The sequence below is a fragment of the Hypanus sabinus genome, chromosome 8, assembly GCF_030144855.1.
Source record: "Hypanus sabinus isolate sHypSab1 chromosome 8, sHypSab1.hap1, whole genome shotgun sequence".
Lineage (NCBI taxonomy): Eukaryota > Metazoa > Chordata > Chondrichthyes > Myliobatiformes > Dasyatidae > Hypanus > Hypanus sabinus.
The window spans coordinates 1,680,292-2,257,007 of record NC_082713.1 but is presented as its reverse complement, the minus strand read 5'-3'; the positions used below and the strand labels follow the sequence as shown (position 1 = coordinate 2,257,007).

Here is a 576,716-nt window from a genome sequence, read left to right as displayed (position 1 = left end):
TTGAATGTCATGCAGAACAAAGCTTTGGACAGGGTCCTCACAACTGAAACAATAATAAACCTATTTACTATAAAACCCTTGAGCACAGAAACTGGCAAATACTTCAAACTTCATTAGAGACCTCAATGTGTGGTTAAAATAGACTTGATTTAAACAGGGTTTTGAACATGATCGTCCCTTATCTTTTATAAATGCATTTTATTTCATCTACATGTTAGAAATGCAACAAGTACAACTGACAAAATCCCACTTGACCATTCTCATCAAAATTCCTTTGTCAGCTTGGAGATGTGGGGAGAAGTGCGGAATGAATGAATCACCCTGTAGTACATGGCTGTGTGGTCTACAGTAATGCAGCCCTCCATAATACCATCTGGCACACTGACCAACTTTGATTACAACTCCAAATTCCAAGCAGTCACTCTCCTTAAATGCTTGAACTTTAGAGGCAATAAATTAAAAATTCTCTGCTAGGTAATTACACAATCACCTAATGTGACAACCCAGATGGCTACTCCAGGCACTCATTTAAAGGATTTACTTTGCAGTCAGTATCTTGCTGGCTTTCTGCAATCTACATCACTTTGTTTTGGATATGTCGATCACCAATTTCAGGGAAAACCATAATTAAAAGAAATGATGAGAAGGATCCTTAGTGTTGGTTTTCTGTAACAGTTCCGCTTATTGTTTTAAACAAAGGAGTTTAATTTTCTGGCCAATTGCCCTTCCTAATTCAATATATTCCTTTCACAAACATGGCTTGTCCATTGGCTCAACATTAAATTTCAGAGAACATTTGGAGTAACTATCATTAAACTCACCCTTTTCTTAAATCCAAAATAAGCGCCAACAAAAGTCAATGGTACCGAAATTCCAAACCACATCGCCAAGATTGCTACTAGTGTGCCGAAAGGAATGGCAGCAGATGACCCCTCAACCCAGAGGATGAGGTTAGTGATAAAGAAATCAATGAAAACAATTCTGTAAATGAAAATAATGCATCACAAGATCAGCAGATTGTTTAATGTCATTTCAGGTACACAAGTGTAAAGGAGAACAAAATAATTGTTACTCTGGATCTCATGCAGCACAAAAATAAAACAAGATAAAGAACACATAATAAAAACTACAATATAAATATATAAGATAGCTTGTGTACATAGATTGACCATATGTTTACAAAGTGACACTAGGTGCAGGAATGATAAAGTCATGGTAGCTGGGGATTAGTGAGTGAAGGCATTGATCAGCCTTACTGCTTGGAGAAAGTAACTCAATCTTAAATGTAGGATTACCCATTTGAACGAGTTAAAACCCAAAGGCTTCACAGTTACACGTTTTGCACTTGTATACAATGAACCAGATTGATTCAGGATTCAAAATTAATGACAAACTGAAGAGGCAAGGTAGAAAGGAAATCTTACCTTGCTCAGGTTTAATGTTTGCTTAACCAGAACAGCACAACAAAGGGAAAAGGAAGCTTCATATATATTTTTTCCAATCTAGAGATACAGCGCAATGCAGGCGCTTCTGGCCCACTGAGCCACACCACCCAGCAACTGACCAATTTAACCTTCGTCTAACCACAGGTCCATAACATGTCAGAAAAGAATTAGGCCTTTTGGCCCATCAAATCTGCTCCGCCAATCAATCATGGCTGATCCTTCTTTCCCCTCCTCAACCCCATTCCCTAGCCTTCGCCCCATAACTTTTGAAGCCGTGTTCAATCAAGAATCTATCAATCTCTGCCTTGAATACTTCCAACAACCTGGCCTCTACAGCTGCCTGAGGTAACAAATTCCACAAATTCCAATGACCAATTAACCTACTAACCCATAGGTCTTTGGTCTTCCTTCAGTGGAAGGAAACACACATGATCACATGGAGAACATACAGACTCCTTTCTTTTCTTTCTTTTTCAATCTTTTTATTATTATTAATATCAACATGATAAGATTAATACATAGATAGTGGGATTACAAACTTACAAATTTAAACTGAACATGAAAGGATACACAAGCAATAGTTACAATATAGTTAAGTCTTCCAAAATCATGACTCCTTTCAGAGGATGCCAGAATTGAACTCCAAACTCTGATGTCCCAAGCTGTAATAGCACTGCTCTAATTAGTACACTGCTCTGGCATCAGTTTTGATTTTTCATTACAAATGCACAAAATTTTTTTAACTCTCTACCGTCTCAATACCATAATGAAGTTCCTGAGGGCAAGTTATTATCCGGTTCCCAGTTTAAATGTTTGTGTGCATGTAAATGAATGATGTGAAGACTGCAGGCTGGTGGCACCCAAGTAGCTTAGATTGCCACTTCACATATCCAAGATGGTGATCCTGGTCTGACAGGAACTATGCAACGTTACGAAGTATTAAACTAAACAAGCTCCGACTGAATGCATTCAAAGTCATATTTACCCTAAAATGCCTCACTAACTCGAGACCTTGCCTATGACCTGTAACATGAATTCAAACAAATTATACAGTAACTCAGAACTCGGCACACTAATTAAGAATAAATTAGTTGTTCAGGCAACATCTATAGAGTGGAATAAGCAGTCGATGTTTCAGGCCAAAACCCTATGAGTACTTAGCCCGATACATCAGAGTGGTGTGTCTCTGTGTTATGTTTAAGAGCAATTTGGACAAGTATATGACAGGGATGCAGTGGAGGGATACACGTAGACCATGTATAAAGATGTTTTTTGAAAGATGAATATATTTGTCACCCTGAAATGCATCACCAACATGCCATGTCTCGAACTCAGTGACCCAATGACACCGATGTGCAGGCAGATGGGATGATTTGGATTGGCACCATATTCAGCATGGACACTGTGGGCTGAATGGCCTGATCCTGTATGCCATTATGTTGTCCCAGCTCCTCCTCAGGAGAGGCTCACCCCACTGAGGGATCCCACCCTTGTCATGCTCACATTTATTGCTGTTGTTCCTGGTGCAGGAGATACAGTGTTCAGCACACACAACACTAGAGAAACTCAACAGGTCAGGAAACACGTATGGAGGGTAATAACAGTCAACATTGCAGGCTGAGACTCTCCATCAAGACATGGCTTGAAACAGCAACCATTTATTCCCTTTCATAGATACTGCCTGAACTGCTGAGTTCTTCCAGCATTTTGTGTCTGTTACTCTGGATTTCCAGCATCTGCAGAATCTCCTGTGTTTACAAATTACATTATTATTTAAGTCTTACCCATTATCCTTTCAATAAAATGATTACATTGATGAAGTATGTGCACCAAAAATACACAGTTACACACAAATTCTACTGTTACAAAAATATGCTGGAAAGTACTAACCCAGGACAAAGGAAAGAAGTCAAGAGAACATTGGTTTTCCATTTCTCACCACCGAATGCTGTGAGGAAAAAAAACACAATAAAATATTAGCAGATATTTGAAACCTGGTTCTCTTTATTGCCTTGAGCAAGAATATCTGACCATAAGACATAGGAGGAGAATTAGGCCATATAGTCCATCTGGTCTCAACCTCATTCGCCCATCGTCTCTCTATAACCTTTGATGCCCTGACTAATCAAGAACCTATCAAACTCTGCTTTAAATATACTTAATGACTTGGCTTCCACAGCCGCTGTGGCAAAGAATTCCAGATTCATTACCCTCTGGCTAAAGAAATTCCTCATCTCTGTTCTAAATGAATGTCCCTCTATTCAGAGGGCACAGCCTCAGGTCCTAGACCTGTCCACTTTCAGAAACATCCTCTCCACATCACTCTACTTAGGCCTTTCAATATTTGATAGGTTTCAATGAGATCCCTTATTCTTCTAAACTCCATTGACTACAGACCTAGAGCCATTAAACACTCCTTATATGTTAACCCTTTCATTCCCAGAATCATTCTTGTGAACCTCCCCTGCACTCTCTTCAATGCCAGCACATTTTTCTTACAAAAGGGGCCCAAAACTGTTCACAATATTCCAAGTGCAGTCTGACAAATGCCTGATAAAGCATCAGCTTTTGGAGTTGAGAATATCAAGCATCTTCACAATTTTCATTTCTGACTTTTGCTGTTTGCTTTAGGGTGTGGAACTCTTCCCCTTGTCAAGGTCGACTACAATAAACAGAACATTGTTCATAATTCATAATTGGTCTGCATTAAATTTGTTGCTTTTATGGGCAGTGCTCAATCACCAAAGGAAGTTCTAACCTAGACATTACCATGTTTGTCATTACTGAGGTCTGATGTCACACTTACAAAATATATCCAGTGGTCAATTTAGTAGGTACAGCTGTACACCTGCTCATTAATGCAAATATCTAATCAGTCAATCATGTGGCAGCAACTCAGTGCATAAAAGTGTATAGACATCGTCAAGAGGTTCAGTTGTTGTTCAGACCAAACATCAGAATGGGGGAGAAATGTGATCTGAGTGACTTTGACTGTGTTGTCAGACAGATTGTTGATGCCGGACAGGATGGTATCTCAGAAACTGATCTCCTGGAATTTTCATGAAAAACAATCTCTTGAGTTTACAAATAATGGTGCGAAAAATAACAGAAGTATCCAGTAAGTGGGGCTTCTGTGGGTGAAAATACCTTGTTAATTTGAGAGGTCAGAGGAGAATGGTTAAAGCTGACAGGAAGGCAACAGGAACTCAAATAACCACATGCACAACAGTGATGTGCAGAGCAGCATCTCTAAACGTACAACACGTAGAACCCTGAAGTGAATGGGCTACAGCAGCAAAAGACCACAAACATACACTCATTGGCCACTTTATCAGATACAGGAGATACCTAATAAATTGACACTGAGAGCATATATCAAAAAGATACTCAAACTGATATCCCACCAAAAACAACAAACATGTAAAACATAGGCTGCAGAAATATTCTGAAGGCCTGAGGTGTAAACTACAGTGAGAAACTGAAATTTAACACCTAATAAAAGCAGTAGATTCCAGTGAGTGGGGATTATGCACTCAGATCTTGAGGTAACATCTCAGTTTTGTTACATATAATAGAGGGCTTCCAAATAAAACGGAGTTCTTGTAATCATACACCCATTTTGTTTTTTCTGTTTAAACAGCTCATGTAATCAGATAGGTTGATGGAACAGATAAAAGGAAGGGCTAAGTGTGATGTGCAGTTTAACCAGCCTAAAGGCTGCTTTTATCGTGAACAAGGATTTGCATGTGTACGCCCACAGCTTTATTTTATGTTTTCATCTCAGAGAATCTGTGGTGGAGAGCTTCCCTCCCACTCCCAAAGCAGAAAACAGAGGTAAAACTAACCACTAGAAATGGAAATGGTATAGAAGCAGAAAGCAAAATAACATCAAACTAGAGAGATTTTATAGGGTAAAGAAGGAAAGATTACCTCCCCTTGGAAAAACATACAGTAATGCAGATGGCACACTAAAATTGCTAAGACTGGAAATATAGAAGTGGGGTTGGGAGAAGTTGATGTCAATTACCAGTCACTTTAGTCATTGTGGAAATAGGCCAAGATGCAGACAAACAGTAAATGAAGGACATCATCTTACACAGTGGATTCAGATTATTCAACTGTAATAAGCTGTATTTTGTGGGAACTTCCCAGTGCCCCTGATTGACCCTATCTGCCTGCACTGGCGGCAAAATGGCACTATTGCCGAGCCTCTCCACCAAGTAAGGCACAGTATAAAGAATGTCACTAAAGTTCAGGCAGTAGAGAAGCCCCGTTACTAATGCAGACATATGATGAAGCTGGAATGGACTGGGGTTGGGGGCGTGTGGTGGTAGTAGGGATGCAATCAACTGGGGTGCAAACACTAAGGGATTTTTAACAGATTTTAAATACCTCTGACATCATCTCAAAGTATCAATTTCAAATAAATGAAATAAAACAACAAGAGGTCAATAAATTAGAAGCAGGGCAGAATATTACTGCAAAACAATGGAGTCTTTTCTCTCCTGTATCACCAGTGGAATCAGTGACATGTCAAACTCTGAACAGACTTGAGATAATCGATTGCATATTCTACAGAATGAAGACCAGAACCTTGCAGATGCTAGACCAAATCTGAGATATTGAATATCTAAAAATAGACATTCATTGCAGCATCAAATGTGATTGAAAGTTAAAGTGGTTTTGAAACAGAATGAGTCAGCACAATGCCTTTTTTAAAAAATTGCTGCAAACTCCATTCCATCGGCCCTCAGCTGTATATCTGCAGAGAAAGCCTCACATCCTTACTCCCACATTAATGGCTGAGCACCCTTTAAAAGCCTAGTATCTATCTGTCAACATTTAATGTAGCACAGATCAGTTTAAAAACCCTTTACATCTTTGTATTCTCCACAAAGTGAGACTGATTCACTGCAACAACGGTACAGTCAAGAACAAATAGCTGCTTAAAGCATGACTTACTCTTGTACATTCGAGCAGAAACATATCCTGCAGGTGTTCCTAACAAGACCCAGAGGACAACAGCACAGGTCATCAGTGCTCCTCGGTTTGCTGGAGAAAGGAACCCAAGACATGCGAGGACTAAAGGGAAAGAGAAAGAGGAACGCGTCAATGTGTAGAAAGAGACCACCAGTGTCTCCCTTACCCAGTCACTACAGAAGAGTTCAACACCCTAGAGGAAAACTCAGTTTCGTCCATCCACTCTGAACAGTGTTGATGTTGATTAAACTGTATAACTGTTATTTTCTGAGCAGTTTAACAATTTATGTCTCCTTGTATTTTTATATAGCTACCTATATGCATGTAATTGTTTAGTATGTTCCCCCGTATTCACAGTATGTATATGCAATTGTTCAGTGAGTCCCCTAGTGGTTACAGTTCTTTGTCTGATTCTGGAAGCTTCTTTGGCATCACATTATCTGAATAGGTACTATATAATAGTTGACTCTAATCTACAAAATTGAATGGAATGTCTCTTATCTAACTGAACTCATTGCCCCGCCATCTCCCCCCCACCCCCCCACACTTTTTGTTCTTAGACTCTGGCTACTGTCCATTCCATATTTTCTTTGTTCTATTAACACTTAATAAAATGACCGTGAAGCAACATGTTTTATGCCTTTTTCCTGACACCCAGAAGAAACTTGGATTAAAAACATCGGAATCCAACATCAAGCAATAATTTGACTTTTTTTCCCATTAATGTTTTACTTCCAGTCAAGATGGCACCAGCGAACAATTCCTCAGGCAACATCTTCCACAAAGCCATATCCCTTCAATTATTTCACTTTCTCTACATCTTCTGTTTGTTCTTTTTGTCTTGATTCTGTTTTGGAAACTGTTGAAACTTGTCATGTGTAGTTTGGAATTCGATCAACTGATCTAGTGCTCTGCTGTCCGCTGGAGAGGACAGAGAGCACGAGCCACCTCGTGAAGAAGACAAGATGGAGTCCCAGAGAGGACTAAGAGAATGAGCTGCCTCATAGAGAGAGCACAGAGTCAATAACAACTCAATTTTGAAGCTTCGAGGTGAATATGGAGGAGGTCAGCAGTTGTTCTTCACGGAGGCCCCAGGGTCGATGGTGTTCAGTAGCCAGGATGGCAGCGTTCGTACCCTGCATGGCAGTTGCTCTTCATAGAAGGACTGAGATCATTTAGCCACTCTCCTCGACACTGATGGGAGGATGTTTTCAAAATTCTGAGATTTATGTGATTATTGGACTGTAGTAATATTGGTCTCCTTCAGTTTACGGTGTTTTTTTTCCTTGCTGCCAAATGGCAGGTGGGCGATAAGTTACTTTTTGTGCAAGGGTGGAGTTGAGGATTTGGGATCTGATGCTCTTGTTGGTGTTCTTCCGTGTGGATGATCTGTTTTTTGTCTGTGAGAGAAGGGGTTGGGGGCTTGGTACCATTGTCACTGTTCTATTTTGCGAGGGAGGGGTCGGGGGTTTGATGTTCTAGCTGCTGTTTTTTGAGCAGGCGATCTGTTAGTTCTTGTGCAAGGGAGGGGGTTGGAGATCTGGGGTTTGGTGTTCCAGTTGCCATTTTCCATGTGGGCGATCTGTTATTTTTTTCGTGCGAGGAAGTGGGTGGGGGCAGCTTAGGGTTTGCAGATTTTGCTTCTTTTTCATGGGGGGGGGGGTTGATGCATTTTCTTTCAGCAAATTCCATGATTTTCTGTATTTCATGACTACCTGGAGAAGACGCATATCGGAGCTGTATCGTATATGCATACTTTAAAAATATAACAAACCTTTGAATCTTTTCAAGGGCACTAATTTCTCCAGGAACTCATTCAACATCAGCAGAATGAAGATGAGAGTATCTGTAGAGATAACTGTGGAGGTAACCCATTCTGCTTTGCAATATATCGTCGCAGGAGACACTCAGTAGCACGTTCCACCCTTTGTACTTCACAACTGAGCTAATTACTGTTGATTTCCATTATTTTTAACCAGTAACTTCAGATCTGAATGATTTACTTTGAGTTATATTTAAAAGAACTCCATTGCCATGAACTAGTCTCATCTTCTGCACCAATGCTTTCAGCTATAACAGAATTACAAAACGTTAAGACACATTCACATTCCTCCAACATTCAACCTGATTTAAATCTCTTTAAATCAAAGATCCATAAGAAGATGGCACCAGCAACCAAGGGCAACATTATCCAGAAAATGGCCCACAAATCTCTTTCTTTCTCTTCTTTTATGCCTTCTTTTTCTTTCAAATATGGTTCTGGTACTGTTGGACCCTGTGATCTATATTTGATGGAGTGATTTCGGGCCACTTGAGCCATCTGGCACTTGCCTCCAAGAAGATTCCAGGAGGCAAGTGGCCTCGAAGCCAAGAAGCATAAAGATGGGACGTGTACCAATAATCAACTCCATTTCTCACCAATCTCGTTGATTAAAACGGGGAAGAAGATTGAAAACACCAAAGTGGGTGCAGAAGATGAACAAGTGTTCAGTGCCATCTACCAGCTTCTCCCTCGCTGCTGCCAGAGGAAGGTGTCAGCATATGACAGTCTCTCTCTCCCCTCCCCCACCACCCACTGCTCCCAAGGGAAAGCATCTGCATTTGAATGGTCTCTCCCTCCCTTGATGCTGTCAGAGGCTGGTTCCAAAGTTCTCGGTCTACTGCTTGTTTCTCTGTTGCTGCTTTGCTATTTTTGGGTAACTTTGAATCAGGACAGCCTTCAGATAATGAGCATTGAGCTGAAATGAATATGAATTCTTCAATCTTGTGTTTTTGTTTATTCTTTCATGTTGCTATTTCTGCAAATTTTTTTTGCATGGAGGTTTGATGTTCTTGTTGCAATTTGCACTATTAGTTTTTTGTGTGGTGTGAGAGTTGACATTCTTGTTGCTGTTTATGTGATTTGTTTTTTTCTGCACGGGGGGGAGTAATTTGATGGGTTCCATGGTTTTCCTTGTTTCGTGACTCTGTGGAGAAGACAAATCTCAGAGATGTGTGCTGCATATGCACTTTGATAATAAATGTACTTTGAATCCTTTGATCCTTTGCCCTTCCTACCAAACTACTTGAAATACCACATTGAAGTTTATCCAATCTTGCAAACTTCCAGAAAAACAAGCTATAATTCAAAAAGATGAGCAATAATCCACTTATACAAATGTCTTAGCAACAAAGGACACTTAACACTTACAAAGAGTGATAAACATCATTATGAAGATCTGTGTTCCTTGCCCAAGGAAAACTGACAACAGCATTCCTTTCCTGGGAGGTCTGAAGATATCTCCATGCACCAGCTTCCAACCAAACTCTTCCTGTGCATCCTCCTGCAGAGATGTCATCAGTATCAAGTGCATCAGTATTATACAGAAACAGTAAACAGTCAAACTAATGTACAAATGTGGCACAAGGCTTCATTAACAATGTAACTTAGGTCACTGTGAAGTTTCATTTGTACCAATTCAAAAAAAATACACTTGTGATAATTTATCCCTTCCTCATGAAAGCCTCACATTGGAACCTGACCTCTCCATGATTCTAGCTTTTCCCTACAGCCTTAACTGTTGAAAAATCTGACATTAGCTCAGAATGACACCAATGTTATACTGCAAATGTATAGAATTATCCCAAATGAGCTTAAAGAGTACACTGCAAACATTTGGATAAGGGAAGTGCTACAGATATTGATAATCTAAGGTAAAATAAGAAATGCTACAAATATTCAGCTGATCAGACTGTATCTATGGAAACAAAGATTACATCTCAATACCCTTTCCATGGTATTGAGTTATGATACAAGATCTGTGATCAGAAATATCAGCTCAGTTCTCTTTCTTATTATGTTAGCTGACATCTTGAATATTTCTAGCACTTTCCTTTCATTAAGAAAAATTAGATCATGAAGAGCTTTAAATATTGGGGGTGCGGGAGTGAAAAATTATGAGAAGGCAGTGCTTATGGGAGCAGAGAATAACAGGTTTGTTTTCTCCAATATTTCTGAGCAATAAGAGGAAGGAAAGAGTACTGAGAGTTTCAATAGCCTGGAAAAGTATGCAAACTACAACAATAGTTACAAAGGAATAGGGGAGCATGCCAGTCATTGAGGAAAGCAATAATGAATCAAGGATGGACAGTGTGTGGGTCTTTGCTTACAATGGGAGTATGTGGAGCAGAGGTCACCATGCATCCTTGAAAAACCTTGGAGAGAACACTACTTGCATTTTTTGGCAATGTACCTTACATGTTTCAAAAATTTATTTACAAAGATAGCACAACTTAATATTCTATTCCTTAAGAGTTTCAGAAGGAACAAGGTGTTTTGATTGAAGTTCTCAACATACTGAAGGGATGTAAAAGAAACCAATTAGTAAAACCATCACCTGTTGGGCACTGTAGAACAAGGAAAAATAATCAAAGCTGGGCTATAGAAGAGAGGCAATGGGACATGTACACACCAACCCATGTGTATGTCCACAAGTACACAAGATCAACAGAGAATGTTTGGACAGTTCCGTGAACAGCAAATGAGACCAAGTCTATTACTAATTTAGATTCTGAAACCAATGGATTTTTTTCTTCTTGACAAAGTTAGGCGAACAGGGTTTCAATACTGTAAATCCCCCTTCAATATAGGTAAGAAACAAAAGATTCAAGGTAGAACTACTGAGCTTGCTAGAGATTAAGTTCTAGTGGCGCAGGGAGATGACAGAAATGGGAATGAAGGAATTGCTCGTGGGAGCTAGCGTGCACCTAATGGTCTGACTGACCATCTCCTGCATCATAAATAATTGTTGAAAGAACGCACGATAGAATGGGAGAAAGAGGTAAAATCAAAGGTTTAATAAGAAAGTGATTAATTATAACAAAGATTGCATACTATATGAGGAAGATCAAAGCCACAGCACATTGCTTCTATGACATAATTATCATCACCATTTGAACACACTCCATGAATGTACTTACTGCCGAATCAATCTGGTTGTATCTGGCAATATCTTTGTGTAAGGTCCGAAGCATAATCATTGCCACCATTCCAGATAAGAAGAGGACAATCACAAGGGAATTCATAATGCTAAAAAAAACAAATGAGAAAAACAATTTAACGTAAGTAACTGCACCATGACACTTGTTCATCAAATGAGCCAGTTCACTATCTGTATAGGTACTATACACATGGTATTTTCAAAATTTGAATGAATTTCAAATATGCTATTGAAATAGAAAACAGTAACACATTTTTAATTTGGTGATTTGTTTATGTTTCTCAGTTCATGAAAAAAACATTCGATATGAAGTAAAATTACCTTTATTTATAAACAGCCAAACTCTACGTATTTATGTAATAATTTGATAGGATGAGAACCATAGATGGTTTTGCAAGTCAAATGGAAATTGGGGAAGGTTGGGTGTGGGAAAGGTATACATGCAATTTGAATGGTTTATGATATAGACATACCTAAACCACTGAATATTTGTGTGTGGCATGGACTCCAAAATGTAATCCCATCTGGAAGCCCACTTTATCTTAGCATCTTCCTAGAAATGAAAAAAAATTACACGTTAAAATTGCCAGTATATATCGTTATCAAATAAATCCTGGCCCTTTACAACAATGAAGAACAAATTCATTGAAGCCATTAGTATACTTTTATTTTGATCCACTAATCAGTCAAATACAATTAAAATGTAAAACTGAAATATAATCATTCAGAACACGGTCATAATGTTAACCTAACCTGTAAACCTAAACTGCAAATACGCAGGCAAAGAACAGTTCCTTAGTTTCACAAAGTTGCAACCTGCCATTTGATTGTGACGTGGTTTCATTATTAGAGTCATAGCCCAATACAGCACAGAAACACACAATCATGAGACAGTCCACAGATGCTGCAAATCCAGCGCAACACACACAAAATGTTGGATAAACTCAGCAGGTCAGGCAACATCAATTGAGATAAATATATATTGATGCTCTATATATATATAGATGCTGCCTGATTTGCTGAGTTTCTCCAGCATTTTGTGTGTGTTGGATATGAATCAGAGGCAAATGTGAAGACTTAAAAAGGTAGACAGCCATTTTAAACAATCTTAGAATGCAGTTACACAATGAGAAATGACTGCGACAGTTATACTGTTAAACATTTAATCATTTTGACTAACATTACTGCAAGTAACTAAACACACAGTCTTTTTCCACAACTCAGACTAACACACTGCACTTGTCATCAAAACTAACTTGACCATATTCCTTTCACTCACCTGATCCACCCAGGTCCTCTTTCTTCCAACCACAGTCTCCAGCCCCATGTTTCTCACTACTCCTCAACCTGGCTCCACTTATCAATTATCCACATACAGACCACTCGGTCTCCTATCTTTGCCCGCACACTTCACCCCACCCCCACCCCGAAATCACCTCTCCATCCTACCTGCCCTTCATTTCTTAAATGATTCCTCTTATCACCTCTTTTTCCTATCAAAAGGCCTGGATAGAGTGGATGTGGAGAGGATGTTTCCAAAAGTGGGAGAGTCTAAGACCAGAGTGCACAACCTCAGAATAGATGGTTGTCCACTTACAACAGAGATGAGTAATGTCTTTAGCCAAAGGGTGGTGAATCTGAGGAATTCATTGCCATGGTCTGCTGTGCAGGCCAAGACACTAGGTATATTTAAAGCAGAGGTTGATAGGTTCTTGATTAGTCAGGGAGTCAAAGGTTTATGGAGAGAAGGCAGGAGAATGGGGTTGAGAGGGATAATAAATCAGCCATGATAGAATGTGGAGCAGACTCAATTGGCTGAATGAACTAATTCTGCTCCTGTCTTATGGTCCATTAGTAGTTTTTGTATCACCACCCAGCCGCTGCTACCTCCTTCACCTCTCCTCTCCCAGCTGCTCATCTCCCTCCACGAAATTTAAATCCTGCTCGACAACACGCCTTCACTTTTCTATCTGTCCTTCACGATGTTGTTCTGATGAAGAATCTCAACCCAAGATATATAAACAGATGCTGCCTGACCCCTCCCCCCACATATTCTCCCATACCCTGAGTTCCTCTAGTGGACCAACTTATGCTTCAAAATTTTGTTTCTATTCACAAGGATTACAAGTTTTTTCCTGCAGTAATCTGAAAAGAGTGCTCATACAATTCTGGATACATACAATAAAGTAACAGTAAACTTATTTATTTAGAAATACAGTGCAGAACAAGGCATTCCAGCCCTTCAAGCAGCCCACTGATTTAACCCAAATCTACTCATGGGACAATGACCACTTAAGCCACTAATTAAAATTAGTATGCCTTTGGTTTGTGGGAAGAAATCAGAGCACCCAGAGGAAACCTACACTCACACAGGAAGGAATGTACAAGCATGATTACCAGAGTGTGCCGGAATTTATCTCCAAACACAAGACCATAAGACAAAGGATCAAAATTAGGCTATTCAGCCCATTGAGTCTGATCATTCCATCACGGCTGATCCTAGATCCCACCCAACCCCATACACCTGCCTTCTTGCCATATCTTTTGATGCCCTGACTGATCAGGATAATATACCCACAGACTTGGCCTCCACTGCAGTCTGTGGCAGAGCATTCCACAGGTTCAGTACTCTCTGGCTAAAAAAAAAAATCCTCCTTACCTCTGCTCTAAAAGGTCACCCCTCAATTTTGAGGCTGGATACTCCCACCATAGAAAACATCCTCTCCACATCTGCTCTATCTGGTCCTTTCAACATTCGGTAAATTTCAATGAGATAACCCCACATTCTTCTAAATTCCAGTGAGCGCAGGCCCAAAGTTGCCAAATGCTCCTCATATGTTAACCCTTTTGTTCCCAAAATCATACTCGTGAAGCACCTTTGGATTCTCTCCAATGACAACACATCCTTTCTAAGATATGGTGCCTAAAGCTGCTGACAATACTCCAAGAGCAGCTTGACTAGTGTCTTATACAGCCTCAGCATTATCTCCTTGCTTTTATATTCTATTCTCCTTGAAATAAGTGCCAACATTGCATTTACCTTCTTTACTACAGTCTCAACCTGTATATTAACCTTCTGGAGATCTTGCACGAGGACTCCTAGTCCCCTTGTATCTCTGATGTTTGAACCTTCTCTCCATTTAGATAATAGTCTGCACTATTGTTCCTTTTACCAAAATGCATTATCATACATTTCCCAACATTGTATTTGATCAGCCACTTTTTGCCCATTCTTCCAATTTGTCTAAGTCCTGCTGCAATTGCATTGCTTCCTCAGCACTACCTACCCCTCCACCTATCTTCATACACTGACACCTCGGACTGTAATAGCATCACACTAACCACAATGCTACCGCTAGTACTGAATAATCGGGAAATTGAAATTCAAGTATTTAAATTTGGAATTAACAACCACTGCTGTACAAACCATCTGCTTCACTCACTTACTCAAGGAAGGAAATCCACGGTTTTTATGTTTCTGTGACTCTCAGTTCATAACCTTGTAAGTCAATTCACTTATACTTAAAATAACTTAGTAAGTCACATGTTGCAATGGGTAATTACTCCTGGACAGTAAGTAAATGAAGTAATTTCTAAAGTAATTTAGAAATACAGTACTGTAATAGGCTTTTCCAATCCAATGAGCTTGCAACACTCAATTACACCCATGTGACTATTTAACCTACTAACCCTGGTATGTGGGAGAAAACTTGAACACCCGAAGGAAACATATAGAGCACACATTACATTGACCTTACAATTGGCACAACACAATGGGGCCAAAGAGCCTGTACTGTGCTGTAACTTTCTATGTACAAACCCCTTACAGACAGCGGCGGAACTGAACACGGGTCACTGATGCCGTATAAGTGTTATGCTAACCACCATGCTACCGTGTTGCACAATTGTGATTTCTTCCCACATTGCAGAGAGGTACTAGTTAGCATGTTAATTAGTCATTCGCGTGGCACTTGTGTTAAGCTGAATAAAATACAACAAGAGAAGATTCTACTGGAAATCCAGAACAACCCACACAAAATGCTGGAGGAACTCAGCAGGTCAGTCAACATCAACATTTCGGACCGAGAACTCAGACTGTATATTCCCCTCATAGATGCTTACTGACTTGCTGAGTTCCTCCAGCAGTTGGTATGGGTTGCTTGTGCTTGAATTTAATGCCAAAGTTGAAGAGGTATGAACAGTACCACAGTGGGAATTTAAATCACATGTAAATTCAACAAGACCTGCTTTGCTGCAATTGACTGAACTACCCTGAGGACAAGACTACCTCAAATTTCAGAAGTTCTGCTACAGCTGCTGGATATACTATTGCAGTTTTAGAGCACCAACATCTATCCAGTGAAATCATCCATTTCACTGCAATTCACTTTACAGCACATAGTCATGAGGTCATCTCTGACCACACAAACTACATGCTCTCCAAACTGGACTACAGGAGAAACAATTAGTCATTACTTACTGTAAATGTAACCGAATAGGTGTACACAATGTTTATTTTCTTATCTTTGTCTTCAGCAGGAATTTCCATCGGGGCTCCATCACAATTCAGGTGGGTGGCGTCCATATGGTTATAACTAAAAGGTAAATAAAGTTGAAAGCATCATTTAAAACACTGCTGACAAATCAATGCCATGTGGATAATCTGGCTCAATGCATGGTGTTCATCACAGCCAACTATATTTGTTCCTTGTCTCTTCAACGCTAATTTGACTTTAATTGTCATTTAACCATGCACATGAATACAGCCCAAAAAAACAATTGCAATTTTCCTCATACTATGGATATTACCTTTTGGGCACTAATTTTGCAGCAACCAATCGTGCACCTTCCCATTCTTTGTTCGTTCCTTTGTGGTAAGTGATAAGGATATCCACATGATTGAAAACATAGTAGGTGTTCTTCTTGTTGAACTCAGACTGCAAAATACAAAAGGAGCTGTAACAACAAGATAACAAAAATCGAAGAGCACTAAGGCAAAATGTACCTCAAGTCATCACTCTATTTTCAGAAAATTCAAAACAATGCTTTAAATATGAAAATGATAGAAAATAATCAAGTTCTAATCATTTTCACAATCAAGCCAAAAGGGAGGTACTGCTCAACAAAAATCTCTGAAACTAATGAGACATTCATTGAAGATAAATTGACATTTACACTAAAGTGCAAACATACAGAATGACATCAGTGACTCCAGAGACATGCATAAAGCAGCAACAAATGCTTACAAAATATTAAGATTCAATATCACAGGATCTCAATTCAGAAGCAGAATATAACCTTGTCTGATTACACAGGTTACCGGTAACAGCTCTGGTCTGCAACTTACAAAATCCAAATGAAATAATTATCATATCAGATTGCATTAGCAAAAGTGAGCAGTCTGGCACACTAACTTTACAATTCTTACAGGTGGACTGAAAAAGGTTGAACAAGTATGTAAAATACAAAACATGTCCATAAACACTGATAAATTCAGTAAGGAACTCTGGGAAGTGCACAGAATGATTTGAATGTAGGACCTGCTATCACAAGTGACAGCTGCGATAAACAGCACTGACACACAGCTTCCCCTGAAGTTTAACAGTCAAAAGAAACAAAAAAAAATGCTGCTCAGATGAAAGTGACAGGTTTACAGTAAATGTACCCACTGTTGGATTTGACTGTTTAATTTCTATTTTCTGTGCAGTTTAACATTTACATCTGCTTGTATTTTATAGAACTACTTATATACATTTAGCAGTCGAGTATGCTTCCTGGTGGTCACAGTATGTATATGCAATTGTTCAGTGTTGGTGGTTACAATTCTGTATGATTCTGGGAAGTTCTCTGGTATTGCATTATTTGCATACAGGACAACTGATTGGTTAACTCTTTATCTACAAATTTGAATAGAATGTTTCTTATCAATGGTACAAGAGCTGACCATGCAAGCTCACATCCTTAGCCTTCACTTCTTTCCCTACAAGAATCTTGTTACTGTACACTTCTGTAATGCGCTGTAAGGTTTCACTGCTAATGTAATGGTTTCTCTGTAGCAGCAATGCTTAAGTTATGACAAGTGATAACGGGGCTTTGGAATGTGGGCTATCCAATGCTCAGATGAAGTCATCGGTGAACCAGAGGACTGAACCGTGAGCTCCAATGTTGTGCATTAGACTGTTTCATGAGAATGGGCCCTTTTTTTTGTTTCTTTACTAACCATACAGTCCAATTAAAAATTCCTGCCACACTGAGCGTCATAGGAAGTCATTCCTGCCTGTGGCCATCAAGCTTTACAACTCCTCCCTCGGAGTGTCAGACACCCTGAGCCAATAGGCTGGTCCTGGACTTATTTCCACTTGGATTAATTTACTTATTATTATTTAATTATTTATGGTTTTATATTGCTATATTTCTACACCATTCTTGGTTGGTGTGACTGTAACAAAACCCAATTTCCCTCGGGATCAATAAAGTATGTCTGTCTGTCTGTGTAAAGCTCAATTGTTCAATCACATATTGTGTTCTGTTAGTTATTTCGTGGTACTGATTTGTAACAGGGGACATATTGTGCAGCAACCACCCAAAAAGGATTTCTTAAGTTTGGCCAGGCCAAGGGCTGTCTTCCCCTAGATTAAGCCGCTAGCCAAACTGAGAGTTACACATCCAATTCTTTGTTCTATTAGCAATTAATAAAGTGATCGTGAAGCAACAAGTTTTGTGCCTGTCTTGACTTCTGAAAGAACCTTGGATCAAAAGCATCAGAATCCAACAACGCTAAAACATGTGCATCTCTTATATGTATAAGGAATAATGATGATTGGGAAAGTTTTAAGGAACAGCAGATCTTAACTAAAAAAGCAATACGGAGAGAAAAAATCAGGTATGCGCTCAGTCTAGCCAGGAATATAAAAGGGGATAGCAAAAGCTTTTTTAGCTATGTGAAGAGAAAGAAGATAGTTAAGAACAATGTTGGCCCCTTGAAGAATGAATTCGGAGAAATTGTTATGGGAAACAGGGAAATGGCAACAGAATTTAATGGGTACTTTAGATCTGTCTTCACCAGGGAGGACACAAGCAATCTCCCAGATGTATGGATGGGCCAGAGTCATAAGATATCAGAGGAATTGAAACAGATTGACATTAGGAAAGAAACTGTGATGAGTAGACTGATAGGACTGAAGGCTAATAAATCCCCGGGTCCAGATGGTCTGCATCCGAGGGTTCTAAAAGAGGTGGCTCAGGAAATTGCGGATGCATTGGTAATCATTTTCCAATGTTCATTAGATTCAGGATCAGTTCCTAAAGATTGGAGAGTGGCTAATGTTATCCCACTTTTCAAGAAGGGAGGGAAGGAGAAAACAGAGAACTATCGCCCTGTTAGCCTAACGTCAGTCGTGGGGAAGATGCTTGAGTCCATTATTAAGGACGAAATAGTGGCACACCTTGATGGCAGTAATAGAATTAGGCCGAGCCAGCATGGATTTACCAAGGGCAAATCATGCTTGACTAATCTGTTGGAGTTTTTTGAGGGTGTAACAAGGATGTTAGATGAGGGTAAGCCAGTGGATGTTGTGTACCTAGATTTTCAGAAGGCATTCGATAAGGTGCCACATAGGAGATTGGTGAGTAAAATCAGAGCTCATGGTATTGGGGGCAGGGTTTCAACATGGATAGAAAACTGGTTGGCAGATAGAAAGCAAAGGGTAGCAGTGAATGGGTGTTTCTCGGACTGGCTGGAGGTGACTAGTGGGGTACCACAGGGCTCTGTATTGGGACCACAGCTCTTTACAATTTATGTCAACGATTTAGATGAGGGCATTGAAAACTATATCAGCAAGTTTGCTGACGATACTAAACCGGGTGGCAGTGTGACATGCAAAGAGGACGTTAGGAGAATACAGGGAGACTTGGATAGGCTGGGTGAGTGGGCAGATACTTGGCAGATGTCATTCAATGTGAATAAATGTGAAGTTATCCACTTTGGAAGCAGGAACAAGAGGGCAGAGTATTGTCTGAACGGTGTAGAGTTAGGTAAGGGAGAAATGCAAAGAGACCTAGGAGTCCTAGTTCATCAGTCAATGAAGGTGAATGAGCAAGTGCAACAGGCAGTGAAGAGGGCAAATGGAATGTTGGCCTTTATTACAAGGGGAATTGAGTACAAGAGCAAGGATGTCCTTTTGCATTTGTACAGGGCCCTGGTGAGACCACACCTGGAATATTGTGTACAGTTTTGGTCTCCAGGTTTAAGGAAGGACATTCTGGCAATTGAGGAAGTGCAGCGTAGATTCACTAGGTTGATTCCTGGGATGGCAGGGCTGTCTTACGCAGAGAGATTGGAGAGATTGGGCTTGTACACGCTGGAATTGAGGAGATTGAGAGGGGATCTGATTGAAACGTTTAAGATAATTAAAGGATTTGATAGGATTGAGGCAGGAAATATGTTCCAGATGTTGGGAGAGTCCAGTACCAGAGGGCATGGATTGAGAATAAGAGGTCAGTTATTTAAAACAGAGTTGAGGAAAAACTTCTCCCAGAGAGTTGTGGAGGTGTGGAATGCACTGCCTCGGAAGACGGTGGAGGCCAATTCTCTGGATGCTTTCAAGAAGGAGCTAGATAGATATCTGATGGATAGGGGAATCAAGGGATATGGGGACAAGGCAGGGACTGGGTATTGATAGTGAATGATCAGCCATGATCTCAGAATGGCGGTGCAGACTCGAGGGGCCGAATGGTCTACTTCTGCACCTATTGTCTATTGTCTATTAATCTGATTAACACGCCATTAGGGTTAGGGTTGCCTAACCTTAACCCTAACCCTAACGAAAATGATTGTCTACTATTCGAATACGTGCACTTGTTTCAAGCAAAACTTACATTGATGACACAAGCATCCTTTGGACGGCCATCCTGAGTAACGAAGCATCCAATAGGAAATCCCGGATTACAAAACTTTTGGCCATCTTCTACATCGTAGCACCATGTGACAGGCATGTTATCAATGATCCTACAAAAGGCACAAAACCAACAATGCTATAAATTACACATTAACGTTAAAACATTAAGATTAAAAACAAGATGAAATGCAGGAGATCCTGGAAATGTTCTCGAATTCTAAAAATATTGATTGGCAGCAACACCTACAAAATGCTAAGAGAACTCAACAGGTCAGCCATAGCCAGCATTTATGGAAATGAATAAACTGCCAGCATTTTGGGCCAAGACCCTTCATCTATCCTGATGAAGTATCTCTGCCAAAATATTGAATGGTTATTCATTTCCATAGATCAGGGGTTTGTAACCTTTTTTATACCATGGCACCTTACCATTAACCGACGGGTCCATAAACCTCAGGTTGGGAACCCTGCCACGGATGATGCCTGATCTGCTGAGTACCTCCTCTAACATTTTGAGTGCTTTGTTCGGGATTTCCAGCATCCACAGAATCTCTTCTTGTGTGTGTGAGAGATAAAAATGGGGTTACTTTTTGTTTGAATTAGCTAGCAAAAGGTATTTATATAGCCCACTTAAAGATGGAAAAATGAAAGATACTACAAACACAATGCTGGAGGAACTCAGGAGGTCAAGCAGCAATGGAAGTTGCTACACAGGAATGCGACCACATAAAGTCTAATACTAAAATTCTGACACAAAGCAATAAAATGATAGAAGACAGCGTAAGCAAAGGACTATTGTAAAAGGAGGAAAAGTAGAGGATTGTGAAAGGTGGTGACTAAACTCAGGGATGCACAACTGGATGACCATTAAAATTTAACAGTTGGAGGTTATTGAGACAAGGATGGACCATGTCATAATTGATTAGTGAACAAGGATGAGAATTCTAAAACAATGGCATTGCTTAACCAGGCAGTGAGGATAGATGAATGGAACTTGATAAAAAACATGTAACTGTAGACTTCAGAAAATTTCACGGAACCTCTCTCTGCTCTACATTTCTACAAATTCTGGACAACCAACTTGTTTTACTCAAACCACCCTTCCAGCCATTGAACATTTCATAACTATCCCCTGCACTTTGTTTTAATACACATACACATTTCCCATTGCATATTTTGCCCAAAATGTTAAAAATATACTCGTTCTGTTTGCTTTCACTAATCATAATTTACTCATCTTTCAGGAGGGTGAGGTGAGGACCTCCATCGGTCAGTTGAACATGGATATTGCATCCTAGCTGTCTTGATACACAAGTCTGGGCAGTATGATATGGAGAGCAAGCTCCCCCTCTTCACACATCTGATGAACCCAAAGAAATGACAGAAACCGATACAGTTTGGTACTAGTAGCATCACAGGATTTGGCAGTCAGCATTGACCTCAATGTATGACTGCCGTAGGGTCTCCAGCTCCAGATTTTTCCCTCAAGGCTTATTACAGAATCTTCCCCCATGAGTGAGTATAGCCGTAAGGCAGCAAAGGTTTGAGATCAGAGTTTTCCTTCTCCTAGATGAGTTGCCAATCACAGCTGACAAGCCCCATCTATATGAAGCGACTAGTTTTAAGACACCAGTAACCTGCCTTTTCCCGCTTCTCCTGTCAGTAGAAACTGTTCCACCAAGCTTAGTAGTTAAGCCATGCACGAAGGCCAGGAGCTAGTTGAAGGCTATTTGAGGTGCACGCCATTGGGAGCTTGTTCCCATTACAACCCACAGAAAGCACTTAGCCCAGGCAGGCTACCTGACCAATACCAAACACCTGTGCAGGTCGACTGCCCCAAATGATCACCAATATCTTTAACAGCAGTCAGAACACCTGCTTCAAGCTGGCTTCAATTAAACTGGTGTAAAGGAGGACGTGGTAACCTGCCTCTATCATCAACTGTGATGAAATGCTTCAAGAGGATAGTATTGTGATAGTATCAACTCCTTCCTGAGAAGCTACTTGGATCCACTCCAATTTGCCTGCAGGAGCAACAGGTCCACAGCAGGTGCCATTTCATTGGCTCTTCACTCAACCCTGGAACACCTGAACAGCAAAGATGCATATATCAACTACAGTTTAGCATTCAATAGTACCATCTCCTCAAAACTAATCAAGACCTTGACCTGAATACCTCCTTGTGCAATTGGATCCTCAATTTCCTCATTTGCAGACCCCAGTCAGTTTAGATTGGCAACGACATCTCCAAGATCACTATGAGCACAGGTGCACAAGGCTGTGTGCTTAGCATCCTGATCTACTGGCTTTACAATTATGGCTGCGGGCTAAGCACATCTCCAATGCCATATTTAAGTTTGCTGCTGATACCTCTGTCATTGGCCAAATCAAAAGTAGTGAGCATATGGGAGGGAGTCTAAATATCTGGTTGAATGGTGCCACAACCACCTCTCACACATCAGCAAAAACAAACAGCTGACTATTCACTAGAGGAGGAGGAAACGGAAGTCCATGAGTCAATCCTCATCGGGGATCAGAGGTGAAGAGGGTCAGCAATTTTAAATTTCTCAGTGTCATCAATTACTAAGAACGTATGGCAGCGCCTCTACTTTGTTAGAAGTTTGTGAAGATTCAGCATGTCACTTCTATTGATGTGTGGTGGAGAATATATTGACTGGCTGCATTACAGCCTGAAATGGAAATACCAATGCCCTTGAATGGAAAATCCTACAAAAGTCAATCACAGATAAAGCCCTTCCCACCAGAGCACCTACACAGAATGCTGTTGCAGGAAAGCAGCATCTATCATCATGGACCCCCACCATCCTTTTCCTCACTGTTACTTTCAGGAATGAGGTACAGGAATCTCAGGACCCACACCACAAGGTTCAGGAAGAGTTATTACCTCTACCATCTTAAACCAGAAGGGATAACTTCACTCGCCTCCATCACTGAACTGTTTCCATAACCCATGGGCTCACTCTTCAAGTCATGTTCTGATATTTATTGCTTATTTATTCTTTTTATTCTTTCTTTTTTCCCTCTTTCTTTATTTGCAGTTTGATTTTTTCTTGCACATTGGTTATTTGTCCATCCTGTTGGGTGCAGTCTTTCATTGAAGTTATTGTTTCTTAAATTTACTATGATTGCCTGCATCAAAATGAATCTCAGGGTTGTATATGATGATATACTACATATGTACTATGATAATAAACTTACTTGAAGTTGTACCAAACCAATTTCTTTGCTTCAATAATAGCTCCTAATTTTCCTATACAACCTTACAAAAACCATTCCTGATTCTGGAATTCTCAATTTTTCTGCACACTCTAGTGGGCTTCACATCCTTCCTAATCAATCCCTTACTCTCTATTTTATATATATTCCTAGAATCGTGTGCTTTAATTAGAATACCATTTTGTGACTATCTACACATAAAACAGACACATTCTATGCAACTATTGCTGAAGAAATCCCAGTCTACTGCAGACATTCCAACCACTCTTTCCAGCAACCATCCTCCACTAACATTACCCGCTCCTCTCCCCTACTTGCCCATCACACGCCCCTCCTCTGTTCACCAATCACCTCCAAATCCTTCCTCACTAGCCACCTCCCCTCTCAGTCCCAATGCAGGGTTTCAATCAGAAATGGAAATGAACACAAAGGAACTCAGTCCTGCCGAAGAGTTTTGGCCCAAAATGTCAACATTCCTCCTTTCCATAGATTCTGCCTGGCCTGCTGAGTTCATCCAGGATCTTGTGTGTTGCTTTCAATCAGAAATGCCAAGTTAATTTCTCCAGATATCATTCGGCCTGCTGAGTTCCTCCAGCAGATTGTTTGCTGACCAATCACCCCATTCTCTCCACACCCCTTTCTGCTTTCAAAAGGGTCCACTCACATTTATTCATCTCTCCCTATCCCCAGGAACCTTCCCTTGCATCAGTAGGGTGCAACCCATCTCTTTACCTCCTCTTTCACAACCATCCAGGGCCATTAAACAACCCTTCGAAGTGGGGCAGAGATTTCACCTTGTTTTTAAATCACATTTGGTGCTCTCGATGTAGCCTCTTCAAAACTGGTGAAACCAAACACGGACTGAGCAACCACTTTGCTGAATGTATATATTCTGCCAACTGAGGCCATCCTGAAGTTCCAGTTGTTAGTCATTTTAACTCCGTCCCCATTCCCACACCACTTGCCTGTCCTCAACTACCTCCATTAACCAGGGTGAGACCAAACCCAAAACTAGAACATCACCTCATATTCCACCAGGGTAGTCTACAACCGGACAGCACGAACACTAAATTTTCCAGCTTCCAATAACCTGCTCCCTGCCCTTTTCTCTCCCTCCTGATCCACCCAAGTCCACACGCATTTCTGCTTTCCAATAATCCCATGGACCCCAATCCCCTGTTCCATCTGCCTATCACGCACACAAAGTCAACTTAATTCCTATCTCCTCCTCTATTCACCTCCCGCCGGAATGGCGGGACTGTCATATGTTGAAAGATTGGAGCGACTGGGCTTGTATACACTGGAATTGCAAAGGATGAGAGGGGATCTGATTGAAACATGTAAGATTATTAAGGGATTGGACACTCTGGAGGCAGGAAGCATGTTCCCGCTGATGGGCGAGTCCAGAACTAGAGGCCACAGTTTAAGAATAAGGGGTAGGCCATTTAGAACAGAGATGCAGAAAAACTTTTTCACCCAGAGAATGGTGGATATGTGGAATGCTCTGCCCCAGAAGGCAGTGGAGGCCGAGTCTGTGGATGCATTCAAGAGAGAGTTAGATAGAGCTCTTATCGATAGCAGGGTCAAGAGATATGGGGAGAGGGCAGGAACGGGGTACTGATTGTGTATGATCAGCCATGATCACAGTGAATGGCGGTGCTGGCTAGAAGGGCCAAATGGCCTACTCCTGCACCTACTGTCTATTGTCTATTCCCATCTGTCTAACGACCCTCACTTAAAACCTACTGAATACTGAAAGCTTCCTATAGTTGGGAAACTCTATGACTAGAGGAGACAGGAGGCAAGTCTCTTTAGATCAGAGATGAGGAGGAATTTCTTTAGCTAGAGAGTGGTGAATCTGTGGAGGAAAGGTCACTGGGTATATTTAAAGTGGAGATTGACAGGTTCTTGATTAGTCAAGGGCATCAAAGGTTACAGAGAGAAGGCAGGAAAATGGGATTGAAAGAGGTCATAAATCAGGCATGATGGAATGGTGGAACAGACTCGATGAGCTGATTGGCCTAATTCAGCTTCTATGTTTCATGGTCTTATGGACTTGTCTGGTTCCACTTTTAACCTTCCTCTATCAGGGTCCATAACATGCAGCATATGTAATCACCCGGCAGCCTCAGGCGCTAATCTTCACCCCTCCCACACCCATATGACTCTACCCAATACTTGTCAGCTCCAACCTCACTTACTGCTCACCTCCCCTTTGCACTCTCATTCACATTACGTCTTGAGCCTAAATGTCAGCTAACCCTTTGTCTCCTCAGATGCTGCCTGACCAAATGAGTTCTTCCAGTAACTTGTTTTTGCTCCATATCCCAGCATTTGCAATCTCTGTATCATAATGCACACAATTAAGATGTCATCACTCCACCTTTATACATCCTAAAGATGTCTGCCCCTTTGAATTATACCTATTAATTATGAGGCTTTGAGCTGGATACCGCCTGACATAATGGAGGATACTCACCGTCCCTCATCTGCTTCAGCTGTTCTGAGCTAAGTAACAGTGACCTTTCAGTTCAAGCATTTTGTATTCCCCAACCCAAACACCTGGGCCCTGGAACATGCAAATTGTGCTCAAGTTTCCATATTGTTAAAGGTGTCATGTATTTCATACATTACCATGGTACTCCATGCTAGTATAGGTGTTCAGATTTCAGGGATGGCTTAGCTGGTGATGCCCACATCCCGTAAATGAATGAATAAAAATAAATAAACAGATGAAAAGTTAAAAAATAGATAATCCCAGCATCTTCTGTTTGTACATTATCCCTGTGGAATGCACGTTTTCTCCAGGTGCTCTGGTTTCCTCCCAGAGCTCAAAGATGTTTAATTGGTCATTATAAATTGTACCATGATGAGGTTAGGATTAAATCAGGGGTTGTTGGTGGTTGCTGGGCACTGCAGCTCAAAGAGCCAGACGGGCCTATTCCATGCTGTTTCTCCACAATTCTCCCTTATCTAACCAATAAAATATGTACCTCCAATTATTTTAGAAATACTAATTAACTGGCAATGCAAAAAAGATGCCACTTTTTAATTTTTTGATTGATTTGAATACAATTGAAACCTGCACTCTGTACATCAAGCTTTGGGACAATAAGCAACACTATTTTACTCATTTACCTAATTCTGACTGTTGGTCCAACCACATGAACCTGTACATCATGTGGCTGCATTAAAACATTGGCTCTATGTTTCCAGTCTCAGCTTACACTAATGACCAGGTAACATCCACAGCTGACAACGTGTGCATGACCGAAACTACTACTGGTTAGCAGTTTGATCAGAGCTGACAAGGAAGGAAGTAAAGGTTAAAGAGTTGTAAAAAAAAATCAAGGTGAAAAACTCAAAACTTCAACTAAAATCATTCTTTAATTCTAATGCGCAAACAATTTCAACATCTTCATTCCTTTGCTCCAGTTGAAGCTGTACTGACACACTGCTAACACTGATTCAGATCCACTTGTCTAGTCACAAGTTTGCAATCCTGAAAATTAACACTTAGATTTATAGAGCTTAGCAGCACAGAAACAGGCACTTCAGCCCACCTAGTCCATGTCAAACATATTATTTTGCCCAGTCTCATCAATTCGCACCTGGATCATACCTACACCCTTGTCCAAACTTCTCTTTAAGTATTGAAATCAAGCCTATATGCACCACTTACGCTGGCAGCTTGCTCCACAACTTTTTTTCTTAATACTCCCAGGAAGCAGCACTTGGTCAGTCGTCCATATTGGTTATCAAAAAAATCAGTCTTATTCCTCATCCTTTCATTCCACTTTAGCTCTGCAACTTATTTTTTCTCAGATTCCCATCAACTTAGATTCTTGTGCCAGTTATCTAGATTAAGGCAAAATTTACCCAACTCAGCTTTGTATTAAATTAATTGTTTGAAGTGTCTCATTCTTTTGTCCCTTGATTAATTTGATATTTGGAATGGTTTATATTTTGTACTGTCAATAACATTCCAAATGTTTGTCTTTTTAATTTTCTTTCCCCCATTAAAACTCAACTCGGCTGCAAAGGGAACAACCTTTACTGAAACTCCTTGCTCTCTATTATGTATTTGAATATCAGATTAAGAAAAAAATTCTTGTTTATTTTCTTCCCAAAATTCTCCCACATCTTCAGACTTGGCGTTCTCTACAACCTTATAAACATTTTCTTTCAGCCTAATACTATCTTTCACTTCACCTATAAAGGGACAATCATTTTGCCAATAGAATCTTAATGTCCATCTATTGAGAATTAGCAATATTTCGAACATAGCGATACTTAGCACAGTACAGGCTCTCCAGCCCATAATGTCATGCTGACCCTTTAACCTACCCTAAGATCAATCTAATCTAGTGGTCACCAACCAGTCGATTTTTAAGACTTTCCCACTAGATCCCAAAAAAAATGAAAATATACGAATACATTATGCCTGATAAACCTTTTGATGCAAATATGTAGTAACATCTACTTTGAAAAAGGACCACTCGACAACTTCATGCCCAAAAGGAACAACTTTATCTAGGACAGTAAAATGATATTCGCATACAGAAGTTTTCACTAATGCGCACCGGGCAGGAAAGACCAGAAGGAAAACCCCACAACCCCGGAAACAACCTCTCTTTACAAACAGCTTTTTGTAGCAGGAGTATTGCTATATTACCATGATCCTAAATGGTATTAACTTATCTTTATAATGCTCACATTACAACACTTCTCCCCCTTTAAATTCCAGCATTCCCCAAATGTAAAAGAAATGGAAAACAAAAACAGTGATGTCATTAGTGTGCGTATCCCCTGAAACTTATACTACCGTCTCAGTAACAGTTTACTAATACCAGGAAAGTTGAGAAGCTGAAATTAGGGTTGAAGGCCTAGCAAACGTGCTGCTCAGAGGATGTGGATCGACAAATGTTAAAGGACTTGTCAGTCTGTGAATATTTTTCACGACAGTTCGATGAATCCCTGGATGTAATGCAAACAGCTCAGCTTGTTGTATTTGTCAGAATGGCCTTCCAGGATTTTACAACAAAGGAGGACTTCCTCACTCTTTTGCACTTAAAGGAGAGAACGAGAGGTGAGGATATTTACAATGAGTTTTAAAAACATGTCCGTGAAAATTACATCCCCATTCATAAACTGGTGGCAATTACTACTGACAGGGCCCCAGCAATGCACAGCGTGCGCGTTGGTTTTATAGCACTGTGCCGTAATGACCCCGATTTTCCTGACTTCCTGGATTATCACCGTGTGATTTATCAGCAGGCCTTGGCTGGGAAGGTAGTGGACTTTTCTCATGTAACGACACCGGTGGTCAAACTGATAAACTTGATTCGAGCAAAAGCACTTCAGCACCACTTATTCAAGGCATTATTGGAAGAGCTCAATGCCACTATGGCCTGTTTGATATGCGAGTTACAGTGTTTTCTTGGTTGAATTAATTTGAAAGTTTGACAAAGGCATTTTATGTAATTAAAATACAATTAGCCCAAATAAAGGGCCTCAAGTTGGAAGTACAATATGAGCTGTTTTTTCTCTGAATGATTTAGTAGGTCGATCTTGCCTTTCACTATGGCCGAGGTAGGGGATCGTGGCCTTAAAAAAAGTTGGTGACCACTAATCTAAACCTTCCCTCCCACATAGCCGTCTATTTCCTTTCACCGATGCACCATAATTTTTAAAAATATTTGCCATTGCTCATCGACCATGACACCTCCTAATCTAATTGGCCAGTATGTCTCCAACTTACCATCCACATAATTACCATATTTAAATGACTAGCTTCATCACCAATTCATTCAAAACAGGATCAATTTTTTTATTTTAGGAGCTACTTGCTGCAATGCTCTTGTGAACTATTACCTCTTCCTGTCACACAACATAGTCATTACATTACAGATATGCGTCACTTGACGTCCACGATACATTCTGTGAAATCGGACGTTATGTGATTTGGATGTTGTGTGAACACCATATTTTATACTTCGCTTCTTGCTGCTGCTATCACTAGGAGTGGTTTTGCTGCGTTTGGAAGCCATGATACACTTTATATTTTCGAAAGAAATTTAAACAGAGAGTTAACACTACTACACTCAAGAGATGCACGAGACTGGTTACGTTCACTACGTCACATTCTCCGATTGTGACTACAGACTTATATGTGATCGGACCGGACGTTGTCCGAATGGACAGTAAGCAGAGCACACCTGTAATATACCTTTAACTTCAGGCTCAGGTTTAATATAAGACCGAAAGATAAAGGAACAGAATTAGGCCACTGGATCCATCGAGTCTGCTCTGCCATGTCATCATCGCTGATCCATTTCCCTCTTAGCCCCAATCTCCTACCTTCTCTCCGTATCCCTTCATGCCCTGACCAATCAAGAATCTATCAATTTCTGCCTAAAGACTTGGCCACCACAGCTGCCTGTAGTGAAGAATTCCACAAATTCACCATTTTCTAAGTAAAATAAATTCTCATCATCTACATTCTAAAAGGACACCCCTCTATTCTGAGGCTGTATCCTCTGGTCTTAGCCTCTACCACCATAGGACACATTCTCTCTACATCCACTCTATCAAGGCTGTTTATCATTCAATGGGTTTCAATGAGGTAACCCCTCATTCTTCAGAATTCTACTGAATACAGGTCCATAGTCATCAAACGCTCTTCATATAACAAGCCATTCAATCCTGGAATCATTTTTGTGAACCTCCTTTGAACTGTCTCCAGTTTCAGCACAACCTTTCTAAGATCTGGGGCTCAAACCTGCTCACAATGCTCCATGTGAGGTCTCACCAATGCTTTATAAAGTCTCAATATTACATCCTCGCTTTTATATTCTAACCCTCTTCAAATTAATGCTAACATTGAATTTGCCTCCCTTACCACAGACTAACTTGCAAATTAACCTTCAGGGAATCTTGCACAAAGACTCCCAAGACTCTTTGCACCTCAATTTTTTGTATTTTCGTTCCATTTAGAAAATAGTAAACCCTTTCATTTATTCCACTGAAGTGCACGGCCACATGCTTCCCCACACTGTATTCCATCTGCCATTTCTTTGCCGATCCTCCTAATCTGTCCAAGTCCTTCTGAAGCCTCTCTACTTCCTCAAAACTACCTGCACCTCCATCTACCTTCATATCACCTGCAAACTTTGCAACAAAGCCATCAATTCCATCATCCAAATCATTGACAAGTAAAAAGAATCAGTCCCAACAATGGCCCCTGTCGAACACCACTAGTCACCAGCAGCCAACCAGAAAAGACTCCCTTCATTCCTACACTTTGCCACCTGCCAATCAGCCACTACTTTATCCATGGGCTTGTGAATTGTTAAGCAGCCTCATGTGTGGCACCTTGTCAAAAACCTTCTGAAAATTCAAGAACACAACATTGAGTGATTCTCCAACTTGTTATTTCCTCAAATAATTCCAACAGATTTGTCAGGCAAGATTTTCCCTTGTGCAAACCATGCTGACTACAGCCTAGTTTATCACGTGCCTATAAATACACAAGGCTTCATCCTTAACAATCGACTTCAACATCTTCCCAACCACTGGGGTCAGACAAACTGGCCTATAGTTTCCTTTCTTCTGCCTCTCTCCCTTCTTGAAGAATGGAGCGACATATGCAATTTTCCAGTCTTCTGGAACCATTCCAGAATCAAGTGATTCTAGAAAGATCATTACTAAGGCCTCCACAATCTCTTCAATCACCTGATCAGAACCCTGGGTGTACATCATCTGGTCCAGGTCATTTACCTCCCTTCAGACCTTTCAGTTTCACAAGAATCTTCTCTCTAGTAATGGTAACTTCATGACCCCAGACACCTGGAATTTCCACCATATTACTAGTGTCTTCCACAGGGATGGCTGATGCAAAATAATTATACAGTTTATCCACCATTTCCTTCTCCTCATTACCACCTCTCCAGCATTGTTTTCCAGTGGTCCAATATTCACTCTTGCCTCTCTTTTATGCTTTAGGAATCTGAAGAAACTTTTGGTATCCTCTTAAAAACCAAAAGAAGGCACTGAAAAATTCATTAAGGAGGTAAAGATAGAATATAGAAGTAAGCTAGCCAATAATATTCAAAAGCTTCCCAATCCTCCAACTTCCCACTAATTTTTGCTCTACTATATGCCCTCTCTGTGGATTTTATGTTGGCTTTGACTTCTTTGTCAACCATGGCTGTGTCATCTTCCCTTTGGAATACTTCTTCCTCTTTGGAATGTATATATGCTGTGCCTTCCGAATTGCTTCCAGTAATTCCAGCTATTGCTGCTCTGCCATCATCCCTGTCAGTGCTCTTTTCCAATCAATTTTGGCCAACTCCTCTCTCATACCTCTGTAATTCCCTACACTCCACTGTAATACTGATACATTTGACTATAGCTTCTCCTTCTCAAGTTTCAGGGTGAATCAAACATATCATGATCACTTGCCCCCAAGAGATTTTTTTTAAACTTAAGCTCCTAATCAGCTCTGGTTCATTGCACAAAACCCAATCTAGAATAGCTGATCCTCTAGTGGGCTCAACCATGGGCTTCTCTAAAAAGCCATCTTGTAGGCATTCTAGGATATTAGTCCCACTCCAGTTCAGGTGCAAACCATCCCTTCTGTACATGTCCCATCTTCTCTGGAAGAGATCCCAATGACCCAAAAATCTTATACCCTTCCTCCGGCACCAACTCTTTGGTCATGTATTAGACTGTATAATCTTCCTAGTTCTCGCCTCACTAGCACATTGCATGGGTAGCAATATTGAGATTACAACCCTGGAGGTTCTGTCCTTTAGCTTAGTACCTAACACCCTGAACGCCCTATGCAGAACCTCGTCACTCGTCCTACTCATGTCATTGGTACCTACATGGACCACGATTTCTGATTTTTCAACCTCCCACCTAATAAGGCCGAGGACTCCATTCGAGATATCCCAGACACTGGCACTCGGGAGGAAGCATACCATCTGGGAAACTCATTCTTGCCCACAGACCCTCCTGTGGGCGTGGAACAAACTACCAGAGGATGTATATTCTATTGCAACATTTAAGAGAAGTTTGGATAAGTACATGGTTGGGAGGGCTATGGTCCAGGTGTGGGTCAATAGGAGACTGAGCAGAATAACTATTTGACATGGACTAGATGAGCAACAAAGCCCATTACTGTGCTGTAGTGCTCCATGACTCTAAACACAACAGGCAGAATGGTCATCACCTGTACTATCATGACTCTGTGGGGAGGATAGAGTTCTTAATGTTACCAATGGGAGTCACATAAAAACCTAGGGCCTGAAAAACAATACTGTCACTAGCAAAAATGCAATAGGGAAATAAGCACTTAGCTTGTTCAGTTAAACCTCAAATGTTTCCGAATTAGACAAGTTCACAAGTGCATGAAATAGTTGCCACAAGAGGACACAGGTTTAAGGTGCTGGGGAGCAGGCACAGAGGAGATGTCAGGGGTAAGTTTTTTTTTTTACGCAGAGAGTGGTGAGTGCGTGGAATAGGCTGCTGGCAACAGTGATGGAGGCGGATACCATTGGGTCTTTTAGGAAATTTTTGGATAGGTACATGGAGCTCAGAAAAATAGAGGGCTATGGGTAAGCCTAGTAATTTCAGGGACATGTTCAGCACAACTTTATGGGCCTGTATTGTGCTGCAGGTTTTCTATGCGTCTATGTTTCTAAACCAGGCATGGGCAAACTGCGGCCCTTTAAGCTTTTTAATCCGGCCCGCAGAACTTGATGAAATTATATTAATAAACCTTGTTAACGGTTTTTCCCCGCAATTCTGGCGTTTTCCCAATAGATGACGCACTCTATATACGTTTGTGGCGACCCATTTCCTGGCACATCCGAACCGGCTCACAATTAGCCAGCGCTCCGGCGAAGGGAGATAGCCTGCGGGGATTTGCGAGCACAGAGCTTTGGAGCCTCTGCGCAGGGGGGGCAGGTTGAGGGAGGCTTAAAAGTGAGGCTGGGGATTTCGAATAAAGTTTTTTTCTTCGACTGCAGTTACCGACTCCGTGTCGTAATTTTAGCGCTGCATGTAGCACACCGCTACACATTGACCTTTGTTGAGGTGCAGCGTATTACTCCACATTTGCGCTTTAGTCTTTGTTCGGCTCGACCTATTTGTGTGAACAGGCGTTCAGCGTCATGAACATCAACAAAGCCAGCCACAGATCCAAGCTAACTGACCAACACCTGAGATCCATCCTGAGAATCGCCACAACAAAACTAAATCCAGACTTTGGCTAAAAAGGGAGACCAACAACACTGTTCCCACTGAAATTAAAAATAAGTTTCTTCGTTGTGTTATGTAAAAAATGCATTTGAAAATATTTTTTTCAATAAGCCTTACATGTTACATGTCATTTCTGTTAAGTGATGGACATGAGTAGTGCGCAGGTGCACGTATGTTCTCAAAATAAAAAATGCGCTCCAGATCAAATAACGCGCTCCGCATACTGGCGCGCTCTCACTGTTCTGTCATTGTGCGGGTCGTTGTTGAGTTTTGGCTCAGGGGACAATTGAATAAGAAGGAGCAGGACAAGTAGACCTGCATCTCCTACCGTTTTTGAAATAAAGACAGTCAGGAGGAGAGTGATGATGATAATATCTTGAAGGATAACAGAATTTTCGGTGCTTTAAAATAATAACTGTTACTATTAAAAAAAGCTGTATTTTATTCATTTAATTTTCAGTGTTTTAAAAGTCATTTCAATAAATAGCTAAATACCATGGGACTTCAAAGACAGATATTTTGTTGTAATGCATTTGTTCATTTTCAATTGAAATTAAAGCACATGTTTTCTACATATCCCATGATATTTTATTTTCTCTTATGAGGTGTATTACCAAAACACTCCGTCCATCTGCTCCTGGTCCGGCCCCCCTGTCAAATTTTAGAACCCTTTGTGGCCCTCAAGTCAAAAAGTTTGCCCACCCCTGTTCTAAACTCTATCCCATCTAGTCCTTTTAAAGTATGGGATTCCCAGTCATTATGTGGAAAGTTAAAATCACCGTTTATAACAACTATGAGTTACTCTATCAACTGCTGTGAGTTCTGATGAAGGGTCTTGGCTCAAAACATTGTCTGTTTACTCTTTTCCATAGATGCTGCCTGTCCTGCTGAGTTCCTCCAGCATTTTGTGTGTGTTGCTTGGATTTCCAGCATGCACATATTTTCTCGTTTACTTTAACAACCTTATATTTCTTGAGGGCCGAAGGGCCTGTATTGTGCTATAAGGTTTTCTATATTTCTAAAAGAGAGAAAGGCCAGGAAAAGATAGATATTAATGCCGGGCAAAAAAGGAACATCAACACTGGCACATTGGTGGGCAGAATGGGCAAACACATGGCACACTGGTGGGGTGATTGGGTCAATTTTCCAAAGGGAATCCTGGGCACAATCACCATGGCACATTGGTGGGCAGAACGGGCAATTCTCCAAAACTACTTCTTATTTCCTTAATCTTGGGCATTATCACTATGAACCCACATTTTTCAGTACAAATTTCATGTCTGAAGTTCAACGAATAGCAGGAAATAAAACATTGTTAACATCTGTAAGCATTCAGGAACTTACCAATGATGTTGATAATTCAGGAGAATTCCCTTCTTTATGAAAGACAGTTTGTCTGCACTCACTTTGTCCTTTGGTTCATAAGATTTCACACAAATTGGTTTACATATTTCAGGTTTATTAAAAGTAAACTGTAAATGGAAAAAAAAAGATTTTCTCTGATGAGTAATTCTTGATATTTCTCAGGTACTATAAAAATCAACAATTATTCTATTGCATAGGAACAGGCCTCTTGGCCCACCACGACTATGCTGCCCATCATACTAATTCCACTGATCTGTATTAATTCCATATCCTTCTATAACTGCTCATTTAAGTACCTGGTAAACCTCTCCTGCACTGACGAGCAGATCTATAAACAATACACCAAGTATCATCCAAATAATATTTTGTACAGCTGTGACATAATGTCCTAACTTCTATTCTCAATCCCTCAGCCAATGAAGACAGGCACAGAACAATGAACAATACAGCACAGTACAGGTCCTTCAGCTGATGATGTTATGCTAACCTTTAAACCTACTCCAAGATCAATCTAACCCTGGTAGTCCTCCATTTTACTGCTATTACAACAAAATTTCTTTCTCAATTGTTTTGAATGCAATATTGGTTTCTTTCTTTCAAGGCAGAACACCCCAGAATGGTTTCACTTCAAGTGCAAAATGAAATTTTGTAATTCACATGCAGCCAATTCATCATCACTCTGAACAGGAAGGACTTCTTGCAATATCACTTGCATTATCAGGGACTGTTTGTCTCACTCCCAAATGGGAGGAGGCTACATTGCATCCACACCAGGATGCCAGACTCAAAACAGTTATTTTCCCCAAGCAGTAAAACTGATTAATACCTCCAACCACTAACCCAGCCCTCCACATCCACCACCACCTTATTATTTCCTGTCGGTCCCCTAATGTATAGATTTTCCAGTGCCTGGTGTCACTTTATGAACATACAATCAATGTATACAAGGTATTTTATGTAGCTATCTTTCCTGCATTTTTTATTGTGTTCTTTATTGTGTATTTTTGTGCTGTATTAACTATTTCACTCTCCTTTACACTCATGTACTAGAAAGCACATTAAACAATCTTGAATCTTGCATGATATGTCTGCTTTCATTGTCCATATGTATTTTAACTTGCATCCTCCTCCCCATTTCCCATCATGGAATCAAAGGAAGAGCTGGTCATTGACTTCAGGAAGAGGGGTGTGTCCACATCATCGGTGTTGAGGTTGAGAGGATTAAGAGCTTCAAATAATGGTGAGAACATCACCAATAGACTGTCCTGGTCCAACCACATTAACATTATGACCAAGAAAGATCACCAATGTCTCAACTTCCTCGGATGACTAGAGAAACTTAGCATGTCTACTTCAACCCTCACCAATTTTACTGACGCAGATAGAAAACATTCTATCTGCATGCATAATAGTTTGGTATGACAACTGCTCTGCACATGACTACAAAAGCCAAGACCAAAAGATGATTGTGGACTCTAGAAGCATGTCAGCTGACCAGTCCTCACTGCACATACAATGGCTCCTCCATGGAAAGAGTTAGGAGCATCAAGGATCTTGGGGTGTACATAACATTTGGTCCCTCAACACCATCTCTTTGGTAAAAGAAAGAATAGCAGCGTCTCCACTTCCTGAAAAGACTGAGGAAAGTGAGGCTCTCGCCGCTACTATTTTAGCCAATTTTTGCAGGAGAACCATCGAGTGTCCTTACCAGCTGCATCACCCTCTGGTACGGGAATTGCAAGACATTTGACATCAAGTCCTGACAAAGGATTGCAAAGATTTTTGAAAGGATCATCAATCTCTTTGATCACCAACAATCTCTTTAACACCCCCCCCCCCACCCACCAGAGGATACTGTAGCATATGGGTTTGAGTTTGGGTATGAGATCCTCCACAATATTCCGCGTGGGAATCTAAACTGGAGGTGGCAGTGTTTTTTTTAAACGAGGTCAAGTTGTGAACTTGACATCAACCCAGCATGGATGGAGAGCACACTCAGGAGTGGCCTGTCACTGGATCAAACTTGGGAACCTCCGTTTTCAAGCCTGGCACTGATCTCACTACGCCACCAGCTGACAGTTGGAAAACAGTTTCTTCCCTCAGGCCGAAAGATTACCGCACTCTCTTTCACCAACCAGGTATCATCAGGTATGAAGCACCAGTACTGTTTACGTTTTAAACGTGCCGTAAATGCACCTGATTATTTGTTAACTTATTTGTGGTAATATTACTTTACATGTGCTGTGCATCTGGAGGAACATTGTTTCATTTGGCGGTATACATATGCATGGTTCAATGACGACAAATTGAACTCAAACTTGTGACAGCACAGCAAAACCAATAACTTTAGCAGCACAGGAGAACACAATTCAGCCTTTAAATTCCATGTTGGCTCACTACCAGACAAATGCCCATTCCCTCCCCTTAGCCAGCAGTTTTTCTCCATGAACTTTGTTTCTGCACCTCCTTTAGAACAAAGAAATTTATAGTGCATTACAGGCCCTTCAGCCCACAATTTTGTGCCGACCATGTAACCTACTCTACAAACTGCCAAGAATTTCCTTAGCGCATAGCCCTCTATTTTTCCAAGCTCCATGTATGTATCTAAGAGGGTCTTAAAAGACCCTATTGCATCCACTTCCACCACCACTGCCGGCAGTACATTCCAAGCACCCACCACTGTGTGTAAAAAATTCACCCCTGACATCCCCTTGGTACCTATTTCCAAGCACCTTAAAACTATGCCCCCTCGCTTTTGCCATTTCAGCCCTGGGGAACAGTCTCTGGCTATCCACACATCATCTTATACACCGCAATCAAGTCATCTCTCATCCTCTGTCACTCCAAAGTGAAAAGGCCAAGTTCACTCAAGCTATTTTCACAAGGAACACCCTCCAATCCAAGCAACATCCCTTTAGATCTCTTCTGCACTCTCTCTATAGTATCTGCATCTTTCCTGTAGTGAGTTGACCAAAACTGAACACAGTACTCCAAGTGAGGTCTGACCAAGGTCTTGTATAGCTGTAATGCTACCTCATGGGTGATGAAGGCCAACACACCATAAGCCTTCTAAATAACACTGTCAACCTGTGCAGCAGCTTTGAGTGTCCTATCGACACAGACCCCAATATCTCTCAGATCCTCCACACTACCAAAAGTCTTACCATTTAAATTATATTGTTTTCAAATTGGACCTACCAAAATGAACCACTTCACACTTGCCTGAGTTGAAGTCCATCTGCCACTTCTCAGCCCAGTTCCGCATTCTGTCAATGTCCCACTGTAACCTCTGACAACACTACAGACTATCCACAGCACCCCCAACGTTTGTGTCACTTGCCAACTTACTAACCTACTCTTCTACTTCCTCACCCAGGTCATTTATAAAAATCACAAAGAGGAGGGGTTGCAGAACAGATCCCTGTGAAACACCACTGGTCACTGATCTCCATGCAGAATACGAGCCATCTACAACCACCCTTTGCCTTCTGTGAGCAAGCCAATTCTGAATCCAAAAAGCAAGGTTTGCTTGAATCTCATGTCTCCTTACTTTCTGAAGAAGCCTGGCATGGGGAACCTTATCAAATGCCTTACTGAAATCGATAAACACTACATACGCTGCTCTACCTTTAACATTTACATTATGCCACTCCTCCTGAAATGCTTCAGGTTTCCTCTTTCCTGGATTAAATTCCACCTGTCACATATCTGCCCATTTGACCTCCACCTGGTGAAAGCTGAAATGTTTAAGAAGAACATGAGGAGGAACGTCTTCACTCAGAAGATAGTGAAAGTGTGGAATGAGCTACCAGCAGAAGTGAAGGATGCATGCTCGAGTTCAACAGTTAAGAGAAGTTTGGACAGGTACGTGGATGGATAGGGTATGGAGGGCAGGTTCATGTGCAGGTCGATGAGACTGGACAGATTAATATTTTGGCATGGACTAGATGGGCCGAAGGGCCTGGTTCTGTTCTGTAGTTTTCTATGATTATCACTACTGGTAACCTCAAAGACATCAGTATCTATCGGAGTAACACTGACCACAGCACTAATCCTTGGGGTACACCATATTCTGCATACCAAAGATATAACCACTCATGACTTCAATTGATAGATCAAATAGTTACGCAAATACCACTGCTATTTCCTTTCTCCCACACTTCCCTTAAATTAATAAGGTTGTCGGCATGGTTAGAGTCTATTATGTGGCATTTCAGCAAAAACATCGCAGATTGGTATTCACCACATTGCTCACCTTATCCTCAGGTCTTCTACAACCTCTTCCAAAATAAATACCAGGTTAGTTCAAGGCAGTAAAAATTATCAAATTACTACAAGTAGTAATAAAAATTTCCTTTAATTGGTGCCTTAAGGCCATCAGACATAGGAGCAGAATTAGGCCTTCAGCCCATCAAGCCTGCTCCACTATTCGATCATGGATGATACTATCCCTCTCAACCCCATTCTCCTACGTTCTCTCCATAACCTCTGACTCCCTTACTGATCACAAACCTATTAACCTCCCCTTCTGTGGCAAAGAATTCCACAGATTCATTGCCATCTAGCTAAAGAAATTATTCCTTATGTCTGTTGTAAAGGGATGCCCCTCTATTCTGAGGCTGTGTCCGCTAGTCCTAGACTCCCCAACTATTGGAAACATTCTCTCCATGTTCACTCTATCTAGGCCTTTCAATATTCAAACAACACACACAAAATGCTGGTGGAACACAGCAGGCCAGGCAGCATCTATAAGAAGAAGCACTGTTGACATTTCGGGCCAGTCTTGACGAAGGGTCTCAGCCCGAAACGTCGACAGCGCTTCTGCTTATAGCTGCTGCCTGGCCTGCTGTGTTCCACCAACATTTTGTGTGCGTTGTTTGAATATCCAACATCGTGCAGATTTCCTCGTGTTTGCTCTTTCAATATTCAATAGGTTTCAAAAGATTCTTTCCCCACAACCTCTCCCCCCACTCATTCTTTTAAGCTTCAGCAAGTACAGACCCACAGCCTTAAATGCTCCTCATACATTAACCCTTCATTGCTGGTATCATTCTTTTTATTGTGGTGTCAATCCCCATCTTCCACAATCATCTGTCGTGTACTGCCACCATCATAAAGCTGAGCTGACTCAAAGATAAAAATAAAATTCAACAATTTATGAAAATTGCTGCTATCCAAATGATCAATACAAAAACATACAAAAATAATAACATGCAGAACAATGTTTCTTCTTTTTAAAGTCGGATGTTGAAACAGACGGCTGATTGATTAAATCAATTATGAATAATATCTTGCCAGTTAACTGTGTTTTTCATCACACGAGTTAGCAATAGAACACCAATATTCTCCAACAGTCCAAAGAAAATGGTTCTGCCTTTAAACATTGTTTTAAATTCTCATTCCTCAGCGTTTGTCCCTCCATACTTTGAACCTCGCCCAGTACCACAGCCTTCTGCATTCTGACTTAGTGCAGACGTCATAATTAACATCAACATCCACAATCACTAAGCATTAAGAGTCTTTTCTGGATGAGGAGAAAGGAATCCAGGGATGGAAACACAGAGGCATGTGAGAGCAGCCAGCAGCCTAGCTAGGTAAGTCAGGACATTGATTTAATCAATCAGCCACCTGTTTCAACATCTGACTGTTTAAAACGAAGAAACACTCGGTCAAAGTTTCATCTCTTGGATCAAATTTCTGTACCTGTGTCCTACTGCTTCTGTTTTAACTAATTTTCAGAAATCCCAGGTATTTAATCTCAAACGTGGCACCCGTCAGGGATGCCCCTTAAGTCCCTTTCTCTTTGATTTGGCTATAGAACCTTTGGCGATAGCATTTCAAAATTGTCCTGCATTGACCAGGATTTGGAGAGGGGGTGTTGAGCATAAAGTTTCTCTTTATGCTGATGACTTATTACTCTTTCTCTCAAATCCACCTACATCCTTACCTCCAATGTTTTCACTTCTTGACCAGTTTAGCCAGATCTCTGGCTATAAACTTAATTTACATAACAGCGAACTTTTCCCAATTAGTAAAGAAGCACAAGAATTAACATTTCGTGATCTCCCTTTTAAAGTAGTCCATAATCAATTTACTTATCTTGGAATTACAGTCACAAGGAAGTTTAAAGATCTCTTTCGTGAAAATTTTGCCAATCTTTCACATACTATAAAACAGAGTCTGGTACAATGGTCACCTCTATCTATGTCTTTGGTAGGTCGTATTAATGTTGTTAAAATGTATGTTCTCCCCAAATTTTTATACTTATTTCAATCTATCCCAATTTTTATTCATAAATCTTTTTTTGACTCCTTAGACTCTATTATTTTGTCATATCTGTGGAAGAATAAGCGCTCTAGAATTAGTAAAATCCATCTCCAAAAACCTAAAAAAGAGGGTGGCATGGCTTTACCTAACTTTCGATGATATTATTGGGCAGCTAATATACGTTGTGCTACCTTTTGGTCTTTTTTCCATGGCCAACCTGAGTGCCCTAATTGGGTGGCAATGGAGTTGAGCTCCACCAAAGAACTACCTATCTCTGCACTTCTTGGCTCTGCACTCCCTAGTAGTCTGTCCAGATCAATAGCTAACCCTCTTGTTAGACACACTTTGCATATATGGGCTCAGTTTAGGAAATGCTATGGTTTCCATGGTTTTTCCGTTTCCAGCCCTGTCGTACATAATCACCTTTTTCTACCTACTACGTACGATTCAGCATTCCATGTTTGGTACAGGAAGGGCATTAGGCATTTTGAAGATCTTTTCATTGATAATCGCTTCGCTTCTTTTCAGCAGCTCTCTGTTAAGTTCAATCTGCCCAATGCTCATTTTTTTAGATATCTCCAAATTAGACACTTTATTGCTCCTTTAATTCCTAACTTTCCTGAAATGCCTGCGAAAAATGCTATGGACTTATTTCTTTCCATTAATCCACTAGGTAAAGGTTTAATATCAATTATTCGAGATAAATTAGCAGCCTTACGACGGGCCCCTGTGGATAAAATTAAAATGGCATGGCAGCAGGATTTAAATATCTCCTTATCTGATAAGAGTTGGGACTCAATTCTCAAATCGGTTAACTCAACCTCTCTTTGTGCTCGCCATTGCCTTTTACAGTTTAAGATTGTTCATAGAGCCCATATGTCTAAATCTAAACTATCTTGATTCTACCCTAACATTAGTCCGCTCTGTGATAAATGCAAGAGGGGCGAGGCCTCTCTCATTCATATGTACGGGTTCTGTCCTAGCTTGGAGAAATTTTGGAAAGATGTCTTCACTACGTTATCGTATATTCTGAATCAGCACCTAGAACCAAACCCCTTAATTGCTTTGTTCGGTTTCTGGGGCGAGACAGATTTACGTCTGAGTCCGACCAAATGCCGAATATTATCCTTTGCCTCTCTCCTGGCTAGACGCTTGATCCTCCTTAGATGGAGAGATGTTGCCCCACCCACTCATGCCCAATGGCTTAACAACATTATGGCCTGCTTGGACCTCGAAAAAATCCATTATTTAGTTCTTAATTTGGATTTAAAGTTCCATAAGGTCTAGGGACCTTTTATCGAGTACTTTCATAACCTTCCTCTTGACTAGGGTTCTTTTTTTCTTTTTTTCGGTCCCTTGCTTTCAGCTCCCTTTTTTTTCTGGTAGTAGGCATTATTATCCTCTGTTGCTAAGTGCATTCACAGTCTGGGAGTTTGATTGTCCTGATTTATATTCTCTATATTGTGTTGTGGTTGGTCTGGAGTTTTTTTATTGTGTTGTGGGGTTGGGGGAGGATACTAAGTTTACTTGCCTTCAATTTAGGTGCTTTTTTTTAAATTCTCTTTCTTTGTATCATATTGTCATTGTGTGCTTAATTTTGCACTGTATTAGACAATAGACAATAGGTGCAGAAGTAGACCATTCGGCCCCTCGAGTCTGCACCGCCATTCTGAGATCATAGCTGATCATTCACTATCAATACTCAGTCCCTGCCTTGTCCCCATATCCCTTGATTCCCCTATCCATCAGATATCTATCTAGCTTCTTCTTGAAAGCATCCAGAGAATTGGCCTCCATCGTCTTCCGAGGCAGTGCATTCCACACCTCCACAACTCTCTGGGAGAAGAAGCTCTTCCTCAACTCTGTTTTAAATAACTGACCTCTTATTCTCAATCCATGCCCTCTGGTACTGGACTCTCCCAACATCTGGAACATATTTCCTGCCTCAATCCTATCAAACCCTTTAATTATCTTAAACGTTTCAATCAGATTCCCTCTCAATCTCCTCAATTCCAGCGTGTACAAGCCCAATCTCTCCAATCTCTCTGCGTAAGACAGCCTTGCCATCCCAGGAATCAACCTAGTGAATCTACGCTGCACTTCCTCAATTGCCAGAATGTCCTTCCTTAAACCTGGAGACCAAAACTGTACACAATATTCCAGGTGTGGTCTCACCAGGGCCCTGTACAAATGCAAAAGCACATCCTTGCTCTTGTACTCAATTCCCCTTGTAACAAAGGCCAACATTCCATTTGCCCTCTTCACTGCCTGTTGCACTTGCTCATTCACCTTCATTGACCGGTGAACTAGGACTCCTAGGTCTCTTTGCATTTCTCCCTTACCTAACTCTACACCGTTCAGACAATACTCTGCCCTCTTGTTCCTGCTTCCAAAGTGGATAACTTCACATTTATTCACATTGAATGACATCTGCCAAGTATCTGCCCACTCACTCAGCCTATCCAAGTCTCCCTGTATTCTCCTAAAGTCCTCTTCGCATGTCACACTGCCACCCAGTTTAGTATCGTCAGCAAACTTGCTGATATAGTTTTCAATGCCCTCATCTAAATCGTTGACATAAATCGTAAAGAGCTGTGGTCCCAATACAGAGCCCTGTGGTACCCCACTAGTCACCTCCAGCCAGTCCGAGAAACACCCATTCACTGCTACCCTTTGCTTTCTATCTGCCAACCAGTTTTCTATCCATGTTGAAACCCTGCCCCCAATGCCATGAGCTCTGATTTTACTCACCAATCTCCTATGTGGCACCTTATCGAATGCCGTCTGAAAATCTAGGTACACAACATCCACTGGCTTACCCTCGTCTAACATCCTTGTTACACCCTCAAAAAACTCCAACAGATTAGTCAAGCATGATTTGCCCTTGGTAAATCCATGCTGGCTCGGCCTAATCCTATTACTGCCATCAAGATGTGCCACTATTTCGTCCTTAATAATGGACTCAAGCATCTTCCCCACGACTGATGTTAGGCTAACAGGGCGATAGTTCTCCGTTTTCTCCTTCCTTCCCTTCTTGAAAAGTGGGTTAATATTAGCCACTCTCCAATCTTCATGAACTGATCCTGAACCTAAGGAACATTGGAAAATGATTACCAATGCATCCGCAATTTCCTGAGCCACCTCTTTTAGAACCCTCGGATGCAGACCATCTGGACCCAGGGATTTATTAGCCTTCAGTCCTACCAGTCTACTCATCACAGTTTCTTTCCTAATGTCAATCTGTCTCAATTCCTCTGATATCTTATGACCCTGGCCCATCCATACATCTGGGAGATTGCTTGTGTCCTCCCTGGTGAAGACAGATCTAAAGTACGCATTAAATTCTGTTTCCATTTCCCTGTTTCCCATAACAATTTCTCCCAATTCATTCTTCAAGGGGCCAACATTGTTCTTAACTATCTTCTTTCTCTTCACATAGCTAAAAAAGCTTTTGCTCTCCCCTTTTATATTCCTGGCTAGACAGAGCTCATACCTGATTTTTTCTCTCCGTATTGCTTTTTTAGTTAAGATCTGCTGTCCCTTAAAACTTTTCCACTCATCTTAGCCCTGTCATACTTCTTTTTCTTTAATGCTATACAATCTCTGACTTCCTTTGTCAACCACTGTGGCCCCTTCCTCCTCTTTGAATCCTTCCTTCTCATTGGAATGAACTGCTTTTGCATCTTTTGTATTATCCCCAAGAATATCTGCCACTGCTGATCCACTGTCTTTTCTGCCAGGGCATCCGCCCATTTAACTTTGGCCAGCTCTTCCCTCATGGCTCCGTAGTCTCCTTTATTTAATTGCAACACTGACACCTCTGATCTGCCCTTATCCCTCTCAAATTGTTATGATCACTACTTCCTAATGGCTCCTTTACTTCAAGATCACTTATCAATTCCTGTTCATTACACATTACACATTTACACAAGTCCAAAATAGCCTCGTTCCTGGTTGGCTCAAGCACAAGCTGTTCCAAAAATACATCCCTTAGACACTCCACAAACTCCCTATCCTGGGGTCCAGCACCTACCTGATTCTCCCAGTTCACCTGCATGTTGAAATCTCCCATAACGACTGCATTACCTTTAGCACATGCCAATGTTAACTCCCTAATCAACTTGTACCCAATATCCACGCTACTGTTTGGGGGCCTGTACACAACACCCATTAGGGTCTTTTACCCCTACTGTTCCTCAGCTCAATCCACACAGACTCTACTTCCCCTGTTCCCAAGTCACCTCTTGCTAAGGACTGAATCTCATTCCTCACCAATAGGGCCACCCCACCCCCTCTTCCCATATTTCTGTCTCTACGATAGCATGTATACCCTGGTACACTCAATTCCCAGGCCTGATCCCCTTGCAGCCATGTCTCCGTTATCCCAACAATATCGTAGTTCCCCATTTTCATCTGAGCTTCAAGCTCATCTGTCTTATTTCTGACACTACGCGCATTCAAGTATAGAATTCTTAGCCCATTCCTCCTCTCTTTGCTTAAAACACTGTCTATTGTACCTAACCCAGCTCCTTGAACTTCCATTGGGCTAATTGCACCTTGAATTTTGATGACCTTCTCAAGATCACCCAAACCTTCTACACATTTAACCCCATGCTCCTTCTGACCAACCCTCTGGATCTGGATCCCTGCCCCCTGTACATCTAGTTTAAACCCCCACACCCCCCCCCCCCCCGAGCAGCACTGGCAAACATTCCTGCAAGAATGTTAGTACCCCTCCGGTTCAAATGTAGACCGTCACTTCGAAACAGATCCCAATGTCCCTGGAACAAAGACCAATTATCCAAAAACCTGAACCCTTCCTTCCTGCACCATGCTCTCAGCCTCATATTAATGTGCATAATCATTCTATTCTTCGCCTCACTCGCACGTGGCACAGGTAGCAATCCCGAGATTGTCACCCTGGAGTTCCTGCCTTTCAGCTTCACTCCTAACTCCCTGAACTCTCTAAGCAGGACCCCCTCACTCACCTTACCTACATCGTTGGTCCCTATGTGGACCACTACATCTGGGTTCATGCCCTCGTTCTCAAGAATGGCCTGCACCCGATCTGAGATGTCCCGGACCCTGGCACCAGGGAGGCAACATACCATCCGAGACTCCCGATCTGCCCCACAAAATCTCCTATCTGCCCCCCAACTATAGAATCCCCTAAAACTATCGCTCTCTTCTCTTCCCTCCTCCCCTTTCTAGTTGAGGGTTCAACCTCTGTGCCAGAGGCAGAACCGCTACAACTCATTCCTGGTAGGTCATCCCCATCAACAGTATCCAGTACGGTATACTTATTGTTAATGGGAATGGCCGCAGGGGTGCTCTGCTCTCTCTGCCTGCTCCCCCTGCCTCTCTGGACCATCACCCATCTGCCTACTTCTTGGTTTTTTGGTGTGACTACCTCCTGATAACTCCTACCTATCTCTGCCTCCCGAATGATCCTCATTAATGTTCCTCATTCTGATTTGGGGTTTTTTTAATTTGTAAAATGTATAAAAAAACTAATTAAAAAAAAGAAGAAACAGTGTTCTGCATGTTATTATTTTTGTATGTTTTTGTATTGATCATTTGGATAGCAGCAATTTTCATAAATTGTTGAATTTTATTTTTATCTTTGAGTCAGCTCAGCTTTATGATGGTGGCAGTACACGACAGATGATTGTGGAAGATGGGGATTGACACCTTTGCAAGGGGGGACATAGGATCAGGAGAAGTAGAGTCTGTGTGGATAGAACTGAGGAACAGTAAGGGCAAAAAGACCTTAATGGGTGTTAGCTACAGGCTCCCAAATAGTAGCATGGATATTGGGTACAAGTTAACATTGGCATGTGGTAAAGGTAATGTCGCAGTAGTTATGGGGGATTTCAACATGCAGGTGAACTGGGAGAATCAGGTTGGTGCTGGACCCCAGGATAGGGAGTTTGTAGAGTGCCTACGGGATGCATTCTTGGAACAGCTTGTACGAGAGCCAACCAGGGACAAGGTTATTCTGGATTTAGTGTTATGTAATGAACAGGATTTGATAAGAGATCTTGAAGTAAAGGAGTCATTAGGAGGTAGTGATCATAATATAAGTTTTTATCTGCAATTTGAGAAGGATAAGGGCAGCTCAGAGGTGTCAGTGCTGCAGTTGAACAGGGGAAACTATGGAGCCATGAGGGAGGAGCTGGCCAAAGTTAACTGGACGAATATCCTAGCAGAAAAGACAGTGGAACAGAAATGGCAGGTATTCTTGGGAATAATGTACAAGGTGCAAAATCAGTTCATCCCCCAGAGAAAGAAGGATTCAAAGGGGGGAAAGGGGCCACAGTGGTTGACAAAGGAAGTATGTCAACTCTGACAAAGGAAGTCAGAGATTGCATAGCATTAAAAAAAAGGAAGTATGACAGAGCTAAGGTGAGTGGGAGGACAGATGATTGGGAAATTTTTAAGGAACAACAGAACTTGACTAAAAAGGCAATACGAGGAGAAAAAATGAGGTACGAACGCAAGCTAGCCAGGAATATAAAGGAGGATAGCAAAAGCTTTTTTAGGTATGTGAAGAGAAAGAAGATAGTTAAGAACAATGTTGGGCCCTTGAAATTGTTATGGGAAACAGAGAAATGGCAAAAGAATTTAATAAGTACTTTAGATCTGTCTTCACTAGGGAAGACACAAGCAATCTCCCAGATGTACGGATGGGCCAAGGACATAGGGTAACAGCGGAAATGAAACAGATTGACATTAGGAAGAAAACGGTGATGAGTAGACTGATGGGACTGAAGGCTAACAAATCCCCAGGTCCAGATGGTCTGCATCCTAGGGTACTAGAGGAGGTGGCCCTGGAAATTGCGAATGCATTGGTAATCATTTTCCAATGTTCCTTAGATTCAGGATCAGTTCCTGAGGATTGGAGAATGGCTAATGTTATCCCACTTTTTAAGAAAGGAGGGAGGGAGAAAACAGAGAACTATCAACCTGTCAGCCTGACATCGGTGGTGGGGAAGATGCTAGAGTCCATTATTAAAGATGAAATAGTGGCATATCTAGATAGCAGTGATAGGATTGGGCTGAGCCAGCATGGATTTACCAAGGGTAAATCATGCTTGACTAATCTATTGGAGTTTTTCGAGGATGTAACCAGGAAGTTAGACAAGGGAGATCCAGTGGATGTAGTGTACCTCGATTTTCAGAAGGCATTTGATAAGGTCCCACATAGGAGATTGGTGGGTAAAATCAAAGCTCATGGCATTGGGGGGAAGACATTGACATGGATAGAAAACTGGTTGGCAGATAGAAAGCAAAGGGTAGCGGTGAATGGGGGTTTCTTGGAATGGCAGGTGGTGACTAGTGGGGTGCCACAGGGCTCAGTATTGGGACCACAGCTGTTTACGATTTACGTCAACGATTTAGATCAAGGCATTGAGAATAACATCAGCAAATTTGCTGATGATACTAAGCTGGGTGGCAGTGTGACATGTGATGAGGATGTTAGGAGAATTCAGGGTGACTTGGATAGGCTGGGTGAGTGGGCAGATACTTGTCAGATGATGTTTAATGTGAACAAGTGTGAGGTTATCCACTTTGGGAATAAGAACAGGAAGGCAGATTATTATCTGAACGGTGTAAAGTTAGGGAAGGGAGAAATACAAAGAGATCTAGGAGTCCTTGTTCATCAGTCACTGAATGTGAATGAGCAAGTGCAGCAGGCAGTGAAGAAGGCTAATGGAATGTTGGCCTTTACTACAAAGGGAATTGAGTACAAGAGCAAGGAAATCCTCTTGCATTTGTACACAGCCCTGGTGAGACCACACCTGGAGTATTGTGTACAGTTTTGGTCTCCAGGGTTAAGGAAGGACATCCTGGCTGTAGAGGAAGTGCAGCGTAGATTCACAAGGTTAATTCCTGGGATGTCCGGATTGTCTTACGCAGAGAGGTTAGAGAGACTGGGCTTGTACATGCTGGAATTAAGGAGACTGAGAGGGGATATAATTGCAACATATAAGATTATTAAGGGATTGGACAAGGTAGAGGCAGGAAATATGTTCCAGATGCTGGGAGAGTCCAGCACCAGAGGGCATGGTTTAAGAATAAGGGGTAGGTCATTTAGGACAGAGTTAAGGAAAAACTTCTTCTCCCAGAGAGACGTGGGGGTGTGGAATGCACTGTCTCAGAAGGCAGTGGAGGCTAATTCTCTGTATGCTTTCAAGAAGGAGCTAGATAGGTATCTTATGGATAGGGGAATCAAGGGATATGGGGACAAGGCAGGAACTGGGTATTGATAGTAGATGATCAGCCATGATCTCAAAATGGCGGTGCAGGCTCAAGGGGCTGAATGGTCTACTTCAGAAATGTCTATTGTCTATAACCATCCGTAGAGCATGCTATACAGCTTCCAATGTGTCAACATCTCTGATGCAATTACAAAGAAGGTATGAGAGCAGCTACGCTTCATTAAAAAAATTAAGGAGAATTGGTACATTTCCAAAGACTGTCGCAAATTTCTACAGATATACCATGAAGAGCATTCTTTGCATCAATGTCTGGTATGGAGGGGCCACTGCACAGGATCAGAAAAAGTTACAAGGGTTGTAAAGTCATGGGCACCGACCTCCCCAGCATTAAGGACATCTTCAAAAGATGATGCCTGAAAAAGGCAGCATCCATCATGAAGAACCCCCATCACCCAGGACATGCTCATTGCAATCATCATGGAAGAGGCACACGAGCCTGAAGACACTCACTCGACATTTCAGGAACAGCTTCTTCCCCTCCACCATCAGATTTCGGAATGGACAGTGAGCCCATGTACACTAATTCGGTATTTTTTGCTCTGTTTTTGCACTACTGAATTTAATTTTTAATACATTTTTTATTGTAATTTATAGGTTTTTATAAAATTATGTATTGCAATGTACTACAGGTGCAGAATAACAAATTTCACAATGTATGGGGATATTAAACCAGATTCTGATTCAGATTCTCCACCATCCCAGCAACCCGTTTCAGTACTTTCAAGGAACTATAGATGAACCTAAAATCCTGACAGGTTACTGCATGTGACCGACAGGTTGCTGTTGCACTGTATGTAACCGATGAGTTATTGTAAGTTTCATCCTTATTTGACTTTGTAAAATGTACAGTTTGACATGTCAGGATTAAATTCTATCTGCCAATGTTCTACTCAGCATTCCAGATGACTGACTTTCTGCTGTTGCCCAGACAATCTAGTTCCTGATTAACAACATCAATTTTCATGTCATAGCCAATAGAATCATTACTCTATGTTCATCAATCTATCACAAACAACCAAGGTCCCAATCAAAGCATTCCTCCACCACTACCTTCTGCTTCCCATTACAAAGACAATTGTGGATCCACTTAGCCTTGGATTCCATGTGCATTAACCTCTTAGCAATGAGAAACCTATTGATCTCTATCTTTAAATGCACTATATGACTATTAACTTGCTGTTTCACAAGATTGTTTCTATCAACCTCCCACCATTCTAAGGATACAGTTTACTCAGAGAGCAGTAATGAGTGCAACTCATGAACAAATGAGCAATTACACATGAACTTATTTATTTTAATACAACATTATAAACTTTTGTTAGGCATTTAAAGTCTCATGATACCATACCTTGTATGGGGATGACTCAATTCTTTCTCCAAACAACACTTGTCCCAAATTCTCTGAAGGCCGTTTCTCAGTATCATTCTGACAGAAGTCAAACCTTTGCAAAGATAAGAAAACAATTGTAAACACACATGGTAAAGCAAAAAAACACGCCAGGTTTTAACTTATCACAATGTGCACAAAGGAGTTCAACCCAGTCAAACATAAAGTGATGGTCCTTGGTAGGTCAAATGTAAAGAGACAGGAGATGTGGGGGAGCAAGTTTTTCTTCAGTATACAGCAAGTGGTGGGTGCCTGGAATGTTTAGTGGTAGAGGCAAAAACTTTAGTGTCTTTAAAGAGATATTTGGATAGGTACATGAATGTGAGGAAAATGGAAATATATGGGCATTGTGTCGGCAGAAAGGTTTAATTTAGTTGGCCATTTGATTAATAATTTATTTGGTTTAGCACAATATTGTGGACAGAAGGACCTGTTCCTGTGCTGTATTGTAATTTATGAAAGAACAATAGGCAATAGAAATCCTCTGATTTTTCCCAGTACAGAGCAGCTCTTAAAAGTACAGATTAGAAACAGAAATCATCAACAGCAAGGAAATTTTCAACCATGAAAATTGGAATAACAGCCAAAACAATCCTTTTAGAAATAAAAAGCAAACACAAGGAAATCTGCAGATGCTGGAAATTCAAGCAACACACACAAAAATGCTGGTGGAATTCAGCAGGCCAGGCAGCATCTACAGGAAGAAGCACTGTCGACGTTTTAGGCTGAGACCCTTCTTCAGGACTAACTGAAATAAAAGGTAGTAAGAGATATGAAAGTAGGAGGGGGAGGGGGAAATCCGAAATGATAGGAGAAGACCAGAGGGCGTGGGGTGAAGCCAAGAGCTGGAAGGGTGATTGGCAAAAGGGCTACAGAGCTGGAGAAGGGAAAGGATCATGGGACGGTAGGCCTAGGGAGAAAGAACGGTGGAGGGGAGCACCAGAGGGAGATAGAGAACAGGCAAAGAGTGATAGGCAGAGAGAGAGAAAAAAAAGGGGGAATAAATAAATTAGGGAGGGGGTAAGAAGCAGGGAGGGGCATTAACAGAAATTAGAGAAGTCAATGTTCATGCCATCAGGTTGGAGGCTACCCAAACGGTATATAAGGTGTTGTTCCTCCAACCTGAGTGTGGCTTCATCTTGACAGTAGAGGAGGCCATGGATAGACATACCAGAATGGGAATGGGACATGGAATTAAAATGTGTGGCCACTGGGAGATCCTGCTTTCTCTGGCGGACAGAGTGAAACGGAACGGTCTCCCAGTCTGCGTCGTTCAGCGAAATGGTCTCCCAGTTTGTGTCGCAGACTGCAGACTGGGAGACCATTCGCTGAACACCTACGCTCTGTCCGCCAGAGAAAGCAGGATCAAGGTCAGCAGGAGACGCTCATGGAGTGAGCACTGTTTCAGATTCGCTCCATAACCTTTACTTTTCTTAACCTATGATCACCCTTATTTAACTTACTTTTACCTACACCAAAAGATTCTTGCTACTTTTCTGGACTTATCTTTAAGAGTTTATTGTGAATTTTTGAAGAAATGAGTACAGAAATGGCTCTTAGATCTAAAGGGCGAGAACCTGGGAAGGATCCTAACGGGAACGGGAAGAAGAAAAAGTCTGATCCTAAGCGCACTGAGTTGACTTATGAAATATTATCGGAGGTTTTAAATGAAAAATTTGAAGAACAATGACAGATTTTAAACAAGATATAAAGGCTTTTCAAGATTATATGGATAAGACGGATTCAGTAGTTAACCAACAGGAAGTTCTAATCGCAACTTTGCAAGAGGATGCTCGGAAGCAAGACTTGATAATTGAAAAATTGGAGCAGAAATTACTTTCGACAATTAAACAGGTGGAAACACTTAAAGTCAAGAGTGTCAACTTTGAGAATCGGTCCAGAAGACAGAACTTATGCATACTTGGTCTCCCGGAAGGTATTGAACAAGGGGACCCCTCAAAGTACTTTACTCAACTTTTAAAGAATGCGTTCCCTTCTGTATTCCCAGACAGTCCTCTGTTACTTGATCGCGCTCACAGAATTATGCGTTGTTCACCAAGTGCTTCAGCTAAACGACCGGTTGTAATTGTCCAATTTCACTATGTGCATGTTAAAGAGCAACTTATTCATGTGGCTCAGCGTGTAGGGATGGTCAAATTTCAAGATCACAATTTTCGATTAGTGGAAGGTTTTAGTCCAGAAGTAATGAAGGCAAGGCTTCTCTTTATACCTCTGATGTCCAAATGTTATGAGAAAAATCTAAAACCTGCGCTCTTATACCCTGCGAAGCTCAGAATCTCGCCTCCCAATGCACCTCGGCATGTTTTCCTTTCTACATCTGAAGCAAGAAGCTTTCTGAATGAGAACTTCCCTACTGCTACAGATTCTCATCTCTAATAAATGAGTGATTTTGATCATGCAAGATGATTTTTGTTTCCAAAACCAGATTTTGTTTCTGGCTATTGGTGTAGGTTTACTCTATATTTTATACTCTAATTAAAGAGTTTTTTTGACATACTAATCTTTTTATTTTACTTACTTCAACTACTGTACTTTATCTTTGGTCATTATTATTAATCCTCCGAAGGTGAATTTTTTTTACTAAGATGGCGGTTTCTTCTCTAAAATATTTTTGGCTTTTTCTTTCGATTTCGACATTTTTTTTTTCTCTCGTCTTCTTCCTATAATGCATTTCTCATCACAGTTCAAATTTTTTTTGGTTTGTTTGGGTTTTAACCCGATTTATAAGTTACTAGTGATTATATTCTTTTTGTTTTTCTTACTATCAATTATATTAAGAAGTTTGGTTTTAGTATAGTGATTATTATTTCTTTAGAGTTTGGGTGGATCTTTTTTTTATCCTTTATATACGGAGTTGTCTTCTGCTGATATGGGGGTAGATTTAGTTTCATCTGTCCTCTTTCCCAGCCGTTTCCTGGCTGGGGTGGTCTTTTTTCCTCTTGGGTGGGGGGTGGTTTTTTTTTCTAAATCTTATGTTCCTTATATCAGTTTGTTTTAGTTTCTTCATTTGGGCTGATTTTAAACTACTAAAATGTCCGCGATGTCGTCACTTCCGGGTGCGCCCCTTATTTTTGTTCTTCTTTCGGGTGCATGAGTTCATAATTTGGTTAACCCTTTATAGATCAAAGGGTTGATTTCAGTAATATGGCTCAGACCATTAATTTTGTCTCTTGGAATACCAATGGCTTAAACCATCCAGTTAAATGGAAAAAGGTTTTCAAAGCATTCCAAAGACTTAATGCTCATATTATTTTTGTACAAGAAACTCATGTGAGGAAAGAGGACAATTATCACTTTTTTAGGTTTTGGGGGGGTCAACAGTACCATTCGAATTCGAATGCTGAAGTAAAGGGCGTTTCAATTTTTACTGACTCCTCTATTGCATTTGTCCAACATGATATCTTTTCGGATCTGAATGGTAGATTTTTGTTAATTACTGGCTTACTTTTTAACAAAAAGGTTGCTATGGTTAATGTTTATGCTCCAAATGTGGATTGTCCCGATTTTTTTAAGTCCTTATTTACTTCTCTACCTAATCTAAATGAATATAAGTTAATAATGGGTGGTGACTTTAATTGTTGTTTAAATCCTTTGTTGGACAAATCTATATCTAGTCAGACTTTACCTAATAAGTCAGCCACTTGTATGAACACTTTTTTGACTGATATTGGAATTTTTGATATTTGGAGATTTCGGCATTCTAAGGACAAAGAGTTTTCATTTTTCTCACGTTTATCATTCCTACTCAAGAATTGATTATTTTTTTATTGACTCTTGTTTTATTCCATCGGTAATTGGTTGTAATTATGATATTATAGCCATCTCTGACCATGCTCCATTAAAACTTTCTATTAAATTTACGGATACAGCTTTTAGTGCTAGACAATGGCGATTTGATTCTACCTTACTGCAAGATCCGGATTTTATTAAATTTATAAAGGAACAGATCGATTTCTTCTTTTCAACTAATTCCATGGATGATATTTCTTGCGGAACACTTTGGGGCACTTTTAAAGCATATATACGTGGACAGATTATCTCTTACTCTGTTGGTCTGAGAAAACGCATTAAGAAGGAAACTCTTTTATTGGTTGATAAGATTAAAGAGATTGACAAGAAATACTCGATTACTCCTAGTAAGGAGCTTTACAAACAAAGGGTTGAACTTCAAACGGAACGTAGTTTATTACTTACATCTTCGATTGAAAATCAATTAATGAAAACCAGATCTGATTTTTATATACATAGTGATAAATCAGGTAAACTGTTAGCTAGTCAATTGAAGAATGCTTTGGTTAAACGTCAAATTACTAAGATCCGTCAGCAGAATGGGGATCTGACAGTTAACCATGATGAGATAAACAAATAATTTCAAGATTTTTATACCTCTCTGTATCATTCCGAATTCCCTCATGATCATAATACCATGTGTGATTTTCTTGGGAAATTGAATTTTCCAAAATTATCATCAGATGATCTTTCAATATTAGAAACTCCTATTACTGATGCAGAAATTAAAGGGGTTATTTCCTCTATGAATTCTGGGAAAGCACCAGGTCCAGATGGGTATACAGTAGAATTTTTTAGATGTTTTTCCGCTACTCTTTCTCCTTGGTTATGCAGGGTTAGATTAGATTAGGCAATCTGCCTCAATCTTTTTATAGAGCTTCCATTTCTTTAATATTGAAGAAAGATAAAGACCCTACTGACTGTGCATCCTATAGACCAATATCTTTATTGAATGTAGATTCCAAGATCTTTTCCAAGTTACTGGCATCCAGGCTGGAGAAGGTATTACCCCAAATTATTTCAGAAGATCAAACTGGTTTTATTAAAAATCGCTATTCTTTTTTCAATGTTAGGAGATTATTGAATATTGTTTATACTCCTTCACATAGCACTTCAGAATGTGTCATTTCATTAGATGCGGAGAAAGCATTTGATAGAGTTGAATGGCCATACTTATTTAATGTGCTTGAGAAGTTTAATTTTAGTCCAACATTCATTTCCTGGATCAAACTGATATATCATACTCCAGTTGCCTCGGTGCTTACTAACAATCAAAGATTTCCCTTTTCTCATTTATTTTGGGGTACTAGACAAGGCTGTCCTCTTAGTCCATTATTATTTGATATTGCTTTAGAACCTTTGGCAATTGCTATCAGAGAATCACAGAACATTTTTGGCATTAATCGTGGGACAGATATACATAAGCTATCATTATATGCAGATGATTTATTATTATTTATTTCTGATCCTGAGAAATCCAATCCTGCAGTTATATCATTGTTGGCTCAATTTAGTGATTTTTCTGGGTATAAATTAAATCTTAATAAGAGTGAATTGTTTCCTTTAAATAGACAAGTTCCAATTTATGGAAATTTACCTTTTAAATTAGTTAATGACTCTTCTATTTACTTAGGGATCAAAATCACAAAAAACTATAAGGACTTATTTAAGGTTAATTTTTTACCCTTAATCGATCAGATTAAATGTTTGTTTACTAAGTGGTCGCCATTATCTTTATCTCTGATAGGTCAGATTAATGCTATTAAGATGGTTATTTTACTCAAGTTTTTATATATATTTCAAGCAGTACCAATTTTTATTCCGAAATCCTTTTTTGCTCATGTTGATTCAAAAATTTCCTCATATATATGGCAGAATAAAAATCCTAGATTAGGTAAAAAATATTTACAGAAGGCAAGGAAGGAAGGTGGATTGGAATTGCCTAATTTTATATTTTATTATTGGGCAGTTAATATCCAATAATTGATATGTTGGCTAAAGGATTGGGATATATCTTTTAGCCCTCATTGGGTGAACCTGGAAATTAAATCTCTACAAGGATTTGCACTGGGTTCTATTTTAGGGACTTCTCTTCCCTTTGCTCTTTCTAAATTGCCGAAACGAATTGACAAACCGATAGTTAAACATACTTTACGTATATGGTTTCAATTTTGGAAATTTTTTGGGTTGACTCAGTTTGTTTTAAATATTCCTATTGTATCCAATTGCTTTTTTTTTATCCTTCTATTATAGATCAAGCTTATTCTGCTTGGAAGACTAAAGGATTACTACGATTTTCCAATTTATTTTTGGATAATTGTTTTATGTCTTTTGAACAATTATCTAATAAATATAATTTGCCTAGATTTCATTTTTTTTAGATATTTACAGATTAGGAATTTCTTAAATACTGTACTTCCTACTTTTCCAAATTTTGTGTCTTCAGATATTTTGGAGAATTTGTTTAAACTAAATCCTTCTCAGAAACGGCTAATATCAAAACTTTACAATATAATTATGAAGATACGTTCAGAGCCCTTCTATAAGATTAAAAATGATTGGGAAAGAGAACTTAACCTTACTATCCCTATTGAGAATTGGGATAAAATTCTTCAATTAGTTAATACATCATCTATATGTGCTAAACATTCATTAATACAGTTTAAGGTTGTGCATAGGGCTCATATGTCCAAGGATAAATCGGCTCATTTTTATTCCTATATAAATCCTATTTGTGACAGATGTCATTCTGAGATAGCATCTTTAACTCATATGTTCTGGTCGTGTCCGCTTTTGAAAAAATATTGGAAAGACATTTTTGATATTATTTCTATGGTATTGAACATTGATTTACAACCTCATCCTATTACTGCAATTTTTGGTTTACCAATGATGGACTCACTCCATTTATCCTCTTCCGCTTGTCGAATGATTGCATTTCTTACATTAATGGCTAGAAGATCTATTCTGTTGAATTGGAAAGAAATTAATCCTCCTACCGTATTTCATTGGTTTTCTCAAACTATGTTATGTCTAAATTTAGAAAAAATTAAAAGTGTTGTATTTGATACTTCTATTAAATTTGAAAAGATATGGAGACCATTTATTCAATATTTTCATATGATTTAATATGACCCTGTTCCAAGCCTATTTGTTTTTCCAGTTTCGATTTTATATATGTTGAGAGGATCGGAGTTGACGACACTGATGATTTTGTATTTTTGTGAGATATTATAAACAGCCCTCTTTTTTCCATTTTTTCTTTTTCTCTTTTTTCTTTTTTTTCCTTATTAGTTATTAGACTATTAGATTAGTTTTTTGCATTTTTTTCTTTTTCTTTTTTCTGTTTTTTTAATATATATATTATGATATACCTAAGTTTTCCTTGTTTACTTGTAAATTGTATCGTCCATGATTTGGGAATACTCATTTATACCGTAACTATTGCTTATGTATTCTTTCATGTTCAGTTGAAATGTGTATGTTTGTAATCCCATTATCTATGTATCAATTTTATTTTGTTGATATTAATAATAATAATAATAATAATAAGATTGAAAAAGAGAACGCAGGATCTCCCAGTGGCCACACATTTTAATTCCACGTCCCATTCTAATATGTCTATCCATGGCCTTCTCTACCGTCAAAATGAAGCCACACTCAGGTTGGAGGAACTCCACCTTGTATACCATTTGGGTAGCCTCCAACCTGATGGCATAAACATTGACTTCTCTAACTTCTGTTATTGCCCCTCCTCCCCTTCTTACCCCACCCCTGATTTATTTTCTTACCCCCCCCACTTTTTTTTTCTCTCTCTGCCCATCACTCTTTGCCTGTTTTCCATCTCCCTCTGGTGCTCCCCTCCCCCATTCTTTCTCCCTAGGCCTCCCATCCCATGATCCTTTTCCTTCTCCAGCCGTGTTTCCCCTTTGCCAATCACCTTTCCAGCTCTTAGCTTCATCCCTCCCCCTCCTGTCTTCTCCTATCATTTCAGATTTCCTGCTTCCCCTCCTACTTTCAAATCTCTTACTATCTTTTATTTCAGTTAATCCTGACAAAGGGTCTCAGCCTGAAACGTCAACAGTGCTTCTTTCCATAGGTGCCTGGCCTGCTGTGTTCCACCAGCATTTTGTGTGCTGCTTTTAGGAATAAAGCTGGATTTCAAATCCAGTGTCACAGACTGTCAGGAAAGAGAAAACAGGAAAACCTAGAAATGCTCAGTAGGTCAGACAACAGAGGTGAAGAATTAAACAGTCAATGACCTTCCATCAGAATTGTATGATATACATTAGCTTGATGACATGGTCATAAATAAGATGCTCCACTGCTAAGAAATATATGTTCTCACCACTTAGATATAAATAGTACACATCAAGAAGGAAAACCTAGCTTTACTGAACACAAAGAAAATGACTTGTGTTATAAGTGAAGCGAAGGACTAGAGAAGAAAGAATCTGACAGGAAAGTATGGGAAAATGAGAAGAACGGATAGACTCCATGAGGGTGGGCCATAGGGGTGATAGGCAGGTGAGAAGAGTTAAGAGGCCGAAGTGTAGAATAGAAGAGAGGGGAGGGGCAAGGTGTATATAGATTTATATATATATATATATATATATATATATAAAAAGAGACAAAAAAAATTACCGCAAGTTGGAGAAATTGAAGCTCATGCCATCGGGTTGGAGGCTAACTGGAAGGAGTTTGCTCCTTTACCCTGAGAGTTGTCTCATCATAGAAGAGATGGCCATGCTCCCCACACAAGCAGCTTTTATTTCACTGTGTGGTCAACCTCAAAGCTCCCACAGATAAATTGCCCAGGAATACTGCACAATTCCCATGGTTCACAGTAAACCAGCAGAATATTCAGCCATAGGCACATCTGCACTGTTCAGTCTTCACCATCTACCCATCCTAAAAGACCTTGCTTGTTTCCAAGACTTGGTTTAATCTCTTACACAATGACAAGAAACTTCATGAATTGGTGTTTGATCAACTGAACTGATGCACGATGTCATTGACCTTTGAGCTCCATTCCAAATACAAACAACAAACTTCACAACAGATGTTAGTGATACGAGGCCTAATTCTGATTCAACACCCCACATTTAAACATTCTCAAAATAAGGAGTCAACCATTTAAGACAGAAAAAACATGAAAGTTTTGTAAGGTTTCTTGGGTCAAATGTGAATATGGTTTGAAGTTACCATTGGATCAGCTATGACCTTTACAAGTAAAACCAGCTCAAGACACTGAGGGCCTATTCCTGCTCATGACTGCATATTCATGTGAATAAAAAACAAAAGAGGTTGTCTCTTCACTGCCTCTGGAAATTAGGAATGACCAATATTAGTCATGCAACACAAAAAGCAGGCTCTCCATATCTGCATACAACATCTCCACTAATCCCATTCCCAGCCACAACCTTCTTTGCCACATAATTTCAAGGGCTTACCCAAACATTTCTTTTTGTCAGTGCCTTAAACACTACACTGCACTGCAATGAGAAGCCATCAATTTAATATTGCCACACAGACAATGAGTGGAGGAGTTTGGTGAAATTCTTTAACAGGGAATAGGGTCATATAAAGATTAACGTCGGGCACAATCCACATAAATACAGGCCCACTGGCTCTTTACAAATGTACTCACGCATCATATTCATATGGCAGAACAGATTCCACGGAGTCCAGTCTGTTCACAAATACTTCAATGCTTGACTGAAAAGAGAAAATAACACTATAAACACACTTTCAAAGCCACGGAAATCCTGTGATTAATGTTAGAAATTTCACTGCATCAAGCAGAAGAAACATTCTTTCCTATCATTATCTTTTAATATTTATGTTTGTGAGGTCATTCCTCATTTTCAAAAATCAGTGTAGGCCCAGTCTGCTTCTCCTTTGCTCATTGATTAGTTCTTTGCCTCTTTTTTTTCCTCTACCCAACCCAGAAATCCTCCAAAAGGATCACAACCTTGTTGTAGGGTTTGGAGGCTTGCATCACTCAATGTCCCAGAGAGCTATGCTGGCTGGAGTCAAGGCTTTATGCATTGGTAGGGCCCCCCATGCCAAACAGGTCAAAGGGTAGAGACCAAATGAAGAGTGGTCCACAAGTCCTCCAGTCTGGGGATTCAGCTCAGCGCCAACAATCCTGACTGGTAAAAAAAATGTTACAGAAACAGCAATGAAGAATCCTTCTACACCTGAGTGCAACAGTATTCCTGAGTCTCCACCTGGACTTGCATAAGCTAAAGGAATTTGAGGCTCTCAACATTAACACCTTTGGTGTAGACATGAGCATATGCACTGCCCCCACTTTCTGAAGTCAATGACACGCTCTCTTATTTTGCTGACCTTAAGTGAAAGGTTGTTGTTGTGACACCACGCCACTAGGCTCTCTATCTCCTTGTACTCCAACCATTTGTTTTTTGAGATATGGCTCACTGTAGCAGTATCATCTGCAAACCTGCAGATGAAGTTACAGCAGAATCAGGTCATGTAGTGGTGAGTGTACAAGGAGTTGAATATGGGCCTGAGGTTGTGATCAGTTTTTGAATAACTGTTAGGTCAAAAATTAGTCTTTTAAGTATAACTAAAAGCAATAGCAAAGCCTGTGAGTAAAAGCAACCGAAGTGTGTGGCAAATTAGATGGAATTGTCAGTCAAGAGGCAATAGAAAATATTTAAGGGAGTCTTATTGTACTATCTGTTATTGCAATTGGCTGAGCAGAAAATAAGAAGCTGCATAGAGTTCTGGACTCTGCCCAATATGTCACTTGCCACCATTGGTATTATCTACAGGAGGCTGTGTCTCATCAAGACAAAAACAACCAAAAATCACCACTATCAGAACCATGCTGTCTCTCCATAGCTACCATTGAAAGGTACAGAAGCCTGAATCCCCACACATCCAAGTACAAGAATAACAACACCCCTCCCACCATCTGTCAAACACCTAACAGTTTGTGTATAATTTATGTTTAGTTATGCTCCCTTGTGAATGCTCTTCATCTTACGCTACATTGCCTATGATGCTACAACTAAGTTTTGCATATCAACAAGGTCAAAGCAAAGAAAGAATTTCACAAGGAGAATCCATAATCCCTCGTCACCAAAAATGGTTCAAAGATGCATCAAAAAATTATAAAGGAAAGTAAAGTTAAAAACAAGTGGCAAACCAGAAGATTAGAAAGACTTGAAGATTTTAGGAAGGAAAATTGAAATGTGAGATAAAGCCAGATTTCAAATCATTCAATACCATGTGCACATTGAAACATATATTAACAATCAAAACAACTTAGTGATGTGCTGGGGGCAGCCCACAAGTGTCATGACACAAACTGCCACCAACATAGCATGCTCACAACATTGAGCAGAAATTCACAAGCAACAACAGTGAATGGCAGAGCAGGCTCAATAGACTAGATGGCCTACTCCTGCTTCAACTTCTTATGAAACTTTCCTCCTTCACAGACAGACAGACAGGTCTCCAAACCCAGGACAAGGCCACCTACAGGTCTTCACTTTCCAATGGACTCTCAGTCATCAGACCTCTGACTTCTGGACACACTGACCCAGGCCTTCAACCACTGGGCCACAACTTCCAGACTTGTTGACTTCAGTCATCAACCTTCAGGCTTCGATCTTCAGTATCAAATTCTGGACTCTGACCACAGAATCCCGAACTCCAGGACCTAAACTCCAAACTTGTGCGGCCTCTGACCTAGGCCCCTGCGGCATCACAGGCCCTTGCTCCTCCTGTCCACGTGAACCCCTGATCCCAAACTCTGTCGAGCTGGGTGGAGGCGAGGGTCATCTACCCTTGTCCACATGATCTGCTGACCCTGGTCATTGACTCCAGCCTGATTTCTAACTCCCCCTCATCCTTGACCCTAAACCCTAACCTGAGTTCCACATGCTGTCCCCAAAAACCATCCCTACAAACTTAAAAATCAGAACAGACATCACAGATCATGCCATCTTGACCAGAAGATTTCAACAGCTCCAATAGGAATCAGAACAGAAGATATCTGATATCAGAATCAGGTTAAATATCGTTAAATAGGTTAAATATGTTGTGAAATACATAGCAATGAAAAAACTATGAATTACAATAAGAAATACATTTTTAAAATTAAATAAGTAGTGCAAAGAGAGCAAAACATACATTTAGTGTCACACACACAAAATGCTGGTGGAATGCAGCAGGCCAGGTAGCATCTATAGGGAAAAGCACTGTTGACGTTTCGGGCCAAGGCCCTTCGTCAGGACTAACTGAAAGGAAAGATAGTAAGAGATTTGAAAGTAGGAGGGGGAGGGGAAAATGCGAAATGATAGGAGAAGACTGGAGGGGGTGGGGTGAAGCTGAGAGCTGGAAAGGTGATTGGCAAAAGGGATAGAGAGCTGTAGAAGGGAAAGAATCATGGGATGGGAGGCCCTGGGAGAAAGAAAGGGGGAGGGGAATACCAGAGGGAGATGGAGAACAGGCAGAGTGATGGGCAGAAAGAGAGCAAAAAAAAGGAGGGGGGAAAAAACTAAATATATCAGGGATGGGGTAAGAAGGGGAGGAGAGGCTTTAACAGAAGTTAATGTTCATGCCATCAGGTTGGAGGCTACCCAGCCGGTATATAAGGTGGTGTTCCTGCAACCTGAGTGTGGCTTCATCTTGACAGTAGAGGAAGCCATGGATAGACATATCAGAATGGGAATGGGACATGGAATTAAAATATGTGGCCACTGGGAGATCCTGCTTTCTCTGACGGACAGAGCGTAGGTGTTCAGCGAAACGGTCTCCCAGTCTGCGTCGGGTCTCACTAGTATACAAATGGCCACACCGGGAGCACCGGACGCAGTATACCACACCAGCCGACTCACAGGTGAAGTGTCGCCTCACCTGGAAGGACTGTCTGGGGCCCGGAATGGTGGTGAGGGAGGAAGTGTAAGGGTAGGTGCAGCACTTGTTCCGCTTACAAGGATAAGTGCCAGGAGGGAGATTGGTTGGAAGGAATGGGGGGAACGAGTGGACAAGGGAGTCGCGTAGGGAGTGATCCCTGCGGAAAACAGAAGGGGGGGGGAGGGAAAGATGTGTTCAGTAGTGGGATCCCATTGGAGGTGGATTTTATAGAGGAATACAAAATCCCACCACTGCCCGTAAGGAGTTGATACTTTCTGCGTTACCATATAGTTAGCAGTTTAATTGGTCATCGTAAGTTGTCCCGTGATTAGGCTAGGGTTAAATTGGGGGTAGTTGGACAATACGGCACGGAAAGCCAATTCCGCACCATATATCAATAAAATCCAATAAAAATTATGAGGAGTATAGATAGGATAAATTCAGTTAAGCTTTTTTGTCAGAGTTAGGGTGAGAATACAACTAGAGGTCATAGGTTAAGGGTGAAAGGTTAAATATTTAGAACATTGAAAACCTGCAGCAAAATACAGGCCCTTCAGCGCAAGATGCTGTGCCAAACATGTCCTTCCTTTATAAAGTACCCAGGGTTACATGTAGCCCTCTATTTTTCTGAGCTCCATATACCTATCCAGGAGTCTCTTAAAAGGCCCTATCATATCTGCCTCCACCACCATCGCCGGCAGCCCATTCCACACACTCACCACTGTGTAAAAAAAAACTTACCCCTGACATCTCCTCTGTACCTACTTCCAAGCACCTTTAAACTGTGCCCTCTCATGTTAGCCATTTCAGCCCTGAGAAAAAGCCTCTGACTATCTACAAAATCAATGCCCCTCATCATCTTATACACCTCTATCAGGTTACCTCTCATCCTCCATCACTCTAAGGAGAAAAGACCAAGTTCTCTCAATCTATTTTCATAAGACATGCTCCCCAATCCAGGCAACATCCTTGTAAATCTGCTCTGCACTCTCTCTATTGCATCCACATCCTTCTTGTTGTGAGGTGATCGGAACTGAGCACAGTACTCCAAGTCTCACCGCATGTTCCAACGACCATGGATTTGCCCCGGCCGTCGATCCTTGCCCCAGCAACCCAGGGCATATTGAAAACCCAGACTCCAGCACCATCACTGCATGTTCCAACGACTATGGACAGCTTCAAAGCGATTGCGCAACCACCGACTGCGACTCCAGCCCTGAACTCCAAGCCGGGTCTTCACATGTTGCGATTATGACTCCCGTCTCCCCTTCCCCCACTACCACTCTGCAATCCCCTCTCCCTCAGATCCCATTGTCAGCTCCTGGGCCCTCAGAGGCTCCATTTTCCTCTCACCCGAACCCTTCCCCCTCCACTGACACCATCAGCCTCTCTCCCCCCTCTGATCACATCTCTCATCCGTGCCGGATCTTTACCATTCCCTCCGACCTTCAACTCTCTGAGGCAGAGCGCTCTGTCCTCAGTAAGGGCCTCAGCTTTGTCCCCCTTCGCCCACACCTCAGTGAGTTCCGCGTACGCCATGACGCTGAACTCTTCTTCCGCCGGCTCTGTCTCCGAGCTTACTTCTTTGACAAGGACTCTCCTACAGCCGCCGATGACCCCTTCTCCCGTCTTCAACCTTCCTCCTCTTCATGGACACCCCGCTCTGGTCTTCTGCCTGCTCTGGATCTCTTTACTGCTAATTGCCAATGGGACATCAACCGTCTCGACTTCACCACACCCTGTTCCAATTCCAACCTCACTCCTTCCGAACACTCTGCTCTCCGCTCCCTCCGCACCAATCCCAACCTCCCTATAAAACCTGCTGATAAGGGCAGAGCTGTTGTTGTCTGGCGTACTGACCTCTACCTGGCCAAGGCACAGCGACAACTCTGATACCTCCACTTATTTACCCCTTGATCATGACCCCACTAAAGATCACCAGGCCATTGTCTCCGATACCATCACCAACCTTATCAGCTCTGGGGATCTCCCATCCACTGCCACCAACCTCATAGTTCCCACACCCCGCACTTCCCGTTTCTACCTCCTACCCAAGATCCACAAACCTGCCTGTCCAGGTAGACCTATTGTCTCAGCTTGCATCTGCCCCACCGAACTCATTTCTGCATGCCTGGACACTGTTTTATCCCTCTTCGTTCAATCTCTTCCCACCTATGTTCATGACACTTCTCACGCTTTGAATTTTTTCAATGATTTTAAGTTATCTGGCCCCCACCACCTTTATTTCACCATGGACGTCCAGTCCCTATATACCTCCATCCCCCACCAGGATGGTCTCAAAGCTCTTCGCTTCTTTTTGGATTCCAGACCAGACAAATTCCCCTCTACCACCACTCTCCTCCATCTAGCAGAATTAGTTCTTACTCTCAATAATTTCTCCTTTGGCTCCTCCCACTTCTTCCAAACCAAGGGTGTAGCCATGGGCACCCATATGGGTTCCAGTTATGCCTGTCTTTTTGTTGGCTTTGTGGAACAGTCCATGTTCCAAGTCTATACGGGTATCCGCCCCCCTCTTTTCCTTTGCTACATCGACGACTGCATTGGCGCTGCCTCCTGCACGCATGCTTTGCCTCCAACTTTCACCCTACCCTCAAATTTACCTGGTCCATTTCTGATACCTCCCCCCCCTTTCTTGATCTTTCTATCTCCATCTCTGGAGATGGCTTATCTACTGATATCTACTATAAGCCTACAGATTCTCACAGCTACCTGGACTATTCCTCTTCCCACCCTGTCTCTTGCAAAAATGTTATCCCCTTCTCACAATTCCTCCGTCTCTGCCGCATCTGCTCTCAGGATGAGGCTTTTCATTCCAGAACGAAGGAGATGTCTTCCTTTTTTAAACAAAGGGGTTTCCCTTCTTCCACCATCAACTCTGCTCTCAAACGCAACTCTCCCATTTCCCGCACATCTGCCCGCAACCCACTCGGGATAGGGTTCCCCTTTGCCTCACCTACCACCCCACCAGCCTCCAGGTCCAAAGTATAATTCTCCGTAACTTCTGCCACCTCCAACGGGATCCCACTACCCAGCACATCTTTCCCTCCCCCCCCTTTCCGCTCCCTACGCGACTCCCTTGTCCACTCGTTCCCCCCCCCCCACCCCATCCCTTCCAACCAATCTCCCTCCTGGCACTTATCCTTGTAAACGGAACAAGTGCTACACCTGCCCTTACACTTCCTCCCTCACCACCATTCAGGGCCCCAGACAGTCCTTCCAGGTGAGGCGACACTTCACCTGTGAGTCGGCTGGTGTGGTATACTGCGTCTGGTGCTCCCAGTGTGGCCTTTTATATATTGGTGAGACCCGACACAGACTGGGAGGCCGTTTCGCTGGAACACCTACGCTCGGTCCGCCAGAGAAAGCAGGATTTCCCAGTGGCCACACATTTTAATTCCACGTCCCATTCCGATATGTCTATCCATGGCCTCCTCGACTGTCAAAATGAATCCAAACTCAGGTTGGAGGAACACCACCTTATATACCAGCTGGGTAGCCTCCAACCTGATGGCATGAACATTGACTTCTCTAATTTCCGTTAATGCCCCTCCTCCCCTTTTTACCCCATCCTTGACATATTTAGTTGTTTTCCTGTTCATCTCCCTCTGGTGCTCCCCCCCCCCCCCTTTCTCCCTAGGCCTCTCGTCCCATGATCCTTTCCCTTCTCCAGCTCTGTATCACTTTTGCCAATCACCTTTCCAGCTCTTAGCTTCATCCCACCCCCTCCGGTCTTCAGCTATCATTTCACATTTCCCCCTCCCCCCACTACTTTCAAATCTCTTAGTATCTCTCCTTTCAGTTAGCCCTGACGAAGGGTCTCGGCCCAAAACGTCGACAGTGCTTTTCCTTATAGATGTTGCCTGGCCTGCTGTGTTCCATCAGCATTTTGTGTGTGTTGTTTGAATTTCCAGCATCTGCAGATTTCCTCGTGAGTACTCCAAGAGGGGTCTGACCAGGGTCCTATATATCTGTAACATAACTGGCTCTTAAACTCAATCCCATGGTTGATGAAGGCCAATGCATCATTTGCATTCTTAACCACAGTGTCAACCTGGGCAGCAGCTTTGAACGTCCTATGGACTCGGACTCCAAGATCTCTCTGATCCTCCACACTGTCAAAAGTCTTACCATTAATGCTATATTCTGCCATCATATTTGACCTACCAAAATGAACTACCTCACACTTAACTGGGTTCAACTCCAGCTGTCACTTCTCAGCCCAGTTTTACGTCCTATCAATGCCCCACTGTAACTTTCGACAGCCCTCCACAATATCCACAGAACCTCCAACCTTTGCGTCATCAGCAAACTTACTAACCCATCCTTCCACTACCTCTTCCAGGTCACTTATACAAATCACGAAGAGAAGGGCTCCCAGAACAGATCGCTGAGGCACACCACTGGTGACCGACCTCCATGCAGAATATGACACCTCTACAACCACTCTTTACCTTATGTGTGCAAGCCAATTCTGGATCCACAAAGCAAGGTCCACTTGGATACTATGCCTCCTTACTTCAAAATAATTGTAACATGAGGGAGAACTTCACTCAGAGGGCGATATGAGTGTGGAAGTGGTCGCTGCGAGTTTGATTTCAACATAGTAGACACGTTTGGGGAGGGGTATAGAAGGCTATGGTCTGGGTGTAGGTTGATGGCACTAGGCGAAATAATAGTTCGGCATGGACTGAGTGGGCCGAAGGACTTGCTCTTGTGCTGTAGAGCTCTATGACTGTCAAGGTATCATCGCTTCTGTCTTGAGATGGTGTTTCAACTGGTTGATGCACCTGCAAGGACCTCCAAGTCTCCTCGGACATCTGAGTGGATACTGGGCACGGGAAATAATGTCAGAAAACGCTGGAAACACTCAGTGGGTCGGGCAGCGGATATTGTGGGGGGGGGGGGGAGGGGAGTCTGCGTTGCTCTCCAGAGGTTTGCTGTCCTGCTGAACATCGATTCTCCTCCCCATGACACCACCAACTGTGGTCGCAGTACTCGCCGTCTGCCCCGTTTCTTCACGCCGAGTGTCGGGTGCGGGGCAGCCCAGGCCCTGGGGCCCGGGGCCGAGATCCCTGGCGCAGGCAGCAGCCACCGGCCCGCCAGCCCTTCCTTACCTTACACGTCTCTGTCTCCTCATCCTTCTGACAGAAGCTGACAGGTGCCAGGCCAGGCAGGTAGAAGGCAGTGGAGAGCGGCAGCAAGACGAACATCAACAACCGACAATTGGAGGCCTCCATGGTACGGGCCAGGGCGAGGCGGCGGGAGATGGGAGCAGTGCGCGGTGTCTTCTGGGTGGCTGTGGCGTCCGCACGACCCGCCCTCCGGCAGCTATGGCAACCAGTCGCCGTGGTAACGGCGGCCGGGACGCCTAGGCCCGCGACTTGTCCGGCGCGCCGCACGGTCTGAGGCAGATACACCAGGCGGCCCGATGAGAAGATCAACCAACAAATGGCGGCAAAAGCGGATGAGAAGGACGAACGGCGGGTGGTTGGTGACGACAAGGGCCGTGGCGCCCGGAATTTGCAACAGCCTTCACTGAGGAGAATCCTGCCGGAGTTTCAGCAAATAGACTCAAGGTTTATATCACTGACTTGGAGGACCTCGTATTTGTTGTCCTGCAGTAGCAGTGCGATTCAAAGACATAAATTACAAAATAAATCAGTGCATAAATCATGATAGTGTGAGAGAACTATGGTTGATAAGAGTCGTGCAATATCTAGTCAAGATGATGATTGTGTGGATAGTCAGAGGCTTTTTCCCGGGGCTGAAATGGTTTCCACAAGAGGACACAGGTTTAAGGTGCTGGGGAGCAGGTACAGAGGAGATGTCAGAGGTAAGTTTTTTACTCAGAGAGTGGTGAGTGCGTGGAATGGGCTGCCGGCAACGGTGGTGGAGGCGGATACGATAGGGTCTTTTAAGAGACTCCTGGACGGGTACATGGAGCTTTGAAAAATAGAGGGCTATCCGCTAGGGAAAATCTAGGCAGTTTCTCGAGTAGGTTACGTGGTCGGCATAACATTGTGGGCCGAAGGGCCTGTAATGTGCTGTAAATCTCTATGTTCTATGTAAGAAAGAAGCGTATTTAAATTTAGGAAGCAAGGTGCCGACTAGAAATTTACAAGGTAGCCAGGAAGGAGCTGGAGAATGGACTTAGGAGAGCTAGAATTGGGCATGAGAAGGCCTTGGCGAATAGGATTAAAGAAAACCCAAGGATTTCTACACCTATGTGAAGAATAGTAGGATGACTAGAGTGAGCTAAGAAGCTGCTACAAGGGTGACCTACAGGTTAGCGGAGAGAAAGAGTGCCTTACACCTCCTTTAGGTAGAAACATATCTCCACCCCTCCACACATGATGTTGTGTAATAAGGTTCTCCATGGTGGGCTCATTCAGAAAGTCAGGAGGCATGGATCAAGGGAAACTTGGCTGAGTGGATTCAGGATTGGCTTTCCATAGAAGGCAGAAGGTGGTAGTAGATGGAGCACATTCTGCCTGGTGGTTGGTGACTTGTGGTGTTCCACAAAGATCAAAGGTTACATTGATAAGATACAGAGGTGGGTGGAGTTGTTGATTGTGTAGAAGTTCATTGTAGGTTACAATTTGACATAAGGAGAAGATGATTGTGGTCTTTTTCAGGGATAGGGGAGTCTAAAACTCAAGGGCATTGGTTTAAGGTGAGATGAGAAATATTTAAAGGCACTCTGAGAGGCAAGTCGGAATTTCCACACAGAAGGTGGTGGTTCGATGGAACAAAGTGCCAGAGGAGGTTGCAGAGACAGGTTCAAGCATAGTGTTTAAAAATATTGAGACAGGCACATGGATAGGAAAGAAATAGAGGGATATGAGCAAAATGCAGGAAAATGGGATGAAACTCAATATGCTTCTAATTTCTTAGATGTTTGCGTAGATTCAGCATGTCATCTAAAACTTTAACAAACTTCCATAGATACACAGTGGAGAGGTAGAGAATATCCTGACTGATTGTATATCAGCCTGGTATGGAAACACCAATGCCCTAGAATGGAAAAGCCTTTAAAAAGTGGTGGACACAGCCCAGCCCATCACCCCCTTCCCACCCCCCTCTCCATTGAGTCCATCTACAAGGAGTGCTGCCTCGAGAAAGTGGCATCCATCGTCAAGGACCCATCATCCAGGCCATGCTCTCTTCTCACTACTGCTATTGGGAAGGAGTATAAGAGTCTGAAGTCCCACACCACCAGGTTCAGGAACAGTACTAAGGCCTCGATCAGACTCCTGAACCAGCATAGATAACTTCACTTAATTCAGCTCTGAACTGATTCCACAACAATGGCTATTGTGGATTGTCCTATCTGTAATAACAGGTCAGTCATAATATAATTTGTAGTGCTTTGACTCTAAAACTGGATGAGGCTTGTATTTATGGTAAGGTATGATGTCTTTTATGAGTTTGTGTATTAAAGCAAGATTTTGCTCTTTGCCATTTGATTGTGCCTGTGTAAATAATCAGATTATGTTAAACTGCTACAGGATCCTGTATTGTGTTGGATTGTTTTTGGTCTCTCTTGGCATTTTCTGCATTTATCATCTTGAATTTGTTGGTCTTTTATTTTGTATTTTTGATCGTATTTTGTATTAACCACCTGATCCTGTCATAATAAAAGATAAACTGTGCAAATACAATAGTAAATATTATTGTTTTTGCAGTTTGTCTTTTTTTGTACATTGGCTGTTTCTCTGTCCTATGCGCAGTTTTTCATTGATTATATTGTTTTCCTTTGTATCAACTTTGTTGTTGTTGTTGTTCGTCCTTCGGAGTCGAAGACGACCACGACTTCTGTCAGGTGGAGGGTTTGTGACCGTGGGTCCGGAGGTGACTGGTGAGGCCAATCTGGGCCCTGAATGCTCGCCCACACGTGGGACACATGAGGGTAGGTGCTGGAGTGGAAGTGGAGGTAGCTCGAGCCCTGCGCACGGCGCGTTTCCTCTGAGCCTCTGCGGTGCGTCTGATTTCTGCTGCATACGCTCCTTTAATGGTCCTGCTCCACCAGGTTGGGCGGTCCAGAGCAAGCGATTCCCAGATACTGGGATTGATGTTGAGGTCTTTGAGGGACACTTTGAGGCAGTCTTTGAAACGTTTCTTCTGCCCTCCAACTGCGTGCTTGCCCTGGCTCAGCTCTCCATACAGCAGCTGTTTTGGTAGCCGACTGTCAGACATGCTGACAACATGGCCAGCCCATCTGACTTGGGCTTTCTGTAGGAGGGTGTAGACACTGTGGTTGCTAGCCTGCTCCAGGACCTCCGTGTCTGGGACTTTGTCCTGCCATCGTACATGGAGAAGTCTGCGGAGGCAGCTCAAGTGGAAGTGGTTGAGCTGTTTAGCGTGTCTGCTGTAGATAGTCCAGGTCTCGCTGGCATAGAGGAGGGTGGTGAGAACCACTGCTTGGTAGACCTTCAGCGTGGTGGTAAGGCTGAGTCCTCTCCGCTCCCATACATTCTCATGGAGTCTCCCAAAGGCAGCACTGGCTTTGGCAATTCTGTTGCTGATCTCTGCATCTATGTTCACCGCTCGTGATAGAGTACTGCTCAGATAAGTAAAGCTGTCAACTGCCAGTAGCTTCTGCCCCTTTACTGTGATGTGTGGTTCCTGGTAGGGCTTTCCAGGTGCCAGCTGGTATATAACTTTGGTCTTTTTGGTGCTGATTGTAAGCGCAAAGTTGTCACAGGCTCGTGAGAAGCAGTCCAGTTCTCGCTGCATCTTCTGCTCTGTGCTGGCATTGAGGGCGCAATCATCAGTGAATAAGAGGTCTCTGACAACGGCCTCCTTTACCCTTGCAACAGCCTGTAGACGCCGGAGGTTGAATAGCCCACCACCAGTCCTGTATCTGACGTGTATACCATCTTGACAATCGCAGAAGGCATCATTCAGCATAGCAGAGAAGACCATGCAAAAGAGTGTAGGGGCGAGAATGCATTCTTGCTTCACACCGTTCGTCACTGGGAAGGCTTCTGACTCGTCACCATCATGCCATTGTAGAACTGCCAAACAATCGTGATGAACCTGCTAGGGCAGCCAAACTTCTCCATTATCTTCCATAAGCCATTCCTGCTGACCGTATCAAATGCCTTGGTCAGATCGACGAAGGTCATAAAGAGGTCGCTGTGCTGCTCTTGACATTTTTCCTGGAGTTGGCGTGCAGCAAATATCATGTCGACAGTTCCACGCTCTGCACGGAAGCCACTTGCTCAAGGTGTTGGAGAAGGCGATTAAGCAGGACGCGAGCCAAGATCTTTCCAGCTATGGACAGGAGGGAGATGCCTCGGTGATTGTCACAAGACTGGCTGTTGCCTTTCCTCTTGTAGATGTGGACTATGCTGGCATCTTTCAACTGTTGTGGGACCTTTCCTTCATTCCACATAGACTGGAAGAGCTCAGTCAGCTTCTACATCATGAATGGGCCTCCTGCTTTGTAGACTTCAGCAGGGATTGCATCTGATCCTGGTGCTTTGCTACCAGAAAGTTGCCTGATGGCTTTTCTGACTTCTTCTGTGGGGGAGGTTGTCAAGGTCCAGGTTGATCTCCACCTGAGGTAGGCGAGCAATGGCCTCATCATTGATTTCGGCAGGGTGGTTGAGGACCTGGTTGAAGTGTTCAACCCATCTCTCCAAAATCTGCTTTTTCTCTGTCAGCAGCCGAGTCCTATCTGCACTGAGGAGGGGAGAGGAGCCAGAGGACTGAGGTCCATACATAGCCTTCAAAGCGTCGTAGAAACGCTTGGTGTCGTGACTGTCTGCGTAGCCCTGGATCTCATCGGCCTTATTGCTGAACCAGACATCCTGCATCTCACGGAGTTTCTTCTGCATTTTCCGTCTTGCACTGGCGAAGCATCTATCTTTGCTTGTGAAGTGGGATCATTCTGGTGCGCTCTGAACAGTTGGTATTCCTCTGACAACAGTGCCTGTATCTCCTCGTCGTTCTCATCGAACCAGTCTTGATGTCTATGGATTGCTGGTCCGAGGTGTTCGAGAGTGGTAGAGTAAACTGCATCTCTGAAAGCCGTCCACTGCTCTTCAATGCTGGTGTGGTCATCCTGGGGTATGTCAAGCAGCCGGCTATCTAGGTCTTCACAAAATTCTTCTGCAACTACGCTGCCCTTCAGCTTGGAGACATTGAGCCTCTTTGCAGTTTTCTGACCTTGGGGTCTTCTCACAGGCAGGATGCGAAGAATCAACTTTGATTGCCTACAAGAAATGAATCTCAGGGCAATATATGGCGGCATTTACTCTGTGTGCTATGAAAATATATTTACTTTGTACTTTGATTCCTAGCTGGAGCAATTTCAGGATTTGTCTGGTAGAATAGATGAGAGAAAAGTATGGATGTAGTCTTTTTGGGTTCTCGGAAGACTTTTGATAGGGTCTGACACAAGAAGTTGCTGAACAGAGTTAAGAGCATATGGAATTTAGGATAATATACTAGTGCACACTGGGCTTGATTAAAAGATAGAAATCGAAAAATAGGAAAAGCATGCCTTCAGGTTGACATACTGTGACTAACAAGTACCACAGGATTAAGAGGCTTCAGTCCCAAATCCTGCAATTTGTATCATTGCTTTGGTCAAGGAGGACAGATGTAACTTTTCAAGGATTGCTGACATTTGAAACAAAGTGGGAATGTGGTTGTAGAGTCACAGAAAGTACAGCGCAGAAACAGGCCCTTCAGGCCATCTATTCATGCCAAAACCATTTAAACTGTCTACTATTGGCCAACACTGGGACAGTAGCCATCCATACCCCTACTCTACATGTACTTATCCAAACTGCTCTTAAATATTAAAATTGAGCTCGCATGCACACAGCTCATTCCACACTCTCACAACCCTCTGAGTGAAGAAGTTTCCCTTCATGTTCCCCTTAAACTTATCACCTGTCACTCTTAACCCATGACCTCTGGTTGTAGTCCCACCCAGCCCCAGTTGAAAAAGCCTTCTTGCATTTACTCTATCTATACCCCTATCAAATCTGCTCTCTCTAAAGAATACAATTCTAACCTGTTCAATCTTTCCTTATAACTCAGTGTAACTATACTGGTCCAATGAAATAACGGCCACGCATCATACAGATGTCCTTGAAGATTTATTTTTATCTCTCTTTCTCTTTCTTGAACAGACACCATGAAAACTACAAGTAAACAAAGGAAATAAAAGGTTTGAAGCATACATCTCTCAGTCTTTTAAAGTCTGTCAAGCTAGTGTCCACTGATAAACAGGCCCAAAACGCATTAGCACAACGGAAGCGTGCTGACGTATTGCTCCGGGGGTTGATTCCTAATGGTTTTTTTTCTTTTTTTTGTAGTTAGTGGGTCTTTTTTTTCTTAGGTGAGGCTCTTTTTTTTCCTTCTTTCCCTTACGTAATTTTTTTTTTCATTTTTATATATTACGATCAGTTTTTATTTTCTTCAGCTTTATTAATTGTATATATATTAACTTGTTGAAGTTTTGCATCATCATATAGCTGGAGAAGACTATTTACCAATAAAAAGATTCTAAAAATGAAAATAGAAGTGTGCTGAAGTCAAATAAAATCACTGAAAATGTATCACACTGTCCATGTAAGGCACATCAACAACATTATACACAATACAAAACAAATGAAAACAATTACTGTGTGTGCCTCTTGGACCACATGTAGAATATGGTTATTTTGGCCTTGTGTCTTTCTCTGCATCCATGTTGGTTCTGACGCATAATGCCACAGTCATACTCTTATTAAACTCTGGTCATGTGACCTGTTACACTCTACATTAAATAAAACCTTACATAAAAATCACAAAATTCTCAAACAATATTTTAAGGTGAAATGTTTTTAAATAATTTTTTATCAATGTTACCTTTTTAACATCTTATTTATTACATATTTAATCTTTTTTATTTTTTTATGGCTGTATGAACTCAAACCATAAGAACCATTAAAAACCATAAGAAAACCACAAAAATTAATACAATTATTTATGAAGGCCAATGTGCCAAAAGCTTTCTTTATGACCCTATCTACATGTAATGTAAATTTTGGCAAATTATAGACCTGTATTCCCAGAACCCTTTGTTCTACCACACTCACTGTTCACTGTGTAAGATCTACCCTGGCTGGTCCTAATAAAGTGCAACACCTCACACTTGTCTGCATTCAATTCCATCTGCTACTTTTCCAGCTGATGCAGATCCCTCTGCAATCCATGATAGCCTTCCTCTGTGTCCACTACACCCTTCATCTTGGTATCATCTGCAAATGTGCTGATCCAGTTAACTGCATTATCATCCAGGTCATTGATATAGTTTATAAAAGAACAAAGGACCCAGCACCAATCCCTATGGCACACCACTGGTCACAGGTCTCCAGACAAAGAGGAAACCCCCTACAACCACACTCTGGCTACTCCCACAAAGTCAATGTCTAATCCAATTTACTACCTCATCTTGAATGCCGAGCGACTGACCAAGGGATTGAATTCAAGAGCAGGGAGATCATGCTGCAACTATACAGGGTACTGGTGAGGCTGCACCTGGAGTACTGTGTGCAGTTCTGGTCTCCATTCTTGAAGGATATACTGGCTTTGGAAGCAGTGCAGAGGATGATTCCAGGGATGAAGGGGTTAACCTATGAGGAGAGATTGAGTCTCCTGGGACTATACACTCTGTAGTTCAGAAGAATGAGAGGGGATCTAATAGAAACATACAAAATTTTGAAAGAGATTGTTAAGATAAAAATAGGAAAGTTGTTTCCATTGGTAGATGAGACTAGAACTAGGGGACATTGCCTCAAGATTCAGGGGAAAAGATTTAGGACAGAGATGAGGAGAAACTGTTTTTCCCAGAGAGTGGTGAATGTGTGGAATTCTATGCCCAGGGCAGCAGTAAAGTCCATGTAGACAACATCCATTCCTTGCCTTCATCCACTCTCCTGGTAATTTCCTCAAAAAAACTCTATAAGATTGGTTAGACATAACCTACCACACATGAAGCCATGCTGACTATCCTTAATCAGTTAGTGGGATCCCGTTGGACTACCAAACACATTTTTCCCTCCCCCCCCCCTTTCTGCTTTTCGACTCCCTTGTCCACTTGTTCCCCCCCCCCCCAATCCCTTCCCACCGATCTCCCTCCTGGCACTTATCCTTGTAAACAAAACAAGTGCTGCACCTGCCCTTACAACTTCCTCCCTCACCACCATTCAGGGCCCCAGACAGTCCTTCCAGGTGAGGTGGCACTTCACCTGTGAGTCGGCTGGTGTGGTATACTGCGTCCGGTGCTCCCAATGTGGCCTTTTATATATTGGTGAGACCCGACGCAGACTGGGAGATCCTTTCGTGGAACACCTACGCTCAGTCCGCCAGAAAAAGCAGGATCTCCCAGTGGCCACACATTTTAATTCCACGTCCCATTCCCATTCTGATATGTCTATCCATGGCCTCCTCTATTGTCAAAATGACTCCAAACTCAGGTTGAACAACACCTTATATACCGGCTGGGTAGCCTCCAACCTGATGGCATGAACATTGACTTCTCTAACTTCCGTTAATTCCCCTCCTTCCCTTCTTACCCCATCCCTGACGTATTTAGTTGTTTGTCTGTTCTCCATCTCCCTCTGGTGCTCCCCCTCTCCTTTCTTTCTCCCGAGGCCTCCCATCCCATGATCCTTTACCTTCTCCAGCTCTGTATCACTTTCGCCAATCACCTTTCCAGCTTTTTGCTTCATCCCACCCCCGCCAGTCTTCTCCTATCATTTCGCATTTCCCCCTCCCCCCACTACTTTCAAATCTCTTACTATCTTTCCTTTTGGATAGTCCTGACGAAGGGTCTCAGCCCGAAACGTCGACAGCACTTCTCCCTATCGATGCTGCCTGGCCTGCTGAGTTCCACCAGCATTTTGTGTCTGCATATTTTCTCTTGTTTACTACAACAACCTTATATTTCTTGCAACAGACTGCAATTTCTTAAAAGAAATATTTCTCTAAATCCCTAAGACCATTGGGCAGTCTGTAATATAGCCCCATTAACATGGTCAACCTTTTTTATTTCCCAGTTCCACCCATAACACTTCACTAGTCAAGTTTTCCAGTCAGTCCTGATCGACCACTGCTGTGTCATTTTCCCTGACTAGTAACACCAACCCTCCACCTTCAATCCCTCTTGCTCTGTCACGTCTAAAACATCAGAACTCCAAAATATTGAGCTGCCAGTTCTGCCCCTCATGCAACTAATGGCTCACTAATGGCCACAATATCATAATTTCAGGTGCTGATCCATGCCCTGAGCTCATTCACCTTGCCCACGCTACTTTTTACATTGAAATATAGGCAGTCCAGCACACTAGTTACACCATGCTCAACCTTTTGTTTCCTGATTGTGTCTGAGGTCTTAACAACATCTGCTTACACAATCTCCCCACTAACTGTTCTGGCATTCTGGTTCCCATCCTTCTGCAACTCTAGTTTAAACTCCACCATACAGCATTAACAAACTTTCCTGCTGGGATATTAGTCCCCCTCCAGTTCAGGTGTAAAGCATACCTTCTGTACAGGTCCCTATATATTCCTTCCCTGGAAATTATCACAATGATTCAAAAATCTTATGCCCCTCCTCCTACACCAACTCCTTAGCAACGTGTTAAGTTCTATAATCTTCCTAGTTCTGGCCTCACAAGCACATGGCATGGATAGCAATGCTGAGATCACAACCCTGGATGTCCTACCCTATATCTTAGCACCTAACTCTCTAAACTTCCTATGCAGAACCTCATCACTCTTCCTACCCACGTCATAGTACCTATATAGACCATGACCTCTGGCTGTTCACCCTTCCCCCTTCAGAATGCTGAGGACTTGATCCGTGACGTACCGGACCTTGGCACCTGGGAGACGAAGTACCATATGGAATCTCGTTCAAAGAGGTGCAGACAAGCTGTGAGAAACATGAGCTTAGCAAATGGAGTACAATGAAGGGAAGTATAAAATTATAGATGGAAAGATGTTGGGAAATATTAATGTTCAGAGATCTCTGTGTCCTACACAAGTCATTGAAAGGTGATATGCAAATTCAACAAGCAAATGTTGGCTTTTACAGAAAGAGAATTTTGAATACATGGGTGTATGGGTTTTAAACTTCAATCGAATTTCATTTTGACTTCCTATTCCCATTCTGACATCTCTGTCCATGGCCTCCTCTACTGTCATGATGAGGGAAAAATCAGGTTTGCAGAGCAACACCTTGCATTCTGTCTGGGTAGCTTCCAATCTGATGGCTTGAACATCAATCTCTCTAACTTCCTGTAATTTCTGCACCTCTTTCTATTTTTCTATTCCCCATCCTCTTTACCCTGTCACCCCTTCTCTTCTCATATGCCCATCACCTCTCTCTGGTTCTCCTTATCCTTTCCTTTCTTCCATGGTCCATTGTCCTCTTATTAGATTCCTCCTTCTTCAGCACTTAACCTCTTCCAATTATCCCCTCTGAGCTTCTCACTTCATCGCCCTCCCCCATCAACTCACCTACCTACCCCCTCACTTAGCCTCACCTGTCACCTTCTAGCTTGTATTCCTCCCCCTACCCCCATGCTCATATTCAATAGGTACATTTAATGTCAGAGAAATGTATACAACATATATATCCTGAAATTCTTTTTCTTCGCAGATTTCCACGAAAACACAGGAGTGCCCCAAAGAATGTATGAAAGTTAACTGTTAGAACCCCAAAGCCCCCCCCAGCTCCCCCCTCCCAGGCACAAGCAGCAGTAAGGCAATGACCCCCCCACCCACCAGCAAAAAGCATTGGCGCAGCCCCCCCCCCCACCAAGCATTCAAACGTGCAGCAAAGCATCAATAAAGACACAGTCTTGCAGTACCCCGTGGACTACTTGTTCACTCAGTAATTTGACATACCATAGGCTCTGTCTCTCCCTAATGAGGGAAAAAGAGGTGTCCCCGTTTCACAGCAAGAGGGTAGGCATAGCAAACAACTGGCTGATTTATGATTTTAAAAGTCTGTTGTGTCACTCTTTCCAAGCTCTGAGCCCAGAGAGTTGGCCCCAAAAAGGCTCAGATCTCTGGACACACAGCCCATGTTCTGGGTTTTGCCCAATTCCTTTCCAGTCCCAATGAAAGGTCTCAGCCCTAAATGTCAGCAATACACACACACAAAACGCTGGAAGAACTCAGCAGGCCAGGCAGCATCAATGGAAAAGAGTAAACAGTCAATGTTTCGTCCTTCATCAGGCTGCCTGGCTTGCTGTATTCCTGCAGCATTTTGTGTGTGTTGCTTGGATTTCCAACATCTCCAGATTTTCTCTTATTTGGGCCCAAAATGTAAACTGTTTATTTATTTCCATAGATGCTGTTTGACCTGCTGAGTTCCTCCAGCACTTTTTGTGTGTTACATCTGGAGAATGTCCTGTGGTTACAATCATATAGGGCCTTGATGAGACCACATCTATGGTGTCATGATGCAATTTTTGTCTTCCTACCTATCAGATGTGCTTATTACATTGATTACTCAGATGACAAATCACTTCAGATCTGTAATATCTTTATACAGCAGGTCCTTCACATGGTGGGGGGGGGGGGTTTAGTCTGCTGAGTATCTGGAATTTAGAAGAAGAGAATTGATCTCATTGAGACTTAATAAGGGGTTAGATGAAAAGAGGATGTGGGCCTGCCTGAATAGTCTTATCACCAGAGGGGACAGTTTCTGAACAAGGAATAGGACTGAAAATGAGCAATTTCTTCCTTCACACTAAAGTGAGTCTTTGGAATTCTCTTTTCCAGAGGACAGTGGAGATTCAAGTGACTGACTAAATTTTCTGTACATTGGGGGAATCAAAGCACCTGGGAAATTGTCAGGGAAATAATGTGGTCAATCAGCTGAGCAGACTGAAGGAGACAAATCACAAACACAAGAAAATCTACAGATGATAGAAATCCAGAGCAACTCTCACAAAACCCTGGAGGAACTCAGCTGGTCAGGCAGCATACATGGAAATGAATAAACAGTTAACATTTTGGGCTGAGACCCTTCAGAACTGAGAGGGAAGTTGGGGGGGGGGGGAGGGAATGCCTGAATTAAATGATGGGGAGGGGAAAGAGGCTAGCTGGAAGGTGATAGGTGAAGCCAGCTGAGTGGGAAAGGTCAAGGGCTGGAGAACAAAGAATCCAATAGGAGAGGAGAGTGGACAATCAGAGAAAGGGAGAAGTAATAGGTAAGTGAGAGAAAGTAAAAGGTCAGAGTGGGGGAGAGACAAAAGGTGGGGGGGGGGGGTTGGGGGTGGAAATTTTGTTTACCGAAAGGAGAAATCAATATTAATACCATCAAATTGGAGGGTACCCAGGCAGAATATAAGGTGATGCTCCTAAGGGTGGCCCTTTCTTGGCACAAGAAGAGACCATGATGGATTGACACATAGGATTGGGAATTGTGGCAGATAAGACCATAGGACATGGGAACAGAATTCAGCTGTTCAGCCCATTGAGTCTTCTCTGCCATTCCATCCTGGCTGATCCCAAACTACATTCAACCCCAGACAGCTGCCTTCATGCTGACATGAAGAATCAAGAAACTAACAACTTCCACCTTAAATACACCCATGGACTTGACCTCCACCACAGTCTGTGGCAGACCATTCCACAGATTCACTACTCTCTGGCTAAAAAATCATCCTTACCTCTGCTCTAAAAGGTCGACCCTCAATTTTGAGGCTCTGCCCTCTAGTCTGGATACCCTGACCATAGGAAACATCCTCTCAACATCCACCCTGTCTAGTCCTTTCAACATTCAGTAGATTTCAATGAGATCTCCCCACATTCTTCTAAATTCCAGTGAGTACAGGTCCAAAGCTGCCAAATGCTCCTCATATGCTAACCACTTAATTCCCAGAATTATTCTTGTGAGCCTCCTCTGGACTCTCTCCAATGACAACACGTCTTTTCCGAAATATGGGGCCCAAAAATTAAGAGTAAAGAAAAGTCAAGTGCAAAAGAGTAAAAGATTACAATATTTTAAAAGCACAATGAGTGTAAGGGCACTTTATCTGAATGCCTGTAGCATTCAAAACTAGGTCAGACAACTTGTGGCACAAATTGTACAAAGGGGTATGATTTAGTGACCACAACAGATACGTAGTTGCAGGGTGGAAAGGACTGGTAATTAAATATCCAAGGACATCAGGTAATACAGAGGATACGCAGAAAGGTAAGGGAGGTGGGGTTGCACTCTTTCAGAAGGCATTTGATCAGGTGCCACACATGTGGCTGCCTATCAAAATGAAATCCTATGGCATTACAGGAAAGATACTAGCATGGATAGAGGAATGGCTGACAGGCAGGAGGCAGCAGGTAGGAATAAAAAGGGCCTTTTCTGGTTGGCTGCCACTGACTAGTGGTGTTCCTCAGTTCAGTATTGGGAATGCTGCTTTTCATATTTTTTGTCATTGATTTGGATAATGGAATTGATGGTTTTGTGGCAAAGTGTACAGATGATACACAGATAAGTGGAGGGGTAGGTAGAGCTGAGGAAGTGATGCGTTTGCAGCAGGACTTAGAAAAATTGGAAGAAAGGGCAAAAAAGTGGCAGATGGAAAATAGTGTTGGGAAATGTATGATAATGCATTTTGGTAAAGGTAACAATAGTGCGGACTATTATCTAAATGGGGAGAAGGTTCAAACACCAGAAGTGCAGAGGGACTTAGCGTGGTGAACTACATATACCTGTCTGGACGCGCCCTCCCCCCCCCCCCCCCCGCTGACTGCTCCTGTGGCTCCTCCCACGGACCCCGGTATAAAGGCGATTGGAGACACAGCCCCGGCCTCAGTCTCCAGAATGTAGTGTGGTGGTCACTTGCTGCTTGTTCTTTCTTCCAGTCAATAAAAGCTTATATCTTGCCTCACGTCTCCGTGAGTTATTAATGGTGCGTCACTTAGGAGTCCTTGTGCAAGACTCCCAGAAGGTTAACTTACGGGTTGAGTCTGTGGCAAAGAAGGAAAATGCAATTTTGGCATTTATTTCAAGGGGGATATAGAATAAAAAAAACAAGGAGGTAATGATGAGGCTTTATAAGAAACTAGTCAGGCAGCACTTGGAGTACTGTCAACAGTTTTGGGCCCCAAATCTCAGAAAGGATGTGCTGTTATTGGAGGAGAGTCATGAGGGTTATCATATGAGGAGCGTTTGGCAGCTTTGGGCCTGTACTCAATGGAATTTAGAAGTATGCATGGGTGTTTCATTGCAACCTACAGATCATTGAAAGGACTAGATAGGGTGGGTGTGGGGAGGATGTTTCCGATGGTGGGGATATCCACAACTGGAGGACGCAGTTGCAAAATTGAGGGGCGACCTTTTTAAACAGAGCTAAGGAGGATTTTTTTTAGCTAGAGAGTAGCGAATCTGTGGAATATTCTGCCACAGACTGTGATGGAGGCCAAGTACATGGGAAAGTTGCATCAAAGGATATGGCGAGAAGGCAGGTGTATGGGGTTGAGTGGGATCCGGGAACAGCCATGATGGAATAATAGAGCAGATTCAATGGGCTGAATAGACTAATTCTGCTCCTCTGTCTTATGGTCTAATGTGAGATGAAGAATTCTTGAAAGTGGGTCCATAGGTTGTGGGAGCATTTGAATGATGAAGTGAAGTTGACTGAAGTTATCCCTTTGGTTCAAGACCCTGATGGCTGAGGGGTAATAATTGTTCCTGAACCTGGTGGTGTGAGTCCTGAGGTTCCTGTACCTCCTTCCTGATGACAACATTGAGAAGCGAGCATGTCCTGGGTGGTAGGGGTCCCTGATGATGGATGTTGCTTTCCTGCTATAGTGTTTCATGTAGATGTGCTCAGTGGAGGGGAGGACTTTACCAGTGATGGTCTGGGCCAAATCCATTTCTTTTTGTAGGATTTTCCAGTTAAGGGCATCAGTTTGTCCAAACCAGGCTGTGATGTAGCCAGTCAATATATTCTCTGCCAAACATCTACAGAAGTTTGTCAAAGTTTTAGATGCTGTGCTGAATCTGCGCAAACTCCTAAGAAACTAGAGGTGCTGCTGTGCTTGCTTCATAATTGCACTTATGTGCTGGGCCCAGGACAGGTCCTCCAAAATAATAACACTGAAGAATATAAAGTTGCTGACCCTCTTCACCTCTAATTCTCCAATGACGACTAGCTCAGGGACCTCTGGTTTCCTCCTCCTTAAGTCAATAATCAACTCCTTGATCTTGCTGACATTTGAGTAAAAACAGCAAATACAAACAAACAAATAAATAAATAATACATGAATTATAGAGTCCTTCAAGGTGCGTCCATTACTCAGAATCAGGTTTAATATCACCAGCATATGTTGTGAAGTTTAACTTAGCAGTAGCAGTACAATGCAATATATGATATTTATAAAAAATAAATGCATAAATAAATTGCAGTAACTAAATAAAATGCTGATGGAATGCAGCAGGCCAGGCTGCATCTATATAGTTGCTGCCTGACCTGCTGCGTTCCATCAGCATTTTGTATGTGTTGCTTGAATTTCCAGTATCTGCAGATTTCCTCGTGTTTGCAGTAACTATGTGTATACTACAGTTCATAAGAACATAAGAAATAGGAGCAGGAGTAGGTCTTCTGGCCTGACGAGCCTACTCCACTGTTCAAAAAGATCATGGCTGATCTGGCCATGGACTTATCTCCACCTACCTGCCTTTTCACCATAACCCTTAATTCCCCTACTATGCAAAAGTCTAAACTACCTTGTCTTAAATATATTTACCAAGGTAGCCTCCACAGCTTCATTGGGCAGAGAATTCCACAGATTCACCACTCAGTGGGAAAAGCAGTTCCTCCTCATCTACTCCCCCGAATCTTGAGGCTTTGTCCCCGGTTTTGTCTCACCTACCAGTGCAAACAACTTTTCTGCCTCTATCTTATCTATCCCTTTCATAATTTTATCTATTTCTATAAGATCTCTTCTCATTCTTCTGAATTCCAACGAGTACAGTCCCAGGCAACTCAATCTTTCTCATAGTCTAACCCCCTCATCTCTGGAATCAACCTAGTGAACCTCCTCTGCGCCAGAACCACCCACAGTACTCCAGCTGCAGCCTCACAAGCACCCTGTACAGTTGCAGCATAACCTCCCTGCTCTTAAATTCAATCCCTCTAGCAATGAAATCCAACATTTCATTTGCTTCTTGATAGCCTGTTGCACCTGCAAACCAATCTTTTGTGATACATGCACAAGCACACCCAAGTTCCTCTGCTCAGCAGCATACTGCAATTTTTTTACCATTTAAATAATAATCTGCTCTTTCATTTTTTTCCTTCCAAAGTGGATGACCTCGTATTTACCAATATTGTACTCCATCTGTCAGACTCTTGCCCACTCACTTAACCTATCTATATCTCTCTGCAGACTCTCCGTATCTTCTACACAATTTGCTTTTCCACTCAATTTAGTATCATGAGCAAACCGATACATTACACTCGGTCCCCTCTTCCAGATCGTTAATGTATATCGTGTACAGTTGCGGGCCCAGCACCAACCCCTCCGGCACACCACTCACCATTGATTGCCAACCAGAGTAACAGCCATGTATCCCAACTCTTAGCTTTCCATTAGTTAACCAATCCTCTATCCATGCTAATACATCACCCCTAACTCTATGCATTCTTACCTTATGGATAAGTCTTTTAAGTGGCACCTTATCGAACACCTTCTGGAAATCCAAGTAAATACTGTCCATCTGTTCCCCTCGATCCACTGCACTCATTATACCCTCAAAGAACTCCAGTAAGTTTGTCAAACAGGACCTGCCTTTGCTGAATCCATGCTGCATCTGCCTGATGGATCCATTTCTTTCCAGATGCTTCATTATTTTTTCTTTAATGATAGCTCCAAACATTTTTCCCAACTACAGATATAACTGGTCGATAGTTACCTGACTTTTGCCTACATCCTGTCTTGAACAGTGATGTGACACTCATCATCTTCCAATCCCCTGGGACCTGCCCATAGTCCAGAGAATGTTGGTAAATTAACATTAAAGCCTCTACTATGCCATTTCTTTCAGTACTCTGGGTTGCATTCCATCAGGACCAGGGGATATATCTATCTTCAAGCCCACATACATTAATGATCTGGATGATGGGGTGATAAATTGGATTAGTAAGTATGCAGATGATACTAAGATGGGTGACGTTGTGGATAACGAAGTAGGTTCTCAAAGTTTGCAAAGAGATTTAGGCCAGTTAGAAGAGTGGGCTGAAAGATGGCAGATGGAGTTTAATGCTGATAAGTGTGCGGTGCTACATTTTGGTAGGACTAATCAAAATAGGATATACATGGTAAATGGTAGGGCATTGAGGAATGCAATAGAACAGAGTGACCTAGGAATAATGGTGCATAGTTCCCTGAAGGTGGAATTTCATGTGGACAGGGTGGTGAAGAAAGCTTTTAGAGCATTGAGTATAGGAGTTGGGATGTAATGTTAAAATTGTACAAGGCATTGGTAAGGCTGAATTTGGAGTATTGTGTACAGTTCTGGTCACCGAATTATAGGAAAGATGTCAACAAAATAGAGAGAGTACGGAGGAGATTTACTAGAATGTTACCTGGGTTTCAGCACCTAAGTTACAGAGAAAGGTTGAACAAGTTAGGTCTTTATTCTTTGGAGCATAGAAGTTTGAGGGAGGACTTGATAAAGGTATTTAAAATTATGAGGGGAATAGACAGAGTTGACGTGGACAGGCTTTTTCCATTGAGAGTAGGGGAGATTCAAACAAGAGGACATGAGTTGAGAGTTAAGGGGCAAAAGTTTAAGGGTAACATGATGGGGAATTTCTTTACTCAGAGAATGAGCTTCCAGTAGAAGTGGTAGAGGCAGGTCATTTAAAAAGAAATTGGATAGGTACATGGACAGGAAAGGAATGGAGGGTTATGGGCTGAGTGCAGGTCAGTAGGACTAGGTGAGAGTAAGGGTTCGGCACAGACTAGAAGGGCTGAGATGGCCTGTTTCCTTGCTGTAATTGTTATATGGTTATATGTTATAAGTTTGCTCAGCACTACCTCTTTAGTGATAGTTATTGAATCAAAGTCCTTACCTCCCATTGCATCCATAACGTCTTTCTTTGGCATGTTAGATGTGTCCTCCACCGTGAAGACCTGACATAAAAAAGTCATTCAAAGCCTTTGCCATTTCCTCATTACTCAATATCAATTTCCCCTTCTTATCCTCCAAGGGACCCACGTTCACTTTAGCTGCCCACTAATATATAATTATAAAAACTTTTATTATCCATTTTTATATTTTGTGTTAGTTTATTTTCATAATCTAGCTTTCCTTTCTTTATTGCTCATTGTTTGGTTCTTTCTTGCTTTTTAAAGTTTTCCCAATCTTTCAGTTTCCCACTACTCTTGGTGACTGTATGCACGAGCATTTTGATGCCTTTTTTTATTTTCTTGGTTATCCAAGACTGGCTCTCCCCACATTTACTGTCCTTGCTTTTAACTGAAATATACTTTTGTTGCGCACCATGAAAAATCTCTTTGAAAGTCTTCCACTGTTCTTCAACCTCCCACCATATAGCTTATGTTCTCTGTCTACACTAGTCAAATTCTCCTTCATCCCAATGTAGTCTCCTCGAAACTCTCCTTTTTTTAAAAAAAAACTCTTCTCCCCAAACTGTGCGAAGCTCTTTCTCTCTGCAATCACACTCTCTCTCACCCTGTCAGGAGACAGTCAGACTGAATGACAATTTTGTCACTTCAAAGCACAGTCACAGAAGTGCCACCAAACTTCTCTTCATATTGATTTGTCTGCCATTTATGCCTGTAGTTAAAATAGTTAAAAAACATAGTTAAAAATAGTAGGGCGAAAACAGAAATAATAAAAGAAAAGTGAGGTAGTGTTGAACATCTATTTAGAAATTGGATAGCAGAGGGGGAAGAAGCTGTTTCTGAATGACTAAGTGTATGCCTTCAGGCTTCTGTACCTTCTTCCTGATGATAGCAATGAGAAGAGAGCATGTCCTGGGTGATGGGGGTCCTTAATAATGGATGCCTCCTTCTGAGGCATCGCTCTTTGAAGACGTCTTGAATCTTAGGAGGCTAGAACCTATGATGGAGCTGATTAATTTTACAACTTTCTGTACCTTCTTTCGATCCTGTGCAGTCAACCTTCCCCCCCCCCACACCCCATACTAGACAGTGATGCAGCCTGTCAGAATGCTCTTTATGGTACATACGGTACATCTCTGGAAGTTTTTGAATGTTTTAAGTGACAAACCATATCTCCTCAAACTCCTAATGAAATATAGCCACTGTCTTGCCTTTTTTATAGCTGCATCAATACATTGGGATCAGGTTAAATCCTGAGAGATAGCAACACTGAGGAACTTGAAATTGCTCATTCTCTCCACTTCTGATCCCTCTAAGAGGACTGGTTCATGTCCATAAGACCATAAAATATAGGAGCAGAAGTAGGCTATTTGACCCAAATCTGCTCTGCCATTCAATCATGCGTTAATCCAATTCTTCCAGTTATCCCCACTCCCCTGCTTTCACCCCATACCCTTTGATATCCTGGCTAATTAAGAATCTATCTATCTCTGATGACTTAGCCTCCACAGCCGCTTGTGGCAACAAATTCCTCAGATTTACCACCCTCTGACTAAAGTAATTTCTCCGCATCCTAGTTCTAAAAGGATGTCCTTCAATCCTGAAGTTGTGCCCTCTTGTCTTGGAATCCCCTACCATGGGAAATAACTTTGCCATATCTAATCTGTTTATGCCTTTTAACATTCGGAATGTTTCTATGAGATCCCCCTCATTCTCCTGAACTCCAGGGAATACAGCCCAAGAGCTGCCAGACGTTCCTCATACAGTAGCCTTTTCATTCCTGGAATCATTTTTGTGAATCTTCTCTGAACCGTCTCCAATGTCAGTACATCCTTTCTAAAATAAGGAGCCCAAAACTGCACACAATACTCCAAGTGTGGTCTCACGAGTGCCTCAACATCACATCTCTGCTCTTACATTCTGTACCTCTAGAAATGAATGCCAACATTACATTCACCTTCTTCAAAACTGACTCAACCTTTAGGGTATCTTGAACAAGGACTCCCAAGTCCCTTTGCATCTCTGCATTTTGAATTCTTTCCCCATCGAAAGAATAGTCTGCCCATTAATTTCTTCCATTGAAGTGCATGATTATACACTTTCCAACATTGTATTTCATTTGCCACTTCTTTGCCATTCCCCTAAAGCAGGCATGGGCAAACTACGGCCCAGGGGCCATATGCGGCCCGTTAGGCTTTTTAATCTGGCCCGCAGAACTTGATGAAATTATATTAATAAACCTTGTTAACATTTTTTCCCCACAATTCTGGCGTTTTCCCAATAGATGACGCACTCTATATACATTGACCTTTGTTGAGGTGCAGCGTATTACTCCACATTTGCGCTTTACTCTTTGTTCGGCTCGACCTATTTGTGTGAACAGGCGTTCAGCGTCATGAACATCAACAAAGCCAGCCACAGATCCAAGTTAACTGACCAACACCTCAGATCCATCCTGAGAATCGCCACAACAAAACTAAATCCAGACTTTGATGCGCTGGCTAAAAAGGGAGACCAACAACACTGTTCCCACTGAAATTAAAAATAAGTTTCTTCGTTGTATTATGTAAAAAATGCATTTGAAAATATTTTTTTCAATAAGCCTTACATGTTACATGTCATTTCTGTTAAGTGATGGACATGAGTAGTGCGCAGGTGCACGTATGTTCTCAAAATAAAAAATATGCTCCAGATCAAATAACGCGCTCCGCATACTGGCGCGCTCTCACTGTTCTGTCATTGTGCTGGTCGTTGTTGAGTTTTGGCACAGGGGACAATTGAATAAGAAGGAGCAGGACAAGTAGACCTGCATCTCCTACCGTTTTTGAAATAAAGACAGTCAGGAGGAGAGTGATGATGATAATATCTTGAAGGATAACAGAATTTTCAGTGCTTTAAAATAATAACTGTTACTATTAAAAAAGCTGTATTTTATTCATTTAATTTTCAGTGTTTTAAAAGTCATTTCAATAAATAGCTAAATACCATGGGTCTTCAAAGACAGATATTTTGTTGTAATGCTTTTGTTCATTTTCAATTGAAATTAAAGCACATGTTTTCTATATATCCCATGATATTTTATTTTCTCTTATGAGGTGTATTACCAAAACACTCCATCCATCTGCTCCTGGTCCGGCCCCCCTGTCAAATTTTAGAACCCTTTGTGGCCCTCAAGTCAAAAAGTTTGCCCACCCCTGCCCTAAAGTATCTAAGTCACTCTGCAGGGTCTCTGTTTCCTCAACTCTACCCGCTCCTCCTACTATTTTTGTATCATTGGCAAATTTAGCTACAAATCCATGAATATCATAGTCTGAATCATTGACATACACCATAAAAAGCAGCAGTCCTAACACTGACCCTTGTGGAACTCCATTGGTAACCGGCAGCCAGCCAGAATAGGATCCCTTTCTTCCCACTCTGTTTTCTGCCGACCAACCAATGCTGCAGCCACACTAGTAACTTCCCTGCAATTCCATGGGCTCTTATCTTGCTAAGTAGCCTCATGTGCGGCACCTTGTCAAAGACCTTCTGAAAATCCAAGTACACCATGTCTACTGCATATCCTTTGTTTACCCTGCTTATAATTTCCTGGAAGAATTGCAGTAGGTTTGTCAGGCAGGATTTTCCTTTCAGGAAACAATGCTGGCTTTGGCCTTTTGCCTTACCCTTTCTGAAGTCCACAATCGGTTTGTGGAACCAGTTCAGTGTTGCAGTGAGTGAAGTTATCCATGCTGGATCAAGAGCTAGATGGTTCCAGGGTAATAGAACCTGGTTGTGTGGTATCTCTCCCTCCTTCCCAATGGTAGTAGTGAGAAGTGAGCATGGCCTGGATGGTGGGTTTCTTGATGATGGATGCTGCTTGCTTGTGATGTGCTCAGTGGTGGGGATGACTCTTCCTGTGATGAGCTGGCTGTGTCCACCACCTTTTGTAGGCTTTCCCATTGCTAGTCATTGGTTTTCCCATATCAGCCTGTGACGCAACCACACAGTGCATTTATAGAAGTTTGTCAACATTTTAGATAATTTGCCAAATCTGTGCCAACTTTTAAGAAAGTAGAAACTTTAGCGTGCCTTCTTTGAAATGACACTTGTGTGCTAGTCCCAGGACAAATCCTCTAATGCTGAGGAATTTAAAGTTACTGAACTTCTGGAATGATATTGTAAGGAAGAAGAATTTAAGATGGGATCACAGAAATCAAGACTAAGCTATGTGAAGCACACAGCTGCTTAAGGAGCAGCAGAAATACACAAAGTACCCATACCTCTGGGCCACCTGAAATCTCTTTGTTGGAAAAGGCAATGGTTCCCACCTTTGCATTAGTACCGACAAATGAAACTGCCTAAGAAGCAATAAGCATTCTTTCAAAATGCTTGTGATTCACAATGTACAATGGGAGGAGGGGGTTCTTGATTTAGAAAGTGCACTTTCTGAGAAGCATTTGGGCATCCGGATAGACTCATCACTATCAACATCTAGACAATGCCCATAAGTGATTAGGAAGGCAAATAGAATGTTAGGCTATATAATTCACTCAGTGAGGTTCAAGTCTAGAGATGTTTTCCTTAAGCTGTATAATGTAATTGTGAAGCCACACATTGAGTTCTGTGTGCAATGTTGGTCTCAATATTTTGTGAGGGATGTGAAGGCACTGGAGAGAATTGAGAGAAGAATGACGAAACTCATTCTAGGTCTGCAGGGTATGAGCTATGAAGAAAGACTGAAAGAATTAAACCTTCTTAGCCTAGGTAGGAAACATGATGGAAGTGTTCAAAATCAATAAGGGTATAAGTAAGGTGGATGCCTGCTGCTACTTCAAAATTAATCCATCAACAAGGATGTGGAGCCATAGGTGGAGATGGTTAAAGGGAGATTTCAGTCTAACATCAGGAAGCATTTCTTTTAATAGCCAGTTGTGGACAAACTACTTCGTTATGTAGTTGCGTGTAGTACCCGAGAGACTTTAAAATCTAAGCTCATGTTATTTCAACGCACTATGTCACTAGGAATTAGGCAAGCTTTGTTGCGCCAAATGTTCTGTTGTCAAAAACTTTCTAATCTAATAATATGAATGACAATGAAAGGCTCAATCTCTAAATTTGTTCAAATAAAATTATTGTCTCTTTACCATGATTCTTCTACAAAGGTTGGTCTGACCTTGGATTTGTTGTGGAGTGTTGAATAGTTTCCCACTCGTTTGCATATTAAAAATTAATTGTTGGAGAGTCAAACAGCATCAGCAATGCACGGGGATATTCAAAGTTTCGGATTCTATCTGAACAAGTTAATTATTTCCTGATTCTAACACGTGTAGTCTGCTGTATCTTGCAGATCACTACCATCCAGTCATTAACGTGCGCATGCTGCCTGTACTATGTACAGTCAAAGGACAATAGAAGGGCGGGACCACAGTCTGATTGCTGTGGAGTTGGCCAACCACTGTGCTAAACTAGTGGACGGGTAAAGTGGCCACGCCCCTGACATCCGGGGCTTTCAGCCTCACTCTGGTGGCGCAGCGCGACTATAAAAGCGGTTCTGCTCACCGGCGCCCATTTGCTTTTGTGTCGTAGGAGGAGTAGGTTTCGTGCGCTTCTCAGATTGCTTTGAAGTGACAAAATTGTCATTAAAGGTGAGTTGCTTCCGATGGGGTGAGAGGAAGCGTGATTGCAGACACGGTGGAGTATTTTGATGGTAGGCCATAATTGCGAGTGGTGTGTGTGGGGGAGGGGCTGTCCGCCATGTTGTGAGGGTAGGGCTTGAGTGTGAGGGGACTGGTAACTGAGTGTGGGGCCGCTGCTGGGTCACCTTGCATTCTTCTGCTTTGCTGTATCTGAGTGGTTTCACAACGGCCGCTCATTGCCGGTCTCTGGTGGGCACGGTCACGCCGAACGCGGCGCCAACGGCGGAGGAGAGCGCCGCCATTTTGTGGCGGGAGTGGATGGCGCTGTCCGCGCCCCTTCATTTAACTGCCGCTGTCTGTAACCGAGGGGGCGGGGGGAGGAGCGGGGCGAAAACGGTGTTGGAATGTTCGCGAACCCTGCGCTAAGTGCTTGGCGTATGGCGGACCGTTGGCGGGTTCCCTGATATGGCCCGCGACGTAAATGTAATGTGAGGAATGCTATTCGGGAGGGAATGGGGATTCCTGTTGGTGGATAGGAATACTGTCCGGCTATCTCTTTGCCGCTTTGTTTGCCGGAGGGGGAAGGGGAAGTAGAGAAAATGAATCTTCAGGAGCGGTGTGTGCCAAGCAGCAACTTCACTCTATCACGCGTGCACCTGTCATGTTGCTCAGGCAGCTTATATCAATTTGTGCCCATAATAGTGCTATCGACATCCGTTAGTGTCTAGTGGCCAGTCAGCCTTTCGATTCAATCTTGCAATGATTTATAACACAAAGTTTATTCCTTTCATATCTTTGCCATGAGTGAACAAAAGCCAGCGATTCTAGACTGCTCTAGACATAGTGTGTTGCTATAGTCGGTGCGTCTAGGACCAGAGGGCACAGACTCAAATTAGAGGGACGTTCATTTAGAACAGATGTGGAATTTCTTTAGCCAGAGGGTGATGAATCTGTTGAATTCATTGCCACATGACGGCTGTGGAGGCCGAGTTATAGATTCTTGATAAATACGGGTGTCAAAGATTACAGGGCGAAGGCAGGAGAAAGAGGTCGAGAAGGCTACTAAATCAGCCACGATTGCATAGGAATCGATCTCAATCGGCTGAATGGCCTAATTCTCTGTCTTACGGTCTTTCCACCATGTTGAAGGGTCTCTACTGGAAAAGTCATCTCTCTACTTTTACAGAATTTGTGGAGTCTTTTGTGTTGGTAATCAGTCTTTATTGGGTGTTTAGCGAATACAGCTTTTATGCATATCATTTTTATTCCTAGTGGCTAGACCACTAACAGTTGTACAATTTTTTAAAATAGTATCAAGCAGTGGTAAATCAAGGCAACTGGACTTGGTCTGTCTAGAAGACGTTTTGCCACTTGTCTAAGAGTTTTCTTCACTTATAATACAGTGAAGTCCAGTTGTCTTGATTTAATTCTGCTTGATTTACAATGACCTGGATGACTGAGAACCTTCATTGACTTAAAATAGTCAATGTTATCAAAAGTATTTTCATTATTCATTAAAGATCTCATGAATTCTTGTGGTCTAATAACTTTAGATCATATTTAAAAGTGGAACCCATTCTTGGTGGCTCATATTATTACTGAAAGTTCTGAAGGGATAAATTATTCCCTTGTTCTTTAACATAGCAGGAAATTAATATCTAAATAGCTTATTTTGATACGTGCTGGGGTCTTTTCATCGAATTTAGGTTTGTTTGGTTAGTGTTGAATTACTACATTTTGCTGCTTTCAGTTGATGTGTCATTGTATTCATACAAAAATAAAACGGTAAAATATAAACATTGATTCTACAGGGCTGTCATAGAGAGCTTCATCTCACAATTTATGAAAACCCTTCTGGCTTGTCATACTGGCTGCAGTCTGCCATCACTTGTAAGACTTGTATGTGTCCAGTACATTGAAGTGGGGAAATTTAGTGTCATGGTGTCATAGAACACTACAGCACAGTAACAGTCACTCCAGCCTTGCACTTCTAGTTCTTGCCATACCATTTTTGAACAGTATTCAGCATGCAAGATGCCTTTCCCAAAAGGTGCTAGGAAGTGCTATGAGTCTTGCCCCATTCTCTAGTTAGCCCACCCCCTCTATTATCTGAGTCATAGCAGTGTACTTTAAACCACTTCTTACAATGCTGTTTACATTGCAAATACATACTGGTGCTTGTGCTGATTTTCATATCCTTTAACCTCTAAATTGTTTTTGTGTAACTCTTTTGTTTTTTGTTGCATGTCACATCAACACATTACAACAAATTCCTAATAAATGTAGATTTATGTGGCAAATAAAGCTGATCCTTGATATTTTTAGGCAGTTACCAAGATGGTGGAAGCAGACCGTCCTGGAAAACTCTTCGTCGGTGGCCTTAACACTGAAACAAATGAGAAGGCACTTGAAGCAGTGTTTGGCAAATATGGAAGAATAGTTGAAGGTAACTTATGGTCATTTCTATTACTTGGTCAAGAGAAGCTAAGGGTTCTCTGGCAAGTTTTGCATGGTATCCAGGCTGGTGTCAAGTTAGAGCAAGTGTGTATAGCAGATATTTGCCATTCAACCATTTTGTTTCATCTGCTCTTCCTCTCCCTACTTAAGGTTTTGATCATCACTTAGCAGATTCCTGTTTATCTTCTCTCCTCCTCCCCCCCCCCCCGAATCTGTCACAGCCTTTACCCACACCCCGTTCAATCCGATTGTCAGCCTTCACCCCTCATTAGCTCACCTATCACCTCCTGCTCTGTTTCGCTCCTTTGTCTTCCTGTAAGTAAGTGGAATATACAGGTAGGAACAGTAGTCTCAGTATCAGTAATGAGCGTGTTTGGACATTGCAATAGACTTCAGTGCTGCTCATGTTGGTAATTGATTTGTCTTAATTGGTATGGTTGAAGTTTATATTGGTTATGCTCTGGTTACTAACTTGTATTTCCCTTTCAGTTCTTCTAATGAAGGATCGTGAAACAAACAAATCAAGGGGTTTTGCTTTTATTACTTTCGAAAGTCCAGGAGATGCGAGGGATGCAGCCAGGGATATGAATGGAAAGGTGAGGTGTTATACCATAGAACAATAGTTCAGTGCAGTGTATAGTTGTCTTTTTGGGGGGAAAATCTTAATTCAACTATCAGTGGTACTGGTAAAGAATTGGAAGTCTGAAATGTGTGTGTGCATGCACTCCTGAGTGTAGAATATTTTTCTAGTTAGCCCATGACCTATCTCTGGCACAGTAAATAGACTTACGTAAAACATGTTAATTGGCATTCATTTGATGTCTTTATCCACTGAGTGCTTGTGATTTAGGTCAATATTGAAGAAGCCATTGACCACTACAGCTACATGCTGTGTTAACATTCTAAATTTTCCAAAATGGGTGAAATTTGTGAACCTTATGGTGCTGAGAAACATAAAAATTTGACCCACTGAAGTTTCCATGAATTGTAACTAAGGCTGCTCTCAAAGTATGTTGTAATGAATTTCCAAATGCTGTTTGTCAGGTATAGCTATTGATTATGAAGGTCTTTTGACAAGTAAAATAAAGTTCCATTGTTTGAAGGCGTGCTGTTTACTAACACTGGTTTTGAAAGTAAAATTATTTGTTATGTAAAATTTCAAATAGTCTTGGATCCCATTTAAGACTTTCATAATTCAAAAGCAGAAAGAATGGATCTACTTTGGCTTCAATGTAATTTGTTAGTATCTCCAGTCATGCCTTTTAAGTTGAATTCACTCCTGAGTACACAACTGACATTTTTATCACTCAATTTTTTTTAAAGTCTTTGGATGGAAAACCCATTAAGGTAGAACAGGCTACTAAACCAGCATTTGAAAATAGTGGACGACGTGGACCACCCCCACCCCCAAGAAGTCGTGGTCCTCCTAGGGGAATTCGAGGTGGAAGAGGAGGTAGTGGAGGAATGAGAGGTCCACCTCAAAAAGGTAGGTGGTTGGAAAAGAAGATAAAAATACAAGAGTAAGCTGGCAAGTCTATTACAATCTGTCTGGACAGTTGCAACCCAGCAGGTTTCAGGAATGAACCTGTCTCAAATTCGGGCAACACACGCGAGGCTGGATGAACCCAACATGCCAGACAGCATCTGTGGAAAAGAGTAACCAATTGACATTTTAGAACAAGAGTCTTCATCAGGCTGACTGGTTCATCCAATGTTTTGTGTGAGTTGCTTGGATTTCCAGCATTTGCAGATTTTCTCATGACTCTGAAATTCAGTCAGCTTTAATGGAAGAGCACACAACAGAGCAGGAATTTTAGTAATTTCAAATGGGCCTAGATATCAAGTTCACATTCATTGTCTTACAATAGACAATAGGTGCAGAAGTAGACCATTTGGCCCCTCGAGTCTGCACCGCCATTCTGAGATCATAGCTGATCATTCACTATCAATACCCAGTCCCTGCCTTGTCCCCATATCCCTTGATTCTCCTATCCATCAGATATCTATCTAGCTCCTTCTTGAAAGCATCCAGAGAATTGGTCTCCACCGTCTTCCGAGGCAGTGCATTCCACACCTCCACAACTCTCTGGGAGAAGAAGCTCTTCCTCAACTCTGTTTTAAATAACTGACCTCTTATTCTCAATCCATGCCCTCTGGTACTGGACTCTCCCAACATCTGGAACATATTTCCTGCCTCAATCCTATCAAACCCTTTAATTATCTTAAATGTTTCAATCAGATCCCCTCTCAATCTCCTCAATTCCAGCATGTACAAGCCCAATCTCTCCAATCTCTCTGCGTAAGACAGCCCTACCATCTCAGGAATCAACCTAGTGAATCTACGCTGCACTTCCTCAATTGCCAGAATGTCCTTCCTTAAACCTGGAGACCAAAACTGTACACAATATTCCAGGAGTGGTCTCACCAGGGCCCTGTACAAATGCAAAAGGACATCCTTGCTCTTGTACTCAATTCCCCTTATAACAAAGGCCAACATTCCATTTGGCCTCTTCACTGCCTGTTGCACTTGCTCATTCACCTTCATTGACTGGTGAACTAGGACTCCTAGGTCTCTTTGCATTTCTCCCTTACCTAACTCTACACCGTTCAGACAATACTCTGCCCTCTTGTTCCTGCTTCCAAAGTGGATAACTTCACATTTATTCAATTATTCACATTTATTCAGAATTTGGATTCAAGTGGTTTGTTTAGACTTTTTGATTTCGCTGTTTCTTAATCCTGAACAATGTTGATCCACGCTAAATGTCAGGTTGTATTCGTGTGCATGAGCCTGATCCCTTAGAATTGCAGTAAAAGACAAGCATCTGCTACTTGTTAATAGTTTCCCCTGGAGCTTTACAAATGCTTGTTGTGGAATGTTTAATAATAGTCTCCAATAAGATAACTATGATTACAACAATCAGCCATATGATGTGTGATCTTTGTATAATATTGAGCCTGCATTGTGGATGGATGCATTTTGTTACAGCTGAGTTGTGAAAATAGGAATGAAACTACTTTAGATGCAGCTTGTTGGTGCTTTCTGCTTCACGATTAAAGTACTAACTTGAGAAGTGCTCTTAAGCAGAACTGTGGTGGTTTGCACCTTTTTAGTTCGTAGTTATGCCTGGAACCTTGCTGTCTGTGCTTTTCCTTCAGGGACCGGGTTTGTACAAAATTTTAAACCAAACTAATTTTAAGCGATGAAGTTGTGAATTACAAACTAGACATGGTGGAGATAACTGATGCTGGCCTAATCCAGTCACTCCAGCTTATGGTATTTCACATTTTCTGCATCTGTTGTATGATTTAGAAATATGGCAGCAGATTATGTTTGAAGTAAGTTATTTTTTGCCTTCAGGTGCAGTTTCACCTTACACCTTCACCTTAATAATTAGTCTTGTGTACATTATAGTTTTTAATACATTTTCTGAGGTGGTTAGAGATGCTCTACAAAGTACAGCACAGCATAACTCTGAATTTAACACACCAGCCTAGTTGGTAAAATGTATATGATCAAATGTGTTCATAATGATTCGTTTTGTTTTTAGTGACCTCCAGAGGGCCACCATTAAAACGAGGTCCCCCTGGCCGTGCCAATGGACCCCCACCAAAAAGGCTTCCTCCTTCAGGACCATTGCGAACTGGAGGGATGGGAGGACGAGGAAGTGGATCAAGAGGCAAGAACAATATTCATTAATATATAAATTATTCTGCTTTGTTCAGGTTGAATATTTGAGTTACTGTGTATTTTGTTCCTAGGACCTCCCTCACGTGAAAGAGACAGTTATGGTTCACCTCCATCCCGCAGAGAAATGATGCCATCCAGAAGAGATGATTATATTCCCAGAGAAGATTACTACTACAGAGACAAGTATAATCTTATTTGATCCGGGGAAGTATTTAGCAATAAGCTACCAGGTGGAGGATTAAGAGGCAAAAGGAAATCATGAGCCTTTAAGATCTTGGTTGGGGCACAATCTCCAGCTCTTGGTTGTGATGTAAAATATCAACATTGCACTAGTGATTTACTTACATGATTCCAAGAGATACATACTTACACAAAAGTTGTGGCAGACCTATTTAATCTCACGGGTGTAGATTAGATAGAAGCCATGTTCCTATTTAGATGATTCAAAGGGTGGCGGACATAGAATGGGGATGAAATGCACAGTCAGTATTGTTCAATTATACCTTTGAGTCTGAATGGAAAATATTTGCATGGTTACAGTAAGATAGTTAGGTTTGCTTTTAAACTGAGAATATTGAGTGATAGCTGTGCAAAGAATAACTGCATCTGAAAGGATTCTTGTGGATACAGATGCATTGTCTAGTCTCAAGCAATGATGACTTCTCTAATATTGATTCTGAGAAATGATGTGACTGCATTTCCTCTAAGAAGTTCTGAGCTTTTCATCAGTTGTTTTCATGAGATACATCTCAGGCTTTTCAAGTTTTCATATCTTAGTGGATGATCACTATGTGCAGCCACACAAATTCAGCAGTTGGGATGATTTATTTATTGAAGTTTAGATTTACTGAAATCTGCAAATAATGTGTGTAGACGTTATTTTCCTTGTCAATTTTTTTTTTACTTCACTCCAGTGTTAGGTGGTGGTTTATAATGACGCTCATAATTCTCAGCCTATCATGTGGTGATGGCTTGCTAGAACTTTTAGCCATTATTTTGTGGCTATTTGTAACTGGTGCTGTTTTCAACTGTCTTTTGACAAAGTTGTCTGTGCCTTATTCTAGATTCTGATTTGTATTGCACATGTTAGCAAACTTCTCATTTTGTACGTTGCAGTTACTCTAACAGAGATTACCCGAGCTCTAGAGATGCAAGAGATTATGGTCCACCACCAAGGGATTCATATAGTTCCCGTGAATATTCCCATTCAGGTGGCCGTGATGATTATGGATCGCGAGGCTATAGGTATGACTGCATTTTGTGCCCTGTGTTGTCAAACATCTGATTCAAGTATCCTGATTGTCTTCATGATGAATAATTTCATTTCCAGTGATCGCGATGGATATGGTGGACGTGAGGCACGTGACTATTATGATCGCCCAAGTGGTGGCTCCTACAGAGACTCTTATGATGGCTATGGTAAGATGGCAATTGATTAGTGTCAGTGTTCATGTTGATGCAGACATTCTCATTCTATTTTGGACAAGGCATACATTTTTTTTGGACTTGAGGGTTTGTTTGTCATTCATATGTCTTGAATTTCAAGCAGTTTATTTTTACAGTGATAAAATCCACAGCAAAACAAATGAACTTCAAAATAAAGCACAAACTTGCTGCTGAGCAATATCCGTCAAACAAAAGGCCTAGTCATTTAAGAAAATGCATATTCAACTTGTAGTGAAATAAAATGAGTTACATGTGCATACGTAAACCTAAAGGCTGGAAATATTTCTGCATAACCTCCCCAACTGTTGCTGGAAGGATGACAATGTGAGACCTACCAAAATGAGTTAAGTCTTACATTTAAAACTTCACTACTTTGCTCAAATGGTCCCCCAATGATGGGAACATCTCAATGCTGCATCTTATCAAATGCTGCAAGTGCAAACAAGTTTTTAAAAATGCAGATTTCAACAAAGCTGCAGTAAGTGAGTAAATCTTATAAAATGTAAGGAATATTTCAAACGTTTCCATATGACCTGACCATTGACCCTGCAGGTAACTCACGAGGCGCTCCACCTGCACGAGGGCCGCCACCATCTTACAGTGGAGGTGGCCGTTACGATGACTACAGCAACAGCTCAAGGGATGGATATGGTGGAGGCCGTGATAACTACAGCAGAAGTGATACTTACTCGAGTAGCCGCAATGATCGTGTTGGTAGGCAAGATAGAGGCCCAGGTGTTCCAATGGAAAGAGGCTATCCTCCACGCGATTCATACAGCAGCTCAAGCCGCGGAGGAAATCGTGGATCAGGGCGCGGAGGAAATCGCTCTGACAGGGGCAGTGGCCGAAGCAGATACTAAAACTGAACTTAATATAAGTTGGACCAAAAAGCCCTTGCTCTCTTAATGCTGTTTTTCCTTACTGAAACACAACAAACAATTTGAGGTGAAAGGACTGTCAAGTGCTTTCCATGCAAGCAGATTTTGAGAATTTAATTCGGTTTGCTGTTTATTGTTAGTTATTTTTTGTTTTTTTTTAAAAAAAAAAGTCAGTTTGTACTTTCTAGTGGGAACGGTGCAGAAACTGGTTAAACTTGGAAAAAAAAAGTTAATGTTATATTGGTGCTACTGTCTGTGGCTTTTCCATACTTGCATATGGATATATAGAACTAGATCTTGCTTTGTTGCACCAGTGCTATTGTGAAATAAAAATCAAAAGTTTTCAGTGAACAATGTTATGTTGTTTAACCAAACTCCTTTGGTGGGGTGGGGGTGAGGGGGAGGTAATGCAAAGAAAATATTTTAGTTGTTTTTTCAAAATGGGAAGGAAAAAGTGCCCAGACAACTGAATTCAACTAACAACAAGCAATGCCGATGAACGTTCATAACTGCCCGATGAAACCTTGCAATTTTCAAAATATGCCAGTTGTATTTCAGTCTCCTCCAGTTACAGATCAACATTCAACCTCAAAAGCTCCAGCCACAGCTGACTCTGAAGCAAGCTGGTTAAAAAAATTACAAATCATCACCAGTGAGTATCTTTAAAAGTGATTTGTTGTTAAGTTCTGGCTTAAAGTGGATACAAATCTTAAAATTTCCCAAATGTCATTTAAGCACTTTTATGACTCCATTTTCTACAAGTGTAGTATCTCACTTTAAAAGGAATTTGCTGTAATTTTAAGAATTTGGCATCAAGATTTACAAAGTCATCCTGCCAAAGCCTGTTACTGTTCAAAAGCTGGAGACTTAGGAAAGGCAGTTGAATCTAGGACATACTCAACCGAATCAAAGAGCCAATTAAATGTGAAAAGAGCAACTCTGGTAAGCAACGCAAACCTTTTTATGTTAACCTACTAAGTGAAACCCATGGTTGCATAAGGAAGTACTTCGCTCACCAATTATAACTCCATGTTCAATTAAAACAAAATGGAATTACGTAGGTAATCAACAAACCATTATAAGTTGCCTGCTAAGTGAATCCTGGTTACATAAGGAAACCACCAAATATTGTCATCCTTCTGTTCGATTTAAATGAAATGGAATTCTATACATAACGCAAAACCAAACCTGCAAAGCAATTTTTCTGAAGCACTTTGGACAACTTTTGAACCCTCAGCAGCATCAGTGGACTGACTGGAAGGCCAAAGGAAAAAGTAAATTGTGCTTTGAATGATTTAAAACTCAATTTTTTTAGTAACAATGATAAAATACAAATATTGAGTTAGGTTTAAAACAGTATAAGCTTTAGCATGTATTTTCTTACAGGATGAGGATATAGAAAATCGTTTTTGATGAGGAACTGTCCACCTGTTGGGTGATTATATCCTGAGCTGAATCAAATGGAAGATCGTTTATCCAGGTACACTAATTTCCTTATTCAGGTAAGAGATTATTTTGTGTATTTTAGCCAACTAATTTGCTGTGTGGTGAATTTGATTTGTAATCCAAAATATGGAAGGACTACATTCACCTGATGGCAATTACTTGCTGTTGGCATCGTGACATGTTCTGCCACGTGATACCATATCCCAATACTGGATGATTGTAACTATTTAATAGTGGTAGCGTGGAAGGAGCCCGTTCATCTTGAGTCCAGTGGTCCCTGTAAATTATTTGAAGTTTACCTGACCCTGATAGTACATTGTAGACCCTATCTCCGGATGCATTTGGGCCACTTGCCAAATTCTTAATTCCAGGATCTCTCATGGGAATAGTTTTTCCTTTCCTTATCTCTGATTTTCAGTATCTCTATAAAATGCAGTTAGACTTGTACTTTTTTACCCTTCTTGGCTCACCCAGTTTCCACAATATTTAGTCCTTCCATATTTTGGATTATAAATCAAATACACCACACAGCAAATTAGTTCCTCCAGCCCTTCAAGCCATGCTGCCCAAGCAACTCCACAATCCTGATTAACCCGATCCTAATCATGGGACAATTTGCAGCAGCCAATTAATGTACCTGATATATCTTTGGACTGTGGGAGGAAACCTGAGCACCCGGAGAAATCCTATGCATTCAGTGGGGAGGATGTACGGAGTGTAGGTGTTCAGTGAAACGGTCTTCCAGTCTGCGTTGGGTCTCACCAATATATAGAAGGCCAAACCAGGAGCACCAGACACAGTGTATCACACTAGCAGACTCAGGTGAAGTATTGCCTCACTTGGAGATACCGTTTCGCTGAACACCTACGCTCTGTCTGCCTGAGGACACTGGGAGTGGCCCCAAATTTTAATTCCATGTCCCATTCCCTTTCTGATATGTCTATCCATGGCCGTCTCTGCTGTCAAGATGGAGCCACACTTGGGTTGGAGGAACAGCACTTTATATTCTGGCTGGGTAGCCTCCAACCTGATAGCATGAACATTAATTTCTCATAACTTTCGTTAGTGCCCCCTTTCCCCTTCTTACCCCAACCCTATATTTTTTTTCACTCTTTCCGTCTCACAATAACTCCTTGCCTGTTCTCCATCTTCCCCTGGTGCTCCCCTCCCCCTTTCTTTCCCAACTCTTAGCTTCATCCTCCCCCTCCTGTCTTCTATCATTTCAAGTCTCCCCTTCCCCCTCCAACTTTCAAATCTTACTCTTTTTCCGTTAGTCCTGATGAAGAATCTCGACCTGAAACATCAACTGTACTTCTTCCTAGGCCTGCTGCGTTCCACCAGCATTTTGTGTGTGTGGCTTGAATTTCCAGCATCTGCACATTTCCTCGTGTTTGTGTTCACCTGTTAACCTTTGATTTCCTTAGCTTGGTACCTTGTAACTTTACCCTTTATTGAGTGCCTGGTATAGAAATTAAAGTCGTTCTGCTGTACAAATTTTTTCCCACAGTGATAATGTAATTAGTGGCTACTGCATTTTCTTTCAGATCAAGAGAAATCTGGATTTAAGTGAAATGACCATTGAAAAAGCATAGTAGCGGAGCAGCATAAAGCGTGGAATGGTGGAGAGCTTGAACTGCATTTGACCTTTTGATGAGCTCGAAGGCTGTTTCCCTATAGCACTTAACGAGAACTAAAATAAGAGACTTAGATCTGTACCCCACCGTGTTTTTGAAGTGCATTCAGGTGTTATTATGTTGTGCTGTAGATATTAAAGGCAGTTTGGGTTTCTGCATCTTTCTCATTGTTAACTTGTCTTTTCCACCAAAAGAGCTTGGGATACCAAAAACGTGGGACACAAGGAAAGTAGAGGAATAGTTTTTCATGAATGGGTTGTGGATGATGCTAGCAAGTTATTTGGACTGGTGGGTTCTTTCTGGTGAGCTGATGACACAAAATTTCACTACTTCCATTTCTGCTTTTAGGTCCTGTGATTTTAATTATTTTTGTTGTTACGTACCCCGTAACTGGGTGTCAGACCAGCAGAGATAGAAGTATCCGTTGGAGTCTGGTGGTACTATATTTAAAGGTGTTTATTAATAAAAATAAGCAAAACCATATTAATAATGCAAATTACATATAACACAAGGTAGCAGTAATTAAACCTAAAAGTGTAGGAATAATAATAAGCAGTAATAAACAAGCTCTATTGATGTCTAGGGGTAAATGAATTGCCATAGAAAAGTATAAAGTTCAGTTCATGAGTGCTGATGTAGTTATGGTGGTTGTAATCGTTGGAGAGAGACCGAGTGAGATGTAACAGCTACTGCAGCCAAACCTTCCTTTGCTTTCTTAATCCGTCATGTCGTTGTGGTCATTCAGTTATGACCTCTCTGTCCTTCTGCTAGACCGTTCTTCTGTGGTGAACTCGTCACTTTGGCATGAGTGGACACGCACACAAGCCCCCACCAGCCCTGCTTTCACACTGATTGCCTTACTGACCGACCTCCTGGTTCGGTCTTCGAAGCCCCCACCTTTCTTGTGGGTTCCAACACTCAGTGTCCACTGGCGTGTCTTTTTTTGTCCCTACTAACGGGGTCTCAGCTATCCATCAATTCTGAATGACTGTGTCCATCAAATCAGACCACTGAGGAATGTTATTGAGCAAACTGTTGTCCTTGCAACAAAACAGTAAATAATTCAAAAGGAGTCACAATACAGTTAACCAGCAATTTCCCCCTCTCTCATCTGTCAGATGTTCTTGCCTGTTTTTCATCTTTCTCATGGTCAGCATTGCAACAGTAATAGTTCATGGTTCTCGGGGGGGGGGGGGGGTGGGAATGGTTAACCCTTCACCCCATTGTCCGTCAGGTCTGTTCATCACTCATAACATTGTAACCTGCTATTAAATCAAGGTTCTGTTACTAATCCAGAAAAGTTAACATTTTTTGCTTATCCCTGGTTATCCAAAAGGGCAAGTGTTTGACAATTGGCAATTAATTTGGATCATAGGACATTGGAGCAGAGTTAGGCCTTTCAGCCCATTAAGTATGCACTGTTATTCCATTATGGCTGACCAAGGAACCCACTCAACCCTGTACAGATGCCTTCTTGAAGTATCCTTTGATGCCCTGACAGATCAGGAAACCCCCCCCACCCCCCATCTAGTCCTTTCAATATTTGGTAGGTTTCAATGAGATCCCTGTGTATTCTAAATCCTCATGTACCTCATCTGGACTCTCCAATGACAACACATTCTTTCTGAGATATGATGCCCAGAACCAACAACAGTACTCAAGTGTGGCCTGACTTCTGTCTTCTAAAGCCTCAGTGTTGTTTCTTTGCTTTTTTATTCCATCCCCCTTGAAATAAATGCCAACATTGCATTTGCCTTATTTACCCCACTCAACCTGTGAATTAGCTTTTTTGGGGGTCTTGCATGAGGACTCCTAGTTCCACTGCACCTCTGATGTTTGAACCTTCTCCCCATTTAGATAATCTACACTATTGCTCCTTTTACAAAATGCATTATCGTACATTACCCAACACTGTATTCCATCTGCCAGTTATTGCCCACTTTTCCAAGGTGATCAGGTCTTGCAAACGCATTTCCTCCTTAGCATAACCTACATCTCCACCTATCTTCATATCATTGGCAAACTTTTGCCACAAAGCCATTCCATTACCTAAATTATTGACAATGTGAAAAGTAGCAGTCCCAATACTGACCCTTGAGGAAAACCACTAGTGACAGGCAGCCAGTCAGGAAATTTGTGAAGGATAATGTTTCTGAAGTTGAGTAAAGCGCTGTAATTTTTTTTTAAAAAAATTGATTATTGGGCGGGATAGATATTTGTACTTGCCTCAGTGTTAAAGGAAAGTGGCTTATTTTCCAAAAGTCCAAATGGTATGGATGTGAAACTGACATGCAAAAAGCCTTATGTGATAGTTTCAAGATGCAAGATTGATTATTTAATGGCATTTCCCATAGACAAGTGTAACAGAACAAAATAGTTATTCTGGATCTGTTGCAGCACAGAAAACAAGATAAGATAATAAATAAGATGTCTTGTGTACCTGAATTATCTACATAAAAATTATGCTAGTCACATTGTACATAAGGTGATTGACAAAAAATGAGAAAGTGGTGCTTGGGGGTGTGGAATGGTGGGGTTAGTAGGTGGGTAGGAAGCTTCATGATGTTTCTTGCACCTTTATGTTCTTGACAGCAGTGGGCTGGTGCTGATAATACATTGGGTAGTTTTGACGACCTGTTGTAGAGCCTTCCTGTCCTCCACATGTTGAGGGTGCTCGCTACTGTGCATCATGTTAATATGGATGACCATTGTCCAGCTCAGCTCTTTCAGCGTCCACAGAAAGAAGTGATGTTGGTGAACTTGCCTGATTGTGTATAATGTTTTCTGGGACCATGAGAGGTTGTGAGATGTGCACTCCCATTGCTGTGCCACTAATGTAAAGGAGGTATGAGAGGTGCAACTTCTCCCAAAGACAATAGCCATCTCCTTTGTTTGCCTATCACTAGGCCTCGTGCTCTTCCACATCATCTCTATGGGCAATTTTATTGATGATGAGTCTCAGCATTGTTGTGCACTGGTGAATTTGAAGATTGTGATCACTTTGTGTTTGGTCATGCAGTCAATGTGTGAGCCGATTCAGACAGTGGGCTCAGCATACAGTTCTGTGGGACATGTGAAATGCTGAGATGTCAATGAGTACTTGGCCTGGGATGTTGTCTTGCCCAGCCATCTTAATGTTTTGGCTGGCATTGTTGGATGCCTCGAAGCTTACATAAAAGTTGTTTAGATCATCAGGGAGGAAGAGATGTCACTGGTTTGGTTGATGCTGTTTTTCCTTGCATAGTCAGTAGTATCCTTGATACCTAGTTATGTATGTCAGGGATTGTTATTAAACAGGTGTTCCTGAAGATTTTGTGTATAGGTGGTCTTTGCTGTATTGATGCCAAAGATTAGGTTTATTCTGGCTATTCTGAAGGATTGAAGGCAGCATTCCAGGCTTTTAGTTAGGGAGTGCACCTCTCATTCAGCCAGAGCCTCTGGTTGGGCTGTTCTTGAGGTACAATATCTGCACATTTACTGATGTAGCTGGTGTCAAATGAGGTATATCCCTCAAGATTTGTCTCCTTTTTGTGCCTCCTTGAACATCTAGTTCAAAGCAGTCCTGAAGCATAGAAATTGTTTCATTAGGTCATACAGTGATAGTCATTTACATTCTTCATTTTCAGCAGCAAAATGTTTTGTGATTAACATTATGGAACTGTCATCAGAAAGGCCAAGATGAGGGTGTAGGATAGCTTTGTAATTACCACATCTGTTTGTATAAACGTGGTTCAGTCCATTTGTTCACCTGGTGACAGGGTAGAATTTGGGTAAAATGTCTTGAAGGTTCACATGATTGAAGTCTTCTGCAATGATGAAGAGACTGCCTAGATGCTTGCTTGCTTTTGTAGAGAGCTGATGATTCGGTAAAACTCACGGGGGGGAATGATGTAAATTCCTTGGCCAGGTAATGTTGCTGGCATTTACAGTGCCTTTTTAGGCTCCAGCTCTTGATTCACGTAAGTATTAAAGCCAGGGATTTTGATCAATTCATCTGACAATTTTTATTTGTGAATCACATGCTCCTCTCCCCCCCCCCCCCCCACAGTAGATGACCAAAAGAACAGAAAATTGTAAAGCATGAAAAATCAAAATATTCTGTAAAAGTGAACATGCTTTCAAAATAATTAAACTTAATTTCTAAAAATTTTCTATAAATATTTGGTGTGACCACCTTTTGCCTTCAAAATTACATGAGTTCTCTTGGGGACAAACATGTAGTTTTATAAGAAAATCAGCTGGTAGTTTGTTCCAAGCATCTTGGAGGACTTGCCACCATTCATCTACAAACTTTGGCCATCTTGCTTCAGTCTTTCCAGGTAACCCCCATAAGACATGGGAGCAGAATTAGCCCATTCCCACCGTGGAGTCTGCTTCACCATTTCATCATGGCTGATCCTGGATCCCATTCAACCCCCCATACACCTGTCTGACCATATCGCTCGATTCCCCCGACCAATCAGGAATCTGAACTTGACCTTTAAATATAGCCACTGCAGTCTGTGGCAGAGCGTTCCACAGATGTACCACTCTTCGTTTAAAAAAGAACCTAACTTTTGTTCTAAAAGGTCACCCCTCAATTTTGAGGCTGTGCCCTCTGGTTCTGGATTCCCCCACCATTGGAAATACCCTCTCCACCTCCACCTTGTCAGGTCCTTTCAACATTTGGAGGTGTCAATGAGATTCTCTTTCTTCTCCCCACCCCCCGCATTCTTCTAAATGCCAGTGCATGCAGGCCCAAAGCTGTCATATACTCCACACATTAACCCTTCTTTCCTTAAATCTTCCTTGTGAACCTCCTCTGGACTCTCCAACGTAAACACATCCTTTCTGACATATGGGGCACAAAACTCTTGTCAAGGCACCAAGTGCAGCCTTGTGAGCATCTTGTACAGCTTCAGCTTTTATGTCTTGCTTTTATATTCATCTATTTAACCTGGGAGTCTTGCACAAAGACTCCAAAAACCCCTTGCTTCCCTGATGTTTGAATTTTCTCCCCATTTAGGTAAGTCTGTTCTATAGTTCCTTTTACCAAAGTGCTTTATCATATATTTATCAACATTATACCTTCTGCCACTTTGCCCATTCTTCCTGCTGCAATCACATTGCTTCCTCACCACTATCTTCTCCTTAGCCTATCATATCTGCAAACTTTGTTACAAAACCATTAATTCCATTATCTAAATCTTTAACAAACAATGTTAAAAGTTGCAGTCCTAATACTGACCCCTGAGGAACAGCACTAGTCACAGGCAGCCAACCAGAAAAGCCCCTTTTATTCCTCTTTGCTGCCTCCATGTCAGCCATTCCTCTATCCCCATATGTGGCACCTTATCAAATGCCTTCTGAAAAAAGTAATTGACATCCACTGCATCTCCCTTGGTCAACCCTACTTCTTGTTACTTCAAAGAATTCCAACTAAGTTGTCAAGCAAGATTTCCCTTTACAGAAACCATGGTGACAGACTTATTTTATCATTACCCTGAAACCTCCTCAATAATAGACTTCCAACATTTTCGCAACCACTGGGGTTAGGCTAACTGGCTTCCTCTGTTGTCTATAGCATTTATAAGTGCCACCTGACCTGCATTCCACCAACAATTTGTGTGTGGTGCTTGAATTTCCAGCATCAGCAGGTTTCCTTGTGTTTGCATTAAGTTCACTTGCCATCTTTTGTCCTCCATTACTACCTCACCAGCATTATTTTCCAGTGGTCAAATATCAATTCTTGCCTCCCTTTTATTCAAAAGTGTTCAAAAAAATTCAAAAAAAACTTCCCAAAACAGTATTTTGCTTTATAATATTGGCTAGTTTGCCCTCATATTTCATCTTTTCCTTTCTTACTGTCTCTGTTGAGATCAGGGCTCTGTACAGGCCATGTCATCTGTTGAAGAATTCCTTTGTTGGTTTCATTGGAGATGGTTATTTATGACTGGCCTCCTCTTTGTCCTGCTGCAGAATGAAGTTGGGACTGATGGTATTGTGTGATGGATGACAATCTGCTTGTACTAAGCACTGAAGATCCCAACTCCATTTGCAGAAATGCATCCCTGGGGACCTGTAGGAGCGTCCGTCGTGCTTGCTTCACAGTTGGCTGCAGACACTGGTTCATGTAGCACTCTGCAGCTCTTCTATGGTCAAACTGCCTCCTGTTTGAGCCAAAAACAGGAATGGGGTACTGAGTGTGGATGATCAGCCATGATCACATTGAATGGTGGTGCTGGCTCAAAGGGCCAAATGGCCTACTGCATCTATTGTAGATGGGTGTACTTGGGTTCCAGTGGTTTCTGAGAGTTAAAGCTGACAGCATGGGTAGAAGGACATCAGTTCTGCTGCACTCCATTTCTGTGGCTGACCATTTTCTGGTCCTCACCCTTGCCTGTTTCTTTGTTCATCTTCAGCAGAGCTTGGACAGCACATCTTGAAACTCCAGTTTGCCATGAAATTTCTGTTTGGGATATACCTTGCTGATGCAGGCTGAAAGATTGTCTTGTTGATATGCTCACTTTTGCCATGGTGAAAGAATTGATTTGAAGATTATACCATCATGTGCTACACCCATGGCATTTAGTTCAGTTATCCTTTACCTAGTTTGATTAATTCTGCATCAGCTTCTGTTTCAGTTAATTAGTTCACTCAGCCCATTATGTCGTTGATCCTGGTTAACTTAGTTAAATCGCGCACTGGGCTATATACCAACAAAGTAATCAAGCTGGTTATGAGCATTTGGATAGATGTGGACTGATTAAGGACAGTCATCATGGCTTTGTGCATGGTATGTCATGTCTAACCCTTATTTGAAATTTGAGTTTTTTGAGGAAATTACCAAGTGGATGTTGTCAACATGAACTTCAGCAAGGCATTTGACAAGATCCTTCATGGGAGGTTGGTCAAGAAGGTTCGATCGTTTTGCATTCAAGATGAGGTAGTAAATTGGATTAGACCATGGCTTTATGAGAGAAGCCAGAGAGTGGTAGTGGATGGTTTCCTGCAACTAGTGGAGGAGTGCCACAGGGATTGGTTCTGGGCCTGTTGTTTATCTGTATCGATGATCTGGATGATGGGATTAACTAGGTCAGCAGATTTGCAGATGATACCAGGATTGGAGTTGTAATGGACACCAAGGAAGACTATCGTGTCCTGTGGTGGGATCTGGACCAGTTGGGGAAAAAAGGCAGATGGAATTTAATGCAGACAAGTGTGAGGTGTTACACTTTGGTCAGACCAACCAGGGTGTCTTGCACAGTGAACAGTTCAAAGGAGTGCTGTAGAACATGGGGATCTGAGAATAAAGGTCTAAACTTTTAGCACATTGGCCTTTATAATTCAATGTATTAAGTATAGAAGATGGGATATTGTGTTGAAATTGTGTAAGTTGGTGAGGCCATATTTGGGGTATTGTCTGCAGTTTTGGCCACCTACATACATGAAAGATGTAAATAAGGTTGAAGGAGTGCAGAAAAACTTTACAAGGATGTTGTAGGGTCTAGACCTGCATTATAAGGAAAGGTTCAATGTTAAAACCTTATTCCTTGGAATGTCGAAGATTGAGAGGTGATATACAAAATTATGAAGTGTACAGTACAGATAATGAGTGCTTAGAAATCTAATTTTTCTAAAGATACTAATGCAGAAAAAATCTAAAACAACTTACATTAGAAATCTAGGGTGCCCAAGACTTTTCAACAATACTGTAGTTGGACCACCTCTTGCAGCTATTATACAGCTTTTTGGATAGTCTTTAACTTGCTTTGCACAACATGATGTAAAATTGAAACAAGTTCTGCTAGGTTAGTTCGGGAACAGTGGACATCTTGTTGGAGATGTTTGGGTTGAGGTCAGGATTCTGACCGGGCTGCTCAAGGATATCAATTTTCTTCATTTGAAGCCATTCCCTGGTTGCTCTGGCAGTGTGTTTTGGATCATTCTCTTGCTGAAAGACCAACTTTCTTCCCAGTGTAAGCTTTCTGGCAGAGGTTAGCAGGTTTCCATCCAGGATCTCCATATTTAGCAGCATGCGCCTTGCCATCAATCCTGACCAGATGTTCAGCTCCTGATGCTGAAGAGCATTCCCATAGCATGATGCTACTACCTCCACAATACATTACAGGCAGGACTGTGTTACTTGCTGATGTGCAATATTATGTTTAAGCCACACATAAGCCAGAAAGTTTTAGCCACCGCTTCTTTCTTCAATGAGCACCCTTGTTGTGCAAGGCTTTGGAGATTGTGGAGCCATGAACTACCTCTCCAGCAGCAGCCACTGGCTTCTGCATCACTGTAGCCTCTCTGGCAAGTGTTATTCTCCAGCAACTAAGTTTAGAGGTGGTTTGACATAAAGCAGTATGACTGGTTTCATATCTTTTCACTTTTCTATTATGCACTGCACTGAGCTCTGCAGTATGTTCAGTGCCTTTTGTGTCTTAACTTGCCCCAGGTCTGTGCAACTCTATTTTCCCAGACTTGTCTTAAATGCTCTTTTGTCTTTATTTTGGTTTGATCTGTTGAAAATTTACCATACAGTTGGGCCTTAACAGAGAGGGGGTTATTTATTCTCATGAATTCATTGAAAACAGGTCATCCTTCAATTATCTACATCAAAAAATAATTCTAACCTTTTTTGCTGGTTGGCAGTCCAACTTAATTTAAGTTGCCACCATGGAGTGTTGATTCAAATATTTCTGCAATGGCCTCATGCATTTCATTTGCATTCACAACACTATACTCTCCCACTTATGAAACTGACAAAACCACCCCTTTACCAAATTACCTATTATGCCTATTAACAATATAATCTTGCAAATAAAAACTTGTGTGGTAACAACCAGGTTTTCTGAATAAATAGAACATCGGGATGATTTAACAAATCAGCAAAAGACTTAAAATCTTGGAAATCAGGCTTCTCACATACCACTGCAATATTCTAACTCTCATTGTATACCTTCATAAGTGGACTAGGATAGAAATACCCCATCCAAGATACTTTACTGTAGATTTCAATTTTCTCAGTCTAAGCAGTACAATTCCCCACTTATGTTATAAACATCACAGTCTTCATTTTATCCCCAAGTAAGATTCTTCTAGTAAGACGAGTGATGCCAACATGTATCAACTGACTTCATTGTCTGGTTTCTGGTAAAATTTTTTAACTTTTTGCATGACATTTGCATAAGATGCACCCAACTGTACTTGTTGAACTGCAGCTGTCACCTTAAACACTTCACATCCTCTATATGCTGCACTGTTCTCCACATTTACTGTGGGTTTAACTTTGTACCTTCACTATAGTTCCCAACACTTCAACTCAGTTTTCCCCGTCATTCTGCTGCAACCTGCCCAACTCTGGCATTTAAACCATTTAAGTGGAGATGGAATATTAGCTTGTCACTTTATCATTAAGATGCTCTAAACTAGCTATCAGGGAGCTTCGTCTCAAAATAAGTCAATACAAATTAGCTATCTTTTCATTATTTCTAAATGAGATTTAACCTACCCTGTTGATATCTCCACAAGACAGCCCCATACATCTATTTTGAAAAGGCAACATAGTACCTTCTTGCGCTTTACTATCCTTACAAATGATTAACACATTCCCTCCCCTCAAAGTACAAGCACAATCTATCTTCCCCTATAGCAGATTTCAACGTTTTGGTTAATTGGGCTGTACAGGGTCAAATTTTAACAATGCTTTTTTTCCCCAAAAAAATCCCTCCCTCCATCACAGGCACTACAATATTATTTATTTCCTGTTTTACAGATCCAGATTCAACTTCATTTAAATCTCCTGCCAACTGTACTCTCCCAATCTTCATTGTTCCTTTCCAGATCCTCCTCACTACTGAACCTACACTCCTTCCCAACATCCCCACACCAGTAACAATCCAGCACCCAGCCTTTGTATTAGCAGCCTATGCATCAACAAATTGGGTAAGTTGGTAAGGTAATGTACCTGAGAAAAGTTAGCATAATTACAAATAGGATGAATACTTTTTCAGCCTCACAATTTTGATTTTTAGTAAATTGTTTGCAGGTTTTCAATTCTTGTTTTGACATGATACACAATGTTTTGTAGATAAGGTCAAAATCATATTTCAATATTTTAAATTTAGAAAATGAGGTAGTAAAACGTGTAGATACTTGAGGCTTCTGAATATTTAAAGGCAGTAACTAAAAAATGCTCAGTTCCCCAAAGCAGTGACTGCTAACTACAGATGAGTTTGTGTATCTCCTTTGGATTTCCCCGGCAGGGAGTTTTTGTCTGGAGCAGTCATCTTGTTGAGTTGAAACACTGAATCACGTCTATTGTTTAACCATGTTTTGGTGTAAACAAAGCAGTTTCTTGTCTTTGTGCGTTCATTCAAGTCTTTTTTCTGGTGAGTGTATATTGGCCTGGAAGAGAACTGGTAATGCCAGCCTGGTTGGATTTGCTGTCAGCCTCATCAGCACCCTGGCTCTTGTTGCATTTCTGTTTGATCTTACACCAGATGCAACTGACTTTTCCTGGCTGAGCTTCCTAGGCCAGGTTACTGTCGCCAGGTCTGGTGTCCATTGAGTCACTAATCTATAGACCACTGTCACTGACTGCTGCTGCTGGATTAAATGTAATTTTGTATTACTGGAACTTTGATTAATTGAAATCCTGTCTAGAAACTTTGAAGTGCTGTCAGAATTTAAAGCTAACATAATTATTGGGAGCTGGAGAAGTTGCTGCATCACCATCTTGACATGAGCAGAGATGCTGAGGGTGATTTCTGCATTTGGAGAGTGAACATTCAGGTGGAGTAAGAGATTAAAGCAGATGCCTTGTTCACTTTTACTGTAAACTAATTTGAATAGGTGAGTATATGTGCTATCCTTTGGTGAAGCCTTGGTGAGACCACACACAGTAGCCTCTTTGCAAAAGGACATGGTGGGGGGGGGGGGGGGGAGAATGCTTTCCCTAATTGGCCAGTTTCAGGAAATCGGTAGGTCATTTGGTAACATGGACAAGTGGTAGGCCAGTGGAATTCTTATGACAGAGTGAAAGTAATATATTTGCTAAATCTATTGAAAGAAATGAGCACAAGGCACTGGGTGATGTGGGGAGAGGCAGGGCTGGTGAATGGGATTTGAGTAGAATCATACTTGCTGGTCAGTGGAATGGCTTACCCCTATTTTTCCATGCTTATAAACAACCTCTGCTACAACTTGCCCTTAGAGCATCATTTACATAAATGTAGTTGACTTTTACTTCAACTAAAAATCGTCCCATCTGAAGTGGAAAAATGAACTTGTACTGTTGAAAATTAAATCTTCTATAGTACGTATAAAAAGTATTCTCCGCCACCCTGGAGTTTTCACGTTTTTTTGTTTTACAACATTGAATCACAGTTGATTTAATTTGACTTTGTTGGCACTGATTAACAGAAAAGACATTTCCATGTCAAAGTGAAAACAATTTCTACAATTTGGCCTAAGCCTATTACAATTATTAAACACAAAATAATTGATTGCATAATTACTCACCCCCTTCAAGTCAGTATTTAGTAGATGCACCTTTGGCAGAAATTACAGCCTTGACTCTGTGGATGGGTCTCTATCAGCCTTGCACATCTGGACACTGAAATTTTTTTCCCCCATTCTTTACAAAATTGCTCCAGCTCTCTCAAATTGCATGGGGTTCGTGAGTGAACAGCCCTTTCAAGTCCAGTCACAAATTCTCAGTTGGGGTGGGGACCAGGCACTGACTTGGCCACTCCAGAACATTAACTTTGTTTTTAAGCCATTCTTGTGTAGATTTGGCTTTATGCTTAGGGTCATTGTGTTGCTGGAAAACAAATCTCTGAGGTTCCAGTTCCCTTGCAGATTGCATCAGGTTTTCCTCCAGGATTTCCCTGTGTTTTGCTGCAGTGAAGCATCCCCAGAGCAAGATGCAGCCACCACCATGCTTCATGGTAGGGTTTTTGATAATGTGTGGTGTTTGGCTTATGCCAAACGTAGCATTTAATCTGATGGCCAAGAAGCTCAATTTTGGTTCATCAGACCATAGAACCTTCTTCCAGCTGACTTCATAGTCTCCCACATGCCTTCTTGAAAACTCTATCTGAGATTGTTTTTTTTCCAACAGTGGTTTTCTCTTTGCTGCTCTACTGTAAAGGTGCACCTGGACAACAGTTGTATGCACAGTCTTCCCCCATCTCAGCCATTGAAGCTTATAACTTCTCCAGAGTTGTCATGGGTTGCTTGATGGCCTCCCTCAGTAGTTCCCTTCTTGCACGGTTACTCAGTTCTTTAGGACAGCCTACTCTCTGCAGGTCTACTGTTGTGCCATATTATTTCTGTTTCTTATTGATAGGTGTAGTTGTACTCTAGGGGACATCCATGCATTACAGACATTTACACCACACGCTGCATCTGCAAAGCAAACAGCATAATGAAGGACCCCAGACACCCCTCATACAAATTCTTCTCCCTCCTGCCGTCTGGGAAAAGGCACCAAAGCATTTGGGCTCTTACAACCAGACTATGTATCAATTACTTCTGTCACCCCCCCCCCCCCCCCCCAAAGCCATCAGGCTGCTCAATACCCAGAGTCTGGACTGACACCAACTTACTGTGCCTATTGTCTTGTTTATTATTTATTGTAATGTTTGCACTGTTTTGTGCACTTTATGCAGTCCTGGGTAGGTCTGTAGTCTAGTTTTTTCCTGTGTTTTTATGTAGTTCAGTGTAGTTTTTGTACTGTTTCATGTAGCACCATGGTCCTGAAAAAGTTCTCATTTTTACTGTGTACTGTACCAGTTATGGACAAAATGACAATAAAAAGTGACTTGCCTTGAATTGAGTGTTATTTTGTTATTTTTGTGAGGATACTGACTCACCAGTAGTTGGACCTTCCAGCTGCAGGTGTATCTGTATCTACAATCAATTGAAATACCTTGACTGCACACAGCTGATTTCTGTTTAATGAATTAAGTGACTTTGAAAACCAATTGACTGCACCAGTGATGATTTGGTGTGTCATATTAAAGGGTTGAATACAATTATTTTGTTTGTATTTGTAATTAACTTGGATCACATTGTGGAGATCCGTTTTCACAATGACATGAGGTTTTTTTTCTGATCAGTGTGGAAAAACAGCCAAATTAAATCCACTGTGATTCAATGTTGTAAAACATGAAAACTTCCAGGGGTGGTGGTGGTTGAACACTTTTTATAGGCACTGTATCTTCACTAAGAAATTAAATATTTGAAATGTGCAATTTAGTGCATTTAGTATTATGCTAAAACACCTGTGTACATTTCAGAAGTTTTACTTACTGCATTTAATGTACAAAATTGCATAACTAATGTTTATAAAATTGTACATCTTTAAGATGAAGAATAAACTTTTCTGAGGGTTTATTTATATTGTTTGGTGGGGATGCTACAATATGCTTTTGAGTCTTGTTACCCTAACCTGTTATCCGTAAAGCTTCAATATGGCTTCCAAGTCTGTGAAATTGTTGGTACGGTATACTGAATTTGACTGCTCTTGCAAGGAGCATGTGAATATGGAATAGATTAAGCTATAGAGCAAGCTTCATCTGAAAGGTGTCATTTCAGGGCTAAAGTGTTTTTTTTAAAGCACCCAGGTGTGACGGGGAGGTTCCTGGGAAGGTGTATTCATTTGTGGCATAGGTCAAATGATAACCCCCCACCCCAACCCCTTGCAAAGTGTAGGAAGAGAATGTGTTTGTTAATAGAATCATCTTGAAACTATTCCAATTGCTTGTAGGTGAAGACAAAACACACAGTAAAATAGGCAAACCAATAGTGTGGGTGAAGAGCTGCTGATTGGCCCAAAGGACCAAGTGGTACATGGAAGAAAGTATCCAGTGGGATTCATAACAATGCTTCAGAGACCCTCTGGAAGAAGACTTGTTTCAGACTTCAATACTGATCTAATGTTAATTGCTTGGAATTCCCAACATACAGTGTAGAAGTTTGAGTTTTTAATTAAAGATTAAACCTCAAACTAAAGTTGCTTGTGTGTTTTCCTTGTTATTGCATCAGTGTACTGGACCAAGGACCGGTTATGCAATGGGTTTAATGCCCAGGAATTTAAAGCGCCCATTGCTACTATCACAGGCCATTGGTTCAAATGGAAAGGTGCTCAGACAGCACTATTATTAGTGTTAGTGACATCTACATCATTAGAGGTCAGCAGTTCCTGATTTAGACCGGACATCAGTGGTCTTGGGTCCCATTGTGTCTGGTGGCTTGGAGAAATCTTCATTTCCTGTCAATATACACAAACCTATACCTAATGATTCTTTATGGACATATAGTCAATCTATTTATATAAGCATTCTTGTATTTATTGTGTTTTTATCTTGGGTTTTTTTGTATTGGGTCTGGACTAATAATTATTTTATTCTCCCTTTATATTTGTGTACTGGAAATGACATTAAGTAATCTTATATCCCTGCACCAGACTGCAAATGATGTGAAACATTGATTGATAAACAGCTTTATATGCCATTGTTAATTGTATTCATATCAGAAATAAGACTAAAAGAATGCCTGCCTATCTCAATTGTGCTATGGAATCTGTACTTATTTCTAAGGCATTATGTTAGCACACCAGTAGAGGGGGTTCGTAATGATTCCTGTTTCTGTCCACTAAGTGTCAAGTTGGCAACATATTCTTGATTCCACGCGAGAACTAGGAAACTGTCTGCTACAATCCAGCAGCCAAGGAAAGATTCAATGAAACAACTGTTACATCTCTGCACTCAGCCTCTGGCAAATTAACATTTAAGAACTTAATTAGGTAGATGGAGGGGCAGCATTTATGGGTTAAATTCAGGAAATTGGAACTAGTTAGGTGGACTATGTGTTTAGCATCAGGAGTCTTGAAGAAGGGCCTTGGCCCAAAATGTCAACTCTACTCTTTATAAATGCTACCCAACCAGCAAGTTGTGTGTGTTACATCTGGCATCCTTTGCAGTAAGATGTCTTTGAATGGATACAGGCAATGTCCACATCCACCCAACTAGTCCCAATTTCCTGCATTCAGCCCATCTAAGACCTGGCCCACCATCTACCTTCCCAAGATTCAAGATCGTTTAATGTAATTTTCTGTACACAAGCGTGAGGGGAATGAAATAATTGTTACTCTGGATCCAATGTGCCATTAAAGCAAAATAACAGAAATATGAATACAGGTACATTCATATTAGCTATTAAATGACAACAGGCCAAATGGGCAAAAGGCTGATCACTGCTCTTTGTTCAAATATCTTTGCTCATCACTTTCGTATGCTGAAGTTTGCTGTGAAAGTACAATAAAAGTAGTCTTTGGTGATTGCAGTCTGAGAAATTTCAGTTTTCACATGTGTCCAGTTGTTCACAAGTATGAATTCCATTGTTGTTATAAACAGTGGTGAATATTGCCCAGACTACCCAATCCCTTCACATAGGCCAGATCTCTCATTCACCACACTTATTTAGGAAAGGATTAGAGTATGGTGCAGGTGCATTTGAAGCATTCCTGCATAAGTCCAGTGAAGGACTTCTAAAAGCCCAGCCTCCATACAAGGAGTACCATCTAGCAGAGCGGTTGTTGGAATGGTCGGAGTCAGAGTGGTAAGGCTTTGGCTCAACAGGGCTTCAGCAAGAACAGGCGGGGCAAGGTAAGTTAATTCCTTATTTTGTATTTATTTTTTTACTTATTTAACTTAAGAGAATAGTGGGTATGTCAACAGAGCCACTGTTCTATTCTGGGAGCCGTATGTGGGATTTCAAGGAGATTACCAGCCTTCCCGATGGCCACATCTGCACCAGGTGTATGGAGATGTGGCTCCTCAGTCTCTAAGGAGACTGTTAAAGAACTGGAGCTGCAGCTCAATGACCTTCAGCTTGTCAGGGAAACTGAAGAGGGGATAGGAGCTACATGGGACAGGTAAATGGGTGACTGTCAGGAGAGGGAAGGGAGAATGTCAGATAGCGGAGAGCACCTCTGTGGCTGTCCCCTCTGCCAATCAGTACCATGAGGCACAGGACCAGCATGAGAAAGCAATCACTGCAGTGCCTCTGGCTGGTTCTGTTATAGGAGTCAAACTGGTCACACTGGCAAAACAAAGGACCTTCTGGAAAATCCTTGCAATTCTGGACAATGTTTCTCACCCTCTGCATGCTGCCTTGGCTGAAGAAAGGAGCACTTTTAGTAATACATGAAGACGACTGTGTTGCTCCATAGTGCGTGAGATGAGGTCATTCATAACCTCTGCCATTAGGCTCTATAATGAGTCAACTTATAGCAGGGGAAGAGATGACCCTCCTATTTGTGATCACTCTTATTTTAAATTTTGTCTTTTAGTATTTATATCTGCATTGTAATGCTCTGGTGACACTAATTTCCTTTGGGGTCAATCTATCAAAGGGCATACTTTATTGAAAGGCAGGCAGGAAGGCATAGGTGGTGTAGCTCTGTGGTAACATGGAATTACATCTTTAGAAAGGTGATATGGAGTCAGAGAATGTTGAATTTTAGTTGTCAAGAGAATGCAAGGGTAAAAAACCATTATGGGAATCGTATATTGACCTCCAAATAGTAGCCAAGATGTGTGGCAGAGATTATAAAGGGAGCTCGAAAAGACATGTTATAAGGGTAATGTTATAATTGTAATGGGGGATGTCAACATACGAGGGAATTGGGAAAATCAGGTTGATGTTGGATCGTAAAAGAGGGAATTTGTTGAATGCCTAAGAGATGGGCTTTTAGACCAGCTTGTGCTTGAGCTTACTCAGGGAAAGGGTCTCTTCGATTGGGTGTTGTGTAATAACCCAGATCTTATTGGGAAGCTTAAACTTCAGCAGACAATTTGACAGGGAGAAGCATAAGTCATATGTATCAGTATCTCAATGGAATAAAGGAAATTACAGAGGCATGAGAGAGGAGGATACTGGGATGGGTGTGACAACAGAGCAGAGACAGCTGAAGTTTCTGGGAATAGTCAAACAGGATAGAAATGTCAAACAAGTTGTTCTCAGATGGCAAGGGTAGTCAATTATGTCTGACAAGGGAAGTTAAGGACTGCAAAAAAAGCCAAGGAAAGGGCATATAAGGTAACAAAAATGAGTGGGAAGTTGGATGATTGGGGAGCTTTTTAAATCCAACAAAAGACAACTAAAAAAAGCTTTAAGAAGGGGAAAGAAGAAATATGAAGGCAGACTAGCCAATAATATAAAGCTTCTGGAAGACATGAGTCAGGCTGCACTTAGAGTATTGTCAACAGTTTTGGACCCCATATCTCAAAAAGGATGTGTTAATTGAAGAGAGTCAAGAGGAAGTTCACAAGGATGATTCCGGAAATTAAGGGGTTAACATATTAGGCGTGTTTGGCAGCTTTGGGCCTATTCTCACTGGAATTTAGAAGAATGCAGGAAGTGGGATGGGGTGGGGAAATCTCATTGAAACCTACCAAATGTTCAAAGGACTATATCAATGGAGGATGTTTCCTCTGGTGGGGGTATTTAAAGCAGACATTGATAGGTTCCTGATTGGTCACTGCATCAAATGGTATGGCAAGAAGGCAAGTATATGGGAGTGAGTGCAATCCGGGATCAGCCATGATGGAATGGTGGAGCAAGCTCAAAGGGCTGAATGGCCTAATTCTGTTCCCATGCCTTATGAAAAGGAATATGATTCCTGGGTGACTGCAAGTGTACCCAGTTTTCTAATCTCCAATCCCCTTAGCCCCCTATTATCCAGTTTTTCCCCAGATACTGTGTTTCCAATATCCTCCACTCTGCTTTCACTTTCCTTATCTGGTCCCACATCACCTTTCTTGCGTAAAGTTCCAGAACATGTAACTCTGTCATCCCCAATCAGCAACTTGCCACCACTGTCTTTACCTCTACCATTCCCACCTCACTTTGACTGTCATCATCCCCTGACTCACCAGATCTTGCACATCTATCCCTATCTCTAACCTTCCCACCTAACATCTTCCCCCGCCTCACATCGTTTCATCCTGCTCCTGTTTCTACTCTTCCAACCTGATACTAAATGCCCATTTATCCCCTGCCAAACCTGGTTCCACCTATTGACTCCCAGCTCACTCCTCCCTTTCAACTTCCACTGGCCATCTCCCCTCCATATTCTTGGGCTTGACACATGATCCCTCTACCTCCATTACATGTTCAGTTCTTCCAGCATCTGCAGTCTTCTGTGTCCCCACTCTTCAGTCACCCAATCACTTCAACACAGACACTCCACATCCAGAAAAACAGCATACAGGCATATTTTTAGGGTTTCAGCATACTTTGAATTTTTTGATTTACCCCACAGCTCAGTGCCAGTGAGCAGAAATCAATTTCTGTGGCTCTCTCTAAGTCTGTATACTGTATTCTGCTCATGACTGCACTGGTTGCTACAATAAGTGTATGGGACACTGGAAAAATGTTGAATTTCCCCTTGGGGATGAATAAAGTATCTATCTATCTGGTTTCCTCTCACATTTGAAAATGTACAGGTTGTACAATAAGTTGTGGACATGCTCTGGTGGCATCAGAGTACAGCTACCTGCTGCTCCCAGCACATTGCAGACTGTTGAATATTGACACAAATGTTGCAGTTCAGAAACAGAATCAGGTTTATTGTCACCAGCATGTGATATGAAATTTGTTAACTTGGCAGCAGCAGTTCAATACAATACATAATCTAGCAGCAAGAGAAAAATAATAAATAAAACAACAATAAATAAACAAGTAAATCAAACAAGTACATATTGAATATATTTTTTTAAATGTGCAAAAACAGAAATACTGTATATTAAAAAAGTGAGGTAGTGTCTAAAGTTTCCAATGTCCATTTAGGAATTGGATGGCAGAGGGGAAGAAGCTGTTCCTGAATCGCTGAGTGTGTGCCTTCAGGCTTCTGTACCTCCTACCTGATGGTAACAGTGAGAAAAGGGCATGCCCTGGGTGCTGGACATCCTTAATAATGGACGCTGCCTTTCTGAGACACTGCTCCCTGAAGATGTCCTGGGTACTTTGTAGGCTAGTACCAAAGATGGAGCTAACAAGATTTACAACCTTCTGCAGCTTCTTTCGGTCCTGTGCAGTAGCCCCCTCCACACCAGACAGTGATGCAACCTGTCAGAATGCTCTCCATGGTACATCTATAGAAGCTTTTGAGTGCATTTGTTGATATGCCAAATCCCTTCAAACTCCTAATAAAGTATAGCCGCTGTCTTGCCTTCTTTATGACTACATTGATATGTTGGGACCTGGTTAGATCCTCAGATCTTGACACTGATCAATCCCTCTATGAGGATTGGTATGTGTTCCTTCATCTTACCCTTCCTGAAGTCCACAAGCAGTTCTTTTGTCTTACTGATGTTGAGTGTCAGGTTGTTGGTGTGGCACCACTCCACTAGTTAGCACATCTCATTCCTGTATGCCCTCTCATCATCATCTGAGATTCTATTAATATTGGTTGTATCATCAGCAAATTTGTAGATGATATTTAAGCTATGCCTAGCAACGCAGTCATGTGTATACAGAAAGTAGAGCAGTGGGCTAAGCACACACCCCTGAGGTGCGCCAGTGTTGATTGTCAGCGAGGAGGATATGTTATCACCAATCTGCACAGATTGTGGTCTTCCAGTTAGGAAATAGAGGATCCAATTGCAGAGGGAGGTACAGAGGCCCAGGTTCTGCAACTTCTCAATCAGGATTGTGGGAATTATGGTATTAAATGCTGAGCTATAGTCGAACAGCATTCTGATGTAGCTGTTTGTGTTGTCTAGGTGATCTAAAACTGTGTGCAGAGCCATTGAGATTGTATCTGCCATTGACCTATTGTAGTGATAGGCAAATTGCAATGGGTCCAGGTCCTTGCTGAGGCAGGAGTTCAGTCCAGTCATGACCAAACTCACAAAGCATTTCATCACCATGGATGTGAGTGCTTCTGGGCTATATACTTCAATGTTTCTATGTACAGTTGCAAGAAAAAGTTTGTGAATCCTCTGTAATGACCTGGTTTTCTTCATTAATTACTCATAAAATATGGTCTGATCTTCATCTAAGTCACTACAATAGATAAATACAATCTGCCTAAATTAATAACTCAAACAATTGCACTACTTATCATTCACACTGAGTACACTATTTAAATAATCACAATTTCAATTCAAAAAGTATGTGAACCTCTGGGGTAATGCCTTCTACAAAAGCTATTTGGAGTCAGATGTTCCAATCAATGAGATGAGATTGGTGATGTAGTTGTAGAGGTGCCCTGCCCTATTATAAAAAAAGACACACAGGGCTTGAGTCCGATTACTGACAGACCTGGTCTTCACAAGAAAGATCTCTATATGTGCACTATGCTTCGATCAAAACAACTTTCAGAGGACCTTAGAAGAAGAATTGTAGAGATGCAAGAAGCTGGAGAAGGCTAAAAAAAAAGCATTTCCAAAGACCTGCGTGTTCATCAGTCCACAGCAAGAGCCATTGTCTACAAATGGAGGAAATTCAGTACTGTTGCCACTCTCCCCAGGGGTGTGTGTCCTGCAAAGATCACATCAAGAGCACAACGTGCAATGTTGAAGGAGGTGACCTTAACCCAATTGAGATCTTCAGTGTTTTTCTTGTAGTGGACACATGAGACTTTAGTACACTCTAGAGATTTCTGCAGGTCTTTTGCTGTTATCATTGGGTCCTTCATGTAAGGACACCACAGAGAAAATAAGTGTTCTCCAAAAAAAAACATTGCTGCATGTTTCAAGTTTACAAAAGTCTACCTGGATGTTCTACAATGCTTCTGGGACTATGTTCTAGAACATAGAAATCTACAGCACCCTACAGGCCCTTCAGCCCACAATGTTGTGCTGACCATGTAACTTACTCTAGAAACTGCCAAGAATTTCCCTTGCGCATAGCCTTCTATTTTGCCAAGCTCCCTGTACCCATCTAAGATGCTCTTAAAAGACCCTATTGCATCCACATCCACCACCACCGCCAGCAGTGCATTCCACAAACCCACCACTCTCTGTGTGAATAACTTACCCCTGACATCCCTTTGGTACCTATTTCCAAGCACATTAAAACAAAGCCCCTTTGTATTAGCCATTTCAGCCCCTGGAAAAAGCCTCTGGCTATCTATATGATCAATGCCCCTCAGCATCTTAAACATCTCTATCAGGTCAGCTCTTATCCTCCGTCATTCCGAGGTGAAAAGGCCAGTTCACTCAACCTATTCTCTTAAGGTAAACCCTCCAATTCAAGCAACATCCTTGTAAAGCTCCTTCGCACTCTCTCTATAGTATCCACATCCTTTCTGTAGTGAGGTGACCAGAACTGAACACAGTACTCCAAATGGGGTCTGATCAAGGTCTTGTATAACTGTAACAATACCTTATGGTTCTTGAACTCAGTTCCATGGTTGATGAGAACCACCACACCATATGCCTTCTTAATAACACTGTCAACCTGCACTGCAGCTTTGAGTGTCCAGTCGACATGGACACCAAGATTCCTCAGACCCTCCACACTGCCAAGGGTCTTACCATTAATATTATAATTAATGTCTTCAACTTTGACCTACCGAAATGAACAACTTCACACTTCTCTGGTTGGAATTCCATCTGCCACTTCTCAGCCCAGTTCTGTATCCTACTGATGTCCCACTGTAACCTCTGACAACCCTCCAGACCATCCACAACACCCCCAACCTTTGGGTCATCAGCAAACTTACTAACCCACCCTCATCCAGGTCATTTATAAAAATCACAAAGAGGAGGGGTCCACGTGTTCTGTGAACAGATGAGACCAAAGTAGAACTTTAAGGTGGAAGTATACACTGCTATGTTTAGAGGGAACACCAACACCAAAACCTTAACTCAACTGTGAAGCATGGTGGAAAAAGCATCATGGTTTGGAGGTGTTTTGCTGCCTCAGGACTTGGACAGCTTGAAATCTTTGGGAATAAAGAATTAAAAATTGTATCAAGATAGCTTACAGGAGAATGTCAGAGTAGCAGTCCGTCACCTGAAGCTTAATAGAAATTGAATGATGCAACATCAATGATATCAAAGAGAAGAGTAAATCAATAACAGAAAGGTCTAAAAAGAACATTTGTGTTTTGGACTGGCAAAGTCAAAGACCTGACCTTAACCCAATTGAGATGCTATAGCGTGACCTGAAGCAGGCTGTTCATGCAAGGTATCCCAGAAGTATTGATGAACTGAAACAGTTTTGTATGAAAGATTGGTCTAAAATTCCTCCTCGCCATTTTGCAAGTTTGATCAGCAGCTACAGGATAGGTTTGGTGGAGGTTATTGCTGCTAAAGGAGGTTCTACCATTTACTTTATACAAGGATTCGCATACTTTTTCCAGCCTAGACTGTGGATGATTAAGCAATGTGTTCAATAAAGACATGAAAAATACAATTGGTTGTGTGTATTAGTTTAGACAGATTGTGTTTGTCTATTTTTGTGACTTAGATGAAGATCTAAGTAATTCTGTAATTAAAACAGAAGAACAGGTAATTGCAAAGGGTTCACTTTTTTCTTGCAACTGTATGTGACAAATCAAGCTAATCTTTATACTGCACTGCTCCCCAATGATGAAGGGACAGTGAATAACACATTTGCAAAGACATCATAGAACTGAGGGGTTAACCATCAGGAAATATCAACTAAACTCTGCTTTGGGAAGAGGAAGTCAATATGTGACTGAGATCATTTAAAAGATAAACTGAGATTCCTTGTTGGTGCACCCAGAGATAAACATGAAATAGTTAAAAGTAAATGTATTATCAAAGTACATGTATATCATCATATACAACCTTGAGATTCATTTTCTTGTGGGCATTCAGATAAACAAAATGATATTAATAAATAAGCAATAGGTATCGAGAACATGAGATAGTCCTTGAAAGTGAGTCTGTAAGAGGTGAGAAAAGTTCAGTGTTGGAGTGAATGTACTATCCCCTCTGGTTCAGGAACCTGATGTTTGAGGGTTAATAACTTAATGAACCTGGCAGTAGGGGCCCTGAGGCCTGGATGGTGGGTGTTGTTAATGATGGATGTTGCTTTCCGGCAATAGCGCAGTGAATACTGGCACTGAGTGTATTTATTCTTTATTTGAATTTGGGAATAATTTTTTTCCAGAGAATGGTGACAATGGGCATCCAGCTCCCATGGTAGTATACTGTTAGTGTAACACTATTATAGTGCCAGCGACCCAGATTCAATTTCCGCTGCTGGCTGTAAGGAATCTGTACATTCCTCCCGTGATTGCAAAGTTTTCCTCGTGGTGCTCTGGTTTCTTACCATAGTCCAAAGACGTACAGGTTAGTTGGTTAATTGGTTATGTTGCTCATTGGAGCAGAATAGCCTACTACTGTGCTATACCTCAAAATAAATGATGCCTGGTTAAAGCCAAAACAGTCTGCTGAGTGGGTAAGGAACGATATGTTTCCAGAAATGCCCAAATTCTGACAGTGTCCAACGGTCATTACATATGTAGGTAGGCCTTTCAACTCAATCAATCTGTGCTGGCCATCAACCACCTATTAGCCCCAATTCTATTCTATTCTTCCCACATGCCCCTTCCCCCAGCTCCCCCCAGCCCCACTCAGATTTTACAACTCACTGCACATCAGGGACAATTTACAGCAGACAAGTAACCCAGCAATCCACACTTTGGAACGTGGGAGAAGAGTCACACATACAGCACTGGGGGAGTCACGAGCGAATCTGAGCGTCTGGAAGGTGCATCAGTGTGAAGTTCAAGGATAAACTCCAGAACTCCTTCCCACCATTGAAAAGCAAAAAGGGCTGCAGATTGGAGCAACTATCTCCATCACCCAGAGCACAGAATGCCCTTTAGGACACTCAGCCCATCAATTCTTCTGATTTATTATCCCTCATCCCATTCTTCTGCCCTCTCTCCATAACACTTGATGCCCTGACTAATCAAGAAGCTATCAACTTCCACTATAAGAATAATCAATTATATGGCCAGTGGCCAACAACTATGTCTGATGTTCAGTTCACAAAACTACTTATAAATCTTTTAAATATGCTCTACTACTAAACTGTGTGCAATAGGACATTTTGGGTCAACTGAGGGACCTGGTGCTTTTGCTGTCTCTGGGGGAATTTTGTGAGCTTGAGAGTGGAGCACGCACCCTAACAGCGAAACATAAATCTATGTTTGGTTCCATTACTCCTCACTGATTAAAGTGTTGAGCAAGATTGAAACCAACAAGGACAAGAGCAGAAGGCAAACAGATATTCAGCACCATCGCCAGCGTTTGACCAATCTCTTGCTCGCTGTTGCCAGATGAAGGTGCAGGAGTCTTCCTCATGCTGTAAGGTTTGATTCGCACGGTTTTTGGTTACTTTCTGTTTGCTATTTTGCACAATTTGATCAGGGCACTCAGTGTGGATCGGTTCTGTGGTCAATGATTGACAGTGTTGAGCACTCCTAGCCCATTTCGGGGGTTCTGCAAGTTGATGCCTTTTGCCGTTTGCGTGATTTGTTCTTCTTCTCACGTGTTCTGTGTTTGAAGTTTTCTTTGAATACATTTCAACCAGTACACCATAATATCATAAGAAATGAGACCAAGGGTACCATGCTGTTTTGTTGTTTCATGGCTGCCTGCAGAAAGAAGAATCTCAGGGTTGTACACTGTATACATTGACAATAAATGTACTTTGAATCTTAGACTTGGTCTCCACAACCATTCATGGCAATGAATTGCATAGGTTCACCACCCTCTGGCTAAAGAAGTTTTCCTAATATCTGTTCTAAGGGAATGTTCCTCTATTCTGAAGCTGTGTGGCCATGTCCTGATGAAGGGTCTCGGCCTGAAAGGTTGACTGTTATTACCCTCCATAGACGCTGCCTGACCTGTTTCTCTGGTGTTGTGTGTGCTGAACACTGTATCTCCTGCACCAGGAACAACAGCAATAAATGTGAGCATGACAAGGGTGGGATCCCTCAGTGGGGTGAGCCTCTCCTGAGGAGGAGCTGGGACAACATAATGGCATACAGGATCAGGCCATTCAGCCCACAATGTCCATGCTGAATATGGCGCCAATCCAAATCATCCCATCTGCTTGCACATCGGTGTCAGTGGGCATGACATGTTGGTTCTGGCAGCATCGCGGTACATTGCTTGGGGCATTGGGGTTCAGAGTTCATTTCTGTCGCTGTCTGTAAAGAGCTCCTGACTACATTGATTTCCTCTGGGTGTGTCAAGTTTCCTGCCACAGCCCATGATGTAAAGGTTAGTAGGTTAATTAATCATTGTACATTGTGCCATGATTAGGTTAGGGTTAAATAGGTAAATTGCTGGAGAGCCAGCTCGAAAGGCCAGTTCCAAGCTGTATCTCTAAATAAAAACATCCCTCCACTTCATCCCTGTCCCAAGTTCCTCTTAAACATAACACACACACAGGGTGTGTACAGGGATGGTGCAGTGTATAGGGGTAAGGTCAGGGAGGGAGCTGGCTGAGATCACTGGGTAGGGAGGAGATGAGGAAAATTAAAAGGGGTGGGTAGAATGGGGACTGTAAGATGAACAGATGGGAGTTCCGGGTTCAAGGGTGGATGTGATGGGGAGGAGGGGGTTACAGGGCTGACAGTGTAAGACTATAAGGGGTGGTGAGGATGATTGAGAGTGTTGATGGGAATGGGGTTAGAGAGGGAGTGAGTCATTGAGAGGTGGGAATGGGGTTGGTAAGAGGAGGTGGGCAGCAGGTAGGGAGTGTAAAGGTGGTTGAGAAGAATGAGTGTGGGAGTGAAGGGGCAGAGGCAGAAAGAGTGAGTGAAGAACGTGAGGGAGGTGGGAGAAACGGTGAGGGAGCGGGGAAGTTAGAAAGGAATGAGGGTTGGAGTAGGTGGGGACCATGAGGGAGGAGAGGGGGTGAATGCGGGCGCGTGAGGAAGGAGAGTTCCGCCTCCTCCCCGACACTGAGCGGCGGAAGCGAGGGCGGATCGGCCAATTTGCGCCGCGGATGTGGATGAACCTGCTGCCCGGAGCGGAGGCGCCCCCCTGTACAGCCCTACGCCGAGGCCGAGGCCGAGACCCAGCCCCAGCCCCAGCCCCAGCCCCTGCCCCTGGCCCAACGCGAACCCGACGTCGAGCCCATGACTCCCGCCGAGCAGAATGTCACTTGGCTGATCTCACTCGGGGTGCTGGAGTCCCCGAAGAAGACGCCGTCCGACCCGGAGGAGTTCCTGAGGAACGCGCTGAAGGACGGGCTGTTGCTGTGCCGGCTGCTCGAGCGTCTGGTGCCCGGCTCCGTGGACAAGGTGAGGGGGTGGCCGGGGGTGGAGCCGGAGCCGGGGCCCGGGCCGGAGCCACGGTGTGCTGGGTATTGGGAAGGAGGTGGGGAGAGAGAGAGGGAGGGTGGGGTCGGCGGCAGCGGGGTTGAGGAGAGGATGGGGATGACAACAGTGGGTATGGGCGAGCGGAGAGGGGTCGGGTCAGGGAGAGGGTTTGGGGCAAGGAAAGGGAGAGGGTTTGGCGGTGAGGGGAGGGAGAGGGGGTGAGGGGGCGAGGAGAGGGTTTGGCAGGGAGGGGTTGGGGAGAGAGAGGGGTCGAGGTGGGGAGGGGGTTTGGCGGCAAGGAGAGGGTTTGGTGGTGAGGGGAGGGGTTGGGGAAAGAGGGGTTGGATGTGAGGAGGGGAGGGGTCGAGGTGGGGGGAGGGTTTGGGGGCAAGGAGAGGGTTTGGCGGTGAGGGGAGGGGTTAGGGAGTGAGAATGGGAGAGGGGTCAGGGGCAAGGAGAGGAGGGGTCGGGGAGCAAACACGAGGAAATCTGCAGATGCTGGGGCAAGGAGAGGGTTTGGCGGGGAGGGGTTGGGGAGAGAGAGAGGGGTCGGATGTGGGGAGGGGTCGGGGTGGGGAGAGGGTTTGGGGCAAGGAGGGGTTGGGGAGAGAGGGGTCAGATGTGAGGAGGGGGAGGGGTGGGGAGAGGGTTTGAGGGCAAGGAGGGTTTGGCGGTGAGGTGAGGGGTTGGGGAGAGAGGGGTCAGATGTGAGGAGGGGGAGGGGTCGATGTGGGGGGGAGGGTTTGGGGCAAGGAGAGGGTTTGGCGGTAAGGGGAGGGGGTGGGGAGGGATTGAGTGTGGGTTGAGGTGAAAGGATGAAGTTGGGGTGAGAGAGGGTGGGGATATGAGGCTGGTGGTCACAGGTGTGGGTGTGTCATGCGGGGTGCTGATGTGAGAGGGATGGGTGGGGGTGTTTTAGATTGAGAAAAAGGTTGATGAATGTAGGTGGGGAGTTGGGTTGGGATTCAAGTGGGAAATTCTTTTGTTATGGCAGCAACATTTAAAAACACACTTAGCAATGTGCAGACTTAAACTAATAATAAAGTACAGAATAATAACTTAATAATAATTTACCAATGTGCAATAATGTATGAAATAATAAAAGAGAGACTGGTTGTATGATGTGAATACTATAATTGTCTGTTCTGGAGTGGTAGAAGTGAGTGTGCTAGTAGGATGGAAGGGGTGAATAGTTGGTCTAGGTCAGGGGTCGGCAACGTTTACCACTGAAAGAGCCAATATGGACCCATTTCCCACAGAAAAGAAAACACTGGGAGCCACAAAACCCGTTTGACATTTAAAATGAAATAACACTGCATACAACGGGTTTTTTTTTGCCTTTATGCTATGTATAAACAAACTATAATGTGTTGCATTTATGAAATTGATGAACTCCTGCAGAGAAAACGAAATTACATTTCTGCATGCAACAAAAACATTTTGAACTCCGAAAAAAAGACGTTGGGTTGAAGGTTACTCCATAGTTAGCCTACCTTGGATCGAAGAATTAAAAGAAAGCGCGCACTGGCGGGTGTCAGGCATTGGCAGTGGTGATGTATATTAATAGCGATAAAAAACACGTAGCGGTGTGCTACACGCAGCGCTAAAATAAAGACTGCAGTCAAAGGTAACTTTATTCGAACTAAACAGCCTTGCTTTAAAGCCTCCCTCAACCCGTCCCCGTGGGCGCGGATGCTCCAAAAGACACGTACTCACAAACCCCTGTAGGCTATCTCCCTTAGCCGGAACGGTGGCTAATTGTGAGCCGGTTCGGATGTGCCAGGAAATGGGGTCTCCACAAAGTTTTTAGACTGTACAAGATCACCATAATCTTCAAATTTCGAATTACATTTCAAAAGCTAACAAACCACGGGGAGCCACATCACAGAGATGAAAGAGCCGCATGTGGCTCCGGAGCAGTAGGTTGCCGACCTCTGGTCTAGGTGTTGAATGAGCTGGTATGAAGTAAAACCCTCTGTCTCAGAGGATACATGGACTGGATGTCATATAGTCACCCACAGAGTCTGTGAGGATTGGGCTGGCATTTGGGGGTGAACCCTTTGGACAGTGCAGGGCAATGGGACTAGGCAGTTTAAATGGTTTCAGCATGGACTAGATGGGCTGAAGAGCCTGTTTCTGTGCTGTACTTCTCTATGACAGAGACCTAGAGCCATTCCAGGTACCAAGGTGGGAACAGATGTCAGTTCCTGTTTACAAAATAACCCACTGTCTGAGGCAGAGCAATCTCTACTTATTGCACAGGTGATAATGTACCTGATTTGAAATAAGACTATAAGACACAAGAACAGAATTAGGCCACTTGGCCCATTGAGTCTGTGCCACTGTTCTAACATGGCAGATTTATTATCCCTCTCATCATTCTTCTGCCTTCTGTTCGTAAGCTTTGAGCCCTGCCTGACTAATCAAGAAGCTATCAACCTCCACATTAAATATACTCAATGATCAATTTCACAGATTCATCACCCTCTGGCTAAAGAAATTCCTCCTTATCCCTATTCTAAATGGATGTCCCGCTATTTTGAGACTGCACCCTCTGGTCCTAAGAAACATCCTCTCCATGTCCACTCTGTATAGGCCTTTCAATATTTGATAGGTTTCAATGAAATCCCCCTCATTCTTCTAAACTCCGGTGAGTATCAAATACTCCTCTCACACTCCTCGCACATTAACCTTTTCATTCCTGGAATCATTCTAGTGAGCCTCTTTTGGACCCCCTCCAATGCCAGCACTTCTTACATAGGGGGCTCAAAACTGCTCACAATACTCCAAGTGTGATCTGACAAATATCTTGTAAAGCCACAGCATCCCCTGTGCTTTTATATTCTAGTCCTCTGAAAATGAATGCTAACATTGCACTTGCCTTCCTTACGCCCATGCCCACCAGCATTTATCTCAGTTTGAACTGTGATCATTGTTGGTGGGACACATCCAGTTCCAGCAGGATTTGATCCTCATTCAGCTGGACCTGCACTTTGCACCACCCTCCAGCACCCAACCAGAGTATTCACCATCTTGTTCTCAGTGCTAGAATCAAGTGTTGATGAAATTCAGAGAGGTTTACGTCTCTGACTTGCCCTGTCTCTCCAGCTGCAGCTGATTATGCACAACAAGCTCCCACAAATTGCAATGTAGTTATGGCCAGATTATCAGCTTCACTAAAGTTGAATGAGAGAGAAACATTGGTCCAGGGCACCAGGGAAACACTCTGCTCCTTTGTCAACATATCATTGAAACTGCCCTAAGACAGCACTTTAACAGTACTGCCCTCCTGTAAACATCTCTGGGGTACTGGACTAGATTTTTATTGTTGAGTGCCTGGGATACGGAGCCGCCACTTCACCCCTTCAAGGCAAGTGTGTCTGACATCTAATTCTATCCTCAAAACAAATCATGTTCCAACATACAGGTATGGTATGCAAATAATTTTGATTGCCTTTGTGATAGACATTTGAATGATCCAAGCTTGGTTATATTTATTAATCACAACAGGGATATAGATTGTTAAAGACTGACCATGATCTCATGATCTAGTTGAAAAGCAGGATTGGCATAAAGCCTCCTTCCTCCCTCCCCCCCCATCTCTGTAGTTTTCTTTTCCTGATGATCGGTACCAATACCTGCAACTTCTTGGCTGATCAACGCTGTTGGAATCACATTACCCTGGTTCCTTTTTCCATTCCCTATCACACTCTGTTGCCCTTTGTTCTACACCAGCTCACTCCTTGGCAAATTTATCTTCTCTTCCTTGCATCCAATGCTTCCATTTTTTATTTACAAAACAATTAACATTTATTTATACAAACATACACAACATAAAAACATCAAGTATTTACAAAGACTGAACAAATTCAAATTAAAGTATGATTGCTCCACCATGTCTGTTTTTGGAATCTGAAGTTTCAAAGGAAATTTATTATCAAAGTACATATAAGTCACCATAAACAATCCTGAGATTTATTTTCTTGTGGGCATTCACAATAAATACAAGGAAATACAATAGAATCAATGAAAGACAGCACCCAAGATGGACAAATAACCATGTGCAAAAGACAACAAACTGAAAATAGAAAAAAAAGTTTATAAATAATCAGTAAATATTGAGAATGTGAGATGAATGGTACTTGAAAGTGAGTCTATAGGTAGTGGGAACAGTTTAGTGTTAGGTTGAGTGAAGGTATCTCCTCTGGTTCAAGAGCCTGATGGTTGAGAGGTAATAACTGTCCCTGAACCTGGTAGTGTGGGTCCTGGGGCTCATGTACTTTCTTATACATGGTTAGCAGTGAGAAGAGAGCATGCTGCGTGAGCCCAATACCAACATCACCAGCAAGAGCTAATGTGGAATCCCCAGGGAAATCGGAAGAGAGGCAGGCTAAAGATCACTTGGCGATGTGACCTTGAAGTTGACCCCAAGAAGATGGGCTACTTCTGAGGACAACTTCAAAGATTGGTTCAGGACAGAGAAGTCTAGGGAGCTGCTGTTAGCAGCCTATGCCTTAGTAGAGGAGATGTGAAGTGTTGCACTTCAGGAGAACAAATGTTTTGTGTACCATAAATGGCAGGGCTCGAGACCATTGATGTACAGAGAGATCTTAGGGTACACATTAATAGCTCCCTGAATATGGCAAAACAAGTAGGTAAAGAAGGCATATAGCATGCATATGCTGGTTGGGGTGTTAAGTACGAAAGTTGGGAGGTCATGTTGCAGCTGTTTCAAACTGGTGGGGGAAAAAGGCAGGAGGTGAAGCTGAGTCCATGGCCAGATGAGCATGTGCTTTTTCCATTTTCATGCATGGACCAGATGGCCGACTCCTGCTCCTAGTTCTTCTGTTGTTCTTCTTAAATCCATCATCCCTACTAGGAGATAGGCTGCTGCCAGTAGCTTGCCAGAGTTTTCTTTCTGTCCTGGGCTGATAGGAGGTTAATTAGTCCTTTCAAATTCATACATCTTCTAGGTGAAGATCATCTCTCATGAGTGAGGTCTTTGGAGCTTCTGTTGGCATCTCTGTAGCTCTGGCTTTTTATGAGTTGGGTGTGGTTCAGATGACGGTGAAGGATGGGTTCAGGTGGCGGGTGGGAAGGCAAAGAAAACGAATAAGCATCTTAAGGTTTCTCCCTTGGAGATCGTGGGGGTTTACTGTTGAACCAAACCCAGAAATCCTGAGATTCAGCAAGAGCCTGATAAAGTGGTGCTGGAGACTGCAGACACCTCTGAAATGGAGGCTGACATGCCTCAACATATCTGTGGCCTGAAACAATGGAGGGATGTGTCCCCTGAGCTTAGAGATCAGGGATCACAAGAGGAGGAAAAGGCTGTGTGCATGGAGTATGTCGCCTCAGAGCTGGAGGATAGCCCTGCCGTATAGCAGTCCTCTGCTGGGGTGGCATCTCCTCAACATACATTCTCTAGGCTGGTGAGCGGTGCTATAATAGAGGGGCCTTGTGAAGAGGCAGACTTGCCTTCAATTCAGGTTGTACACTCAGAGCACGTATTCCCTGGGGAGGGGCAAAGTCTTGAAGAATAAGGATTGCCTGTGAGTGTAGGGTCACCAGTGGGATTAGTTTCCCAGGTTGTTGCCTCAATTGAAGCCAAGTACCCTGCTGAGGAGCATCTGGTGCACAAGGGAAACCGGAGTGATCCAGATCGCCATTCCATGTAGCTAATCAGGGGGAGGGTAGGGTGCAAATGATGATTGCTTGGAAGATGACAAAGGCATTGGACACAGTGAGGGGGAAGAGGAGGACTCTTTTGAAGCTGAAATGACAGACTTCCTCAACACCAGAACTGAGTCACAGCCCGTCCCTGGAGAAGATCAGGCAGTTTGCAAAGGAATACTGGTGGAAACCATTTAAGGCCCAGCTGGTCCGATAATGGTCGGGCCTGCAAGTGGTCATTCAGTCTATCTGCACTATCCTCCAAAAGAACGGGAAGGGAGCTGAAGTGACCTGCAAAGAAAGGCGCCAATTTGAGAGACTCCTGGAGTCCCTGGAGAAGAGTTGAAAGACGAAGATGGGGGAGAGCTTGAAGGAGAACTGTTCCTTCTTCCTAGGGCTCTGATGAAGTGTTTCAATAAGATGATTCATGAAGTTGTGTTGCAACCCTTAACGTCATTGGTGGTAGGGGAGCTCTCCATCATCTCTCTGTTTTTCTGGGACAGGAGAAATGTGGTGAGTTTCTTGTAGGAAACCCACAGCGTTCCAGGAGATGAATCCACCTGGCTCCTGGAATAGTTGGGGGGGGGGGGGGGTTCACATGAGCCACCTTAGCTCCACTTCCAGCAGGATGACCACCTTGTTGACATTTTTTTTCCAGCCTGAGATATTGCAGGTTCAGGAACTCATGCCAGGCCGGCTTCTTCATCTCGGTGGGCACTAAGATGGTGTGCCAATGCATTTTGGAGCCAGGTGGAATCATCTCCTAGAACGCTGTGGGTTTCCTACAAGAAACTCACCACATTTCTCCCGTCCCAGAGGATAGAGAGATGGTGAAATCTGTGTATGCCCCTGAACCCGGCCTGATGTAAGTGGGCCTGTTCCGAGAGGTGTCTGTGTTGTTGGGGTCCATAAATCATAGTGTGTCATTGTGGGAGGTGATTTCATTGCACCCTCAAGGAGAGGGATCAGACTGGTCTCTGGAGTAGTCAAGCGTCAGTTAGGAAGATAAATAGGTTGGCTGTATCCTCAGACTCGGTCAATGTCTGGTGGAGCCTTCAACCTGTGCTTTCTTAAGGAGGTATAGCAGGAGGACGCTTGCAGATTGATCAACGGTGCATCTCCAGGGCGCATGTCTCCTGAGTGGCTGCTTGCGTGCTTGGACCACCACTTGGTGTGGGCAGAGCTGAATGAGCTGCCCTGCATGGCTGGGGTCTACTGGCATGTCAACAACTGGCTTGTTCTGGGATTTGTTCTGGCATTTTGGAAGACCTGGCAGGAAGAACGGGAGTTTTCCCTCTCTGAGGCTCTGATGGGATGTGGGTAAAGCTCAGATCTGACTGTTCTGCCAGGAATACACTTTCCAAGTGGCAGATCTCTGGCTGGAGAAGAAGCTGATCGATGTGGACTCCTGGCTTGGGCTGAGTTGCCCCTCTGGGATGAATGCCAGAGGAAGAAGGGGGTGCTGAGGCACCTGCAGCTTGAGAGGTCCTGAAGTGCTTAATTGAGGTCACGGGTCCAGATGCTACAGGATCTAGACCACACCTTGCCCTTCTTCTATTCTCTTGAGAAGGAGAGGAGTGTTTGCAGGCAACTTGTGGAGTTGCTGCTTCATCACAGATCCAGTGATAATTGTTACTGAAGTCCATTCCTTTTATGAGGCTCTGTTTTCGCCGGACCTGTACAGTGAGGATGATGCAGGACTTTGGGAGGACTTACCAAGGGTTAACCCTGGGGATGCTGAGTGGTTAGATGCTTCACTATATGTGGAGGAGTTGACCAGTGCCCTCAACCAGCTGCAGAGAGACAAGTCCCAGGACTAGAAGGGTTAACTGTTGAATTTCTCTGGGCCTTCTGGGACCTCCTGGGACTTGATTATACCAGAGAATTGGGGGAAAGCCTGGCAACGGGTGAGATGCCCCTCTGTTGGGGAAGAACAGTCATGGCCCTGCTGCCAAAGAAGGGCGAACACTGTTGCCTAAAGAATAGGTGCCCAGTATCCCTCCTTGGTGTGGAGTACAAGATCTTTGCCTGGTCAATGGCCAGTTGTCTGGGTCAAGTGGTCCATCCTGACCAGTCCTACATGGTCTGAGGGTGGTCAGTCCAGGACAATATCCACCTTGGTTGGGATCTGATTCACCTGTGCCAAGAGCCTGCTCTGTCAGTTGCCTTTCTCTCCCTAGATCAGGAAGTATCATTTTTACAGGATGGACCACGAGTTCCTTTTAGGGACTGTGCAGGTGTTCGGGCTTGGGCCACGTTTTGTGGCCTGTGTCTGACTGCTGTCTGCTGCTGCCGAGTGCTTCATTAAGGTTAAAGGGTTCATGACAATGCCCTTGTACTTTGGGATGGGTGCAACACATTAGGACAGTTGTACTCTGTGTGGAGCTATTCCTGTGTCTTCTCTGTAAGAGGATAACGGGCTTGGTTCTGCGTGAGCCAGACGTGAAGGTTGTCCTTTCAGCCTACGCCGATGACATCCTCATCATTGTCACTGACCCGGTTGACTTGCAGAGGATGCAAGACTGCCAGCAGGTCTTCTTGGCTGTGTCCTCTGCAAGGGTCAACTGGGAAAAGTGTGTGGGCCTGTTGGTAGGTGGATACCTACCGGAGGGGTTGAGACCCTGTGGGTGGAGCAGCATGCACCTCTCGTACTTGGGGATCGACCTCAGCTCGACAGAGGAGGCCTGGTCAGTGAACTGGTGGGATTTGGAGACAAAAATCTTTGCCTGGCAGGAACAGTGATCATGCCTCCTTTGTGTGATCTCATAGCGGGGAAGGGCATTGGTTATCAGTCAGCTGGTCACCTCCATGATATGCTACTGGCCGATTACTTTAGTCCAGCCCACTGCTTTTGTCTCCAGGACCCAAAGGAGGCTGGTGGTTTTCTTCTGGGGCAATAGGAGGCACTGGTCCCGAGTCTTCATTCGCAGAGGGCAGTCAGTCATTGGTGTGTGTGCACACCCAGCTGGCAGCTCTCTGCCCCAGGGCCTTGCAGAGATACCTGCACAGTGACCACGCTCTGAGATGGCATGCGCTGGCGATGCTCTCCACTGAGTAAACTGCCTGCAGGAGAGCACACAGCTTTCAGTGGACAGTATCAGCCACACTGCTCTGAGGGAACTAACTGCTTTGGTTTTTACCAAGAGCCATTGAGAGTATGGGATCTGGTTTCATCCAGACAGGGGGCTCCTGCACCCATAGGGCACAGTGTTCTAACTGCAAGGGGGACTGGTCCCCATCCTATCACAGTGGGTGTTGAGGGGGCTTGAGAAAGTGAAGGAGTTCTGGCTGTACCACCACCTGATGGGCTGGAAGTGCTTGTCGGACCCTGGCCTCGGGATACCAAGTGGGAGAGGGTTGTGCATCATGTGAGCTGTCTCGTGGGGATGCCCACCATGCCCTTTGTGACACTCTGAATCGTTTCTTACATAGGCTGCTCCTGCATACCTTTTCCTTCCTTGCTGACCGGACCTGTGTTGGTGATCTATTTTACCATCTGGCAGTTGAGGAGGTTGCCAGTGGAAGTCTCTTTCTGCAGGGGTCCTTCCCCTGTACATTGGGGACCTGGGGTGGAAGGTGTTACATAGGGCAGTACTGTACAACAGTGAACCTACCTAAAAAACCTGTCCATCCTGTGACCAGGAGGAGTCAGTCCACCACACTGATACGGAGTGTGAGAGGTGGCAGCCCCTGTTTGAGTGTCTGAAAGGGCTGCTGCTCAGGTTCTGGTTCCACTTCAGCCCCACATTCCTCGTATATGGACATCCAGTATGAAAGGGGGCAGGTTGTGAGGAGGATCTGCTGGTGGGCTTGCTTCTGGGTCTGGCCAAGTTGGCTATTCACGGTTCCAGGTGGCAGAGTCAAGGGCTCTGCCAGGGCTGAATGCCTGCCCCTCTTCTGAGGATACATTAGTTACAGTGAGGGATTTCTGGAAGTGGTGGGGCTCCCAAGGAATTGAATGTTTTATAAACAGTAGAAATCATATTTTAATTTTGAATTTATTCACTTTCATGTGAATACCAAATATTTGTACTTTGTGTGTTTTCTGTGTAAATAAACTTTTGTGGTTTTGTTAAAAAAAGAGGGAAAACACAGTCCTTAGGGAGGAGTGGCACAGTCTAACTGATGCATTCTTGAAGAGACATAAGCAGTGTGGTTTTGAACACAAGATGTCCCCTCAAAATGGATTCATTTACATCCATGTCCCTAGACAAGCACTGTTTCTTATCCAGTGTGTTTAAAGCAATTTTTTTGGTCAGTGTGTTGTTTGTGGGAGATTACTCTGCACATAACTTATAATGCATGCTTAAAATTTAGGACATTAGTTTTCTAGTGAGATCTTTCATAGCACAGATTTTGTCTGGAGACTTTTAATGAAGTAAGCATGATACTGAAGGTGGGGATCATTTTCCACTTGTGGTAGTTCAGGATCAGCAGTGTAGCACTTCAGTCCAGACTGCTTTCGGACTTCAAGTTCGTGGGATATCGGCAATTTCTGCTTGCGCCCTGGCCTCTGGTCCCACAATGTGAACCCTGAGTCTGGGTCATTCACACGTACAATGTCTGCTCAAAGAGGCTGGGCTCCCTCTCAGATCCACATGACCAGCAACCCATCTTTCCACTCACACGCTACACAAGAGGTGATTCCAGGAGCCTCTGTTTTCTAGATGGACTGTGGTGCTGTAAGTGGCTTGGCAGGTAGACAGGGTGGTGTAGAAAAGCATTGAGTATAGGAGTTGGGAGTTCTGTTGCAGTTGTATAAAATGTTAGCAAGACTGCACATGGACTATTGTGAACAGATTTGGTTACCCTTTTATCGGAATTAAATTAGTAAGATTGCAAATGGGAAAATTTGCAGGTGCTGGAAATCTTTCCAATTTGTTGAAGTGCAGGAGAATGAGGGGTGATCATATAGATGTACATAATCTTGAGGGGCATGGATAGATAGTCATTCGACCAGGAAATGGGATTTGAAAACCAGAGGGCATGGGTTTACAGTGAGAGGGAGAGATTTAAATGAGACCTGAGGGGTGACTTCTTCACATAGAGATTGGTGGGTAAATAGAGGAAGTGGTCGAGGCTAGTACATAACAACATTTAAAAGGCACTTGGACTGGTACATGGATAGGAAAGGTTTAGATTCTAAATTTCAGAAGGATGAAATGAGATGGAAATCTTGGTCAGAATGGAGCAATGGGGCTGAAAGGCCTGTTTCTATACTGTATCATTCCGGAAACATGAAAGAGCGCGGATGCTGGAAATGTCAATCAACATACACAAAATTCTGGAAGAACTCAGCAGGTCAGGTAGCATCTATGGAGGGAAATTAATAGACCTGCAAAGTGTCTTGGTCCTAAACTTTCATTCCCCTCTATCGATGCTGCCAGACCTGCTGAGTTCCTCCAGTATTTTGTGTGTGTTGATGTCTGATTCTGGGCCAGGAGAGTGGATCCTAGGCCGGATATAGATGAAGCCTTGCCAGGGTGAGTGGATCCTTTGTTGATGAGAGTGGATCTACAGGGCAGTTACAGGGGGGAGTTGATTGTGAGCCGAAGTGAGTGAGTGCTGAACTATTGAGTGTATTCCCTGCCCATAGGTGCAGATCTATCAGAATGAGCCCAGTTGAGTGGATCCTGTTTGTGGGAGTAAATTTACATGGAATATCAGGGGAGTTCAAAGTAAATTTATTCTCAAGGTACCTATATGTCACCATTAGCAACAGTGAGATTTATTTTCTTGCAGCCATCCACAGTAAATACAGTGAAGCACAACAGAATCAATGAAAGACCACACAGAACAAAATTCACAACCAATGTGCAAAAGAAACTAAGCCGCAAATATAAAAAAGAGACAATAATAGTAATAATAAAAAATATGCAATAAATATTAAGAATGAGAGGAAGTGCCCTTGAAAATGACTCCATAGGTTGTGGGAACAGTTCAAAGACGGGGCAGGTGAAGTTATTCCCTAATGGCTGAGGGGAAATAACTTGCTGGAGCTGCTGGAGAGTCTTGAGGCTCCTGTGCGCTTTTCCTGATGGCAGCAGCGAGAAGGGAACATATCCTGGGTGGTGGAGGTCCCTGGCGAACGAGTGTTGGGCAGGTGAAAGGATCTACATTGGAATATCACGGGGAGTTGATCCCAGGGCCAGGTGAACGGATTACACCCCGGGGAGCGGTACAGGTTGGGTCCTGGTGCCAGGGAGAGGACCCCAGGCTGGGGAATGGATCTGGTGCCGGGTGAGTGGATCCCGGGATGTGGTGTCATTTCCGTGAGCAGCGCGGCTTCCTGGAGCGGGGCCGGGAGTGGCGGCCGGAGGTGAGCACGGGGATCGCGGCCTGTCCCCGGTTGTCTGACCGCAGCCTCTGCTTCTCCACAGGTTTGTGCTGAGCCCCGCACCGACAACGATAGCTGCAACAATATCCGCGAGTTCCTGCGCGGCCTCAGCGCGCTGCAGATCGAGGTGAGAGCGCCGAATCCAGGCCGAGGCTTGGTGGGGGGAAGAGCGGGAACGTGGAGATTTCAGGCCAGGCCCGAATGGGAATGGTGGGGGTAATCCCAAACCGAGGGCCCGGCCCGGTCGGAGCCGAGGTGCTGGGAATCGAGGCCGAGGCCCGGGCGGAGAGGACCGAGACAGGGAGAAATAAGGCCGGGTCCGGGAGCTGGGAGTGGAGGCTGACGCCTGGGTGAGGTGTTTGGGTTGGGTGGTGGGACTATAGGCCGAGGCGCCGGTGGGTGGAGGAAGGGAGTCGAGGCCTGGTTACCCTGCTCGGTTATACTTAATACTGTGGTAATGCCGATGACCGTTTGATTATTCACTGGTTTCACTAGCTGTTCAGTGATTACATTGACTTTTGGTTACATTATTTGTTTGGTTATTGTCTGATTATGCTGATTACTGTCTGATTATCCCGGTTACTGGCTCGTAATGTAGGTCACTGGTTTTATTGCCCCTGATGGTGGCGAATGTTGTTGTTCTGGGAGTGACAGGTAGGGAGAGGGTGTATATGGGCCAGGTTTTAGCTGAGGGAAGACTGAAAGGCAAGACCAGAAGGTACAGTGCAGAATTAGGCCAATTAGCACATCTAGTCTGCTCTGCACTGCTGATTTTTTCCCCCTACCTTCTCTCTATCTCCCTTATCCTCCACTCCCTCACCCCTACAAGAACCTATCGGTCTCTGTTTTAAATACACCCAGTGACTTGCCCTCTGCAGCCATCTGTGGCAACAAATTTGAAGTATGCATGGAGTATACAACCTTGAGATTCATCTTCTTGCAGGCAGCCACAAAATAAAGAAACATCATAGAACCTATACAACAAGACTATCAAATGTGCCAGGGAACACGATGTTTCTGAAGGTGTCCATAAAATCCTGAAAAGGGAGGATGAGCAGCCAGAAGTTGTGGTACATATTGGTACCAACGACAGAGGTAGAAAAAGGGTAAAGGTCCTGAAAAAAGAATATAGTGAGTTAGGAAGGGAGCTGAGAAGCAGGACCTCAAGGGTAGTAATCTCGGGAATGCTGCTTTTGCCACATGACAGTGAGGATAGGAATAGAATGAGCTGGCGGATAAATGCATGGCTGAAGAATTGGAGCAGGGGCAGGGATTCAGATTACTGGATCATTGGGACCTCTTCTGGGGCAGGTGTGACCTGTACAGAAGGGATGGGTTGCACTTGAATCTGAGGGGGACCAATATTCTTGTGGGCAGGTTTACTGGACCTGTTTGGAGTGGTTCACACTAACATGGCAGGGGGATGGAAACCAAAATGATGAACTGAGGATGAACCAAGTAGATGATGGGTGTTAAGTGAATGGAAGGAAGGATAAGCCATGGTTTGGGTGCAAGTGCAGACAGAGCCAAGAGTTAAACTGTACCACAGAGGCAAAATTCAAAGGGGCAAGGAGCACAGGACTGAAAGTTCTGTATTTAAATGCATGTAGCCTTGGAATAAGGTGGACGAACTTGTGGTGCAATCCAAAGTTGGTCAGTATGACTTTGTGGGCATCATTGAGTCACGGCTGAAGAGGGCCATAGTTGGGAACTTAACATCAAAGGATATACTTTGTATTGAAAGGACAGGCAGGAAGGCATAGGCCGTGGTGCGGCTCTGTTGGTAAGAGGTGGAATTACATCTTTAGAAAGGGGTGACTTAGGGTCAGAGAACGTTGAATTTTTGTGGGTGGAGTTAAGAAACTGCAGAAGCGGAAAAAACCATTATGGGAATCATATATAGGCCTCCAAGTAGTAGTCAAGATGTGGGGTTGAGCTTGCAGTGAGAGCTGGAAAAGACATGTAATAATGGTAATGTCACAATTGTAATGAGGGACGTTCATATGTAAGGGGCTTGGGAAAGTCAGGTTGGTGACGGATCACAAAAGAAGGAGTTTGCTGAATGCCTTTGAGATGGCTTTTTAGAGCAGCTTGTGCTTGAGCCTGCACAGAGAGGGGGTATCTTAGATTGGGTGTTGTGTAATAACCCAGATCTTATTAGGGAAATTAATGTATAGGAACCCTTAAGGAGGTAGTGATCATAATTAGATTGAATTCATACTGCAATTTGAGAGGGAGAAGCACGTTCCATGTATCAGTTTCGCAATGGAATAAAGGAAATTATAGAGGCATGAGAGAGGAGCTTGCCCAGGTAGGTTGGAGGGGGATACTAGCGGGATGACGGCAGAGACGGTAGGATGGTGGCTGAAGTTTCAGGGAATAGTTCACAAGGTGCAGGACAGATATGTCTTACAGAAGAAGTTGTTCTCAAATGGCAGGGGTAAGCAACTGTGGCTGTCAAGGGAAGTTAAGGACTGCATAAAAGTCAAGGAAAGGGAATATAAAGTAGCAAAAGTGAGTGGGAAGTTGGATGATTAGGAAGCTTTTGTAGTAGTAGTAGGCAGCCATCGATCCCAGGGATCATGGGTTTGAGCCTCTGGTGGACTGTGTCCTCTCCAGGGCACAAGCCTGGGTGGGAAGATTTGAAGAACTAGCTGTTGCCCATGCAGTGAGTTCCCCAGTTTTCCTTCTCCTAAGCGGACTGCCGTCCACAGGTGACAAGCCCCACCTGTCCAATAAAAACACAACAAAAGGCAGCTGAAAAACTATAAGAAGGAAAAAGATGAACTATGAGGGCGAACCAGCCAATAATGATAGCAAAAGTTTTTTCAGTTACATAAACAGTAAAAGGCTGATAGGTGTTGATATTGGACCACTGTAAAATGATGCCGATGAGGTAGTAATGGGGGCAAAGAAATGGTAGATAAATGGGTACTTTGCATCAGACTTCACTGTGGAAGATACTAGCAGTGTGCCAGAGGTCTGTGAATGCCAGGAAGCAGGAATGAGTGCCATTGCTATTACAAAGAAAAAAGTGCCAGGCAAACTGAAAGGTTTTAAGGTGGATAGCCACCTGGACCTGAAGAGAGGTTGCTGAAGAGATCACAGATACATTGGTCATGATCTTTCAAGAATCACTTGACTCTGGCATGTCCCTAGAGGACTGGAAGATTGCAAATGTCACTCCACTCTTGATGAAGGGAGGAAGGCAAAAGAAAAGAAATTATAGGTTAGTTAGCCTAACCTCAGTGGTTGGGAAGGTGTTGGAGTCTATTATTAAGGATGAGGTTTCTGGGTTCTTGGAGACAAATGATAAAGTCAGCATGGTTTCTGACATCTGTAGAGTTCATCGAGGAAGTAACAAGCTGGGTGGACAAAGGAGAGGCAGTGGATGTCATTTACGTGGGTTTTCAGAAGGAATTTGAAAAGGTGCTATACATGAGGCTGCTTAAGATAAAAATCTGTGGTATTATGGAAATATACTGACATGGATAGAGGAATGGCTGACAGGCAGGAGGCAGTGAGTGGGAATAGAGGGAGCCTTTTCTATTTGGCTGCCAGTGACTAGTAGTGGTCTTCGGATCAATATTGGGACCGTGACTTTTCACATTGTGTATCAATGATTTGGATAATGGAATTGATGGCTTTGTAACAAAGTTTGCAGATAATACGAAGATAGGTGGAGGAGTAGGTAGTGGTGAGGAAGCAATGCAATTGCAGCAGGATCTAGACAAATTGGAAGAGTGGGCAAAAAAGTGTCAGTGTTGGGAAATGTCTGATAATTCATTTTGGTAAAAGGAAGAATAGTGTGGACTATTATCTAAATGGGGGGAAGATTCAGACATTAAAGGTGGAAAGGGACTTAGCTGTCTGGTACAAGACTCCCAGAAGGATAATTTACAGATCGAGTCTGTAGTAAAAAAGGCAAATGCAATGTTAGCATTTATTTCAAGGAGAATAGAATATAAAAGCAAGGAGATAATGCTGAAGCTTTAAAAGCTGAATCAGAATCAGGTTTATTATCGCTGGCATGTGTCCTGAAATTTGTTAACTTAGCAGCAGCAGTTCAATGCAATACATAATATAGAAGAAAAAGAAACAAAATAATAAATCAATTACAGTTTACGTATATTGAAAAGATTAAAAATTGTGCAAAGAAATAGAAATAATATATATTCAAAAAAGTGAGGTAGTGTCCAAGGATTCAATGTCCATTTAGGAATCGGATGGCAGAGAGTCGAGGGTAGATATAGGACCAAAACAAAATGATGCTGGAGATATTGTAACGAGAGCTGTAGAGAACTGAATGCGTATTTTGCATCAGTCTTCACAGTGGAAGATGTCTGCAGTATATCGGACATTCAAGAGAGTCGGGGAAGTGAAGTTTGTGCAGTGAAAATTACGACTGAGAAGGTGCTCAGGAAGCTTAATGGTCTGAGGGTGGATAAATCTCCTGGACCTGATAGAATGCACCCTCGGGTTTTGAAGGAAGTAGCTGGAGAGATTGCGAAGGCATTAACGATGATCTTTCAAGAGTCGATAGATTCTGGTATCGTACTGGATGACTGGAAAATTACAAATGTTACTCCATTATTTAAGAAGGGTGGGAGGCAGCAGAAAGGAAACTATAGACCTGTTAGCCTGACATCTGTGGTTGGGAAGTAAATGGAATTGATTGTTAAGGGATGAGATTATGGAATACCTGAAGGCACATGACAAGATAGGCCAAAGCCAGCATGGTTTCCTGAAAGGAAAATCCTGCCTGACAAACCTACTGCAATTCTTTGAGGAAATTACAAGCAGGGTAGACAAAGGAGATCCAGTAGACGTGGTGTACTTGGATTTTCAGAAGGCGTTTGACAAGATGATGCACGTGAGGCTGCTTAGCAAGATAAGAGCCCATGGAATTACAGGGAAGTTACTAGTGTAGGTGGAACATTGGCTGGTGGGCAGAAAACAGAGAGTGGGAATAAAGGGATTCTGGCTGACTGCTGGTTACCAGTGAAGTTTCTGGTTTTACAATGTATATTACAATGTAATGTGATTTGGACTATGGTATTAATGGATTTGTGGCTAAATTTGCCAGTGATACAAAGATAGGTGGAAGAGCAGGTAGTGTTGAGGAAATAGAGACCCTGCAGAGAGACTTAGATACTTTAGGGGAATGGTCAAAGAAGTGGCAAATGAAATACAATGTTGGAAAGTGTATGGTCATGCACTTTGGTGGAAGGATTGAATGGGCAGACTATTATTTAGCTGGGGAGAGAATTCAAAATGCAGAGGTGCAAAGGGACTTGGGAGTCCTTGTGCAAGATATCCTAAAGGTTAACCTCCAGGTTGAGTCGGTTGTGAAGACGGTGAATGCAATGTTGGCATTCATTTCTGGAAGTATAGAATATAAGAACAGAGATGTGATGTTCAGGCTCTATAAGGCACTCATGAGACCACACTTGGAGTATTGTGTGCAGTTTTGGGCTTATTTTAGAAAGAATATACTGACATTGGAGAGGGTTCAGAGAAGATTCACAAAAATGATTCCAGGAATGAAAGGGTTACTGTATAAGGAATGTCTGGCAGCGGGCTGTATTCCCTGGAGTTCAGGATAATGAGGGGGAATCTCATAGAAACATTCTGAATATTAAAGGGCCTGAACAAATTAGATATGGCAAAGTTATTTCCCATGGTAGGGGATTCTAGGACAGGGCATGACTTCAGGATTGAAGGATGGCCTTTTAGAACTGAGGTGCAGAGAAATTACTTTAGTCAGAGGGCATTAAATCTGTGGAATTTGTTGCCATGAGTGGCTGTGGAGACCAAGTCTTTGGGTATATTTAAGGCAGAGTTAGATAGGTTCTTGATTAGCCAGGGCATCAAAGGGTATGGGGTGAAAGCAGGAGAGTGGGGATGACTAGAAGAATTGGGTCAGCCCATGATTGAATGGTGGTGCAGATTCAATGGGCTGAATGGCCTACTTCTGCTCTTATATATTATGGTCTTCAGAAGCTGTTCATGAATTGTTGAGTGTGTGCTTTCAGGCTTCTGTACCTCCTGCCTGATGATAAAGTGAGAAAAGGCATGCCCTGGGTGCTGGAGGTTCTTAATAATGGACGCTGCCTTTCTGAGACAACGCTCCTTGAAGATGTCCTGGGTCCCTTGTAGACTATTACCCAAGATGGAGCTGACTAAATTTACAACCCTCTGCAGATTCTTTTGGTCCTGTGCTGTAGGACACTCTGCCACTCCCATACCAGACAGTGATGCAGCCTGTCAGAATGCTGTCCGTAGTACATCTATAGAAGATTTTGAGTGTGTTTATTGACATACCAAATCTCTTCAAACTCCTAATGAAGTATAGTCGCTGTCTTGCCTTGTTTTTATAACTACATTGATACGTTGGGACCAAGTTAGATCCTCTGAGATCTTGACACCCAGGAACTTGAAACTGCTCTCATGCTCCACTTCTGATCCCTCTATGAGGATTGGTATGTGTTCCTTCATCTTACCTTTCCAGAAGTCCAAAAAAGCTCTTTTGTCTTACTGACAAGTTTGTTACTGTGACACCACTCCACTAGTTGGCATATCTCGCTCCTGTACACCCTCTCATCTCCATCTAAGATTCTACCAACAATAGTTGTATCATCAGCATATTTATAGATGGTATTTGAGAAGGCAGGTGTATGGGGGTTGAGTGGGATCTGGGATCAGCCTTGATCGAATGGCGGAGCAGACTCAATGGGCTGAATGGCCTAATACTGCTCCAGTGTCTTGTGGTCTTATGGTCTTTTGGAAAAAAGACCCAAATCACTTTAACAATTTAAAAAAAACAAACAAACCAATAACACATTGAACGTTAAACATCAATATGCAGAGTCCCCAAAATTGAGTCAGCAGCCACGAGCCACCAAGGCAAGTGAAGCCAGTCCAGGAGACGATGGCCAAGGCCACAACCACCAAGCCAGTCATTTCAGAGCCATGTCTCAGGCCAATCTGCAGATCCAGTTCCATGGCAAATTACATCGATCAGTTCAGTGCTAATGACATTAAACATCAAACCACAGCCAAAAGTGAGTCCATAGCCACAAGCTATCGAGGCAATCGAACCTTGCCGTGTGATACCTTCCACTGGCAGCAGCAAGATAGAGACCATTTGTCACTGAACACCTATTCGTTTTCTGCTCTCATCCTCATTGATTTTAATTTTTCTCAACGCTTGAATTAGCCTGGAATAATGCACTGACCACGGATTCGTGTTCTACCATTAGGAATCAGCTCAGCCACCCCTAGCGACACCATAGATGCACTCCTTGCCAAATCCCCCAGGAGATCACAGAAGTGCAAGATCATCCCAAAAGTACAGTTTTAAAAGGGAACTTGCAGGTTGCAATTGATCCCAGTTCAGAAGAAGCACACAAAATGCTGGTGGAATGCAGCAGGCCAGGCAGCATCTATAGGAAGAAGTACAGTCGACGTTTTGGTCCGAGACCCTTTGTCAGGACTAACTGAAAGAAGAGATAGAAAGAGATTTGCAAGTGGGAGGGGGAAGGGGAGATCTGAAATGATAGGAGAGGACAGGAGGGGGTGGGATGAAGCTAAGAGGTGGAAAGGTGATTGGCAAAAGGGATACACAGCTGGAGAAGGAAGAGGATCATGGGACGGGAGGCCTAGGGAGAAAGAAAGGGGGAAGAGGAGCACCAGAGGGATATGGAGAGCAGGCAAGGAGTGATTGTGAGAGGGACAGAGAGAGAAAAGAAGAAAAGGGGGAAAATAATTAATAAGTAAGTAAGTGATGGGGTAAGAAGGGGAGGGGGGCATTAACAGAAGTTAGAGAAATCAATGTTCATGCCATCAGGTTGGAGGCTACCCAGATGGAATATAAGGTTTTGTTCCTCCAACCTGAGTGTGGCTTCATCTTAGATAGATACTTTATTCATCCCCAAAGGGAAATTCAAACATTTTTCCAGTGTTCCATACACTTATTGTAGCAAAACTAATTACCTACAGTATTTAACTCAGTATAAATATGATATGCATCTAAAATCAACCTCCCAAAAAGCATTAATAAATAGCTTTTAAAAAGTTCTTAAATAGTTTACTAAAGTGCATTGAGTGGTAACTTAAGCTCAGTCCTAACCCCGGCAATTTAACATGTCTTGCCCCTGGTGGTTGAATTGTAGAGCCGAATGGCGTTGGGGAGTAATGATCTCTTCATCCTGTCTGAGGAGCATTGCATTGACAGCAACCTGCCGCTGAAGCTGCTTCTCTGTCTCTGGATGGTGCTGTGCAGAGGATGTTCAGGGTTTTCCATGACTGACCGTTGCCTACTAAGTGCCCTCCGCTCTACCACCGATGTCATACTCTCCAGTTCTGTGCCCACGACAGAGCCCGCCTTCCTTACCAGCTTATTAAGACGTGAGGTGTCCCTCTTCTTAATGCTGCCTCCCCAGCACGCCACCACAAAGAAGAGGGTGCTCTCCACAACTGACCGTAGAGGAGTCATCTTGACAGTAGAGGAGGCCATGGATAGACATATCAGAATGGAAATGGGATGTGGAATTAAAATACATGGCCACTGTGGCGGAATTAGTCCTTACTCTTAATAATTTCTGCTTTTGGCTCCTCTAAAGGAACCAAAGGTGTAGCCATGGGAACCCATATGGGTCCCAGTTATGCCTGCCTTTTTGTTGGCTTTGTGGTACAGTCCATGTTCCAAGCCTATACGGGTATCCGTCCCCCTCTTTTCCTTCGCTACATCAACGACTGCTTTGGCACTGCTTCCTGCACGCATACTGAGCTCGTTGACTTCATTAATTTTGCCTGCAACTTTCACCCTGCCCTCAAATTTACCTGGTTCATTTACCACATCTCCCTCCCCTTTCTTGATCTTTTTGTCTCTATCTCTGGAGACAGCTTATCTGCTGATATCTGCTATAAGCCTACGACTCTCACAGCTACCTGGACTATTCCTCTTCCCACCCCTCCTCGCAATTCCTCTGCCTCCACCGTATGTGTTCTCAAGATTAGGTTTTTCATTCCAGGACAAAGGAGATACCCTTCCTCCACTATCAATTCTGCTCTCAAATGCATCTCTCCCATTTCCTGCACGTCTGCCTTCACCCCATCTACCCACCACCTCACTCGGGATAGGGTTCCTCTTGTCCTCACCTACCACCCCATCAGCCTCTGGGTCCAACATATAATCCTCCGTGACTTCTGCCACCTCTAACGGGATCCCACCACCAAGCACATCTTTCCCTCCCCCCCCCCCCCCCCCACTTTCTGCTTTCCGTAGGGATTGCTCCCTACACGACTCCCTTGTCCATTCATCCGTGCCCCCCATCCCTTCCCACCGATCTCCCTCCTGGCACTTATCCTTGCAAGCGGAACAAGTGCTACACCTACCCTTATGCTTCCTCCCTCACCACCATTCAGGGCCAGTCTTCCAGGTGAGGCGACACTTCACTTGTGACTCGGCTGGTGTGATATACTATGTCCGGTGCTCCTGGTGCAGCCTTCTATATATTGGTGAGACCCAACGCAGACTGGGAGACTGTGTCGCTGAACACCTACGCTCTGTCTGCCAGAGAAAGCAGAATCTCCCAGTGGCCACACATTTTAATTCCACGTCCCATTCTCATTCTGATATGTCTTCTTAAGCTGTGTATCCCTTTTGCCAATCAACTTTCCAGCTCTTAGCTTCATCCCTCCTGCTCCTGTCTTCTCCTATCATTTTGGATTTCCCCCTCCCTCTCCCACTTTCAAATCTCTTACTATCCTTTCTTTCAGTTAGTCCTGATGAAGGGTCTTGGCCCGAAACGTCGACTGTACTTCTTGCTATTGATGCTGCCTGGCCTGCTGCGCTCCACCAGCATTTTGTGTGTTGCTTGAGTTTCCAGCATCTGCAGATTTCATTGTGTTTCCAGTTCAGAAGAAGTAGTTTTAGTTGAAGAAAAGTATCTGGTAGCTGTGGGAAGTGTATACAGAATCCATAAGATATAGGAACAGAATTAGGCATTTGGCCTATGGCATCTGCTCCACAATTTCATCATGGCTGATCCAATTTTCCTTGCAGCCCCATTGTCCTACCTTCTCCCCGTATCCCTTCATGTCCTGACCAATCAAGAATCTATCAACCTCTGCCTTAAACATACATGAAGACTTGACCTCTACAGCTGCCTGTGGCTAAGAATTCCATAGATTCACCACTCTCTGGCTAAAGAAATTTCATCTCCGTTCTAAAAGGATACCTCTTTATTCTAAGGCTGTGTCCTCTGGACTCTCCCACCATTTGAAATATCCTCTCCAGGTCCACTCTATCAAGGCCTTTCACCATTCGATAAGTTTCATAGAAACATAGAAAACCTACAGCACAATACAAGCCTTTCGGCCCACAAAACTGTGCTGAACATGTCCTGTCCTTAGAACTGCCGAGGCTTACCCGTAGCTCTCTATTTTTCTTAGCTCCATGTATCCATTCAGGAGTCTCTTAAAAGACCCTATTGTTTCTGCCTTCACCACTGCCGCCTACAGCCCATTGTACGCACTCACCACTCTTTTGTTTCAATGAATTCTACTGAATACAAGCCCAGAGCCATCAAACGATCTTTATATGACAAGCCATTCAATCCTGGAATAATTTTTGTGAACCTCCTTTGAACTCTCTCCAGGTTCAGCACATCCTTTCTAAGATAAGGGGCCCAAACTTGCTCACAGTACCCCAAGTGAGGCCTTACCAGTTATGAAGTCTCAAGAGCATATCTTTGCTTTTGTATTCTATTCCTCTTGAAATGAATGCTAACATTGCATTTGCCTTCCTTACCACAGACTCAACCTGCAAATTAATCTTTAGGGAATCCTACACAAGGACTCCCAAGGTCCTTTGCACTTAAGTTTATTTTTGTATTTTCTCTCCATTTAGAAAATAGTCAACCCTTTTGTTTCTTCTACCATGACCGTATGCTTTCTGACACTATTCCATCTGCCATTTCTTAGCTCATTCTCCTAATCAGTCTAAGTGCTTCTGTAATCTTTCTACTTCCTTAAAACTACCTGTCCTACCTATCTTCCCCTCACCCGCATCTCCTCCATTTCCCGCACTTCGGCCCTCACCGCATTCTCCTGTCACCACAACAGGGACCGTGTCCCCCTTGTCCTCACCTATCACCCCACCAGCCTCCGGATCCAGCATATTATCCTCCACAACTTCTGCCACCTTCATCAGGACCCCACCACTAAGGACATCTTTCCCTCTCTACCCCTCTTCTGCTTTTTGCAGGGATCGTTCCCTCCGTGACTGCCTGGTCCACACGTCCCTCCCCACAGATCTCCCACCTGGCACTTATCCCTGCAAACGTAAGTGCTACACCTGTCCCTACACCTCCTCTCTTACCATCATACAGGGCCCCAAACAATCCAGCCAGCCAGAAAAGGCTCCAATCCAGCCACCAGCAGCCAGCCAGAAAAGGCTCCCTTCATCCCACTCTTTGCCTCCTGCCAATCAGCCACTGCTTTATCCATACTAGGATCTTTCCTGTAATACCATGGGCTTGTTGAACACCCTCATGTGTGGCAACTTGTCAAAGGCCTTTGAAAATCCAAGTACAGGTGTCCCCCGCTTTACGATTGTTCGTTTTACACCACTTTGCTTTTACAAAAGACCTACATTAGTAACCTGTTTTCACATTACAAAGAGGATTTTCGCTTTTACAGATTTTTTCCCCAATATAAATTAATGGTTCTTCACTTTATGCCATTTTGGCTTAAGAAAGGTTTCATAGGAATGCTCTACCTTTGTAAAGGGGGGGACACCTGTACACATCAAGTGATTCTCCTTTGTCTATTCTGTTTGTTTTTTTTCCAAAGAATTCCAATGGATTTGTCAGGCAAGATTTTCCCTTGAAGAAACCATGCTGACTACAGCCTATTTTTGTGCCTCCAAGTACCCAGAGACCTCATACTGAATAATTGATTCCATCATCTTCCCAGCCACTGAGGTCAGATTAACTGGTCTGTAATTTCCTTTCTTCCTTTCTCCCTTGAAGAGTGGAGTGACATTTGAAATTTTCCAGTCCTCTGGAACCATTCCAGAATCTAATGATTCTTGAAAGATCATTACTAATGCCTCCACAATCTCTTTAGCCACCTCTCTGCTTCCTCCTGATCTTCCTGCACTTCAAGTTCCCTCAACATGTGCCTGAGCCTGTCCCAGAAATGTAGGAACACAACAATGCCATTTGGCCTTCCCAGCCTGTTCAGCTCATGACCAGTCTGCATCTCCATGACACTTATTAGTGTTATGCTCCTTTCCCCAACAGTAAGACCAATCAATGCCTCCACCCTCAAACCCACCACCCCTACTTTATCATTTCCTGTCAGAGTCATCCTTTGTGCAGACACTTCTGTGCCAACTGTTACTTTATGGACATACAATGTCTTTGTATATAAACTATCCTACGTATTTATACTTAATTTTTTTATTATTGTGTGCTTTATCTTATTGTGTTGTTTTGTGCTGCATTGGATCCAGAGTAATAATTATTTCAATCTCTTTTATACTTGTGTACTGGAAATGACATTGAACAATCTTTAATATTTCTCCCTCTGTTCTTAACAATCTGTTGATCTTAGCCTTAAAAGTTTCCATTTTCCTTTAATGTTGGAAGATTTCTGGTATTTTCCTTAGGAAAAGTGCAAGTGAATTTGGTTACCATGTGTTGAGGCACGCTGGTCTCATGGAATGACAGAGGAGGCTCAAACACATCCTACTCCTGTTGAAACGCTCAAATTGATCATTGTAAAACTTTCTTTTACTGTTTTATATTGAGAGAAGTCTTGAAGTTCAGAGATCTTGGAGTATACTGGTTGATGTAATGTAGACAGCTGTAGTGCCAGTTTGTGAATATAACACTCCCACATGGAGTAGAGGATATCACAATGTAACTCTCCCACACGAAGCAGAGGATATCACAATGTAACACTCCCACATGGAGTAGAGGATATCACAATGTAACTCTCCCACATGAAACAGAGGATATCACAATGTAACTCTCCCACAAGGAGCAGAGGATTCACAACATAACACTCCCACATGGAGTAGAGGATATCACAATGTAACTCTCCCGCATGAAGCAGAGGATATCACAATGTAACTCTCCCATAAGGAGCGGAGGATTTACAATATAACACTCCCACATGGAGCAGAGGATATCACAAACACATCAGAATAGGTGTAGGTTGTGCTCTTGAATCTCCTCCACCTTTCCATGTGGTTATGGCTTAGGTTAGCACTGTGAAAATCTCCCAGATCAGTTGTTTTAGGTGTTGGTTAAGTGATGCTGTCCAGGGGCTCATCTACTTTAACACTTCAAAGTTAATTAACTATATTGCCAAGTTATTGTAGTTACTTAACAACCTTACCTGTTCCCCCCACAATTTACCTCATTATAATCTTGCACTTTATTATTTGCCTGCACTGCACTTTATCGGTGGCTTTTACTCTTTATTCTTCATTCTGTTACTGTTTTACCTTTTCTACCTCAATATATTGTGTAATGATTTGATCTGTATGAACATTATGCAAGACAAGTTCAAGGTAAATTTATTATCAAAGTACATGTATGTCACCATATACAACCCTGAGATTCATTTTCTTAGAGGCATACTCAATATATCCGATAACCATAATAGAATCAATGAAAAAAAATGCATGAACTGGGCATACAATCACTGTGTGAAAGACATAAACTGTGCAAATACAAAAAGAAAGAAATAATAAATAACTAAACCCTAAGTACCAAGAACAGGAGATGAAGAGTCCTTGTAAGTAAGTTCATAGGTTATGGGAACATTACAATGATGGGGCAAGTGGTTCAAGAGCCTGATAGTTGAGGGGTGATAGCTGTCCTTGAACCTTGTGGTGTGAGTCCTGAGGCTCCTGTATCAGCTTCCCAATGGCAGCAGTGAGAAGAGAACGTAACTGAGGTAGTAGGAATCCCTGATGACAAATGCTGCTTTTCTGGGCTAATGCTCCATGGAGATGTGCTTAATGGTGGGGAGGGCTTTACCCATGATGGACTCAGTCGTATCCACTACTTTTTGTAGGATTTTCTGTCCAAATATATTGGTGTTTTCATACCAGGCTGTGATGCAGAATCTTCACAAACTCCTAAGGAAGCAGAGGCACTCTCGTGCTTGCTTCATAACTCCACTTGCGCACTAAACCCAGGACAGATCCTCTGAAATGATAACACCAAGGAATTTAAAGTTGCTGACCCTCTCCACCTCTGATCCCCTGATAAGGACTGGCTCATGGACCTCTTCTTTCTCCTGATGTCACTAATCAGTTCCTTGGTCTTGTTGTCATGAGTAAGAAGTTGTTGTGATGGCACCATTCCATCAGATTTACAATCTCCTTCTTATATGCTGATTCATCACCACCTTTGATTCGGCCAACAACAGTGGTGTCAACAGCAAGTTTAAATATGGCATTGGAGTTATGCTTAGCCACACTGACATAAATATATAGCAAGTAGAGCAGGGGACTACGTACACAGTTGGGGTGCAACTGTGCTGTTAGAGATTGCAGAAGGGATGTTGCTGTGAATCTGCACTGACTGGGTCTGTAAGTGAGAAAATTGAGGGTCCAATTGCACAGAGGTATTGAGGCCAAGGTTTTGAAGTTTATTGATCAGTTTTGAGGGGATGATAGTACTGAATGCCGAGCTGTAGTCAGACAGACATACTTTATTGATCCCGAGGGAAATTGGGTTTCGTTACAGCCACACCAACCAAGAATAGAGTAGAAATATAGCAATATTAAACCATAAATAATTAAATAATGAGTTAATCATGCCAAGTGGAAATAAGTCCAGGACCAGCCTATTGGCTCAAGGTGTCTGACACTCCAAGGGAGGAGTTGTAAAGCTTGATGGCCACAGGCAGGAATGACTTCCTATGACGCTCAGTGTTACATCAGTGTTACGTCGATAAAGAGCATCCTGATCTTTAGATGTTCCAGGGTTAATTGAAGAGCTGAATGAGGTGGCATTTGCTATAGACCTATTGTGCCGATAAGGTAGATTGGAGAGGATCCAAGTCTCTTCTCAGACAGAAGTTGATAGGTTTCATCACCAGCCCCTCAAAGCACTTCATGCCAGTGATTGTAAGTGCTACTGGATGATAGTCATTGAAACAGGTTACCTGTCCTCTTGGGCATTGGTATAATTGAAGCCAGCTTGATGAAGGTGGGTACCTCAGACTGCCAAAGCGAGAGGTTAAAGATCCCAGTTATCAGCACAGGTCTTTAGTATTTGCCATGTGGGCTGGATGCTTTCCATGGGTTCACCCTCCTGAAGTATGCTCGTATGTTGGCCTTAGAGACAGAAATCACAGGATCATTGAGTTTGATGATCAAAACGAGCGTAGAAGGCGTTGAGCTCAACCTGGAAGTGAAACCCTGTTGTTGCCTATGTCTCTTATAACATTCAAGCCCTGACACAGCTATCGAACATCCTTCACTGGTCAAATTTTGTCCAGAATTGCCACTTCGCCCATGAGTTGGCTTTCTGGAGATTGCACCTGGGCTGCTTGTCACTTCGTTGGTCACCAGACTTAAATGACTCTGATCTGGCCCTCAACAGATTTCATATCTCATGTTTGATCCAGGGTTTCTAGTTGGGGAAGACTTTGAATGATTTTGTGGGGGCACACTCATCTACAATTGTTGTCACATTATTTTTTTATTTTTTTTTACAACTGTGGTGTATTCATTCCCTCACATCCACAGATAAGTCCTTGCACATAGCACAGTCCACTGACTCGCAGCAACTCTGTAACTACTCCTCTTCCTCCAGTGACCAGCTCTTTTTGTTATCCCTACCTCTTGAGTTTTTGCTCTTTAGCCTCTGTCTGTCTGCATGTAGGAGAAGGACAGCCAGGTGATCAGATTTCCCAAATTGCAATCTGGTCATGGAACCATAGGCATTCCTTATCTTATTAGAACAAAGGTCTAGATGGGATTCTGGTACTGCAGGTTATGGTAATGGGACAAGGTTTTCTTCGAACAAGCCTGGTTAAAGTCCCTGACTATGAAATGAAATACATCAGGATGGTATTACGCATTCAGGAAACGATAAATATATGAGTTAAGCAAGGGTTTATATAACAAATAACACATTTATTAAACACTGAAAACAAACCCCCCAAAAGTAAACATATCACTAACATTACCGGAAATCAGCTGCTGTGCGGCAGCTTAAACAGTCCTTAAAGCGATGCGGCTCAAACTGTTCTTAAAGCGATGTTGCAAAAACAGTTCTTTAAAGTAGTATTGCCAAAAGTTCAAAATGCCCACAGTCCATTTAAAGGAGAGACTTTTTAAGACGATTTAAATTCTTTCACGTCATTTTGCTTCAGTCCCCGAAGTCGAACTCTTTCCCATGAAGAATTTACGAAACGTAACGGCTTAAAGGCACTGACCTTTCCTTTATCACACTGTCCTCAATCTTTTCTGCTATCCCGCAGAGATTAACACGAGAACAGTCAACGAATTCCTTCCGAATAAGGATTAAACAAGGTTGAGCCCGTTTCACCGTCGAAATAGATTCTCCTCGATCTTTAACTCCCGAACTCCGATCTTCACTCTCCCCTGATTCTCAACTAGTAGCATTGTAAAGAAACTGCTGGCAATGACCTTTTAAACTTTAGGGATTAGATAAAAACTTCATCCTTCAAGTAAACTGCGTCATCGCATTAAATCACGCAGTGGCATGAAGTCAACATGGCAAATCTAGCCACGAACTGCCCCCCCCCTCCTCACAGGGTGGGTTCTTCCTTTTATACCCTTTCAAAAAAAAACACCTGTCACATGATCTCTACTGGCGGGAAAATGACATCACTCCACCATCACAAGACCATTACCTCAAGTCCAGTATAGCTTCAACCCCAGTCACGTGACAAGGGTACCACTGTCATGTGTCACGAATACGTAACACCTCCCTCCAAAAAAAAACATTTTTGGTCTGACAAGAACAAAAATTTTTAACAATTGCTTACAAGAAAAACAAATGTATAAATTTTATAACATACATAATATATAGTACCATCATATAACAGCTTATAACTCACAATACAGTAGGAGTGTTACAATTGAAAAAAACCACTCCATAAAAAAAATCGCATTGTACATTCAACATCGAGATAGGTAATCAGCAACCACATTATCTTTACCTTTAATATGAGTTATTACAATATTGTTCTCTTGTAACATCAAACTCCAATTTAATAATCTTCTGTTTTTGTTTTTCATCTTACTCAGAAAAACTAACTGATTATGATCAGTGTAAACAATAAGTGGTTTTTGAGTCGTACCAACATATACCTCAAAATATTCCAAAGCTAAAACAAGAGATTACAATTCTTTCTCTATTGTCGAATAGTTTCTTTGATGCTTATTAAATTTCTTAGAAAAGTAAGCTACTGGATGATCAACCTAATCACCCTCATTCTTTTGCATTAATACTGCTCCCGCAGCCTCAACACTAGCTTCTACAGCTGATGCAAAAGGTTTTTCAAAGTCGGGTGCCTTAAGCACAGGTTGTTGACATATCATTGTTTTCAATTTTTCAAATGCTTCTTGACAAGGCACTGTCCACACAAACTTCACATTCTTTTGCAGAAGGTTAGTTAATGGATGGGCAACATTAGCAAAATTCTTACAAAATTTTTGATAATATCCTACCATTCCCAAGAATCTTCTGAGAGTTTTTTTCCCGTTGGAGTGGGAATCTCTAAAATTGCCTCAACTTTGCCTGAACAGGAACTACCTTACCTTGACCCACAACATAACCAAGGTAAGTCACTGTGGCATGTCCAAATTCACTCTTAGCTAAATTAATAGTTAAGTTAGCTTTTGAAAGCCTTTCAAATAATTTCTCCTCTGCAATAATGTGTGCTTCCCAAGTATAATTTCCTGTCACTAAATCATCAATGTAAGCATCAGTATCTTTCAATCCCTGAATCACAGAGTTAATCATCCTCTGGAAAGTATCTGGGGCATTCTTCATCCCAAATGGAAGAACATTATACTCATATAACCCAGATGGAGTTACAAATGCAGAAATCTCTCTACCTCTGTCCGATAATAGAACACACCAATACCCTTTCAATAAATCAATCTTTGTAAGGAACTTTGCTTTTCCAACTTTATCTACACAATCATCTACTCTAAGAATTGGATATGCACTTGTTTTCGTTACAGCATTCACCTTCCTATAGTCCGTACAAAACCTAATACTACCATCTGGTTTTGGCACCATAACACATGGCGAACTCCAATTCGAGTTAGAATGTCTAATAATATTATTCTCTAACATATATTTAATTTCTTTCTCAGCAAGTTCACATTTTTCTATGTTCATCCTATATGGATGTTGTTTAATAGTTTTGGCATCTCCAACATCTATATCATGTGAAGCTATAGTAGTCCTTCTCGGAACATCTGGAAAGAAATCCTTATATTTAAAAATTAATTCCTTCATCTGTTGTTTTTGCTCTAGCTGTAAATGTGCTAATTTCTCATCATCATTTTCCAGAATGGTTGAATTTGGTAACCTAACAGAAACAATGTTGGATTTAGAATGAAATTCAGATGAATCATCTATCATGTTCCTAGTTAAATCAAACTCATTCTCACTAACCACAACAGTCACAGTATCAGATTGTTTCTCAAAATATAGTTTTATCATATTTATATGGCAAAGTTTTGTTAACCTTCTACGATCTGGAGTTTTTATCACATAATCCACATCATTGATTTTAGACACAATTTCATAAGGACCATGAAATCTAGCTTGTAAAGGATTTGTCTGCACTGGGAAAAGAACCAACACCTTATCTCCCGGCTTAAACATCCTCATCCTAGCTTCTTTATCATACCAAGTCTTCATTTTCTCCTGAGCCAAATTTAAATTTTCCTTAGCTAAGCTACAAGCTTTATATAACCTGTCCTTAAATTTCAACACATAGTCCAACAAATTAGTGTGTATTTCCTTACTAATCCACTGTTCTTTCAATAAAGCTAAAGGTCCTCTAACTCTATGCCCAAACACAAGTTCAAATGGACTAAAACCTAAAGATTCCTGTACTGATTCCCTTACTGCAAATAAAAGTAAGTTTATACCCTCATCCCAGTCACTTTCATTTTCCACACAATATGTCCTAATCATATTCTTGAGGGTAGAATGAAACCTCTCCAAAGCACCTTGCGACTCTGGGTGGTATGCAGACGAAGTGATTTGCTTAGCTCCCAATTTATAATCTATCTGTTGAAACAATCCAGACATAAGATTACTGCCTTGATCAGTTTGTATTTAGGTAATCCAAAATAAGTAAAGAATTCTATAAGAGCTTTTGTCACAGTTTTAGCTTTTATATTCCTAAGTGGTACTACTGCCTCTGGAAACCTAGACGAAGTACACATGATAGTCAACAAATACTGATAACCAGTTTTTGTCTTTGGTAATGGACCAACACAATCAATAATAACTTTAGAAAACGGTTCACCAAATGCTGGAATAGGTTGTAATGGAGCTACTGGTGTAACTTGATTTGGTTTACCCACAATTTAACAAGTATGGCATGTTTTACAAAACATTGCCACATCTTTTCTTAGACCAGGCCAGTAAAAATGTTTTAAAATCTTGTCCATAGTTACCCCTTGATGTCCACTTAAAGGCACACTATGAGCTAAAGTCAAAATCTCATTTCGATAAGCTTTTGGAACAACTACCTGGTAAACAACATTCCATTCCTCACCTGCAGGAATTATAGGCGATCTCCACATCCTCATCAACACTCCTTTTTCCAAGTAATATCCTACTGGCACCTTCTCAATTTCACTACCTAGTAAAGCTTGTTCTCTTAATTTTATAATCTCAGAGTCTCTATTCTGCTCTGCTATCATCTCCTTCCGAGACAGAGATAAATCTTCATAGTCAGACTTACTCCAAGAATCATGTTCAAACAACGAAGGTAAGAAAGTCTCTGACACATCCTCAAAATTCGAATCCTGAGTTGAACAGTCATGAGTGACAACCTCATTCTGCGCATCAATCTTTTTAGCCATAGCTCTAGTCACAACACAGGAAAAATCTGTGTTAGAATTCAACTCTTGTTCCTCTGACTCCATTAACAAATGCATTTCAGGAAAAACTTGTCCACCTGCCAAGTCATTACCTAACAATAAAGAAATACCCTTCACAGGTAAGCTATGCTGTAGTCCTACTTTAACAAATCCTGTAACTAACCCTGACTTTAAATTTACTTTATGTAAATGTACAGGCATAAAATCACTCCCAACACCTCTTATGTAATTTACCTCACCAGTATCAGACTCTTCATTAAACTTCAACACACTGTCTAACATCAGTGATTGAGAAGCACCAGTATCCCTAAGGATTTTTATTGGCACCAGAGTAGATCCTTCTTTCAAGGATACAAACCCTTCAGTTATAAAATGATCATATCCTTTTCTAACTTGGTCAGACTCTAACAAAGCCTCATTTGTGTTTATCAAACCCTGTAACTTTACAGGTGCTTCAGTATGTTGCACACAAGCATCTGGAACTGCTTCCTTCTCTTTCTTTTTCAATCTGAAACAATTAGCTATTACATGGCCAGGCTTCTTACAATAGTTACAAGTAAGACTAAACTGTCTTTCCTTCACAGGTTTTCCTTCCTCCTTACCTTTCTCATTAACTTCTAATTTAATTTCTGATTTACCTTGAGTCTCCATGTTATTTTTCTTCTTAAAAATTCTACCCTGAGGAAATTTATTCTTATGGATTAAAACATACTCATCAGCTAATCTAGCACAGTCCTGCAATTTATCACTATCCCTCTCATTTAAGTAGGTCCTTACTTCTGCAGGAATGCCTCTTTTAAATTCCTCCATTAAAATCAGCTCTCTCAATGCATCATTGTCCCCATTTACATTTTTAGAAGAAACCCATCTCTCAAAACACACAGCTTTATCATAGGCAAATTCCACATAAATTTTTTCCACAGACTTTTTCAAACTTCTGAATCTTTCTCTATATGCTTCTGGGACTAATTTGTATGCTTTTAGAATATGCATTTTCACAATATCATAATCAAGTGCTTGCGTAGCAGTTAAAGCTGTGTAAACTTGCTGTGCTTTACCTTTAATTACACCCTGCAACAACACTGACCATTTATCTCTCAGCCATTCTGACATCCGAGCAATAGTTTCAAAATGTTGAAAATATCTTTCCACTTCTGTTTCACTAAATGGAGGGACCAATTTAATTTCTTGACTAGCAACAAACGGCTTTCTAGAACCAGAAGACTGATTCCCAGACCTTAATTCCTCCATTGCATATTGAAATTCTCTCTGTTTTTGTTCAGCCTCTAACTTACAACGCTCCAACATCATTTGTTCGATTTGCAACTGCATCTCCAGATTACTTATAGGAAACGACTCTAAAATTGATTCATCAAAAACACCCGAATCCACAAAGTGTGACGCGATTTTTCTCTGTATAACAGCCTTAGATGTAGTCTGCAAAATACCTTTAAGTTGCAATTTATTAGCTATCTCAGACACCTCAGTTTTTCTCGCTTTCACTAACAACTCCACGTCTGGCGAAACCAGAAACTCATCAATATTCATCATTGCCGAATACCACTCACATGCCAATCAAACAAACAAAATGAGTATTCCCCTTTTCCAAAACACCGATTCAAAAGTTAGCAAGCATTTAAACTCAAACGGTCCAATCCCAGACGAGCCCCCATATTTACGTTACGCATTCAGGTAACAATAAATATATGAGTTAGGCAAGGGTTTATATAACAAATAACACGTTTATTAAACACTGAAAACAAACCCCCCAAAAGTAAACATATCACTAACGTAACCGGAAATCAGCTGCTGTACGGCAGCTTAAACAGTTCTTAAAGCAATGCGGCTCAAACCGTTCTTAAAGCGATGTTGCAAAAACAGTTCTTTAAAGTAGTATTGCCAAAAGTTCAAAATGCCCACAGTCCATTTAAAGGAGAGACTTTTTAAGACGATTTAAATTCTTTCACGTCATTTTGCTTCAGTCACCGAAGTCGAACTCTTTCCCACGAAGAATTTACGAAACGTAACGGCTTAAAGGCACTGACCTTTCCTTTATCACACTGTCCTCAATCTTTTCTGCTATCCCGCAGAGATTAACACGAGAACAGTCAACGAATTCCTTCCGAATAAGGATTAAACAAGGTTGAGCCCGTTTCACCGTCGAAATAGATTCTCCTCGATCTTTAACTCCCGAACTCCGATCTTCACTCTCCCCTGATTCTCAACTAGCAGCATTGTAAAGAAACTGCTGGCAATGACCTTTTAAACTTTAGGCATTAGATAAAAACTTCATCCTTCAACTAAACTGCATCATCACATTAAATCACGCAGTGGCATGAAGTCAACATGGCAAATCTAGCCATGAACTGCCCCTCCTCACAGGATGGGGTCTTCCTTTTATACCCTTTTAAAAAAAACACCTGTCTCATGATCTCTACTGGCAGGAAAATGACATCACTCCACCATCTCAAGACCATTACCTCAAGTCCAGTATAGCTTCAACCCCAGTCACGTGACAAGGGTACCACTGTCATGTGTCGCGAGTACGTAATAATGGTCATTTTATTATTTGAGATGGCAGCATGCAGTATCTCAAAACACGTGATTATAGTCGGCTGCTGATGCACGTAACCTGCGTGTTGTATGCTGGTGATATGTGACCTGTGAGGTGTGTGTTGGTGGTATGTGACCCATGAGGTGTGCGTTGGTGCAGCGTGACCTGTGTGGTGTGCATTGGTGGTACGTGACCTGTGAGGTGTGTGTTGGTGGTACGTGACCTATGCGGTGTGTGTTGGTGGTACGTGACCCGTGAGGTGTTTGTTGGTGGTATGTGACCTGTGTGGTGTGCGTTGGTGGTATGTGACCTGTGTGGTGTGTGTTGGTGGTACATGACCTGTGAGGTGTGTGTTGGTGGTATGTGACCTGTGAGGTGTGTTGGTGCAATGTGACCTGTGAGGTGTGTTGGTGCAATGTGACCTGTGAGGTGTGCGTTGGTGGAACGTGACCTGTGTGGTGTGTGTTGGTGGTACTTGACCTGTGAGGTGTGTGTTCTCTGTTGGTGCAATGTGACTTGTGAGGTGTGTGTTGGTGGTATGTGATCCGTGAGGTGTGCGTTGGTGGTACGTGACCCGTGAGGTGTGTGTTGGTGCAACGTGACCTGTGTGATGTGCGTTGGTGGTACGTGACCTGTGAGGTGTGTTGGTGGTACATGACCCGTGAGGTGTGTGTTGGTGGTATGTGACCCGTGAGGTGTGTGTTGGTGGTATGTGACCTGTGAGGTGTGTGTTGCTGGTACATGACCTGTGAGGTGTGTGTTGGTGGTACGTGACCTGTGAGGTGTGTTGGTGGTACATGACCCGTGAGGTGTGTGTTGGTGGTACATGACCCGTGAGGTGTGTGTTGGTGGTACATGACCTGTGAGGTGTGTGTTGGTGCAATGTGACCTGTGTGGTGTGTGTTGGTGGTACGTGACCTGTGAGATGTGTGTTGGTGCAATGTGACCTGTGAGGTGTGTGTTGGTGGTATGTGACCTGTGTGGTGTGTGTTGGTGGTACATGACCCGTGAGGTGTGTGTTGGTGCAATGTGACCTGTGAGGTGTGTGTTGGTGGTACGTGACCTGTGAGATGTGTGTTGGTGGTATGTGACCTGTGTGGTGTGTGTTGGTGCAATGTGACCTGTGTGGTGTGTGTTGGTGCAATGTGACCTGTGTGGTGTGTGTTGGTGGTATGTGACCTGTGTGGTGTGTGTTGGTGCAATGTGACCTGTGTGGTGTGTGTTGGTGGTATGTGACCTGTGTGGTGTGTGTTGGTGGTACATGACCTGTGAGGTGTGTGTTGGTGCAATGTGACCTGTGTGGTGTGTGTTGGTGGTATGTGACCTGTGAGATGTGTGTTGGTGGTACATGACCCGTGAGGTGTGTGTTGGTGGTACGTGACCTGTGTGGTGTGCGTTGGTGGTACATGACCCGTGAGGTGTGTGTTGGTGCAATGTGACCTGTGTAGTGTGTGTTGGTGGTATGTGACCTGTGTGGTGTGTGTTGGTGGTACATGACCCGTGAGGTGTGTGTTGGTGCAATGTGACCTGTGTGGTGTGTGTTGGTGGTATGTGACCTGTGAGATGTGTGTTGGTGGTAAGCTTTTCACTGTTTTTTGTTCATGTGACAAAAATAAATTTACACCAAATCAATACTTGTTTATTGTGACAGAATCAAGCAATTAGAGAACCAAGGTAATCAAATGGCTCATATGGAGTGAATTTTTGGAATGATGGGACTTCTTATGAATATATATAGATAGATATAATATAAAAAATTAAAGCTATTGTCTTTGCAGAATTGAGATTCCCCTTTCTGAATCTTTTAGAGAAGAGGTTCAGACGCTTGTTTCTGTGGTAGGGTTCACTTCTGCTTCCTGTATGTGCTGTTGCTGCCACTCCAGGTACTCTGCAGCAAAATGGAAGCTCTTCCACAGCAGTTGTCGTAGTCAGGGCCAGTCAGAGCACATAACAGAGGACAGAGTTCCTCATTGTACGAAGTACTATCTGAAGTACTTACCATGTAGTCGGGCAGTCAAGCTGTCAGGAAGGGCTGACAGGTGATGGGACTTAGTTGCAGCCAACAGGCTGAGTATCAAAACATTAGAATCAGAAAGGACAGCAAATACGGTACTCAAGGTGTTGTGTCTAAATGCATGTAGTATAAGAAATAAAATTGATGATCTTGTTGCAATATTGCAGATTGGCAGGTATGTTGTGGCCATCACTGAATCATGGCTGAAGGATGGTTCTGGTTGGGAGCTGAATGTCCGAGGTTACACATTATATTAGAGGGATAGGAAGGTGGGTAGAGGGGTTGGTGTAGCTCTAAATACTGTTCAGGGGGATGACCTCCTGGGAGAATGCCACGGCGACCGGGTTACAGGCACTGAACATGGGTCCGAAGTGCAGAAGGGAAGGAGAGAGAAGAAGGGAGTGGTAGTGATAGGGGACTCAATAGTGAGGGGAACAGACAGGAGATTCTGTGGATGTGAACAGTACACCTGGATGGTATGTTGCCTGTCAGGTGCCAGGATCAGGGATGTGTCAGATTGTGTCCACAACATTTTGGAGAGGGAGGGATAGCAGCCAGATTTCTTGGTACATATTGAAGGAAAATTCAATGAGGTCCTGAGAAAGAGAATTTAGAGAGCGTAGTAGAAAGCTGAGAAGGTAGTAATTTCTGGAGTGCTGACTGTGCCATGCACCAGTGAGGGTAGATATGGAAAGTTTGGCAGATAACTGCATGACTGAGAAGCTGTTGCAGGGGCAGGGCTTCAGGTTATTGGATAATTGGGATCTCTTCTGGGGGAGGTACAGCCTGTTCAAAAATGATGGGTTGCTCCTGAAACCCGAGGGGACCAATATTCCAGCGGGCAGGTTTGTTAGAGCTGTTGGGGAGGGTTTAAACTAACTTGTCAGGGGGGTGGGAACTGGAATGACAGACAGATATACTTTATTGATCCTGAGGGAAATTGGGTTTTGTTACAGTTGCACCAAACAAGAATAGTGTAGAAGTATAGCAATATAAAACCATAAATAATTAAATAATATTAAGTAAATTATTCCAAGTGGAAATAAGTCCAGGACCAGCCTATTGGCTCAGGGTGTCTGACACTCCAAGGGAGGAGTTGTAAAGTTTGATGGCCACAGGCAGGAATGACTTCCTGTGACGCTCAGTGTTACATCTCGGTGGAATGAGTCTGGCTGAATGTAGTCCTGTGCCTAACCAGTACATTATGGGGTGGATGGGAGACATTGTCCAAGATGGCATGCAACTTGGACAGCATCCTTTTTTCAGACACCGCCGTCAGAGAGTCCAGTTCCACCCCCACAACATCACTGGCCTTACGAATGAGTTTGTTGATTCTGTTGGTGTCTACTACCCTCAGCCTGCTGCCCCAGCACACAACAGCAAACATGATAGCACTGGCCACCACAGACTCGTAAAACATCCTCAGCATCGTCTGGCAGATGTTAAAGGACCTCAGTCCTTTAGGGACTGAAGGGACTCAGGAAAGGATTGATGGTAAAAAAGTGAAGATAGCATGCAGTCAGATTGTCAGGAAGGGTTGGTATGGCACTACTGGTAAAAAATGACATCAAATCAGTAGAAAGATATGACTTAGGATTGGAAGTTGAATCCGTGTGGGTTAAGTTAAGAAACTGCAAAGGTGAAAGGACATTGATGGCAGTTATATACAGGCCTCCCAACAATGGCTGGGAGGTGGACCACAGGTTACAACAAGAAATAGAAAAGATGAGTCTAAAGGGCAATGTTATGATAGTCATGGGAGATTTTAATGTGCAGGTTCATTGGGAAAACCAGGTTGGTAGTGGATCTCAAGACAGTGAGTTTGTTGAATGGCTAAAAGATGGCTTTTTAGAGCAGTTTGTCATTGAGCCTACAAGGGGAGCAGCTGTTCTGGATTGTGTGTTATGTAATGATCCTGAGGTGATTAGGGAGCTTAAGGTAAAAGAACACTAGGAACTAGTGATCACAATATGACTGAGTTCAACTAGAAATTTGATAGGGGAAATAGTAAAGTCTGATGCAGCAGTTTTTCAGTGGGATAAGGAAAATTACAGTGGTATGAGAGAGGAGTTGCCCAAAGTAAATTGCAAGGAGCTGCTGGCAGGGATGTCAGCAGAGCAGCAATGGTGTGTGTTTCTGGGGAAAATGAGGTAGGTGCAGGACACATGTATTCCAAAAATGAAGAAATACTCATAGTAAAATAGGAGAACCATGGCTGACAAGGGAAGTCAAAGCTATTGTAAAAACAAAATAAAGGGAATACAACAAAGCAAAAAATAGTGGGAAGATAGAGGATTGGGAAGTTTTTAAAAACCTACAGAGAGCAACTAAAAAAAATCAATAGAAGGGAAAGATGAACTATGAAAGCAAGTGAGCAAATAATATCAAAGTGGATAGTAAAAGATTTTTCAAGTATGTTAAAAATAAAAGAGAAATGAGAGTGGATATGGGACCGCTAGAAAATGAGGCAGGAGAAATAACAACGGTGGACAAGGAGATAGCTGATGAACTAAATGATTATTTTGCATTATTCTTCACTCTGGAGGACACTAGCAGTGTGCCTGATGTTGTAGTGTGTGAAGGAAGAGAAGTGGGTGCAGTTTCTGTTACAAGAGAGAAGGTGTTCAAAAAGCTGAAATACCTAGAACAGAAGAACGGCATCCTGTGGTTCTGAAAGAGGTAGTGTTAGAGATTGTGATGGTATTAGAAATGATCTTTAAAAAATTGCGCTGGTGGCACAATGGCATCAGTGCCGGACTCCTCAGAGAAGGCTCCCGAGTTAGAATCGATGTCGGGCAACCCCCTGAGTACGCTTTCCATCTGTGCCGGGTTGAGCGTCGAGCTAGCCACTTGACCTCGTAAAAAAAAAGAGTAGAGTCAGGAATGTTCATATTGTGACCCGGTTAATCCGAAAGGAGAGCAATCCTGACATCACATGCCAGATGAGAATGGCTAACCGTCTGGTGTGAGAGGCAAAAAAAAATTATTGGACTTTGGCATGGTGCCAGAGGACTGGAAAGTAACAAATGTCACTTCACTCTTTAAGAAAGGAGGAAGGCAGCAGAAAGGAAATTATAGACCAGTTAACCTGACCTCAGTGGTTGGGAAGATGTTAGAATCAATTGTTAAGGATGAGGTGATGGAGTACTTGATGACACAGGGCAAGGTAGTACAAAATCTGCATGGTTTTCTTCAGGGAAAATCCTGCCTGATGAACCTGTTGGAATTCTTTGAAGAGATTACAAGGAGGATAGATAAAGGGGATGTAGTGGATGTTGTACGTTTGGACTTTCAGAAGGCCTTTGACAAGGTGACACACATGAGACTGCTCACCAAGTTAGCAGCCTGTGGTAATACAGGAAAGTTACTAAGATGGGTGATTGGTAGGAGGCAGTGAGTGGGAATAAAAGGATCCTTTTCTGGTTGGCTGCCAGTGACTAGTGGTGTTCAGCAGGAGTCGGTGTTGGACCCACTCTTTTTATGCTGTACATAAATGATATAGGTGATGGAATGGATGGCTTTGTTGCCAAGTTTGCAGCTGATACGAAGATTAGTGGAGGGGCAGGTAGTGTTGACGAAATGGGTAGGATGCAGAAGGACTTCGACAGATTAGGAGAATGGGCACAGAAGTGGCAAATGAAATACTATGTTGGAAAATGCATGGCGATGCACTTTGGTAGTAGAAATAAATGTGTGAACTATTTTCTAAATGGGGAGAAAATCCAGGAATCTGAGATGCAGAGGGACTTGGGAGTCCTTGAGCAGAACACCCTGAAGGTTAACTTGCAGGTTGAGTCAGTGGTGAGGAAGGCAAATGCCATGTTTGGATTCCTTTCAAGAGGTCTGGAATGCAAGAGCAAGGATGTGATGCTGAGGTTTTATAAGGCACTGATGAGGCCTCACCTTGAGTCCTGTGAACAGTTTGGGGCTCCTCATCTTAGAAAAGATGTGCTGGCATTGGAGAGGGTCAAGAGGAGGTTCACAAGGATGATTCCAGGAATGAAAGGGTTATCATATGAGGAATGTTTGGTGGCTCTGGGTCTATACTCGCTGGAATTCAGAAGGATGAGGAGGGATCTCATCAAAACCTTTTGAATGTTGAAAGGCCCAGATAGAGTAGATGTGGAAAGGATGGTGGGAGAGACACAGCCTCAGGATAGAGGAGCGCTTTCAAAACAGAACTGCGGAGAAATTTCTTTAGCCAAAGGGTGGTGAATTTGTGGAATTTGTTGCCACATGCAGCTGTGGAGGTCAGGTCATTGGGTGTACTTAAGGCAGGGATTGATAAGTTCTTGATTGGACATGGCATCAAAGGTTACCGGGAGAAGGCCAGGAACTGGGGTTGAGGACGAGAAAAACATCAGCCATAATTGAATAGCAGAGCAGACTCGATGGGTCAAATGGCCTAATTCTGCTCCTATGACCTGTGGTCTTATAACTCAGAAACATGACAATCAGCTTGCTTTTGTTGATGCTTTTAATAACCCTAGGCATTCATACTGTCTAACCTCAGCCCTTGAGATAACCCATTTGTCTGCTTTATGCTCTAAAGTGCACCACATCCCACTGAATCAATTCCCTTGTTCCCACTGATCTGCTTTCTTATTCTTAAGCCCGCTACCCCTACTGGGACATAGGCCACTGTCGCAACTCACCAGAGTCCTCTGCCCTTGGCCAATCTTTCAAGTCCTGGTGTAACCCATCTATACGTCTTTTCAGAGAAGATCCTTCCTCTCCCATGGATTCTGTTGGTGTTTATAGGGTGGTCTTGCTAGCCCCTTGCCCAACCCTCTTTCGCAGCTGGGCTTGGGACTGTCCAGAGCGGAATACTGATCTGCTTTGGTAACATGTTAAACCATCTCTTGGTTTTGACATTCTCCCCCATTTATTCAAATCCCACTGTAGTTTTACCCCATCTGTAAGGCCATCGTAGATTTTGGCTTTCCCCAAATTCTGGCTATTGATCATTCCTGATATCTGCTACTCTGCATTTGATAGTCCTTCCTACTGTTACCTGGGTCCTGAGCTCTGGATTGCCTCCCAGTGTCTCTCCTTCAGATGCTATTTAAAACATCACTCTATTACCTTGGGTACACCTGTTGTGGTTCAGTGTTAGAAGTTTCACTGTGGAAAGGTGCTGTGTAAATACAGGATGCAATGTCATATAAGGTGGCAAGAAGGGATATCTCCCACAGCACACATTCTGTGTCACCCCTTTTGGTGATATCTGCCCAGGGAGTAAAGCATTCATTGTACTTTACTTATTTTTATTTTAATTTGGAGATACAGAGTAGGCCCTTCCAGGCCACAGAGCCATGCCCCCCAGCAACCCACATATTTATCCCCAGCCTAATCACAGGACAATTTACAATTACCAATTAAACATTAATCAGTATGTCTTTGGACTGTGGCAGGAAATGGGAGGAAACGCATGCTCAGGCGGCGTCAGAATTGACGCCGTCTTTGCATGTCCCCACTGAACATCGACGGCTCCTCGTTAGAAATTGTAAAGAGCACCAAGTTTCTTGGTGTTCACCTGACGGAGAATCTCACCTGGTCCCGCAACACCAGCTCCATAGCAAAGAAAGCCCAGCAGCATCTCTACTTTCTGTGAAGGCTGAGGAAAATCTATCTCCCACGCCCCATCCTCATCACATTCTACAGGGGTTGTATTGAGAGCATCCTGAGCAGCTGCATCACTGCCTGGTTTGGAAATTGCACCATCTCGGATCGCAAGACCCTGCAGCAGATATTGAGGTCAGCTGAGAAGATCATCGGAGTCTCTCTTCCCGCCATCACGGACATTTACACTACACGCTGCATCCGCAAAGGAAACAGCATTATGAAGGACCCCATGCACCTGTCATACAATCTCTTCTCCCTCCTGCCATCTGGGAAAAGACTCTGAAGCATTCGGGCTCTCACGACCAGACTGTGTAACAGTTTCTTCCCCCAAGCTATCAGACTCCTCAGTACCTGAAGCCTGGACTGACACCTTGCCCTATTGTCCTGTTTATTATTTATTGTAATACCTGCACTGTTTTTGTGCACCTTATGCAGTCCTGTGTAGGTCTGTAGTCTAGTATAGCTTTCTCTGTGTTGTTTTTTTTTATTACGTAGTTCAGTCTAGTTTTTGTACTGTGTCATGTAACACCAGGGTCCTGAAAAACGTCTCATTTTTACTGCGTACTGTATCAGCAGTTATGGTCGAAATGACAATAAAAGAGACTTGACTTGAGCTTCAAACTCCCAACACCCAGAGCTGCAATAATATCACACTACAAAAATACAACTGCAGATGCTGTGGATCAAAGAATATGTACACAATGCTGGAAGAACTCAGCAGGTCAGGCAGCATCCGTGAGAAAAGAGTAGTCAACGTTTCAGTCCGATGAAGACCCTGATGAAGGGTCTCGGCCTGAAACGTTGGCTACTCTTTTCTCACGGATGCTGCCTGACCTGCTGAGTTCTTCCAGCGTTGTGTACGTATTCTATAGTATCACACTAACTGCTACGCTACTGACTTTGTAAGGAAGTAGTAAATGTTCTCGTTAATGTCGCCATTAAACTGCTAGTCCAAGCAGTTACTGGGCTCTGTGGAGGTGCGATGAAGCCTGTTAAGTTTCCAATGAAGGAACTGGAATAAACTATATATTTTGTTATACATGTTGAGGATGTGGATCGCAGAGTTACATGTGTTATACGTGTGTTGAGGATGTGGACTGCAGGGTCATTTGATGTTGATTCTGGCATACTCTGGCATCCAGAGTTGTCTGGTAAAACTGAAACTGTATATAACAAAGAATGGCGTAAACGAACAGAGGTGATGCAATCCACCACTTCAGGTGATGGCACTAAGTCTCACATTTAGTTTCCCCTTGCCATTGGATTCTCACAGTCTATTATTCATGAAAGTGTTTGCAGCACTTGCCAGCTAGATTCCTGCTCATTCTTCCAGCATTTTTTGGTACTTCAGGCTTCTGGAAGGGAGGCCTTGTGCATTTGCCTGAGTGTGGAGACTGTATTGATTCCCTTGTGCAGCACTTCTTAAATGTTTTAAAGATACAGCAGGGTAACCGGCCCTTCCAGCCCAATGAACACCTGCTATCTAATTTCACCCATGTGACCAGTTGACCACCTAACTCGTAAGTCTTTGGAAACCAGAGCACCCAGAGGAAAGCCACAAGGTCATGAGAATGTACAAACTTCACACAGACAGCGAAAGAATTAAGCCCAGTTTACCAGTCCTGTAATAGCATCACATCACTGCCTTGTTAGACTGCTGCTCCTCTTCCATTACCGACAATGGAGTGAAGCTTCCATTAAGCTGAGATCCATATTCTTCTGACCACCCATCACCCTCTGCACAACATGAGATCTGATCTACCTTTCTTGTTACCTGGATCCTCTTTCTGACCAAGCTCTAGTCATGAACAACTAACAGCTTCTGTACTGTTTGTGCTGTACCAAGGCCTTTGTCAGGCTCCACCATTAAACTTGTGAAACGGCGAGAGGAGGAGAATGTACAGATATGCTGTAGTAGTCTTCTGGCATGAGGCATTTGATTGAGAGTAAGCAATGGTTCACACAGTTATGTGGAAAACACTTACTTTTATCTGCTTCCGGTTATGTGGTTATTACCCCCATCCATCAGGCTCCTGAACAAGAGTGGATAACTTCACTCTTCCCAACACTGAACTGTTTGCACAAGTTACGGACTCACTTTCAAGGACTTTTCATCTCATGTTCTTGATGTATAGCACTTATTTTTTCTTTTTATATTTGCACAGCTTGTTGTCTCTTGCACATTGGTTGTTTGTCCGATTCTGTTGTGTGCAATCTTTCATTGATTTTATTAAGTTTCTTTCTATTTACTGTGAATGCCCACAAGAAATTGAATCTCAGGATTGTATATGGTGACATATAAGTACTTTGATAATAAATTTACTTTGAACTTTTTATTATGGAGCACCAAGATTCTGCACTCCTCCAATCTTGTATTTATGTTTTTAGGACGACACAGTAGCGTAGCGTTAGTGCCATGCTTTACAGTAGTGGTCGCCAACCCATCGATCTTTGAGACTTTCCCAGTAGATCCCGAAAAAAAAAAAAGAAAAATAAATACACAAACACTGTTGAGAGATTGTTTCCGGGTTGCGGGGTTTTCGTTCTGTTTTCTCTGCCCAGTGCGTATGCGCATATCTCCCCCCGTACTACACAGTGTAATTCAGTGGTCCCCAACCACCGGACCGCGAGGAAACAATGAGTCAGCTGCACCTTTCCTCATTCCCTGTCACGGCCGCTGTTGAACCTGAACCCATGCGAGGTCATCAGACGCCTAAACGCAGTGATACCCTCGCGCCAGTGTTCGCCTCATGCGGCTGGTGGGAACTGCCGATGCTACTGGCCTGGAGCGCAGCCGGCGGGAAGTGCTGATGCTACTGGCCCAGAGCGCGGCCGGTGGGAAGTGCCAATGCTACTGGCCTGGAGCGTGGACAGATGGGCACCGCCACTGAACCTGTTTAGCATACTGAATGTTTGTGGGGAACCTGGTGCTAAAATATTTGCAGACGACCTAATTCGGGCTCAAGGTTTCGTAAGTATCAGAGCAGCTACCTCACTGCGATCTAATGAAACAAACTTTTCTCGGCCGATAGATCTTACAAGAGGGGCGGGCGTGAGCCTGTCGCTCTCCTTGCTCGCTCTCCAAACTGTGAACGCCACGGCCCCGGTACGGGGACCTCCGGCCCTGACCTTGTCCTCTCATCTGACCCATGACCAGCTGCACCAGGCCAAGGCGTCTGGCGGCGGGTGGACAGAGGCTGGAGTTTGGGCCTGGAGGCTGTCTAATGAGGCAATGAAGCCCTCAAAACTGCTTTGGTACCGAGTCCAAGCACCCTGCACTTAAAGACAAACCTACTGAGTTTTTTCAGCAGAAAAAATGTGAGCAGCGCAGGGCAGCAGCTAAGTGCGCGAAAACTAAATTGCTTCGAGTATCGCTGAATTCCCGTCATGTTTAACACCACTCCCCCCTGTCAGCCGGTCTGCGGTGCAAAAAAAGAGTGGGTACACCTGGTGTTTATGCAATATTTCTACTTCCAAGTTGCGGGGTTTTACTTCTGGTCTTTTATGCCTCAGTGTGCATGCATGTAATTAATCAATCTGGAGTCGATCTTGCCTTGTACTAGGCCAGGGGTCAGCAACCTTTACCACTGAAAGAGCCACTTGGACCCGTTTCCCACAGAAAAGAAAACACTGGGAGCCGCAAAACCCGTTTGACATTTAAAATGAAATAACACTGCATACAACGTTTTTTTTTGCCTTTATGCTATGTATAAACAAACTATAATGTGTTGCATTTATGAAATTGATGAACTCCTGCAGAGAAAACGAAATTACATTTCTGCATGCAACAAAAACATTTTGAACTCCGAAAAAAAGACGTTGGGTTGAAAGTTACTTTTAAGTAAAATACTCAATGTCTATTTGAGTCCTTCTTGTATTTATGAAAAACGCCGAACTTAAATTTTCCGCCAGCAGCAAACCAAAAATAACATCAGCCAGCTGTCAGCCTGAAAAATAAAAGGACTATTTCACTGAACAATGAAAAAATATGAATATACATAAAATTATAGGCAATTAAAATATTTATCATACTTGGTTAATGGGATTTCTGCTCCTGGACCTCAGCGCACAGCGTCTGCACATCAGGGCTGTATGACGTCACCTTCATCTTTACACAGGATCGCAAGCTGTCATCTGTGAGGCGTGCGCGATGTTTGTTTTTAATAAAGTTCATGTTGGAGAACACCTGCTCACTTACATATGTGGATCCAAAGATCGACAGGACTCAAAGCGCATACTTTTTAATGTTTACATAAATGTCGGGCATAGCATTCCATGTTTCGAACACAAGTTTGTCCGGTTTTAGAAGGTTTTCAATATCACTCCATTTGTGTTTCTGAGCAAGAACGGCCTTCTGACGGGCAACATCTTCAAGGTCTGCTGTCAAGCGTCTAAACTTGGACACCCATATGTCTTTGTCGGCTATGTCGGCCAGTTCCATCTCAAGATCAGGTTGACTCACACCTGCCAATGCAGTCGTATTCAGTAGGGAAGGATCGATGCTTAAGGGAGTGACCGGGAAGGATAATGTGTTTTTTTCCTCTCTGAACTCACAGAAGCGTTTCCCAAACGATGTTTGCATTGCGATGATTGCAGAATGTAAATACTCCGAAATTATCATGTCGTGACCTTGTTTGAACTCTCTCAAATTGGGGAAGTGAGACAAAGTGCCTTTCTGTAAATCTCTGGCAAGCAACGTCAACTTGCGCTCGAATGCCAAAACATCCTCCAACATGTGCAGGGCTGTGCGTCCTTTCCCCTGAAGAGCTGTGTTCAGCGTGTTCAGGTGCGCTGTCATGTCTACCATGAAGTGTAGCTTTTCCAGCCACTCTGGCTGTTCCAGCTCAGGAAAGGTGAGCCCTTTGCTGCCCAGGAAAGTTTTCACTTCTTCCAGACACGCGACAAAGCGTTTCAGCACCTTCCGTCTGGACAGCCAGCGATAAAAACACGTTGTAGCGGTGTCAGTAAACTGCAGTCAAAGATAGCTTTATTCGAACTAAACAGCCTTGCTTTTAAGCCTCCCTCAACCCAGCCCCCATGGACGCAGATGCTGCAAAAGACGCGTACTCACAAACCCCCGTAGGCTATCTCCCTTAGCCGGAATGCTGGCTAATTGTGAGCCGTTTCGGATGTGCCAGCCACACTTAGATTGTACAAGATCACCATAATCTTCTAATTTAGAATTACATTTCAAAAGCTAACAAACTAACATAAAATACATTTTAATTAAATACTGACCAATTATTTCCCAAAGCCACAGGGAGCCGCAGCACAGAGGTGAAAGAGCCACAAATGGCTCGGGAGCCGCAGGTTGCCGACCCCCGTACTAGGCCAAGGTAGGGGATTTTGGGCTTAAAAAAGTTGGTGACCACTACTTTACAGCATTAGCTGTAAGATTGGCTTTGATTCCCACCACTGTCTGTAAGGAGTTTGTACATTCTGTGACCACGTGAATTTCTTCTGGGTGCTTCAGTTTCTTCCCACATTCCAAAGACACACATCTTGAAGTAACTTGAGTTTTGGGCATGCTTTGTGGCAATGCTTGCAGGCTGCCTAGCACAATCCTCTCTGATTTGATGGGAACAATCTATTTCACTGCATGCTTTGATATACGTATGACAAATAAAGCTGATCTTTCTGTCTGTTTCAAACTTGGAATTATGTGTTTTATTTATTTGGAAATACAATGCAGAATAGGCCCTTGTGGCCCAACAAGCTGCACTGCCCAGTAAACCAACTATTAACTCTAGCCAAATTAGAGGACAATTTTCTATGACTGACTAACTTACCTGGAGGAAACCCACATGCACAAAAGAAGAGCATACTAACTTTGCTTACAGCTGATACCGGAATTGAACTTCGAACTCCGACACCCCGAGCTGTAATAGTGTTGTGTTAACTGCTACACTACCATGGCACCTGTAATGATGCTGCTTAGGTACCTTCAGCAGATTTGGTACACCTGACCCTACTGGGGAAGGCTTCATTGAAGAAAATGGTGGATTTGCCATATCATGTGCCGCTGCTGAACCAGACACCCTCTGCTGCAGAATAGGGCAGCGTGGGATGTTTTGCAGACCCCAACCAACATAAAACACTGACAAAAGTGACACTGAGATAATTTCCATTTAGATTTCTGTCCACTCTCTCTCACTAGACTCTGCCTCTCTGCAGGATAGGATTAGCCCCTTGGATTGCTTTCAGGTTGTGAGGAGAGGCTGCTGTCTGGTTGTATGGTGTGGCTAAGTTGTACATCTGGGGAGAGACAGCTTGCTGTGGATGAAGAGACTAATTCAAGCTTTGGAACAGAGAACCCGAGGAAATGTTTTGAAAGCGCAGCCCTGTCGTTATACCATTGAAAAGAGTACAGAACTCTTTGCAACAGGAAAAGTTCAAAGCTTTTGCATTTCTCTTGTGGTTTATGTACAGTGCTGTGGGCATGAAATAATGACAAAGTGCAGTAGGAATTAATCACAGAATAGAATGGATTTCACCACTCCCGTTATTATCAGATCAGTGACTATAACAAACTCCCTCAGTTGATCACTGATGCTAAACCTCTGGACCTTGTTTCCAAGAAAGTTGATGGGTGTATACAAATGTGAAAAGGCTAAGATAGATGTGGTTCGACTCTCACAATATGGTACAGAACCCTGGTCCATCAGTGGAGAACAGTCACTGATGAATCCAGGAGTAAGTTCTTTCCCACATGGAGTGGCTGAGATGATGAAGAGGAAGGAGTATGTGATGGATTGAGTGGCAGCTGAGGTATTGACTCCATATTATCCTCAAAACCACTAAGAGTCTGTGAAGTAAATATTGAAGTGTTGACAGTACTACAGTGTAAAAAAATGAAATTACATACGATAGATTTTATCAGAGAAAACCTCCCATGTACAAAACCATGCTGATTATTCCTGATCAGACTGTCCCCTCCCTGGTGGTGTTGGATTCTGATATTTTGATCCAGGGTTCTTATAGAAGTCAGGAAAGAGGCACAAAAGTTGTTCCTTCATGATCATTTTATTCGGGGTTGATAGAACAGAGGAAAGTTGAATAGTTAGTGATAGGGGTTTACCAGAGAAGAGAAAGCTAAGATTAAAGATGGCACCTAGCATATTACAGCAATTTTTATATCTTAGAGATAAGAAAAATTCCATTCTAAACTATAGATAAGAATTAACCAATTAGAAAGTACTTATTCAGTACTGCAGTACCAAGTTAACCAATGGGAAAACACGTATTCAAGTAATGCAGAACAAAGAAACTTAGAGCTTTCCAGAGTTATACTTTGTATAGCCACAAAAGGCATATTAAAGGCATATTATTATATGCATAGAAGAGATATTTAAAATACAAGCAGATAATTAATTGTTAAACTGCAAAGAAAATAACAATTAAACAATCTAATCTCAGAATTAAACAGTTGGATCCAACATACATTACCCCAGGGCAACCTGAGATGGATCTTATCAACTCTTGTGTGTTCCCTAATAGCTTAATTGTGAACTACTCTGGATTGTTCACATACCCCTCCCTGAATTCATTATCCTGTGCATCCTCCGCAGTAAAAATGGATGAGAAACATTCATTCAGGACCTTGTCCACATCACCTGGCTCCACACACACATAACCTTTTGCTTCTGATATCCTGACACAATTCCTGCAGATTCTCCTCAATCTTACTTGCCAAGGACATCTCACTGCTACTGGTTCCCAGCTACTTCAAAAGGACATCAATCATACTGGGCTCCACCCAAGAATTGCTTGGTGAATTGCCTCAATGACTATCACCAGTAACACTCACATCTACCGTGATGAGGTGCTTTGTGACGTTGGTCATGACTAGAATTAACTCCTGCCTGAGAAAGGACCTGGACCCACTGCAATCATATTAGGTCTCCACTGGGCTTTGGATCACCTGGTCATCAGCAGTACCTACATAAGGCTGCTGTTTATCGATTACAGCTCAGTGTTTAACATCATCATACTCTCAGTTCTAATCAATAAGCTTCAAAGCCTGGGCCATTGTACCTCTCTCTGCAACTTGCTGATCGGGAGAAGGCAGTTTGTACAGATTGGTACTAATATTTCACTGATAATAAACACTGTGCAGCTCAAACACTGATGACAGAATATTGTTTGATGGTGTCAAACAATAACCTTGCACTCAATGTCAGCAAGACCAAGGAACTGATTATGGACATAAGGAAGGGAAGTCCAGGGAGCACACATAAGTCCTCATTCATCAGTCACGCATCAGCAGAGGAAAGGGTTAGCAGTTTCAACTACCTGGGCATTGATATATCAGAGAATCTATCCTGGACCCAACATCTTTGTGATTGCATCAATAAGGCACACCAGTGGCTATATTTTATTCAGAGATTGAGGAGATTTGGTATGTAACAAATTTCTACAGATGTACTGTGGAGAGCATTCTGACTGGTATGGAGACACCTTTGTAGTATCGCAAGAGTCTCTGGAGGGCTGTAAACTCAGCCAACTTCATCATGGGCACTAAGCTCCTCAGCATTGAGGATATCTTCAAGATGAGGAATTTAAAGTCAAATAATGAAATAATTTAAAATTTAAACAAAAATTTGTTGGCAATATTGTAAATATGTGCTGCGTTAATTTGGGCTTTGTTGCCCACATGTGTGTTATCACACCTATATGCCACACCTGTACATCAGCAGTCACCTTTAAGCAATAATCTTCCATTAGGAGAGGATGTCTGCCCAGACAGTGATACAGCCCATGCCTGCATACAGCATTCGTACATGGGCTGAGATGTGACCAGTAATGTTTGTGCTGGCTATTGGCTATTTCCATCAGGAGCATCTCCTCCCCACAACATTCACGCCATCATTTGTCCCACCATTAACATCTTTGTATTCATCATTGCCCAGAAACCTAACCAGACCATTTTGCCTTTAAGACCATAAGATATTGATGCAGAATTTGGCCATTTGGCACATCGTCTGCTCTGCCATTTCATTATAGCTGATCCAGTTTTCCTCTAGCCACAATCTCCTGCCTTCTCTCCATATCCCTTCATGGACAAACCAATCAAGGGTCTATCAACTTCTGCCTTAAATATGCATGAAGACTTGGACTCCACAGCTGCCTGTGGCAAAGAATTCCACATTCTCTGGCTCAAGAAATTCTTCTTCACCTCTGTTCTAAAAGGACGCCCCTCTGAGACTGTGCCTTCTGGTCTTACACTCTCCCACTATAGGAAACATCCTCTCCACATCCATTCTATCAAAAACCTTTCACCATTTGATAGGCTTCAATAAGGTCGCCGCTCATTCTTCTGAATTCTAGTGAATACAGGCCCTGAGATATCAAACGCAAGCCATTCAATCCTGGAATAATGCTTGTGAACCTCCTTTGAACCCTCTCCAGTTTCAGCACATCCTTTCTGAGCCCAGAAGTGCTCACAATACTCCAAGCAACATACATAAAATGCTGGAGGAACTCCGCAGGCTAGGCAGCATCTATGGAAAAGAGTACAGTCGACGTTTCAGGCTGAGACCCTTCAGCATCTCTATTGCCTGGATTTCCAGCATCTGCAGATTTTCTCTTGTTTGTGACTGGATCACAATACTCCAAGTGAGAGCTCTCCAGTGCTTTATATAGTATCAACATTGGATCCTTGTTTTTATATTCTAATCCTCTTGAAATGCATGCTAACATTGCAATTGCTTTCCTCACCACAGACTCAGCCTGGAATTTAACCTTTAGGAAATCTTGCACAAGGGCTCCTAAGTCCCTTGCACCTCAGCTTTTTGTATTTTCTCTCCATTTAGAAATTAATCGACCCTTCCATTTCTTCTACCCAGCTGTATGACCATATACTTCCCCACACTGTATTCCATCTGCCATTTCTTTGCCCATTCTCCTAATCTAAGTCCTTTTGTAGCCCCTCTACTTCCTTAAAACTACCTGCCCCTCCACCTATCTTCATATCGTCTGCAAATTTTGCAATTGATTTTGCCATCAATTCCATCATCCAAATCATTGCCAGATCCAACACAGGCCCTTGTGGAATGCCACTATTCACTGCAGCCAACCAGAAATGGCTCTCTTTGTTCCCAGTCTTTGCTTCCTGCCAATCAGCCACTGCTTCAGCCATGCCTGAATCTTTCCTCTAATAGCATGCTTGTCGCTTTTTAAGCAGCCTCATCTGTAGCATCTTGTCAAAGGCCTTCTGAAATTCCAAGTAACAACTTCGAGCAATTCTCTTTTGTCTATCTTCCATGTTATTTCTTCAAAGTATTCCAACAGATTAGTCAGGCAAGATTTTTTCCTGAGGAAACTGACTACAGCCTATTTCATGTGCTTCCAAGTATCCTGAGACATCCTCAGTAATTGACTTCAACATCTTCCCAACCACTGAGCTCAAACTAACTGGTCTATAGTTTCATTTCCTCTGCTTCTCTCTCTTAAAGTGTGGAGTGAGATTTGCTATTTTCCAGTCTTCCGGAACCATTCGAGAATCTACTGATTCTTGAAAGATTACTAATGCCTCCATGATCTCTTCAGCCACTTCTTTCAGAACTCAAGGGTGGTCACTATCTGGTCCAGGTGACCTTCAGACCTTTCAGTTTCTCAAGAACATTCTCTCTCGTCTTGGTAAGTTCACACACTTCATGCCCCCTAACACCTGGAACTTTCAGCTTACTGCTAGTACCTTCCACAGTGAAGACTGAGGCAAAATACTTATTCAGTATGCCTGTCATTTCATTGTTCCCATTACTACCTCTCCAGCATCATTTTCCAACAATCTGATGTCCACTCTCGCCTCTGCTTTACACTTTATGTATCTGAACCTATGGTGAGAGGAGCAGATCTGAGACCAATGATTCCCTAGTGAGTTATCTTCTTATCCTGCATATCCTTTCTATCACCTATAAGACGTGTGTTCAGAGTGTGATAGAGTACTATTCATTTATCTTATTTCAAGACACAGCGTGGAACAGTCCTTCCAGTCCAATGAGCTGCACCACACCTATTTAATCCTAGCCTAATCATGGGACAATTTACAATGACCAATTAACCTACCAGCTGGTACATCTTTGAACTGTGGGAAGAAACTGGAGCACCCGGAGGAAACCCATGCTTATATGGAAAGGACTTACAGACTTGCTTACAGAATACGCCAGATTTGATCTCCGAACTCCAATGTCTGAGTTGTAATAACATCCCACTAACCACATTTCTACCTTGGTGCCACATTTGCCTTGATGAAGGAAGCTCCAATACTCAAGAAGCTCAAACTATCCAAGGCAATGCAATCTGCTGATGGTCTCTCCGTTCTTGACCCAAAATGCTCATTCCCTTAACTATCAACAATAGCAGTGGAGGATTGATTGTATCTGTCAGCCATTCCCCAACCTGCAAATGAATTGGAAAAACAAAACAGCACCTTTTGTTTTATTTTGTCCAGTGTGGGTGACCTCATATTTGCTTAAATTGAAATCCGTTTCACACAGTTTTTCCATTTACTTGATCTAATGTTGCTTTATGATTTAATGTTTCCATCTACACTGCTGATGTTGTCTGCCTTTGTGTTACAAAGACACTTAACAAAAAGTTTACAATCCCATCATCCAGGTCATTAGGTCAGTGAGCAGTCGTATCCCCAAAACTAATCCTTGGGGGGCCCCATTGGCCTGAGCCAAGAGTTCTGCCAACACAACCCAGGACCGTCTAGGTCAGGGGTTTCAAACCCTTTTTATGCCACAGAACAAAACCATTGAGCAAGAGTTCCATGGACCCCAGGTTGGGAATCCCTGGTCTAGATAGACGGAACGTGGAGAGGATTTTTCCAATAGTGGGGGACATTTAGGATCAGAGGGCATAGCCTCAGAATAAAAGGACATCCATTTAGAACAGAGGAAGAGGAATTTCTTCAGCCAGATAGAGGTGAATCTCTGGAATTTATTGCCACAGATGGCTGTGGAGGCTAAGTTCTTGATTAGTCAAGGCAGGAGAATGGGGTTGAGAGTGATAATAAATCAGCCCTGATGGAATGGAGGTGCAGACTCGATGGGCTGAATGGCCTAATTCTCTCCGGTGTCTTATGGTCTTATAGAATCAGAAGGCCAAGAGCAGATCTGATTCAAGTTATCGTGACCTTAGACAGGATTGTGTAATCCATGTTAAAATTTAGCACAGAGCGTGAATTGAAGAATGGCAAGGCTAATTAAGCCATGGCTTTGCAGCATCAAATACCTGCATTCAGCCCTAACATTGGATGGTGTCTGGATTTTACATGTTCTCCTTGTAATTGTATGGGTTTCCAGTTCCTTTCCCTGTCCCAAAGAGAAGTGGTGTGGGAGGTGAAATTGGCCCTAGTTGTACATGAGGGGTTGAATCTGGAGTGAGTTGGTGATAACATGGGCAAAAGTACAAAGAGAAATTCATGTATTGCTGGTGTGCACAGACTCAATGGGCTGAATGGCCCATTTCCACATTGTACCACACGTGGTCAAGGAACGTTTCATTGGAACACAAATACTTTAGAAGTGGCATTTAGTATTAAATGGTCATTCCAACTAAACCTACCATTTAAGAATAGATTCCTCCAACTATCTGTTTAATTTACAGGCACAGGACAAAAGGAATGAAAGACATTTAGTTTGAAGTAAATGTGGGTTATTTTTTAACCATGTGACCAGTGCTTCCTTCCTCTTTACTGAGTATTGCCAGAAAATGAAATTCATTAACAGTACTTAGTTGCATGAGATTAACCATTTGTGGATATCTGCAGAGTATGATTTCCTGGATTTACATGGCAGTCATTTAGGGGACATAGGCTACAGCAAATCCTTCATATTACCCCCTGAGTAGCCATGAACCTGTATTGAAACACTTCTGAAGTGCAGCTGATGTTGTTACAGAACACAATGCAGAAAACTTTTTTCCAGGGCGGAAATAGCTACTACAATTTTAAGCTGATTGGAGGAAATCAATAAAGAGGAAATCAGAGGTAGTTTTTTTTTCACAGAGATGGTGGGTGCATGGAACACCCATCTAGGGTTAGTGGTAGTGACAGATACATTAGGGAGATTTAAAAAAACTCTTACATGGGCACATGAATTGAAAGAAAAATTAGGGTTGTGTGGGAGGGAAGAGTAGATTAATCTTAGAGTGGGCTAATAGGTCAGTACAACTTAGTATTAATATAGTATTAATGGTAAGACTCTTGGCAGTGTGGAGGATCAGAGGGATAAGAACATAAGAGACAGGAGCAGAAGTAGGCCAATCGGCCCCTCAAGCCTGCTCCGCCATTCAACAAGATCATGGCTGATCCAATCTTAACTCTAGTTATCACCGAATCCCACAAGGCAACAGTGCCAACCAACAGGGCACCATGCCGCCCATTTTATTTTATTATTCATCCCACCCAAACCCATGTAATCACCCGGGGGAAAAAAAAACGATTTGCCAATTGAGGAGAAAAAATCTGGAAAATTCCTCTCCGACCCATCCAGGCTATCGAAAACTGGCCCAGGAGATCACATGGCTGATCTAAACCTAGCCTCATGTCCACTTACCTGCTTGCTCACCGTATCCCCTAATGCCATTTTTATCCAGGAAAATGTCTATCTCCATTTTGAATTTATTGAGTGTAGTAGCTTCCACAGCTCTCTGGGGCAGTAAATTCCACAGCCCCACTACCCTCTGAGTGAAGAAATTTCTCCTCATCTCAGTCCTGGAACGGCATCCCCTTATTTTAAGATTATGCCCCCTAGTCCTAGTTTCACCCATCATTGGGAACATTCTCCCCGCATCCACCCGATCAAGCTCCTTCACAATCTTATATGTTTCAATGAGATCGCCTCTCATTCTTCAGAACTCCAATGAGTAGAGTCCCAATCTACTCAACCTCTCATCATACATCAACCCACCCATCCCCGGAATTAACCTAGTGAACCTTCTCTGCACTGCCTCGAGAGCCAGTATGTCCTTTCTTAAAATGGACACCAGAGCTGCACGCAGTACTCCAGGTGTGGTCTCACCAATACCCGGTACAACTGCAGTAAGACGTCCCTGTTCTTATACTCCATCCCCCTAGCAATAAAAGCCAGCATTCCATTGGCCTTCTTGACCACCTGCTGCACTTGCATACTAACTTTTTGTGTTTCCTGCACCAGGACCCCCAGATCCCTTTGCACAGAAGCACTTTCCAGTTTCTCTCCATTTAGATAATAACTTGCTCTATTATTTTTCCTGCCAAAGTGCAAGACCTCACACTTGTCAGTATTATATTTCATCTGCCAAATGTCTGCCCAATCACTCAGCCTATCTATGTCCCCCTGCAGGGCTGAGTCCATAGGAAGCTCAAAGCAGCTTCACAGGTTGACTCTGTAGTTAAGAAGGCGCACGGTGTATTGACCTTCATCAATCGTGGAATTGAATTTAGGAGCCGAGAGGTAATGTCGCAGCTATATAGGACCCTGGTCAGACCCCACTTGGAGTACTGTGCTCAGTTCTAGTTGCCTCACTGCACAAAAGAGGTGGAAACCATAGAAAGGGTGCAGAGGAGATTTACAAGGATGTTGCCTGGATTGGGGAGCATGCCTTATGAGAATAGGTTGAGTGAACTCGGCATGTTCTCCTTGGAGCGACTGAGGATGAGATAGAGATAGAGACCTGATAGAGATGTACAAGATGATGAGGGGCATTGATCATGTGGATGGATAGTCAGAGGCTTTTTTCCCAGGGCTGAAGTGGCTGCCACAAGAGGGCACAGGTTTAAGGTGCTTGGGAGTAGGTACAGAGGAGATGTCAGAGGTAAGTTTTATTTTACGCAGAGTGGTAAGTGCGTGGAATGAGCTGCCAGCAATGGTGGTGGAGGCGGATATGATAGGGTCTTTTAAGAGACTTTTGGATAGGTACATGGACCTTGGAGAAATAGAGGGCTGTGGGTAACCCTAGTAATTTCTAAAGTAGGGACATGTTCAGCACAACTTTGTGGGCTGAAGGGCCTATATTGTGCAGTGGGTTTTCTATGTTTCTAACATCGTGGGCTGAAGTCAAGTTTATTGTCATTTATCTATATGCATGTATACAATGTATATAACCATATAATATATATAGAAATGGCAGAGCGTTTCTGTGAACCAGGGCGTAAAGCACTGTAGTGCAATACATATAACACACAATAATTTATGAAGGTAAGGATAAAAATCTACAGATGAGTCACATGTAAATAACAAACTAAAGTGCATCAATATTAAGTACTGTAAGGTATGGAACAGATTAACCAGGGGCACTTTGAATAAGATGTGGCAGTGAGTTCAGAAGCCAAATAGCCTGGGGGAAGAAACGTTTTCTCATCCTGACTGTTCTTGTTTTTATGCATCATAGTCTCCTGCCTGATGGTAGAAAGTCAAGGAGGATACTGGATGGATGGGTGGGATCCTTAATAATACTACGAGCCCTGCTCCTGATAAATATCCCTGATGGATAGGAGGAAGACCCCTGTGAACCTCTCAGCTACTCTCACTGTACTTTGTAGGGACTTCCATTCTGATGCTTGACTGCTCGGGGGATGCAGTTTGTCAGGACTGTGTCAGTAATGCTCTTGTAAAACACAGTTAAGATGGCGGGAGTGGGGCTTGTATTGTTCTATGTTCTGTGTAACTGTAGTTACTTTATGCAAAGTGTCCTAATCAAAATGGGACATACAATGGTAGGGGATTGAGGGATTCAGTAGAACAGAGTGATCTAGGAGTAATGGTGCATTGTTCCCTGAAGGTGGAATCTCATGTGGATAGGGTGGTGAAGAAAGCTTTTGGTATGCTGGCCTTTATAAATCAGAGCATTGGGTATAGGAGTTGGGATATAATGTTAAAATTGTACAAGGCATTGGTGAGGCCAAATTTCGAGTATTGTGTACAGTTCTGGTCACCAAATTATAGGAAAGATGTCAACAAAATAGAGTACAGAGGAGATTTACAAGAATGTTACCTGGGTTTCAACACCTAAGTTACAGGGAAAAATTGAACAAGTTAGGTCTTTATTCTTTGGAGCGTAGAAGGTTGAGGGGGGACTTGATAGAGGTATTTAAAATTATCAGGGGGATAGATAGGGTTGACGTGGATAGGCTTTTTCCATTGAGAGTAGGGGAGATTCAAACAGGGGGACATGATTTGAGAGTAAGGGGGCAAAAGTTTAAGGGTAACTCGAGGGGGAATTTCTTTACTCAGAGAGTGGCAGCTGTGTGGAACGAGCTTCCAGTAGAAGTGGTAGAGGCAGGTTCGGTATTGTCATTTAAAATAAAATTGGATAGGTATATGGACAGGAAAGGAATGGAGGGTTATGGGCTGAGTGCGGGCCAGTGGGACTAGGTATGAGTAAGCGTTCAGCATGGACTAGAAGGGCTGAGATGGCCTGTTTCCGTGCTGTAATTGTTATATGGTTATATGGTTGAAGTGAACACTGCAAATAACAAGGAGAAAACTAACAAATCAATCCATGTTGCTGAGGGATGAACAGTGGTTGGGGTATTGGGATATATGGGGAACTCACTGCCATTGAACAGTGCTGTAGACTTTTCCATTCCCCAGCACGTAGTGCACAGTGGATCAGTTTTACACTGCTTCTGATACACCCTGTGCATTGCAACTGCTCAATTTTTCTTGTTATAAACAATGAAAATATTTTCTTTTGTGTTTCTATCAAGCTTCCTTTGATCTCATGTAGTACTGTAACTTTGCCCTATAGCTTCACAAAAATCAGCAGAGGAATGATCAGCCTGTTCACTCTGCAGGTTTCACAGTTTCACCTCTAGCAGTGCACAAACCCTAGATAGCACTAGGTACCACTGGTTGACAGTTAGTGCTGGGGCCTTTCTGCTCTTGGCAGCTGCTAACTTCCTCCTTTTGGAAAGCCAGAGATAACACAGTGAAATGTCTGATGTTTGCATAGGTTTCAGAGGGGAGTTCTTGGTATTTTGTCAAGGTTATACCTGCACAATGCTGCTGTAGTGCAGCAGAAACATTGGAAAACCATAAGAGAAATAGGTCATTCAGCCCATCGAGTTGCTCCACTAAATCGTGGCTGATTTATTATTCCTCTCAACCCCATTCTCCTGCCTTCTTCAAGAACTTGTCAACCTCCACTTTAAATATACCCAATGACGTGGCCTCGCCAGCCATTTGTGGCAATGAATTCTACAGATGCACCACTCTCTGCCTAAAGAAGTTCCTTCTCATCTCTGTTCTACATGGACGTCCCTCTATTCTGGAACATACAATACTTACAGCACAATACTGGCCCTTCGGCCTACAAAGCTGTGCTGTACATGTCCTTACCTGTGAAATTACCAAGGGTTACCCATAGCCCTCTACAGGTTTCCCCCGCATTCCAATGGCAGAGCATTCCTTTGAAACTGTTTGTAATCCGAAATGTCATAAATTGGAGAAGCAATTACCATTAATTTATATGGGAAAAATTTTTGAGCATTCCCAGACCCAAAAAATTAACCCACCAAATCAAAGCAAATAACACATAAAACCTAAAATAACACTAACATATAGTAAAAGCAGGAATGATATGATAAATATACTCCCTATATAAAGTATAGTTTCACTTATCAAACTCAGGAAGACAGCGAGCCAGAATTGATTTGCCGAAAAAAAATCGGCATGTACACGCATATATACGCACATGCGTATGCACGTATATGCATGCGCAAACAACTGCCCGCTCAAGGCTTTATGATCATTGTAGTCTTTCTCCGGGGTAAACACATGTATAAAGCAGGCGTCTTTTTTTCATAAAAGCAAAAATCCTCTTTGGTTGGTGAAAACAGATACTAATGTAGGTCTTTCGTAACAGCGAGTTGTCGTAAAGCAAAAGTTCGAAAAGCGGGGGCCACCTGTATTTTTCTGAGTTTCACATACCTGTCCAAGAGTCTCTTAAAAAAAGACCCTGTCGTATCCATCTCCACCACCGTCATCAGCAGCCCATTCCACGCACTCAGCACTCTCTGCGTAAAATAAAACTTACCCCGATATCTCCTCTGTACCTACTTCCAGGCACCTTAAAGCTGTGCCTCTTGAGCTAGCCATTTCAGTGCTGGGAAAAAGCCTCTGTCTATCCACACGATCAATGCCTCTCATCATCTTATACATCTCTATCAGGTCACCTTTCATTCTCCGTCGCTCCAAGGAAAAAAAGGCGGAGTTCACTCAACCTCTTCTCATAAGGCATGCTCCCCAATCCAGGCAACATCCTTGTAAATCTCCTCTGCACCCTTTCTATGGTTTCCACGCCATTCCTGTAGTGAGGCGACCAGAACTGAGCACAGTACTCCAAGTGGGGTCTGACCAGGGTCCTATATTACCTCTCGGCTTCTAAACTCAATCCCATGATTGATGAAGGCTAATGCATCGTATGTTTTCTTAACCACAGAGTCAACCTGCGCAGTTGCTTTGAGCGTCCTATGGACTCGGACTCCAAGATAACCTCTGATCCTCCACACTGTCTTACCATTAACAGTATATTCTGTCATCATATTTGACCTACCAAAACGAACCACTTCACTCTTATCTGGTTTGAACTCCATATGCCACTTCTCAGCCCAGTTTTGCATCCTATCAGTGTCCCGCTGTAACCTCCAACAGCCGTCCACTTATCCACAACACCTCCAACCTTTGTGCCATCAACAAATTTACTAACCCATCTCTCCACTTCTTCATCCAGGTCATTTATAAAAGTCATGAAGAGTAGGTGTCCCAGAACAGATCCCTGAGGCACACCACTGGTGACCGAGCTCGATGCAGAGTATGACCCGTCTATAACCATTCTTTGCCTTCTGTGGGCAAGGCAGTTCTGGATCCACAAATCAATGTCTCCTTGGATCCCATGCCTCCTTACTTTCTCAATAAGCCTTGCATAGGGTACCTTGTCAAATGCCTTGCTGAAATCCATTTACACTACAGCTACTGCTCTAATGTCATCAAAGTGTTTAGTCACATCCTCAAAAGATTCATTTAGGCTCGTAAGGCATGACCTGTCTTTCACAAAGCCATGCTGACTATTCCTAATCATATTATGCCTCTCCAGGTGTTCATAAGTCCTGCCTCTCAGCATCTTCTCCATCAGCTTACCAACCACTGAAGTAAGACTCACTGGTCTATAATTTCTTGGGCTATCTCTATTCCCTTTCTTGAGAAAAGGAACAACATCCGCAACCCTCCAGTCCTCCGGAACCTCTCCTGTCCCCATTGATGATGCAAAGATCATTGCCAGAGGCTCAGTAATCTCCTCCCTCGCCTCCTTGCCCCTGAGACTATACCCTCTGCTCCTAAATTTACTCACTATAAGAAACATCCTCTCCACATCTACTCTGTCTAGGTCTTTCAATATTCAATAGGTTTCAGTAAGATTGCCCTCATTCTTCTAAAGATCCAGTGAGTACAGACACAGTGACATAAAGCACTCCTCATGCATTAACCCTTTCATTGTCAGAATCATTCTTATGAACTTTCTCTGGATCCTCTCCAAAGTCAGCACATCTTAGGTAAATGGCCTATAACTGCTCATAATATTCCAAGCACAACCTGACCAATGCCTGATAAAGTCTCAGTATTACATCCTTGCTCATATTTGAGTCCTCTTGAAATGAATGCTAACATTGCATTCGTCCTCCTTATCACCTTTAGGGATTTACATGGGTCAGACTTGTATTGAATCCAGCAAGGCATCTGCTGGCAGCCTTGTGTGACCCACCTGGAAGATTAGTCCAGGCAATGTATGTGAAGAGAAATTGACTTAATAGTTTCTTCATGTAAAATGCAATAACCTGGTTTATATTGAAAATGGCAAATGTACAATCAGTGGTCATTTTATTAGGTACAGCTGTACACCTACCTCCCTGTATCAATCTGAATTTCCTCAAGATTATAATACCATGTCTGATTTTCTGGGGAAATTAAATTTTCCAAGGTTATCATCTGATGATCTTTTGATATTGGATACTCCTATTACGGATGTAGAAATTAAAGGGGCTATTTCCTCAATGAATTCTGGGAAAGCACCGGGTCCAGATGGTTATACAGTTGAATTTTTAAAATTTTTTTCCGCTACTCTTTCCCCTTGGTTAGGTAAGGTTTTTGAGGAGGCCATTAGATTAGGGAATTTGCCACAATCTTTTTATAGAGCTTCCATTTCTCTAATATTGAAGAAAGATAAAGACCCTACTAATTGTGCTTCTTATAGACCTATATCTTTATTGAATGTAGACTCCAAGATTTTTTCTAAGTTACTGGCATCTAGATTGGAGAAGGTATTACCCAAAATTATTTCAGATGATCAAACTGGCTTTATTAAAAATCGTTATTCTTTTTTTAACATTAGGAGATTGTTGAATATTGTTTATACTCCCTCACATGATACTTCAGAATGCGTGATTTCATTAGATGCGGAGAAAGCATTTGACAGAGTTGAATGGCCTTACTTATTTAATGTGTTGGAGAAGTTTAATTTTAGTCCGATATTTATATCATGGATTAAATTGATTTATCATACTCCAGTAGCCTCAGTGGTTACCAATAATCAAAGATCTCCCTTTTTTCGCCTATTTCGGGGCACTAGACAGGGATGTCCTCTTAGTCCATTACTATTTAACATTGCCTTAGAACCTTTGGCAATTGCCATCAGACAATCACAGGATATTTTGGGTATTAATCGTGGGACAGATATTCATAAGTTATCTTTGTATGCAGATGATTTATTACTATTCATTTCTAACCCGGAGAAATCCATTCCAGCAGTTTTATCATTATTGGCTCAATTTAGTGAGTTTTCTGGGTATAAGTTAAATCTTAATAAAAGTGAATTGTTTCCATTAAATAAACGGGTCCCAATTTATGGAAATTTACCCTTTAAATTAGTTAATGACTCTTTTACTTATTTAGGGATCAAAATCACAAAGAACCATAAAGATTTGTTTGGATTTAATTTTTTACCCTTAATTGATCAGATTAAAGGTTTGTTTACTAGGTGGTCACCTTTGTCTCTATCCCTAATAGGTAGGATTAATGCTATTAAGATGGTTATTTTACCTAAGTTTTTATATATTTTTCAAGCGATACCAATTTTTATCCCGAAATCTTTTTTTACTAATGTTGACTCTAAAATTTCTTCATATATATGGCAGTATAAAAATCCCAGGTTAGGTAAAACATATTTACAGAAGACAAAAAAGGAAGGCGGGTTAGCATTACCTAATTTCGGATTTTACTATTGGGCAGTTAATATTAGATATTTGTTATGCTGGTTGAAAGATGGGGGTGGATCTTTTGGCCCTTGTTGGGTGAGTTTAGAAACTAAATCGGTATCAGCTTATGCTTTGGGTTCTATTTTAGGGACTTTTGCTCTTTCTAAATTGCCGAAACGAATTGACAACCCGATAGTTAAACATACATTGCGTATATGGTTTCAATTTCGGAGATTTTTTGGGTTGACTCAATTCGTTTTAAATAGTCCTATTGTATCTTAATTGTTTTTTTCACCCTTCCATTATAGATCAAGCTTATTCAGCTTGGAAAACTAAGGGATTACTAAGATTTTCTGATTTATTTTTAGATAATTGTTTCATGTCTTTTGAACAATTATCCAACAGATATAACTTGCCGAGATTTCATTTTTTTAGATATTTACAGATTAGACATTTTTTAAGTTCTGTACTCTCTACGTTTCCAAATTTTGTGCCTTCAGATACTTTGGAGAGTTTATTTGAATTAGACCCTTTTCAAAAAGGGCTTATTTCAAAACTTTATAATATAATTATGAAGATACGTTCAGAGCCCCTTTATAAGACTAAACAGGATTGGGAAAGAGAGCTTAGTTTTAGTATTTCTAGTGAGAATTGGGATAGAATTCTTCAATTAGTTAATACATCATCGTTATGTGCCAAACATTCACTAATACAATTTAAGGTTGTACATAGGGCCCATATGTCCAAGGATAAATTAGCTCATTTTTACTCTCATATAAGTCCTATTTGTGATAGATGTCATTCTGAAATTGCGTCTTTTAACTCACATGTTTTGGTCGTGTTCATTTTTGGAGAAATATTGGAAAGATATTTTTGATATTATATCTGCGGTTTTGAATATTGATTTACAACCTCATCCTATTACCGCAATTTTTGGTTTACCAATGTTAGATTCACAGCATTTATCTTCTTCAGCCCGTCGAATGATTGCATTTCTAACTTTGATGGCTAGAAGATCTATATTGTTGAATTGGAAAGAAATTGATCCTCCCACTGTATTTAATTGGTTCTCTCAAACTATGTTATGTTTAAATTTAGAAAAAATTAGAAGTGGTACTTTTGAGACTTCTATTAAATTTGAAAAGTTATGGAGACCATTTATTCAACATTTTCATATGATGTAATATGACCCTTTGCCAAGTACATTTGATTTCCCAGCTTTTAGCTTATGTATTTTGAGAGGACCGGAAGTGACGGCATTGATGAATACTTATTTTTGTGAGATATTATAAACAGCCCACTTTTTTTTTCCTTCTCTTTTGTTTGTTTTTTTTTTCTTTTATATTACTTATTAGCTATAGTTATTAGATTAGATTAGTTAGTTCTGCATTATATAAATTTTTTTTTGTTTTTTTTCTTTCTTTTTTCTGTTTTTTTTTATATTATACATTATGAAATATTTAGATTTACTATGTCCATACATATATCTTATGGCTTATGTCTTGGTAAACTCATTTATATTGTAACTATTATGTATGTTTTTTTTTCATATGTAATGGAATGTGTATGTTGGTAATTTCTTTATCAATATATCATCTGTATTCTGTCCATATTATTAATATTAATAAAAAGATTTAGAAAGAAAGAAAGGTACAGCTGTACACCTGCTCGTTAATGCATATATCTAATCAGCCAACCATGTGACACCAATTCAGTGTATAAAAGCATGCAGATGTCAAGAGGTTCAGCTGCTGTTCAGCCCAAATATCAGAATGGGGAAGAAATGTGATCCAAGTGACTTTGATTGTTAGTGCTAGCTGGGCTAGTTTGAGTATCTCAGAACTGCTGATCTGGGATTTTGACTTACAACAGTGTCTGAACTTTACGGAGAATGGTGTAAAAAAAACACCAAAATACACCCAGTGAACAGCTGTTCTGTGAGCAAAAATACCTTGCTAATGAGAAAAGTTGGAGGAGAATAGCCAGACTGGTTCAAGCTGACAGGAAGGTGACAGTAACTCAGATAGCCACACTTTACAACAGTGGTCTGCAGAAATGCATTTCTGAACATTGAACCTTGAAGTGGGTGGACTATGGCAGCTGAGATCACAAGCATAGAGTGGCCACTTTATTAGGTACAGGTAAAGTGGCCACTGAGTGTAAACTGTGCTAAATATATCATTAGTGGTAGATCAGTCAATTTGTAGAGAGAGAGAGAGGGAGCTTCACACAAGTTGGGGAGAAGAGTTTTAAAAAGTGTTTCGTGGGGCTCAGCGTATTAGCAGTAGACCAGTTGTTTTGCAGAGAAAGAGAACTTTGCAGGGGTTGGGGAGAAGAGTTTAAAAAAGGAGCATTTTGTGGAGCTTGGTGCATTAGCACCGGACTAATTGATTGGCAAAGAGAGGGAGAACTTTGCACAGGTTGGAGAGAAGAGTTTTAAAAAGGAGTGTTTCGTGGGGTTTGGCGCATTAGTGGCAGACCAGTCCATTCACCGTTCATTAGCAGGATCAAATAAAGGTAAAGCAGGGTCACAGCAGACAGACAATTGTGTGAGTGGACCAGTGCAGGCTTTTGGCTCAAGAGGCTTTGGTAAGGAGGCACAGGTGAGTAACAGTTAAGTCCTTTGTAGTGGTTAAATAAGAAAACACTAAAATACACCTAACTTAGTAAAGCAGGATTAATGCAGGATCAGGTGATGTGATGTGCTGTAGCGGCATGATGTGGGAACTGTTGGGTCTCATTGTAGATCTTGGTGACCACATCTGCAGCAAGTGTTAGCCAGTTGAGGAACTCGGGTGCAAAGTTGATGACCTAGAATCTAAGCTTCAAACAGTGCTGAACATCAGGGAGGGGGTGAGTTACCTGGATTCTCTGTTTCGGAGGCAGTCACACCCATTAGATGAGCTGCCTCAATTTTGGTCTGTGGTCAGGGACAAGACGGTGTGACTGTGAGTGAGGTGGGTAGAGGGATCCAAGAGACAGTGCTGGAGGAGCCTCAGCCCTTGAGCTTGTCCAACAGGTCTGAGATTCTTGTGTAAATAAGAGTGGGAGCTGTAGGAAGGATGAGCAACCTAACTGTAGCACCTTAGCTCAGGACCCATTCAAGATGGGGTAGAGAACAGAAATATAGTGGGAATTAGGGTTGGTATAGTTAACGGAATAGACAGTGTTCTCTGTTGCGAGGATAGACCAATCAAAGGCTGTGTTGCATATGGTGCCTGGGTTTGGGACATCTTATCTGACCTGCAGAGGAATTTGCAATGGGAAGGGAAAGATCCAGTTGTTGTGGTCCATGTAGGTATCAACGGCATGGGTAGAACAAAGAAAGAGGTTCTGCTGAGAGAATTTGAGCAGCTAGGGACTAAATTAAAAATGAGAACCAAAAAGGTGGTAATCTCTGCATTACTACCTGAGCCATGTGCAAACTGGCATAGGGTCAAGAAGATTAGAGAGTTAAATGCGTGGCTCAAGGATTGGTGTAGGAGAAGTGGGTTTGAATTCATGGGAAATTGGCATCAGTATTGGGGAAAGAGGGAGCTGTTCCAATGGGTCAGGCTCCACCTGAACTGTAATGAGATTTGAATCCTAGCAAATCGTATAACTGGGGCTGTGGATAAGGCTTTAAACTAAATAATAGAGGGGTGGGTTCAACAGGTTAGAGAAGCATGGATAAAGTAAAAGATAAAAGTATGGATAAAGATAAAGTAAAAGCAAAAGATGAGAAGGAAAAGTAAGCAGAGAGAAGAAAAATGCAAAAGAGCAAAAAAATTAAAAGATTTTAAAAGCACAATAAGTGTAAGGGCACTTTATTTGAATGCCAATAGTATTCGAAACACGGTCAGTGAACTCGTGGCATGAATCAGTACAAAGGGGTATGTTTTAGTGGCCATTACAGAAATGTGGTTGCAGGGTGGAGAGGGTTGTGAATTAAATATCCAAGGATATCAGGTAATGCAGAAGGATAGGCAGGAAGGTAAGGGAGGTGGGTAGCACTCTCAATTAAAGATGAGATCAGAGTGATAGTGAGATAATATAAGATCTAAGCAGAATTTTGAATCCATCTGGGTAGAGGTTCAAAAATAGTAAAGGGAAAAATATCATTGGTGGGTGTTGTCTATCAGCTACCAAATAATAACGTTACAATTGCACAGGCAATAGAGAAATATCTGAGGCATGTAAGAATGGAACAGCAGTTATCATGTGGGACTTTTAACTTGCACGTAGATTGGGTGACTTGAGGAGGACTTTGTAGAATGCATCTGTGATGGCTTTCTTGAACAGCATGTTACTGAACCTGCAAGGGAATGTGCTATTTTATATCTGATCCTATGCAATGAGACAGGTAAAATTAGTGATTTTGTAGTTAGGGATCCTTTTGGAAAGAGTGATTACAGTATGATTGAGTTTCTCATACAAATGGAGGGTGCACTAGTTCAATCTAAAACCAGTGTATTATTTCTAAACAATGGAGACTACAATGGGATGAGGGAAGATTTGGCTAGTGTAGACTGGGAACACAGGCTATATGGTGGGATGATCGAAGAACAGTGAAAGACTCTCAAAGAGATTTTTCATGGTGCTCAACAAAAGTATGCTCCAGCTAAAAGCCAGGACAGTAAGGGTGGGGAGAGTGAGCCTTGGATAACTAAGGAAATAAGAAGGCATCAAACTAAAAGCCTGTGCGTGTAAAGTTGCCAAGAGTAGTGGGAAACTGGAAAATTGGGAAAACTTTAAAAAGCAACAAAGAACCACAAAGTGAGCATGAAAATAAGCTAGCACAAAATATAAAAAACAGATAGTAAACGTTTCTATAATTATATTAAGCAGAAAAGGGTGGCTAAAGTGAATGTCCTTGGAGGACAAGAAGGGGGGATTGATATTGGATAATAAGGAAATGGCTGAAGCTTTTGTAACCCTTACCCAACAGGTATATGTCTAGGGGAAAAAGGAGATCCAGCCACTCTCCAACCCACCTCCCGTACACGCAGGTGCTGTGAGAATCGAGTTAATGCCTCGCGCCCACCCACAGTATCAAACCCACAACAAATACTGTTATGAAATACATTTTAAAGAGTTTACTAAAATTAAAAAAATAGTAGGCAATACAATATATATATATATATATACACACACACAAGGAAAAAAACAAAAGGCGCCAACTTATCAAAGTTCAGTCTGTTTAGTGCACTCGTTGGAGCTCAATCAACGAACCAATCGACCCATCCGGCCGTCGCACCTGGGACCACCCCGGTGGTCTTACGAGCAGTCCAGCACACGTCTACCTTCCTCAGCGTCTTCCTCGGCCTCTCCCTTCCACCAAAAAAAACCCGCGAAAAAACCCCTCCCCCAAATTCCCAGCATCACAAGACACAGTAACATTCCCCATTGATTAACAAATGAATACAATTACCATATCAGCCATTCTAAAGTGAAACAACGGTGAGAGAAACACTTAGCCGACAAAGAAGCATTCCTACTTGTAACAAACCAAAGAGGCCATTCTGAGTAACATACACAGGACATTGTACACTTTGAATGACTATATGGTGTTGGTCTTCACGGTGGAAGATACATCTAACATGCCAAAGGAGATGCTATGGATGCGTTGGGAGGTGAGGACCTTGATTCAGTAGTTATTACTGAAGAGGTAGTGCTGAGCAAACTTGTGGGCCTGAAGATAGATAAGTCCCTGGTCCTGATGGAATGCATCCCAGAGTACTGAAAAAATGGCAGAAGTTATAGTAGAGGTTTTGGTGATAATTTACCAAAATTCTCTAGACTCTGGGTAGGTCCTGGCAGACTGGAGGATGGTGAATGTCATGCCACTGTTCAAAAGAGGATGTGGGCAAAAGGCAGGTAACTATAGGCCAGTTATAACATCTGTAGTTGGGAAAATGCTTGAAGCTATCATTAAAGAAGAAATAATGAGGGATTTGGAAAGAAATCAATCCATCAGGCAGACGCAGCATGGATTTGACAAAGGCAGGTGCTGTTTGACAAACTTACTGGGGTTCTCTGAGGATGTGGAGTAGTGAATCTGTGGAATTCTATGCCCAATGAAGCAGTGGAGGCTACCTCAGTAAATGTATTTAAGACAAAGTTGGATACATTTCTGCATAGTTAGTGAATTATGGATTATGGGGAAAAGGCAAGTTGGTGGAGATGAGTCCATGGCCAGATGAACCATGATCTTATTGAATGGCGGAGCAGGCTTGATGGGCCATGTGACCTACTCCTGCTCCTATTCTTAAGTTCCAACAAGCATATTGATTTTGAGCCTGTTGTTTCATTACTAGTTTGTAATGAATTTATTTAACTTCTGTGTCTAGCAAACTTTTGATGTCTATGACCTGTACAAGGGACAGAACTTCAACAAAGTTTTGACCACTCTCTCAGCACTTAACAAGGCAACTGAAGGTAAGATATGGCTCTTTGTCTTCTCATCTGCTTAGTGATTACAAATAATGGGTAGTGGTGACCCTGATTTGCATTTGTATGCTTGATGTGTATCTTGCATGCTCACTGCGTGCCTTGCTCAGTGTGCATTGTGCATTGTTCCTCGTGCAAAGACTCATTGTATCTTGTCTGTATGGTGCAGTATATTGCTGTTCACTGGCTTTTGGAGGTGTAGTCTCTCAATGAATATGAAATGTGTATCTGATTTGAATATAGGTTTGCAACAGGAAGTGAACTCTAATGGTAAAGTGAAGTTATTAAACAAAGTGAACAAAAATGCTAATGTTAGGAAGCAAAATTGTGACTGAAATGAAGAATAGATGGATTACCCAAGTGATTCTTTTGGCTGCTATGTACGAGCATTGTTTCACACCTCTTCTCGGTCATTTCCTCCTCCCTCCTGAATACAAGTGGTTTTGAACATCCAACTAAAGTCCAGCAGCTTGGAGAATGGCCGTGAAGCTCTTTGATAGAAAAACCCAAGCAGGAGCTTGTTGTCCTAACCAGATCTAGCATATAAGTGGCTTGTGTTCTCAAATCATCTCCCTAACTTTACCCTTGCAAGGTTGATACCTGCAGACAATAATGGCAAAAGATTATCTTCGGCATTTCATCCTTTTCCATGAGGGATAAGGTCAAAAGACAATGGAACTGGTGTAGGATTTGAAGGTTTATGTGAATATTTTGTATTTTTGTGCCTCCTTTAATTGGTGATACCAGCTCACATAACAGAATATTTGGTTGGTAAAGTGGGATTTCCCAGTGGCCAACCATTATAATTCCAATCCCTGTTTCCTTTCTGACATAATACCATAAGACAAAGGAGCAGAAGTCGGCCATTCGGCCCATTGAGTCTGCTCCGCCATTTCATCATGAGCTGATCCAATCTCCCCTTTAGTCCCATTCCCCCGCCTTTTCACCATAACCTTTGATGCCCTAACTACTCAGATACCTATCAATCTCTGCCTTAAATACACCCAATGACTTGGCCTCCACTGCCACCCGTGGCAACAAATTCCATAGATTCACCACCCTCTGGCTAATTTTTTTTTTCCGCATCTCTGTTCTGAATGGGCGCCCTGCAATCCTCAAGTCATGTCCTCTTGTACTAGACTCCCCCACCATGGGAAACTAGTTTGCTGCATCCATTCTATCCATGCCTTTTAACATTCGAAATGTTTCTATGAGGTCCCCCCTCATTCTTCTAAATTCCAAGGAGTACAGTCCAAGAGCGGTCAAACGTTCCTCATATGTTAACGCTGTCATTCCGAGAATCATTCTAGTGAATTTTCTCTGAACCCTCTCCAATGTCAGCACGTCCTTTCTTGAATAAGGAGCCCAAAACTGCACACAGTATTCCAAGTGAGGTCTTAACAGTGCCTTATATAGCCTCACATCCCTGCTCCTATACTCCATTCCTCTAGAAATGAATGCCTACATTACATTCGCCTTCTTCACCACCGACTCAACCTGGAGGTTAACCTTAAGGGTATCCTGCATGAGGACTCCCAAGTCCCATTGCATCTCAGAACTTTGAATTAATATTTAAGTATTAATTCAATATTTAATACTAATTTAATATTTAAATAATAGTCTGCCCGTTTATTTCTTCTACCAAAGTGCATGACTGTACACTTTCCGACATTGTAATTCATTTGCCACTTCTTTGCCCATTCCCCCGATCTATCCAAGTCTCTCTGCAGACTCTCTGTTTCCTCAGCACTACCTGCCCCTCCACCTATCTTTGTATCATCAGCAAATTTAGCCACAAAGCCATCTATTCCATTATCCAAATCATTGCTATACGATGTAAAAAGAAGTTGCCCCAACATGGGCCCCTGTGGAACACCACTGGTAACCAGCAGCCAACCAGAATGGGATCCCTTTATTCCCACTGTCTGTTTCCTGCCAATTAACCAACGCTCTGTCCACGTATGTAACTTTCCCATAATTCCATGTGCTCTTGTTTAGCAGCCTCATGTGCGGCACCTTGTCAAAGGCCTGAAAATCCAAATATACAACATCCACTGCCTCTCCCTTGTCTAGCCTACTTGTAATATCCTCAAAAGATGTCAGTCCATGGCCTCCTTTTCAGCCACGATGAGGCCAACCATCAGAGTGGAAGAGCAGCACCGCATGTTTTGTCTAGGTAGTCTCCAACCTGAAGGCTTGAATATTGCTTTCTCCTTCTGGTAATTTTTTCCCTTCCCTCTTCTATTCCCAGCTCTGGCCTCTTGCTCTTCTCCTCACCTGTCTGTACCCTTACCCTGGTGCCCCTTTCTCCCCTTTGTCCTGTGGTCCAGTCTCCTTCCCTATCAAGTTTATTGTTCTCTAGCCCTTTACCTTTTCCAATTCCCTGGCTGCACCTATTACCTTCTAGTTTGTCTTCCTTCCCTTCCCCCATCTTTTTATTCTGGCGTCTTCCCCCTTTCTTTCCAGTCCTGAAGAAGGATCTCTGCTTGAAATGACAACTATTTATTCATTTCAATAGATGCTGAGTTCCTTCAGTACTCTGTGTATGTTGCCTTGGATGTCCAACATTTGCAGAAGTTCTCATGTAACTGACTGAAGATATCCCCTTTGGTTCAAAAGCCTGATGGTTGAGGAGTAATAACTGTTCCTGAACCTGGTGGTATGAGTTCTGAGGCTCCTGTACCTCCTTCCTGATGGCAGCCGTGAGAAGACAGCATGTCCTGGGTAGTGGGGGACCCTGATGATGGATGCTGCTTTCCTGCAACAGTGCTCTGTGTAGATGTTCTCAATTGTGGCGAGGGCTTTACCTGTGATGAACTGAACCATATCCACTATTTTTTGTAGGATTTTCTCTTCAAGGCCATTGGTGTTTCCATACTAAGTACTGCCTGACCTGTTGAGTTCCTCCAGCATTTTGTGTGCGATGTTGCATAGGTTTGAAGAATTCTCTGTATCCTAGTATGACCTACTGTTAAATTTTGCAATTTGTATGTTTATTGCATACAAGATGTTTAATTTAAGCTAATCTAATGTTCAGTGGTGGAGAAATAATCTCATGCTGTTTACTGAAGGAATTGTTATCAGTTCAGTTTTATCTGATTAATAATATTACTGTATTTCTGATGGAATTATCAGCTGTTTCAGCTCACTGATTTTTAACACAGATTTGTTAGAAAGTGAGTAAAGGGAATGTTTCCATTTACTGGGCAAAGTTGATAATATATTTTTGAGTTGTTCTGTGGTGTCATAGATGACTTTGCAATTTAATGGTTAGAACATAAATCTGAAAAGGTATGTGTAAAGACCAAAATTACTAGATCAATGCCTGTGGTTAAAGGATAAAATCTGAGGACAGATTGAATAACTAGTTTATATTTTCACTTTTTCTAAAGGTTAGGTGAAACATCTTGTATCTTGATAAGGTGGACAAGTACATTAGGAGCTACTATTGGCTACTCAGCCCCTCACCGTGTTCTACTATCACCTAGTCTGATTGCATTCCCACCTGTTTGTAGTAACTTTCACTTTGATTCGTAATCTGACTTCATCCTTTAAATTATTGACACTGCTTCCATTGTGATTTGAGGATAAGCATTTCAAAGGCCTGGCCCTCATAGAGAGAGAGAAAAAATAATCTCTCATCTCTGTCTTAAATGGGAAAATCCTTACTTTTGAATCTAATTTTTTAATATCCCATGACGGACAACTACCTCCCACCACAAAATGTAGATGTAGTGTATATGGATTTTAGCAAGGCATTTGATAAGGTACCCCATGCAAGGCTTATTGAGAATGTAAGGAGGCATGGGATCCAAGGGGACATTGCTTTGTGGATCCAGAACTGGCTTGCCCACAGAAGGCAAAGAGTGGTTGTAGACGGATCATATTCTGCATGGAGGCCGGTGACCAGTGGTGTGCCTCAGGGATTTGTTTTGGTACCCCTACTCTTTGTAATTTTTATAAATGACCTTGTTGAGGAAGTGGAGGGATGGGTTAGTAAATTTGCTGATGACACAAAGGTTGGGGGTGTTGTGGATAGTGTGGAGGGCTTTCAGAGATTACAGCGGGACATTGATAGGATGCAAAATCTGGCTGAGAAGTGGCATATGGAGTTCAACCCAGATAAGTGAGAAGTGGTTCATTTTGCTAGTACAAATATGATGGCAGAATATAGTATTAATGGTAAGACTCTTGGCAGTGTGGAGGATCAGAGGGATCTTGGGGCCCGAGTCCATAGGACACTCAAAGCTGCTACGCAGGTTGACTCTGTGGTTAAGAAGACATATGGTGGCCTTCATCAATTGTGGGATTGAGTTTAAGGGCCGAGAGGTAATGTTGCAGCTATATAGGACCCTGGTCAGACCCCACTTGAAGTACTGTGTTCAATTGTGATTGTCTCACTACAGGAAGGATGTGGAAGCCATAGAAAGGGTGCAGAGGAGATTTACAAGATGTTGCCTGGATTGGGGAGTATGCCTTATGAGAATAGGTTGAGTGAACCCGGCCTTTTCTCCTTGGAGCAAAGGAGGATGAGAGGTGACCTGATAGAGGTGTACAAGATAATGAGAGGCATTGATCGTGTGGACAGTCAGAGGCTTTTTCCCAGGGCTGAAATGGCTAGCACGAGAGTGCATATTTTTAAGGTGCTTAGAAGTAGGTACAGAGGAGATGTCAGGGGTAAGTTTTTTACTCGGAGAGTGGTGAGTGCATGGAATGGACTGCCGGTGGAGGCAGAAACAATAGGGTCTTTTAAGAGACTCCTGGATAGATATGGAGCTTTGAAAAATAGAGGGCTATAGGTAAGCCTAGGTTGTTCTAAGACAGTGGTCCCCAACCACCGGGCCGTGGACCAGTACCAGGCCGTGAGGAAACGATATGAGTCAACTGCACCTTTCCTCATTCACTGTCACACCCACTGTTGAACTTGAACACACGCGAGGTCATCAGTCGCCTAAACGCAGTGACACCCTCACGCCAGGGATCACTGGTTGGCCTTGGGTAACCGGCGGGAAGTGCAGTTGATACTGGCCTGGAATGCGGTCAGGTGGGCGCCACCTCTGAACCTGTTTAGCACACCAAATGTTTGTGGGGAACCTGGCGCTAAAATATTCACAGACGACCTAATTAGGGCTCAGGATTTCATAAGTAGCAGAGCAGCTACGTCGCTGCGATCTACTGAAAGTCATCCCTCCAGCCAAATCTTTGTTGGCCGATAGATCCTTCCTACCTACAAGGAGGGCGGGCATGTGTCCTGTCGCTCTCTGGACTGTGACGCCGCGGCCCCGGCACGGGGACCTCCAGCACTTACCTTGTCCTCTCACTGGTGTGTTGCAATAATTTTATATGTTCATATGAGGAAAATATGCGCTGTGTGTTTAATATCCAAACGTTACTTAAAAAGTTATGATATTGACTTATAAGTGAGTTATAATTGACTTATCACTATATTCATGCAAGGGAAATACGCGCTGTGTGATTAATATTAAATTCGTTAGATAAACCCTTTTAGAAACAAAATTGAGTGCATTAGCCACTGATAAGTGACGTAGTTGACTTATCACCTATATTCCGGTCGTGATTAACACCCCCCCCCCCCCCCCCACCCCATTGACCGGTCCGCAAGAATATTGTCAATAATAAACCGGTCCGCGGTGCAAAAAAGGTTGGTAACCCCTGTTAAAGTATGGACATGTTCTGTACAGCTTTGTGGGTTGAAGGACCTATATCGTGCTGTAGGTTTTCTATGTTTCTAAAACCACCTATGTTACATTCAGGGACTTTCCCCCACCATTCTTTTAAACTCTAGCAGAAATATCTCGCCTGTGCAAGTTATCCTCATAAGACAATCTGCTTTTTCCAGGTTTTAGTTATAATAAAGTTTTCCTAAACTATTTTGAATACACAAGTATCCTTTGTTAAATAAGGTGACCGATACTGTGCACAGTATACTCTGACCCTGCATAACGCTACCCTGCATAGCGCTGACTCTTTACAACGTGGTTATTCAATTCTTTATTGAAATATTTTTAAATGACAAATATTCATTCTAAACCACACAAACTTTTCAAGAGCGTCCGCCATTACAGTAAACATTCAATCAGCCGATGAGAGCACTTTACATACACTCTGAGCCACTCACAACCAATCAGCTATTAATTCATGCTCTGCCTTCCCCACTTGTGTAAACGATCTTGCTCCCTTGCCAATTTATTCAATTTTTAAAAAACCCATAATGACTGGAAAACAGCCTACAACTTCCAGTGAGGGTAGTACATCTAACGAAAAGCATTAGCATTGATGTGAAACTGCAAGTGATATACCACTTAAAAGCTGGTGAGCATCAGGTTGATGTTGGCGCCTCTTTGAAATTGTCTACTGCAATGGTTAGAACAATTATAAAAAATGAAGACAAGATAAAAGCTTCTGCAATGATGAACAAAGTTGCCAACAAAGGTGACTCGTTCAAGGAATCATTTACTTGAAAAAAAATGGAAACTAGACTAAATATATCGGTGGATAACCAAACACAACAAAACATGCCACAAAGCTAGCTAACAAACAGGCAAGTAGGTTTACCCTGTAGTCAGTGGAGCAGCAGCAGCAGCAGAGGGAAGTGTGTGGTGGTTACATCTTAGAGGAAAGACCAGGCTGTGGATCCTCCTCTGACTTTAGCTCCTTTGTCAAGTAAGCATCCAGATTTCACTGTCTTTTCTTGTTTCCTTTCACGAAGCAGTTCATGGTAGCAGGAAATCATGTCAAGAACATCTCTGCCATATTGCTTCGCTCCCAGTCAGTCATTATCGATAACTGGTCCATGGTTTGTGTGATTGTGATGATGCTAGTACTGAGGAATTTTGTGGTGAGATTTCTTGCTGGTGTTTCCTCTTCTCCATTCATTTCCTCAGATTCATCTGGGATGCGTTGCTCTGCCAATTCTTGAATCTCTATGTTATTAAGGCTCCCATCATGAGACTGCATTAACTCTTCAATGTGGCCATCATTAACATCCTCATTAACATCACTTCATTGGCCAGTTCAACCTTCCTGAACTCACCTAACAAACTCCACCCCTTCTAAACCCTTTGCTGTAGGGGGAGGGCCTATTTTGCACTTACTCTCTAAATACATAAGCAGTTAATCCATCATCAAAATGGACAACAGTTAAAGGCCAAGAAATTAAGCTAAGCAATGTGGTGGAGTTCAGGATTAGGTCTCAAAGGTTGTAACGTGTCCAGACAGAGGAGGATGTCTTGTTCCACAAGCTTGTATTGGACTACACAGTCACAGTTCTGGAGAGCTCAGAGTGAGATGGAGAATTATAAGCAAGCTCGGACTGAGGTCAGAGTGAGATGGGGGATTAGAGTTACAGGTGAGCTCAGACTGAGGTCAGAGTGAGATGGAAAACAAGTTACAGGTGAGGTCAGAGTGAGATGGGGAATTAGAGTTACAGGTGAGCTCAGAGTGAGATGGAGAATTAGGGTTACAGGTGAGGTCAGAGTGAGATGGAGAATTATAGGGGAGCTCAGAGTGAGATGGAGAATTATAGGGGAGCTCAGAGTGAGATGGAGAATTATAGGGAGCTCAGAGTGAGATGGGGAATTATAGGGGAGCTCAGAGTGAGATGGGGAATTATAGGGGAGCTCAGAGTGAGATGGAGAATTATAAGGAAGCTCAGACTGAGATCAGAGTGAGATGGAAAACAAGTTACAGGTGAGCTCAGAGTGAGGTCAGAGTGAGATGGAGAATTAGGGTTACAGGTGAGGTCAGAGTGAGATGGAGAATTATAGGGGAGCTCAGAGTGAGATGGGGAACAGGAAGCCCTGGCTTGCTCCTGCAGACTGAATCTGAATTCTCTGCAAAGTTCTTACCCAACAAGCATTTGCTTTCTGCAGTGTAGAGGCGGTGGATGATATTATGAACACTGAATACCGTTCACAAAACTGTGGAAGCAATTTGCTGCCTCACATGGTTCAGCCACTTCATTTGCATCTCTGGATGAATCATTCTGGAAGTGGAGGACCTGTCAGCCTGACCACTGTCTACACCAACACCAACATGTTACCTCCAATACCTTCTGGAAATCTGTGCAGAACACCCACCAGTTCACCTATAACCACAACATAGAATCATTAAGTCATAGAGCATTACAGCAAAGATAACAGGTCCTTTGGCCTATTCAGTCCATGCTGGACTATTAGTCTGTCTAGTCCCATTGACCATATGATTGCGTGTGATGGCTGTGAATTTTTCTAAGTGTTCAGCTATAGAGTTTTAAATGATAATATCTGTTTTCAAAAAGGCAGATGTTAAGGTAACTGTAGTTATCTGCTGTTATCTATAGTTACCTGCTGTTTTACTAAGCTAAAAAGTATCCTTAATTCTGGGGAGTTTTTGAGAATTACAGCTAGCACACCTCCCATTTCATTAGCTTCTGCTTTTCACGAGGGGACATGGCCTTAGGAAGAGCAGCATAAGGAAGCCCTGGCTTGGCCAGGAAAGGGAATATTTGCATGGTGCTTCAGTTACTAGCCTTGCAGCCAGAGGTCTGGACCATTCCTCCATAGGGGGAATTTAGATTCAACCTCTAAAACAATTACATAATAGAAATAAAATGTTAGAGTAACAGTGAACAGGAAAGCAAATTTGTTCAGTACTTAGGATAGATATGCGTAGTTCAACTGGCTGGTGCGTTTACATACATTTTTAGTCTCTCCCTCTCCCAGTGTAGACTGGCCTCCTGCTTCAAATTATCCACCATTGTCCCTGTACCAAAAAAGACTAAGGTAACATGCCTGAGTGACTGGCGTCCTGTTGCACTCATCTCAATAATAATCAACTGCTTTGAGAGACTGGTCAAGGGTTACATCTGCAACATACTACCATCCACACTGGACTCCCTACAATTTGCCTACCGACACAACTGATTGACAGATGACACAATAGCCACTGCTCTACATACTGTCCTTACACATCTGGAGAAGAGGGATGCTTATGTAAGAATGCTTTTTGGGATCACAGTTCAGCATTCAACACCATAGTTCCATCCAGGCTCGACAAGAAGCTCAGAGAACTCGGCCTTGACCCTGCATTGTGCAGCTGAATCCTGGACTCCCTGTGAGATTGCCAGCAGGTTGTAAGAATGGGCTCCCTTACCTCCAACCCTCTGACTCTCAATACAGAAGCCCCTCAGGGCTCACAAGTAAGACCTTAAGACATAGGAACAGAATTAGGCCATTTAGCCCATTGAGTCTGTTCCATCATTCCATCATGGCTAATTTATTATTCCTCTCAATTCCATTCTCCTGCTGTGTCCACATAACCTTTGACTAATCAAGAACCCATCAACCTCTGCTTTAAATATACCCAATGACTTGGCCTTTACAACCCTCTATGACAATGAATTCCACAGATTCACCACCCTGTGGCTAAAGAAATTCCTTCTCATCTCTGTTCTAAAGGGACATCCTTCTTTTCTGAGGCTGTGCTCTCTGGTCCTAGACTTCCCAATATACAAAACATCCTCTCCAGTGAAGGAAATCTGCTGTCCTTACCAGTTCTTAAACACAAGAGATTCTGCAGATGCTGGAAATCTTGAGCAACACATAATAAATGCTGGAAGAACTCAGCAAGTCAGGCAGCATTTGTGTTGGGAAATAAACAGTTGATGTTTCTGGCTAAGACCCTCCAGGACTGATGAAGTGTCTTGGCTATAAACTTGACTGTTAAATCCTCTCTGTAGATGCTGCTGCTTGCCTGATGACCTTGCTGCTCCTTGCCCTTTGTGTAGTACCCAGCAACTGGCTGCAATCTCGATGTATGAGGTTGGCTACTCAGCACTGAGATGAGAACATTTTCCTTCATTAGGGATGGTGAATGTTCGGAATTCGCAGCTTGAGAGAGCTGCAGTGACTCAGTTAATGGGTATATTGAAGACTTATATAAATGGGTTTTAAAGAGCGAGAGATATGGGATTGCACAGCAAAGTGGTATTGAGATAATAGATCACCCAAGAACTAGGTCAGCAACAGTGCAGCACTAGGGGCTGAATTTCCTACTCTTGCTTTCTCTTATGCTTTTATATGTAATTCCAGGAATACAAAAGTGTTTAAATTTTAGTCACCTCAGTTCACAGGAAGCCAAGGATGAACAATAAATACTGTCATTGCTTCTGAAAACCACAACATGTTTTAAAAGAAACTCTTGAAGAAAGTTTCTTAGAAGGGTTTCGGCCTGAAACATCAACTGTACTTTTTTTCCATAGATGCTGCTTGGCCTGCTGAGTTCCTCCAGCATTTTGTGTGTGTTGCTGTCTTAGAAATATTGAGCACAAGGATTTCTACGGAGGTTGGAAATGCAGAACAACACACACAATATGCTGGAGGAACTCAGCAGATCAGGCAGAATCTATGGAGAAAAATAAACAGTGGAAGTTTCAGGCCAAGACCCTTCATCAGGACATTTTGAGCTGTCTCCTATAAATGGCTGTTAAGGACAGCCAATTGAAATTTCCGTGACTGAGCAGGGACACGTGTTGACTTTCGTGGAAGGAGGGGATAGTATGAAGCTAGGCAGATGGAGGAGAGGTGTGTAATAATGGGAATGTGAAACATGCTCAGGGAGTTATTTCACCACTGTTGTACTCTTTCAGTTTTCGTTACTTGTCCTCATTTAGCAAGACATTTAGAGAAGCTTTTAAACAAATGATAATTTGTTTGCCCAAAGCCAGTTTGCTGGAAATCTGTCTTTCCTTTAGTGTTCATTCTCACTGGACTGAAGTAATATTTTATGTCAGTCACCAGCTGAGTACTTGACACTGAGGGTTACTGTTCAGTCAGGGGAACACTTGTGCTGTCTACTATTTGTTTCCATTTATTCCAGATCTGGCAATTGCCTTAAGTTGCTTGGGTCCCAAAGTTCTGGAACTCACTTCCTAACTGAAGTGAAATCCAAAATTCTGGAAACATTCAGCAGGTCAGCTACCTTGTGGGAAGATAATTAGAGTTAATGTTTCTCCTCAGAGACAGTCCATCCACTTACTAATTTTTGAAAGATTAGCTTTATTTATTACATGTCAGTAAATAAAGTATACAGTGAAATGCGTCATTTGCATCAACAACCAATACAGTTTGAGGATGTGCTGGGGTAGCACATAAGTGTCACCATGCTTAAGTCGCCAACAGTCCTCTCTGACTTTCTACTTCATATTTTTTAAACGTGTCTCTTTTAACAAATGTTTGTCAGCCATCTCAAACAACATGCTGTCAGTTTTTATTGGAGCAGATGAGATATTGTGTATTAAACTGCATCACTGCCTGGTATAGGAACTATACCTCCCTTAATCGTAGGATTCTGCAGAGAGTGGTGTGGACAGCTCAGCACACCTGTAGTTCTGAACTTCCCATGATTCAGGACATTTACAAAGACAGGTATGAAAAAAGGGCCCAAAGGATCCATTGGGGCCCAGAGTCACCCCAACCACGAACTGTTCCAGCTGCTACCATCCGGGAAATGGTACAGCAGTATAAATAACAGGACCAACAGACCAACATTTAGATGGTGATGCAACGTAAAGATTTTTGCTCATGTATGTGAAGGATGTAAGAAATGAAGTCAATTCAATTCAATTTAAATAGCTGTCAGGAGATCAGAAAGCTTTCCTTCAACACGGACACTAATTGAGGACAGCTTGAGAGGCATGAATGTCAACCTCATCACTAAGATCTGTAACTAACAGAGGAATAAATGAGTGAGCATTAGGTATTGTGCAGCTGATTGTTTTAGGAGAGTACAAACACCTATTTTCAGCCAAGGCCGTCTGTTGACCGGGGTTGACCATGAACGTTGTGTCCTAGCCATCTATGTGATACGCAAGGCAGGGCAGTACGATATGGAGAGCAAGCTGATGCCCATGCACCAGGCTCTGATGAATCCAAAGGAACGGGAGTGACGATACAGTCTGGCACCAGCAATGTTGCAAGAATTGCCAGTCAGCATTAAACTTAACATAGGACTGCTTAGGGACTCCAGCTCCAGACTTTTTTTTAGGGTTTACTCCCGTAGTCTTCCCCCATGAGTAGGTATAGCCGTAAGGCAACGGAGGTTTGAGAACAGAGTTTTCCTTCTCCTAGTCGAGCTGCCAACCATAGCTGACAAGCTCTATCTGACCAAATATTTCAATATAATTGTGCAATATCTAATATTTAGAACAGAGATTAAAGCACTGGAGAACTCAGTTTCTGCGTGCTGGAGTCAACGCTTCCATTAGCAACTAATCTGAGTTCATCTGTCTTAATTCGCATGACATGCGAAGAGGACGTTAGGAGAATACAGGGAGACTTGGATAGGCTGAGTGAGTGGGCAGATACTTGGCAGATGTCATTCAATGTGAATAAATGTGAAGTTATCCACTTTGGAAGCTGGAACAAGAGGGCAGAGTATTGTCTGAACGGTGTCGAGTTCGGTAAGGGAGAAATGCAAAGAGACCTAGGAGTCCTAGTTCACCAGGTGAATGAGCAAGTGCAACAGGCAGTGAAGAGGGCAAATGGAATGTTGGCCTTTATTACAAAGGGAATGTCAGCATGGTTTAGCGTTTTAACAGCCACACAAGTGCACGCGGTTGACACCAGTTAGAAATTATTTGTCAACAGTTTCCTGTCCTGATTAAGTGGCACAATGTCCAAAAAAACAGGGAATCCTGGCTATTTTCTTGATTAGGTTTTGTCTTTAAAGCAGCTGTCCTAATTAACCGATAGTCCAGTTAACTGGAATGCAGTCTATTTTCGTGGTAATGTTGAGAGGAAAGCTCCTTGTTCATGTGATGCTTGCATAGGTAGTTCAGTAAAGGTCAGGGGACAAAACCTGACTGCTTGTCAACAGTTTCCTTCTGTTTGTTGGAATCTGATGACTGGTAAGCGAAAGCCCTCTTTGTTAGGAAGCATTGAGATGCTTCCATTTCTGGGGATGGTCCAGACTTGCAGCCATAAATGTCACAGTCACAGGTAGAAGCAGAAGTAATTTATTTTCCTAAAGGTAGAAAAACATTGAATGCACTTCTACAGGGACTGGTTGAGGTGAATGTATTTGGCTTTGGAAAATACTAGCAATGTGGAAAGAACTGATAGGCTGAGGTTGTTAATTGAGGGCAGCGTGGTAGAGCAGTGGTTAGCTTAATGCTATTACAGTGCAAGTCCTATTGCTGTCTGCAAGGAATTTGGACATTCTTCCCATGACTGCATGGGATTCCTCTGGGAGATTCAGTTTCCTCTCAAATTGCAAAGATGCACAGTTAGCTTTAGTGAGCTCTGAGTATGCTATGTTGGCATCGGAAGCATGGTGACAATTGCGGGATATCCAGTGCAATCTTCGCTAATTTGATTTGATGCACATGACACATTTCACTATGTTTCAATGTATATGTGACAAATAAAGCCAATCTTTTAAAAAACACAATGTGAGGCAGTTTTTTTTTACTAGAGGGGTCAGACCCAAGAGGCGTGGTTTTAAAATAGTTGATAGAAACATTGTGAATAGATTTTTTTCCCTAACCAGAAATGAGCAGGCTGGAGGCAGGAAGCCTCATCATAGTGGTTATGATATTTCAAGAATCACTTGATTCTAGCATGGTTCCAGAGGACTGGAAAATTGCAAATGTCACTCCACTCTTTAAGAAGGGAGGAGGACAAAAGAAAAATTATAGGCTGGTTAGCGTAACTTCAGTGGTTGGGACAGTGTTGGAGTCCATTGTTAACAATGAGATTAGAGGTACTTGGAGACTAATGATAAAATAACTCAAAGTCAGCATGGTTTCTGTAAAGGGAAACCTTGCTTGACAAATCTGTTAGAGTTCTTTGAGGAAGTAACAAGCAGGGTGGACAAAGGAGAGGCAGTGGATGTCATTTACTTTTCGGAAGGCATTTGATAAGTTGCTATACATGAGGCTGCTTAACAAGGCAAAATCCTATGGCGTTACAGGAAAGATACTGGCATGGACAGAGGAATGGCCGACAGGCAGGAGGCAGCAAGTGGGAATAAAGGGGGTCTTTCCCGGTTGGCTGCCAGTGACTGGTGGTGTTCCTCAGGGGCAGTACTGGTACTGCTGCTTTTCACATTGTTTGTCGATGATTTGGATAATGGCTTTGTGGCAAAACTTTGCGGATGGTATGAAGATAGGTGGGGCAGCACGTAGTGCTGAAAAAGCAATGAGATTGCAGAAGGACTTAGACAAATTTGAAGAATGGGCAAAAAAAAGTGACAAATTGAATACAGTGTTGGGAAATATGTGATAATGCTTTTTGGTAAAAGGAACAGAAGTGCAGACTATGACCTAAATAGGGAGAAAATTCAAATATCAGAGATGCTGAGGGACTTAGAAGTCCTTGTGCAAAACTTCCAGAAGGTTAATTTGCAGGTGGAGTCTGTGGTAAAGAAGGCAAATGCAATATGGGTATTTATTTCAAAGGGAATAGAATATAAGAATAAAGAGTTAACGTGAGGCTTTATAAGACAACAGTCAGGCTGCAATTGGAGTATTGTCAATAGTTTTGGGCCCCATATTTCAGAAAGGATGTGTTGTCATTGGAGAGAGTTCAGAGGAGGTTAACAAGGATAATTCCAGGAATAAAGGGGTTAACATATGAGGAGCATTTGCCAGCTTTGGGCCTGTACTCACTGGAATTTGGAAGAATTGGGGGGGGGGGGGCACGGAGGGATCGCATTAAAACCTACCGAATGTTGAAAGGAGGAGATAAGGTGGATGTGGAAATGATATTTCCTCAAAATTGAGGGGTGACCCTATAGAAGAATTTTTTTAGCCAGAGGTTATTGAACCTGTGGAAGGGTCTACCACAGACAGCTGTGGAGACCAAGACCATGGGTGTATTTAAAGCGAAAATTGATAGTTTCCTGATTGGTCAGGGCATCAAAGGTTATGGCGAGAAGACAGGTGTATGGGGTTAAGTGGGCTCTGGGATCAGCCATGATGGAATTGTGGAGCAGATTTGATGGGCTAAATGTCCTAATTTTGCTCCTATGTCCTATGGTCATATAGTTATAAACACAGGAAATTCTGCAGATGCTGGAAATCCAAAGCAATACACACCAGTCTGCAGGAACTTAGCAGGTCAGGCAGTATTCGTGGAAATGAATAAACTGTTGATGTTTTGGGCTGAGACCCTTCTTCAGGGCTAGCAAAGAAATGGGGTAAGACATGAGTTAAAAGGAAGGGGGGAGGGAAAGGAGGATAGTTAGAAGGTAAAGTCTTGTGGATAGGAAAGCTAAAGGGTTGGAGAGGAAGGAATCTGAGGAGAGTGAGAGGAGGAGGTGATAGGCAAGTGAGAATAGGTAAGAGGCCAAAGTGGGGAATAGAAGAAGAGGGAGGGATTTTTTTTTAACCAGAAGGAGAAATCTATATTAATGCCAACAGGCTGGAGGCTACTCAGATGGAATATGAGGTGTTGCTCCTCTACTTCTGAAGATGGCTTCATTGTGGCACGAAAGAGGCCATGGACCGACATATCAGAACAGGAATGGGAATGGGAATTAAGATGTTTGGCCACCGGGAAGTACAACTTCTGGCAGATGCAACGGAGATGCTGCTCGCTGAAGCGGTCTCCCAATTTATGACAGGTCTCACCAATGTCGAGGAGGCCACATCAGGAGTGCTGGATATAGTGGATGACCCAGCAGATTTATAGGTAAAGTGTTGCCTCACCTGGAAGGACTGTTTGGGGTCCTGAAAGGAGGTGAGGAAGGAGGTAAGTGGGCAGGTGTAGCACTTTGGCCGCTTGGAGTAAGTGTTGGGAGTGATTTCAGTGGGGAGATCAAATGGACGTAAATCATGGGGAGCAATTCCTGCGGAGAGTGGGGGATAGATAAAGATATGTTTGATAGTAGGATCCCTTTGGAGATGGTAGAAGTTATGGAGAATGATGCAGAGGCTCATATGGGTGTTGGGTATGGATGAGGAACTAGCATAGTTAAGGTGGTGGGAAGATGGGATAAACGTGGATATCCAGAAAGTGGAGGAGATGCTGGTGAGGACATCATCAATGGTGCAGGAAGTGGAGCCCCATTCATTGAAGAAGGAAGACATCTCTGATATCGTGGAAAGGAAAATCTTGTCCTGGGAACAGATTCATTAGAGACCAAGGAACTGAGAAAAGGGAAAAGCATTTTTCTAGGGGACAGGGTGGGAAGAGGTTAAGATGGCTGTAGCCATCGGTAGGTTTGTAAAAGATGTTGGTCAACAGTTTGTCTTCAGGAATGGAGAGATTGTGAAAGGGGAGAGAGGTGTCAGAAATGGACCAGGTGAATATAAGAGCCGGATGAAAGTTGGATGCAAAGTTGATGAAATTGATGAGCTCAGCATGGGTGTATGAAGCAGCACCAATGCAGATGTCAGTGCAGTGGAGGGAGCATGACCGGGGAAGGCTTGGAGCATTGCAAGTATTTCATAGTTATAAAGCTTGTTACATGCACCTTGACCTGCAAGGCATCAAAATGCTGAAAGGTGAGATTAGGCTGGCTAGCAGTTTCCAAATGATACAGGTACAGTGAGACATATGGCTTCATTTTCTATCAAATTTTCTGAAAACATCCCTCTAGGTAATCATGACAGAATGAAAGTAGATAAAGTGGATCCTATAGAACGAGTGCAGATGCGATTTACAAGGATGTTGCCTGGATTTGTAGGGCTTACCTTATGAGAATAGGTTGAGTGAACATTGCCTTTTCTCTTTGGAGTGACGGAGGATAAGAGATGACTTGATAGAGGTATATAAAATGATGAGGGGCATTGATCGTGCAGATAGCCAGAGGCTTTTTCCTATGAGGGGGCATAGTTTTAAGGTGCTTAGAAACAGGTGTCAGATGTCAGGGGTAAGTTTTTCACACAGAGAGTGATGGGTGCGTGGAATGCACTGCCGGCGGTGGTGGTGGATGTGAATACAACAGGGTTTTTTAAGAGCCTCTTGGATAGGTACACGAAGCTTAGTAAAATAGAGGGCTATGTGCTAAGGGAATTCGAGGCAGTTTCTAGAGTAGGTTATATGGTTGGCACAACATTGTGGGCTAAAGGGCCTGTAATGTGCTGTAGATTTCTGTGTTCTATGTTCTATGTAAATGTTGGAAACGCACGCTAGTAAGCATTATCAGTGGCCTGCAATGCAAAATGACTGGAGACCTTTCACTGGTATATTCTGGACACTGAGTGACCCATTGGTGTCACATTCCAATCTTACTCAGTGTGATAACTGTCTCCTCAGAAATGGCCAGGCAGGCCAGTGAATGCTTTCATCATGGAGACAGAGAGCATTGACTGCTGATCCTGGAATCTCAAGCACCACACAATGTATTGGGAGCACTCAGCATCTGTGTGGGATGAAGATTCCTGATGCAAAGTATGGACTCGAAATGTAAGCAGATGCTGTTTTACTGACTTTTCTCCTCCCTCCGGCAGACTGTTTGAACCTCACAGTGCAGTCATTTTCAATTCCATTCAAGCCACGAAGAATTGCACTATGACTTTCTCGTCCTTCTAGACCAAGAGCTTCCAGGCACTTCATGTAGTCTTTGTGTGTTTCACATTTTACAAATATTCTGATTTTTTACTGTTATGTTATGAACATTGATTTCTCCTTCTGATAATTTTTCACCTTCCCTCTTTTTGTATTGCCCACTCTGACCTCTTATCTCTTCTCACCTGCCTGTAAGCTCCCCTGGTGCCCTTGCCTTCCCTTTCTCCCATGGTTCACTCTCCTCTCCTTTCAGATTCCTTCTTCTCCAGCCCTTTGCATTTTGCACCTGTCACCTCCCAGCTTCTTACTTCATCCCCTTCCCCCACCAACCTGGCTTCACCTCGCCTGCTACCTTGTCTCCTTTCCCTCCTCCCACTTTTTTTTATTCTGCTATCTTTCCCCTTCCTTTCCAGTCCTGATGAAGGATCTCGGCCTGAAACATTGACTGTTTATTCATTTTTATAGATGCAGCCTAACCTGCTGAGTTCCTCCAGCATTTTGAGTCTGTTGCTCTGTTTTAATTTCTATTCTTCTCTTCAGTGTGAACAACCTTGCATTTCCCCACTGTTACCAGTCTGGTCCATGGCTGGAATGTAAGATCCAGAACAGGATATTGTAAAGAATTGTTCACCTGTTGCCTTAACTTCAAATTAAGATCATAGAAATATAGAAACATGTATAAGATGATAAGAAGCATTGATTGTGTGAATAGTCAGAGACTTTTTCCCAGGGCTGAATTAGCTAACATGAGAGGGCACAGGTTTAAGGTGCTTGGAAGTACAGAGGAGATGTCAAGGATAAGTATTTTCAGCAGAGAGTGGTGAGTGCGTGGAATGGACTGCCGACGGCGGCAGTAGAGGCAGATACAATAGGGTCTTTTAAGAGACTCCTGGTTAGGTACATGGAGCTTAAAAAAAATAGAGGGCTCCACCACTTTACAGCAGACAATAGGTGCAGAAGTAGACCATTCGGCCCTTCGAGCTTGCACCACCATTCTGAGATCATGGCTGATCATCTACTATCAATACCCGGTTCCTGCCTTGTCCCCATATCCCTTGATTTACCTATCCATAAGATACCTATCTAGCTCCTTCTTGAAAGCATCCAGAGAATTGGCCTCCACTACCTTCTGAGGCAGTGCATTCCACAGCCCCACAACACTCTGGGAGAAGAAGTTTTCCCTTAACTCTGTCCTAAATGACCTACCCCTTATTCTTAAACCATGCCCTCTGGTACTGGACTTTCCCAGCATCTGGAACATATTTCCTGCCTCTATCTTGTCCAATCCCTTAATAATCTTAAATGTTGCAATTAGATCCCCTCTCAGTCTCCTTAATTCCAGCGTGTACAAGCCCAGTCTCTCTAACCTCTCTGTGTAAGACAGTCCAGACATCCCAGGAATTAACCTTGCTGCACTTCCTGTACAGCCAAGATGTCCTTCTTTAACCCAGGAGACCAAAACTGTACACAGTACTCCAGGTGTGGTCTCACCAGGGACCTGTACAAATGCAAAAGGATTTCCTTGCTCTTGTACTCAATTCCCTTTGTAATAAAGGCCAACATTCCATTAGCCTTCTTCATTGCCTGCTGCACTTGCTCATTCATCTTCAGTGACTGATGAACAAGGACTTCTAGATCTCTTTGTATTTTTCCCTTACCCAACTCTACACCGTTCAGATAATAATCTGCCTTCCTGTTCTTACTCCCAAAGTGGATAACCTCACACTTATTCACATTAAACGTCATCTGCCAAGTATCTGCCCACTCACCCAGCCTATCCAAGTCACCCTGAATTCTCTTAACATCCTCATCACATGTCACACTGCCACCCAGTTTAGTATCATCAGCAAACTTGCTGATGTTATTCTCAATGCCTTCATCTAAATCGTTGAACAACTGTGGTCCCAATACTGAGCCCTGTGGCACCCCACTAGTCACCACCTACCATTCCGAAAAACACCCATTCACCTCTACCCTTTGCTTTCCACCTGCCAACCAGTTTTCTATCAATGTCAATGTCTTCCCCCCAATGCCATGAGCTCCGATTTTACCCACCAATCTCCTATGTGGGACCTTATCAAATGCCTTCTGAAAATCGAGGTACACTACATCCACTGGATTTCCCTTGACTAACTTCCTGGTTACATCCTCGAAAAACTCCAATAGATTAGTCAAGCATGATTTGCCCTTGGTAAATCCATGCTGGCTTGGCCCAATCCTGTCACTGCTATCTAGATATGCCACTATTTCATCTTTAATAATGGACTCTAGCATCTTCCCCACTACTGATGTTAGGCTGACAGGACGATAGTTCTGTGTTTTCTCCCTCCCTCCTTTCTTAAAAAGTGGGATAACATTAGCCATTCTCCAATCCTCAGGAACTGATCCTGAATCTAAGGAACATTGGAAAATGATTACCAATGCATCCGCAATTTCCAGAGCTACCTCCTTTAGTACCCGAGGATGCCGACCATCTGGACCTGGGGATTTGTCAGCCTTCAGTCCCATCAGTCTACTCATCACCATGTCCTTCCTAATGTCAATCTGTTTCATTTCCTCTGTTATCCTATGTCCTTGGCCCATCCATACATCTGGGAAAGTTGCTTGTGTCTTCCCTAGTGAAGACAGATCTAAAGTACTTATTAAATTCTTCCGCCATTTCTCTGTTTCCCATAACAATTTCACCCAATTCATTCTTCAAGGGCCCAACATTGTTCTTAACTATCTCCTTTCTCTTCACATACCTGAAAAAGCTTTTGCTATCCTCCTTTATATACCTGGCTAGCTTGCATTTTTTTTCTCCCTGTATTGCCTTTTTAGTTAAGTTCTGTTGTTCCTTAAAAATTTCCCAATCATCTGTCTTCCCACTCACCTTAGCTCTGTCATACTTTTTTTTAATGCTATGCAATTTCTGACTTCCTTTGTCAACCACTGTGGCCCCTTTCCCCCCTTTGAATCATTCCTTCTCCGGGGGATGAGTTGATTTTGCACCTTGTGCATTATTCCCAAGAATACCTGCCATTGCTGTTCCACTGTCTTTTCTGCTAGGATATCCGTCCATTTAACTTTGGCCAGCTCCTCCCTCATGGCTCCATAGTCTTCTTTGTTCAACTGCAACACTGACATCTCCGATCTGCCCTTATCCTTCTCAAATTGCAGATAAAAACTTATCATATTATGGTCACTGCTCCTAATGGCTCCTTTACTTCAAGATCGCTTATCAAATCCTGTTCATTACACAACACTAAATCCAGAATAGCCTTGTCCCTGGTCGGCTCTCGTACAAGCTGTTCCAAGAATGCATCCCGTAGGCACTCTACAAACTCCCTATCCTGGGGTCCAGCACCAACTTGATTCTCACAGTTCACCCGCATATTGAAATCCCCCATAACTACTGCGACATTACCTTTACCACATGCCAGTGCTAACTCCCTATCCAACTTGCACCCAATATCCATGCTACTGTTTGGGAGCCTGTAGACAACACCCATTAAGGTCTTTTTACCCTTACTGTTCCTCAGTTCTATCCACACAGACTCTACTTCTCCTGATCCTATGTCCCCCCTTGCAAAGGACTGAATCTCATTCCTCACCAACAGGGCCACCCCACCCCCTCTGCCCTCATTTCTGTCCCTACGATAGCACGCATACCCTTGTACATTCATTTCCCAGGTCTGATCTCCCTGCAGCCATGTCTCCGTTATCCCAACAACATCATAGTTAGCCATTCGCACCTGAGCTTCAAGCTGATCCGCCTTATTTCTGACACTTCGTGTATTCAGATATAGAATTTTTAGCCCATTTCTCCTCTCGCTGTTTGAATCGCTGCCTATTGTGCTTAACCCAGCTCCCCAAACTCCCATCAGGCTATACACCCCTTGAATTTTGTTGTCCTTCCTAAATTTACTTATTCTTTCTGCACATTTAACTCCATGTTCCGTCAGACCATCCCTCTGTACATGTGTCCTCCTTATCACTTGTTCTGCCTCACCTTTCTCTACTACACACTTAATATTCTGGAACTTTAGAGGATAATTTCTAAAGTAAGTATATGTTTGGCACAGCATTGTGGACTGAAGGGCCTGTATTGTGCTGTAGGTTTTCTATGTTTCTATGACATTAAGGAGCTGAGCTGCTGAATAACCTTCAAAGGCAGATTATCAAGTTTGTCATTGAAACAGCTGTTTCCATTCTGTCTGTCAAGGGTAATATCTCATTGCTTCTGTAGCAATGTGATGAGAAGACTGCCCACCCAATCATCTCCCAAACCTCTGATCTATTGTGAACTTCTGTTGGAAAAACATTCCGATGAAAACTACTGTGCACTCACATGGAGACCGAGGTGGCTCTCAACTGATTCCCTCCATGCTAAGGCAAAAAGGTCATTTAAGCATGATAAATGTCTGCTCCTATAAGCAATGAAGGAGAATGAGAGGATGTTGCAGTTTGTAACATCTTGTTGAAAATGCCTCATAAAAGCAGGCATTGGAACGTTACCTGCCTGTGTGAAATATGAATTATCATCCATGGGTAGCATTGAGGAAAGTAAAAATGTGGCATGGGAAAGTGATGTGCATTTCCTTATCAGAAAGAATTTCTGGAAGAAGTTCAGAACAGTTTTGGTGAAGTAATTCAGAAATTATTTGCAGTGGAGTTTGGTAACAAGACCTTAAGTAATTAATACAAGGGAAATGAAGAATTGCTTCGGGACAATAAGTTGTTTTGACATTGGATGCACTATCTGAAGAGAAACTGGAAATAAATTCATTAATAATTCTGATGAAAACGTCTGGCAGGAAAGTCCTGAGTAATGGGAAAGGGCAGGAGTTAATTGACAAACACGAGGAAATCTGCAGATGCTGGAAATTCAAACAACATGCACAAAATTCTGATGGAACACAGCAGGCCAGGCAGCATCTATAAGGAGAAGCACTGTCGACGTTTCGGTTCGAGACCCTTCGTCAGGACAAACTGAAAGGAAAGATACTAAGAGATTTGAAAGTAGTGGGGAGAGGGGGAAATGTGAAATGATAGGAGGAAACCGGAGAGGGTGGGATGAAGCTAAGAACTGGAAAGGTGATTGGCGAAAGTGATACAGAGCTGGAGAAGGAAAGGATCATGGGACGGGAGGCCTCAGGTGAAAGGTGGTGGGGCGGAGAGCACTAGAGGGAGATGGAGAACAGGCAGAGTGATGGGCAGAGAGAGAAAGAAAACAAACAACTAAATATGTCAGGGAGAGGGTAAGAAGGGGAGGAGGGGCATTAACGGAAGTTAATTGGATTGTTCATTCAAATAGGAGGCAGGACGTGGGCTGAATGGTCTCTCAAATTGTAAGGTGCTCTGTATTATTAAATTTGGGAAAGACAGAAAGATGCTGAGTTTCTGTGATCCCTGTGATGGAAGTTTTGATCTAAGGAGACAGAAACCTCCAGAACCTACAGAAGGTGCTGACATCTATAATTAGCACAAGATGCACAGGCGATGCCCAACTGTGATGAGTACTCATCAACTGAAGCAAGCAGAGCCTTGTGCTGCTCAAGGACTTTGATCAGACATCAGAAATCAAAGCTCTGTTAATCAAAAGATGTGAAAATCTAGAGCCCCTCAAGGGGGGAGCCCTTCTAATGAAAAACATGAAAATGTTGCAATTGTATGGTGCCCTTGGCACCTCTGTACAGCTTAGTCTGCCTGTGATCAACAATCACCCTTTTAACTTAGTAAATAATTAATCTAGAAAATAATGCGCAAGCATCATTTTGATATCTACTTTAGGAAGTATCATATCAGCCCACCTTTCCCAGTATTGCGAGACTGGTGGATGTGGGTTCAATTTCAATATTTAAAAGAAGTTTCGATAAGTACATGGATGAGGAGGGGTATGGACAGTATGGTCCAGGTACTGGTTGCTGAGACTAGACAAATAACAGTCCATCATGTACTAGATGGGCCAATGGGCTTGTTTCTGTGCAGTAGTGTTCTATGACAATGATAAAGGTATAGTGAAGAAAGCAGTAGAAATATTGCATTTTACATTGACTTTCCATAACTGATAAACTTTAAGATCTTTGACAAACAATTTATTTCTTAGGGTTGAATGGTAGCAATGGAAGTCACTTTGTCTCAAATGTCTGTAAAGTGTGGTGGGATATCCTGTGGTTGTGAATGTTCTGTGCAATTACGAACTTTGTGAGTATTTCAGGTATTGACATCTTGTCAGGAGGCAAAGTGCTTATATATTTACAACCAATGTTGGTCAGAAAGGGTGGGGACAACAGATCCTTATAACTGTCCTGTAGCTTCTCTGCCATTAGTAACCTTACCTGCCTCAATCATAAATTCTTCTGTTTTCCTGAAACCATTACAGTCACTCACTCTCTAGGAACATCTCCTCACTCCAACTGATCCTCCACACCAGCCTGCAGGAACATCTCCTCACTCCAACTGATCTTCCACACCAGCCTGCAGGAATATCTCCTCACTCCATCTGAGCCTCCACACCAGCCTGCAGGAACATCTCCTCACTCCAACTGATCTTCCACACCAGCCTGCAGGAATATCTCCTCACTCCATCTGAACCTCCACACCAGCCTATTTTAGAAAGGAATCAAACCTTCACTGGAGTTAACTTCCCAAGCTTTTGGGGAAAATTGTGCTCTGTGTTTCCTGGTACTAAGTCCATTCTCCTCTTCTCCTTGACCAATAAGTGAGAGGGAAGTAGTTTATGAGCAGACTCCCGATGAAAAGCATATAAGCAGTTTGGACATAGAACGATACAGCACAGGAACAGGTCTTTTGGCCAATAATAGTAGTTTAACCTGTCTGCTTACACAAGGTCTATATCTCACTACCCCTGGCAGAACAATCCTGAAGAAGGGTCTCGGCCCAATATGTCGACTGTTTATTAATTTCCATAGATGCTGCCTGACCTGCTGAGTTGCTCCAGCATTTTGTGTGTGTTGCAGAGCATTGCAGGCACCCACCCCTTGCAGCATAAGAAAATACTTCCAGTAAATCTGCTTTAAATTTGCCCTCTCCTGTTATAAATTTATCCCCTCTAATATTTGCCATTTCCACTCTGGGGGAGAAAGGCTCTTTCTCTCTATCCTGTCTTTGTCAACTAGAACTGCACACAGTACTAAATGAGACCTAACCGAAGTTGAAACATAACTTCTTAAGTTTTAAGCAGTACACCCGCCTTGACCAGCTTATCCTACCTGTGTTGACACTTTCCGGGAGCTGTGGACTTGCGCCACAGTGCCCCTAAGTGTCTATCAAGGTACAAGCATTCACCTTTGTTGCCCTCCTCATTAATCTGGCATGGGTTTATTTAAACAGCAGTGTTTGTGATCCAGAGTCCCATTTCAGTCTGCCTCACTACCTTGGGGTAATGGTATTGGTGAGGTCATCAACGGAGACTACCGACCTCACTACCTTGGAGGATTGATGTTGGCGAGGTCACCAATGGAGGCTACTGGTATCACTGCCTTGGGGGATCGGTGTTGGTGAGGACACCAACAGAGACTGTTGGCCTCACTGCCTTGGGGTATTGGTGTTGGTGTGGTCACCAACGGAGGCTACTGGGGTCACTACCTTGGGTGATCGGTGTTGGTGAGGACACCAACAGAGACTGTTGACTTCACTGCCTTGGGGTATTGGTGTTGATGTGGTCATCAACAGAGACTACCAACCTCACTACCTTGGGAGATTGGTGGCAGCTTCACAGGCACATGGCATCAGGTAGGCAGTGTCACTGGCATGTGGCACCAGGTGGGCAATGTTCACAAGAAAGCAAATCAAATTTTCCAAGAAAGAACACAATTTGAACAAAAAAAATGTCAGTTTTATTGCAGTGGCCATTATTACTGAATTGTGATGGTGATTATGGTCTTGCTGGTTGGTTCAAAAATCTCATTGTGTTTGGGCTTCAGGCTTCTGTACCTCTTGGCTGATTGGATCTGGAAGAAGATGGTATGGTGAAGGTCTTTGATGATAGATGTTGCCTCCTGGAGGCAGCCTCTCCTGTAAGTACTACTAGTGATGGTAGGAATGTGCCCATAATGTACTGGGCAGAGTCCACTACTCTCTGTAGCTTCTTACATTCCTGTACATTTGAATTGCCACACCATAGCAGTATGCAATCAGTCAGGATACTTTCAATGGTACAACTGTAGAAGTTTGTTCAGTGAGAAGCCAAACTCCCTTATCCCTAATAACAAGAAGGTGCTGGTGCACCTTTCCTGTGATTGCATTTGTGTGCTTGGTCCATATTTCATTGGCTATGTCAACACACAGGACTTATAAAATGCCGACCCTCTCCACTTCCGATGTATGCTTGCTCTCCTTCCCTTTACTGAAGTTAACGATTGGCTCTAGTTTTGCTGAGGGAGTGAGAGGTTATTGATTTGGCCACACTCAGTGAGGTGTCCTGTCTCCCTCTGGTAGGCTGACTCATCACCTGTGATTCATCCAATAACCATGGTGTTGTCTGCGAATTTATATATTGCATTGGAGGTGTGCTTAGTCACACTGTTATGTGTACAAAGAGAGGAGAGCAAGGAACTATGCAAGGACGACATAGACCATAAGCCGTAGAAGCAGGAAGGCCATTCAGCCCATTGAGTCTGCTCTGTTATTTGATCTTGGCTGATTTATTTTCTCCCAGAAACACACTATTCAGACTTGGAAATGTGATGAAAATTTTTTTAAAATTTGCTAGAAATAAGACCGTAAGATATAGGAGGAGAATTAGGCCATTTGGCCCATCGAGTCTGCTCCACCATTTCATCATGGGTGATTGAATTTTCCTCTCAAACCCAATCCTCTTCCTGTATCCCCTCGTACCCCGATCAACAAGAAAATCTGAAAATAAAAGCGCTAAATACTGAAATGCAGCATTCAGTAGAGAGCTAAGTGGTTAATGATTCTGGTGTGGTTTGTCATCATGCGATGATGTTGTCACCAATCCTCACTGACTGATGTCTGCTTAAGAATGTTTCAGTACTGATGAGAATCTGTTCCCTTGCAAAATGGGGCAACTGTTCCTGTTCATTTAACCTTGTCCCTTGCCCAGAATTTGAAGTTGATTAGACATTAACACTACTCTAAAGAGGGATGCTTGACTATGGAGGTATATCGTAAGGTGCAGTTTGAAAGACAGTGAGATTAAAACGCAAAGTGTCTGAAGACGACAAGTTTAGCAGTTGAAGGCTTGGCTGCTTGTGGTTCAGTGAAGTGGTTGTAGTTGCATGAACAGGCTTGATCAGATTGTGCAGCTGATAGTCAAATGCAGTAGGAGCAGCTTCCTTTTTGAGTTTGTGTGGCTCTGGGTGAGAGGCCCAGAGCTGAGTTCTTCCCTTTCAGTACAGCACAGACACTTGTGTGGTTGGTAATCAGCATGATTAGACCTAAACCCAGGAGGGGGTGAACAGACAAGGAAAGTGTAGAGGTTTTCTTAAAATCTATTGTCCCATGGGATTTAGAGGCTGTTGACAATGCTGGGTGAATTAAAATGCAGTTAAGATTTAAAGAAACACACTAAGTGCTGGAGGAACTCAGCAGGCCAGGCAGCATCTATGAAAAAGAGTGCAGTCAATGTTGCGGGCCAAGACCCATCAGCAGATCTGAAGAAAAAGAGATGAGGAGTCAGAGTTAGAAGGTGGGGCCAGGGGAGGGAGAAACACAAGGTGACAGGTGAAACTGGGGGGAGGGGTGAAGTAAGGAGTTGGGAAGTTGATTGGTGAAAGAGATACAGAGCTGGAGACGGAGGAATCTGATAGGAAAGGACAGAGGCCATGGAAGAAAGAAAAGAGGGAGGAGCAACAGAGGGGGGCGATGGACAGGTAAGGAGATAAGGTGACAGAGAAAAGGGGATGGTGAATGGTGAAGAGATGTGGCATTACCAGAAGTTTGAGAAATGGATTTTCATACTATCAGATTGGAAGCTACCCAAATGGAATGTAAGGTGTTGCTCCTCCAAACAGTGTGGCCTCATCGCAACACTAAAGGAGGCCATGAATGGACTTGTCAGAATAGGAAGGGGAAGTGGAAATAAAAAGGGTAGCCACTGGGAGATCCCGCTTTTTCTGGTGGATGGAGTGTAGGTGCTCAGTGGAGCAGTCTCCCAATCTTCATCAGGCCTCACCACTATACAAGAGACCACACCGGGAACCCCAGATATAGTAGGTGACCCCAACAGACTCACAGGTGAAGTGTCACCTCACCTCGAAGGACTATTTGAGGCCCTGAGTGGTAGTGAGGGAGGAGGTGTAGGGGCCGGTATAGCACTTGTTTGGCTTGCAAGGATAAGTGTGAGGTGGGAGATCAGTGTGGAGGGACGAATAGACAAGGGGGACACATAAGAAGTGATCCCTGTGGAAAACAGAAAGTTGGGGTGGGGGGGCAGGGAAAGATGTACTTGGTGGTGGGATCCCGTTAGAAATGCTAGAAGTTACGGAGAATTATGTGTTGGACACTGAGGCTGGTGGAGTGATAGGTGAGGACGAGGAACCCAATCTCTGGTGGGGTGGTGGTGGTAGGAGGATGGGGTGAGGACAGACATGCATGTAATGGAAGAGATGCAGTTGAAGGCAGTGTTGATGGTGGAAGAAGGGAAGCCCCTTTCTTTGAAGAAGGAGGACATCTCCTTCATTCCAGAATGAAAAGCCTCATCCTGAGAGAAGATACAGAGGAATTGAGAGAATGGGATGGCATTTTTGCAAGTGACAGGTTGGAAAGAGGTATAGTCGAAGTTATTGTGAGAGTCAGTGGATTTGTAATAGACATCAGTGGACAAGCTGTCTCCAGAGATAGAGACAGGGAGATCAAGAAAGGGGAGGGAGGTGTCGGAAATGAACCAGGTAAATTTGAGGCAGGGTGGAAGTTGGAGGCAAGTTTGATGAAGTTGATGAGCTGGAAGTAGGAAGCAGAATTATGGGTACAGGAAGCAGCACCAATGCAGTTGTGGATGTAGTGTGGGAAAAGTGGGAGAGTGGCACCAGTGTAGGCTTGGAACATTGATTGTTCCATGTAGCTGACAAAAGGCAGGCATAGCCGAGACCTGTGTGAGTGCCCGTGGCTACAGCTTTTGTATGAAAGAAGTTGGAAGAGCCAAAGGAGATACTATTGAAAGTGAGGACAAGTTCTGTGAGACGGAGGAGGGTGGTGGTGGTGGGGAACAGGTTGGGTCTAGTGTCCAGAAAGAAACAAGAGAGCTTTAAGGCCTTACTGGTAGGGGTGGAAGTATGTAGAACTGGACATCCATGGTGAAAATAAGATGCTCGGGGCCAGGGAACTTGAAATCATTGAAAAGATCCAGAGTATGTGAAGTGTCATGGATGTAAGTGGGAAAGGACTGAACTGGGGGTTGGAGGAATAAAACAGAATCGAGGTATGCAGATATGAGTTCAGTGGGGCAGGAACAAGCTGAAACAATGGGTCTACCTTGGCAGGCAGGTTTGTGGATCTTGGGTCTGAGGTTGGTGGCAGTGGATGAGAGATCCCCAGAGCTAATGAAGTCAATCATGGTGCAGGAATAGCGTGATGCTCCTTAGTGGGATCCTTTTCAAGGGGTAAGTAAGAAGAGGTGTCTTGTTGTCACTAGGCCTCAGCAAGATGGAGGTCACTTCTCAGCCCAGTTCAGCAGTCTTATCACAGTTGAAAAGAAGCTGTTCCCAAATCTGGCCGTACGAATCTTCAAGCTCCTGAACCTTCTCCCGGAGGGAAGAGGGACAATAAGTGAGTTGGTTGGGTGGGTCGTGTCCTTGATTATCCTGGCAGCACTGCTCCAACAGAGTGCGGTGTAAAGTGAGTCCAAGGACAGAAGATCGGTTTGTGTGATGTGCTGGGCTATGTTCACGATCTTCTGCAGCTTCTTCCGGTCTTGGACAGGACAACTTCCATACCAGGTTGTGATGCACCCTAGCTTTCTACAGTGCATCTATAAAAATTAGTGAGGGTTTTAGGGGACAGGCCAAATTTCTTCAGCTTTCTCAGGAAGTAAAGGCGTTGGTGGGCCTTCTTGGCAGTGGACTCTGTTTGGTTAGACCAAGTCAGGTCATTTGTGAAACTCACCCCGAGGAACTTAAAGCATTTGACCTGTTCCACCTGCACACCACCGATGTAGATGGAGTCGTGCGGTCCGCTACTCTTTCTGAAGTCAACAACCAATTCCTTCATCTTGCTGATGTTGAGGGATAGACTATTGTCTTCTCACCATGCCACCAGGTTCTTAATTTCCTCTCTGTACTCTGACTCATCATTACCAAGATACGGCCTACAATTGTGGTGTCATCAGCAAACTTATATATTGAGCTCGATCGAAACTTGGCTACACAATCATGGGTGTACAGTGAGTACAGCAGGGGGCTGAGTACACAGCCTTGTGGGGCACCGGCGCTCAGAGTGATTGTAGAGGAGAGCTTGCCCCCTATTTTTACAGTTGATGTCCCTTCGGCATTTGGCAATGAAAAGATCCAGAGCAGGCTGAAGACCAGAGCGGGGTGTCCAGGAAGAGGAGGAGGGTAATCTTTAAGATTTAAAGATTAGCTTTATTTGTCACGTATACATTGAAAGATCAGAACTTGCATTGAATTGTGTTGTTTGTCTCAATGACCAATAGAATATGAGGTGGTGCTGGGGGCGGTCTGCAAGTCTCACCATGCTTCTGACACTAACATGGTGTGCCCACAACTCACTAACCCTAACCTATACATCTTTGGAATGTGGGAGGAAACCAGAGATCCTGGATGTAATCCGTGCAGTCACAGAGAGAAAGAACAATCTTCTTACAGACAGTGGTGGAATTGATCCTATGTGGCTGGCACATGAATAGCATTACGCTAACTGCTATGCTCAGAGAATTGATTCATAGAGAGATGAGAACAAGCTAGTTGAGATGCCCAGACTTGTTGGATGACATCTCCTTTGTGTTTATCGTGGTTGTTCAAGAGATAAGGAAAAGAAATAGACATGTTATAGAAACATAGAAAACCTACTGCACAATACAGGCCCTTCGGCCCACAAAGTTGTGCCAAACATGTCCCTACCTTAAAAATTACTAGGCTTCCCATAGCCCTCTATTTTTCTAAGCTCCATGTACCTATCCAAAAGTCTCGTAAAAGACCCTATAATATCCACCTCCACCACCGTTGCTGGCAGCCCATTCCACGCACTCATCACTCTCTGAGTAAAAAACTTACCCCTGACATCTCCTCTGTATCTGCTCCCCAGCACCTTAAACCTGTGCCCTCTTGTTGCAACCATTTCAGCCCTGGGAAAAAGCCTCTGACTATCCACGTGATTAATGCCTCTCATCATCTTTTACACCTCTATCAAGTCATCTCTCATCCTCCATCACTCCAAGCAGAAACAGCCAAGTTCACTCAATCTATTCTCATAAGGCATGCTCCCCAATCCAGGTAACATCCTTGTAAATCTCCTCTGCACCCTTTCTATGGCTTCTACATCCTTCCTGTAGTGAGGTGACCAGAACTGAGCATAGTACTCCAAGTGGGGTCTGACCAGGGCCCTATATATCTGCAACATTACCTCTTGACTCCTAAATTCAATTCCACGATTGATGAAGGCCAATACACTGTACGCCACCTTAACCACAGAGTCGACCTGCACAGCTGCTTTGAGCGTGGACTCGGACCCCAAAATCCCTCTGATCCTCCACAGTGCCAAGTAATATCATGGTTATCATACCATTAATACTATATTCTGCCATCATATTTGACCTACCAAAATGAACCACTTCACATTTATCAGGGTTGACCTCCATCTGCCACTTCTCATCCCAGTTTTGCATCCTATCAATGTTCCACTCTAACCTCTGACAGCCCTCCACGCTATTCACAACACCTCCAACCTTTGTGTCATCAGCAAATTTACTAACCCATCCCTCCACTTCTTCATCCAGGTCATTTATAAAAATCACAAAGAGTAAGGGTCCCAGAACAGATCCCTGAGGCATTCCACCAGTGACTGATGCAGAATATGACCCATTTACAATCACTCTTTACTTTTTGGGGGCAAGCCAGTTCTAGATCCACAAAGCAATGTCGCCTTGGATCCCATGCCTCCTTACATTCTCAATAAGCCTTGCATATGGGGTACCTTATCAATGTCTTGCTGAAATGCATATACACTACGTTTACTGTTCTTCCTTCATCAATGTGTTTAGTCACATCCTCATAAAATTCAATCAGGCTCAGAAGGCACGACTTGCCCTTGACAAAGCCATGTTGACTATTCCTAATCATATTATACCTCTCCAAATATTCATAAATCCTGCCTCTCAGGATCTTCTCCATCAACTTACCAACCACTGTGGTAAGACTCACTGGTCTATAGTTTCCTGGGCTATCTCTACTTCCTTTCTTTATTCAAGGAACAACATCCGCAACCCTTCAATTCTCTGGAACCTCTCCCGTCACCATTGATGATGCAAAGATCATCACCAGAAGCTCAGTAATCTCCGACCTTGCCTCCCAGAGTAGCCTGGGTTACATCTCATCCAGTCCCGGCGACTTATCCAACTTGATGCTTTCCAAAAGCTCCAGCACATCCTCTTTCTTAATATCTACATGCTCAAGCTTTTCAGTCTACTGCACGTCATCAGTACAATCTCCAAGATCCTTTTCCATATTGAATACTGAAGTAAAGTATTCATTAAGTACCTCTGTTGTTCTGGTTCCATATACACTTTCCCACTGTCACACTTGATAGGTCCTATTCTTTCATGTCTTATCTTCTTGCTCTTCACATACTTTTAGAACGCCTTGGGGGTTTCCTTAATCCTGCCTGCCAAGGCCTTCTTATGGCCCCTTCTGGCTCCCCTAATTTCATTCTTAAACTCCTTCCTGTTAGTGTTATAATCTTCTAGGTCTCTAACATTATTTAACTCTCTGAACCTTTTGTAAGCTTTTCTTCTTGACTAGATTTATTACAGCCTTTGTATACCACGGTTCCTGCACCCTACCATAACTTCCCTGTCTCATTGGAACATACCTATGCAGAGCTCTACACAAATATTCCCTGAACGTTTGCCACATTTTTTCTGTACATTTCCCTGAGAACATCTGTTTCCAATTTAAGCTTCCAATTTCCTGCCTGATAGCCACATAATTCCCCTTACTCCAATCAAATGCTTTTCTAACTTGTCTGTTTTTATCTCTCTCCAATGCTGTTGTAAAGGAGATAGAATTATGATCACTATAGTGAGAGTAAGCGTTCCGCATGGACTAGAAAGGCCAAGATGGCCTGTTTCCGTGCTGTAATTGTTATGTGGTTATCTCCAAAATGCTCTCCCACTGAGAGATCTGACACCTGACTAGGTTCATTTCCCAATACCCAATCAAGTACAGCCTCTCCTCTTATAGGTTTATCTACATATTGTGACAAGAAACCTTTCTGAACCCACCTAACAAACTCCACCCTATCTGAACCCCACGCTCTAGGGAGATGCCAATCGATATTTGGGAAATTAAAATCTCCCATCACAATATCTCTGTTATTACACCTTTCCAGGATCTGTATCCCTATCTGCTCCTCAATATCCCTGTTGCTATTGGGCAGCCTATAAAAACACCCAGTAAAGTTATAGACCCCTTTCTGTTCCTAACCTCCACCTACAGAGACTCTGTAGACAATCCCTCCATGACATACACCTTTTCTGCAGCTGTAACACTAACTCTGATCAACAGTGCCATGCCCCCACCTCTTTTGCCTCCCTCCCTGTCCTTTCTGAAACATCTAAAACCTGACACTTGAAGTACCAATCCTGTCCCTGAACCAACCAAGTCTCTGTAATGGCCACCACATCATATCGCATTATGGAGAACGTTCATATTGCCAGGGAGGTCTACGGTAGAGCCAATCTCACTGGGTTTCCACTCAGCCTTGTATCACCTGGAAAATACGTCAGGCTGGCGTTTATTGTCTACTGCTCAGCATTTAACATAGTCATAGACTCAGTTCCAATCAATAACCTCCAAAACTTAGGTTTCTGTACCTCTCTCTCCAACTGGATCCTTGACTGACTTGCTGGGAGACCACAGTCTGTGCGGATCTGAAAAAAAACGTCTTCTCCTTACACAGTTGACACTGGAGCACCTCAAGGATGCATGCTCAGACCACTGTTCTACTCTTGTTACACCCATGATTGTGTGGCTAGGCACAGCTCAAACACCAACTGTAAATTTGCCGACATCGCAATTATTGTTGGCAGAATTTCCATGGTGATGAGGAAGCGAGATAGATCAGCTGGTTGAAAGGTAATGCAGCAAACCTTGTACTGAATGTCAGTAAGACATAGGAATTGATTGTGGACTTGAAATGTAAGCCGAGGGAACACACACCAATCCTCATTGAAGGATCAGAAGTTGAAAGGGGGAGCATGACCTGGATGGTAGGAGCTTATGTTGATGAATGCTGCTTTCCTGTGACAGTACTCTGTGTTGAAGTCAAATGATGGTGATGGTCTAAGTATCAACATCACTGAGGATCTATCCTGGGACCAACACACTGATACAGTTACAAAGAAAGCACAACGGAAGGAGTATTAGGAGTATGAGGAGAATTGGTATGTTACCAAAGATACTCGCAAATTTTTATAGATGCATCATGGTGAGTATTCTTATGGGTTCCATCACTGCCTGGTATGGAGGGGCCACTGCACAGGATTGAAAAAGCTGCAGAAAGTTTGAAGTTCCAAGTAAATTTAATATCAAAGTACATATTTGTCACCATATAACACCCTTGGATTCATTTTTCTTGCGTGCATACTCAATAAATCCATAATAGAATAATAATCATAAAAGAATCAGTGAAAGACTGCACTAAATTGGGCATTCAACCAGTGTGCAAGAGACAACCAAATATAACTACCAAAAGAAAGAAATAATAATAATAATAAATAAATGGGCAATAAATGTCAAGAACATGTGATGAAGAGTCCTTTAAGTGAGTCCATAGGCTGTGGGAGCATTTCAGTGATGGGGCAAGTGAAGTTGACTAGAGTTATCCCTTTTGGTTCAAGAGCCTGATAATTGAGGTGTAATAACTTCCAGATCCTGGTGGTATGCATCCTGAAAGTTCTGTACCTTCTTCCTGATGGCAGCAGCAAGAAGAGAGTATGACCTGGATGACAGGGGTAACTGGTGATGAATGCTGCTTTCCTGTGACAATATTCTGTGTAGATGAGCTCAGCAGTGGGGAGGGCATTACTCATGATGGACTGGGCCGTATCCACTACTTTTTATATGCTTTTTCTGTTCAATGGCATTGGTGTTTCCATACCAGGCTCCACCACACATCTGAGATATTTGTTAAAGTTTTATACGTCATTCTGTATCTTTGCAAACTCCTATGGAAGTAGAGGCGCTGCTGTGCTTTCTTTGTAATTACATTACGTGCTGGGCCCAATGAAACCCTAACCCTAAATGATAACACAGAGGAATTTAAAGTTGCTGACCGTCTCTACCTGTGATCCCACAATGAGGTCTGGCTCATGGACCTTTTCTTCCTTCTGAAGTCAATAGTCAGCTCCTTGGTCTAACTGATAATGAGTAAGAAATTGAGGTACCATTCAGCCAGATTTTTAGTCTCCCTCCTGTATGCTGACTGGTCACCACCTTTGATTTGGTCTACGACATTGGTGGCATCAGCGAACCTACATATGGCATTGGAGTTGTGCCTACTCTTAAGTGTGAAGCAAGGAGAGCAGGGGGCTAAGCAGATAGCCTTGTTGTGCACTTGTGCTGATGGAGAATGTGGAAGATTTGTTATTGCCAATCGAAACTGGGGTCTGCAAGTCAGGAAATCAAGGATCCAACTGCACAAGGAGGCATTGAGGCCAAGATCCTGAAGCTTATTGATGGGTTTTGAGGAGATGAATGAACGCTGAGATGTAGTTGATAAAGAGCATCCTGAAGTATTCATCTTTGCTGTCCAGATGTTCCAGGGTTGAGTGAAGAGCCAATGAAATGGCATCTGCTGTAGACCTGCTGTTTCTCAGGTAGGAGTTGATATGTTTCATCACCAACCTCTCAAAGCACTTCATCACTGTGGATGTAAGTGCTACTGGACAATAATGAGTAGTGAGGCTGTTCCACACCTGCGCTTACTAACCCACCTCTTGACAAGCCCATCCACCACTACTTTATCATTCCCTGTCAGAGTCATCTAAAGTACAGACACTCCTGTGCCTAGCATAACTTAATGGACCTATAATTAATCTTTAGATATAAGTTCTCTTAATTATATTCATTGTGTTTTTAAAAAAAATAGCATTGTGTTCTTTATCTTATTGTGTTCTTTTTGTGCTGCATCAGATCTGGAGTAACAATTTTTTTTTCACTTTTACACTTGTGTATTGAAATTGACATGAAACAATCGTGAATCTTGATTATAAATATCAAGTGTAAGGCATACAGATGGAATTGAAATGCTGAGCAGGCAAGCTATGGATGGGTATGAATTTGAGGCATTTCTCCCTTGTATTCACAGAGTATAGATGTTTCTAAATGCAGCCTTGCTTGGTTGCCAGAACTGGTGAGTTCTAGTTTTGGAGAAAGTGATGCCCAGGGGGTTTTCTTTGGACAAAGGTGAGTTAGAGAGGCTCATTAATCGAGTTGTAAAGAGGGTGAACATGTAGAAGCAATTTCTCTTCACAAACAGGAACTGAACACATTTCTGCTCTGCATCCTATCGGAAGGATGTGATTAGCCTAGAGAGGATGCAGAATAGATTCAAAAGGATGTTGCCAGGAATGGAAAGCTCGTGAGGAAGGACTGCATAGGTTTTGACTGTTTTGTCTGGAGTGGAGAAGGCTGATGGGTCACTTTTTAGAACATTTATGAGAAGCACAGATAAGGTGGATGGTCACAATGTTTTCACCCAGACTCGGAAATCTGCAATAAGATGGCACAGGTTTAAGCTGAGATGGGAGAGATTTAAAAAATGACTTGAGAGGCATGTCCTTCTACACAGTTGGTTGGTATAAGGAATAAGCTGCTAGAGGAGGTGGGTAGAATTGCAACGTTTAGAAGAGAATTCGGTACATGGACAGGAAAATTTTAGAGAACCAGTTGAGAGTACTGTCTTGGTCAGTATGGACGAATGGGGCTCAAGGGCCTGTTTCTCTATAACTACAGCTCTCTATGTTTAAGGTCATTGGTGAAAATACAGGTGGGGAGTTGTGGAAAACATCAGCAAGGTTCCGGAACTCACTGCCTGCAAAGCAGAAATGTCATTACATTTGAGAAGTATCTCAATGAGGATCTTGAGACAACAGACTGCCGAGGGCTGCAAAGTGAAATTATTCACGCTGTTACAGTGGGCTAAGTAGAATTTCCTTCAATATTTTGTTTAAAAGCTGATGTAAAGTTAAATATCAATCTGTGGATATTGTGGGGATTAATTTAAAATGTGTTGACTAAGAAATGGTATTGATTTGATTGTAAGTTTGAGTTACTGTTACAGTCCAGTAGGTGGCTTTTTGGCCCATCATGGCTGGTCCAGCTTTAGGAATAAATTCCTCAAGTGTTCAGTCTCGCTTGCACTTTTGGGCAGTTCACAACATTAAGTTACAGTAGTTGCAGGTTGACTTTGTTTTTGTGGCAGAGCAGTAATAACATCTTGTGTAATGGCAACTTAAGCAGAGACTTGAGTGGCTGTTCCTGTCCGTTTGTTCCTCTTGAGGCCATAACCAGGAAGTTCATGAGTCAACCTTGCCATCATTTCCTTTTTTGAGAAAGGAGCTGGGTGTGCAGCAGTAAGTTCTGTCAAACCTGTGGAAAAAGCGTGTTTACCATCTGCTGGCATTTCTAAAGAAAATACCAGAGATCCTGGGGGAACGTGCTGTCAGCAGTGTGTTTGTGAAAATGGTGCTGCTGATGGTCAGAGAACTGAACACTGATAACCCTTCTTTGTTGAGGAAAATCTGTAAGGCCTCGATTTGCCCCAACCCTCACCCAAGTAGTCACTGACCAGAAACATGAAGCTTGTCTCTTCACAGATACTTCCTGGCTTCCCATGTCTCTGTAGAGTTTCCAGCAAATACAGTTTTATCACTAAACCATTAGTCTGTCCAGTGGGTTTTGTGTCCTGCATTAGTTGTTCATTTAGGGGAATGCACTGTAATTGATCAAACCACACTCTCCAACGTAAGGCTGCACCATCATTGTACAATGTGCTGTGTTTACAGAGGTTGCTTTTACTGGATTTAGAGTCCATGTTATTGTTTTTACTGTGTTTTTCCTTGTAGTTTTAGCTTTCTTTATGCTTGCTTATGTGCTTGTATAATCAACCATTTGTCTGTAAACTTTCCGTAATTATTTGCTTCTATACCTCTGTCATTTACTTGTCTGCAGAGCTGAAGTGTGAATCAGTCATGGTTCACACAAGCACAAGAGATTCTGCAGATGCTGGAAATCTAAAACAACACACACCAAATGTTAGAGGAACTCAGCAAGTCAGGCGGCATCTGAAGAAACAATAAACAGTTGATGTTAGGGTTGAGATGAGGAGTCTTTGCCCAAAATGTAGACTGTTTATTCCTCTCCATAGATGCTGCCTGACCTTTTGAGTTCCTTCACCATTTTGTGTGCAGTAGCTGCTCACAGATTTTTTTTTTATTCAAACCTGTTCAAACTGGTTTGCAGAGTAAAAGGAGAGCATGTGGTCAAGTTCCTTTGTAACTTCTTTACTGGTGCAGGCTGAGGCTGTCTGACCTGTACAGTAATGAACAGCTAATAAAATTCCTGTAATTACTAAATTTTCAAATATAAAAGTTCAAAGTAAATTTATTTTTGAAGTTCATATGTCACCATTTACAACCCTGAGATTCATTTTCTTGTGGGCAAAAACCACACACAAGACAGCCAACCAGTGTGCAAAAAAAAAACAAACTGGAAATTCAAAAAGAAAGATATATATATATATATATATAAAACGTAAGATGAAAGTGAGTCCAGAAGGTGTTGGAACAATTGGAGTGTGTGATGTGACTTTTCGTTTCATTCTTGACTTCCAAAGAACCTTTTGGATAACATCATGACCACATCACTTTTCGGAAAGTGGAAGAAGTTAGCCAGAATAATATTATCCACCCAGTCAGTTGGGCGTTTTGTAGGTATCTTGTTTGTAAGTTTAGTGATTGTGTAGGTCATATTTTGAGATACGCAGGTTTCTGACCTTTGATCAGATGCTATGTGAGCTGCTGAGAATTTACAGCATTTCCTGTTTTTTTATTTCAGATTTCCAGCATCTGCATTTTTTTTTTGTTTTTAGATAATTGTGTGACCAGCTAGTTTTGTTTTCCACCAGTTGACACAACTGAGTCACCTTGTGTGAGCAGCAGAGCACCCACTGGGAAAGGTGCAGAGATGAGCAGCATTATAGGGTTCAAATCATAAACAAGAGAAAATCTGCAGATGCTGGAAATCCAGGCAACACACACAAAATGTTGGAGGAAATTTCTCCAGCATTTTGTGCGTGTTGCTGACATTATAGAGAATCAGGTTTAATAACCCTGGCATAAGTTGTGAAATGTGTTGTTTTGTGATAGCAGTATAGTACATAATAATTACAATTATAAGTAGTACAACAAGAGAACAGAAGGAAAATAGTCTTCACGGATTCAATGTTCATTCAGAAATCTGATGATTGAGGGGGAAAAGCTGTTCTTGAAACATTGAGTGGGTGTCTTCAGACTCCAGTATCTCTTCCCGGATGAAAACAATAAAAAGAGGGCATGTCCTGGGTGGTGCATTAAGAACAGGGTCCTTAATGATGGATGCCATTTTCTTGAGGTGCCCTCAATGCTGGGAGGCCATGATGGAGCTAGTAGAGCCCAGATGTTCTTGATGCTGAGAAAGCTAGTGCTCATGATGGAGCTGACTGAGTTTCCAACTTTCTGCAGCTTTTCAGAGCTAAGCTGAGGCTTTATAAAATGTGCTGACACATAACTATTTTGTGCTTGCGAGAAGCAAACGGCAGCCACATTCACCTCTTTCTGATGTGTGTGTTTGTTTTCATTTAGAACGAGGGAGTGGAAGAACATGCTCCTCTTTCTCATTCAATCACAGTAACTCCACGAACAGCACACAGGCACCAGCTACAAAGGCAGCTAGGACTCTGCGGAGGCAGTCCAAAAACCTGGTAATGTATATCCTTCCAAAGCTGAGTTTCAGTGAATACATCTCATTGCTTTCAGGAAATAATAGTGCATTTGCATTTGTCATGTTGTGATTATCATTCAGGTCGGTGGACCTTAACCCAATGCCATAGTTTCACTCCATATCACCTTCTTCTTGTTTGTCTGCTAAACATCTCACACTCTTCATTCCATATAACCATGTAACAATTACAGCCATCTCAGCCCTTCTAGTCCGTGCCGAATGCTTACTCACACCTAGTCCCTCTGGCCCGCACTCAGCCCATAACCCTCTGTTCCTTTCCTGTCCATATACCTATCCAATTTTACTTAAGTGACAATACCGAACCTGCCTCTACCACTTCTACTGGAAGCTCGTTCCACACAGCTGCCACTCTCTGAGTAAAGAAATTCCCCCTCATATTACCCTTAAACTTTTGCCCCCTAACTCTCAACTCGTGTCCTCTTGTTTGAATCTCCCCTACTCTCAATGGAAAAAGCCTATCCACGTCAACTCTATCTATCCCCTTCATAATTTTAAATACCTCTATCAAGTCCCCCCTCAACCTTCTACGCTCCAAAGAATAAAGACCTAACTTGTTCAACCTTTCTCTGTAACTTGGGTGCTGAAACCCAGGTAACATTCTAGTAAATCTTCTCTGTACTCTCTCTATTTTGTTGACATCTTTCCTATAATTTGGTGACCAGAACTGTACTCAATACTCCAAATACTACATCGGCCTTACCAATGCCTTGTACAATTTTAACATTACATCCCAACTCCTATACTCAACACTCTGATTTATAAAGGCCACCATACCAAAAGCTTTCCACATGAGAGTCTACCTTCAAGGAACTATGCACCAGTATTCCTAGATCACTCTATTCTACTGCATTCCTCAACGCCCTACCATTTACCATGTATGTCCTATTTGGATTATTCCTACCAAAATGTAGCACCTCACACTTAATCAGCATTAAACTCCATCTGCCATCGTTCAGCCCACTCTTCTAACTGGCCTAAATCTCTCTGCAAGCTTTGAAAACCTACTTCATTATCCACACCACCACCTACCTTAGGATCATCTGCAGAGAGAGAGTTCTATTTCTAGCTTGCTACATGTCTCTAATAGTTTTAGTACCTGGGTTGATTGTCTCGAGTCCCTCTTTTATTCCCTGACACATGGAACCAATATGTTTTAGATGTCCTTCAATAATAAATATCCTTGTTATGTTGCTGTAGGTATTGTTTTAATGATTTTGAAGTATCACAATAATGTAAAGGTTAGCACTTTGCTATTACAGTGGAAGTCAATTCCACGTTCTCTGTTAGAAAGGTTGTATGTTCTTCCTGTGAACCATATGGGTTTCCTCTGGGTGCTCTGGTTTTCTCCCAAAGAGGTATTGGTTAGTAAGCTAATTGGTCATTGCAAATTATCTTGTGATGAGGCTGTGGTTAAATGGGTGGGTTGCTGGGCTAAGTGGCTCGATGTGCCGGAAGGGCCTGGTTTTTGCTCTATCTCTAAATAAAGTAAGATATTCTCCAGCCTCACCAACGATACTTGGTTTACTTATGCTCACCAATTCTCATAAATAATTAGAAATTGCAGCCACCCTTGAATAACACTGTGTGTCAGCCCTGCTTTAGTCTAACTGATGGATTCCCTGAGTCTGTACGGTTTCAGAAACAGCCAACATCTTGAGGTTTGCAGACAGTTTGGGGATGCTGCTTGGTGTTAAACATAGCTAAGGGCAAAATTTTGTCTGAATCTGATGCTTGGATCTTGTGAGTATCATAGAACTTGATGGCACAGGACACCATTCAGCCCATTACCTGCATCTGAAGTTGGGTCGGACCACACTTGGAGGTCATGGGTTAAGGGTGAAAGGTAAAATGTTTAAGCAGAACATGAGGGGAATCTTCTTCACTCAGAAGGTGGTGAAAGTGGAACAAGCTGCCAGCACAAGAGGTGCATGTGAACTTGATTTCAATGTTTAAGAGAAGGTTGGATAGGTACGTAGATGGTAGAAGTATGGAGGGCTATGGTCCAGGTGCAGGTCAGTGGGAATAGGCAATTTAAATGGTTTGGCACTGACTAGATGGGCCGAATGGCCTGTTTCTGTGCTGTACTTCTCTATGACTGTATGAGTTATTGATCTTAAACCTTACCCTGCTTACGTAGAGATTTCCTCAAATAAGCCAAAATTGCAATAAATGTGATCCTTAACTTTCATTTTGTGGGCATTGATGCTCATGGAATGTTATCTCAGTAAGTGGCAAACATGCTCGTACTTCCATGAAGTCAACCCTAGTGCAGTGGGCTGAATGGTCTCTGTGTAGTGAGTTTGTAAGGTTGACTTTAACAGATTGTCATTAATTGCAGGGCTAAGTATATTTGAAATTTGCCTTTTAAACCTATATTGACCAATTAAACTGTAGGAATAAAGAAATTTAGTGGTTCATTTATTTATTTTCCCTCGAGATCCTGTATGGAACAGGCCCTTCCTGCCCTCTGAGCCACACCTCCTGGCAACCCTTGCCTAATCACAGGACAATTTATAATGACCAATTCACCTACTAACCAGTATGTCTTTGGAATGTGGGAGGAAACTGGAGCACCTGGAGAAAACCTATGCAGTTCACGGGAAGAACATATTAACTTTCTTACAGGGGATGCCAGAATTGAATTACAAACTATGATGCCTCAAGTTAGTGTGCTAACCTCCATGCTACAGTGGTTAAGGTGGTTAAATCAGCCATCGTTTTAAGGAGTAGCATAGCAGGGACAAAGAAGCTGAATGGTCTTCTGTGCTCTCATTTCCGACTCTGAGAGCGCTTCAGTAAAATGTGTGGCTGCTGGGTAAAGTACTGTGTGTTTGTTGCAGGACATGACTGAAAATGGGAGCCATCAGCTGGTGGTGAAAGCAAAGTTCAACTTCAAGCAGAATAACGAGGATGAGCTCTCGTTCTCAAAGGGAGACATTCTGTATGTTACTCGGGTGGAAGATGGAGGATGGTGGGAAGGCTCATTCAAGGGAAGGTCAGGGTGGTTCCCCAGCAACTACGTACGGGAGATAAAACCCAGCGGTAAGTTGAGCATTGAGCCTTGCCTGGGCAGATAAATGGGTTTTACGTTTCTAAATCATGGCTCATCCTGTTGTTTTTCAGTGAAAGCAGTGAATATTTTCACTTTCCTCTTTTTTTGGTAATTATTTTTTTATTATCGTCACATGTTCCATGATACAGCAATAAACTTGTGTTTGTGTGCTACAGAATTTACAACAGTACAGTACTGACGCACACCTTTTGGCCCACTAATGTTGTGCCAAACCAAATAAATTAGTAATCAGTTGGCCAATTAAACTAATCCTTTCTGCCTACAAATACAAACACGTGTTTATCTAAACATTCTTTAAATGTCCCTAGTGTATCTGCCTCTACCACCATCCCAGGCAGTGCATTCCAGACACCCACCACTCTCTATGTAAAAATAAACTTGCCCCTCATATCTCCTTTGAAATTACCCCCTCTTGCCTTAAATGCATATTCTCTGCCATTAGGCATTTCAACCCTTGGAAATAGATACTGTACATCTTCTCTATATCACCCTTCATAATCTTATAAACCTCTATCAGATCTCCCCTCAACTTTCATCATTTGAAAACAACAACCCAAGTTTGTCCAACCTCTTGTTATAACATGTGCCCTTTAATCCAGGCAACATCCAGGTAAGCCTCGTCTGCACCGTCTCCAAAGTCTATACATGCTTGCTATTATGGGGCGACCAGAACTGAGTGCAAGACTTCAAGTGCAGCCTAACTAGAATTTTATAAAGCTGCAACATAACTTCCTGACTGGCTCGACTAATAAAGGCAAGCATGCTGTATGTTGCCTTAATTATCCTATCAACATGTGTAGCTACTTTCAGGGAACTATGATACCAAGATCCCTTTGTTCAGCAGCACTGTTAAGATCTTTCCATACAAAGTTAAAGTCGCGTTCATTGCCATTCATACAAGCCCACATGCCCATGCATGCAGATGTGTAATGAAAACTTGAGTTGCAGCAGTTACTGAGCATCAGGTAATCAACCTACACAAGAAGAAGATAAATATAGATTATACTCATTTTTCTACGATAATATCAAAGTAATGCAAAACAAATACAAGAATGCAGAATATACTGTTGCAGTTAGAAAGAAAATGCGGTGCAGGGTCATCACAAGACAGACTGAGAGATCAGGAAGCCTGTTCAAGAGTCTTGTAATAATCCCAGCCTGATGGTACGTGTTTTTAAGCTTTTGTATATTTTGCCTGATGGTAGAGGAGAGGAGAGAGAATGTCCAGGGTTGGAGGGCTGTTTGATAATGCTGGCAGATTTTCCCATGAATTGGGAAATGTAGACAGAGTGCCTTACCTGGCAGCAAGGATAAGCTAGGTAATTGCAAGCCAGCGAGCCTTCTGTCAGAGGTGGGGAAATTACTGGAGAGGATTTGAAGGGACAGGCTTTATGTTGTTTGGAAAACCAAGGACTAATTAAGGATGGCTTCGTGCAGGAAAAATCCTGTCTCACTAGTCTAGTTAGGCATATGGATGACAGAAAAGTGGAAGGTTATGAGCTAGAGAAGTGAGGGAGGGAGGGATTGATCTGAGAGAAGGTTAAAAGATTGGCGCAGCATTCCAGGCTCAGGGGCCTGTATTGTGATGTGCTGTACTGTTCTACATTCTATGATTGAATTTTCTGAGGTGGTAACAAATGAGATTGTTGAAGCCAGGGTAGTGGATGTCTGTTTGGACTTCAGTAAGATTGAGGTCGGTATTCAGCATGAAAGTTGAGGCACCCTGGATTCAAGGTGAAGTGGGTGATTGGATCCAAAACTGGCTTTGTGGTAGGAGGTAGAGGGTGGTGAATTGAAAGCCTATGTGTAAAAGTGTACCACTGGGGTTGGGCATTAATGACTTGAATGTGCATGATTTGTAAATCATATGAAAGTTAGTGGTGCTGTAAAAAGTAAGGAAGATTGTCTGAGGTTACAGCATGACATAGATCAAATGATTGGTTGCAAAGAGCCTAATCCTGACAAATGTGAGGTGATTCCTTTTGGGAAGTTGAGTAGGACTGAGACGTAAAATAAATGGTAAGGTGTGAAGAAATGTTGGTGTACAGAGATCTGTAAGGACCTAAGGCCATTGTTCCCTGAAAGTGGCAAAACAGGTACACAGCAATCAGAACCAAGTTTAATATCCGACCTCAACGGCCCTAATGATCCAGAGCAGATTCAAAGCTAAGACCCCAACTTCAACTCCGGCCTTGACCTCCAGACCAGATCTTCACATGCTGCCACTGGAATCCCCATCTCCTTTTCCCCCACCACCACTCGCAATCCTGTCTCTCTGGTCCTGCTGCTAGCTCTTGGGTCCTCAGAGACTCCATCTTCCTCTCACCCCACTATCCCTGAACACTACACACCTCACTTTTTCTCAGATGCTACCAACCCTCTTCCCCCTCCGATCCCAACTCTCTTCTGTGCCAGGTCTTCACCATTCCCTCTGACCTTCCCCTCTCTGAGGCAGAACGTTCTGACCTCAGTAGGGGCCTTACCTTTGTCCACCCCTTGGTGAATTCTGTGACTGCCATGATGCTGAGATTTTCTTCCGCAGCCTCCGTCTCTAAGGCTACTTCTTTGGCATGGACTCTCCACCTCGCATCAATAAGCCCTTCTCCTGTCTTTAACCCTCATCATTTTCCTGGACACCCCACTCTGGTCTTCTGCCTGCTCTGGACCTTTTCATTGACAACTGCCGATGGGACATCAACTGTCTCGACTTCAACACTTCTCTCTCTAATTCCAGCCTCACCCCTTCGAATGCTCTGTTCTTCACACCCTCTGTACTAATCCTAACTTTACCATCAAACCCACAGATGAAGGGGGTGCTGTAGTAGTCTGGCATTCCGACCGCTACCTTCCTGAGGTCCAGGGTCAGCTCTGAGATACCTCCTCTTACTTACCTCTTGAACGGGATCCCACTAAGGGGCACCTGGCCATTGTCTCCCACACCATCACTCACTGTATTGGCTCTGAGGATCCCCCATCCACCGCCACCAACCTCATAGTTCCCACATCCTGCACCTCCCATTTCTACCTCCTACCCAAGATCCACGAACCTACTTGTCCAGGTAGACCCATTGTTTCAGCATGTTCCTGCCCCACTGAGCTGATATCTGCATACCTTGACAAAGTCTTATCAGACAGACAGACAGACATACTTTATTGATCCCGAGGAAAATTGGGTTTCGTTACAGTCGCACCAACCAAGAATAGTGTAGAAATATAGCAATATAAAACCATAATTAATTAAATAATAATAAGTAAATTATGCCAAGTGGAAATAAGTCCAGGACCAGCCTATTGGCTCAGGGTGTCTGACACTCTGAGGGAGGAGTTGTAAAGTTTGATGGCCACAGGCAGGAATGTCTTCCTATGACGCTCAGTGTTGCATCTCGGTGGAATGAGTCTCTGGCTGAATGTACTCCTGTGCCTGACCAGTACATTATTGAGTGGATGGGAGACATTGTCCAAGATGGCATGCAACTTGGACAGCATCCTCTTTTCAGCCACCACTGTCAGAGAGTCCAGTTCCACCCCCACAACATCACTGGCCTTACGAATGAATTTGTTGATTCTGTTGGTGTCGGCTACCCTCAGCCTGCTGTCCCAGCACACAACAGCAAATGTGATAACACTGTCCACCACAGACTCGTAGAACATCCTCAGCATCGTCTGGCAGATGTTAAAGGACCTTAGTCTCCTCAGGAAGTAGAGGTGGCTCTGACCCTTCTTGTAGACAGCCTCAGTGTTCTTTGACCAGTCCAGTTTATTGTCCATTCGTATCCCCAGGTATTTGTAATCTTCCACCATGTCCACACTGATCCCTTGGATGGAGACAGGGGTCATCGGTGCCTTAGCCCTCCTCAAGTCCACCACCAGCTCCTTAGTCTTTTTCACATTAAGCTGCAGATTATTCTGCTCACACCATGTGACAAAGTTTTCCACCGTAGCCCTGTACTCAACCTCATCTCCCTTGCTGATGCATCCAACAATGGCAGAGTCATCAGAAAACTTTCTGAAGATGGTAAGACTCTGTGCAGTAGTGAGGTCTGAGGTGTAGATGGTTGAATTGAAAGGGAGACAGGACAGTCTCCTGTGGAGCTTCAGTGCCGCTGACCACTCTGTCTGACACACAGTGTTGCAAGCGCACGTACTGTGGTCTGCCAGTCAGGTAATCAATAATCCATGACACCAGGGAAGCATCCACCTGCATCACTGTCAGCTTTTCACCCAGCAGAGCAGGGTGGATGGTGTTGAACGCACTGGAGAAGTCAAAAAACATGACCCTCACCAGCTTGTCCAGGTGGGCGTAGACACGGTTCAGCAGGTAGACGATGGCATCCTCAACTCCTGGTCGGGGTTGATAGGCGAACTGGAGGGGGTCTAAGTGTGGCCTAACCATAGGCCGGAGCTGTTCTAGAACAAGTCTCTCCAGGGTCTTCATGATGTGGAAGGTCAATGCCACCGGTCTGTAGTCACTGGAGCCACTGGGGCACGGCGTCTTCGGTACAGGGATGAGGCAGGATGTCTTCCAGAGCACAGGAACCCTCTGGAGACTCAGGCTCAGGTTGAAGACATGGTGAAGTACTCCACATAGCTCGGGGGCACAGGCTTTGAGCACCCTGGGGCTGACACCATCCGGGCCTGCAGCCTTGCTTGGGTGGAGACATTTCAGCTGTCTTCTCACCTGTTCAGCTGTGAAGCCCACCGTGGTGGTTTCAGGTGGGGTAGAGGTGTAGTCATGAGAGTAGGGTGAGGGGCTGTGAGGAAGGGTAGGAGGGGAGAGTGGAGTATGTGTTGGTTGGGGGGCCGACAACAGATGAATCATGTGGGGGATGGGCAGGGGCCACAGTATCAAATCTGTTGGAAGAACAGGTTAAGTTCGTTGGCCCTGTCCACACTGCCTTCAGCTCCTCTGTTGCTAGTTTGCCAGAATCCAGTGATGGTCCTCATCCCACTCCAGACCTCTCTCATGTTGTTCTGCTGGAGTTTCCACTCAAGCTTTCTCTTATATCTGTCTCTAGCCTCCCTGATCTTGGCTTTCAGGTCCCTTTGTATTGTCCTCAGCTCCTCCCTATTTCCATCTCTAAACACCCTCTTTTTAGCATTCAGGATGTCCTTTGATGGCTTGATATTTGAATAACAAAGGACAGTTCTTGCCTTTGTTATCCATGGGTTGTTATTTGAATAACAAAGGACAGTTCTTGCCATTTCTTATACTCCCTACTACAGTTCTTTTTTACCTACATCCATGACACTTCTGGACCTTTTCAATGATTTTAAGTTCCCTGGCCACATCATCTTATTTTCACTATGAATGCCCAGTCCCTATACACCTGCATTCCTCACCAGGAAAGCCTCAAAGTTTTCCATTTCTTTATGGACACCTTACCCAACCAGTTCCCCTCCACCACCACTCTCCTCTGCCCTGCAGAACTTGTCCTCACTCTTAATAATTTCTCCTTTGGCTGCTTCCACTTCCTCCAAACAAAAGGTGTCATTATGGGCACTCGCATGGGTCCCAGCTTTGCCTGCCTGTTTGTTGGCTACATGGAATAGTCTTATGTCCCAAGCCTACACTGGTGTCCATACCCCACTTTCCCTATGCTACATCGATGACAGCATTGTTGCTGCTTCCTGCACCATTGCAGAGCTTGTCTTTGCCACCAACTTCCACCCTGCCTTCAGATTTACCTGGTCTATTTCTGACACTTCTCTCCCCTTTCTCTATCTCACTGTCTCTGTCTCTGGAGACAGCTTATCCACCAATGTCTATTATAAACCACTGACTCTCATAGCTACCTGGATTATACCTCTTCCTACCCTGTTACTTGTAAAAACACGATCCCCTTCTCTCAATTCCTCCACCTCCGCTGCCTCTGCTTTCAGGATGAAGCTTTTCATTCTCAAAGGAGATGACCTTTTTCAAAGACAGGTGCTTCCCTTACTCCCTCAACTGCCCTCAACTGTGTCTCTTTTTACGCACGTCTGCTCTTGCCCCGTCCTTCCATCACCCTACCAGGAATGGGTTCCTCTTATTCTCACCTACCACCCTACCAGCCTCTGTATCCAGCACATAATTCTCTGGAACTTCTACTATCTCCAACACTATCCCTCCACCAAGCACATCTTATGTCTTATGGATTATGGTCTTATGATCTTTCCCTCCACCCCACTTTCTGCCTTTGCAGGGATTGCTCCTGATGTGACTCCCTTGTCCCTTTGACCCTCCCCACTGATCTCCCTCCTGGCACGTATCCTTGCAAGCGGAACATGTGCTACATCTCTTGCCTCACTTCAGGTCCTCAAACAGTCCTTCCAGGTGAGGCGACTTTTCACTTCTGAGACTGTTGGCCTCTTGTATATCAGAAAAACTTGACGTAGATTGGGAGACTGCTTCGCTGAGCTCCTGTGTTCTAGCCACCGAGCACCTAGGCTCTGTCTGCCAGAAGAAGCAGGATCTCCCAGTGGCTTTCCATTTTAATTCCACTTTACATTCCCATTTCGATTTGGCCTGCTCTACTGTCACAATGAGGCTACACTCAGTTTCGAGGAACAACACCTTATATTCCATTTGGTTAGCCTCCACCCTGAAGGCATGAGCATCGATTTCTCGAAATTCTGGTAATTGACCCTCCCCACCCCCTCTCCTTCACCCTCCACCATTCCCTAACCCCTTTTCCCTCTCTCACCTTATCTCCTTGACTACCCATTGGTGCTCCTCCCCCTTTTTTGTCTTTCATGGCCTTCTGTTCTCTCCTATCAGACTCCCCCTTCTGCAGCCCTGAATCTCTTTCACCAATCAACTTACCAACTCTTTACTTCCCCCCTTCCCAATTTCACCTATCACCTTATGTTTCTCTCTCCCCTCTCCCACCTTTTAAATCTACTCCTCATCTTTTTTTCTCCAGTCCTGCCGAAGGGTTTCAGCTGAAATGTCGACTGTACTTTTTTCCATAGATACTTCCTGGCCTGCTGAGTTCCTCCAGCATTTTGTGTGTGTTGCTTGCATTTCCAGTATCTGCAGATTTTCTCGTTCTTAATATCACTGGCATATGTCATGAAATTTGTTGTTTGTCCTTCCTGAAGTCTATAATTAATTCCTTGATCTTACTGACATTGTGTGTGATTTTGTTGTTGCAACACCACTCATTCGTTGATGGTGAGGAAGCCATACAATACTTGCCTTCGTAGGTTGGACATAGAATATAAAAGTTGGGATGGAATGTGCAACTTTACAAAACACTGGTTAGGCTGCATTTAAACTATTACATACAGTTCTGGTTACCATAAGGAGAGCGTGATTGCACTGGAGAAAGTGCTGAGGAGATTCACAACGATTTTGCTAAGAATAGAGAACTTCAGCTGTGTGAATCGACTGGGCTTCTAGGTTGTGGAGTGAAGGAGGTGAGGCATGACTTGATGGAAGTATGGAAGATTATGAGAGGTGTAGACAGGGTAGATGAAACAACTTTAAGTATAAGACCATAAGATCTAGAAATAGAATGAGGTCATTCAGTCCATTGAGTTTTCTCTGTCATTCCATCCCACTCAATCCCATACACCTGCCTTCTCGCCATTTCCCTTGATTCCTTGACTGATCAGGAAGCTATAAACTTCTACCTTAAATATACCCATAGACTTAGCCTCCGCCACAGTCTCTTGCAGAGCGTTCCACAGATTCACTACTCTCTGGCTGAAGAAATAATTCCTTCTTACCTCTGTTCTAAAAGGTCGTCCTCAATTTTGAGGTTGTGACTTCTAGTTCTGGATACCTCCACCACAGGACACATCCTCTCCACGTGTCCCCTATCTTGTCCTTTCAACATTCGGTAGATTATCAGTGAGATCACTCTTCTAAATTGCAGTGAGTACAGGCCCAAAGCTGCCAAACGCTCCTCATATGTTAACCCTTTCATTCCTGGAAGCATCCTCGCAAACCTCCACTGGACTCTCTCCAATGACAACACATCCTTTCTGAGATATGGGCCCAAACTTGTTCTCTGTTCTAAAAAGACGCCCCTCTTTTCTGAGGCTGAGTCCTCTGGTCTTAGACTCTCCCACCATAGAAAGCATCCTCTCTACATCCATTCTATCAAGGCCTTTCACCATTCGATAGTTTTCAATGAGGTCACCACTCATTCTTCTGAATTCTAGTGAAATCAGGCCCAGAGCCATCTTCATATGACAAGTCGACAAATCCTCAAATCACTTTCATGAACCTCCTTTGAACTGTCTCCAGTCTCAGCACATCCTTTCTAAGATAAGGGGCCCAAACCTGCTCACAGTCTCCCAAGGGAGGCCTCAGCAGTACTTTATAAAGTTTCAACTTCACATTCTTGCTTTTATATTCTTGTCCTCTAGAAATGATTGCTAACATTGCATTTGCCTTCCTTACCCCGACTCAACCTGCAATTGAACCTTTAGGGAATCCTGCACAAGGACTCCCAAGTCCCTTTGCGCCTCAGTTTTTTTGATTTTCTCTATATTAAGAAAATATTAACCCTTTCATTTCTTTTACCTGTATGACCATACACTTCCCACACTGTATTCCATCTGCCATTTCTTTGCCCATTCTCCTCTTCTAAGTCCTTCTACAGCCTCTCTACTTCCTCAAAACTACTTGACCCTCCACCTATCTTTGTATCATCTGCAAACTTTGTAATAAATCCATCATCCAAATCAACGCAAAAAGAATCAGTCCTAACGCAGACCTCTGTGGAACATCACTAGTCATCGGCAGTCAGTCAGAAAAGGCTCCTTTTATTCCGCCTCTTTGCCTCCTGCCAATCAGCCACTGCTTTATCCATGCTAGAATCTTTCCTGTAATACATGAGCTTGCAGCTTATTAAGCTGCTTCGTGTGTGGCACCTTGTCAAAGGCTTTCTGAAAATCCAAGTACACAACACAAAGCGATTCTTCTTTGTCTATCCTGCTTGTTACTTTTTAAGACCATAAGACAAAGGAGCAGAAGTTGGCCATTCGGCTTATCGAGTCTGCTCCGCCATTTCATCATGAGCTTGGCATGAATAACTTATTATTTAATTATTTATGGTTTTATATTGCTGTATTTCTTCACTATTCTTGGTCGGTGTGGCTGTAACGAAACCCAATTTCCCTCGGGATCAATAAAGTATGTTTGTCTGTCTGATCCAATCTCCCCTTTAGTCCCATTCCCCTGCCTTCTCATCATGCTTTGACTACTCAGATACCTATCAATCTCTGCCTTAAATACACCCAATGACTTGGCCTCCACTGCCGCCCGTGGCAACAAATTCCATAGATTCACCACCCTCTGGCTAAAAATTTTTTTTCACATCTCTGTTCTGAATGGGCGCCCTGCAATCCTCAAGTCATGTCCTCTCGTCCTAGACTTCCCTACCATGGAAAACTTCTTACCGCATCTACTCTATCCATGCCTTTTAACATTCAAAATGTTTCTATGAGGTCCCCCCTCATTCTTCTAAACTCCAAGGAGTACAGTCCAAGAGCAGTCAAACGTTCCCATATGTTAACCCTCTCATTCCCAGAATCATTCTAGTGAATCTTCTCTGAACCCTCTCCAATGTCAGCACATCCTTCCTTAAATAAGGAGCCCAAAACTGCACACAGTATTCCAAGTGAGGTCTTACCAGTGCCTTATAGAGCTTCAACATCACATCCCTGCTCCTATACTCTATTCCTCTAGAAATGAATGCCAACATTGCATTCGCCTTCTTCACCACCGACTCAACCTGGAGGTTAACCTTAAGGGTATCCTGCATGAGGACTCCCAAGTCCCGTTGCATCTCAGAACTTTGAATTCTCTCCCAATAGTCTGCCCGTTTATTTGTTCTACCAAAGTGTATGACCGTACACTTTCTGACATCGTAATTCATTTGCTACTTCTTTGCCCATTCCCCCAATCTATCCAAGTCTCTCTGTAGACTCTCTGTTTCCTCAGCACTACCGGCCCCTCCACCTATCTTTGTATCATTAGCAAACTTAGCCACAAAGCCATCTATTCCATAATCCAAATGGTTGATAGACAAACGTTTGTACAACGTAAAAAGAAGTGGCCCCAACACAGGCCCCTATAGAACACTACTGGTAACCGGCAGCCAACCAGAATGGGATCCCTTTATTCCTTCTGTTTCCTGCCAATCAACCAACGCTCTATCCATGTATGTAACTTTCCATGGGCTCTTATCTTGTTTAGCAGCCTCATGTGCGGCACCTTGTCAAAGGCCTTTTGAAAATCCAAATATGCAACAACCACTGCATCTCCCTTGTCTAGCCTACCTCTTCAAAGAATTCCAACAGATTTGTCAGGCAAGATTTTCCTTTGATGAAACCATGCTGACCAGGGCCTATTTTAACATGTGCCTCCAAGGACTCTGAGAACTCATCCTTAATAATCGACTCCAACATTTTCCCAACCACTGAGGTCAGACTAACTGATAAATAATTTCCTTTCTTTTGCTTTTCTCCCTTCTTGAAGAGTGGAGTGACAGTTGCAATTTTTTAGTCCTCTGTAACCATTCCAGGATCTGGTGATCAGTGCCTCCATAACCTCTTCAGCTACTTCTTTCAGAAATCTGAGGTGTAGACCAATGGTCCAGTTGACTTTATCTACCTTCAGACCGTTCAGTTTCCCAGGAACCTTCTGTCTAGTTATGGTAATTTCACACAATTCATGACTCGTGACACCTAAAACTTCCACCATAATAGGTTAACAAACCTTCTCCTTTCCCTGGAAGAGAGACCAATGATCCAAAAATCTTATGCCCTCCTTCCTACACCAACTCTTTAGCCTCCTATTAAACTATTATCTTCCTAGTTTTTGCCTCACTAGCACGTGGCACAGGTAGCAATCCTGAGATCACAACCCTGAAGCTCCTGCCCTTTAACTTAGCACCTAACTCCCTGAACACTCTATTCAGAACCTCATTACTCATCTTACCCATGTCATTGTTACCTACATGAACCATGACTTTTGGCTATTCAACCTCCCTCTTAAGAATGCTGAGGACTTGATCCAAGATATCCTGGAACCTGGCACCTGGGAAGCAACATTTCATCCTGAAATCTCATTATTTCCTACAGAATCCCTTGTCTGTTCCCCTAACTAATGAATCCCCTGTCACCACAGCATGCCTCTTCTTCCCCCTTCCCTTCTGAGTCACAGACCCAGACTCAGTGCCAGAGACCCAACCTTTGTGACTTTCCTCTGCTAGTTTGTCCCTCTGATAGTATCCAAATTGATATACCTGTTGTTGAGAGGGAAGGCCACAGGACTACTCTGCACTAGCTCTCTAACCCCTTTCCCCTTCCTGGCTGTCACCCAGTTTCCTGTGTCCTGCACCTTGGGTGTAACTACCTCTTTATATATCCTGTCTATCACCCCATTAGTCTCCTGAATGATTTGGAGTTCATTCAGTTCCAGCTCCCAACTCCTTAACGTGGTTTGTTAGAAGCTGCAGGTGGATGCACTTTTCATAGTTGCAGTGGTCAGGGATACTGGAGGTATCCCTGCCTTCCCACATCCCACAAGAGGAACATTGCATTATCCTGCCTGGCATCTCTACCTAACTGAACAGGTATAAAGAAGAGAAGGAATAAACTGGAGCTTTCCTTTCCCTGTGAAGTCTCCCTTTCCTGAAATCCTGAAGAATTAAAGCTTTAAGATCACCACTCTATGTACACTCAGAAGACGGCCGCTGCGCTTGACCCGCTTTCCTTTAATTTGCTCTTACTTATTAATCCCAAACACGGATTGTCCGCTGGTGAAAGCTCCATTATGCTGCCATGAACTGCTCCTGCCTTTTATCCTTGAGCAGTGGACCTGATTGAAGCTCCCCCCTCTGCAAACTTCCGATGCCCTTATTGGCCACTGGTCAAAGCACTTTAAGATAGAGTTAGAGAGATAACCCTGAGCATACACGAGGAAATCTGCAGATGCTGGAAATTCAAACAACACGCACAAAATGCTGGTGGAACACAGCAGGCCAGGCAGCATCTATAGGGAGAAGCACTGTTGACGTTTGGGGCTGAGACCCTTTGTCATGATGTCAATGTCAACAGTGTTTCTCCTTATAGATGCTGCCTGGCCTGGTGTGTGCACCAGCATTTTGTGTGTGTTGTTTAACCCTGAGCATGAAAGCTTACCACACATAAGCAGTGATGTAGATCTGAGGTTAAGGCAAAAGCAGGATATAGACTATGTGAAGATTTGATTCTCGCAAATGAGTGGTATTGCACTTGGCAAGGTCAAATATAAAGGGAAAGTTTACAGTAAGTGGTAGTACCTTTGGATCATTGATGTACAGAGGAATCTTGGAGTCCAAGTCCATAGCACCCTGAAAGTGGCAAGAATGTAAACAGCATGCTGCATTTCATCAGCCAGGCATTGAATAAGAATCAGGAAATAATTCTGCCACTGTATAAAACTTTGGTCAGGCTGCACTTGGACTATTGTGTACAGTTATGGTTGCCTCACTTCAGGAAGGACATGGACCTTTTGGAAAGGTGCAGTGGAGGTTCACCAGGACGTTGTCTGCATTAGATAGTCATAGCTGTAAAAGGTTGGGCAAACTCAGATTGTTTTCTGTGAAGCATTGGAAGCTGAGAGGAGCTTATGGAGGTTTATAAAATTATGAGAGGCATAGAAAGGGTAGGTAATGAGAGTGTTTTTCTCAGGTAGATCTGGAAGGGGATAGGTAGAAAAGGTAAAGGGCTGAAGAAGAAGGAATCTGATAGAAGAGAGTAGACCATGGGAGAAAAGGAAGGAGGAGGGGAACCAGGTGATTGACAGGTGAGGAAAAAGGAAGGGGTTAGAGAGGAGCCAGAATGGGGAATGGAAATGAGGAAGTGGTGTGTGTGTGGCGGGGGGAGGGGGGTGGGGAGAAATTACTGAAAGTTAGAGAAAACAATGTACATAACATCAGGTTGGAGACTACCCAGACGGAATATGAGGTGTCATGCCTCCAACCTGAGAGTGGCCTTACTGTTGCAGTAGAGGAGACCATGGAGAAACGGGGGAATGGGAAGTAGAATTGAAATGAATGGTCACTGGGAAATCCCACCTGTTGTGGTGGATGGAGCAAAAGTGCTCAGCAAAGTGGACCCCAGTCTATGTTAGGCCTCACCGATGTAGAGGAGGCCATACTGGGAGCACTGGGTACAATAGTGACCTCACGGGCTCGCAGGTGAAATGTTGCCTCACTTGACAGGACTGTTTTGGGTGTTGAATGGAGATGAAGGATCCTTTCTTTCACTGTACCTTTGTACATGGCAATAATAAAACAATTTATTGGTTTCTGATGAAGGGTTTCGGCTGGAAACGTCGTCACTACCTCCTCCCATAGATGCTGTCTGGCCTGCTGAGTTCTGCCAGCATTTTGTGTTTTTTATTGGTTTCTTCCCTCACTTCCCACAGTGTTTTAGGACACCCTTGTTCAAGGTCCACCATTATGTGCTTTAAAACTGCCATCACGTCCTCCTTTATGACTATTTTCTTCAATGAATTCCTTAGCATCTGTGCCTTTCCCCACAATAAACATTGTGCAGTTGAAAATTATGCATTTAAGTCCTTACCCTTCTACTGATCCTAATTTGTGTGATTTTCTATCTCATGTCACTCCTTGTTCCCTGCTTTGGGCTTCCATTTCATCTTCTGCATCCTGCCCTTGATATCACTGCATCAGTGGGAAGCCATTTGTCTCTGTCTGTCCCGCTCAGCGCTACTCTTTCAAATCTAAATGAATAAGCCTGCCGTAACCTGCTTGTCCTTCCTGTCCTGGTGACTGAGCACAGCACAGTTTCAAAGCTGTAAAGCTAAAGTGACTGAGCAGTAACCTGCCGCATTTGAAGCATACACATCAACGCTCTAGAATTTAATCGTGCTTTTTACATTGGTTTAGTACGTGGGAATTAGAACACTTGATTCTACTCAAGCTTTGCTGCCAACAGTGTGTGACTGCAGAAGACTGACACTCAACATGTCACATACAGGGAAGAGCAGTGAGTGAGGGATGGGTGGCAATGTATTTTGAAGTTCGAAGTAAATTTATTATCAAAGTACAACATGACACCATATACAACCCTGACATTATTTTCTTGTGGGCATTAGAATCAGTGATAGATTACACTCTTCAAGATGGAAAAACAACCAATGTGCAAAGGACAACAAACAGTGCAAATACAAAAAGAAAAAAAAATTAAAGTAATAAATAAATAAACAAACATTATGTCAAGAACATGAGATGAAAAGTCCTTGATAGTGAGTCCATAGGTTGTGGGAACAGTTCAGTGTTGGGGGTGAGTGAAGTTATCCCCTCTGGTTCAAGAGCCAGATGGTTGAAGGGTAATAACTGTACCTAAACCTGGTGATGTGGGTTCTGAGGCTCCTGTACCTCCTTCCTGATGGTAGCAGCAAGGAGTCCCTGCTGGTGGATGCTGCTTCCCTGCGACAATGCTCTATGTAGACATGCTCATTGATGGGGAAGGTTTTTATTCGTGATGGACTGGGCCATATTCACTTCTTTTTGTACGCTTTCCTGTTCAATAGTATTGGTGTTTCCATACCAGGCCGTGATACAACCAGTCAACAGGGATGTGTTGAGTTAAAGGGCCTTACTGAAGTACACCAACCTTGCTGTGTTTGGGTGATGCTCTGTTTTCATACATTCACAGCAAAGTACTGGACCTCAGCTGTTTCCAGTCTACATTAGTGACTTTCAGGTAACTTAGGATGTTACATTAAGTTTACTAATGATGCTAGGTGAGTGGGAGAGTAAGTTATGAAGAGAACATAAGATTTATAGAGGAGCAGAAATAGGTTCAGTCAGGGGGCAAACAGAAGGGCTGTATGAAGCTGAGTGGGATGCAAGATATAATAGAAAAATGGTGCAGGTATTCTAAAAAAATCATTATTAAATGAGTTAGGATGACCCAACTGTAGCAAAGCAAAGACATTAAGGATGGTCTTTGAAAAGAGAGAATTGTCCTAACACAAATTTTGTCCATGTCAACATTTTATAACCATATAACAATTACAGCATGGAAACAGGTCATCTCGGCCCTTCTAATCCGTGCCGACGCTTACACTCACCTAGTCCCACTGGCCCACACTCAGCCCATAACCCTCCATTCCTTTCCTATCCATATACCTCTCCAATTTTACTTTAAATGACAATACCGAACCTGCCTCTACCACTTCTACTGGAAGCTCATTCCACACAGCTACCAATGTCTGAGTAAAGAAATTACCCTTCCTGTTACCTTAAACTTCTGCCCCCTAACTCTCAAATCATGTCCTCTTTGTTTGAATTTCCCCTACTCTCAATGGAAAAAGCCTATCCACATCAACTCAATCTATCCCCCTCATTATTTTAAATACCTCTATCAAGTCCCCCCTCAACCTTCTACGCTCCAAAGAATAAAGACCTAACTTGTTCAACCTTTCTCTGTAACTTAGGTGCTGAAACCCAGGTAACATTCTAGTAAATCTTCTCTGTACTCTCTCTATTTTGTTGATATCTTTCCTATAATTCGGTGACTAGAGCTGTACATAATACTCCAAATTCGGCCTTGTACAATTTTCTTTCATCCAGCCTGACCCCGAGTTCAGACAGACAGACATATTTTATTGATTCCGAGGGAAATTGGGTTTCGTTACAGTTGCACCAACCAAGAACAGAGTAGAAATATAGCAAAATAAAACTAAAAATAATTAAATGATAATAAATAAATTATGCCAAGTGGAAATAAGTCCAAGATCAGCCTATTGGCTCAGAGTGTCTGACACTCCGAAGGAGGAGTTGTAAAGTTTGATGGCCACAGGAAGGAATGACTTCCTATGACGCTCAGTGTTGCATCTCGGTGGAATGAGAGTCTGGCTGAATGTACTCCTGTGCCTCATCAATACATTATGGAGTTCCTCTAGTGTCTTGTGTGTTGCTCCAGGTTTTGTGGTCTCTTGAGTCTCTGACAAGAATATTGGAAACTATTAAAGGAAAACTTTAAAAAAAAGTAATGAGAGGGAGGAAGTGACAGAAAAGGGAAGAAGTAGCAAAAGTAAATGTTGGTTCTTTGGTTTAAAGGAATTAATGGGATAAGAAAATTGCAGAAGATGTCAAGAAATAAAAGGCTAGGAAGAATCGAAAGTGATCATTGAGTTGCAGCTAAGTTAGTGGGGCTGAAGAGGCAGTGCATTGAATGTGATGACCTGCAACCTAGGGTCTAAAGAGAAATGGCTACAGATTATTGCTTGTGAACTCTGAAAATTCCTGCAGTTTAGGGAAGAGATTGGCAGATTGAAAACCACAAATGTTAAAGTAAATAATGAGAGAAAGAAGGAAAGGGGGAAGTTGTCAGCTGTTACCTGATCTATTGTTGGGAAAATGCTGCTATACATAATTATGAACATAGGAACAAGGCACTTAAGAAATCAGAATAGGATTTTTTGGAGTCAGTGAGGTTTTGTTAAAGGGAAGTTCTGTTTTGTAACTTTATTTGAATTCTGTGAGAATGTAACACATAAGGAAAATGATATTGAACCAGTAGATGTAGAGCATTGGATAAATAACCACATGAAAAGTTACTGTACAAGATATGCTGTCAGTAAAGATAGAGGACTGGCAAACCAACAGAACCTCGAATAAGATTAGCAAGCTGTAAGCAATGAGTTATCGCAGGAAATCAGGGTGGAGTTACAACTGCTAGCAAGCGCTGCTGGTGATTTAGATGATGCTGAGGTGAATGGGAAAGCAAAGGGATTTAGACCAGGCAAATGAGGAGGCAACACAATGGCAAATGATACTATATAAAACTCTATTTAAACCACACTTGGAATATTGTGTGCTGTTCTGGTCACCTCATTATAGGAAGGATGTGGTAACTTTAAACAGTATACAAAGGAAGTTCATCAGGATTCAAGAATGTGCTTTATAAGGAAGGTTGAGCAAGCTAGAGCTTTTTCTTTGGAGCAAAGGGAAGGATGAGAGGAGACTTGATAGAGGTGTATAAGATGATAAGAGGGATAGATAGAGTGGACAGCTAGCTCCTTTTTCCCAGGGTGGCAGGGCCAATGCCAGAGGCCTTCCATTTAAGGTGAATGGAGGAAAGTTTAGGAAGATGACAGAGAATGCAGAGAATGCTGGGTTCCTGGAATGCTCTGTCAGGAGTGATGGTAGAGGCTGATGTAAATGGGACATTTAAAAGACTCTTAGACAGGCACAGTACCTCTAGAAATCCAAGTACAGCTAGTCCCCAGGTTCCGTCCCACCAAAGGGTCTCAGCCCAAAATATGACTGTATTTTTTTCCATAGATGATGCCTAGCCTGCTGAGTTCCTCCGGCATTTTGTGTGTGTTGCTTGGATTTCCAGCGTCTGCAGATTTTTCTCTTGCTTGTGATTTGAGTGCTCAGATTCCATCAGGGTTTCAATCCTGCAACCTGGCTGTGAGGCAATTTCTCTAAGTCAGAAACGCCTGCTTTCTATAATTATCCATAGTGAATCACTCTACACACACTGCTATAATTTAGTTGAATAATCACCCATCTCCTGCAATAGAAGTAATGGAATAAATATTGTATCTGGTCATTAATGAATACCTTGAAATAATTATTCCTACCAATTTGAAAATTATGTAACTATGACCATAAGATGTAAGAGCAGATTTGGGCCATTCAGCCCATCAAGTCTGGCTGACATTGAATTGTGCATTATTCTACTTGTCATAATATCAAATAACTATTATTAGTCAAATATGATTTTATCTTTATAAATACAATCAAATTATCCTTTTAAAAGGTATTCATTTAGAGTCACAGAATCATGCAGCTCCAAAACAGGCCCTTTATCCCAACTACTCCATGCTTACCACCTAAGCTAGTTTCATTGCCCATATCACTCTAAAACTTTTCTTATCCAGGTACTTCTTCAAATGTCTTCAATGATGTTAATGTTCCTACTGGAACAACTACTTCTGGCAGCAAGTTTATTATATTGACCACCCTGTGTAAGAAAATTGCCTCTCACATTCCTTCATGATAACCCCAGTACTTGTTGGGCTAATGATCAGGTAGTTCCCTGTTTCCGCTGTCCCTCCTCTCTTATACAGCACAGTCACATTTTATATTCCCCAGTCCACAGCAACAAATCTTGAATCTCCAGAACTTTTGAAGCTTGTAGCCAAAGCGTCCACCATCTTTAAAGCCACCACTTCAGACTTCTGGAATGTTAATAGAGTCAAAGAGCACTACAGCACAGAAATAAGCCTTTTGGTCCATCGAGTCTGTGCCGTTACTCTGCTCAGTCCCATCAGCCTCCATCTGAACCATAGCCCTTCATATCCTTCTTCATACCCTTCCCATCCATGTATTTATCTAAAATTCTCTTAATTGTTGAAATCAAACCCGCATCCACCACTTACACTGGCAGCTCATTCCACACTCTCAGCACCTTCTGAGTGAAGCAGTTCCCCTTAAATATACAGACTCTCACAGCTACCTGGGCTATTCCTCCTCCCACCCTGTCTCTTGCAAAAATGCTGTCCCCTTCTCACAATTCCTCTGACTCTGCCGCATCTGCTCTCAGGATGAGGCTTTTCATTCCAGGACAAAGGAGATGTCTTCCTTTTTTAAACAAAGGGGCTTCCCTTCTTCCACCATCAATTCTGCTCTCAAACGCATCTCTCCCATTTTCCACACATCTGCCCTCACCCCATCCGCCCGCCACCCCACTCGGGATAGGGTTCCCTTTGTCCTCACCTACCAGCCTCCAGGTCCAACGTATAATTCTCCGTAACTTCCGCTACCTCCAACGGGATCCCACTACCAAGCTCATCTTTCCTTCCCCTCCTTTCTGCTTTCCGCAGGGATTGCTCCCTACGTGACTACCTTGTCCACTCGTTCCCCCGCCCCCCCCCCCCATCCCTTCCCACTGATCTTCCTCCTGGAACTTATCCTTGTAAGCAGAACAAGTGCTATACCTGCCCTTACACTTCCTCCCTCACCACCATTCCGGGCCCCAGATAGTCCTTCCAGGTGAGGCGACATTTCACCTGTGAGTCGGCTGGTGTGGTATACTACGTCCGGTGCTCCCGGTGTGGCCTTTTATATATTGGTGAGACCCGACGCAGACTGGGAGACCGTTTCGCTGAACACCTACGCTTGGACCGCCCGTGGCCACACATTTTAATTCCACATCCCATTCCCATTCTGATATGTCTATCCATGGCCTCCTCTACTGTCAAGATGAATCCAAACTCAGGATGGAGGAACAACACCTTATATACCGCCTGGGTAGCCTCCAACCTGATGGCATGAACATTGACTTCTCTAACTTCAGTTAATGCCCGTCCTCTCCTTCTTACCCCATCCCTGACATACTTAGTTGTTTGTTTTTTTTTCTCTCTCTCTGCCCATCACTCTGCCTGTTCTCCATCTCTCTCTGGTGCTCCCCCCCACTTCTTTCTCCTGAGGCCTCCCGTCCCATGATCCTTTCCCTTCTCCAGCTCTGTATCACTTTTGCCAATCACCTTTCCAGCTCTTAGTTTCATCCCACCCCCTCTGATCTTCTCCTATCATTTCGCATTTCCCCCTCCCCCCACTACTTTCAAATCTCTTACTATCTTTCCTTTTAGTTAGTCCTGACGAAGGGCCTCGGCCTGAAACGTAATCAGTGTTTCTCCCTATAGATGCTGCCTGACCTGCTGCGCTCCACCAGCATTTTGTGTGTTGTTTGAATTTCCAGCATCTGCAGATTTCCTCGTGTTTGCCCCTTAAATATTTTTCCTTTTACCTTTAGCCTATGACCCTTAGTTTTAGTCTCACTGAAGCTCAGTGTAAAAAGCCTTCTTACTTGTATTTACCCTATCTATACCCCTCATACTTTCATACACCCCTATCAAATCTCCCCTCCTCCCTATGCTCCAGGGAATAAAGTCCTAAACAAGAGAAAATCTGCAGATGCTGGAAATCCAAGCAACTCACACAAAATCCTGGAGGAATTCAGCAGGCCAAGCAGCATCTATGGGGGAAAAAGTACAGCCAATATTTTGGGCCAAGACCCTTCAGCAGGACTATTCAAATTTGCCCTCTAACTCAGGTCCTCAAGTCTCAGCAAAGCCCTTGTAAATGTTATCTGCACTCTTTTAATCATATTGATATTTTTATAGTGACCAGAACCGCGCACAGTACTCCAAATTGGGCCTCACCAGTATCTTACACAACTTCAACATAACATCCCAAATAGGACAAGAATTAAGCCCCATCTATTTGAACACTTTTATATCCTGTTCCTTAGAATATCTTCCAATAATTTACCCACTTCTGATGTCAGGCTCACTGACCTATTATTTCTCCATTTATTCTTAGAGTCCTTTTTGATCAACAGAACAACATTAACTATCTTCCAGTCCTTCAGCATCTCACCCATGGCTAAGAAGTTTCTTTAAAAAAAACCTCTGCTAGGGTCCTTGCAATCTCTGCACTACCTTTCAACAAGGTCTGAAGGAACACCTTGTCAGGGCCTGGGGACTCATCTGCCTTAATTTGCCTGAAGACAGCAAGCACATCCTCTTCTGTAATCTCATACAGATCGTCAAGTCCTTTGAGTTTATCAGTTTTGCAGCCAAATAATTTATCTAGTTAATGGTTTAGATGAATGGTTACTTCTTTGAGTTCCTCATTCTCTAAAGCCTTGCACTTTATAAATCTCTTTTGAGTTAATAGATCTTTAATTTCTCTTGTTAGCCACAGGATTGAATCACTTTTCACTTTGTACTTTATAAAGGTATCATTTTGCAACAGTGCATTATTTCTTTAAATGTTAAGTGTTACCTGTCCACTGTTGGAGCTTGCACAACCTTCTCCTAATCAACCACAGCTAACATTGGTTAATGGAGTGAGTATGGAGGGTTGTCTGAAGCTACTGATGTGTTGGTGAAATGGAAACATAGAAACATAGAAAATAGTTGCAGGAGTAGGCCATTCGGCCCTTCGAGCCTGCACCGCCATTCAGTATGATCATGCTGATCATCCAACTCAGAACCCTGTACCTGCTTTCTCTCCATACCCCCTGATCCCTTTAGCGACAAGGGCCATATCTAACTTCCTCTTAAGTATAGCCAATGAACCGGCCTCAACTATTTCCTGTGGCAGAGAATTCCACAGATTCACCACTCTCTGTGTGAAGAAGTTTTTCCTCATCTCGGTCCTAAAAGGCTTTCCCTTTATCCTAAAACTGTGACCCCTCATTCTGGACTTCCCCAACGTCAGAAGCAATTTTCCTGCATCTAGCCTGTCCAATCCCTTTAGAATTTTATACGTTTCAATAAGATCCCCTCTCAATCTTCTAAATTCCAGTGAGTATAAGCCTAGTCGATCCAGTCTTTCTTCATATTGAAGTCCTGCCATCACAGGAATCAATCTTGTGAACCTTCTCTGTACTCCCTCTATGGCAAGAATGTCTTTCCTCAGATTAGGGGACCAAAACTGCACACAATACTCTAGGTGCGGTCTCACCAAGGCCTTGTACAACTGCAGTAGAACCTCCCTGCTCCTGTACTCAAATCCTTTTGCTATGAATGCCAACATACCATTTGCCTTTTTCACCGCCTGCTGTACCTGCATGCCCACCTTCATTGGCTGGTGTACAATGACACCCAGGTCTCGTTGCATCTCCCCTTTTCCTAATCAGCCACCGTTCAGATAATAATCTGTTTTCCTGTTCTTGCAACTGTGGATAACCTCACATTTATCAACATTAAATTGCATCTGCCATGAATTTGCCCACTCACCAAACCTATCAAGTCACCCTGCATCCTCTTAGCATCCTCCTAACACCGCCGCCCAGCTTCATGTCATCCGCAAACTTGGAGATGCTGCATTTAATTCCCTCGTCTAAATCATTAATATATATTGTAAGTAACTAGGGTCCCAGCACTGAGCCTTGCGGTACCCCACTAGTCACTGCCTGCCATTCTGAAAAGGTCCCATTTACTCCCACTCTTTGCTTCCTGTCTGCCAACCAATTCTCTATCCACAGCAATACCATACCCCCAATACCGTGTGCTTTAAGTTTGCACACTAATCTCTGTGTGGGACCCTGTCAAAAGCCTTTTGAAAATCTAAATATACTACATCCACTGGCTCTCCCCTATCCACTCTACTAGTTACATCTTCAAAAACTTCTATAAGATTCGTCAGACATGATTTTCCTTTCACAAATCCATGCTGACTTTGTCCGATGATTTCACCTCTTTCCAAATGTGCTGTTATCACGTCTTTGATAACCGACTCTAGCAATTTCCCCACCACCAATTTCAGACTAACCGGTCTATAATTCCCCGGTTTCTATCTCCCTCCTTTTTTAAAATGTGGGGTTACATTAGCCACCCGCCAATCCTCAGGAACTAATCCAGAATCTAAGGAGTTTTGAAAAATTATCACTAATGCATCCACTATTTCTTGGGCTACTTCCTTAACCACTCTGAGATGCAGACCATCTGGCCCTGGGGATTTATCTGCCTTCAATTTACCTAACACCACTTCCCTACTAACATGTATTTCTCTCAGTTCCTCCATCTCACTAGACCCTCGGTCCCTTACTATTTCCGGAAGATTATTTATGTCCTCCTTGGTGAAGACAGAACCAAAGTAGTTGTTCAATTGGTCTGCCATGTCTTTGTTCCCTATGATCAATTCACCTGTTTCTGACTGTAAAGGACCTACATTTGTTTTGACCAATCTTTTTCTTTTCACGTATCTATAAAAGCTTTTACAGTCAGTTTTTATGTTCCCGGCCAACTTTCTCTCATAATCTTTTTTCCTTTCTTAATTAAGCCCTTTGTCCTCTGCTGGTCTCTGAATTTCTCTCAGTCCTCAGGTGTGCTGCTTTTTTTTGCTAATTTATATGTTTCTTCTTTGGACTTGATACTAACCCTAATTTCCCTTGTCAGCCACGGGTGCACTACCTTCCCTGGTTTATTCTTTTGCCAAACTGGGATGAACAATTGTTGTAGTTCATCCATGCGATCTTTAAATGGTTGCCATTGCATATCCACCGTCAACCCTTTAAGTATCGTTTGCCAGTCTATCTTAGCTAATTCATGTCTCTTACCTTCAAAGTTACCCTTCTTTAAGTTCAGAACCTTTGTTTCTGAATTAACTATGTCATTCTCCATCTTAATAAAGAGTTCCACCATATTATGGTCACTCTTACCCAAGGGACCTCGCACGACAAGATTGCTAACTAACCCTTCCTCATTGCTCAATACCCAATCTAGAATGGCCTACTCTCTAGTTGGTTCCTCGACAGGTTGCTTCAGAAAACGATCCCACATACATTCCAAGAAATCCTCTTCCTCAGCACCCTTACCAATTTGCTTCACCCAATCTATATGTAGATTGAAGTCACCCATTATAACTACTGTTCCTTTATTGCATGCATTTCTAATTTCCTGTTTAATGCCATCCCCAACCTCACTACTACTGTTAGGTGGCCTGTACACAACTCTCACCAGCATTTTCTGCCCCTTAGTGTTATGCAGCTCTACCCATATCGATTCCACATCCTCCAGGCTAATGTCCTTCCTTTCTATTGCGTTAATCTCCTCTCTAACCAGCAATGCTACCCCACCTCCTTTTTTTTTCCTGTCTATCCCTCCTGAATATTGAATATCCCTGGATGTTGAGCTCCCATCCTTGGTCACCCTGGAGCCATGTCTCTGTGATCCCAACTATGCACTGAAAAATGATGGATAGAGTTCAATCCTAATAAAGTGAGATGATGCATTTTGGGAGTGGAAATGAGGCTAGGACATAAGCCACGAGTGGTAAGGTCTCAGCGCAAAACACAGGTATGTAAGTGCAAAGACCTTGAAGGTGGTAGCATAGATGGTTAAGGAGACATATGGGATACTGACCATTAGTTAGAGCAGAAAAGTTTAATTGACACTTGATAAAATGTTGGTCATACCGCCACCAGCCAGGACATGCTCTCTTCTTATTGCTACCATCAGGACGGAGGTACAGGAGCCTCGGGGCTCTCACCACTGGGTTCAGAAACTGTTATTAACCCTTAACCATCAGGGTCTTGAACCAGAGTGGATAACTTCACTCACCTCAACACTGAACTGATTTCACAACTATAGACTCACCTTTAAGGTCTCTACAACTCATGTTCTCGATGTTCATTGCTTGTTTATTTATTATTATTAATATTATTATTTCTTTTCTTTTTGTATTTGCATAGTTTGTTGCCATTTGCACACTGGTTGTTTATCTGTCTGTCATGTAGTTTTTCTGTGATTCTATTGTGCTTCTTTAGACAATAGACAGTCGGTGCAGGAGTAGGCCATTCGGCCCTTCTAGCCAGCACCACCATTCACTGTGATTGTGGCTGATCATACACAATCAGTACCCCGTTTCTGCCTTCTCCCCATATCCTTTGACCCTGCTATCTATAAGAGCTCTATCTGACTCTCTCTTGAAAGCATCCAGAGACTTGGCCTCCACTGCCTTCTGGGGCAGAGCATTCCTCAGATCCACCACTCTCTGGGTGAAAAAGTTTTTCCGCATCTTTGTTCTAAATGGCCTACCCCTTATTCTTAAACAGTGGCCTCTAGTTCTGGACTCACCCATCAGCGGGAACATGCTTCCTGCCTCCAGCGTGTCCAATCCCTTAATAATCTTATATGTTTCAATCAGATCCCCTCTCATTCTTCTAAATTCCAGTGTATAAAAGCCCAGTCGCTCCATTCTTTCAACATAATCTTTCTATATACTGTGAATGCCTGCAAGAATTGAATCTTGGGGTTGTATATGGTGATATATATAGATAAAAAAATACATGTTAAAAATAAATTTACTTTGAACATTCTGCATAGTGTGGCTGAGAATTGATTGTGATGCATAAGACACAGTCTAATCAGGAATTGATTGTCCCTCCCATTGTATTCCAGCTCTGGAGAAATAGTGACCAGTGCTCTGGAAGCTGTTCATTTTCTGTACCTGAAATTGAACGTTTAATTGAACTGTGAGACTGGCCACGGTCTACCACTTTTGCTATCTATGATCACTTAGAAGGGGGTCTTTCTTCATCACTTTTCATACCTACAGTTAATTGACCTTACATTTCCTTGCATTAGCTTCCACTTACCGCAATATTTTCAGAATTATCATGCGTACATGTGTGAAATTTCCTAGTCTTTCCTCTGTTTCGTTCTGTACCTTTGTGTTGTGTTTATATGAAATAACAGGTTTTCTGAATTGTTAATAAATATGAATCATTGACAACTTAATGTGGGGTTTCCATCCTGCTAGTGAGAGACCCTGCTCTTCTCATTAGCAGTGTACTGCTGCTCAGTTGGGTTCTGAAGCAGGCCTGTCATTTCCTTTCAGATCTGTGAGTTTCTAAAACAGAACTGGTTTGCTACATGTTTCTGGAGAATATATAGTGTTCCTTCCTTAATCCCTAAATTTCCATCTACCTGATGTATTGTCCCGAGTTGCTCATTTTTGCTTCAGTGTGATCTGATCACCAAATAACTCAGCAAAATTATTATTCATTTCCAGATAAGCCACTTTCGCCCAAATCCCTCAAAGGATTTGAGACACCCTCTGTTACCAAGAATTATTACAGTTTGGTGAGTGCCTTCTTTGTCTCATGAAAGACTGCATGTGACATAATGTTGCTTGTAATTTGTTTATAAAATGTCTTGTTTGAAATCGGGACAGTTGAACTGAGTTATTATTTGCTATTTTTATAATTATAACGGGCTCTTCATCAGTCAACAAAAGCCCTCGGGCTCTCACATAGTGATTCTCATCCAAATCTGCGTCAAAGCCATTGGATTCCCACAATGTGATTCTCATCCCACACTCTCGACTCTGCATCAAAGTCCCCTCCTTCCACTCCCTTTGGCTTTATAGCTGCAGGGTCTTGACACAGCTTCCTCAGCAGGAGCTTTCTTTAACACCTGACCGCATATGTTTTATATAGAGTTCCCGTTAGCTCTGCTTTCCACAGAATTGTAATTGTAGGAAGTTGGTCCAGTATCCAAATCTCTCTCACTGGGCAAAAGAGGTAAGTGAGCCAAATCCTAAACAGAACTTGTATTTCTGCTGTGCTTTTCACATTCTTGGCTGTGCGGCTGGTAAGTTATGGCCACTGCTGAAGGGTTAGCAAGCAGCACAAAGCAAGATCTGATGCTGATGTAAGTTATCATTTTATTTTAGCAGCACACACACACAAAATGCTGGGGGAACTCAGCAAGTCAGGGAGCATCTATAGATGGGAATAAGCAGTAAACATTTCAGGCTGAGACCCTTCATCTCAACTGGAAAGGAAAGGGGAAGAAGCTCTCACCTCTTTTCACATGCCCATCACTGCCCTCTGATTACCCCCCTCCTCTTTCTTTCATGGTCTACTGACCTCCCATCAGATTTCTTCTTCTTCAGTCCTTTTACCACCCAGCTTCCCACTGAAACCCTGTCCTGCACCCACCCACCTTCCCCCTCACCTGGTCTCACCTATCTCCTGCCAGTTTGTCTTCCTTCCCCTCCCCCAACCTCTTTTTCTGGCTTCTGCCCCTTCCTTTCCAATCCTAATGAAGGGTCTCTACCCGAAATGTCAGCTGTTTATTCATTTCCATTGATGCTGCCTGACTTGCTGAGTTCCTTCAGCATTTTGTGTGTGTGACTCAAGATTACCAGCATCTGCAGAATCTCTTGGATTATCATTTGTTTTTGAGCAGTGTTTTCGGAGATAGATAATGGTACATCTCATTTATTTAACAATCATTAGTACCTAGAAACCTGGGAGACTGGATGGAATTTCAGTTTAATGCTCATCTGAGAGATGACACCTGTCATACAGCTCTCACTCAGTGCTTTACAGCTGAGAAATGGAGCTTTGACCCAGCATCATCTTTATCCCATTTCCTGTCAGAGTCACATATATACAAATACTTGTGTACAAAGTGTCACTTTATGGATATACAATCAATCTATGTATATAAGCTCTTATATACTTATATAAGCTTGGGAAATTGGCCACCAATCTAGTAAACTCACATGTGGTGGTGTATTTGTGTGACAGAGACGTTGTGGGGAAGTTGCTGGGGGAGCAAGGTAACAACCCAAAGTGCTTAACATCCACGGGCAGTTCTTAAATGTTGAAGCTGTAAGGTGCTCAATACTTCCTAGCATTCATACCAAAGCATCACCTGTTTCTCAGCTGCATGCATCCTTATGTTGGGGGCCTCACTGACTGAACTTATTGAGGCATGGAAATGAGGAGGAATTATGCACCTCTGCCTCGCTGGATGTAGACTATCAGTCATTTTAGCAAGTTCCCTATGGTCTGTCAAAGGTGCATTGATAAAGGCTGTTTGAACTTGATCAGACATGCTGCATGAAGAGTTCTTTAAAAATACAACAAGGATGGTGATTTTCCAGGAGAGATGGCATGTGGTCCATTAGTTCTGACGGCCTGGCATCACTGAGTCCTTGTAGGAGAGCAACTGTTTGGCATGCTCGGACTCTGATAGTCCAAAAGTCTGCAGAAGATGAGTTTTCAGCAATTGATATTTATAGTGTTCAGGTGGGTGTTCTAGTAGACTACCACATAGAAATATTTGGTGTTGTTAGCGAAGATTTGTCAAAGTGCAAGTTGGGTCTTGGCTTGTACAAACCAAGCGAAGTCAATTTATTCTCAAGACTTTGGCAGTTCAAAGTGACTGCATTGGCCTACATGTTCAATAACCCTGGAATCGTCCTTGTGCATCAGGGTCACCAACGTAGGTTTTCGCAAATAAAACAAAGTGAGGCGAGGCTTCTGGTGACGTCATTGTCCAGAATGGCAGTTTAAGTCAATAGCTCCTCCGGAAAAACACATATTTTGCCCTGTTAATCCATCAAACGTAAGATCTTTCAAAAACTTGAATTGATAAGGGGGGCAAGAATGGGGAAGAAGAATGGAGATTTAAAAAAAGAGACACTGCGGAGCCTGTGGACGAGAGGGGTGCAGCGAGCGGCTCTCCTACCCAAACGCGTGTCAAGGCTGACAATGGGCCTCGTTCAGACGAAGCAGCAAATATGATCAAAATTCTGGAAGAGATACGGGGATTCCAAAAAGTATAAAATAGCAACTGAATGATATCAAGTCAGAGCTCGCCAACGTCAATTGAAAAATAGTGGTGGCAGAGACACAAAATGAGAAGGTGGAAGATTGCATGCAAAATGTGGAACGGATATTAAGTAAGATGATAAAAATATTAAATCACCAAGAAGGTAAACTGCTTGACCAGGAAGGAAGATCACGGCGGAAAAATATCAGGATATACAATGTTCTCGAAGGAATGGAGGGTTTGATGATGGAGTTTGTATGAAAGCTGCTGCAGGATGCGCTAGAGATTCCTCCGACTATGGAGCTTGAAATTGAGAGGGTGCATCGTGTGCTTGCCCCGTGGCCTACTGGAGACAGAGAAGATAAGCCACGCTCATATTAATTAGATTCCTTCGATACAATACCAAGGCGGAGATTCTACAAAGGGCCTGGGGAAAGAAGAGGGTGTTTTTGAACGAGAAATTAATATATTTCGATCAAGATTACCCCCCCGGCAGTCCTGCAGAAACGTAAAGAATACTCTGAAGTAAAGCAAATATTAAAGCAAGGAAAGATTAGATTGCAAACTCCGTCCCCTGCTAAACTCCGAGTGTTTTATGAAGATGGGATGCAACTGTATCAGACCGTGGAAGAGGTGACTACAGACATGAAGGCCAGAGGGTTGCCCATCAGCGTGATCAAGCCGAAGGAAAGCCTGACTAAGCAGTTACCCCGCTGTGCTTGGGAAATAGTGAGAGAATCGAGAAAGCAGGGGACGGGAAGAGGGCGAGAGAAATACATCAGGAAGAGACTGAGTTTTCTGAAGACAGTCCTCATCCCCTTCAGAAGAGCCATAAGGTTTGGCTAACATTAAAAATGTTGACAAATTAAATGGAAGCAAAAATAGACAGTACTATACCTATCTCGAGAAATACATTATAATGTGGATTTTATATTATTCAATTATTTTTTATTCATTCATTCACTCCTTTTACCCCAACTAAATGAGAATATATATATATATTCTGTGAGGGACTATCCCCCACAGCTAGACCTTTCCTGTAGCTCAACCCAGGGTCATCTACTAGAGACCTCAGCCTTGGGATCACACTTTCGTTGCCTTTTTTTAATTATTTGCATTTCTTGGTTCTTATTTGTTCAGGGAGTAGATCGATTAAATTTTATTCTGCTAATTTCAATGATATATTGACAGATAAATACACATGGCTAAGGACAAAGTAAAATTCATTTCTTTTAATGTCAATGGGCTGTTAAATCGAATCAAACGCAGTAGAATTCTATCCAAAATGAAATATTTTATTGAACTCCAAAAATTGAGCACCACAGTGCTTTCCAGAATTACGTTATCATTTCAGACCCGCCTCTTAAAGTGAAACCCCAACTAAATGTTGTGGTGGTGAATTATGTGCATTTCCACAAATTATGGTACCTTACAATGTCATTGTGATGGGAAGGTAATTGGTAAATGGTCCATTAAAATGTTTACTATGTGCATTCCACTGGCTAATCAACTGACTTGAACTGAACTTACACAGTGTAGTGAAGTGTGGGATGTTGTTTTATTAAACGCGTTGAAAACAAGTTTTGAGAGCAGCCCATGTGTGTCGACACATCGTGTTACTAGATATGCAAATGAAGCTGCGGGCTGCTTTGCTTTGTAAAGTTAATGTAAATTATTCTACAGCACAATTCATGGACAAACAGAACTATCACTGATGACCCAGAGCCAAAGGTACAAATATTTATCACCTAGTAGGGGAGTCTAGGACATGAGGGCACGACTTCAGGATTGGAAGGATGTCCATTTAGAACAGAGATGCGGCAAAATTACTTTAGTCAGAGGGTGGTAAATCTGTGGAATTTGGTGCTATGGGCGACTGTGGAGGCCAAGTGAATGGATTTAAGGAAGAGATTGATAGGTTGTTGATTAGCCAGGGAATTGAAGGGTAGGAGGAGAAGGCAGGGGAGTTGGGATGACTGGAAGAATTAAATCAGCCATGATTAAATGGTGGAGCAGACTCAATGGGCCGAATGGCATACTTCTGCTCCTGTATCTTATGGTGTAATGGTCTTATTACTGTGTGGAATGTTGCTGTGTGTAACCTGGTTGTTACTGCTGGAAACTGTTTGATCATTTTGTGCTTTGGGGCAACCTAAGTATGATTTAGTTTTTTTTTGCTCAGTTGTTTTCCTGTTTAAAGTGGCCATGATAATGTTCCAGAAGTTTCCCCAGAGAGTATTGCTATAGAAAAGCTGTCAAACTGGACCATATTCAGTTGCAGTACATGATGTATATTCCAGAACTAGCCACACACCTGGGTTAAGTTGTTCCATTACAGTTACAGTGCCAGCATCTACCCAGCTGTGGAAAACTTTGTAGACCAGAGCAGGAGAAATTTATCCTGGCTGCAACTATCGTACAATATTAACAATAAAAATTTGAAGGTAACGACATTGTATGAAAGCATTGTATGAAATAATGCAAGTAATACAATATAGTGGGATGCCATTGTCAGCAAGGGGATGGCTGGTGTTGGTGGCGCTGGCATGGCACTTCAGAGGCCATTGCAAGGTTAACCCATTTACTGCTGGTGTAGAACCAACTGTACCCAGATAAGGGTGTTAAAGGTCACCATAGTCTGATAATTTCACCATTACTTTTATCCAAACCAGAGCGCTTGTATTGTGGATGGCAGAGGATGTAGGTTTGGCAGGGTTTCTTGGGGCTGCTTCACCATGTAACTACAGAACCTTCTGCAGATGTTGTGCACTGGTGTCGGAGGGAGTGAATGTTTGGCGTGTCATTCAAGTGGGCTGCTCTGCCCTGGATGTTGTCTACTTCTGTAAATGTTGGAGGCTGCGTTCATTCCATAGAGTGTGGAAAAGTGCTGCTGTATGTGAGGATAGTCACTTTGCCAAAGGATAACCAATCTTGGACTTGTTCATTGCATTGAAATAATTGTTTCTGTTGAAGAGTAGGATGTATATTCTGTGATTACAGGCTACGCTGGAGTCCAGCATACCTGTCTTCACAGTTGCACAGCTAGGATGTCTTTTCCTTTTGGCTGCAATTTCTGTCACATGTCCTGTGAACCTGCACAGTTATTTACAGGTAGATTGAGGCACATGTCTCATAATTGCTTCACGTGTTGTACAGAATGGTTTGTATTATATGTTATATAGGTTATCTAGAGATTTAAAATATCTTAACTTTTGAGGGGAGAGAATAGAGTGATTTGTACAAAGTACAGTTGGTTCTGGTTAATTGGTCCATCGATTAATCTGGACAGCCGCCTATTTGGGACAACTCTTCAACTAATCAAAAATATAGCCGAGATTCTCTTCATTTATTTGGGACACTGTGCCACTTAATTGAGGTATGAGACTTGATGAACTATTTCTAAGTAGCTTCAGTTGCATGTGCGTGTAGCTGTTAGACCCTACACCATGCTTAGAGCAAACAATTTTTAAATAGTGTGAGTTGCATGTGTTTGTGTTTTGTCCCTGATAGTTGGTGAGAAATAAGTAATAAGACAATTCGGAACTGTATTGCTCACTACGGGTTCAAGCATTCAGGCTTGGAATTACCAAAAAATTCTGGGAGTGAAACTGAACTGGTTTCACTACTTCACCAAATTAGGAATTATGAAAAATTTGAAAGTAAAGACATCTTACAATGAAGATCTGGAGGGTGCAATCATCAAAGGCATTGTATGAAGGCAGTCTAATATTTGCACTTGATGGCTGCTAATTTGTTACTCAGTTAAATGGTAGTTTGTCATTTTTATACATTATTAATTATTTTCGTGAAACTTTGGCTAAATTGAGGCAGCCACGTCATTGGCCTGAAAATCCCAATGTGTCCCAATTAACTGGAATCCATTGTATGTGCTAAGTGATAGGGAAAGGGCAGGATAGTGGAATTAATTGAGAAGCTCTTTCTTAGGGCTTGTATGACAACAATAGGCTGATCTGTGTGTGAGATTCTATGTTGGGAAAATTTTAAAGATAAAGAATAGCTTTATTTGTCACACGTGCATTGAAACATCCAGTGAAATGCATTATTTGTGTCAAATCAACTGAGTGAGGATTGTACTGGGTGAAGCAAAAAATGTCACCATGCTTCCGGTGCCAACATAGCATGCCTACAATTTACTAACCGTAACCTGTGCGTTTTTGGAATGCAGAAGGAAATAAGAGCACCCGGCAAAACCCATGTTGTCACAGAGAGACTGTACAAACTCCTTACAGACAGCAACAGAAATCGAACCCCAACCTTACAGTTGGCACTGTAGAGCATTATGGCAAACATTGTGCTAAAATGCCACCCTTTTATCATATGCCACAACTTTTTTATGTTAATAAAACTGCACCTTGTTTGGATATGCTGATTAATTAAGATGTAACAGAATCCTTCAATTTACAAAGTAGGTACAGACGAGTAACTTCAAGCATATTGAAATCTACACAGATCTTTATGCCATGCGTATATTATTGGATATATTGTTATTGGAGAGAGTGTAGAGGAGGTTCACAAGGATGATTCTGGGAATGAAGGGGTTAACATATGAGGGCCATATGGCAGCTTTGGGCCCGTACTCACTGGAATTTAGAAGAATGCATGGGGATCTCACTGTAACCTGCCGAATGCCGAAGGAACTAGATAATGTGGATATAGAGAGGATGTTTCCTCTGGTAGGGGTATCCAGTACTAGAGGGCACAGCCTCAAAATTCAGGTGCAACCATTTAGAATTGAAGTAAGAGGAATTTTTTTAGTTAAAGAGTGGTGAATCTGTGGAACGCTCTCTCACAGTCTGCTGGGGGTGGGGGGGTGGTGCGCGCACGCGGTGGTCATGTCCGTGGTATATTCAAAACGAAAGTTGAAAGAATCCTGTTTAGTTGGGGCATCAAGAGATTTGGTGAGAGAGCAGGTGAATGGGATCTGGGATCAGCCGTAATGAAATGGCAGAGTGGACTCAGATGGGCTGAATTGCCTATTTCTGCACATATGTCTTATGGTTTTATGTTCTTATTATTGACGTGGTAAATATTCTTTTCTTTCCCCAAAGGTTATCCAGAATATTTTGGACAACGAACGTGATTATGCGAAGGAGTTGCAGGTTCTGCTCAGCACGTATTTGCGATCACTGCAGGCTAATGACAAGTTAGTATCCGGGTTCGTGCAGAGTCCCAGTCACCCTATGCATTAATGCTTCCTAAGCTGCATGGCCTGCTTTAGTTGTACATCACCATCATTTCTCTCACTATTCAATTCTGACTTCAGGACTGCCCCACTAACTTTAATTGCTTGTTATTGCTACCATGGCATTAGTTGCCAACACCCATTGACTGTCTTTACCTAGTGTATTTTTAAAGTCAGCTTCGGCTCACAGGGATCTGCCTTAATGTCTTCAGATGTGGCCAAACATAAGGCTGTCTGTAGTCGCCTTGTTAACTTGCAGACTGAGTTGGTAGTAAAGAAGACAAGTGTAATGTTAGCATTCATTTTGAAAGGAATAGAATATAAAAGCAAGAATGTAATAATGAGACTTTACAAAGTTGCTTTGACCACATTTTGAATATTATGTGTAGTTTTGGAGTGTATAAACTAAAAAAGGATTGCATTGGAGGCAGTCCAGAGGATATTCACGAGAATGACCATGGGAATGAAAGGATTAACGTATGAGAAGCGTTTGATGGCTCTGTGCCTCAACTTGCTTAAGTTAAGACGAATGATGTGGAATCTCATTGAAAACTATTGAATATTGAAAGGCCTAGATAGACTGGATGTGGAGAGTGTATTTTCTACAGTGGGGGAGTCTGGGACCAAAGGGCAAAGCCTCAGAATAATAGGACAGCCCTTTAAAACAGAGGAGGAGGAATTTCTTTAGCCAGAGGATGGTGAATCTGTGGAATTCATTGCTACAGGTGGATGCCCTTTCTTTCTTCCCCTGCTTTACAGGTTATCTGCAGCAGACATTATAGCATTGAAAGGGAATCTGGAAGAAATCTGCTCGTTTCAGCAAAGCCTTTGCCAGACTCTGGAAGAATGTGCAAAGTAAGTGGAAAGTTTACTTTGTTGCCACTGAAGTGTGTAACTTGTCCTTGAACTTGTTGGAAATACGAGTCAGTGTGTTTGTGTTGTCCTCAGTTTACCACCATTAGTGGTTGTCAGTTGCTCCTCAGTTGGTTTACCCACCCTACTCACCCTGGGCCATGTAATGAACTGATCCATATGAACAGTTTGCGGGATAAACTTAATCCCATACACATGACAGTAATAAGTTGGTTCCCGTACTTTATCTAGCAGCTCCAAAGACCAAATACATCATTAAATGTAAGGAAAGATTGAATAGGTTGGGACTTGGAATGTAGGAGATTGAGAGGAGATTTCATAGAGGTATACAAAATTATGAGGGGTACAGATAAGGTAAGTGCACACAGGCTTTCCACTGAGGTTGGGCGGGACTACAACCAGTGGTCATGAGTTAAGAGTGAAAGGTGAAAAGTTTAAGGGGACCATGAGGGGAAACTTCACTCAGAGGGTCGTGAGAGTGAAACGAGCTGCTGGCACAAGTGCTGCATGCAAGCTCGGTTTTAACGTTTAAGAGAAGTTTGGATAGGTACATGGATGGTAGGGGTATGAAGGGCTCTGGTCCCAGTGCAGTGGCACAGACTAGATGGGCCAAAAGGCCTGTTTCTCTGCTGAACTTTTCTATGACTACTTAATAAATGTGCTTAGTGCTAATTGCTAACGTAGCGATTAGCGTGATGCTGTTACAGCTCGGGGCATCAGAGTTCGGAGTTCAATCCTGGCATCCTCTGTGAGCAAATTTGTATGTCCTTTCCATGTGCACATGGGCTTCGTCCGGGTACTCTGGTTTGCTCCCATTGATCAAAGCCATTCCATTTAGTAGGTTAATTAGTTGTTTTAAATTTTCCCGTCATTAGGCTGGGGTTAAATCAGTGGGTTGGCGAGCAACCCTGCTCGAAGAGCCATAAGGGCCTGTTCTACACTGATTCAAAAGCTCTCATAGTCAAATGGCAAGGAACTCATTTGACCGCTTTATAAATTCATAACCAGCTCTTACAAATTCTGAATATAGGAGTGCAGGAAATGGTGCAAATGAGCTAAAATTTATCAGTTACTAACCTGAAGCACTGACCCATCCCAGCAGCAGCCAGTGTTCACACTAGTTTATTATGGAGTCTATGACAGACCTGTCTGACACAGAGGAAGTAACATGCCCAAATACAAGCAAGGTGGTGGAGCTCTTTCACAACCAGGTTTATAAGATTATGAGAGGCATGGATAGAGTAGACAGATAATATCTTTTCCCAGGGTTGAAATATCTAATACCAGAGGGCATGCATTTAAGGTGGGAAGAGGTAATTTCAAAGGGGACACGAGGGGCATGCTTTTTTTTTACTCGGAGTGGTGGGCATCTGGAATGTGCTGCGTCGGGAGGTGGTAGAGGTAGAGACATTTGGGACTTTTCAGAGATGTTTAGATAGCACACTAATGTGAGGAAAATGGTGGGATATGAGCATTGTGTAGGCAGATGAGATTAGTTTATTTAGCCATAAGGTTACTGATTATTTGGTTTTGGCACAACATTCTGGGCCATAGCACCTGTTCCTGTGCTGTACTGTTTTTGTTCTCTGTCCACAGTCACAGCTCAGGAGATATTCTGGCCAGTTATGCCAATGCTGGCTCCCTGAAGTTACCCCATTTCTTTGTTGCTTCCCCATTACTACCTCTCAAGCATTGTTCTTCAGTGTTCTAATATTTACTCTCATCTCTCTTTTATACTTTATACATCTGAAGAAACTTTTTATATCCTATTTAATATTATTGGCTAACTTAACTTTGTATTGCATCTTTTCCTTCTTTTGACTTCTTTAGTTGCCTTTTGCTGGTTTTAAATAGCTTCCCTATTCGCTAACTTCTCACTAATTTTTTTCTATATAATATGCTCTCTCTCTGGCTTTTATGTTGGCTTTAACTTCACTTATCAAGCATAGCTGTAAGCCAAATACTTTTTTGGGATGTATCCTTCCTGTGCCTTTCGAATTGCTCCCAGAAATTCCAACCATTGGTGTTCTGCCATCATCCCTGCTAGCGTTCTGTTCCAATCAGTTGGCCAGCTCCTCTGTAATTCCCTTTACCCTACTCTAATACTGATACAACTGACTTTAGCTTCTCCTTCTCGAATTACAGGATGAATTCTCTCATATTATGATCACTGCCTCCTAAAGATTCCTTTACATAAGAACATACATAAGAGATAGGAGCATAAGTAGGCCAATCGGCCCCTCAAGCCTGCTCCGCCATTCAACAAGATCATGGCTGATCCAATCTTAACTCTAGTTATCACCGAATCCCACAAGGCAACAGTGCCAACCAACAGGGCACCATGCCGCTCATTTTATTTTATTATTCATCCCGCCCAAACCCATGTGATCACCCGGGGGAAAAAAAAAACGATTTGCCAATTGAGGAGAAAAAAATCTGGAAAATTCCTCTCCGACCCATCCAGGCTATCGAAAACTGGCCCAGGAGATCATATAGCTGATCTAAACCTAGCCTCATGTCCACTTACCTGCTTGCTCACCGTATCCCCTAATGCCATTTTTATCCAGGAAAATGTCTATCTCCATTTTGAATTTATTGAGTGTAGTAGCTTCCACAGCTCTCTGGGGCAGTAAATTCCACAGCCCCACTACCCTCTGAGTGAAGAAATTTCTCCTCATCTCAGTCCTGGAATGGTATCCTCTTATTTTAAGATTATGTCCCCTAGTCCTAGTTTCACCCATCATTGGGAACATTCTCCCCGCATCCACCCGATCAAGCCCCTTCACAATCGTATATGTTTCAATAAGATCGCCTCTCATTCTTCGGAACTCCAATGAGTAGAGTCCCAATCTACTCAACCTCTCATTATACATCAACCCACCCATCCCCGGAATTAACCTAGTGAACCTTCTCTACACTGCCTCGAGAGCCAGTATGTCCTTTCTTAAATATGAACACCAGAACTGCACGCAGTACTCCAGGTGTGGTCTCACTAATACCCGGTACAACTGCAGTAAGACCTCCCTGTTCTTATACTCCATCCCCCTAGCAATAAAAGCCAGCAGTCCATTGGCCTTCTTGACCACCTGCTGTATTTGCATACTAACTTTTTGTGTTTCCTGCACCAGGACCCCCAGATCCCTTTGCACAGAAGCACTTTCCAGTTTCTCTCCATTTAGATAATAACTTGCTCTATTATTTTTCCTGCCAAAGTGCAAGACCTCACACTTGTCAGTATTATATTTCATCTGCCAAATGTCTGCCCAATCACTCAGCCTATCTATGTCCCCCTGCAGGGTTTCAATGTCCTCCGCACTCATTACACTCCCTCCCATCTTTGGGTCATCAGCAAACTTCGATACGTTGCACGTAGACCCTTTCTCCAAATCATTAATATAGATTGTAAAGAGTTGGGGTCCCAACACCAACTCCTGCGGAACACCACTAGTCACCAACTGCCAGTCTGAGAATAAACCATTTATCCCAACTCTCTGTTTTCTGTTAGAAAGCCAATCCTCCATCCATGCCAGAATATTATCCCAAATCCCATGATTTTTTACTTTAAGTAATAATCTTTGGTGTGGCACCTTGTCAAAAGCCTTTTGGAAATCCAAATACACCACATCCACTGGTTCCCCTTTATCTACCCTATATGTTATGTCCTCAAAGAACTCCCAACAAATTTGTCAAACGTGACTTCCCTTTTGTAAAGCCATGCTGACTTTGTCCTATTAAGCTATGTTTATCCAAATGCCCTGTTACTGTTTCCTTAATTATTGATTCCAACATTTTGCCAACCACAGATGTTAGGCTAACTGGCCTATAATTCCCAGCCTTCTGTCTATTGCCCCTTTTAAAATAAAGGAGTTACATTAGCATTTTTCCAATCTGCCGGGACCATTACCTTAAGCTCACTAATCAAATTTGGTTCATTATACCAGGAACAATCCAGAATTTCCTTTCCCTCAGTGAGTTCAACTTCAACCTCTAAAAATGCCATCTCGTAGGCATTCTACAAATTTCCACTCTTGGGATCCAGCACTAACCTGATTTTCCCAGTCTACCTGCATAATGAAATCCCCTATGCCCATCGTAACACTGTCCTTTTGACATGCATTTTTTTTTATCTCTTGCAATTTGTAGGCCACAGTTTGGAAACTATTCGGAGGTCTGTATATAACTCCCATCAGGGTCTTTTAATCCTTGCAGTTTCTCAACTCTACCCACAAGGATTCTACATCTTCTGATCCCATGTCACCTGTTTCTAAAAATTTGATTTAATATATTACCAACAGAGCTATGCTACCCCTTCTGTCTACCTGACTATCCATTCGATACAATGTGTATCCTTGGATGTTAAGCTCCCAGCTATAATCTTCTTTCTGACATATCATACCTGTCAATCTCTAACCACGCAACAAGATCACCTACCTTATTCAAATATAACACCTTCAGTCTTGTATTCATCACCCTTTTCGATTTTAGCCCCCTGTTATACTTTAACTCATCCCACTTATTGCAATTTTGCTTTATTATCTGCCTCTTTCCTCACAGTGTCCCTACAGCCTCCCCACACTGCATGTGGTTGTATACCAACTGTCCCATGCTCTGCCCTATTGCTCTGGTTCCTGCCACCTCCCCACCAACAAATTAGATTAAACCCTCCTCAACAGCTCCAGGAAGCCTTCGGGTTCAGGTGTAACCCGTCCTTTTTTCCACAGGTCATACCTTACTCAGAAGAGATCCTAATGATCCAAAAATCTGAAACCCTGTCCCCAGCTCCACTTTTTCACCCATGCATTCATATTTCCAAATCGTCTATTCTGACCCTCACTGCCACGTGGCACAGGCGTTCAGAGGTTGCTATCCTGGAGGTCCCAGGTCCTGCTTTTCATCTTTTTACCTTACTTCCTATATTCTTCCTTCAGGATATCCTACCTTTTCCTACATCTGTCGTGGTTAGCAATACGTACCAAGACTTCTGGCCATTTAGCCTCCCCCTTTAGAATGCTGTGGAGCCAATCATAGACATCCCTGACCTCGGTACCTGGAGGCAACATGCCATCTGGATGTCTCTTTCATGTCCACAGAATCTGCATTCTGTTGCTTTAGTGATGGAATCCTCTATCACTGCTACAGTTGTTATCTACCGCCTTCCCTTCTGAATTACAGAGTTAGACTCTATGCCAGAGATCAGGTTGCTACAGCTTCCCCAGTTTCCCCCCAACAGTATCCAAAGTGGGATACTTATTATTGAGGGGAATGGCCTCAGAGGTACTTTGCAGTGGCTGCCTATTACCTTTCCCTCTACTGACAGTCACCTGCTTTCAGCAACTTAGGGGTGACTACCTCTGTAGTTCCTCTCTTTCACCTCCTTAGTTTCCCATATGAGCCAAAGATCATCGAGCTGCAGCTCCAGTTCCTTAATGTGGACACATGGACCCTAAGGAGCTGCAGTTCGGTGCAGATGTAGCTATCAGGGAGACAGCAGATCTCCCTTAGTTCCCACATCTCAAACAAGTAATTCTGGACCCATTCCTAATTTACTAACTATGTACCAACAGGAAAAAAAAACTTACTGGAAGCTTACATAGAACCTCCACCTGTGCTTGCTCAAGTCTATTCTTGCCTAAGCCTGACCACTCTAACTCTTTACCACTACAACAAAGGCCACTCCACTTATACCGTGCTTTTTCTTATCAGCCCCTGCTGGGTGTTGAAAAGATTGTTATGATTGCAGCCTGCCGTCTTGAAAGCACCCAAGGTCTTTTTAAGCCTCATGTTGCATCTTTAATGAATGACCTCTCGTGTTGATTGCAGCCCACTGACTTTCTTTAAGTGTTGACTTTTGTGGTCTGTAATGATAGTGAGGATAAAGGCACAGAGTTGCCTTTTCAGATGGATGATTCAAATAAACACGCAGCACTGAAAGCAAAACATTATCTTAAATAAGTTAATAAAATATAATTTAAAATGCAAGTAGTAAAGCGTAGCATCAGTAGACAGTTCTCTGTCCTAGTGATGAGATTGTTGTGGTGGCAAGGTATTCATTAGTCTCACAGCCTGAGGGAAGAATCTGTTACCCAGTCTGGCAGTCCTAGTCCTGCTGCTCCTATACCTCCTTCCTGATGGTAGTGGGTCAAAGAGATTGTGGGATGGGTGGTAGAGTCCACAACAATGCTTCTGGCCCTTCTTCTACAAATCTCGCAACAGGGGAATAGGGGACCCTGGTGATTCTCTTGGTGGCTTTTGCTATCCTCTGTAGGGGCTTGCAGTCTGATGCCTTGCAGTTTTTATACTATAGTATATAAGATTTGGGAGCCATCTGTTGGGAAATCCATCAGAATACTTCGGCTTTCAGTATGGCCCTTGTGCTGCTGGATAAGGCAGGATTTAATTCATTTACTATTTACATTTAAGGGTTGTAAGCTGATGGAGTTTACTGGAGTTCAGCACTGTCTGTGGAACGATGCTTGAGAGAGGGGTGTCCACAAGCAGAGGGGACACACAGTGAATGACTGACAGCTTCCTGTTACAGAACCTAGCAATCATGTATTCAGCTTTATATTGTTTGTTTCAGCATGAGCAATTAGTAACACATTTGTTGTACACATCTTTACAAGCTTCTGAAATTACAAACATGAAATTCTGCAGATGGCAAAATCCAAAGTGTCACATACAAAAAGCTGGAAGAGCTAGCAGCATCTATGGAAATTAATAAACAGTCGACGTTTTAGGCAGAGACTGTTCATCAGGTATGGAGAAGAAGGGGAAACGCTGTAATATGTCTTTCCTCTTCCTTCCTAGTCCTGATGAAAAGTCTTGACCGAGAGCCTCTGAAATCAGTTGTTTTTCTTCCTCCTGAGCCACTGGCCATAATGTGTAAAGCAAACAACTTTACCAAGGTTTAGCATCTAACTTGAGCACCTAACTCCCTGAGCTCCCTATGCAGAACCTCATCACTCCTCCTACCCGTGTATTTGCTACCTACAAGGACCAGGACCTTTAGCTCTTCACCCTCCTGCTTGAGAATGCTAAGGAATCTATCCTAGATGTCCTGGACCCTGGCACCTGGAAGGCATCTTGTTCCCGCCAACCGAACCACCTGTCTCTTCCCTTGAATAATGAATCCCTAATCACCATAGTGTGCCTCTTCTCCCCTTTCCCTTCCAGATCACCGGGCCCAACAGTGTCAGAGACCCGACCCCTGTTACTGCTAGGTCATTCCTCCCTCCCCCCCACAGTATCCACAGTGATATACCCATTGTTATTGCTGAGGGAGATGGTCATTAGGTCCTCTGTACTGTCTCCTTAATTCTCTTTCCCTTCCTGACTGTTGCCCAGTTTCCTGTAACCTGCACCTTGGGTGTAACTACCTCTCCGTATGTCCTGTTTATCATCCCTTCAACTTCCCGAATGACCTGCAGTTCATCCCGTCCCAGCTCCAACTCCTTAACGCAGATTGTTAGAAGCTGTAAACACGAGAAAATCTGCAGAGGCTAGAAATTCGAGCAACATACAAAATGATGTAGGAATTCAGCAGGCCGGGGAGCATCGATGGAAAAAAAGTGCACTCGACATTTTGAGCCGAAATCCTTCAGCAGGACTCATAGAAACATAGAAAACCTACAGCATAATACAGGCCCTTTGGCCCACAAAGCTGTGCCGAACATGTCCTTACCTGAGAAATTACCTAGGTTACCCATAGCCCTCTACTTTTCTGAGCTTCATGTATCTGTACAGGAGTCTCTTAAAAGACCCTATCATATCCACCTCCAGCACCGCTGCCGGCAGCCCATTCCACGCACTCACCACTCTCTGCATTAAAAACTTGCCCCTGACATCTCCTCTGTACTTACTTCCAAGCATCTTAAAACTATACCCTCTCATGCTAGCCATTTCAGCCCTGGGGAAAAGCCTCTGAATATCCACACGATCAATGCCTCTCATCATCTATCAGATCACCTCATTCTCTGTTGCTCCAAGGAAAAAAGGCCGAGTTCACTCAACCTATTCTCATAAGGTATGTTCCCCAATCCAGGCAACATCCTTCTGCACCCTTTCTATGGTTTCCACATCCTTCCTATAGTGAGGCGAACAGAACTGAGCACAGTACTCCAAGTGGGGTCTGACTAGGGTCCCATATAGCGGCAACATTACCTCTCGGCTCCTAAACCCATTCCCACGATTGATGAAGGCCAATGCACCATATGCGTTCTTAACCACAGAGTCAAACTGTGTAGCAGCTTTGTGTGTCCTATGGACTCGGGCCCCAAGATCCCTCTAATCCTCCACACTGCCAAGAGTCTTACCATTCTGTCATCATATTTGACCTACCAAAATCATCCACCTCACACTTATTTGGGTTGAACACAATCTGCCACTTCTCAGCCCAGTTTTGCATCCTGCCAATGTCCCGCTGTAAACTCTGAAAGCCCTCCACACTATCAACAACACCTCCAACCTTTGTGTCATCAGCAAATTTACCATCCCTCCACTTTTTCATCCAGGTTGTTTATAAAAATCACGAAGAGTGGGTGTCCCAGCACAGATCCCTGAGGCACACCACTGGTGACCGACCTCCATGCAGAAGATGACCCATCTACAACCACCCTTTGCCTTCTGTGGGCAAGCCAGATCTGGATCAACAAAACTATGTTCCCTTTGATCCCATGCCTCCTTACTTTCTCAATAAGCCTTGCATGGGGTACCTTATCAAATGCCTTGCTGAAATCCATACACACTACATCTACATTTTGTGGTGGGAGGTAGTTGTCCGTCATGGGATATTAAAAAATTAGATTCAAAAATCATCAATGTGTTTAGTCACATCCTCAAAAAATTTTATTTACTCTCGTTAGACAAGACCTAACTTTGACAAAGCCATGCTGACTGTTCCTAATCATATTATGCCTTTCCAAACGTTCATAAATCCTGCCTTTTAGGATCTTCTCTATCAACTTACCAACCACTGAAGTAAGACTCACTGGTCTATAACTTCCTGTGCAATCTCTACTCCCTTTCTTGAGTAAGGGAACTACATCCGCAACCCTCCAATCCTTCAGAGCCTCTCCTGGCCCCACTGATGATGCAAATATCATCGCCAGAGGCTCAACAATCTCTTCCCTTGCCTCCCACAGAAGCCTGGAGTACATCTCATCCAGTCCCGGTGACTTATCCAACTTGATGCTTTCTAAAAGCTCCTGCTCATCCTCTTTCTTACTAACTACATGCTCAAGCTTTTCAGTCCACTGTAAATCATCCCTACAATCGCCACGGTTCTTTTCCAAAGTGAATACTGAAGCAAAGTAGATACAAAGTTCCATACAAACTTTTCCACTGTCACATTTGATTAGTCCTATTCTCTCACATCTTATCCTCTTGCTCTTAAGCAAACCACCAGCTCTATAGCAAAGTAAGCCCAGCAGCGTCTCTACTTTCTGCGAAGGCTGAGGGAAGTCCATCTCCCACCCCCCCCCCCCCCCCCCCCCGCCCCATGCTCATCACATTCTACAGGGGTTGTATTGAGAGCATCCTGAGCAGCTGCATCACTGCCTGGTTCGGAAACTGCACCATCTTGGATCGTAAGACCCTGCAGCGGATAGTGAGGTCAGCTGAGAAGATCACTGGGGGGTCTCTTCCCGCCATTATAGACGTTTACACTACACGCTGCATCCGCAAAGCAAACAACATTATGAAGGACCCCGCGCACCCCTCATACAAATTCTTCTCCCTCCTGCCGTCTGGGAAAAGGCACCGAAGCATTCGGGCTCACAGGACCAGACTATGTAACAGTTTCTTCCCCCAAGCTATCAGACTCCTCAATACCCAGAGCCTGGACTGACACCTTGCCCTATTGTCCTGTTTATTATTTATTATAATGCCTGCACTGTTTTGTGCACTTTATGTAGTCTTGGGTATGTCTGTAGTCCAGTGTAGTTTTTTTCTGTATTTTTTACGTAGCTCAGTCTAGTTTTTGTACTGTGTCATGTAACAGCATGGTCCTGAAAAAGTGTTGTCTCATTTTTACTATGTACTGTACCAGCAGTTATGGTCAAAGTGACAATAAAAAGTGACTTGACTTGACTTAACATTCTTGTAGAATGCCTTGGGGTTTCCCTTAATCCTGTCTGCTGAGGCCTTCTCATGGCCCCTTCTGGCTCTCCTAATTTCTTTATTAATCTCCTTCCTGCTAGCCTTATAATCTTCTAGTTCTCTATCATTACCTAGCTTTTTGAACCTTTCCTAAGCTCTTCTTGACTAGATTTACAACAGCCTTTGTACACCACGGTTCCTGTGCCCTACCATCCTTTCCCTGTCTCATTGGAACATACCTTTGCAGAACTCCACACAAATCTCCCCTGAACATTTGCCACATTTCTTCCGTACAATTCCTTGAGAACATCTGTTCCCAATTTATGCTTCCAAGTTCCTGCCCGATAGCTTCATATTTCCCCTTACTCCAATTAAACGCTTTCCTAACTTGTCTGTTCCTATCCATCTCCAGCTTGTCTCACCAGACAGTCTGCCATTCTTGTCTACGCATGGTGTTAGGATTGGTCTCCTTTTGGATTAATCGGGTCACGATATGAACATTCCTGACTGGACCCTTTTTTTTAACGAGGCCGAGTGGCTAGCTTGACTCTCAACCTGGCATGGATGGAAAGCTTGCTCAGGGGTAAGCTTGACTTGGATTCGAACTTGGGAGCCTTCACTCAGGAGTCCGGCGCTGATGCCATTGCGCCACCAGCCAGCCAGTGCTATGGTAAAGGAGATAGAATTATGATCACTGTCTCCAAAATGCTCTCCCACTGAGAGACCTGACCAGGTTCATTTCTCAATACCAGATGAAGTACAGCCTAGGAAGCAAGCTACCATCCATGCTTCTTTCCTGCGTCCACAGAATTGCCTTTCTGCCCCCCTAACTATAGAGTCCCCTATCACTGCTGCCATCCTCTTCCTTTCCCTACCCATCTGAGCCACAGGTTCAGGCTCTGTGCCACAGGTGCAGCCACTGCTGCTTCCCCCAGGTAGGCCGTCCCCCCAACAGTCACTCAAACGGGAGTACTTATTGTCAAGGGGTACAGCCACAGTTGATGTTACAGCCTGAAACGTCAACTGTACTTTTTTCGTAGATGCTTCCTGGCCTGCTGAGTTCCTCCAGCATTTTGTATGTGGTGTTAGAAGCTGTAGCTGGATGCATTCTTGCAATTGTAGTCATCAAGGACACTGGAGGTCTCCCTGCCTTCACACATCCTGCAAGAGGAGCATTCCCCTGTTGTGCTAGGCATATCTACTGTCCTACCTGAACAAATGTAAAGAAGGAAGGGGGATAAAATTCTACCCGCAGCTTTTATTTTTTGCTTTCTCTGAATAAAACTTCTCTTCATCTAAGCCTCGAAGAGCTAAAGCCTCACTACTCTAACTCTGTCCACTCCATTGCTAGCTGCTGCGCTTGCCCCTACCTTCCTTTAATTTATCCCTTCTAATCACTGGTCACTGGTGTCAACTCCAAAAAAACTGCCGCAAGTTCCTGCCTTCTTCTGCTCTGTAAACGAGCCTGAGGAAAGTTCCCTCCTCTGAAGCTGCTGATCTCCCTATCAGTCGCTAGTTAAAGCTCCAAGGTTGTCTTAAGGTTATCTCTGTTGACCATCTCCCTAAATCTTTGTAATTTGGTGACCATCCTGTCGGCAGAAGCAGATTGTCATTTAATCTGTTACAACCGTTCTGCATTTGAGTTCCATTTCCTGTTCATTGTGACCTGAGTGGGAAGCGTTGTTACATGTTTCAGTCCAGGCATGTGCTGCACCTGAGAATGTGTGATTGCTCAGCTGCCCAGTGACTTGGTGGAGTCTTCATGTTCACATCAGTACAATCCTGCTGCTGGGACCCTGCTCTGTCTGCTGGCTCTGGCAGATGGAATGTTTTCACTTCAGCATGGTGCCAACTGTCTACCCAGGGAATGGTTCGCACGCAGAGCTGTGGAATATTTTAGGAGGAATTGTATTTAAAATTACAAAGGGCGTAGATAGAGTTAGTGTACTATATACAGTCTGTTTCTCAACAGTAGCGAATCAAGAGCTGGAGAAGAATCAGATTTAATATCACTAGCGTATGTTGTTTTGCGGCAGCGGTACATGGTGATGAGCTGCTTTCTTATGGGGTAGCTTAAGATGGGAATCTTATTCAGTATGAAGCAGTTGGGCCGAAGGGCCAGTTTACATGCTGTATGACTGAATTTTGTGAGTAGCTGGGTAGCAGTGTCTCCAACACTGCATCCAGAGTGCCCCCTGGTGCTCATTTAAATCATCCTTAAGTCTCTGCAGGAATATATAGACACAATGAACATATTCCTGCTAGGTGTTTTCCTGCTCATCCACTCCAGCCACCAGAAAGCTGTTTGGTGATGTCTGCAAATCACCTTTCAAAGCTAGGGGAAAAGGCAGTAATCAGCATTAAGGCAAAGGTGAGAAACAAGAAACTGCAGATGCTGGAACATAGGACAATGTGAAAACTGCTGGATAGTTACTGGGTCAGGCAGCATCCACGGAGGGAAATAATCAGTCAACGTTTTGAATAGAGACCCTTTATCTGGACTGAGTAGAAAGCTGCCTGATCTGCAATCCGGCGCAATGTGCAGACTTCTAGGTGAACAGCGAGTCAGTCAGCACCCATAAGGGGAACATTTCTGGTTTGCAGCCTTCATCTCTCTATTGCCTGATCCATTAAATTTACAGCCACTCCGAGGAGCTGTCATCTCCCTCAAAGGTCATAAACACAAGAGATTATGCAGGTGCCAGAAATCCAGAGCAACATATAAAATGATGGAGGAACTCAGCAGGTCTGACAACATTTTGGACCAAGACCCTTCATCAGGACTGGAAGTACCAAATAGAAGTAGACCTGATGAAGGGTCTTGGCCTGAAATATCTACTGTTTATTCCCCTCATAGATGCTGTGTGACCTGCTGATCTGCTCCAGCATTCTGTGTATGTTTTCCTCAAGAATCAGTAAGTACACCACAGTTCATGACAAAGGACCTTACCTTGAGCTGTATTTTGCTGTGCAGTAAGAACCTACAGCAATATTTGTATCCTTCACCCAACTACTCTGCATTCCCCACTCCTGCACCCCTCCCTGAGGAAGCAGGAGCTCCAATTTGCTGAAGGTTATCAGTGGAAGCAGAGGTTGTCAGGAGTTTGTGTTTGCTGTTGGCTGAGGGTTGATCCATATGTTTAATGTGTTGATGGTTTGAATCTCAGGCTGCCTGAATCTCAGCAGAAAGTTGGTGGCTGCTTCCTGAATCATATGCCTCAGATGAAGTCGCTGTATCTCACATACTGTGCCAACCACCCGTCAGCTGTGAGCGTACTCACAGAGCACAGGTAAGTTGCACCCTCCTGGGTGATATGTCTCCACGTTCGTGTCAATCCTCACTAATAATGCCCCAAAGTTCTCAGTTTCTGCTTTGTGACTATTTTGTAAGCTAGAGAGTTCATTAATACTTGACTTCATATTAAGTGATTTGTTTACAAACTTAGAGCATTTAAATAATTAAATAAACATGTTCATAAATAATTATAATGTTCATTGCAAAATGAGTAATAAAGGTTGGTATCCAGAAAAGTAAAGGCTCTGGGCCTTTACTTGTTTGAACATAGAAGAATAAAACGGGATGTCATCGAAACCTATCAAATGTTGGAAGGCCTACAGTGGATGTGAAGAGGGAGACTAGGACCAGAGGGCACAGCCTCTAAATAGAGGAACGTCCATTTAGAACAGAGATGTGGAGGAATTTCTTTAGCCATATGGGAGGGATGAGATCAGTTCTGGTAAGATGGCAGCATGTTCGATTGCAATAGGTTCTATGGGGTCAACAAAAGGTGCTATTGTCTTTTTTTAAACTTTGTTTATCATTGCAAGAACCTGCTAGACATTAAGAACTTAAATACTGCAGGTCTACCCCATCAGCAAGTTGTTTGTTGGCAGAGAAAATGAAAGAGCTGTGCATTATACTACTGCCTGCATAGAAGGAGGCATTGTCTAATAGCGAGTGACTACCTTGGTCACTTTCCTTGTTATGGTAGGATCCTTTTGGACATTGTTAATGTGGAATGCTGCAAATTCAATTCACTGATTTATTGGTGGTGAGCAGAGGCAGACGGCAGGGAGCTGCATGGCCTCGGTCTTAGCGAGGACTAGGCTTTAAACCTGTTTACAGCCAATAAGGAGAAAGGCATTGGAGTCATTGCATTCCATCAGGTGCTGTGTGGTGCGACTTCCAAGCTAAAGTTGATGCTGCTGCCCCCAGTGTTCACTCGGCAGAAGACAAGCTGTATTGTGGTACCGACTACAGATTTCTGCAGCCTTCATGGCTCGGGTGTGGACTTTATTTTTGTGTGGCTATATTTTATGGATATTTTGATGTGCTTGCTGTCTCGTTGTGCTGTGTGACTGCTGGTACTGTGCTTTGCACCTTGCCCCTGGAGTACACTATGCTGTCTTATTTGGCTATATGTATGGTTGAATGACAATTAAATTTCAATTAAATTGAATTGAATCTGCAGAATTATTTGCCACAGGTGGCTGTGGAGGCCAATTCATTGGGTATACTTAAGGCAGAGTTTGATAGATTTTTGATTGGTCAGGGCATGAAGGGCGACAGGGAGAAGGCAGGAGATTGGGTCTGAGAGGGAAATGGATCAGCCATGATGAAATGGCAGAAAAGACTTGATGGGCCAAATGGCCTAATTCTGCTCCTATGTCTTATGGTCTAATGGTCTAAAATGAATCACAGGATTGTATATGGTGACATATGTGTACTTTGATAATACATTTACTTTGAGCTAATTAAAGGCAAACTAACGTTTTGAAATAATATTTGCAATCTTTTTATTCCTATTACATTGCCATTTATTAAAGGTGGTAACTTCTTGGAATAGTTGTTTATAATTATAATTGGTAAAAATTGGAATTCTTTTTGGCTAAGTCAGCATCTTGTTTTTGAGTCAGATACATTCTTTCCAAACCTTTGAAGAACTTTCCACATCTAATTATAGTCTGATGCAAATAGATGACATGATGGTAAAACTTAAATAGAATGAGTGTGTATAAAACAAATAAGCTGGTGCAAAGAAATAGTAAAAATACAAATGATCTTCAGATCCAGCATGCATTTTCTGTTCGTTGGTGAGTAGTCCACTAGAGGCCGCTGTGTCATATATCTACTGACTTCCACTCTGATACAATCAGGAGAGCTTTATTGTATTAAATATAGTTCTAAAACTTGTTTATTTTGGGGTCAGTGATTTAAGGTTATGTTCATCGGTGAAGTGGGTGAAGTGGACTAAGGAGCAGAAATAGTGAATTCAGAATCAGGTTTATTATCACTGACATACTGCATAACATGACTTTTGTTGTAATGCAGCAGCAGTGACATAAAAATTACTATAAACTACAATAAGAATGACTTAGCCCTGTCTCCACTGCTGGGGCATAGTCCGCCAACAGCTGCCCACCAGAGACCACTGTCCTGGGCCAGTCCTTCCAGTTGTAGCCCATCTTCAAAGATCCTTCATCTCCCAGGGTTGATGTCTTTAGAGCTTCTGTATGTGTTTTTCTCACTCTGGGTTTTTACAGGATGTAGTTACTAGCTCCATGTCTAACCCTCCTCCTTTCACAGCCAGGTTTGGTTCTACGCATGGTACAGTTACGATAATAATAAATAGTGCAAAAGGAGAACAAAGTAGTGAAGTAGTGTTTACGACTTAATGGACTATTCAAGAATCTGATGGCAGAGGGATGAAGTCTTTCTTAAAATATTGTATGTGCATCTTTAGGCTCCTGTATCTCCTCCCCAATGGTAGCAATGAGAAGACGACGTGTCCTGGAGGGTGGGGGTCCTTTTTGATGGATGCCACTTTGTTGCCTTTTCAAGATGTCCTCGATGATGAGGAGGAGGCTAGTGCCCATGAGGGGTGACTTGACAACCCTCTGCAGCTTTTTTCCAATCCTGTGCAGTGGTGTCCCCCCCAGATAGTGATGCACCCAGTTAGAATGCTCTCCATGGTAAATCTGTAGAAATTTGTGAGTCTTTGAATATATAACCAAGTTTCCTCAAACACCTAATGAAATAGACCTGCTGGTACGCTTTTTTCATAATTGGATCAATGTTGGGCCCAGGATAGACCGTCAGAGATGTTGGCACCCAGAAACTTGAAGCTGCTCACACTTTCCACTGGTGACCCCATGGAAAAGAACTGTTGTGCATTCTCCCGATTTTCCCATCCTGAAGTCCACAAACAGTTTCTTGGTTTTACTGGCATGGAGTGCTAAGTTTTTACTGTGAATCTATTTTACTTCTCTGAAAAGGGGAAATCAGGCCTGAGATATTGGAAGAAATTGGGCAGGCTAGGTTTTTATTCAATAGACAATAGGTGCAGAAGTAGACCATTCGGCCCTTTGAGCTTGCACCACCATTTTGAGATCATGGCTGATCATCTACTATCAATACCCGGTTCCTGCCTTGTCCTCATATCCCTTGATTCCTCTATCCATAAGATACCTATCTAGCTCCTTCTTGAAAGCATCCAGAGAATTGGCCTCCACTGCCTTCCGAGGCAGTGCATTCCAGACCTCCACGTCTCTCTGGGAGAAGAAGTTTTTCCTTAACTCTGTCCTAAATGACCTACCCCTTATTCTCAAACCATGCCCTCTGGTACTGGACTCTCCCAGCATCTGGAACATATTTCTATCTTGTCCAATCTCTTAATAATCTTATATGTTGCAATCAGATCCCCTCTCAATCTCCTTAATTCCAGCGTGTACAAGCCCAGTCTCTCTAACATCTCTGCGTAAGACAGTCCTGACATCCCAGGAATTAACCTTGTGAATCTACACTGCACTTCCTCTACAGCCAGGATGTCCTTCCTTAACCCTGGAGACCAAAACTGTACACAATACTCCAGGTGTGGTCTCACCAGGGCCCTGTACAAATGCAAAAGGATTTCCTTGCTCTTGTACTCAATTCCCTTTGTAATAAAGGCCAACATTCCATTAGCCTTCTTCACTGCCTGCTACACTTGATCATTCACCTTCAGTGACTGATGAACAAGGACTCCTAGATCTCTGTGTTTCTCCCTTACCTAACTTTACACCGTTCAGATAATAATCTGCCTTCCTGTTCTTACTCCCAAAGTGGATAACCTCACACTTATTCACATTAAACGTCATCTGCCAAGTATCTGCCCACTCACCCAGCCTATCCAAGTCACCCTGAATTCTTCTAACATCCTCATCACATGTCACACTGGAATGAAGGAGCCTGAGAAGTGACTTTACAGAGGTGTACAAAATCTTGAGTGGCATTGATATGGTGAATACATAGTCTTTTTTTTTCAGGGAAGGGGGAATCAAGAATTAGAAGGTATAAACTTAAACTGAGAGGGGGAAAATTTAAAAGGAGACCTGTGGGGCAATAACTTCATGTAGAGGATGTTACATTTGTAGAATGAGCTGGAGAGTAAGTTGTTGAGACAGGTACAATAACAATATTTAAAACTGATTTGGATAAGTATGTTTGTGATAAGAAAAAGTTTAGAAGGATATGGGCCAAACGTGGGCAGATAGGATTAGCTTAGATGGGCATCTTGGTTGGCATGGACAAGTTGGGCTGAGGGGCCTGTTTCAGGTTGTACACCTTTGATTCTGTCCTGTAGATTTCCTAGGCTATTCCAAGACTTTTTCTTCTTCTGAAGTTAATCACCCCTAATAGGGCATAAGCTGTTGACAACAGTTTGCTAGAGTCCTCATCGTGGGCTGAAGGTTGATCGGCCCTATGGCTTCTACTTCCAGCACACAAATTCATTTGTCTTTGAGGCAAAGATCCTTCCTCTCCCTGGCAGGGATGAAGCCTTTGGAGTTTTTGTTGGCGTTTTTTTAGCTCTGGGTTTTTACTGAATAGGGTTGTTAGCCCTATGTCCAATTCTCCTCTTTCACAGCGGGCTTGGGTCTGTCCGTGGAGGAGTTACTCCAAGACAAAGCATTTGAAATGTTTTGTGTTTGTTCTGACAGTGAGGAGTTGGACAAGTTGATGGAGAGCCAAGGAGCCAGCAGTCCAGGCATCCTGATGCTAACAACGAGTCTGAGCAAACCCTTCATGCGACTGGACAAGTACCCGGCTCTGTTGCAGGAACTGGAGCGGCACATGGAGGTCAGACCCACACCCTCTTTATTATCACTCACATCTCCAGGAAATTTGTGAGTTTTGTGGCAGCAGTACAGTGCAATACCTAAAAATTACTTCAGAATCAGGTTTAATATCGCAGGCATATGTTGTTAAATTTGGTGTTTTTGCTAATAAAAATTAATAAAAACTATAGATCATAATAAGTATATATTAAAAGTAAATAGTGCTAAAAAAAGAAGAAAAAAATTCTGTTCATGGATTCATTGTCCATTCAGAAATCTTATGGTGGAGGGAAAGAAGCTGTTCCTGAAACTTTGATGTTGTTTTGTAACTTCAAAACACAGAAATTGATTGAAAGGAAAACAGGAGCCAGGAATGCGAGTCTAACTTTGTTTTCACTTTAAGCGTGGTGCATACATATGACATGGTGGTGTAATGATGTGTGCCGTTCACATATAACCGGCAATGCATTATGTCAACAGCAAAGAATGCTTAATCAAACAATATTACTGAAATATTAAATATAGTATACACACACCATATACTATATCATACAACTACTTTATGGACATCAGCAACGTAGTTAATTTTGAATTGTTCCATTCAGGCATAAAGATTTAACCACTGTGGAGGCTTTCTTATTCTTGTGGGACAGCATCTTTCCTGACAAGGGGGAATCAGTCTGCTTGGCAGGTGAGACTTGTAGCTGTGAAACAATCTCAGATACTGGGGCCTTCTCCATAGTGGTTGTAGGAGTTGACTCTGGGACTGCCAAAGCGGTTCTGACGGCTATGGACACCTTTCCTCTCCAACAATTAACTCTGCTCTCTTTGACTGATTGATGTGTCGTCTTCAGATGATATCCATCGCAATCTCTACTGTGCAGGAGAGTGGTCCAGTTCTGTCCTTGATCTTTCCGAGTACCTACTTTTGACCATCTCTGTAGTTGCTCACCAGGACTGCTTCTCCAAGAATGAAAATGGAGTTTGCTGCATTACAATACACAAGGGGGAAATTAGTGAGCTTCTGATTCAGTATTAGTGTAGCATATTCTGTTGACATTGTTTGCAGTGCATTCTTTAGACTCTGGACGAACATTTCCGCTAAGCCATTTGTAGCTGGGTGGTATGGTGAGACATAATATGTCTTATTCCATTTATTTGCAGGAATGACTGAAACTGTTCCACAACAAACTGTGGTCCATTCTCACTGACGAAGTGTTTTGTCACACCAGTCCCTGAGTAGAGGCTTCTCAACACATGAACAGTATGTGAGGCTATATTGGAGTCTATTAGGAATACCTCTGGCTATTTTGTAGTTGCATCCGCTATTACTAAAATAAATTGTGCGCATTAATGATCCAGCAAAATCCACTTGAATCTAATGCCAGGGCAATGCAAGCCATTCCCAGTGATGGAGAGGCACTGCTCTTGGCATCTTATGGATGTGTTGGCATTCCGAACAGTGCATGGTGAGCAGCCCAATCTTCTGATCTATCCCAGGCTATCAGAGAAGGTTCAAGCCATCACTTTAATTTTGACCACACCTAGATGATCAGTATGTGGCTCCTCCAACACTTAAGCTCTCAGCTGAGATGCTACCACAATGTTCAATACCCATATAAGGCAACACCTGTCAAGGTCAAGTTCATCTGGCGCTGGTAACATTGAGGGAATTTGAATTTCAGCTGCATATTCTGGCTATTTTGGGTGGCTGTGTAGACCTGAGGCAGTTTGGGGTCTTTTCTGATTTCTCTTTGGATCATCTCTTTTGAAGACTTTTAATTTGTGTTCGAGAGAATACATCGAGGAATGATTTTTTTTGTAAACTTTGCATTTATATCCTTTTTCAAGGGAAATGGGCAATCCATTGGCATCGTCGACGTTTCGGGCTGAGACCCTTCGTCAGGACTAACTGAAGGGAAAGATACTAAGAGATTTGAAAGTAGTGGGGGGAGGGGGAAATGCGAAATGATAGGAGAAGACCGGAGGGGGTGGGGTGAAGCTGAGAGCTGGAAAGGTGATTGGCAAAAGTGATACAGAGCTGGAGAAGGGAAAGGATCATGGGACGGGATGCCTTGGGAGAAAGAAAGGGGGAGTGGGGGAGCACCAGAGGGAGATGGAGAACAGGCAGGGTGATGGGCAGAGAGAGAGAAAAAAAGCAACTAAATATGTCAGGGATGGGGTAAGAAGGGGAGGAGGGGCATTAACAGAAGTTAGAGAAGTCACTGTTCATGCCATCAGGTTGGAGGCTACCCAGCCGGTATATAAGGTGTTGTTCCTCCAACCTGAGTGTGGCTTCATCTTGATAGTAGAGGAGCCCTACCTGTCTATCCATGGCCTCCTTGAATTTTTTTCGGATAATTGTGTGCTCCAGGAAACAGTACCCATCTCTGCATCCCTGCTGCTGCTTTTAGTGGAACACCCTGCTGTGAATTGAAAGTGTACACTGTTGGTTGATGATCAGTAATGAGGATAATTCTCTCTCATACAAGTCCCAATTGAAACGTTTTACACCAAGCCAGATTCAAAGCCTCTCCATCATTCTGTTCATAATTTTTCTCTGCGTCGTATGGGAGAGTGATGCAAAGATTATGGGACATTCACTTCCATCACTTAAAACATGTGACATGACTGCACCTTTACCATAAGGCAAGCTTCACCGGATCATAAGGTGATTACAGAGTCTGACATCACCATTTCCTTTACTTTTTTGAAAGCTACCTCACACTGCTTATTTAGATTGCTGAACCTCTGGCAAGGATCTTTATGTCCTTGTTGTCCACGAGAATGGTACCGGAGGATTGGAGGGAGGCGAATGTTCAAAAAAAGGTAGTAGGGATAGTCCAGGTAATTATAGACCAGTGAGCCTTACGTCTGTGGTGGGAAAGCTGTTGGAAAAGATTCTTAGATATAGGATCTATGGGCATTTAGAGAATCATGGTCTGATCAGGGACAGTCGGCATGGCTTTGTGAAGGGCAGATAGTGCCTAACAAGCCTGATAAGAGTTCTTTGAGGAGGTGACCAGGCATATAGATGAGGGTAGTGCAGTGGATGTGACCTACATGGATTTTAGTAAGGCATTTGACAAGGTTCCACATGGTAGGCTTATTCAGAAAGACAGAAGGCATGAGATCCAGGGAAGTTTGGCCTGGTGGATTCAGAATTGGCTTGCCTGCAGAAGGCAGAGGGTCATGGTAGAGGGAGTACATTCAGATTGGAGGGTTGTGACTAGTGGTGTCCCACAAGGATCTGTTCTGGGACCTCTACTTTTTGTGATTTTTATTAACGACCTGGATGTAGGAGTAGAAGGGTTGGTTGGCAAGTTTGCAGACGACACAAAGGTTGGTGGTGTTGTAGATAGTGTAGAGGATTGTCGAAGATTGCAGAGAGACATTGATAGGATGCAGAAGTGGGCTGAGAAGTGGCAGATGGAGTTCAACCCGAAGAAGTGTGAGGTGGTACACTTTGGAAGGACAAACTCCAAGGCAGAGTACAAAGTAAATGGCAGGATACTTGGTAGTGTGGAAGAGCAGAGGGATCTGGGGGTACATGTCCACAGATCTCTGAAAGTTGCCTCACAGGTAGATAGGGTAGTTAAGAAAGCTTATGGGGTGTTAGCTTTGAGACGCGATGTAACGATGCAGCTCTATAAAACTCTAGTTAGGCCACACTTGGAGTACTGTGTCCAGTTCTGGTTGCCTCAGTATAGGAAGGATGTGGAAGCATTGGGAAGGGTACAGAGGAAATTTACCAGGCTGTTGCCTGGTTTAGAGAGTATGGATTATGATCAGAGATTAAGCGAGCTAGGACTTTGCTCTTTGGAGAGAAGGAGGATGAGAGGAGACATGATAGAGGTGTACAAGATAATAAGAGGAATGGACAGAGTGGACAGCCAGCACCTCTTCCCCAGGGCATCACTGCTCAGTACTAGAGGACATGGCTTTAAGGTAAGGGGAGGAAAGTTCAAGGGGGATATTAGAGGAAGGTTTTCCACTCAGAGAGTGGTTGGTGCGTGGAATGCACTGCCTGAATCAGTGGTGGAGGCAGATCCACTATGAAGTTTAAGAGACTACTAGACAGGTATATGGAGGAATTTAAGGTGGGGGGTTATATGGGAGGCGGGGTTTGAGGGTCGGCACAACATTGTGGGCCGAAGAGCCTGTAATGTGCTGTACTATTCTATGTTCTATCATTTGCCATTTCTTCCCAATGTATAGAAATGAGTTTGTAGGGTGAAGCTGAGTAACCAGGTTTGGCAGGAACTTGCTATAGTAATTGACAAATCCTAAAATGGACTGCAACTATGACACATCCTTTGGCCTTGGTGCACCCACCACTGCTTGATTTTTCTCTCAGCACACTTATGTAATTCTTGTGCACCGATGATGTAATCACAGTAATTGATGCTTGGTCTAATGAATTCACATTTGTTCCATCGTGCTGTGACCCCATAATCTGATGTTTTTAACACTGTCTTGAGATTTTGGAGATGTCCCTTGTCATGCTTACCGATTACAATGAATGCCGGACCGCATTGCAGCACTGGTCCAGAGTGCAGGTGTAGATGCTACTCCAATAATAAGCCTGTTGCAGCAGCACACTGGTCTTTATCGCTGTGACAGGCTTATTATTGGAGTAGCATCTACACCTGCACTCAGCTAAGTCTGCTTTGCTGAAGTGTTTCCCTCCAGAAAGGTTTGCAAAGATATCCTCTATCCTGGACATGGTAATTGATCTATTTTCAGTACTGGGTTGATGGTGACCTTAAAATCACCACAGATCCTAACAGACACATTATTCTTATCTACTGGGACCACTGGCATTGCCCATTGGTTCTAGTCAACCTTGTAAAGAATTCCTTCAGCCTCCATGAGATCTTGCTCACTGACTACTTTATCACGGACGATATAAGGAACGACAGGCTTTATAAAACTTGAGTGTGGCATTTTCATTTGGCACTATTTTACTCTTGATATGTTTGCGTTTTCCATTGCCACCCTTGAACACTGCTGTGACATCATCCAGTACCTTTCTTGATTGGCAATCCATCCACCATTATTATACCACATCTGCAACAGAGTCAACTGGAAATGAATTAAGGAAGGTACTGGATGATGCCACAGCAATGTTCAAGGATGGCATTGGAAAACACAAAACTGTTCTAGCTGTCAGCCAATTACAGATCTACAATGCTGACTCCCCTTTTTTAAACAATGTGGCTTATGGTTTTTGTACTTCACTGTTATGAATGTCATTTCCATAGGAGTTAACTTTTCTTCAGTACAAGTTCTTAATTGGACATCTGCAGGCTTTAGTTCAGTATCTTTGAAATGCTGTTCAAACTCATTTTGTAGAATGAATGAATGAAACAGCCAAGCCACTGTGAAATTTCATTTTAGTTAATTTGCCATTCACTTTTTGTGTATGCCATATTGCTTGTCTATTGTTAATTTTCACATTGTAAGTCTCAAAGCTACACAGCCCTGCCACTCATTATTATCATTTTTTATCATTAGGAAGAAGAGTAGTGTTCTTTTTGAAACTACAACTAGACTTTTTATCTTTTTCTTTTCCTTGTGCAGTCCATTTATTTTTGTATGTATCCTACTTTGTTGCATTTTCTGCAACTTTTGTCTTTAATCCTGCATCAGTCTGGTGTATTTGAGCCCTTGCCACAATAGTAACACAATTTGTTCGGCCAGGTTGGTTTCAGTTTAGATGCTACAATTTTGTTCATGCTCACTTTCATTAATGACTGCAACTCAATTGTGTCTCTGCTCTTTCCATTAATACAGCAATTTCAACTGCTCTTTTAAATGTAACTTGTGTTTTAGGAGCCGTTATTGAATGTTTTCTTGTAAAAGTCCAAAATCTAAACAATCTCTTAGTGCATCATTTAGCCCGACTTCTTCAATTCAGCCACTAACGCTAAAATGGACTTCCGATTGTTTTGTTGGACTTTTGATTCCGATAATGAAACCTAAAGTATTTTGCAATCAGCAGTGGCTTTGGTTCTAAATGTTCCTGCATTGATTTCATGATATCAGCAAAGCTCATTTCAGCCAGTTTGGCTGGAGCAGTCAGATTTCTAAGCAACTGTATGCCCTTAAGTCCAATGCAATCAGCAAAATTGGCACTTGCTTCTCATTAGTTGTTTCATTTTCTTAAAAATGCTGTTCAGTTTGCTCAGTGTACATATTCTAGTTATTTCTTGTATATTTGAATGTACCTTTCCAATATGCTGAAGATATCATATAGAGATAGGGTAACTAATGAGACAGTACTCTCAACGTGCCCATACAAAAAGATCTTTAATGAGAACATTAAATGAGAGGAAACTTAATTTCCTGGGCCATTTCATCAGAAAGGGAGGAATAGAATGCCTTACATTACAAGGCTGTATGCCTGGGAAATGCGGAAGAGGAAGGGAAAGAAGAAAATATATGAACACTGTGAAAGAACTAACAGATCTAAGTGTGCGATATATCATTGATGCTGCAAGGGATCGTCTGATGTGGAGAGCCATGATAGCCCAAGTGTGTAACGTGCAAGCACATGAAGATCTTTCCAATGTAGCCAGCCATTTCTACTTTTTTAAAAAATGTGTTATTATCGTCACCTTGTACTCACCATTTATGAAACCGTGAATTTGTCCACTTTCTGCCCTTTTTTAAAATCTCAAATGTGTTCTCTCTCTCTCTCTCTCTCTCTCTCTCTCTCTCTCTCTCCCTCTCCCTCCCCCTCTCCCTCCCCCTCCCCCTCCCCCTCCCTCCCTCCCTCCCTCCTGAAGAGACGTGCTGCACTGTTCCTTTTAAACTCAAACGTCTCGCTGCATTTTTTAATTCAATAGTCTCACTGCTCTCAACAAACAAGAGAAAATCTGCAGATGCTGGATATCAAGCAACACACACATAATGCTGGAGGAACTCAACAGGCCAGGCAGCATCTATAGAAAAAAAGTACAGTCGATGTTCTGGGCTGAAACCCTTCGGCAGGACTGGACAGAAACAGCTGAGGAGTAGATTTGAAAGGTGGGAGGAGTGGAGAGAGAAACACCAGCTGATAGGTGAAACTTGGAAGGGGAGGGATGAAGCAAAGAGCTAGGAAGTTGCTCTTCAACAGGTAGGTAGTTGTCTCAGATTTGTTTAAAACTTACTCATCACTACTGTTAGATTTTGTAACTCCAAAACAAAATTAATTGAATGAAAAACAAGAGAGACACAAGATAAGTCATGTACTTTGTTTTCTTTACTTCAAGTGAGCCTCATACAAATGATGTGGTGACATAATGACGTATGCCATTTATGTACGTTTACATATAGTACGCAACACATTATGTAAACAACAAGGAATGCAGACTCAAACAATAGATTTACATTATTACTTAAACATTATGCAGTTGACTATGTTTCTTCAAGCTCCTGCACCTAAGTATGGTGAGGTTGTTTAGTGATGGATGCTGTCTTCTTAAGGCTCTGTCATTTGAAGACATCCTCAATGAGGACCCAGCTCTGCTTCATGTCTGGCCTGCTATAGTCTGGTTTAATGATGGACAAAGTGAAATTAAGTGTCAACTGTTATGGGCAGAAGGCAGGAGAATTAGATTGAGGGGTTAATAAATTAATGGAATGGCAGAACAGACTCGATGGGCTGAACAGTCTAAGTCTGCTTCTGTATGTTATGGTCTAAATACGTGATGAAATTTGTCAAGATCTGAAGAGAAGAAAATAAATACAAATTTCCTGAATTCTTGACTTGAGATGAAGGGTCCTCAATCTGTTAATCCATCTCATCCCTTTTTGTAAGCCAGTTCATCATGTTAATTCCTGCATTGTTTTTCAGATGCCCAACATTTGTAGTTCCTTAAATGGAAAAACATGCTCACCGAGGCTGGTGTCTGTTGCCATCCTTGTTGTCCTGGGGAGGTCTGTGTGAGCTGCTGCCTCTTACACAGCTTTGACATACTTCTCTCACATGGAAACTTTTTCAGAGTCACTCACCAAACCGTTGAACAATTTGTGTGGCTATCCTTCATCTCTGCAAGAAAGAGCCCGGGCTTTCTCAGCTGTGTGCCTTGCTGCAAGATTCAAATGATTTCGAGCAGATGAGGCTTGTAGGGTTCCTTCCCTACCTGTGATGAGTGAGCTGTTTGTGAACACACATGCACAAAGACTCAACCACCATCCCTGCTACCCATTGTACCACAGTTCATCCTGCAATCACTTTGGTTTCAGAGCTTATCAGTTGCATCGCACATCTCTATTTCTGTAACGTGAGATTGAGATGGTGCTTCTTGATGACTGATATAGTGACTCTCAGCATTTCCTTCAAGGTGATGTAGCATTCTGGTCTCATTGAGAAGCTGCTGGCATCTTCCTCGGAAGGTAGATGTTTAGTCAAAATCTGCTCTGATCACTATCTAGCCTCATCCATTCTCTTTATCCTCAACTTCAGATATCCTACAGTTCTGCCCCTGCCCCCCCCCCCCCCACTTATTTGACGGCTTTACTCAAGATGACCTAGATTTCCATTTTTCTGTCAGGATATTGTGAGCTTCGTTCTGATTGGTGTGTGTAGAATCTTGTGCTTGCAGTTTCCTGTGCCGGCATATTCTGATAGAGATGTCGTTCCCTGCCTTCCCCATCTTCCATTGTACTTCACTGTTAGCTTTTGGAAAACCCGTCCCTCATACATGCCTATTTCTATTGATGCTGCCTGACTTGCTGGGTTCCTCCAGCATTTTGTGTGTGTTACTGCAGATTTCCAGCATCCGCAGAATCTCTTGTGCTTATGATGTGCTGTCTCACCCTGATACCCAATGCAATCTCTACAGTTTGTTTATGCTGGAGTCTGCAGGGCCAGTTCTATTGGCAGTGTTGTCTTTGATTGTAGTCAGTGAATGGTTTTGTTTCTCACTAGTACTCAAGTTAAAGAGTGCTGAATTCTTTGCTAGGTGCACAGACTCTGCACCATGCACAGCCTTATCTTGAACTTCTGTGGCTACTTGCGTTTTAGAAAGTAGTGCAGTGCACCCTTCCATTCCAACACTTGGGCCCCGAATCTGAACGTCTGGTCAGGCAAGTGGTGACGTCACCTTATCTCTACCTCCATTTCTTTCCCCTTCACTGTTACAGAATAGTGAAGCCATGTCTCTATTTCAGTATCTCTCTATTTGTTTGATGACGCATAATCGTTTAATTTCAGTCCTGCTTAAGGTCCTAAATTTGGGACTGATGGCATTTGTGGTGAGAGGGAGTCATAAGAACATAAGAAATGGTAGGAGTAGGCTGCAGGCCTGTCTACTCATCAACTCAGCAAGATTGCAGCCATCTTCTACCAATGTATCATTATCCTTCTACTCCAGCCCATTACCTTTTCCACCTTTTGTCTTCCAGCTTCTTACTTCATTCCCTCCTCCTACACTCACCTACCTTGTTATCTTTCCCTTCACCCCACTTCTTATTTGGACATCTTCGGTACTGATAAAGGGTCTCAGCTCGAAGCATTGACTGTTTATTCCTTTCCATTGATGCCGCCTGACCTACTGAGTTCCTCCAACATTTTGTGTGTATTGCTCTGCATTTCCAGCATATGCAGAATCTCTTGTGTTTATAATCCTCAGATCCAGTGATTTCCACTAATGCCTTTCGATCTCAGAACCTCATCTGTCCTTTGAGGTCAAGGAAATACCAAAGATTCACCATCTTGTAAATGAAGACATTTCTCATCACCACAGTCGATAACACCATAGGATATAGGAGCACAATTAGACCATTTGGCCATGGAGTTGCTCCATGTTCCATCATGCTGATTTATTATTCACCCCTCCCAACCCCATTCTCTTGCCTTCTCTCTATAATACGTGCCCTTACTAATCAAGGATCAAGGACCTCAACCTCCACTTTAAATATACCCAGTTACTTGGCATCCAGAGCTATCTGTGGCAGTGAACTCCACAGATACGCCATCCTCTGGCTAAAGAAATTCCTCCTCAACTCTGTTCTAAATGAACATCCTTCTATTCTATGGCTGTGCCTTTGGGTTCTAGACTCCCTCACTATAGGAAACATCTTCTGCATGTTCATTCTATCTAGAACTTTCAATATTTTGTAATTTTCAATGAGATGTCCCTTCATTCTTCTGAATTCCAATGAGTACAAGCCCAGAACCATCAAACACTCCTCGTACATTAGCCCTTTCATTTTCATGGTAATTCTCCAAAATGTGCAACCCTTTATTCTCAGACTGTGCCACCAAACCTTGACTCTTTTAGGAGACTCATCCTCTCTATATCCACCATGTAGAACCTGAAAGAATTTCACAGGTTACAATGAATTTTCTGTACAGTGGAGAATATAGTCACAGCCAATTTAACAGTCTGCTGGAGGAATTCAGTAGGTTGAGCAGCATCTGTTTTTGAAGGTGGTCAAGGATTGTCAATATTTTTGGATCAAAAGCCTGATGCAGGTTCTCTGCCCAAAGCACCAACAATCCCTCTCTCCACAGATACTCCTTAAACCACTGAGTTCCTGAGTGCAGATTGTTTGTTGTTCCAAATTCTAGTACTTGTAATCTCTTGTGTTACCAGTTTTCTCAGTCTCTGCTCAGATCACTGGAAGAACTATAATGCACCTTTGCTGCATTCATCTTTCGGATGTTTCTATCCTGCATCTTTTGAATTGCTCCCAGAAACTCCGGTCATCAGCCCTTCTGCTGTTCCCTTTCAATCAACCTTGGTCAGCTCCTCTCTCATGCCTCTGTAATTCCCTTTACCCCACTGTAATAAGAATAAGTCTGACTTCAGCTTCTCCCTCTCAAACTGCAGGATGAATTCCATCATTTTATGATTCATGGCTCCGAAGGGTTCCTTTACCTTAAGTTTGCAATCAAATCTAATTCATTACATAATACCCAACCAGAATTGCCTTTTCCCTAGTAGGCTGAACCACTAGCTGCTCTAAATAGTCATCTCAAAAATATTCTACAAATTCCTTCTCTTGGAATCCAGCACCAACCTGATTTTCCCAATCTACCTGCATTTTGAAACCCCCATGACCATCATTTTAAATGTCTTTTCTATCTCCTGTTGTAATTTGCATCCCACATACTGGTTACTGTTCAGAGCTGTATATATAACAAGACTCATAAGATATAGGAGCAGAATTAGGCTGTTTGACCCATTGAGTCTGCTCCACCATTTCATCATGGCTGATGTAATTTTCCTCTCAGCTCCAATCTCCCGCCTTCTCCTCATATCCCTTCATAACCTGACCAATCAAGTATTTATCAATGTCTGCCTTAAATATACATATGCACAGATTCACCACTCTCTGGCTAAAGAAATTCCTCCTGATCTCCATTCTAAAAGGACCGCCCTCTATTCTGAGGCATTGTCCTCTGCTCTTAGACTCTCCCACCATATGAAACATCTTCTCTACTCCACTCTATTCACCATTCGATACATTTCAATGAGGTCACCCCTCATTCTTCCGAATTCTAGTGAATGCAGGCCTAGAGCCATCAAATGCTCTTCAAATGACAAACCACTCAATCCTGGAATTACTTTTGTGAATCTCATTTGAATGCTGTCCAGTTTCAACACATCCTTTCAAAGATAAGGGGCTCAAAGCTGCTCACAATACTCTAAGTGAGGTCTCACCAGTGTTTTATGACGTCTCAATAGTATGTCCTTGCTTTTATGTTCTAGTTCTCTTGGAATTAATGCTAACATTCATTACCATTCATGGTTGGGGCAGGAGGCCTGAAGGGATACAGGGAGAGGGCAGGGGATTGGGGCTGAGAGGTAAATTAGATCAGCCACGATGGAATGGCAGAGCAGATGCAGTGGGCCAAGTGACCTATTTCTATTCCTACATCTTATGATCTAACATTGCATTTGTCTTCCTCACCACAGACTAAACCTGCAAATTAACCTTTAAAGAATTTTGCATGATAACTCCCTAGTCCCTTTGCACCTTAGATATTTATATTTTATTTCCATTTAGAAAATAGTCAAAACTTTCATTTCTTCTACCAAAGTGCATGACCATATACTTCCTGACACTATATTCCATCTGCAATTTCTTTGCCAAATCTCCAAATTTGTCTAAGTCATTCTGCAGCCCCTCTACTTACTCAAAATTACCTGCCCTCCACCAATTTTCATATGGTCTGCAAAGCCATCAATTCTATCATCCAAACCATTGCATATAACGTAAAACGAGCCAGTCTCAACACAGACCCCTGTGGAACACCACTAGTCACTGGCAGCCAGACAGAAAAGGCTCCCTTTATTCCCACTCTTTGCCTCCTTCTTTATCCATGCTGGAATCTTTCCTGTAATACCATGGTTTATTGCTTGTTAAGCTGCCCTATGTATGGCACCTTGTCAAAGGCCTTGTTGAAAATCCAAGTATGCAGCATCAACTGATTCTCCTCTGTCTACCATGCTTGTTATTTCTTCAAAGAATTCCAACAGATTTGTCTGGCAAAGTTTTCCTTTGAGGAAACCATGCTGACTACAGCCTATTTTATCATGTGTCTCCACGTACTATGAGACCTCATCCTTAATAATTGACTCCAACATCTTCCCAACCATTGAAGTCAGACTAACTGGCCTATAGTTTCCTTTTTTTTGCCTCTCTCCCTTCTTGAAGAGTGAAGTGACATTTGTAGTTTTCCAGTCTTCTGAAACCACCCCAAAATCTAATGATTCTTGAAAGATCATTACTAATTCCTCAATTATATCTTCAGCTACCTCTTTCAGAACCCTGGGGTGTACGCCATCTGATCCAAGTGACTTACCTACTTTCAGACCTTTCAGTTTTCCAAGAACCTTCTCTCTAGTTATCGTAACTTCACACACTTCATAATCTCTGACACCTGAAACTTCCACTATATTGCTATTGTCTTCCATAGTAAAGACTGATAGTAGTTTGCATACCACCGACGTAAGATTCACTGGTCTATAGTTCCCAGGTTTTTCCCCATTACCTTTTTTAAACAAGGGAACTACATTTGCCATTCTCCAGTCCTCCTTGCAGCCAAAGAGGATTCAAATATCATAGCTAATGTCCTGCGATCTCTTCTCTCAATTCCCACAACAACCTTGGGTGTATCATATCCGGCCCTGGGGATTTATCAATCTTAATGTTTTTAAGAAGATCCAGCACTACTTCTTCCTTAATCTCCACATTGTCCAGCACACAGGCCCGCTCTACTTCGACCTCATCCTGATCAAGATCCTTTTCACTTGTGAATACTGAAGCAAAGTATTCATTTAGGACCTCCCCAACCTCCTCCGCTTCCAGGCACAAGTTGCCCTCTTTATCCTTTAGCAGTCCCACCTTCGTTCTCATCATCCCCCTATTCTTCACATATGCATAGTTCGCCTTGGGGTTCTCCTTAATCCTACATGCCAAGGCCTTCTCATGCCCCATCCGAGCTCTCCCAAGTCCTTTCTTTAGCTTCTTCCTGGCTACCCTAGATTTCTCATAAGCCCCTCCTATTTCCTGCTTCTTATATCTTAACATATGCTTTCTTTTTCCTCTTGACGAGTTGCCTCACCTGTTTCGTCAGCCACTGTTCCCTTTTCCTTCCATTTTTAACCTTGCCTCTGTGGGACAATTCTATCCTGAACCCAGCTCAAGTGGTCCCTAAACTTCTCCCACATTACTTCTGTGCTTTCCCCTTTGAACATCTGTTTTCAATTTACTCTTGCTAGTTCCTGCCTCATCCCTTCAAAGATAGCCCTTCCCTAGTTAAGCATTTTACCATTTCGTCTGATTTTATCCCTTTCCTTTTTTTATAATTTTTTAATTGAAGTTCATCATCAAACAAACATTTCCATATGATGTATTTCAGATATATATCACAAATCTCCACGAAGTATTTATCTGAGGTATACACTTATAGAAAAGACTGGAAAGAAAAAACAAGCAAAAGGAAAGAACTGTGTACAAGTAGGGAGTGATCTTTTTTTTACAACATATTCATTGATTTGTGAGAATAAAATCAGGCCTATGAGGCATTATGTAGTTAAACCATTTTTCCCAGCATGAATCAAATTGTTCCAGCTTATGATTAACAGGTGCTGTTATCTTCTGCATTTTGTAAATGTCCATCGTAATTTCCATCCATGTATTTAAAGTTGGGCTCTCCTGTGATAACCCTTTCCTAGTAAGAGTTTTTACCAGCCACCAACAGTATATTCATTAAATATTTATCTCTTTTCAACCATTCTTGAGGTATATATCCAAAATATATGGTCTTACTCTCTAAGGGTATTGAAAGGGGGAGGGGATTGGTGAGACCCGACGCAGACGTGGGAGACCGTATTGCTGAACACCTACGCTCGGACTGCCAGAGAAAGCAGGATCTTCCAGTGGCCACACATTTTAATTCCACGTCCCATTCCCATTCTGATATGTCTATCCATGGCCTCCTCTACTGTCAAGATGAAGCCACACTCAGGTTGGAGGAAAAACACCTTATATACTGGCTGGATAGTCTCCAACCTGATGGCATGAACATTGACTTCTCTAACTTCCGTTAATGCCCCTCCTCTCCTTCTTACCCCATCCCTGACATACTTAGTTGTTTGGTTTTTTTCTCTCTGCCCATCACCCTGCCTGTTCTCTATCTCTCTCTGGTGCTCCCCCCCACTTCTTTCTCCCGAGGCCTCCCGTCCCATGATCCTTTCTCTTCTCCAGCTCTGTATCACTTTCGCCAATCCCCTTTCCAGCTCTCAGCTTCATCCACTCTGGCTTCTCTTTTATTCTTAATGCATCTGAAGAAACTTTTGGTATCATTTTTAATGTTCAGAAGTTCAAAGGTCCAATTTAATGTCAGAGAAATGTATACAGTATACATCCTGAAGTGCTTTTTCTTTGCAAACATCCACGAAAACAAAGGAGTTGGGACAGAGTTAAAGTAAGATTGAAAAGTGCACAGAATATTCAAGTAACACCGGTTTGGAAGACTCCACATTAAGCAGGCTAATTGGTAGCAGGTGAGGTATCATGACTGGGTATAAAAGTAGCGTCCATCAAAGGCTCAATCTTTGCAAGCAAGGATGGGTTGTGGCTCACCCCTTTGTGCCAAAATTCGTGAGAGAATTGTTAGTCAGTTCAAAAGGAACATTTCCCAACGCAAGATTGCAGAGAATTTAGGTCTTTCAACATCTACAGTATATAATATTGTGAAAAGATTCAAAGAATTCAGAGACATCTCAGTGCGTAAAGGGCAAGGTTCAAAACCACTGTTGAATGCAAGTGATCTTCGAGCCCTCAGGTGGCACTGCCTAAGAAACCGTCATGCTACTGTGACAATTATAGCCACCTGGGCTTGGGAGTACTTCGGAAAACCATTGTCACTTAACACAGTCTGTCGCTGCATCCAGAATTGCAGCTTGAAACTGTATTACGCAAGGAGGAAGCCATACATCAACTCTGCAGAAATGCCGGTGAGTTCTCTGGGCCTGAGCTCATCTCAGATGGACCAAAAGACTGTGTGCTGTGGTCAGATGAGTCCACATTTTCGGAAAAAACGGGTGTCAAGTTCTCCGTGCCAAAGATGAAAACGACCATCCTGATTGTTATCAGCGAAAGGTGCAAAAGCCAGCATCTGTGATGGTATGGGGGTGCGTCAGTGCCCATGGCATGGGTGAGTTGCATGTACGTGAAGGTACCATTGACTCTGAGGCGTATATTAGGATGTTAGAGAGACATATGTTGCCATCAAGGCGACGTCTCTTCCCAGGACATCCATGCTTATTTCAGCAGGACAATGCCAGACCACATTCTGCATGGGCTACAACAGTGTGACTTTGTAGACACAGAGTGCATGTGCTTGACTGGCCTGCTGCCAGTCCAGATCTATCTCCTATTGAAAATGTATGGCGCATCATGAAGAGGAGAATCAGACAACGGAGACCACGGACTGTTGAGCAGCTGAAGTCTTATATCAAGCAAGAATGGACAAAATTTCCAATTGCAAATCTAATGCAATTAGTATTCTCAGTTCCAAAACAATTAAAAAGTGTTATTAAAAGGAAAGGTGATGTAACACAATGGTAAACATGCCTCTGTCCCAACTTTTGTTGAGTGTGTTGCAGCCATGAAATTCTAAATTTGTGTATATTTACAAAATGTGATTAAGTTGGTCAGTAAAACTATTGAAAATCTTTTCTTTGTACTTTTGTCAGTTAAATAAAGGTTCACGTGAATTGACATATCACAGATTTTTGTTTTTATTGCATTTTGGAAAATATCCCAACTTTTCTGGAAATGGGGTTTGTACATTTCGATTATAAAAATTTCTTTATCTTTTTCCATCTTGTTATGGATAAGAGGAGAATCAATTATCTCTTTTTTATTATATACTTTTAGATTAACTCTATGTATGATTGTGATAATTTGTATTTTTCCTTCTACTTGAATTGTTATTGCTATAGATTTTTGAGGCAATTCTCCTCTTGTTTATATATATATTTATGTACTTTTTAAAATTAACTAATAAAATGATTGATAAAGAAAGAAAGGCAGGCACTGGAGCAGCTGAACAACATAATATGCAGACATGAAACTACGCACCTTGATGCCTTCCCTGTCATTGCAGGAAATTCAGCTAGGCCAGCTTGAAGAAATCTTTGAACAACTAGACAGGTGATATCTGGTTCCACATATCATCTGTGGAACCAGAGGAACCAACATACTTGATCACTGTTATACCTCCATCAAAAACTCTAACAGTGCCATCTGTTGTCCACACTTTGAGAAGTCCTGTCACTTGGCTATACTTCTACTCTCAGCATATAGACTGAGACTAAAGATCACAGCACCAGTGGTGAGGTCCAAGAAGCTACGGTCAAGGGGAACAGAGGAGCACTTACGTGACTGCTTTGAGTTGGTGGACTGGACAATATCCAGGGAACTATCAAGACCTGTGTGGATGAGTGTTTGCCATTGAGAACATACCAGACATATCCACACGAAAAACCATTTATGAACCAGAAAAATTGTAATCTGGTAAGGGCTCTGAAAACCTGTGCTAACCAACTGGCAGGACAGGAGTGTTCAAGGTCATCTTCAGTCTCTTTCTACTGCATTAGAGGTTTCCATCTGCTTCCAAAGGGCGACAATTAGACCAGTGCCCAAGAATTGCTGGGTAAGCTGCCTCAACAACTAGCACCAGGTGACACTCACATCTATAGTGATGAACTGCTTTGAGAAGTTGGTCATGGCTCCTGCCTAAGGAAGGATCTTGTCCGGCTGCAATTTACCTATCATGACAATAGGTCTACAGCAGATGCAATCTCACTGGCTCTCTACATGATAATCCTTACATCAGGCTGCTGTTTATTGGCCACACCTCAGCATTTAACACAATTTTAATCTCAGTTCTAATTAACAAGCTCCAAAACCTGGGCCTCTGTACCTCCCTCTGCAAATAGATCCTTGACCACCTCGCTGGGAGACCACAGTCTGCACACAAATGATATCACTTTGCTGAAATTCCACACCGGTGCACCTCAAGGATACATGCTCTACTCTCTTTACACCCATGACTGTGTCAACACATGACTGTGCTAGGCACAACTCAAGTTACCCACCTATAAATTGGCAGAATTTCAGATGGTGACAAGGAAGTATACAGTGGCAAGATAGATCAGTTGGTTGAGTGGTGTTGCAGCAATAAACTTGCACTCAGTGTCAGTAAGACCAAGGAATTGATTGTGGACTTAAGAAAGTCAATGCTTGCATTCACATTGAAGGATCAGAAGTGGAAAGGGTAAGTAGTTTCAAGTTCCTAGGTGTCAGCATCCTGGACCCAACATTTTGATGCAAATACAAAGAAGCGGTTATATTTCATAAAGAGCTTGAGGAGACTTGGTATGTTACCAAAGACAGTCACAAATTTCTCCATATGTACCACAGAGAGCATTTTAGCTGATTCCATATCATCTGGTATGGAAGGTCCACTGCATAGGATCGAAATAAGCTGTAGAAAGCTGCTCCAGAATGGGCTGATACTTGAAATATAAAAGAAAAGCCAGAGTGGATATTGGACCACTGGAAAACAATGCTGGAGAGGTAATAATGGGGGACAAGGAAGTGGCGGATGTGTTTTGCATCAGACTTCACTGTGGAACATATTAGCAATATGCTGGAGGTTCAAGAGTGTCAGGGGCAGAAGTGTGTAAAGATGCCATTCCTAGGGAGAAGGTACTTGAGAAACTGAAAAGATGAAAGATACACAAGTCACTTGGACCAGATGATATACATCCCAGGGTTCCGAAAGAGGTTTCTGAAGAGATTGTGATCTTCCAAGAATCAATAAATTCTGGAATAGTTTCAGAGGAATGGAAAACTGCAAATTTCACTCTACTGTTCAGGAAGGGAGAGAGGCAGAAGAAAGGAAATTATAGACCTCAGTGGTTGGGAACATGTTGGAGTCGATTGTTAAGGACGTGGTTTCAGGGTACTTGGAAGCACATGATAAAATATGCTGTAGTCAAATGGATTCCTTAAGGGAAAATCTTGCCTGACAAATCTGTTGGAATTCTTTGAAGAAATAACAAGCAGGATAGACAAAGGACAGTCAGTGGATGTTATTGGTGGAAGGTTCACAATGCAAGGCTCATTCAGAAAGTAATGAGGCATGGGATCCAAGGAGATTTTGCTTTGTGGACCCAGAATTAGCTTGCCCACAGAAGGCAATGGGTGGTTGTAGATGGTTTGTATTCTGCATGGAGGTCAGTAACTGGTGGTGTTCAGCAGGGATCTGGGACCCTTCCTCTTTGTGATTTTTATGAATGACCTGGATGAGGAAGTAGAAGTATGGATTAGTAAGTTTGCTGATGTCACAAAAGTTGGGAGTGTTGTGGATAATCTCAAGGTTTGTCAGAGGTTACAGCGCAACATCGATAGGATGCTGAACTGGCCTGAGAAGTGGCAAATGGAGTTCAACCAAGATAAGTGAGAAATGGTTCATTTCAGTAGGTCAAATTTGAAGACCCTAGAATATTATATTAATAGTAAGATTCTTGGCAATGTGGAGGATCAGTGAGATCTTGGGTCCATGTCCGTAGAACACTTAAATCTGCTGCGCAGGCTGACAATGTTGATAAGAAGCCCTATGGTGTGATGGCCTTCATCAACCATGGAATTGAGTTCAAGAGTTGTGAGGCAATGTTGCAGCTATATAAGACCTTAGTTAGACCCCACTTGGAGTACTGTGTTCAGTTCTGGTCACCTCACTGCAGGAAGGATGTGGATACTATAGAGAGAGTGCAGAGGAGATTTACAAGGATGTTGCCTGGATTGGAGGGCATGGCTTATGAAAACAGGTTGAGTGTACTTGGCCTTTACTCCTTGGAGCAATGGAGGATGAGAGGTGACCTGATAGAGGTGTATAAGATGATGAGAAGCTTTGATCGTGTGGATAGCCAGAGGCTTTATCCCAGGGCTGAATTGGCTAACACGAGTGGGCATAGATTTGAAGTGCTTGGAAGTAAGTACAAGGGGGATGTCAGCGATAGGTATTTCACGCAGAGAGTAGTGGGAGCGTGGAATGCACTGCCAGCAACGGTGGTAGGGTGTATACAATAGGGTCTTTTAAGATACTCTTACATAGGTACATGGAACTAAGATAAAATAGAAAGTTATACGGTAGGAAAATTCTAGGCAGTTTCTAGTGTAGGTTACATGGTCCCAACAACATTGCAGGCCATATGTGCTGTAGATTTCTATGTTCTATGTTGTGTACTTAGATTTCAGAAGACCTTGACAAAGTAGCACACAGAAGGCTGCTTAGCAAGATAAGAGCCCATGGCTAGAAAGATTCCAGCATAGAAAAAACAGGGGGTGATTGGTAGGAGGGAAAGAGTAGATATAAGGGGAGCCTTTTCTGGTTGGCTGCTGGTTAACAGTGGTGTTCCACAGGGATCTGTGTTGAGACTGATTCTTTTCATGTTATATGTAATGGATCACAGAATTGATGGCTTTTCAGTAATGTTTGTAGACAATACAAAGCTAGGTGGAGAGGAAGGTAGTTTTGAGGAAGTAGAGAAGGATTTAGACAGATTAGGAGATGGGCAAAGAAGTAGCAGATGGAATAGTGTTGGGAAATGTATGGTCATGTACTTTGGTAGAAGAAATGGAAGGCTTGACCATTTTCTAAATGGAGAGAAAATTCAAACATCTGAGGGGCAAAGGGATTTTTGGGGGTCCTTAAAGGCTTCCTTAAAAATTAAATTGCAGGTTGAGTCAAATGTGATGTTAGTATTCACTTCAAGAGAACTGGAATACAAAAGTAAGTATGTAATATTGAGGCTTTATAAAGCACTGCTGAGGCCTCACAGAGTATTGTGAGTAGTTTTGGAGCTTTTATCTAAAAGGATTTGCTGACAATGGAGAGGATTAAAAGGAGGTTCACAAAGGTTATTCCAGTATTGAAAAGCTTGTCATATGAGGAAGGTTTGATGGCTCTGGGCCTTTACTTGCTGGATATGGAGCAGGCAGGAGGAGTTGGAAATCAGGAGCAGATGGGCAGTGACTTGGCCATCATTGCTGACCTACTAACTGGAGAGTGTAGTGGTTAAGGGTCAAAACATTCTACGAAAGCTGGGCACTGCCTGATGACATTTGCTCCTGGCCAAAGGCTACGGTTACCTCATCAGGTAACTGAAGAGAGCACCCCAGAGCATGATGCAAGCAAAACAGAGGTTGATAAATTCTTGGTTAGTCAGTGCATGAAGGGATATGGGGAGAAGGCAGGAGATTAGGACTGAGAGGGAAAATGGATGAGCCAAGATGATATGATGGAGTAGACCCAATGGGCCATATGGCCTAATTCTGCTTCTATATACTATAGTCTTGTTTAATTTTTATTATAAATTATGGTTTTTATTTTTCTGTATTGTAATGTACTTCTGCAAAAAAAACGAATTTCACAACATATGCCAATGACATTGCATCTAATTCTGATTCTGAGAGATCACAGACTGTTGCAAGAAACATAAGGTTGTGATAGTAGATGATTTTAAGTTTCCACTTATTGACAGGGCCTCCCATTACTGTAAAAGGGCTGGATGGGAAAGAGTTTGTCAAATGCGTTCAGGAAAGTTACCTCAATCAGTACACTGGAGTCCCAACCAGCAACAGTGGGATACTAGATCTCCTATTAGGGAATGTGACAGGGCAGGTGACAGAAGTTTGTGTAGGGGAACACTTTGTATCTAGTGATCATGATGCCATTAGTTTCAATGGCAATGTGGAAAGAGATGGAAGAGGTTCAAATTTCTACAGCCTCTGCATGTAGTCAGGCAAAATTGATGTGATTTTTTAAAAACAAAACCAGGTTTGAACAATTTATTGGAGCCGTGCAATGGATAATGGGGAGACTGTCAATGTGTTGTACTTGGGTTTTCAGTAGCCACATCAGAAAAGGCGCCACATCAAAGGTTATTGCAGAAAACCAAATCTCATGGTGTGGGAGGTGAGCGTTGGTGTTGATGGAAGGTCAGCTGGCTACCAGGAAGTAGTAGGCAGAAATATGACTCTCTGTTTGGCAGTATGTAACAAATGGTATACCACAGAGATCAGTGCTGGGGCCTTCGTTTCTTAGAATTTATGTAACTGAGTTGGCTGTATAAAGTACAATTACTGGACACAGTGATAAATAGGAAAGCAAATTGTGACCCCCAATAAGGAGGCTAAAAAAGGATGTAGATAAAAGTTCGAAGTACATTTATTTTCAAAGTATGAATACGTTATACAACCTTGAGATCCATCTTCTTACAGGCAGCCACAAAACAAGATACACAAAAAAACCAATAAAACAAGACTGACAAACACTCAATGAGCAGAGAGAGAAAAAAAAACAAATTGTGCAAACAATAAAAGTAAGCAAATAGCATTTACAACAGAAGTGTGTCCTCAAACCCAAACCAGGTAAACCACCTCAGCCTCAGTTCAGGACATAGCAGAGTAAATATTGCGGAGCCCGCAGACATGGAGCCTTGAGCAGGACCACAACCTCAGCTTCAGTGTAGCAAAGAGCAGAGTAAACGTTGCGGAGCACCAAGCAGAACTAGCGTGACCCTAACACCCTGCCTTTTCAATCCATCATGAGCAGAGGCGAGTGTCAGCCTGGTTCTGGTCGCTGCTCAGTGATCTTTACTCCCATCTTCACTGCTGCTCCATTTAGCAAATGGGGAAAAAAGTTGTCAGAATAAACACAAAAAAAAAGGAAAATAAGCTGCATTTTATCCAAATGATATCGGATTATATCCTGTGAGATACAAGGGAATCTGGAGGCCTAGTCCTGATTAACAAGGGTTGGTGTGCCAACATAGAAGAATGTTATTGTTTATTATTGGAGAAAGTTAAAGAGAAGTTGGAAATTTATATATCAGTGCTAAACTTAGTAGCTACTTTATTAGGTAACTACTGACCCTCTCTTCATCAGTAGGCAAACTGCTGGCCCACAGGCTTTGAAAGAGAAAACAGACTGAACTGTTCGGAGTGAGCCACATTCTGTCTTCTACGATTCTGTTGTCTGGTGACTGAAAGTTGCCCTTTAATATCTCTCATGATATGGAAGGAGGGTGTTGGGGAATTGCTGGCTGTGTGGACAGCCCCATTCCTCACATTTCCCTGTAACCTAATCTCTAACATGCCCATCAACTCAATCCTGATGCTCCTGTCACCCCATGTTTGAAATAAATTTGCCAGTTAAGCTATTTGTACAATGTACAAGGAAGCCAGAGCACTTGGGGAAACTTCCATGCCAGGGAAAACATGCAAGTCCCACACAAACAGTTCAGGAAGTTAGGGCTGAACCTTGGTTTTAGAAGCTGTGAGGTGGCTGCTACACTGTGCTTCCCTGTCGCTTTATAATTACAGTGCCAGGCCTGTTTTTTTGAAAATCACGCTCATCCGGTGAGTGGTGTAACTTTCCCATTTAAGTTTCCAAAATGAATAAAATAGGATGGTTTGAACATTTGCTGGATTTTTATCTACGTCCCTAAAAAAAAGCATGAGTTATTTTTACTCATATTATTGTTGAGCCCGTGCCACTGATTTGAATATAAACTTTACTGAGAGTTCAGGAAGCCGTTATTTCCCTCTCTGTAGACAGTGATGCAGTATTTTAAAAATGTCTGTCATTTCTTTATTTTCATGAGTAAAGCTGGGGATAACTGGATGTGCTCCATCAGTGGTGACTGAAGCAGAGTACTGAGGCTACGCAGTTGGAATTTAAAGATCAAAAGATTGCCTTTGTCACGTGTACGTCAAAACATATATTGAAATCTGTTGTTTGTATCAACGGCCAACTCAATCAGAGGATGTGTTGGGGCAGCTTGCAAGTGACACCATCCTGCCGCCACCCACATAGCATGTCCGCAACTTGCTGTAACCCACATGTCTTTGGATTGTGAAAGGAAACCAGAGCACCTGTAGGAAACCCATGGGGCCATGGGAGAATGTTGAAACTCCTTACAGACAGCTGCAGGAACTGAACCGAGGTCACTATACAGTCCTGTCCTGGACCCACAAGTTTTTTTGTAGGTGGGACATGTATATTTGGTAGTGGTGGTAGTGATGGCAACCGTGGCTGCATTTCTCCTGGCTCTCTTCTGCTGTCTTCTGGTTGTTCTTTTCATCTCCAGAATATGAACCCCTGTCCCTACACAGCTGTCGCAAAGTGTTACGGTCAGCAGCAACATCCTCCAGGTGCTCAGGTCTGATCTTGCAGTTCCTTAAAGCATTCTTCATCTGATCCTTATAGCGCTTCTTTGGCCCTCCAGCTGAGTGTTGACCATGATGTAGCTGGCCATATAACACTCTGTGGGGTAGCTAACATGGGGGCATCCTTATCAAGTGCCCCAGCCACTGCAACTGACGCTGGGTGATCATGACCTCAATACTTATGCAGTTGGTCTTTACAAGTATTTCAGTGTCAGGCACCTGCTCACGCCAAGTAATTCCCAGGATGAGCTGAAGGCAGCTTATGTGGAAGCGCTGTAAGGACTTGATGTGATGGCTGTAGGTTACCTAAACTTCACAGCCATAAAGGAGGGTGGTGACACAGACCGCATGGTATACAGTGACCTTTGTGGAGGGACGAAGGCTCCTGTTCTGAAAGACTCTACGCCAGTGCGGCTCCGGATGTCGTTGTCAATGCTGCTATCCTCAGAGAGAGACACTAGCACTCCATTGGCAAACCACTTCTCTCTTGGTGGTATTGACAGTCAGTCCCATACTGCTGTACGCTCTCACCGCCACAGCAAGGACAGTCTGAAGATCCTCTGGAGTTTGGGCCACAAGAGCACAGTCGTCTGCATACTGCAGCTCCAGGACCCGCTCTCTATGGAGTTTGGTGGTTGTGTGGAGCCTCCTGATGTTTAAGAGGTTGCCATCTAATCTGATGTCCACTGCCACACCACTGCTATCCTGCTATTGTGGAGAAGCTTGGTAACACACAAGAGGAAGATGTTAAAGAACACTGACGCGAGCACACACCCCTGCCTCACCCCTGTGCATACAAGGAAGGGCTTGGACTCTTGTCCTCCTATGGTCACCCAAGCAGTCATCCCATCTTGGAACTGGTGGAGGATGTTAATAAATTTATTGGGACAGCCAAACCTGAGGAGAACATCCCATAAGAGCTCTCTTCGTACAGTATAGAATGCTTTGGAGAGGTTGACAAAGGCCATAAACAGGTCTTGATGTTGCTCCGGGCACTTTTCCTGAAGTTGCCAGGCTGTGAAGATCATGTCGATATTGCTCCTTTTCTTCCTAAATCCACGCTGCGATTCAGGCAGTATTGGCTCGGTGATGTTGCTGATGAGCCTCTGAAGCATCACCTTAGCCAGAATCTTTCCAGCAACAGAAAGGAGTGATATGCCCCTACTATTGCCGCAGGTGGCCTTGTCACCCTTGTTCTTATGAATGCTAACCACTACACTACCATATTGCCATTATGAAACTTCAAAGTACAAAGGGTAATCACTTTGACGGAATTGTTCCAGAGCTCCCCTGGTGGTCAGTGGAAATTAGATGAATATGAAGGGAGATAACAGATAGAAGGAGGTGATGGGAGGAAACCTGTTAAATGGTTCCAGGAAAGTTTTCTCTAACAGTACGTAGATGGCTTTGCTAGAAAGGGGATAGTAATAACATAAGAAGTAAGAGTGGGAGTAGGCCATCTGGCCCATCAAGTCCGCTCTGCCATTCAGTAAGATCATGGTTGATTAGATTCAACTTTATTGTCATTGTGCCAAGTACAGAAACAAAGCCAATGAAATGCAATTAACCAGAAGTGCAAAAGAATATTGTTATATAAAAAAACTGCAAATAAAAAGTCAGTGCTACAGCATATAAATATAAAAGTACTAACACAGTATCTGATCTGACCATAGACTCATCTCCACCTGCCAGCCATTTCCGCATAACCCTTAATTCCTCTAGTATGCAAAAATCTATGCCTTAAATATATTTAAGTAAATATATTTACTGAGGTAGCCTCCACTGCTTCATTGGGTAGAGAATTTCACAGATTCACCACTCTGGGAAAAGCTGAGAAAATAGGTGGAATGATTAGTGACTTAGCAAAGTTGATGGTGTGGTCTGCAGTGCAGAAAGCTGTTTTAAGATTACAACAGGATCTAGCTGAACAGGGGAAGTGGGCCAAGAAATGACAGACAGAATTTAACTCAGACAAGTACAAGGTATTGCATTTTGGAAGACAACCTGGAGCAGGACTTGCAGAGTTAAAGGCAGGTCCTGAGGATGTACAGTAGAAGAAAGAAACTAAAGGTTCTTTGAGTTAATTTACAATGTTGATATATTGATTTCTGTTTTATAGGAATCTCATCCTGATTATCCCGATATTTTAAAAGCAATGGCATCATTCAAAAGTCTGGTGGTAAGTCAACATTTGCTCTTAGCTGTTAGTTGACGATGCACAAAAATTATTCTTTTTAGAGAATAATTGTACCTGCACTGGATTGTTACTAGTGCCACGTGCTAGTGAGGCTAGAAATAGGAAGATAATGCGGCTAAATACACGGCTAAGGAGTTGGTTCAGGAGGGAGGGCTTCATGTGTCTGGACAATTGGGCCTTGCTCCAGGGAAGGTGGGACCTGTTCCGACGGGACGGGTTGCACCTGAACTGGAGGGGGATTAATATTGTTGCGGGAAGGTTTGCTAGTGTTGTTCTGCGGGGTTTAAACTAGATTTGCTGAGGAAAGGGAACCAGAGTGTTAGAGCAGATAATAAGATGGAGGAGGATAAAGGTCATGCGAGAACTGCAAGTATAGTGCATGGAGTAAAGCCAGATCTAACATATAAAGAGGCTTTGAGGAAAGAGAAGCAGAATAAAGGGTGCAAAGGTAGAAGGCCTAAAGTCCATGTACTTCAATGCAAGAAGCATCAGGAACAAAGGTGATGAATTGAGAGCTTGGATATATACATGGGATTATGATGTAGTGGTCATTACAGAGACTTGGCTGGCACCAGGGCAGGAATGGATTCTCAATATTCCTGAATTTTAGAGTTTTAAAAGGGATGGGGGGGGGGAAGGGTGGAAAGGGGAGGAGAGGTGGCATTACTGGTCAGGGAGATTATTACAGCTACAGAAAGGGTGGGTAATGTAGCAAGATCCTCTTTTGAGTCATTATAGGTGGAACTCAGGAACAGGAAGGGAGCAGTTACTCCTTTGGGAATATTCTATAGGCCCCCTGGTAGCAGCAAAGATACCGAGGAGCAGATTGGGAGGCAGATTTTGGAAAGGTGCAAAAATAACAGGGTTTTTATCATAGGTGATTTTAACTTACCTAATATTGATTGGCACCTGATTAATTCCAATGGTTTAGATGGGGCAGAGTTTGTTAAGTGTGTCCAGGAGAGATTCCTGTCACAGTATGTTGACAGTCCAACTAGGGGGAATGCCATACTAGATCTAGTATTAGGTAACGATCTGGGGCATCTGAGCATCTGGGGGACAGTGTCCACCACTCCCTGGTATTTAGCATTATCATAGAAAAGGATAGAATCAGAGAGGACAGGAACATTTTTAATTGGGGAAGGGCAAATTATGAGGCTATAAGGCTAGAACTTACGGGTGTGAACTGGGATGATATTTTTGCAGGGAAATGTACTATGGACATGTGGTCAATGTTTAGGGATCTCTTGCAGGATGTTAGGGATAAATTTGTCCCAGAGAGGAAGATAAAGAATGGTAGGGTGAAGGAACCATGGGTGACAAGTGATGTGGAAAATCTAGTCAGGTGGAAGAAGGCAGCATATGTGAGGGTTAGGAAGCAAGGATCAGGTGGGGCTATCGAGGAATATAGGGTAGCAAGAAAGGAACTTAAGAAGGGGCTGAGGAGAGCAAGAAGGGGATATGAAAAGGCCTTAGTGAGTAGGGTAAACGAAAACCCCAAGGCATTCTTCAATTATGTGAAGAACAAAAGGATGACAGGAGTAGAGATAGGACCAATTAGAGATAAAGGTGGGAAGATGTGTCTGGAGGCTGTGGAAGTGAGTGAGGTCCTCAATGAATACTTCTCTTCGGTATTCACCAATGAGAGGGAACTTGATGGCGGTGAGGACAATATGAGTGAGGTTGATGTTCCAGAGCATGTTGATATTAAGGGAGAGGAGGTGCTGGAGTTGTTAAAATACTTTAGGATGGACAAGTCCCCGAGGCCTGATGGGATATTCACCAGGCTGCTCCACGAGGCGAGGGAAGAGATTGTTGAGCCGCTGGCTAGGTTCTTTTATGTCCTCATTGTCCATGGGAATGGTACCGGAGGATTGGAGGGAAGCAAATATTGACCCTTGTTCAAAAAAGGTAGTAGGGATAGTCCAGGTAGACCAGTGAGCCTTACGTCTGTGGTGGGAAAGCTGTTGGAAAAGATTCTTAGAGATAGGATCTATGGACATTTAGAGATTCATGGTCTGATTAGGGACAGTCAGCATGGCTTTGGGAAGGGCACTTCGTGTCCATCAAGCCTGATAGAGTTCTTTAAGGTGGTGACCAGGCATATAGATGAGGGAAGTGCAGTGGATGCGATCTACATGGATTTTAGTAAGGCATTTGAATAAGCCACACGGTAGGCTTTTTCAGAAAGTCAGAAGGCATAGGATCCAGGGAAGTTTGGCCAGGTGGATTCTGAAAGCAGAGGGTCGTGGTGGAGGGAGTACATTCGGATTGGAGGGTTGTGACTAGTGGTGTCCCAGAAGGATCATTTCTGGAACCCCTACATTTTGTGATTTTTATTAACGACCCGGATGTGGGGGTAGAAGGGTGGGTTGGCAAGTTTGCAGATGACACAAAGGTTGGTGGTGTTGTGGATAGTGTAGAGGATTGTCGAAGATTACAGAGAGACATTGATAGGATGCAGAAGTGGGCTGAGAAGTGGCAGATGGAGTTCAACCCAGAGAAGTGTGAGGTGGTACACTTTGGAAGGACAAACTCCAAGGCAGAGTATAAAGTAAATGGCAGGATACTTGGTAGTGTGGAGGAGCAGAGGGATCTGGGGGTACATGTCCACCGATCCCTGAAAGTTGCCTCACAGGTAGATAGGGTAGATAAGAAAGCTTATAGGGTGTTAGCTTTCATAAGTCGAGGGATAGAGTTTAAGAACCGCGATGTAATGATGCAGCTCTATAAAACTCTAGTTAGGCCACATTTGGAGTACTGTGTACAGTTCTGGTCGTCTCACTATAGGAAGGATGTGGAAGCATTGGAAAGGGTACAGATGAGATTTACCAGGATGCTGCCTGGTTTACAGAGTATGGATTATGATCAGAGATTAAGGGAGCTAGGACTTTACTCTTTGGAGAGAAGGAGGATGAGAGGAGACATGATAGAGGTGTACAAGATATTAAGAGGATTAGATCACAGCCAGCGCCTCTTCCCCAGGACACCACTGCTCAATACAAGAGGACATGGCTTTAAGGTAAGGGGAGGGAAGTTCAAGGGGGATATTAGAGGAAGGTTTTTTATTCAGATAGTGGTTGGTGCATGGAATGCATTGCCTGAGTCAGCGGTGGAGGCAGATACATTAGTGAAGTTTAAGAGACTACTAGACAGGAATATGGAGGAATTTAAGGTGGGGGGATATATGGGAGGCAGGGTTTAAAGGTCAGCAAAACATTGTGGGCCGAAGGGCCTGTACTGTGCTGTACTATTCTATGTTCTGTATTTAGAGAAGTAAGGAGCATAATCACTAAATAATTCCCATGGAATTTCTGCTTATTAACTGCACTGGTTTTTACACAGAATAGGACAAACTCAGAATTGGAAGCATTGGTAGCCAGTTGAAGGGAAGATGATTATATCTACCCTCCCCAGCACTGCTGGAGCTTCTCTGGACATAAATCATCTCTTTGAGGGAACACTACACTCTGGGACTGGCAATACTGTAGGAGGGTCATAATAGAAGAGGAGGTATTGTGGGAGGGCCAGTGTTGAGGTAGTCACATCATGAGAGGGACAGTGCTGAGGGACGATCAGACCATGAGAGAGCCAGTACAGAGGGAGGGTCACATTGTGAGGGGGTGATGCTGAGAAAGGGTCACACCAGTTCTGAGGGATGATCATACTCTGGGAGGTGGCAATATTGAGAGCATGTAACAGCATGGGAGATGTAATATTGAGGGAGAGCCAGGCTGTTGGGAGGGTTGGTACAGTGGGAGTGACAGTACTGAGAAAGATTCACAGTGTGAGTGGGTCAGAACTTGAGGGATGATATCACTGTGAGAGGGCCAGTACTGAGGGAGGGTCACACCATGAGAGGGCTAGTACAGAGGGAGGGTTGGTACAGTGGGGAAGGGTCACACTGTGGGAGGGGTGATGCTGAGGGAGAGCCAGACTGTTGTGTGGGTTGGTACAGTGGGAGGGGCAGTACTGAGGGAGTGTCACATTGTGAGAAGACCATTACTGAGGGAGGTACACATTGTGAGGGGGGTGGTACTGAGAGATGGTCACACTGTGGGATGACTGAGTTTTGAGGGCTATTCATACTGTGGGAGGTGGCAGTATTGAGGGAGGGTCACACCATGGGAGGGGTGATACTGGGGGAGGGCTAGACTGCTAGGAGGTTGGTACAATGGGAGTGACAGTACTGAGGGAGCATTTCACTGTGGGAGGCAGTGGTACTGAGATAGCGTTACACTGTAGGAGGGACATTTCTGAGGTTGAGTCACATGAGGCAGTACTGAGGTAGGGTCACACTGTAGGAGGGGGGCGGTACTGAGGAAACGTCACACTGTGGGAGAGAAGTGCTAAGGGAGGGACGGTAATGAGAAAGGGTCACACTGTGGGGGGGGTTGAGACGAGATGGGAGAAAAGAAATCTGGGTTGGATGTGTACTTTGCGCTGGCTGCTTTACTGGTGGAGTGAAAACTATCAGCAGCCTTGGGAATTTAGCAATATGTGTGAAGTTCTTTTCCATTATATTACTTGGCTGCTTTGTTCCTCAGAGCACTTCAGAGCAGGGAATTATCTGTATGGTTTTGTGTGATTTACTCAGGATGGGGCAGGTGTTGTATATCTCTGCCGAAGGCCTAGTGTTTAGGAACAGCTGCTCTGTCATTGTATGAAAGGTTTCCCCTTGCTTCTGGCAAATTGCAGTAAGATAGAAAGTGCAAATACCAATGCCTGATTGTAAACACAAGTGAGAAACCAGACTGATTACAGTAAGTGCAGAGGGGAAGTGAGAAATGAAATCAGAAAGCACAAGAAAAGGCCAGTTGCAAACATAAAAAGGAATTCAAAACTATTCTAGAAGCTTGTGAACAAGAAAAGGACTGTAGGAGGCAAGGTGGAGCGGATCTCAGACTCAAACGGAAATTGCTCATGGAGGCAGAGGTACTTAAATGAATACTTGTCATCACTATTCACTGAGAAGAGCTGCTACTGGCTTTTCGACAAAGGCAGGTGTAGCAGTAACTCTGTGTATGTAGTACTCTAGAGCAGGGGTTCCCAATCTTTGTTATGTCATGGACCAATTCCATTAAGCAAGGGGTCTGGGAACCATTGCTGTGTACAGAGATTCTGGCAGTATTTCCAGTATATAAATCACCTAGACCACAAGGAATAAATCCTGGGTTGCTAGAATTGGACTTGATGTAGTTTGTCACATGAACTTTCAAGGACTCGACTACTCCTATTGACACCTCTCTCCTGAGTGGCCAACACTGCTCATGAGGCTCAGCTCTCACAAGGATCGAGGCAATGCAGCTCCTCCACCATCCACTATTAAATCAATGAATCAGACTTCCAATATTCCACTTTAACAATGTCCAACAAGGTCTTACGAACACAAAAGCAACTAAGGAGAAAGGTGAGACAGAACATGTGTTAGAAAAGTTACATGTACAGAGGGTTGGTCAGAAGGAGCATGGGGTTAAATGTGTAGAAGGTTTGGGTGATCTTGAGAAGGTCATCAAAATTCAAGGTGCAATTAGCCCGATGGAAGTTCAAGGAGCTGGGTTAGGTACAATAGACAGTGTTTTAAGCAAAGAGAGGAGGAATGGGCTAAGAATTCTATACTTGAATGCGCGTAGTGTCAGAAATAAGACAGATGAGCTTGAAGCTCAGATGAAAATGGGGAACTACGACATTGTTGGGATAACGGAGACATGGCTGCAAGGGGATCAGGCCTGGGAATTGAGTGTACCAGGGTATACGTGCTATCATAGAGACAGAAATATGGGAAGAGGGGGTGGGGTGGCCCTGTTGGTGAGGAATGAGATTCAGTCCTTAGCAAGGGGTGACTTAGGAACAGGGGAAATAGAGTCTGTGTGGATTGAGCTGAGGAACAGTAAGGGTAAAAAGACCCTAATGGGTGTTGTGTACAGGCCCCCAAACAGTAGCGTGGATATTGGGTACAAGTTGATTAGGGAGTTAACATTGGCATGTGCTAAAGGTAATGCAGTCGTTATGGGAGATTTCAACATGCAGTTGAACTGGTAGAATCAGGTAGGTGCTGGACCCCAGGATAGGGAGTTTGTGGAGTGTCAAGGGATGTATTTTTGGAGCAGCTTGTGCTTGAGCCAACCAGGAACGAGGCTATTTTGGACTTGGTGATGTGTAATGAACAGGAATTGATAAGTGACCTTGAAGTAAAGGAGCCATTAGGAAGTAGTGATCATAACATGATAAGTTTTTATCTACAATTTGAGAGGGATAAGGGCAGATCAGAGGTGTCAGTGTTGCAATTAAATAAAGGAGACTACGGAGCCATGAGGGAAGAGCTGGCCAAAGTTAAATGGGCAGATGCCCTGGCAGAAAAGACAGTGGATCAGCAGTGGCAGATATTCTTGGGGATAATACAAAAGATGCAAAAGCAGTTCATTCCAATGAGAAGGAAGGATTCAGAGGGGGAAGGGGCCACAGTGGTTGACAAAGGAAGTCATTGATTGTATAGTATTAAAGAAAAAGAAGTATGACAGGGCTAAGATGAGTGGGAATACAGATGATTGGGAAAGTTTTAAGGAACAGCAGATCTTAACTAAAAAAGCAATACGGAGAGAAAAAATCAGGTATGAGCTCAGTCTAGCCAGGAATATAAAAGGGGATAGCAAAAGCTTTTTTAGCTATGTGAAGAGAAAGAAGATAGTTAAGAACAATGTTGGCCCCTTGAAGAATGAATTGGGAGAAATTGTTATGGGAAACAGGGAAATGGAAACAGAATTTAATGCATACTTTAGATCTGTCTTCACCAGGGAGGACACAAGCAATCTCCCAGATGTATGGATGGGCCAGGGTCATAAGATATCAGAGGAATTGAAACAGATTGACATTAGGAAAGAAACTGTGATGAGTAGACTGATAGGACTGAAGGCTAATAAATCCCCGGGTCCAGATGATCTGCATCCTAGGGTTCTAAAAGAGGTGGCTCAGGAAATTGCGGATGCATTGGTAATCATTTTCCAATGTTCCTTAGATTCAGGATCAGTTCCTGAAGATTGGAGAGTGGCTAATGTTATTCCACTTTTCAAGAAGGGAGGGAATAGACAATAGACTACAGGTGCAAAAGTAGACCATTTGGCCCCTCGAGTCTGCACCACCATTCTGAGATCATGGCTGATCATTCACTATCAATACTCAGTCCCTGCCTTGTCCCCATATCCCTTGATTCCCCTATCCATCAGATATCTATCTAGCTCCTTCTTGAAAGCATCCAGAGAATTGGCCTCCACCGTCTTCCGAGGCAGTGCATTCCACACCTCCACAACTCTCTGGGAGAAGAAGTTTTTCCTCAACTCTGTTTTAAATAACTGACCTCTTATTCTCAATCCATGCCCTCTGGTACTGGACTCTTCCCAACATCTGGAACATATTTCCTGCCTCAATCCTATCAAATCCTTTAATTATCTTAAACGTTTCAATCAGATCCCCTCTCAATCTCCTCAATTCTAGCGTGTACAAGCCCAATCTCTCCAATCTCTCTGCGTAAGACAGCCCTGCCATCCCAGGAATCAATCTAGTGAATCTACGCTGCACTTCCTCAATTGCCAGAATGTCCTTCCTTAAACCTGGAGACCAAAACTGTACACGATATTCCAGGTGTGGTCTCACCAGGGCCCTGTACAAATGCAAAAGAACATCCTTGCTCTTGTACTCAATTCCCCTTGTAACAAAGGCCAACATTCCATTTGCCCTCTTCACTGCCTGTTGCACTTGCTCATTCACCTTCATTGACTGGTGAACTAGGACTCCTAGGTCTCTTTGCATTTCTCCCTTACCTAACTCTACACCGTTCAGACAATACTCTGCCCTCTTGTTCCTGCTTCCAAAGTGGATAACTTCACATTTATTCACATTGAATGACATCTGCTAAGTATCTGCCCACTCACCCAGCCTATCCAAGTCTCCCTGTATTCTCCTAATGTCCTCTTCGCATGTCACACTGCCAGCCAGTTTAGTATCGTCAGCAAACTTGCTGATATAGTTTTCAATGCCCTCATCTAAATCATTGACATAAATCATAAAGAGCTGTGGTCCCAATACAGAGCCCTGTGGTACCCCACTAGTCACCTCCAGCCAGTCCGAGAAACACCCATTCACTGCTACCCTTCGCTTTCTATCTGCCAACCAGTTTTCTATCCATGTTGAAACCCTGCCCCCAATGCCATGAGCTCTGATTTTACTCACCAATCTCCTATGTGGCACCTTATCGAATGCCTTCTGAAAATCTAGGTACACAACATCCACTGGCTTACCCTCGTCTAACATCCTTGTTACACCCTCAAAAAACTCCCAACAGATTAGTCAAGCATGATTTGCCCTTGGTAAATCCATGCTGGCTCGTCCTAATCCTATTTCTGCCATCAAGATGTGCCACTATTTCGTCCTTAATAATGGACTCAAGCATCTTCCCCACGACTGACGTTAGGCTAACAGGGCGATAGTTCTCCGTTTTCTCCTCCCCTCCCTTCTTGAAAAGTGGGATAACATTAGCCACTCTCCAATCTTCCGGAACTGATCCTGAATCTAAAAAGGAGAAATGCAAAGAGACCTCGGAGTCCTAGTTCATCAGTCAATGAAGGTGAATGAGCAAGTGCAACAGGCAGTGAAGAGGGCAAATGGAATGTTGGCCTTTGTTACAAGGGGAATTGAGTACAAGAGCAAGGATGTCCTTTTGCAGGGCCCTGGTGAGACCACACGTGGAATATTGTGTACAGTTTTGGTCTCCAGGTTTAAGGAAGGACATTCTGGCAATTGAGGAAGTGCAGCATAGATTCACTAGGTTGATTCCTGGGATGGCAGGGCTGTCTTACCTAGAGAGATTGGAGAGATTGGGCTTGTACACACTGGAATTGAGGAGATTGAGAGGGGATCTGATTGAAACGTTTAAGATAATTAAAGGATTTGATAGGATTGAGGCAGGAAATATGTTCCAGATGTTGGGAGAGTCCAGTACCAGAGGGCATGGATTGAGAATAAGAGGTCAGTTATTTAAAACAGAGTTGAGGAAGAGCTTCTTCTCCCAGAGAGTTGTGGAGGTGTGGAATGCACTGCCTCGGAAGACGGTGGAGGCCAATTCTCTGGATGCTTTCAAGAAGGAGCTAGATAGATATCTGATGGATAGGGGAATCAAGGGATATGGGGACAAGGCAGGGACTGGGTATTGATAGTGAATGATCAGCCATGATCTCAGAATGGAGGTGCAGACTCGAGGGGCTGAATGGTCTACTTCTGCACCTATTGTCTCCTGTCTATAATGTTGAGCACTCGCTGTTAGACCGCATATCGCCTTGCACACTGACTCTTCTGACGCAAGCAGCAGCAGGTGACCTAAATGAGTATTCAGCATCAGTCTTCACTGTGGAAGAGACGAGCAGTGTACCAGATGTTGAAGGGTGTGAGGGAATAGAAGTGAGTGCAGTTGCTATTATAAGGGAGAAGGTGCTCAAAAAACTGAAAGACCTAAGGGCACATAAGTAACTTGGACCAGATGAACTGAACCGTAGGATTCTGAAAGAGGTAGCGGTAGAGATTCTGGAGGTATTAGTGAAGTTCTTTCAAAAATCATTGGCATGGTGCCAGAGGTCTGGAAAATTACAAATGTCACTCCACTCTTTAAGAAAGGAAGCAGAAAGAAAATTTTAGATCAGTTATCCTGACCTCAGTTATCGGAAGATGTTGGAGTCAATTGTTAAGGATGAGGACACAGGACAAGATAGGACAAAGTCAGCATAGTTTCCTTAAGGGACAATCTTGCCTGGCGAACCTATTAGAGCTATTTGAGGAGGTTACACGTAAGATAGATAAACGGGGTGCAGTGGATGTTGTATACTTGGACTTTCAGAGGGCCTTTGACAAGGTGCTACACATGAAGCTGCTTACCAAGTTAAGAGTCCATGACGTTACAGGAAAGTTACTGGCATGGTTAGAGTATTGGCTGATTGAGGAGGCAGTGACTGGGTATAAAAGGATCCTTTTCTGTTTGGCTTCCTGTGACTAGTAGTGTTCCACAAGGGTTGGTGTTGGGACTGCTTATTTTTTATACTGTGTATCAATGATTTAGATGATGGAATAGATGGCTTTGTTGCTAAGTTTGCAGATGATATGAAGATTGTTGGAGGGACAGGTAGTGTTGAGGAAGCAGGTAGGCTGCAGAAGGACTTAGACAAATTAGAAGAATGGGCAAAAGAGTTGCAAATGAAACACAGTGTAGGAAAGTGCATGGTCATACACTTTGGTAGTAGAAATAAATGTGGGATTATTTTCTAAATGGGGAGAAAATCCAAAAATCTGAAATGCAAAGGGACTTGGGTCTCCATGTGCAGAACACCCTGTAGGTTAACTTGCAGGTTGACTTGGTGGTGAGGAAGGCAAATGCAGTGTTAGTATTCATTTCAAGAGGTCTAGAATACAAGAGCAAGGATGTGATGCTGAGGCTTTACAAGGCACTGGTGAGTCCTCACCCTGAGTATTGTGAGCAGTTCTGGGCCCCTCATCTTAGAAAAGATGTGCTGACTTTGGAGAAGGTTCAGAAGAGGTTCACAAGGATGACTCCAGGATGACAAGGAACATTTGATGGCTCTGGGCCTGTAGTCGCTGAAATTTAGAATGATTAGGGGGGATCTCATTGAAACCTTTCGAATGTTGAAAGGCCGAGACAGAGTAGATGTGGAAGGGGTGTTTCCCATGGTGGGGGATTCTAGGGCAAGAGAGCACAGCCTCAGGATAGAGGGTCATCCATTTAAAACAGATGCAGAGAAATTTCTTTTGCCAAAGGGTGGTGAATTTGTGGAATTTATTACCACCGGCAGCTGTGAACGCCATGTCGTTGCGTGTATTTAAGGCAGAGATTGATAGGTTCTTGATTGGACATGGCATCAAAGACAATGGGGAGAAGCCAGGGCAGTGGAGCTGAGGAGAGGAAAACAGGATCAGCCACAGAAGAGCAATAACACCTTTGGTTATCCCAGAGAAGCCGCTGTGTCAGAGCGTGCCACCACCCTACTGGAAGTACCGAGAAGTTAAATAGGTTAGGACTTTTATCCATGAAGTATGAGAGAATATTGATGCGATTTGAAAGAGGTATGTAAAAGAATGAGGGGTATAGTTAGGGTAAATCCAAGCAGGCTTTTTCCACTAAGATTGGGTTAGGTAGAATTAAAGGTTATAGGTTAAGGGTGAAATGCTTAAGAGGAATATGAGGGGGAGTTTATTCACTCTGAGTGGTGAGTGTGTAGAACAAGCTGCTAGTGTGCTAGTGGAAGAGGTGGATTCTGGTTCAATTTCAACATTTAAGAGAAATTTAGAGAAGTACATGAATAAGAGGGGTTTGGAGGACGATAGGATTAGGCAAATTAATGGCCTGGCGTGGGCTGAGAAGCCTGTTTATGTACTGTAGTGATCCAAGATTCTATCTCTTCACATAACTCTGTTCCAATCTCTGGTTGTCGTCGTTGCTTTTATGATGCATCTTGCATTTTACTGCTTTTGCAGTGCTATATAAATAAACTGTAAATACTGCTGAGACTATTGTTTGAGAAACTCTGATGTGTCGTGATTTTAACCATTCTGGTTGTGTTTGTTACCAGAGCCAGAGTCAGGAATTGCGGAAGAAGAAGCAGCTTGAGTTGCAGATCCTTTCTGAGCAGATCCAGGGCTGGGAGGGCGAAGACATCAAGTCCCTTGGAAACGTCATCTACATGTCCCAGGTCTTGGTGCAGTGTGGCGCAAGTGAAGTGAGTTGGCCAAGTGCAAATGAAGAATTGTTTAATGAGTAACGGATCTTCTCTTACTGCCTTCCAATCACTGCTTTAGAATCTGATTTTTACAAAACAAGACACTGCACTCAATTTCATTGCAATGCTGCTTTCCAGGTTTTACACTTTTGGGGGTGACACCCTGTCCTGAGCTGTGTTTAGATTGGAGTTTACTGGGCTGTAAGGTGTTGATATAGGGATTTCTCTGCTTGCAAGGCAAGAAGATGAGGCACAAAGTCTAATAGGAGATGTTAGGTATGATCCCATTGCAGAAAGGCAGTAGTTTAATTGAGGCACATGAGGTTATTTTATGCATCAACAAAGATAAATTAGATCAGATCATCATATAAATCCAGAATAGAGTTGGTTTCATTCATGAAGACCAAACACGAAACTTGTTCACCAATATCCATAAGGGAGGAAGCATTTCATCATGCTTGATGTTTGCTATCCTTTGAGATGGTCCAGCAATCAGCTCATCATTATAAATGAGAATCTAGCTTTCGCATTACTGTTATGTACTTGAGTCAGTTCTGGTCTCCACACTGTGGCAAGGATGTGATTAGCTCAATAGAGAATACTGAAAAGATCCACAGGGATGTTTCCTGTTTTGGAGGGCTTGAGTAATTGGAAGAGATTGCACAGGCTGGACCTGTTTACCCTTAAACAGAGGAGGCTGAAAGGCAAAAAAATGTATCAAACAATGACAGGCATCAAAAGGATAGATGGCCAGTATCTGTTTCAATGGTAGCTAGGGGTTCTAAAGAGGTTTAAGATGAGATTTAAGGGGGTATCTGGGGTAAATATTTCATGCAGAATTGATAACTGGAGGTTCATGAGACTGATCCCAAAAATGAAAGGGTTAATATGTGAGCAGCATTTGATGGTTCCGGGCCTGTACTTGGAAGAGTTTAGAAGAATGAGGAGGCAGATCTCATTGCCATCTATCAAATATTGAGAGTCCTAGATAGAGTAGATCGGGAGAGGATGCTTCCTATAGTGGAAGAGTCTGGGACCAGAAGGCATGGCCTCATAATAGAGAGATGTCCATTTAGAACAGATGAGCATTTTTTTTTAGCCAAGGGTGGTGAATCTGTGGAATTCATTGCCACAGGCAGCTCCAGAGGCCAGTTTATTGGCTATATTTAAAGTGGAGGTTGATAGGTTCTCAATTAGCCAGAGCATCAAAGATTACAAGGAGAAAGCAGGAGAATGGGGTTGAGGGGGATGATATATCAACCATGATGGAACAATGGAGCAGATTCAGTGGGTCAAATGGCCTTATTTAGGAGAGGTGATCTGATAGAGGTATATAAGATGCTGAGAGGCATTGATTGTATGGATAGTCAGAGGCTTTTTCCCAGGGCTGAAATGGCATGAGAGGGCACAGTAGAGAAGATGTCAGGGATAAGTTTTTTACTCGGAAGAGTGATGAGTGTGTGGAATGGGCTGCCAGCAACGGTGGTTGAGGCAGATACGATAGGGTCTTTTAAGAGACTCCTGGATAGGTACACGGTGCTTAGAAAAATAGAGGGCCAAGGGTAACCCTAGGTAATTTCTAAGGTAAGGTAAGGTCATGTTCGGCACAGCTTTGTGGGCTGAAGGGCTTGTATTTGTTTTCTATGTTTCTATTCCTTTATAACCACATAACAATTACAGCCCTTCTTGTCCGTGCCGAACGCTTACTCTCACCTAGTCCCACCTACCTGCACTTGGCCCATAACCCTCCATTCCTTTCCTGTCCATATACCTATCCAATTTTTTTTTAAATGACAAAATCAAACCTGCCTGTACGACTTCTACTGGAAGCTCGTTCCACACAGCTACCACTCTCTGAGTAAAGAAGTTCCCCCTTGTGTTACCCCTAAACTTTTGCCCCTTAACACTCAACTCGGGTCCTCTCCCGAATCTCCCCCACCCTCAATAGAAAAAGCCTATCCACGTCAACTCTATCTATCACCCTCATAATTTTAAATACCTCTATCAAGTCCCCCCTCAACCTTCAATGCTCCAAACAATAAAGACCTAACTTGTTCAACTTTTCTCTGTAACTTAGGTGCAGAAACCCAGGTAACATTCTAGTATGTCTCCTCTGTACTCTCTTATCTTATTGTCCTTTGTCTTATGGACTTAATGAAACAAGCTACCTGATGAGGCAGTGAAGACAGGAACAGTAACAATGTTTAAGAAGCATCTTGGCAGATACTTCAATAGTCAGAGCACAGATAATATACAGCATGTGGGATTAGTGTTGATAGGCATGATAATTGTCATGAGATTTGTTGGTGAGATGTAGAGAGTGATGGTGAGGGTTGTTGGTGAGATGTAGAGAGTGATGGTGGAGAGGTTATTGCAGAGATTGAGAGAGGTGGTGGAGGGTTGATGGTGATATGCAGAGAGTGATAGTGAAGGGTTTTTGTAGAGAGTGATTGGTGGTGAGATGTAGAGGGAGATGGTGGAGGGTTGTTGGTGAGATGCAGAGGGAGATGGAGGGGTTTGGGGAGATGGAGAGGGAGATGGTGGAGGGTTTTTGGTGAGATGCAGAGGGAGATGTAGGGGTTTTTGGTGAGATGCAGAGTGATGGAGCAGGGCTTTTGGTGAGATCCGAAAGAGATGGTGGAAGGGTTTTGGTGAGATGCGGAGGGATGGAGGGGTTTTTGGTGAGATGTAGAAAGTGATAGTGGAGGGTTTTTGGTGAGATGTAGAAAGTGATAGTGGAGGGTTTTTGGTGAGGTGCAGAGGGAGATGGTGGAGGGGTTTTTGGTGAAATGTAGAGAGTGTTGGTAGAGATTTTTTGGTGAGATGCAGTGAGTTGTGGTAGAGGGATGTTTTTGAGACTGGAAGCCCCAATTAGCGGTCTACTTGGGAACTGGTAGTTTCTGCTCTCTACCACTTTGGATAAGAGCAATGAAGACATAGTAAGTTTGCAGATATCACTCAGATTGGTGGTGTCAGAGGCAGTGAAGAATGTTATCAAGAACTACAGTGGTATTTTGATCAGCCAGTGAAGTGTGCCAAAGAATGGCAAATGTAGTTTAATTTAGATTAGTACATTTTGGGAAGTCAAACTGGATTAGGACTTTCACAGTGAAATGTGGACCCTTGGGAAGTGTTATTAGGTTACTTAAGAAGGTGTTAGGATATGTTGACCATTAGTTAGGAGACTGATCTCAAGAACCACAAGGTAATGTGCAGCTCTTATAAAACTCCGGGTAGATAATACTTGCAGTATTGTGTTCAGTTGTGGTCACCTCATTATAGGAAGGATGTGGAAGCTTTAGAAAGGATGCAGAGGAGATTTACTAGGGTGCTGCCTGGATTAGAGAGCTCTTTTGAGGATGGGCTGAGTGAGGCTTTTATATTTGGAGTGAAGGAAAATAAGTGGTGACTTGATGTAGGTGTACAGGATGATAAGAGGCACAGATAGAGTTTGGCAGCCAGGGCAGGGGTAGCTAGTACATAAAGGGGCATAATTTTAAGGTGATTGGAAGAAATATAGGAGGGATGTCAGAGTAAGCTTTTTTGCTTATAGAGTGGTGGGTGCCTGGGTGGTGCATTCTATATTTATCAGATTAACTCAACAAGAAAAGAATATACTTAAGGCATGATTAATTATCCCTTTGGATACTCCAGATTGTAAGTTGTAGAACAATGCATGCAAGGAATTTGCAGCTTCTATTGCAGACTGATTACTCATGTTAAGAGTGTTGGGAAAAATCCATATTGGGTGAGAAATGTAATAGTGAGTTTAGTACAGTTGTGGAAAGAGATGTCCAAGACGTATCCTGGCATTGAATAGTTTGGCATGTTTAAGAGAATTCCCAGGGAAGTTTCTGGAAATTTTGCTTTGTTTATTTTGCCTTGTTTGGGCCACCTCCACCTACGAAAGTCTGCCTTTCACAGGTGGTTCACTTAAACTGCACTGTAAATGTTTTTTTTTGACATTTTCTTTGTATGTTTGATGTCCTCTCTGTAAGGCTGATTCATGATCATCTAACTGTATGGTTGAGTCAAATTGCCAAAATAATTGATGAAGTCTTGCTTTTTGATCATTGATTTTAATTTCCAAATTATCTGACAATGTAAGGCAACAAGCAAAATTCTCATTCACATCTACTGCTCATTTCAGATTTACCACTGGTTCATCTTTGCTCTGAGTAAATGTTATGACCTTATTTGAAATATTCCCTTTTGAGTAAAGGTTAGAGATTTGATAAAAATCTTTATCTTTAAGGTATTAATAATTCAGTGTGCAATTAATGATATTGTCTGCCTACATTTTCCATTTGAAATTTAATTGCTAACCTAAATATTGCTTATTTTTAGATGTAAACTGTTACATTTTCACATCTCCAGAAAGTGGGTGGGACCAACCTTTACCTTGCTGCCTGGTGCCTTCCCCATCCGCCTCACTGAGGTGGAAACTGTGTGTGGGTGGTATCCACAGTTAAAATCTGCATCCCACCACTACACAAGCAGGTTTTGACAACTTAAACATCCATAGTTCATCACTAAATAATATGTATATCTCTACTTCAATCAATCTTGACTCCAGTAAAACTGATCCGGTGATTATTCTGGAGAGTGGAAGTACCTGTGATAAGAAAGTAGTGTACCACAGAGTAGTAGTAATTTCACGAGTTTTAGATAACAACCAAATGCCTCAGTGTTTGACACACTCTACGGGGGTTGAGGAGAATTCCTTACGTTGATGCACAGTTTGATCATCAACCAGATGTCAGCATCAAACAAAGAGCCAGTATCTCTCAAATATCCTTCCTTCTGCCCAAAACGTCCCCCACATCCCATACCTCTGGAGGATTCAGCAAGCTGGCAATGAAATTCTAAGGTAAGTTAGGTTTGCAAAAGAAAAGGTATTAGATTTTTAGCAGGCTTAAAATTGGATAAATCCCCAAGGCCTGATGCGGTTTAGCCCAGACTGCTATAAGAGGCATCAAAATCCACCATTCGTGCTCTCTTCTAGTTGCTACCATCAGGAGCATAAAAGCCAAAGAGAAGGTGTGTAATAGATCAAAATTGGTGGGAAGTTAGAGTATTCAGAAGCTTCTAAAAACCAGCAGAAGGCAACTAATAAAAGTCATAAAGAAGGAAAAGATGGAATATGAAGGTATGCTAGCTGTTAATATTAAAGAGGATACCAAAAGACACATGAAGTATAAAAGAGAGTCAAGAGTAGATAACAGACAGCTGGAAATGATGCTGGAGAGGTGGTAATGGAGAACAAATAATGGTGGAAGAATTGAGTAGATATTTTGCACCGGTCTTCACTGTGGAAGACACTAGCAATATGGTGGAGATTCAAGAGTGTCAGGGGGCAGAAGTGAGTGAAGTTGCCATTATTAGGGAGAAGGTGCTTGGGAAACTGAAAGGTCTGAAGGTAGATAAGTCACCTAGACCAGATGATACATTCCCCAGGGTTCTAAAAGAGGTGGCTGAAGAGATTGTGGAGGCATTAGTCATGATTTTTCAAGAATCAATAGATCTTTGCATGGTTCTGGAGGACTGGAAAATTGTAAATGTCACCCCACTCCTCAAGAAGGGGGAGAGGCAGAAGAAAGGAAACTATAGGCCAGTTAGTCAGATCTTAGTGGTTGGGAAGATGTTGGAGTTGTTTCAGGGTTCTTGGAGGTAAATGTTAAAATAACCCAAAGTCAGCATGTTTTTCTTAAGGAAAAATCTTGCCAGACAAATCTGTTGGAATTTTTTGAAGAAACAACGGGCAAGGTAGACAAGGGAGAATCAGTGGATGTTGTATACTTGAAGTTTCAGAAAGCTTTGACAAGGTGCCACACGTGAGACTGTTTAACAAGCGAAGAGCCCATGGTATTTCAAGAAAGATACTAGCATGGATAGAGCATTGGCTAATTGGCAGGAGGCAAAGAGTGGGAACCTTATCCTGTTGGCTGCCAGTGACAAGTGGTGTTTCACAGGAGTCTCTGTTGGGACCGCTTCTTTTTACGTTATATGTCAATGACTTGGATGGCAGAATTGATGGCTTTGTGATCAAGTTTGAGGATGACACAAAAATAGGTGGAAGGGCAGGCAGTGTTGAGGGAGTAGAGAGGCTACAGAAGAAATTAGATTAGGAGAGTGGACAAAGAAGTGGCACATGGAATGTAGCGTCGGGAAGGGTATGGTCATGTATTTTAGCAGAAGGAATGAAAAGGTAGACCATTTTCTAAATGGAGAGAAAATTCTAAAATCTGAGGTGCCAAGAGACGTGGGAACCCTTGTGCAGGATTTCCTAAAGGTAACATATGTACTTTGATTATAAATTTGTTTTGAACTCTGAATTTTGCGTGTTGGCTTTGGGAGACAGTTTTGAGTCCCATACACCAGAATGGAGAATAGTAACAGAGGCATTCTCCAAAAGGTTGTCAGTTAATCATGAGGGATCATTTGTTTCACAATAACCCATTCTGTAAGTAACATTTCATTCCTCATTTATTTAATTATATATGAACTCCCAGATCCCAGTGCTACATTAAGACTTGATCTCATGTCTCCTTACCATAATCCCAGTAGTTATTTCCCGGAGAAATTTCCTGGTAGTGCTTATGTGTATAGTCAGTGAGTCAAATAGTTGCCACTCCTGGTTTTCTTTTGTTCTGTTTTAATCCACTCCTTTATTGGTGTTTTGTATTTTACAGTGATGTGAGCTTTTGACCAGTGCAGTGGGTAGCTTTGATCAAAAGGCAGGGATATCAGAGTCATGAGATATCTTATTAAATAGCTCAACAGTGTTCACCAAAGTTGCAATAATCAGAGATTTCTTTTACCTTTTCACTTGCTTGCATAAATAAAACTGGAACTGTTGCACAATGTTAAAACTGAGATCCTTTAAGATGGATCTGTTAACATGCTAAGCTGATTGTTATTGATATGAATTCATCCATAGGAGAAGGACGAGAGATACTTCATGCTGTTTTCCTCTGTGCTACTGATGCTGTCTGCAAGCCCCCGCATGAGTAGCTTCATCTACCAGGTGAGTAAAGGTCAGGAGGGGACAAGGTGAAGTGAGAGTAACAAAGGTTTTACCATAAGCACATTCTGTGTCAGGGATCAGAACATGCTTTCTGGTGAAGGCTGTAACTTTCTTTTCTACAGGGGAAATTGCCATTGACAGGAATGACTGTAACAAAACTTGAGGAGAATGAAAGCTTCCATCACGCCTTTGAAATTACAGGTTGGCTGTCAAAGTTGTCTGGTTATAAACTAAATCTCTAGTGCGTAACGGTAGAGTCATGAAAAATAACGTTATGGATATTTATATCACTTTATATTTTAATAATTGATTCATGATTAAATTTTAGTTTTATTTGGTTTTATTGGTTTAATATCTTCAAGATATGTTGCAATTACAGCAATGCAGGTAATTCTGCCTCTGGTTTGCAGTGTTCCTTTAAAATGTCCCTCCCACATTGTGACCTTCCCTCAATACACTCCATCCCACAGTATGACCCTCACTCAGGATTGCCCTTTTTTAAAATTAGTCACATTTGTCTCATTCTAACTTCATTTTAAACTCAGCAGCAACCAAATACGAAGTTCAATTAACTAATTTTCAATGCTTTCTTTGTGGTCATACAGAGGAGAAAGAGAGTGAATCTGTTCTAAATTGCTCCATTTCAATGATGATACTTTTGTTTAAAACCTTAGGATGCCCACGAGCTCCACTACCACGTGAAACCACTCTGTCTGTTACTTCAGTTATTAGTTCCTTGGCAACTAAGTCAGTTGCAAAGTTTTCATTTACTTCTTTTTGTCAACTTTTAATTCTGACTCTTCTGTAGTCATCCTCTTCATAAACCTGACCAGTGCGTATTACTTGCTCTGCTACCTACAAGATCGTGGCTGGAGAGCTGCTGACCAGCCTTGCACTTGCACTGCTGCTGAGCAGCCTTGTGCCTGTATGCAGGACCACTGACGACCAGACACGGCCACCCACCATGGGGCCATATTGAAATGTGAACCTCCCTCAGTACCACCCCTCCCACAGTGACCCTTTCTCATTACCCTCCCTCCCACAGTGTGACCCTCCCTCATTACTACCCCTCCCACAGTGTGACCCTCCCTCAGGACTGCCTTCACACAGCTTGACCCACTATCAGGACTGCTCCGTTTTGGTAGCAAAACTATAAAAGTTTATTTACAACACATAGACACAAGACAATCAATAGTTACAAAACAGTAGTTACACTTAAATTACAATACAGCCACTACTGTCCAAAAAATAGTCTATGCTGCGGGGCAGCCGCTGCTCACGGAAATCCCCCAGTGTGCACGCCATGACCGGGTGCTCTCTCTCCATGGACAGCTGGGCACGAACGTATCCTTAGAAAAAGGGCAGGCAGTCAGCCCAAGCAGCACCCTCCACCTTCCGCCACTTATACCCTTGGATGGCCATCTTGGCCAGGCCCAGGACCAAACCCACCAGGAGATCCTCCTCTCACCCCGCCCCCTTCAGAACTGGGTGCCCGTAGATTAGGAGTGCAGGTCTAAAGTGCAGCCAAAAACGAAGCAGCAGCTATCTGAGGAATCAAAAAGCGGCAGCAACCTCTCACATTCTGTGTATACGTGGTACACTGACTCCTCCCGCCCACAGAGCTTGACAGCTGAATGGGCTGTTAGTGAACTTGCTCAGGAATCTGTTGTACCGGACTGCCTTCCACCCCAGGTCCCCAGTGTATAAGGGACGCACCCCTGCATAATGAGATTTCCACTGCGGACCTCCTCTGCTGCCAGATGGCACCATGGACCCCCAAGGCGAGTCTGTTCAGCAGATGAAGGCGAGGAAATGAAAGGTGTGCAAGAGCAGCACATGCAAGAAATGCTATGGAGCGTCACGGAATGGCACGGTGGGCATTCCCGAGAGACAGCTCACATCATGCAGGACCCTCTCCCGGGTGGTCTCCTGAGACCTGGATCCGACAAGCACATTTGGTGGTGGTGCAGCTGGAGCCCCTCAACTTCCCCACACCCACCTTAATAGGATTGGGACCAGAGTCCCCAGCAGAGGGAGCGCAGTTCCCCAACGGTGCAGGAGCACCATGCCCAAATGAGGCCAGACCTCAAACCCTCTACAATTCCCAATAGAAGCAGGGTAGATCCCTCAGAGGGGCATGGCCTACATCGTCTGCTGAGATTCGCATGCCCTCCTGCAGGTAGTTTCCCTGGTGGAGAAAATGCATCATCGGCACGTGCCACCTCAGAGGCTGGCTGCAGTACCTATATCTCTGCAGGGTCCCGAGGCAGAGAGCTGCCAGCTGAGTGTGCACGCACCAAGGACTGGCTGCCCTCTGTGATTGGAAGACTCAGGACTGCTGCAGTGACCAAATGCCCCCTGTTTCCCCAGAAGTTCACCAGCCTCTTCTCAGTCCTGGACACAAATGCCACGGGAGGGATCAATGCAGACAGCTGGTATCAGCTGATTGATCACTAAAACCCTCCCATGGTATGAGATCGCACGAAGGAGGCCCAACCAGCGCCCCAGCTGGGCAGAGATCTTCATCTCCAACTCCTGCCAGTTCTCTGACCAGGCCTTCTCTGTCAAACTCAGGGAGATTCCCAAGTAGAGGAGGTGCATGGTGCTCCACACAAATGGCCTCAACCCCTCTGGTAGGGAGTCCACCTGTCACTGACCCACCAGGAGGCCTGTGCTCATCTCCTAGTTGACCCTGCAGAGGACACAGCCTAGAAGACCTGCTAGCATCCTCGCATCCTCTGCAAGTCAACCGGGTCGGTGACCATGAGGAGGATGTCGTCTGCATAAGCTGACGGGACAATCTCCGTGTCCGGTTCATGCAGAACCAAACCCATTAACCTCCCGCAGAGAAGGCACAGGAGTGGCTCCATGCAAACTGAATAAAGTTGTCCCGACATGGAACATCCCTAGTGCAACCCCCTCTCAAAGCATAAGGGCACTGCCAAGGACTTACTCATCTTCACCAAGCTCTCTGCAGTGGTGTATGCCAGTCGAACGTGGACAACAAAGTGTGGTCCGAGCCCAAGCGCTTGCAGGGTCCCAAAAAGGCACTCAAGGTCCACCCTATTGAAGGCCTTCTCTTGGTCTAGGGAGAGAATGGTGACTGACAGACCAGCCTTTTGGCACAGGCGAATCAAATCCCAGACAAGGTGGATATCGTCCTGGATCGATCACCCCAGGACTATGTAGGACTGATCAAGGTGGACCACCTGCGCTGGCATGGAGCCCAAGCGATTGGCCATCGCCTGGGCAAAGACCTTGAACTCTGCGCTGAGGAGAGATCTGAGTGCCATTTCCACAGGCAATGGAGATGCCCTGTCTTTGGCAGCGGGACCACGACTGCTGTGTGCCAAGAAAGGGATATCTCACCCGTCACCATGCTCTCCCCCAATACCCCTGCATAATCAGCCCCTAGGATGTCCCAGAAGGCCTGAAGAAACTGCACTGGTAACCCTGGGACTTGCCTGTCTTCAGCTGGTTGAGGGCAGTGGTCAGCTCCACTAAAGATAGCAGTGCATCAAGCCGATCAGTACCCCCAGGGCTGACCCTTGGCAAGTCCACCCACAGAGCCTTTTGCGCAACCTCTGTATGAATCTGGCAAGAAAAGACCCTTGTAAAAGGATTTTCAACACAATTCTCGCCAGATCTGTGATGGAGGAGCCATCCTCTGCCAGCAACTCCATAAGCTGCCTGCGAACACCCCTCCCCTTCTCGAGAGAGTAGGAAAAGTTCGAGACGTGGTCCAGATCCTGCAGCATTACGTAAGTGCCTCAGGACCTCTCCAGCTATAGGTGCCTCAGTGCCTCCTTCCTCTGCTGATACTCATCCCAGAGGGGTTGGTCCCCATTAGTCGACCCCCCGACTGCCATTTATGTTCAGGGTCGCAACACTGAACTTCATGGCGCATTCTTACTGAGACCCCTCAGCGGAGCCCCTAGATGAAGGACTGGAGCTTTCCTTCAAGCCCTCACCTGCCCTCGCCCTGTAACCCTTCTCCAGGGACTTCTGGCGCTGCTCCTTGCGGGTCACCTCAGCTCTTCTTCCCTCCTTTTGGAGGATCATGCGGATTGACTGGACGACTACTCCCAGACCTGACCAGCAATCATTGGCCAACTGGGCCTTGAAAGCTTTCCTCCAATAATCCTGCACGAACTACTGGTTCTCCTTAAGAGAGGTGAGCCGTGACTCTGTCCTGGGCTCGAGAAAGTCGGCCATTTCGGCCTCAAAAGAATCCCCCTCTTCCCCTCACTGGGTGCACCACTCTCATCCCCCTCCTGGCAGCCGTCACCGACACTTATGTGACTACCTCATTCCTCACCCTCACTGTAGACCCGACCACAGGCTCTACCCCATGTCCAGGACCAGCGACAGAGGGAAGCCCCTCCTCCTCTGGATCCAGAGTACCTGCCAAATCTTGGACACGAGTATGCTGGGTCGTACCCAACTCTACAACCTTACCCCTTCCCTGCAAAAAACCACTGTGAGTCCCCTCCCTCCTGACCTCTTGGGGGACACTCCCTTGGTCTGGCTGCATGGCTGCACCAGCTCCCCTTGTGGACTGCATGCTCCTCTGCTGGGCATGGCCTCAATTGAGGCAACAATCTGGGAGACCAGTCCCACTGGTGACCCATTACCCATAGGCGACCCCTGTCACACAGGGCTTTGCCCCTCCCCAGGGAGCATGCGCTCCGAGTGCACAATTCCAAATGGGGGCAGGGCCACCTCCCAATACGGCTCCCTTTCAGTGGCGCTGCTCACTGGCCCGGAGGCTGCGTGTGCTGGAGATGTCTTCGCAGCGCAGAGCTCCTGCACAACAGGGCTGTCCTCCAGGACTGGAGGGAACAAACTCTGCACACACAGTCTTAACGCGGGTGTGCACCCTCCTCCTCCCCCTGAGGTTCCTGATCTCCCTCACAAAGTGTGACTTATCCCTTACGACTGCCCTGTCACAGCGTGACCCTGCCTCAGGACTGCCCCTCCCACAGTGTGACCCTCCCTCAGTACCACCCCTCCCACCGTGTGACCCTCTAACCGTACCATCCCCCCCCCACAGTGTGACCCTCCCTCAGTACCTCCCCTCCCACAGTATGACCCACCCTCGGTACTTGCCCTCCCACAGTGTGACCCACCCTTGGTACCGCCCCCCCCACAGTATGACCCTCCCTCAGTACCACCCCCCCACAGTGTGACCCTCCCTCGGTACCACCCTCCCACAGTGTGACCCTCCCTCAGTACCACCACCCCCACAGTATGACCCTCCCACAGTGTGACCCTCCCTTGTGTACCACCCTCCCACAGTGTGACTGTCCCTCAGTACCACCCCTTTCTTTTACAAAACTACAAAGGTTTATTTACTTAAAAATTCTTAAAATACAAGCATCAAGTTACAAGACATTGAACAAATTCAAATTAAAATATTATTGCAGTCTATAAAATAGTCAATACTTTGGGGGCCCACCATTCCTGTAAATCCCCCACTGTACCCATGGTATTTGCATGCTCCCTCTCCAAGGACAGCTGGGCATGAATATATCCCTGGGAGAGAGGCAGGCAGTCCACTGCAGCAGAGCCCTTGACTTTCTGCCTCCTGGACCCTTGAATGGCCATCTTGGCCGGCCCCAGGAGCAAGCCCACCAGTAGACCCTGCAAAAGACCTTCCCCCTTCAGTACTAGGTGCCTCTTTGCGACCCGCCCCCTTTCGTACTGAGTGTCCATATATAAGGAGCACGGGCTTGAAGTGCAACCAGGACCTGACGAGCAGCTCCTTCAGATATTCAAACCGGGGCTGCAACCTCACACTGCATATAATTGTGGTACATTGACTCCTCCCGGCCACAGAATGGACAGATGGATGGAGTGTCAGTCAACCTGCTTAAAAACCTGTTGCACGGTACTGTCTGATGCAACACCTTCCACCCCAGGTCCCCAATGTACACAGACTTCCACTGGGGATCTCTCCTGCCAGCAGATGGTAAAACAAACCGCCACTGCGAGTCTGGTTGGCAGACGAAGGCAAGGAGGTGAAAGGTGTGCAGGTGCAGCCCATACATGAACTGCCATGGCGCGTCACTGAAGGGCGCAGTGGGCATCCGTGCAAGGTGGCCCACATTAAGTGGAACACTCTCCCACAAGTTATCTTGACGCCTGGGTCCAATGAGCAATTCCGGCTGATCAGGTGTTAGTGCAGCCAGAAGCCTCCACGCACCCGAACCTCCTCGACACCAACCATGATAGGATGGGGTCCCCCTCACAGCCAGTCCATCACCCCCACTGGAACAGGAGTACCCTGTCTGGTTGAGACCCAACTCCATACATGCAGCAGTTGTCGATAAAGCTAGGGCAGTCTTGAGAAGGAACAGGAGTCAGGTTGAAGGCTCCACAAGACATCAACCAAGTCAAAGGCTGCACATAGCTTCTTTAACTTCCACACTGATGCTCCCCTACTCTGGGGACCAGAGCAATTGCTGTCTTCGAGGGGACAATTGCAATCATCTCACAGGATGACATAACCTAGTTTATGGAACCCAGCAAAGCACACCCCTTGGAACAAGCACACCTGCATCAGGTTGGGCCCAGGTGCCTACGCATTGGCAAAATGCATTGGCACAACATCCTAGTGCCCACTGAGATGAAGCAGATGGCCTGGCACATGTTCCTGAATCTGCAATATCTCAGGTTGGGAAAAAAGGGCTAACAAGATGGCCACTCTGCTGGAAATGAAGCTGAGGTGGCTTATGTGGACACCCCTCCCTTCCACCTCCACCATTACAGTGCCAGGTTGTTTCATCTCCTAGAACAGTGCAGTTCCTGCAAGAAGCACTTTGAGAGAGCAGAGAGATGATAGATCTTAAGGAAAGAGGTGATGGATCTATGGAGAGCCCCTTCTGCTGCCATTAATATTACTACACTGAACTTCATGACGCAAGCCTCACCAGATCCTTATCAAGAAGGAGAAGACCTCTCCTGTCTTCACCCTACACCCCTTCTCCAGGGATTCCAGGAGTCTTTCAAATTGGCATCTGTCTTTGTGGGTCATTTCAGCCCCCTTCTTCTTTTGGTGATAGTGTGTGTGGACTGAACAACACTTTGTAGACCTGACCAGCGACAGTGGTCAGCTGGACCTTAAACGATTTCCTACAGTATCCATAAAACCATAAGACAGAATTTGGCATTCAGCCCATCAAGCCTGCTCTGCCATTCCAGCATGGCTAAATTTTGAGGCTGTGCCCTCGAGTTCTAGATACCCCGACCATAGGAAACATCCTCTCCACATCCACCCTTATTAGTCTTTTCAACATTTGGTAGGTTTCAGTGAGATCCACACATATTCTTCTAAATTCCAGTAAATACAGGCCCAAAGCTGTCAAACTCTACTTGTATGTTAATCCCTTCATTCCTGGAATCAACCTCGTGAACCTCCTTTGAATTCTCTCCAATAGCAACACAACCTTTCTGAGAAATGGGGCCCAAAACTGTTGACAATACTCTAAGTGGGGCCTGACTAGTAACTTGTAAAGCCTCAGCATTTTCTCCTTGCTTTTACGTTCTCCTAAGTTCTCCTGCACCTCTAATGTTTGAAACTTCTCCCTGTGTAGATATTGTTCCTTTTGCCAACATGCATTATCGTACATTTCCCAACACTGTATACAATCTAACACGTTTTTGCCCATTCTTCCAATTTGTCTAACTCATGCTGCAATCGCATTGCTTCCTCAGCACTACCTACCCCTCCACTTCATATCATAGAACATAGAAATTTACAGCACCTTACAGGCCCTTCAGCCCACGATGTTGTGCGGACCATGTAAGCCACTCTAGAAACTGCCTAGAATTTCCCTTGCGCACAGCCCTCTATTTTTCTAAGTTTCATGTACCTATCTAAGAGGAACTTAAACGACCCTGTTGTATCCACTTCCACCACTGCCGCCAGCATTCCACACGTCCATCACTTGCTGTGTGAAAAACTTAACCCTGACATCCCCTCAGTACTTATTTACAAGCACTTTAAAACTATGCCCCCTCATGTTAGCCATTTCAGCCCTGGGAGAAAGGCTCTGGCTATCCACATGATCAATGCCCTTCATCATCTTATGCACCTCTATCAGGTCACCTGTCATCCTCCGTCGCCCCAAGGAGAAAAGGCCAAGTACACTCAACCTATTCTCATAAGGGTACACCCTCTGATCCAGGCAACATCCTTGTAAATCTCCTCTGCACTCTCTCTATAATATCCATGTCCTTCCTGTAATGAGGTGACCAGAACTGAACACAAGTGGGGTCTGACCAAGGTCTTGTATAGCTGTAACATTACCTCTCAGTTCTTGAACTCAATCGCACAGTTGATGAATGCCAACACACCATACATCTTCTTAACCACACTGTCAACCTACGCAGCAGCTTTGAGTGTCCGATCAACATGGACCCCAAGATCTTTCAGATCCTCCACACTGCCTAGAGTCTTACCATTTATATTCTGTCTTTAAATTGGACCTACCAAAATGAACCACTTCACACTTATCTGGGTTGAAGCCCATCTGCCACTTCTCAGCCCAATTCTGCATCCTATTGATGTCCTTCTGTCACCAACAAACTTGCTCACCCACCCTTCTTCTTTATCGAGGTCATTTATAAAAATCAGAGAGAGGAGGGGTCCCAGAATAGATCCCTGCGGAACACCACTGGTCACAGACCTCCATGTAGAATACGAACCGTCTACAATCACCCTTTGCTTCTGTGGGCAAGCCAATTCTGGATCCACAAAGCAAGGTTTCCTTGGATCCCATGCCTTATTACTTTCTGAAGTATGGGGAACACTATCAAATGCCTTACTGAAATCTGTATACACTACATCCACTGCTCTACTGTCATCAATGTGTTTTGTTGCTTTCTCAAAGAATTCAATCAGGCTCAATAAGGCATGACCTGCCTTTGATAAAGCCATGCTGACATCCCTTATCAGATTATGTCTCTTCAATGCTTATAAATCCTGCCTCTCAGGATGTACTCCAACAACTTGCCCGTCACTAAAGTCAGACTCATTGATCTCTAATTTCCTGGATCATCTCTACTTCCTTTTTTGAACAAGGAAACAACATTTGCAAACCTCCAAATCTCCAGTACCTCTCCCATCCCTATTGTTGACGCATTACAAGAGGCTCAGCAATCTTCCTCCTGGTTTCCCACAGTAGCCTGGGGTATATCCACAAACTTTGCCACAAAGCCATCAATTCCATCATCTAAATCAATAATGCAGGCTTAGCTGGCAATTCCCATATCCCGTAAAAGAATTTATAAAAAAAAGAAAAGTAGTGGTCACAATACTGACCCCTGAGGAACACCATTGTAACTGGCAGCCAACCAGAAAAGACCAATTTTATTCCCATTCACTGCCGACTGCCTGTCAGCCATTCCACTATTCATGCCATTATCTTTCGTGTAATGCCACAGGATTTTACCTTGTTCAGCGGTCTCGTGTGGCACCTGATCAAACACCTTCTGAAGATTCAAGTAAATACATCCACTGCCTCTCCTTTGTCCACCCTGATTGTTACTTCCTTGAAGAACTATTAACAAATTTGTCAGGCAAGATTTCCCTTTATAGAGACCATGCTGACTTTGACTTATTTTATCATTAGTTTCCAAGTACCTTGAAACCTCATCCTTAATAATAGACTCCAGCACTTTCCCAACCACTGAAGTTAGGCTAACTGGGCTCTAATTTCCTTTATTTTGCCTTCCTCCCTTCTTAAAGAGTGAAATGACATGTACAATCTTCTAGTCCTCCGGGACCATCCAGAATCAAGTGATTCTTAAAAGATCATGACCAATGCATTTGCTGTCTCTTCAGCACTTTTTCCTTTGTAGTAGTAATGGCACTCATTTCTGCTCCCTGACACTCATGGATCTCTGGCACTCTGCTAGTGTCTTCCACAGTGAAGGCAGATGCAAAGAACCCATTAAGTTCGTCTGCTATTTCTTTGTTCCCCATTACTATCTCAACAGCTTCATTTTCTAGTGGTCTAATATCAACTCCCACCTCCCTTTTACTCTTTATATTACTGAAGAAAGCTCTGGTATCCTACTTTTGTATTATTGGCTAGTCTGCCCTCATAATTCATCTTTCCCCTTATAGATTTTTTAGTTGCCTTTTGTTGGATTTTAAAAGCTTCCCAAACATCCAACTTCCCACTCACTTTTGCCCTTTCCTTGGTTTTTATGGAGTCCTTATCTTCCCTTGTCAGCTACAGTTGCCTGCCCCTGCCAGCTAAGAACTTCTTCCTCTGTGGGACATATCTATCCTGTACCTTGTGAACTTCCCCAGAAACTTCAGCCATCTCTGCTCTGCCATCATCCCCACCAGTATCCTCCTCCAATCCATTTGGGCAAGCTCCTCTCTCATGCCTCTGTAATCCCCTTTATTCCATTGCGATACTGATACATGTGCCTTGTGCTTTTCCAGCTCAGGTTGCAGTATGAATTCAATCATTGTCTCCTAAGAGTTTCCTTATACTAAGCTTCATAATAAAATCTGGGTTATTACACAACACCCAATTGAAGATGGCCTTTCCCCTAGTAGGCTCAAACACAAACTGTTCTAAAAAGTCATCTCGTAGGCATTCCCTCTCTTGCGATCCAACACCAACCTGATTATTCCACTTCCCTTGCATATTGAAGCCCTCCATTACAAATGCGTCATTACCCTTATTACTTGTCTTTTTCAGCTCCATTTGCAATCTCAGCCCCACATCTTGGATACTATTTGGAGACCTATATATGATTCTCATACTGTTTTTTTTTACCTTTGCAATTTCTTAACTCCATCCACAAAGATACAACATTCTCTGACCCTATGTCACCTCTTTCTAAGGATGTAATTCCAACTCAGCCACACCAATGCCTATGCCTTCCTGCCTGTCCTTTTGATACAAAGTATATCCTTTGATGTTAAGCTCCCAACTATGGGCTTCTTTCAGCCATGACTCAATGATGCCCACAATGTCGTACGGGCCAATCTCTAGTTGCTGCAGGAGTTCGTCCACCTTATTCTGAATGCTACGTATATTTAAGTACAGCACCTTCAGTCTTGAATTCTTCGCCTTTTTGAATTTTGCTTCTGTGGTATAAGTTAACTCTAACCTGGTACAATTAATCCTTCGTGAGCTGCTGAAATTCCTCCACAGAGATAGGCTGTGACTTGGTGCTGGGGTTGAGGAAGTCTGGCGTCTTGGCTTCGAAAGAGCTCTCCTCTTCCCCCTCACCACATCCCAAACTCATTGCCTTCCAGGCAGTCATGGCCTGCACCCGACTTGACAACCTCATTTCTCGCAATGGGAGGCCTCACCATAAGCAGTACCCCGACCCTACAAAGTGTTAGAGTGAAGCCTTGCTACGCCTGAATCCAGAATCTGTCCCTGAGGTGGGGCAAGGCCGGTGCCCTGCTCACTGTCACCTCTCAGTACTGTACTTTCTGAACTCGGAGCGATCAACCTACTAACTCTCCTGAAGATCGGACAGAGCACATGGACCATCTGGGCCATGCTCACCTCCATACCCTCGTCACACTCCCTGCAAGCAGCACTAGGATAGTCCCCTCCCTTCTCACCTATTGGGACGTCCTCTCTCTGAATAGCTATGTAGAATGGCGATGCAGGGGTGTTCCAGTTCCCCTCATGCACCAGAGCTGGCTGCTCCACAGTAGGGCATTTGGCTTAAATTGAGGCAACAATCTGGGAAACTAATTCCTCGGTGAACCTCTGCCCACAGGTGACCCCTTTTCTCCAGGGCTCTTCCCCTTCCCAGGGAACACGCGCTCTGGGTATTCAGCCTCAATTGAAGGCAAGTCTGCCTTCTCACACAGACCCTCTACTATGGTGCTGTTCACTAGCCCAGAGGATTCCTTTTAGACTGAACCATCCCCTGAACCCATCACTCACCTCAACCACATCACACCCATCCCAAATTTCCACTGCTACTGGCTGGTGGGGGGAGTGTGTATGGGGGTGGGAGCAAGTAGGAGATGGGTCAACGGAGGAATGCCTAATGTCATGCTGAACCTCTGAGGCAGAGTTGGCTCCTCACACAGTGAGGCCCTCCCTCAGTAATGCCCCTTCCACAGTGCGACCCTTCCTTTCTACTGCCTCTTTTTTTAACAAAACTATAAAAGTTTATTTACACAAAAAATACACAAAGGTCAAACATTCAATATGTAGAAGACAATGAATAAATTCAAGTTAAAATATGATTACTGTCTATTAAAAAGTCAATTTCCCTGGGGGAGGCCACTGCTCCTGGAGCTTCCCCACTGTACCTATTGCGACCTCATGAATCCTCTCCAAGGTCAGCCAGGCACAAACGTATCCTAGAAGAGGGGCAGGCAAGTCGTCTCTGGCAGAACCCTCAACTTTCCGCAAATGGTCATCTTGGCTAGGCTTGAGCAAGCCCACCAGGAGATCCTCCTTGCGCCCTGCCCCTTCACAAACTAGGTGCCCGTATAAGAGGAGAACGGGGCTGGTGCAACCTATGCAGCAGCCCCTTCAGATATTGAAACAAGTTGCAACTTCTCATACTCCATACATGTATGGTACATTGACTCCTCCCGGCCACAGAATGGACAGGTGGACGGAGTGTCAGTGAACCTGCTTAAAAACCTGTTGCACGGTACTGCCCGATGCGACACCTTCCACCCCAGGTCCCCAATGTACAGGAGAAGGACCCCTGCATATAGGGACTTCCACTGCAGACCTCCCCTGCCGGAAGATGGTAAAACAGATTGCCAGGGTGAGTCTGGTCAGCGGACGAAGGCAAGGAAATGAAAGGTGTGCAAGAGCAACCTGTAGAAGAAACTCTGCAATGTCACAGAAGAGCACAGTGAGATGGTTCACATTACATGGGATCCGCTCCCACGTAGACACTCAAGGCCTGGGTCCAACAAGCACTTCCAGCCCATCGGGTGGTGGTTCAGCCAAGACCCCTTCACTTTCTCAAGCCCCCTCAGCAACCACCATGATAGGATGGAGACAATTCCCCCTGCCAGCCAGAGCCCCCTGACTGGATGAGACTAGATCCCATACTCTCAATGGCTCTTGGTAAAAACCAAAGCAGTTAGTTCCCTCAGAGCAGTGCAGCTGATACTGTCCACTGAAAGCTGTGTGCTCTCCTGCAGGCAGTTTACTCAGTGGAGAGCATCGCCAGCGCATGCCATCTCAGAGCGTGGTCACTGTACAGGTATCTCTGCAGGGTCCTGGGGCAGAGAGCTGCCAGCTGGGTGTGCACACACACCAATGACTGACTGCCCTCCGCGAATGAAGACTCAGGGCCGCCGCAGAGACCCAGATGCCTCCTATTGCCCAGCAGAAGTCTGCCAGCTTCTTCTGGGTCCTGGAGCAAATAAAGTAATCAGCCGATAGCATATCATGGAAGCCATCAGCTGACTTATAATCCTTGCCCTTCCCTGGTAGGAGATCACATGAAGGAAGCCAGACCAGCATCCCAGCCGGGCAGAGATCCCAACCTCTTCAGTTTGCTAGCCAGGCCTCCTCCATTGAGCTCAGGTAGATGCCCAAGTAGAGTGCAATTGAAATCACCTCCCGGGATAATGCACTTGCCATGATCTATGGAACCCAGCAATGCAGACACCTCTTAACGGGTGCGACTGCATCGGGCTTGGCTCAGGGGCATAGACATCTACAAAATGCATCAGCAGACCATCTTGGTGCACGGCGAGGTGAAGCCTGGTGCGTTCCTAAACATACAATATCTCAGGCTGGGAAAGAAGGGTCAACAAGATAGCCACCATGCTAGAAGTGGAGCAGAGGTGGCTCATGTGGACCCCTTCTCCCCCCCCCCCAAGCCATTCCCTGAGTCAGTTGGATTCTTCTCCTGGAACAGTGCCGGTTTCCTGCATGACTGCCCCTCCCTCAGTACTGAACCCCCCCCCCCCACAGTGTGACCTTCCCTCAGTACCTCCCGCTCAGTGCTGCCCCTGCCCCTCCCTCATGGCAGTCTCCAAATTAAAGTTGTTTTTTAGTAAAATAAAATAACTCTAGTACTGCTATTTTGTTAAGACACAAAATTCTGGAGAAACTCAGCAGGTCAAGCAACATCTATGAATAGGAATAAACAGTTAATGTTTCATTTTGTGTTGTTCTGAATTTCTAGCATCTGCAGAATCTCTGATGTTTATAGTTTTGCTTGCCCTCTGCCCTACAGGTAGTATGATAGAACGGATCCAGGTATCCTGCAGCAGTGGTCAGGAGCAGCAGGAGTGGGTGGACAACCTTCTGATGCTCACCAAAGGCACTGTCCCTGGGACCTCGGCGACCAAATCTCTGCCTGTATCATCTCAATCGGTACTTAGCTCCCTGTAGTTATCTAATGCATAAACTGAAGTTTTATTTTTCTTAACCAACTTACTTAGCTAGTTAATTAGTAATAATAAAAAAATGTTTGCATTTTTACTGCAGAATTCATTAATAATTAATACAGTTGTGATTTGACAGGGGTACAAGATGATAAGACATATAGTTGAGTGGATAACCAGAGACTTTTCCCAGGATGGAGGTGGTGAATATGAGCGCATAATTTTAAGTTGAGCTGATGAAAGTACAGGGAGTATGTCAGAGATTTGTTTTTTACACAGTGAATGGTGGGTGTGTGGGTAGAGGCAGATACATTAGGGACATTTAAGAAACTCTTAGATGGACACATGATTGTTAGAAAACTGGAGGGCTATATAGGAGGAAAGGGTTAGATTGAACTAGGAGTAGGTTAAAAGGTTGACACAGCATCATGGTCGAAGAGCATGGACTGCACTGTAATTTCTATGTTCAATTTGTGGTTTGTGTCTAGATAAAATAAAAATATCTCAAAAATCCCTTTTTTTGAAGATGTTGAGAGAGCATGCAGCTTGTTGCAAGCAATTCTCTGACGATTCTCTCATTACTTCTATTACTGAGTGCACAGTTCGGTACTGTGACTGTTGATGAAATTATAATCGGAGGTAGACAAGACTAGCATTACATCTTGCCTTAGGTATGGTTCCTTGAAACTGTCATCCCAGCGTGTGTTACATGTGTGTCGGGGAAAGCTGCTTCAGCAGAGAGAGCACAGTAGTTAAGTGATCTGACCTAGAGATGTCAACAAGTTATATTACCATGAAACTCTTCAAGCATTACCATGAGACCATAAGATATAGGAGTAGAATTGGGCCATTTGGCCCATCAAGTCTACTCCTCCATTTCATCATAGCTGATCCAATTTTCCTGTCAGCCCCAATCTTTTACCTTCCCCCTGCATCTATTCATGGACTGAACAATCAAGAATCTATCAAACTCTGCCTTAAATATACACAAGGACTTGGCTCCATAGCTGCCTGTGGCAAAGAATTACATAGAATCACAACTCTCTGCAAGAAATTCCTCTTCATCATCTCTGTTCTAGAAGGACTTCCCTTTATTCTAAGACTGTGTCCTCCGGTCTTAGACTCTCCCACCATAGGAAACCACCTCTCCACATCCACTCTGGAAAGGCCTTTCATCATTCAATAGGTTTCAATGAGATATCCCCTCATTCTTAAGAATTCTAGCGAATGCACGCCCAGAGCCATCAAACACATTTCCAGTGATAAGCTATTCAATCTTGAAACCATTTTGTAATCCTCTCCAGTTTTGAACCCTCTCCAATTTCAGAACATCTGAAAGATAAGGGGCCTAAACCTGCTGTCAATACTCTAAGTGAGACCTCACCAGTGCTTTATAAAGTTTCAACATTACATCCTTGCTTTTATATTCTAGTCCTCTTGAAATGAATGCTAACATTGCATTTGCCTTCCTCACCATTGACTCAACCTGCAAATTAACCTTCAGGGAATCCTCTACAAGACTTCCCTTTGTGCCTCGTTTTTTTGTATTTTGCCTCCATTTAGAAAACAGTCAACTTGTGGCGACCCACTTCCTAGCGCACTCGAACCGGCTCACAAGTAGCCAGCGCACCGGCATAAAGGCCAGTCCCAAAAGGGCGCCAGGTCTGCTTCACCAACAAAGGGAAAAGCCCGCGCGGGACTGTGAATACGTGCCCCCTACAGCATCCGTCCCCGGGGAGGGCGGGATCAGGGAGGCTTTAAAGCAAGGCCGCGAAGTTCGAATAAAATCTTTTTTAACTGCAGTTTACCGACTCCATGTTGTTATTTCAGCGCTGCGTGTAGCACACCGCTACAATTGGTGACCCTGACGGCCCAAACGATATTTGGACCGGAGATGAACGACGCCGCATCTGTTCATGCGGTTTCGTTGAAACTGCCAAGCTTCTGGACGCTGCGACCTCACCTATGGTTCCAGCAAGTGGAAGCCCAATTCCACGTTCGGCAGATAGCCTCAGAGGACACACGTTACTACTACGTGGTGAGCTCCCTCGACCAGGACACAGCGGCCCAGGTTGAGGAGTTCATACAGTCTCCCCCAGCGGACGGCAAATACACGGAATTCAAAGCGCTGCTCATAAGCACTTTCGGACTCTCACGGCGTGAGTGGGCTGCCTGTTTACTGCACCTGGATGGTTTGGGGGACAGACCTCCATCGGCTTTAGTGTATGAGATGTTGTCTCTGGCCGGAGGACACAAGCCCTGCCTCATGTTTGAGCAGGCATTCCTGGAGCAGCTGCCCGAGGACATACATCTGCTGCTGTCTGACGCAGATTTCAGCGACCTCCGGAAGGTGGCAGCCCGGGCGGACTTGCTGTGGAATGCCAAGAAGGAGAGTGGGGCATCCGTCACACAGATCACCAGGCCACACTCCCAGCAGCAAACCAGACCTGGCCCGGCCACAGAGCCCGCTAACCCCAGAGGCAGGGATGAGGAGACCAACGAACAATGGTGCTTCTACCACCAGCGGTGGGGCGCAGAAGCCCGCCGCTGTCGCCCACCCTGCAAGTTCCCGGGAAACGCCAGGGCCAGCCGCCGCTGATGGCTACGGCGGCTGGCCATCGGGATAGCCTCCTGTATGTGTGGGACAAGAGGTCGGGACACCATTTTTTGGTTGACACCGGTGCCGAGATCAGCGTCTTACCTCCGACGAATTACGACACCCGCAACAGGGCACCGGGTCCCACCCTGAGGGCCGTGAACGGCAGCACAGTAAGGACCTACAGCACCCATACGGTGCAGCTACAGTTCGGCTCCAGCCGGTTCACGTGGGACTTCACACTGGCCACCGTAGCCCAACCGCTTCTAGGTGCAGATTTTCTGCGGTCTCACAGCCTGCTGGTCGACCTGCCGAGGCAGAGACTGGGCCACGCCGAGACCTTTCAGATGTTCTCCCTGGGTGCAGCCCAGTTGCCAGCCCCTCACCTCGACTCCCATCACGCTGTCCGACAACGACTTCACCAGGGTCCTGGTGGATTTCCTATTGGTTCTGGCACCGCAGTTCACGGCAGCCATGCCCCAACACGGCGTACAGCACCACATCCCGACCCAGGGACCACCCCTCCACGCCCGTGCTCAAAGGCTTCCCCCGGACAAGCTCCGACTGGCGAAGGAGGAGTTCAAGAGGATGGAGGAATTGGGGATCATACGTCGGTCCGACAGCCCATGGGCCTCCCTCCTGCACATGGTGCCCAAAGCGACCCGGGACTGGAGACCATGCGGCGACTACTGCAGGCTGAACGAGGCTACAACACTACCCTGTGCCGCACATTCAGGACTTTGCAGCAAACCTGCACGGCACACGGATCTTCTCCAAGGTAGACCTCGTCCGAGGATACCATCAAATCCCGATGCATCCGGACGACGTTCCCAAAACAGCACTCATCACCCCTTTCAGCCTTTTCGAGTTCCTCCGCATGCCGTTCGGCCCGAAGAATGCCGCACAGACGTTCCAGCGGTTAATAGATGTGGTGGGACGCGACCTGGACTTCACTTTCATCTACTTGGACGACATCCTCATAGCCAGCAGCAGTCGTCAGGAGCATCTGTCCCACCTCTGTCAACTCTACGCCCGACTGAGTGAATACGGTCTAACAATCAACTCAGCCAAATACCAGTTTGGACTCGACACCATCAACTTCCTGGGCCACAGGATTACTAAAGATGGGGCAACCCGTCTGCCCGCTAAGGTAGACGCAGTCCGCCATTTTTCCCGACCCACCACAATCAAAAGCCTTCAGGAATTCTTGGGTATGGTGAATTTCTAACACCGCTCCCTCCCTTCAGCTGCCCGAATCATGCGCCCCCTGTTCGCCCTGATGTCGGCTCCGGGCAAGGACATTACCTGGGACGAGGAGTCCGCCGCCGCTTTCATTACAACGAAAGAAACCTTGGCAAACACTGCGATGCTAGTGCACCCCAGAAGGGACGCATCTAACACGGCAGTCGGTGGGGTACTGGAGCAACTCATCGCGGGTCGCTGGCAACCCCTGGCGTTTTTCAGCAAACACCTGCAACCAACTGAGCTCAGATAAAGTGCTTTCGACCGGGAACTGTTGGTGCTATACCTGGCAATCCGGCATTTCAGGTACTTCTTAGAAGGTAGGCCCTTCACCACGTTCACGGACAACAAGCTGCTTACCTTTACATTCACGAAGGTGTCCAATCCCTGGTCGTTCCGCCAGCAGCGCCATCTGTCCTACATCTCTGAATACACAACGGATGTCTGGCACGTCTCGGGCAAGGACAATGTCGTGGCGGACGCGCTCTCTCGCCCTAACATTCATGCCCTTTCCCAAGGGGTAGACTTTGAGGCGCTGACAGAGGCGCAAGCAGGCAGACGAGGAGATCCCTAGTTACAGAACCGCAGTCTCTGGTTTGCAGCTCCAGGACCTCCCCGTAAGCCCAGGTGAGAGGACCCTACTCTGTGACATCACCACTGGCCAACCCCGTTCCATTGTCCCGGCAAACTGGTGGCAACACGTTTTTGACTCCATTCATAACTTAGCACACCCTTCCATCAGGACAACCGTCCGGATGGTTTCCAGCAGGTTCGTTTGGCGTGGACTCCGCAAGCAGGTCAGTGAATGGGCCAAAATGTGCATGCACTGCCAGACAGCCAAGGTGCAGCGGCACACCAAAGCTCTGCCGCAGCAGTTCCACCCACCCACCCACCGGCGTTTCGACCACATTCATGTGGATATCATGGGCCCCCTGCCAGTGTTGCACGGAGCACGGCACCTCCTCACTATTGTGGACCGGTTCACCAGATGGCCAGAGGCGATCCCGCTCACCGACACCACCTCTGAATCTTGCGCCCGGGCACTGATGACCACCTGGGTGTCCCGCTTTGGTGTACTGGCCCACTTTACCTTCAACAGAGGCAGCCAGTTCACCTCCAGCCTGTGGTCAGCTATGGCCAGCCTTCTGGGGACACAGCTGCACCACACAACTGCCTACCACCCACAGTCGAACGGCCTGGTGGAGCATTTCCACCGTTACCTAAAGTCGGCTCTCATGGCCCGCCAGCGAGGAGCTAACTGGGTGGACGAGCTTCCCTGGGTCCTACTCGGCATCCGCACGGTGCCCAAAGACCATCTGCACACCTCGTCGGCCGAGTTGGTGTACAGCGCACCCCTGGTCATCCCCGGGGAGTTCATACCAACCCCAAGGGGGCACGAGGAAGAACCCGCAGCAGTCCTGGGCAGACTACGCGAGAGGCTCGGCAACCTGGCCCCCATACCCACTTCGCAGGAAGGGCAGAACCCGACCTGCGTACCCAAAGACCTGCAGAACTGTAAGTTTGTGTTTGTACGAAGGGGCGGGCATCGGCCACTGCTGCAACGGCCCTACGAGGGGCTGTTTACAGTGATCAGGAACAACGGATCCACGTTCGTGCTGGATGTTGGGGGGAGAGGGGAGGTTTTCACGGTGGACCGACTCAAACCGGCCCATGTGGATGTGGCGCAACCGGTCGAGTTCTCGGCACCGCGGCGCAGAGGCCGACCTCCCAAACAGGTCCGGCCCAGACTGTGGACACTGGGGGGTGTATCGCCGGTTCTGGGGGGTGGGTGGGTTATGTGGCGACCCACTTACTAGCACACTCGAACTGGCTCACAAATAGCCAGTGCGCCGGCATAAAGGCCAGTCCCAAAAGGGTGCCAGGTCTGCTTCACCAACAAAGGGAAAAGCCCGCGCGGGACTGTGAGTACGTGCCCCCTACAGCATCCGCGCCCGGGGAGGGCGGGATCAGGGAGGCTTTAAAGCGAGGCAGCGAAGTTCGAATAAAATCTTTTTTAACTGCAGTTTACCGACTCCGTGTCGTTATTTCAGCACTGCGTGTAGCACACTGCTACAAGCTCTTTCTTCTACAGAAGTGCATAACCATGCACTTCCCCACACTATATTCCATCTTCCATTTCTTTGTCTATTCTCCTAATCTGAGTCCTTCTGTAGCCTCTATACTTCCTCAAAACTATCTGCCACTCCACCTACCTTCATATTGTTTGTAGACCTTTCAACAAAGCCATCAATTCCATCATCCAAATCATTGACATATAACATAAAAGAATCAGTCCCAACACAGACCCCTATGGAACACCATAAGTCACTGGCAGCCAGTCAGAAAAGGCTCCCTTTATTCCTACTCTTTTCCTCCTGTCAATCAGTCGCTGTTTTATCCATGCTAGAATCTTTCCTGTAATACCATGGGCTTGTAGCTTGTTAAGCAGCCTCATGTGTGCCATCTTGTCAAATGCCTTTTGAAAATCCAAGTACACATCAAGTGATTCTCATTTGTCTAATTTTAACAGATTTGTCAGACAAGATTTTCCCTTGAAAAAGGGCCTTTCTTATCACATGCCTCCAAGTACCTTGCTTAATACCTTACCAAGCTTAATAATCGACTCCAACATCTTCTCAACCATTGAGGTCAAACTAACTGGCCTATAGTTTCCTTTCTTCTGCCCCTCTCCCTTCTTGAAGTGTGGAGTGACATTTGCAATTTTTCAGTTTTCTGGAACCATTTCAAAGTGTAGTGATTTTTGTAAGATCATTGCTAATGCCTCCACAATCAGCCACCTCTTCAGAACTCTGGGCCATATACCATCTGGTTCAAGTGACTTAACTACCTTCAGACCTTTAAGTTTCCCAAGCACCTTCTCTCCAGTTATGATAACTTCATGACTCCTGACTCCTAGTACTTCCACAATACTGCTGTTGTCTTCCACAGTGAAGGCTGATGCGAAATACTTATTCAGTTCAAATGTCATTTTGTTGTCTCTCATTACTACCTCACCAACATCGTTTTCCAATCTTGCCTCTCTTTTACACTTGTGGTAATATTGCGGTTTATGTTATGCATTTGAGTTATTTGTACTGTGCACCTTGATCAGGAGGAACACACACAAAATACTGGAGGAACTTAGTCCCCCTCCCCTCCACCTTTCAAATCTACTCCTCAGTAGATTTTTTTTGTCCAGTCCTGCCGAAGGGTTTTGGCCCAAAACGTCGACTGTAGTTCTTTCCATAGATGCTACCTGGCTTGTTGAGTTTCTCCAGCATTTTGTACATGGTGCTTGAAATTCCAGTATCTGCAGACTTTTGCTTGTTTGTGATTTGTTCTGGAGGAAGACTGTTTCGTTTGATGGTATAATTGTGTATGACAATAAACTGAACTTGAACTTGAAAAACTCCTGTTTCATTCTAACTCAGCAGCACGGGGAGAGTAAGCAGCCTCCAGCCACTCCATCACATCAACCCCTGGCTTATTCACCTCCACAATCTTACAGCAGTGGTACACAAAGCAGAGGCCCCCTGGAGCCGCCCAAAATGCCTAGACCATGGACTCTGAGCTGCCTGAGACCTGCACCTCCACTCAGACCTTCAGCTGCATTAGGCTGCAAGGAGGTACGTGCTCTGTGCCCAAGCACACCATTTTAACTGTAGCTTACTTCCAAGAAGGTAGAAGGTAATGTGCTGCTCCTTATATTGGTGACACATGGGTCACCTTTAATTACTTGAATCAATTATTGGGCAGCACAATGCCATTACAGTTCGAGCTACTGGAGTTCGGAGTTCAGTTCTAGTAAGGAGTTTGTACGTCCTCCCCGTGAATGCATGGGCTTCCTCCGAGTACTCCGGTTTCCTCCTACAGTCCAAAGCTTTTCTTGTTAGTAGGTTGATTGATCATTGTAAAATTGTCTGGTAATTAGGCTAGGGTTAGATAGGTGGTTTGCTGGGTAGCACAGCTTGTGGGCTGTAAGGGCCTTTTCTGCATTTAATCTCTAACCAAAATAAAATATTGGGAATAATTTCTCAAGAACCTGATATCTGGTTGAGAGCAAACTCTCTTCCCTTGCGTGTTAATCTTCAGCCCTGGGTTTAAAAACTTTCTGCTATTTTCAATGGATAATTAGGATGACCATAAATTATCTCAATGATGCATGAGTCTGCTCCTGGATTTACCTGCATGTAAAATAACCTTTAAAACTAATCGGTTATGTGAATGGTGCAGACAGCACAGTTAATACTAATATCAGTAATATTTTAATAATCTTTTATTGTAGTGAATGAACTTTTCATATAATCAATCATCAAATTTTTCTTTCACTTTCATCTTATCTTTCTTTCTCCATTTGTTGCATTGTAGAGGATGTCTTATATTTTAAAGGTAAGCAGTAGACAAGTAACTTTTCTCCTGTTTGTGTGTTACGTGCATGCTTGCGATGCAACAGTGCAGCTGCTGTCTTACCACCTCCTTCACCTGCTTAATTCAATGCATTTAAAAAGTTCCTACAATGTGTTTGTAAACTGTACTTATTCACCTTCCATTGTTAAGACCAACACGGTTCTACTATTGAAGAAACTAGATGCAGAAACGTGTTTGGTCTTCCAGCGTTGCAACTAACTAGACACAGGAGGTGTGTTCAATCTGGCAAAGCTCTGGCACGTCTGCTTCTGGTTTCTTATCAAACTGAACAATTGCTGTCTCACTACAAACCAATAATGTTAACCGGCAGTTGGGTGCTTCCTGTCCTTGCAGGACTCCAGCAAGAGCCCCAAGGCAGTGAAAAAGTTCCTCAGCAAACGGAAGACAGAACGCAAAACTTCAGACGATGAATATATTTTGCGTAAAAGTAAGTCTTCCACTGACTTTCAGTGAAAAATAAATTTTTCAGTGAGTGTTTTTGGATCCAAGGTCTAAATTTCATTTTTAAAATACAGTATGTTGAGATTTTAACTGCCGACTACAGATTGTTAGAATGAGCTGTGATTCACTATCTAGCATATGACCATCTGATTTCATGTCCAACATTCCAGTTAAGTACTGCAGGGATCTGAGGGAAGTAGTTCAGAGGTAGGTTATGTCTTCCCTCCAGAGTTCGATTGTCTGCAGTCTCTTTTATTTCCCTCCTTAACTAATGCCCACACTTGTTCTTAATGTCCCTCTGGGTTGCTGCATCTTTTTTCAGTCAGCAGGAATTGTCCTTTTATTTGATTGCAAATACCAGGTTCCTGGTGTTACTTAAAGGTGTGGGCTGCTCATTTGCATTTTCTTGAGCTGAGAGATCAGAATTGTTCAGAAATATGCTGGGATTGTGGTGATGATATAACTCAGACCACATTACGTACTGAACTGTGAAATCTTTTCACTCCATTGGTATGTTTGAAAGTAGCTTTGCTTTCACATTGGTATCACACTCCAATTATTTTTCCAAACTGTCAGCAAGTACTCTGCAGTGAATAATACCTGCTGTTGAAAGCTGCATTCAGTAGTACAAGGTGAGGGTACTATGGTACCTATGAGCTTGGAGTATTCACTCTCCCTGTTCAGTTGCCTCTTGGCTGATTTGCTAGCAATCTCAATCAAAGAATGAGTTTTAATGTACGTTCTTTTGAACACAATTTCCTGAACATAATAAGGACCTGTTCTACTCTGTATCTCTTAAAACTACTGTTGCACCGTGCAATATTTAAAAATAATATAAATTACAATAAATTTTTTTTTAAAAAATTACGTAGGGCAAAAAGAGTAAAAATAGTGAGCCTCAACTTCACAGCAAGTGGCTGTGTTTGAAGCTTTTAACTAAAGCCTTTAGAAAAGTGATTCCTGTCTGTAGTGCCTTCCATCGACAACACTTCATAGCCGGTGAGTGCCATTAAATGTGGTCCCCACAGGAAATGCGGCAGCCAAGTTGTTCACAGCAAACGCCCACACACAACCTGACTATCTTATTTGCTTCTTACAGGTACAGCAGCCCTGGAGGAAGATGCACAGATCCTTAAAGTCATCGAAGCTTATTGCACCAGCGCGAACCTCCAGCAGGCTCATAGCTCAGGCAGGTGACAGCGCAGCGTCAGGAGCGCGGTAGGGGTGGATCGCTGCCAGCAGGGCTACTCCCTCAGCATAGACAGTGCTGGGCAGGACAGGGGTGGGTTGCTCCTGGGCAGGGCTACTCCTGTGGCATGGCCATGTATGATCAGCACAGGCCAGAGCAGGGGCAGGTCTCTGTTGGGTAGGGCTGCTTTCGTGTCACACTAATGCCAGGCAGGGTAGGGGCAGGTCTCACGGTGTGGCCACCGCAGGGCAATCTCTCATCTACAATTTCAATCAGACTGAAGTTTCTAATCGTCTTTCAAATATAAAGTCAATGTAAAATTATTCATGGTGTGCGAGGAGCTTTGAGCTCATTCAGTGTTTAAGTCACACAAACACACACACACACACACACACACACACACACGTAAAGGAACTCAGGAGAGCAGGCAGAATCTATGGAGAGGAATAAACAGTCCATGTTTCAGGCTGCCACTTTTCCAGGACTGGAAAGGAAGTGGGAAAAAGCCAGAATCAGAATGTGGGGGGAGTGGGAGGAGTAGAAGCTGGTAGGTAATAGGTGAGACCAAGTGAGGGGGAGCAGAGTGCAACAGAGATCAAAGGGGAGCAGTGAAAGATGGTCTCACTGAACTCCCATTGAAGAGAAGATTTAAACTCCTTCAAAGAGACTTTGCATTGGAGTAGCAAAGCATAAACATGAGAGATTAAGACATTGAGTTTGTACAAGGGAAACCAGTAACAGAATGAGGAAAAGAACATTCTTAGTCATTCTTAGAGCCACAGAATTTAGATTTAAAAGAGTAGAATGATGATAACAGAAGAAATAAAATAGAGAACTGTCCTGAAGCATTGTTGAGGGTCCCTACCACCCATCACACAATCTGTTTGACCCACTACCATCAGGAAGGAGATACAGGAGCATCGGGAGTAGGTAACAGCTTCTTTCCTCAGGCTGTGAAACTAATCAGTATGCTGTCACCGCTGAGGTCTCCTCACTAGGACAGTGAGCTCTTCACTGTTTACCTGTGGTGTGTGTGCTGTGTGTTTAGTTGATGCACAATGGTCTGGAGAAATGTTCTGTTTGAAAGACAATGAACTTGAATTTGAAATGAGCAGATGTGCGGAGAGCAGCTTGTAATGAGTCGCCATACTCCAGCACCATTTTATTCTGCTGCCCTTTCAATACGCAGTTTGCATCTGAGCAAGATCTTTGACAACTACCCTGCTGCCACCACAGAGCTGATTTATCTGATAACAATGTGGTGATCACACTTTGTAGGCAGAGTACCCATGGAGGTTGGGTTGTGGTTGAAATGCAGTTAGAGAGTGAGAATCTTTCTCGCCAGTTGGGGCGGTCACCAAGCATTAACATTTAGTATTGCCAGTGTGATGGATTGGCACTCCTATGAGAAGGGTACCTGTTAAAGGACCCATCTTCCATTTTGTACTGGAATCCAATCACTGCTGGTTTCAGCTACATATAAACACTGACCACTACTGCCAAGTGAAATTGTGTCTTGGTCTTTCACTAGGTCTGAGCAGAGAATGCAGTGCTTCTCAATTGTTATAGTGATTGCATATGAACCACAATAACCAGGATTCAGTTACAAATCCTGTCGGGTTATAGAAGAAGCAACTTTTGCTCAGATTCTTCTATCTAAATGATCTCAGCTGAACATTGTAACTCCATAGGCACAATGTTTCTGGCAATGGGAATTAACCCAGGTTGCTCATTCTGTATCTAAAAGACTGATTTCAGCCACTCTCATCTATACTCAAGCTCACTGCACTTGGTCATTTGGGGGCTGGTAAGTGGTGGTGGGCAGAGCAAGCTGGATGGGAGATGGCACTGGAGGGATAGCATGGGAAAATAGAGGCAGGTGGGTGCAGACCATAGAGCCTGGTTCAGGGAGGGGAGAGTGAAGGTGGAGGCAGAGGTTGGAGTGGATAAGTGGTGAGGCAAAAACTATAAGTGCTAGAATCTTAAGCAAGAGAGGGAGCTGTTTACGGAGAGGTCAAGGGAAAATGGAACTAGGTGAGGAAGGGCATATGGTAGGTGAAGTGAGTGCATGGTAAGTGGATAGAGCCGGAAGGGAAGTTACCTTTCACCAGTTGCTCCCCACCCCGACCCCCCATTTAGTCTGACCATTTTATTCTCAGTACTGATGCTGCCTGACCCAGTAGATAGTTTGATGTTGTACATACCATCGACTGCAGTTTCTGACATCCTAGTGAATTTCCTCTTCACAGATGGGCTTGGGGCATTTGGTCCCACCCAACTTGTTCCAAGCTGATCAGGGAACACCTTCCCTTCAAAGGTGCTCAAAGCCGTTCAAATCTTTTCCCTCCTTACCCTAAACTTGCAGTATGTCTTTTATAGTTTAATCTACCTCTGATAGGGGAAAAGATTTCTACAATTTATTCTCTCTCTATTGTTTATACTTCAGTTATGTCGCCTCTTAACCTCCTTCACTTCAGGAAGAACAGATCGTAAAATAAGATTAGCTTTATTTGTCACTTGTACCTCAAAACACAGCAAAATGTGTCACTTGAGTCAACAATTAACACAGTCCAAGGATGTGCTGGCGGTGTTGCCATGCTTCCGGCACTGACACAACATGCTCACAGCTGACTGTAACCTGTGAGGAAACCGACGTAGTACAAACCCCTTACAGACAGCAGCAGGAATGAACACTGAATGCTGATCTCTGACACTAAATCATTTGTGCTGACTGTTACACTGCTCTGCCACCCTACATAGCTGAGCTACTCCATCCCACGTGATGTCCTGGTCAATCTCTCCTGCATCCTAAGAAAAGAATATAAGAAATAGGAGCAGAATGCACCGAAATCAAAGACTGTTGGAGGGGGATACACAATGCCCTACTAGACATCTTTAAATGTGAAATACCCTTAGAAAGTAAGACCATATATTTTGGGTATATACCTCAAGAATGGTTGAAAAGAAATGAATATTTAATGAATATACTGCTGGAGGCTGGTGAAAGTACTCTTACTAGGAAATGGTTATCACAGGAGAGCCCAACCTTGGGTGCATGGATGGAAATTACAATGAACATTTACAAAATGGAGAAGATAACAGCATCTGTTAATCATAAATTGGAACAATTTGATTCATATTGGGGAAAAATGGTTTAACTACATAATACCGCAGTGACTAGTCGGGTACCGCAAGGTTCGGTGCTGGGACCACAGCTATTTACAAAATACATTAATGATTTAGATGAAAGGATTAAAAGTAACATTAGCAAATTTGCAGATGACACAAAGCTGGGTGGCAGTGTGAAATATGATGAGGATGTTAGGAGAATGCAGGGTGACTTGGACAGGTTGGGTGAGTGGGCAGATGCAGTTTAATGTGGATAAATGTGAGATTATCCACTTTGGTGGCAAGAACAGGAAGCCAGATTACTATCTGAATGGTGTCAAGTTAGGAAAAGGGGAAGTACAATGAGATCTAGGTATCCTTGTTCATCAGTCAATGAAAGCATGCAGGTACAGCAGGCAGTGAAGAAAGCTAATGGCATGTTGGCCTTCATAACAAGGGGAGTTGAGCATAGGAGCAAAGAGGTCCTTCTGCAGTTGTACAGGGCCCTGGTGAGACCACACCTTGGAGTATTGTATTCAGTTTTGGTCTCCAAATCTGAGCAAGGACATTCTTGCTATTGAGGGAGTGCAGTGTAGGTTCACAAGGTTGATTCCCGGGATGGCAGGACTGTCATATGTTGAAAGATTGGAGCGACTGGGCTTGTATACACTGGAATTTAAAAGGATGAGAGGAGATTTGATTGAAACATATAAGTTTATTAAGGGATTGGACACACTAGAGGCAGAAATCATGTTCCCGATGTTGGGGGAGTCCAGAAACAGTTTAACAGAAACAGTCACAGTTTAAGAATAAGGGGTAGGCCATTTAGAATGGAGTTGAGGAAAATCTTTTTCACCCAGAGAGTTGTGGATCTATGGAATACTCTGCCTTAGAAGGCAGTGGAGGCCAATTCTCTGGATGCTTTCAAGAGTTTGGTAGACCACTTAAAGATAGCAGAGTCAAGGGATATGGTAAGAAGGCAGGAACGGGGTACTGATTGTGGATGATCAGCCATGATCACATTGAATGGCGGTGCTGGCTTGAAGGGCTGAATGGCCTACCCCGTATCTATTGTCTCTTAGGCCTGATTTTATTCTCACAAATCAATGAATTTGTTGTTAAAAAAAGATCACTCCCTACTTGTACATAGTTTTCTCCTTTCGCTTGTTTTTTCTTTCCTCTCTTTTCTATAAGTGTATACCTCATAATTATTATGTGGAGATTTGTGGCATATATGACTAAATGATACATACAGTGGCATGCAAAAGTTTGGGCACTCCAAGAGATTTGAGCTCTCAGATAACTTTTACTGAGGTCTCAGACCTTAATTAGCTTGTTAGAGCTATGGCTTGTTCATAGTCATCATTAGGAAAGGCCAGGTGATGCAAATTTCAAAACTTTATAAATACCCTGACTCCTCAAACCTTGTCCCAACAATCAGCAGCCATGGGCTCCTCTAAGCAGCTGCTGAAAATTAAAATAAATAGTGCCCACAAAGCAGGAGAAAGCTATAAGAAGATTGCAAAGCATTTTCAGGTAGCTGTTTCCTCAGTTCATAATGTAATTAAGAAATGGCAGTTAACAGGAACGGTGGAGGTCAAATTGAGGTCTGGAAGACCAAGAAAACTTTCTGAGAGAACTGCTGGTAGGATTGCTAGAAAGGCAAATCAAAACCCCCATTTGACTGCAAAAGACCTTCAGGAAGATTTAGCAGACTCTGGAGTGGTGGTGCGCTGTTCTACTGTGCCGTGACACGTGCATAAATATGACCTTCATGGAAGAGTCATCAGAAGAAAACCTTTCCTGCATCCTCATCGCAAAATTCAGCGTCAGAAGTTTGCAAAGGAACATCTAAACAAGCCTGATGCATTTTGGAAACAAGTCCTGTGGATTGATGAAGTTAAAATAGAACTTTCTGGCTGCAGTGAGCAAAGGTATATTTGGAGAAAAAAGGGTGCAGCATTTCATGAAAAGGACACCTCTCCAACTGTTAAGCACAGGGGGTGGATCGATCATGCTTTGGGCTTGTGTTACGGCCGGTGGCACAGGGAACATTTCACTGGTAGAGGGAAGAATGAATTCAATTGAATACCAGCAACTTTTGGAAGCAAACATCACACCGTCTTTAAAATGCTAGCAATGAAAAGAGGATGGCTTGTACAACAGGATAATGATCCTAAACACACCTCAAAATCCACAATGGACTACCTCAAGAGGTGCAAGCTGAAGGCTTTGCCATGGCCCTCATAGTCCCCCGACCTAAACATCATCGAAAATCTGTGGATAGACCTCAAAAGAGCAGTGCATGCAAGACGGCCCAAGAATCTCACAGAACTAGAAGCCTTTTGCAAGGAAGAATGGGCGAAAATCCCCCGAACAGGAATTGAAAGACTCTTAGCTAGCTACAGAAAGCATTTACAAGCTGTGATACTTGCCAAAGGGGCCGTTCCTAAGTACTGACCATGCAGGGTGCCCAAACTCTTGCTTTTTGTTGTTATTTTGAAACTGTAAAAGATGGAAATGAAAAAGTAATCTTGCTTAAAATATTAAAGAAATGTGTCTTTAACTTTTTGCCTTCTGGAAATCAGGTAATCTTTTACTCGCTTAGCTATTCCCTTTATTCTTTGGAGCATAGAAGGTTGAGGGGGGACTTGATAGAGGTATTTAAAATTATGAGGGGGATAGATAGAGTTGACGTGGATGGGCTTTTTCCATTGAGAGTAGGGGAGATTCAAACAAGAGGACATGAGTTGAGAGTTAAGGGGCAAAAGTTTAGGGTTAACACGAGGGGGAACTTCTTTACTCAGAGAGTGGTAGCTGTGTGGAACGAGCTTCCAGTAGAAGTGGTAGAGGCAGATTCATTTTTGTCATTAAAAACAAAATTGGATAGGTATATGGACAGGAAAGGAATGGAGGGTTATGGGCTAAGTGCAGGTCGGTGGGACTAGGTGAGAGTAAGCGTTCGGCACTGGTTAAAGGGCCGAGATGGCCTGTTTCCGTGCTGTAATTGTTATATGACTATATTCACAGTAACAGAAATTTTGACCGGGGTGCCCAAACTTTTGCATGCCGCTGTCTGTACAATATGTACAAAGAGACATTGATAGGGTGCAGATGTGGGCTTAGAAGTGGCAGATGGAATTCAACCCAGAGAAGTGTGAGGTGGTACACCTTGGAAAGACAAACTCTAAGGCAGAGTACAAAGTAAATGGCAGGATACTTGGTAGTGTGGAGGAGCAGAGGGATCAGGGGGTACATGTCCACAGATCCCTGAAAGTTACCTCACAGGTAGATAGGGTACTTAAGAAAGCTTATGGGGTGTTAGCTTTCATAAGTCGAGGGATAGAGTTTTAAGAGACACGATGTAATGATGCAGCTCTATGAAACTCTAGTTAGGCCACATTTGGAGTACTGTGTCCAGTTCTGATTGCCTCAGTATAGGAAGGATGTGGAAGCATTGGAAAGGGTACAGATGAGATTTACCAGGATGCTGCCTGGTTTAGAGAGTATGCATTATGATCAGAGATTAAGGGAGCTAGGACTTTACTCTTTGGAGAGAAGGAGGATGAGAGGAGACATGATAGAGGTGTACAAGATATTAAGAGGAATAGACAGAGTGGACAGCCAGCGCCTCTTCCCCAGGGCACCACTGCTCAGTACAAGAGAACATGGCTTTAAGGTAAGGGGAGGGAAGTTCATGGGGGATATTAGAGGAAGGTTTTTTACTCAGATAGTGGTTCGTTCGTGGAATGCACTGGCTGAGTCAGTGGTAGAGGCAGATACATTAGTGAAGTTTAAGAGACTACTAGACAGGTATATGGAGTGATTTAAGGTGGGGGGAATAAATGGGAGGCAGGGTTTGAGGGTCAGCACAATGTTGTGGGCCGAAGGGCCTGTAATGTGCTGTACTATTCTATATCTGAAATACATCTTATGGAAATGTTTGATGATGAACTTCAATAAAAAATAAATTACAAAAAAAAAGGAATCGGAGCAGGAGTAGGTCATCTGGCTGGTCAGGCTATCTAGAACTCTGGTCAGACCCCACTTGGAGTACTGTGCTCAGTTCTGGTCACCTCACTATAGGAAAGACGTGGAAACCATAGAAAGTGTGTGGAGGAGATTTGCAAAGATGATGCCAAGATTGGGGAGCATGCCTTATGAGAATAGATTGAGTGAACTTGACCTTTTCTCGTTGGAGTGATGGAGGATGAGAGGTGACCTGTTAGAGGTGTATAAGGTGATGAAAGGCATTGATCGTGTGGATAGAGGCTTTTTCCCAGGGCTGAAATGGTTATCACGAGAGGGCACAGTTTTAAGGTGCTGGGGAGTAGGTACAGAGGAGATGTCAGGGGTAAGTTTTATATTCAGAGAGTGGTGAGTGCGAGGAATGGGCTGCCGGCAATGGTGATGGAGGCGGATACAATAGGGTCTTATAAAAGGTTCATGGATAGGGAGATGGAGTTTAGAAAAATGGAGGACTATGGGTAACCCTAAGTAATTTCTAAAGTACATACATGTTCGGCACAGCATTGTGGGCCGAAGGGCCTGTATTGTACTATAGAAACATAGAAAACCTACAGCACAATACAGGCCCTTCGGCCCACAAAGTTGTCACTCCAGAAATCCTTAGCCATTCCACTCGCAGCCTTCATGCTTTGAATAGGTTTTCTATATTTCTATGAGCCTGCTCCGCCATTCAATCTGGTCATAGCTGATCTGGTCTTGGACATTTCTCCACCTACCTGCTTTTTCCACATAACCCTTATTTCCCCTAGAATACAAAAATCTATCCAACCTTGTCTTAAGTAAATTTGCTGAGGTAGCCTCCACTGCTTCATTGGGCAGAGAATTCCACAGATTCACCACTCTCTGGGAAAAGCAGTTCCTCCTCATCTCTGTCCTAAATCTACTCCCTCGAATCTTGAGGCTATGTCTCCTAGTTCTAGTCTCACCTACCAGTGGAAACAACTTTCCTGCCTCAATCTTATGAAATTATGAAAGAGATAGATATGCTTCTATAAGATCATTCTTCCACATTCTTCCTATGTCTTAGTGACCAGAGCTGAGCACAGTGCTCCAGCTGTGGTTTTATATTTTATTTGGCTTAGAGATGCAGCGCAGAACAGGCCAATTCGGCCTGATGGGCCACACCACCAGCAGCCCACCAATTTAACCCTAACCTAACAACAGAGCTATTCACAATTACTGTGAGAGGAAACTGAATCACTTGGAAGAAACCCACTTATTCACGGGGAGGATATATAAACTCTGGATGATAATGTGTTAAACTGGATCACCAAATTTATGGATGACACCAAGGTTAGGGGTGTAGTGCATAGAGAGGAATGTTCAGAGATTCACATGGTTCAAATGGTTCCATTTATTAACGGAGAATGTACAGTATATAGTCTGAGGTACTTGTCTTCTCAGACATCCACGGAAAGCAGAAAAACCACAAAAGAATCAGTGACAAAAGCACGCTTTTCTGCTCAAGCTCCTGCAGATTTTCTCTTGTTTGCGATTCCTTCCCTAAACAGTCTCAGTTGGCTGTCTTTATGACCGCACCCCGGAGGCACCATCTTCCAAGGTGCACCTGGAGAACATTGGAAAACGTTTGGCTGGCAAGCTCCAGAAATGAGAACTCATCAGTCGTAAAAAAAAATGCAGTTTGAGTGCCAGTTGCAGATCAAGACCTTGTTAGAACTCCAGCACATTGAAAAGGCGAAAAAGAGACAGTAAAGAGAGGAATTGAAGCTACTTCTGTAGATGAGTTCAAAGAGGCAGCTACTTGGTGCCATCTTAAACTCTGCCCCTAGATTCAAAGTACATTTATTATCACTGAACAATAAAGATTTTGGATGTATTTATAGATTTTGGGCTGCTGATCATGAAAATCACCATGAAATTTCCCTGTCACACACAATTTTTTTGAAATTGCCTATATTTGTTATTTCAATTCATAAATTAAGTCAATTAAAACATTACCCACAATGTAAGCTGAAAATTTTTCCATCTTGTCGAGATATTCTTGGGCATGCTTATGCAGGGCAGATGCTGCATGGCAGAACAGGTTTTAGAACGGCTATAAAGCATCATGCCCACACCATTTTATGCATTGTATTTACATGTATAATAGTTTGCAATCACATTGATGCACATGGTCTACGTGCAGAGCACTCATAATAATTGAAATTGCATTTTCAGCAGTATTTGTGATAGCAAAATGTCTCACCAATGTTGCAACAGCCTTGGTACTCTGTTATATTTGTGAGGAGATTGCGCTTAAATCTCAAAGATGGAACATGATGCCTCATATTAAAAAAGCCTGTGAGCTTTACTTTGGGTGTAGAATTGATGACGAAGATAAAGCCTGGGCTCCTCATGTGCTGTTGAACTTAGAGCTTGTCTCAGAGGCACTTGGAAGTCAACGCCGTTCACTGTCCCAATATGGCAAGAGCAGAAAGATCATGTGACAGATAGCTACTTCTGTCTGACCAGTGCTTGTGGTTCCTCTGCTAAAAACAAGAAATCCATTGACTACCCCAGTCTCACTTCAGCCATGAGACCTGTGCTGCATGATGTTAGTCTTCCAGTACTGATGCCACCAGAGACATGGAGTCTAGCGGAAGCAGCTGAAACTGACATGATACATGAGGCAGGAATGGAAACAACACTGATACCGGTACAAATTTTGAACCCTTTATATTGAGTGAGCCTCATCTGATAACTCAGTCTGAGTTAAATTGCCTGGTCAGATACTTGGGTTTTGTCAAAGGCAAAAGCAGAATTATTGGGTTCAAGACTGCAAGGATGGAATCTGCTGTCATTAGGCACAAAATTTCCGTGAAGGATTTTGATATTTGAGAATAGTGTTTCCTAAAATAACTGATGCCAAAATTAAGGAAGGCATTTTTGTTGGTCCACAAATCAAACATCATCAATGACTGGCAATTCAAAGAATTTCTAATTGTACCAGAGAAAATCGCGTGGACATCATTCAAGGATGTTGACGAAAATTTTCTTGGCAACTGAGAGAGAGATCATACTTCGGGACCTTCCCCCGGGAGCAACGAAAGAGAGACTGTTTGTACGTAGAGGCCTACAATGGGAGTAGCGAGAGAGAGAGAGAGAGAGAGAGAGAGACTGTTCATACATTAGGACCTTCCTGGTCAGAGACTTGGGTTTGGTCAAAGGCAAAAGTAGAATTACTGGTTCAAGGCTACAACAATGGAATCTGCTGTCATTAACACACAAATTGACATTTGACAATGGTGTTTCCCAGAATGACTAATGCCAAGATTAAGGAGGGATTAAGGAAGACCTTACTCCAAGAGCAGCGAACAGGAGGGAGAAAGAAAATGTTCACACGTCGGTAGAGGGTGCTAAGCACCCGCCCACCTTCTGCTCTCATCCTTGTGAATTTCAGTCTACCTCAACATTTTGATTGGTGAGATAGATGAGAAATAGAGGCTACATCCACACTACACTGGATAAATCTGTAACCAAAGCTTTTTCTTTTTGTTTTTACCCTCCGTCCACACAAAAACGGCATTTTCATACCCTGAAACTGGAGCTTATCAGAAATGCTTTCCAGGGTGGGTATTTTAAAAAATGCTGCTCAGGCAGATCAGAGTGGATGGGGTAACCAGAGACTTCTGAAAACGCTGTCAGACGGCAGCGTGCTATTTCATTGTTTTCTTGAACGCAACCTAACAATATCAGAACAGATGGCAACGAGACTGACACCAGAAGGGTTAGAAATGTATTCACCAAATACTTTGACCCATAACTTACTGAATAAATAAGTATACTCACTTTGCCCTGTTTTCTGTCCTTGCTTGTATGAAGATGGTTTACCTATTTATGCAAGTACTTCTCTTACAATAGATGTATACAGCCTAATGTAACATTGTATGGAAATACAAGATAACACTGATGCACATATTTTTTATACATTTAACAAGGGGCTTTATTAATGCAACAGAGTCAGTTTTTCAATGTTCGTCGTTAGCCAGGTCAATCTGTCCGGGAACTCCCTGCCAATTGTCTCTGTACGTTCTAGCATTTGTTTTTTTTACTTTTAAGTTCTCCTGCGCGAGGGCCAACAGCTGTTCGTCGTTTTAAGTTTTTCTGGTCTGTAACTACACAAATGTGCACTTTCACACTGAGATTCGACACCAAACAAGTCGCTTGTTATCGGTAGATGTGTCCTGTGCATGCACAGTAGGAGGAGATTCTCCGAAATCTCCGTTTCAATGTAGACAGAGATACTTTTAAAAACGCATAGTGTGGACGCCTATCGTTTTTATGCGAAACCAGCGTTTTCAAAATTATTTGGTCTAGTGTGGATGTAGCCAGAGTTGATCACACTTAGTCCAAAACCTCATCAAACTCCCTCGGAGACAGCGAAGCGCCAGATCATTCAATCAGCCCAGAAGCACCCCCCAAAATGTAGATCACATGCTCCAACAGTAACAGAACCACATTTGAAAGAAAAAAGATGAAGTAAGATGAAAAGATGAAGGCCTGTGACTGACGGTGTGCCACAGGGATCAGTGCTGGGTCCATTGTTATTTGTCATCTATATCAATGATCTGGATGATAATGTGGCAAATTGGACTAGCAAATTTGCTGATGATACAAAGATTGGAGGTGTAGTGGACAGTAAGGAAGGTTTTCAAAGCTTGCAGAGGGATTTGGACCAGTTGGTGGAATGGGCTGAAAAATGGCAGATGGAGTTTAATGCAGACAAGTGTGAGGTATTGCACTTTGGAAGGCCAAACCAAGGTAGAACATACAAGGTAAATGGTAGGACACTGAGTAGCACAGTAGAACTGAGGGATCTGGGAGTACAGATACATAATTCCCTAAAAATGGCATCACAAGTAGATAGGGTTGTAAAGAGAGCTTTTGGTACATTGGCCTTTATAAATCAAAGTATTGAGTATAAGAGTTGGAATGTAGTGATGAGGTTGTATAAGACATTGGTGAGACCGAATTTGGAGTATTGTGTGCAGTTTTGGTCACCTACTCACTAGAAAGCTATCAATAAGATTGAAAGAGTGCAGAGAACATTTACAAGGATGTTGCCAGGACTTGAGGACCTGAGTTATAGGGAAAGGCTGGATAGATTAGGACTTTGTTCCCTAGAACGTGGAAAATTACGGGGAGATTTGATAGAGGTATACAAAATTATGTGGGGTATATATAGGATAAATGCAAGCAGGCTTTTTCCACTGAGGGTGGATGAGTCTTGAACTAGAGGTCATGGGATAAAGATAAAACATGAAATGTTTGTGGGGAACACAAGCTTGGAATTTCTTCACTGAAAGGGTGATAAAATTATGGAACAAGCTGCCAGTGGAATTGTTGGATGTGGCCTTGATTTCAACATTTACAAGTAATTTGGATCAGTACATGCATGGGAGAGGTATGGAAGGCTATGGTCCAGGTGTAGGTTGATGGAACTAAGCAGGTTAATAGATGGACCAAAGGGCCTGTTTCTGTGTTGTAGTTTTCTTTCTATGACCGACATTTAACTCACTCGTGTATGTTGAGAATTTATTATCTATAAAATTGTAATTTGTGGTGATTTTTATGTCTTGCATTAACTGCTGCCACAAAATGATAAATTGCATGATATGTGGGTGTGATAATATACATGGTTCTGATGATGCAGTGTTTGGACAACCATGATGAGATGTATAAAGATGAACCCAACACAACTATGGTTTCATGTTTTGTTACCAAGGAGCAGCAGCAGAGGGATCTCAAACTCAATAGGGAAATAGAGAGAGCGATGAGTAGCCCAGCAGCCTTGCCCAACGTGATGAGTAGCACGCGGGTGAGGATATTGTAATCTAGAACGCACAAGCTGAAAGCACAGTGGAATTAGTTCCTATTGAATTGTCTGCAGACAATCAGTGTCAGCAGTCCTAGCTGGATTCTTCCTGTCTTGCTCATGGGCACTCAGCCAGTCTTCAGTTTAATGTTCGAAGTAAGTTTATTATCAAAGTACACATATGCCCCATATACAAACCCTGAGATTCACTTTCTTGCGGCATTCACAGCAAATACAAGGAACACGATAGAATCAGTAAAAGACTGCAGCCAACAGAGTCGACAAACAACCAATGCGCAAGTACAGAAAGAAAGAAAGAAAGGAAACAAGTAATAATAAATTGATAAGCCATAAATGTTGAGAACATAGATGCGTCAGAATCAGGTTTAATATCACCAGCATATGTTGTGAATTTGTTAACTTTGCAACAGCAGTACAATGTAATATGTGATAAATATAAAAAACTGAATTATGGTAAGTATATATATGTACATTAAATAGTTAAGATAAGTAGTGCAAAGTCAGAAATTTAAAAGAAAAGTACTGATATAGTGTTCAAGGGTTCAATGTCCATTTAGGAATCATATGTCAGAGGGGAAGAAGCTGTTCCTGAATCACTTGAGTGTGTGCCTTCAGGCTCCTGCACCTCCTTTCTGACGGTAGCAATGAGAAGAGGGCATGCCCTGGGTGGTGGAGGTCCTTAATGATGGAGGAGCCACCTTTTTGAGGGATCAGTCCTTGAAGATGTCCTCGATGCTGCCTGTAATGGAGCTGGCTGAGTTTACAAATCTTTACAGCTTACTTCGATCCTGTACAGTAGCGCGAGAAGAGAGCATGGCCTGGGTGGTGGAGGTCCTTGATGATGGATCCTGCTTCTGCAGGATAGCAATATCCTTTGTCAAAGACCCCCACCATTGCAGCTCCCCCATTGAGGTCAAAAAATTGAGGTCACCCCAGGGGAGAGGACTGGCCTTGCCAGATGTAATTGATGCAGACTCTTACTGATTGAGACTGAGACAATGTTAACCTTGGACCCTGCTCTTACAGTTTGTCGGAAAGACTCAGCGCCACAGGTTCTGCTCCCAGAGGAGGAGAAGATCATTGTGGAAGAGACAAAGAGTAATGGGCAAACTGTAATCGAAGAGAAGTAAGTGGGTTGTTTACCAGCTGTACTGTCACCCTGAGAAAAGGGAGCTGCTTTTCCCATTGTCACGGAAGTAAGTGAGATTTGGAGGGTGAAGGGTCACAGCAGAGTGGTCAGGGCAGCTGTGACTGGACACAGTGCCTGGGGAGGCATTATTTAATTGATAAACAGCCTAGGGGCTAATCATGAACTGCTGTTGTTACTGGTGCTGTAGTTACTTTCAGGGATACTCAAGGAGCGAGAACTAAGTGCAGACAGTTTAGCAAGTACTCAGAGAGAGCAGTCAGGCTGTGAGTGAAGAGCAAATCGAGGAAGAGGATGTGCCCTCTCCCCTCCCCCCAACACCCTCCCCTCCCACCCTTCTCACCTCCCCCTCCCTCCCCTCTTCCCCTCCCCCTCTTCCCTTTCCCCCTCTCTCCCCTCGCCTGTCTCCCCTCCCCCTCCCTCCACTCTCACCCCTCTACCTCTCCCTCCCTCTCCTTCTCTCCCCCTCACCCCTCTCCCCCCCCCAAGATAGATCAATGGGTGGTAGGCATATGGAACCCAGAGGGTGAAGGTACCAGTGGGGAGAGGGGATGGAAGTGAACAGGACCCGGGTGGACTGGTGGGAGTGTGAAAGAGTGGAAAATTCAGTGTGTTCATATCTTACCCAAGTGAATAAGGCAGGAGCAATAATCACCTGAGGACAGGAAGTGGGCACAGTGGGGTATGGATTCATGGAGGCCAGCACAGAAATGATGGGCCAAAGGGCCTGTTGCTCTGCTGTACTGCTCCACATCACTGATAAGTGCTTTCATTGCTGCAGGAGTCTCGTTGACACGGTTTACGCGTTGAAGGATGAAGTTCAGGAGCTGAAGCAGGTCAGTTACTGGATTCTGCAGATGGTTTACAGTTGTTCGTTTGGCTTTCCGTGGTGTAGACACATTGTAATAACTGCATTTGTATTATCCTTTCCCCAGGAAAATAAACGGATGAAGCAATGTCTAGAGGAGGAACAGAAATCCCGGAAAGAATTGGAAAAAATGATCCGCAAAGTGCTGAAGCAATTGAACGAGTCAGCGTGGGATGAGAGCAGTCATTAAAACTGCCTGCCTGCCTGCCTGCCTGCCTGCATCGCAACACAGGCTCAAGCAAACGGCAATGCAGTGCAGAGCTGGCTGCTGAGTCATGGAGGAGCCTTGGTTCACTGACTGTGAATTTCTGTGGATTGGCCGGTGACTGAAGAGTTGAAATCTAACAGGGAATTGCACAGGTCTGGGGAGCTCCATCTCCAATACTTGGATTGGTTACCAGCCTGCGCCTGACAATGCCTGCAAGATGTCCCAAGCTGCTGAGAAATAGCCTTCCGTGCCATCAGGTTAGGACTGTAACTCTCAGAGTTCCTGAAGTTCAAGGGCTCCTTCAAGGTGCTGCAGTGGGACTGCACCCACTGATACCTTCTCCTGCACAAGTTACTGGGTGTTAAGCCGTGCACACACAAATCCAGGGATAACTCAGATTCCAGGCTCTGGCTGATTTATTTATGTTTTCCTGTTTTAGGTCACATCCTGTTGTCACGTCCCCTCCTCTCCCCACAATCAGTTTACGTTGATGCAGTGCAGAAGTGTTATCCAGCAGGGGCCTCAATAATGACTTGCCTCTAATGCCTGAGTAGCTGTTGCCTATGTACAGTGGTGTACATAGTCAAGCTCTTTTTAAAGTGGTCGTAGCTTTGCGCATTCCTGTATATTACAGGATTGTCTTTAATAATGTGTAAAGGTTACAGGCAGCTCATGCTCCCTCTCCCTACCATGGTGTAGAGTGCTTGCTCATTGACAGACTGTAGGAGTTAACTGTGCAGGCACAATCATAGTTTCCAGTTGCTGAGTTGAAGGCTGGGATTGAACACAGGAAGTATCAGGAGGATTTGGGAATAACCAGGGGATAATGAGCCTGTAGTTCTGGGCAGATGTTCACATCAATGGCTGAAGATGGGCTTCAGTCACACTCTACTTCGGTTACAGTTCCCATGTGCTTGCAGAGGCTATCCCTTCCACTTCACTGTGAAATGGAGTTTCAACCTCACACCCGTTACATTTGGTACAAAGGCCATTCATTTCATACCAGCACTGAGCATGGAACTGTGAGCAGCCTGGCTGTGAAATCATCCACACTTGTGGACTGTTAAGCTAGCAGGGCTCATATTAACCTGGGAACCCGCTGCTGTGTCTATAGCGAGTGCCTGTGCTTGTGGAGATCCTTTGTCATTGCACACATTCGTGCACATACACTCACATGCACACACAATCACATGTACACACACACACTCACATATGAACATGCACTCACATTCATACACACCCATGCACACATACCAACACAAACACACACAGGAATCCTTTTCTAAAAAGCTTCTTTTTATACTGCTGAAGCCATCCATCCCCTCAGCTCTACCTGTAAATAAATAGCTCTTATATTTTGGCAGGATCTCACAGCACCACACGATTCTATAAAATTCTTGTACTGTTACCTGAATTTTTTTGCTGTTAGCTTCGATACAATTAAATTGATTTTCTGAATGGGTTGTGTGTGTTTATATTCATGATAAATTTAAATTGTGCTGCTAATCAAACATCTATTAATGAAACTGCTGCATTATTTCCACTTTTCTTGGATCTCACAGTGTGTTGTACATCAGGTGACAGGGGGAGGGTGATTCCTAGCAATAAAACCTTTTCTAGCTAATGTGGACAATGATTTCAAATTTCTGACTCTCCAAACCATGAGACATAAGAGCAGAATTAAGCTATTCCGCCCATTGAGTTTAGTCTGTCATTCTATTGTGACTGATTTATTATCCTTCTTCACATCCTATTCCTCATAACTTTCGATACCCTGATTAATCAAGAACTGATCAATCTCCACTTTAAATATACTTAATGGCCTCCACAGCCTTCTGTGGCAATAAAATCTGCAGATTCACCACCCACTTACTAAGGAAGTACTCCCTCATCTCAGTTCTAAAGGGATGACATTCAGAGACTGTCCTGCTGGTCCCAGACTACCCCACTATAGGAAACATGCTCTCAACATTCACTCTGTCTAGACCTTCTAATATTCGATAGGTTTCAGTGAGATCCCCCTCATTCTTAAACTCTAGCGAGTAAAGGTCCAGAGCAGGGGTGGGCAAACTTTTTGACTTGTGGGCCACAAAGGGTTCTAAAATTTGATGGGGGGCCGGACCAGGAGCAGATGGACGGAGTGTTTTGGTAATACACCTCATAAGAGAAAATAAAATATCATGGGATATGTAGAAAACATGTGCTTTAATTTCAATTGAAAATGAACAAATGCATTACAACAAAATATCTGTCTTTGAAGTCCCATGGTATTTAGCTATTTATTGAAATGACTTTTAAAACACTGAAAATTAAATGAATAAAATACAGCTTTTTTTAATAGTAACAGTTATTATTTTAAAGCACTGAAAATTCTGTTATCCTTCAAGATATTATCATCATCACTCTCCTCCTGACTGTCTTTATTTCAAAAACGGTAGGAGATGCAGGTCTACTTGTCCTGCTCCTTCTTATTCAATTGTCCCCTGTGCCAAAACTCAACAACGACCAGCACAAGGACAGAACAGTGACAGCGCGCCAGTATGCGGAGCGCGTTATTTGATCTGGAGCGCACTTTTTATTTTGAGAACGTACGTGCACCTGCACACTACTCATGTCCATCACTTAACAGAAATGACATGTAACATGTAAGGTTTATTGAGAAAAATATTTTCAAATGCATTTTTTACATAACACAACGAAGAAACTTATTTTTAATTTCAGTGGGAACAGTGTTGTTGGTCTCCCTTTTTAGCCAGCGCATCAAAGTCTGGATTTAGTTTTGTTGTGGCGATTCTCAGGATGGATCTGAGGTGTTGGTCAGTTAACTTGGATCTGTGGCTGGCTTTGTTGATGTTCATGACGCTGAACGCCTGTTCACACAAATAGGTCGAGCCGAACAAAGAGTAAAGCGCAAATGTGGAGTAATACGCTGCACCTCAACAAAGGTCAATGTATATAGAGTGCGTCATCTATTGGGAAAACGCCAGAATTGCGGGGAGAAAACGTTAACAAGGTTTATTAATATAATTTCATCAAGTTCTGCGGGCTGGATTAAAAAGCTTAACGGGCCGCATATGGCCCCCGGGCCGTAGTTTGCCCATGCCTGGTCCAGAGTCATCAAATGCTCATATGTTAACCCTTTCAATCATAGAACCATCGAATATTACAGCACAGTACAGGCCCTTCAGCCCTCCAAGTTGTGCCGACCCATATAATCCTTAAAAAAGTACTAAACCCACACTATCCCATAACCCTCTATTTTTCTTTAATCCTGGGATCATTCTCATGAACTTCCTCTGGACTCTCTCCAATGCCAGCACATCCTTCCTTAGAAAAGGATCCTGAAACTACTCACAAAACTCCCAAGTGTGTTTTGACTAATGCCTTATAAAGCCTCAGTATTACACCCTTGCTCTTAAATTCTAGAAGTCACTAAATGAATGCTAAAATTGCTTTTGCCTTCCTCACCACTGACTCAACCTGCAAGTTAACCTTTAGGCAACCTTGCACAAGGATTCCCAAGTCCCTTTGCCCTTCTGATTTTTGAATTTTCTCTCCATTTAGAAAATAGTTGACGTCTTTATTCCTTCTAATGAAGTGCATGATCGAACATGACACTATGTTCCATCTGCCACTTCTTTGCACTTTCTCCCAATCTGTCTGAGTCCTTCTTCAGACTAAGACCATAAGAGGTAGGAGCAGAATGGCACCATTTGGCCCATCCAGTCTGCTCCACTATGAATCTGCTTCCTCAACACTACTTCCACAAACTAGTCAGGAGCCGTTCCAATAATCCTCAAAGTGTAGCATAAACCCCACTAGCCATCCATTTCCTCTACCACTGGTGCCCATGACTACATGTGCATTATCTACAAAATTCTCACCAAATTTAACAGGCAATTAAGGTGGTTAATAAGTGCTGGACTGCCAGTGATACTGACAGCCAGCACTGAATTCTATTGAGCAAAAGGTTCACTTTCAAAATAAACACAGGTTAATTTTCTTCAAGCAGCCATTGCATTGTTCAGATCTTTGATTCTTAATGTCTGGGGCAGGTTAAATAACAAATTCTCTGAGCTGAGCTGGTTATCAAGTTGTCGGGGCTGGGTCGGTTAACAAATTGCCTGGGCCGAGAGGATTAATGAATTATTCGAGCTGACAGAGTTCACTAGGAGGCCCTGATCTTACCTCAGCCTTTAAATTTCATAGTATGTAGTGCAGCTACCTCAACTTCAGTGACCCTGGTTTGATGTAGACCTCAGCTGCTGTCTGTGGGGAGTTTACACAATCCCTTGTGACCACATGGGTTTCCCTGGTGCTGCAGTTTCCTCCCACATCCTAATGATGTGAAGGTTAGTTGATTAATTGGCTAGTGCAAATTTCCCTTAGTGCATGAGAGAGGGAAAAGTTGTAGTGTTATAGTGATGAAGGAGAGCCATGGAGCAGATGGGCTGAATAGCCTCCTCTACAAACCCTTTCTGTTCAGAGTTCTGCCATTACTGTCTATCTTGAATGTCCGAAATGTATCTGCCTCTATTAGCTGGCCTAGTAGTGAGTTTCACACACTCACCGCTCACAGTGTAAAGAAAACTACCTCTGATATCCCCCTATACGTTTCTCCAATCACCTTAACAATATGGCCCCCTCACATTCAAGGTGGTTGAAGAGACATAGTGGTTTCTTCCCCTTGGTGGAAGAAAAGTTAGAGTAGGTTGGCAAGCAGGGAAGTTCCTTCACACAGGTCTCCCTCTAAAAATGAGAGATGCTTTGGTCCATGTGGAAATCCTTAGAAACATAGAAAACCTACAGCACAATACAGGCCCTTCGGCCCACAAAGCTGTGCTGAACATGTACTTTAGAAATTAACTAGGGTTACCCTCTATTTTTCTAAGCTCCATGTCCCCATCCAGGAGTCTCTTAAAAGACCCTATTGTATCTGCCTCCACCGGCAGCCCATTCCACACACTCACCACTCTGCGTAAAAAAAAAACTTAACCCCTGACATCCCCTCTGCACCTACTTCCAAGCACCTTAAAACTGAGCCCTCTTGTGCTAACCATTTCACCCCTGGGATAAAGCCTGTCCACACGATCAATGCCTCTCATCATCTTGTACACCTCTATCAGATCACCCCTCTGTTGCTCCAATGAGAAAAGGCCTTGCCATGATGGGTCTGGAGTTGTGAGTGGTTCAGGAATTCAGTGCTGCGTATGTGAGTGATATGGCCTGCCTCTTTAGGGCTGATGGGATACAATGCTGACATATTGTCCTTGGTTCACCCACCCCTCCGATGGGTTTGCATGATCAGTTTAGGTGGTGTCTCTTCACTGCCTGGAGGTGCCAGCTGTGAGTTATCCACATTGTAGAGTAGGGTGAGGATCCCTATTTCCCTGTATGGCATTGCCAGGACTTGAGAGCCTGAGTTATTGGGAAAGGTTGAATAGGTTAGGACCTAATTTCCTGAAGTATAGGTAAATGAGGGGAGATTTGATACAGGTATACAAAATTATGAGGGGTATAGATAAGGGAAATACAAGCAGGCTTTTTCACTAATGTGTGAGACTAGAGCCAGAGGTCATGGGTTATGGGTGAAAGGTTAAATGTTGAAGGGGAACTTCTGCAAAGATAGTGGCAGGCTCAGTTGCAGCAGTCACTCTGGGTCCAATTAAATGTTCATCCTTAATCTGTTTTACAACCACATGTCACTGCTGGATTTTATGCACATCAAGTACTGCAGGACTATCCCATCACTGAGGTGTTCGATAATGATAGAGCTGGACTTATTGCATTTTCATCTGGACTGAACATTTACTGTTGGATGGTGCACAGTGCAGGTGATCGCCTTGGACATTTTTACTGTGATTGCAAAATCCTTTGGACATGGAAAGCTGCACATCCAGTTCACTGTTTCATTGGAGAGACCGACAATGGGGGAGACAGAGTCACCTGTTGTAACTGAGCGGGAGAGAAAGCGCAGAGGCATTGTGTGAGGGCTTTTGCAGGATGCACTGGAATCTGTATTGGGTTGAGGGCTAGCCCCTCCTGTCAGTGCTGCCCTCCAGCATTTTCTCAGTGGAAGAACAAGCTGGACCAGTACAACTTACCATTATCTCTACAATCGTGCCACCCAGGGACTTGGGCTATTTTTTTCCTTTGTGACTTTTTCTGAAATCATATCCATTTGTGCTGTGTGCTGTTGGTAATCTGTTTTGCACCTTGGAGGAAGGCTATTTTGTTTGGCCATATTCATATTTAGTTGAATAATAATTAAACTTGAACTTCAACTCAGGGTGGTGTGAGTGAGGAATGAGCTGCCAGCAGAAGTGGTGTTTACAGATTCAGTTGCAACATTTAAGCAAGGTTTGGATAAGTACATGGAGGGCTGTGCGTGGGCTGTGATTGATGGGCAGAAGGGCAGCTCAACACAAACTGGGTGAACTGAAGGGCTTGTCCGTGTGCTGTGTGACCTTCAAAACAGGCTGTATGTCTTTGTTCTTTAAAAACACTTCATTCAGAGAAAGGCATTGCAGCTCCATTGAGGGATGTAGGTTCCAGATACTCCACGTAGTGAAGTTTTCTACCTCCAGTGTCCTTTCAGGCACCATTTCCACAGCCCCTACAATAAAGTGATAGAGCACAGAACCAGGCCCTTCAACCTAGCTGATCAATGCTAACCACCTACTCTGGTCCCATTTGCTCACATTAGGACCATATCACCTGAATCCTTTCCTACCTATGCATTGATCTTTCTGCCTTTTAAATGTTCTTATTGTACCCACCTCTATCCCCTTCACTGGCAGCTCATTCCACATGTTCATCACCCTTTGTGTGGAAAAGGTTCCCAAATCACTTTCCTTCATCTCCATCCTAACCTCCTACTTTTTGTCTGATCTCTGTTCCAGGATTACCAAATCATTGGAGAGGGATATAAACAGATGGTAGGAAAGCGTTTAATTGGAGTAAGGGGAAATATAAAGCTATCAGGCAGGAATTTGGAAATATAAATTGGGAATAGACATTCTCAGGGAAATATGACAAATGTGGCAAATATTCAGGGGATATTTACATGGCATTGTGCATAGGTATGATCCAATGAAATGGAAAGGATGGTAGGGTACAGGAACCTTAGTGTACAGACTTTTGTAAATCTAGTCAAGAAGAAAAGCTACGAAAGGTTCAAAAATCTAGGTAATGCTAGAGATCTAGAAGATTATAAGACTAGCAGGAAGGAGCTTAAGGATAAAAATAGGAGAGCCAGAAGGGGCTATACGAAGGCCTTGGCGGGCAGGATTGAGGAAAACCCCAAGGCATTCTACAAAAATGTGAAGAGTAAGAGGGTAAGATGTGAAAGAATAGGACCAATCAAGTGTGACAGTGGAAAAATGTGTGTGGAACTGGAAGAGATAGAGGTACTTAATGAATACTTCAGTATTCACTACAAAAAAGGATCTTGGCGATTCTAGGGATGACTTACAGCGGACTGAAAAGCTTGATCATAGAAATATTAAGAAAGAAAATGTGCTGGAGGTTTTGGAAAACATCACGTTGGATAAGTCACCGGGACTGGATGAGATGTATCCCAGGCTACTGTGGGAAGTGAGGAAGGAGATTGCTGAGCCTCTGGTGATGAACTTTGCATCATCAATGGGGACGGGGGAGATTCTAGAAGATTGGAGGGTTGCAGATGTTGTTCCCTTATTCAAGAAAGGGAGTAGAGATAGCCCAGGAAATTATAGACCAGTGAGTCTTAACTCAGTGGTTGGTAAGTTGATGGAGGAGATCCTGAGAGGCAGGATTTATGAACATTTGGAGAGGTATAATATGATTAGGAGTAGTCAGCATGGCTTTGTGAAGGGCAGGTTGTGCCTTACAAGCCTGATTGAATTCCTTGAGGAAGTAAAACATCGATGAAGGAAGAGCAGTGGATATAGTGTGTATGGATTTCAGTAAAACATTTGATAAAGGTTCCCTGTGCAAGAGTCCTTCGGAAATTAAGTAGGCATGGGATCCAAGGAGACCTTGCTTTGTGGATCCAGAATTGGCTTGCCACAGAAAGCAAGAAGTGGTTGTAGACAGGTCGTTTTCTGCAAGGAGGTCAGAGACCAGTTGTGTGCCTCAAGGATCTGTTATGGGACCCCTTCTCTTTGTGATATTTATAGATGACCTGAATGAGGAAGTGGAGGAATGGGTTAGTAAATTTGCTGATGACACAAAGGTTGGGGATGTTGTGAATAGTGTGGAGGGCTGTCAGATGTTACAGCGGAACATCGATAGGATGCAAAAATGGGCTGAAAAATGGCAGATGGAGTTCAACCCAGATAAGTTTGTGGTGGTTCATTTTGGTAGGTCAAATATGATGGCAGAATATAGTATTAATGGTAAGACTCTTAACAGTGAGGAGGATCAGAGAGATCTTGGGGTCCAAGTCCATAGCTCAAAGCTGCTATGCAGGTTGACTCTGGTTAAGAAAGCATATGGTGTATTTACCTTCATCAACCGTGGGATTGAGTTTTAAGAGCTGAGAGGTAATGTTGCAGCTATATAGGACTCTGGTCAGACCCCACTTGGAGTACTGTGCTCAATTCTGGTCACCTCACTCAGGAAGCTTGTGGAAATCATAAAAAGGGTGCAGAGGAGATTTACAAGGATGTTGCCTGGATTGTGGAGCATGCCTTATGAGAACAGGTGGAGTGAACTTGGCCTTTTCTCGTTGGAGCGACAGAGGATGAGAGGTGACCTGGTGGAGGTGTATAAGATGATGGGAGGCATTGATCATGTGGATGGTCAGAGGGTTTTCCCAGGGCTGAAATGGCTAACACAAGAGGGCACAGTTGTTAGGTACTTGGAAGCAGGTACAGAGGGGATGTTAGGGGTAAGTTTTTTATGCAAAGAGAGGTGAGTGCTTAGAATGGGCTGCCAGTGACAGTGGTGAAAGCGGATACCATAGGGTCTTTTAAGACACTCCTGGATAGGTACATGGAGCTTAGAGGGCTATGGGTAAGCCTAGTAATTTCTAAGGTAGGGGCATGTTTGGCACAGCATTGTGGGCCGAAGGGCCTGTATTGTGCTGTAGGTTTTCTATGTTTTCTCTGATTATCCTGTCTCTTCTAGGACCTCAATATTTCCTGCATCAGAATTTTACACATCAGAATCAGAAATGAGAACCAAAGTTCAAAGTTAATTTATTATCAAAGTACATATACTCGTATGTCACCATTTACAACCCTGAAGTTCATTTTCTTGTGGGCACACTCAATAAATCCACAATAGAAAATAACCATACTACAATTATTAAAAGACCACACAACTTGGGTGTACAACCAACCAATGTACAAAAGTCAAACTGCACAAATACAAAAAGAGAAATAATAATAAATAAGCAATAAATATCAAGAACATGAGATGAAATGTCCTTGAGGATGAGTCCATAGAAACATAGAAAACCTACAGCACAATACAGGCCCTTCGGCCCACAAGGTTGCGCTGAACATGTCCCTACCTTAGAAATTACTAGGCTTACCTATAACCCTCTATTTTTCTAAGCTTTATGTACCTATCTGAAAGTCTCTTAAAAGACCCTATTATATCCGCCTCCACCACCTTTGCCGGCAGCCCATTTCATGCACTCAGCACTCTCTGCGTAAAAAACTTATCACTGACATTTCCTCTGCACCTACTCCCCAGCACCTTAAACCTGTGCCCTCTTGTGGCAACCATTTCAGCCCTGGGAAAAAGCCTCGTGACTATTCACACGATCAACACCTGTCAACAGCTTATACACCTCTATCAGGTCACCTCTCATCCTCTGTCGCTCCAAGGAGAAAAGGCCGAGTTCACTCAACCTATTTTCATAAGACATGCTCCCCAATCCAGGCAACATCCTTGTAAATCTCCTCTGCACACTTTCTATGGCTTCCACATCCTTCCTGTAGTGAGGCGACCAAAACTGAGCACAGTACTCCAAGTTGGGTCTGACCAGGGTCCTGTATAGCTACAACATTACCTCTCGGCTCCTAAATACAATTCCATGATTGATGAAGGTCAATACACCGTACACCTTCTTAACCACAGAGTCAACCTGCACAACAGCTTTGAGCGTCCTATGGACTCAGCCCCAAGATCCCTCTGATCCTCCACACTGCCAAGAGTCTTACCATTAATACCATATTCTGCCATCATATTTGACCTACCAAAATGAACCACCTCACACTTATCTGGGAACATTTCAATGAAGAAGTTATTCCTTTTGGTTCAAGACCCTACTGGTTGGGGGATAGGGTAATAACTGTTTCTGAAGCTGGCGGTGTAAGTCGCGAGGCTCATGTACAACCTTCCTGATGGTAGCAGCGAAAAAAGAGCATGACTGGGTGGTTGGCGTCCCTAATGATGGATGCTGCTTTCCTGTGATAACAGTCCAGGTAGATGTGCTCAACATTAGGGAGGGCTTTACCCATGATGGGCTGTGCTGCATTCACTATTTTTTGTACGATTTTCCTTTCAATGGCATTGGTTTTTCCATACCGAGCTATGATGCATTCAGTCAATATACAATAATCTCCACAACACTACTATAGAAGCTGCCATAGAAAGGATATTTTTTAGAGTTGATATCGGACCACTGGAAAATGATGCTGGTGAGGTAGTAATGGGGACAAAGAAATGGCAGCTGAACTTAATGGGTACTTTGCATCTGTATTCACTGTGGAAGACACTAGCAGTGTGCCAGTGGTCTATGATTGTCATGGAGCAGACGTGAGTGCCAGTGCTATTAAAAAGGAAAAAGTACTAGGCAAACTGAAAGATCTCAAAGTGGATAGGTCACCTGGGCCAGATGGACAACATCCCAGAGTCTTGAGGGAGGGTGCTGAAGAAATAACAGATGCATTAGTCATGATCTTTCAAGAATCGCTTTATTCTGTCTTGGTCCCAGAGGACTGGAAAATTGCTAATGTCACTCTATACTGTAAGAAGGGAGGAAGGCAACAAAAGTAAATTATAGATCAGTTAGCCTAACCTCAGTGGTTGGGAAAATGTTGGAATCATATGGCGTTATAGGTGACTAGTTGTCTCACTATAGGCACTGCTGCTTTTCACATTGTTTGTCAATGATTTTGATAATGGAATTGATGGCTTTGTGGCAATGTTTGCAGGTGTTACAAAGATAGGTGGAATGGTAGGTAGTGCTGAGGAAGCAATGCAATTGCAGCAAGACTTAGAAACACTGATGCCCTTGAATGGAAAATCCTACAAAAAGAAGTGGATTAAGCCCAGTCCATTATGGGTAAAGCTCTTCCCACTATTGATCAAATCTACATTGAGCGCTGTTGCAGGAAAGCAACATCCATCACCAAGGACCCCCACCACCGAGGACATGCTCTCTTCTCACTGCTGCCATCAGGAAGAAGGTACAGGAGCCTCAGGGCCCACATCAGCAGGTTTAGATGCAGTTATTACCGTCAACCATCAAGCTCTTGAATCAAAGCAGATAACTTCACTCAACTTCACTTGCCCCATCATTGAAATGTTCCCTATGGACTCACTTTCAAGGACTCTTCATCTCATGTTCTTGATATGTTTTGCATTCTTATTTTTTATTATTATTATTATTTCTTTCCTTACGTATTTGCATAGTTTGTTGTCTTTTTCACACCGGTTTAACACTGAAGTTCGTGCAGACTTTCATTGATACTATTATGGATGTATTGAGTATGCCTGCAAGAAAATGAATTTCAGGGTTGGAAATGGTGATATATATATAGATCGTAAGACTGTAAGAATTAGGCCATTTGCCCCATCGAGTCTGCTCCACCATTTCATCATGGCTGACCCATTTCCCTCCCGGCCCCAGTCTCCTGCCTTCTCCCCGTATCCCTTCATGCCCTGACTGATCAAGAATGTATCAACCTTGGCCTTAAACATACCCATCGACTTGGCCTCCACAGCCATCTGTGACAGTGAATTCTCTGGCTAAAGAAATTCTTTCCCATTTCCATTCTAAAAGAATGTCTCTCTATTCCGGACTGTGTACTCTAGTCCTGAACCATAAGATATAAGAAAAGAATTAGGCCATTTGGCCCATCAAGTCTGCTGTACCATTTTATCATGTCTACTCCATTTCCCTCTCAGCCCCAATTTCCTGCCTTCTCCTTCTCTGCACTGGGTGCCCACTCCCCTTCATTCTCCTGACAGTCATCCAGTTACCTGCCTCCTGGAAGCTGTGGGTGACTACCTCCTGTAGCTCCTATCTATCACTTCCTCAGTCAGCCATATGAGTGAAAGGTCATCGAGTTCCAGTTCCAGCCCTTTAACACACTCTCAGAGGAACTGCAGCTTGGTGCATCTGATGCAGATGTGATTTATCTGGAAGGCTGTTATGTTTGTACACAAAAAACTGTCTCTGGAGTCATTCTCACCGCATTGTGTCCTTACAGATGAGGAATGAAGTATAAAGAAGAAACCTACCACATACCTACCTCACTAAGTCTGATGTGCCAAGGTCAAAGCCTGCTCTTGCTAACACTGGCCCATTCACAAAATGACTGCTCTGCTTCCCCTGCCTTATTGTTATTTGCTCTTGCTAATGAATCTCATTTACTGATTAGTTGCAGTTCCAAATCCGAAAACTGCCGCAAAATGCTGCTTTTTTTAATTTATGATTGCAGACCTGTGAGAAGTCTTCTCATGATCACATCCACTGATTGGCCGCAACTCCTTTGTACAAATTACAGTACAAATATGCAGCATGTACTTTGATAATAAATTTACTTTGAACTTGAAGGTCCCTGACAATGATTTGAAATGTTGGAAAATCAACGGCATTCGTTGGTTCTGTGTAAAGGTTATGTTGGTGAATGGATAGGAAGGGTTTGTGTTTAGAGCAGAGGTAGGGGTGGTTATTGTGGGTTTAACCCTCCATCATATCTATGCACTGATATTGTTTATTTGGAATGGGATGGTATTCAAAAACCCGTTACACCAGCAGTTTAATTCAACAGACAGCAGAGGAAACCTCTGCACTTCAGGTCTGTACACTCTCCTATATAGAAATAAACTCTTTAAGCCATTGTGGCAGTCACTGCACAACTTATTGTAATATTGATTTTAAAAAGTTTCAAAATACTAATTGTAGCAATTGGGGGTTTCATTAGATCTTTAACAGGGAAGTGTCATTTCCAAGTAATGTGCAGAGGTGTGAAGATAGTTTTATATTCACTTGTAGAAACACAGGAAATGAGATATCAGGAGAATTTCCACGCAGGTATGAGGGGTATAGATAGGGTGAATTCATGCAGGTTGAAGAGTGAAACCAGAACTAGGGCTGATAGGTTTAAGTTTTAGGTGAACTGGTTAAGGAACCTGAGGGGGAACTTTTTCACTCAGAGGGTGGTGGGAGTGTGAAACGAGCTGCTGGCGGAAGTGCTGGATGCAGATTGAATATAAAATTGAAGTTAAGTTTGGAAGTTAAGAATGGGAGGGTTTGGAGGGATGTGGATGAGGCGCAAGTAGATAAGGACTCTGCAGAAGAACTAATGGGCATGCACTAGATGGGCCAAAGTGCCCGTAGTGCGCTAAGACTCTACAATATGTATGAGCCCAAGGATCTCAATGGCATCACTGGGGAATCGACCAGAACTAATCACCACTCTTAACTTGCTGAATTTTTCAGGCTGAGACAAACAGTCCCAAGGATGGCTCAGTCTGACAACTCCAGCAAAGTGAATTCAATCCTGACTCCTGGTGCTGCGATTCGGATTCCCCGTCATATCCAATGGGTTAAATTTTCCCCTTGTGTGGGTGAGGGTTGGAATTTGGTGGGGTGGTTGATTTAAATGTCGGATTAAAAGGTTTTACAAGATGTTGGTCAGACCACACTTGGGCTATTGTGAGCAGTTTAGAATCAGAATCAGGATTAATATCACTGGCATAAGCCTTGAAATTTGTGTTGCAGCAGTTGTACATTGCAATACATAATAATAAAAATCTACCAATTACAATAAGTGTGTGTGTAATAGATTAAATGCAGTAAGTAGTGCAAGAAGGGTGGAAACACAAATAGTAAGGTTCTGTCCATTGGTTCAATGTCCATTCACAAATCTGATAGCAAAAGAAAAGAAGCTGTACATAAAATTTATCTTCAGGCTCCTGTAGCTCATCCATTTAGACAACAGACAGTCGGTGCAGGAGTAGGCCATTCAGCCCTTCTAGCCAGCACCGCCATTCTCTGTGATCATGGCTGATCATACACAATCAGTACCCCATTCCTGCCCTCTCCCCATATCCCTTGACCCAACTATCTATAAGAGCTCTATCTAACTCTCTCTTGAAAGCATCCAGAGACTTGGCCTTCCACTGCCTTCTGGGGCAGAGCATTCCACATATCCACCACTCTCTGGGTGAAAAAGTTTTTCCACATCCCTGTTCTAAGTGGCCTATCCCTTATTCTTAAACTGTGGCCTCTAGTTCTGGACTCACCCATCAGCAGGAACGTGCTTCCTGCCTCCAGCGTGTCCGATCCCTTAATAATCTTATATGTTTCAATCAGATCCCCTCTCATCCTTCCAAATTCCAGTGTATACAAGCCCAGTCGCTCCAATCTTTCAACATATGACAGTCACGCCATTCCAGGAATTAACCTTGTGAACCTACACTGCACTCCCTCAATAGCAAGAATGTCCTTCCTCAAATTTGGAAACCAAAACTGCACACAATACTCCAGGTGGGGTCTCACCAGGGCCCTGTACAGCTGCAGAAGGACCTCTTTACTCCCAAACTCAATTCCCCTTGTTATAAAGGCCAGTATGCCATTAGCTTTCTTCACTGCCTGCTGTACCTGCATGCTTGCTTTCATTGACTGATGTACAAGAACACCTAGATCTCGTTGTACTTCCCCTTTTCCTAACTTGACTCCATTTAGATAGTAATCTGCTTTTCTGTTCTTGCCACCAAAGTGGATAACCTCACATTTATCCACATTAAACTGCATCTGCCATTCATTTGCCCACTCACCCAGCCTGTCCATGTCACCCTGCATTCTTATAACATCCTCCTGACTTTTCACACTGCCACCCAGCTTTGTGTCATCGGCAAATTTGCTAATGTTACTTTTAATGCCTTCATCTAAATCATTAATGTATATTGTAAACAGCTGCAGTCCCAGCACTGATCCTTGCAGTACCCCACTGGTCACAGCTTCCCATTCTAAAAGGGACCCGTTAATCACTACTCTTTGTTTCCTGTCAGCCAGACAATTTTCAATCCATGTCAGTACTGTGCCCCCAATACCATTTGCCCTAATTTTGCCCACTGATCTCCTATGTGGGACTTTATCAAAAGCTTTCTGAAAGTCCAGGTACACTACATCTACTGGCTCTCCCTTGTCCATTTTCATTGTTACATCCTCAAAAAAACGCCAAACAATTAGTCAAGCATGGCTTTCCCTTCGTAAATCCATGCTGACTCAGACTGATCCTTCTACTGCTATCCAAATGTGTCATAATTTCCTCTTTTATAATTGACTCCAGCATCTTTCCCACTACTGACCTCAGGCTAACCGGTCTATAATTCCCTGTTTTCTTTCTCCCTCCTTTCTTGAAAAGTGGGACAACATTAGCCATCCTCCAATCTGCAGGAACTGATCCTGAATCTATAGAACATTGGAAAATGATTACCAATGCATCCACGATTTCTAGAGCCACCTCCTTAAGTACCCTGGGATGCAGACCATCAGGTCCCGGGGACTTATCAGCCTTCAGACTCAACAGTCTATCCAACACCGTTTCTTGCCTAATATAAATTTCCTTCAGTTCATCCATTACCCTAGTTCCTTTGGCCACTATTACATCTGGGAGATTGTTGTGTCTTCCCTAGTGAAGACAGATCCAAAGTACCTGTTCAACTCATCTGCCATTTCCTTGTTCCCCATAATAAATTCACCCATTTCTGTTTTCAATGGCCCAATTTTGGTCTTAACTATTTTTTTGCTTTTCACATATCTAAAGAAGCCTTCACTATATTACTTTTGGACCCCTTATCAAAGAAAAGATGTGCTGATGTTGTTGAAGATCCAGAGGAGGTTTACAAGAATGTCCAGGAATGATAGGATTAATGTATGAGGAGTGTCTGATGGCTCTGGGCCTATACTCACCGGAGTTCAGAAGAATGAGAGATGTTCTCATTGAAACCTATCGAATATTCACAGGTCTGGACAAAGTGGATGTGAGGAGGATGTTTTGTATTGTGGGGCAGTCTAGGACCAGAGGGTGTAGTCACAGAAATAAAAGGATGTCCATTTAGTGAGATGATGGTGAATCTATGGAATTCATTACCAGAGAAGGCTGTGGAGCAAAGTCTTCCGTGTCCTGCCTCAATGACTAACGTACCGCTGCACTCACATCCATCATCATGAAGTGTTTCGAGAGGCTTGTCAAGACCCTGCTGTCCCCCTCACATGACCCCCTGCAGTTTACGTACCATCCCAACTGTTCAACAGACGACACCATTGCCATCACCTGGTCCTAACCCACCTAGACAAAAAAGACACGTACGTTCGAATGCTGTTCATAGACTTTAGTTCAGCATTCAACACAATCATCCCTCAGAAACTGATTGGAAAGCTGAGCCTACTGGGCCTGAAAACCTCCCTCTGCAACTGGATCCTAGACGGGAGCAGCATCTCCAACACCAACACACTGAGCACGGGGGGCTTCCCAGGGCTGCGTACTCAGTCCACTGCTGTTCAGTCTGCTGACCCACAACTACGCTGCAACACACAGCTCAAACCATATCTTCAAGTTCGCCAATGACATGACCATGGTGGGTCTCATCAGCAAGAATGACAAGTCAGCTTACAGAGAGGAGGTGCAGAGGCTAACAGACTGGTGCAGAGCCAACAACCTGTCTCTGAATGTGAACAAAAGAGATGGTTGTTGACTTCAGGAGAGCACAAAGTGACCACTCTCCACTGAACATCGATAGCTCCTCAGTAGAGATGGTTAAGAGCACCAAATTTCTTGGTGTTCACCTGGCGGAGAATCTCACCTGGTCCCTCAGCTCCAGCTCCATAGCAAAGAAAGTCCAGCAGTGTCTCTACTTGCTGCGAAGGCTGAGGAAACTCCATCTTCCACCCTCCATCTTCATCACCTTCTACAGGGGTTGTATGAGAGCATCCTGAGCAGCTGCATCACTGCTTGGTTTGTAAATTGCATCATCTTGGATCACAAGACCCTGCAGCGGATAGTGAGGTCAGCTGAGAAGTTCATTGGGATCTCCCTTCCTGCCGTTACAGACGTTTACACCACACACTGCATCCGCAAAGCAAACAGCATTATGGAGTACCCCACACACCCCTCATACAAACTCTTCTCCCTCCTGCCATCTAGGAAAAGGCACCGAAGCATTCGGGCTCTTATGACCAGACTAGGTAACAGTTTCTTCCCCAAGCCATCAGACTCCTCAATACCCAGAGACTGGACTGACACCAACTTACTGTACTGTGCCTATTGTCTTGTTTATTATTTATTGTAACGCCTACACTGTTTTGTGCACTTTATGCAGTCCTGGGTAGGTCTGTGGTCTAGTGTAGTTTTTTTTTTGTCTGTGTTGTTTTTATGTAGTTCAGTGTAGGTTTTGTACTGTTTCATGTAGCACCATGGTCCTGAAAAATGTTGTCTCACTTATACTGTTATATACCCCTAGGGTTCATATTTTCTGTGGACTGTCACTTTAAAATGTTGGGAGAATGAGACTGGCTTTTGGACACTGCTTGAGCTGTTATTAAGAGAGGGAGAGGCGAAGAATGCTCGGAAGATTGATGTTATGGTTTCTCGGCAGTTTGTTTACATTTCCACAAGGACACTTCCCTGCTTGTAAAACTCTTGCAGAGAGAGGAGGGCGGGCAGGTTGTTGGATAGCTGGTGTCCAACATGTGGAGATAAAAACCAGGTCCGTTGTTACACAGACAGACACACCATGAGACACACAGTTCGGACACTGAACGAGCTTTGTTGCACCCACAAGAAGTTGGGGGGTTGGAGGATCGATTCGGGGAATTGATCAGTGGCTCACAGTGTGAACAGGTGCAACCGGTGGGGAATTATTCGTGTGTTCATCTTTGCCTGGGTGATAATCCCACCACTGAAGAACGGTCGTACGTATCATGGTCACAGTCAGTGACCACAACAGGACTTCAGAAGACAACTGGAAGATCGATGGCGTCACCTCTCACTCTCCAACATTACTCAACTAACTACCTCGAACTGAACTGAACTCTCTCCATCATTGTAAGACTGTACCCATTTACCCCTAGGTTTGAAAGAGCCTAGTTTTGTTCCTAGTTCCACACACACACACACACACATGCACGCACGCACGCACGCACGCACACATCCACACCATTGCTAACCTGTTCAATATATTTGCATTTATATTACTATATTGCTTAGTTACTAATAAACACTATTAGTTTATAACAATACCAGACTCCAGTGCATTCTCCATTTCTGCTGGTTCTTTAACCCGGTCACGGGGTACGTGACAAAATTGGGGACTTGCCCGGGATTTGAACAAATTGTGTGGGGGCTTGTTTGAATTGATTGGGGAAAATCCCTTTTGATTTGGTTGTGTGGGAAAAAAACAGCAGAAATGGATGTTGATAAATGTTTGGAGGCTCCAACCTCTGAGGTATTAGAGGACTTCAGAAGGTTTGAGCTGTTGAGTATTGCAAAAAAGTCGAACCTTGCAAAGGTGATATCGACAACAAGGAGGTCACAGATGCAGAGGGTCATAGCTGAGTTTTATGTATCTGAGGGGGTTTTTAAAGTGGAAGAGTTGGAGTTGTTTCCTGAAAGTAAATCTAGCGGGTTTGAGACCCAGTTTCAGATGGAAATATTAAGGCTGGAGGCTCAGGAGACGTGAAGGGAGTTTGAATTATGAGTAAAACAGCTCAAGGCTGAGGAAGCAGAAAGACAGAGACAGTTCGAGAGGAAGATGTGGCAGCTGGGAGGTCCAGTGTTGGACCCTGGTGATTTTTATAGCTTGAAAGAGCTGGTTGTTATTGAAGAATTTAAGAAGCATGTTCCCGATGATGTAAGGGCATTCTGAGATGGAAAGGATGCCGCTACTTTGTGGGAGTCTGCTGGGTTGGCAGACGAGGTTGTTTTAACCCACAAGGTTGAGTTTACTCCGGATGGGAGTTTCCCAGAGAGTAGCAGGGGAGGATCAGTGGAACCTGGAATTTGAAACTGGGTCTGGTATTGAAAGCCTAGAAAAGGCAGCTGTCCTGTTTGCCTGTGTTCAGGTTGTTGAAGTACCTGTGGATTCACAGGGTAGGAAACCTTGTGGTGAAACTCAGTTAAGGTCTGAGGTGTCTAACTTGGTGGGAAAAGAACGCAGTCCTTTTCTGTCAGACAGACTTGGTTCAGTGAATAAGGGGTTAACCCTGGCACCAGTGGAAATTGAGGATTCTCAATCACTTGTGTTAGTTGGTGATGAGATGAAAACTGGTGAGGTGAATTTTATTGAGGATATTGGGAAAAGTATTGTTCCAGGACTTTTGAATAAAATACTTGTGAAGTCTGGATTGGTTTCAAGACCTTTGACTTTGCTGAGAGAAACAGCTCTCTCAGATGTTGAGACAGTACATGCTGATTTGTTAGACTGTATTTTGGAATTTAAAGATAAACAACTTGGTGATGTTGTTCAAGTTTGTGATTTGGAGGGATCAACTGCAGGTGCTATTATGGAAACATTTGGAATTAAAGATCTTGAAGATATAATTAATGAATTGCTTGAAATTAATGCCTTGTTTGTAAGTTCAGCAAATGGGCTTAATTTGGAAAACATTGGTGATAAGCTAGCACCTGTGCAGGGAGTCTATGAAGACCTTATCCGAGCTGGTAGGCAAGCTGATCACGTGATGGTTAATTGTTCTGTGGTGAAGTGGACAAAGGAAAATGGGTGAACAAACTCTATGTTCAATACAACAGGATCTGGATTTGCAGGAATTTGACTTTTTTTTGTAACAAAGCATGTGAAAGATAAAGACAATATCATGGTAGATTAACTGAATGGTAAAGTTTAAAAGTGAAATAGAGATTAGTATTTATATACACTTCTGTAATGTGCCATATGATAATCACATATGTATTGTTTTATATTCTGTAATATACAGTTAAACTAAAAATTTTTCCATCATAAAAATTCCCTTAGAAGGAAGGGGGTGTTATGTACCCCTAGGGTTCATATTTTCTGTGGACTGTCACTTTAAAACGTTGGGAGAATGAGACTGGCTTTTGGACACTGCTTGAGCTGTTATTAAGAGAGGGAGAGGCGAAGGATGCTCGGAAGATTGATGTTATGGTTTCTCGGCAGTTTGTTTGCATTTCCACAAGGACACTTCCCTGCTTGTAAAACTCTTGCAGAGAGAGGAGGGCAGAGCAGATTGATGGATAGCTGGTGTCCAACATGATAAAAACCAGGTCCGTTGTTACACAGACAGACACACCATGAGACACACAGTGTGGACACTGAACGAGCTTTGTTGCACCCACAAGAAGGTGGGGGTTGGAGGATCGATTCGGGGAATTGATCAGTGGCTCACAGTGTGAACAGGTGCAACCGGTGGGGAATTATTCGTGTGTTCATCTTTGCCTGGGTGATAATCCCACCACTGAAGAACGGTCATACGTATCATGGTCATAGTCGGTGACCACAACAGGACTTCAGAAGACAACTGGAAGATCGATGGCGTCACCTCTCACTCTCCAACGTTACTCAACTAACTACCTCGAACTGAACTGAACTCTCTCCATCATCGTAAGACTGTACCCATTTACCCCTAGGTTTGAAAGAGCCTAGTTTTGTTCCTATTTCCACACACACACACACATCATTGCTAACTTGTTCAATATATTTGCATTTATATTACTGTATTGCTTAGTTACTAATAAACACTATTAGCTTATAGCAATACCAGACTCTAGTGCATTCTCCATTTCTACCCTTTTTCCCTCGGGATCAATACAGTATGTCTGTCTGTCTGTCTGCTGGTTCTTTAACATGGTCATGGGGTACGTGACAATACTGTATACTATACCAGCAGTTATGGTTGAAATGACAATAAAAAGTGACTTGACTTGATCAGATATATTTAAAGCAGACGTTGATAGATTCTTGATTAGACAGGCTAATGAACCCTATATCAAGCAGGAAGATTGGACAATATGATAAATGAAATGGAAAGACTAAAAATCAACATCATGGGAATTAGTGAAATTCATTGGACAGGTGCTGGAACATATCAGAATAGAAATAAAACACTAATTTATTCTTGTGGAACATCCCATGCTAATGGAGTAGGAATTCTTATGGATGAAAACATGGCAAAAAGTGTTTTAGGACATTGGGCAATATCAGAAAGAGTGCTCCTTGTTAGACTCAGAGGACAACCATTTGATTTAGCAATTATACAGGTATATGCACCAACAACAGATGGAACAAACGAGGATATAGAAAAAATTCTATGAAGAGCTTGAACAAAGAAGGAATGGATGTAAATCTCAAGGTATTGTTATTGTCACGGGAGATATAAATGCTAAAGTAGGATAAGGTGCTGATGGGAATACCATAGGAAAATTTGGACTAGGGGAGAGAAATGAAAGAGGTGGGAAATCTGTAGAATGGTGAAAGATGAATAATCAAGTCATTATGAATACCTACTTTAAAAACCATCCAAGATGCTTGTGGACCTGGAAAAGTCCAGATGATAACATTAGAAATCAAACTGACTTTATTACTATAAACCAAAGACTTAGAAACTCAGTGACTCAATGTAAAACATACTCAGGTGCAGACTGTAATAGTGACCATAACCCAGTAATAAGTTATCTAAAAGTAAAACTTATAAAAAACTAAAGCAGCAAAAACCTGAAAAATCTCTTGACTACTTGCAAGTAACTAAAGAAGAAAACTTTAAGACAAAAATTTACAATTGGTAGAAACAGCAAAATCAGTGATTCCTCAAAACAGAAAAAAGCGCAAAGAATAAATGGATGACACATGAAATCAATAATCTAATGGAAGAAAGGAGACAGAAGAAATCAAATCCTATAGAATATAAGTCCTTAGATAAAAAAGTTAAAAGCTTATGTCAAAAAGCCAAAGAAGAATGGTTAAACCAGGAATGTGAGCAGCTAGAAAGAATCCCTATTACTGATCCAAAAAGGTTTGTTACGTACTCATGGGTATCATGCACTTGTCACGTGACCATGGTGTTGAGCTGCTGGAGATGAGGTAATGGTCTTGTGATGGTGGAGTGACATCATTTTCCCGCCAGTGAAAGGTCATGATAGGTTTTTTTCAACAGGGTATAAAAGGAGGACCCCTCCCTGTGAGGCGGGGCAGTCGGTGGTTGACTTCACCGGTGACGACATGCTGCTGCGTATTCTGATATTATGACGCAGTTTCGTTTAAAAATTGAGTTTTATTTTCTGCCTTAAGTTTTAAAAGGTTATTGCCAGCAGTTTTGCCATTAATACTGCCAGTTCAGCCGTGGAGAGTAAAATTCACCGACATTCGGAGACCCGGAAGAATCGGGGAAAGTCGATTTCGACGGGTAAAGCAGGCTCAACCTTGTTTAATCTTCATTCGGAAGAAATTCATTTGCCCTGATGACTCCTGTTCTGCCAGAAGAATAAAGGGTTGGGTAAAGTTTCGCCAAGGAAAGGTCAGTGCCTTTAAGCCGTTTCATTGTTCGCTTTGTAAATTCTCCAGGAAAAAAAAGATCCTTCGACGGGAATCAACATTAACGGCACGAAAGAGAACTTAAGTTATAAAGGAAAGACTCTTGTTAACAGACTTGGTAAAACTTTGGACTTTTGCATTACTACTTCTAAGAACTCTTTTCACATTACCGCTTTAAGAACTCTTCGAGCTGCCGCAGAGCAGCTGACTTCCGGTTACGTTAGTTTTGTTTACTTTTGGGTTTTTCAGTGTTTAATAAATGTTTTATTTGTTATAAAAAAACTGCCTCAGTTATATATTTGTTGTTGCTGAATCCATAACAGGTTACATAAACAAATCAAGAATATCACTGGTAAAAAGCTCCTCTGTTCTTCAGGTGGATGTTTGAAAGCAAAGAACGGTACCATTATCATGGAAAAAGATGAGATTATGAACAGATGGACTGAGTATATTCAGGAATTGTTTGAAGATGATCGAGGCGAAAAACAAGAAATTAAGAAGAACATTGAACATCCAAGTATTTTCAAATCTGAAGTTCGTAATGCAATAAATAAGATGAAGAAAGGAAAGGCAGCAGGTCCTGATGAACTAGTAATAGAACAAATTATCACCCTTGAAGATCATGGAATTGAAAATCTTACTGATTTGATCAATGACATTTATGAGACTGGAATAATACCAGAAGAGATGAGAAAATCAATATTTATCACTCTTCCTAAGAAATTTAGAGCAATATAATGTGAATTACACAGGACCATAAGTTTAATGAGTCATATCACCAAGATACTTCTAAGAATTTTGATGGCAAGAGCTAAAAGTAAGATTCAAGCTGAAATAGGTGAAGAACAATGTGGTTTTGTGAAAGACGAAGGTACAAGAAATGCGATATTGATGTTAAGGATACTATCAGAACAAGCTATTCAAGTGCAAAAAGATTTGTTTGTTTTATCGACTATACAAAAGTATTTGATAAAGTGAAGCACAATAAGTTATTTGAAATATTACAGGAAACTCTAGGTCTAGATTTGAAAGACCTCCGCTTAATCAAAAATCTGTACTGGGAACAAACTGCTGCTGTAAGAATAGATGGAGAAGTGAGTCAGTTTACAAAAATCAAGAGAGGTGTTAGACAAGAGTATGTTTTCTCCCCTGATTTTAATGTGTACAGTGAAACACTGTTACAAAAAATAAGAGACATCTTGGGAATCAAAGTTGGCGGTGAAAACATGAATAATTTCAGATTTGCAGATGACACTGTTAATTGCAAGTACGGAGGAAGAACTACAAAACTTAATTGATATGGTTGTTGAAGTAAGTGCTAAAATGGGTCTGTCTATCAATTGCAAAAAGAAAGAATGTATGGTGATATCCAAGAAGAAGGAGAATCCTATCTGCACGCTGAGAGTAAACGGGAGAGACATAAAACAAGTCCAGAACTTTTGCTACTTGGGAAGCTGGGTGACATCAGATGGCAGGTACGACATGGACATCAAAAGAAGAATAGGGATGGCAAATGACACCTTTACGAGAATGAAGAGTATACTGACCAACGCTAAACTAGGCATGACAACCCGCCTCAGAGTACTGAAATGTTACGTTTATCCAATTATGCTATATGGCTCAGAATGTTGGACAATATCTAGTAACATGAAGAAACGAATTGAAGCAGCAGAGATGTGGTTTTTGAGGAGAATGCAAAGAATATCATGGATGAAACGAATATCTAATGAGGATGTCATGAACAGAGCAAGCACAAAAAGAGAAATAATGTATGAGATCATGAAAAGGCAATGTGACTTCATTGGACATGTGATTAGGAAAGAGGAGTTAGAATGCAGACAGACAGACAGACAGACAGACATACTTTATTGATCCCGAGGGAAATTGGGTTTCATTACAGCTACACCAAGAATAGTGAAGAAATATAGCAATATAAAACCATAAATAATTAAATAATATTAAGTAAATTATTCCAAGTGGAAATAAGTCCAGGACCAGCCTATTGGCTCAGGGCGTCCGACACTCCGAGGGAGGAGTTGTAAAGTTTGATGGCCGTTGGCAGAAATGACTTCCTATGACGCTCAGCGTTACATCTCGGTCGAATGAGTCTCTGGCTGAATGTACTCCTGTGCCTAACCAGTACATTATGGAGTGGATGGGAGTCATTGTCCAAGATGGCATGCAACTTGGATAGCGTCTTTTCAGACACCACCATCAGAGAGTCCAGTTCCATACCCACAACATCCCTGGCCTTACGAATGAGTTTGTTGATTCTGTTGGTGTCTGCTACCCTCAGCCTGCTGCCCCAGCACACAACAGCAAACATAATAGCACTGGCCACCTCAGACTCGTAGAACATCCTCAGCATCGTCCGGCAGATGTTAAAGTACCTTAGTCTCCTCAGGAAATAAATACGGCTCTGCCCCTTCTTGTAGACAGCCTCAGTGTTCTTTGACCAGTCCAGATTATTGTCAATTCATATCCCCAGGTATTTGTAATCCTCCACCATGTCCACACTGACCCCTTGGATGGAAACAGGGGTGACCAGTGCCTTAGCTCTCATCAGGTCCACCACCAGCTCCTTGGTCTTTTTCACATTAAGCTGCAGATGATTTTGCTCACACCATGTGACAGAGTTTCCCACCGTAGCCCTGTACTCAGCCTCATCTCCCTTGTTGATGCATCCAACTATGGCAGAGTCATCAGAAAACTTCTGAAGATGGCAAGACTCTGTGTTGTAGTTGAAGTCCGAGGTGTAGATGGTGAAGAGAAAGGGAGATAGGACAGTCCCCTGTGGAGCCCCAGTGCTACTGACCACTCTGTCTGACACACAGTGTTGCAAGCGCACGTACTGTGGTCTGCCAGTCAGGTAATCAATAATCCATGACACCAGGGAAGCATCCACCTGCATCACTGTCAGCTTTTCACCCAGCAGAGCAGGACGGATGGTGTTGAATGCACTGGAGAAGTCAAAAAACATGACCCTCACAGTGCTCGCCGGCTTGTCCAGATGGGCGTAGACACGGTTCAGCATGTAGACGATGGCATCCTCGACTCCTAGTCGGGGCTAATAGGCGAACTGGAGGGGGTCTAAGTGTGGCCTAACCATAGGCATGGTAATTGTGGGAAAAATTGAAGGGAAGAAAACAAGTGGAAGGCAAAGACAAATGATGATGGAGACAGCAGCCAGAGAACTGGAGATGAATATCAATGAATTGATCCACTTGACCCGAAACAGGAGTGTGTGGGCCATGGCAGTCAAAGCTCAGACTGGGCACGGCACCTGATGGTGATGATGATGGATGATCAAGGTGATGGAGGGAAGGCAGGAGAATGGGATTGAGAGGGATAATAAACTGGCCATGATGGAATGGTGAAGCAGACTGAATGGCCTAGACCTGCTCCTATGTCTTAGAGTCTAATTTAGCTGCTTATATACATGTAACTGTTTAGTGTGTTTCCTAGTGGTCACTGTATAAGCAATTGTTCAGTGTGTCCCCTAATGGTTACAGATCTTTGTAGATGGGAAGATGGTAAGTTGGATGATTGGGAAGCTTTTAAAATCCAACAAAGGCAACTAAAAGTTGTTGAAGAGATAACAGACGCATTGGTCATGATCTTCTAAGAACCACTTGCTTCTGGCATGGTCCAGAAGCACTGGAAAATTGAAAATGTCTCTCCATTCTTTAAGAAGGGAAGAAGACAAAAATGGAGGAAATTATAGACGAGTTAGACTAACCTCAGTGGCTGGGAAAGTGTTGGAGTCCATTACTAACGATGAGATTTTGGGGTACTTGGAGACTAATAATAAAATAAGTCAAAGTCAGCATGGTTTGTGTTAAAAATTATCTTGTCTGGTAAATCTTTTAGAGTTCATAGAAACATAGAAGATAGAGAACCTACAGGCCCTTCGGCCCACAAAGTTGTGCCAAACAGGTACCTACCTTAGAAATTACTAGGCCTACCTATAGCCCTCTATTTTTATAAGCTCCATGTACCTATCCAAAAGTCTCTTAAAAGACCCTATTGCAGGGGTCGGCAACGTTTACCACTGAAAGAGCCAAAATGGACCCATTTCCCACAGAAAACACTGGGAGCCACAAAACCCGTTTGACATTTAAAATGAAATAACACTGCATACAACGGGTTTTTTTTGCCTTTATGCTACGTATAAACAAACTATAATGTGTTGCATTTATGAAATTGATGAACTCCTGCAGAGAAAACGAAATTACATTTCTGCATGCAACAAAAACATTTTGAACTTGGAAAAAAAGACATTGGATTGAAGGTTACTCCATAGTTAGCCTACCTTGGATCGAAGAATTAAAAAGAAAGCGCGCACTGGCGGGAGTCAGGCATTGGCAGTATATTAATAGCGATAAAAAACACGTTGTAGCGGTGTGCTACACGCAGCGCTAAAATAAAGACACTGCAGTCAAAGGTAACTTTATTTGAACTAAACAGCCTTGCTTTAAAGCCTCCCTCAACCCGTCCCCTTGGGCGCGGATGCTCCAAAAGACACGTACTCTCAAACCCCCGTAGACTATCTCCCTTAGCCGGAACGGTGGCTAATTGTGAGCCGGTTCGGATGTGCCAGGAAATGGGGTCTCCACAACGTTTTTAGATTGTACAAGATCACCATAATCTTCAAATTTCGAATTACATTTCAAAAACTAACAAACCATGGGGAGCTGCATCACAGAGATGAAAGAGACGCATGCGGCTCTGGAACCGCGGGTTGCCGACCCCTGCCCTATTGTATCCACCTCCACCGTCGTTGCTGGCAGCCCATCCTACCACTCTCCACTTGCTTGTGTAAAAAAACTTACCCGTGACATCTCCTCTGCACCTACTCCCCAGCATCTTAAACCTATGCCCTCTTATGGCAACCATTTCAGCCCTGGGGAAAAGCCTCTGACTACCCACACAATCAATGCCTCTCATCATCTTGTACACCTCCATCAGGTCACCTCTCATTTTCCGTCGCTCTAAGGAGAAAAGGCTGAGTTCACGCAACCTATTCTCATAAGGCATGCTCCTCAATCCAGGCAACATCCTTGTAAATCTCCTCTGCACCCTTTGAGGAAGTAACAAGAAGTGTGGACAAAGGAGAAGCAATGGAGGTTACTTGGATTTTCAGGTGCCACACATAAAGCTGCTTAACAAGATAAAATCCTATGACATTACAGGAAATATAATCACATAGACAGCGGAATGGCTGACAGGCAGGAGACAGTGAGTGGGAATAAAGGATGCCTTTATGGTTGGCTGCCAATGACTAGTGGTGTTCCTCAGGGGTCAGTATTGGGACCACTACTTTTCACATGACTTAGATAATGGAATTGATGGCTTTGTGGCAAAGTTTGCAGATGACATGAAGATAGGTGGAGGTGTGGGTAGTGCTGAGGAAGCAATGTGATTGCAGCAAGACTAAGGCAAATTGGAAAAATGGGCAAAAAAGTGGCAGATGGAATACAGTACTGGGAAACGTCTGATAATGCATTTTGGTAAAAGACACAATGGTGCAGACTATTATCTAAATGGGGAGAAAATTCAAACATCAGAGGTGCAAAATGACTTGTGAGTCCTCGTGCAAGACTCCCAGAAGGTTAATTTGCAGGTTGAGTCTATGGTAAAGAAGATAAATGCAATTTGGCATTTATTTCAAGGGGAATAGAATATAAAAGCAAGGAGATAATAATGCTGAAGCATTATAAAATACTAATCAGGCTGCACTTGGAATATTGTTGACAATTTTGGGCCCTTTATCTTAGAAAGGATGTGTTATCAGTAGAGAGAGTCCAGAGGACGATGATTCTGGGAATAAAGGGATTAACATATGAGGAACATTTGGTAGCTTTAGGCCTGTACTCACTAGAATTTAGAAGAATGCGTGGAAATCTCACTGAAACCGTAAGACCATAAGACATAGAAATAGGATTAAGGCATTTGGTCCATCGAGTCTGATCCACCATTTAATCACGATTGATCTTTTTATCCCATCTTCAGCCCCACTACCTGGCCTTCTTTCCCTAACCTTTGATGTCATGTCCAATCAAGAACCTATCAAGCTCTGTCTTAAATATACCCAACAACCTGGCATCTACAGCTGCCTGTGGTAATAAAATCCACAAATTCACCACCCTCTTGCTGAGGAAATTTTTCCGCATCTCTGTTTTAAATGGATGCCCCTCTATCCTGAGGTTGTGCCCTCTTTTCCTAGACTCCCCCACCATGGGAAACATCCTTTCCACATCTACTCTGTCTAGGCCTTTCAATTTGAAAAGTTTCAATGAGATGCTCCCTCATCCTTCTAAATTCCAGTGAGTACAGACCCGAAGTCATCAAATGTTGCTCATATGTTAACCTCTTCATTCCCAGAATCATCCTTGTGAACTCTTCTGAACCCTCTCCAATGCCAGCACATCTTTTCTAAGATGAGGGGCCCAAAACTGTTCACAATTCTCAAGATGAAGCCTCACCAGTGCCTTATAAAGCCTCAGCATCACATCGCTGCTCTTGTATTCTAGACCTCTTGAAATGAATGCTAACGTGGCATTTGTCTTCCTCACCACCGACTTGACCTGCAAGTTAACCTTTAAGGTGTCTGCACAAGGACTCCCCAGTCCCTTTGCATCTCAAATTTTTGGATTTTCTCCCCATTTAGAAAATAGTCCGCACGTTTATTTCTACTACCAAAGTGCATGACCATGCATTTTCCTACATTGTGTTCCATTTGTCACTTTCTTGCCCATTCTCTATCTGAAGCCTTCCTGTTCCTCAACACTACCTGCCTATCCACCATCTTCATATCATCTGCAAACTTGGCAACAAGGCCATCTATTCCATCATCTCAATCACTGATATACAGCATAAAAAAGAAGTGGTCCCAACACCGACCCCTGCGGAACACCATTGGTCACTGGCAGCCAAACACAAAAGGATTTTTTTATTCCTACTTGCTGCCTCCTACCAATCAGTAAATGTTCTAACTATGCCAGTAGCTTTCCTGTAATACCATGGGCTCTTAACTTGATAAGCAGCCTCATGAATGGCACCTTGTCAAAGGCCTTCTGAAAATCCAAATATACAACATCTACTGAATCCCCTTTATCTATCCTACTTGTAATCTCCTCAAAGAATTCCAACAGGTTTATCAGGCAAGATATTTCCTTAAGGAAACGCCAAGTTCTCCATAACCTCATCCTTAACAATTGACTCCAACATCTTCCCAACCACTGAGGCCAGGCTAATTGGTTTAGAATTTCCTTTCTGCTGCCTTCCTCCTTTCTTAAAGAGTGGAGTGACATTTGCAATTTTCCAGTCCTCTGGAACTATGCTAAGATCCAATGATTTTTGAAAGATCATGATTAATGCCTCCATTATCTCTGTCACTACCTATTTCATTACCCAAGGGTGCAGTTCATCTGGTCCAGGTGACTTATGTACCTTTAGGTATTTCAGCTTTTTGAGCACCTTCTCCATTGTGATGGTAACTGCACTCACTTCTCTTCCCTCAGGTTCATCAGGCAAGATATTTGCCTGAACACCTGGCACACTGCTTGTGTCTTCTACAGTGAAGACTGATGTTAAATACTCACTGAGTTCATCTGCCATATCCTTGTCCCCTAGTGTTATTTATCTGGCTTCATTTTCTAGTGGTCCACTATCTACCAAAACCTACTGAATGTTGAAAGGATAGATAGGATGGATGTGGAAAGGATGTTTCCTTTGGTGGAGTATCCAGAACTAGAGGGCAATAAATAAAAAGAGCCGACCATCTTTGCTTCTCCCCCTTCCCTCATTAGACCTCTGTCCATTTTCGATTTCCTCTGTTCCATTAGCTTTTAATGAAATGGTTATAAAGCAACAAGTTCTATGTCTCTTTCTTGACATCAGAAAGAATCTTGGATCAAAAATATCAGAATCCAACAATCCTGATAGGGGCAGGGAGAAGGTGGTTGGGACTGCAACTCTGTGGAAATGCAAAACTTGGAACTGTGAGTTAGACCATAAGACAAAGGAGCAGAAGTCGGCCATTCAGCCCATCGAGTCTGCTCCACCATTTTATCATGAGCTGATCCATTCTTCCATTTAGTCCCACTCCCCCGCCTTCTCACCATAACCTTTGATGCCCTGGCTACTCAAATACCTATCAATCTCTGTCTTAAATACACCCAATGACTTGACCTCCACTGCTACCCATGGCAAAAAAATTCCACTGATTCACCACCCTCTGGCTAAAAAAAATTCTTCGCTTCTCTGTTCTGAATGTGTGCCCTTCAATCCTTAGGTCATGTCCTCTCGTACTAGACTCCCCCACCATGGGAAACAACTTTGCCACATCCACTCTGTCCATGCCTTTCAACATTCAAAATGTTTCTATGAGGTCCCCCTCATGTTCCTCATTTCCAGAATCATTCTAGTGAATCTTCTCTGAACCCTCTCCAGCATCAGCACATCCTTTCTTAAATAAGGAGCCCAAAACTGTACACAGTATTCCAAGTGAGGTCTTACCAGTGCCTTATAGAGCCTCAACATCACATCCTTGCTTTTATATTCTATTCCTCTAGAAATCAATGCCAGCATTGCATTCGCCTTCTTCACCACTGACTCATTCATGCTGGAGGTTAACCTTAAGGGTATCCTGCACGAGGACTCCCAAGTCCTGTTGCATCTCAGAACTTTGAATTCTCTCCCCACTTAAATAATAGTCTGCCCGTTTATTTCTTCTACCAAAATGCATGACCGTACACTTTCCGACATTGTATTTCATTTGCCACTTCTTTACCCATTCTCCCAATCTATTCAATTCTCTCTGCAGACTCTCTGTTTCCTCAGCACTACAAGCCCCTCCACCTATCTTTGTATCATCAGCAAACTTAGCCACAAAACCATCTATTCCATAATCCAAATCGATGATATACAACGTAAAAAGAAGCGGCCCCAACACAGACCCCTGTGGAACACCACTGGTAACTGGCAGCCAACCAGAATGGGATCCCTTTATTCCCACTCTCTGTTTCCTGCCAATCAATCAACACTCTATCCACGTATGTAACGTTCCCGTAATTCCATGGGCTCTTATCTTGTTTAGCAGCCTCATGTGCGGCACTTTGTCAAAGGCCTTCTGAAAATCCAAATACACAACATCCACTGCATCTCCCTTGTCTAGCCTACTTGTAATTTCCTCAAAAAATTGCATTAGGTTTGTCAGGCAGGATTTTCCTTTAAGAAAACCATGCTGAGTTTGGCCTATCTTGTCATATGCATCCAGGTACTCCGTAACCTCATCCTTGACAATTGACTCCAACAACTTCCCTACCACCGATGTCAAGCTAACAGGTCTATAATTTCCTTTTTGCTTCCTTGCCCCCTTCTTAAATAGCAGAGTGACATTTGCAATCTTCCAGTCCTCTGGAACTAGGCCAGAATCTATCGACTTTTGAAAGATCATTGCTATTGCCTCCACAATCTCCACAGCTACTTCCTTCAGAACACGAGGGTGCATTCCATCTGGTCCGGGAGATTTATCTACCCTTAGACTATTCAGCTTCCTGAGTACTTTCTCTGTTGTAATTGTGACTGCGCATATATCTCTTCCCTGACACCCTTGAATGTCTGGTATATTGCTGATGTCCCTCAGTGAAGACTGATGCAAAATACTCATTCAGTTCCTCCGCCATCTCCTTATCTCCCATTACAATTTCTCCAGCATCATTTTCTATCGGTCCTATATCTACTCTCACATGTCTTTTACTCTTTATATACTTGAAAAAGCATTTAGTATCCTCTTAGATATTATTTGCTAGCTTCCATAGTTCATCTTTTCCCTCTTAATGACCTTCTTAGTTTCCTTTTGTAAGCTTTGAAAAAGTTCCCAATCCTCTGTCTTCCCACTAATTTTTGCTTCCTTGTATGCCCTCCGCTTTGCTTTTACTTTGGCATTGACTTCTCTTGTCAGCCACAGATTTATCCTTTTTCCATTCGAAAATTTCTTCTTTTTTGGAATATATCTGTCTTGCACCTTCCTCACTTCTCGCATAAGCTCCAGCCGCTGCTGCTCTGCCGTCCTTCCCGCTGGTGTCCCTTTCCAGTCAACTTTGGCCAGTTCCTCTCTCATGCCACTGTAATTTTCTTTACTCCACTGAAATACCGACACATCAGATTTCGGCTTCTCTTTCTCAAATTTCACAGTGAACTCAATCATGTTGTGATCACTGCCTCCTAAGGGTTCCTTCACCTCAATCTCTCTGATCACCTCTGGTTCATTACACAATACCCAATCCAGTACAGCCGATCCCCTAGTGGGCTCAGCAACAAGCTGTTCTAAAAAGCCATCTTGGAGACATTCTACAAATTCTCTCTCTTGAGATCCAGTGCCGACATGATTTTCCCAATCCACTCGCATGTTAAAATCCCCCACAATGATCACAACACTGCCCTCCTGGCAAGCCTTTTCTATTTCCTGGTGTAATTTGTAGTCCACATCACTGCAGCTGTTTGGAGGCCTGTAGATAACTGCCATCAGGGTCCTTTTACCCCTGCAATTTCTTAGCCCAACCCATAAAGATTCTGCACCTTCTGATCCTATGTCACCTCTTTCTAATGATTTAATATAATTTCTTAACAATAAAGCCACACCACCCCCTCTGCCGACCTGCCTATCCTTCGGATACACCCTGTATCCTTGGATGTTCAGCTCCCAGAGCCATGCATCCTTTAGCCACGTCTCAGTGATAGCCACAATATCATACCTGCCAATCTGTAACTGTACAACAAGATCATCCACCTTATTTCTTATGCTGCGTGCATTTAAGTATAACACCTTAAGTCCAGTATTTCGTACTTTTTACTTTGATTGCACTGTGACTCATCCCAATGGCTGCAAATTTGCCCCATCACCTGCCTGTCCTTCCTGACATCCTTACTGTTCACTATCTTAGATTTATTTCTGTTTTCCCCCTCCTTCGCTCAATCATTCTGGTTCCCATACCCCTGCCAAATTAGTTTAAACCCTCCCTAACAGCTCTATTAAACCTTCCCATCAGGATATTGGTCCCCTTCGGGTTCAGGTGTAACCCATCCTTATTGAACAGGTCATACCTCCCCCAGAAGAGATCCCAATGATCCAAGAATCTGAATCCCTGCCCCCTGCACCAGTCTCTCAGCCACGCATCCATCGCCTGATCCTACTATTCTTGCCCTCGCTAGCATGTGGCACAGGTAGCAATCCTGAGATTACTACCCTGAAGGTCCTGCTTCTCAGCTTCCTTCCTAACTCCTGGAAATCTCTCTTCAGGACCTCCTCCCTTTTCCTCTCTATGCCATTGGTACCAACATTTACCTAGACAGCTGGCTGCTCGCCCTCCCCCTTCAGAATATTCTGGACCCGATCCAAGACGCTGGCACCTGGGAGACAACACACCATGTGGGTATCTCTATCAGGCTCACAGAATCTCCTGTCTGTTCCCCTGACTATGGAATCCCCTATGACTACCGCATTCCTGTTCTCCCTCCTTCCCTCCTGCACAACAGCGCCAGGCTCAGTGCCAGAGACCCTGTCACCGTGGCCATCCCCTGTCAGGTCATCCCCCTCAACAGCATCCAAAGTGACATACTTGTTGCTGAGGGGGGCAGTCACAGGGATGCTCTCCACTATCCGGGCATTTCCCTTCCCTCTCCTGACAGTCAGTGTCACACTTGATGGGTCCTATTCTTTCATGTCTTATTCTCTTGCTCAGAATTAGACTGACTGATGTTAAGAAGCTCCATGCAGAAATGAAGAGGCAGATTTTCAGATTGTACCTTCTCCAGGCAGTGTTATTGGCTCACCATGAGTGAGCAGTAAGGGGACACAGGAGAGTCATCTGGTCATCAACTAACCAGATGAATAACAAATGCTGTTCATATGGTGAGATCTCTGGAAATACCAATGGGATCTTTTCTCTCTTTAAGTTGCCTTCTGATGGTTTTTAAAAGCTTCTCAATCCTCTACCTTCCCAATAATAATTACTCTATTCTACAAGTATGTGAAGAGCAAGAGGATAAGACATGAGAGAATAGGACCAATCAAGTGTGACAGTGGAAAAGTGTGCATGGAACCAGAGGAGACTGCAGAGGTACTTAATGAATACTTTGCTTCAGTATTCACTATGGAAAAAGATCTTGGTGATTGTAGGGATGATTTGCAGCAGACTGAAAAGCTTGAGCATATAGACATTTAAGAAAGAGGATGTGCTGGAGCTTTTGGAAAGCATCAAGTTCAATAAGTCACCAGGACCAGATGAGATGTACCCCAGGCTACTGTGGGTAGCTGAGGGAAGAGATTGCTGAGCCTCTGGCAACAAACTTTACATCATCAATGGGGACAGGAGAGATTCTGGAGCATTGGAGGGTTCCGGATGTTGTTCCCTTGTTCAAGAAAGGGAGTAGAGATAGCCCAGGAAATTATAGACCAGTGAGTCTTACTTCAGTGGTTGGTAAGTTGATGGAGAAGATCCTGAGAGGCAGGACTTATTTGGAGAGGCATAATATGATTAGGAATTAGCATGGCTTTGTGAAAGGCAAGTCGTGCCTTACGTGCCTGATTTGAGGATCTAACTAAATACATTGATGAAGATGGAGCAGTAGATGTATGTTACATGGATTTCAGCAATGCATTTGATAATATACCCCACGCAAGGCTTATTGAGAAAGTAAGGAGGCATGGGATCCAAGGGGACATTGCTTTGTGGATCCAGAACTGGCTTGCCCACAGAAGGCAAAGTGTGGTTGTAGTCGGGTCATATTCTGCATGGAGGTCGGTCACCAGTGGTGTGCCTCAGGGATCTGCTCTGGGACCCTTACACTTCGTAATTTTTATAAATGACCTGGATGAAGAAGTGGACAGATGGGTTAGTAATTTTGCTGATGACATAAAGTTTGGGGGTGTTGTGAATAGTCTGGAGAGTTGTCAGAGGTTACAGCGGGACATCAATAGGATGCAAAACTGGGCTGAGAAGTGGCAGATGGAGTTCAACCCAGGTAAGTGTGAGGTAGTTCATTTTTGTAGGTCAAATATAATGGCAGAATATAGTATTAACGGGAAGGCTTGGTAGTGTGGAGGATCAGAGGGATCTTGAGGTCTGAGTCCATAGGACACTCAAAGCAGCTGCGCAGGTTGACTGTGTGGTTAAGAAGGCATATGGTGCATTGGCCTTCATCAACCATGGGATCGAGTTTAAGAGCTGAGAGATAATGTTACAGCTGTATAAGACCCTGGTCAGATCCCACTTGGAGTACTGTGCTCAGTTCTGGTCACCTCACTACTGGAAGGATGTGAAAACTATAGAAAGGGTGTGGAGGAGATTTACCAGGATGATGCCTAGATTGGGAGCATGCCTTATGAGAATAGGTTGAGTGAACTTGACCTTTTCTCCTTGGAGTGATGGAGGATGAGAGGTGACCTGTTAGAGGTGTATAAGGTGATGAAAGGCATTGATCGTGTGGATAGAGGCTTTTTTCCAGGGCTGAAATGGTTATCACGAGAGGGCACAGTTTTAAGGTGCTGGGAAGCAGGTACAGAGGAGATGTCAGAGGTTAGTTTTTTACTCAGAGTGGTGAGCGCGTGGAATGGGCTGCCGGCAACGGTGGTGGAGGCGGATACGATAGGGTCTTTTAAGAGAATCCTGGACAGGTACATGGAACTTAGAAAAATAGAGGGCTGTGGATAAACCTAAGCAATTTCTAAAGTTAAGTACATGTTTGGCACAGCATTGTTGGTCGACAGGCCTGTATTGTATTGCAGGTTTTCTACGTTTCTATTATATGCCCTCTCTGTGGCTTTTATGTTGTAAATGCAAGCATGCAATTAATTGTTAAACTGCAAAGAAATTAACAATGAAAGAGTCCAATCTGACAGACTCTTAGATGTTTCCTTAGTATGGCAAGAAGACCCCTTGACTTCATAGTCTACCACATTGTGACCCTCCCACCTTATTGTCTACATGCAGTGCACACTCTCTGTAGCTTTTACAATTCACTCTGTATTGTTATTGTTTTACCTTGTTCTACGTCTATGCACTGTGTAATGAATTGATCTGCATGAACGGTAAGCAGGACAAACACAAGAGATTCTGCAGATGCTGGAAATCCAGAGCAACACACACAAAATGCTTCAGGAACTCAGCAGGTCAGGCAACATCTGCTTCTCTCAGCCTAAAATAGCAGCTTGTGGCGGCTCATTTCCTAGCGTATGCGAACCGACTCACAATTAGATAGCCTACGGGGGTTTGCGAGCACAGAGCTTTGGAGCCTCTTCGCCATGGGGGGCCGGTTGACAGAGGCTTAAAAGTGAGGCTGAAGTTTTCGAATAAAGTTTTTCCTTCGACTGCAGTTACCGACTCCGTGTCGTAATTTTAGCGCTGTTTGTAGCACACCGCTACAATTGGTGACCCCGACGGTCCAAACGATTTTTGGACCAGAAATGACCGACGCCGCCTCTGTTCATGCGGTTTCGTTGAAACTGCCGGGTTTCTGGACGCAGCGCCCGGACCTATGGTTCCAGCAAGCCGAAGCCCAATTCCACGTTCGCCGGATCACCTCAGAAGACACCCGCTACTACTACGTGGTGGGCTCCCTCGACCAGGACACAGCTGCCCAGGTCGCGGAGTTCGTACAGTCGCCCCCGGCAGACGGCAAGTACACGGAATTCAAAGCTCTGCTCCTCGGGACTTTCGGACTCTCACGGCGCGAGCGGGCTGCCCGTTTACTGCACCTGGATGGCTTGGGCGACAGACCTCCATCGGCTTTAATGAATGAAATGTTGTCTCTGGCCGAGGGACACACAGGCCTCATGTTTGAGCAGGCATTCCTGGAGCAGCTGCCCGAGGACATACGCCTGCTGCTGTCCGACGCGGATTTCAGTGACCCCCGGAAGGTGGCAGCCCGGGCGGACTTGCTGTGGAACGCCAAAAAGGTGAGCGGGGCGTCCATCGCACAGATCTCCCAGCCAAGGTCCCGGCAGCAAACCAGTCCAGGCCCGGCCGCAGAGCCCACTAACCTCCGGCCCAATGACCACTGGTGCTTCTACCACCAGCGGTGGGGCGCAGAAGCCCGCCATTGTCGCCCGCCCTGCAAGTTCCCGGGAAACGCCAGGGCCAGCCGCCGCTGATGGCTACGGCGGCTGGCCATCGGGATAGCCTCCTGTATGTGTGGGATAGCAGGTCGGGACGCCGCTTTTTGGTCGATACTGGGGCTGAGGTCAGCGTTTTACCTCCGACAAGTTACGACACTCGCAGCAGGGCACCGGGTCCCCCCCGAGGGCCGTGAATGGCAGCACAGTAAGGACCTATGGCACCCGTCAGGTGCAGCTACAGTTCGGCCCCAGCCAGTTCACGTGGGACTTCACACTGGCCGCCGTAGCCCAACCGCTTCTGGGTGCGGATTTTTTGCGAGCTCACAGCCTGCTGGTTGACCTGCCCAGGAAGAGACTGGTACACGCCGAGACCTTTCAGACGTTCTCCCTGGGCGCGGCCCAGTTGCCAGCCCCTCACCTCGGCTCCATCACGCTGTCCGACAACGACTTCACCAGGGTCCTGGCGGAGTTCCCATCGGTTCTGGCACCGCAGTTCACAGCAGCCATGCCCAGGCACGGCGTACAGCACCACATCCCGACACAGGGACCACCCCTCCATGCCCGTGCTCGGCGGCTTCCCCCGGACAAGCTCCGACTGGCGAAGGAGGAGTTCCAGAGAATGGAGGAATTGGGGATCATCCGGCGGTCCGACAGCCCCTGGGCTTCCCCCCTGCACATGGTGCCCAAAGCGACGGGGGGCTGGAGACCGTGCGGCGACTACCGCAGGCTGAACGAGGCTACCACACCGGACCGCTACCCTGTGCCGCACATTCAGGACTTTGCGGCAAACCTGCACGGCGCCCGGATCTTCTCCAAGGTCGACCTTGTCCGAGGGTACCATCAAATCCCGATGCATCCTGACGACGTCCCCAAGACGGCTCTCATCACCCCGTTTGGCCTCTTCGAGTTCCTCCGCATGCCGTTCGGCCTGAAGAATGCCGCACAGACGTTCCAGCGGTTAATGGACGCGGTGGGACGGGACCTGGACTTCGCGTTCATCTATTTGGATGACATCCTCATAGCCAGCGGCAGTCGTCAGGAGCATCTGTCCCACCTCCGTCAACTCTGCGCCCGACTGAGTGAGTACGGTCTTACAATCAACCCTGCCAAATGCCAGTTCGGACTTGATACCATTGACTTCCTGGGCCACAGGATTACTAAAGACGGGGCAACCCCTCTGCCCGCTAAGGTAGATGCGGTCCGCCACTTCCCCCGACCCACCACGGTCAAAGGCCTTCAGGAATTCGTAGGTATGGTCAATTTCTACCGCCGCTTCCTCCCTTCAGCTGCCCGGATCATGCGCCCCCTGTTCGCCCTGATGTCGGGTCCGAGCAAGGACATTACCTGGGACGAGGAGTCCGCCGCCGCTTTCGTTCAAACGAAGGAAGCTTTGGCTGACGCCGCAATGCTAGTACATCCCAGAATGGACACCCCTACCGCCCTCACAGTGGACGCATCAAACACGGCAGTCGGTGGGGTGCTGGAGCAGCTCATCGCAGGTCGCTGGCAACCCCTGGCGTTTTTCAGCAAACACCTGCGGCCACCCGAGCTCAAGTACAGTGCTTTTGACCGGGAACTGTTGGCGCTCTACCTGGCAATCCGGCATTTCAGGTACTTCCTAGAAGGTCGGCCCTTCACCGCGTTCACGGACCACAAACCGCTTACCTTTGCGTTTACGAAAGCATCCGACCCCTGGTCATCCCGCCAGCAACGCCACCTGTCCTACATCTCTGAATACACAACGGATGTCCGGCACGTCTCGGGTAAGGACAATGTCGTGGCGGATGCGCTCTCTCGCCCTACCGTTCATGCCCTTTCCCAAGGGGTAGACTTTGAGGCACTGGCAGAGGCACAGCAGGTAGATGAGGAGATTCCGAGTTACAGGACTGCAGTCTCTGGTTTGCAGCTCCAGGACTTCCCCGTGGGCCCAGGTGAGAGGACCCTACTCTGTGACGTCGCCACCAACCAGCCCCGTCCGGTCGTCCCCGCAGCCTGGCGGCGACGTGTTTTCGACTCCATTCATAACTTGGCGCATCCCTCCATCCGGACAACTGTCCGGATGGTTTCCAGCAGGTTCGTTTGGCACGGACTCCGCAAACAGGTCAGTGAATGGGCCAGGACGTGCATGCACTGCCAGACGGCCAAGGTTCAGCGGCACACCAAAGCCCCACCGCAGCAGTTCCATCCCGCCCACCGGCGTTTCGACCACATTCATGTGGATATCGTGGGCCCCCTGCCAGTGTCGCGCGGAGCGCATTACCTCCTGACTATCGTGGACCGGTTCACAAGATGGCCAGAGGCGGTCCCGCTCACCGACACCACCTCCGAATCTTGCGCCCGAGCCCTGATCGCCACCTGGATATCCCGCTTTGGTGTACCAGCCCACATTACCTCCGACAGAGGCGCCCAGTTCACCTCCAGCCTGTGGTCAGCTATGGCCAGCCTTTTGGGGACTCAGCTGCACCACACCACTGCCTACCACCCACAGTCGAACGGGCTAGTGGAGCGTTTCCACCGTCACCTGAAGTCGGCCCTCATGGCCCGCCTGCGAGGAGCCAACTGGGCGGACGAGCTTCCCTGGGTCCTTCTCGGCATCCGCACAGCGCCCAAGGACGACCTGCACGCCTCGTCGGCCGAGTTGGTATACGGCGCGCCCCTGGCCGTCCCCGGGGAGTTCCTACCAGCCCCGAGGGGGCAAGAGGAAGAACCCGCTGCAGTCCTGGGCAGACTTCGCGAGAAGCTCGGTAACCTGGCCCCCATACCCACTTCACAGCATGGGCGGCACCCGACCTGCGTACCCAAAGACCTACGGAACTGTAAGTTTGTGTTTGTACGAAGGGGCGGGCATCGGCCACCGCTGCAGCGGCCATACGAGGGGCCGTTTACGGTGCTCCGGAACAACGGGTCCACGTTCGTGCTGGACGTTGGGGGGAAGGAGGAGGTTTTCACGGTGGACCGCCTCAAGCCGGCCCATGTGGACCTGGCGCAACCGGCCGAGTTTCCGGCGCCTCGGCGCAGAGGCCGACCTCCCAAGCAGGTTCTGGCCCAGGCTGTGGACATTGGGGGGTGTATCGCCGGTTCTGGGGGGGGGTTATGTGGCGGCTCATTTCCTAGCGTATGCGAACCGACTCACAATTAGATAGCCTACGGGGGTTTGCGAGCACAGAGCTTTGGAGCCTCTTCGCCATGGGGGGCCGGTTGACAGAGGCTTAAAAGTGAGGCTGAAGTTTTCGAATAAAGTTTTTCCTTCGACTGCAGTTACCGACTCCGTGTCGTAATTTTAGCGCTGTTTGTAGCACACCGCTACAAGCTATTATTTTCTCTTCTTAGCTGCTGCCTGACCTGCTGAATTCCTATTAGTATGCCACTGGTGTTTAGTCATCTGGCATTTAGCTCATGAGTAGGGGTACGCAGAGAGTGGTGAGAACGTGGAATGGGTTGCCGGCGATGGTGGTGGAGGTGGATACAATAGGGTCTTTTAAGAGACTCCTGGGTATATATATGGAGCTCAGAAAAATAGAGGGCTATGGGTAACCCTAGGTAATTTCTCAAGCAAGGACATGTTCGGTACAGCTTTGTGGGCCGAAGGGCCTGTATTGCGCTGTAGGTTTTCTATGTTTCTAAGACAAAGGAGAGTCAGTGGATGTCACTTACTTGGATTTTCAGGCATTAGATAAGGTGTCACACATGAGGTTGCTTAACAAGATAAAATCCTGTGGTGTTACAGGAAAGATACTGGCCTGGATAGAGGAATGGCTGACAGACAGAAGGCAGAGAGTGGGAATAAAAGGAACCTTTTCTAGTTGGCTGCCGGTGACGAGTGATATTCAATAGACAATAGACAATAGGTGCAGAAGTAGACCATTCGGCCCCTCGAGTCTGCACCGCCATTCTGAGATCATGGCTGATCATTCACTATCAATACCCAGTCCCTGCCTTGTCCCCATATCCCTTGATTCCCCTATCCATCAGATATCTATCTAGCTCCTTCTTGAAAGCATCCAGAGAATTGGCCTCCACCGTCTTCCGAGGCAGTGCATTCCACACCTGCACAACTCTCTGGGAGAAGAAGCTCTTCCTCAACTCTGTTTTAAATAACTGACCTCTTATTCTCAATCCATGCCCTCTGGTTCTGGACTCTCCCAACATCTGGAACATATTTCCTGCCTCAATCCTATCAAATCCTTTAATTATCTTAAACGTTTCAATCAGATCCCCTCTCAATCTCCTCAATTCCAGCATGTACAAGCCCAATCTCTCCAATCTCTCTGCGTAAGACAGCCCTGCCATCCCAGGAATCAACCTAGTGAATCTACGCTGCACTTCCTCAACTGCCAGAATGTCCTTCCTTAAACCTGGAGACCAAAACTGTACACAATATTCCAGGTGTGGTCTCACCAGGGCCCTGTACAAATGCAAAAGGACATCCTTGCTCTTGTATTCAATTCCCCTTGTAACAAAGGCCAACATTCCATTTGCCCTCTTCACTGCCTGTTGCACTTGCTCATTCACCTTCATTGACTAGTGAACTAGGACTCCTAGGTCTCTTTGCATTTCTCCCTTACCTAACTCTACTCCGTTCAGACAATACTCTGCCCTCTTGTTCCTGCTTCCAAAGTGGATAACTTCACATTTATTCACATTGAATGACATCTGCCAAGTATCTGCCCACTCACCCAGCCTATCCAAGTCTCCCTGTATTCTCCTAACGTCCTCTTCGCATGTCACACTGCCACCCAGTTTAGTATCGTCAGCAAACTTGCTGATGTAGTTTTCAATGCCCTCATCTAAATAATTGACATAAATCGTAAAGAGCTGTGGTCCCAATACAGAGCCCTGTGGTACCCCACTAGTCACCTCCAGCCAGTCCGAGAAACACCCATTCACTGCTACCCTTTGCTTTCTATCTGCCAACCAGTTTTCTATCCATGTTGAAACCCTGCCCCCAATGCCATGAGCTCTGATTTTACTCACCAATCTCCTATGTGGCACCTTATCGAATGCCTTCTGAAAATCTAGGTACACAACATCCACTGGCTTACCCTCGTCTAACATCCTTGTTACACCCTCAAAAAACTCCAACAGATTAGTCAAGCATGATTTGCCCTTGGTAAATCCATGCTGGCTCGGCCTAATCCTATTACTGCCATCTAGATGTGCCACTATTTCGTCCTTAATATTCCTCAGTATTGGGATGCTGCTTTTCGCATTGTCAATGATTTAGATAATGGAAGAAGACTACGGCTATGTATCCTTTCTGAAAATATGTCTTTGCCGTCAGCTTGTATCATGTGTTTTCCGGATTCATTTTCCGAGCTCTTTACTTCATCCTTCCCCTCCCCCTACCTTTTAAATCTACTCCTTAGCTTCTTTCTCCAGTCCTGCTGAAGGGTTTTGGCCCAAAATGTTGACTGTACTCTTTTCCTAGATGCTGCCTAGCCTGCTGAGTTCCTTCTGCAATTTGTGTGTGATTTCAAACCTCTGCTGCCTTGTGGCTATATTCACTCATGGGGAAGGCTTTGGGAGTAAACCCTGAGGAAAAATCTGGAGCTGGAGTCACTAAGGCAGTCCAATGTTGAGTTCAACACTGACTGGCAACTCCTGCAAATCCGCTGGTGCCAAACTATCAGTCTCTTCTGTTCCTTTGGATTCATCGGGGGAGCCGGCTGTGTGGCGACTGCTTGTTCTCCCTGGCTGGCTGTACCGCCTTACGACCCTGGCTTCTCTACTGGTGATGCTGCACCAACAATGCAGACGACTAAGCTGCAACATCCATTATTGGCCCTGACCAATGGAGAGCCTCAATTTTTTGTCTTTATAGATAGTTCTGTCTTTGCACTATTCTGCTGTCACAAAGCAACAAAGTTCACCCCACTTTCCTCCACCTTCTTCCATCTTTCTTTCCAGATCCTCACTGACGATCAACACTGGCACTCCTCAAGGGTGTGTGCTTAACCCTCTTCTCTGCTCTCTCTAGAGTGTGTGACTAGGCATAGCTCAAATACCATCTATAAATTTGCTGATGATGCAACCATTGTTGGGAGAATCTCAGATGGAAATAGGAAAGTGTACAGGAACACGACATACCAGCTTGTTGAGTGGTGTCACAGCAACAACCTGGCACTCAATGTCAGAAAAACAAAAGAGCTGATTGTGGACTTCAGGAAGGGTAAGATGAAGGAACACATACCAATCCTCATAGAGGGATCAGAAGTGGAGAGAGTGAGCAGTTCCAAGTTCCTGTGTGTAAAGATCTCTGAGGATCTAACCTGGTCCCAACATATCAATGTAGTTATAAAGAAGGCAAAACAGCAACCATACTTCATTAGGAGTTTGAAGAGATTTAGTATGTCAACAAATACATTCAAAAACTTCCATAGATGTACCATGGAGAGCATTCTGACAGAATGCATCACTGTCTGGTATGGGGGAAGGGGGGGAACTACTGAACAAAAAGAAGCTACAGAAAATTGTAAAATTAGTCAGCTCTGTCTTGGGTACCAGCCTCCCAGGACATCTTCAAGGAGCGGTGTCTCAGAAAGGTGACATCCATTATTAAGGAAGGAGGTACAGAAGCCTCCTCATTTCCCTCTGCCATACGATTCCTAAATGGGCATTGAGCCCATGAACACTACCTCACTTTTTAAGTATATATTATTTCTGTTTTTGCACTGTTTTTAATCTATTCAATATACATTTGGATACTTACTGTAATTGATTTACTTATTTTATTTATTTTCTTTCTATATTATCATGCCTTGCTAACAAATTTCATAAGGCATGCCGATGATAATAAACCTAATTCTGATGAAGGGTCTTGGCCTGAAACATCAACTGTTTATTCACTTCCATAGATACTGCATTCCTCCAGCATTTCAGACCATAAGACATAGGAAAAGAATTAAGGAGTAGAATTAGACCATTCAGCCCATCTAGTCAGTTTCGCCATGGCTGATCCTGGATCCCACTCAATCCCATACACCTGCCTTCTCACCATATCCTTGATGCCCTGACCAATGAGGAAACTATCAAATTCTGCTTTAAATCTGTGATTTATTACTCTCTGGCTAAAAAAATTCCTCCTTCCTCTGTTCTAAAGGGTCATCCCTCAATTTTGAGTCTGTGCTCTCTTGTTCTGGATAACCCCACCACAGGAAATAGTCTCTCCACATTCACCCTATTTAGTCCTTTCAACATTCAGTAGGTTTCAATGAGATCCTTCTGCATTCTTCTAAATTTCAGTGAGAACAGGCCCAAAGCTGTCAAACGTTCGTCATATTTTAACCCCTTTATTCCAGGAAACATCCTCGTGAACCTCCTCTGGATTCTCTCCAATGACAACACACCCCTTCTGTGATATGCAGCCCAAAACTGTTGACAATACTTCAAGTGTGGTCTGACTAGTGTCTCATAAAGCCTCAGCATTATCTCCTTGCTTTTATATTATCTTCTCCTTGAAATAAATGCTAACATTGCATTTGCCTTCTTTACCATAGACTTAACCTGTAAATTAACCTTCTGGGAGTCTTACACGAGGACTTGTAAGTCCCTCTGCACCTCTGATACTTGAACCTTCTCTCCATTTAGATAATAATACTCAATATTGTTCCTGTTATAAAAATACATGATCATACATTTCCCAACAATGTATTCCATCTGCCACTTTTTTGCCCATTCTTCCAATTTGTCTAAGTCTTGCTGCAATCGCATTGCTTCCTCAGCACTGCCTACCCCTCCACCAGTCTTTGCATCTTCCACAAACTTTGCCAGAAAGCCATCAATTCCATAATATAAATCATTGACAAACAACATTAAATACTGACCCCTGAGGAACACCACTAATCACTGACAGCCAACCAGAAAAGGCACCTTTTATTCCCACTCACTGCCTCCTGCCTGTCAGCCATTCTGCTATCCATGCTGGTATCTTTCCCATAACTCCATAGGATTTTATCTTGTTAAGCAGCCTCATCTAAGGCACCTTATCTAAATGACATCCACTGCCTCTCCTTTGACAACCCTGCTTGTCACTTCCTCGAAGAACATAGAACATAGAGCATAGAAATCTACAGCACATTTCAGGCTCTACAGACCACAATCACAATGTTGTGTCAACCATGTAATCTACTGTAGAAACTACCTAGAAGTTCCCTACCGGATAGCCTCTATTTTTCTAAGCTCCATGTACCTATCCAAGAGTCTCTTAAAAGACCCTATTGTATCCACTTCCACCACCACCACCAGCATTGTTTTCCACACACACACCACTCTCTCAGTGAAAAACTTACTCCTGACATCCCCTCAGTACCTATTTCCAACCACTATAAAACCATGTCCCTTCGTGTTAGTCATTTCAGCCCTGGGAAAAAAGGCTCTGATTATCCACATGCTCAATGCCCCTCTTCGTCTTATACACCCCTATCCGGTCACCTCTCATCCTCCATCAATCCAAGGAGAAAAGGCCAAGTTCATTCAAGCTGTTCTCATAAGATACGTCCTCCATTCCAGGCTCATCCTTGTAAATCTCCTCTGCACTCTCTCTATAGTATCCACATCCTACCTGTAGTGAGGTGGCCAGATTTGAACACTGTACTCCAGGTGGGGTCTGACCAAGGTCTTGTATAGCTGTAACATTACCTCATGACTTTTGAACTCAATCCCACAGCTGATGAGTGCCAACACACCATACGGCTTCATAATAACACTATCAACCTGCGCAACAGCATTAAGTGTCCTATCGACACAGACCCCAAGATCTCTCAGATCCTCCACACTGCCAGGAGCCTTACCATTTATATTATATTCTGCCATCATATTTGACCTACCACAATGAACCACTTCAGACTTATCTAGGTTGAACTCCATCTGCCACTTCTCAGCCCAGTTCTGTGTCCTATCAATGACCTCCTGTAACCTCTGACAGCCCTCCACACTATCCACAACACCTCCAACCTTTGTATCATCAGCAAATTTACTAACACATCCCGCCACTTCCTCATCCAGATCATTTATAAAAATCATGAAGAGTAAGTCCCAGAACAGATATCTGAGGCACACCACTGGTGACTGACCTCCATGCAGAATATGACCCGTCTACAACCACCCCTTACCTTTTGTGGGCAAACCAATTCTGGTTCCACAATGCCTTACTGAAATCCGTGTACACTGTACCCACTGCTCTACCTTCATCAATGTGTTTTGTTACTTCCTTAAAGAAGTCAATCAGGCTTGTAAGGCATGACCTGCCCTTGACAAAACCATACTGACTATCCCTAATCAGATTATGTCTCTCCAAATGCTCATAAATCCTGGCACTCAGGATCTTCTCCAACAACTTGCCCACCACTGAAGTCAGACTCACTGGTCTATAATTTCCTGGGTTACCTCTACTCCCTTTCTTGAACAAGGGAACAACATTTACAACCTTCCAGTCCTCTGGAACCTTTCCCGTCACCATTGATGGTGCAAAGAACATCCAAGAGGCTCAGCAATCTCCTCCCCCACTTCCCACAGTAGCCTGGGTATATCTTGTCTGATCCCAGTGACTTATCCAACTTGATGCTTTTCAAAAGTTCCAGCACATCCTCTTGCTTAATGTCTATATGCTCAAGTATTTCAGTCTGCTGTAATTCATACCCATAATTGCCAAGGTCTTTTTCCCTGGTGAACACTGAAGCAAAGTATTCATTAAGTACCTCTGCTACCTCCTCCTACTCCATGTCCATGTTTCCACTACCGCACCTGATTGGTCTTATTCTCACACATCTCATCTGCTTGCTCTTCACATACTTGTAGAATCCCTTGGGGTTTTCTTTAATCCTGCTCACCAAGACCTTCTCATGGCCCCTTCTGTCTCTCCTAATTCCATTCCTGAGCTCCTTCCTAATAACCTTGTAATTTTCTGCAGCTCTAATAGTATCTAGTTTATTAAACCTTCCGTAAGCTTTTCTTTTATTCTTAACTAAATTTTCTACATATTTTGTACACCATGGTTCTTTAGCTCTACCATCTTTCCCTGCCACAATGGAACATACCTATGCAGAACTCCATGCAAGTGTTGCCTGAACATTTGCCACATTTCTGCAGTGCATTTCCCTGAGAACATCTGTTCCCAATTTATGCTCCCAAGTTCCAGCCTAATAGCATATTTCTCCCTACCCCAGTTAAATGTTTTCCCAAATTGTCTGCTCCTATCCCTCTCCAGCGCCATGGTGAAGGAGATAGAGTTGTGATCACTATCTCCAAAATGCTCTCCCGCTGAGAGACCTGACACCTGACCAGGTTCACTTCCCAATACCAGATCAGACACAGCCTCTCCTCTTGTAGGCTTATCTACATATTGCGTCAGGAAACCTTCCTGAACAAACTCCAACCCATCTAAAACCCCTTACGCTAAGGAGATGCCAGTCAATATTAGGAAAGTTAAACTCTCCCATCACAACAAGCCTATTATTATTGTTCCCTTCCAGAATCTGCCTCCCTATCTGCTCCTTGAGATCCCTGTTACTCTTGGGGGGTCCATAAAAAACAGTCAGTAGAGTTATTGCCCCCTCTCTGTTTCTGACTTCCACCCACACTAACTCAGTAGCTATTCCTTCCATGACTTCCTCCTTTTCTGCAGCCATGATACTATCCCTGATTAGCAAAGCCACTCCCCCACCTCTTTTGCCTCCCTTTTTATCCTTTTTGAAATTTGTAAAGCCCGTTTCACTCAGCAGCCATTCCTGCCCCTGAGACATCCAAGTCTCTGTAATGGCCACAACATCATAGTTCCATGTATTGATCCATGCTCAAAGTTCATCTGCCTTGTTTATGATACTCCTTGTATTAAAATAGACACATCTCAAACCATCTGTCTGAGTGCATCTATGCTCTATCATCTGCCTATCCTTCCTCACAAACTCCCTGCAAGCTGTCTCTACTTGTGTGCCAACCACCCCATCCTCTGCCTCTTCACTTCAGTCCCACCCTTCTGAAAATCTAGTTTAAACCCTCCCCAATGGCAATAGCAAACCTCCCTGCCAAGATATTGGTCCTCCTTGGATTCAAGTGCAACCCATCCTTTTTGTACAGGTCACACCTGCCCCAAAAGAGGTCCCAATGATCCAGAAATCCAAATCCCTGTCCCCTGCTCCAATCATTCAGCCATGCATTTATCCTCCACCTCACTCTATTCCTATACTCACTGTCGCGTGGCATAGGCAGTAATCCCAAGATTACTACCTTTGAGTTCCTGCTTCTCAGCTTCCTTCCAAACTCCCTCTATTCTGCATTCAGGATCTCCTCCCTTTTTCTACCTAGTCGGTATCAATATGTACCACAACCTCTGGCTGCTCACCCTCCCTTTTCAGGATATTGCGGACACGTTCAGAAACATCATGAACCCTGGCACCTGGGAGGCAAACTACCATCTGTGTTTCTTTCTCATGCCCAGAGAATCACCTAACTGTCCTCTGAACTATAGAGTCCCTTATTAGCTCTGCTATCCTCTTCTATTCCTACCCTTCTGAACCACAGGGCCAGAATCAGTGCCAGAGGCACGGGCACTGTTACTTCTTCCAGGTATCTTGTTCCCCCCAACAGTACTCAAAATGGAGTACTTATTGCTAAGGGGTACAGCCACAGGGGTGCTCTCAACTACCTGATACTCTCTCTTCCCTCTCCTGATGGTCACCCTCTTATCTGTCTCTTGTAGCCCCAGTGACTACTGTCTATAGCTCCTGTCCATCACCTCCTCACTCTCCCTAACAAGCTGAAGGTCATCAAGCTGTATCTCCAGTTTCCCAACCTGGTTGCTAAGGAGCTGCAGCTCGATGCACCTGCCGCAGATGTGGCCATCAGGGAGGCTGGAAGAGTCCCGGACATCCCACATCCGACACTCACAACAGAAAACTGGCCTCACAGTCATACCCACTATTCTAATGTGCCGAGCCACGTGAGCTGCTCCTTTTCTAAACTCTGCTCCCCAGTTGTGCAAAGCTCTCCCTTTGAATCGAATGGTCCACCACTAATGCCTAACATGTTTGTCAGGCAGGATTTCCCTTTACAGCAAACATGCTGATCTTGACTTATTTTATCATTAACCTCCAAGAACCTTGAAGTCTCATCTTTAATAATAGACCCCAACACTTTCTCAACCACTGAGGTTAGGCTAACCAGCCTATAATTTCCTTACTTTTGCCTTCCTCCCTTCTTAAATTGGAGTGAGATTTACAATCTTCCGGGCCTCTGGAACCATGCCAGAATCAAGTGATTCTTGAAAGATCATGCCAAATGCATCAGTAGCCTCTCTCAGGATGCTGGGATGTAGTCCATCTGGTCCAGGTGAATTATCCACCTAAAGACCTTTCAGTTTGCCTGGCACTTTTTCATTTGTAATGGCAATGGCACTCACTCCTGCTCCCTGACACCCACGGACCACTGGCACACTGCCAGCCTCTTCCACAATGAAATCAGATGCAAAGTACCCATTAAGTTCATCTGTCATTTCTATATCCCCCATTACTACCTCATTAGCATCATTTTCTGGTGGTCCAATTCAACTCTCACCTCCCTTTTACTCTTAGAAACATAGAAAACCTACAGCACAATACAGGCCCTTGGGCCCACAATGCTGTGCTGAAAATGTATTTACTTTAGAAATTACCTAGGGCTACCCATATCCCTCTATTTTTCTAAGCTCTATGTACTTACCCATGAGTCTCTTAAAAGACCCTATCGTACCTCCTCCACCACCATTGCCAGCAGCCCATTCCATGCACTCACCACTCTGAGTAAAAAAATTACCCCTGATGTCTCCTCTGTACCTACTTCCAAGCACCTTAAAACTGTGCCCTCTTCTGTTAGACATTTCAGACCCTGGGAAAAGTCTCTCATCATCTTATACACCTCAACTAGATCATCTTTCATCCTCCGTCGCTCCAAGGAGAAAAGGCCAAGTTTACTCAACCTATTTTCATAAGGCATGCTCCCCAATCTAGGCAACATCCTTTTAAATATCCTTTGCACCCTTTCTATGGTTTCCACGTCCTTCCTGTAGTGAGATGACCAGAACTGAGCACAGCACTCCAAATGGGGTTTGACCAGGGTCCTATATAGCTGTAACATTTCCTCTCGGATGTTGAACTCAATCCCAATGAACTGTACGCCTTCTTAACCACACAGTCAACCTTTGCAGAAGCTTTGAGTGTCCTATGGACTCAGACCCCAAGATCCCTCTGATCCTCCGCTCTGCCAAGAGTCTTACCATTAATACTATATTCTGCCATCATACGTGACCAACCAAAATGAACCACCTCACACTTGAACTCCATCTGCCACTTCTCAGCCCAGTTTTGCATCCTATTGATGTCCTGCTGTAATCTCTGACAGCCTCCACACTATCCACAACACCCCCAACCTTTGTGTCATCAGCAAATTTACTAACCCATCCCTCCACTTCCTTATCCAGATCATTTATAAAGATCGCAAAGAGAAGGGGTCCCAGAACACATTCTTGAGGCACACCACTGGTCACTGACCTCCATGCAGAATATGACCCATCCAAAACTAATCTTTGCCTTCTATGGGCAAGCCAAATTCTGGATATACAAAGCAATGTCCTCTTGGATCCCATGTCTCCTTACTTTCTCAATACGCCTTGCATGGGGTACCTTATCAAATGCCTTGCTGAAATCCATATACACTACATCTACAGCTCGACCTTATTCAATGTGTTTAGTCACATCTTCAAAAAAATTCAGTCAGGTTTGTCAGGCATGACCCACCTTTGGCAAAGCCATGCTGACTACTCCTAATCATATTATACCTCTCCAAAAGTTCATAAATCCTGCCTCTCAGGATCTTCTCCGTCAACTTACCAACCACTGAAGGAAAACTCACTGGTCTATAATTTCCTGGGTTATCTCTACTCACTTTCTTGAATAAGGGAACAACATCCACAACCCTCCAATCCTCTGGAACCTCTCCCGTCCCCATTGATGATGCAAAGATCATTGCCAGAGGCTCAGCAATCTCCTCCCTTGCCTCCCACAGTAGCCTGGGGTATATCTCATCTGATCCCAGAGACTTATCCAACTTGATGCTTTCCAAAAGACGCAGCACATCCACTTTCTTAATATTTACAGTATATGCTCTAAGTCATCCCGACAATCGCCAAGGTACTTTTCCATAGTGAATACTGAAGCAAAGTATTCATTAAGTATCTCCGCTACCTCCTCCAGTTCCATACACACTTTTCCACTGTCACACTTGATTGGTCCTACTCTCTCTGATCTTATCCTCTTGCTCTTCACATACTGTAGAATGCCTGGGGTTTTCCTTAATCTTGCTCACCAAGGCTTTCTCATGGCCCCTTCTTCCTCTCCTAATTTCATTCTTAAGGTCCATCCTAATAGCCTTATAATCTTCTAGATCTCTATCATTACCCAGCTCTCTGAACCTTTTGTAAGCTTTCCTTTTCTTCTTGACTAGATTTATTACAGCCTTTGTACACCATGGTTCCTGTACCCTACCATCCTCTCCCTGTCTAATTGGAATGTACCTATGCAGAACTCCAGGCAAATATCCCCTGAACATTTGCCACATTTCTGCCGTACATTTCCCTGAGAACATCTGCTCCCAATTTATGCTTGCAAGTTCCTGTCTAATAGCTTTATATTTCCCCTTACTCCAATTAAACGCTTTCCTAACTTGTCTACTCCTATCTCTCTCCAATGCTATGGTAAAGGACATAGAATTATGATTACTATCTCCAAAATGCTCTTCCACTGAGATATCTGACATCTGACTGGGTTCATTTCCCAATACCAGATCAAGTACAAACTATAACCATATAACATATAACCATATAACAATTACAGCACAAAAACAGCCCATCTAGGCCCTTTCTAGTCTGTGCCGAATGTTTACTTTCACCTAGTCCCACTGATCTGCACTCAGCCCATAACCCTCCATTCCTTTCCTGTCCATATACCTATCCAATTTCTTTCTAAATGACAATATCAAACCTGCCTCTACCACTTCTACTGGAAGCTCGTTCCACACAGCTACCACTCTCAGAGTAAAGAAGTTCCCCCTAAACGTGTTACCCCTAAACATTTGCCCCCTAACTCTCAACTCATGTCCTCTTGTTTGAATCTCCCCTACTCTCAATGGAAAAAGCCTACCTACGTCAACTCTATCTATCCCCCTCATAATTTTAAATACCTCTATCAAGTCCCCCCTCAACCTTCCACGCTCCAAAGAATAAAGACCTAACTTGTTCAACTTTTCTCTGTAACTTAGGTGTTGAAACCCAGGTAACGTTTTCGTAAATCTCCCCTGTACTCTCTCTATTTTGTTGACATCTTTCTTATAATTCGGTGACCAGAACTGTACACAATACTCCAAATTTGGCCTCACCAATGCCTTGTACAATTTTAGCATTACATCCCAACTCCTATACTCAATGCTCTGACTTATAAAACCCAGCATACCAAAAGCTTGCTTCACCACCCTATCCACATGAGATTCCACCTTCAGGGAACCATTATTCCTAGATCACTCTGTTCTACTGCATTCCTCAATGCCCTACCATTTACCATGTATGTCCTATTTTGATTAGTCCTACCAAAATGTAGCACTTCACACTTATCAGCATTAAACACCATCTACCATCTTTCAGCCCGCTCTTCTAACTGGCCTAAATCTCTCTGCAAGCTTTGAAAACCTACTTCATTATCCACAACGCCACCTATCTTAGTATCATCTGCATACTTACTAATCCAATTTACCATCATCCTCTGCTGTTGTATGCTTACCTACATACTGTGTCAGGAAACCTTCCTGAACACACCAAACAAACTCCACCCTGTGTAAATCCCTTGCTCTAGAGAGATGCCAATTAATATTGGGGAAATTAAAATCTCCTATCACAACAACCCTGTTATTGCACTGTTCCAGAATCTGTCTCCCTATCTGCTCCTGGATGTCCCTGTTCCTAATGGGTGGTCTATTAAAAACACCCAATAGAAATACTGGCCCCTTCCTGTTTCTAACTTCCACCCACAGAAACTCACTAGACAATCACACCATGATTTCCTCCTTTTCTGCAGCCACGACACTATCTCTGATCAGCAGTGTCATGCTCCACCTCTTTTGCCCTCCTCCCTGTTATTTCTGAAACATCTACAGCCTGACACTCTGTAGCCATTCCTGCCCCTGAGCCATTCATGTCTCTGCAATGGGCACAACATCATAGCTGATCCACACTCGAAGCTCATCCGCTTTGTTTATGATACTCCTTGCATTAGAATAGACACATCTCAAACCATCAGTCTGAGCACGTCCCTTCTCTATCACCTGCCTATCTTCCCGCTCACACTTCCCTGAAGCTTTCTCTATTTGTGAGCTAACTGCCTCTTCCTCCATCTCTTCAGTTCAGTTCCCACCCCCCCCAGCAATTCTAGTTTAAACTCTCCTCAATTGCCTTAGCCAGGATTTTGGTCCGCCTGGGATTCAAGTGCAACCCATCCTTTTTGTACAGGTCACACCTGCCCCCAAAGAGGTCACAATGATCCAGAAATATGAATCCCTGTCCCCTGCTCCAATCCCTCAGTCAATCATTTATCCTCCACCTCATTCTATTCCTATACTCACTGTTGTGATTACTACTCTTATCCCGAGATTCCTACCCTTTATATAACTGAAAAAACATTTGGTATCCTGCTTTATATTATTGGCTCGCCTGCCCTGATATTTCAACTTTTTCCTTTTTATAGCTTTTTTAGTTGTCTTTTGTTGGATTTTAAAAACTTCCCAATCATCCAACTTCCCACTCACTTTTGCTACCTTATATGCCCTTTCCTTGGTTTTTATGCAGTCCCTAACTTCCTTTGTACACTGGTCATGGTGGTACACGGGTCAGGGCAGTATGTAGGTCAGGGTGGTACGTGGATCAGGGCGGTACACGGGTCAGGGCGGTACGTGGGTCAAGGTGGTACACTGGTCAGTATGGTACACTGGTCAGGATGGTACACGGATCAGGGTGATACACTGGTCAGTACGGTACACGGGTCAGTACGGTACACTGGTCAGTACGGTACATGGGTCAGGGTGGTATACAGATCAGGGTGGTACACGGGTCAGGGTGGTGCACGGGTCAGTAAGGTACACTGGTCTGTAATGTACACGGATAAGTACAGTACGCGGGTCAGGGCGGTGCACTAGTCAGGGTGATACACAGGTCAGGGTAGTACATAGGTCAGTACAGTATGCGGGTCAGGTCATTACACGAATCAGGGCAGTACATGGGTCAGGGTGGTACATGGATCTGGTGGTACACGGGTCAAGTGGTACATGGATCTGGCAGTACGCAAGTCAGGGTGGTATACAGGTCAGCGTGGTACACAGATCAGGGTGGGACACAGGTCAGTACAGTACACTGGTCAGTTAGGTACACAGGTCAGTACAGTGTGTGGGTCAGGGCGGTACATGGTCATGGCAATATACTGGTCAGTACGGTACGCGTGTCAGTAAGGTACTCGGGTCAGTATAGTACACTGGTCAGGACAGTACAAGGGTCAGGATGGTACACGGGTCAGTACAGTATACAGGTCAGGGTGGTACACTGGTCAGAGTGGTACATGGTTCAGGACAGTAGACGTGTTAGGGCATTACACAGATCAGGGCAGTACACAGGTCAGGACGGTACATGGGTCAGTATAGTACACGGATCAGTATGGTACATGGGTCAGGAAGGTATGGTCAGGATGGGACACAGGTCAGGGCAGTATGCGAGTCAGGGTGGTACATGGGTCAGAGTGGTTCGTAGGTCAGGGTGGTACACAGGTCAGGGTGGTACGTGGGTTGTTGGTACATGGATCTGGTGGTACACAAGTCAGGGTAGTACACTGCTTAGGGAGGTATGCGGGTCAGGGCGGTACACGGGTCAGGGTGGTACACGGGTCAGGGCGGTACAAGGGTCGGTATGGTACACTGGTCAGTAAGGAACATGGGTCAGTACGGTACACTGGTCAGTACGGTACATGGGTCAGGGTGGTATACAGATCAGGGTGGTACACGGGTCAGGGTGGTGCACGGGTCAGTAAGGTACACTGGTCTGTAATGTACACGGATAAGTACAGTACGCGGGTCAGGGCGGTGCACTAGTCAGGGTGATACACAGGTCAGGGTAGTACATAGGTCAGTACAGTATGCGGGTCAGGTCATTACACGAATCAGGGCAGTACATGGGTCAGGGTGGTACATGGATCTGGTGGTACACGGGTCAAGTGGTACATGGATCTGGCAGTACGCAAGTCAGGGTGGTATACAGGTCAGCGTGGTACACAGATCAGGGTGGGACACAGGTCAGTACAGTACACTGGTCAGTTAGGTACACAGGTCAGTACAGTGTGTGGGTCAGGGCGGTACATGGTCATGGCAATATACTGGTCAGTACGGTACGCGTGTCAGTAAGGTACTCGGGTCAGTATAGTACACTGGTCAGGACAGTACAAGGGTCAGGATGGTACACGGGTCAGTACAGTATACAGGTCAGGGTGGTACACTGGTCAGAGTGGTACATGGTTCAGGACAGTAGACGTGTTAGGGCATTACACAGATCAGGGCAGTACACAGGTCAGGACGGTACATGGGTCAGTATAGTACACGGATCAGTATGGTACATGGGTCAGGAAGGTATGGTCAGGATGGGACACAGGTCAGGGCAGTATGCGAGTCAGGGTGGTACATGGGTCAGAGTGGTTCGTAGGTCAGGGTGGTACACAGGTCAGGGTGGTACGTGGGTTGTTGGTACATGGATCTGGTGGTACACAAGTCAGGGTAGTACACTGCTTAGGGAGGTATGCGGGTCAGGGCGGTACACGGGTCAGGGTGGTACACGGGTCAGGGCGGTACATGGGTCAGTAGGTACACTGGTCAGTATGGCACAAGGGTCAGGATGGAACACAGGTCAGGGTGGTACATGGGTCAGTACGGTACACCGGTCAGAAAGGAACACTGGTCAGGGTGGTATACGGGTCAGGGTGTTACATTGGTCAGTACAGTACACGGGTCAGGGTGCTACACAGGTCAGGGCAGTACATGAGTCGGTACGGTACGCGGGTCAGGGTGGTGCAGTGGTCAGGGTGGTACACGGGTCAGGGTGGTACGCGGGTCAGGGTGGTACACGGGTCAGGGTGGTACACAGGTCAGGGCGGTACGTGGGTCAAGGTGGTACACAGATCTGGCGGTACGCAAGTCAGGGTCATATACAGATCAGGGCGGTACGCGGGTCAGGGTGTTACACTTGTCAGGACAGTACGTGGGATAGGATGGTACGCGGGTCAGGATGATATACTGATCAGGACGGTACGCGTGTCAGGATGGTACGCGGGTCAGGATGATATACTGATCAGGACGGTATGCGTGTCAGGACGGTACGCGTGTCAGTATGGTACGTGGGTCAGGACAGTATACTGGTCAGGACGGTCAGGAAGCTTTGGAGATCAGGTTCAATCCCAACTTGTGGCACAGTGTGTGCGCAGTCTGCACCTTCTGTTGGTGACAACGTGGCTACGCTCACATCCCGAAGATGTGTGGGTTAGTCGGTTAATTGGGCACTGGAGAATCATCCCTGTATCTTTTTCATTTACAGCCCAGTGAGCTGTACCCTCCAGAAATCCACCTATTTAACCTGAACATAATCACAGGCCAACTTACAATGCTCAGTTAGCCTACTAACCAGAACATCTTTGGGCAGCTGAAAGAAACTCACGCACTCTTGGAGAGGACGTTCAAACCCCTCACTGGAGTTGAACTCTGAACTCTGGAATGGCCTGAGATGTAATAGTATCACACTAACTGCTCTGGTATCATGGCACTCAGAGTTGGGTAAGTAGATGAGAGGTTGATGGGAACGTGGGGAGAACAAACAATGGAATGAATGTAAATGTGTGGTTGCTGGCCAGTACAGACTCAGTGGGATGAGGAGGCTGCTGCAGGGCTGTGTAACTGTGACTTTAATCTTATTGAACAAATTGAATTGTAATTAGCACAACACACATAAAACACTGTCATGTGGATGCATTCACTGAGAGAATTTAGACATTTTCTTTAATCAACACAGTACAGGGATTTGTCATTGTCACAGGGTAGGGTTGAGGTCAGTTATATGGTCACTGGGTAGGGGAGAGATCAATTGGATAGTGACATTGTAGGGGAGAGATCAGCTGGATAGTCAATGCATAGGTGAGAGGTCAGTGGACAGTCACTGGGTAGGAGAGAGGTCTGTTTGATTGTCACAGGGTAGGGGAGAAGTTAGTTGAATGATCACTGGTTAGGAGAGAGGTCATTGGATGGTCACTGGGTAGGAGAGAGGTCAGTTGGATGGTCACTGGGTAAGGGTGAGGTCAGTTGGTCAGTCAATGGGTAGGGGAGCTATCAGTGGATGGTCCCAGGGTAAGGGAAATATCAGTTGGATGGTTACTGAGTAGGGGAAGAGATCAGATGGATGGTCACTGGGTAAGGGAGAGATCAGTTTACAGTCACTGGGCAGTGGAGAGTTAAATGGACCATCACTGGTTGGGGGAGAGGTCAGCTGGATGGTCACTGTGTCGGCGAGAGGTTAGTTGAATGATCTCACTGTGGGGGAGAGGTCAATTGGTCAGTCACTGTGTAGGGGAGAGGACAATTGGACGATCACATTGTAGGGGAGAGGTCAGTTGGATGGTCACTGTGTCGGGGAGATTTCAGATGGATGGAGACAGCACAGGGGTGAATTGAGATGAACAGTTGCTGTGTTGGGGAGACTAAAAGCAGTTGGCATAGTTTTAAGGTGAGACGGGAATGGTTTAAAGGGGGCCTGGGGAGCAAGGCTTTACATAGAGAGTCTCATTTCATTTTTCAATCTTTTTTATTGATTTTCAAATAAAGAATATACAAATCAGAAGAGGAGTTTAAATAGAGAGTCTAATAGTCATCTGGGCTGAGCTGCCAGAGGAATGGTAGATGTGGATATAATCACAACATTTTGAGCAGTACATAGATCAGAAAGGTTTGGAGAGGATTTGGCCAGATGCTGGGGGATGGGACTGGCTTGGATAGACAATTTGTTTGGCATAGATGAGTTGGGCCAAAGGGGCTGACTCCATGAAAGCTGAATGAAAGGCTGGAATTGATTTAATGATGTGAGTTTGCAGTTCCCACTGCTTTGCTGGGATGTGAACACAGATTCTATCATCAGATGGTGTGTACTCACTCTGGTTTAGACAGAAAGGACCAGGTGAAACCATCACTATCCGTAAACAACCGGTCTGTAGCCCTTTTGTTTCCCCATGTGTCGTTATCCATTCTCTATGCCTGGGAGGGAAAGCATGGAAACACTGTGACAGCGGGAGGGAGACGAGACCACACCCTCCCAACAGTCATTACGCACATCATTACTATGGAATAAAGTCCGTCCCTTCACAGTAAAACCCCATAATACCACACTGACCCAGTTTACAGAAAGATCCCCCTTCATCACCACACTTCTTAGAAATGTTATCTGTCACCCTCTTTTTCATCACATTTTCTCTTGTGGTTGAGTTTCAAATCTGTAATTAGTGAAACATGCCAACTAGGAGCAGGAATCGCCTAATCGTCATGGGAGCTCTCCTGACTCATGTCAGGCCTCATCTGACTGTAACTCCACATTCCTGTCCACCTGTGGCCACCTCTTGCCAACTCCTGTAGAATCCTTTGAACTCTGACAGTAAACACTCCTTCCAGCCAGCTTTGAGAAAGAGGGTCTCCATACATTCTCTAATGTCTGTCCATAATGGTTGACTCTTTTTATATGAGCAGTGACCCTTGGTTCTCCACTCTCCCTCCAGAGGATAGGTTCCTTCTGTCCCACCCTATATGAAACCTCCAAGATTTCGTGCTTGAGGCAGTCCTCTCCCACTCAGCACAGCCTCAGTCTGACTAACCTACTGCTTCTAAAGTTCTAAGTCAATTTATTGACTACATACTCATCACATTTACAGCCCTGAGATTAATTTTCTTGCAGGCATTCACTGGAAACAACCTCAAAGAAACACAATAGAATCAATGAAACACCACACCCAACAAGATAGACAAACAATCAGTGTGTGAAAGGCAACAAATCATGCAAGTACAGAAAGAATAGAAAGAAAAAAAATCTAATAATAATACAAAAATAAGCAATAAACACCAAGAACATGACCATAGGTTGTGGGTTCTCTGATGGGGTGGGTGAAGTTATTCCCATTGGTTCAAGGACTTGATGGTTGAGGGCAATTCCTGAACCTGATGGTGTGGTTCCTGAGGCTCCTGTATACCTTCCTGATGGTAGCAGAGAGAAGGGAGCATAGCCTCTCTCCATTAAACCAGAGAATGCAGAAAACACTCAGCAGGTCAAGTAGCATCCACAGAAAAAGAGAAGCCAAATTAAGCTCTCAGGACCAGGACCCTTCCTCGTATGCTGTCTGCCCTGCTGAGTGTTTCCACCACTTTTTGTTCTTTGTTTTTCAAATTTGGAGCATCTGCAGTTTTCTGGTTTCTGTTCTCGTTAGGTCTGGTTTCCATTTACAGCCGGACTGAACAGCTTCCAGTACATCTCTGCACCCCGCAGCTGCATCATGCTTTGGGTTGGTTGCACTTTTAGTGTTGCTGCAGTTACAGGAAGGACATGCAGGATTTGGAGAGGGTGCAGAAGAGGTTCACCAGTGTGCTGCCTGGGTTAGAGGGCACGTGCTATCACACCAGGTTGGACAAACGGATTGTTTTCTCTGTAAATGAGGAGGCCTGCTGGAAGTTTATAAAACTACAAGCTGCATAGATAGGATAGATGGTCAGAATCTTCTTCTTATAAATGACCTGGATGAGGAAGTGGAGGGATGGGTTACTAAGTTTGCTGATGACACAAAGGTTGGGGTGCTGTGGATAGTGTGGAGGGCTGTCAGAGGTTACAGTGGGACATTGATAGGATGCAAAACTGGGCTGAGAAGTGGCACATGGAGTTCAACCCAGATAAGTGTGAGGTGGTTTATTTTGGTAGGTCAAATATGATGGCAGAATATAGTATTAATGGTAAGACTCTTGGCAGTGTAGAGGATCAGAGGGATCTTGGGGTCCAAGTCCATAGGACGCTCAAAGCAGCTGCACAGGTTGACTCTGTGATTAAGAAGGCGTACAGTATATTAGCCTTCATCAATCGTGGGAGTGAATTTAGGAGCCGAGAGGTAATGTTGCAGCTACATAGGGCCCTGGTCATCTCCACTTGGAGTACTGTGCTCAGTTCTGGTCGCTTCACAACAGGAAGGATGTGGAAACTATAGAAAGGGTGCAATGGAGATTTACAAGGATGTTGCCTGGATTGGGGAGCATGCCTTATAAGAATAGGTTGAGTGAACTTGGCCTTTTCTCGTTGGAGCGAAGGAAGATGAGAGGTGACCTGATAGAGGTGTTCAAGATAATGGGAGGCATTGATTGTGTGGATAGACAATAGGTGCAGAAATAGACCATTCGGCCCTTCGAGCCTGCACCACCATTCTGAGATCATGAGATCATTCTGAGATAATAGTCAGAGGCTTTTCCCCAGGGAACGAGAGGGCATAGTTTTAAGGTGCTTGGAAGTAGGTACAGAGGAGATGTCAGGGGTAAGTTTTTTACTCAGAGAGTGGTGAGTGTGTGGAATGGGCTGCCGGCAATGGTGGTGGAGGCGGATACGATAGGGTCTTTTAAGAGCCTTTGGATAGGTACATGGAGCTTAGAAAAAAGGAGGGCTATGGATAAAGTTAGTCATTTCTAAGGTATGGACATATTTGGCACAACTTTGTGGACCGAAGGGCCTGTATTGTGCTGTAGGTTTTCTATGTTTCTATGTTTCTGTGTTTCTAAGAAATGCACTTGAGGTGTTGGGGGAAAGTTTAAAGAAGCAACACACACAAAATACTCAGCAGGTCAGGCAGCATCTAAGGAAATTAATAAATTTCAGGTCAGGACCCTTCATCAGGACTGGAAAAGAAGGTGAATGAAGCTGGAATGGTTGGGGTTGGTGGTGGGGGGAAGGACAAGCTAGAAAGTGATAGATGAAGCCAGGTGGGTGGGGAATGGGGGGATAAGATAAGAAGCTGGGAGGTGATAGATGGAAAAGGTAAAGGTAAATCTGGAGATTTTGGTTAAGGCCCATTCTAGTGTAAGATGGCGCTACTGGAGATGAGTGACAGCTTACTGGTGGTTCATAAAGCAAGAAATACAATGAAATACTTTATTAATATCAGCTTCACAGTGGAAAATTGTGGTAAATGATCACAATGAAGAAGCGAGCGAAGGCAAAGCTGACTTGAGGGTCGATGCAAGTGGGTGTGGTGCAAAGTTAAAGCAACGTTGAGACATATTCAAGCTTGTGAAGCAGAGAGAATTTGGAGCAGAGGAGTTTTGGACAGAAGAGTCTGTCCACCTAAGTCAACAACGAAGTCCGATCAATCTAAGTGCCAGGCTGATTTGGAAAGGTCAGGTATAGGCCACGTGGTGGCAGGGTCTAGGCCCAGAGCATATCCATGCAACAGGGCCCAGCCTTCAGAGTGAGGAATGACCCGATGTTTGGACATGGATGGATTGAAAAGGCCAGGTGTTGGAACCGGAGGTGAGGGTCAAGTCACTCTCCCCTTTCTCCATGGTGTTTACTCTACTCTCTGTGAAACTAAGGCTGAGGCTATGGGTCTGCTCCAGCAGCTCTGGGCTCTGTGTCTATGGACCCACTTTAGTTCCGAAAGCTGTTGCTTGCTTTAATTGTCTGCGTGATTTGTGTTTTTTTCTCTCCCTGTATTGGGCATTTGTTGGCCTTTTTGTTAATGGGTTCTTTCACGTTTCTTCTATTGTGGCTGCTTGTCAGGAGCCGAGTCTCAGGGTTGTATCATTTATACATATTTCAATAATGTATTTTCAACTTTGAACTTCTTGAACTTTGAGGAGCATGGACCATGAGAGAAAGGGAAGGGCACCAAGGGAGAGGTGAGAGGTAAGAGTCCAAAGTGGAGAACTGAAAAAGAGAGAAGTGTGGGAGTGGTGGGGGGTTGTTCTGGAAATTACCAGAAGTTGGAGAATCTTTCAAATTTAAAGGAGGTATGTGGCGCAGGTTGTTTGAAACTCAGATTGGTGGCTGCCGGCAGTGGTGGTGGAGGCGGATATGAGCAGAATCAGGTTTATTGTCTCTGGTATACAGCAATTTGTGAAATTTGTTGTTTTGTGGCAGCAGTACAGTGCAGGCAGAACAAATTATACCAAGTTACAATAAAATAAATAAAGAAAGAAACAAATAAATATATGGAGGTTTGGATGGATAGACAGATGATAAATGAATGAATAGGGATGGATACACAAATGGATGGGCAGATAGATGGATAAGTGGATGTATGAATGGATGTGATGAATGGATAGATGGATGGATGGATGGATGGATAGAAGGATAGATGGATGGATAAATGGATGGACAGATGGATGAATGGATAGTTTAATATAGATGGAGGGATGAATAGATAGATGGATCAGTAGATCGATGGTTGGATACATGGATGGATGGGTAGATGGATAGTTGGATGGATAGATAGATGGATGGTTACACAGATAGGTAGGAGGATGGATAGATGGAAAGATGGATGGATGGCTGGATACACAGGTAGATGAATAGATAGATGGATGGATGGATCTGACAAATGGATAGATGGATGAATAAATAGTAGATGGATGGTTGGTTGGATAGATGAATAGATAGATGAATAGATGGATGGATGGATGGATATACAGATGGATAACTGGATATTTGGATGGATGGGTAAATGAATGGATGGCTAGATGGATGGTTGGATGGATAGATGGATGGATGGATGGGTAAATGAATGGATGGATAGATGGTTGGATGGATAGATGGATGGTTGGACGGATGGACAGATGGATGGTGCAAAGGTACATTAGGGAGATAGTGTTGATGGGTTCATGTTGAAGATGGTTTCAAGGCTGTTAGGGTATGGGTCATATGGATCATCCACAGACGAAGAGATTTATTTTAATTCAGCATTGTATCTAGCACAGATATGGTAGGCCGAAGTGCCTGTTGTTGTGTTGAGCAAACACGAGGGAATCTGCAGATGCTGGAAATTCAAACAACACACACAAAATGCTGGTAGAACACAGCAGGCCAGGCAGCATTTATAGGGAGAAGCACTGTCGATGTTTCGGGCCAAGACCCTTCGTCAGGACTTTTGTGTGTGTTGTTGTTGTGTTGTACTGTTTCGAGTCATTAGGAGATTGTGAGGAGATTTGGTACATCACCAAAGACACTCTCAGGTTTCTACAGAAGAGAGCATTCTAACTGGTTGCATCACCATCTGGTACGGAGGGGACTTTGCACAGGATCAGAAAAAAAACTGCAAGAAGTTGTAAACTTTGCTAGCACCATCATGGGCACTGGTCTCTACAGCGTCAAGAACACCTTCAAATGGTGATGCCTCAAAAAGGCAGCATCCATTATTAAGGACCATCATTACCCAGGACATGCCCTCTTCACATTGCTACCACCAAGGAGGAGGTACATTGGCCTGATGGCTCACACCCAAATATTTTAGGAACAGTTTCTTTCTCTCTGCTGTCAGATTTCTGAACAGACAATGACCCACTTACACTGGTTCACTTTTTCCTCTCTTTTTTCATTACTTAGAGTATAGTACAGAAACAGGCTCTTTGGCCCATCTAGTCCATGCCAAACCATTTAAACTGCCTACTCCCATCGACTTGCTCCCAGACCATAGCCCTTCTTACCACAACATGTACCAATTCAAACTTCTCTTAAACATTGAAATCAAGCCTGCATATACCACTTGCACTGGCAACTCATTCTACACTTTCATGACCCTCTAAGTGAAGAAGTTTCTGCTCATATTCCACTTAAACTTTTCACCTTTCACCCTTAACCCATGACCTCTGGTTGCAGTCCCACCCAACCTCAGAAAATCTTTTGTATCGTGTTCTGATTCTGGAAATCTAAGAACAGAATGCCACCAGTTGCCCTTTATCCACAGCATGTGTAACTTTAGCAAACTCCAATAAACAATGTGCAGTGGGACAGGAGACTGGGGGGCAGTGTGCAGGGGCATGGGAGATTGGGGGCAGTGTACAGCGGGATAGGAGACTGGGGGGCAGTGTCCGGGGAAGCAGGACAGTGTGGTGGGGAGAGGGTTGGAGATTGGGGGCAGTGTACAGCAGGACAGGAGACTGGGGGGCAGTGTGCAGGGGGATGGAAGATTGGGGAACAGTGTGCTGGGGAACAGGAGACTGGGGGGATTGAGGAGGGAGTGACAACACACACAAAATGCTGGTGGAACACAGCAGGCCAGGCAGCATCTATAAGGAGAAGCACTGTCGACGTTTCGGGCCGAGACCCTTCATCAGGACTAATGGAGGAGGGACTAACGGAGTTAATCCTGAGGAGGGAGATGTCTGGTTCTCCTCAGTCCTTGGCTCAGTTGCAGGTGAGAGAGGGGTTTAACCCAGAAAAGTTTTGATATGCAGTTTCTGTGCTTGTGGTCTGATCCTGCAGTCTGGTGTTGCATGAAATGAATTCTGAGCTAGCATGAGAATTATGAAACATGCACAAGAGCCAGGGAGTTGTTTCTGCTGAATAACTGTATGTCCCATTGCCACACTCGAGAAATGAAATCATTCTCTGCTGCCTGACTCACACAGAGAAATGAGCTCATGAGGTGCAAATTGGAGAGGTTCTTGGAAGAGGCCACTGGTACATTGGGACCTCGTCATCTGACAGGTAAGAGCTGAGCCTTTCTCAGACCCACTCATGGGGGCTGCAGATTGACACAGCTCATCAGTGTGGGCTAAATGTGGGAGAGAGCACTGTAAACACTCAACAGGCCTGGCAGCATCAGTAGAGGGAGAAACACTGGGGAAGATTCAGGCTGAAGTACTATGACTGTCGACTGATTATCACAGGTTACTGATTCCAGAGCAGAGCGTTTCAGTAGCCAGGAGGCAAACAGCAGGAATGGGAGGAGGAGGGGGTGAGGAGAATAGATGGGGTGAGGAGAGGGCAGTGAGTTCTTCCTGTCCTCCAGCTCCAATGAAATAAACTGATAATGAGAGATGAAAATGTTTCAGCTCCAAACATTGCCCATCTGTCTGCCTCCACAGATGTTGCCTGACCTGCCAATTCCTCCAGCAAGCAATGATCAGATTGAGATGTAGAAGATGGGATGTGGCCATTTTCAGACCCGTCCTCTCTGTCTTCTGCCTCAGAATCCTTGTCTCTGAGAACAGATATTGGGCCAGAGATGACCATCAGTCAAATATTACTGCAGGAATTCTTTCACCGTGTTCATGAGGGAAAACTGTAAAATATTTTAGGTTGATTTTGTCTCAGTCAACACAACAGCCACACCAACAACTAGACCCTAAGACCATAAGGCAAAAGAGCAGAATTAAGCCGTTCAGCACATCAAGTCCACTCAAACTTTTCATCATGGCTGATTCCATATCCCATTCAAACCCAGACACCTGCCCACTCACCATATCCCTTGATACCCCAACCAATCAGGAATCTATCAACTTCCACTTTAAATATATCCACAGACTTAGCATCACCCATAATCTGAACCAGAGCATTCCACAGATTCACCACTCTTCGGCTAAAAAAATTCTTATAAAGGCTCAGCATTATCTCCTTGCTTTTATATTCTATTTCCCTTGAAATAACTGTCAACATTGCATTTGCCTTCCTTACCACAGATTCAACCTCTGAATTAACCTTCTGGGAGTCTTGCACAAGGACTCCTAAATCCCTCTGCACTTCTGATGTTTGAATTTTCTCCCCTTTACTCCGCACTATTCTTCCTTTTACCAAAATGCATTATCATATATTTCCCAACATTGTATTCCATCTGCCACTTTTTTGCCCTTTCTTCCAACTTATTTCAAGTCCTGCTGCAATAGCATTCCTTCCTCAGCACTACCTACCCCTCCACCTATCTTTCTATCATTTGCAAACTTTGTCATAAAGTCATCAATTCCACTATCAACATCATTGACAAACAATGTGAAAAGTAGTGGTCCCAACGCTAACCACCGAGGAACACCACTAGTCACTGGAAGCCAACCAGAAAAGGCCCCTTTTATTCCCACTTGCTGCCTCCTGCCTGTCGGCCATTCCTCTGTCCATGCTAGTATCTTTCCTGTAACAGCAGCAGATTTTATTTTGTTAAGCAGCCTCATGTGAAGCATCTTATCAAATACCTTCTGCAAATCTAAGTAAATTGTACATTGCATTGGAGAGGGATAGGAACAGACAAGTTAGGAAAACATTTAATTGGAGTAAGGGGAAATACGAGACTATCAGGCAGGAACTTGGAAGCACAAATTGGAAGCAGATGTTCTCAGGGAAACGTACGGAGGAAATGTGGCAAATGTTCGGGGATAGTTACGTGGGGTTCCAATGAGTAGGCACGATCCAATGAGACTTGGAAAGGATGTTAAGGTACAAGATCAGTGGTGTACAAAGGCTGTTGTAAGTCAAGAAGAAAAGAAGAGCTTACGAAAGGTTCAAAAACTAGGTAATGATATGAATCTAGAAGATTATAAGGCTAGCAGGAAGGATCTTAAGAATGAAATTAGGAGAGCCAGAAGTGGCCATCAGAAAGCCTTGGCAAGCAGGATTAAGGAAAACCCCAAGGCATTCTACAAGTATGTGAAGAGCAAGAGGATAAGACGTGAGAGAATAGGACCAATCAAGTGTGACAATGGAAAAGTGCGTATGGAACCAGAGGAAATAGCAGAGGTACTTAATGAATACTTTGCTTCAGTATTCACTATGGAAAAGGATCTTGGCGATTGTAGGGATGACTTGCAGTGGACTGAAAATCTTGAGTATGTAGATATTAAGAAAGAGGATGTGCTGGAGCTTTTGGGAAGCATCAGGTTGGATAAGTCACCGGGACTGGACGGGATGTATCCTAACTACTGTGGGATGCGAGGGAGGCGATTGCTGTGCCTCTGGCAATGATCTTTGCATCATCAACGGGGGCGGGAGAGGTTCCAGGGGATTGGAGGGTTGTGGATGTTGTTCCCTTATTCAAGAAAGGGAGTAGGGATAGCCCAGGAAATTATAGACCAATGAGTGGTTGGTAGGTTGATGGAGAAGATCCTGAGAGGCAGGATTTATGAACACTTGGAGAGGCATAATATGATTAGGAATGGTCCTCATGGCTTTGTCAAGGGCAGGTCGTGCCTGACGAGCCTGATTGAATTTTTGAGGATGTGACTAAACACATTGAGGAAGGAAGAGCAGTAGCTGTAGTGTATATGGATTTCAACAAAGCATTTGATAAGGTACCCCATGCAAGGCTTACTGAGAAAGTAAGGAGGCATGGGATCCAAGGGGACATTGCTTTGTGGATCCAGAACTGGCTTGCTCACAGAAGGCAAAGAATGGTTGTAGGTGGGTCATATTCTGCATGGAGGCTGGTCACCAGTGGTGTGCCTCAGGGATCTGTTCTGGGAGCCCTACTCTTTGTGATTTTTATAAATGACCTGGATGAGGAAATTGAGGGATGGGTTAGTAAATTTGCTGATGACGCAAAGGTTGGAGGTGTTGTGGATAGTGTAGAGGGCTGTCAAATATTGCAATGGGACATTGATAGGATGCAAAACTGGACTGAGAAGTGGCAGATGGAGTTCAACCCAGATAAGTGTGAGGTGGTTCATTTTGGTAGGTCAAATATGATGGCAGAATATAGCATTAATGGTAAGACTCTTGGCAGTGTGGAGGATCAGAGGGATCTTGGGGTCCAAATCCACAGGACACTCAAAGCTGCTGTGCAGGTTGTCTCTGTGGTTAAGAAGGCCCATGGTGCATTGGCCTTCATCAATCGTGGGATTGAGTTTAAGAGCCAAGAGGAAATGTTGCAGCTAGATAGGATCCTGGTCAGACCCCACTTGGAGTACTATGCTCAGTTCTGGTTGCCTCATTACAGGAAGGATGTGGAAACCATAGAAAGGGTGCAGAGGAGATTTACAAGGATGTTGCCTGGTTTGGGGAGCATGTCTTATGAGAATAGGTTAAGTGAACTCAGACTTTTCTCCTTGGAGCGAAGGAGGATGAAAGGTGACCTGATAGAGGTGTACAAGATAATGAAAGGCATTGATCGTGTGGATAGTGAGAGGCTTTTCCCCAGGGCTGAAATGGCTAGCATGAGAGTGCATAGTTTTAAGGTGCTTGGAAGTAGGTACAGTGGAGTTGTCAGGGTTAAGTTTTTTGCGCGGAGTGGTGAGTGCGTGGAATGGGCTACCGGCAATGGTGATGGAGGCAGTTACGATAGGGTCTTTTAAGAGACTCCTGAATGGCTACGTGGAGCTTAGAAAAATAGAGGCCTATGGCTAAAGCCTAGGTAGTTCTAAGGTAGGGATATGTTTGGTAGGGATATGGACCGAAGAGCCTGTATGTTTTCTATGTTTCTATGTTTCTAAATGACATCCACTCCCTCTCTTTTGTCTACCTGCCTGTTATTTTGAAGAATTCCAATACATTTGTCCGGCAAGATTTCCCTTTACAGAAACCATGCTGACTTTGACTTATTTTATCATTAGTCTGCAGGTACCCCAAAACTTCATCCTTAATTTTCCCAACCACTGAGATTTGGCTAACTGGCCTATAATTTCCTCTCTTTTGTCTTCCTCCTTTCTTAAAGAGTGGAGTGACATTTGCAATTTTCCAGTCCTCCAGGACCATGCCAGAATCAAGTGACTTTTGAAAGATCAGGACCAGTGCATCCGTTATCTCTTCAGCAACCTCTCTCAGGACTCAGGATGTAGTCCATTTGATCCAGATGACTTACTTATCTTAAGAACTTTGAGTTTGCCTTGCACTTTTTCCTTTGTAATATCAATAGACAGAGAAACATAGAAAACCTACAGCACAATACAGGCCCTTCAGCTCACAAAGCTGTGCTGAACATGTCCTTACTCTGGAAATTACCTGGAGTTACCCATAGCCTTCTATCTTTGTGAGCTCCATGTACCTGTCCAGGAGTCTCTTAAAAGACCCTATTGTAGTCACCGACACCACTGTCGCCGACAGCCCATTTCACACACTCATCACTCTCTATGTAAAAAACTTATTCCTGACATCTCCTCTGTACCTACTTCCAAGCACATTAAAACTGTGCCCTCTCATGCTAGCCATTTCAGCCCTGGGAAAAAGCCTCTGACTATCCACACCATCAATGCCCTCATCATCTTATGCATTAATGGTACTCACTCCTGCCCCCTGACACTCATGGATGTCTGGCATACAGTTAGTGTCTTCCACAGTAAAGACTGAAGCAAAGTATTCATTAAGTTCATCTGCCATTTCTTTATCCCCCATTACTACCTCACCAGCATAATTTACCAGTTCAATATCAACTTCTCACTCCCTCTTGCTACATTATTTGCCCTTCCCTTGGCTTTTATGCAATCCTTAACTTCCCATCAGCCATGGTTGCCTACCCCTGTCATTTGAGAACAAAGTCTTCGGTGGGATGTATCTATTTGACGCCTTGTGGACTATTCCCAGAAACTTCAGGCACTTCTGTTCTGTTGTCACCCCTGCCGGTATCCAATTCACTTGTGCGAGCTCCTCTCTCATGGCTCTGTAATTCCCTTTATTTCATTGTGATACTGATACATGTGATTTATGCTTCTCCCTCTCAAATTGCAGTATGAATTCAATTATTATTATGATTACTGTCTCCGAAGGGTTCCTTTACATTAAGCTTCCCAATAAAATCTGTGTAATTACACAACACCCAATCTAAGATCGCCTTTCCCTGAGTAGGCTCAAGCTCAAATTGCTCTAAAAAGCATCTCGCAGGCATTCAACAAATTCTCTCTCTTATGATCCGACACCAACCTAATTTTCCCAATCTCCTTACATATTGAAAACCCCCCATTATAATTGCGATGTTACCCTTATTACATGCCTTTTCCAGCTCCCTTTGCAATCTCAACCCAACATCTTTGCTACTATTTGGAGGCCTATATATGATTACCGTAACTCTACCCACAATGATTCAGCACCCTATGTTACCTCTTTCTAAGGATGTAATTCCATCTCTTACCAACAAAGCCACATCACCACCTATGACTTCCTGCCTGTCCTTTCGATACAAAGTATATCCTTTGATGTTAAGCTCCTAACTATGGCCTTCTTTCAGCCTTTTGGTACACTGTGGTACAACTTTAACTCTTTGTTCTGTCTGCAGTTGTACGCAATCATTGACTTGTCCTTTTTTCCATTCATATTACATATTACATCATCTACTTGTAAACCTTCTGGCTCATCCTCAGCTCTAACATACTGGTTTCCGTTCCCTACCATTTGAGTTTAAACCCACTTTCCTTGAGGTTTAGTTATCCTGACCATCCATGGATTGTAGTCTTTCATAGCCATTTGGCACAGAAACAGGCTCTTTGGCCCATCACATTCATACTGACCTTTTACCCATCTACACCTTCTATATATTTAAGTCTGTTGGCTTGAATGCCTCTTGAACATAGAGAGTATATCTGAGTCAGGCAATGAGTTCCAGATATCCACCCCTCTGTTTGTGATAAAGCTTTCCCCTGTAAGTCTTCTCCATTCAGACTGAGGCCCTGAGCCTCCACACAGCTGTTAACCACTTCCATCCCTCATTTGAAATGTCGGAGGTCCCTCAGAACTCATGCACAGAACTTCCAGTAGGGAGGCAAGCCATTTGTCTCTCTACTCAATGCTAGCCTCTTTGCTGCCGACTCCCCCTTCTCCCCATCACCCCTCCACCCACCAGTGTTTATCTGGCTTCTTTCTAACCTCTCCTTATGTTTTTTGGGACACCGGCAGACTCTTTCTGTAAGCTGTTCATATCCACCTGGACCTGATCAACGTTGTAAGCCTCATTGGTTCATCCTGTGAGTTCATTCTGAACCCCATCCATTTTGTCTGTGATTTAGTTCCATTGACCTGAAGTATCAAAGCTGCAACAACTGAATCAGTTGGCTAACACAAGAGGCCACAGTTTGAAGGTGCTTGGAAATAGGTACTGAGGAGATGTCAGCATAAGTTTTTCATGCAAAGCGTGTGAGCTGTCTGTGACAATGAATTCCACAGATTCGTTATCTCCTGGCTAGAGGCTTAAGGTTTTATAAGGCATTGGACAGATGCATTGAGTATTTTCAGCAGATTTGGGCTCATTATCTAAGAAAAGATACGCTGGCATTGGAAAGGGTACAGAGGAGGTCCATGAGAATGATCCCAGAAATGAAAGGGTTAACATATGAGGAGTGTTTGATGGCTCTGGGCTTGTACTCTCTGGAGTTCAAAAGAATGAGAGGGGACCTCACTGAAACCTATCATATACTGAAAGGCTGAGATCGATTTCCCATAGGGGATGAGTCTAAGGCCAGAGGGCATGTCCTCAGAATACAGGAAATCCATTTATTACAGTTGCAGAGGAATTTCTTTAGCCAGAGAAGGGTGAATCTGTGGAATTTGTTGCTGTGGAGGCCTAGTCATTGGGTATATTTAAGGCAGAGATTGATAGGTTCTTGATTAGTCAGGGCATCAAAATTTATGGGAAGAAGGCAGGAAAATGTGGTTAAGGGAGATAATAAATCAGCTATGATGGGATGACAGAGCAGACTTGATGGGCCAAATGGCCTAATTTGCTCCTATGTCTTATGGTCTTACAGTGTGGTTTTTTAGAACAGCCCTGCACCTTGAGTCACTGGAGCAGGTTGTACAAAAAGTAATCCTGAATCACTCTCCCACACACTGTGGGGCTTTAGCATCACACAGAGGTGTAACTATGGAAATGGCATGTAATCATTCATGTTGATCTTTTTGCCTCAGGTACATATCTGACTGGTGACATTTACTCTAAAAAATGTTTGTTGTTGCTCTCTGGGCCGATGGGAGGGAGCTCGATGCAGAAGTTCTCTGAGTGCATTGTCAATCTGCATTTTCCACTGGAGAGCTGTTCAGGAAAGTATGATTGTAAAATTGTTCATGATAATATGTGAAGGAGAGGAATAAAGAGCCAGCTCAGCTGGTTAGAATGTAGGTACGGTGGAATTTGTAAGTGGGTGATAGTATTAAATACCTTTTCCACGCACAGTTTCCAACGAAAATGTTAAGTTCTCAGAGAACTTGCAAAGTTTAACTTTGTCAGTCTTTGCTGATACTTCAGCCTGATTCAGCTGTATGGGCCCCATATCCACCCAGAATGAACTCCACTTCCCATTGAGTTGAATATGTTTTCAGCTGCCATGATGGCACACACCAAGTCCTGGGAACATTGGACCGTAAGACATAGGAGCTTAATGAGGCCATTCAGCCCATCAAGTCTGCTCCACCATTCCATTAGGACTAATTTATTATCCCTCTCAACCCCATTTCCCTAACTTCTTGTAACCTTTGACACCCTGACAAATTAAGAACCTATCAACCTCCACTTTAAATATACTCAGTGTCTAGGACTGCACAACTGCCTGTGTGGTAATGAATTCCACAGGTTCACCATGCTCTGGCTAAAGAAATTACTCATCTCTGTTCTAAGTGGGTGTCCCTCTATTCTGAGACTGTGTCCTTTGGTCCTAGACTCCCCCACTTTCAGAAACATCCTCTCCACATCCACTTTATCAAGGCCTTTCTATATTTGATAGGTTTCAATGAGATCCAATTCCAACCCCCACCCCCAAATCTTCTAAATTCAAGTGAGTATAGGCCTAGAGTCATCAAGTGCTCTTCATACGTTAATCCTTTTATTCCTGGAATAATTCTCGTGGATCTGCTCTGGACCCTCTGCAATGCCAGCTCATCTTTTCTTAGGTAAGGGGCCCCAAACTGCTCACCATTCTCCAAGCACGGTCTGACCAATGCCTTATAGAGCCTTAGCATTTCATTCTTGCTCTTATGTTCTCCACTGCATCTACACACCTCTGTCTGTACGCTTCTTCTGCACTAACACCCTCTCTGATGTCGGATGAGGTTGTGGGGGCCGGGGAGTCCCGAGATGTGTGTAAAAACCCCTTGTTACTGTGGGGGGTTTCCAGGAGGTGCGTGTCTGTGCGTGTGTGGGGGGTGGTTGGTGCTATTGGAGAGGAAAAAGAAAGGGAAGATTCCAAGAATGGGATATAATTTCACAATCAGGAATCTGTGTTTCATTGAAATTCTTAAGGGCAGATTGTTGGAGGTATACAAAACTGAGTGGTGTAGATAGGGTAAATGCAAGCAGATTTGTTCCACTGAGGTTTGGTGGGACTACAACTAGAGGTCATGGGTTAAGGATGAAAGGTGAAAGTTTAAAGGGAACGTGAGGGGAACATCTTCACTCAGAGAGTGGTGTGAGTGTGGATGAGCTGCCATCACATGTGTTGCATACAGGTTTGATTTCAACATTGAAGAGGAATGCGGATAGGTACAGTATATGGGTAGGAGTGTTATGGTCTGGGTGCAGGTTGATGGAACTGGGCAGATTAATAGTTTGGCACGGACTAGATGAGATTATTTCTGTGCTGTAGTGTTCTATGACTCTATGACTTCATGTGCTGAGGCTTGTTCCCCATTGCAGGTCTCCTTTGGGTAGGCTGTGGGGAGCTGCTGCTTCTGGTGAGGTGAGTGACCAAGTGCAGTGTGGGGGTTGGGGAGGGTCTGAGTTCCAGGATTTAGACCTGGCACCAGAGAAGGACCAAGTCAGCATGATGTGGGGTTGTGGGGGGAATCTGCAGATGCTGGTGTCCTCTGCCTGCCGGCCCTGTCAGATTTGGGAGATTCACGGAACCAGTTACCACCCACTGTAAAGGTCGTTACCTACAGGGTCAGTGTTGGATTAGAATCCATGTTGTTGTTTTTACTGTGTTTTTTCTTGTAGTTTTAGCTTTCTTTATGCTTGCTTATGTGCTTGTATAATCAACCATTTGTCTGTAAACATTTCGTAACTATTTGTTTCTACACCTCTGTCATTTATTTATCTGCAGAGCTGAAGTGTGAATCAGTCATGGTTCACACAAGCACAGGAGATTCTGCAGATGTTGGAAATCCAAACAACACACACCAAATGCTGGAGGAACTCTGCAGATCAGGCAGCATCTGAGGAAATGATAAACAGTCGATGTTAGGGTTGAGATGAGGAGTCTTTGCCCAAAATGTAGACTGTTTATTCCTCTCCAGAATGCTGCCTGACCTTTCGAGTTCCTTCACCATTTTGTGTGCAGTAGCTGCTCACAGATTTCTTATTCAAACCTGTTCAATCTGGTTTGCAGAGTAAAAGGAGAGCATTTAAATTCTTTACTGGTGTAGGCTGACCTGGTCTGACCCCCTACAATGATGAACAGCTAATAAGCCCACTGTAATCACAAGATTTTTGCCTCATTCTTGACTTCTGAAGAATGTTGTTGACAACACCATCTCCAGATCGTGTAGCAGTGACAATGGACGTCACCTCAGCCCACTTCCAGAAATTCTCAGCTTTTACTGACTGAAGCCCATTACCCACACTGACACAGCCTGCCAGAATCCTTTGCCCTCGGCCGTTCTTCCAAGACGTCCCCAGTTGTAGCCCATCTTCGAAGATCCTTCCTCTCCCAGGGATGAGGTCTTTGGAGCTTCTATTGGCATTTCTGACATACTGGAGGCTGTGGTAAAACCCTCCAGAAAATTCTGGCAAATCTGGACAATGTTTCTCATCATCTGCCGGCCACTTTGGCTGAACAGAGCAGCACTTTCAGCAATAGACTAAGAAAACAGCGCTGCTTCAAAGAGCGCTGTATGAAGTCATTCTTTTCCTCGGCCATTAGGCTCCATAATGTCAACCTGTAGCCAGGGAAGTGATGGCCCCCTCCTGTCACACTGTTATTAACCTCTGTTTACCACACCCTGCTATTGCAGACACTCTGTGCATCACTGCACAATTTACCATCACTTCCTATCTGGATGGTGTTAATGTGCACTCATTACTGTATAATATTATGGTAATGCTTGGACTACTATCTTTTCAGTGTGAACTTGTAAATCTTGTAATCTCTCACTTGTAAGTCTTGTACATCTTATTTCTAAGGTAACTTTTTTTTTGCTTCTCTTCTAATATTTATATCTGTGCACTTGTAATACTACTGTGACACTGTAATTTCGTTTGGGGTCAATAAAGCATCTATCTTTCTATCTAACTGTCATGGTCCAGTCCGTGAAGTCCACGTTCTGGTTCATGGTCTGGTCAGTGGACTCTGAACTCTGGGTCTTCCAGCTGTCCCTTGTTTCAGATGGGCTCAATCACAGGCACCTGATTCTCATATTGGGGCTGGAATATAGGTGGCCCCGGGTTCGAGTGTGGTTGCTGGTTTGTCTTGTTGGTATCCTGTCCTTGCCTCTGTAGGGGTAAGTCAAGCCATCCTTTCCATTACCCTATGGTGGGATCTGTCCCTTCCTGTCTTTACCTCCGTTGGGTAAGTCAGGCCATCTTTGCTGTTACTCTGAGGCTGGACTGTCCCCTTCCTTCCCTCTGAAGCCCTGCTGGCAACCTTGCCTCTATCACTGTCAACTTCAGCCGGCGGAGAGAGACTGGAGCCTTGCCATGCCAACAGAAGGAATTATGCATCATTAAGATTGGAACTGTCTCTTTGTGTCCCTGTGTTTAGTGTCCTTGTATAAGTCCTGGTCCTATGTCCTATTCCCAAGGAGGGGTCCCGGCTCTGTTCTGTGTTCCTGTGCTCAAGTCCTAGGCTCCAAGGAGGTTCTAGTCTGCGTCCAAGTCATAGCTAGGCCCTGAATCCTGGTCTCATCCAGGGCTAGAGTCCGCGTCCAGCTATGCCTCTCCCTGCTGCTGCTTTGCTCTCCCTTGACCTAGGTTCTGCGTTCCTGCTTTCCCTCGATCAGGACCAAGTCTGAGCTTCATGTCCTTGTCCAGCCCTGGAGTCCCGCATCCTGCCCCCACATCCGGTCCTTGCTACATCTGGCCCTCACCTGGATCCGGAGTCCAAGCCCAAGTCATGACCCAGGTTCCGGGTCCCTGTCCAGTCTCTGGCTCAGAGTCCTTATACAGGTTCCTAGTTCCAAGTTCATTGCCCAGGTCCCACTTACCCAGTCTAGTCCAAGCCCAGGCCCTGTATCCTAGTCTCATCCAGGGCCTGTGTGTTGTCCAGTGTAATTTCTTCCCCAATTCTCCCCTGCTTTCTGAAACACCAGGTCCCGCTTTCCCTAGTACTTCAGTGTCTGTGTCTTGCATTTGGGTCCATTCCCAACGCCCTCCTTATGGCACTATTTAGTGCACAGTGAAGAAGGCTTCATGGCTTTCAGAAGGATCTGCAACAGCTGGAAAAATGGCAGATTGAATTTAATACAGATAAGTGCGAGGTTTTGCAGTTTGGTAGGACCAGCCAGGGTGGGTCTTACACAGTGACTAGGAGGGCACTGAGGAGTTTGGTAGAACACAGGGATCTGGGAATAGAGGTGCATAGTTCATTGAAAGAGATGTCACAGGTAGACTGGTTCGTAAAGAAAGCTTTTGGCACATTGACTTTCATAAATCAATGTATTGAGTACAACAGAGGTAGGAGGCCTAATTTGGAGTATTGTGGGCAGTTTTGGTCACCTACTGGCAGGAAGGATACAAATAAAGTTGAAAGAGTACAGAGAACACTTACAAGGATGTTGCTAGGTCTGGATGACCTAAATTATAAGAAAAGATTGAATAAGTTAGAACGTTATTCCTTGGAATGTAGAAGATTGAGAGGAAATTTGATAAGAGGTATACAAAATTATGAGGGGTATTGACAGGGTAAATGCAAGCAGGCGTTTTCCACTGAGGTTGTGTGGAACTACAACCAGAGGTCATGGGTTAAGAGTGAAAGGTGAAAAGTTTAAAGGGAACATGAAGGGAAATTTCTTCATTCAGGGTTGTGAGAGTATGGAATTAGCTGCCAGCACAAATAGTTCAAGCAAGCTTGATTTCAAGGTTTAAAAAAAGTTTGGATAGGTACATGGATAATAGGGATATGGAGGGCTATAGTCTTGTTGCAGCTTGATGGGAGTGGGCAATTTAAATGGTTTTGGCATGGACTAGATGGGCTGAAAGGCCTGTTTCTGTGCTGTACTTCCCTATGATTCTATGACTCTAATGTCTTTCCATAACTCAATCCCTTGAGTCCTGGCAACATCCTCATAACAATATACGTATAATGGTGGATAGGTACCTGGATGGAAGTACTATGGAAGAGAGTGGTCTGGGTGCAGGGCAATGGAACAGACAGTTTAAATGGTTTGGCATGGACTAGATAGACTGAAGGGCCTGTTTCTGTACTGTGACTAACTCAGAAGACCAAGCAGTGTTTAAGGAAAGGAATATGTTTCAGGCTGAGACCTGCATCTTCATAAATCTCCTCAGGACTGACTCCACAACCTATGGACTCACTTTCAAGGACTCTACAAATCACGCTCTCGGTACTTTTTGTTTATTTTGCACTATTTGTCTTCTTTTGTACATTGGTCGTTTGTCAGTTTTCCATAATTTCTATAGCATTTCTTTAGTTTGCTTTAAATACCTACAAGAAAATTAATCTTAAGTATATAGTGACATATACATACTTTGATAATAAATTTGCCTTTGAATTTGAGGGTGACCAAAACTGAGTACAATATTACAAATGCATCCTCAAAACATCTTATGCAACTGGAACATGTTTTATAAAGCACTGAGGGATGTTTTCTCCTCCCTCAGCCTTCCTTCCCCTCTGAATGAACTTCATTTCAGCTTTCCCCACTTTGCTCTCCAGAGCTTTCCCGAAGGTTTAAGGATGTGGGTCTGATCCTTGAAAATACTAAATAATTTGTGCGCTCGAAGTAAAAAAAGTTTTATTTGCTTTGTGGTTTGACACAGGAAGGCCTGTTGTACAGACTAATCAGAATGCAGTACAAGTGAGCAATAACGTAAATCAGGAAGTGCCGACCATTGTTCACATTTGAATCAAATAAGTTTCTGAATCCAAACCATTAAACGAAAGGTAAAGACAAGAAAGTTGATGCAATCTCTTTCTCTGGGACTTGTTTCAAATTAAAATCCTGCAGAAAGCTCAAATTTCTAAAAAGGTAATCTTTTAGCAAAAAACTTGACCTGCTGAAGTAAAGACTATCAGCTACTTTGGGATATTATTCTTTCTCCTTTTCTTGGGATGAGCAATACCTTTCCTCATTGTTACTGCAATCTTCAGAAGCCAGTGTGACTGACTGCACCTTGGGTTTCTGTCAGGAGCCAGTGCAAATACTTCTGTAATTCACAGTAGAATATACCATTTGTTGTTGCTCTCCATTTCAAGTTACTGTGTTTAATGGTTTATCCAACAAACTTTATAGGTCTTCTGTGACTCGAATGATCAAACCATGAGTAGCTGCTCAGTGGTGAGTCTGACTGACTGGTGAGATGCCCCAATGATTACTGAGAGTAGGATAGCAGGCACACATGGGAAGACCAGAGGGGCAAACCAGGTAATGTCAGGAGCAGCACCCATGGACTAGTTCAGGCTTAGAACATAGAGAATTAAAAAGTACAGAACAACAGAGGCCTTATGGCCATGCTGAACATTTAACCTACTCTAAGATTAATCTAGCCCTTCCCTGCTACATAACACTATTTTCTATGATCCATGTGCCTTGAGTCTCTTAAATGCCCCTAATGTATCTGCCTCCATCACCACCTCTAGAAGTGTGATCCACACACCTGCCACTGTGTTAAAAAAACTTATCTTTGACTTCCTCCCAAAACTTTCCTCTAATTATCTTAAAATTATACCTTCTCATATTAGCCATTTCCGCCCTGGGAAAAAGTTTCAGGCTGTCCACTTGAAATACAGCTCTTATCATCATGTACACCTCCATCAAGTCACCTCACCCTCCATCAAGTCACCTCACCCTCCATCGCTCCAAAGAGTAAAGGCCCCAGCTCACTCAAACTTTCCTCATAAAACATGCTCTCTAATCCAGGCAGCATCCTGGTAAACCTCCTCTGCCTCAAATACCTTCCCACGGTGGAGACACCAGAATTGTATGCCAATGCAGCCTAACCAGAGGTTTATAAAACTGCAAAATAACTTACTGACTTCTGAATGCAATGCCTCAACTAATAAAGGTAAGCATGTCATATGCCTTCTTCACCCCCTTATCAACCTGTGCAGACATTTCCATCAATGACTTTCTGCCACCCTTTGAGCTGATAATCACCCAATAGAGTTGGGAAGCAGACTAAAGTTGTGAACCTGCCTACCCAGTCTATCCAAAATATAAGCCACAGCTAGATTTAAATAATTTTGACCCTGATAATACACAAGAAAAAATATATTCATTCACAGAAAATAAGACAATATTTATTATTTAAGTTTACAAAAGACTAAAGTAGCTATTGTTGCATAAATATTCACAAAATGAGCAGTACTGTGAAACAATGAATAAAAATGTGAACAATCTAATGAAATAAATAGCTTAACAATAATATTAAACACCAATCACAAACAACATGTGGCTCCTAAGGTCAGTTTGAAATCCACGTGTTATTTCATGATCAACTTACTGAATATAAATGATAAATAAAATACAAACATCTTCAGAATTCCCTAAAACAAAGAATTCCATTTAGCATTTTTTCAAAACAACATTCACAATCCTACACCCAGAGTAAAATTTTCAGGGATAATGTCAGAACACACATTTCACAGAGGGCATCAGGGGATAGATAGTACTTTGGGCGACCCATGGGGGGGGGGCAGGGAGGAAATCAACATCTTTAAATTCTTTGGCATTATCATTTTAGAGGACATGTCTTACGTGCAATTACTAAGAGGCACTGCAGCACCTCTATTTTCTTAGAAGTCAGTGAAGATTTGCCATGTTATCTAAAACTTTGATAAACTTCTATAGATGTGTGGTGGAGAGTATATTGACTGGCTGCATCACAACCAGGTATGGAACATCAACACCCATGACTGAAAAAGCCTCCCGAATGGGGTGGACAGGGTTCAGTTCATCATGGGTAAACCCTTCGCCACCTTTGAACACATCTACAAGGACCGTTGTGGTAGGAAAGCAGCATCCATCACTAGGGAACCCCCACCACCCAGGACATGCTCTCTTCTTGCATGAGGAAGGAGTTACAGGAGCCTCAACCATCAGACTCTTGAACCAAAGGGGATAATTTCCCTTACCCCAACACTGAACTTCTTCCACAATCTATGGACTCACTTTCTCGATATTGATTGCTAATTTATTTATTATAATTATTTAGCTGGGGGTGTGGTTTATTGTACCTTTGTACTTACTGAAAGCCCGCAAGAAAATGAATCTTAGGGTTGTTTATGGTGGCATATGTGCACTTTGATAATGAATTTACTTTGAGGTTTGTGCATTGAACGATGTTGCTGCCTTGCTTGGCGCCTGGCTGTGGGGCTTCAGCGCTCGGTGCCGGCACTCTGCAGTGTGGCCTGCAGGTTAACAGCCAGGATGTTACATGTGGCTGCCTGATCAATAGGATGAAAGTGAGGGGTGAGTCCACACGGAACATTACTTTTCAATAACACTAGCGCTCTTCAGCAATACTCGCTCGGCTGTTGAGAGCTCCACTTCCTGAGTACCTCTGCTTCGATTCACCTTATCAAAGAGATCGCTTCAATTGTTAAACCACTTCACAAAGACAATGGAATAGGCTGTGTGTCTATTTAAAACTGTTTTATCCACACAGCGACTGAAATATTTTAATTTTCCTTCTCGTTTGTTGCTGCTGAGAAATACTCCATGTGTAACGCTCGTCGTTTTCCGAGGGTCTCGGAGTGATCCTCCTGTGTCACGGGGTAGACTCCATCACTTCTCATCACTCCCGATTTGATAAAGTTCTACTCAGAGAAATGCTAAAGGAACTCGGTGACAAGTTAAGCAGTACCCGCTGTAGCCATGATGGTGCGGGTTGCGGTTTTCTGTTTACGAACTGCAGGCCGCCTTCATGTTGGTGTGCAGCGGATGTCAGCCGCCAAGTCAATTCTTGCAGACATTCCTTGCAAAAGGCGGCATGTCAAATCACAAATCCCGTGGAACAAATCGTTTCGCTTTGACACGGGCACACCTCTCTCGTGCAAACACACTTGGAGATTTCGGGGGAAGTTCGGGCTGTTTGCCACAGAAAGAAAGCATGGAGCTGAGAAAGTTAGCTAATGGTGACAACAGGAGCAACATTCATCCCGGAGAGATCGGCTTTCCTGTATCCTTCGGCAAGGAACACCTGATTCCCCGAAAACTGAACGGTACCCAGATGTGTGGCGGCGAAGCCCAGACACTGGGCGGCCTACGACGTTTTGAAAATGTAGTCCATGTCCTTCAGAATCCACAAAGGGAAACGAGAGAGCTGGCGTGGTTTTCACTGGGATGCGGAGAAGAGTGCAGAGGTCACTCATCAAGACTGAGTGATGATTATGAAAGTGTGAACGTTTGAGTATTTCGTTTTGCACCGAGGGTGTGCAAGGGTGGGATATTGTAGCAGGCTAGACTCAGGGTCGCAGGAAGCCCCGCTGGTGTGAGGAGTCCGTTGGCCGCCACTGGCGGCTGCCTTGGTTGGGCTCAGAACGAACTAAAGCCGAAAAGTGCCGAAGTAGGTGGCGATGTCATAACTGAGCAAATCTGTGGTGGTCACGGATACAAAGAGCTGGTCTCCCTCCTTCAGCTGAAAGACTCCGCCCTGGTTCACAGAGTTGAAGCTGGAAGCTTGGCTTTTATCCATGGGCGTTTTGGAAGCCTTCATCAGCATTATAGATTGTGTCGGGTCTCTTTGCAGATTGATGTACTGAACAAAAGGCACGTTCGATTTTCTCTCGGGCTTACCACTGGTTAGCCGAAAACTAACCTGGCAATAGATATAGTAAAAACCAGGCTCGGTGATAACTAGCTTACCGCTGGTGTAGTTGATGTTGTGCGTAAACGCGGGGAAATCTGCAGCCATCCACTTTTTGATCGGAGACCCTTTCTCACACGGAAAAGTGGTCCCTAAAAAAAATCAATAAACATCGCGGTCAGGGATTGAACGAGACAGGCTGGATACCCTTAAACGGAAAAAGCCTACAAAAAGTAGTGGATATGGCCCATCCATCACGGATAAACCCCTCCCCACCATTGAGAACACCTACAGGGAGCGTTGTCGCAGAAAGCGGCCTCCATCATCAGGGACCCAACCACCCAGGACATGCTCTCTTCTCACAGTTGCTATCAGGAAGAAGGTGCAGCAGCCTCAGGACTCACCACCGGGTTCAGAAACAATTAGAGGGGGTGACTTCACTCAACTTCACTTGCCCCATAACTAAAATGTTCCCACAACCTATCTATTCCTTTCAAGACTCTCCATCTCACGTTCCCGATATTAATTGATTATTTGTTATTATTATTATGCTTTTTGTTGCACCTTTGGTTTGCTGTAACTTTAAGAAAACGGAACTCAGGGTTGTATATACTTTGATAATACATTTCCTTGGAGCCTTTAGACTTTTGATTCGAGCAGTGGTCTAGAGTCATTACAATGCTGGAATGTTAAATGTGATTTACCAATCCAATGGCCAATAAAACTGGACTTTGAATAGTAGCTTAGCTACAGAAATCATCAGCAGCACCGACCAGCCGCAGACAGAAGCAGCCGGCGCTCTGGATTTCTGGAAGGAATTGTGAAGTCACGTTACAAGATGTTGTTAAGGCCACAGCCGAGGTACTGAGTATAGTTCAAATCCTCCTGCTAAAGGAAAGGAGCCAATGAAACGGAAAGGACGCTGAAAAGATGGTCATCACAGGTAAATAGGGTCGTAAAGAGAGATATTGGTTCGTTGGCCTTCATAAATCAGAGTACTAAGAAGGGCATAAATAAAAACAAAATGCTGGCAGAACTCAGCAGGCCAGACAGCATCTGTGGGAGGAGGTGGCATTTTGTGTTTTTATTTATTTCCAGCATCTGCAGATTCACTCGTGTTGTATTAAGAAGGGCAGTTGGGATGTTGTGTTGAAGACGTTTTTGAGGCCTAATTAATTCTGGTCACCTACCTACAGGAAATATATCAATAAGGTTGATAGAAAAGATTTACGAGGATGTTGCCAAGACTGGAGGACCTGAGTTACAGGGAAAGATTGAATAGGGTAGGACTTCATTCCCAGAAGTGTTGGAAAAAGAGCGATTTGATAGAAGTATACAAAATTATGAGGGGTATAGATAGGGATAGTAGGCTTTTTCCACTGAGGATGGGTGAGGCTAAAATTAAAGGTTAAGGTGAAATATTTGAGGACCTGAAGGGGTACATCCTCACTCAGAGGGTGGTGAAAATATGGAATGAACTACCAATGGACAGGTGCATGGAGGGGAAGGTCATTCTGACAGGTACTTGCAGAGGAAAGGTTCAGAGGGATATGGGCAAAATGTGGGCACTTGTGTTTGGCGCTTATAGTCAACTTGTTCAGTATGGACAAGTTGGGCCATAGGTCCTGTTTTCACACTATATAGCTCCATGACCTTTAGCTGCTTTGGTGCTGTCAGCCCATTCCCCCCTCACACACATGGAGGGTGGGGACAGTGCAGGTCAGAGCCAGTGCCTACCGACCGTCAGTCCACCACTGAGGAGGATGGGGCTAGTACCCTACTCTCCCACCTCTTCTGATAACCCTGTGGGGCTGATGTGGGGAGCTGGAAGGAGCCTCCGTCCTTCACCCCTCCCACTTTGCAGGGGCTGGTGTCCGCTTGCTGGTACCAGCAGAGAATGGCAGCCTCCTGTGGATGTGGCAGGTTGGCATAGGAATGGGAGTTGTGACAGGTCGCACATAAAATCACTGCTAAGGTTACGTCTGAGGCTCGGGCTCACAGTGGCAGAGGAAAGCATTTAGTGTTGGCAGAGTCCTGATGAAGTATCTCATCCTGAAACACCAGCTGTTTATTCCATTCCGTTGATGCTACCTGAACTGCTGAGTTTCACTAGAATTTTTCATTCGTCTGTGGACTGCTGCGGGTTTGTTCCTGCTCACAACATCCATGCACCATCAACTTACTCAGAGACTTGGGATTTTTATAAAAGTCATACAAAACACAGCACATATAAGATAGCAGTAAACATCCAGGGGGAGGGCGAGAGGGGGAAGGAGGTGATGGAGGGTTAGATGGAGTCACACAGTGAGGCTGCCGCCCGCAATACAGAGAGATGGGAGCCCAACAGGTAGTGTGTGACACTAATAGATGTCTCTCAGCGGGTTCCCACCAGCTGCCCTTGGACAGTGGTCAAGAATACCAACAGTGGATGTAAGCTGGGGTGCCGCCGGGCTCCCTTAGCCCCAGGCGTAGGTTCAATACCCATCTCCCAAGCTGTCTTTCTGGAGTCTACACATTCTGCCTATGATCAGCTGGGTTCCCCAAGTGCTTTGGTCTAACTAGTCGCTCTAACTTTTTCCAGTGTGCATGTGGGGTCTGAGCCCAGCCCCCATCAGGGGCCACTCACCTACCTGGTGGACTTTCCCCTGGTGTGATGCCAATAAGGTGAGCTGCAGTACGCTGGGGGCTGTGGAACCTGTGTCCCCCTGGATGGTCACCTGTACAATAAAGAAAACAAGAGTGAACACACGAACATAGAATCCAGCCCAACAAGCAGCCATTCGGCCCACCATATCTGCACTGACCACAATACCAGTTTAAACTGTATATTTACCTGCACATGGTCGTTACTTCTCCATTCCATGGCTATTCATGAACTGCCTAAATGCCGCTTGATGTGGCTATTTGCTTCCCAGGGAATGTGCTCAGGGACCTACCTTAGAAAATATCGTGCCATGCACATCTCCTTCAAACTTTCCCCTTTCACTCTAAAGCAATGCCCTCTCGTATTTGTCATTTCAACTGTGTCCCTAGTACTCTATCTACCCTTCTCTTAAGTTTATAAAGATCTATTAGGCCTCTCCTCAGCCTCCACCACTCCAGAGAAAGCAACCTGATTTTGTCCAGCCTCTCCTTATAGCTGACACTCTCTAATCTAGGCAGCATCCTGATGAACCTTGTCTGGGCCCTCTTTAAAGCTTCTGCATCCTTCTGGTAAGGTGGCAACCAGAACTACACACAGTACTCCAAGGGTGACCTGAATAAAGTTTTATACAACCGTAAAAAGTATTTTGTACTCAGTGCTCCAACCAGCCTGTCTACTTGTGTTACTTGTGTTACCAAGCATTCTGACATTAACTATAAACTTTCCCCTTTGCATTTGACCTTAGAAAGAGTAATACCTCACACTTGCTGGGATTAAACTCCATTTACAATAACTCTGTCCACATTTCCAACAGATCTGTATTGTATAGAATAATTGGACCCACTTTCCTCATTATCCACAACTCTTGTTCATTGTCATGTCATCTGCAAACTTGCTAAATTAGTCACCAGCACTTTGGCCAAGTCACCCATACATCACAAACACAAAGATCACAGAACTGATCACCATAGCACATCATGTTACTCCAGATATACAAGGTTAGAAAGGAAGTGACTTGCAGGTGCACAGAAAGATCCCACACACAACAGTGATAATCTGCCTGAGGGCCGGTGATTGTCCCAGGCATCCCCTTTCTGCTCCTTGCCCACTGCATTTGGGTCTCCTTTGAGCCACCGAGGCTCCTGCTGCAGATCGTGCACAAGTAATAGCATGACCTGACTCTGAGTGAGATGACTCAAGTCTCAATCTCTGGTGTACAGACTGACTGAAGCACATACACAGAGTAACACAGCACAGGGATAGGCCCTATGGCCCAACTGACCCACGGCACTCAAAATGCCCATGCAATTTCCTCCACCCATTCCCCACTTTTTATACAGGCTATCTCACCTTTTCCTCCCCAGTCTTGATGAAGGGCCTTGGCCCAAAATGTTGGCTGTCTACTTCCATCCATACATGCTGCCAGACATTTGAGTTCCTCCAGCATTTTGTGCAGTGCTCATCCAAGCTGTTTTTTCACATTTCACAGTTGACCCAAGTTCTTCCAAAGTCCCTGTACCTGCCCAAGTCCCTCCAGTCCCTTCCCTATCCCTGTACCTGTCCGAGTCCCTCCAGTCCCTTCCCTATCCCTGTACCTGCCCGAGTCCCTCCAGTCCCTTCCCTATCCCTGTACCTGCCCGAGTCCCTCCAGTCCCTTCCCTATCCCTGTACCTGCCCGAGTCCCTCCAGTCCCTTCCCTATCCCTGTACCTGCCCGAGTCCCTCCAGTCCCTTCCCTATCCCTGTACCTGTCCGAGTCCCTCCAGTCCCTTCCCTATCCCTGTACCTGTCCGAGTCCCTCCAGTCCCTTCCCTATCCCTGTACCTGCCCGAGTCCCTCCAGTCCCTTCCCTATCCCTGTACCTGTCCCTGTCCAGGTGTCTTTTGAATGTTATTATTATACCTGCCTCGACCATTTATTCTGGCAGCTGTCAGGAAATGTAGAGGAGGTTTGATCCAAAAGTAGAACAGTGGAGATCATTGATCAGTGAACAATCTTTACTAATAGACCACAAAGTAACAAGCCACAAAGGGCTACAAAACAAGAGAGAATAGAAACTAAACACAACAAGCAAAAAGTGAAAGCTAGAAGCAACTGGTTGAGGCCAGCTGGTTCAATAAGTGAACAAGGACATGGAGATGAGCTGGTGTTAAATAGGCTGCAGGTAATGAGCCTGGAATGAAATGCAGCTGAATCCTATTGGCTAGGTGGAGACTGGGAGGTGCCTGCATGCACAGACTGGGATGTGTTAGCGGGGGCAGGCCTGACAGTTTCTGTTTCCATAAATATTGCACATTTCCATTGCCATAATACATGGTTGTTTGGTGACCCTCAAAGTCCACATCATTAACAGCGGAAACCAGCCACTGGTGGGTGTGAAACCAATGAACAGAAGAGGAGGTTGGGAGGAAATGACATGCCTTAATCTATAGTGGCACATGGACGCTAACCATGGGGGTGTCTGGTTCCTTTTCTGCCTCTCTACAGCCTGTCCACAGCAAGCCCATGGAAGCAATGGTGATGCTTCCAAAAAGTGGTATCCATTATTAAGGACCCCTGTCACCAGGACAACCCCTTTTCTCATAACTACCATCAGGTGGTACAGGACCCTCAAGACAAATACTCTCAATATTTCAGAAACAGCTTCCTCCCTTCCACCATCAGAATTCTGACTGGACAAGGAGAACCATAATCACTACTCCAATATTTTATCTTTTTTTTGCTTTCTTTTCAAATTTAAGTTTTTAAAAATATTTCTTATTGTAATTTATAGATATATTAAAGTTGCTTAATATGCTGGTGGGGCATAATTTGGAATATTGTGTGTAGTTTTGGTCACCTATTTACATGAAAGATATCCATTAGATTGAAGGAAAAAGCACTGAGAATATTTACAAGGATGTTTCTGGGACTCGAGGACCTGAGTTATAGGGAAGGATTGAATAGGTTAGGACTTTATTCCCTAGAGCTTGGGAGAATGAGCAGAGATTTGATAGGAGTATATATAATTATGAGAGGTATAGATAGGGTAAATGCAAGCAGTCTTTTTCCACTGAGGTTAAAGTAATGGGTTAAGGGTGAAAGGTGAGATGTTTAAGGGGAACATGAGAGGGAATTTCCTCACTCAGAGGATGGTGAGAGTGTGAAACAAACTGACAACGGAGGTGGTGTATGTGGGTTTGATTTCAACATTTAAGAGAAATTTTGATAGGTAGATGAATGGGGGGTGCAATTCAAAGAGACTAGGCAGATCAGCAGTTCAGCATGGACTAGATGGGTTGAAGGGCCTGTTTCTGTTTGGTGACAGTGCTGGTAAACAGTAGGGCCCCAAAGAAAGTAGTATAACTGTATAACTCCCTTTTGGAGATGGTGAACCAGTGTGGTTCAATACACAGGGTACACAAACATAAGAGATCTGGTCTTGGCCTGAAATATAAACTGTACTTTTTTCCATAGATGCTGCCTGGCCTGCTGAATTCCTCCAGCATTTTGTGTGAGTTGTTTGGATTTCCAGCATCTGCAGATTTTCTCTTGTTTGAGATTCTGCAGCTGCTGAAAATCCAAAGCGACACATGCGAAATGCTGGAAGAACTCAACAGGCCAGGCAGTGTCTATGGAGAGGAATAAACAGTTGAAGTTTTGGGTCAAGACCATCCATCAGGGCTGGAAAAGGGGGAGGAAGCCAGAATAAAAACGGGGAGGGCAGAGGGAAGGAGTAAAAGTTTGCAGGTGATAGGAGAGACCAGGTGAGGGGGAAGGTGGGTGGATTGGGGAGGATGGGGGATGAAGTGAGGATAGGTGGGAAAGGTAAAGGGCTGATAGGAGAGGTGAGTGGACCATAGGAGAAAGGGAAGGAGGAGGGACACCAGAAGGAGCTGATAGGTATGAGGAGAAGAGAAGGGAAGACGTGACAAAGGGAACGGAAATTACTGGAAGTTGGAGAAATGGATCTGTGGTTCTATGACCAGGGCCCCCAAGTTCATTCACTACCATGCCCATACCCTAAGGCCATTACAAGAATCCTACAGGCCCTGATTATTCCAGCACTACTTTGCAAGAGGTCTTGGGTAGCAATGGGTCATAACTGGGTCTTTGCAGAGGCAGCCCCAGTCCTTCCCACCTACCTTTCTGTGCGTTGAAGACACCACCCTCTGGCCCTGTATGATCCTTGGCTCTGTGCTGCAGGACCTGCAAAAAGAAGCACACAGTCAGCACCTCATGTCAACCTATGACCCTTCTGCCCATTATTTTACTGTCCTTTCCCATCTTGTCTGTGCTATGCTGCCCAGTGAGTGAGTACCACCTGCCACGTTTGGCCCATTGGCCTCTAAACCTCTCCAGTCCATGTACTTATTGAGATGCTTTTAAATGGAGCTAACATTCCCTCCTCTCCACCTCCACCACTACTTCTAGCAGCTCATTCCAACTACATACCACCTTCTGCATGAAGTACATCACTCTGATGTTCATTTTAAATCTCTCACATCTGATCTTTAACCTATGGCGTCTTGTTTTCAGCACCCTCTCCCAGGAAGAAAGACTATGAGTGTTCACCCTGTCTATGATCCTCATGATCTTATACACCTCTGTGAGCTCACCCCTCTGACAGTTCACTCCTCCATTTCTGACATTCCAGGGAATAAATTCCTAATCTACGTAATCTCTCCTTGTAACTCCTATACTCAGTACCCTGATTGACGGTCAGCGTGACAAATCCTTCTTCACCACTTACTCTACCTGTGACGTCACCTTCAGCGGCCTATGAACTTGTACTCTCCCTCTCTGTTCGAGAACACTTCTCAGGGATCCACCATTCACTGTATGAATCTGACCCTGGAATGATGTCCCACATTTACCTGGATTGAAGGCCACTTGCCAATCCTCAGCCTCCATACTCAGCTGAATAAAATCCGCCTGCGATTTTTTGTATGCTTCTACAGCATCTACAACACCACCGCAAACGTACTAACCAGTCAAGAAAGGACCGGCCGCGCTGCATTCCTACAGCCTTGTCTGGAACTTGCTTCCTGGGCAAGGTCTGCAGTCTCCAGCCTCAGGGCTCCTATCCTTCCTCGGCCCCTGATAATACCTGCCCCACTCCCCACCGTTCCACTGCTTCTAGCCCCGGGAGTCCCGATTGAGCTCTCCTCGTAATGCAGGAAATGGGTTGTTCAGGAGCAGGACGTCGGGGTTTCACACACCGCTCTTTTTCGAGAGCAAGCAGTTTCAAGTCCCTGGGTGTCAACATCTCTGAGGATCTATCCTGGGCCCAACATACTGATGCAGTTACAAAGAAGGCGCGACAGCGGCTGTGTTTCTCTAGAAGCTAGACGAGATTTGGTTTGTCATCAAAGACACTGGCAAATTTCTGCAGGTGTACGATGGAGAGCATTCTAACTGGCTGCATCACTGTCTGGTACAGAGACTCCAATACAAGCGGCTGCAGAGCGTTGTAAACTCTGTCAGCTCTATCACAGGCACAACACTCTCCACCACCGGGGTCATCTTCAAGAAGAGATGCCACAAGAAGGCAGTATCGATCGCTAAGGACCTTTATCCAGGATATGCCCCCTTCTCATTACTACATCAAAGAGGATGCTTGAAGACACACATTTAACGTTTCTTCCCCTCCGTTATCACATTTCCGAACAGTCCATGAACCCATAAACACCACCGCACCATTTCTCACTTGCGCCATTTGAGTAACTTACAGAAATATTTTAGCATAATGTTTATGCCTTGCGCTGCGCTGCTGCCACAAAACAGCACTGTTTACGAAATCCGCCAGTGATATTAAAACTGATTCTACTGGAACGTGCAATGTTACTGTGGGTCACCGTGGTCTATCGTGGCGAGAACAAAGATCGCGCAGAGTATTGAGGCAAACTCCACCCTGCTCCACCCCTCTCGGGACAAGACCCCCCACCTGGTAAATGCTCTGCAGAAACAGCTCGGCGTCGGCCAGGCTTTGATTTCGTCGCTCCGCTGTGTGTCCAGGAAGCCGAAATTCCGAGTCCCTTTCCACCTGGAGAACGGAGAACACAGCCAGGTAAACATTAATCAGAAAACAATGTTTCTATCCACGCAGCTCTTTGGTGACTCTACAATCGCATGAATGGCTACATCTTTTCTTTTCCCTGGGGTTAACATCACAGAACGTGCATTTAAGGTGAGATGGGATTGTTTCAAAGGAGATTTGAGGGATAAGTGTTTTTTACACAGATTGTTGGGTGCCTGAAAGGCGCTGCCTGGAATGTGATGGTAGAGGCAGATAGATTAGGGACTTTGAAGAGACCTTTAGATAGGGACATGAGTGTGAAGGAAATGGAAAGGCATGGACATTGTGTAGGCAGAAAGGATTAGTTAAATTAGCCACAGAACTTAGAAAAGTACAGCACAAGAACAGGCCATTCGGCCCACAATGCTATGCGGAACCCGCCAAAAAGCAAACCAAAACACCCAAACATAGCGCCCCATCTTCCTTACATCCATGCGGCTATCTAAACGTCGCTTAAGAGCCTCTACCACCGTACCAGGCAGCGCATTCCAGCCATCCTCGACTCTGAGTAAAAAAAACTTACCCCTCACATCTCCCGTGAACCTACCCCCCTCTCACTTTCAATGCATGCCCTCTGGTATTAGACATCTCAATCCTCGGAAACAGGTATTCTCTGTACACTCCGTCTATGCATATCATAGTCCTGAAAGCCTCTATCAGATTTCTCTTCGGCCATTAGATTAATAATTTAAAGGGTCTGTTCCTGTGCTGAACTGTTCTATGTTCTGGGTTTTTGTACGGAAGATACGTACTGGTCGACGTGGGCCCATTAGGCCGAATGGCTTGTTGCATGCAGAACCGGTTTAGCCCATTTCAAAGACATCGCAGAAGAACAAGGGACGGCAGATGTGGAATCTGGAGCAACACGTTAGACTGCTGGAGAACTCCGCGGGACTAGCAGAATCTGTGGTGGGTGGAGGGCGGGGAGGGGGCGGGGCAGTGGAGAGGGATGGTCCTCGGTTCACGTCGGGCCACTGCATCAGGACTGAGCCAAGAAGTCTCCCGTCCCTCTGCCTCTGCAGGTGCTGCCTGACCCGCTGAGTTGTTCTGCCAGGTTGTTAATTAACCGTCACAAATTAGCTTAACGGTGCAGAGGGAGTATCGGTTTGGTACACAACAGGTGAACAGCCAGTCCTCAGAAATACACACTGAACAAGCGTGGAGACTAAGCCCTAGTTTATTAACAGTCCAGGTACACACACAGCCTTGGTCCTTACACAGCACAGGTACACACACAGCCCGGGTCTATACACAACACAGGTACACATACAGCCCGGTCTATACACAACACAGGTACACACACAGCCCGGGTCTATACACAACACAGGTACACACACAGCCTTGGTCCTTACACAGCACAGGTACACACACAGCCCGGGTCTATACACAGCACAGGTACACACACAGCCCGGGTCTATACACAACACAGGTACACACACAGCCCGGGTCTATACACAACACAGGTACACATACAGCCCGGTCTATACACAACACAGGTACACACACAGCCCGGTCTATACACAACACAGGTACACACACAGCCCGGGTCTATACACAACACAGGTACACACACAGCCCGGTCCATACACAACACAGGTACACACACAGCCCGGTCTATACACAACACAGGTACACACACAGCCCGGTCTATACACAACACAGGTACACACACAGCCTTGGTCCTTACACAGCACAGGTACACATACAGCCCGGGTCTATACACAACACAGGTACACACACAGCCCGGTCTATACACAACACAGGTACACATACAGCCCGGTCTATACACAACACAGGTACACACACAGCCTTGGGCCATACACAGCACAGGTACACACACAGCCCGGTCTATACACAACACAGCTACACACACAGCCTTGGTCCATACACAGCACAGGTACACATACAGCCTGGTCCATACACAGCACAGGTACACATACAGCCCGGTCTATACACAACACAGGTACACACACAGCCTTGGTCCATACACAACACAGGTACACACACAGCCTTGGTCTATACACAACACAGGTACACCCACAGCCCGGGTCTATACACAACACAGGTACACACACAGCCTTGGTCCATACAAAGCACAGGTACACACACAGCCCGGGTCTATACACAGCACAGGTTCAAACATAGCCTGTGTATAAGGCTTGTCATATGAAAAGCGTTTGATGGCTCTGGGCCTGTATTCACTAGAATTTAGAAGAATCGGGGTGACCTCATTGAAACCTATCGAATGGTGGAGTCGACGTGGAGAGGATGTTTCCTGTGCTGGGAGAGACTAAGATCAGAGAACATAGCCTCAGAATAGAGGGGCGACCGTTTAGAACGGAGAGGAGGAAAAATGAATTTAGCCAGAGTGGGGAATCTTTGGAATTCTTTGCCACAGGCAGGTGTGGAGGCCAAGTATTTATGTCTATTTAAAGCAGAGGCTGATAGACGTTTGATCGGCTAGAGCACGAGGGATGCGGGGAAAAGGCAGGAGACTGGGGCTGAGAGGAAAATTGGATCATCCTTGACTAAGTGGCAGAGCAGACTCGATGGGCCAAATGGCCTAATTCTGCTTCTATATCCTATGGTCTATACACAACCCAGGGATACAAACAGCCCGAGTCTATACACAGCACAGGTACACACACAGCCCGGACTAAACACAGCTCGGGTCTATATATAGCCCAGGTACACACACAGTCCGGGTCTATATACAGCACAGTTATGCACACAACCCGGGTTTTCACAATATAGGCACACACACAGCCCGGGTCTTCTAAGTATTTTGAGTTTAATTTTGAGACAGGCGGTTTCAAATGCACTTTGTACCTCCAGACTTAGCGCCCAGAAAACTGCACCACCCTATACACTTCACCGTATTATCCGTTTCAACGTGAGCTTGCAAACTTACTAAACACGAAGCATTTTAAGGTTATAATTCGTTTAAACCCATTTCTGCTCCTACATCTTATAGTGTCAATATCTGAATTATTATTAAATAATCAGTAATGGAGCTGTCTTACCTTGTCGAATTTGATGGAGAGATAAGCGTAAAGCATTGTGCTGGTGATCATGTGTGCCGCCACTAACAAGGTGACCATGTAGAGGACTATCCGGACGGACACCGAAGGTCGGTGCTCGCAGCGATTTCCTTGCGTCTGCATGCTCCCCGCTTCATTCACGTTGTCGACCAGAGCAGACAGTGTCGGCGCACTCCCTTCCCTCATAGTGGAGTTGCCTGGGCGCAACATTCAATCTTCTATCATCTCGCACCTTTCAGGAAACTAAACAATTTATACAGCATTTCTTCGAACACCGCACTTCCTGGAAAATATGCATCGGCTGAGTCGGGTTTGGAGACTAGCTGGTAACAGCAAAATCAATCCATCCCCTTTAAACATGCTCGGTTAGTTTCCCAATTACTGCACAGAATGGGGTGAAGTACCCGCCATCACAACTTTTACACAGAAAGGCCATCTTATTGTTTGTCACCATAATCTTTCATAATCCGCATTTCCTCTTTCAACTATTTCCTCCCCCTTTGCAACATTACATCTATTGCGTTTCTCAATACGTTGATTCTCGTTGAATAGAGATAGTTATCGCATGTATTTATATTTATTATGTTTTTTATTGTTCTGTTCTTTATCTTGTGTTTCTTTGCGCAGCATCGGAGATGGATCCTTTACACTTGTTCAGTGGGAATGACATTAAAGGATCTTGAATCTCGAAACTTTATAACTTTATCTTGCCACAGAAACTCACAGTTTATGATACCACCTTAGGAGAGTTAGAGTCTCTGCGCCGCTCCAGTCACTAAACAATTTGTAGAAAGAATTCTCGAACAACAGAAGCGGCAAGTGTACTCGAAAGGACTCGTCACTGCACCGCTGACCAGTGTAATGGTCCAGGCTGGCTGATATTGTTAATGTTCTCCAAATTTATTTGTAGTGATTGAGGTTGGAAGTCCAATGCAGGGACTTGCCTTCATCAAGTATGATGAGAGATATATTAAAGACCATCGATTGTGTAAAAACACTGTAAACCCAGTTAAATGCGTGATCTAAATTGTCTGGGGAACCTAACAGTGATGTTATACGGTGATCCATGAAATTATGAATATATTGTAGCATTTGCTCTTGATTGACAATAGAAATATTCCATCTCTGCTATTTAAAACTGATAAATGTTTCATAAATATCCTTGTGAAAAGAAACAGTTAAACATTTAATGCCTTCATAAATCAAAATATTGAGTACAGTACAAAAGTTGGGATGTGATGTTGAAGCTGTATAGGATGTTGGTGAGGCCTGATTTGAAGTGTTGTGTGCAGTTCTGGTCAGCTACCTACAAGAAAGATATCAATGAGATTAAAGGAGCACAGAGAACATTTACGAGGATGTTACCAGGACTTGAGGACCTGAGTAATAGGGAAAGGTTGAATAGGTTAGGACTTATTCCCTGGAGTGTAGGAGAATGAGGGGAGATTTGATAGAGGTATACAGAATTCTGAGGGGCACAGAGAGGGTAAATATAAGCAGGATTTTCTACAGAGGTTGGGTAAGACAAGTGTTAAAGGTGAAAAGTTAAACGTTAAAGAGAAACTTGAGGGGAAACTTTTTCACTCAGAGTGTGTTCAGTGTGGGGAATGAGCTACCAGCACAACTGGTAGATGAAGGTTCGATTTCAACATACAAGAGAAATTTGGATAGGTATGGAAGGACTGGCCAATAAAACTTTTGATCATTTCCCTGTTGTTCTTTTAATTTTTATGAAGATCTTTATCCTGTTCTGTTCAAATACATGTTATTTGGACAAGCTGAGTTGACACTGTGGTCGGCATAGAGTGGTTGGGCTGAAGGACCAGTATTCATGCTGCATTGCTCTAAGGCTCTGCTACGCTACCTCTGTTTATTTCCTTTGTCTGATCACTGGTGTAAGTTGTTCTTGACCATGTACCCACTCTGTTGTGCAGTAACGTAGACAATAAGACCATTGAATTGAATATCAGTGTAGGAATATATTAAATGTGGGATTCACACTGAAGGTTGTTGTGTCCATGGCTCAGTACCCATCCTAAAACAGAATAAACATTTTTCATTACATTGTGCCTGAACACATTTGGAAACTGTCTCTTCCCACCAGTTTTTGTCATGCCGGTGCAGCCCAGAAAGCATCCTAATTGATGCTTCACCGCTCAGTATGACAACTGCTCTGTCTAGGACCTCAAGACACTACAGAGTGTTGTGGACACACTCAATCACATCATAGAAACCATCCTCCCCTCCATGAACTCCATCTACACCCCTCGCTGCTTCAGTAAAACATCCAGCCGAATCAAAGACCCCACCATTGCGGACATTCTGTCTTCTCGCCTCTTCCATCTTGCAGAAGGTACAAAAGCCCAAAAACATGTACCACCAGGCTCAAGGACAGCTTCTCTTCCATTGTTATCAGACTTTTGAAAGTTTCCCTAGTTCAATAAGATGGGTCTTGACCTCACAATCTACATCCTAAGGACCTTGTACCTTATTGTCTACCCGCACTGCACGGTCTCTGTAACTGTAACCGTTTATTCTGTATTGTTATTGTTCTCGCTTGTAATACTTCAGTGCACCATGTAATGATTTGATCTTTATGAACATTATGCAAGACAAACTTTTCAATGTATCTCAGTACAGATTATAATAATACATCTATTCCAATTCTAATTCCCTGATGAAATACTGGCATTTTGATAGAACAAGGATATCGAGTAATGAGACAAAGTATCTGAGAATGTATCTCATTGATGTAGTTACCCAGTCAGACCCAGACCCCCTGATATTCTCCACAGCAACAGAAATGTAACCCCTACACTTGAACCAAGTATCACTGGGCATATATCTCAGATCACAGGAATTCCTTGTGTAAACAGCAGGCAATACAATTCTGGAGAGACCTAGTCAGAGCAGAGCGACTGCCTGATTTGACTATGATTTAGGATCTTAGCCTGAGGTACCAACCACCACACAGTCACCACAGATGCTGCCTGACTCAGAGTTGCTTCAGCAAACTGTGCGTACCACCAGATACAAGCGTCTGCAATCTCCTGTATCTCTACTGTCATATCATTGCCCTCCTGTGCCAATCCCCTACAAACTGTGCCTCTGATCACCAATCATCCTGTCACTGGCAATTGTTCCACTCTATACACATTTTCCTCCTCAATTAACCACCTTCTGCAAATCTTCCCTTAATCTTCTGTTCCATGGGAAACTTGTGGTCAATACTTTTCACAGCAACATAGAAAATCTACAGGCCAATACAGGCCTTTCAGTTCACAAAGCTGTGCTGAGCATTTCCTTCCCTTAGAAATTACCTAGGGTTACCCATAGCTCTCTACTTTTCTAAGCTCCATGTGCCAATCGAGGAGTCTTTTAAAAGACCCAATTGTATCTGCCTCGACCATTGTCACTGGCAGCCCATTCCACGCACTCATCGCTCTCTGCATAAACAAAACTTATCCTGGATATCTCCGCTGTACCTACTTCCAAACACCTTAAAACTGTGCTTGTCATGTTAGCCATTTCAGCCCTGGGAAAAAGCCTCTGACTATCCACACAATTAATGCCTCTCATCATCTTGTACTCCCCTTTCAGGTAATCTCTCACCCCCCGTTGCTCCAAGGAGAAAAAGCTGAGTTCACTCAACTTATTCTCATAAGGCATGCTCCCCAATCCAGGTAACATCCTTGTAAATCTCCTCTGCACCCTTTCTGTAGTTTCAACATCTTTTCTATAGTGAGGCAATCAGAACTGAGCACAATACTCCAAGTGGGGTCTGACCAAGGTCCTAGATGGCTGCAACATTACCTCTTGGCTCCTAAACTCAACCCACGATTGATGAAGGCCAATGCACCGTATGCCTTCTTCACCACAGAGTCAACTTACAAAGCAGCTTTGAATGTCCTACGGACTCGGACCCCAAAATCCCTCAGATCCTCCACAATGCCAAGAGTCTTACCATTAATACTATATTCTGCCATCATACTTGACCTGCCAAAATGAACAACCTCACACTTAATCTGGTTTGACCTCCATCTGCCATTTCTCAGCCCAATTTTGCATCCGATCAATGTCCTGCTGTAACCTCCACACTATCCACAACACCACCAACCTTTGTATCATCAGCAAATTTACTAACCCATCCCTTCACTTCTTCATCCAGGTCATTTATAAAAAATCACAAAGAGTAGGGGTCCCAGAGCAGATTCATGAGTCACCAGCCTCCATGCAGAATATGACCCATCTACAACCACTCTTTGCCTTCTGGATCCACAAAGCAATGTCCTCTTGGATCCCATGCCTCCTTACTTTCTCAATAAGCCTTGCATGGGGTACCCTGCCAAATGCCTTGTGAAATCCATATACACTACATCTACTGTTCTTCCTTCATCAATGTGTTTAGTCACATCCTCAAGAAATTCAGCCAGGCTTGTAAGGCACGACCTGCCATTGACAAAGCTATGCTGACTATTTCTAATCATATTATGACTTTCCAAATGTTCACCAGCCTCCATGCAGAATATGACCCATCTACAACCACTCTTTGCCTTCTGGATCCACAAAGCAATGTCCTCTTGGATCCCATGCCTCCTTACTTTCTCAATAAGCCTTGCATGGGGTACCCTGCCAAATGCCTTGTGAAATCCATATACACTACATCTACTGTTCTTCCTTCATCAATGTGTTTAGTCACATCCTCAAGAAATTCAGCCAGGCTTGTAAGGCACGACCTGCCATTGACAAAGCTATGCTGACTATTTCTAATCATATTATGACTTTCCAAATGTTCATAAATCCTGCCTCTCAGGATCTTTTCCATCAACTTACCAACCACTGAAGTAAGACTCACTGTTTTATAATTTCCTAGGCCATCTCTCTTCCCTTTCTTGAATAAAGGAACAACATCCACAACCTTCCAAAACCTCTCCCATCCCCATTGATGATGCAAAGATCATCACCAGAGGCTCAGCAATCTCCTTCCACAGTAGCCTGGGGTACATCTCATCTGGTCCCGATGAGTTATCCAATTTGATGCTTTCCAAAAGCTCCAGCACATCCTCTTTCTTAATATCTACATGCAGTCCGCTAGGTCATCCTGACATTCGCCAAGGTCCTTTTCCGTACTGAATACTGAAGCAAAGTATTCATTAAGTACTCATTGTACTAAGTATTCATTGAGGGATTCATGGGATCCCTCAGATCCCATTGTCAGCTCCTGGGCCCTCAGAGGCTCCATCTTCCTCTCACGCCAACCCTCCCCTCTCCACCGACACCACCAGCTTCCCTCCCCCCTCTGATCCCATCTCTCAACCATGCCGGGTCTTTACCTTTCCCTCCAACCTTCAATTCTCTGAGGCAGAGCGCTCTGTCCTCAGTAAGGGCCTCACCTTTGCCCCCCTTTGCCCACACCTCAGCGAGTTCGGTGTATGCCACGATGCTGAACTCTTCTTCCCCCAGCTCCATCTCCGAGCTTTGGCAAGGACTCTCCTACCCCCACCGATGACCTCTTCTCCCATCTTCAACCCTCCTCCTCTTCATGGACACCCCGCTCTGGTCTTCTGCCTGCTCTGGATCTCTTTATTATTAATTGCTAACGGGACATCAACGATCACACTTCAACTTCACCACACTGTGTTCCAATTCCAACTTCACTTCTTCCGAATGCTTTACTCTCCGCTCCCTCCGCACCAATCCCAACCTCACTATAAAACCCACTGATAAGCGGGGAGCTCTTGTCGTCTGGCGGACTGACATCTACCTGGCCAAGAGACAGCGACAACTCTCTGATACCTCCTCTTATTTATCCCTTGATCATGACCCCACTAAGGAGAACCAGACCATTATCTCCTATACCATCACCAACCTTATCAGCTCTGGGGATCTCCCATCCATTGCCACCAACCTCATAGTTCCCACACCCCGCACTTCCCGTTTCTACCTCCTACCCAAGATCCACAAACCTGCCTGTCCAGATAGACCCATTGTCTCTGCTTGCTCCTGCCCCACCAAACTCATTTCTGCATACCTTGTCACTGTTTTATCCCCCCTTGTTCAATCCCTTTCCACCTATGTTCCTGACACTTCTCACGCTTTGAATTTTTTCAATGATTTTGTTCCCTGGTCCCCACCGCCTTATTTTCGCCATGGACATCTAGTCCCTATATACCTCCATCCCCCACCAGGAAGGTCTCAGAGCTCTTCACTTCTTTTTGGATTCCAGACCTAACCAGTTCCCCTCTACCACCACTCTCCTCCATCTAGTGCAATGAGTCCTTACTCTTAATAATTTCTCCTTTGGCTCCTCCTACTTCCTCCAAACTAAAGGTGTAGCCACAGGCACCAGTATGGGTCCCAGTTATGCCTGCCTTTTTGTTGGCTTTGTGGAACAGTCCATGTCCCAAGCCTGTATGGGTATCCGTCCCCCTCTTTTCCTTCGCTACATCGATGACTGCATTGGTGCTGCCTCCTGCACGCATGCTGAGCTCATTGACTTCATTAACTTTGCCTCCAACTTTCATCCTGCCCTCAAATTTACCTGGTCTATTTCCAACACCTACCTCCCCTTTCTTGATCTTTCTGTCTCCATCTCTGGAGATGGCTTATAACCATATAACAATTACAGCACGGAAACAGGCCATGTCGACCCTTTTAGTCCATGTCGAACGCTTACTCTCACACTACTGATATCTACTATAAGCCTACAGACTCTCATAGCTACCTGGACTATTCCTCTTCCCACCCTGTCTCTTGCAAAAATGTTATCCCCTTCTCACAATTCCTCCATCTCTGCTGCATCTGCTCTCAGGATGAGGCTTTTCATTCCAGAACGAAGGAGATGTCTTCCTTTTTTAAACAGAGGGGCTTCCCTTCTTCCACCATCAACTCTGCTCTCAAATGCATCTCTCCCATTTCCCGCACATCTGCCCTCACACCATCCGCCCACTGCCCCTCTCGTGATAGGGTTCCCCTTGTGCTCACCTACCACCCCACCAGCCTCCAGGTCCAACGTATAATTGTCCGTAACTTCCGCCACCTCCGATGGGATCCCACTACCAAGCACATCTTTCCCTCCCCCCCCTTTCTGCTTTCCGCAGAGATCGCTCCCTACGCGACTCCCTTGTCCACTCGTCCCCCCCATCCCTTCCCACCGATCTCCCTCCTGGCACTTATCCTTGTAAGCAGAACAAGTGCTACACCTGCCCTTACACTTCCTCCCTCACCACCATTCAGGGCCCAAGACAGTCCTTCCAGGTGAGGCGACACTTCACCTGTGAGTCGGCTGGTGTGGTATACTGCATCTGGTGCTCCCGGTGTGGCCTTCTATATATTGGTGAGACCCGACACAGACTGGGAGACTGTTTCGCTGAACACCTACGCTCAGTCCGCCAGAGAAAGCAGGATCTCCCAGTGGCCACACGTTTTAATTCCACGTCCCATTCCCATTCTGATATGTCAATCCATGGCCTCCTCTATTGTCAAGATGAAGCCACACTCAGGTTGGAGGAACAACACCTTGTATACCGTCTGGGTAGCCTCCAACCTGATGGCATGAACATTGACTTCTCCAACTTCCGTTAATGCCCCTCCTCCTCTTCTTACCCCATCCCTGATATATTTAGTTATTTTCCCCTCCTTTTTTCCTTGTTCTGCCCATCACTCTGCCCGTTCTCCATCTCCCTCTGGTGCTCCCTTCCCCCTTTCTTTCTCCCTAGGCCTCCCGTCCCATGATCCTTTCCCTTCTCCAGCTCTGTATCCCTTTTGCCAATCACCTTTCTGGCTCTCAACTTCATCCCACCCCCTCCGGTCTTATATCTTTTCGCATTTCCCCTCCTCCTCCTGCTTTCAAATCTCTTACTACCTTTCTTTCAGTTAGTCCTGACGAAGGGTCTCAGCCTGAAACAGCAACAGTGCTTCTCCCTATAGATGCTGCTTGGCCTGCTGCGTTCCACCAACATTTTGTGTGTGTTGCTATTCATTAAGTACCTCTGCTCTCTCCTGTTCCAGTCACACTTTTCCACTGTTACACTTGATTGATCCTATTCTCGCACATCTTATCCTCTTGCTCTTCACATACTTGTAGAATGCCTGGGGTTTTCCTTAATCCTGTCTGCCAAGGCCTTCTCATGGCCCTTTCTGGCTCTCCTAATTTCTTTCTTAACCTCATTCTGTTACACGAGTGTGGCAGTGGATGAACCCAAGTGCAGAACACGGGCGCAGAGGCAGAGTCGGGAGGTGTTATTGACGTAGCGAGCGTGGAGTCGGTATCCAGGAGCGATGCTAGACTTAGAACTGGCCGCCCTAAGAACCAGGAAACAAGGTTACTCACACCGGAGTTGACCAACAAACTGGCAGCTCCTTGTTGTGTTTCCAGGGTTTTTATCCTGGAGTTACTGATGGGAAGCAGGTGTGTGTAATTTGCTGAATTGGGAATGATTGGAAATCAGGCGAAGGGGGTTAGGGCCCAATTAAAGAGGTAATGGGGAATTGCCAGACTGGTCCATGACAGTATCCCTCCCTCAATGGCAGCCTCCAGGCCTGTCTGGATGGTTAAGATGAAAGTCCTGGATGAGGGAAGGGTCTAGGATGAAGGAGCAGGGTATCCAGGAACGCTCTTCTGGACCGTACCCTTCCCAGTCTACCAGATATTGGAAACCCCTAGCCCCTACGGCGCACATCCAGTAGTCTTCGGACTGTGTATGCTGGATGGTTGTCGATGATACGGGCAGGTGGGGGAGTCTCAGCCGAGGGACACAACGGGCTGACGGAAACTGGCTTTAACTAGGAAACATGAAAAGTCGGGTGGATGCGCATAGATCTTGGCAGTTGTAGGCGGACCGCTGCGGGATTGATAACACTTTCGACCATGAATGGTCTCAGGAAGGAGGTGCGAGTTTCCTCTGCTCGTTCTTGAGCGGGATGTCCTTGATGAAATTCACACCATCTGCTCCAGTTGGTACTCAGGCGCCGGAGTCCGGTGTCGGTCGGCCGTCTTCTTATTGCGTCTTGCTGATCTGAGTAGGATGGTGCGTGTCTCCTCCCAAACCTTAAGGCACCTATCGATATGGTCGTGAACCGACGGTACCGCAATCTCCTCTTCTTGTGCGGGAACAGCAGGGGTGGGTACCCAAGGGAGCACTCGAACGGAGACCTCCCAATGGCCGAGCTCACCAGAGAGTTGTGGGCGGACTCAACCCATGGGAGGTGGTTGCTCCGGGTCAACAGGTTGTTTACTGTTACACAACGTAGCGTCGCCTCCAGGTCTTGGTTGATCCGTTACATCTGCCCGTTCGTCTGGGGGTGGAAGCCGGATGACAGGCTGACCGTTGCATCTAAGGCTTGACAGAAGGCTTTCCATACTTGTGAGATGAACTGGGGACCTCGATCGGAGACGATGTCCGCGGGGATTCCGTGGAGGCGGAAGACGTGGCGGACGAGAAGATCTATGGTTTCTTGGGCGGGAGGGAGTTTAGGGAGGGCTACGAAGTGCACCACCTTGGAGAACTGGTCTACCATGGCGAGTATGGTGGTGTTCCCACGTGAAGGGGCTAGACCAGTGATGAAGTGTAGGGCAATATGTGACCAGGGACAACCAGGGACAGGTGGAGGACGAAAGTAATCCCGCAGGTGGCCAATGAGAGGCTTTTCCCCGGGCACAGATGGAACATACCGAGACATAGGAATGGGCATCCGCCTCCATGGACGACCACCAAAAGTGTTTTATCAGGAGCGCTGGGGTCCGATCACTCCCGGGGTGGCAGGCGAACCGAGACGTGTGCCCCCATTGGAGAACCTGAGACCTGATGGAAAAGGGCACATACTGGCGATCACTGGGTCCATTGCCAGGGTCGGGGTTATCCCGTTGGGCTTCTTTTACTTTGGATTCTATCTCCCAAGTGAGGGTGGCAACCACGCAGGATGGTGGGAGGATAGTCTCTGGGCTGGAGGTGTACTCCTTGGAGTCGTATTGGCGGGACAGTGAATCCGGCTTCCCGTTCTTGGACCCTGGACGGTATGTGAGGGAGAACTTGAACCGTCCAAACAATAATGCCCAATGGGCCTGATGGGAATTCAAACCTTTGGCGGTCTGAATATACCCCAGGTTTTTATGATCAGTCCATACCGCAAACAGTTGTTCTGCCCCCTCCAGCCAGTGCCTCCATTCTTCCAATGCTAGTTTGACCGCCAGGAGTTCCCGATTCCTCACGTTTAATTCCGCTCGGCGGGGAACAGTCGGCGAGAATAGAAGGCACAGGGGTGAAGCTTTTCGTCCGAACTTGATCGTGGGACAGGACTGCTCCTATCCCGGAGTCAGAGGCGTCCACCTCGACAATGAATTGACGGGCTGGGCCCAGGATATCCCTCAGCACGTCATTGATGAAGGCTTGAAAGACGGCGGGAGCATTGGTGAGGCCAAACGGCATGACCAAATATTCAAAGTGACCCAGAGGTGTATTAAAGGCTGTCTTTCACTCGTCCCCCTCCCTCACCCTGACTAGATGGTAGGCGTTACGAAGGTCCAGCTTTAAAAAAAAATGGTGGCTCCATGCAATTCGGCAAAAGCCGAACTAATGAGGGGTAAAGGGTAGTTATTCTTACACTGTTTAGGCCTCTAATCAATACAAGGACGAAGCGACCTGTCCTTTTCTACAAAGAAGTCACCGGCGCCTACCGGGAAAGATGAAGATCTGATAATGCCCGCCGCGATATACTTTTCCATGGCCAATCTCTCTGGTCTGGATTGGTTAAAAAGGCGACTGGTGGGTAGCGAGGCCCCGGGGAGAAGGCCAATGGCACAATCATATGGGCGGTGCGGAGGCAGGGAAAGGGCCTATTGTTTACTGAGTACCGGTCCCAGGTCATGGTATTCTGTGGGAACTCGGGACAAATCGAGGGGTTCTGGGACAGGCGGGGTCGCGGTAGCTTTCCTGGGAGATGGGGCCGTCCGCAGACAGTTGGCGTGACAAGACTGGCTCCATTTGGCTATCCTCCCGGTAGACCAGTCGATGTGGGGATTGTGTTGGGTCACCCATGGATACCCTAGAACTACCGGGGCTTGAGGTGAACGAATGAGACTGAACTGTACCTCCTCCCGATGTTGCCGAATAGGATCAAGGTCAGGGGAGGCGTACAGTGGGTCACCCGAGTCAGCAGTTTTCCGTCCAGGGCCCGGGCCGCCAGTGGGGTAGTTAACAGCTCATGAGGCATTCCAGCCTGTGAGGCTATGTCTTCGGGCAGCAGATTGCCCTCGGCACCGGAATCTACAAAGCCGATAGGGACAGAGACTGTCGTTGGTAAATCACTGTAGCCGGGATTTACATCCGAGTGTGGGGGGGGGGGGGTGGTCTGAAGGGAGTATCGTTCGGCTCACCAGGACCCCCTTTTTCCACTGGTGAGCCCTCCCTTTTGACCGGGGAGGGCAGGTATCCCGGAAATGTCCTGGCTGGCGACAGTAGAAACAATCGGCAGCTCTCCACCTCCGAAGTCGTTCAGCCGGGGAGGGCCGGTTCCACCCTGCATCGGTTCCTCCCCCAGGGTGGTGGGGATGGTTGGAGCAGGAGCTGCATTTGGAGCGGCTGGGGAAGGGAGGCTGGCTGGGACCGATAAGGTGACCGCGGACTTCCGAGGAGTGGGGCGACTGGTTCCTTCTCTCAGCCGCTCTTGAAGTCGATAATCTAATCTAATCTAATTATATTATCTAGTCGATAATCTAATCTAAGATAGCGAGATCAGAGAATCCAGACAGTCCGTGTCCATTTAATCTTTTATCTTGTCCGAAAGGCCCTGTCGAAACACCTCCCGTAGGGCCTCGTCGTTCCGCCCTGAGTCTGCGGCTGAGGTTCGGAACTCGATGGAAGACCTTGCTATGCTTCACAAACCCTGACAAAGAGTCAGCAAGCGTTTAGCGGCGTCCTCACCGCGAATGGGTTGTTCGAAGACTTTCCTCATTTCAGCAACAAAGGAGGGGAAGGAGGAACAAACCTCTGGTCGGTTATCAAGGCATCCCCTCGTAAGAGCCCCATGATGTACGCAGTCTTGGATTTATCTGAAGTGTAGGTACATGGCTGTAGCTCGAAGACCAGAGAGCATTGTAACAGGAAGGTCTGGCACCTCCCTAGGTCCCCAGGGTAAGATTCAGGCTCAGGTACTTAGAGCTCTCGAGGGGACTGTGTTGCTGATCTCAGGGGCGACGCCATGCCAAGTGGTGCAGGTTGGGTAGTCAGGATTCTTGGAGGGGACGGAGGAAGGGAAACAGAAACTGGATCCACCTGCTCACTGACCTTCCATGTATTCATGGGCAGCATCCAAAGGTTTTCCGTGACCTCCCTAAGCGGTTAGTCATGGGTGCCCAATAGGTAGCCCTGGCTGACAAGGGCCTGTTGTACGGGATCTGTGTCCACTGGGTTCATTATGGCCAGTTCATTCTGTTACACGAGTGTGGTGGCAGACGAACCCAAGTGCAGAACACGGGCGCGGAGGCAGAGTCGGGAGGTGTTATTGACGTAGCGAGCGTGGAGTCGGTATCCAGGAGCGATGCTAGACTTAGAACTGACCGCCCTAAGAACCAGGAAACGAGGTTACTCACACCGGAGTTGACCAACGAACTGGCAGCTCCTTGTTGTGTTTCCAGGGTTTTTATCCTGGAGTTACTGATGGGCAGCAGGTGTGTGTAATTTGCTGAATTGGGAATGATTGGAAATCAGGCAAAGGGGGTTAGGGCCCAATTAAAGAGGTAATGGGGAATTGCCAGATGGGACCATGACACCTTCCTGCTAGCCTTATAATCTTCTCAATCTCTATCATTACCCAGCTTTTTGAACCTTTCATAAACTTTTCTTTTCTTCTTGACTAGAGGCTTTGTACACCACGGTTCCTGTACCCTACCATAACTTCCCTGTCCCATTGGAATGTACCTATGCAGAACTCTGCACAAATATCCCCTGAAGATTTGCTGCATTTCTTCTGTACATTTCCCTGAGAACATCTGTTCCCAATTTATTCTTCGAAATTCCTGCCTGATAGCCTCATATTTCCCCTTACTCCAATTAAACACTTTCCTAACTTGACTGCTCCTATCTCTCTCCAATGCTATGCTAAAGGGGATAGAATTGTGCCAAACATGTCCCTGCCTTAGAAAGTTCTAATCCATGCTCTAAAAACATCTGCTTTGTTCATAATACTCCTTGCTTTAAAATAGACACATCTCAAACCATCAGCTGAGTGCGTCCCTTCTCTATCACATGCCTATCCTCTCTCTTGCACTGTGTCCAAGCTTTCTCTATTTGTGAGCCAACCGCTTCTTCCTCTGCTTCTTCAGTTCGGTTCCCACACCCCAGCAATTCTAGTTTCAACTCCTCCCAATAGGTGTAGAAAATCTCCCTGCCAGGATATTGGGCCCCCTGGGATTCAAGTGCAACCTGTCCTTTTTGTACAGGTCACGCCTGCCCCTAAAAGAAGTCCCAATGATCCAGAAATCTATGAATCCCTGTCCCCTGCTCCAATCCCTCAGCCACACATTGATCCTTCACTTCACTCAATTCCTATATTCACTGTTGCATGACACAGGCAGTAATCCTGAGGTGACTACCTTTGTGGTCCTGCTTCTCCTCTTCCTTCCTAACTCCATGGAGTCTGTTTTCAGGACCTCCTCCCTTTTCCTACCTATGTCGTTGGTACCAATATGTACCATGACCTCTGGCTGTTCTCCTTCCCACTTCAGGATATCATGGATGCGTTCAGAAACATCCCGGACCTTGGCACCTGAGAGGCAAGTACCATCTGAGTTTTTTTCCTGCGTCCACAGAATCGCCTGTCTGACCCCCTAACTATAGGGTCCCCTATCACTGCTGCCTTCCTCTTCCTTTCCCTTCCCTCCTGAACCACAGGGCCAGGCTCTGTGCCAGAGGCACGGCCACTGTTGCTTCCCCCAGGTAGGCCATCCCCTCAACAGTACTCAAGCACGAGTACTTATTGTTAATGGGTACAGCCACAGTGGTACTCTCTAGGATTTGACTCCTGCTCTTACCTCTCCTGACTGTTACCCACTCATCTGACTCCCGAGGCTGCTGTGTAACCACCTGCCTATAGCTCCTCTCTGTCACCTCCTCACTGTCCCTGACCAGGTGAAGGTCATCGAGCTGCATCTCCAGTTCCCTAACACTGTCCCTAAGGAGCTGCAGCTCAATGCACCTGGTGCAGATGTGGCCGTCCAGGAGGCTGGGAGTCTCCTGAACTTTCCACATCTGACACCGAGCACAGAACACCAGTCTCAACACATACTTCCTGAAGTATTCTACACAGACAACCTACCTCGCCTCGACCACATTCAGTCCAGTCACAACTGGTCCCTAGTCCAGATCTGTTCCCACAGGTGAGAAGATCTGCAGATACTGGAAATCCAAGCATCACACACAAAATGCTGGAGGAACTCATCAGACCTAGCAGCATCCATGAAAAAGAGTACAGTCAACATTTTGGGCCGAAAAGTCAACATAGATGTTGCATAGCTTGCTGAGTTCCTCCAGCATTTTGTGTGTTTTGCTCAGATCTGTTCCCTACCATTCTGTAACTCAGCAAAGAACCATTAGTCTCCATGTGAAAGCATTCATTCATCTTCCAACAAAGGTGCATTGAAGATAAAGATAATGATCAGCTTTAGTCCTGGAGTCATGAAGAAGGACAACACAGAAGCAGACTCTTCTGCCTATCTGGTGCATGCCAAAACCATTTAATCTGCCTACTCTCAATGACCTGCTCCCAGACCATAGCCTTCCATATCCCTACTATCCATGCACCTATCCGAACTTCTCTTATACATTGAAATCAAGCTCGCATGTACCACCTATGCTCAATTTACACTCTCAGTGTGAAGAAGTTTCCCCTCATGTTCCTCTTAGACTTTTCACATTTCACCCTTAATCCATGATCTCTGGTTGCAGTTCCACCCAACATCAGTAGAAAAAGCTACTTGGATTTACCTTATCTATATCCCTCATAATTCTGCATACATCTATGAAATCCCTCAGTCTTCCGCCAAAGAGCAAAACCTCACACTTATCTGCATTAAATTCTATCAGCCATTTTTCAGCCCATTTTCCAGCTGATGCAGATCCCTCTGTAAGCCATCATTGCCTTCCTCACTGTTGACTGCACCCTAATCTTGGTGTCATCTGCAAATTTGCTGATCTAGTTAGCCACATTATCATCTTGATAATTGATATAGATGACAAACAAGAAAGGACCCCGCACCGATCCCTGAGGCTCACCACTAGTCACAGGCCTCCAGCCAGAGAGGCAACCATCTACTACCAGTCTATGGCTTTTCCCAGAAAGCCAGTGTCTAATCCAACTGCCTAATCTTTATTTGTGAAATGTGTATTGAAACATTGGAACATTCAATGAAATGCTTAATTTGTGTCAATAACCAACATAGTGTTATCTACACCTCAGACTTCAACTACAACACAGAGTCTTGTTATCTTCAGAAGTTTTCTGATGACTCTGCCATAGTTTGATGCATCAGCAGGGGAGATGAGGCTGAGTACAGGGCTACGGTGGGACACTTTGTCACATGGTCTGAGCAGAATCATCTGCAGCTTAATGTGAAAAAGATTAAGGAGCTGGTGGTGGACCTGAGGAGGGCTAAGGCACCAGTCACCCCTGTTTCCATCCAAGGGGTCAGTGTGGACATGGTGGAGGATTACAAATACCTGGGGATACGAATGGACAATAAACTGGACTGGTCAAAGAACACTGAGGCTGTCTACAAGAAGGGTCAGAGATGTCTCTATTTCCTGAGGAGACTGAGGTCCTTTAACATCTGCCAGATGATGCTGAGGATGTTCTACAAGTCTGTGGTGGCTAGTGCTATCATGTTTGCTGTTGTGTGCTGGGGCAGCAGGCTGAGGGTAGCAGACACCAACAGAATCAACAAACTTGAACTGGACTCTCTGACGGTGGGTGTCTGAAAAGAGGATGCTGTCCAAGTTGCATGCCATCCTGGACAATGACTCCCATCCACTCCATAATGTACTGGTAAGGCACAGGAGTACATTCAGCCAGAGACTCATTCCACCGAGATGCAACACTGAGCGTCATAGGAAGTCATTCCTACCTGTGGCCATCAAACTTTACAACTCCTCCCTCGGAGTGTCAGACACCCTGAGCCGATAGGCTGTTCCTGGACTTATTTCCTCTTGGCATGATTAACTTATTATTATTTAATTATTTATGGTTTTATATTGCTATATTTCTTCACTATTCTTGTTTGGTGTGGCTGTAACGAAACCCAATTTCCCTCGGGATCAATAAAGTATGTCTGTCTGTGTGAGGATGTGCGGGGTGGAGGGGGGGGGAAGCCTGCAATTCCCACCATGCTTCAGCACCAACACAGCATGCCCACAAATTAGAATGCTAACCGTAGGAGGAAACCAGAACACAAAGGGAACACAAGCAGTGTTTGGAGACTTTGATTTCATCCCTGGAACTTGTCTCCTCGCTAACAGACTGGAAGGATCCCCCTCCCCACTCCCCCACCCCCAGCCCGGTCAGTGCATGGCCCTCTTTGCCTTTTTAAAGCTTTACGATGGAGACTGAGATTTAACCACAGATTCCCCATTCAGACCACAAAGACCCCCAGATGGACTCAGAGCAAAACACCAAAATTCAGAGTACATTTATTATTGAAGTATGTATATGTTATATAACCATATAACAATTACAGCACGGAAACAGGCCATCTCGGCCCTTCTAGTCCGTGCTGAACGCTTACCCTCACCTAGTCCCACTGACACGTACTCAGCCCATAACCCTCCATTCCTTTCCTGTCCATATACCTATTCATTTTTACTTTAAATGACAATACTGAACCTGCCTCTACCACTTCTACTGGAAGCTCGTTTCACACAGCTACCACTCTGAGTAAAGAAACTCCCCCTCGTGTTACCCCTAAACTTTTGCCTCCTATCTCTCAACTCATGTCCTCTTGTTTGAATCTCCCCTACTCTCAATGGAAAAAGCCTATCCACATCAACTCTATCTATCCCCCTCATAATTTTAAATTACCTCTATCAAGTCCCCCCTCAACCTTCTACGTTCCAAAGAATAAAGACCTAACTTGTTCAAACTTTCCCTGTAACTTAGGTGCTGAAACCCAGGTAACATTCTAGAAAATCTTCTCTGTACTCTCTCTATTTTGTTGACATCTTTCCTATAATTCGGTGACCAGAACTGTACACAATACTCCAAATTCGGCCTTACCAATGCCTTCTACAATTTTAACATTACATCCCAACTCCTATACTCAATGCTCTGATTTATAAAGGCCAGCATACCAAAAGCTCTCTTCACCACCCTATCCACATGAGATTCTACCTTCAGGGAACTATGCACCATTATTCCTAGATCACTCTGTTCTACTGCATTCTTCAATGCCCTACCATTTACCATGTATGTCCTATTTGGATTATTCCTACCAAAATGTAGCACCTCACACTTATCAGCATTAAACTCCACCTGCCATCATTCAGCCCACTCTTCTAATTGGCCTAAATCTCTCTGCAAACTTTGAAATCCTACTTCATTATCCACAATGCCAACTACCTTAGTATCATCTGCATAATTACTAATCCAATTTACCACCCCTCATCCAAATCATTAATGTAGATGACAAACAACATTGGGCACAGTACAGATCCCTGAGGCACACCACTAGTCACCGGCCTCCAACCTGTCAAACAGTTATCCACCACTACTCTCTGGCATCTCCCAACCAACCACTGTTGAATCCATTTTACTACTTTAATACTAATACCTAAAGATTGAACCTTCCTAACTAACCTTCCTTGCGGAACCTTGTCAAAGACCTTACTGAAGTCCATATAGACAACATCTACTGCTTTACCCTCGTCAACTTTCCTCGTAACCTCTTCAAAAAATTCAATGATTTGTCAAACATGACCTTCCACGCACAAATCCATGCTGACTGTTCCTAATCAGACCCTGTCTATCCAGATAATTATATATACCATCTCTAAGAATACTTTCCATTAATTTACCCAGCACTGACGTCAAACTGACAGGCCTATAATTGCTAGGTTTACTCTTAGAACCCTTTTTAAACAATGGAACCACATGAGCAATACACCAATGCTCCAGCATACTCAGGATCTCCTGTTAACCTTGAGGTTCATCTTTTTGCAGGCAGCCACAAAGCAAAGAAACCCAATAAAATCTGTTCAAAGAAAAAAACCCACACAACAAAACCATCAAACACCCAATGCGCAAAAAAGAACAAATCATGCAAATAATAATAAATAATAACATTAACCACAATGTCCCCCCACAGGCCACAGCTGCAGAGCTCGATCAGTGCTGGAACATCCTGATCAAATCACGCAAATCATTTAAAAAGGGTAAAAAAAACACAAGGAACATGAACTGCAGAGTCCCCAAAGTGAGTCCACAACTGCAGAGTGCTTTCAGCATTGAGGCAAGCCTGTCCAGAATCCCAGTGGTTGGAGGCAACAGCTGCTCCCGAATCCAGCGACGCAGGACCCAGCAGCAAGAGACACCAGTCAAATGCAGAACGATGGCGCTGGATACCTGTTCGTGTTCTACTCTTGTCTTTCATGATTTTAATTTTGCACGACGGTTTAATTGGTGCGGAGTAATAGAGTTACACATGGGTTCATATCCTGCAATTAAGAATCGACACAGATTCTTATCCACATTAACCCCCTCCCCAGGAGATCACAGAAATGCCAGACAGGCCAAAAACATTAATTCTTAAAATGGAAATTACAGGTTGCAATCGACTGTAGTTCACAAGAACACAAAGATGAAGTACTGTATATTTAGCAGAAGAAGAGTATCCAAGAGTTCTGTAAGCTGTCTGCAAGATGTCATCATTGGTCATTTTAATTTCACAAATGCCTAAGAGATCCCTTGCCAGAGAATGTTTGGTGTGAAGAACAAACCCTGAGAGGAAGAACCACTAAAAATGAAAAATACATCTGGTTGCCTCATTATAGGAAGGAGGCAGGGCTCTAGGGATTCTGCCTGAATTAGAGACATGTTTAATGACGATAGATTGAGTGAGCTCGGGCTTTTTCTTTCTGGACCGATGGAGGATGAAAGGTGACTTATTAGAAGTATACAAGAAGTTAAGAGGCATAGATCAACTGGATGGCCAGACTTGTTTTTCAGGTCGGTAATGGCTAATACAGAAAGCATAACTTTAAGGTGATCGGAGGAAAGTTTGGGGGAATATCAGGGGTAGTTTTCTGGAACACCTTACCAAGGGTAATAGCAGAGGCAAAGACCATGTGCAGACATGTGACTCAGATGTCATCCCATCAGACCTCAAGAATATCAAATTGATACCAGCTTGCAATGAATGGTAGCAGTACATGCACAAGGGGCCAAATCGTCTCAGTTGTCAGAGTGTATGCTGTGACAAGTGGCCTGTGGGTGAGAGTGGCTGAGTTCCATATTGCTTGGTTATTTCACATGAGAGATTAGTCCAGCTGGGTCTATATTTCTGCCCATGGGGATCTCCTCTCCCACACTGCTTCATATTGGCATTTGAGAAACTTTGGAGAAGAACATTGGTTACAGATTCTGCTAATGGGGGACACAGGCTCCCCAGGGGTACTGAAAACTAGCCCAAAGTCCACCCCTCAGGCATTAGGAGACATTCAGCTCACTCACAAATGCTGAAGTACCCAGCTTGTGTGACGGCTCACACGTCTCAACAAACTAAAAATAACGAAACCACAAGCCTCAACTGTTGTCGAACCTTCAGTTGCCACCAATTGGTGAAGTAGTTCAGTTCATTATTAATTTTTATAACACCTGGTGTGTAAGCAAATAGATAAATGATATAATCAGATAAACCTATGCCTTCTACAATCTGTCAAAATATTGTAAAAATATATCACTGTGTGTGTTATTACAGGAATCCCGAGTTGCTGAAACTGCTCATAGAAACCCCTGTATTGCACTTCACACCAACAATTAGCTGAAACAACATCAACACATTGCACAACATTTCATGAAAATTAAAAAAAAACTGTATAGGTTGGAAATGTGAAACGAAAACAGGAAGTGCCTAAACCTCTCTGCAGGTCGGTCAGCGATTGTTTAGAGAGAAACAGTTATTGTTTCAAGTTGAAGACTGCTAGTCAATACTGGAGAAGAGGGGGAAAGAAGTTGGTTTAAGTTATAGCAAGGGTTGGGAAGGGGAGAATATAAATACAAAACACAAAGTAAGCTGAGGTGGCAGATGGAGTTCAATCCTGAAAACTGTGAAGTGATCCACTTTGGAAGGTCAAGCTTGAAGGCAGAATACAAGGTTCTTGGCTGTATGGAGGAACAGAGGGATCTTGGGGTCCCCAAAGCTGCCACACAAGTTGATAGAGTTGTTCAGAATGCACGTGGTGTTTTGGTCTTCATTAGTCAGGGGACTGAGTTCAAGGGCAATGTTGCAACTCTATGCCACTCTGGCTAGACTACACTTGAAATATTGTGTTCAGTTCGTCACTCCTCCCTGTGTCCACTCATCTGACACTTTGGAGTTATATATTAAATACTACAGTAATTGAGAGGCTCCATCCCTCCCACATCACCCAGCCCCTCACTCTTCAGTAAGAGAAGAATCCTACACCGTGGCCTTTCCCCACTGAGCCCTTGTGGTGGCTGCACCAAGCTTCAGTGCGTCCCTTAGCACCTAATCCTGCAGTCTGGAATGTGCCATTTGGCATCATTCCTCCACAACATCTCACCAAAGAGTCTCTTTCACCGAGTTGATGAACTTGATGTTTATCTGTGTGTATGTCCCTGGGAACATGCCATAGACCAGAGAGTCCTCTGTTGCACAGCTACTTGGGATGAACAGGCCCTTTTATCTTTCTTCACACCCTCTTTGCAAACCCAGAGTCTGAAAAGAGTTGAGTTACTATCTCCTCCCCACCACAGTCATCTGGCAAGCAGCACACAGTGGAAGTGATGCTCTGGACATGCAGGATTTCACGGTGGGGGGGGGGGCCTCTCACTGCCAGACAGGTTAGGTCTTGGCGCTTGTTGCTGAGACTTGGCATTGAGGCAGCCTGTGAGATGGTCTGGGCAGTCTGCATGGAAACCACCCACTGTGTCCAATGAGTCCTTCTCCTGCAGTATCCGCAGGATGTTTTGTTCTGACCACTGCCTGATGGCCTTGAGGTCAAAGGTGTTGGTCCAAAGGAATCTTCCAACGAAGGACAGGTAGTGCGGTAATGTCCAGCTGACAGGAATGTTGCATGGCAATGGGAACAGCATTGGGGACAGTGTTATTTTGTGCCCGAATCCAGTGCTGTGCAAAGTCTTAAGTGCATATATACAGACAGACAGACATACTTTATTGATCCTGAGGGAAATTGACTTTGCACAGTACTGCAAGCTGTTTTTTTTAATCATTTCCTGCATGGATTAATTTTGATTTGATTTGAACACATGGTGGAAAGGCATCCATCTCCAGCCTCTCTTTATTTGCCTTTGTAACAGCAATACCTGTGAGTCTTTGTTAATATTGGTATTATTGACCAGAAGAAAGGTGATAACTCTCCAACAGCCAAAGACAAACCATTGTGGATAAGGAGGACCCCACGGACACATGGAAATCAGGACCATGAGGAACGCCTGGTCAGCGTAGACTTCTTTTCTCTTCATTGACTATCAAGGAGGGCCATGGGTGCTAGTAGGGTGCACACGGGTAGATAGAGTGTGAACCCATGTACTTTTTAGTTGAGACAATAAAAGTTACTTGTTGGTAACGACAGATTCTCTGTGCCTCACTGATCATTATTACAAGGGTGCTTCTTATAACAGTATGTTGCCTAAAACCTTTGAACATTACTGTATTTAGATTCTATACACATCCTGATGCAGCTACACACAAAGGTGGTCATCAAGGTGAGAGCAACATTGGGTACATTTCTGCCCCTGTTCTACAGGGACCTGTGCATTGTGACCCATCTAAGAAACTCCATCTTAGATTCCCAGATCAACCTAAAGACAGCTTGAGGATTCTCAAGCTGGAGGAGCAGGGGACACACCTTTGCAAAGTAGAGCAGCCCTGAGAGAACCTGATAAGCAGGTTCTTCCCAGTTATAGATAGGAAGTGCCCTCCCCTCAGTCCCAGTTTCTGGTTTACCTTCCCAGCCCACTCCAGGCACTTTTTTGTTTCATGCCTAGGCCTCTCTGAACCAAATACCCTGCACCTTAATGTAATTGGACTTGATGGTGAAGTGGACACTGGATTAGTCGGGCCAGTTGCTGAAAAGCATGGCCTGGGTCTTCAAGTAGATAACCCTGGCCCCTGATACCCACTCAAACTGGCCATAGATCCTGATCAATCTGTCAACCAATTGCTGTCCATTTACAGGGAAGTTTTCACTTGTGTCCCTCCATGGCCTGGAGTGTCAGCTCTCTTCTGCTCTGCTGTACAAGATGAAAAGAGATAAGACAGATGACAATGAAGCCAGTGCCTTTTGCCAGCAATGACCAAAAGCAGAGGACATCCTTTTAAGGTGATTGGAGGAGAGTTTAGAGGGGGACGGCAGAGGTAGTATTTTGATGCAGAGAGTGCATGGGACACTGTGCCAGGAGTAGTGGTAGATGCAGAGAGACGAGCATCTAAAAGATTCTTGGATAGGCACATGGATGAAAGAAGAATTCAGAGTTATGTGCTATGGAAGGTCTTCCAGATGGGCGGAGGGCGTGACATCATCCAATCAGGGTCTCTCCCTTTGGGACACTGGACCAATGAGGTTGGGTTTGTGACGGAGACCACCCGCCACTCCAGCCGTTCCGGCCTTCCGCCTGAGATTCTGGCCAAAGACCCAGTTCAACACAAGGTGACAAAGGGTCACGTTCCCTCAGTAACACCCCCTCCTTTTTTTTTACAAACGTCTAAAGTTTATTTACACAAAATGTAAACATCAAGTATTTACAAAGTGAACAAACTCAAATTAAAATATGATTATTACTGTCTATAAAACAGTCAATTCCCTGGGGGCACCGTTTCCGGAAATTCCCCTCTGTACCCATTATGACCGCATGCGCCCTCTCCACGGACAGCCGGGCACCACCATATCCCCGGAAGAAGGGTAGGCAGAGCCCTCGACTGTCCGTCGCCTGCACCCGTGAGTGGCTATCTTGGCCAGGCCTCGGAGCAAGCCCACCAGTGAATCTTCCAAAAGACCCGCCCCCTTCCGAAATGGGTATCCATATGTAAGGAGCGCAGGGCTGCAATGTAATTGTAACCTGTGGAGCAACCGCTTCAGATATTCAAGAAGGGACTGCAACCTCTCTCACTCCATGTGTGCATGGTACCCTAATTCCTCTCAACCACAGACTGGACAATTGGACGGGGTGTCAGTGAACTTGCTTAAAAACATGTTTCATACTAACGTCCTGTACAACACCTTCCACCCCAGGTCTCCAGTGTACAGGGAAGGACCCTCCCTCAGTACCGCCCATCTCGCAATGTGACTCTCTCTCTCAGTACCGCCCCTCCCATAACCCGACGCTCCCTCAGTGCCGCCCCTCGTACGATGCGGCGTTCCCTCATGGGAACCTGTGTGTTCCCTCATCTCACCTCAAGTGTGAGGTGCTCCCAGTGCGGCACTTCTTCAGAACCGTCCCTCGCTCAGTGCTGTGATATACATTACATATAACGGAGGCGGATGTTCAGGGCTGGTCATCGTCAGCTCTCACTGTCCGAATGCTGGACAGCCGCAGTCCGGGTGTGTTCCGGGTCTGAGTACAGTGAACGGGCGTTCCCCCGTCGGCCACCAGCTTCTAAACACCGGCTGTAACTGCTTTAGGGGTGTCTGGGCGACGTGCGACTGAAGGAGATGAGCTGTGCGGGGCTCCTTACACTGGGACGCCCAGAACTCCCCACAGCACTTGGTATTTCCCCTCCGGCATAGCCCGACTCCTGCTGACCTGTGGGGTGATTAGAGGAACCCGGCTATAGTTTTACCAATACCGATACGGTGGAATTTTCCGGTCAATTGCAAGGAACTGACCAACCTACACATGTATGTGCAATCCTGGCGCAGGGTTGTAACTACAGTGTATCCTGTGTGCAGTATTGAGAGTTCGTGCGTATCCAGTTATATGTCAATGAGAGTCTGTGTGTGTCTAATTATGAGTCATTGGGAACGTGTGTGTGTCTATCCATCTGTTCTTCAGTGGAAACTGTATGTGTCCATTAGTGCACTAGTGGGAACGCGCACCATCGGGTTTTACTTGTGTCCATGAGTCTGTCAATGTGTGTTTCCGTATGTGAGCCAATGGGAGTCCGTGTGAGGTTTGTTTCCATGGGAACATAAGCGTGGACACGCTCTGGCGCCAGAGTCAGGGATGTTGGGAACATAACTGGGACTCGGAAGCAAGGGTTGTGAACACGACTCTCCCGGAACCGAACCTGTGTGAGGGAGGAACGTGGGCACCATTGAACACTCGGAAAGAGCTGGAAACTGATAGTAAAATAGTGGTTGCTGCAGATAAAATTAGCAAACCACAACTAACATAGAACTGCAGGCAAACAATACTGTGAAACCGTCACCTCAAATGCTGCAACAGCACCTTTCACAACCTCGTTTCACTTTTCGAATGAGATTCCAAATCGCACTGGTAAGTAATGGCGGATGCGATACTGAAACACGCAAAATGCTGGAGGATCTCAACAGGTCAGGCAGCAGCAGAGGGTAGTGGTTAGCACCAGAGCGCTTTCACTGTACTAGCGACTGGGGCTCAATTCCCACTGCTGCCATGTACGTTTTTCCCGTGACTGGGTGGGTGGCTCGAAAGGCTGTGCCCCGTTCCCTCTCAATTGACACCCACCTCCAGGCCTGGAAAGAAGGGGTAATCAAATGAAGGCGAGGGAAGGAGGACAACTAGAACGTGAATAAGAAAGATCAAGGGCTGGAGTTGAAGGAAAGGAGAGTGGACCATAGGAGAAAGAGTAGGAGGAGGGGCACTGTGAGAAGAGGTAAGAGGCTATAGTGGGAAGAGGGAGGAACATTTTTTTTTAACCAGAGGGAGCAATTGATATGCCAACAAGAGGCTACCCAGAAAGAATATAAGGTGTTGTTTCTTCACCCTGAGGGTGGCCTCACTGTGGCACAAGAGGAGGCCATTGACGGAAATGGGAATTAAAATATTTGGCCACTGTGAAGTTCCGCTTCTGGTGGATGGGGCAGAGGTGCTCAAGAAAGCAGTCCCCCAATTTATGTTGGGTCTTAGCAATGTACAGGAGGATGCATCGGGAGCACCACACACAATAGGAAGCGATCCCTTCAGAAAGTGGAGAGAGGAGGAAAGGGAAAGGTGTGTTTCTTTGGTAGAATCCTATTGAAGACAGCAGAAGTTGCAGAGAATGACGTGTTGAATGTAGAGGCTCCTGGGGTGGTAGGTAAGGACAAAGAGGAACTCTATCACTGTTAAGGCAGTGGGAAGATGGGGTGAGTGAGGATGTTCAGGAAATGGAGGAGATGCAGGTTAGGGCAACATCAGTGGTAGAAGAAGGAGGACATGATAAGGAAAGCCTCATCCTGAGGACAGATGCAGTAGAGACGAAGGACCTGAGAAAAGGGAAAAGCATTTTTAGGGTGGGAAGAGGTGTAGTCGAGATAACCATGTGAATCAGCAGGTTTAAAGAAGATGTAGGTTGACAGTTTGTCTGCAGAAATGGAGACAGAGAGATCGCGAAAGGGGATGGAGATGTCAGAAATGGACCAAGTTAGTTTAAGGGGTGGGGGGAAGTTGGAGGCAAGGTTGATGAAATTGACGAACTCAGCATGGGTGCAGGAAGCAGCACCAGTGCAGTTGTCAATGTTATGCAGGAAGAGTTGGGGAGCATTACCGTGGAAGGCTTGGAGCCTGTTGAATGTAGCCAATAAAAAGGTGGGTATAGCTGGGACCCATGTGGTGCCCATGGCTACCCCTTGGATTTGGAGAAAGTGGGAGCATGGGAAGGAAAACCTGTTGAGGGTGAGGACCAGTCTTGCCAGATAGAGGAGGTAGTGGTGGAGGGGAACTGGTTTGATCTTTTATTGAGAAAGAAGCAGAGAATTTTAAGGCCTTCTTGAAGAGAACTGGGATAGAAGTGTATAGGGACTGGACATCCATGGTGAAAATATGGCAGTAAGGGCCAAAGAATTGAAGGTTGTTGAGGAGGTTGCAGATGTAGGTGGAAAGGCACTGAACCAACAGAGATAGAATGGAATTGAGAAATGAGGACATAATTTCAGTGGAGCAGGACCAGGCAGAGAAAAAAGGCATACATAGATCTTGGGTAAGAGGTAAGAGTGAGCATTGCAGAGTAACGGAACAGGAGTTCCACCGAGATGTAACACTGAGCGGCACAGGAAGTCATTCCTATCTGTGGCCATCAAGCTTTACAACTCCTCCCTCGGAGTGTCAGACACCCTGAGCCGATAGGCTGGTCCTGGACTTATTTCCACTTGGCATGATTAACTTATTATTATTTAATTATTTATGGTTTTATATTGCTATATTTCTTCACTATTCTTGGTGCGGCTGTAATGAAACCAAATTTCCTTCGGGATCAATAAAGTATGTCTGTCTGTTCTTTAGAGGTGGCCACTGAGAAGTTCTGCTTTTGGCAGATGGGAGCACCAGACAGATTTAGTGACCCACCAGATTTGCACCTGGAAGGACTGTTTGGGGCTCTGAATGGAGGCGAATGGGCAGCTATCTGAAGTGTTTTCAAATATATACAGGTATATAATTATAAAGAGTAAAAGAGCGGTGAGAATAGATAATAGACAGCTGGAAGATTATGCAGGAGAGATAATAAGAGGGGACAAGGACTGAATAAGTATTTTGCATCAGTCTTTACTGTGAAAGATGTTCAAGAGTGTCAGGGGGCAAAAGTGAGTTAAGTTGCCGTTACTAAGGAGATGGTGCTTGGGAAACTGAAAAGTCTGAAGGTAGATAAGTTACCTGGACTTGATGCACAATACCCCAGGGTTCTAAAAGAGGAAGCTGAAGAGATTGTGGAGGTATTAGTAATGATCTTTCAAGAATCAATAGGTTCCAGAGGATTGGAAAATTGCAAATGTCACTCCATTCTTCAAGATGGGAGTGAGGCAGAAGAAAGGAAATTCTTCTTTTTCCAGTTAACCTGACCGCAGTGGTTGTGAAGATATTAGAATCAATTGTTAAGGATAAGGTTTCAGGATACGTGGAGACACATGATAAAATAGGCCAAAGTCAGCATAGTTTCCTTAAGGGAAAATCTTGTCTGACAACTCTGTTGAAACTCTTTGCAGAAATAACATATAAGGTAGACAAAGGAGGTTGTTGTGTATTTGGACTGGTACTGCACTTGAGGCTGTCTCCCCCCCTTCTTCTTATTCTGACTTCTCATGTATTTTGCCAGTCCTGATGAAGGGTCTCAGCCCAAAACATCGACTATTTACTCTTCCATTCTGCCCGGTCTGCTGAATTCCTCCAGCATTTTGTGTGCCTTGCTTAGAAAGCCAGCATCTGCAGATTTTCTCATGTTTGTAAAACAAGGTAAGAGCCCATAGTATTACAGGAAAGATACTAGCATGCATAGAGCATTGGCTGATTGGCAGAAGGCAAAGACTGGGAATAAAGGGAGCCTTTTCCGATTGGGTGCCAGTGACTAGTGGTATTCCACAGGAGTCTGTTGGGACCGCTTCTTTTTAAGTTAGAAACATAGAAAACCTACAGCACAATATAGGCCCTTAGGCCCACAAAGTTGTGCCAAACGTGTCCCTACCTTAGAAATTACTAGGCTTACCCATAGCCCTCTATTTTTCTAAGCTCCATGTACCTATCTAAGTCTCTTAAAAGACCCTATCATATCCGCCTCCACCACCGTTGCCGGCAGCCCATTCCACGCACTCACCACTCTCTGAGTAAAAAACTTAACCCTGACATCTCCTCTGTACCTGCTCCCCAGCACCTTAAACCTGTCTCCTCTTGTGGCAACCATTTCAGCCCTGGGAAAAAGCCTCCGACTATCCACACAGTCAATGCCTCTCATCATCTTGTACACCTTTATCAGGTCACCTCTCATTCTCCGTCGCTCCAAGGAGAAAAGGCCGAGTTCACTCAACCTATTCTCATATGGCATACTCCCCAATCCAGGCAACATCCTTGTAAATCTCCTCTGCACCCTTTCTATGGCTTCCACATCCTTCCTGTAGTGAGGCGACCAGAACTGAGCACAGTACTCCCAAGTGGGATCTGACCAGGGTCCTATATAGCTGCAAAATTACCTCACGGCTCCTAAATTCAATTCCACGATTGATGAAGGCCGATACACCATATGCCTCATTAACCACAGAGTATGTAAGTACAGATATCTTCCGATATCTAGGCATTCTTTCTTTCTTTTTTCTTCTTTTTCTTTTCTTCTATGGGGGGGAGGGGGGAAGGGTAGATAATTTTTTTTTCTTTCTGTAATCATTTGAAAACTCAATAAAAAAAATTTAAATAACCATAGAGTCAACCTGCACAGCTGCTTTGAGTGTCCTGTGGACTTGGATCCCAAGATCCCATTGGCCCTCCACACTGCCAAGAGTCTTACCATTAATACTATATTCTGCCATTAAACCTACCAAAATGAACCAGCTCACACTTATCTGGGTTGAACTCCATCTGCCACTTCTCAGCCCAGTTTTACATCCTATCAATGTCCCGCTGTAACCTCTGACAGCCCTCCACTCTATCCACAACACCTCCAACCTTTGTGCCATCAGCAAACATACTAATCCATCTCTCCACTTCCTCATCCAGGTCATTTATAAAAATCATGAAGAGTAAGGGTCCCAGAATAGATCCCTGAGGCACACCACTGGTGACTGACCTCCATGCAGAATATGCCCTGTCTACAACCACACTTTGCCTTCTGTGGGCAAACCAGTTCTGGATCCACAAAGCAATGTCCCCTTGGATTCCATGCCTCCTTACTTTCTCAGTAAGCCTTGCATGAGGTACCTTATCAAATGCTTTGCTGAAATCCATATACACTACATCTACTGCTCTTCCTTCCTCAATGTGTTTAGTCACATCCTCAAAAAATTCAATCAGGCTTGTAAGTCACGACCTGCCCTTGACAAAACTATGCTGACTTTTCCTAGTATTATTATACCTCTCGAAATATTCATAAATCCTGCCCCTCAGGATCTTCTCCATCAACTTACCAACCACTGAAGTAAGATTCACTGGTCTATAATTTACTAGGCTATCTCTATTTCCTTTCTTGGATAAAGGAACAACATCCACAACCCACCAGTCCTCCAGAACCTCTCCTGTTCCCATTGATGATGCAAAGATCATTGCCAGAGGCTCAGCAATCTCCTCCCTCATTTCCCACAGTAGCCTTGGGTACATTTTGTACAGTGCTGGATACTTATCCAACTTGACACTTTCCCAAATCTCCAGCACATCCTCTTTCTTAATATCTACATGCTCAAACTTTTCAGTCTTCTGCAAGTCATCACCACAATCACTAAGGTCCTTTTCCATTGTGAATACTGAAGTAAAGTGTTCATTAAGTACCTCTGCTATTTCCTCCGGTTCCATACACATTTTCCCACTGTCACACTTGATAGGTCCTATTCTTTCACGTCTTATCCTCTTGCTTTTCACATACTTGTAAAATGCCTTGGGGTTTTCCTTAATCCTGCCCACCAAGGCCTTCTCATGGCCCTTTCCGGCTCTCCTAATTTCCTTCTTAAGCTCCTTCCTAGTAGCCTTATAATCTTCTAGATCTTTAACATTACCTAGCTCTCTGAACCTTTTGTAAGCTTTTCTTTTATTCTTGACTAGATTTATTACAGCCTTTGTACACCACGGTTCCTGTACCCTACCATAACTTCCCTGTCTCATTGGAACGTACCCATACAGAGCTCTACACAAATATCCCCTGAATATTTGCCACATTTCTTCCATACTTTTTCCTGAGAACATCTGTTTCCAATTTAAGCCTCCAATTTCCTGCCTGATAGTCTCATAATTCCCCTTACTCCAATTAAATGCTTTTCTAACTTGTCCGTTCCTATCTCTCTCCAATGCTATTGTAAAGGAGATAGAATTGTGATCACCATCTCAAAAATGCTCTCCCACTGAGAGATCTGACACCTGACCAGATTCACTTCCAATACCAAATCAAGTACGGTCTTGTAGGCTTATCCATATTGTGTCAAAAAACCTTCCTGAACACACCTAACAAACTCCACCCCATCTAAACCCCTCACTCTAGGGAGAGGCCAATCGATATTTGGGAAATTAAAATCTCCCATCACGACAACACTGTTATTATTACACCTTTCCAGGATCTGTTTCCCTATCTGCTCCTCAATATCCCTGTTACTATTAGGTGGCTTATAAAAAATACCCAGTAAAGTTATTGACCCTTTCCTGTTCCTAACCTCAACCCACAGAGACTCCGTAGACAATCCCTCCATGGGGTCCACCTTTACTGCAGCCGTGACACTATCTCTGATTAACTGTGCCACGCCCCCACCTCTTCTGCCTCCCTCCCTGTCCTTTCTGAAACATCTAAAACCTGGCACTTGAAGTAACCAATCCTGTTCCTGAGCCATCCAAGTCTCTGTAATGGCCACCACATTATATCTCCAAGTACTGATCCACGCTCTAAGCTCATCCACTTTGTTCACAACACTCCATGCATTAAAAAAGACACATCTCAAGTCTTCGGTCTGAGCGCGTCCCTTCACTATCACCTCCGGATCCTCCCTTTCTCTCCATCTACAAGCTTTCTCTATTTGTGAGCCAACCACCTCTTCCCCAGTCTCTTAAGTTCGGTTCCCACACCCCAACAATTCTAGTTTAAACTCTCCCCGGTCGCCTTCACAAACCTTCCCACCAGGATATTGGTCCCCCTGGGATTCAAGTGCAAACCGTCCTTTTTGTACAGGTCACACCTGCCCCAAAAGAGGTGTCAACTATTTGGATGATGACTCTGTTTGCTCTCTGGTCAAGTTTGCAGACAATACAAAGATAGGTAGAGGGGCAGGTAGTGTTAAGGAAACAGAGAAGCTGCAGAAGGACTTAAGATTGGGAGTATGGGCAAAGAGATGCCAATGAAATACAGTGTCAGGATGTGTATTTTGGTAGAAGGAATAAAAGCATCGACTATTTTTAAACGAGAAAATTCAGAAATCTGAGGTGCAGTGGGATTTGGGAATCGTTGTACAGGATTCCCTAAAGGTTAATTTGCAGGTTGGATCAGCGACTCTGTGGAAGGTGAATGCAATGTTAGCTTTAAGTTTAAGAAAACTAGAATATAAAAGCAAGGATGTAATGCTGAGGCTGTATAAGGCATTGGTGAGGCCTCATTTGGAGTCATAGAGTCACAACACAGAAATAAGCCCTTTGGGCCATCTAGTATTGTGAGCAGTTTTGAGTTTCTTATTCAAGGAAGGATGTGCTGAGAGCATTCAGAGGAGGTTCATGAGAATCATTCCAGAAATGAAAGGGTTATTGCATGAGCAGTGATTGAAGGCTCTGGGCTTGTACTCACTGGAATAAAGAACAAAGAACAATACAGCACAATACAGGCCATTCAGCCCACAATGTTGTGCCAACCCTTAAACCCTGCCTCCCATATAACCCTCCACCTTAAATTCCTCCATTTACCTGTCTAGTAGTCTCTTAAATTTCACTAGTGTATCTGCCTCCATCACTGACTCAGGCAGTGCATTCCACGCACCAAACACCCTCTGAGTAAAAAACCTTCCTCTAATATCCCCCTTGAACTTTCCTCCCCTTACCTTAAAGCCATGTCCTCTTGTATTGAGCAGTGGTGCCCTGGGGAAGAGGTGCTGGCTGTCCACTCTATCTATTCCTCTTAATATCTTGTATACCTCTCTCATGTCCTCTCATCCTTCCTCTCTCCAGAGAGTAAAGCCCTAGCTCCAGTAATCTCTGATCATAATGCATACTCTCTAAACCAGGCAGCATCCTGGTAAATCTCCTCTGTACCTTTTCCAATGCTAGCCCATCCTTCCTATAGTGAGGTGATCAGGACTGGACACAGTACTCCAAGTGTGGCCTAACCAGAGTTTTATAGAGCTGCATCGTTACCCTGCAACTCTTAAACTCTATCCCTCGACTTATGAAATCTAACACTCCATAAGCTTTCTTAACTACCCTATCTACCTGTGAGGCAACTTTCAGGGATCTGTGGACATGTACCCCCAGATCCCTTTGCTCCTCCACACTCCCAAGTATCCTGCCATTTACTTTGTACTCTGCCTTGGAGTTTGTCCTTCCAAAGTGTACCACCTCACACTTCTCCGGGTTGAACTCCATCTGCCACTTCTCAGCCCACCTCTGCATCCTATCAATGTCTCTCTGCAATCTTTGACAATCTTCAACACTATCCACAACACCACCAACCTTCGTGTCATCTGCAAACTTGCCAACCCACATTTCTACCCCCACGTCCAGGTCGTTAATAAAAATCACGAAAAGAAGAGGTCCCAGAACTGATCCTTGTGGGACACCACTAGTCACAACCCTCCAATCTGAATGTACTCCCTCCACCACGACCCTCTGCTTTCTGCAGGCAAGCCAATTCTGAATCCACATGGACAAACATCCCTGGATCCCATGCCTTCTGACTTACTGAATAAGCCAAATGTGTGGTATCTTATCAAATGCCTTACTAAAATCCATATAGATCACAACCACTGCACTACCCTCATCTATATGCCTGGTCACCTTCTCAAAGAACTCTATCAGGCTTGTTAGGCACAATCTGCCCTTCACAAAGCCATGTTGACTATCCCCGATCAGACCATGATTCTCTAAATGCCCATAGATTCTATCTCTAAGAATCTTTTCCAACAGCTTTCCTACCATAGACGTAAGGCTCACTGGTCTTTAACTGCCCAAACTGCTGCCTCCATTATCTACTTCTAAGGTAATTAGATTAATTAAAGGAGCTTACCCAGCCTTACCTGACTGGGAGCAAACTCGTCCTCAGCCCCTTCTCGCTGAAGTCTCTCGTGCCAAAGCCTTCCTACTCTGTCTCCCACTACTCCGTTGCCTGCTTTGTTAATCTGCTCGCCTTTTAAACTCTCCTGCTGATCTCAGAGGCCAACCTTCATGCGCTGGCACAGTTGTGCCCCATTCAAACTGCCGAAGAATAGGGATGGATCTCATTGAAACACATCGCATAATGAAAGGCCTAGATAGATTGGATGTGAAGAGGATATTTCCTTTGGTGGGGGAATCTAGGACCAGTGGGTACAACCTTAATAATAGAGGAATATACATTTAGAATAGGGATGAGGAACAATTTCTTTAGCCAGAGGTGGTGAAACTGTGAAATTCGTACCACAGGTGGCTGTGGAGACCAGGTCACTGGGTGTATTTAAGGCAGAGGTTGATAGACAATATACAATAGGTGCAGGAGTTGGCCATTTGGCCCTTCGAGCCAGCACCGCCATTCAATGTGATCATGGTTGATCACCCACAGTCAGTACCCCGTCCCTGCCTTCTCCTCATATCCCTTGACTCAGCTATCTTTAAGAGCTCTACCTGACTCTTTCTTGAAAGCATCCAGAGATTTGGCTTTCCACTGCCTTCTGAGGCAGAACATTCCATAGTTCCACAACTCTCTGGGTGAAAAAGTTTTTCCTGAACTACATTCTAAATGGCCTACCCCTTATTCATAAACTGTGGCCTCTGGTTCTGGACTCCCCCAACATCGGGAACATGTTTCCTGCCTCTCGCGTGTCCAATCCCTTAATAATCTTATATGTTTCAATCAGATCCCTTCTGATTCTTATAAATTCCAGTGTATACGAGCCCAGTCACTCCAATCTTTCAACATATGACAGTCCCACCATTCCGGGAATTCACCTCGTGAACCTACGCTGCACTCCCTCAATAGCAAGGATGTCCTTCCTCAAATTTGGAGACCAAAACTGAACACAATACTCCAGGTGTGGTCTCACCAGGGCCCTGTACATCTGCAGAAGGACCTCTTTGCTCCTATACTCAACTCCCCTTGTTATGAAGGCTAACATGCCATTAGTTTTCTTCACTGCCTGCTGTACCTGCATGATTAATTTCAGTGCTGATGTACAAGAACACCTAGATCTTGTTGAACTTCCCCTTTTCCTAACTTGACACCATTCAGAACGTAATCAGCCTTCCTGTTCTTGCCACCAAAGTGGATAACCTCACATTTATCCATATTAAACTGCATCTGCTATGCACCTGACCACTCACCCAACCTGTCCAAGTCACCCTGCATAGCACCTTGTCCTAACATCCTCCTCACATTTCGCACTGCCACCCAACTTTGTGTCATTTGCAAATTTGCTAATGTTACTTTTAATCCCTTCATCTAAATTATTAATGTATATTGTAAATAGCTGTGGTCCCAGCACCAAGCCTTGCAGTACCCCACTAATCACTGCCTGCCATTCTGAAAAGGACCCGTTAATCCCTGCTCTTTGTTTCCTGTCTGCAAACCAATTTTCTATCCATGTTAGTAACTTACCCCCAATACCAAGTGCTCTAATTTTGCCCACTAATCTCCTATTTGGGACCTTATCAAAGGCTTTCTGAACACTATGTCCATTGGCTCTCCCTTGTCCATTTTCATGGTTACATCCTCAAAAAACTCCAGAAGGTTAATCAAGCATGATTTCTCCTTCATAAATCCATGCTGACTCGAACCATTCCCGTTACTGCTATGCAAATGTGCCGCTATTTCATCTTTTATAATTGACTCCAGCATCTTCCCCACCACTGGTGTCAGGCTAACTGGTCCATAATTCCCTGTTTTCTCTCTCCCTCCTTTCTTAAAAAGTGGGATAACATTAGCTACCCTCCAATCCTCAGGAACTAATCCTGAATCTATAGAACATTGGAAAATGATTACCAATGCGTCCACTATTTCTAGAGCCACCTCCTTAAGTAACCAGAGATGCAGACCATCAAGCTCTGGGGATTTATTAGCCTTCAGTCCCATCAGTCTACACAACACCATTTTCTGCCTAATGTGAATTTCCTTCAGTTCCTCTGTTACCCTAGGTTCTCTGGCCACTATTACATCTGGGAGATTGTCTGTGTCTTCCCTAATGAAGACTGATCCAAAGTACCTGTTCAACTCGTCAGCCATTTCCTTGTTCCCCATAATAAATTCACCCGTTTCTGCCTTCAAGGGCCCAACTTTGGTCTTAACTAATTTTTTCCTCTTCACATACCTAAAGAAGCTTTTACTATCCTCCTTTATATTCTTGGCTAGCTTACCTTCGTACCTCATCTTTTCTCCCCGTGTTGCCTTTTTAGTTATTTTCTGTTGCTGTTTAGAAGTTTCCCAATTCTCTGGCTTCCCGCTCATCTTTGCTGTGTTATTCTTCTTCTCTTTTATTTTTATACTGTCCTTGACTTCCCTTGTCAGCCACGGTGTCCCCTTACTCCCCTTAGAATCTTTCTTCCTCTGTAGCATGAACTGACCCTGCACCTTCTCTATTATTCCCAGAAATACCTGCCAATGTTAGGGTATCCTTCCAGTCAACTTTGGCTGGTTCCTCCCTCATGGCTCCATAGTCCCCTTTGTTCAACTTTAATACCGACACTTTCAATTTTCCCTTCTCCCTCTCAAATTGTAGATTAAAACTTATCATGGTCACTACCTCCTAATGGCTCCTTTACCTTGAGTTCCCTTTATCAAATCCGGTTCATTACACAACACTAGATCCAGAATTGCCTTCTCCCTGGTAGACTCCAGTACAAGCTGTTCTAAGAATCCATCTCAGAGGCACTCCACAAACTCCCTTTCTTGGGGTCCAGTACCAACCTGATTTTCCCAGTCTACCTGCATGTTGAAATCCCCCATTACAACCATAGCATTACCTTTGCAATAGACAATAGGTGCAGAAGTAGACCATTCGGCCCATCGAGTCTGCACCACCATTCTGAGATCATGGCTGATCATTCACTATCAATACCCAGTCCCTGCCTTGTCCCCATATCCCTTGATTCCCCTATCCATCAGATATCTATCTAGCTCCTTCTTGAAAGCATCCGGAGAAATGGCCTCCACTGTCTTCCGAGGCAGTGCATTCCACACCTCCACAACTCTCTGGGAGAAGAAGCTCTTCCTCAACTCTGTTTTAAATAACTGACCTCTTATTCTCAATCCATGCCCTCTGGTACTGGACTCTCCCAACATCTGGAACATATTTCCTGCCTCAATCCTATCAAATCCTTTAATTATCTTAAACGTTTCAATCAGATCCCCTCTCAATCTCCTCAATTCCAGCGTGTACAAGCCCAATCTCCAATCTCTCTGCGTAAGACAGCCCTGCCATCCCAGGAATCAACCTAGTGAATCTACTCTGCACTTCTTCAATTGCCAGAATGTCCTTCCTTAAACCTGGAGACCAAAACTGTACATAATATTCCAGGTGTGGTCTCACCAGGGCCCTGTACAAATGCAAAAGGACATCCTTGCTCTTGTATTCAATTCCCCTTGTAACAAAGGCCAGCATTCCATTTGCCCTCTTCACTGCCTGTTGCACTTGCTCATTCACCTTCATTGACTGGTGAACTAGGACTCCTAGGTCTCTTTGCATTTCTCCCTTACCTCACTCTACACCGTTCAGACAATACTCTGCCCTCTTGTTCCTGCTTCCAAAGTGGATAACTTCACATTTATTGACATTGAATGACATCTGCCAAGTATCTGCCCACTCACCCAGCCTATCCAAGTCTCCCTGTATTCTCCTAACGTCCTCTTCGCATGTCACACTGCCACCCAGTTTAGTATCGTCAGCAAACTTGCTGATATAGTTTTCAATGCCCTCATCTAAATCATTGACATAAATCGTAAAGAGCTGTGGTCCCAATACAGAGCCCTGTGGTGCCCCACTAGTCACCTCTAGCCAGTCCGAGAAACACCCATTCACTGCTACCCTTTGCTTTCTGTTGGCAACATGCCAATTTTAGCTCTTGATTCAACTTGCACCCTGTGTCCAGGCTACTATTTGGGGACCTGTAGATAACTCCCATTAGGGTCTTTTTACCCTTACAATTTCTCAGTTCTATCCATACTGACTCCACATCTCCTGATTCTATGTCACCCCTCGCAAGGGACTGAATCTCATTCCTCACCAGCAGAGCCACCCCACTCCCTCTGCCCACCTGTCTGTCCTTTCGATAGGACGTAAATCTTTGAATATTCATTTCCCAGCCCTGGTCCTTCTGTTATTCCTACAAAATCATACTTGCCAATTTCCAACTGAGCCTCAAGCTCATCTACTTTATTTCTTATACTTAGTGCGTTCATATATAATACTTTTAATTCATTACTTCCCTCGCTTCTCACATCGATCCCTATTGCACTTGGCCATACTCTCCGATCCGTTCATGAGCTTTCTGCCCCTTTAATTCTGTTGTCTTTCATAACTTTTCTTATTCTGTCTATCCCTTTAACTCCATCCTTATATTTCCAGTATGTCTCCTCCCCCCACTTATTAGTTTAAACACACCCATGTAGCAGTGGCAAACCTGCCTGACAGAATGCTGGTCCCCTGCCTGTTAAGGTGCAACCCGTCTCCTTTGTACAATTCATCCTTACCCCAAAACAGATCCCAGTGGTCTAAGAATCTAAAACCCTGCTTTCTGCACCAGCTCCTCAGCCACACATTGAGATCCCATGTCTTCCTGTTCCTGCCCTCTCCAGCACGAGGAACTGGAAGCAAACCAGAGATAACCACCCTGGAGGTCCTGCTTTTCAGCCTTCTTCCGAGTTCTCACAAGCCATGCTGCAGAATTTCTTTCCTCTTCTTCCCGACATCATTTGTTCCGACATGCACTACCACTTCCGGCTGTTCACCTTCACCCTTGAGGATGCCCTGCAATTGTTCCGTGACGTCCTGGATCCTGGCTCCAGGGAGGCAACACACCATCCTTAAATCCCACCTGTTGCCGCAGAAACCCCCTTCTTTACCTCACTATGGAGTTCCCTACTACCACGGCTCTTCCTGACACCTGTCTCTTCGGCTTTGCTTCAGTGCCAAGTTTTGACTCGCAGACTTGGTCCACCTCTCAGACTGGCAGTGTCTTCTGTCCCGACAACTTCCAAGAGGGTGAACCTGTTTTCAAGAGGTACATTCCCTGGGGTCTCCTGTACTCCAAGCTTCCAACCCTTCCTCATCGTGGCCACCCTTTTCCGGTATCTTCGATGTGACGATCTCGCTGTAGGTCCTGTCCAGAAAACTCTCGTTTTCCAGGATGAACCTGAGGTCATCCAGTTGCCTCTCCAGTGCCCCGACACGGTCCTTCAGGAGCTGAACCTGGACACACTTTTCACAGTTGTAGCAGCCGGAGGCACCATCAGTGTCCCTGACCTCCCACATCAGGCAAGCATCACACTGAATCAGTTTACCCGTCATCTCTTCACCACCTCTCACCCTCTCCACTGTGGTGTAGTCTCCTCCCTCAGCCTCCTCGCCAAAGACTCCTGAGCCAAAGACTCGCACTTTTCTCACAAGGCACTTCCCTCGACAAGGCTACTTCCTGAGTCAAAGCCTCAAAGCTCCACTCCTTTACTGGCCCACTCAGTCACTTGAGATAGTGAGATAGATTCTTGATTAGTCAGATTGTGAAAGGTTATGGGTAGAATGCAGGAAAATAGGGTTTAGAAAGAAATGGATCAGCATGATGATGAGCCAAATAGCCTAATTCTGCTCCTATGTCTTATCATCTGATGCTCAGTGATAGTCTGAGACATCTTTCCCTCAGCTATACCTCTTGCCATCATGCTTCCTGTAAAAATGCTATTCCCTTTTCCCATTTTCTATGGTTCCACCACATCAGTTCCCAGGATCCAGCATTTCCTTCCAGAATATCAAAGATTCACTTTTCACAAGTGAAAAGGATCTTGATCAAGGTGAGGTCGAAATAGAGCAGGCCTGTGGAGATTGTGGAAGAAGAAGTGCTGGATCTTCTTATAAACATCAAAATTGATAAATCCCCAGGGCCAGATATGATAAACCCCAGGTTGTTGTGGGACTTGAGAGAAGAGATCGCTGGAGCATTAGCTATTATCTTTGAATCCTCTTTGGCTACAGGGGAAGTGCTGGAGGACTGGAGAATGGCAAATGTAGTTCCCAGTTTTAAAAAGGTAATAGGGAGAAATCTGGGAACTATAGACTGGTGAGTTTTACGTCGGTGCTCTGCAAACTACTGGAAGGGATTCTTAAGGATAGGATCTACGAGCATTTGGAGAAATACAGTCTACTCATGGATAGTCAACATGGCTTTGTGAAGGGAAGATCATGCCTCACAAGCCTGATTGAGTTTTTTGAAGAGGTAACAAAAGAAATTGATGAGTGTAGGGCAGTGGATGTGATCTACATGGACTTTAGCAAGGCATTTGACAAGGTCCCTCATGAGAGGCTCATCCAGAAAGTCATGAGGCATGGGATAAGTGGAACCTTGGCTGTTTGGATAAAAAGTTGGCTTAAAGGAAGAAAGCAGAGTGTAGTTGTGGAAGGAAATGACTCTGCCTGGAAGAGGTTGGTGACTAGTGGAGTGCCGCAGGGATCTGTCCTGGGACCCCTGTTATTTGTGATTTTTATAAATGACCTGGATGTAGAGGTGGAAGGATTGGTGAGTAAGTTTGCGTATGACATGATTGGAGGAGTTGTGGATGGAGCTGCAGTTTGTCGAAGGTTACAAGAGGGTATAGACAGGCTGCAGGGTTGGGCAGAAAAATGGCAGATGGAGTTCAATCCGGACAAGTGTGAGGTGATGCATTTTGGAAGGACAAACCAGAAGATTGAGTACAGGATTAATGGTCAGTTACTTAAGAGTGTGGATGAATTAAGGGACCTTGGGGTTCAAATCCACACATCCCTCAAGGTTGCTGCACAGGTTGATTGCGCAGTTAGGAAGGCCTATGGGATGCTAGGCTTCATTAACAGGAGGATTGAGTTCAAGAGTAGAGAGGTCATGTTGCAACTCTACAAATCTCTGGTGAGACTACACTTAGAGTATTGTGTTCAATTCTGGTCACCTCATTATAGGAAGGATGTGGAAGCTATGGAGAGGGTGCAGAGGAGATTTACCAGGATTTTGCCTAGTTTGGAGAACAAGTCATATGAAGCAAGGTTATCAGAGCTGGGATTTTTCTCGTTGGAGAGTAGAAGAATGAGAGGGGACTTGTTAGAGGTTTACAAGATTATGAGAGGCACTGATAGGGTGGATAGTCTGTACCTGTTTCCCAGGCACCAATAGCAAACCCTAGAGGGCATATGTACAAAATTAAGGGAGGGAAGTTTAGGGGAAACATTAGGGGTAAGTTTTTTACACAGAGGGTTGTGAATGCCTGGAATGACTTGCCAGGGATGGTGGTGGAGGCTTTAGGGGTATTTAAGAGCCTCTTGGACAGGCACATGGATGAAAGAAAAATGGAGGGTTATGGGGTAGTATGGGTTTAGCATTTTTTTAAGGACTATATGGGTCAGCACAACATGGAAGGTGAAGGTCCTGTACTGTGCTGTAGTGTTCTATGGTTCTATGTCCTCCTTCGAAGAATGGGGGTTCTCTTCCTCCGCCATTGATTCTACTCTCACTTGCATCTCCTCCGTTTCCTGAACATTCTTGCTCATCTCAACTTCCCACCACCTTAACAGGTCAAAGTTCCTCTTGTCCTCACATGCCACCCCATCCCTTGCGTCCAACACTTCATTCTCTGCAGCTTCCTCCATCTCCTAAGGTAGGGGTTCCCAACCATTTTCATGTCATGGACCTCTACCATTAACCAAGGGTTCGTGGACCGCAAGTTGCGAGCCTCTGTCCTTAGGGGTCCCACCATCAAAAACATCTGTACCTCTCCCCCTCTCCACTTTCTGCAGTGATTGCTTCTTCCATGATTCTATTGACCATTCTTTCCTCCCCACTAATCTCCCTGTCTTACTTCCATGCAAATGACCAAAGTGCTGATTCACCCCTTCCCTCAGCTCCATTCAGGGCCCAAACAGTCCTTGCAGGTGAGGGATCACTTCACCTCTGATTCTGTTGCGGTTGTCTACTGTATCTGTTGCTCCTGATGTGGCCTCCTCTACATTGGTGACACTCAACGTAAATTGGGGGACCACTTTGTCGACCTCAAAAGCAGAACTTCCCAGTGGCCAAAGATTTAATTCTGACTCCCATTCCTGTTCTGACTTGTTGGTCCATAGCCTTCCCTTGTGCCATGATGAGGCCAATTTCAGTCTGGATAGCCTCCAATCTGATGGCATGAATATTGATTTGTCCTTCTGGTACAAAAAGTTCCCACCCCTGCCCTCTTCTTCTATTCCCCACTCTGGCATCTTACCTACTCCCCTCCGCCTATCATCTGCCCCTGGCGCTTCTCCATGTTCCCTTTCTCCCATGGTCCACTCTCATCTCATTCAGATTCCTTCTTCGAACGAGGTTGGAGGTGACATCGGATGCACGAGACATTGTTTCCTACAAAGCGAAACCCAATAGCATGAATGGCAGCGATGCTTCACTACCACATGAACTCAATGCTTTCTATGCCCGCTTTGAAAGGGAGAAAACAACTCCAGCTGTAAAGATCCCTGCTGCACCTGATGACCCTGTGATCTCTGTCTCAGAGGCTGATGTTAGATTGTCATTAAGGAGGGTTAATCCTTGCAAGGCAGTGGGTCCCAATGGAGTACTTGGTAAGGCTTTGAAAACCTGTGCCAACCAACTACCAGGAGTATTCAAGGACATTTTCAACCTCTCACTGCTACGTATGGAAGTTCCCACTTGCTTCAAAAAGGCACAGTTATACCAGTGCCTAAATAGAATGATGTGAGCTGCCTTAATGGCTATCACCTGGTGACACTCACATCTACAGTGATGAAATGCTTTGAGAGGTTGGTCATGACTAGACTGAACTCCTGCCTCAGCAAGGACCTGGACCCATTGCAACTTGTCTATCACCACAATAGGTCAATGGCAGACACGATCTCAGTGGCTCTCCACATGGCTTTAGATCATCTGAACAACACAAACACCTACATCAGGGTGCTATTCATTGAATATAGCTCAGCATTTAATACCATCGTTCCCACAATCCTGATTGAAAAGTTGCAGAACCTGGGCCTCTATACCTCCCTCTACAACTAGATCCTTGACTTCCTAACCGGAAGACCACGGTCTGTGTGGATTGGTGATAACATATCCTCCTTGCTGACGATCAACACTGGCGCACCTTGGGGGTGTGTGCATAGCCCACTGCTCTACTCTCTGTATACACATGGCTGTGTGGCTAGCATAGCTCAAATACCATCTATAAATTTGCTGACGATGCAGCCACTGTTGATAGAATCTCAGATGGTGATGAGAGGGCATGAGATATGCCAACTAGTGGAGTGGTGTCGCAGCAACAATCTGGCACTCAGTGTCAGTAAGACAAAAGAGATGATTGTGGACTTCAGGAAAGGTAAGATGAAGGAACACATACCAATCCTCACAGAGGGATCAGAGAGAGAGTGAGCAGTTTCAAATTCCTGGGTGTCAAGATCACTGAGGATCTAACCTGGTCCCAACATTATTAATGTAGTTATAAAGAAGGCAAGATAGCAGCTATACTTCATTAGGAGTTTGAAGAGATTTGGCACGTCATCAAATACACTCATAAGCTTCTGTAGTTGTACCGTGGAGATCATTCTGACAGGCTGCATCGCTGTCTGGCGTGGGAGGGCTACTGCTTCATCTTGGGTACTAGCCTACAAAGTACCCAGGACATCTACAGGGAGCAGTGTCTCAGAAAGGCAGCATCTATTATTAGGGACCTCCAGCACCCAGGGCATGCCCTTTTCTCACCGTTACCATCAGGCAGGAGGTACAGAAGCCTGAAGGCACACACTCAGCAATTCAGGAACGGCTTCTTCCCCTCTGCTGATTTCTAAATGGACATTGAACTCTTGGACACTACCTCACACTTTTTTTTTAATATACAGTTTTTCTGTTTTTTGCAAGACTTTTAAAATCTATTCAATAAATGTACAATTTATTTATTTGTTATTTATTTATTTATTACTATTTTTTTCTATATTATGTATTGCATTGAAGTGCTGCTGCTAAGTTAACAAATTTCACATCACATGCTGGTGATAATAAACCTGATTCTGATTCTGAAAACAGATTGATGAAGGTAGAGCAGTTGATGTGGTATATATGGATTTCAGTAAAGACCATAAGACAAAGGAGCAGAATTCGGCCATTCTGCCCATCCAGTCTGCTCCGCCATTTCATCATTAGCTGATCCAATAGCCCCTTTAGTTCCATTCCCCTGCCTTCTCACCATAACCCTTTATGCCCTGACTACTCAGATACCTATCAATCTCTGCCTTAAATACACCCAATGACTTGGCCTCCACTGCTGCCTGTGACGACAAATTCCATAGATTCACCACACTCTGGCTAAAAATTTTTTTTTGCATCTCTGTTCTGAATGGGCGCCCTGCAATCCTCAAGTCATGTCCTCTTGTACTAGACTCCCCCACCATGGGAAACAACTTTGCCACATCCACTCTGTCCATGCCTTTCAACATTCGAAATGGTTCTATGAGGTCCCCCCTCATTCTTCTAAACTCCAAGGAGTACAGTCCAAGAGCGGTCAAACGTTCCTCATATGTTAACCCTCTCATTCCCAGAATCATTCTAGTGAATCTTCTCTGAACCCTCTCCAACGTCAGCACATCCTTTCTGAAAAGAGGATGCTGTCCAAGTTGCATGCCATCCTGGACAATGACTCCCATCCACTCCATAATGTACTGGTTAGGCACAGGAGTACATTCAGCCAGAGACTCATTCCACCGAGATGTAACACTGAGCGTCATAGGAAGTCATTCCTGCCTGTGGCCATCAAACTTTACAACTCCTCCCTCGGAGTGTCAGACACCCTGAGCCAATAGGCTGGCCCTGGACTTATTTCCACTGGGCATGATTAACTTATTATTATTTAATTATTTATGGTTTTATATTGCTACATTTCTTCACTATTCTTGGTTGGTGCAGCTGTAATGAAACCCAGTTTCCCTCGGGTTCATAAAGTATGTCTGTCTGTCTGTCTGTCTTCAGTAAGGAGCCCAAAACTGCACACAGTATTCCAAGTGAGGTCTTAACAGTGCCTTATAGAGCTTCAACATCACATCCCTGCTCCTATACTCTATACCTCTAGAAATGAATGCCAATATTCCATTCACCTTCTTCACCACCGACTCACCCTGGAGGTTAACCTTAAGGGTATCCTGCACAAGGACTCCCAAGTCCCGTTGCATCTCAGAACTTTGAATTCTCTCCCCATTTAAATAATAGTCTGCCTGTTTATTTCTTCTACCAAAGTGCATGACCTTACACTTTCTGACATTGTAATTCATTTGCCAATTCTTTGCCCATTCCCCCAATCTATCCAAGTCTCTCTGCAGACTCTCTGTTTCCTCAGCACTACCGGCCCCTCCACCTATCTTTTTTCTTTCTTAAAATTTCTTCTTCTTTGGAATATATCTGTCTTGCACCTTCCTCACTTCTCACATAAACTCCAGCCACTGCTGCTCTGCCATCCTTCCCGTTAGTGTCCCTTTCCAGTCAACCTTGGCCAGTTCCTCTCTCGTGCCACTGTAATTTCCTTTACTCCACTGAAATACTGACACATCAGATTTCAGCTTCTCTTTCTTAAATTTCACAGTGAACTCAATCAAGTTGTGATCACTGCCTCCTTAAGGTTCCTTCACTTCCATCTCTCCAGTTACAGCTGGTTCATTACACAGCACCCAATCCAGTACAGCCGATCCCCTAGTGGGCTCAACAACAAGCTGTTCTAAAAAGCCATCTCGTAGACATTCTACAAATTCTCTGTCTTGAGATCCAGTGCCGACCTGATATTCCCAATCCACTCGCATGTTAAAATCCCCCACAATTATCATAACACTGCCCTCCTGGCAAGCCTTTTCTATTTCCTGTTGTAATTTGTAGTCCACATCACTGCAGCTGTTTGGAGGCCTGTAGATAACTGCCATCAGGGTCCTTTTACCCCTGCGATTTCTTAGCTCAACCCATAAAGATTCTGTACCTTCCGATCCTATGTCAACTCTTTCTAATGATTTAATATCATTTATTGCCATTAAACCCATGCCATCCCTTCTACCTACCTGCCTATCCTTCCGATACACTGTGTACCCTTGGATGTTCAGCTGCCAGAGCCATGCATCCTTTAGCCACGTCTCAGTGATAGCCACAATATCATACCTGCCAATCTGTAACTGTACAACAAGATCATCCACCTTATTCCTTATGCTGCGTGCATTTAAGTATAACACCTTAAGTCTAGTATTTGGTACTTTTTGCATTGATTGCACTGCAACTCATCCCAATGGCTGCAAATTTGCTCCATCACCTGCCTGTCCTTCCTGACATCCTTACTGCTCACTACCTTAGATCTATTTCTGTTTTCCCTCTCTATTAAACCTTCCCGCCAGGATATTGGTCCCCCTAGGATTCAAGTGTAACCTGTCTTTTTTGTACAGGTCCCACCTGCCCCAAAAGAGGTCCCACCTGCCCCATAAGAGGTCCCAATGATCCAGAAACTTGAATCCCTACCCCCTGCTCCAATCCCTCAGCCACGCATTTACCCTCCACCTCATTCCATTCCTACTCTCACTGTCACGTGGCACAGGCAGTAATCCTGAGATTATTACCTTTGCAGTCCTTCTTCTCAACTCCCTTCCTAACTCCCTATATTCTCCTTTCAAAACCTCTTCCCTTTTCCTACCTATGTCATTGGTACCTATATGTACCACGACCTCTGGCTCCTCATCTTCCCACTTCAGGATATCTTGGATGCGATCAGAAACATCCCAGACCCTGGCACCAGGGAGGCAAACTACCATCTGGGTCTCCTGATCGCGTCCACAGAATCACCTATCTGACCCCCTAACTATCGACTCCCCTATTACTACTGCCTTCCTCTTCCTTTCCCTACCCTTCTGAGCTACAGGGCCCAACTCTGTGCCAGAGGCACGGCCGCTGTTGCTTCCCCCAGGTAGGTTGTTCCCCCCCCCCCCCAAATAGTACTCAAACAGGAGTACTTATTGTCAAGGGGTACAGCCACTGGGGTACTCTCTAGTATCTGCCTTTTCCCCTTCCCTCTAACCGTGACCCACTTGTCTGACTCCTGTGGCCCCGGTGTGACCACCTGCCTGCAACTCCTCTCTATCAACTCCTCACTCTCCCTGACCAGGCGAGGGTCATTGAGCTGTAACTCCAGTTCCCTAACTCGGTCCCTTAGGAGCTGCAGCTCGGTGCACGTGGCACAGATGTGGACGTCTGGGAGGCTGGGAGACTCCAGGACCTCCCACATCCGACACCGAGAACAACAAGCTGCCCTCACACTCATACTTCCCCCTTTAAAGGACTTGATAAGTTTCCCTATGCAGGCTCCTTCAGCAAGTAATGAGGCATGGGATCCAAGGAGACCTTGCTTTGTGGATCCAGAATTGGCTTGCCCACAGAAGGCAAAAAAAGGTGGTAGTAAATGGTTTGTATTCTGCATGGAGGTCAGTGACCAGAGGTGTTCCACAGGGATCTGTTCTGAGACCCCCTCTTCTTTGTGATTTTTATAAATGATCCAGGTGAAGAAGTAGAAGGGTGGGTTAGTAAGTTTGCTGATAACTCAAAGGTTGGGGGTGTTGTGGATAGTCTGGAGGGCTGTCAGAGGTTACAGTGGGACATCGATGGGATGCAGAACTGGGGCTGAGAAGTGGCAGATGGACTTCAACCCTAATAAGTGTGAAGTGGCTCATTTTGGTAGGTCAAATTTGAAGACAGGTTATACTATAAATGGTAGGATTCTTGGCAGTGTGGAGGATCTGTGAGGTCTGTGTTGATAGGACACTCAAAGCTGCTGCGTAGGTTGACAGTGTTGTTGGCATTCATCAGCCGTGGGATTGAGTTCAAGAGCCGTGAGTTAATGTTATGGCTATATAAGACCTTGGTCAGACCCCAGTTGGAGTACTGGGTTCATTTCTGGTCATCTCACTACAGAAAAGATGTGGAAACTACAGACAGAATGCAGAGGAGACTTAAAAGGATGTTGTCTGGATTGGGGAGCATGCCTTATGTGAATAGGTTGAATGTACTTGGCCTTTTCTCCTTGGAGCGAGGGAGGATAAGGTGTGACCTGATAGAGGTGTATAAGATGATGAGAGGCATTGATCGTGTGGATAGCCAGAGGCTTTTTCCGAGGGCAGAATGACTAACACGAGGGGGCATAGTTTAAGGTGTTTGGAAATAGGTACTGAGAGGATGTCAGGGTAAGTTTTTCACACAGAGAGTGGTGGGTGTGTGGAATGCACTGCCAGCGAAAGTGGTAGAAGTGGATACATTAGATCTTTTAAAAGCCTCTTAGATAGGTACATGGAGCTTAGAAAAACTAGAGGGCTATGCGGTAGGGAAATTCTAGGCAGTCTCTAGAGTAGGTTAAATGGTCGGCACAACATTTTGGGCCAAAGGGTCTGTAAAGTACTGTAAATTTCTATGTTTATTTCCATAGATACTGCCTGTCCTGCTGAGTTCCTCCAGCATTTTGTGTGTGTTACTCTGGATTTTTGCAGAATTTCACATGGTTAAGGATATTGAAACAGCTGGTCCATAACAGAGAAGAAATTCATCCCAACAAGACAGGGCAATTCCATGGGGAAGGACCACAATCTGTAGTTGCCAAAGAAGGTCTGGGGTGATGTTAAATTGTAGAGCACACACGAGCTGGCGGTAGGGACAGAGGACTGGCAAGGCTTTATAGGATCCAGCAGCCAAAGACCTAAAAGCTGAGAATAAAGGAGAAATCTGACTTGGAGAGAAAAGGTGTGTGTGAGTAACTCTGGATATATAAATAGTAGATGTGGGAGCTCTGGAGAATGAGGCTGGGAAGCTAATAACTGATAGTAAAGAAATGGCAGATAACTTAAGTTCGCCTTTGCAGCAGTTTTTAAGGGGCAGAAGCTGAAAGTATCCCCAAGGTACAGTTGAGTTCATTTCAAATAATGTGGAGGAACTTTTAAACCAAAAGGTAAAAGGTAGACAAATCGCAGGGACTTGAGGGCCTGATCCCAAGGGGTTTGATGGAAGTGGCTGCAAAAATCATGGAATGATTGGCTGAAATTCATCAAAACTTGGTTAGCAGAGGAAATTTACAAGGATGTTGCTGGGACTTAAGAAACTGAGTTATTGAGAAAGGTTGAATAGGTAAGGACTTTATTCCCTGGAGTGTAGGAGATTAAGGGGAGATTAGATAGAGGTATGCAAAATTATGAAGGGTATAGATAGGGTAAATGCAGGCTTTTTCCACTGAGGTTGGGTGAGACTAGAAGGAGTTTCTTCATTCAGACGGATGGTGAAAGTATGGAAAGAGCTGTCAGCAGAAGTGTGGATGCAGGATTGATTTCCACATTTAAGAGAAGTTTGGACAGTTACATGGATGGGAGGGGTATGGTGGGCTGTGGTCCATATGTGGGTTGATGGGAGTAGGTAGAAGGCTAGGCTGGCACAGACTAGATGGGCCAAGGGGCGTGTTTCTGTGCTGTAGTGTCAACAAAGAACAAAGAACAATACACCACAGTACAGGCCATTCGGCCCACAATGTTGTGTCGACCCTTAAACCCTGCCTCCCATATAACCCTCCACTTTAAATTCCTCCATATACCTATCTAGTAGTCTCTTAAATCTCACTAGTGTATCTGCCTCCACCACTGACTCAGGCAATGCATTCCACGCACCAAACACTCTCTGAGTAAAAAACCTTCCTCTAATATCCCCCTTGAATTTCCTTCCCCTTACCTTAAAGCCATGTCCTCTTGTATTGAGCAGTGGTGACCTGGGGAAGAGGTGCTGGCTGTCCACTCTGTCTATTTCTCTTAATATCTTGTATACCTCTATCATGTCTCCTCTCATCATCCTCCTCTCCAGAGTAAAGCCCTAGCTCCCTTAATCTCTGATCATAATGCATACTGTCTAAACTAGGCAGCATCCTGGTAAATCTCCTCTGTACCCTTTCCAATGCTTCCACATCCTTCCTGTAGTGAGGCGACCAGAAATGAACACAGTACCCCAAGTGTGGCCTAACTAGAGTTTTATATAGCTGCATCATTACCCTGCGACTCTCAAACTCTATCCCTTGACTTATGAAAGCTAACACTCCATAAGCTTTCTTAACTACACTATCTCCTCCACACTACCAAGTATCCTGCCATTTACTTTGTACTCTGCCTTGGAGTTTGTCCTTCCAAAGTGTACCACCTCACACTTCTCTGGGTTGAACTCCATCTGCCACTTCTCAGCCCACTTCTGCATCCTATCAATGTCTCTCTGCAATCTTCGACAATTCTCAACACTATCCACAACCCCACCAACCTTTGTGTCATCTGCAAACTTGCCAACCCACCCTTCTAGCCCCACATCCAGGTCGTTAATAAAAATTATGAAAAGTAAGGGTCCCAGAACCGATCCTTGTGGGACACCACTCGTCACAACCCTCCAATCTGAATGTACTCCCTCCACCATGACCCTCTGTTTTCTGCAGGCAAGCCAATTCTGAATCCACCTGGCCAAACATCCCTGGATCCCATGCCTTCTGACTTTCTGAATAAGCCTACCATGTGGTACCTTGTCAAATGCCTTACTAAAATCCATGTAGATCACATCCACTGCACTACCCTCATCTATATGCCTGGTCACCTCCTCAAAGTACTTTATCAGGCTTGTTAGACACGATCTGCCCTTCACAAAGTCATGCTGACTGTCCCTGATCAGACCATGATTCTCTAAATGCCCATAGATTCTATCTCTAAGAATCTTTTTCCAACAGCTTTCCTACCACAGACGTAAGGCTCACTGGTCTATAATTACACGGACTATCCCCACTACCTTTTTTGAACAAGGGGACAACATTCACCTCCCTCCAATCCTCCAGAACCATTTCCGTGGACAACGAGGACATAAAGATCCTTGCCAGAGACTCAGCAATCTCTTCCCTCATCTCGTGGAGCAGCCTGGGAATTATTCCATCAGGCCCCAAGAACTTATCCGTCCTAATGTATTTTAACAACTCCAACACCTCTTCTCCCTTAATATCAACATGATCCAGAACATCAACCTCACTCATATTGTCCTCACCATCATCAAGTTCCCTCTCATTGGTGAATACCGAAGAGAAGTATTCATTGAGGACCTCGCTCACTTCCACAGCCTCCAGGCACATCTTCCCACCTTTATCTCTAATCGGTCCTACCTTCAGTCCTGTCAACCTTTTGTTCTTTACATAATTGAAGAATGCCTTGTGGTTTACCTGTACCCTACTCGCCAAGGCCTCCTCATGCCCCCTTCTTGCTCTCCTCAGCCCCTTCTTAAGTTCCTTTCTTACTACCCTATATTTCTCAATAGACCCATTTGATCCTTGCTTCCTAACTCTCAAGTTTGCTGCCTTCTTCCACCTGACTAGATTCTCCACCTCACTTGTCACCCATGGTTCCTCCACACTACCATTCTTTATCTTCCTCACTGGGACAAATTTATTCCTAGCATCCTACAAGAGATCCCTAAACATCGACCACATGTCCATGGTACATTTCCCTGCAAGAGCATCATCTCAATTCACACCTGCAAGCTCTAGCCTTATAGCCTCATAATTTGTCCTTCCCCAATTAAAAATTTTCCTGTCCTCTCTAATTCTATTCTTTTCCATGATAATGTTAAAGGCCAAGGAGAGGTGGTCACTGTCCCCCAGATGTTCACCCACTGAGAGATCTGTGACCTGACCCGGTTTGTTACCTAATACTAGATCTAGTATGGCATTCCCACTAGTCGGCCTGTCAACGTACTGTGACAGAAATCCATCCTGGATGCACTTGGACTAACTCTGCCCCATCTTAACCATTGGAACTAATCAGGTGCCAATCAATATTAGGGAAGCTAAAGTCACCCGTGATAACAACCCTGTTAGTTTTGCACCTTTTCCAAATCTGCCTCCCAGTCTGCTCCTCGGTATCTCTGCTGCTAGGGGGCCTATGGAATACTCCCAATAGAATAACTGCTCCCTTTCTGTTCCTGACTTCCACCCATACTGACTCAAAAGGGGATCCTGCTACATTGCCCACCCTTTCTGTAGCTGCAATAGTATCTCTGACCAGTAATGCCACCCCTCCTCCCCTTCCCCCCCCTCTATGCCTTTTAAAGCACTGAAATCCAGGAATATTGAGACTCCATTCCTGCCCTGGTGCCAGCCAAGTCTCCATAATGGCCACTACATCATAATTCCATGTATGTATCCAAGCTCTCAGTTCATCACCTTTGTTCCTGATGCTTCTTGCATTGAAGTACACACACTTTAGCCCTTCTACCTCACTACCTCTACACCCTTTATTCTGTTTCTCTTTCCTCAAAGCCTCTTTATATGTTAGATCTGGCTTTACTCCATGCACTATATTTGCAGTTCTCACATGACCTTTATCCTTCTCCACCTCGCTATCTGCTCCAACATTCTGGTTCCCCTCCCCCTGTAAATCTAGTTTAAACCCCCCAGAGCAGCATTAGCAAACCTTCCTGCAAGGATGTTAGTCCCCCTCCAGTTCAGGTGCAACCCGCCCCATCGGAACAGGTCCCACATTCCCTGGAACAAGGCCCAATTGTCCAGAAACATGAAGCCCTCCCTCCTGCACCAACTCCTTAGCCACGTACTTAGCTGCATTATCTTCCTCTTTCTGGCCTCACTGGCACGTGGCACGGGTAGCAGTCCTGAGATTGCAACCCTGGAGGTCCTGTCCTTCAAGTTTGCACCAAACTCCCTAAATTCTCTTTGCAGGACCTCTTCCTTCTTCCTATCCACGTCATTGGTCCCTACGTGGACCACAACATCTGGTTGCTCACCCTCCCTCTTGAAAATACTGAGAACTGGATATGAGATATCACAGACCTTGGTACCAGGGAGGCAACAGACCATCTGGGATTCTCGATCTCTTCCACAGAAGAGATCCCTTCCCTTGTGAACTGAGGGTACAGTCTCGGTGTCAGAGATGCAACGACTGAAACTTGTCCCTGGTAGGCTGACCCCACCAACAGTATCCAAAACAGTATACTTATTATTGATGGGAATGGCCACAGGGGTGCTCTGCTCATTCTGTCTATTCCGCTTCCCTCTCCTGACAGTCACCCAGCTGCCTGCCTCCTGACTTTTAGGGGTTACTATCTCCCTGTAACTCCTGTTTATTTCTGCCTCTGCTTCCCGAATGATCCAAAGTTCATCCAGCTCCAGTTCCCTAACATGGTTTGTCAGGAGCTGCAGCTGGATGCACTTTTTACAGGTGTAGTCATCAGGGACAATTGTGCTGTCCCTGACTTCCCACATCCTTCAAACGGAGCACCCACCGGACTGCTCTAACAGCTGCCTCCATTACCTACTTCTAAGCTAATTAGATCAATTATGACTCTTAACTCCATGAGGAGACCAGAAAACAAGAAAACAGTTGAAGTCAATCCTTTGAAAAGCAGGAAGACAGAAGGCATTTTGCACATCCATAATCAAAGGGGAAACGACCAGTCATTGAGGTAGCTGAACTTAATCAAACCTCAATGATATGGCTTTATGAAAAGAAAAGTGTCTCTGACAAATAAGTTCAAATTCTTTGAGGACAGAACTGGAAGATTTTATAGAGAAGTACCTGTATTTAGATTTCCAAAGGGCATTTTGACAAGGGGCTACAGCAGAGACTAGTGCACAGGTTAAAACTCCAAGGTAGAGGTAAATTGGAATTGGTTTACGATTGCCATGTGTATTAAGACACAGTGAAAAACATCTTGTGTACTGTTAATACAGATCGAATCATTACACAGTGCATGGAGGTGGAAAGAAAAAGAATAACAGTGCAGAATGAAGGGTTACAGTTTACAGAGGAAATGCAGTAATGGTAGAAAATAGAGTGTAAAACAATAACGAGGTAGATTATGAGGTCAATGGTCCACCTTATCATATTAGTGAATTGTGTTTTGTTGTTGTTGTTCGTCCTTCAGAGTCGAAGACGACCACGACTTCTATCAGGTGGAGGGTTTGTGACTGTGGGTCCGAAGGTGACTGGTGAGGCCAATCCGGGCCCTGAAAGCTCGCCCACATGTGGGACACATGAGGGTAGGTGCTTCAGTGGAAGTGGAGGTAGCTCGAGTCTTGCGCGCGGTGCGTTTCCTCTAAGCCTCTGCGGTGCGTCTGATTTCTGCTGCATACGCTCCTTTAGTGGTCCTGCTCCACCAGGTTGGGCAGTCCAGAGCAAGCGATTCCCAGCTACTGGGAATTGTCTTATAACAGTGAGATAGCAGCTGTCTTTGAACCTGGCTGCTCCATAAGACCACAAGGCATAGGAGCAGAATGAGGCTATTCAGTCCACTGAGTTTGTGCCACCATTCCATCATGGCTGATTATTAACTTTCTCATCCCCATTCTCCTGTCTTCTCCCCATAGCCAAGAACCTCCACTTTAAATATACTCAATGACTTGGCCTCCACAGCCATCCATGGTAATGAATTCTACAGATTTGGTTCAACAGATTAGGAAGACTTTGGTTCAACAGGGCTTAGGCGATAATGGGTCATGGCGAGATAGGTTGCCTGCATAGAATACAGACAGGAAGTATGTGGGTGAGGCCGGTGTTCTGTGCTCGGTGTCAGATGTGGGAAGTCCTGGAGACTCTCAGCTTCCTGGACGGCCACATCTGCGCCAGGTGTGTCGAGCTGCAGCTCCTTAGGGACCGCGTTAGGGAACTGGAGATGCAGCTCAATGACTTTTGTCTGGTCAGAGAGAGCGAGAGGGTGATAGAGAGGAGCTATAGGCAACTTGTCATACCGGGGTTTGGGGAGACAGATAAGTGGGTAACAGTCAGGAGAGGGAAGGGCAGGAGCAGATGCTAGAGAGCACCCCTGTGTCTATCCCTGTTAACAAAATTACTCCTGCTTGAATACTGTTGGGGAGACGGCCTATGTGGGGGAAGCAACAGTGTTTGCACCTCTGGCACAGAGTCTGAACCTGTGGCTCAGAAGGGTAGGGAAAGGAAGAGGATGGTGGCAGTGATAGGGGACTCTATAGTTAGGAGTCAGACAGGCAATTCTGTGGAGGCAGGAAAGAAACAGAGATGGTAGTTTGCCTCCCAGGTGCCAGGGTCCAGGATGTTTCTGATCGCGTCCATGATATCTTGAAGTGGAAAAGAGAGCAGCCAGAGGACGTGGCACATACTGATACCAACAACACGGGCAGGAAAAGGGAAGAGGTCTGAAAACAGACCAGAGGGAGTCAGGAAGGAAGATAAAAAGCAGGTACCCCATGCAAGGCTTATTGAGAAAGTAAGGAGGCATGGGATCCAAGGGGACATTGCTTTGTGGATCCAGAACTGGCTTGCCCAAAGAAGGCGAAGAGTGGTTGTAGACGGATCATATCCTGCATGGAGGCCGGTGACCAGTGGTGTGCCTCAGGGATCTGTTCTGGGACTCCTATTCTTTGTGACTTTTATAAATGACCTGGATGAGGAAGTAGAGGGATGAAATCTGTGGATGACACAAAGATTGGAGGTTTTGCGGATAGTGTAGGGTGCTGTCAGAGTTTACAGTGGGACATTGATAGGATGCAAAACTGGGCTGAGAAGTGGCAGATGGAGTTCAACCCAGATAAGTGTGAAGTGGTTCATTTTGGTAGGTCAAATATGATGGCAGAATATGGTATTAATAGTAAGACTCTTGGTAGTGTGGAGGATCAGAGAGATTTAGGGGTCCAAGTCCATACGACGCTCAAAGCAGCTGCACAGGTTGACTCTGGGGTAAATAAGGTGTATGGTGTATTGGCCTTCATCAATCGTGGGATTGAGTTTAGGAGCTGAGAGGTAATGTTGCAGCCTTGGTCAGACCCCACTTGGAGTACTGTGCTCAGTTCTGGTTGCCTCACTACAGGAAGGATGTGGAAACCATAGAAAGGGTGCAGAGGAGATTTACAAGGATGTTACCTGGATTGGGGAGCATGCCTTATGAGAACAGGTTGAGTGAACTCGGCCTTTTCTCCTTGGAGCGGCGGAGGATGAGAGGTGACCTGATAGAGGTGTACAAGATGATGAGAGGCATTGATCATGTGGATAGTCAGAGGCTTTTCCCCAGGGCTGAAATGGCTAACATGAGAGGGCACAGGTTTAAGGTGCTTGGAAGTAGGCACAGAGGGGATGTCAGGGGTAAGGTTTTTACTCAGAGAGTGGTGAGTCCGTGGAATGGGCTGCTAGCGATGGTGATGGAGGCGGATACGATAGGGTCTTTTAGGAGACTCCTGGATAGGTTCACGGAGCTTAGAAAAATAGAGGGCTATGTGTAACCCTAGGTAATTTCTAAGGTAAATACGCGTTTGGCACACCACTGTGGGCTGAAGGGCCTGTATTGTGCTATAGGTTTTCTATGTTTCTATGTTCCTATTTTCCACCTTCTGACTAAAGATATTCCTCATCATCTCTACCATAAATAGATGTCTCTCTGTCCTGAGGCTGTGGCCTCTGGTCCTAGAGTTACTCACTATTGGAAACATCCTCTCCACAGCCACTCCATCTAGGCCTTTTAATACTTGATAGTTTTTAAACTCCAGAGAGTACAGGCCCAGAAGCATCAAATGTTTCTCATACATTAACCTTTTCATTCTGGGCATCATTCTCATGAATCTCCTCTGGACCTGTTGCAATGCTAGCACTTCATTTCTTAGGTAAGGGGCCCCAAACTGCTCACAGTACTCCAAGTGTGGTCTGACCAAAGCCTTATGAAACCTCAGCTTTTCATACTTGCTCTTATATTCTAGTCCTCTTGAAATGAAAGCTAACATTGCATTTGCCTTCCTTATCACCGACTTCACCTCCAAGTTAACGTATCAGAACACAGAGCATAGCTCATTACAGGCCATTCAGCCCACAATGTTATGTTGACCATGTAACCTTCTTTAGAGACTTCCTAGAGTTTCTCTAGTGCATAGTCCTCTATTTTTCTATGCTTCATGTGCCATTAACTTTCAAGGTATTTTGCACGTGGACTCCAAAGTCCTTTTGCAACTCTGATTTTTGAAGTTTCTCTCCATTTATAAAATAGTCTATGCTTTTATTCCTTAACCAAATCTAAATCATTGACATATATTGTGGAAAGAATTGGTCCCAACGCTGATCCTGCAGGACACCACTTGTCACCAGCAGCCAACCAGAAAACGTTCCCTGTATTCCCATTCTTTTCCTCCTGCCAATAAGCCAATCGTCTATCTATGCTAGTACCTTTCCTGAAATACCATGGACACTTATCTTGTTAAGCAGCCTCATGTGCAGCACCTTGTCAATGTAAACAAGTAGGCAACATCCACTGATTCTCCTTTGTCTATCCTGCTTTGTATTTCCTCAAAGAATTCCAACAGATTTGTTGGGCAACATTTTCCCTTGAGGAAACCATGATATTTGGTCATGTGCCTCCAAGTACCCCAAAGCACATCCTTAACAATGGACTCCAACATCTTGCCAATCACTGAAGTCAGGCGAACTGGCAGAAGAAGAATTTCCTTTGTTCTGCCTCCCTACCTTCTTAAAAAGTGGAGTGACGTTTGCAATTTCCATTCCTCTAGAACCACGTTAGAATCTATTGATTCCTGAAACATTCCTAATGCTTCCACAATCACTTCATCTACCTCTTTCAGATCTCTGGGATGTCATCTAATTGGCCCAGGTGACTTATCTTGCTTTCAGATTTTGCCTGATGGAAGAGATGAGAAGAGAGAATTTTACCGAGACAGTGAGAAATGCAGAGTGGAGAGGCGGCTGGGTAGCTGAGACTGGAGGAAGTTTGTTAGTATGGTTTGAAACATGGCTCACACGGACATCTGAAATTCTGTAGATGCTGGAAATTCAGATCATCAGATATAATGGTGGAGGAACTTAGCAGGTCAGTCAGCATCTATGGAAATGAATAAACAGTCAATGTTTTGGGCTGAGACCTCAAGTCAAGTCAACTTTTATTGTCATTTCGACCATAACTGCTGGTACAGTGCATAGTAAAAATGAGACAACGTTTTCAGGACCATGGTGTTACATGACGCAGTACAAAAACTAGACTGAACTACGTAATAAAAAAAAACAACACAGAGAAAGCTACAGACCTACACTGGACTGCGTAAAGTGCACAAAAACAGTACCGGCATTACAATAAAAAACAGGACAATAGGGCAGTAAGGTGTCAGTCCAGGCTTTGGGTATTGAGGAGTCTGATAGCCTGGGGGAAGAAACTATTACACAGTCTGGTTGTGAGGGCCCGAATGCTTTGGAGCAGGGGTCAGCAACCTTTACCGCTGAAAGAGCCACTTGGACCCGTTTCCCACAGAAAAGTAAACACTGGGAGCCGCAAAACCCGTTTGACATTTAAAATGAAATAACACTGCATACAACGTTTTGTTTTGCCTTTATGCTATGTATAAACAAACTATAATGTGTTGCATTTATGAAATTGATGAACTCCTGCAGAGAAAACGAAATTACATTTCTGCATGCAACAAAAACATTTTGAACTCCGAAAAAAAGACGTTGGGTTGAAGGTTACTTTTAAGTAAAATACTCAACGTCTATTTGAGTCCTTCTTGTATTTATGAAAAACGCCAAACTTAAATTTGCCGCCAGCAGCAAACCAAAAATAACGTCGGCCAGCTGTCAACCTGAAAAATAAAAGGACTATTTCACTGAACAATGAAAACATATGAATATACGTAAAATAATAGGCAATTAAAATATATATCATACTTGTTCAGGTTGACTCACACCTGACAATGCAGTCGTATTCAGTAGGGATGGATCGATGCTTAGGGGAGTGACCGGGAAGGATAATGTGTTTTTTTTCCTCTCTGAACTCGCAGAAGCGTTTCCCAAACGATGTTTGCATTGCGATGATTGCAGAATGTAAATACTCCGAATTTATCATGTCGTGACCTTGTTTGAACTCTCTCAAATTGGGGAAGTGAGACAATGTGCCTTTCTGTAAATCTCTGGCAAGCAACGTCAACTTGCGCTCGAATGCCAAAACATCCTCCAACATGTGCAGGGCTGTACGTCCTTACCCCGTTGAAGAGCTGTGTTCAGCGTGTTCAGGTGCGCTGTCATGTCTACCATGAAGTGTAGCTTTTCCAGCCACTCTGGCTGTTCCAGCTCAGGAAAGGTGAGCCCTTTGCTGCCCAGGAAAGTTTTCACTTCTTCCAGACACGCGACAAAGCGTTTCAGCACCTCCCCTCTGGACAGCCAGCGATAAAAACACGTTGTAGCGGTGTGCTACACGCAGTCAGTAAACTGCAGTCAAAGATAGCTTTATTCGAACTAAACAGCCTTGCTTTTAAGCCTCCCTCAACCCGCCCCCCCATGGACGCGGATGCTCCAAAAGACACGTACTCACAACCCCCCGTAGGCTATCTCCCTTAGCCTGAACGCTGGCTAATTGTGAGCCGGTTCGGATGTGTCAGAAAATGGGTCGCCACAACGTCTTATTTAGATTGTACAAGATCACCATAATCTTCAAATTTAGATTTACATTTCAAAAACTAACAAACTAACATAAAATACATTTTAATTAAATACTGACCATGTAGCGGTGTGCTACACGCAGCGCTAAAATTACGACACGGAGTCGTTAACTGCAGTCGAAGGAAAAAACTTTATTCGAAATCTTCAGCCTCACTTTTAAGCCTCCCTCAACCTACCCCCCCCCCCCCCCATGGCGCAGAGGCTCCAAAGCTCTGTGCTCGCAAACCCCCGTCGGCTATCTAATTGTGAGTCGGTTCGGATGTGCCAGGAAAAGGGTCGCCACAACCAATTATTTCCCAAAGCAACAGGGAGCCGCAGCACAGACGTAAAAGAGCCACATGTGGCTCCGGAGCCGCGGGTTGCCGACCCCCGCTTTGGAGCCTTTTCCCAGACGGCAGGAGGGAGAAGAGATTGTATGAGGGATGCATGGGGTCCTTCATAATGCCGTTTCATTTGTGGATGCAGCATTTTGTGTAAATGTCCGTGATGGCAGGAAGAGAGACCTATCATCAGGACTGGAAAAGAAGAGAGCAGAAGCCAGAATAAGGAGAGGGAAGCAGGAGTACAAGCTGGCAGGTGATTGGTGAAGCCAGGTGAGGGGGAAGGCCAATAAAATGAGAAGCTGGGAGAGATAGGTGAAAGAGGCAAAGGACTCAAAAAGTAGGAATCTGATAGAGGACGGTGGACCATGGGATAAATGGAAGAAGTTAGGGGTTGGGAGGGAGCTGATGGGAAGGTTGTGAGGGCAGAAGGAGTGAGGGAACCACTGGCATGTGGGAAAACAAAGGAAGGAGAAGGGAAAGCAGAGGGGAGTGGTTACCGGAAGTTAGAGAAATCAATGTTTATACCATCCAGGTTGGAGGCCACCCATACAGAATATGAGGTGTTGCTCCTCCAACCTGAGTGACTGTAGAAAGGGTCATGGACAGACATGTCTAAGTGGGAATAGGAAGTCAAATTGAAATGGGTGGCTACTGGAGATTCTCCCTTTTGCAATGGACAGAGTAAAGGTGCTCACAAAGCTGCCCCCCAATCTGTTTCAGGTCTCACTGATGTAGAAGAGGTTTTACTGGGACGACTGGATATAATAAATGGGACCACGTCCTTTAAGGCATAGGAACTGAATTAGGGCATTCAGTCCATCAAGCCAGGTACTAAGCTGATGGTACAATTTTGAAATAGCCACAGCCGTGCAGATTCTCAAACATCCAGTGGAAGTAAACTTGAAAGTTTGAAGTGTTCACACTTTGCATGATGGTATCTCTGCGGAGTTCATATTTCCTCTGTTCAGAATTCCAACTTCTGATAGAACAATGGAGGGCTATGTAGGAGGGTAGGGTTAGGTTGATCTTAGAGTAGGTTAAAAGTTTGGCACAACATCACAGGTTGAACGGACTTCTCTTGTTGGGAAGCCGCAGGGTATTTACAGTCAGTGGAGTACATTTGGAACAGTCACTGGTGCAAAGTAAAAAAGAAAAGCAGCAATTACTGCACAGCAATCTCCCGTATCCATGGACATGACAACAGGCAGTTTCCATGGCACTGAGCAAGGGAGAGAGATTGGTCCCAGCACTCGGAGACACACTCTTCTTCTCAGATAATATCACCCAGGGGTTGGTTTGGGAGGAGACAAAGAGACTCTGATCAATATCTGATCTCAGAGGTGGTTAGCAGATGAAGCACACAGAGTTTGCAGGCAGATGCAACAAATAGATTTCAGATTTACATTTACTTGGAACGTGTGCATCAATGTGACATTTTGCACACCACAGTTCCTGAGGACACAATGGATTGCACATATTTGGGACTTAGCAAGGACAAATTTAATAAAAGTTAGGTTTAAGCAGATCAGCCATTGTGTGAATGGGCCAGTGTTAGAGTGTATGAGAGGAAGAAGGGTTTGCTGTCTTGAGGTAATTAGGGCGGATACATCCTTAGAGCTTGACAAGGTGTTTCCTTGGACCCTGTGGGAGGCTAGTGTAAAAATTTAAGGGGCCTTAGCAGAATATTTCAATCATCCTTAGTGACAGGTGAGATGCCAGAGGGTTGGAGGATAGCTAATGCTGTTCCACATTAGCCTTAAGAAAGGCTCTAAAAATAAACCAGGAAATCTTAGGCCATTGAGCCAGACAACCGTAGTGGGAAAGTTATTGGAAGATATTCTAAGGGACTGGATATGTAAGTATTTGGATTGACATGGATTGATTTGTGATAGTCAGGGTGGCTTTGTGCATGATACTTGTCTAAGCAATCTTTTTTTGAGGAAGTTACCAGGAAAGTTGAAGAAGGTAAGGGAGTGGAAGTTGTCTACATGGACTTTAGCAAGGACTTTGTTAAGGGCTTTTCCACCTAGAACATGGAGCACAGAAACTGCTAGCATCTGTTTGTGGGTGAGATGCCTCCAACTGATGTGGTGAAGGTCCCAATGATTATTGTGAAGGCAAGCAAAAGAGCTCCCCAGAGTGATTCACTCTGACACATTCTTTCAGACTTGTATTTGCAGCGTCAGTCTTATTTGTGCACTGATCAGCATTGTTCCTCTGATGGTGTGAGATTACATGACATGTCGGGGAGGTTACATGGTTCATCAACCTCTTTGGAAACTGGTTTGTATGCTGCAGAAATTCAATGAGGTCATTTGATGATTGGTTCCAATTACCCTTTAAGTGTAATCTTTAATGGGTTTTAGTTGCTAGGTGCTGCCAGTTTGGTGCTCCCCCTCTCTTTCCCCTTGGTTGGTCTTGTGGCAAAACCTGCTGTGACACATGGAGCATTGGTGTGTGTCTTTGTTCAGCTGTAAACACACACGTTCCATCCCTTTGAGACAGCAATCTCTGATCAGCACTGCACCACAGGTCCCCTCAGTTTTCTCATAATAAAATCATGTGAATTTTCCTAAAACAATCACAGTGATGTTGTTTCCCTAATAACTCAATCCCAATGATGTCATGTTTCCCTAATAAACCAATCCCAACGATGCTGATCCAATAATTAACCAATCCCAATTATGTTGTTTCTCTAATTAACCAATGCCAACGATGTGTTTCCCTGATGAACCAATCCCAATGATGCAACAGGAACACACGAAAGGATAAATTGAGGAAATGTTCTGCCATCCAAGTGGACACACGATGTGTTCAACCAATTGGTCCATTGTATCCAACACTGACAACAGAGCTGCGTGGGAGAGTTCTTAAAAGGGCAAATCTGGGTCCAGTGTTATGAGTAGTCATCACAAATGGTGGTCTTCTCCTGTGTCCTGTCATGCCCCTTGCTCTCCATCTTCCCAGAATGGCAGAACGGACTTCACATGCTAGGACTGGCATCTCCCTATCTGACTGGGGTAAGAGGCCCAGTGGCAAAAGTTACCTGCTTCAGAGGGGAGACAGTGTGTAAGGGAGGGAGGAGGGGAAGGGAAGTGGGAGCTCAGTGACCTATTTGTGGTGATACTGTGAACTTAGTTGGGTTTAGTTATTCTATATTTAAAACTCTTATTACATGAGGCAGGAAGAGAGGCTGTCAGTTAAGACTAAATATTGAAATCAAATGAGACTCAATGTAGCTGAAACCCTTTTTATCTTAACTCAAAAAACACCTCAACTCCTCTGACTATCACTCAAACACCTCGGCCCCTCTGATCGGCACTCAAACACCTCGGCCCCTCTGATTGTCACTCAAATACCTCGACCCCTCTGATTGTCACTCAAATACCTCGACCCCTCTGATTGTCACTCAAACACCTCGACCCCTCTGATTGTCACTCAAATACCTCGACCCCTCTGATTGGCACTCAAACACCTCAACCCCTCTGATTGTCACTCAAATACCTCGACCCCTCTGATTGTCACTCAAATACCTCGACCCCTCTGATTGTCACTCAAGCACCTCAACCCCTCTGATTGTCACTCAAACACCTCAACCCCTCTGATTGTCACTCAAACACCTCGACCCCTCTGATTGTCACTCAAACACCTCGACCCCTCTGATTGTCACTCAAACACCTCGACCCCTCTGATTGTCACTCAAACACCTCGACCCCTCTGATTGTCACTCAAGCACCTCAACCCCTCTGATTGTCACTCAAACACCTCGACCCCTCTGATTGTCACTCAAACACCTCGACCCCTCTGATTGTCACTCAAGCACCTCGACCCCTCTGATTGTCACTCAAACACCTCGGCCCCTCTGATTGTCACTCAAACACCTCGACCCCTCTGATTGTCACTCAAACACCTCGACCCCTCTGATTGTCACTCAAACACCTCGACCCCTCTGATTGTCACTCAAACACCTCGACCCCTCTGATTGTCACTCAAGCACCTCGACCCCTCTGATTGTCACTCAAACACCTCGACCCCTCTGATTGTCACTCAAGCACCTCGACCCCTCTGATTGTCACTCAAGCACCTCGACCCCTCTGATTGTCACTCAAGCACCTCGACCCCTCTGATTGTCACTCAAACACCTTGGCCCCTCTGATTGTCACTCAAACACCTCGACCCCTCTGATTGTCACTCAAACACCTCGACCCCTCTGATTGTCACTCAAACACCTCGACCCCTCTGATTGGCACTCAAACACCTCGACCCCTCTGATTGGCACTCAAATACCTCGACCCCTCTGATTGGCACTCAAATACCTCGACCCCTCTGATTGTCACTCAAATACCTCGACCCCTCTGATTGTCACTCAAACACCTCGACCCCTCTGATTGGCACTCAAACACCTCGGCCCCTCTGATTGGCACTCAAACACCTCGACCCCTCTGATCGGCACTCAAACACCTCGACCCCTCTGATTGGCACTCAAACACCTTGAACCCTCTGACTATCACTCAATTACCTCGACCCCTCTGATCGGCACTCAAACACCTCGACCCCTCTGATCGGCACTCAAACACCTCGACCCCTCTGATCGGCACTCAAACACCTCGACCCCTCTGATTGGCACTCAAACACCTTGGCCCCTCTGATCGTCACTCAAACACCTTGAACCCTCTGATTGGCACTCAAATACCTCGACCCCTCTGATCGGCACTCAAACACCTTGAACCCTCTGATTGGCACTCAAACACCTCCACCCCTCTGATCGGCACTCAAACACCTTGAACCCTCTGACTATCACTCAATTACCTCGACCCCTCTGATCATCACTCAGACACATGGACCCTTCGGATTTTCACTCAAACACCTCGACTCCTCTGTTCGGCACTCAAGCACCTTGACCCCACTATCTGTCACTCAAACACATCGGATTGTCACTAAAACACCTCGATCCTTCAAATCTGCACTCAAACACCTCGAACCCTCTGATTGTTACTCAAAGACAACCCCATAGATGAAGAAATACTCAAATGGCTTGAGAAGGCTGACAAAGGAGGTTAAGGACCACATAAAAGCCAAGGAAAGGGCATATAAGTGAAAGTGAATGAGAAGTTGGATGATTGGGAAGCTTTTAAAATCATCAAAAGGCAACTAAAAAAGCTATTAAAAAAAGGAACAATAATGCAGACTATTCTCTAAATGGAGAGAAGGTTCAAGCATCAGAAGTGCAGAGGGACTTAGGAGTCCTTATGCAAGACTCCCAGAAGATTAATTTACAGGATGAGTCTGTGGCATAGAAGGCAAATGTAATAATGCCATTTTTTTTAAGGGAATGGAATATAAAAGCAATGAGATAATGCTGAGCCTTTATAAAATACTAGTCATGCTGCACTTGAAGGGGTTAATGCATGAGGAGTGTTTGGCAGCTTTCGGCCTGTACTCACTGGCATTTAGAAGAATATGGAGGAAATCACATTGAAACCTACCAAATGTTGAAAGGAATAGATAGGATGCATATGCAGAGGTTATTTCCAATGGTGGGGTATCCAGAACTAGAAGGTAGAGCCTCAAAATTGAGGGGTGACACTTTAGAGCAGAGTAAAGGAGGAATTTTTTTTAGCCAGAGAGTAGTGAATCTATGGAATGCTCTGCTACAGACTGCGGTGGAGGCCAAGTCCACATGTATGTATTTGATTGTTTGCTGATCCGTCAGGGCATCAAAGGATACGGCAAGAAGGCAGGTGTATGGGGTTGAGTGGGATCCAGGATCAGCCATGATGGAATGGTGAAGCAGACTTGATAGGCTGAATGTCCTTATGTCTTACGGTTTTATGGCCTTATGGATAGGGTAGATGTGGAGAGGAAGTTGCCTGAGCGTCCAAGAGCAGAAGACACAGCCTCAGAATAGTGGGGCATCCTTTTTGAATGGAGTTGAGGTGGAATTTCTTTATCCAGAGAGTGGTGAATCTGTGGAATTCTTTGCCACAGTTGTCAGCGGAGGCCATGTCTTTACCAATATTTAAGGCAGAGCTTGATAGTTTCTTAATCGGTCAGGGCATGAAGGGATACGTGGAGAAGCCATGAGATTAGGGCTGAGAGGGAAAGTGAATTATGCATGATGAAATGGTGCAGCAGCCTTGATGGACTGAATGGCCTAATTCTGTTCCTATATCTTATGGTTTTATGGTCTAATGTTGCAAAAGCAGCAACTCCAAAGTCTGTAATGTAACATTGCAAATTCCACACCCAATGCCCTGTGTTATGATGTATGTAACTAACTTGGATGAAAACGTTGATGGATGGCTAGACTACACTAAAATGGGTAGAGTAGTGGACAGTGCATATGACTGTCAAATAATACAACTGATCATTTACAGATATGAGTGCAGCAATGGCAGATGGTAGTTTAATGTAAGGGGAAAGTAGAGAGCTAATGCCAGGACCCTGAACAGCAGTGATGTATAGAGTGATCCAGAGATCCAGGTCCATCACTTCCTGAAAGTGGTCATACAAATAGATAGGGTGAGAAAGTGGGAATATGTCATGCTTACCTTCATTAGATGTGGACTGTGCATAGGGAATAGAAAGATATGGACGGGCACAGACAGGGAATGAAGGCATACGGACCATGTACAGGGAATGCAGGCATATGGACCGTGTACAGGGACTGGAGGGATATGGACCATGTAGAGGGAATGGAGGGATAGGGACCATGTATAAGACTATAATGTAATAAGACATTGGAGCAGAATTAGGCCAGTTAGCCCATCGAGCCTGCTCTGCCATTCCATCATGGTTGATCCCGGATCCCACTCAATCCCACACACCTGCCTCCTCGCCATATTCTTTGATGCCCTGACCGATCAGAACACGTTTAACTTCTGCCTTAAATATACCCATAGGTTTGGCCTCCACAGCTGTCTGTGGCAGAGCTTCCCGCAGATTTACTACTCTCTGGGTAAAGAAATTCTTCCTTACCTCTTTTCTAAAAGGTTGCCTCTCAGTTTTGAGGTTGTGCCTTTTAGTTCTATATACCCCCACCACAGGAAACATTCTCTCCACATCCACCTTATCTAGCCCTTTGAACATTCGGTAGGCTTCAATGAGAAACCCTCGCATTCTTCTAAACTTCAGTGAGTACAGACCCAAAGCTTGCAAATGTTTCTCATATGTTAACCCCTTCATTCCCGGAATCATTCTCATGAACCTCCTCTGGACTATTTCTGATAACAACACACCCTTTCTAAACTATAGGGCCCAAAACTGTTAATGATACTCCAAGTGCAGCCTGACTAGTGTCTTACAGAGGCTCAGCATAATCTTCTTGCTTTTATATTCTATTCCCCTTGAAATAAATGCCAACATTGCATTTGCCTTCTTTACCACAGACTCAACCTGTAAATTAACCTTCTGGGAGTCATGCACAAGGACACCCAAGTCCCTCTGCACCTCTGAAGTTTGAACCTTCTCCCCATTTAGATTATAGTCCACACTATTGTTCCTTTTACCAAAGTGTATTATCATACATTTCCCAACATGTATTCCATCTGACACTTTTTTTTGCCGTTCTGAGTCCAAGTCCTACTGCAATCGCATTGCTTCCTCAGCACTACCTACCCCTCCACCTATCTTCGTATCATCCACAAACTTTGCCACAAAGCCATCAAGTCCTTCATCCAAATCATTGACAAACAATGTAAAAAGTAATGGTCCCAATACTGACTTCTGAGGTATAGACAGGGAATAAAGAGATATGAACCATGTAGAGGGAATGAAGAAATATTGAACATGTGCAGGGAATGGTGGAATATGGACCATATACAGGAAATAAGGGGATATTTACTCATGCACAAGGAATGGTAGAATACAGTCCATGTACAGGGAAAGGAGGGATATAGACCATATACAGAGAACTGGGAAGATGGACCATGTACAGACAATGGAGGGATATGAACCATGTACAGATGATGGAGTGATGTGGACTGTGTAAAGGCAGAGAATAGAGGGATATGGACCATAAGATCATGACATAGGAGCAGAATTAGGAAATTTGGCTCATAGAGTCTGCTTCATCATTCAGTCATGGCTGATCCATTTTTTCCCCTCATCCCTACTCCCTGGCCTTCTCCATGTTTCCATTGATGCTGTGTCCAATCAAGAACCTATCCAACTTTGCCTTAAATACTGCCAACGACCTGGTCTCCACAGCTGCCTCTGGTAACAATTTCCACAAATTTCTCCACACCTCTGTTTTAAATGGACATCCCTCTATTCTGAGTCTGTGCCCCACCATGGGAGACATCCTTTCCACATCAACTCTGTTTAGGCCTTTCAACATTCAAAATGTTTCCATGATATCCCTCTTTTCCTTCTGAATTACAGCGAGCACAGACCCAGAGCTATCAAATGTTCTTCAAATGATAACCCTTTCATGCAATGTGCAGGGAATGAATGCATGTGGATGATGTACAAACAGGGAATGGAGAGACAGAGACAATGTACAGAGAATAGAGGGATTTACACCATGTACAGACAGAGTATGGGGGGACATGGCCAATGTACAGAGAATGGAGAGGTATGGATCGTGTACAGACATGGAGGGATATTGACCAGGTCCTGGAAGGGAATGTTGTGGATATGTACAGTCAGGGATTGGATCAATATGTATCATGTACAGATGCAGGATGGAGGGATATGGACTGTGTACAGGGAATGGAGGGATGTGGACCATGTACAGGGAATGGAGGGATATGGACTGTGTACAGGGAATGGAAGTATATGGACTGTGTACAGGGACTGGAGGGATATGGAGCATGTACAGACTGGGAGTGGAAGGGTAAGTACCAAGTACAGGGAATGGGGGGATATGGACCATGGACATGGAATTAGGCGATGTGGGCCAGTACTATCAGGGAACTGTGGGATTTGGACCAGGTACCAGGAATGTAGGGATATGGAACATGTATAGACAGCATATGGAGGGATCTGGACCAGGTATAGACAGGGAATCTAGAGATATGGACTATGTGCAGGGAATGTAGGGATATGGACCATGTACAGAGAAGGAATGGAAGGCTATGAATCGTGTACGTACACCCTATCCTCGTTATATGCGAGGGATATGTTCCTCACAGTTGCTGCATAATGTGAATAATTATTTAAATGGAGAAAACAGGGATGCATTCCAGAGGGCTTCCTAAATATGTTTTATCTGTAATTTATTCACATTTTCATACCAATACGACACAAAAGCAGTACCACAAGACAACATTCGTATTATATTTAATCAATTTAAGGTAATATTCAATGTAATAAATCATATGAAGTTAACATACTAGGGTGTACAGTACACATCAACAGTGGCAGGGGTGTTTGCTCCAGGAGATGAGTGGTTGTTGTGGTGTTGGGCAGCTTCATATGGATGAGGTGGATGGTTGCGTGTCGTCGGGATCATCAAGCACAGCAAGGGGTGAAGGAAGACTCACAGAACTCTCACAGACCTGACCTCTTTCCAGGATTCATCAACGTTGTTGATGGCATGTCTGATGTTGAAGAACTTCCACCATGCCCTCACCGCTGGTAAACTCCCAGAATTTTCAAAGTCATCTGTTGCTTGCAGCATCTGAGAGATAGTTTGCCATAAAAAATATGCCTTGAATGTGAATATCAAACCTTGGTCAAGTGATCGAATCAGCGATGTTGTGTTAGGCAGCAGGAAACACACTGTTATATTAGGATGAATGCTGTCCAAATGTTTAGGATTCAATTAAGTGCTTTAGCTGTATAATTCTTAATTTTACTATAGGAAAATTGAAGAAAAAGCAAAAAAAGAAAAGGGCCCATTTTAATGAAACAATCTAATGTGCACAAGTTGGAGCTCACGATTTCCCCATTGCCAATCCTCCTTCGATCTCCTCGGCCTTCGTCAGGTCGTGGCTCTGCTCCGGCATCTTCTGTCTTCATCTCTCGCTGAAGATAAAACCCGGATCACACTGCATTCTTCCATGCAGTTCCAGATTCCTTCTCATGAAGGTAGTGTTGAAGTGTGGTGGTTGGGTGGCAACAATTTTTTATTTTTCAGCAACCTGATTTATTGATGGGATTTTCAGTTCTACAATACAGCACATTCATTCATTTCCTTCCTCAATGAATGACAAATGATTTCATTTCTAAGGTTCACATAACATCAGTATAACATCGGAGCAAACATGAGAAAATCTGCAGATGCTGGAAATTCAAACAACAACACACAAAATGCGGGTGGAACACAGCAGACCAGGCAACATCTAAAGGGAGAAGCACTGTCGACGTTTCGGGCCTGACGAAGGGTCTCGGGTGTGTGTTGTAGTATAACGTCGGTTTCCCTTTACACACATTCCCTGAGTATCAGCCCAAGGAGTTTACTGTGGATCCCATTTCAGTGTGGGGAGAGTCCCAAGGTCTGGGCTTTCTCCACTGAATCTCTGCAGTAACTGCATTGACTTCAGTCCCTTCCTCAGCACCAAGTCCCATGCCCTGGAGTGTGTTGAGTGCAACATCTGGTCACACACAGCTCCTCACATTGCAGACGAGTAAGTTCCGCAGAAGACAACAGAGGCTATCTTCACTGAGTCATAGAGTACTATAAATCAGAAAAAGGCCCTTCAGCCCATCCAGTCTGTGAGGAACTGTTATTCTACCTAGATCCATAGTCCCATTCACCAGCACCTAGACCATAGTTCACTACACCCTCCCAACCCTGGACATACAAATCTCAATGTTGCAATCAAATGTTGCAATCAAACACATATCCACCACTTCCACTGGCAGCTCAATCCACACTCACACCACCCTCTGAGTGAAGAAGTTCCCCTCAGGTTCCCCTTAAATATTCCAATTTTCATCCTTAGCCCATGGCCACTAGTTCTCCCAAACTCAGTAAAAAACCCTACTTGCACTTACCCCATCTGTACCCTCATAAACTCTGCCATGGATGGTGCCAAGCCTGGCCGCAAAAGGAGGAGGGCTGGGCGTGGGGCTAGCAATGCTAACCCATAAAAACCCAGTACTCCAGAAACACAAGCAGAAGCTCCAAATGACCTCATCTGTAGGAGAAGGAGGTTCTTTGAAGATGGGCTGCACCTGAGGACAACTTGAAAGAATGACCCAGGACAGAGGACAATGGCGAGCTGCTTTTAGCAGCCAATGCCCCAGTAAGACTGATGGCTTAAGTATAGTAATACCCCTCATTATTTTGTATCACTCTATCAGATCTCCCTTTATTCTCCTGTGCTCCAGGGAATAAAGTCTGAACCTATGAAACATTTTCCTGCTCTGTCTCGCAAAGAATGTGATTTATTCTCCTTTTTCTGCTTTGCAGTTCTCCAGACCAATACTGTGTTACTGGACGAGTCTGTAGGCGCAGGGACCAATTCACGCTCGGTATATCTATCAGATGTTCCAGTTCACCTCAGATGGTGGCTGTCCCTCATATCTAATGATAAGAATCTGTGTGGCAGAGTTTTTAAAGTGAAAAACCCATTGCACTGGGACAGTTCCACTCTCCTGACCTCAAAAATCTGGATCCAATGGTATGAGTCGTCATCACAAACTGGGATCTTCCTAGGTTGCTGTGGATAACCATGACTTCTTCTGGGCCTTATCATCCCTTCACTCTCCATGAAGAGTTGCAGAATTTCCCTCTGGCAGTTAATTCTCATCTGCCAATCTGCCGGAGCTGATTTCATATGCTAAGACAGGCATGTCCATATCTCACCAGTATAAGAGGCTGCTAACTGCCCGCACCTGGTTTCGTCTGCCTGAGGAAGCAATGTCCTGGGGTGCGTCACATGCAAAAAGCTATTTGGAGCCACAAGTGAGAGCTGAGGGTCTGGTGGGTCTTCAAGGGTGAGTGAGCTGCCCCAGAATGGACATGGTGTGCTCCTTCACCAGAGGTGCTACCCCTCCCTGAACACCCAATAAACCCCTGACCTCTCAGATACACTCTCATTAAAACAGTTGCTAATTGTCAGTTACCACCTCATTATCCTCTCTACCATGCAGGAGGACAAGGGAGCCGGGAACACCACCACACACAGCTTCCCCTCCTGCCACCCACCGTGGAAACTTGCTGCTATTCCTTCATCACTGTGGGTCTGAACCCTCGAATCCTCTCCCCATATACCATGTGGTGCAATAATTACCTTGCCAAATGGATACATTTCTCAGTAATCTCTGCTTACATCCTCACATTGATCCTCTCACAGTGTGGTAGAACAAAGGGATCTGGGAATACAGGTCCATAATTCATTGAGAGTGGTGTCACAGTTAAGACCATAAGACCATAGGCCCATAAGACAGGGTTGTAAAGAAAGCTTTTGGCACATTGGGTGACATAGATCAAATTATTCAGTACAGCAGATGGGATGAAAACATTAGTGAGGTCTAATTTGGAATATAGCCTGCAGTTCTGGTCACCGACCTACAAGAAAGATGTAAATAAACTTGAAAAGGTACAGAGAAAATTTACAAGGATGTTGCTGGGACTCGAGGACCAGAGTTAAAGGGGAAGGCTGAATAGGTAAGGACTTTATTGATAGAGGCATACAAGATGATGAGGGGTATACTGTAGATTAGTTTCAGTGAGACTAGAATTGGAGGTGAGAGGTGCACTGTTTAGGTGGTACCTGAGAGGGTGAGAGTGTGGCACGAGCTCCCAATGCAAGTACTGCATCTGGGTTTGATTTGAATATTTATGAACAATTTGAATAAGAACATGGATGAGAGGGATATGGAGGGTACAGCCCCAGCTGCAGATTGACGGGGCTAGACAGCATAACAGGTTGGCATAGACAAGATGGCATGAAGGGCTTGTTTCTGAGCTGTGGTGTCTATGACTGAATTTTGTTTCATAGTTTATTGATATAAGCCGCACTATTTCCACCTGACTGCATTCTTCCAACCAGACCGGTCCTGCCCCTGCTTTCACCGTGAGGCTGAGTGTGTTGTGGTTTTGCTGCTTCCTGGTTCCAGCCACCTTCTTGCCCTGTATCTCACTTTGCAGGCCTGACTGAGCGAGAGCTTCCTTCCTCACAGTGAGCGGAGCTGGAATGGAGAGGGAGCGAGCTGACGTTGCCAGACAGGAAGATCACGTACAAGTTTCAGGATATTTCAGTGGGTGTTTCAGGAACACCTGCTTCCCCCTCTGTTATCAGATTTCTGAACGAACAATCATCCCGTGTACACTACCTCACTTATTTTCCCAAACTTTTTGCGTGACTTATTTAATTTAATTTTTAATATAAGTTAACTTATTGTAATTCATAGTTTTAAATTATTATGTACTGCAATGGTAATGCTGGCAAACAGGACAAATTTCATGACATATGTCAATCAAATGAAACCTCATTCAGTGTCTACACTGTAGTAACTGACAACCCCCAACTCTTCACACCGTCACCTCACCCCTCCGTCCCTGCCCCAGTCCCAACCCACCAACTCCCCCTCCCTCACTGAACTAACTCCCTACACTTGAACTCACCCCTCCCACCCAGAACTAACCCCCAGTCCCTCCCTGGACCAACACCGACTCACCCTCCTTCTCTAACCCCCATTCCCCCAACTTCCCAACTCCCCAAACTTTCCTTCCTACGTGACTCCCCCACCCTCCTTGAACTAACCCAACTCCCCCCTCGTGAAACTAATGCACTCCCACCCAATATCACCGTCACTCACAGAACTCACCCCCACCACCACAACTCCCTCCTCTCACGCTCACCAAACCCACAATAGCTCCAACTCCCCACTCCCTCCCTGAACTAACACCTACCACCCCTAAACTCCCTGCTCCCTTCACACTCACCCTCCCTCTGTGAGCTAACCTCCTCCAGTCCAACTACCCCTCCCTCTCTGAACTAACCCCCAACACGTCAACCCCTCCCACTCTGAACTAACCCCCAACACCTGCCTCTCTCTCCCTGCCTGAAGTAACCCCCAATCTCCCAACTCCCCCTCCCTCCCTGAACTATTTCCCACACCCTGACAACCCCTCCCTCACTAAGCTAACATCCACCCCACTGACTCCCCACTCTGTCCCTGAACTAACCCCCAACCTTCCAACTCGCTTTCCCTTACTGAACTAACCCCCTACCCCCTTACTCATCCTTCCCTCCCTAACACCCAAAACCCTAAATCCCCCTCCCTGCCTGCACTAACTACCACCCATAACTCACACCTCCCTCCTTGAACAAAACCTCATCCATCAATTTCCCTGCCCCTCACTGAACTAAACCCCACCCTGACTCCCCCCTCCCTCCCTGAACTAACCCCATCACCACAACTCCCCCCTCCCTGCTGCACTAATCCACTCATAAGAACATAACATGAGAAATAGGAGCAGGAGTAGGCCATCTGGCCCATTGAGCCTACTCCGCCATTCAATAAGATCATGACTGATCTGGCCAAGGCCTCATCTCCACTTAACTGCTTTTTCCCCACAACCCTTTCATAATTTTATATTTCTATATTTGTATATTTTATGTCTGAAAAAAGGATGCTGTCCAAGTTGCATGCCATCTTGGACAATTACTCACATCCACTCCATAATGTACTGGTTAGGCACAGGAGTACATTCAGCCAGAGACTCATTCCACCGAGATGCAACACTGAGCGTCATAGGAAGACATTCCTGCCTGTGGCCATCAAACTTTACAACTCCTCCCTCAGAGTGTCAGACACCCTGAGCCGATAGGCTGGTCCTGGACTTATTTCCACTTGGCATGATTAACTTATTATTATTTAATTATTTATGGTTTTATATTGCTATATTTCTTCACTATTCTTGGTTGGTGCAGCTGTAACGAAACCCAATTTCCCTAGGGATCAATAAAGTATGTTTGTCTGTCTGTCTATAAGACCTCCTCTCATTGTTCTGAATTCCAGTGAGTACAGTCCCAGGTGACTCAATTTCTCCTCCTAGTCTAAGCCCTTCATACCTGGTGAACTTCCTCTGTACAGCTTCCAAAGCCAGTATATCCTTCCTTAAGTAAGGAGACCAGAACCACATGCAGTATTCTTCCTGCGGTCTCACCAGTACCCTGTATTGTTGCAGCATAGCATCCCTGCTCTTAAATCCAATCCTTCTAGCAATGAAGGCTAACATTCCATTTGCTATCTTGATAGCCTGCTGTACCTGCAAACCAACCTTTTGTGATTCATGCACAAGCACTTCCAAGTCCCTCTGCACAGCAGCATGCTGCAGTCTTTTACAATTTAAATGATAATCTTCTGTTTCATTTTTTCTGCCAGACCCTTGTCCACTCACTTAACCTATCTATATCTCTCTGCAGACTCTCTGTATCTTCTGCACAATTTGCTTTTCCACTTAATTTAGTGTCATCAGCAAACTTGAATACACTACACTCGGTCCCCTCTTTCAGATTGTTAACATATATCATGAACAGTTGCAGGCCCAGCACCAACCCCGAGACACACCGCTCACCACCAATTGCCAACTGGAGTAACAGCCATGTATCCAAACTCTCTGCTTTCTATTACTTATCCAATCCTCTATCCATATTCATATATCACCCCAACTCTATGTATCCTTATCTTATGGATAAGTCTTTTATGTGGCACCTTATTAAACGCCTTCTGGAAATCCAATAAAATAAGGTCCATCTGTTCCCCTCTATCCACTGCACTCCTTATTTCAAGTCAAGCCAAGTCACTTTTTATTGTCATTTCGACCATAACTGCTGGTACAATACATTGTAAAAATTAGACAATGTTTTTTCAGGAACATGGTGTTACATGACACAGTACAAAAAACTAGACTGAGCTATGTAAAAAACAACACAAAGAGAAAAAAAACTACACTAGACTACAGTCCAACCCAGGACTGCATAAACTGCACAAAACAGTGCAGGTATTACAATAAATAATAAACAGGACAATAGGGTAGTAAGGTGTCAGTCCAGGCTCTGGGTATTGAGGAGTCTGATAGCTTGGGGGAAGAAACTGTTAAATAATCTGGTCGTGAGAGCCCGAATGCTTTGTGCCTTTTCCCAGACGGCAGGAGGGAGAAGAGTTTGTATGAGGCGTGCGTGGGGGCCTTCATAATGCTGTTTCCGTTGTGGATGCAGCGTGTAGTGTAAATGTCTGTAATGGCGGGAAGAGAGACCCCGATGATCTTCTCAACTGACCTCACTATCCGCTGCAGGGTCTTGCGATCCAAGATGGTGCAATTTCTGAACCAGGCAGTGATGCAGCTGCTCAGGATGCTCTCAGTACAACCCCTGTAGAATGTCATGAGGATGGGGGGCTGTGGGAGATGGACTTTCCTCAGCCTTCGCAGGAAGTAGAGACGCTGCTGGGCTTTCTTTGCTATGGAGCTGGTGTTGAGGGACCAGGTGAGATTCTCCGCCAGGTGAACACCAAGAAATTTGGTGCTCTTAACGATCTCTACCGAGGAGCCGATCACTCTGTGCCCTCCTGAAGTCAACAACCATTTCTTTTGTTTTGTTCCCATTCTGAGACAGGTTGTTGGCTCTGCACCAGTCCGTTAGCCACTGCACTTCCTCTGTGTAAGCTGACTCGTTGTTCTTGCTGATGAGACGCGCTATGGTCTTGTCATCAGTGAACTTGATGATGTGGTTCAAGCTGTGTGTTGCAGCAGAGTTGTGGGTCAGCAGAGTGAACAGCAGTGGACTGAGCACACAACCCCAGTGGGCCCCCGTGCTCAGTGTGATGGTGTTGGAGATGCTGCTCCCGATCCAGATTGACTGAGGTCTCCCAGTCAGGAAGTCTAGGATCCAGTTGCAGAGGGAGATGTCGAGGCCCAATAGGCTCAGCTTTCCAATCAGTTTCTTAGACAGGGTGGTGAAGAAGGCTTTTGGAACGCTGGCCTTTATAAATCAGAGCATTGAGTACAGAAGTTGGGATGTAATGTTAAAATTGTACAAGGCATTGGTCAGGCCAAATTTGGAATATTGTGTACAGTTCTGGTCACCGAATTATAGGAAAGATATCAATAAATTAGAGAGAGTGCAGAGACGATTTACTAGGATGTTACCTGGGTTTCAGCACTTAAGTTACAGAGAAAGGTTGAGCAAGTTAGGTCTCTCTTCATTGGAGCGTAGAAGGTTGAGGGGGGATTTGATCGAGGTACTTAAAATTTTGAGAGGGATAGATAGAGTTGACGTGAATAGGCTGTTTCCATTGAGAGTAGGGGAGATTCAAACAAGAGGATATGATTTGAGAGTTAGGGGGCAAAAGTTTAAGGGAAACACGAGGGGGTATTTCTTTACTCAGAGAGTGATAGCTGTGTGGAATGAGCTTCCTGTAGAAGTAGTAGAGGCCAGTTCAGTTGTGTCATTTAAGGTAAAATTGGATAGGTATATGGACAGGAAAGGAGTGGAGGGTTATGGGCTGAGTGCGGGTATGTGGGACTAGGTGAGATTAAGAGTTCGGCATGGACTAGGAGGGCCGAGATGGCCTATTTCCGTGCTGTGATTGTTATATGGTTATATGGAATGATTGTGTTGAATGCTGAACTGAAGTCTATGAACAACATTTGAACGTACATGTCTTTTTTGTCCAGGTGGGTTAGGGCCAGGTGGAGGGTAATGGCAATGGCGTCGTCTGTTGAGCGGTTGGGATGGTAGGCAAACTTCAGGGAGTCCAGTGAGGGGGGCAGCAGGGTCTTGATGTGCCTCATAACAAGCCTCTCGAAACACTTCATGTTGAGTGCAACCTCAGTTTTCCTCAAAAAACTCCAGTAAATTTGGCAAACAAGACCGGCCTTTGCTAAATCCATGCTGCATCTGCCTGATGGATTCATTTCTTTCCAGATAGAAATACAGAAACATAGAAAACCTACAGCACAATACAGGCCCTTCAGCCACAAAGCTGTGCCGAACACGTCCTTACCTTAGAAATTACTTAGTGTTACCCATAGCGCTCTGTTTTCTAAGCTCCATATATTCATCCAGGAGTCTCTTAAAAGATACTAACATATCCACCTCCACCACCGCCATCGGCAGCCCATTCCATGCACTCACCACTCTCTGCATAAAAAACTTACCCCTGACATCTCCTCTGTACCTGCTTCCAAGCACCTTAAAACTATGCCCTCTCATGCTAGCCATTTCAGCCCCGGGAAAAAGCCTCTGACTATCCGCATGATCAATGCTTCTCATTATCTTGTACACCTCTATCAGGTCACCTCTTATTCTCTGTCACTCTAAAGAGAAAAGGCCAAGTTCTCTCAACCTATTCTCATAAGGCGTTCTCCCCAATCCAGGCAACATCTTTGTAAATCTCCTCTGCACACTTTCTATGGTTTCCATATCCTTCCTGTAGTGTGGTGACCAGAACTGAGCACAGTACTCAAAGTGGGATCTGACCAGGGTCCTATATAGCTGCAACATTACCTCTTAGCTCTTCAACTCAATCCCACGATTGATGAAGGCCAATGCACCATATGTCTTCTTAGCCACAGAGTCAACCTGCACAGCCGCTTTGAGTATCCTATGGACTCGGACCCCAAGATCCCTCTGATCCTCCACACTGCCAAGAGTCTTACCATTAATACAATGTTCTGCCATCATATTTGACCTACCAAAATGAACCACTTCAGACTTATCTGGGTTGAACTCCATCTGCCACTTCTCAGCCCAGTTTTGCATCCTATCAATGTCCCGCTGTAACCTCTGACAGTCCTTAACACTATCCACAACACCTCCAACCTTTGTGTCATCAGCAAACTTACTAACCCATCCCTCCACTTCCTCATCCAGGTCATTTATAAAAATCATGGAGTAAGGGTCCCAGAACAGATCCCCAAGGCACACCACTGGTGACCGACCTCCATGCAGAATATGACCTGTCTACAACCACACTGTCTTCTGTGGTCAAGCCAGTTCTGGATCCACAAAGCAATGTCCCCTTGGATCCCATGCCTCCTTACTTTCTCAATAAGCCTTGCATGAGGTACCTTGCCAAATGCCTTGCTGAAATCCATTTATACTACATCTACGGCTCTACCTTCATCACTATTTCTTCTTTAATGATAGCTTCAAGCATTTTCCCAACTACAGATGTTAAACTAGCTGGCCTATAGTTACCTGACTTTTGCCTACACCCCTTTTAGAACACTGGCTTGACACTTGCCAACTTCCATTCCTCCAGGACCTGTCGATAGTCCAGAGAATTTTGATAAATTATTACTAAAGCCTCTACTATAACTTCTGCCATTTCTTTCAGTACTCTGGGATGCATTCCATCAGGACCAGGGCACTTATCTATCTTTAGGCCCACAAGTTTCCTCAGCACTACTTTTTTAGTGATAGATATTTTATCGAGGTCCTCACCTCCCATTGCATCCATAACGTTGCTCTTTGGCATGTTAGATGTGTCCTCCACCATGAAGACCAACACAAAATAGTCATTCAAAGCCTCTTCCATTTCCTTGTTACCCAGTATTCTCCCTTCTCATCCTCCAAGGGACCTACATTCACTTTAATCATTTTCCACTTTATATAATATTAAAATCTTTTACTATCTATTTTTATATTTTGTGCCTGTTCATTTTCATAATCTAGCTTCCCTGTTCTTTATTGCTCACTTAGTGGTTTTTTGTTGCTTTTTAACGTGTTCCCAATCCTCCAGTTTCCCACTGCTCTTGAAGATTTTGTATGCACAAGCTTTTTGTTTGATGCCTCCTTTTATTTCTTTAGTTATCCAAGACTGGCTCTCCCCATCCTTACTGTCCTTGCTTTTAAATTAAATAAATTTTTGATGAGCACCGTGAAAAATCTCTTTGAAAGTTTTCCACTGTTCCTCAACTGTGTTCCCAATCTACACTAGCCAAATCCTTCCTCATCCTATTGTGGTCTCATTATTTAGGCATAAGTAAGGCAGAAATAAATAATAGACAGAGTGGACAGCCAGCACCTCTTCCTCAGGGCACCACTGCTCAGTACAAGAGGACATGGCTTTAAGGTAAGGGGAGGAAAGTTCAAGGGGGATATTAGAGGAAGGTTTTTCACTCAGAGAGTGGTTGGTGCATGGAAAGCACTGCCTGAGTCAGTGGTGGAGGCAGATACACTAGTGAAGTTTAAGAGACTACTAGACAGGTATGTGGAGGAATTTAAGGTGGGGAGATATATGGGAGGCAGGGTTTAAGGGTCAGCACAATATTGTGGGCCGAAGGGCCTGTACTGTGCTGTACTATTCTATGTTTTTATGTTTCTATACACTGGTTTTAGATAGAACTATTGCATCATCCATTTGTATGAGACTACAATTCCTACACTCCCACCCAACATCACCCTCACTCCTGGAATTAACACGTACCCCTAACTCCCAACTCCTCCCTGAACTTCCACTCACCCCCCCCAACTACCCCCTCCTGCCCTGAACTCCCCAAATCCCCCCCTTCCTTCTTGAGCCAACCCCCTCTCCCAGGTACCCCTCCCTCCTGACAACCCTCTTCATCAGTGAACTAACCCCATCCACCACATGTCCCGCCCTCCCTGAACTGATCTCCAACCCCTGTGAACCCCTCCCTCCCTGAACAAACACCACCCCCAAATCCCCCCTCACTACTGACACCCTTTCCTTCCCTGAACTAACCCATCCACCTCAACTTCCCACTCCTTCCCTGAACTGACACCTCCTGCACTTATTGCCCCTACCCCCAATCCCACCCCCTACCTGAACTAACTCCACCTCTCCAACTCACTTCTCCCTCTCTGAATTAACCCCTAACTGCCCTTCGCACCTCAATTTCATTGATCTTTCCCCACCTCCCCCTCAGTCCTCCCTCCCTGAACTAAACCCCTCCTCTCTATTCTCACCACCCCTAATCCCCTTGAACTAACCCTCTCTCTCAACATCATCTTCTCCCAGGACCACCTTCCCTCACTGAACTAACCCCCAAAACACCCTAATTCCCCTCTCCCTCCCTGCACTAACCCCTTCCCCCAACACCCTCCTCCCTCTGACACCCCTACCCTCCCTGAACTAAACTCACACCCCCAAATCCCACCTCCCTCCCTGAAATAACCCCCACCCCACCAATCTCGCCCTTTCTCACTGAACCAACCCTCTCCTCATGAATACCCTGAACTAACACCCACAGCTCAAATACCCCCACCCCAAAACCCCACTCCATCCCTGAATTAACCCCCAAACTTTATTCCCCCAGCCCAGTTACCCCTCCCAGACCTAACCTCCACCTTGCACCGCACCCCACTCTCACTGAACTAATCCCCACTATCCCATTCCTGAATCCCCCCTCCCTCCCTGACAAAGAGAAACTGAGAGACAGACAGACAGACAGAGGAAAACTGAGACAGAGAGTGAGAGAGAGACAGAGACTGAGACAGAGAAAAAAAAGGGACAGTCAGAGAGAGACAGAAAGAGATGGAGAGTCAGAGAGATAGAAAGAGATGGAGAGTCAGAGAGAGAGACAGAAGGAGACGGAGAGTCAGAGAAAGACAGAAAGAGTCAGAGTCAGAGAGAGATAGAAAGAGACAGAGAATAAGAGCGAGAAAGCGACAAAGAGTCAGAGAGAGACAGAAAGAGTCAGAGAGAGACAGGGAGTCAGAGAGACAGAAAGAGACGGAGAGTCAAAGAGAGACAGAAAGAGATGGAGAGTCAGAGAGAGACAGAAAGAGACGGAGTCAGAGAGAGACAGAAAGAGACGGAGAGTCAAAGAGACAAAGAGACAGAGAGTCAGAGAGAGACAGAAAGAGTCAGAGAGAGACAGAGAGTCAGAGAGACAGAAAGAGACGGAGAGTCAAAGAGAGACAGAAAGAGATGGAGAGTCAGAGAGAGACAGAAAGAGACGGAGAGTCAGAGAGAGACAGAAAGAGACGGAGAGTCAGAGAGAGACAGAAAGAGACGGAGAGTCAAAGAGAGACAGAAAGAGACAGAGAGTCGGAAGGAATGAGAGACATGGAGACAGAGCAGGAGAGACACTGAGAGGGAAATGAAATGAGAGAAAGAGAGAGAGACAGATAAAAATGAGCAGCAGAGAAATAATGAGATACAGAGGGACAGAGAAACAGAGACACAGATTAGAGACAGGGTGAGACAGAGAGATGTGAAATGAGAGACAGAGAGAGACGGGAGAGATGAAAAGCGAGACAGAAAGAGAGCAGATCGACAGAGACAAACAGAAAGAAACAAAAGACAGAGAGTAAGAGAAAGAAATGAAATGAGAGAAAGAGGGGCAAAGAGAAATAGAGTAAAATAGGGGCTGCAAAATAATGAGAGAGAGAGAGAGGGGGGAGATAGAATGAAGAATGGTCAGAGACAGACAGAGAGAGGGAGGGGGTGACAGGAAGATAGACAGACAGAGAGACAGAAGGATAGGGAGACACAGAGACAGCAAGACCAAAGAAAAGAGAGAGAGAGACTGAGAAGAAATTAGACAGAGAGAGAGAATGATAAAAAGTGAGAGAGCAGAGACAGAGATACTGTGAGACAGAAAGACAGAGACATAGAGCGAAAGAGAGAGATGGAGATTAAACAAGAAACAGTCAGAAAAGAAATGAGACAGATAGTGAGAAAGACACAGAGAGATGAAATGAGAGAAAGGGAGGGACCAAGAGATACAGAGTGAAATGAGAGGCAGAGAAATAACAAGAGACAGTGAGATAGAGAAGAAATGAGAGAGAGAGAGTTGGAGAAAGAGAGAGAGAGTGAGAGAGAAAAAGATAAAGAGAAGTAATAAGAAAGAGAGTGAGCAAAGAAACAAGGGTGGGAGAAAAGAAGAAATGAGAAAGAGAGAGAGGAAACGAGTGATAAAGAGAGTGAAAGCAGGAGAGAAAAGAGAGACAAAGAGAAGAAATGAAAGAGTGAGCAGAGAGACAGGGTTCAGAGAGAAAGATGAAATGAGAGACAGAGAGAAAGAGAGTGATAGGGAGACACAGAGTGACTGAAGAATGAGGGGAAGAGAGAGAAGAAATTAGACAGAGAGAGCATCAGAGAGAAAGAAAAAGAGAGGCAGAGGGATAGGGAGACAGAAGAAATGAGAGAGACAGAATAAATTTGAGACTGAAAGGGACAGTAAGACAAAGAGAGTACAGAGACAACGAGACATTGAGACAGAGAGGGGGATAGAGGGACAGAGACAGAGCACATGAGAGAAGGATGAAATGAGAGACAGGTGACAGAGAGTGAAGAAATGACTGAGACAGAGAAAATGTGAGGCAGAACAAAAACAAGAGAGAAAGACTGAGGGATTGGTTGACACAGAGACAGAGAAACAGAAGAAATGAGAGAGAGAAGAAATTCGAGACAGAGAGAAGGAGAGACAGAGAGATATGAAAAATGAGACAGAGAGACGTGAGATGGAGGGAGAGAAAGGTAGAGTGAGAGAGAAAGACAGAGTGAAAGAAGAAACAAGAGACAGAAAGACAAACAGGGAGATGAAGAGAGATGGAGAAATGGAGAGAGAGAAGAAAAAAGAGAGGGAGAAAGAGCGAGAATGAGAGACAAAAAGATAAAGAGAAGAAACAAGAGAGAGACAGAGAGTGAAGAAAGAAGAGTGGGAGAGAAGAGAAAAATGAGAAAGAGAGTGGAAGAGAAAAAAGAAACAGAAAGAGGAGAGAGTGAGCAATAGAGAAGAAACAAGAGTGATAAGGAGAGGATAAATATGGAGTGATGAGTGAGAGTGAAATGAGAAACAAAGAGAAAGTGAAGTAATGAGAGACAGAGGAGAGGGTCAGAGAGAGAGAGAAAGAGAAAGTGAGGGGTGACCGAGAGACAGAGGGATAGGGCGACACAGAGACAGAAGAAATGAGAGAGAGAGAAAAAAGAAAAACAGAGAAAAAACCAAGACAGAGAGAGAGAAAGAAATGTAAGAAAGGGAGAGAGGCAGTGACAGAGAGAGACGTAGAGCCTGAGAGACAGAGAAACAGAGAGACAAAGAGATAGAGAAGCAATGGGAGAGAAAGAGAGAGATATCCCTCTCTCTATCTCTCCCACACTTTATGTCTCTCTGTCACTCATCTCTCCCCATGTCTGTCTCTCGTTTCTTTTCTCTCTTTGTCTCTGTCTTGCTCATGTCATTCTTCACTATCTCTCTCTCTTTGTCTGTTATTTCTTCTTTGTCTCTTTCTCTCTCTCTCTTTGCTTCTCCATCTCTCTCTCTCGCATTTTGTCTGCCCCCCTGTCCCTCTATGTCCCTTTTTTCATCTCTGTCTCACTGTCTCTTTCTGTCTCTGTTGTTATTTCTCTGCCTCTCATTTTTTCTCTCTCTTACTCTTTCTCTAATTTCATCTCTTTGTTTCTCTCTATTTCCATGTCTCCAATTCCTTTGTCTTTCTCTGTCTCTCATTTTTCTCCATCCCTCATTTTTTCTCCATTGCTCTCTCATTCTCTGTTCCTCTGTCCCTCCCTCTTAGATCATCGCACACTCTGTCTCTCATTTTACTTCTCTCTCTCTCTCTCTCTCTCTGTCTCGCTTTTCATCTCTCTGTTTGTCTCACTCTCTCTCTCCCTGTCTCTAATTTCTTCTGTCTCTGTGTCTCCCTATCCCTGTCTCTCTCTCTGACCCTCTCTCTATCTCTCTCATTTATCTCTTTTTGTCTCTCCTTTCTCTGTCTTTATCGCTCTCATTTCCTCTTTTTCTCTTTCTCTTTCTCTGGTCTTCCTCTTTTCCCTCTTACCCTCTTTCTCTTTCATTCTTGTTTCTTTGCTCTCTCTGTCTCTCTCTTGTTTCTTCTGTCTCACTCTGTCTCTTTCTGACTTAATCAGTCTCTCTGACTGTTGTTATTTCTACATCTCTCATTTTTCTCTGCATCTCTTTGTCCTCTTTCTCTCCGTGGTGAACTACATATACCTGTGTGGACACGTCCCCCCCTCCGCTGACTGCTCCTGTGGCTCCTCCCACAGACCCCTGTATAAAGGCGATTGGGGGCACTGCTCCTCCCTCAGTCTCCAGGATATTGTGTGATGGTCCCTTGCGCTGACAGTGCTTTCTTCCAGCTAATAAAAGCCTATCTCGCCTCACGTCTCCGAGAGTTATTGATGGTGCATCACTCTCATTTCATCTCTCCCTCTGTTTCTCTCTCACTCTCCATCTCTCGTTTCTTTCTGTCTATCTGTCTTGGTCTCTCTCTCTGTCTGTCCCTCTGTCTCACAGTCTCTGCCTCTCTGCTCTCTTTCATCTGTCTCTCCATTTCTCCCCTGCTCTCTGTCTCCATATCGCTTGTTCCTTCTGTCTCTCTCTCTCTCTCTCTCTCTCTCTCTCTGTCTCTCCTTTTTTCTCTGTTCCTAATTGATTTTTCTCTGGCCCACTCTTGCTCTCTGTCCCTTTGTCCATCTGCCCCACTGTCTCTCTACCTCTCATTTTCTCTCTTGCTCTCAATCTCTCTTTGTCTCTCTCTGCCACTGTCTCTGTCATTCTCTTTCAGTCTCTCCCTGTCTCTGTGTCTGGTTTCTTCTTCTCTCTCTTTTTCACTCTGAAATGTTGCTAATTTCATCTCTTTCTCTCTCTCTCATTTCTTCTTTTTCACTTTCTCTTTCTCATTTCTTCAATTTCTATTTATCTATCTCTCAGATCCTCTCTTCCTCCTTCTCTCTCATTTCTTCTCTATTTCTTTATCTTCCTTAGTTCCTTTCTTTCTCTCGCTCTCATTTCTTGTCTTTTTTCCCACTGCCCTTTGTTTCTCCTTGTCCCTCTGTCTTGTTTCCTCTCTCTCTCTGTCTCCCTCCCTTTAGTTTTTTGTGCTCTTTGTCTCTCATTTCTTCTCTCTCTCTCTCTCTATTTCTCTGGCTTTCAGTTTCTTGTTTTTTCTCTGTATCTCATATTTTTCTGTCCCTCGCTATGTCTCTCTCTTGTTTTGAGTCTCCCGCTGTCCCCCTCTCTATTTTGCTCTCTCTCCCTCTGTTTGTCTCTCTCTGTCACTGTCTCCCTGTCTCTGTCTATCTGTCTCTCTATCTCTCTTATTTTCTGTCTCTCGTTTCTTCTTTCTCTCTCTGTCTCACTCACTCTGTCTCTCGTTATTTCCCTGCCCCTCTCTTTCTCTCTTTTCATTTCTCTCTCTCTGTTTCTCTCTTGCTCTGTTTCCATGTCTCTCGTTCCTTCTGCTTCTCTGACTTTGTCTCTCTCTGCTTCTCTCTCTCATTTTAGCTCTGTTCCTTATTGTTTCTCTCTCTCTCTATCTATATGTCTCTCTGTCCTTCTGTCCCTCAGTCTCCCTGTCCCTTTGTTACTGTCACTCTTTCTCTCTGTCCGCTCTCTCTCTACTACCTTTCTTCCTTTTTCTCATTTCTTCACTCTCTCTGTCCTTGTCTCCCATTTCTTCTCTCTCTTTCTCTCATTTCAGCTCTCTCTGTCTCAGAATCAGAATCAGGTTTATTATGACTGGCATGTTTTGTGAAATTTGTTAACAGCAGCAGCAGTTGCATGCAATACATGATATAGAAGAAGAAGAAAATAATAACAAATAAGTAAGTAAATCAATTACAGTATCTGTGTATTGAATAGATTAAAAACATACAAAAAACAGAAATAATCATATCTTTAAAGAGTGAGGTAGTGTTCATGGGTTCAATGTCCATTTAGGAATCGGATGACAGAGGGAAAGAAGCTGTTCCTGAATCGCTGAGTGTGTGCCTTCAGGCTTCTGTACCTCCTACCTGATGGTAACAGTGAGAAAGGGGCATGCCCTGGATGCTGGAGCTCCTTAATAATGGACGCTGCCTTTCTGAGACACCGCTCCCTGAAGATGTCTTGGGTTCTTTATAGGTTACTACCCAACATGGAGCTGACTAGATTTACGACCCTTTTTGGTCCTGTGCAGTAAGCTTTTCCATACCAGACAGTGATGTAGCTCATCAGAATGCTTTCCATGGTACATCTATAGAAGATTGGAGTGTATTTGTTGACATACCAAATCTCTTCAAACTCCTAATGAAGTATAGTCAGTGTCTTGCCTTCTTTATAACTGCATCGATATGTTGGGACCAGGTTAGGTCCTCAGAGATCTTGACACCCAGGAACTTGAAACTGCTCTCTCTCTCCACTTCTGATCCCTCTGCGAGGATTGGTTAGTGTTCCAGAGAGAGATGAAATGAGAGAGGGACTGTCAGTGAGAGATGAAATGAGAGACAGAAGGAATGAGGGAGAAAGAGAGAAGAAATTGCAGAAAGAGAGAGAGATGAAACATGAGGCTGAGAGAGCAGAGATAGAGAGTTGGTGAGATGGCAGGACAGAGGGACAGGGAGAGAGAGAGAGAGAGAGATGAATCAGGAGACAGAGAGACAGTGACAGAGGGAGACATAGAGAGACAGAAAGAGACAGAGAGAGGGACGGAAAGACAGACAGAGAGTGAGAGACAGAAAATATGAGAGGTAGAGAAAATGAGATTGACAAACTTACTGGACTTCTTTGAGGATATAACAAGCACAGTGGATAGAGGGGAACAGATGGACGTTATTTATTTGCATTTCAAGAAGGCACATAAGGTACTGCATAAAAGTTTGATGACACTAAATTGAGTGGAAAAGCAAATTGTGTAGAAGATGCAGAGAGCCAGCTTTGGAGGCAGTGCAGAGGAGGCTCACCAGGTTGATTCCAGAGATGAGGGGGTTAGACTATGAGGAGAGATTGAGTCTCCTGGGACTGTACTCACTGAAGAATAAGAGGAGATCTTATAGAAACATATAAGACTATGAACAGGATAGATAAGATAGAGGCAGGAAAGTTGTTTCCACTGGTAGGCGAGACTCGAACTAGGGGACATAGCCTCAAGATTTGGGGGAGTAGATTTAGGACGGAGATGAGGAGGAACTGCTTTTCCACAGAGTGGTGAATCTGTGGAATCCTCTGTCCAATGAAGCAGTGCAGGCTATGTCAGTAAATATATTTAAGACAAGGCTGGATAGATTTTTGCATAGTAGGGGAATTAGAGGTTGTGGGGAAAAGGCAGGTTGGTGGAGATGAGTCCATGGCCAGATCAGCCATGATCTTATTGAATGGTTGAGCAGGCTCCATGGACCAGATGGCCGACTCCTGCTCCTATTTCCTATGTTCTGAAGAGAGATAATGAGAAACACAGAGAGACAGAGAAGAAAGGAGAGAGAAAAAGAGTTGAAATGAAAGAGTGAAAAGTAAGAGACAGAGAGATACAGAGAAGAAATGAGAGAGAGAGAGAGAGAGAGAGACAGAGAGGGAGAGGCAGATGGAGCGGTGAAACGAGAGGCAGAAAAAATGAGAGACGGAAGCTGAGAGGGACAGAGAAGAAATGAGAGAGAGAACAAGAAGAAATGAGAGACAGAAAGAGATGGAGAGTGATAGAGACAGTGAGAAGAAATGAGAGAAAGGGAGAGAGGGTGAGAGAGAGACATACAGAGGGACAGGCAGGCATAGGGACAGGGAGGCAGAGAGACAGAGAGTGTTTAAAATGAGAGACAGAAAGAAGAAATAAGAGAAAAAAAAGACAGAGAGAGAGAAAGAGACAGAGAGAAAGACAGAGACATAGAGAGAGATGGAGAGAGAGACAGAAGAAATGAGAGACAGATAATTATGTAGAGAAAAGGGAGAGAGACTGAGAGATTACAGTTACAGAGTTAAAAGGAGAGAGAGAAAGTGACAGAGACAGAGTGATGGAGAGAAGAAAGAGAAAGAAAAATAAGAGAAAGAGAAAAAAGAAGAAAGTGAGAGAGGGGGAGAGAGTGAGAGAGAGATAATTGGAGAGGGGGGAGAGAGGAAATGAGAGAGGGGGAGAGAGTGAGAGAGAGATAATTGGAGAGGGGGGAGAGAGGAAATGAGAGAGAAGGAGAGAGTGAGAGAGAGATAATTGGAGAGGGGGGAGAGAGGAAATGAGAGAGGGGGAGAGAGTGAGAGAGAGATAATTGGAGAGGGGAGAGAGAGGAAATGAGAGAGAAGGAGAGAGTGAGAGAGAGATAATTGGAGAGGGGGGAGAGAGGAAATGAGAGAGGGGGAGAGAGTGAGAGAGATAATTGGAGAGGGGGGAGAGAGGAAATGAGAGAGAAGGAGAGAGTGAGAGAGATAATTGGAGAGGGGGGAGAGAGGAAATGAGAGAGGGGGAGAGAGTGAGAGAGAGATAATTGGAGAGGGGGGAGAGAGGAAATGAGAGAGGGGGAGAGAGTGAGAGAGAGATAATTGGAGAGGGGGGAGAGAGGAAATGAGAGAGAAGGAGAGAGTGAGAGAGAGATAATTGGAGAGGGGGGAGAGAGGAAATGAGAGAGGGGGAGAGAGTGAGAGAGAGATAATTGGAGAGGGGGGAGAGAGGAATTGAGAGAGGGGGAGAGAGTGAGAGAGAGATAATTGGAGAGGGGGGAGAGAGGAAATGAGAGAGAAGGAGAGAGTGAGAGAGAGATAATTGGAGAGGGGAGAGAGAGGAAATGAGAGAGGGGGAGAGAGTGAGAGAGAGATAATTGGAGAGGGGGGAGAGAGGAAATGAGAGAGAAGGAGAGAGTGAGAGAGAGAGATAATTGGAGAGGGGAGAGAGAGGAAATGAGAGAGGAGAGAGTGAGAGAGAGATAATTGGAGAGGGGAGAGAGAGGAAATGAGAGAGGGGGAGAGAGTGAGAGAGAGATAATTGGAGAGGGGAGAGAGAGGAAATGAGAGAGGGGGAGAGAGTGAGAGAGAGATAATTGGAGAGGGGGGAGAGAGGAAATGAGAGAGAGGGAGAGAGTGAGAGAGAGATAATTGGAGAGGGGAGAGAGAGGAAATGAGAGAGAAGGAGAGAGTGAGAGAGAGATAATTGGAGAGGGGAGAGAGAGGAAATGAGAGAGGGGGAGAGAGTGAGAGAGAGAGATAATTGGAGAGGGGAGAGAGAGGAAATGAGCGAGGGGGAGAGAGTGAGAGAGAGATAATTGGAGAGGGGGGAGAGAGGAAATGAGAGAGGGGGAGAGAGTGAGAGAGAGATAATTGGAGAGGGGAGAGAGAGGAAATGAGAGAGAGGGGGAAACTGAAACATGACCAGAGGAAAGATGAGAGAGTGAGAGGGTGGGGAAATGGAATCTCAAATGCTTTGTGGCTTAATTTCACCTATAGAATTCATATCTTTACATCTATTTCTTTTATATTTACACACAAAATTATCATGTAACTCTTAATATACATGACTGGAGATTACATTCCTGATGTTCACAAAATACTCATGCAAAATCCTGTGCTCTCTTGTCCACACACACAGGTCCAGCTGCCTTCAGTTTGGAATTGATGGCAGAGACGGGATGTTTGGAGGCTAGTGCACCAGACAGGATCCTATCCAAGGCCGTGTGGGCTCAGTCGAGGGCTGTCTGCCTCTTATGTAAATGGATGTGAAACAGCGAAAAGTTCTGAGATTGCGTGGGGAACTTTCAGCCTCCCGGATATCAACCACAAGCTGATGGGGCCTCTCCACCTTAATCAGGCTAACGTAGGGTGGAGGTTCTACACTAAAGGGGCTGAGTGGGGGGTGTTGGACATACTCTAGAACCAGGTGAAGGAGAGAGAGAGAGAGATTCCTGCCACGGGCTCTGTCACAACCGCAGCCTGCCCCAGTCCCAACCTATGTAACACCTATTGGTCCAAGACTGACAATTAGCTCAATGGCTGAGGGTTACAGCCAAGAGCGCACTAACCTGTTAAACAAGTAACCTGCTTGCACTTTGGGAGGGAGGTCCTGAGGGATGGTCACGCTTCCAGTGGTGATGGAGGTCTCTTTATGCAGGGGTCCTTCCCCTGTACATTGGGGACCTGAGGTGGAAGGTGTACATAGGACAGCACCATGCAATAGGTTATTAAGCAGGTTCACTGACACCCTGTCCACCTGTCCATTCTGTGTCTGGGAGGAGTCAGTGTGCCACACATATCTGGAGTGTGAGAGAATATCTGAAGAGCCTACTCCTCAGGTTCTGATTACACTTCAGCCTTGCACTCCTGATATATGGGTGTGGGCACCTAGCAGAGAAGGGGGCGGGTCATTCAAAAGATCTACTGGTGGGCTTAGGCCTTGACATGGCCAAGATGGCCATCCAAGGGTCTAGGCGGTGGACAGTCCAGGGGTCTGCCTGAGGTAACTGTTGGTCCCTCTTCTGGAGATACATTCATGCCCAGCCGTGCTTGGAGAGGGAGCACGCGGTCACAATTGGTATAGTGGGGGATTTCCAGGAGTAGAGGGGCGCCTCAGGGAATTAACTGGTAATAATCATATTTTAATTTGAATTTGTTCACTGTCTTGTAAATACTTGATGTCTTTAGTTTGACTTTTTTTGTGTGAATAAACTTTTGTAGTTTGTAAAAAAATCAGTGGTTGTGTGGAAATGTTACATGTCTGGATGAGGGGACCTGTCTGTTGGGAATTGATAGGAATGTGGAGGATGTTATAGTCACAGAACACTACAGCACAGATCCCTTCAGGCCATCTAGTCCAGTATAACTGTTATTCTGCCCAGTCTCATTGACCTGCACTTGGACCACAGCCCTCCATTGCCCTCCCATTCATGTACCTATCAAAACTTCTCTTCAATGTTGCAGTTGAACCCACAACCACCAGCAGCTGGTTCCACACTCTCACCCTCTGAGTGAAGCTCGTTCCACACTCTCACCCTCTGAGTGAAGCTGGTTCCACACTCTCACCCTCTGAGTGAAGCTGGTTCCACACTCTCACCCTCTGAGTGAAGCTGGTTCCACACTCTCACCACCATCAGAGTGAAGAAGCACCCCCTCAGGCTCCTCTTAAATATTTTACCTTTCACCATTAACCTATGACTTCTAGTTCTAGTTTCACTCAACCTCAGTGGAAAAAGACTGCTTGTGTTTACCCTGTCTGTCCCCCAAGCTATCAGACTCCTCAATACCCAGCACCTGGCCTGACACCTTGCCCTATTGTCCTGTTTATTACTTATTGTAATGCCTGCACTGTTTTGTGCACATTATGCAGTCCTGGGTAGGTCTGTAGTCTAGTGTAGTTGTGTGTGGGTTTTTTTCTGTGTTGTTTTTTCATAGTTCAGTCTAGTTTTTGTACTGTGTCATGTAACACCATGGTCCTGAAAAACGTTGTCTCATTTTTAATATGTACTGTACCAGCAGTTATGGTCGAAATGACAATAAAAGTGACTTGATTTGACTGTATTCCTCATAGTTTTGTATACCTCTATCAAATCTCTCCTCATTCTCCTATGTTCCAGGGAATAAAGTCCTAACCTTTTCAACCTTTCCCTGTAACTCAGGTCCTCTAGTCTCAGCAACACCCTTGAAAAAATTTCACTGCATTCTTTCAGTCTATTTGATATATTTCCTGCAGGTAGTTGACGAAAACTGCACTTAATACTCCAAATTAGGTCTCACCAACACCTTATACAACTTCAACATAATATCAGATCTCCTGTACTCAATACTTTGATTTATGTGTGAAAGTCACTCTGGAACATTGTGGACCTCCAGTCTCCACTGAACATCAGAACGTATCAGGGGACATTTTGTCCAAGAAGCTTGTAGGTGTGGACTGTCCAGTTATCTCAGCACTGCTTACTTACTAACTCTATGTCTCTTCAACCTCCTGCTTTAAAACATCCATCTTTAACCCTGTACCAAAGAAAACCATGGTAGCATGCCTGAACGATTGGCACCTTGTCACACTCACCTCAATAATAAACAAATGCTTTGAGAGGCTGGTCAAGAATTACATCTGCAGCTTGCTACTACCCACACTGGACACCCTACAATTCACCTACCGACACAACTGACCTGCAGACAATTAATTGTGCCGCAGCTCTACACACCATCCTTAAAGATGCTTATGTAAGAATGCTGTTCTTGGACTACAGTTCAGCATTCAACACCATAACTCCTGTCAGGCTCAACAAGAAGCTCAGAGATCTCGGCCTGCACCCTGCCTTGTGCAGCTGGATCCTGGACTTCCTTTTGGATCACCGACAGGTGGTAAGAATTGGCTCTCTCTCACTTCTGCCCCTTAAAATAGGTGTTCCCCGGAGCTGTGTTCTGAGCCCCTTCATCTACTCTCTATACACCTACATCTGTGTTGCCATGTACGGCTCCAATCTGTTGATCAAACACGACATTGATCAGCCTTATCAATGAGACAGATGAGACAACCTACATCGAAGTCAACACCCTGACACAGTGATGCCAAGAAAACAATTTCTCCCTCAATGTCGAAGTAATGAAGGAGTTGATCGTAGATCACAGGAGGAACAAAGACGGCCTAGCCCCTATTGATGTCAATGGGACTGTAATTGAGAGAGTGAGTAGTTTCAAGTTCCTTGGTATACACATCACCATACAGTATGAACTGTACATACTGGCCCTGTGGAGAAAAAAAGCAAAACAGTGCCTCTTTCACCTCAGATGGCTGAAGAAGTTCAGCATGAGTCCCCAGCATGAGTGCCTCAGGGCTTTCTACAGGGGCACTATTAAGAGCATCCTGACTGGCTGTGTCACTGCCTGGTGCGGGAATTATACTACCCTCAATCGCAGGGCACTACAGAGAGTGGTGTGGACAGCTCTGCACATTTGTGGATGTGAACTGTAGTCTGTTCAGGACATTTACAGCAGCAGGTGTGTAAAGAGGACCCAGAGGATCATCAGGGACTCCAGCCACCCAACCACAAACTGCTTAGCTGCTTCCATCTGGCAAATGGCACTGCAGAATTAAAGCCAGGACCACCAGGTTCTGGGACAGCTTCTCTTACCAGGCCATGAGATTTATCAATACACATTGGTCTGATCACATATCTGACTGTACATTGTATCTGATTGTGTTCTGGCTGTACACACATGAATACAAGACAATCCTGTATACAATCTTAGTGTTTGGGCAATATCCTCCCACATTTCCCTTCTTATTGTTTGTACATTACAATGGAAACGCAACATAAAGATTTTTACTCCCTCATGTTGTGAGATGGATGTAAGAAATAAAATATATCTTAAACTTAATTTTAAATCTAATGCCCAGAAAACTGTGCTAAATTCAATTGTAGCCAAGTCTCCACATTGTCATTGCAAGAACTCCAACAACAACATAGAACATGAAGCAAGACCTCAAAGGTAATAATCTTGGGATTACTGCCTGTACCACGTGACAGTGAGTATAGGAATAGAGTGAGGTGGAGGATAAATGCGTGGCTGAGGGATTGGAGCAGGGGGCAGGGATTCAGATTTCTGGATCATTGGGACCTTTTTGGGGGCAAGTGTGACCTGTACAAAAAGTTTGGGTTGCACTTGAATCCCAGGGGGACCAATATCCTGGCGGGGAGGTTTGCTGAGTCTATTGGGAGAGCTTAAACTAGAATTGCTGGGGTGTGGGAACCGAACTGAAGAGACAGAGGAAAGGCCTGTTGGCTCACAAATACAGAAAGCTTGTAGACAGTGTGAGAGGGAGGATAGGCGGGTGATAGAGAAGGGATGCACTCAGACTGATGAATTGAAATGTGTCTATTTTAATGCAAGAAGCATCATGAACAAAGCGGATGAGTTTAGAACGTGGATCAGTACGATAATAAATCAGGAATGATGGAATGGTGGAGTCATTACAGAGATTTGGATGGTGCAGGGGCAGGAATGGCTACTTATAGTGCCAGGCTTTAGATGTTTCAGTAAGGACGGAGGGAGGCAAAAGAGGTGGGTGCGTAGCACTGCTGATCAGAGATAGTGTCACTGCTGCAGAAAAGGAGGAAGTCATGGAGGGGTTGTCTACTGAGTCTTGTGGGTGGAAGTTAGGAACAGAAAGGGGTCAATAGCTCTACTGGGTGTTTTTTATAGACCACCCATTAGTAACAGGGACATTGAGGAGCAGATAGGGAGACAGATTCTGGAAAGGTGTAATAATAACAGGGCTGTCATGGTGGGAGATTTTAATTTCCTAAATATTGATTGGCATCTCCCTAGAGCGAAGGATTTAGATGGGGTGGAGTTTGTTAGGTGTGCTCAAGAACGTTTCCGGACACAATGTGTAGATAAGCCTACGGGAGGAGAGGCTATGTTTGATGTGGTATTGGGAAATGATCCTGGTCAGGTGTCAGGTCTCTCAGTGGGAGAGGATTTTGGAGACAGTGATCACAGTTCTATCTCCTTTACCATAGCATTGGTGAGGGATAGGAGCAGACAGGTTCGGAAAGTGTTTAATTGGAATAAGGGGAAATATGAGGCTATCATGAAGGAACTTGGAAGCATAAATTGGGAACAGATGCTGTCAGGGAAATGTATGGAAGAAATGTGGCAAATGGTCAGGGGATATTTGCATGGAGTTCTGTGTTGGTACGTTCCAGTGAGTCAGGGAAAGGATGTTAGGGAACAGGAACTGTGGTGTACAAATACTGTTGAAAATCTAGTCAAGAAGAAAAGAAAAGCTTACAAAAGGTTCAAAAACCTAGGTAATGATAGAGATCGAGAAGGTTATAAGGCTAGCAGGAAGGAGCTTAAGAATGAAATTAAGAGAGCCAAAAGGGGCCATGAGAAGGCCTTGGCGGACAGGATTAAGGAAAACTCCAAGGCATTCTACAAGTATGTGAAGAGCAAGAAGATAAGACATGAGAGAGTAGGACCAATCAAGTGTGACAATGGAAAAGTGTGTATGGAACCAGAGGAAATAGCAGAGGTACTTAATGAATACTTTGCTTCAGTATTCACTATGGAAAAGGATCTTGGCGATTGTAGGGATGACTTGCAGTGGACTGAAAAGTTTGAGCAGGTAGATGTTAAGAAAGAGGATGTGCTGGAGTTTTTGGGAAGCATCAAGTTGGATAGGTCACCGGGACTGAATGGGATGTATCCCTGGCTACTGTGGGATGTGAGGGAGGCGATTGCTGTGCCTCTGGTAATGATTGTTGCATCATCAATGGGGACGGGAGAGGTTCCGAGGATTGGAGGGTTGCAGATGTTGTTCCCTTATTCAAGAAAGGGAGTAGAGATAGCCCAGGAAATTATAGACTGTGAGTCTTACTGCAGTGGTCAGTAAGTTGATGGAGAAGATCTTGAGAGGCAGGATTTATGAACATTTGGAGAGGTATAATATGATTAGAAATCATCAACGTGGTTTTGTCAAAGGCAGTTTGTGCCTTGCAGTCTGATTGAATTTTTTTGAGGATGTGACTAAACACATTGATGAATGTAGAGCAGTAGATGTAGCGTTTGTGGATTTCATCAAGGCATTTGACAAGGTACCCCATGCAAGCCTTATTGAGAAAGTAAGGACCATGGGATCCAAAGGAATTGCTTTGTGGATCCCTAGATAATTTATAAGGTAAGTATATGTTCGGCACAGCATTGTGGGCCAAAAGGCCTGTATTTAGCTGTAGGTTTTTCTACAATGCTGTGCAGACCTTTTAATCTACTCTAAGGTCAATTGAACCCAAAGGTTCCCAACCTGATGTCTATGGGCCTCTTGCTTAATGGCATTGGTCCATGGCATAAGAGGATTGGAAAGATTACAGGAAAGATACTGGCATGGAAAGTAGAATGGCCGACAGGCAGGAGGGAGCAAGGTGGAATAAAAGAGGCCTTTTGTGGTTAGCTGCCAGTGACTAGTAGTGTTCCTCAGTGGTCAGTATTGGAACCGCTACTTTTCACATTGTTTGTCACTAATTTGGATAATGGAATTTATGACCTTGTGGCAAAGTTTCTGAATGATATGAAGAAAGGAGAAGGGAAGGTCATGTTTTGGAAGCAATGCAATTGCAGCAGGATTTAAACAAATTGGAAGAATGGGCAAAATTGAGGAGTGACCTTCTAGAACAGAGGTAAGAGGATTTTTTTTATCCAGAGAGTAGTGAATTCATGGAACGCTGTGTGGAGACCAAGTCTGTGGCTATATTTAAAGCAGAAGTTGGTGGTTTCCAGGGCAATAGACAATAGACAGTAGGTGCAGGAGTAGGCCATTCGGCCCTTCTAGCCAGCACCTCCATTCACTGTGATCATGGCTGATCATACACAATCAGTACCCCGTTCCTGCCCTCTCCCCATATCCCTTGACCCCGCTATCTATAAGAGCTCTATCTAACTTTCTCTTGAATGCATCCAGAGACTTGGCTTCCACTGCCTTCTGGGGCAGAGCATTCCACATATCCAGCACTCTCTGGGTGAAAAAGTTTTTCTGCATCTCTGTTCTAAATGGCCTACCCCTTATTCTTAAACTGTGGCCTCTAGTTCTGGACTCACCCATCAGCGGGAACATGCTTCCTGCCTCCAGTGTGTCCAATCCCTTAATAATCTTATATGTTTCAATCAGATCCCCTCTCATCCTCCTAAATTCCAGTGTATACAAGCCCAGTCGCTCCAATCTTTCAACATTTGACAGTCCCGCCATTCCAGGAATTAACTTTGTGAACCTATGCTGCACTCCCTCAATAGCAAGAATGTCTTTCCTCAAATTTGGAGACCAAAACTGCACACAATACTCCAGGTGGGGTCTCACCAGGGCCCTGTACAGCTGCAGAAGGACCTCTTTACTCCTATACTCAATTCCTCTTGTTATAAAAGCCGGCATGCCATTAGCTTTCTTCACTGCCTGCTGTACCTGCATGCTTGCTTTCATTGACTGATGTACAAGAACACCTAGATCTCGTTGTACTTCCCTTTTTCCTAACTTGACTCCATTTCGATAGTAATCTGCCTTCCTGTTCTTGCCACCAAAGTGGATAATCTCACATTTATCCACATTAAACTGCATCTGCCAAACATTTGCCCACTCACCCAACCTGTCCAAGTCACCCTGAATTCTCATAACATCCTCCTGACATTTTACACTGCCACTCAGCTTTGTGTCATCAGCAAATTTGCTAATGTTACTTTTAATCCCTTCATCTAAATCATTAATGTATATCGTAAACAGCTGCGGTCCCAGCATCAAACCTTGCGGTAGCCCACTGGTCACAGCCTGCCATTCCGAAAGGGACCCATTAATCGCTACTCTTTGTTTCCTGTCAGCCAGCCAGTTTTCAATCTATGTCAGTAATCTGCCCTCAATACCATGTGCCCTAATTTTGCCTACTAATCTCCTATGTGGGACTTTATCAAATGCTTTCTGGAAGTCCAGGTACACTACATCCACTGGCTCTCCCTTGTCCATTTTCATAGTTACATCCTCAAAAAGCTCCAGAAGATTAGTCAAGCATGATTTTCCTTTCATAAATCCATGCTGACTCAGACTGATCCTTCTACTGCTATCCAAATGTGTCATAATTTCCTCTTTTATAATTGACTCCAGCATCTTTCCCAACACTGACGTCAGGCTAACCGGTCTATAATTCCCTGTTTTCTCTCTCCTTCCTTTCTTGAAAAGTGGGACAACATTAGCCACCCTCCAATCAGCAGAAACTGTTCCTAAATGATTACCAATGCATCCACGATTTCTAGAGCCACCTCTTTAAGTACCCTGGGATGCAGACCATCAGGTCCCGGGGACTTATCAGCCTTCAGATTCAACAGTCTATCCAACACCATTTCTTGCCTAATATAAATTTCCTTCAGTTCATCCTTTACCCTAGTTCCTTTGGCCACTATTACATCTGAGAGATTGTTTGTGTCTTCCCTAGTGAAGACAGATCCAAAGTACCCGTTCAACTCATCTGCCATTTCCTCGTTCCCCATAATAAATTCACCTGTTTCTGTCTTTAATGGCCCAATTTTGGTCTTAACTATTTTTTTGCTATTCACATACCTAAAGAAGCTTTTACTATCCTCCTTTATATTCTTGGCTAGTTTACCTTCGTACCTCATTTCTTCTTGGCGTATTGCCTTTTTTGTTATCTTCTGTTGCTCTTTAAAAGCTTCCCAGTCCTCCGGTTTCCCGCTCATCTTTGCTATGTTATACTTCTTCTCTTTTATTTTTATACTGCCCTTTACTTCCCTCGTCAGCCACGGTCGCCCCTTACTCCCCTTAGGATCTTTCTTCCTATTTGGAAAGAACGGATCCTGCACCTTTTGCATTATTCCCAGAAATACCTGCCATTTTTGTTCCACTGTCTTCCCTGCTAGGGTATTGTTCCATTGAACTTTGGCCTGCTCCTCCCTCATAGCTCCATAGTTCCCTTTGTTCAACTGTAATACTGACACATCCAATTTTCCCTTCTCCTTCTCAAATTGTAGGTTAAAACATATCATATTATGGTCACTACAAAGTTACACTATAAAGGCATCAAAGTTATGGTGAGAAGGCAAGTGTATGGAGTTGAATGGGATCTGCATTCAGCCATGATGGAATGGCGGAGCAGACTCTATGGGCTGAATGGCCTAATTCTGCTCCTATGTCTTATGGTCTTATGGTCTAACCCATAATCGAAACTTTCCATCCTATATAGCCCTCCAATTTTCTTCTGATTGTTCTGTTCACTTTCCAAGTGGAATTCGAGGGCTTGTTCCTGCTGATATCTCCTTGGGTTCCTGCCTATTTCCCTCCAGCAGCTTTCTTTAATCTTCCCCTGTCTGTCGCTTTGTCACCCGTCACCCCTCCTCCACCCACCCATCACCTCAGACTCCTTTCTCACCATTCCCCTGCCAGGCATCTCCTCTCTACCCTCAGTCTTGATGCAGGGCGTTAACTTGAAACACAGGCAATTCCTCTCCCCCCTCCCCACAAAATACTGCTCGGCCTGCTGAGTTCCTCACTTGCGCCTCTCTTAAAACTTTGCTCCACTCAAAACCAAGTATTAGAGATAAATCCCCTGTACCAGATGACTTACCCACTGGGGTTTTGAAGTAGGCTGATGGGACCTCTTCCAAAATCCATAATTCTTTCACATGCAAGATTGATAAGGGGGTGCGAGTCAATGTGGTGTATTAGAGTGTCGTTGTTAAGCTCTACACATTAGACAAAATTAGACAACACAGTATGGAGGGAAGATGTACCCTCTAAATGATGATATAGAAATGAAAATTGATAGAAAACAAAAAATAGAGTGGAAATAAGAATAATAACTTATTTATAGAACATTTTTCATCCAAACCATGAGATCATAAGATGTAGGAGCAGAACAAGGCCATTCTGCCCATTGAATCTGCACTGCTATTCCATCACGGCTGATCCCGGATACCACTCAACCCCATGCAGACGATATAGTTCAGTGCTTTACGATGGGATAAAGTGCAAACATGAGTATAAAAGACAAGGTTGAATAAATAGGTTTTGAGCTGGCATTTAGAAGTGTCAACTGAGTCTGCATCCCTGATAGTTTTAGGTACCGAGTTCCACAGTTTAGGAATGTTGTTAATAAAAAGCTAGCCTGCCAGTTTTCTTTTGAGGGAGATTGTTTAAATTTAAGAATAAACCATCATTTTTGGGTTGAGGTGGAGTGTGACAGGGATCAGCGCTCACATCAGGAACAATGGTTTGAGGATTACGTGTACCTATCCAGGTCTGTTAGAGACAGAACAAAGGAGAATCACCAGGATGGTACCTGGATTGGAGGGCTTTACCAAGTAAATAGCTCCTTTGTCTCTCCCTTTACTTACTAGACCTCACTGTCCATTTCAATTTTCCTTTGTTCTATTAACTCTTAATAGAATGTTCATGAAGCAACAAGTTTTGTGCCTCTTGCCCGACTTCTGAAAGAACCTTGGATGAAAACATTAGAATGTTACACTGGTGTCTCCACACTAAGATTGACCAGCACTGGATTCTGGGTAAGGGAATGAGAATGGGAACCATTAGAGGTGAGGTGAACCAGAACAAATGGGGGGCGGGGTGGAACTGTGGGCATAGTGAGTGGAACAAAGATAGTGAGAGGAAGGGGTGGTGGGAGCTGGAGAGAGAGAGAGAGAGAGAGAGAGAGAGAGAGAGAGAGAGAGAGAGAGAGAATGGTGGGAATGAGAGAGAGAGAGAGTGTGAAAGAAAACAAAAATGGGAACACAAGGGTCAAAAGGAGAGAAAACTTTTTAAATTCACTTTGGAACCATTTCCTGCTGATACTAGGTTTTACAGGCATTAAATCTGACAAAATAAAATCATCCTTCAACCTTTTCTATTCCAGGAAAAACTGTCCCAGCCTATCCAGTCTCTCCTCATATCTCAAGCCAATTGGTCTTGGAGATTCTGCAGATGCTGGAAATTCAGATCAAGTCACACAAAATACTGCAAGAACCCAGTGGGTAAGGCAGCATCTGTGAAAATGAATAAACAGTCGATGCTTTGGGCCGAGACCCTTCATCAGGACTAGAAAGGAAGGGAGAAGATGCCAGAATAAGAAGGCAGGAAGGGGAAGGAGTACAAGCGTGTACAAGAGTGAACCTCCTCTGGACTGTCTAGAGAAGGTCCAGAGGAGATTCATGGAATAATTCTGGGAATGAAAGGGTTAACATATGAGTCTAACATGTAGTTGCAGGAGTTTAGAAGAATGAGGGGATTTCTCATTGAAATACTGAAGGCCTAGGTAGAGCAGATGTGGAGAAGATGTTTCCTAAGTGGGTGAGTCTAGGCCCAAAGGGCACAGATCAGAGGGATGTCCATTTATTACAGAGACAAGGAGGAATATCCTTTGCCAGAGGGTGGTGAATTCATTGCCAAAGATGGCTGTGGAGGCCAAGTCATTGAGTCTATCTAAAGTGGAGGTTATTAGGCTCTTGATTAGACAAGGCATCGAAGTTTATGGGCAGAACACGGGAGAACAGGGTTGAGTAATATAATAAATCAGGCATGATGGAATGGTGGAGCAGACTTGATGGGCCAAATGACATCTTCCTTTGTCTTATGGTCCTATCATCCACCTAGGTAGGTGGGGAGAGGGCAGATGAAGTAAGAAGCTGGGAGGTCATAAGTGGCAAAGGGAAGGAACTTGATTGAAGGGAATGGACCACGGAGAAAGAGAAGGGGGAGAAGCACTGAGGGAAGTGATGGGCAGGTGAGGAGAAGAGGTAAGGGGGTCAGTATGGAGTAAAGAAGAAGAGGGCAGGAGTAGAGGGAAAATATTTTACCAGAACTTGGAGAAATTGATGTTCATGTCATCAGTTTGGAGGCTACCCACATGGAATCTAAGGTGCTGCTGCTCCAATCTGAGACATTCCCCAGACATTCGCACCCACCCCATCTTCCTGCCACTTTAGAAGGATAGAGCTCCTCTTGTTTTCACCTACCATCCCACAAGTCTCCACTTCCAACAAATCATTCTCCACGACTTCCACCATCTTCAATGAGCCCTTACCATCAAACATATCTTTACCTCCCCACCCCTCTCTTCTCTTTCCACAGGGATCTCTCCCTCCTTAATTCCTTTGTCCATTCATCCCTGTCAACTAATCACCCTCCTGGCACTTATCCTTGCAAGAGGAAGAAGTGCTCCACTTGCCCAGTTACCTCCTCCCTTACCTCCATTTAGGGCCCCAAACAGTTCATCCAGGTGAGGCAGCATTTCACCTGCGAGGCCATCCATTCCATCTGGTGCTCTTGATGCAGCCTCCTCTACATTGGTGAGACCCAAGATAAATTGGGGCACCTCTGAGTCCTCTGCAAAAAGCAGAATTTTCCAGTGCCAAGCCTTTCAATTCCTATCCCCATTCCTGTTCCGACATATCTGTCCATCACCAGTCTTGGGGTAGAGGAGCAACACCTTTTATTCCATCGAGGTAGCCTCCAACCTGATGACATGAGCACTGATTTCTCTAAGTTCTGACTATATTCCCTCCCTTCCCTCTTCTTCAGTTCCCCACTCTGGCCTCTTACCTCTTCTCCTCATCTGACTATCACCTGCTCAAGATGCCCCTTTTCTTTCCCTTTCTCCCACTCTCTTCTCCTATCAGATTTCTTCTTCTCCACCCTTTACCTTTTCCATCTATCACCCCCTAACTTCTTATTTCAGCTGACCTCCCCACCACCCCCTCCCACTGGCTTCACCTATCACCTTCCAGCTTGTCCTCCTTCCCTTTTTATTCTGGCATCTACCCCATTTCTTCTCAGTCCTGAAGAACAGACTTGGCTTGAAATGTCGACTGTTTATTCAGTTCCACAGGTGCTGCCTGACCTACTGAGTTCCTCTAGCATTTTATGTGTGTTGTTCTTCTTATAAAACTCTCCTGCACCCTTTCCATTTCAATTACATCTTTCATATAGCTGGGTGAGGTGACCAGAGTGGCACATAACAATGAGCAGTCTCACCAATTCATTTACATGAATTCCCAACTCCAACTCTCCCTGTGGAATTGGATTGGTTTATTACTGTCACACGTACTGAGATAGAGTGAAAAGCTTGTCTTGCACACCGTTTGTACACATTCAGATCATTACACAGAGCATTGAAGTAGAACAAGGGAAAACAATAACTGAATGCAGAATGAAATGTAACAGTTGCATGGAGACAATAATGTGCAAGGTCATGAGATGGACTGTGAGGTCAGGCGTCATATTGTACTGGAGGGTCAATCAATAGTTTTATAACAGTGTACAAGCTGTCCTTGTGCTTGGTGGTATGTGCTTT

General features: G+C 43.9%; 4 protein-coding genes and 1 non-coding gene across 15 annotated transcripts in view; 3 read left to right on the top strand and 2 right to left on the bottom strand.

Moving 5' to 3' along the window:
* Positions 1-69,136, bottom strand: part of LOC132397897 (transmembrane 9 superfamily member 2-like) — a 91,098-nt gene extending 21,962 nt beyond the window's left edge. The window contains exons 1-13 of the mRNA XM_059976681.1: positions 68,943-69,136; positions 60,566-60,633; positions 51,067-51,160; positions 35,149-35,276; positions 20,282-20,411; positions 16,214-16,341; positions 15,885-15,999; positions 11,878-11,957; positions 11,385-11,493; positions 9,616-9,748; positions 6,408-6,527; positions 3,336-3,393; positions 822-981 (exon numbers count right to left, since the gene is read on the bottom strand). Coding sequence (XP_059832664.1) covers positions 822-981; positions 3,336-3,393; positions 6,408-6,527; positions 9,616-9,748; positions 11,385-11,493; positions 11,878-11,957; positions 15,885-15,999; positions 16,214-16,341; positions 20,282-20,411; positions 35,149-35,276; positions 51,067-51,160; positions 60,566-60,633; positions 68,943-69,065 — 1,446 coding nt within the window. The 5' untranslated portion in view covers positions 69,066-69,136. The remainder of the gene's footprint in view (positions 1-821; positions 982-3,335; positions 3,394-6,407; positions 6,528-9,615; positions 9,749-11,384; positions 11,494-11,877; positions 11,958-15,884; positions 16,000-16,213; positions 16,342-20,281; positions 20,412-35,148; positions 35,277-51,066; positions 51,161-60,565; positions 60,634-68,942) is intronic.
* A 23,316-nt stretch (positions 69,137-92,452) lies between these two features.
* rbmx (RNA binding motif protein X-linked) lies at positions 92,453-104,272 on the top strand. Of its 3 annotated transcripts, none has more exons than XR_009513474.1 (10): positions 92,453-92,573; positions 94,890-95,010; positions 95,511-95,617; positions 96,345-96,507; positions 98,573-98,701; positions 98,784-98,895; positions 99,829-99,957; positions 100,043-100,131; positions 102,423-102,516; positions 104,027-104,272. XR_009513474.1 is itself a non-coding variant. In XM_059976682.1 (9 exons), exons 2-9 carry the CDS (start codon positions 94,902-94,904, stop codon positions 101,016-101,018), a joined length of 1,146 nt encoding a protein of 381 aa, XP_059832665.1. In that variant the 5' UTR covers positions 92,453-92,573; positions 94,890-94,901; the 3' UTR covers positions 101,019-101,391. The 3 variants fall into 3 exon arrangements, 1 of the variants encoding a protein (XP_059832665.1); XR_009513473.1 differs by having other exon boundaries at positions 102,423-102,538; XM_059976682.1 differs by lacking the exons at positions 102,423-102,516; positions 104,027-104,272 and adding an exon at positions 100,711-101,391.
* LOC132398756 (small nucleolar RNA SNORD61) lies at positions 99,362-99,433 on the top strand. The gene has a single exon (XR_009513785.1). It is a non-coding gene; the product is annotated as a small nucleolar RNA SNORD61 (small nucleolar RNA).
* A 25,674-nt stretch (positions 104,273-129,946) lies between the features above and the next one.
* On the top strand, positions 129,947-381,262 carry arhgef6 (Rac/Cdc42 guanine nucleotide exchange factor (GEF) 6). Of its 7 annotated transcripts, none has more exons than XM_059976675.1 (22): positions 129,947-130,412; positions 142,484-142,567; positions 200,341-200,428; positions 239,996-240,114; positions 242,996-243,197; positions 268,782-268,852; positions 276,406-276,500; positions 277,299-277,394; positions 290,675-290,797; positions 295,485-295,623; positions 321,475-321,534; positions 333,180-333,326; positions 340,267-340,353; positions 340,476-340,554; positions 354,562-354,701; positions 361,985-362,176; positions 362,919-362,939; positions 363,312-363,405; positions 364,519-364,608; positions 378,608-378,707; positions 379,510-379,564; positions 379,664-381,262. In XM_059976675.1, the coding sequence occupies exons 1-22, from the start codon at positions 130,248-130,250 to the stop codon at positions 379,784-379,786; spliced, it is 2,370 nt and encodes a 789-aa protein (XP_059832658.1). In that variant the 5' UTR covers positions 129,947-130,247; the 3' UTR covers positions 379,787-381,262. The 7 variants fall into 7 exon arrangements, with proteins under 7 accessions (XP_059832658.1, XP_059832657.1, XP_059832660.1 ...); XM_059976674.1 differs by having other exon boundaries at positions 129,949-130,412; positions 361,982-362,176; XM_059976678.1 differs by lacking the exon at positions 129,947-130,412 and adding an exon at positions 142,027-142,206 and having other exon boundaries at positions 361,982-362,176.
* Positions 381,263-438,902: 57,640 nt separating this feature from the next.
* LOC132397895 (tumor necrosis factor ligand superfamily member 10-like) lies at positions 438,903-498,000 on the bottom strand. Of its 3 annotated transcripts, none has more exons than XM_059976672.1 (6): positions 474,308-474,693; positions 471,153-471,251; positions 469,351-469,414; positions 465,214-465,300; positions 462,643-462,735; positions 438,903-439,004 (listed from the first exon to the last, which is right to left on the bottom strand). In XM_059976672.1, the coding sequence occupies exons 1-6, from the start codon at positions 474,533-474,535 to the stop codon at positions 438,988-438,990; spliced, it is 588 nt and encodes a 195-aa protein (XP_059832655.1). In that variant the 5' UTR covers positions 474,536-474,693; the 3' UTR covers positions 438,903-438,987. The 3 variants fall into 3 exon arrangements, with proteins under 3 accessions (XP_059832655.1, XP_059832653.1, XP_059832654.1); XM_059976670.1 differs by lacking the exon at positions 438,903-439,004 and adding an exon at positions 497,964-498,000 and having other exon boundaries at positions 458,557-462,735; positions 474,308-474,557; XM_059976671.1 differs by lacking the exons at positions 438,903-439,004; positions 474,308-474,693 and adding an exon at positions 472,037-472,174 and having other exon boundaries at positions 458,557-462,735.
* Positions 498,001-576,716: the final 78,716 nt, after the last annotated feature.

What these genes read in the sequence shown, in the direction of transcription:
- rbmx (XM_059976682.1), top strand. Translation starts at nt 94,902, where the DNA reads ATGGTGGAAGCAGACCGTCCTGGAAAACTCTTCGTCGGTGGCCTTAAC. An exon ending in ACGAGGAAGTGGATCAAGAG is followed by an intron (nt 98,702 to 98,783) that starts GCAAGAACAATA and finishes TTTTGTTCCTAG; the next exon opens with GACCTCCCTCACGTGAAAGA. An exon ending in TATGGATCGCGAGGCTATAG is followed by an intron (nt 99,958 to 100,042) that starts GTATGACTGCAT and finishes TTTCATTTCCAG; the next exon opens with TGATCGCGATGGATATGGTG.
- arhgef6 (XM_059976674.1), top strand. Translation starts at nt 130,248, where the DNA reads ATGACTCCCGCCGAGCAGAATGTCACTTGGCTGATCTCACTCGGGGTG. An exon ending in CCAAGAATTATTACAGTTTG is followed by an intron (nt 268,853 to 276,405) that starts GTGAGTGCCTTC and finishes CTTTCCCCAAAG; the next exon opens with GTTATCCAGAATATTTTGGA. An exon ending in GGATGTCTTATATTTTAAAG is followed by an intron (nt 362,940 to 363,311) that starts GTAAGCAGTAGA and finishes CTGTCCTTGCAG; the next exon opens with GACTCCAGCAAGAGCCCCAA.
- LOC132397895 (XM_059976670.1), bottom strand. Translation starts at nt 474,535, where the DNA reads ATGTTGCGCCCAGGCAACTCCACTATGAGGGAAGGGAGTGCGCCGACA. An exon ending in TGTCTTCAACGCACAGAAAG is followed by an intron (nt 465,301 to 469,350) that starts GTAGGTGGGAAG and finishes TTTATTGTACAG; the next exon opens with GTGACCATCCAGGGGGACAC. An exon ending in ACCAGGGGAAAGTCCACCAG is followed by an intron (nt 462,736 to 465,213) that starts GTAGGTGAGTGG and finishes GATTTTTTTTAG; the next exon opens with GGACCACTTTTCCGTGTGAG.